Genomic DNA, 552020 nt, shown 5'->3' on the forward strand with positions numbered 1-552020 from the left:
TTAAAAAATATTAAATCTATAGCTTTTGGTGCAGATCACCTAAATATAACTTTAATCCTACTGGCTTGTCCTAGCATATTGCCCCCTCTTGTGCACATTTTAAACTCATGTGAAAATTTCTATCTATTCAAGCAATCAAGTAGCTACTAACTTCAGTGAACTTGGTTCAATTTTTATTCTTCCGACACTGTCGTAGACTCTCTAAAAAATTATGGCAATCCAAATTGAAAACTTCTTAAGATAGGTTTTCGTACAGTCCGCAGCTGCTCTACTGCTCTTTCTGATGTAACGGACGAGAGTTTCGAGGCCTTAGATAGTAACAGTGCATTTCACAAAAGCTTTTGATGTGGTAAATCATAAAACTCTTACATCTACCTTACACTACATTGGCTTCTATACTTGGCCTCAAACTTTGTTCAGTCATTTCCATCGCAGAAAAGACAGAGGGTGCGTGCGACCGATAACCTTGATGTCGTTTATGGGGTGCCTCAAGGTAGCATATTAGGACCACTGTTGTAGACGACACGCAAATATTTTTTCAGTTCAAGGCAACTGAAACTGAGCACGCCAAAGATTGGATTAACAACGATTTATCTAGTCTTTTCCGAGTTACTCAAGACCGCCTTTTCAAAGTAAATCCAGAGAAGTCCGTCGCGATTCTGTTTTGTGGGGAAAATGTTAGAATACACAATCTTGATACTGAACTGGGCAATAAAACTATACTTTTTAAAGATTCCGTAAAAAGTCTTGGTCTTATAATCGACCACAAACTACGATTTAAAGAGCATATAACTTCAAAACTTAAGAACATATCAATATCAAAAATATGCTATTGCGAATTTCTAGTTTTGTCACTTCTTAATTTTTGTGACAATGTTTATGGTCCTTGCTTGGATGCTATTGACACAACGATTTTGAAAACTTCAAAATTCCTGCTTGCGCCTTGTATTTGGGATGCGTCGTAGGAAACATGTAACACATAAAGTCAGAGATATAAAGTAGCTAAATATGCGTAATCGGCGTATCCTGCATGCAACCTGTTTCTTTTATAAAATACTAAAAAATACAATACCTGCTAAAACGAGTAACTTATAGAACAGATGTTCATAATGTGAATATACGTAGGAAAAATATTTTAACAATTCCATCACACCATAAAGAACTCTATAAGTGTTCTTTCTCCTATTGCATAGCATATTATTTATATCAATGAATTTGGCATACGTAGTTCAACTAGGAGTAGAGCGCATTATAATAGTTATTATATATTAACCGTTCCATCTATTTAAATTATGTACGTACAGTAGAAATATTTGTAATTACTTAAATAATTAATTTCTTTAAATACTTTTTTGGCTTCAACAGCACCTAATGCAGGCAACTGGATGTGTGCGAGGCTAAATTAAAATTTAGAAATAAAATTATTGTAACAAACACTAATGTAAGCAGGTACAGAGTAGAATGCAAACCTTTCTTAAGTACTGAAGAAGCCAATAGGATGATGGACGAAATGTCAGCAAGTTGGATTTCTTGCAACCGACGAGGGAGGAATAAATAGAAGATTCTTGTAGTTTCTTTGAAAAAAAAATAAAAGAGCTTAATGCTTCAAAAAAATGTAAAGTTTTAATTGTTGTTGTCTGAACATTCTACGCCAGTGTTGACAAGAATCGGACAAACTTGAATTTTTCACATTTTTGCAACCTAGCATTTTCTTGGAACATCTTAATTCAAAGAAAGAGCAATCAAATCACTTAGATGAACTACACTTCAATAATAATTACTCAATTTCAAAGGAATGCCTCAGATGGACCTATAGAAATCGTCAAAGTTGCTAAGTTAATATGGTTATAAAATCTTAAAACCGAATAAATAACTTAAATAACTTTTGAATTGTATCAACTAAACCTTTTTTAAACAAGTTAAAACCGTATTAACTTTGCTGCATTGACGTTGATTATTTTTATAGGTAAATTGAAAAGTTAGTTTATAAATAAATTGATTACATATAAGAAGTCCCTTTCAATGACCCCAACATTAATAAAATGCGTTAAGCATTTTTGAAGATACGAACTTTTCTCATTCTCTCTTGGCCGATTTACTTAATATTGCTTTCTAATGTTTAGGACTACCCGTGTCCCTAATACCGTAACTTGTCGCCCTTACGGGGACACGCAGTACAAACCCATTACGAATTATTAATATTTTAGAATTCCAGTATCCATTCTGGGACATCTGGTATAAGTAAGTGGGTATCTTAAGACGGTCTAAACTAAATCAAACTGAATAAGAATAAAATCTATAAATATGGTATCTGTTTGCAGCAATATCATAGCCATAACCACTCTATAGAATCCCTATTCATTAAATGAAATGTTACCCATCTCTATTCATGTTTACCCGTCATGTGACCATAGAAGTTAGAGCACAGAATACTACAAATTCAGTAATAAATTTGTTCACAGGTCTCAAATAATTAAACTTTTGATGCTTTTTTTTGACTTTTATAGCTTCACATTTCGAGTTCAGGGCAAATTTCTATTACCGACACCATGGAGGTTTTGAATTCTAGAAAACGGTTAGTCATAATAACCTATCTGCATAATATTCTTTGACTGAAAGTAAATGCAACAATGATCTGTGATTAAGTCTTTTTATAATTACATATATGATCTGTGAAAAGTCTTTGTATATAAAACAAAAATTTTAGGTGTGTAAAAGCCAAAAGTTGAGTGTTTGCTTGGTTTGTGCCATTTGTGCAAGTAAGAGATTTGATTTATATCAACGATATTAAATATGTTGTTCAAGAACACAAACCAGTGCCTTGAAAAAAAAACGGAATTAATGTACGACGTTGCATGCATTGATATTTATAACAAATTGAATGATAGCGTATACATATCCGGACAATATGAGGAGTGTCACGAATGTGATTTTCAAAACCTGACGACGCTAAAACCATTAAGTCATACTTCGATACCTGTAAACACTAGGTCTCCTTTTAATTTTTGCTATGTGGTCAATAATGCAACGATGTGTAGGAATAAGGAGACTTTGTATGAACATTATCGGTATGGTTGGAATATATCCGACCAGTGCTCCAAAATATATATTGAGGAACCAGCGGATAATGCTTATTTGCGTAAGTGACTTTCCCAAATGTAATGGTAAAGATCTACTTGCTGATCTACATCCCATTATTTTAATTCAAAATTGGTATTAATTTCATATGCGCTTTACTTTTCACATAAAGTATTTGCAAGGTGGATTCCAAAAGTCAGGTGTTATTGACCGAAAATGAACATGATATTAATCCTATTAAATAGATTAGCCACAAGTGGGAATTAATTTATCTTTGGCCGAAAAGTAGATCAAATTCTTAACACCCTAACTCAAATTGTGCTTTTTGTGCAATTATATTTTTGTAGCGATTTTAATGGCATTCGTCGCATTATTTTGCTTTGGTACTGCATGGTATATGGTAAAATGTATATATAAAAGTAGCAGCAGACTAAAAGAACTATTGGCCCGAAGTTCAGAACTTGAAAAGGATTTAGGATGGTCAGCGAGTGCTCCATTAGTGATTGAAAGGCCTCCTTCAGTCAAAAAGCACTCTCACAGGATTAAGTCTATTGATGTATTCCGTGGGTTATGCATAATCATTATGATATTTGTCAACTATGGAGGAGGACACTATTGGTTTTTTCAACACTCAAGTTGGAATGGGATTACAGTAGCTGATTTAGTATTTCCTTGGTGAGTTGATTTATACCTGTTGGTTAGTAACATACATAGATGTTTAGGTTGCAGTAAATTTAAGTCATTTGTTTTGTTTGCATAAAAAGATGCCAGCATCCGCTTTCTGCATGAGTCATCAAGAGATAAATTTATTGAACTGTTGAACTTATCTACTAAATGAATTATTTTATTATTAGTAAATTTGCTATAAATCAAGTGTATAGACACAATGGTATAGTAACTTTAATGTGCCCCGCGTCCGCGCGTAATCTTTCTTGAATTTTAATCCTATTTTTTGTTAATTGGTTTTTGCTGTATCTCTTAAGGGAAAGTGTTGGAACATTTTCGATAATAAATGTGAATAACTTATGTCAAACTGAGCAGATTGATTTAGATTGTTTGTGTCGCCACCAGACATCGTTTTGCGACATTTATGAAAAAACTGCAAGGATATGACTTTTATTACAAAGAAAAATAACCAAGTAAGAATCTAATACGCTAGTGAAAACAAAAATCAACATTCATTCGAAATTCGAATTTTTTAAAATCTAAGTGTGCTTTGGAAAACAATAAAGAATCGAATTTACCTATCCCAACTTTAAAACGGTGTTTATTTTAGTTAGCTGTGATATAAGTATACTCCGCAAAAACTTAAAAATTATTTCTATAGTTTTTTCTTGCCCGCTTTAGTGATAAGTTTTTTCCCCCAAGTCTTTGTGACAATTGAAGAGTGTACTTGTACCGCCACATGCCCTAAGAAAAGGAATATGAGCCTATCCTAATAACTGAGAAACCTGCATTTGCCCTATATAAGAAATAACTATTATTGAAAATTTAAACAGTTTTCCTTGATTATCTCAAAAATGTAATTTTGCGCATAGACCCTTTGGCATTTCCACACTTCAATTGCTTCTAGTGATAGTATCCTTCTTAATTGCTCACCCATTCATTATTCTATTGATAACTTTACATGTGTATATAATTTTCTTTTAAAACATTATGCTGGTAGTGCATTATGTTTTAAATATCAGTTTATATCTTGTTAACTTGTGAAATGTATATTTTACTGTGAGTGTTTTATTATTATACCTATGGATAACATTTACAAAAGTAATTTTATCTGTCATATAACATAACATTAGCATACCTATTTACTTTTCATATTGCCCTTATTGCACGATTTTGAAAAAAATCTCTATATTTTTCAGTTACATATATAGTAGGACGATATTCATATTCAATATTCAATATTGAAAGCAATTATAAATTTTGACTGATAACTCGCAAACCACTTTTTAGCATTACCAGCAATGCCATATTTTTCTTCTAATTAAATTGTCGTTCCTTCTTTTTGGATACTGCTAGCTGAATGTTTGTTTGATGTTGTTGTTTGATCAACTGTTGTTTAAATAAAATCTCGAAACTTTTTTTTTACATAATCCGGGATTTCACTCTGCTCAATAGATTTGTTTCGGTTGATACTGTTTCAAGAAAGTTCTACTTTTTAATTTCTTTAAAGGTGTTGTTTGGGTCATCTCTCTCTTTACCTGGAACTCACTCAACACGGCTGCAACTCTGCTTCCTTATTCTTACTTGTTCTTTTAAATCAAAGAAGTAAACTTCTTTGATTTAAAATATTTTTGGGTGACCTAAAGCTTTTTCATGCTTTCTCATATCTTCTTACCATAACTTGCCGCTTCAGTTCTGCCTTCTCTGTAATTCTTCCAATGTACTTCTTTCCCAATAAGCCTCGGTCTTTGATAAAATTTGTCTCTTTTTTTCAAAGAAAGTTTCTGATTTTTTTCATCGAACCATAACTTTTTTTTATGATTAAACTTAAACAACAACACAATTAACTGAACCGTTGAATGGTTTTTGCAGGTTCGGTTGGTTAATGGGAATATCGTTGGCCATATCCATGCAAAACAAATTACGTAGAGCAGTACCCAGAAGGCAGCTGCTTTTTCACATATTCAAACGATGCGCAATTCTCGTATTTTTGGGTATCGTCATTAACTCTAGTCACGACATAAGCAATAACGGACAATCTGTCGCTCAACTGCGTTTTCCAGGCGTTTTACAACGGCTCGGTCTGTGTTACCTTGTGATAGGAATCATCGAAGTTATCTTTACCAAGCGGACGGAAATCGATGTATAAGTAATCAATATTTTTGTAAGGCAATCATTAAAACTGATAAATTTTTTTAGAATGTCTCTTGGATATCGGACATCGGTCGCGCGTGGCCTCAGTGGTGCTTCGTGATCGGTCTGGTGGCCGTTCATACCTGTATAACTTTCCTGGTCGACGTGCCAGGTTGCGGCAGGGGGTATTTGGGCCCGGGCGGCCTCGAGGATCACGGCAAACATTTCAACTGCACTGGCGGCGTCGCAGGCTACATCGATAGACTTACATTCGGGAATCACATGTACCAACATCCCGATTGCCAGAAATTATACGAGAACAAAGTTTTTTTCGATCCCGAAGGTGAGTTGAGTTGTAAGCTTAAGGCAAAAGTTATAAAATTTCTGGAAATGTGGTGGAAAAACTGAAGTTTAATATTAAAGTCGAATTTTGTTTCTGGCCAATTATCATCAGTCATAGATTTGAATTCTAAAAAACTGTTTTTAGAAACATACAGGATGTGTAATTTTAAGATAAAAGTATATATGCCAATTAGTCAAAATCCGTAAAAGTGAAATATGTAACTCTACATTTGGTACGTTACAAAATATCAATTCTTTTGTAAACCGTTAAAGCTCTTAAATGAATTAAAGAACTTAGGCGACGTGAAAACAAGGCGTGGCCTCGCTGTGACGACATTCCCTTCATCGCATTCGGCGACAACGTCCATGCAAAATGATAAGTATATGAGTTGTGTATGAGTGTAATAATTTAAAATGAGTAGGCAGAAAGTGCCTAATAGCCATTGTTTGGTTCCAAATTATCCCCATACTTCGAGAAATGGTCGAGTGAAAACTATGAATAAGGGTCCCTTCTGATCTGAAAGTGAGTTTGAAACTTTTTGCTTTGGAATTTTGTCTTTCATATCAAATATTGATCAATTTAGTAAATTTGAGCTGACTACTATTTTAGATAAAACAAAATATAGAAAATTATATGTGCATAACAACAATGAAAAAAGGACAAGGTGAAGTTAAAGCCTGAAGTTGTACCTCGATTTTTTGATTGCCTTAAACTACATCTGTTCGGAGTTTTTTTTACAAAAAGGCTTTTCTTTAATGGACGGCGAATAAAAATATACTGTCCATTGTGTACGGTGGCGTTTTCTCTACCTGATTTTTGTTTAATTAATTTTAATAATAATTATGTAAAACTATGTGCCTATAGAGGGGTACCTTCAATTTGTTGTATATTACCTCATCTATTTAACCCCTGTTAGCCCTACTCCTAATATAACCCGTTACTTACCTACGCAATTTTATTCCTCACATTCTTCATTTTGATTAAACTAATCCATTACCAAGGAATCTGTTGACGCTTTCTAACGCCTTGCGAGCTTTGAAGTTAAATACCTCCAAAATGGACAAAGCTAAAGCCAATATAAGATGTGTCAGGCTAAAAAAAAGGATCTTTGTAAATTAAGGTATCATAAAAGCGCACTATGCGCCAATAAATAGTAAACCATATTATCAGTCATTTCCTTTTATATTTTTGTATTTGGTTATTTTGTTTCGTTCCCATTTGTTCATTCTATGATTTTCTTAAAGTATGTATTTTTTAGTTAGGCGAATTTAATCTCTCCTAATATAATGACTTACTGAAAGTAAATATAAGTTTAAGTTTTAAATTTAATACTTAATACCTTTTCATGCACTACTGTCATAATTACAGTGATTGACTAAAACCGGCAGACAGGTTAACTTAAAACAGTTAGTCAATTTTGGCGTACCAAATGAGTAAGAATTTCAGGGAATGACACATATATTTCAAGTGGCGCTAACATACATTAAAGTTATGTTATTCAAAACTGAAAGGTGTCCGAAAGAGTGAGTATTTCCAGAGGGTGAAAAAAATGCCGCAATAAACAATATTGTACTATTAAATTCCAGACACTCAAAATGTCAAATGCATATTTATTATTTACGTCCCAAAGTGTTTAATATAATGAACTTCCTAACAATAAATAAAACCACATTTCTGCCGTAGGAACGAAATCAAATAATTGAAATTTGAAAACAATAATTCCAAATTGTGTTTTATACCGAGTGTCCCAGTAAGGGCGACAAGGTACGGTAAATTTGAAAAAATATATATTTCGGAGATCGTAAGAAATAATCGAAATAATATAATAAAATATAAACTATCGGAGCTACTCAAAATCTCTCTGGTGCTTCTATAAAGCCAGACTATCTTCACCAGGTCCCGTTCCTTTCACTTCGGACAAATACCAAAGTTGGTTCCCATGGGTCCACAATATTACGAATGACAGAATTATAACTATTTAGGTTAGACCGATAAATAATACTAGTCAAAAATAAACATTCCAAACACTCAAAACGAAATATTGGAAAACATCGACTACTCAAAGCTAAGGGCGCCGACACGGTCATACTGACTAGTCACTGCACGCCCTCGGGAACCTGGTGGTCATCTGGACCTCGAAAGCTTTACCTTCACTCGTCCATCCTGACTAACCAAGAAAAATAAAAACGTGATGCAATTATTTTAATTAACATTAACCAATATACAAAAACTTTTACTAGGAAATCAAAATTATCTTACTTGCAACTTGCAATGTAATATCATTTGGCAAACCTATGAAAGCATCAGCTATCAAGAACATTGCAATTCGGTTCCACCACCATCAACCCAATGCTTTTGGGATCACCACCTTCGGCGACACACACCTCATCTGGTCACACTGTTTACCTTCATGTAAACCTAACCAGCCAACAACACACCTCCAGGAAGACTCCTCTTACTGGGTAAACCAAACTAGGCAACACTATGCCTCTAGCTTTGGCGACACACACCTCTCCAATAAACTCTCTCTAATAAACTAACCATCTAAACTAACCAGGCAACAACACAGCTGCAGTAACTGGGTAAACAAAACTAGGCAGACACATGCCTCCACCACATAGACCCTGTTAACTAAAATAACAGAAATCTATCCTTGCTGGACCTCTGTCAAACAAAACAAATTGCTGCCATGCTTTAGATAACTAACAAAAAAATAAATAAGCCGAAATTATTTTTAGTTAGTTTTGTCAGGACGCAGTAAATTTGGTCTATCGAAATATTACCTTTTACCTAAATTATTTTTATTTTCGAGATTCTGAATTCCTGAATTTTAAAACTAGGTTTCTACAAAAACATCTGTTAACCATAGATAAAGTGCATATTGTTTTAAGGTTGGGACACATTGGTGTTGCTGAAAGTGGTGGAAGTGTTTGAATATTTATTTAAATAATTGTCCATATGTCCAAAGGCAAAAATTATTTGAATTTGTCTCATTTTTAAAATGGTACTGGTTTTAACTATTGTTATATGGTTATTATATAACATATATTGGAAATTTTTGTAGGAACCAAGTTTTAAAATTGAAGACAACAGTTGGTGGCTATTTGAAAAACTGGAAAATAATTTTCAGCACTTTCTCTTGGCCGGTTTACCACTATTTTTTTTTAAGTTATTAGGACCAATGTCTCTGCTGCCGTACATAGTTGCCCTTACATTATGGCCAAAAAGGTTTTTAAAAAAATATTTCAATTTGTCTCATCTTTAACTTTAACCATTGTTATATGGGAAATTTTTGTAGGAACCGAGTTTTTTTGTATTTTTTTTAAGTTTCTAAGACTAACCTCTCTACTACCATACATAGTTGCTCTTACTGGGACAGCCGGTCTTCTGTAACATTTCAAATCTCATTGTTATTAGTATTTTGAATGTTAGCAGTAGTTGATTTAGTATATTTAAAAGATAGAAATAATTTTATTACTAAATCACTATCAATAGAGAAAAAATATTGGTTGACACGCGATATACAGTATCTCGCATGCTGCCTTTTAGGTATCCAAGGTACTTTGACCGCAATCCTGACGGTCTATATGGGAGTCCAAGCCGGCAGGACCCTAGTAACCTATCAGAACGTCAAAGCGAAAATGATCCGATGGATCGTTTGGGGCGTGGCGGCGGTAAGTGAAAAAAAAACACCGCCCAAAATTAAAATTATCTTTGTATTCTCGCGCGTTTTGCAGAACTTGCTGGGCGGAAGCTTGTGTAGCTTTTCGAAGAACGGCGGCCCGATTCCTTTGAACAAACAGCTTTGGTCTTTGTCGTTCGCCTTAGTAACCGGGGGTATGGCGTTCATAATCGAGGCTTTTCTTTTCATGACCGTCGACATATGGAAAAAATGGGGCGGTCGGCCTTTCTTTTACCCGGGAATGAACGCCATCGTGCTTTACGTGGGGCACGAGATTTTTAAGAATACTTTTCCGTTTGGATGGATTCCCACCGCGGAGACACACGCCGCTTACCTGTTTATGAACCTTTGGGGTACCGCGTTGTGGGTCGCATTCGCCATTTATCTGTACAAACACGACACTTTCTTTTCTATTTAGGGGATATAGATGCGACTTGCCGTTTCCGGAAGCACGGTTTCAGTTTCGAATTTTCTTTTTTGTGTTTGGTTTGTAATTATAACCCTTTTGTGGCCAAGGATCAAAAATTTGGAAAGAGCACGTACATTTATAGATTTATTGTCACAGCACCCTTGGTCGCCTTGCGGGCTATGAAACTTAATAAAATTATATCCACAGAGGATCATGTTGCCATTTTGAATTAATAATGAAAATGCACTGTACTCGCGTTAATGGACACAAAACATTTTTACCGCGTTCATATTAATGAGATTGTTCAAACTACTCGGACTGTGTATCAAAATTAGTCAACAATGAATCTCTTCTATCTGGCGAAAAAAATTAGTTGCAGCAAAATGGTATCTGTCTTCTTTTAATAGTTGTAAACAGCTCTCGGTCTGTATGAACTCTTCTTAATATTTCTTCATTGGTTACCCTGTCTGTCCAAGCACTTTTAATAAGCGTCGGTCCCGATTTCTAAGAATTTTCTAAAGTATCTTTGTCTCCTAATTGAAATCTGTGTGTATCCAACTTTCCAGATATTTATACTGTGTTACTCTTTCTACAGTTTGATTATTAATCTGAGTTTCATCGTTTTCTTATAATCGTTTTTTTCCCGTTGATTATCATTAATTTGATTTTTGTTGTGTGTTTATCCCGTATTGGTTGCTGCTGTCATATAAACGGGTACACATCTGTTGAAGTTTTTCAATATCAGCAACCAGGACAATGTCAGCTGCATATCTGATATTCGAGATTGGTACTCCGTTTACTTTCACTCCCACTTTTCAGAAAGTCGAAAAAGTAAATCAGAACACAGTACAAGTGACTACGACGCAAGTAAGGAAGTAAGAATATTATTTTAAAAATAAATTGAAACTGTGAACCTTCACCTTATGTCGATGTTATTACAGGAATAAAGAAACAAGGGTGTGGCGAAGATACCGACAGTGACATTTGATTAAGTCAAGTTTCTTTATGTTTAATTCATTTACATCTTATATGAGTGGAAGTTATATGCATATTATTAAGTCTAAAAGACTTGTTCACACAATAGGTGGTTTGTCACACTGCAGAGTACCAATGGAAATATTTTGCAGTTCATGTTAGTGGATAGTTCACATTAGGGCGAATCTAAAAACACTATAGCGTTTTCCAGTTAAAAATTGAATTTCTTTTTTGATGACTCAAGGGCGGCTGCAAATGGGTTAAAAAAATCTGGTTTATTTATGTATAGTTTTTCAACATTAAGTAATACGTGATTATTTTACCTATTAACATAATTATTTTCCTTAATTGAGAATCTTAGTATATCTTTGACTGATATTATTAGTAAGATATTGATATGTGATTATATTGTTTAAAATTAATAAATTCATACCTATTAAAACTGCTAGAAGTTTACTGTTGTCCAGTAGCTCCTGTATTTGTTGATGATAATAGGACCTAATCTTCAGGGTGATTTGAAAAAAAAATCATTTTTAAACAGCCTTTGGTTGTTGTTTGGTTATCGAAGAGAAACTGATCTGGATAGTTCTTTGTTATGTAGTGGCATAATCTGAAGTTGAGTGTTTTTTAATGGAACACCCTGTACGTTCTTTAATAATGTTATTAGGTCCTTTATGTGCTTTTATAAAATATGTAACACAGAGGATTTCAACAAAAAAGCAATTATCTTTAATTTAATTTTGTAGGAGTAGGAAAAAAGAAGTGTCCATTTGCTAATATACTTAGTTGTCAAACGGTCGTGCACTTATTATTATTTTAATTTCTAGCTTCTCTTTCTTCTGATATGGGTCATGTTAACCCAAAATATGACAGTTTTGATGCGCCGCTGTATTAATTGATATTTTCGTAGAGAAGGTAATGATTTTCCGCGCATGCCTCTACATTTTACCCACCAACCTGCACTTTGCGCCATTTTCTTTATAAACAGCGATTTCCACACACTGAATTATCGACAAGCAGACAGGGCCGCTATAAATCTAGTAGCTATATGGTCTTCCCCATGGTCTACTCAGTAAAAAAAATAAAATTAAAGGTAAACGCTTTGTATGTAAAGCAGCTCTTATGTGTTACATATTTTGGAAAAAACTATAAATGTCTGCATCGTTTTGTAATGCATGCATCAGATGAGGCAACAGCACTGTGGAAATGAAGGTAGGTAACGGCGGACTTGACCTGGAATGATTCAGGTTATGCAGGCTGGTTTACTACTGAACATTCCTTTATATAGTCGGTAGGATTTGCGATGGCATAGTCGGTCATAAAACCAAACGAGAAGATGTCTCAGTATTTTACCTGCTTCCAGTACTACTACTACTACTAATGGCAAAACCCACTCATTTACCAGGAACTGTTCTATTTCTGTCTATTACGCCCCGGTGTCTTACACTCGACAGAGATAGCACCAATTATGGGAAACAAAACGGTATTTTTGAAAAACTTCTGCCGAAACTTTAAAGGCCGTCCTTAATTATTATGGATAATGCACGATATTATTCTAGACTTAGTGAAAGTGTACCAAATGCATCGACAAGAAAAGAGGAAATTATCAATTGGCTTCACAGTAAGTGGATAAATTACCCAGAAAATGGTATATAATATACGAGTTGTTTAAAATGGTCAAAAATTACAAAACAAACTTGCCATATACTACAGACGAAATAATTATTGAATTGGGTCATCAAGTGTTAGGATTGCCGTTATAATAATTTCATGTAGATTCACCTACTTAAATATTCGCATATCACCCTGATCTATTATATAGAAAATACATTAACCCATCTCTGAGTATTGGCGTACTAGTTAAATTAATAAATGCCAGTACATTGATTCTGTTTCTCTTACTCCCAAGTAATAATGGTGATCGTTTGTGACGGCTGTCTTGCATTGATCAGATCGACATTTAGGGCAGAACAACATACGTTGATAAGTGGAAGCAAGATGAACAACCTATTTTATGCTGTCACTAATCGCACCGACTATATCTCTTTACGAGTTTATTTTATCGAAAATTTTTGAAAACAAAAGTTGTATTTGTGTGTTGTACTTTCTAATGTACAGAGTATCTCGGTATACTATATCGTTTTTGGATTTCATGGTAGATTCCTTAATGTTTTCCTTGAAGAATTTTAAAAACGCACTTTTAGTTTAACTCTTATTAATTTAACTGTAACGGTTTCGTTTACCGTATTGTTGCTTAATGTGTTGCAAGTTTCTTTAGTTATTACGTTCCAAAGTCAAAACTGCACTTTACATTGGCGTAAATAAAACCAAAAACATGTCAAATAGCAAGATAACTCTGGAATATAGTTACAGGAAAACTCAATCGATATAGAATTAAATTTAAAAAATAAAACCTTTGAAAATGTAAGACATAATTCTCAATACCGATTTCGAAAGGACGATCTTTTCGTTTTTCAAACTCGCTATTACTAAACATTACACATCTTTTAAATTTTTTGAATTTGAATTAATCAAGATGTCTAAGAAATTGTTTAATACAAACAGTGAAACTTAAGGAAAGTACCACGAAGTTTAAATTAAACTAAAGAAGTTCTGTGTTATGAAATACTTATCAGATATCCTATATATGAAGGAATCTCACAGTAGTGTCTGTAAATAGTAGTAGTAAGTAGTCTGTAAACTGTGATTAAAATGAATATATGGCGCCATACCTTTTTAACAATTTCTACATTTCTGGATTATATGTTTTAAAATAAATATTCAATAGGCTTTTTTGAAGTATTTTTATTATTTTACAGTGAAATTGAAAAATATACAAATCTTGATTTATTGCAACAAGAAGCGATTAGATTTTAGGGCAGCATTTAATGCAAAACGCAGCCAGCGTAAAAAATATGAATAGAAATAGATAAACGGCGAGCACCTCAAAACGAGATGGGGACCACAGTATTGTAAATTTCAATTCGTTGCGTTCTGCAAAAAGAAACCGACTCGATTTGTTCCAAACGTAAATTTAAACACTCACCGATTGCAGCATAGCCGAAGCCGATTTTTGTGGTGCCCATCCGGTAAGAACATGTCGGCACCATAATTTCGTACATATCAGTCGACCCTAGGGTAAATTGGAAAATCTTCGTATTTTCTGGAGTTACCGGCGTAATGTGAAAGTCCTGTCGGAGTAAAGCGTCCGTTTTGATTATCATTGATTTGTGTTCGTGAGCGGTGAACAAAACGTGAGGCAACATTTTGTTGATTACCTATGAAATTCGTTGACATTAAAATATTAACTAACTCTAAGCAGTGCTTTTTCCTATAGCCATATTTTACTTTAAGATGTAGAGCGACTGTGTTTTGTGGTTTCGGAGCCCATAATACGGCCGTAGACAATAACCCACCATTATTTACAATGTTCTGTTACTTAATGGGAGAGAGTTATAAAGTATTAATGAACTGTAAAACTTAGTGATTTTAGCTATTCCATGGGCATGTCCATGATGATTGTCAATAGTCCCGGGAGTGGCACATATACAACATGTAGTTGACCTACCTATCGTCTAATGTTTAAAATTAGAATTATAGTTACTTTCCAGCAGTCGTTGGAAAAGTTCGTTCTAGAAAATGGCTAGTGTCTCTGAATTTATTGCTGAAAAACGGATTAGTAAAACTCCGCTTTCCAAAAATGAGAAAATTATTTATTGTCGATGAGTTCAAAGCAATTCGCGGCCCAATCGCCAAAGAGAAGTACAGGAAGAAAATAAACTGTAGTAAATGAAGATGAAAATACTTTCATCAGAAAAATAATACACTTGTTTTACTTAAGCAAAGAAATGTCTACCTTGCACCAACGAAGATATTGTGGAAAACTCTGAAGAAAATTAATTTTCCCCACAAAAAAACTCAAAACAAAATCACTTTTAATAGAAAATGAATAGAGACACCTCTTTTAAAATGAGGGAAGCTGAAACCCTCTTCCAAGAGATATTAAAGACCGCGGATTATGAAAAATAGAGTAAGTGCGTCGAATATGTTGAAATATGAAACTGAGAACCTGCTAGAAAACACTGTAGAGACCCTTATTGTTTCTCTGGACTCCAACGACTATAGTTCAGCATGACTACTCGGAACATGATGACTAAAATTTACAAATAAAATTGTATTGCAAATGGTAGATTTATTATTCTTGCTATATAGGTTTTTATTTGCTTGATCCTGGAATAATTAATGTCTCAATAATCTGCCCATCCCCATAATTATAATCGTGTATAATTATTGTTAAATTCATTATTCTATTGTATGCAAATTGGTGTCACTCTAATTTAGAAACGATTCGAGGGGTGTAGGTCTCAAAAACTGATAGAGATAGGGAATTTATCCGAAACTATCATGGCACTTTATCTGAACTTAACAATATAACATTTAAGTTGACCACCCTGTTTAATGAGCCATGTCATTGTAAATTTACATTACATTACATGGAACTACCATCTGATGTTCCTGCATGACTGGAGTTGGAAAGAATGCGAGCAGGTCAAGTGGACCGTCCCAAGAAAACTCTAGGCAGACCAGCAAAAGTCCTTGATAAGGACATCAAAAGTGTAGATATAGATAAGATATTGATGGAACTGGAACAAGATGACAGTATTCCGTTGATAACTAGAAAACTTGTATAATATTTAATATATAATACACAGCTGTTTGCTTATATTTTGCATCATGCGTACAATCAAATCTTGAAGAGTTATAAAAAAAAACTAAATACCAAATACAGAAAATGAGGAGTATTTATCTTGGTAATTATAGAATAGAAAAAACTTAGTTGCAAATCTATCAAGATGGCATAGTCTTCCTGATTTTAAGAGCATGACTTAATCTATATCTCTAATCTAATATAAGGCTTTCTGGTATAAACAATTTAAGACAAATGATTTTAGTCGCTATACAAATCAGGAAGTTGATTATATGTGTTGGAACCTGATAAATAGTAATATAAGTAATAAAGTAAATAAAAATATAATTTTGTGTCTTGGGATGGTGTGCGTGGATATTTCTACAGTGAATTATTTTTAAATGTTTTTTGAGTTTTATTTAAAATTCTATGCATAAGTTTATATTGTTCCAACCGTAATACCTTATCCAGCTTCCACACCCCTAGACTCCTGTATTGGTCATCGGTTGTAATTAAATAAAATGTTTTATATTTTATTTTTAAAAAATTGCATCGAATTTAAGTCTACAGGCCCGTTTATATTCATTTATTTGCAAATATGACAATATTAGCTTTTTCTTCTTCTGAATACGCCATCGTGACAATAAATAAGTTCTTAATAAGTTTATAGTTAATTAACAGTAATAAATAAATGAATGTTACGGGAATCGAACGCTATACAAATTTTATTTAAGTTTTAGTCATTTCACTTAAAATTGGAAAAACGTCTAAAGATTATATATTATATTCTTGAAAATTGAAAATAAGCTATAATTACCAAACTACATTTTTTGAATTTAAATTTTTTCAACATTAAGCTGTAGGTATTGTGCAAAATAGAAACAAGTACCCTGTAGATAATGCACATTTCTTATTCTAATTAAAATAAAGTTTTTTCCTTTTTACGAGTCCGCTACCGGATAAGCAAAACGCAAAAATTGATCCAATTTGCTTAAGTATTCGTTGGGTCACTCTATAGCCCATTTGCATGCCTAATGAGGTTATATTACTCCACACCTTTGTGGAATAAGACTATAGGTCCCAGAGTGCTTCCTTTAAAACAAATATTAATACTTAGGTAATTGAGACACCATTAAATATTATTTTTATCATATTACAAACCTAATACTGTGTGTTATCATACAGTGTTACATGTTACATATTATTATACAGTGGATCTAAAATAGAAAAAAAAAATGAATAAAAAAGTTCAAGTTCCTAAAATGTTCCTACATTTTCGGTGTGAAGCCATATACATAATTAGTAACATGCATTCAGTGGGAGGTAAGGGAACATTGGTTCTAGTTGTTACCGCTTCATTATAGAATTTCAAATTCCTCAAATATTCTTAAAAAAATAAATGAAATGTATTTTCATTGGTGCCTTTATTCCGGACATCTTCAAAAAAATTCATTTGCTATATTACAAAAGAACCCTGATTGTGCCCACTTCATTCACTCATTCAAAATTTAATAAATAATTACAGCAAAGCTTCTCTCTCTTTCTCTTTCTACATCTTTTTCTCCCCTACCCTTGTTTTTATCCCCCCCTCCACAGACGCGCCTGAAGGTTAGAGTAATGTCATCAAATAACATATTTAATAAATCTGCGTGACGGCACTTGACAATAAATCATATAGTAATGTCTAATAATACTCACTTTATCGACAAAGGGAGACGGTTTAAACATCAAAGGCACATGACTCAGACCAACAAAAATTTCGCGGACATTATAAAAGTCCCTTTCCTTTTTGTAAACTGGAATTATGGATGTCAACCGATTGATTTTAAAAAAAGTTACATTTTTAACAACTGTTATGCTTGGCTGCGAAAAAGCTCGCTCAAATCTTTGCAATTTTTTTGGGGTCACTTTTGTGTCCTCCCCACCAATGTCATTGTCACCCGGAATCCAGATGTGCTAAAAGTTTCTTTTTTCAGGAGCTGCATTGTAATAAAATTAATGTTGACGGTATGGATTAGGAACTAATTCGGAAACAGTAAGATGTTGCGGAAGTAGATCTATACTATTTACCAATTATAAGATCATGATGATGAGTTAAAAATTTTTACACTTATTTCATTTACATAATTTTTATCATTAGAGCATATAGTTAGTATCAGTCAATAGAAAATCACAGCTAACTAAATTTAAGCCATTATGCTTCGCTAATGCCATTTTCTAAAGTGCGCATGCGAATCAACGTGACCTCTAGAACACTACGAGAAAAATACAGACTGTAAACAGTCAGTGTGAGTTGTCACAAAAAGAAGAATTAATGGTGGTCGCCACAGGGCTATACGTGTGTTTTGGTCTAATTATTTGATACTGAAAAAGCGAAAAATTAAAAAGAACAGTATTAGTAAAAAGGTGTGAATAGTTTAGTCCTTGTTCCTAGTCTCAGAATTAGTATTTACATAATCTTTTATGTGTGTGAGATAATATAATAAATTAACAATATCATAATTCTAAAAACTTATGTTTTGAATGTTACAATCTTATTTTGAAATAATTATGGTAAACCCTTGCCCAGTTCCAAAAATTACAATTTTCACATTAACACAAACAGAAACCTTTGAGGAAAAAATGTATTAAGACGATGAAAAAAAAAAATTATTTGTTCAAAGTAAAACACAAAGGTAAGTCTTACTGAAATAGTTTTCGATAAGTGGGATCTTTAATGGGCTTCCAAGTTAAAAATTCAATTCTTATTCATTTCAGGATATGTAAGCTTCAATTTCAACCCCATGAAATTGAATTCTAATTATTTTACTAAGGGATAACATTGAAAAATATAATGATAAATTTTATATTACTATTATAAATTACAAATATGTTCTTCACATGATTCACTTAAAAACAAAATATATTTTTTTAAATATCTATGCACCACCTCTCTGTGAATTGCTAGACCATTTTTACCTATTCTACATATTGGTACTATATTTTAGATATGAAAATAATATATTTGATAATATGAAGGCCATGCAACCAGATATATATCCTTCATGTGATAACTCATACTTTTACGTTTCATGGCCTTTTGATTATGCGTGAATTGGTTCCTATCATTACCGCCACCACAACTAAAATGGCATATTACCTTGACATTTTTTGAAAGATCAGAACCATCTAGAAATATGTTAAATATTCTTCGAATGTAGCTGTAGAAATCTTCATCACTTGCTATATGGGCCTCATCCATCAAGTCACCCAAAAATGCAATAACATCTGGTTTGACAAAGGCCTGGGCATACTTGAAAGTCTTTTTTAGATACCTTAAAGAACAATAGTGATTTTAAATGTGTAAATTATATATATGTTTGAGACAAAATCTATTTAAAAGTGAATTCAGTTTCGCCATTAAAACTGAAAAACCTTAAGGATAGCTTACCTGTCACTATCATAAATACTGAAAGGCGTGATGGGATGAAACACTTCATTCCAATTACCAATAATCTGAGGATCAGCTACAAATAATATCCTCACACATTCCTGCTGGTTTTTGCAACTGACTGGAAGCCATTTTGTAGAATTTAGATAGTAAACCAAATATTCACCATAGAGTACAGACACTACACATGTCAGACAAGCACAAAAGAGAAAAAAAACCTTTGTTTTGCGTAATCTACAAGGAAACAACTTCTGAAATCGAGTTTAAATGGAAATGATACTTGCCTTCTCATTCCAGAGCAAAGCTAATCAACACCTAAATAAACACAAACATCAACGTGCATGTTTTTAAACTTATCAAAACAGAATAATGTGTCAGGAATCATATACCGACAGTATTTCAGGTGCAGAACCGCAAAACCACAATACAATTCAAATCAGTTATAAGGTTAACGTAAGAGTCACGGATAGCTTACTTTGTTATTACTTTTTTCACTATGCTGGGCAAATCAACAAATGATACTCGCCCATTACGAACTACATTTGCAAAATTAAGAAAAGTTACTTGCGTTATTTGACTGGGCGAATCAATTAATTTATTCTATTAAATTTATATTATATAGTAATGTAACTAATACCAAATCATTGAGCGGGACTCGATGCATCACACAACACACGCCCGATCAATCCTTTCCTAATCCGTATTTTCGTAACTTTAAAGACTGTCTTATCAGCGTTTTGTATGATGAGGTCGTTATTTTTACTACTTCATTTTGATGTCTGTTTGGCATTGTTTTTCAAATATTTGCAATTGTGGAGAAACGTACTTTTTTATTGCTAAGTTAAAACTTAGAGCATGCACCTTTATCATGTCATTTTGATAACACATTTATTAATAATTGAGATAAATGTAAATGACTGTAACGCAATATCGGGAACATGATTTACTCCTTTTATTTTAAAGACCCAAGGTGCGTAAATACAATGAATAGATTAACCTTAGCTTGCGCACCACTCATGGGCACTCAACCGACTATTCGTTTTATCAATGCTTAGTTTAAATTGATTTACCAATAAAGTGTGAATCCAATAGTCCATGGTGAGAAGTATTTAAAATTTTCTTGGTCATTTAAAGCATTATATAATAATAGCTCTAGTTTCGGAAGATGGCATCACAAATTTCAAAAGGACCACTATTTCGAATTGTAACTGTAATATCGGCTGTTTTACTTATTATTTATTTAAATTATATTTCAGGCAAGAGGTTACACCCAACTAGCTCCGATTGGGGGAGTAATTAATTACGATCTAAAGTCCACCGTATTGCCAAATAGGGTGGTCGTAGTTTCAGGTGAAAACGATTCCGCCATCGCTAGAGTCTCAATCATTTTCAGGTGAGTTACTAGCCGCTTGTCAATTGGAGTTTATTTGGTTTTGTAGGGCAGGAGCTCGCAATGAGACCGCTGATAATTTAGGCGTCTCGCATGTATTACGATCCAGTGCCGGATTATCGACACGAAATGCAACTCAATTTGCTATTACTCGCCACATCCAACAAGTTGGAGCGAGTTTAACTGCAACCTCTGATCGTGAAACAATCACTTATACCTTAGAAGGTTTAAGGCAAGCTGTGGAGGCAGTGTTGCCTTTTCTTACTGAAGTTGCAACTCAACAAGTGTTTAAATTTTGGGAAGTGTCTGATTTATCACATCGTCTTAAGTTGGATATTGCCGTTCGGCCACTACAAGTAAGTTATTTAAATATTAGATCGATTGAATATAATTAGTGTCAAGATGTTAGTAAAATTAAAAATGTTTGTTGACTGTTGTATATTTTAGCTAAGGGCAATCGATTTGCTCCATAAAGCAGCATTTCGCACTGGCCTAGGCAACTCTCTTTTCATTCCTAAATTCAACATTGGTAAAATTTCAACAGAAACTCTCCAACATTATGTGGCGAGTAACTTTGTTTCTGGAAGGGCGGCAGTTGTAGGTTTAGGATTCAGTAGTTCTAAAACCTTGGAGTTGGCCCAGTCACTAAATGTGGAAACTGGAGATGGTACCACTGTAGCCTCGCCATACAAAGGCGGAGAAGTTAGGTTTGTTAAAAATTAATTTATTATGCTTTCTTCAATTTCTCGGTTTTAATACTATGTTTTGTGATCAGGTCGGATAAAGGTGGAGAGTTTGCCTATGTCGCTATTGCGGGTGAAGGTGCATCTCTTAAAAACACCAAAGAAGCAGTTGCCGCAGCTGTTTTCCAGAGAGCCCTTGGAGTTGGTCCTCAGGTAGGAGCTAAAAAAATGTTTGTTTAATTTTCTATTTATGTTTTTTACTACTATTAACTTGCAATTAACTCATTCCCTTTTAAATTGCCAAAGTTTATTATTTATAACTCTCAAACAGAAACTGTTCAGTTTTAAGCAACACTATTTATTAATAAATGGAATGGATTTATTACTTAAAACTGAATAGGGCCATAGCAGAAGACTAAATAACACTCAAATATTGCAAACCCTTAACGAGATGCAACACGCTTACACTACGCAAAGTAATATTCTTTCCTCAATTGTTTCTCCTTTCAACGGGAATTTTATCGTCAATGTTTAAAGCTACATCCTCCTTGGCCGCAATATCGTCAATTTGAAAATATTTTTTTTATAATTACAGATTTTTTTGTGTTATATTAATTTCTTTCCCTTTTTAACTAATGCATGAATCGATGTACAATAATTGTTTAGTAGCATTTTTCTGAAAACCAATTTTTTAGAAACAATTTTGTATTCTAACTACCACGTGTTTTGCCAATATTAAATTTTTCAGCAAGGTTTTGTGATGATAGAAACTCTATTTTGTATAGGCTTAGAAAGAGTACACTAGTTCCTTTGTACAGTAATATAATGGAAAATTCAAGGGCTACGAATCAGGTGATCTGGATGGCCAGTTCCAGAGTTCCTTAACTCTTTTAAAGTAATTAAAACCAAGGACTTATCAAACTTGATCAAAATTTACCGACTAACTAAAAATAACTTTAAGGTTTGATTGAACATAAGAAATAACAAAAAAAAAAAACAAGAATACTTAAATGCTATTGAAATAGGTATAAGGTAACCAGAAGAAACCTGCTATAAAATAAAGAAATGCAGCAATTAAATAATATAGATTTAAGATTAGGAATTTGCATGCAACAAGTCAATAAATTTTTTCGATAGAATAAACTCTCATGGATGTCTTTATGTCTTCCTGTATAGACATGTATGTAGGCCGGTTTATTATATCAGAATATGCAAAAGTTATCAAAAATACTTTAAGACAAAAGTTGTTTGGATTCACTTATACTTTATATCTACAGGGTGTTAAATTTTCATTGACGAATAATAACTTTCCTATTCTAAATAGAACCTGTATATAAAGTCCCTGGATCTACTTTTAGTGGTGTGTGTTGGTATTTTAAAAATAAATATAGGTAGACTGGGTGGCAAAAAAGTTACATTAAAATTTTAAAAAGATGATTTTTTTTCAAATGGAAACATCCTGCTTGTATAATTTTAACCTATTTGGCATTTAAAAAAATGGCGACTTTGTCGTATTGTTGGTTTTTAAAATTGGATTTTTGTTATATAGATTTAATGTCTAAAAATGGACTAAATTTTATGAGAAACATTTAGACATTCCCTGAAAAATAGCCAGATAGTCAATCAAGTTAATTTGTTTTATTTACTGTTAGTATTTTCTCGATTTTAACGATGAAAAAACGTTAATTAACACAGATCACTAAAGTATCGAAACCAAATATATAAGAAACAGCAAGATATTTTGTTAATGTACATTGCGTGAAATTTCTAATTTACTTATGCTTTTGAATACATGAAAATATTCTTTGAAGTAAGAAACAAAGACAATGTCCCCAGCATTGGCAACATTATCTCAGCTCGTCAAGATATTGGCATCCCGTTAAAACTAAAACAGTGCTATCTCTCCTTATTATATATGTATGCATCCCTTAATAAACAGGCCATACATTACATTCTTTATATATATTATCAATATTCCACTCTAGATTGTATGAATATTTCATCATTGAAGTGCTGTAAGGACATTTCGATTTAAAAATATTTTTGACGCGCCAAAATTAGGAAAATAAACCACCTCGAGTGTAATTTAACGTTTAGATAAAATGGGGTGTAAGAGACAACGGTCTGCTCAGCCGAAGCGTCGACGCGTGCGGCGATTTCGCCTCGTCAGCGATAAACGCCAATTACTCTGACACGGGACTGGTCGGAGTCCTGCTGGTCGCACCCGCCGCCTCCGCGGGCAAAGTCGTAGAGGGCGCCGTGAAAGTATTGAAGAATCCAAAGTTGACCGACGCAGACGTTAACCGCGGCAAGGCCCAATTGAAGGCGGCGGTCCTATCAGACTTCGAGAATGGTTCCAAAGCCGTCCAGTTAATAGGATCGCAAGCTGCACTCACGGGTGGCGCACTATCACCTGTGCAGATAGCTGCCGAAATCGACTCGATCACCACTACTGACGTTTCCAACGTAAAGTGTTCCTATAGTTCAAGTCATACTAAGAATACAGTGTGGGTAGCATAGACAATGCATTTCAAATGGGAAAGTCCTAGAGTTAAATATTTTCGAACTGTCTAAGCGAAATTATTCAATTCATTTTCAATTCAAATAAAAAATAGCGCACTTTAAACATTTAAAATATTTAAATACGAAAAAGTTAGGTTTCAATAAAGTTAGGTTTCAATAACTTTTTGATATGACTCGTATAGTGATTAGTTTTTTTTTTAGTTTTAGTTATCAGATAGATACCTTAAAATGCAAAATTATCAAAAGACCCCCTATCTCAAAAACGGAAACTGTAGCATTTTTTGGAAATGTAATTGCGCAACAAGCGCAATTTTAAATGTGTTTTTTTGTTTTTCAGGTCGCGCAAAAAGCAGGACGCAAACTTACTTTTGCATCCGTCGGCAATCTGTCACACGTACCCTATGCAGATGACCTCAAATAAAAGAGTCAACCGACATAAAGTGTAAATTATAAAATCTAATTTTTATCTGTGTTATTGATTCGTTATAAACTCCGTGTTGGCAAATTTGAAAATAAAGTTTGGATTTGCCACTGGTAGCGTTTTAGTTGTTCCTATATTATCCCAAAGGAGTTTGCTTGGTTAATTGATTTAAGAATGCATTTTTTTACTCTCTACTCTTAAATACCCAGTTACGTAAGCATCAACGTGTAAAAAGTAAAACAAAAAATAAATGCAAAGATATTATGATGTTTTAAGACAAATTAGAGCCCATAATATCAATAAAACAAATTGATACTAGAGAAACGTTGAATTTTGTGTAACAATTTATTATTTAGGATGTCAAATGATTGAGACTTGAGCATAAATAGCCATGAATAGCAGTTGCCTTAAGCAACATAGAAAAACCAAGTTTTTAGTTGAAAATAGAAAATGGCTTTCTGCAAATTGAAGATGCATTGATTTATGATTGATGTGTAGGTTAGAAAGCTAGGTATAGGTTAACATTTCGAAATTTAGCAGAACCGATGCTTACCTGCTAACCCAAAATGGCACAATTTCTTCTTGCTAAACTTTGGTTATCTTCTAACTATGCTTGATACACTAGGGTCTAATACAAACAATTTGTAAGCGTATTGCATTGTGTGTATTTAACAAATATAGAATGCAGGGTGTCCGAAATAGGTTCCCTAGCCCCTTGACTCAGAAAACTATGAATAAAAAAAGTAAAATAGAAAAGTTGCATAGTTTCGTTTGAATTTTTTTCATTTTAATTTTTCACATTACAGGATGTTTAGTTCATCTAGGGAAATACCAGTCTTCTTATATTAAATAGAAGACTCTACCAGTATGTCTAAATCTTCGACAATTCTTGAATTTAATGTCAAAATGCAGGTTCTAATAGTTAACAACTTTTAACAACTTTTCCTATCAAGGAGCAAAATTATAGCAAAACTTAACAGCCGTAGGAGCAATATTGCAATATATTATACAGGGTTAGTCAAAAATTGCGCAACGGCTCTCCGAAATTATAAGACTTAATTTTATGAAATTTAGTGTACATTTGTCGTTTTTTCCTAAGCTCCTAAACTTATTATGTTTTTATACCATTTTTAGGTTGGTCAAAAAATCCTAAGTATTTTTCATGTCAAATACTCTATACCCAAATTCAACTGAAATTCAATGCAAATGAAAATAATTAATGATTTAATCAATACGCAAGAATTTAATTTATAAGCGAAGTAATTACTGATTTTTAACAACTGATAAACTTAAATACAATGAAAACTATGTAACAACAAAGAAAAAGTACTTATTTTAATAAATGCTCAAACTGTAGTCATTCTGGTACTTGACAATGTCTTAAACGGTCTGTAAATTTCCGTATGGTGCTTTGTCGAGCATTCGGTATTATAGCTCAAATTTCAGCTCTTATACGCTCTTATTCTTAAAACATAGGGGATTTAAATCTAGTGAACGAGGCGACCACTTAATAGCCCGTCTTCGTCCGATTCACTGATTTAGAAACATTTGATTCCGGTATTCTCTTATATTTTGTGTATAATGGGGAGATGTCTCATCTTGTTGAAACTATATGCGGTTATCATTTCATCTATTTCGCCATTTATGATGTTCGGATAAAGCAAAGCTAATTGGGAGATAACTTCTTTTTTTTTAACGGTTAGAATGCCATTGGAAAAGAAAGGCCATGTAATATTTCCACCAATTATTTCAACACATATATTTAAGCTTAGTACGATGTTCTACCAACCAATGGAGATTTTCTTTTGACGAATATCATAATTATGTAGATTCAGGAAGTCATTCAAACAAAAAGTCCCCTCATCTGAAAAATGATATAATTTGGGAAATTCGGCTTTAAAATTGATTCATCCATAAGACGAGCAAAAAATGCCATTTGCCGATCTGGATCATCTTCACACTATTTCTGAAGGAGGTGTACTTTGTATGGCTCATATCTATTTTTTGCCAAAAATTTTCTTACTGATGACTGACTAGAAGTATATATATTATCCATAGATGATATTAAAATATTTAGAACCTGTTCATTGTTCGTTTTAGTTGACTTTTGATTTCTCAAATCGTTAAAATTCAATTCTAATTTAAAAAACTAGCTTAGGGAAAAATTGTTAATATATGGCAATATTGCTATACGGCTGTTTCCCTTATAGGAAAAGTTGGTAATTATCGTAGGGCTTGCAAACGTCATTTTTGACATTAAATCTAAGATTTGTTGACTTCTGGTATAACGGTATATACCTGAAATATGGCCAGAATCTTCCGCGAAAATTCTCAAAATGCAATATTGTATATTACATAGCAATATCATATTATTTCGAAAACAATTAATTTTCTTATACAAAGTCACCCAAATGTTTAATGCCAAATCGGATAAAATTATAAAAATATTGGTTTCCATTTAAAAAGTTGACTTTTTGTGTGTTTTATAATTTAATTTTTCTGCTTCATTTTTGCTCACCCTGTATTAATTTACATCCAAAATAGGCCCCTGTCGTGGATATAGTACCACCTTGTAGTGGATTAAGAAACATACAAGTATATTTGTAACAAAAAGTGAAGAAACACGCTAACGGAGGGTTACGCTTATTGCGTAGAATTGGGTCAGAGTAAAGGGACTTGCTTCTCTAGCCTACCAAGAAGCAGAGGCGGCGTAAGGCGTGGGCGACGTGGACCACCGCCTACGGCCTCGGGGTACAAGGGGCCTCGCGCCTCAAAATTTTTTAAGCATTGCTTTAAAGCGAGAATAAAATAAAAAAATATATAAATTAATTTTGTTGTGAAATATAAATATAAATTCTTAGTCTGGCAACATTGCCGCCGACCATTGCGGGGAATTTATTTGTTTACTTTCTTTACTAGGAAGCCAACCAATCAAATCAAAGTACGCAACGCAGTCGCTAGGCGCATAACAATAGAAACGTAATTGTGTTATTCAATATTTCAATTCAATTCAATTTTTATTACTGTACGTACCTATTTTGATAAGAACAGTGTGTTCAATGTTTTAATAATATTTAGTGAATAAATAGATAATGTGTAAGTATATTGATTGCTCCTGTAAACTGACCCACAAAATTAAAAAACAGTGACTTATTAAATGGTTTTTGTTTTCTTTGTGATGTGCAACACGCCGGTACCCGTACTCGTCTATTTTACATAAGGTAAGAAAAATTTAATTGGTAATAAGTAAATAACGCAGTAATTACTTGTATATAAAATTATACGCTTTATAATATCTTTTGAAGGAAACCAAAGCTTTAAGGGTAAAAAACGTATCGACTTTTGTGTCGATAGGTTATAGATATGCCGTTATCGACATGTCCGGCCTAGATAGAGATATTGGAAGAACATGGGAGTCTGGATCAGCAAAACAAACAAATTCAGCCATAATCAGACACAAAATTAAGCAACAACACGGTTTAAAGTAACGAACATTATTTTTTGGCGCAATTACGCAATCGCTTTAAAAATAATCACTGGATCAAGAAATTAGAAACTGTCAATATTTTAAAACATGTTAACATGACATTTTACCATAGATCATTGACCCCTATATTGGTACCTTATACAGCATGAAGAAAATATTTAAAATGTTAAATGATGTCCTGACTGCTGTCCTGACTGCTGTCCTGATTACATAAATATCACTGGCAGCATCATCGTCAGTACTATTGGAATCATATGTAATTTTTCATTAATATTAATCTTATTTGTATTATTATGAATAAAAACTGGGCAGTGTTAATTGTTTTGTTTCCTTTTATTATTTTATAAAATCCATCTTCAGGTCGCCATAGAACAGGGCCTCGCGAAATCTGTCTTGCCCACATCAAATTTAGGTCTTGCCTCGCCACTGCCAAGAAGATTGTGCCAGATTGATAGTGTACTTGTGTGGGCACTGAACTCGCAAGGGTCGAACTAACAACTATGCATCGTAATGAATACAATATACCACCGCGTTTAACAACGAGTTTTCTTCCGGTACCAACCAACACATCATAGAATTGAGTGAGCTGAGTGGCACACGAAGAGATATTTCACCCCTCGTATAAATAAAAAAAATATTTATTATTTATCAACAATTATATGAAAAATTGTTAATTAATTTTAGGAATTTCCACAGGCTACTGTAATATCATTTACGAAACTTCTAAATTCCTCCTGCGTCTTCTTCAGAGTTTAACTTTCAGTCAGTTTCAGTAAAGCCCTGAAGGAGCCAACAGGATGATTGGCGAAACGTTAGCAAGTTCGATTCATCAACAACCGGCGCAGGAGGAATCCAGAAGTTTTTAGATATAGGACACAGAATAGATCGAGAATTTCCCGAGAAATCCAAAAATGGCAATAATATACAGGGTGTTCTATTTAAAGTAAGGACGCTGGTATTTACAGGGAAAAATTTGGATGAAACTATGCAACTTTTTTATTCAACTTATGAATTATTTATTAACAAGCAAAAATTTGAGACCTACGCAATTTGTGAAAGAACGAAGGAATGATCCTTAAAACTGGCCAGATTGTAGCTTATAGTATTCATAATACAGTCCTTGTCGAGACAAGAGTTCAGTATGAGTCCCCATTTCAGATACGATTCCATCTTTCAATACGCATATCAAATCGGCATCTTGAACGGTTGTTAGACGGTGCGCTATTGTTATACACGTGCGCCCCTTTCTTGCGTTATCCAAAGCTTGCTGTACTACCTGTAAACGGCATTTTTAATATACAGAGTGTTCCTCAATGATGCGTCAAAACTAAAGTCGATAAATTCTTGGGCCTAATTTAAGAAAAAAAAAATCCACAAAATTTTCAGGGAACTCTCTTTTTATCTTATCTGTCAATAGACATTTTCAAGTGCACAAACGTTTTTTAGCCTTGGTTTGAAATTTATATCGCATATTTTTAAAGTACGCCGCAGACATTTTTTTAGGAGAATTTTCACAGGATAATCTAGCCATTTCAGCATAAAAGTTACTTCTTGCGTTTTTCTTGTCGGATGCGTTCTTGATGAAAATAATTAAAGGGAAGTTTTAACCCGGGCGAGTTTACATGCTGTTTATTTGCTTTCATCCACTGTCTCAAGTTTAACCTTTAGGACTCCGGTTTAACGCCTAGTTATTTGGTCCCTTGAACATTGTTTTTTCTTTTCTCAATTCCACTTTAAGGATTTTAAAATAATTGAGGTGCTACATTTCATTGTACTGATAAATGATTTTTGGAGGTACAAATCTAATTACCCTGCAATATATTACAAATCTGATACATGCGTAACTGAGCTCCTACCCATTTCGGTGTATATAGCTAGAGATGCAGAGGCCCTGCCTAATGCTAATAAACTTGGGGTTTTCAACAGCCCGCATGGCCTCTGGCAGATAGGCAAGTCTGGATGGCGCATTTTTACAGCAGATTTCTCCAAAATATGTCCAATGCTAGACTATAATATTTTCTAATAGGTATCTCGTTAATTTAGATTTCTTTTTATGGGACCACCTTAAAAGTGTTACTCTTAAGACTATTTTAACACAGTTTGGTTTGAAACCATTTGGAATACACCTGGAATATTCGAACAATAGCGCAATTCAATACTGTGATGAGCTAGTCAAATAGGCTGAGCCCAGCCTCGTCTGAGTGTCAAGAACTGAAATCACAGACGCCCTTTCTTGGCAATCCGACACGAACGTTCCACCTCTATCGCGTATGTATAATCAACGAATGTAAATGTTTGGATAAATAGTTAGTAACTTTGTCATTTGTACGAAAAAAAAATTAAATTCCGCTCACTTTTAACGGAGTGACTTGATTAATTGCATCGTAGAGTTTGACGAATCCGGACGATTTATTTCGACTTAAAATCCTAATACGTAATAAGAAGACGGGCGGGAGCATTTGGGTTAAGTGGCTATTTTCCAGAAATTTTTATAATAATTTAATTACCTAATATTAGTACTAAAAAATTATAAATTTAAACCATTCACACGAAGTTGCTGAGGAAGTATGGTCTTATTTATTAGTGTTGCGAAATGTAGTACTTTTAATTTAATTATTGTAAACTAGAAGAGGGTATCTGACAAGGAAACGCAATAAGCGACTTAAAATTCAACTAAAAAAATATGGGATGAGATAGCATCGAGTTACGGTATTGGGGAAACGGACAGTCCTAGAAATTAAAAAAACTAAGTAAAAAGGCTAAGAGAAAATACTGAAAATTATTTCCCAGGTTTTGAAATGACGTAACGGGTAACCATGATTTTTAAAACTCGATTTCTACAAATTCAATTTTTTAAAAATTCCGTTTGCCTTATCTCTTGCAAGGAAAGTGGAGAGAGTGTTTGAACATTTTCAGATATAAATTTCGATAAATCCAAAAAGGAATAAGGCATTTTAATACGCAAGGAGTCATTAAAAAAGTCGTGAGTGAGGTAGCGTTTTCTGACATAATCGCAAAAAAACAATTTTCTGAAAAAAAAAAAGCAACAATATGACACAACTGAAAACCTCAAGATTTTTGTCCTACCTAAAAAAGAATAAAAAAACTTAACACTCAAAAGTCTAATTTTGTTTCTGCTTATCTTGGTTATATTTATTATATATATATATATATATATATATATATATATATATATATATATATATATATATATATATATATATATATAAAGTTGAAATGCTTCACAAAATGATTTTTTCCTAGTTTGAAGTTATTTTATTCATATTACAGATTAGCGCAAATATATTGTGATACGTTTTCCACTGTGTTGTTGGGTCCTAATTTTACTGCCTATTGAGGTAAAAGAGTCATATGGTTGCATTTATTATTTTTTGTGTTTTTTTTTTTGCGATTGCTCGAAAACGCCACTCAGAACGGTTGATACTCGGTGTCACCGATATTGACATCAAACTCCCAACGTATTTGGCACTTACGTTACTTCTATGCCAGTCAGGGTCCTGCTACTCCCAGGAGAGTCTAACAGGTTGGTACTGATCTGTATTCCTCGGGGGCGCTGGACGTTTTTTTTTTAAATTGGATTAATAAGGGACGGCCATTGCCGCGTAGGTCTTACAAATTGAAAAATAACTAATTTAATAAATGAGTCGCCTAGAAAACACTTTTTAAACGACTCCAAGGTTCCTCCTCCTCTTTCCTTGTAGAGATTGAGCAAAAAGTATTAAACAAAAATCATTTTCAACTTATCTTAGCTTCCACTTTAATTACGGTTGATATTACAAATTTTAGGGAAAATCGAATTTCAAAAATGTCCATAGCAATTACGTCCCAAGCGCCACTTCAGAAACTAGAATTTCCTGCATTTCCTCATGGGCGATTGACTTCATATTTTTTTACTAGGACAGTGGTAAAAATAAAATAAGGTGTTATGTACCTGAAAGTAGCTTATGTACGGAATCCACTTACCAAAATACCGAAAATATCTTAAATGTGTTTCCCAGATAGCATTTTTTTAAAATTCAGAAAAATATACCACCCTGTATCTCGAAAGTTAAGAAGTTTATGAAGAATTATCTTTGCTGGTATTGAACATTCATAACCCACAGTTACTTGCCTTTTCACTTTCGTTGTCCAAAGCAGAAGTTGCTTCGTCTAAGAGCAGAATCTTCGGATTTCTTAGAAGCGCTCTAGCAATCGCTATTCTTTGCTTCTGTCCGCCGGACAGTTGGGTTCCCTTGCTTCCTAATCGAGTCTCGTATCCCTGAAATAAAATATTTATGTGGTTCCAAGAACCGATTCGATTACTAGCTACTATTTTACCAATGGCAGACTGACGATAAAATTGTGAATATTAGCTGCTTTGGCAGCACTTTCTATTTCGTGCATTTCCACCGCCCTCTCGTTGTCGCCGTAAGCGATATTTTCCGCTATCGTCTTGTCGAACAAATTCGGCTCTTGCGATACAATTCCCAAATGACATCTGCGGTAACATTAGATATTAAGAGTATTCCCAATTCGACGGCCCATTAAAACAATCAACAGAACTGAGTGAGATACCGATATACGAAAGAATTTTCAAAAAAATTTAATGGATTGAAATTTGTAAAAAACAAATAATAAATTCAATCGATTTTACAAAATCTGTGATATATTTGTTGTCTATTTTGAAAGTGTCTTCGAAGACCCCAGCACAGAACCATAACAAAATGCCTTAACTGTTTGCACATCTAATGAGGTTTTACTACTCTATACCTTTATACATAGACTTTAAACGTCTTTCCCTATTGTAAAATTTCCCGCAGTTGTTTATCACGCCACACATTGCGACAAAAGCGGAAAAATATCTACCTGCGTTGCGTATTATTTTTCGAATATCAAACCTTAATGACCTTAATAATTATTACTCTTAAAAACTTTTTCTTAACAACAACCCATTTATTTTTTTTTGTTGAAATCTCTTCATTAATAGTTTTATAATTAAAATTATCTACATTGAGACTTTTGTTTGTATTGTATTGTATTAGATCAACTAGTTACATTCAGAAATTCGTTCAGAGATTGCCAAATAAATCTATCCAATTGTTTTATAAGCTTCTAGTTAAACCGGGAAATAATGACAATGAATGACTATGCAAAATTGAGTCAGGGAAGTGCCATCGGCTGGTTTTCGATAAAATCGACCACATTGCTTCATCCTAAATCGACTAAACGTAAGTTTAAAAATCTAAGCAACCAAATTTTTAGAACAATACTATGCCCCGTTTTCAGTAAATGTCTATCAAATTATTCGCAGATTCAAAGTAGGTCACTTTGTATATTAAATACCTCTCACCCCAACTTGCACTACCTTGCACTTTATACAAAGATAATTTGAGATGTTTTTGCAAAAATATTTTTGGTGTTGTAATCTACCCAATATTTTCCGCACGACAGCCTTTTTGCTCTAATGTGCCCCGTGCCATTCCAGTCTAGATCGGATTCAGTGAGTAACAATATATATCTGTAAGTTTTTTGGAATATCGTTGTCCTAACCTGAGACTTTTAAGATCGGCAGATTTAATATCGTTATCGTCGATTTCGATATCACCACTGGTGGGATCGTAGAAGCGTTCAAGCAGCTGAATCAGTGTTGACTTGCCGCACCCACTGCTGCCTACCAGAGCCACTGTTTTTCCTTTGAGCACGGATAAGTTTAATCCGTTGAGTATCTGGATGGTTGGTCTGGTCGGATACGCAAAATATAAACGGGAATATTCTACATGGCCATCGCCCTTCGAGAGAGAACATGGAAACCCCTTAGCAAACTCAGCAATAGATACTAACCGAACTTACCAATTTGAGATCGATCGGATTAAGAGGGCTCTTGATTAGAGGTTCGCGATTAAACAGTCCAAATATTCTGGCGGCTGCAGACAATCCTTTCTGCATATTGGATGAAAAAGATAAAGCCGTTCCGATAGACATTGACCCGGTAATGACAACCTCGAGAACTCTGAAAATAAGTTGGCACAATGTAACATGAAAGACAGAGTCTCGGGCACTGTCTGATGTCATCAGTGACCTTATTTACAAACTTTGACTCGATAACTCACAGATTACATCATTAACCAACATAAAACTGTATCTGTATCTGTATGTGGAGGAAGCAGACCCATTGTGCTTCCTCGTGGACAGAGCTTAGTGACTCCACGCAGCCGCTGACAGCTCCAAGAGTCTCCCTGATTACCGTAGAGGATGGATATGATATTCAGTAAGCGCTACGACTCGTAAAAATGCCTGTGGCCATGTTTGACTTTTTCAAGTATTATTTGGCTGCTGTTTCGTTAAAATCACCTCTCCTACATATATCGAGAGGTGTGAGACACAGCATTACCTCCAGGGCTTTGGTTGGTTGGCATGTGTCTTATGATGGTAGTATGGATCCATGTGCCAACCCTAGGAAGTGTCACGCCTTACCTATGGTCCGACGACAGTTCTCATAAAAAATATATGCCTTTTAAATCCTATTTTCAATTCCATGTTAACTTTCTATCGAGTGTCACCACAAGGTATTTTACCTTTTGGTGAAGCTTAGTTTAGTACTTAGAAGCTCTGGTGCGACTTAGTTTCCTTTTCCATGTGAAAAGAACCTTTTCAGCCTTTCTGACATTCATGGACAGAGCATGCGCGATTATAGAATGATCAAATTATCAGCGTATGCAATACGTAGGCATTTGCGTTATTGTGGCGGTAGATGGGACTCTCTAGAACCATGGAGCGGTGATAAAAGCCCTCTTGTAAACAGCCCTTAATCATCTGACCTTTAATAGTTTCTATTCCTACACAAATTTAGGCTTATTGTTCCGTTAACATAAAACTATTATCAGCTAATAGATATTAGGTAATACCGTAAAAGTGATACTTAGATATCTAGTTAACAAAAAACTAAATAAATGGTACGAAGGAGATAGTATTACATCGGGAATCAAAGCGCTTATTATCCCAGGGTATTTCGACCTAAAAACGGAGTGACCTGATACTGGACAATCACATCGATTGCAGTTCGACAGACAGCCGTCTAAACCGAGAATTTTGGATATTGCATTCAGTAAAAACAGGAGCCGCATAGAACCAACAATTTGACTAGGACTGAAAGGAAAAACTAACCTTGTAAAACATAAAATCCAAATTGGTCGCTCGCAACTGGTACGATAGTTGGCAAAACGGGAGGAAGCTAAGAAATATAGGAGGGCGGCATCATCGAACTATATCTGATAGTCCATAAGTTCTTGGTGGAAAAGGAAAGTGACGAAAAAAGACTGCGCACCCTTAGCCCCGAATAGATGATTTATTGGACACTCTGACTGAATCGAACAATTTCACAACACTGGACTTGAACAGTAGCTACTGGCAACGTTAGCTGACAGCGGAAGACAAAGAGAAGACAGCATTCACCATTGGCACGGAATTACCGCAATTTACTGTATTACCATACTACAGATTTAAATGGAAATTGTCAAGAAGCCCTTCGGCGGCTTAAGCACTTTAACCAAAGCACCAATCCTAAAGCTTCCCGATATATATATATATATTTTATTGGATACAAGTACCATCAAGTTGGGGATCGTTTTAGGTCAGATGCAAGAACAGACAAGATAAAGTCATAGGCTACTTCAGCAAAACACTGTTCAAGCTCGAACGAAACTATTGTGTACCAACACGGGACTTGCTCGTTCTTGTTGAGTCGGTAGAACATTTTTACAAAAACCTAAACGGAAGGAACTTTTTACTTCCAACGAGAGGCTACAAGAGTTGAACATCTAAGCTTATGCCTTATCGGAAAGCCCTGCCCAGAAGATTTCAACTATTGTTGTCGCCCAGAAGGCAAAGATGTCGAACTTGGAAAAACTACTGTGATTGACTGTCGATGGAAGACCCAGACCTAACGAAAGAGCACGGAAACGATCCCGGTTTGCAACCGACCATCGATTGAATTAAAGAAGATTACAAGCCAACGTGGGAAGAAATTGGTAGGTATTCCTCGGATATAAAGTTGTATTAAGATTTCCCTGTTATGAATTATATGCTTTTAATGTCCTGAAGAAGTCGGAAGATGTGACAGAACGGACGAGTAGTAGTAGTTTTGATTAGGTTTGGAAGAAACTCACACCGAAATCACAAGAAATCACCTTAAATTAACCAAAAAGCTGAAATAAACTCTACTTTGTGGAAGAAAATTAACACCACTATCTATTCCGTTAAGAATGGACCACGAGGAAAACTAATAATGATCAATCGTTTGATCCCAACACTAAGAACCAACCAAATGTACAATGTAGTGTACATTGAACCACCAGGCGAGCCCTTCTTTGAGGACTTCATGCACGAGTTTTGCAGCAGCCGCAAGACCGGTTATAAAGAAACCCGAGAGAAACGCTGCGATCTGTTTAAGACCCCTGCAGATTTCGTCGTATCACACTATGTAGTAGCCGATTTGATAATGTCATGAAGGATTACTTTTTCTCTGGTTACCAAAAAAATATCCACCAGAAACCAGCTATCATGCCGTGTGAGATACTTTATGTGGGCCGCGAATGATGCTGGTTTTCCAGAACATTCACAAGCATGCCGTTCCTAGGTTAGCTATCGGAACAGACGGACTGGATTGATGAGTTGTAAAACAAGCGTCAGAAGTTCTACACTGAAATTGAGGTTCTCTAAGGTAAGTTGTTTCCATCCAAAAGGAATGCCGAAGGAAAGGAAGACGGTTGCCTTTCAAATTATAGATAGTGACGGGGACATTTTTCGTAACCAAAGGGCCTTATGGACGAGTTTCCCCAAGCCGAATGGGCTCAGCTGCAAAAGAGAAAAGCGCCGCGCTTGCTAGTCAGTCGAAAATAACCACCCGAACGCACAAATATAAATTATAGACGGATGCAAATAGAGATCTTATATTAGAAAATAGTATTGTGTATAGTGAATAGTAGTGTTTAAATATTTAGCGACAGTTTTACGCCGAGTGACTTGTTTAATTTCACCGGCATGTCTGTGGGAGCAATTATTTGTCGATTTAAAAATGAAATAAATGATTTCAGTACGAATTATATCAAAAAATAGATCAATCAAAGAAACAAACAGAAAACAACCAAGAGGAAAAGAATTCCCCATTAATATTTTAAATCCCTTTTGTTAGGCTAAACGTACTTAAAAACGGTTGCGTTGTCGACCTGATTTGATGTGACCAGTCGAACTCCGAACCAAAGGCCGGGGGCGTAAGCGAAACTGACGAGACTTCGGGCCAAACCCAAAATTACGCCCCTAAAATGACATTTTCGTATCGCCATTTTCTTGCATGTGACGAGTTCTTTCAAATAAGCCCCGTTGAAAACGTTTTCGCACCCCAGAGACTTGACCGTACGTATGTTTTCTATCGCTTCCACTGCTACCTAAAAAACAAATAAAATGAAAACGTTTATTGTCTTTTTTAAATCGCAGCCCTCACTTTCGCGGATTTCTGCAAAAGCTTTTGCGTTTTGGACGAACCGCTTTGCATCGACTTGGTTTCGTAGTACAAAGAAAACAACACCAAAGGAAAAAACGAGCCCGCAATCAGTGCCAGCCTCCATTCCAGGTAGAGTCCGAAAACGAACGAAAGAATGACGGTCGCGAGTGAATTTATTATAATTCCGATTCTGGAGCCGCCCGCCTAAAAACCAAATTTGGAAATCTGCAGCACTCGATTTGAGGTAAGCCCGCAGTTTTCGTATACAGGGTGATTCATAAAGAACGGACAATCTGCAAACTGGAGATACTAGACACCAAAATGTTATGATTGTCTTATTTCGTAGACGAAGTCATACAAAATCGGGTAATATACTCCGTAAATCACTGCGACTTGAATCCGATAGAAATGATATGGGCCGAATTAAAAAACAAAGCCTACTCGAGTGACTAAGTTGAGTGTATGATAAAATTTATTGAGGTAGGTGGTGGACAATTCCAACATTTCATTTTGAAGTTTTTTAATAATATTACAGAAATTGTTATTGTTAAATATTGATTTTTTTATTGCTCCCCTACCTCCTCATATTTTAAGTATTTATAAAAAAAACAAGAAAAATACCTAGAACTTTTTAAAATGCAAATCAGTTAAAATCCGACAGCCAGAACAAGTACATTTTCTTTTAAAAATTGAAAATTCTTTCAGATTATCATCATCCTTCAATGATAACTGCCACAGATAAAAAAAAACATGATTTGATTGTTTTAAATAATATGGTGAAACTAGCACGCTCTAAGACCAACCTCCGAATAGCTTTAAAATTCGAAATTATCACGACAAAAAACCTTAAAACTGTCGGTTTTTATTAATTTGAACGCCTTATATCTCCAAAAACAACAATATTTGCAAGATATGTGTAGATCATTCCTTATGAATCAAACTGTTGAGTAGTAGGTGGGGTTATAGTACTTTATGGCAATTTTTAGTTCTTCGTTCAAATATTTTGTGCCTACTTTTATTATTGGTGATGAAAGGAAATTGAACCTTCAACGTTAGTTTTTAATGGATGTGTACTACTGTTCAAAGGAGCGTTCATCAACTTGATCAATTTGAATTTTATTTTGTTTAGTTTTAAGAAGAGGAAATTTATTTTTGTTTTTATGTTTTTTGTTTATGTTTATGTACGGCTAAAATATGGAACAAATTTATTTAAATATCAGGTATTGCATTTCAAGAAAAACGTGCAGTAAACAGAAAACATACAGGGCGAGTCAAAAAGTAGACGCCCAGTTCATTTTCTAAACAAACATCATTTTTTAAATCCATTTAGAATTCTGCATCAAATTTCACTCTTAATTCTGTTATTTTATATGTGCAAAATAATAAAAAACGGAAATTTAATTTTAAAACGAACAGGAAAGTAGCTAGTAAAGCTCTTAAAAAGTCAGAATGATATTTCTTTCAGTAATGAAAGTGAATATGGCTGATCTAAATGAAACCCAGAGAAATTAAATTTTAATTTTTATTGGATATTAAACAAAACGTGAAAAAATTTGTAATTTACCTCACGCAAAAAATATCCAGAAAGATCCATTGCAAGATCCACACAAAAAGTAAAATTGACTTAATTCCTACTTTCGCCGTTTCTAGCCAAATCCAAATCAGTCTGATATATCAGATAGACAAATTTGGATGGATTAAAAAATTGCGGTCCAGTTACTAAAGGAACTTCGTGTCAACATCTCCCTTTTCAGCATTTTTCTTGAAATCCAATACCTTATTTTTAAATGAAGTTTGATGTTTTGGTTAGTTTTTTTCACATAAGTAATAATGTTTTCATAAACATTTGCTCGATTTCTGATTTCATTTACATATAATTTTGTTTTATAAATAGTTATATTTAAAAGAAGTTTTACACACAATCCGCTATTATGATATCGCAATAAATGTAAAGCACTTTTAAAATTGAACTGAGGTGGCTTTCACTTCATGAAAATCCATTTAACACAATAAATAAGAACTAAAAGTTCAGATTTTCATGAAATTATATATATTCACATGACAATTGTTTTTTGATTTGATAAGGTCACGGTGTTGTCGAAACAATTGTCATGTGTATATATAATTTCGTGAAAATCTGAACTTTTAGTTCTTATTTATTTTGATAAATGGATTTTCATCAAGTAAAAGCCACCTCAGTTCAATTCCAGACTTCTACTACTCTTCCAAGTCTGAAGTCGGTAGCTGCAAATTTTATTGCACTTTTAAAATACAAGTATCCGCTTTTTTTGTCGTTTGATTTATACACACGTTGAACACGTGCGAAAATTTTTGAACAAACTCAATTTAGTCTATCTTTCTCCGTTGGGTTGATTGTAAGTGCATTATGGAAAGAGGCAGAATGAAATAATCACAATTTTGCAAATTTTACATAATTTTCTGGTTAAATCGAAGAAATACACCAGCTTGACAACGCCGTGCAACTGTGCGTCATTTGGCGATGACAGTTAAACTTTACCCATATACTATATACGCAAACGTCAGGATTACCCGATTTTATTTGATATTCTCACCCCCTGGACACTAGCCGCGTCGCCGGATAATTGTGCGCAGAGAGCTCCAACCGCGTTCTCTTTCCTGTCAAACCAACCAATCTCTTGCTTAAGCATCGAGTCAAACATCATGTTCCTTAACCGATAGGTGAGCTGTTCTCCGGAATAACTAAATGCGTAGATCTGAAATTAATGTACTGGTATATAGACACCAACGCAGAGGTTACGTGTAATTTTTTTTACCTGCAGAAACATGCACACTCCAGACAAAATACCCAAGTAGAAAAATTGCAGGGAATATGTTATTGATAATTGCCTGACAATGACCTCGTCTGTTAGAGACAATACCTAAATATGGAAAAGATGTAAATATGTACTAGAGTGCAGGATGCTGAATAAGGGTCGTTCCATATCAAATCAACCAACATTGTAATAGATAAAAATTGCCGAATTTTAAAATTTTATGACTTTTTATTATATTTTTCAAAATCAAAATATCGCTAATTTTGCTTAAATTTACTCTAAAATATGATCTGAAGAACCATGAAATATTCCATTTTTGAAAAAAATAATTCAAATTTTTCGAACCACGGTATATAAATATATTTGCCATCTTTCAGGATGACTTTTTTTAAATTTTAAATTTAACCAGAAAGAATGCAATTTCTCCTTCATCATCTTAAACAGTACTCGGCGAGGCAAAAAATTAAAATATTTAAAAATTTCTTCAATAATGAACTTATTAAAATTTTGCTGAATTGTTGCAATTATTTTTTCCATTGTTGGCATCATTTGTCCAGCTCGATACTGTCTTTTTTTATTTATTTATTTTTTCATAAATTACATATTTTAATCGAAATGGCATTTTTGAGACCCTTAGACTTAAGTAAATACCACTATTTTAGCGTGGAAAGTTCTCGAAGTACTTTAATTTTTTGCTTGAAAGAGTTTACAGTTTTTTTTTTATTCTCAAACATAAATTATAATAACGCTGCTGGTCCTAAAAATCTGATTTTGGCTACTTTTTATCTTCCGTCTTTCATATCTGTTTCAAAAATGATGAACATTGGATAGGCGACGTAAAGGTACTCACTCCCAGAATATTACCAAAGACTAAACCATACAAGGGCAAGGACGCACCATTCAATACGGATGCTATACTTCCCATCAGCATTGAAAACCACTCAGGTTTATTAGCACTGAGTATTTTCAACATCACACCTAAATTCCCCTTTTTCTCCTCAAGTTTTTCCTAGAATAGAATTCAAGGTGACCGAATAACCGTTGCTACCGAACTGGCTTTCAACATACGGCTTCAAATTCATCGTCCAATTTTTTGTGCTCCTGCTCTTCGACACTCGATGCTATGCTTTTCGCCCTTTGTTTAGTAAGTTCTTTCGATTTACTATGTGCAGAAATGTCTGTATAGCCCTGCGACTCTATCATGTTGTAATAGACTCCTTTAGATTCCATTAGACTCTCGTGCGATCCTTCTTCAACTATGATTCCATTACTAAACACTATTATTCGATTTGCGTTCCTTATGGTTGATAGCCTGTGAGCCACTATCACTTTGGTGCACACCCTACTTATCTAAAATCATCAACATCGACATCGACGCAACTTTAAAATAAATCCGGATATCACGTACGGAATCCAAAGTAGTTTGAACTTCGGCTTCACTTTCCGTATCCAGCGCAGACGTGGCTTCATCTAAAATTAGTAGATTTGGTTCCTTGATCAAAGCTCTAGCGATAGCAACGCGCTGCTTTTGTCCTCCCGAAAGCTGGGTTCCTCTTGCCCCGATTATAGTCTCGTAACCGTTAGGCAAGGACTTGATAAACTTATGGGCGTTCGCTATCTTGGCGGCATTGATAATTTCCTCTTTAGTGGCATTGAGTTTTCCAAACCGAATGTTTTCTGCTATGGTCGTGGCAAATAGGGCCGGTTCTTGGCTCACAACTCCGACATTTTGCCGCAGGTATGAAATGTTTACCTCCTTTAGATCTACATTGTCTATGGATACCTGCGAAGAATGTAAATCTAATGCATCAATGTCTAATGGCAGGAGGATAAGTGTCTTACGCTTCCAGCATCGGGATCGTAGAATCTTTGCAATAATTGGACAACAGTGGATTTTCCAGAACCAGAATGGCCTACCAGAGCCACGGTGTCTCCGAACACTATTTCTACGTTCACGTTCTTTAGAACCTGTTAGAAAAGTTTTAAAATGATTCAGAAAAAACATGAAATAATAGACGTTTCGGTCACAAGTAGTGAGCGGTCAGTTCTGAGACTGAAAGTAATGAGCAGCGACTAGGATCTAGTAATTTTTGCCGTGACTGTTAGATGATATATTTGCCACGAGTAAGCCAAATGGACTGTGATTATACTGATGCCGCTTATCGAGGGCCGACTGGAATATTCGACTCTTATCGCGAGTGGGGTAAATATAAACAATTCACTTATTTAAGTAATAGACGTTATATACATTATTATAATAGTATGTATGATGACTATACGCTATTTTAGAAAAGTGTAGAGTATTAAAATTAATTTATTATTACTATTATTATTGGAAATCTGATACCAATAAATAAGCTTTGTAGGATTCAAATCGCAGTGATAAGGTGGTAATTAAAATTACTGCATTTTTTATGACTTCGTCTACAGAATAAGATTCATCATACGATTTGGTTCTTAAAACTGCAACTAGTTGTTTTTGTGTTTCTTCAAAATAAATGTCATGCTGACTAAGTAATTCTTGCAATATCCCTTTTTTGCTGCTGAGCGTTGGTACTTTTTTAGCTTAAGTGCTGTAATAACTAGCATTATCATAAACTGTTAGGTTACCTGGTAAGATGTAATGAGCATTCTTTGGCACTCAACCTTCCCTCGACCAGGTATATTCAAAATGCAGTTCGATGAAGCATTTTGCCGTCCTTTCTATATAGTGTTATGGGTGTCCAACCAACTTGAGTAAAATATTGTATCCAGTTCAGGACTAATGCAACTACGCTTGTCAATATTTTTAAATCTAAATCCGATTTTGTGAAGAAATCTGATTAAGTACTCTCTCATACATCGCATTCTTAAATATTTCATTATGCATGTGTGACGTCCAATTCTAGTGAATTACTGTCTGTGCCCTCTGTTATTTTTGGATTATAAAATATAATTTATTTGCTGCTAAAGTTTCAGGAATCTTATAGTAATCGACATCTTGACTGGTGTCTCTTTTAAATAAATAGAAACAGTATGTGCAATTGTTTGATAATCAAGATAAAAATATAATGCTCGTAAAGCAAACCTCTCGCAACACATATTCAAATGACACTTTTTTTTTATTCGTTACTCTCCTCCGTTCCTTTATTACGAAGAACAAATTTTTTTTTGCTGATAAAAGCGTCCTCTTTCGTTTGACAAAATTACTTACTTGGACGTCCGGTCGAGACGGATAACAAAAATCGACGTTTCTGAAACTAATGTTCGTCTTGAAATTGGGCTTTTTGCCACTGTCTTTATTTTCGTGCATGAGCGGTTTACTTTCAAGGACGGCAAATACATCTTTGGCGGCGCCCTTAGCCATACCAAACACTTCCAAAAATGGCCCCGTTGAGCCTAGCGCTATGGATCCCGAAAGCGTCGAAAAGAATACCTGCAAAATAATTTTATTTTCATTGACTCGCACACAAAACTACAGAAGTAGACTAACACTTATCATGTTACCGGGAGAGTAGGTGATTTGGTCTATTGGTAGAGCCCTTTCTTCAAGAACCAGGCCGGTGCCATACCAAAATGCTAGCGCGAAACAAGCGTAAGCCAAAAACCAAAAGAACGCTTGGCTGATCGCGTTGAAAAGACATCTCCTCAGGTTGTTATTTCTTGCTAGAAAGCGAATTATATTTATTTCATTTATTAGTAATTCAACTACAGACCCCAAACCCAAAAACAAGTTCTAAAATTAACTGAAATTCTGACTATTACTCCATCAGAAAGAGATATGAACAGGAAATCGTTCATTAGAATAATTCAATCACATTGGAAACATTCTGGATCAACTTTTCTAATAAATTTGCAAACAATGCTTTTTTATTACTAAATATGTCGATTTTACTTTAGTTTTTATTATGTTGTCATAACTGCGGATTTTAAATGGTAATTTGTTCTAGCTGTGCCTTTAATGGTCCTGTAACCTTTTAAACGCATTTTACATATTTAGGATACTTAAGTATAACTAAGTCAATGATGCATTATCAAAGACTAAATTATGATGACCTTAAAAACATATAGTAACTGAGTCATAACTCTTCTGTCGTGCAGTGTTAACAATTTATAACGGTGTATCTAGTTGACATAAGTATGAGGTTCTCCTTTTGACAGGTTGGCAAATTTAAGGAATTTCTTTTGAATTTTTTCATTCATCTGCATTTATTTACATAAAACTCCCAGCAAATTAATTTTATAAGCATTTCGGTACTTTTTACTCACCCGGTACGTAAATGATATAAAGTTACACTTTTTGACATTAAAATCTAACAATTTAACTTTAGTAGATTATTAATATTCTCTTGCAATATTCTAAAATCATTTTATGTCTCTATTTTTCTGTATATTTTTATGTCATAGACCTACAAGAAGATATTTGACCATTTGATGTTTTATTCTATGTCATTTATAAATAAAAGTGGCCCTAATATTAAACCCTATGGGATGGGATGTAGGAAACAATGAAAAGGAGTTATTATTTTTAACTGAGAGGTAGTGTTTTGTACTTGTTAAATAGGATTGCAACAATGAGCACCAATTCCTACATAACCTGATCAAAAGCTTTTTCAAGGTCTGTGAAAATAGTATCCACCTGCCCCCATATGCCATGACATTTGTAACAAATTCTGCAAAATCTATTAGATTTCCCACAGTAGATATCATAATGAATATCGGATCACTTTTGGTTTACTGACTTAAAAACTGGGTCTATTAACTTGTTTGGGAATGTTTTGGACCTTATTACATAATTAAAAATTATGGAAAGAGGAAAGTAGCCTAGATACCGGATATCATTATATTTCTTAAGGCAGGCGGCGCCATTTGTGCGTTTTTACGTTAATCAAGAGCACAACAAAGCCGACAATTTCTGATAAAATTACAGATACCTACAAATTTTTACTTACCGTGATGTAATTGAAATTGCGTGCTGCCAAAATTTGAACATTCCTATTTCCAAGAGGTAACACTTATTATTTTTTTATTATACTATCGGATTCAGTAAATTGTCAGACTTTTAATTTGTATATGAATCCTGAAGACAAACTGTTTTCTTTTAAAAAAACATGATGGTTAGTGTTTGTGTGATATGTAAGAAATCCAGAAGATTTGTAAATACCAAAGTTTTGGATATCGCATATCCGATATTGGATATCCCATATTGAGAATTATTTATCTAAAAATGCGTTAAATCATATGAAAAAATGCCACCACCTCTAAAACTACATGAAAAAAACCTAGTTGTAGTTACTCAAGAAGATAGTAATGCCGTACCATCAGTTTCAGTAAAAAAATGATTCAGAGACCAAAATCTGCTATGACCATAACGCCTTTACTAGTAAGAAAAGAAGGCGTGGTGGCCATTGCCCTAATAACGACATCTCCATAAAAATTACAATTCCATGAGGCTTTAATCAGCTTGGAAATAACCAAAAGTAGATCCAAGACATTTATTAAACAAATTGAGGTTAAGCAAAATCCAAAAAACAATCTTAAGGGAAAGGGAAATTAGAAATAGGATAAACAAGTTTAAAACTCTTCTAGTGAAAATCTTGTAGTGCAATTAATGTGTAGTGATGTAATGATATGGATAGATATAACGAAGACATTGAGTTTCTATATTAGAACAACCTTTTTTCAGAGGACACGAAAGGAGAAACATGGATAAAATATACATCGTTTATTCGTGAAAATTATTAGGATTTATAAACTTTTTTTTTACCATCTATGTCATTGTGTACCTTTTGTTCTTTTGTGTTCCCAGTATCGAACATATGTTTTTTTAGATTCTCGAAAAACAAAGCGAGATGTAGAGACTTTCAAATTGTACAAGAAAACCTGTGGTATAAAGGTCTGCCAACATGTACTACGTAAAAAATAAGTATTTTTTGTTAAATAAAAAAAAGTAATAAAAAACATAATAAAATATAAAAGTATCTTCTAGACTCAAAAAAGTGGCGATAAAATGTACCTTCCTTCACGTAGTTATCGTATCTCTGGCACTCTTTATTCTGTCCGTCAAATGCTATTACTGTCCTTACTGAACCGAGTACTTCTTCAGCTATCGCCCCAGCTGCTCCGTATGCTTGCATCTCTTGTTTGCAATATTTAGCAGATAACTAGAGGTCTAACTGACATAAGTATAAAAAACATTTAGTTTTTTCATGCAATTACCCATCCTATTCCGCTTAAAACGGCAGTTTGGACGGGGAAAGAAGTTAGGCAAACGAGCGCCAACTTCCAGCCTCTCAACAGCGCCCAAATAACTCCCGCAACAAATGTGGCACAGTAAAATATAAATTGTCCGACTTTGTCTCCCATGCCGTCTTCAATTTTTGGAATATTGCTGCAATAGCAATAACGTTACATTCCAAAGTGAAACCTGTTGGGTTGGTTCAGACTCACTCAGTCAGTACGCTGGAAAAATTTCCTGTAGGATTTTGGTCGTACCAGCCAATATCCTGACTTAACGTTCTCTCCAGAAATTGTTGTCTCATTTTGAAAGTCTGAAATTTAAAGGAACGAAACGCAGCTTGGTAAATTATAGAAGCTTTATAGAAATAAGAACGCTCCATCTTTGTAGTGTATACTATTTGAGGGAGGAGGCGCCTAAAGGAGGGACATAAGTATTGTCTAGGATGATTGATTCCCATATTGGTGAAAATGGCGCGACCTGAGTTGCGGTTAAAATTGTTTGGTTATTTAGAAAGTTCTATGGAATCTCGAACTTTTCCTTGGTACAAGGTTTGATTACATGCAAGAATTTTTTGATTAACTTCTGGTGTCTCAAACGGAATTTTGTCTTTGATGGATCGAAGGTGTTGAAAGATTTCTGGACAAGTGGCAAATCTGGTTTTAACAGTGGCAAGTGGGATTGCATTTCGGATTTATTTTCTTTGATAGGTTGTGGTAAAGTGTGTTTTGTAGTAGAACGCTTAATATCTCTAATGGAAATTATTTGAGAAAGGAGCAGATATAAGGTGTATTAATTTTGGGTCAAGTAATTCAGTTTACGATAGTGTTGGCGCTCTGCAGACAACAGAGTTGATAAGCGATGACTTCTGGACTAGCTGTGACAACGAATTAAGGTATTAGTCTGTGTGCGTACTTTTTATGTAAAATTAATTACCTAATTTTTGTTCATAAATTTAACCGTTGCAAGAAAAATATGTTACAGCATTTTTCAATTAAAATGGGAAGATTTGATCCTGATTTTCGGAATGTAATGTATCTGAAATTATGTTAAGAGTTTCAGAAATAGGAACTTTAGTAAAGAGTCCTAATAAATGGTTTTTAATTGTTCAATGAAGTAAAAAAAGTGAAGACCGTCTATAAAATTTGGTAATAGTTAAAAGGTTGGATGTCGTAGATTTATTCTTCCTGAAACCGTGTCAATTCTTGTCTCAACTCTATTCGTTAAAGGAACATGACAAACTCTTGTGGATAGCGTTCTCAAAGTATTTTTTGAAGTTGTTAATAAGTTATCGGTAAATAGTTTTCAATAAATAAAAAGGCCGGACAAACACTAAAGTCTGTAAATAATAATTTTGTCTAACCTGTTGCAGTAGTGTGTAGTAATGTGCAGTGGAGTTTTTATATTTCTTTAAGTGCGCCATCTAACGTGCGGCAATTGAAACATTTTATGGAGTAACGCCAGATATCTTGAAATTTTTGAAAAGGAAGTTCGGGAGGTTGTTTTTTTTTTTTGGCTCGATTTTGTATGATGAATAGCGGAATAAACATAAAATTAAGAAAATGCAACAAATATTTTGAGATTTGAAATTTGTTTTGAAATTCAATACATTACTGTAGATTTAGATATGATAGACTGGGGTTTTGTTTTAAGATTCTGTTCACGATCGAGTGTTTCTTATACGAATTTGTTTCCAGTGTTTGTGCCTTTAGTTAATTCCCTTTCCTAATTTCTACACGTTTTGGGGATATAAATCTAAATAGGAATAAACTTTGTTATTAAAAAGCTCGACCGACGAATTTACATCTTTTACAAAAGAGAGAAAGTATTACTCATTTATAATTTAAGATCGAGGACCTATAACAGTACACCATTGTGTTGATTTTGTTTCAACCTAAAGCTGCTCCATGAAGAACCATTTCTGACTTCAAGTTTATGAGAAAAAATATTACTCACCTGCCTCGTTGATGTAACTGCGAATACCAGAGCGCCAATGTAGGTCATTGCGAGGGTAACAAATGAAACTACCACTGTGTATACGACGAAATATGAAATGGCGTCATACAATTCATCGTCCAGACCAGCTTTTTCGGTTTCTGTCAAATTTTTCGATAAAAGAGTGCTGGTGTATTCTATCAGCACTCCGGATGCGTCTCCGAAGAGAATAAGCAGATAAGGCTGCAAGACGCCACATATGATTGAAGCGAATACCCCGATCAAAATTAAGAGCTTGTCCAACGTCGTAGCGAAGCTGTACTGAAGATAAAACATTAATTGGTGAGGAGGAAATTTTTTTTAAAGTGTTGCAAAACATATTTCACCAAATTAAGTGTCCTTTAAAAAACATACCGGTAGCAAACTGTTTAACTGGATAACTCATAAGAACTCACCCACCTATTACAAAATTTATAGTGTTATGTCTTTATAATTAATTAATTATTTTTCTGAAATTTCAAATAGAATGATACAAATATTTTAACTGACTGAGAAATTAGATCAAATTTATAGAAAAAAATATAAATTTCGATTTTTTCTTGTTATTGTTAATGTTTTATTATGACAAATAATGAAAACAACAATTTAAATAACTAATCACAAAACCATAGGAAACTGGTTTTCTAACGACTGCTAACACTTTTTTAAGAAATTTCGTACAACAATTTGAACAAAGTTTATCTCAGGCTTTACCATCATATGGCTATTAGCCCTTACACCTACTACAACCCACCCTTTGCGAACTTTTCTTTCTAAACAGCTATTTCCACCCACTTAACTCGTTTTTAGAGAAAATTTAATATGATCAAGGCATATTTTGAGAATGTACTGCCTTGAAAATTCTCGCATCCGTACTAATTGACGATATATGTCACCTGCCAGATTGGTTGTCGAATACCGCAAGGTCATTGGTTACGAGCGGGATTTTAAATCTCGCGCATGCGCATGATGAATGACTTTCTAAGAAAAATTTTAATTCTTATTAATTATTGTATTAATTTATTGTACTATTGGAATATTCAGGGCCTCTATATCTCTAGTACTCTAATACTACTGCTCTACTCTACTATACTAGTTATCGTTATAATCTCCTGAATTAAAAAATTAGTTAGGAGACCCGATTTCATTATTTATTAATTTCAAAATAGTTCAGCTATTTTACGGCAGTGCATTTTAGACTGCTTTATTTCCTTTTTTTTTAATTGACTACATAACCATACTGGAAGATAGCTGTTATAGAATAATTATTTTTACTGAGGATATGTTTCTTATATGTATATGTACAAATAAAAGTTTAGGAACATTATACCCAACTCCTTAAGCTTTGTCGATCTCGAAACAAGAATAGTTTCAATTTGGTAATCAAACTCGATGAAGTTACGCTTAAGAGTTAATGAGACAACATTAAATCTGCTGCACCAACCATGTGAAGAAATTTAGTGCAAAAATTTAAACTAAGCTTGTCTTAGGCTTCACTATAATATCAGCCAAAATTTAAAAATATTAACGGGGTAAAACTACTAAAATTTTGCACTTCTTCTGATGAACTTCGGACTCCCTATTCACCTTTATGTTTTTATACCTTTTTACACTTAGTAGGCCGCGAAAATAAAGGTCAAATTTTTGTTTCACACATGTTAATCGTTTCCATTTGCATAAAGATGTGTGTGTTTGAAATGCCGTTTTCATACGAAGAAGCAGCAAATATGATAGCATTAATACATAATTTGAAATGTTTTATTCAATTAAATTATTAACGTTTTGTTTCTAATTAAATTGTTTGCAAGCCTTTGAAATGGCCACCAGCTTGAATAATTGCTACCTTGATTAAAAAAATGGTTTCTAAAAAAATTATATCAATCATAGTTTGGGTTAGTTTTTTAGAAGATCTGTAAATAGTAGCCATCTTTGTATTTTTAAGGCGTAATTCTTAATCGTAAAGATATTGACAATTTTAAAATACCTGTTTCCTTCTCTAAAATACCCAATTGGACACTGATCTAGAGTACGGAAAGTGTCATTTTACGACGACAGTTTCGTTTCCTACGGCTGGGAACCCCTTCGGGCATTTCCCCCTCCTTATTTCGCATGTAATATTTTACCTTCCTGCCATTTTTGCGTGACTAGTTATATCTATTGATTTCTTCATCTGAAAATTTTTGTTATACGAGGGTCGCTTGAAAAGTTTCCGACCTCACCCTGAAGATGGCGGCACTAGAAGCTATTGGTTGTAGTTGTACATCTCTTGTTACTTACTTACTAAAGTTTCGGCCATTTTGAAACCGTGGTTTTTAGTTAAGAGTCGTTGTGAGTGTTTTCGTGAAAATGGAAAACATGATTATAGAGCTGTTATAAAATATTTGATTTTGAAAGGAAATACGCCCACGCAAAATAAAGTTGCACCGTTACACCGCAGTGAAATTTTGGGCAGCTAAATTTAAATGTGGCCGTAAGAGACGTCGAAAAACCGTAACTACCGACGATAATATTGCTAAAGTTCATAAAGTAGTGTTAAACAACCGTCGAATTAAAGTGAGGGAGATAGCAGAGGTTATAAAAATGTCGGAAGAACGTGTTTTTCTATTCCCTTATGTAAAATACCGTCACTTTACCACGTGAGTTTCTTGTCCCACTGATTCGAGCCACTTCGGATATTTCCGGATTATTACCACACGGGTTTGGGACAATCGGGCGTTTTCGGAAATTTTACCCGCAATTTGAATTTTGACGTTTGTCAATTCTGACGGTAATGTCAGTTTTAGTAAACTTTTTAAGTCACTCGTTTATTAACCCTTTCCAATTTCTTAACTTATTCACAATTTTTCAACTTTTATATTGTATATTGGAAATTGTGTATTCCAAGCAATAGGTCATATTTTAAGAAATAACAGCGCCGATTAAGGAATTTTATTATCGATGTCATTTGTTTACAACGGCTGACGTCCATGCAATAAAGTGACTAATACGATTAGGAATCAAGAATATGAAATTGGCTAATCCCGGCCTTACTCTCCAAAAATTGATTGATTGACTGAGTTAATAATTAAAAGTAATTTTTAATTAAAAAATATGCGATAAAAATTTGTAACCGGATAAGGATGTCAAAATAAGCAATTGTTCGCAGAGTTAGTCCTTGAAAATGACTAATGTTTCTAAATTTGTTGCTAAAAAACGGATTAGTAGAACTGAGCTTGCTAAAAATGACAAATATTATTATTCCCGCCATGAGGCTGAGTTGCAAAAATAGTTTAAATATTTTCGAATACGACCGGAGTTGAATACTCAACAATATACGGAGTTATTCATGAGCATAATCGTGGCACCAACACAGCACCAAAGAGAAGTAATAAAAAAAATTAAAGAAACTGCCATAAATGAGGATGAAAAGCCTACCAAATAGAATGTGAAGCATGTGGGAAGTAGAGAACTTGCTAGAAAACACTGTAGAGCCACTTATTATTTCTCTAGATTCCAACGACCGGAGTTTATCTGACTACTCGGAACATGATAAATAAACTTTACAATTTTTTTTTTAATAATAATATTTATAACAATCTCTTTCGTTATAATAATGCATAATTTTTTTTTAATCTAATAAATTACTTGTATTAATCCCGCTGTTACATTATTTTGATTCACCAAACTCATCTTTCTACTGTATGCACATTAGTGAAATTAGAAACGATTCGAGGTGTGTAAAAACTGAAATAGTGAACTTATTGGAAACTATAATTGAAATTTATATGAACTTTAAGATATAACCCTTAAGTTGTCCGTCCTGTGCAATCGTCCCTATATATTACTTGATGTTTTTTTTTTCAAATTTCTAGCTTCGTTCGTTTCCCCCACACCGTATCTGGTTGCTCTTACTGGGGCACTCGGTATTTTCAGCAATTTCTCTAGGCCAACTTCCCTAATACTATTTTTTTCCAAAATCCTACACGCGAGATGAATCACCTGGCATTCTTCTCAACTTACACTGTTGAATGAATAATCCAAAGTAAAATAAACATGAATTGTCTAAACTATTATCCATTGAAAGTGATAGTTTCTGGTTCTGTTTAAAAAAAAAGAGTATAAAAAGTAACAAAGAAGTTGATCCTTCCATAATATTTCGTGGATTCACCAACGGCCTTATCCATCTACGTCTAACGCAACTAACCAAAACTAATTCCTGCAATTCCTACACGTACAGGGTGTCTCACATAAGGTGATCCATTTTAAATACAAAAGTTCGTCCTATTTAACACCCTGTATTTTATTAAGTTTTTGGATTTAGTGGTAAAAATGAAGGTAAGTTTCATGAGACCGATCTGTTTTAAATATTTAAGGTTATGTGACATTATCAAAAATAATAATAAGAAAAGCATGCAAAATAGATATTAGGCTAACTAGTAATATTTACAAAAGGAACACACGTTTTAGATTAGGTAGCATTACATCCGAGTTTAGAATTATAGCCGGTGTCTTTTTCTACCATATTTATTTCGAAATTTGTAAATACCAAGATCTCATTGGTCTCGATTTTTTTCTGCCACTATATAATTATTTCAATTTTTGTATAACCTATTTCTTAAAGTTACCCACATAAAAGTCCATGGCCCATTTAAACAGTAATGGCAGACAATTTATCACAGCTTAAACACGATAATACGGAGCTGAAAAAACATGTTTTCGTAGCAGCATATTTCAGCATCGATTTGATTTCTGTTGAAATTAAAATACTAAATATTATTTTTTACATAGAATGCGCTAAAATGAGAAAAAATCAAACAATTCAACAATCACTCTAAATAGGCGTAGAACATGTTTTACGAGCGTTCTACTAAAGGCAATAATAAACAGAGTGAAAATGAGATCTTGGTATTTACAAATTTTGAAACTCCTTACGGTACAAAAAGACGCACGGTGCCATTGTTGACTCGAAAATCATGAAAATTCATTAAACCTAAACCTTGTGTAACAAATAAGACTAATTAGAATAAAATCTATTTTCCGGACTCTTCTTAATATGCTGATTTTTTTAATAACCAGGCACATAACCTTAAATATTTCCTAAACCGTGCGAAAATGAAATAGGTCGGTCCGATGAAACTTACCTTTATTTTTACCACTAAATCCAAACACACAATGAAATATGAGTGTATATAAAATTTCTTTGTAACTGTTACAAATTTTGAGAAAACGTGGCCAACCTTATGCGAGACAATCAGCACAAATTCAGCGCAATTTTTAAACTTCGATTGATCCATGTAAATCTGTTTTTTTTATTCTCAGAATCAGCTTGGATGATTCATCTGAGATGAATCATTCAAAAATTGAAAAATCTTGAAAAAATGTAAGCAATACTTACTAATTTCAAATAACTGGTTTCGTTTTGCTTAATAACAACCCCCTGAGCTAGCAGAGGTAGTTCTTGCAATTCGAAATCGCTTTTAATGTTTGCTGATGATCCAGATTCATTTGTGTCGCGTGGCTTTCGGTTACACGTTTTCCTTGCACCGTCCAAATTTGAATTTGTAAAACTCATTTTTCGGCCAAACACCCGCCTCGATTCGGTAAACGTTTTGTTAACTTGAATACTTACCGCCGCCTATTTCACATGGAGGAAATACAACAAAACAAACAAATAGCGACAATGCGAATTAACGGTATCAAAATTGCGGGAAACCGATAAGTTGCGCAATAGAACCCCAAATAACATGTTAGTCCGGGAGCTGAAGACATTTTTTTGAAACATTATCATCAAACATCACGGACGGTCCCGGAAATTATTAAAAAAATAAGTAAATCGAATATTTTCTAAAAGTCCGCATCTCCAAAAAAGCTTAACGCCTTAGTAAACTTAGAGTCATTAATTAAAAAGACTTTTCTTATACTATCAATGGGGCTATGAGAGACGCGATTGTGGTGGTTAGCCTGCTACCGCATAATCGTAAAAAAATAATTTTCTTAAAAAAAATACATGAAACGATATGTTTTTATTAGCCAAAGCCATTGAACATTCAACAAACCGCCCAGTGTGGACAAACAAGCATATAATGGATGACCGCACTTGCGCTAGTGTATATCCACCATCAACCCAAGTTTGACTTTCTCTTGGAACACACACACACACAATTCTTATAAAATCCAAGGTTTTTTTAAAGAAATATTGAAAAAAGAAATATTCAGATATTAAAATTTTTGAACGATACTAGTAATAAATAATGTGTATTTACTAAAAACCATGTACATTGGCCCTAACAAAATGACATGTCGAGAATTGTTTTTGCTTTGTAACGATTCTTTCTATTTTGTGTCTGCATATTAATTCTAGGCGGTGCGGTGACGTCACAAAATACCTGTTTTCAAAAATAACCTATTAGAACAGATTAGATTATTTCATAATATGGATAAACAGATTGTGACTATATCGGTTTTACTTCAACTTAGAAATTAGGAAAATAGGCTTCAAGTAGCATTACAAATAATCCAACAAAAACATGCTCTTAGAATCCTTGAAATTAACTTGTGGTATGGTTTATTGATATTATTATATAACATCCATAAAAATTTACCTCAGAAGCATTGTATTGTTTTATATTATATTCGATAGAGAGTTTCCTGGACTGCATAGACAATGTATGGACTAATTTGACGTATTGAATGGATATGTGTTATCTAGGCAGATGGTCAAATAAAGATCCAACCACCCAGCGAAAACCGCATCTCAATATTTTATTGATGAATTAAAGAACTGATTACCAAAAAATGTAGAATTTGGGGAAAAATGTCCACGTTATAGATCATATACATTTATCGAATGACATATAAAACTCATATCGTTGCATTTATTCTTTTTCTAGAAAATTAATTTTTTGCTATTACTTCAGAAAACTCCATCTGGTGGCATGGCATAATTGCAAATGTGTTGGAGATATGGACATTTATTTAAGAAGATGTTTGCAGGCTGCCCTCGACTTTGCTTGCAGACAAAGGGTAAACAGCATTGGGCCAAAAATATTTGATTTTTTCTCAGCTTTAAGGCAGCACATCTAAATTGGTTCGCAAAAAATACAAATATCATAGAGAGTAGCTAGATTTTGAGTAACTGATGTATCAGAGTTGCTGTTAAGTTCGGGAGTTCCTCAAGTATGCTGATCGATACATTTTTTTAAACACTAATTACAAATTACATCACCTTTCGGTTAACTAAGATTTTCATAAGTCTTGTGAAAGTACCAAAAAAATGATAAATCAATTTCTTCTATATCTTTATAGTAGTTTATTTCATCAAAAAACTTTAAATACAAAAGTTTTTGGCATCACATAAATGGAACAGTCGGTATATTATTCGATTTTGGATTTCGGAGAAAATCTTTTGGTATGTTTCTTAAGATTTTTCTGTACTTAATCCCAACAGTTTCTTAGATATCTCGAGTAATTTAAAAAAATTGAAAATTTTAGTTAAAACACCTAAGCTTATTTGAGTTTAAAAAAATCCATTATACTTATTTTTTAAATCAATAGCCTATGTAAATCTTTTGTCCATGTCTTAGTATGTAATTTATTTTACTAAAGAAAAATGTTTGCACAGAAATTATCCACTTTTTAAGAAATACGGACGGGGGTGCCCATCAGGAAGAGTAGTCCAGCCCGTCTGGTCCATCATTAAATATTGGTATCATCATCAATTAAAATAACAAAAGTAATCACATTTTGTACTTCATGTAACCTTATTTCAAATATTTTACACATAAAAATCCCAAACATAATGCTTGACCGGTACAGTGTCTTTGCGAACTGGTTGCAGATTACGCATATTTCATCGTCCATGTCAGGGGTCTCCAAACTTTTCAGCCTTAGGGCCATATTGATCACGCCAAGAAATTCTAAGGGCCAAAACAATATTATCATTAATTGTCGCCGGTGATAAAAAGTTGAATCAGTCCGCTGATGATGTAAAAGGAAGTTAATTTTTTGTCAGATGCCTCTAGCGATGGGGAAGTCTGATATATTATCTGTATCGTATGGGTTACCGTTTTAATGGGGTACCCATATCGTATCGGCATAGTAATCATTGATTCCAAAAATAATAAAATACACAAGTAATCATTGATTAATTTATTCTTTAGTTTCCTATCAATTTTGCAATCGAAACTTTGACTGCTTTAAAAATAAATTTTGATACTCGTTTCTCGGACTTTGATGCCATTGCGAATCAAATTAAAATTTTTCAGAATCCTTTCGAAACTGACATTGAAACCCTAGCCCCGGAACTTCAAATGGAAATGATTGACTTACAGTGCAGTGATATCATTAAGAACAAATATCAAAACTTATCCTTGTTGGAATTTTATAAGTGTCTTCCACTGACACAATTTGATAATTTGCATAAATTTGCTCGTGGAATGTTTTCTGTTTTTGGTACTACTTATCTGTGTGAGAAGACTTTTTCCAAAATGAAGTACACAAAAAATGTCTACAGATCTAAATTGACTGATGGGCATCTAAATCTCTTTTAATAATTGGTACAAGTAAAATTAGCCCACAACTACAAACTATTGTCAGTGGAAAATCACAATTACATAAATCTCATTAGAATTTCATATGTCATTATGCTTGTTATAAGTTATTTTTTTATTTAAAATGTATAAAATGTTGGTTGAATTCATTTCAATAATTTGTTGGTTAGTATATAATAACCTACAACAATGTTATGAGTAGTTAGCCCATGACCATATCAATGTAGATGTCATATTAATTAATATTCAACGTAAAAATGGATTACTTCAGTAAACTAAATTTATTTGCTATAAACAACATCTAATCTCTAGTAGATTTTTCTTTCAAGTATACAAGCTCTCCGCGGGCCGGACAAAATCTGTTCGCGGGCCGGATGTGGCCCGCGGGCCGTAGTTTGGAGACCCCTGCTCCATGTTATAAGGACTTCTGTAATCGCAAATACTTTATAAACCTTCAATTTACCTCATGATTTCTTATTTTATTATTTTTAACACGAAAAATCAAAAAACAGTAGAAAATAGATATAGGGAAAACCATAGTTAATCAATATATAATTACAATGGGTGTGCTATTGGTAAATTTCGGACACCCTGTGTGATTATTGTCTACTACTACACATTGTTTTTTTTTTTCAAGAAAGTTCCACAGGCTACTGTAATACTTTTTATAAAGCTTATGTCGGTTTTTGTTGAGTCGAACTAGGTAACTTTTCGCCAATCATTCTGTTGGCTTGAGACCTGAATCGCGGTTAAGATTGTTAGGTTGCTTATAGATTTCTATAGACTCTCAGATTTTTCTTTGGTAGAACAATTGATAATATGCAAAAAACTAGCGCAGGAGGACTCCAGAAGTTTTATAAAAAGTACTACATATTGTAATCGAAAAAATTGCCGAAATAGAAATTATAGTTCCGAATCCCCTACGTTTCCTGGTTCATAATTTATAGATTTTATATGGGGTTGAGTTCTATCCTCCTGCCATCAATATGAAATACGAAAGTTTTACCTGCTCGTAAACGAACTAAATGACACTTTGCATGAAGGGGGAAACATATTTTTTTTGGTGAAAGCGCTCTTGCAGATGTATTAGATGATATTTCTAAGGCTTATGATGATAACAAACCTAATGCCTTGGTGTTACTTGAGTTTAGCAAAGACTTTGACATAATAAATTATGAAGTTCTCATTTCAATTCTTCATCATATCGGATTTAGTGAAGTGACTTGTAAATTCGTGACAAAATGACAATAAGTGATACTTAACTAATCAACCTCTAGACCTTTCGCTGTTAACAAGGGAGTCCCCAGGGTAGTATTTTAGGTTCACTTCTGTTTGCGATTTTTACATCCACATCCAACATTACAGTTTTGTGATTATCATCTTTTCGTAGATGACACTCAATTGTACTTTTCTTTTTCTAAGAAGTGTCTTATCTAAGCAAGCAACAGTATTAATTCTAATTTGAATAGGTTTTACTATTCTGTGACTCAATATGGTATTTAATCGCAATAAATCCGCAGTGATATTTGGAAATGGCAATCAAATTGATAATAGTAAAAGCAGAAGTAATATTCTCCACAAAGAAGTTGCAAAAGTTTATGACTTACTCTAGACTCTCGACAAAAATTTAGAAAGCACGTTACAAGCAAATTGTTGGAAATACAACTCATCTTTCATCACATCTAGTTAGGTCACGCTGGTTGAATATGTTTAATCGATATAAACTTCACGCTGTATTCTATTGCAAAAGCATCCAATGTGCGACACCAGCCTATCTGTACAACAAAATTAGATTTCGGATGGATGTCCACAATTTGAATCTCCGTAGACCGGGGTCTCCTTTCTATACCACAGCATCGAAAAGAGCATTCAAAAAGGTTCTTTTAATACCAATAGGCAAATATGATTAATAGATATGTTTCCTTAATAGACTTTTCTCTGGCACAATAAGATTAAAAATTGCCTTTTGGGTAAGCAAAATGCATGCTAGATAGATTTCATTTTCGTTTCTTCCTAATTAAACCTTTACTTAGATACTTTCATCACCAATATTGGCTTGAATTTTAAAAATTTCAAATTTAATGTGGCAATATTCAATCATATTGAACGAGTAATAATTATTATCGAGATTTTAAATATAATGTTTGCGTGTTAATAGTAAAAGAAAGAATATTAGTATTAATAATAATAATAATAATCCTGAAAATACAAAGACGGCGACATTATTTTGTTTTTATGTTTTTTTCAATTTTTTTGAAATATTTAAAAAAAAATTATTTGTAGTGATATCGCATGACGCCTTCTACCGACGTCACAAGCGGTTTAAATCAATCCACTCCGGGCAGCGTTGATGGCCTAAAATAAGTGTTTTTCAAAGACTCCAACTTTGCCAACATACATTCAGACACTCTAAAGTTATTGACATTTACTTCCGCCACTTTCCATCACGAGATAGAGCAAAAACTATTCTACTAAAAGGAATCGAATTTATCTCAATTGCAAAACGGTTTTTCATTTTAGTTATCTGCAGTATAAGATTAATTCTCAAAATTCAAGAATGGGATGACGCTCCCTGTTGGTCATTCTTGAAATTTAAAAATAATTATTAATAACAATAATAATTAATTTCGAGTGGAACGTTGAATGCCTTTCTTAATTGGCCACCACAGCATCCCCAATTTCAATAGGGGGACCAAAACTAACCAAAAAAATACGTGTTCTAAAGTTCAAGTCGGTAGTTTCAAATTTTTCAAATATGTTATTTTCTGTCATAGCGCTGTTCAAAAAACATCTGAAAATCAGCAATAAAAAATTTGATTTCATCGATTTTACGAAACTAACTACGCAAATGGGTTAGTCTATGTTAGTTTATTTGATTAGCTGGTAATGAATTGTTATATACTTACGAGTTTGCGATACGGGATTATTATTTTATCATTTTCGCTGAAAAAAAAAATATGCCAATAATAAAATAAGATATTTATTGGGATTCCTACCCCCTTGATTCCCGATCATAAATGGATTTTTTTTTCAATAACTACTTAAGCTAGGAGCACCTATCCAACTAATACAGACGGGTGTAAAAAGACGATATTAATTTCTGAACAAAATTGTTTTTGAATATATATTAAAAACGTTTTAAATTAACATTCAGGAAATTGCAATGAAAATGCAATTTTTTTGAAATTTTGTTAGTTTTAAATATGCTTGATCCAACAATTATATGGACAACTTTTCCACCCTAATATCCTAACTTTCTAATTTTATATTAAAATTAATTTTTTAATTGTGTGTAAAAAGTTTTTCTTTTTTATTGTGATAAATTTGTTTAATTTCCTTGTGTAAAAAACGAGCTATATGTAGAAAAAAAAGTAAAGATAAAGAAAAAATAAAAAAATAGAAAAGGAAGTAAAGATGAAACGATATATTTGTTTTAATGAAAAAAAGGGCAAACAGCCAGTTATTCCACCATAAAAACAGTGCATATTCATTTAGTAATTTAGCTAAATTTCAGAAAATAGGTAACTAGACTTCCCTGTTAGAGTCACAATTTTTTTTAACAAACTATTAGTTATAATTGCCGCCGTCCATCTTGAATCTGTACCCAGTTTATATGGGAAAGGGACATATCGTATCGAATATAAATGACGTACTTGCACATAAAAATGATCGTCGATATAAAATAGCAATCAATTAATCCAGAAAAACAAATGCCTAATAACGCAGAGAAAATAAATATTTTTTCTTAAATTCGGGGCTCACTTGATGTTTAGATTTTAGATCAATTTTATATTGTTAATATCCCAGTGTGGCGCAGCTATAGTATCCAGAATTCGGATTTCAAAATTTCAAGAAAAATTATTGGTCAGAAAATAGCAGTATGTATTTTTTCAGTATTATTTAAAAAAAAGACACATACAATTATGTATAATATGTTGCTAATATGAAATACTTTATTTTAAAAGAATAAATTTTCTTTTACTATTCTTTTGACATTACTACAAGCATATGCAACACAAATGGAAATACTTTAACTTTAGTAAATAAAAGCGGCATACCAGCAGGAAAAAGGGGTGTCCTGTAGCCCCCATTACTCCCCAAAACTAATTAATTGAAAAAAAATGTAATGCCCCATTTAATGGAAATCTTATTCCTGTAGATTGGATAGAGAGTGGAACCATTTGAGACATCGAATTTTTGAGGCTACTGCATAGTTTAAACAATCATCAAATATTTTTATTTACAAAATAAACATGAAGATTGTAACTTAACAGGACAATTATACACACAAAGTTCCAAAAAATATGTGAAAAACAAAGGTTTATAAATAAAAATGTTATTTTTTAAGTTAAGATCAACGCATTGCGCTTTAGAAGACGGAAAATCGCATAATGACAATAACAATATTTTCACACTCAGAATCTGTCATTATCGGGTTGATCTTCTTTAACCATGTATATTCATATTTATTTATTTTATTTCTGCAGAGGTTCCCAACCTCGATGACCGATTAGAAACGTATAGCAAGTGGATAATGATGACCTTTAAAATTTGAGTTACGGCTACAGGAGGCTATGATCTCTATTTTTAAAACATTTGGGATATTGCTAGCCAAAACTTCATTTTTTATACGGAATGCCCTGTATACATTTCCAAATAGCATTTTTATTATGACATTGCATTTGGTTACGGTTTTGGTTTCTTTAATTTAATTTAAACCTTGGATGGTATTGTTATTTTAAATTAATAATAGCTTTTCATTCATCCAAGTTTTTAATATTGAAGGTCCGAAATACTAATATTTACAATATAAATTGCTATGTTATAGACGTAACTCAAAGAAAGGTTGGTAGCAGAATATTTTCATGCGCCTTAAAATAAAGACAGAAGCTTTGTGTCTAGAAAAAAAATAGGCAAAAGAAAAGTCTGAAAATACTTTTACTCGATTATTGTTCCTGTGACATTACCTACACTGATGCCACTTTGGTTGCTAATCGAATTCTATAAAATGCTGACCTGCAGATCTCCCGGTGTTTTTCCGTGGTACTTGATTTAATCTGGATCCGTACTAGTGAAAATTAGGTATGGTCTGTTCATAGATATAAGAAAGTGACCAATTGCTTTTGAATGGGATTATCCAAGGGTGGTCATTAACATACAATGCAACAAGATTATTACCCAGTTTCGGAATTTAAATTCAGGTAAAATTGTGGTCCGTAATAGAAAATAATTTTATACCTACCTGTGTTTAATATTCTTTGGTTTGGTATACTACTATACTAATACAGCGTGTGTTGAATCGTGTGCGAATTATGCAAAATATGTGCGAGTCTAGTGTATCTCAGGAGATGCTCCCACCCAAATGTAGAAAACACTATTCTATTGAGACTAAGGAAGTTATAAACAATGTTTATTTCACTCTCATTAAACGTGATGCCAGCAAGCAAGCATCTTTAGAAGAAACGGCCACATTGACGAAAATTGCAACATCAACTGTATGGAAAATTGTGAATAATCCCATTTCAGGGAGGAAATAAGAAGTGATGCTGATATTTTCTCGAGTGTAGATGAAAGTGATCAAGATATAATACGGCGTAAAATTTACCAGTTATACGAGGAACAAAGCGTGCCTACATTAGATGTCTTAATTAGGAGGCTTGAAAAAGATGAAACCGGTGTTAAATGCGGCAAAACAACCTTATGGAAGTGTATTCAACACATGCATTTTAGATTTAAAAAAATTGACAAAAGGGAAGTTTTAATGGAATCTTTTAGACTGGAATATCTAGAAAAAATAGGATTTACAGAGAACAACAAAGGCCAATTATTTACTTGGATGAAACCTGCTTTGGCACTTATGAAAACTTGGAAAAGGGTTGGGTTGACTCAACTGATACGTGTAAAACAAACGCGCCATCAAAAAGAGGTAAAAGAATAACTATTTTGCATGCTGGCTCTAAAGATGGTTGGATTCCAAATTGACTTTCTCTGTCTGCGAAAAATATTAAAGATTCTTCTCCGGATTACAATGAAGACACCACCGCTGATTTATTTGAAAGTTGGTTTAAAAACAAACTAGTTCCAAACATTCCTCCTAATAGCGTAATTATAATGGACGATGCAAGTTATCACAGTAGACAGCTGACTAAAACCCCTTCCTCATGTGACAGAAAAGCAAGCTACGTGTATAATAACGACATTTATTTTCAGGAAGATTATACCAAAAAGCAATTAATTGAGGTTCTACCAAGCTTGAACCTACAATAGGAATACGTCTGTGATAATTATGCAAAAAATCTAGGGCATGCAGTTTTAAGGCTTCCTTCCACATTACCACTGTATATTTAATCTCATTGAACATGTTTGGCACCAACTGAAATCTGCCATTCGTCGTAACAATGTTTTTCCCCGTGTTAACTTCAATGTTCTCAAACTTATAGAAACCGAAGTTTTTAACATCCCTCCACAAGGTTGCGCAAATTATGTTAAACATATAGAAAAAGCAGAACAATCGTGTATCCATATTGCAGATAATATAGAACAAATAATAATTAGAATAGGCGATGATAGCGGTAGTGATACTGATATATTATGTGAAAATTTTTAAGTAATTTAAGTAGGTAATAAAAATAATTCACAATTTTATTTTAGATTTAAACATAAATACATACATAAATAAATAATTATTGTTTAGTATATTTCCTAACAAACCCCCAAATAATTAAATTGTCAGCAAAGTACGGACCTGTTCGGCCATATTTCATTCTTACAGCTTGCCCGGGTCTTTCCTTAATTCGTATCAGTTAGTCACTTTCTTATATCTATGAACAGACTTTACATGTAGCCTTCTTTTGAACAACTTTTTGAAATTTACAATATAAGCAATAAAAAACAAAACAATATATTAAGAAATTGTATGTTATTTTGATATGGTGAATCCAAGTTAAACAAAAATTTATTTATATGACAAACAAAGTTGGAGGTTTTTGTAACCCAAAAGCGTGAGTTTCGTCTGTTGAACATTTCTTCTTCAAATTTACATTTGTTGGTTAAAAACATTGGATCTTCTTATCGAAATCTTATAATTATGCATTTTATTTGGCTTTAACATCCACTCTATTGACGTGTATTTAAGTACAATATCGTTATAGCACCGTTTATAGACGAGGATATGCATAGAATTCAAACTGAACTGAATTTAGTGCATTTTCTTCAGGTTATCTTGTCGTAGTTTAATTATTTTTAGCAGTGAATATAAAATTAATAAATCAAATTATCTAGTTGGCCTGTAATAATTACTTTTATGGTGGTGCCATCTACATTTGAAAAATAGAGAGCATAAACTTCTTGGTCTATTGAGTGGGGAAACGCTGCATAAAATCAAATATGTCTTACCTATATAATGGCGTCTTAAACCTAACATGAAGTAATGGAAAGAAGTATTATATGTTCCGGATGAATTTATTTCACTTCGACCTCATAATCGATTTGACTTTAAAGTGAGAAAAGAAAAACCCTAAACAACAAAAATGTTTCTTACTTCGTTATTCCTGTCGAACCCATGTCTGGTACTAGCAATTAATTTAACCAAGACGCATTTCGACAGCAACAAGACAAACTAACATATACGATATTAATTTGAATGTGTACACTTATCATAAATTTTGAGCTCTTTACTATTATTTGCTATAGTATAATCTTTCGCCGTAGAATAAATTACAGGGTGGACACCATCACATTGACAGAAACAATTTGAACCGACTAATTTTGATACACTTATAAATGTATTATACCACAAATTTGATAGAGGCCACTTTTAATAAACTATTGACTGAAGAAGTTAATCAACGTGTTGCATTCTATATTTCTTTTACAACCATATTGTTGCAAAACAGCAGGGACACTTTCAGTGAGTGACTTCAAAAATACACGGCGAGCGGCTAAATAAAAGTCGTTAACTTTTTGACCGCCATCCAATGGCGCCGCGACCTTCCCGCATTTTAATTTTGTAAAGTAAAAATAACCAAGTATTTGGTTAGCTTTGTTTAGTTTCTGATATTCTTTTCTTGAGTTGATAGAGAAGAGAGGAGAGAGCTTGTATGAATTTATACTGATATTTAAAAATACGTATATGAGACAGAGAGAGAGAGAGAGAGAGAGAGAGAGAGAGAGAGAGAGAGAGTACAACTTGGCAACAATGGCCTCCAGTCAAACATTTAAAGCCTTCTGGCTAAAGTACAAGCACAAGTTACGTTATATGAAAAAATGTTAAATACAAAAGCTACACAGACAAGATTAAAAGAAACAAGTTAAAATTATTTTGAAATATTCAAGGTGATTCATAAATATTTTTATACTCAATCATCCAGTGTAGGGTTCTTTTGGTCTATACCGAGTGTTTCGGATTTATGGCCATGGTGTTTAACACCCTATATTTTTTAACGCCATTTCCCAAAGCTGTAATTTTATTATGCCAACAATTTTATATATATTTTTTTACATTTCTCCTATACTTGTCTTGCAATCGTTTATACCGAGTGAGTCAAAATGAGTTGGGAAAGCTGACGTTTTAAATAAGTGTGACTTTGCCCACGCTTAATCAGTTCATAATTGGGTATTTTAGAGCACAGAGTGATAAATTTAATGAAATATTGATTTGCCATATTTAACCCTTTCCCGCAGCATATAAAAATTATAAAACATATATTCCATTTTGGAACCAATTTTATATTGCATATATATGTCCGCATTTCCTAATTTTTATACAGCACTGCAAAACGCAAACGTATGCAGATGATAGAGAAGTCTAATACACATTTCCGGGAGATAACATTTTGGAAAGCTGTCAAATCATAATGATCTAAAAATCATTAATAGGGTGTCCCTGTTGAATGTATTAGTGCAGAACGCAGTTATTGTCACATAGATGGCATTACATGTATTGTTTTTGAAATAACTTGGATGAATTTTGTTAGTTTTCTTATAAATTCCAAAATTTAGTATATCCTTCTTAGTGCCGTATCTATGATCAAGAACTGTGAAAACTCTAAGCGTGCTAAACACATTGAGATAAAGTACCATTTCATCAAGGATCTACATTTAAAAGGGGTGCTGATATGTTCACGAAATCTTTAGGAAAAGAAAAATTTGTTAAATTTAGATCAATGGTGATAAGCAAAAGTAACACTTTAGGAAATTGTATGTTGTTGGACAATTTAAGTGCATTTGATTGCAGTTTGTTGACGCATTTAAATTGAAGGGGTGTGTTGAATGTATTAGTGCAGAACGCAGTTATTGTCACATAGATGGCATTACATGTATTGTTTTTGAAATAACTTTCTTTTTGGCCTACGTGACTAGAGAACAAGCACGCGGTGGAATGGCGGCCAAGTGTTGGATGAATTTTGTTAGTTTTCTTATAAATTCCAATATTTAATATATCCTTCTTAAAATAAAACGCTTCAGTGTGTGTTATTAAACCCACATAATTCAAGAGTCCCTAGAATATTCATTCCATCTAAATCCAAAAAAATCTATACCAATGTTGTTTGGTAAGCTCGTGGATGTTGATCGATTGTCTCAACGAGTTGAAATAAAAATATCTAATGCGTGCATTACTCTGAAAGGGGAGGTTCAAAACCTGGGCTTATGCTCGACAATAAACTAAGATTTAATGGTCAAGTGACAATGTATTAAAAAATCCAGAAATACTATTTAAGGTTCATTTAAACGGGACAGTCTCGTTAGACATAAACTGAAAGCAGTCCGATGGCTTAATATGTAATCTTTATCACAAAATTATAAGATTGAAGTTTCACCTTTTCAAGAAAATCAGTTTTCGCACGGACGTTCAAAATTTAAATTTAATGTTTAAAGGCCTGCTCATGCCTCTGGAATTTTTGAAAGATCCTTTCCATATGACATGGCTAAAACATATAATGCATTAGATCAGTCATGTATATTATATACTTGAATAAAGTTATTATAATTATTAAATGGTATTTTTAACGTCTTAATTAATCTGAAGAGTCCTCCAGGACATGGTGTTTAATGGTAGTGTTGGGGCGGGCAATTGACCGCCAATTGACTAGTATGGCAACTGTTAAATCCGGTAGCGTAATTAAACACGAAACCGAACTTACTCAGTTTACACTATTCAAATGAAGTGGGTACAGCTATCAAAAAACTTAAAATAACACGAATATTAGCACTCGCCAACGGCCAGCACCCTCTTGTTACTTTAAATTGGTACCAACTATGGGTCACTCTAGCGGGACCGTACGTGTCAACTTCAATAAGGCGCTTTGGTCGACGGTGAATTCGTTTATGGGTGGATAGATGGTGCTAAGCGTTGTTACACCAGTCAAATTCGAGAAAAATGTTTTAAATAACATCTTGCAGCATGTTATCCATCATTATTTAATAATACGTATTTTATAATTAATTATTATGCTTTTGTGATGTTTAACTTATCTATAACCCTCCTCAAGCAATACCCGAATATGATACGTAGAGATTCGGGGAATCCCCATAATAGCCATTCCATTTAGTTGTCAGAACGAGGCGATGGCGACTTAAGCCATAATATAAATAAATATAAGTTTTAAATAAAAATTGACGGCACAATTTCAGAACGCTAGACACAACATAATATATGTATATTTAAAAAATAATTTATTTCTTAAAAATATGCTAATATTCGCACCTGCCCTTAATTTCTGTCTTCAAAAATTGCATATTAACAACAAACACACAATAGGCTTGTGAACGATACAAAAAAAATATTTTCATTAAAATCAAATAAATAATTCACAAAATCCTACGAAGACTCCTTGAAATATTATCAATCAAGTTTTGAATAAGAATCCAACACAACCGATCTATCCGAATATTTTATTCAAAAAAGATGAAAATGACAGTTTGGTTTCCGTACAGGGTGTTCTACGTCGGACGCTATTTGTTTCATCGGGAGATTGTCCGGTGAATGGAGGCGTGGCCTCTTAACTCAATAATATAGAACAATATGTGGAAATCTCAGATAAAACCGATCTTAACAAAAGAATTACGTCCAACCGACTTTACGTTTAGTTTTCTTTTACGAAATGTAAGACAAATATTAACAAAGAAACTTATTCAGCAGAAATCAGCAAAAATATGTTACATTTTTTTATGTAATTATAACAGTTCAAATAATTTAAACTTACTGAATATTTGCAGAAAACAAATGAAAAATACCACAACTTTACCTGTAGTGATGAGTCTGTAACATTGCATTTTGGTAACAGATGGCACTGGTAGATGGTAAAATAAAAAATGCAAATGCCAAACGCAAATATGTATATGGAAAGTACACAGGGGAGATAAGATTCAGTATACAAAAAATCTTTGAGAAAACACATTTTTTAACTTGCAAATAATAAAAAAACGTTTATTCTTCTTAACATGATTTCGTGCATTACCAAATAATTGTAAAGAATTGGCAAGACGTATGTGTTTAATAAAAAAGGAGAAGCGTCTGGCCTGCCTGTAACCCTGGCTTCCGAATTTTTACAAACGGCGCCTTCGTAGGCATGTAAATGTTAAAGATTTAAAATTTATATTCTCCAATTTTTTTGGGTAATTTTGCTTTGGTTTTGATGGTCCTGCTAATGACAGATGTCAGTTATTTCTTAATGATTTTACTTCGGGTGCCAAGCTCACCGGCTGGTTACACGTTAGTAGAAAAACCGTTGGACAACCTGTGGCGGTTTTCGCGCCAGAATCACATATATAATCTGTGCCGTGAACTGTTGGTATTTTGCTGTTTGTGCACGGAAGGGAACAATTTTGTTTAGGATTTTAATTTTGTAAATAATGGAATCACCCAATAAAAAAAAGAAGTCTGAACTTAATAACATGGAGTCTTCGAGTATTCAGTCCGACAGTCCGGTTACGGTAAGGACGACGACGCCGGAACCAAACGCTATTTTATCGGCAGTGTCGAATAGTGGAGGATCTGATACAGAATCCGATTATGAAAGCGGTAATAAGCGATAGGGGAGTATAACTTGCACTTCAACCACCTAGCTTACAGATGAAGGCGAAGAGTACAACATCGACAATCTACCGCGGTTCCAGTTTAAAGGTATTACCTGGAAGCTGTTTAAACCAAATGATAACGAAACAAACACCTTGTATAGAATATTACTGGAACATCCCAAATCAGCAAAGGTAATTATTTTGCTCTTCAAATTACTTTTATGATATTGATGCTAGTATTACAGGAACTAGCGCCTCAGTTTGCTGAAAAGTGCAAAACGCAACCTAACGAAGCCCTTATCATACTTGTAAAATTTTGCCTCGATTGTGCTGATTGTCAAAACCTCAACTTGCGAAAGTTCGGGTTCCCACTGGATGTGAAAAAAATTATAAAAAAAGTGGACAATGATCAATTCCCTTCTAAAGTTTTCGTGTGTTTACCTTTTGCTCTCTTTTAAGTGGCATATAATGTTTGATTATTTTCAGGATACTGGTAAATTTTTATTTTCCGATACATCAGTATTAGCAAAAGTGTTCCAGTGTGCCATTAACACTTTTATACAAACATTTACTGTGGCCGCCCATAGCAACAGGTTCTTATATAGTGAAGAATGCAAAGTATTTCTCAAATTTTTAAATTTAATGTGCAAGGCCCAATATAGGCATCTATGGTTTACAGGGCAAATTATAAGTATATTATATATAAATGTGGTTTTTGTTCATTTGTTGCATGTCATGTTTCAGGTATGAAACTTTTGACCGGTATTTGTTGCCTGAAATGTTATTTTGAAGAAAAGAATTCGAAAGGTGTGTTTTACAACAGGCTAAGTGGGTTTATAAATACCTTGTTCCTCAATTTTGTCAATGGCAGCAAACCTTCAGACAAGCATTGCGCACCTCTGAAGAAGGTAGCTTTGAGAGAACTCCGTAGCTGGATTAATTTATTTCCACAACTTTTCATTGAGGATTTCGAGTGTGTCAATATCGTTGCAAAATATTACTTATCATCAAGAGTGAGTATTTTTTCGATAAGAGTTATTTTATAGAAAAATTGGATAAATTCGATTTTTTTTCGGTCCAACATTTTGCGAAATAAATGTCACTAACTTCAGAATTACTGAACGCCTGAGCGGATTGATTCCGATTGCTTGTATCCGCCATTAGAAGTCATTTTGCGACATTACTACAAATAAAATATATTTTCTCAAAAAAATTAAATCCAACGATATCACGATATCAGCAGAAGAGAGCCTCTTATTTGGCTATTTTTTTAGCAATAAAAATGATATCGTTACATTTAATTTCTTTGCATAGGCAGCTCGATAGCCCACAAGGAGCCTTTTTCAACAACCACCACTTTCGCGTACGAGATAGATCAAAAACTGTTAAACGAAAAAAAATCTAATTTATCTAACTTAAAAACAATTTTTATCACTTTTCTTGGTCGCTTTAGTTATATGTTTGTTTACCCCAAGTCTTTATGATTACTTTTCGAGATAAGGCCTAGTGTCCCTAATTGGCTACCCCATACAATATCTCAAAAAATAGAATTGTCATAAAAAATATTAAAATATATTTTAACGATGTAAAGAATGAAATGATCTTTTTGGCGTACCTTGTTAGAGTATAATAACTTCACCGTCCCATCATTTACATAATAGGTTGCTATCTATTTCTTAAAACATTTTGCCAAATTTACCCATTATTGACCAAGAAAAAGTCGAGACAGCTAAAGATTCTAATGCAAAAAGGTCATGGCCTTTTCCAAAGGGGCACAATATAATGATTAAGAAAGTTGATCGTTGGGTACCAGGAGAAAGTAATATATATATATATATATATATATATATATATATATATATATATATATATATATATATATATCCCACTATCTTCCAAGCGTCCGTACATTAACAATTTGCTATTTTCCGAGCGTCCGTCTACAACCGGGCGTCAGCGCTATAGAAACGGTATATAGAAGATCTAAGTAGTCTAAATTAAAATTTTCACAAAGACGCTACGATCATAGTAAACTAATTTTTCTTGTATATTGTTAGTTCAGCTGTATACCCGGTAGAGGCGCGAGACCCAGTCTCTTTATATTTTACAAGATATATTCTACTTTCAGCTCGTCGATTTCCGTCGATTAACTTTTGCAGACTGGCGCGAAATTGTGGGGTAACAGCTCTGCTTCGCCTAGTTGTTTTGTTTTTCATATTGAATGAACTCGATTGGCGCTCCGTAGTTCGAGCATGTAGAGACGGTGGAAATAAAGAATTTTATTTTTTTACCACGAATTCGGAAGTAGGCTAAGTTGGAATTAACGTAAACGTAACACAAATACACAAGACTTTTTTTTTCTATTAAAAAATTAAATAATTAATAAAAGTTTATTTTCGAAATGTGTGGTAAAGAATTCAAAATTTACAAAAATCATATTTATATCCTGTTGCCAATGCCGTACGCTTTATATGATATTAGAATTGCTCTCTTCGTGAGAAAATCCGCTCATTGCATAAAGTTATTCTTTTTTCAACTACTTGTCCGCCCGTTGCATTTTTTTTTACCTTAATTCAATGAACTCGCGTCTGTCTTTACTTAGAAGCCTGACTAGATTGAAGTCAGTCGTTAAAGTCGGACAACAAACGCAATAACAACACCCAAGACTCCAGGTGGGAATCGAACCAACAACCTCTACTGCAAGTCGAGTTCGCAGGTCTAACGACTTACCAACCGAGCCATCCTCGATCACTTAAAAAAAATTATATTTTTTATTTAGTTGCACAAATTGCTATTTTTCGATTATTTTATTATTATTGCATTATATAATCTTCAGATCCATGAAGCAACATTATTAAAATGTTTTAATTAAACAAAGTGGCACCAACAAGTTTTGGTTTTTTATATGCGAATACTATGCAATAACTTCTGAATCTTTTTTAATTTTTGGGCACATTTTTAGATTTATTACTTTCCTCCGATAATTTCTGTTAAATGCTATTTAGAACGGTGTTCGAAATATTAAAAATATCGAATATAAATATTTATATTATAGAAATATTGAACATAAATGGTTGTTTAATGCAATAGGAAAAGAAGTTGTTGGAATTTGCAAATTAAAATACCATTTGCTAAATACTTATCTAAATAATTGGGTAATAAAATATTTTGATTTTATCGTCTAATAATATTTCATTAATATTAATAGGTCGGCTATTAAAGTGCGCAACATATAAGAACTATTTTATTGAACGATTTAAGTTGTTGACTTTTGCTTTTAATCAAACCAAAATAAATGTGAAAAGTAACATTTCTATATTTTAGTAAAAATTATTATTTTGAAATGAACTTTGATAAAAGTTATTCGATAAAAGTGTTCTTTTTAATAGTTATTTTTCTTCATTGTGCCCTAAGATATAAATAAAAATGAAGTTAAACAAGGAATATGAGGGATGAAAAGTGATACAATAATGTATCACCACTGCCACTGAACAATATTTTCATATATTACTTTTTTTAATGTACCTAAATTTAAATCCTAACAATGAACCTCTGAAGTAAAGTATCTTTTTAGGTGATTTTCGATATATTCTCTATAAAGTTTTGCCTCGGGATAAAAAGTGTCTCTTTAGTTCCTTGGATACCATCAAATTTTTTTTCCCAAATTGATTTAAAAAAATCCCCCTTTTACATTCCTGCTCTAAAATACGCATTATACAGTGTGGCTTGAAGACGTTACGTAGGGCTGCGAGCCACTGCGGATATTTCCGGTGATATATTAGCCAGTGCTTTGGTTTGTCGATTCTGATGGTCAAGGTACACGCATATAGTATGCAACACCTTGTAAACTTCTTCAGTCACTCATTTATTAAGCACTCGCTCCATTCGTGCCAAATAAACTAATATGGCGTTTATCAAACTTGTTTAGCAAAGATTTCTGAAGATTTTTTTTTAAAGTTAACTTTCACAGAATAATGTAAGACTATTTACAAATATTCTGCATTCTACCTGCGTCGGTGGTTGATAAATCGAACTTTCTGACGTTTCACCAACCATTCTGGAGATCTCACAGCTGGTCCTGTTCATAAATTTGACCGTTACAAGAAAAATATGTTCCAGACAAGCATTTTTCAATTTGGTTGAATATGTTTGATTCCACATTCCCGAATTGCAATATATCTGAAAGAGCTATGTCAAAACTAACCAGAGAAACAGAACAAAAAATATACGACTATGACAAATAGAGTCATAAGCAGTTGCGGAAAACAATAATGACACCGAAATCTCATTCGATCAAATTAAAAATTAATCAATGTAATCGATTCTTCTACCAGGGAAATATCCGAAAACTAATAGAAATCTCTAAACAACCAAATAATCTTAACCGCGACTCTGATTTTCAACAATATGGAAATCCGAGACAATGTTCATGTCACTCTTGTAGCTCCGCCTCTCTCAAACAGTATATCAGTGAGTTCAGAATAGAATGTGAGCAAGCTTCACTTAAGCTCTGAGGAAGCCATCAGGATGATTGGCGAAACGTCAGCTAGCTTTATTTATAAACAAAAGATGCAGAAGGGATCTAGAAGATTTGTAAATAGCCTTCTGAAGAAAATGTTAATTTTAACGAGTAACGAATGCCGTTCTCATCGCAGTTGTCTGTGTTCTTTATAATTTTTTTTAATTAAACTAAAATAGTAACTTCTAATTATTCCAAATAACTAACATTGGCCCATTTTAGACCAACATTAAACACAAACAACACAGTAATATCGCCTCAGTTGCCCAGTTGAAATTATATTACATAATTTCTAAATTAACAGTTTTTCTTAATTTGGTACCATAATTTATTGATCTGCAAATAAGTCAACTGTCAAGAACTTAGTAAACAATTTAAAAAAATAATATTTAAATATTAGTATTTACTTTTTACAAAACTTCTGGGTTCCTCATGCGTCGGTTTTTGCTGAGTCGAACTTGCTGGCGTTTCGTTAATTATCCTGTCGGCTTCTTCAGAGCTTGACTGAAACTGGCTCGCATTGTACTCTGTACCTGTTGGCATATTGTTTGATGGATTGGTGAAGGGGGGGGGAGCTAAATGATGGGCATAAACACCGTCTCAGATAACGGATTCCCATATTGGTGACAGGTAGAGACCTGAGTCGTGGTTAAGATTGTTAGGTTGTTTATAGATTTCTATTGACTCTCGGATTTTTCGTTGGTGGAAGAACTGATTGCATGCAAGAATTTTAGTTTCATCGAATAAAATTTTATGGCCGGTATCATGAGTGTGTTCGGCAACAGCTGATGAGTTTATTTGTCTTAGTCATAAGGCTCTTTCGTGTTCTTTGAGTCTAGTTGATATTTTTCGTCCGGTCTCTCCAATGTATTTTTTGCCGCATATGCATGGAATGCTGTAAACTCCTGGCATCTGAAATGGAATTTTGTCTTTGACGGACCGAAGATGTTGAGAAATTTTTGGACAAGTGGTAAATCTGGTTTTAAAACTTTTGATATGTGGTCAGTGATGTTTTGAATGTAAGGAAGGACCACAGTGGCAAGTGTAGGATTGCTTTTGGCATCATTGTTATTTTAAGGTTGTGGTATTTTTTGATCGCTTAATATCTTTAATGTGGAAATTATTAGAGAGAAGAGCAGAGGTAAACTTTTCAAATTTAATATGTTAAGTTCACACACATCACAATCTGGCCCAAAAGTCATCGGTTGTCAACTCTGTTGCTTACAGAACCGTAAAACTATCTCAGCCCGTGTCACTGAACCCAGAATTAAAACATCTTACTTCTGCTTTTCTCTCTCTAATAAATTCCACCTTAAAGATATTAAGCGTTCGATCAAAAAATACACTTCACCACAACCTTCCAATAGCAATGAGGCCGAAAGCAATCCTCCACTTGCATATGCGGCAAAGAATACATTGGAGAAACCGGACGAAAAATATCAACTAGGCTCAAAGAACACGAAAGAGCCTTACGACTAAGACAAATAAATTCATCAGCTGTTGGCGAATTCTTGTATGTAATCAAACAAATCTCTAAACAACCAAAGAATCTTAACCGCGACTCTGGTCTTTACCTGTCACCAACATAGGAATCAGTGATCCGAGACGGTGTTTATGCCCCTCATTTAGCTCCGCCCCCCTCAAACAATATATATACAGGTACAGAGTAAAATGCGAGCCAGTTTCACTCGATCCCTGAAGAAGCTAACAGGAAGATTGGCGAAACGTCAGCAAGTTCGACTCAGCAAAAACCGGCGCAGGAGGAAACCAGAAGTTTTGTAGAAAGTATTACAGTAGCCTGTGGAAGTTTCTTTGAAAAATTAATAATGGTATTTGCTTTCAATTATTATCATTATTGGTTAGGTTTATGTCCAAGCAGCGCCTGGCTAACGTAAATACATGTGCAATATTTCTGGCAAACATATTCAAGAATCAAAGAATTCAAGAATTACTTTCCAAAATCGGGCGACGTGTTAAAGAAAACATCTACACAAAGAAATTAAGTTTAGCAAAGAGCTTTAAAAACTACCAAATCTACAAAAAAACATATATAATAAAATAAAAAATAAAACAGCAACAAAGCATTTTTCAAAATATAGCGAAAACATGAATAGCCTTATACCCGCTCGACTGTGCACCGTCATGTTAAAAAGGAGAAGCGTGTTCTAAAGACCATATCTATTTATATGTACTTTAATACACAATCAATCGGGCAACGTTGCTCGGACGCTCAGAAATCTGCCCAATAAATGAAAAATATACATACGGACGCTAGGATGCTGAAATGTAAAAGTTTTCCCGTGTATATTGGACGCTAGCAAGGTACCTCTATAAAAGGACGCCGACATATAAGTATCATAATACTTCACAAAAATGATCTTCGTAAAATCTGGCCTAAGAAAACTCAACGCCATCTCGTTTATAAAACTTCAAAATATTCACTTGTTAAAATAGGGATCTTGAAGAAAACGATACTGGACGCTCAGAGACGGATCCATGAAAGGACGCTCGGAAGATAGCAGATATATATATATATATATATATATATATATATATATATATATATATATATATATATATATATATATATATATATACAACGTTTCGGCAAGATCTCACTCTCAAGTCGGGTCGTTCTGCTTCTCTTCTGAACTCGGCTTGAAGTTGGAACAAAATCTTGTAAAAAAAACCATCTAAACCGAGAACCTCCTAGCCAATTATAGAATGTGTTTCCTGAAAATCTTATCCCTGCTACCAATATCTTTTAGATTTCGTCTAAATAATGTACCAAGTTGATCCGCGTGAAAAAAGTGACATTAATGATCAAATTAAAAGTGAAAAAGTAATACCACGTAATAGCTATTTTACCAGATCTGATCATAATATTGTAAAACTATTGCGGTATATATAACATTAGCCCCCATATACAAATTCATTTAAAAATCAGAAAATATACAGTGTTCCTTTTTTTAATGGAACACCATTTTTTTACTGGACTTTCGAATTCTGTGTCGAATTCCAGACATAATTCATTTAGCATACTCTATATTTTATCTCTTTTTTTTATAAACAAAAGAATAAAAAGCAGGAACTTCATTTTAAAATGAACAGGTATGCCTAAATTGTCAAAATTACATAGAAACAGGGCATGCAAAAGATTGTCTACGGCCAGGTCATCCAAAAGTTAATGAACAAAAGAGTAAACATTTTATTAAAAATTGAGGAAATCCATTTTTTCAACGTTAGATACTGTTCAGTTAGTGAAGTCACGTTTTGTTTAAATATAACAGTAAATAAGCAAAATTGTAAGTATTGTAGTATAAATAATCCCCAATGGATGAAAGAAAAACTTACACAAAACCACAAAAAATAAATATTTGTGCAGGAGTTTTGAATAACAAAATTATTGGACCTCGGAATATTTACAGTTTCTTCGAAATGAGTAATTCCCGCTCTATCCGTTTCCCAAATCCAAATCAGCCTGATATGCCAGATAGACAGATTTGGTTTCAACAGGATGGTGCTAGTTTAGTAGAATTTAGATGATTTAAAATTTAGAATTAGATACAAGATGAGGAAATTAATGAAAATATTCTGAACAATGTTTTGGAAGGCTTTTTCTTGTTTGGACATGGTTTTTATTCTTTTGCTTATAAGAAGTAAGATATAGGTGGTATACATGAATTATGCATGAAATTTGACGCAGAATTTGAAAATGGACTTAAAAAATTGCTATATTATTTAAAAAAGGACCTTGTTTTCCATATCTACTTCTTGAGCGGACCTGTATACTGTCCATTTACTAGAAAAAAATATGATAAGCGTATGCGAGCATTTTTCTGGAAATCCAGTATCTGATTTTTAAATGGTTTGCGTTCGCTGTAATTCATGCAAAGTACAGGTCATTCACGGGCTGATCGATCTTTCAACTCACCCTGTAGAATAACGTTCTACATCGACAGCTGAAAGTAGCCATTTTATTCCCTCCATTTATACTATTTGCTTGTTTATGTTGGCTGTAAATTTTTGGGTGTTTTATCGAGGAGTTGTTCTCAAAATAAATGCCCAAGTAATTTTTTTTTGTGTCCAGATAAAATCGGTAAGGTTTTGGGCTTTGGAGTTTTGCAAAAAGCTAGTGAAGGACGGAGGCGCGATGCTAAGCGGAGAGCCAATAAAAACTATAATCAAGATTATAGAGTGTCAACTAGAAGATGAGCACGATCAAGTGGTGTTGGCTGCTTTGGATGCGCTGGCAGCGATAAACAATGAGTGAGGGTGAAAAGTTGCCTTTCCAAATTTTAAAAACGCATTAATCGTAGATACGCTGCCGAATCCCCCAAAGAGGGAAAACATTTGCGCTATTTAATAAAGTGCATATACTATGACAACTATGAAATAGCAAAGCGAGCCGGACTGTATGTGGCGCAGTTCTTGAAACGTGAATCTCCGACCGATGATGCTGCAATTTTGATAAAGCTGGCCCGAATGTCGACGGATCTGGTATGTAGATATTTTTTTTGTGTTTGTGTTCTTTTATTCTGGTTGATATTTTTATACTTGTTTCTCTCATGTACTTTTTGCTACAACTACACTGTACACTGTAAAAATCTGATGTCTCGGGACATTTTATGATCAGTAGGGAATCTAGTTTTGATCTTATGTTTTCGATTTTTTTTATATTTGTTTTATATATGTTGTTTTTTTTATATTATGAACATACAGAAGTTCTACATTGGCAAGCAGAGAGTTACATTTTAGAGCAATAGTCTCACCAAAATTAATTTTTACCCGAAATTTTCTTTCGGAAATCAAGGTTATTTCAATTATGGAATCTCTCTATGACAATGCAAATTTTAAAAATTAAAAGCAACAACGACTGTATATTCGAGTTTTCTATATCAAAGGGAGTTCTTCCAGGTGAAACGTTATCCATTCTTATTTTCCGCATTTATATCAGACCGTACGTCCTTTCTCTCTTCAGCGTAGCCTCTTGTTGAAGTGAACATCGATGCGATATTTTAGCTTTGCAGTTTTTGATATTGATTAAAAACAAACTTCTCTCGAGGAATACACATCCAAAAACCAATTGACTGTAATACTGCAAAAGACAAAAATATTAATTTTCCCACTTGGTGGAAGTGGCAAAGCTAAACAAAAATATAACTTAGTTGAATACAAGAAAGATATGGGATGTCTTCTATGCAACAATAACTTTTCTTTTTTTTTTCAAAGAAACTTCCACAAGCTACTTGCTAACTTTTCGCCAATCATCCTGTTGGCTTCTCCAGAGCTTGACTGAAACTGGCTCGCATTTTACTCTGTACCTGCTTATATATTGTTTGAGGCGGACAGAGCTAAATGAGGGGCATAAACACCGTCTCGGATATGGTATATTGGTTAGTTTTGGTTAGTTTAGTTTAGTTTAGATTGTTAGGTTGTTTATAAATTTCTATAGACTCACAGAAGTTTTTTAAAAACAACTTTTCAATTGGTGCTATGTGGGTCTCATCTCATGCAATAAGGTATTTTTTCTGCAGAGTTAGTTGCGTGCTGCAAGCTTGTTCAGGTATTTCATATAATAAGACATAATTTATCATTTATAAAGGTAAAGTTAAAGTTATATAAAGTAAATCCGTTGCGTGATCCCCGTTTTCCACAAAAGATCGGTAAAAGATAAAATTCTCCTCGAGATATGAAGTGTTTACAGTATACCGTGCAGTTGTGGCAAAGAATATATAGAAGAAACAGGCGGAAAACTATCAATCAGACTAAAAGAACATCGGAGATCACGCAGTCTTCTACAAATAACGACATCAGCAGTTTCTCAAGATCATCGCTAAACAAAATACCAGATTTTATTCGATAAAACTTGCATCTGGTAGTTTCTTCTTTCCAATAAAAATTCAAGCGTGTATCGAAATCATTATACTCCCTAATAACATTAACCCTCCTCATATTTGCCCCGTCCCCGTATTTAAGATGCATGCAGAGCAATCGACCCTCAGTTTCAGATAGCGCTCTGAGGAAGCCAGCAGTATATTTGGCGAAACATCAACAAGACCGAGTCAATGGTGATCATATAATTTTATTTATTTTATTGCAGTACCCAAATTTGCAACCCATGTTCGTGGAAGCTTGTCTTCCCAGCCAGCCCGTGTTGCAAAATTGGAATTTAATTTTTGACATCTTTTGCAATGAAAGCTATGGAAACCTTACTGAAAAAGAGACCATAAGCGAATTGGCACTCGAAGCGGCGCAGCAAATATTGAATGGGCAATCATCGAAACCCAGAACCTTGCCCAGAGACGGTTTGCAATGTTCTGATATACCAGGTGTCCCAGTAAGGGCAACAAACGAAAAAAAGATTGATAAGGAAATCAAGTGAAAATGCTAGAAATTGTTTGAGAGTTTCTGTTTTCTTGTTATCTTGAATTTTAAAACTAGTTTTCTACAAAAATTTCTAATATTAAATGTTTTGGTTAGTTATTCTAGAATACATAAATAGTGTGATAAATATATGAGAGAATGCCAGTTCAGTTTTCGACATGGTTTCGGCACTAGTGAAGCACTATTTAGCCTGTTGGTTCTGCTCCAAATATAGGGACCATGTGACTGTCAAAAAGCATTGTCTTGTCTTAACTGGGACAATCTGTATTTGTTTTATTGACCATTATCGTATTCGGCTTTTTCAGATGTAAAACTGACTATCATGCATCACCGTAAGATCGCAGAAAAACTACTACTTTCGTTAAAGGCCATATTGTTGCTAAATGCGTCTGAAGCAAAAATTCTTTGTAATTTTCTGAGGATTCTGGTCAAAATCAACCCCAAAGTTTTGACAAATGATTTGTGCGGGGTAAGTTGTGTGTTATTAAAAACTAAATAGATTAAAATATAACAGAAGTGCGATCCTACTTGATTACCCTAACCAGTACCAAATCAGGTAAATATAAATTACATTCGAAACTGTATAGTGAAATTGGATTTTTTTTTTGTTACAATGAAAAATAACAATACGCATGTTTTGTAATTAATAATATTTCATTCTTTTATTATACATTTGGTGACATCAACCTTGGAAAATGTTCTAGAGGGCTATATTTCTGCGGTATTTTATGGAAAAAGTGTAAATGCAAAAGTTTTTTGTACGGGTGTACCGAATGCAATGACTAATATATAGGGTATCTCGTAAGTATCTCACACCTCCCGACTTCCTTATTTTAAATGGAAAATTTCATGGTAATTCTCTTCAGGTTTCCCTACATTTAATCCCAATGTTTTGTCATTTTCTAAGTTACAAAACTTATTTTTTTCAAACGAGGCACCCCCTGTATATTATTGTATGGTGTGATATGCAATTTAATTTTTCCAATACGTGTTTTTAACTGTTTTCTTGCTTTTTCATATTTACTATCAAAAGTGAATCAAACCTAGTGTTGTGATTTACCGGTTAAGTTATTTTGTGCCAATTGACCTGTGAATTTACTGGCCAATTGACCGATATCATTTTAAAAATACAATGAAATTTATATTTTAGAGTTTTAATTAGTTTTTTATATTGTGCGTTACGTCGCCGTATCGTAGTTGTGAGAACTAAATCGAGTAGATATTTTCATTGGGATTCTCGGAATCTCTAAGTATAGTATTCGGGTATGCCTCCAAGTGGACATATATAATACATATTATCATTAAATAATGCAAAATTGCAAGATGTTATTTAAAACATTTTGATCGAATTTGACTAGTAAATTAAGAAGTGATCGATCAACCCCCAAAGTTCTTGTTTGGTAGGATACTTCAAAAGAATTAAGCAAGAACCCGATTTGTAGCACTTGGATTTTCCATTCGTGGCTCTATAAACGACTAGGCCTGTACAACACACAATTTGACATTGATCCCTTTACTACTTTAAATCCAGAAAAATGTCATATAGAAGCATTTGTAATGATTTCTTTAACATTCATTTTGAATATCCTGGCTCTTGTGTTCCAGTATTATTATTGTTAAATCAGTTTTTCTGTTTTAACTTTTTGTGCTATTTAATTTATATGTTCTCCGTTTGCCATGTTCATCTTATATCTTAAAACAAAATTATCTTGTAGTGTCATCACATTAAATGTATAATAAGAAAACGGTAAAAAATAGGTATAAATACAATATATTCTTTATAATATACACATCAAAACTGAATAGAGAACAAGCCTAAAAAATACAAAAACGCAAACAATATTTTTTATTTGATATGTGGGCATCCTTCTGCATTTGGTTGTTTGTTTGGAACATTCCTTTTAATTGATAAAATGTATTTTAAAAAAGTATAAAATGTTCAAATTAGACGAGCTAAGTGATTGATTTAGAGCAAATTTTCCGTCTTGACCGCGTTTGTTTGGTATGCTGCGATGCCGTATGGGAGGGCACAGTAGAAGCTGTCAACAGCTCAAAAAGTGCAATTGGTCGGTTATGATAACGATATCATCATACGGAGGATGTTCGAGCAAGATACAGGGACGCCGTAACAGTTACACAACAATTCATGAGAGATTTGCCCAAATGCACGTTTTAAGAAACAGATCCGTCACAAGTACCAAGATATTGGGGCGTTGCAAGTCACGCAACCAATCAGATCCGTCACGGCCAACCAGACGTGACTGTAAATAGACTACACAGCTATGGAGTTCATCCGAAGGTCGGTACTTGTGCCTCTGCTGTCAAGAGGAAATCAAGCTAAATGTTTAGAATGGGCGCGTGATCACTTGGAGTGTGATAACGACAATTGGATCACGGACGAATCTAAATTTGGATTCAGGCCCCACTCGAGAAGAAGAGTTTGGAGAATATGTGCAAATGTTAGTCGCTTAGAAACTATCCAAGATGTCTACAGGTATTTAGGAGTTACGGTAATGCTGTAGGCAGGAATCAGTTTCTGTTGAAGGGTTTTTAACGGCAAATCAGTACCGTGAAAACATTTTGGAATCTACAGTTCTTTCATATGATGAAATTAAGAAGAAAACCAGCGTTTTACCATGACCTGCTCAATTGCCGGAGCTAAATCCCGTCCAGCAAGTGTGGGATATGCTTCACAATATTACATATGTCAAACAAGAAATGAGTTGCTAAATTGTTTAGAGTAAAGCGTTTGAGAAGACTTTGATAACTTCATTAGAAGCCTGAGAACTAGATGTAGAGTTGTTAATAACAATCTAAATTTATCTAAATCTAGATTTAATAAAATTTAAGTTTGGTGGAAATATTCCTTAGAATTTATTACACTGTAAGAGTGTAAGCAATAAGGATACTACCATGAAATTTTCTAAAAAATCCGAAAATAAAGTAATATTCCGGATGTTCCTTTTAAAATAAGGAAATTCGGAGCAGTACTTTATGAGCTACCCTGTATAAAGGCAAATATTTCAGTCGAATACAGCACATTCAAACAAATTTTGTATTTAAAATTTTTCCCTCTCTCCAAGCTTTATTAACAAAGCTGATTGAATATATATGAGGCAGACAGATTTCTAAAGTTTTATTAGAGTTTTGGACACTTTCCACTATATCGTTTTTAAATAAACAAATATTTTTAAAAAACATGTTTTTTAACAGTGTAAAACATAACTTAATTCCATTAGCAGAGAAACAATTTTCATTGCATATTATTTTACGTAAATCAGAAAAATTTATAATTTTTTGCTATAAGGATTTACTCACCTAATTGTACTGAGATACAGTGCTCCCTGTTTATTAACTAATTTACAGCTCTGGTATATGTTTTTCGTTTTGAGCTTCTTCATATTGGGCGTTCAATATAAATATGAATTCATGTTACTGTTTTGGTTTCTTGTAGTATTTTTTTTTCTAGTTTCCTATTTACACGCATTTAAAAAAAAATTATTAGCATCTAAGAAAAAAATTAGTAAACAATATTTTGAAGAAAATTTCAAAAATTGCCACTGACAATACTCTGACTACTAGGAATAGGATTACTAAAATTTACAAATAAATAGTAGATTTTTGTTAAATAATATTTACATATTACAATTTGTCTATTTCCATATTGTTCTTACTTCTATATAAGTTTTTATTTACTTGAGCTTAGAATAATTAATATCTCAATTACCTGCGAATCTATAATTACAATAATGTATAATTATTTTTTAGGAACGATTCGATGTATGTAGATCTTAAAAAATCAAATATGGAAAACTATCACCGTCCGATATAAATTTCAAGTCATCGACTGTGTTTAATGTTGCTTGCCATTGCAAATTTACATTTTATTACTCTCTCGCATTAAGAAACTAGGTGTAGTGATAAGGATAGGAATTAATTACAATACTTGTTGTTTGTGGTAGCACTTGGAAGAGTTATTTGGATTATTGAAAAAATTATTCGCATACCTTAAGGACGAACAATCTCTGGAAGCGATATGCGACGCTCTGCTTTACTGTTCCGAGAAAGTTAAGCAGTTAAACGTACCTTTCAAAACGGGTATCGCAGATCTAACCAGCCAATATTCCAACGACCTAATCCTTCAACTTCAAGCATCAGTATGTTTTACTTAGTACCGTAAGACGATTGAGGTAGAGCGCAATTATTTTAGGACCATAAAGTTGTTGATACCGCCAAAAAAGTATCAGTTCTGTTTAGCAAATTCGATCTAAATGAATACCTGTCTTGGCCCACTTTGCATGATTCTTGGGGCTTGATGGACTCAAGCGAGAAGGTTGTATTTATTTTTATATAGAGTTTCAAGTATCTGGAAAATATTTTTCAGTTTGTGGACTCGCTGACAGCTTGTTGCCATTGGAGTTTAGTGTGGAATATCCGTCGTTTGAAGTCATCTTCTGCAGCAACAAGAAACAGTCATGTGGAAATTATTATCAGTAATTTCCAAGAGTTCTCTGCCAGCTGTTTTAACGTGATGGCAAATACTGGCGAAGTTCTCCAAATAAATGTGCCGAAAAATTAAGAAAAAATATATTTCTCATCTTAACTTGTATATTTTAGATTTTCAGAAGAATTTGCAAATCGTACTTAGCTTTCGCAAGCGAAATAGATGAGATCACTATGGGCACTGCATTGGCCAGCTTAACTCGGTGCATTGTAGATGATCCACAAATATTGCAACTGTTTTTGTTTGTATTTGAGGAGCGTATCGTGGGAAATGAAAGAAGTATGCATTTCTTTCAATTTAAAGTGAAAATTTAACTCGGACATTTTTAGTTTCCTCCATTGAGCATGGCAAGATTGTGGCCGATGTGATAAATATGACCCTACTTGAGATACTGCCACCAAATAAATTATCCGCAATACTTAAGTATTATTACAAGGCAAGTAACAGACTATATAGATATATAGGGTGTCGCAAAATAAGTCGGTCCGACTGTAACAGCATATTCGTCTAAAATAAACCCTAGTTTTCTATATAAACATATGTCGAGAAACTCCCTCTAACGGAGCCCCATGCCCTAGAAGGAATGAGAGAAAGTTTTTTAATTTTAGAGTTTTAGTAATTCTGGCATGCTAAATCATTCTAATATTATAAATGGCAAATTTTGGTCAGGAGCGTAACAAGTAACAGAAACTCCGATGAACTTTTTCCGGATTGACTTTTATACTTTTTTCTTATAAAATGGAAAAAGTTATGTTATATTATGAGAAAAAGGTACAATTGATTGATATGGATTGATTGATTGAATTGATGGGAATAACAAAATTATGACGTCTACTTTAAAAGTGGTATTGAGTTTTATTGTTCCAGCTTTGGCGTTTTGGAGACATTTAAGGGTTCCGGTACTTTTTACTAACCCGGTATATACAAAATAAAATAACGTAAGTACAAAGGTGGCGAGTTTCCTTAAATTATACCTTTCCATCTAACCACCTCATTAGACATTAAAACTTACATTTAAATTAGTAGGCACAAACCTTAAAAATACAGAATGAAATATCACATAGATAGAAAGAGAAAAACCAGAAATAATCAGAATATACAACAGAGAAAAACTCTGCCAGCCTAAGTTCTTTGCTCAGAACGTTCATAGCTCTACATTTCTCGTGGAGTCAGAAAATTTCAAGCGGAAATTACCTATCCAAAAATCTTTAAATAAAATCTTTGTTATTTATTGAGTTCTATTGAGTTAATTTCAAGCCATGGGATTTGGATTGTTCATTAATCGATTGTTAATATTATCATTAGCGGAACCAGGGGAAAGGAATTTTATAATTGTTGGGCATCTGCAAACTGGTAGGAATTGCAGAAGCTTGAGAAAGATGAAAACCTGACTATATAAATAGAAAAAAATTAGAGGGTCCAACTCTTCTATCAAGTGTTGCAAAGTCAGTGCAGGGCCATTACAGTAAACTGCCTTCTACACTGAAGCAAAATTTAAAAATATCAATATTGTTCTTCTGAACCCCCAAGTATTTGAGCTTTAAATATAAAATTGAATGAACTATAGTATCAAATGCCCGAGCAGTATAAGAATCATATTGAGTTTCTGGTCAGAAGCTGAGAGAATATATATTACTTTCGGTAGGGTAATAGTGGTGCAATGATATTATTAATAACACGGTGTTCATTTTGTGAAGTAGCAATGATCTTTTCAAGAATTTTTAGAAAGGTTGGTAATATACTTATGGGTCGAAAATAAGTTTAAATCGGGCGATCGAGCTGACCAATTTACTACCAGGCCACCGCGACCTATCTTGAATCCATTGAATTTTTTACACCCCGCTTGCAAAGTGCAAATCTGGTGCTCTACCATTCTGAAAAAACGTTTCCAAGCAAGTACATATAGGAATATTCTCTACCAATTCAGTCACATCATTTTTAAGATAATTTAAATAATTATTAGCATTTAATCTTTTTCGCAAAATAAAAAGGCCTATGTAGAATGTTGGTACCGATGTGGTTGTCGTATTTGTGAAAACTGTCTTTCATACAGCGGTTCTCGTTTTATAAAATGAAAATATGCAAATTTTTTGATCGAAAACGCTCCCTATTAGTAAAACATCAAATTTAAAAAAACTTCAGGGATAATGTGAACAAAAAAAAACCATAGATGGAAAACTGTCAACTTTTCATGAAGCCGATATCAATTAAATGTACCGTACCTTTTTCTCCTAACAGAACACAACTTTTCTGATTTTTAAGCCTAAAGTCAACCCTAAAGTTATTGTAGTTTTTGTTACCTGCACTCCTGAAAAGTTACATCCCTGACCAAAATTTGACATTTATAATTTTAAAATCAAATTTAGCATGCCAGAATTAAAATTCCTTTAGATTTATGGGTCCTGCTGTTTCTCGACACGACATGTCTGTATATAGAAAGCGAGGGCTAATTTTGGACGTAGAATATATTGTTATATTTTAGCCCACTAGTTCCGGGATATCAATAGGTGTCTATTTCCTCTATTTTTTTTCTAGTATTATGATTTATATGGCAAACTAATCGAAAAGGTAATGCACCACATCAAATTATCATCCCATGATCATGTGTTGCCTATGCTTGTTGTATCTGCTTTATCTGACATATACCAAAATATTTTAAAGAAAGATGGAGTGGTAGATATCAGGCGACAAAGTGCCAAGGATTTACTTGTTAGTATTGAAACAAAATCGAAATGTGTTAATCATTCAAGACTAATATTCGTCTTTCATTTTACAGAATACTTCCATGCGGTTTGCAGATTTTGGACCGATGACTTCGAAACAAGTTCTTTCTAAATTGCTGCTGTTTGCTATTACTTATGCAGAATATCACAAACAGTATAATTTTCTAATTTTCCTAAAACCATTTGCTACCAGAATTTCAAAATTTGACCATGAAAAAACAGAAATGTAAGAAAGAAATGAATTCCGTGATGTAATATTATTAATTTAAGGCATATTTTCATTTAGTTTGGACTATATCAAGACCAAAGTGCCAAATTCGGATTTAAAGAAGGATTCAATTTTATACTTCATCAACCAACTAAAGAAATCGTCAGCAGGAAAGAAACATAAAAATCAAAAGAAAAAGTAAAAACAACTCATTATTGACAGTTTATTTTCTTGAAAGTAAAATTTAAGTTTCAAGCTGTTTTAAAATATTCGTTTTGGTATGTAACTTACTTCAATAAAATTTCATACTAATACTTTAGTTGATATGACCGGTGTTATGAGAGGTAGGTTATCAGTAATACCACGGTATGATAGCAACTGTCTATATTCCAATATGTCTAGCTTTATAAATATAAGTGGGGGGCCAAAATCATAATGCAATACATCTCTATAATAATAATATAATTATAATAATCTTTATTGTATAACAGATTAACATCCATTTAGAAGATAATTTCATCTTGAGAACTATAACTGTCATAAGCAGTCAACTATATACACTCCAGCAAAGTAATAATTAAACATACAATCCATTGCAATATTTCAAATTTATGTTTAATTGATGTGGTAAACTAAGGCAAAAAACGTCAATATTATTGCATAGTCATTAAATAATTTCATCAACTGATAGAGAACACCTTTAATCAAAAAAATGGTTCTTGGAGTTACTAGGTGAAATACATTAAGAAATTAATAATTTAAAATTTCTTTCCAGCCCTTATTACTAAGTCACATTACTTATTGTTATGGGAATATATATATATATATATATATATATATATATATATATATATATATATATATATATATATATATATATATATATATATATATATATATATATATATATATATATAGTCGATTAAATTATTCAAATAAAATAAGTCTTTGTTGTCTTATTTCCTCCTCTCCCTTTCCAAACCCAGAATGAACATTCGCCATTTTTTTTTACATTTTATATAAGATGGGAACACAATTTATAATCTTAGAGCAATTTATGTAAAATTTACATTTATGTAAAAATTTTCTCAAAAAAAAACTTGATCGTTTTTCCATTTACATTCGAAATTGTTATTTCTATACAAAGTTAATACGTGACATAATCCGAAAATTTTGTTTTTCTTGCCGGTTCTACCAGCTCTGGAAATAAAGTTTTGAAAATCTATATTTTGCTGGAAACGAGTACAGCTAGAGTTACTAGAGCTACAGCTAGGCAAATTTATATTTAAATTTATTATATTAGAGTCTGTATTGTAAGATAAAGAAATTACTGATTCAGACAATTTCAAGCCACAAGAACTAGAAGTTGAGTTACTAAAATTTTTAAGGGTTGAATTTTCAAGCGGAAATTCTGACACTATAACGTCATTTTCAGATGACACTTCAAGCGTTTTTGCCATTTCTTTAAAGTTCTTATCTTTATCGTCAATATCGAAACCCAAATATATATAGTTTTCGCACAAAAATTGTCATTCTTTACAAATAGAAAATTCTCTGACGAGGGTTCCATAGTTTTATTTATTTGACTATGTTCTCCAAATAATTTCAAAAATCTTCTATTTCGATTATCGAGCCATCATCAGATTGAACCTTATAAGAACGAACTCCTACTTTACTTAACACTTTTACCAAACATGAAAAAAACTAGTTTTTAAATAAAATTTTATCATTTATTCTGAAATCTGACAAAGGTCTTACCCGTTTTGACTTTAGAACTAGAGAGCAATGCGAAGTAAGGATCACGATTTTCATAAATACATTTTTTAAATATTTTTTTAACCGTATCTATTTGTTTTTTAACTTGTCCATTAGACTGAGGATATCGAGATGACATTACATGAATAAATTTTATTATAATAATGCCTCAGACACTTTCGCTCAATGTTTGAGTTACCTCTCTTTCATTTTTTCACGTACCCATTGGAATGTCTAGTTGTAATTTTACAAGCGGCATGCAAACTGTCTAAATTTTGCTTTTCCATTAGGTCTATTACATAGTTTCACTATATTTTAATTTGATTTTTATCAACCATATATGTTTAGGAAACAAAACAATTTGTGACAAGTTTTATCATACGGAAAGCAACCAGAAATTTTCCGTGCCCCATTTATGCAGATAATAAAAAGAAAACACTTTCCAAATCCAAATTTGTAAGTACATCCACATAGCCAGAATTTTTTTTAATGGGATTTCTACCTGTCGCTTGATTAAAATTTGTTGCTTTTAGTTTCGTTGGCAACAATCAAAAACTGTATACTATTGCCATATACAACAAGATTGCTTTCGAAAAATCGTCACTGGACGAGGCAAGTTCGTAACAAGTAGGGCGAAGCAGTTGTTTATTATTAAAGGAAAGAAATTCGCGGTTTCGTGTGGTAAAGGGGCGCATTGTTTTTCTATCGTGCTCCTGCGGACCACTATGGAACTTTCACAAAATCGATGTAATTTAATTGTGCATGCACCCTGTATAAAATGTCCTTCACATCTAGTCGAACTTCAAAGTTACGGCAGACTTCGGTAAATATTAAGATTTGTTCTGGTAATTACAATTTAAAATTATTTTTCCAAATATCTTGCGTCCCCTGTATTATTGACGAAACCTCAAACTCTCTTTCAACACAGTTTACGATACTGTTCATCGCATCTTTAAAAGTTTTTCATGTATCGCCAATAATTCACCCACAAAAGCGGAAATTTCTAGGATCTATTAGAATTTTTTGCCCACAAACGACGTACCCTGTATTTTCAGGATCCTCTTAGTTTCCTGGTATCCGAATTTTTCCAATGGAGCAAATGGTTTTCAAAAAACTACTTGTTTTCTGAAACCATGCAGTACGTGCTAATAGTCAATGACGTCATCGCGTCCAGATCGAGGGCGAGAAATAGTGATTTTCATTTGGATTTTTTCAAATATCTCGAAAAACGTATATAGACGAAAACCGTAAATACAAAAATTGTAGCGCTTGATACGGCCTATAACACTGTTTGAACGGGTTAACTATTGTTTGTACTTATTTTGATTTACGATTAATAATTTACTCCCTAAAAGAACAATTTTCAGGGTCTTTTAGATTTTTGTCAATAACTAAAACCCTTGTATATAATCGAAAAAATGCGTGAAACAAAAGTTATAGCGCCGGGTCTCCCACGTAATACAGATGTAAAATTTTTCCGATCGGATGAATTGCTTTGGAAGAAAAGATGTTTTTATGGATGCCAAAAAAATAAATAAAAAATTGAAAAAAATATTTGGCGTTATTTTAATGCTCCTAATTTAAAGAGTCTAAATGCGGGTCCAGACTTCTACTTCTCTTCCAAGTCTGAAGTCGGTAGCTGCAAATTTGGAGTACTTCTGTTTTTTCATATTGCGCGGAATATCGCGAACACCCTGTACAATACATAAAAACCGTAAATGCAAAGGTTTAAGCTGCCTATATGGGCTATATCGTCATGTAAAAGAAACTGACATCTAAAACACAGATTTGAAATTATTGCCAATTTTCAATAATATGGGGACCCATTTTTCAGTTTTTTTTTAATTGTATATTTTTGAAAAATTGTCAAGAATAAAAGTTTATAGAGTCGTTTCCTCTGCGTCTTCCGGTTCAAGAATTTTTTCGGTCTTGTAAACCGTTTTTGAAAAATGGTCTTTTTTTTGTAGACCCCTTGCACACGCGATTTTTAATTTTTTTTAAATACTTCCCGACCCCCCATTGCATTTTCAATAGGTTCCGTCATGAGGCAAGGCTGCATATATGTGCCAAATATGAAGTCGATTGCTTCAAATTTCGGACACTTATCGTGTTTCGTAGCAATGTCCAAATAACAGTCGCAAAGCGCGAAAAAAAGATGGATACCGACGTCAGATGAGGGCCATTTCTTATATGCTTATGTGCCTCATGGAGGGTTAAAAAGGAGGCAAATTTCAATTTTGTAGCTCCAACGGTTCGAAAGTTATTGAGGAAAAACCAAGACGAGAACGGAGAACGGACAGACAAAAAAATTTTTTTTTGTTCTACGGTGATGAATTTTTATACGAGCGCAGATACATTCGAAAAATTCGATTCCATCGATTTTCGAAAGCAACAAGGCAAAAAAAAACCTTGGTCTGTTAACAATAGTTTTAGTTTAAAAAAATTATGTTTATAACTGTTGTAGGATTTCCTAAAATTTAATTTTAATCTCTTATTTTAATTTTAATTTGCGGCGTAATACCTGCAAAGCGAGTTGTTAAGACTGTCGCGAAAAGTGCATTGATTTTTTAGAACGAAGTAAACGCTTATTTCGGTTTTCTAGTAATTATTTGGGGAGTACGAACTAACTAACTAAAAACTAATCAAACTTCTAATCACTATGTATTTGACAAGTGCAAGTTTAAGTAAATTCCTTAAATTTAACTTGAAGATCTCTTCTAATGACTCAGATGTATTCAATTTCCTCTTCAAATAATTTAGCAAGCCATTTACTATGACGGTTCTTCTCTTCAATCTCTTGACATGGCTCGTTAAAACTTGAAGTTTTGTTGATGTTTAAGAGCCTTCTATTGCATGCACAATCGGTATTAAACTACGGACCAGATAATGATTAAGAGCTAAAAATAAAACACCATAGTTCATCCGACTTTTGGAAAAATGACTGAAATTTATAAAAATGATGTTGCATTGTAAACAGTAAATTTTTAAAAAATATTTATTACCATTTCAAACTATTCTTACTTCTATGTAAGTTTTTATTTAATATGTCAATAATCAAGGAATGGAAGATGCCTCAAAGTTTCGATCCCATGTTCCTCGGCTCGAATGGATCAAATGGCATAGGGATGATATATACAGCTATTATGATGTAATTCCAGATTCTGGAAATGAATTTTAACCCGGTCTATAACCAAATTATTATGTAAACTGAAACAAGAAATAATGAACGTAGAATACTTATACTTGCATACTTATTCAACGCTATATTTTTTCCAATTCAAAAAAAATAAAGCGAAAAAACAAAAAAGTCGGTTGTTGTCTTTCTACTTCATTATAATGCAAATGAATGACTGCACACCGCTGATGAGTCTCAATGAAGACGACTAGAATAATAGCAAGTTTTCACATTTTTGTTCGTTATAGTTTTCCTACAACACATCGGCGAAGTTTCGGTTATGTTATGTGATTATTAAAATAGTTTATTCGGCACCAGCGGAGTGAGTGTTTAATATACGAGTGACTAAAAAGTTTACCAAACGCGTTGCATACTATACTGTTTCTACGACCGTTGATTTTTGGGTACAATTTCGCAAAAACAACACGAATACATTCACTGATAAGACAGATTTGACAAACGTTATAGTATATTCTGCAACAAGTGCGGTAAACGGCATTTGACTCACGAGTGTTTAATAAACGAGTGACTTAAAAACGTTTGCAGACTATACTTTTTTTACGACCGTTAGTTTTTGGGTACATTTTCGCCAAACAATGCAAATACATTCACTGACATGAGCGTCAAAATTGACAAACGCCAAAATTCAAGGCGCGGGAAATATCTCCGAAAACATCCGATTGCTTCCAAACCCGTAAAATTCCGGAAATGTATGATTTGACTCGGATCCGTGGGAAACGAAACTGACGCGGTAAAGTGACCCTTCCCACATGCTAAATTGGTGCGAAATTATGAATTTTACAGACGCGGGTAGAAAAGTACATTTTATTTATTTTCGTAAAGGTATTAAACTTCCATTAAATAGAAAAACATACAAACTAGAAAAACGTTTTAGGAAAACGGACGCTCCTGGAAATTTTAAAAAGAAATGTAGTGAATAAATCAGAGAAAATGCTGTAAACTTAATTTCGAGTTTGTATAATGGCCACCAGGAGGCGTAATTGCTATCTGGATTTTTAAAACCCGGTTTGTACAGTTGAAAGTGGTGGGGATGATCGAACATTTACGAAAATAAATATCATCCCACTCTAAAAAAGCTTCACGCATTTTAATAAATTTGAATTTGATAAACGGGTGGCGTTTTCGGATATAGTAATAAAAAAAATAATAAAAAATGCAAAGATGTGACTTTTTTACGTAATCCGATAGTCCAATAAGAACAGAGCACCCAGTAAAAAACTGCATCTCGATATCTTTCTCCCTACCTAAAATATCGAAAATAAAGGAACTAAAAAAAGTGGAATTTTGGGAATATTTTCACAACGCTAATTTACTATCTAGGATGTCAAATGGAAATAAAAAATCACTTTTTTGTGTAAACCGGGTTTTAAAAATCAAGATAGTAATTACACCCCCTGCTGCTCATTTCAGAAACTAGAAAATAATTTCCGTTTTTTCCGCGTTTTTTCCTGGACTATAATACTATATTAATAATATAATACTAACAATTATTGAAAAATCTGGCTAAAACTAGAATGTACGTATAGTATTTGTTACTGAGGTCTCGGAGCGGTTTCCACTTCACTAATCACGTTTCTGATTGTCTTATAAAGACAGCACAAATTATCAAACAGTTGTACCATTTTGTTTCTCTCCTCGACTAATTTACTTTGCTCTTGGACCAGACACATGTTAGCCATATCCTAAAAACCAAACACCTTTAACGAATACTAAAATCTATTTTAAAAAGTAATAAAATATCATTAGTTATGCAAAATGACCCAACGAATACTCGTAAAATGGAAGGAATTTTATTTTAAGAGAATCAAATTAACCATCTTGTAGATATCTTTTATTAAAGATTATACAAAAAATATATCGAATTATGAACAATCATACTATACGTTATAATTAATGGGCCGACGCGCAGACATGATTTATGGTAATTTAGGAGGTACTATATACAAACATTCGTATTTTAGTGGTAATCGCTAATTTCCTAATTACCAACAGGATAAATTGTCCTTCAGTCAGTATTTCTTCTTTAAAATAAACAGAGCAAATTTTTCTTCAAATTTTGGTGTCTTGACTTTTCGTCTCCCGCATCAATTTAAAAACCGTGTGGACTTTTTTATAACTGCGGTCATTCAGTAATATCGCTCGACAGTTTCTTGTAGGGTCAAATTAGGAAAATCGTTTACGCTTAATAATAACTTTTTCACCCACAGATAGTATCTCATTATTCGAACGTCTTTTGGTTGGTTTAAAGATCACCATTTTATTGCAAATCGTATAATACTGTGTACACTACAGCTACGTCAGACAGGAATAACGAGCCTACACGTTTGTGAAATAGCCAAAAGCGCTGATTTAATCTAAACTTACATCAATCTGACGGTAAATTTGGACACCTTCTCTATAACAGGTGGTAATACACTCGATGCCGGCTTGGCCAATTTCTTCAAAACGCTTTTCTACCTCCCGTAACCTTTAAAAAATAATTGATTAAATTGTTTAAACTAATAATAAATTCGTACTTCAACCGGGCATCTTTCAGTTTTGTTTCTTGTTCCGAAATTTCGACACCCAAGGTCTGCTGCATGTGAACCGCAAAATTTTCCATCTCGTTCTTTTCTGCCAAAAGGCGATCTTGAGCCTGAAAACGTACATTACAACCAAAAGTACAAATGTTAGAATTAGAAAATACTTTGCAGATTGTCATTGAAATGACTCATATAATTTAACGCGCGAATCTCAGGGTCGCACCAAAATATTTCAAAAAAATTGCTCAAAACATTTGTCCTAAAATGCCTATCTTGCTACCACCATCTACTTAATTTATTGATTTAAGAATCATACGACCACTGTAATCCTTGTCAAATTTTGTATTCCTTTTTTTCTAATTGTGGGTCATCGGGTAGAGTCGCAGGGGAAGGAATATGTCTGACTGATTGAAATGCCTATAACATTAGTTTAATCAGGAACATTTTTTTATTTCTTTAATATATTTGTTTATGTATAGAAATAATGCATAGCACATATCAAAACTCAAATCTCCATATTTCAGTTGCAATAAATAATTCTAGAGTGATCGTGACATCATACCGCTGCTTGTCAATCAATACGTGTTATTCGCAGGTTATAAGGGGAGAATTATATTACTTACGTTTATTTTTGATTCGTGTAAAGGTGTGCGTGCTTGAATTTGATCTACGCCAGTTTGTATTTGCGCTTAGTGTGTTTTACATGATAATAATGGAAGCAACACAAAAATAACATTACAAATCGTGCCATCGTGTTTGAGTACAACCCGTAAAACGCCTGATAAACTTTTTATTCGTCTATCAGAAAATAAAAGCCGACGTTTTTTCTTAACATTATGTTAAGGTGTCAGTTTAGCATTAACCGTGCAAACGTAATTAACTCTTCGAACTTGCATCCATTATATTGCAGTCTCCATAGCAATGGCTTCCTGATCCATATAAAAGTTTAAATTATCGATGCCAAAATACTATAAAATCAGTATTTAGGATTCTACTAATTTAAAAAAATCCTTTTTGTTCTATCAAAAGAAAACATTTCGGTGTTTTGCATGTAAGATGTGACCATAAACATATCCATATCCAAACGTAAATTATAAGATTTTTTTTTATACTAAACACAAGATACCAAAAGCAAGCGACAGGATCAAGACAAAAATTAAAATAAAAACCACACGTTGTCGTTCTCTAATTGCTTTTCTATGCTACCCTCCAGCTAGCGCAGTCTTACGAGCGAGCCAATGACCGCGCGTTTCAAACAGAATTTCAATTTGACAATTTTTAATTGCTTATATTTGTTACATAGAACTACGAAATGTTTTTTTTGTGAACTGTGGTTCTTTAAATAACTTATTTTTATGAGCAATATTTTTCAAAATTTTCAAGTTCCCTATGCAACATGTTCGAGCAAATTGGGTCTCGGGCGCCAATTGAAACATTTATCTTTTTTTATGTTTTTCCGAAATTCCAAATAAAATTATTATTTCGACGAAAACAAAAATATATCAAATGTCAAATGTCAAATTTTTTTCAGATATGTAAATTCCTGGGTCACCCTGTATGAACTAAAAATTTGAAATAAATAAGCATTCGGCAAAAAAAAACAATAAGATTAGGAAAAGGTTATCAAAAGGCGGTTTTCACTAGCGACACTTATTTGGCTAACATTTGTTGCAATAAAACGGATATCGTTGCATTAAATTTTTTTAAGAAAATCAATTTTATTTATAGTGATACAATCTAAATCAATCTGCTCACAGCCTAAAAAGATCTGTTTTAAACAACCCCAAGTTTGACAAAATCTGTTCAGCCATTCTGAAATTATTGACATTTACTTCCGAAAATGTTCAAAGAACTCCCACCGCGTTCCCTTAAAAACCATTTAACGAAAAAAGGTCGAATTTGTTCCAACTTTACAGCGGTCTCCGGTTTTAGCTATCTGCAATATAGGATTATTTCCTAAAAAACGGAATTTAAAATTCAAGAATGCGAATATGCCCCATTATTAGCCGCCTTTACACAAAATTTTTCAATAACGTCCTGTATGTACTTACCTCTTTTATTTCCAATTTAAGTCTATCGTTGTGAAGCTTTGCTGTTTCCACGCAGTCGTCCAACTTTTTGAAATCGGTTCCGACTTTTAAGAGTTCTTCTTGTTCCTTCAATTTTGCATTTTCGACTTCTAGATCTTCGTACTCCTTTCGAAACTTGCTCTCTAATATCAGTTTTTCATTCTTAATGCGCTCCACTTCCTGCACGAATTATACGCAATAAGTACCAAACAACGGAAAAAGTATAAAAATTTAACGGGGGGATTTTTGACGAATTTGGATGAAGAATTTAGTAGTTTTGTGATTTTAGAAGTGTTGCTTTTGAAAACGGTTTTGCATTGTTTAGTGTGGGTAATGACTACGGTTTTTATAAGTTTGGGAAAATGGGGGAATTAGGAACACTTAACTTCCATCCATCACAAATAATACAAGAAGTCCCCGAAAGAATGATTTTTTTTATAGCTACATAGACTTTGTTTATCGGTCTAACTTCTAGTCACTAAAAAACCTAAAAAATCTATGTTTTATTAGAAATTTCAACCTAAAATAAAATATTGCCTTTCCTTTTTACCCATGTCCTATGGGATAATTGAGATCTTCCAGTGGGTGAATTAGGAACCCTATGAGGCAATTAGAAACGACACTGTGTTGAATCTTTGTAATAAACTAGAATTTATTTGTCCGGCATAAATCACTACACATTATACAATGAAACATTCATTTTCATTTCCGTGTAGAGCCTTCTTCAAATTTCTGACCACTTTATTCTTAACTATCGTTTCACACTGGTCCTGCTTTAGGAATGACAGGTACATAGATTATTTCGTCATTAATGGTGTTAAAGGACTTATTCAAACTTTGTTCACTTGAATAATCCTGACTAATGTAGGAATGATCAAATGTGAACTCACGAATGACGAGTGCGTCGATAAAAAACAATTTTGACGAAGAGGTGTCGAAAGTCGATGGAGGATATTTTTTGATTTTACTTTATAAGCTAGTTCACATTAAACTATTTTGCTACGAACCCAGGATAGCTCATTAACGATTAATTATATCAAATATCGTGTTTTCAAAGCCATATTTAAATTTGTTAAAATCAGTGGGACAAATTCCACCGGCTCTAAATCCACTGACAGTCTTACTCATTTTAGCAATGTTGTTCTACGCCTCTGTGAAAAGTTCTATTACCTCGTATTGGTTTATGCGTTTACCCAAATTGATAGCCACGAAGAGCTCACTCACTCACTCATTACTGTATGCCACTTTCAATGAACTAAAAATTGTGGTTACATTTTGTGGGGTCGCAAGGATATGACTTTCGAGACTAATAAAACTGACTGTTTCTGAATAGGTTTCACAAAAGAAATGAGTAGTCTAGAAAGATGGACTTGTTTATCCAACCAGAATCAGGAACCGTGGTAATCATTCCGCTACTACACTAAGTAACACTACTTTAAGTAAGAGTTCGTTCATTCTCTTTCATTTGAAGATAAACATGGGAGGTACATATATATCACTAGCGCTGACAGCACAAACTATACAAACTATTGTCGTTGTCATACTGCGTTGAGCGCTTGACGCTTTCGCTATTTGTTTTAAACCCATTGGAGCCAGAATCTTGTAATTTTTGTTCAACTGTACTAAGGGCGGTTTCGTCAGTATGAAAAATACGATAACTCAGTATATTGTGTTTTGTTTGGATCATTTTTGTTATTCTATTGAGTGAAGTACAAGTCTTTGCCTGCCAGCTGGGCTTTGACTCACTCTTTGGTATATATTTTCGAGGCATACAGAATAATTTACAACGTTAATAATATATTTAAAAAACAATTTTACGAAGTTGAATCGTATTTAACAATTCTGACCTATATGTTTAAATCAAAACTAGATTCTCTACTTGTCCTGAAATCTCGTAACATCCACGATCGGTAAAAGATAAAATTCATTTCGAGAGAGCAGGTACAGCATACCGTCCAACTGTGGCAAAAATTACATCGGGGAAACAGGTCGGAAAATATCACCGAGACTAAAAGAACATCAGAGATCAGTCAAACTTGGACAAATAACTACATCAGCGGTTTTTGAAAATCGTCAGGAAATAGCACACCAGAACAAAATACTTGCATCTAGCCATTCATTCATTCTTCCAAGAAAAATTCGTGAATCCATCGAATTAATCAAACACCCCAATAATATAAACTCTTCCATTTGGGATTCGGTGATCCGTGAAGCAATCCCCCCTACCACTCAAATCAAATCAGTTTCAGAGAGCGCCCTGAAAAAGCCAGCACCATGTTTAGCAAAATGTCAGCGAAGTTCCACAGCCTACAAAATGACTAACCGAAGATTTTTTTGTGGCAGCCGACACTGAGTTAGCGTGTTCAATGTTTATCGAAATATTCACTATTTTGCATACTGGTTATTGAACAGGACTTATTCCAGGTGCAAGTTTTAACTATCATGATAATATGAACTGTGAAATGTTTGAAAAATGGCTAAAAGAAGAACTGACACCAAATTTGGATGCTGTGTAATTAATTGTTCAGAAAACGCAGCCGTATCATTCAAGAATTTAAAATAAACAACCTACACTCTCTTGGTAGAAAAATAATATTTCGGAATATGCTGAAATAGGAACTCCTGTCCGTGGCAAAATGCATTTAAAAAACAAAAATATATGAGATTCTACGACTGCCGCCATATCACTGCCAATTTAATGCATTAGAATTACTATACTATATATACTACTACTATACTTCTTACAAAAAAATATAGCTGATGGTCTTGAATCCGAGCATGTTCAAAATGGTTTGACATCTTTGAAAGATGCTGATAAAACTAATGATTACTTTTGTTCCTCCCTTTATAGTCTGCAATTCAACAGCAGCTCTCTGTCTTTTAAGGATTTTGATAAGGTAGAGATTGGCGGATATTTGTTAGGGATAAAGATGAACGCGATCGGCTTTTATGAACTGTCATTGAGAATCAGAATGAATTGATGTGCTGTTCATACTTGTTAAGGTATTTGTGTCATATAATAAATTCGTGTATTAAATACTCGCAATATTCTGTGCAATGTAATCATTATTATTGTTATTGTTTGTCTATCCCATTAAAACAATTTTTTTCGTTTATATTTTGTAGCATTTTTAGTACGCTGATTTTTTTTATAGATAGTTTCCTGGACAGTCCCTAAACAAATTCCCACTGTTTTCGCCACTGCTTCATGAAGACTGGCTGGCCAATTTTTATTTTTTTCTAAATCTTTGATATAAATATAAATATCAGTGGTAATTTTAGATAGTTGCTAAAAAAATTGATAGGTTTAATATTATATAATTAAGTAACTGAAATAATGAATACAATTTTTTTTTAACTTTTGTAACGACTATTAATTCTTGTGTAAAAATAATGTTATGTGTCTATCACAATGCTGCGTAAAATAATAAAACTATTGTCCCTTCTTCGGGCACATATGTAATTGCGCAAAATTTTGCTGATTTGGTAAACGCTACTTTAGTCACGAATTTGTTTTGGCGTGAGCACAGCAAAGTACTATACCACTTGTACTATCATTGTGACATGGCCAACAGTCCTGAAAAAACATCAAAATTCCCCGCTACCTTTTTCCGTATTTTCCCAAAAATTTCTCAGACAGCCAGTTTGAGTTTTGAGAGTCATTTGATAAAGCCCATGCCATCCTGGGTCTACTAACTGATATAAGGGATTCTTTGAAGGTCTTGAATTGTTTTCCAAGATCTATTCGAGAAACTTACTTTTTAGAACTTCACTGCTTATAGCACTCAAATTCTTAAGTCATATCCCGAGAAGTATCGCCCGGCTGTGACGGTGGATAGAGCGGCCTCGGAAGAGAGAGTCGTCGATAGGGGTGTCCCACCGGGGTTCTAGGACCACTTCTATTTTTAATATACGTAAACGATCGACATTTCAATCAAAATGTGGGAAAATACATTCTTTAGCGACACAACACTCAACGTTCGGTTGTACGATTAGATGCGATGTTTCTTAATAGGAAAGACTTGTTCCTCTTTAAGGAACCTCAGTGTCCCAGAAAATACTGACTGAGATTTTCGGATGTGTACGTTCATCCTAATTAAAATGACATAAACATATTAAGAATGGCTTGGTAGCTGTGAGGTAGCAGACTGTTGCATCATAGCTTGGAGTGGGCCGTGAGAATTCTTGCTGGTTTGGGTTTCAGGGATGATTGCAGGGATGCACGTATTAATAACCCACGCGTTATATTGTTAAATATTGTAGGCTAAGGAGGTATCAGAACAAACCAGAATAATGTTAGTAGAAAACTATTTTTACAGTTTACAAGAGTTTTTAAATTATAGATTTTTTTTCAGTGTCGTAACTCTATCTTTTCTATTGCGATGCTTCTACGCAATGGGAGATGAGAATATCTTTAATAAAGCTCAAGTGTGTCTAGAAGTAAAGAGTGCCTGTTCTTTTGGAATGCGTGAATGTTTTAACAATTCTGTATCTAATTTTAGTGACCGTGTGTCGACTATTATCAAATATCAGTGTTGCAAATGTCTACCAAAACGCTCCAACTGAGTCACGACAGTGTGTTAACGCTTTGCGTATGCCCGATGAATTCATATTACCGAATAAGGAAGTAGATGCATAAAGAGAGTTCCACAACACAAAACTTCAAAATAAATATTACCGAATAAGGAAGTAGATGCATAAAGAGAGTTCCACAACACAAAACTTCAAAATACAATCGCTGCCCGCACGGGCCCCGATCCTTCCAGGGCGTGGTCCGCCCCCGAAGTGGCGCCCCGATGCTTCTAGGGTGTGATTTGCCCACGAAGTGGGTCCCTATCCTTCTAGGTGGTGCGCCGCCCCCGAAGTGAGGTCCCGACGCTTGTAGGGGGTGATCCACTCCCGGAGCAGGGCCCCATGACAGACGTTCAGAACATAACCTCAAAAATTCGTGGTGACTCACCTTTTTTTTCTAACCGAGGATCGAACCCGGGACCCGTCCGTTGTTGAGCGTCGATTTGAACGGCGAGCCAACGAGGATATTAAATGAAATAAGTAACGACGGTTAGATATGAATAATAATGACGTCTCTCGTGCGCTGATATTGATGAGTCAATTTTTTTTTCGCTACCGAGTAACGAACCCGGGATCCGTCGGGAGTTGAGTGCTGAATTCAAATCCGAGCTAAGGAGCATATTAAAACCAATAAGTCATTAAAAAAGTTTTTCGCAAATATGACAGTGCGTCTAAGCTTGGCCCAAACTAATTTGTTCTTCTATCGGAACGATATCTATAAATTTTGAATGGATAAATTTCGATAACTGAGATATTTCCTGAAGGAACCAATCCATGCAATACAGGCCGCGGTAAGTTTTCAAAAAGCAAAAGGAGTCGTTATAATAACATTTAAAATAATTTGCGGCACTGTATGCCTTGTGCTTTTGATATTTTCGCGTTTTATCTGAAATTATTAAATTTACATACATGCATCTACATATAGTTTCGAAATTCCACATGTTCATATTTGGGAAAAGACACTTTGTAATTGTTCAAATCGGAACACAACGTATCATGATTCTTTAAAAGGGTTTCTCTACTGAAATAATTCAAACACCTATTTCAAATATTTTTTGCCGTTATGATTACTACGCTGCAACGATACTAATCGACATAAATTTTTAATATAACAATAATGGTACTTTATTTCTCCATACTGACCTCCGGTTCGAGATCAAAATCACTGACTTTCGGATAATATTTATTTTAAATTAATAGTAAGTTAACGTGCTGTTCACATTTTTCCTTAGTTAAACGAGCTGACAGCACCGAATAAAAACTTTTTTTATCGTTTCCAATTAACTCTAAAGCGTACACATTTATAGAAATATGGTTGGCTTTTTCAAAGATTTGAATTTGGTTCAATTCCATTGGTGTTTCACAATTGCCCATTTTTAAAACGCTCCTATAATAAGGATATGACGTTGTTAAGAGCATTGACCACTGACCAATAAAAACTGGTCAACATCCCTATTTTCGATATTAATATAGGCTTTTTTTTTGGCAATCTCTGGAGGCAATTTAATGTAAGATGAGCCGTCACCGAGTTTAAGTGTGTTCATATTGATTTAATGTGAAACCCGAATCGCGTTCTTATCAACGAACCATTCGTCAAAATTCGTACCTAAGTCGGTAACTTTTCAAAATGCCAGGATTAAATTCTGAGCTCGAATCACTTTACTCATTGTGGTCTATAATATAATGTAAATAAGACTTAGCCCTTTTAATTTTGAATAATTTCAAAGTCTCGCAGCGGAAAACGGCCAACCTCTTTAAGGGTTTTGTAAATTATGCTGTAAGCCTGGGGCTTGAAGCTTTGAATATTGGGCCGGAATGTCTCGATGACTCGACCAAGCAGGAAAACTATGCAGTCGTCCAGTTCTAATACCACGATATTATAGGGGCGGTCCACTTGAAGTTGGTCCAGCTTTACGATCGTCTTACTGGCACCGGCTGCTGCAATGCAAATCTATAACGAATAGCGGATATTTTTGACATTTACACAATCAACATCATTAATCGATTTAAAAAAAAGTACTTACATTTTCGGGACGACCGCGGATCCTTTTATAATACTTTCCACGAGGAGAGTGACCAACAGCTCGACTGGACACAAACGCAAACACAACTGACCAAAGACTATGTTAACAGCGCAACCGGACTTTACTGACACGAACGACAACGTCAACAGCTGCGTCATGCACTGATTAACGACAAAAACGGACTAATTTCACGCTTTTATAGCGTACTTTGTGGGTGTAATTGCGGCTTGTTACAGGACGTCGACTAATCAGTTCTATAATTATGATTTCCGGAAAACACGATTATCTGAACGGATGCAGTGCTCGCCTCTTATCAGTTTACCGGATACAGTTCGCGCCGCTTATCAGTTTTACAAGCAAGGCTGGGGGGCGATAAGCACTCCGGAGGACAGCGCAGAGTAAGGTTACGGGTCAACCGCCTATGGGCCCCGCGGGGGTACAACACCCTCTATAAGCACTGCGGGTCCCCGTAAGCGGCCGAAGCACATCCTATAGGGGTCCTCCGGGGTACACGTTACAAGCACCGATCGTGGTGCGAAGCGCCGGGGCACCAGCGCGGCGTCATTATTCTTCATATCTAACGCGTCGTTACCTATTTGATTTAATATATTCGTTAGCTCGCCTTACAAGTCGGCCCCGGTTCGATCTTCGGTTGAAAAACACAAAGGTGAGTAATCATGGTTTTTTGAGATTATGTTCTGAACGTCTGACATGGGGCCCCAATTCGCTACAAGCATCGGGGCCCTACTTCGGAGGGGGGGCGATTGTATTTTGAGGTATATATTGTGGAACTCTCTTTATGCATCTACTTAAGGAGTTCAAAACTATGATTTTTCGATAAATCCTCCGACATCTAAACGACGGAGGGACTTAATAAAATCTGACTGCGCATGCGTACCTCTAAGAACGCGGGCGAGTGGAATCCCTTCGATGGCAGCTGTAATTTTTCAAATTCGGGCAGAAAGGTTTTTACGATCGCTATATTCCACCCATCCACGTTTTTCTCAATCTACAACAAAAAGATACATTAAATTTAGCAAGTTTATAAATAATCACAAGGATAAACTTTGGTCAGCTTTATTTTATTTCAATTACAAAAAAATCCGAAATAATTTCATACAGTTTTTAAATTTTTTACATATTCTTAAACAGATTCTCCACCCGTATTTGAGAGACGTATCAAGCGCAACTTAACGAGACTTGCAACGAAGGAATAAACTGACATTTAGAAGGCACACTGAGCCAGCCGATACCTAAGTGCCTCCTCCAACTGAATATTCCAATTTATTCAATGGGATTTTGTTGAATTCCTCAAAGTTTTACAGCTGTTTCTTGAACGTTTTTCGGACTTAGATAATATGTAACTATCATTTCCTACCCGATATTTGGGATCCTACAGTTTTAGAAAAGTGAAACTAAATGGTTTTCTTTATAAAAGTGTTTATATCAAATATTTCGTAATAATTTCAACTTTATTTACATTTTTCATTGAAATTAAACCTATAAGTTTTAAAAAACAAACGTTTTGCGTCGATTTTGATGCACAAATTGGGAGTTATACCCATTTGGTAATGATGCCATACTGGATACGGGAAACATATGTTCGCTGATTATTACAAATTACAGGTGGCTAATGGAAAGTGGATATTTCATATAAGCTTAGATAATGCTTTTTTTTTTCAAACTTGTTTTCGCCTTGTTTTGAATATATTAAACAACAACAAAGCAACATTATAAAAATTATATAAATATTTAGTCTGTTGCCAGTGCTTTCTAAAGTATTTGAAAAATTAATTTATAGGCAGATCTGCGATTATTTCACGGTTTTGCTCAAAGTTTTGGATGATATTCTCTCAGCACCAGATAAAGGGCTTTGATCTTGTTAGATTATAGTAAAGCTTTGAACCCACAATCATGCTCTGTGCCAAGTTAAAATACTACAGGTGTAAATTAAGACGACTCAATTGATTCGTAATTATCTAGATCACAGATATCAGCTAGTAGCGATTGACTACATTAGATTGAAAGTCTTAGAAGTTGACATCGGCTTGACAAGGCTCATTATTTTTTTATTATTTACACAGCAGATATGTCGCGTTTCTTTGATGAGTTCAATGGTCACAGGTATGCTGATGGCACGCATATTATTAGTTTTATTATACATATTTCTTTTTCCCGATCTAATGAACTGGAAGCGGCAAGGAGACTAAATAAATGCTTGGAATCGGTCTTTAAATACTCAAATGATCATGGCTTGAAATTGAATCCTAACAAGTCTGTCGCCCAAAACTTGGATTACTTTATAAATAGGGTTAAAATTCCAGCTGTAAAAACGAAAGCGAATGTAAAAACTTCATCATCTTGGATAATCAAATTAGATTTCGCACACAGGTTTCCAAAAACCTCCAAAACGCTTATATTAATCTCCGCAACATCGATAATATATAATATTATTTAATAATTATATAATATAAATTATAAAAAGTACAGAATTCCTGTATCCGATTGATTTCTTAACAAACTACTCAAAACTGGATGCCCCTCATATTTATTGAAAAAAACTGACTTGTAGAAATTGCATTCATTTCCGTGGAACCCGCTTCAATTGTCATATGAAATTACGAAGACCATGGACTAAAAGCTGCTTCTCGCATACATCTATTAGAAGACTTGATAGATATCCTCAGATTAGCCAATCACAGAATGTCTCCTCTCGTTGCGCTTTTAATTTTATTTAAAAAAATATATCTCTTACAGGAAACTACCTAGATTATTCATCAGTTCTCCTTGTTTAATATTGTTTTTTTATTGTTTTCCTTTTTGATTGATTGATTCATATCTTTGTAAAATTGATATATTAAATTAAGTTTGCATTGCCTTGTTACATATTCGATTAAGTTAACAGCTCACAGTTAACAGAGCTTAAAATAAAGGCAGTTTTATTTATTATTATTTATATACATTTTTGTTTTCCCCTGTTTTGTTTTTTTTAATATATTTTATCAACTCGGCTTGGATTATCGGTACCACCGATTAAGAAATGAGGCCAAGTTACGGAATCGGCAATATATTGCTAACACCCATACTTACCGACAGAACTAATTCTCTTATCTCGCGATCCAAGTCGTCTCTCATCTTCTGATATTCTAAAGTTGTTTCCTTTAATCGAGCAATGTATCTTTTCTTGTCTTCTATTTCCCTTAAAAGTTCTTTTTTTTCTTGAATCTACGAAAAAATATAAGGTACACCAAAAAAATCTTAACTTTGACACCATAAAAATAAATTTAAATAAAGGATACACCACTCAGCAGGTAACTCCAGTTACAGAGTGACATACACATTAACAAGTCGCACGGAAGAAAATGCATTAAACATTAAACACCACTATATACTAAAATAGATACATTAATTTAAAAGAAAATTTATGGCTTTTAATTTCTGTGTACAAGTACTATAGCATAAAATATCGGCACCACTGTAGTCGAGACCATTTTTAATATAAAATTAGTTTGAGTAAGCAATTAAGAAGAATCAATGTCATTACGTATTAATTTTAAAATGCATAATAAATCAGCTATTTTACGTCGCTGCTCTAAAGACTGGACAGAAAATTATTCTAAATGCACCTCGTCGGAAAACCAAATTTCATTTCATCAATTAAGAAACTTGGGGTTTAATAAATTAACTTGTTTAATTACTAACTTGCCAGCAAATAGCTACGGAATTTCATTCCCAACGAAATAATAATAAAATACATTTAAAAAATTGAAATTAGAAATATTTAGTAAAGAATTTCCCTTTAACTTCGGAAATAAAAAAGAATAACTAAAATAATGAAACAAGTAAAAAATACAATATAGAACCATATATGTTTCAGACTACTGATTTTTCTCTTATCAGTTTTGAAACCACTTGGGTTTCAAGAAGTGAATTAGAGTAATATGATCAATGTAATAATGAAAATTAAAATCGAACATTGAACTGAGGTGGCTTTTACTTGAAAATCCATTTAACAAAATAAATAAGAACTAAAAGTTCAGATTTTCACGAAATTATATATTATGACATGACAATTGTTTCGACAACACCGTGTCTTTATCAAATGTAATATTTACAAACTACCTGCTACTATATATACCGAAAAATGACCATAAAACCTTAATTAATGTTGTTGCGAGAATTTAAGTTCAATAAAGGAGAGGTATTTAAATCTAATTGATCGTTAAGCAATACATTTGAATGTCTCATTTTGTTAATCTCCATGGCTTCCAATAAATTTAATTTTCTACTTTTTGTGGCTGTGTGTAATACATCAAAATTGTCGTCAAAAGTGTGTTTTTCTGTGTTTAAGTGTGTTGCATAATTAGAATCTAGACTATTGTTTTTAAACGCTCTTTTGTGTTCGTTGGTGCGTTTCTTGAAGGATCTACCGGTTTGTCCAATATAAATTTTAGGACAAGATCAACATTTCAACCTGTAGACACCTGATTTTTGGGATTTTGGACATTTCGATTTATTGTTTTTTAAATATTTTTCCTATTGTGTTGTTAGTTCTGAAAGCTATTTTTAAACCACATTTTGACAAATGTTTTGAAACTTTTTCACTAGGTTCTCCTATGTATGTAATTGTTTTAAATTGTTCGTGTTCTGTATTTGGTTTCGGATAAATAGAGTTTACTGTTGTCTGTATTTGTTTTCTATTTATAATTTTATCTATAATGGACGGATTGTAGCCGTTGTTCAGTGCAATTTCTTTAATGATATTAAGTTCTTTGTTGTAATTTTCTGTTGAGAGTGGCGTATTAAGAAGAAAATTAAATTTATTGGAAGGCATGGAGTTTAACAAAATGAGACATTCAAATGTATTGCTTAACGATCAATTAGATTTAAATACCTCTCCTTTATTGAACTTAAATTCTCGCAACAACATTAATTAAGGTTTTATGGTCATTTTTCGGTATATATAGTAGCAGGTAGTTTGTAAATATTACATTTGATAAAGACACGGTGTTGTCGAAACAATTGTCATGTTATAATATATAATTTCGTGAAAATCTGAACTTTTAGTTCTTATTTATTTTGAAAATTAAAATCATAGAATCACCAGATAACCTGCATGATTATAATTAAATTTCCCAGACTAAAAACCAAATATGTAAATGTGGAGGATAATGATTGAACAACTATTACTATAATTCCAGTAATCAAAATTATAGAAACAATTTTTCAGCAGCAGAACGTAACAGAATGTTTAAATATACATACTGTACAAGGTTGGGACAATTGTTGATTTTTTAAACTCTGGATATGTTCTTCCTTTTCTTGCAGACACTTCTTTTGTATCTCTATTTTTCTTTCCATTTCGGTGATCTCATTGTGCAATCTCAAGTCTTCCTCTCCATCATCATTCTAAAATTGCATAAAATATCGCAATGGTTAGACTTTTCTGCCGCAACCAAATTTTGACTAACGCTTATTTAAATTATTCGAAATTGTGATTCAGATATTTTTAATGCTAAACACAACATTTATTTTTTTCAACCCAAATTCCCCAGCAAACACTTTCAAAGTGGTGCTTTGAAATACCTTCGAAAAAAAAATAAAAAAGAATAACTTTAAAGAACAAAGTGTGAAGTGACAAAAAAAACAACCCAATCCAAACCATGGATTTCTGATTGTTTGTTAACATCCTTAACGAAAAAGGATCAGCTAAAAAGACTTGTATTAATCACAATAATTTAATTACGTATAGAGAATATATGAAAATGCTAAGTAACTTGAAAAACTTTCAAATATTCATATTTTAAACTACCTATATAAAAGACTAAAAGAATGTAAAATGTAATTGAAGAGGCCGACAAATGATAAGAAATTTAGTTATAGGAATAAATAGTATCTTAGACTCAGATAATGCAGAAATTTATGATAGAAAATTAATAAAAGTACAGTATAGTAGAGGGTCAGCAAGTGAAATTAAAAATTAAAAATCCGGAATGGCGGGTTTTGATGGCGAGCGAGGCGACCTAGGGTTAGATTTCTCGGACATATTAAAAGAATGCACAACACAGTGCTTGAAACAAATGAAAAATCTAATCACCTAATTGATTACTAAAGGGAATCCAACGATTCGCGACCCGCTAGATCAACTACAAAATAACCAATCAAAAATAAACTATGGGAGCTACTTAAAATCCGACCTAACCAGTGCTTTTATAAAACCAGACTATCTTCGCCGGTTCGCGTTCCGTTCACTTGGGAAAAATACCAAAGTGGGTTCCCATGGGTCCACAATATTACGAATGACAGAATTATAACTGTTTAGGTTAAACCGATAAATAATGCGAGTCACAAATAAACATTCAAACCACTCAAAACGAAATATGGGATAATATAGACCACTTATAGCTTATAGCGCCGACATATATAATAGTAAAATTATTGTGGTTAAAAGGTGCATCCACAGAATTTTGGATACCATTATGAAATGACTGGGAAAAGTTGATTTGATCTTGGGTACTCCTCATAATTTCATATTTTGGTAAATAGAGTTGTTTATACTAAAATTTGTTAACCTTTTAACTGTTTATCAATAAATAAGTATGTCAGATATCGACCAAGTAAGGATAATTTAATCTTTGATATGGTCCCCCAAGTGAATTTTAGAGTGGAAGGAAGAACAGCAAAAATTCTTATAACAATTGCCAACTACAAGCAATATTTGGGAAAATGTTTATTATTACTCACCAACACTGTGTCAATTACATTTTGTTTATATCTGATTTCATTTTCTAAATCCAATTTTTTTTTTGACAATGATTCCAGATTTTCTTCAGCTTTTTCTATGTCTGCCTTTACCATTTCGATTTGTTCCTGAATTTCCACAGCTTGCTCTAAACCGACTGAAAAATCAGCCCGCAGCTGCATCACGCTTTCTTCAGTTGGTCGGTCGGCTATCTACGTTAGGCAAAATTCTTTGTTAGAATAAATGTGAGAAAACATCACATAATTTGTTCACTATAATTTGCTTGACTTGACAAATGAATAGATTGACATTTAATTAAATTTATTAATTATATTAATTCTACGGGTGTAAATACTTCAGCAGCAATTAAACGAATCTCCATCCTATAATTTTTAGGTAAATAAAGAGAGGAAAGGTATTCCATTTCATAGGTGGTGTCAGTGTAGGTCTATTTATTCTACGCATTGAGGCGATGGCCGAAATTGTATGTCACCTCCATTTGATATTCCAATGTATCTTTTTTGCATTCCCAGAAGTTACACGGCTTGCCATAGTAGCCTAGCGAATTGTTTCCTCTCTTTGCTGACGACAGCGTACTTTTTAAAGATATAAATGGTTCCGCACAGGTAGGTTACTAATTAGTAAACTTAGGCAGTGTGTTTCCCTAAGTGCAATAAAGACAGCCTATTGAACAGGATATTAGCGCTATAGAAATCTTGGAATGATGACTGAGAGGCATGTCCAGAATCCGCTTATCACCAGATTAACAGCGTGTAACCTGTTTTCAAACTGGCCCATGAAACTTGCGCTAAAGCTACGTGCTTAAATAAAAAAGTGTACTGTTTCAAAAATACATAATAAAAAAAAGAAAAAATATTAATAAGAAGTTTATTCTGCTCTCTGGATGATTTTTTTAAACTACAAATTGTTACGTCCCGTATTCTTGTAATATTTAAAATTGTGGCAGTTATAAAACAATATATTTTAATTGCTTTAAAGTGTTTTATATACCTAAATCGCTATTTTTTATTATTTCTAGTGGATTTGGTGAAGTTACTAACAACAAGTATACTAACAACACATTAAATACATATATAGGGTAGGGTATAGTAATAATGTACAATGGCTCAAAAACAATAAATTGTTATCAAAAATAAAAAATAAAATATATATATATATATACATATATATATATATATATATATATATATATATATATATATATATATATATATATTCTCACGTATTGATTCACGGATGGAAAAATGTGATGACACTATATTCCGGGATATCATCCGTTCGCTCGTTGAACTCCGACTGGAATCCTGCATCCGACTGGAATCCTGCAAATCTTGCATCCGACTGGAATCCTGCAGACGTTTCGCCAAAATCTCACTTGGCATCTTCAATGCTCGCGCTCCGAAAACACTTCGAACACAGTGTTCGAAGTGTTTTCGGAGCGCGAGCATTGAAGATGCCAAGTGAGATTTTGGCGAAACGTCTGCAGGATTCCAGTCGGATGCAAGATTTGCAGGATTCCAGTCGGATGCAGGATTCCAGTCGGAGTTCAACGAGCGAACGGATGATATCCCAGAATATAGTGTCATCATATATATATATATATATATATATATATATATATATATATATATAATTCAATACGATTGAATAATCACCCATCCAAAATCCAACTACGAGATTGCGTTTGCGACATTATTTTGTTTCTATTTGTTTTACCCATATAGTATAGAAAAGAGATATAAAAATGTAGTTTAGATCATTTACTGACCACTCTTTCCCTACGGAGGTAGAGCATAAACTAATGTACGAATTCTAGCGAATTTATCTCAGCTTTTAAAAAAACGAAATTTAAAGTTTCATCATTGACTTGACTGATTGACTCATATAATTTTACTGTATTTATCAGTCTTTGAACCGTTGTACTATAGTTGTTTCTTAAAGTGTTCTTTGTTTATCTGTTATCTTTTGGTGAACGAAAATTTTGTTCTTAACAGAATAAACTACTACTGAAGTGTCAAGGCAATGACCTTTTCAGTTATTTGAACTTTCCTTTTAACAGTGTGGAATTTTGCCATGGAAACAAACGGTAAAGCTCTGATGCCTTAAATTCACTTTGCAAATACTGATTTGTTCTCTACAATATTTTATTTTGCTATTTAACTAACTTCAAGTGGTTGGTTATTGGGAGCGCGAATTACCGCATCATTATAATGTAAATATCCAAAAATAACAATCATGCAGAAAAGCATTCATGCAATATGCTTACCCCGGAAGACCAAGGCATATAATTAGTACTAAAGAATCTAAAAACGCTCTTATGCAACTGCGATTCTTGCTCCAGTTCAAGTGGTTGGGGATCCTCCTCTGGTTGCAATACTTTATCAATAAGCCACGACAATATTCCTATAAACTGAGGGAAGCCATGCATCGTATTACCTAAAATATAAAAAATCCCAATTCCAAAATATGATACATTTTGTGCATTGCGGACAAGGAGAATTTATTGGACATAGAAAGAAGGATAAAACAACATAAAACAGTACAGGACGCAGTACAGACATAAAGACTATACGCTGAAAAACAGTTAAACAAAAGGTTGGAAGAAATGTGGGATTGAAATGAACAATAAAACAGGAAAATGACGCAATATAAATAAGAACTAAAAGTTCAGAATTTCACGAAATTATATATTTATACATGACAATTGTTTCGACAACACCGTGTCTTTACCAAATGTAAAATTTACAAACTACCTGCTGTAGATAGGTATTTAAATCTAATCGTTAAGCAATACATTTGAATGTCTCATTTTGTTAATCTCCATGGCATCCAATAAAATATAATTCTCTACTTTTTGTGGCTGTATGTAAAATATCAAAATTGTCGTCAAATATGTGTTTTTCTGTGTTTAAGTGTGTAGCATAATTAGAATCTAGACTATTGTGCCAAAAACTGGATAAGGAAGGAACGTGATGAAGTGGAAGAATAAGAGCGAAGACAGACAGCTTCAATCTGCATACAGTGTACTGTATTAACAAGTTCCGACGGCAGTATTATTTCGGAAGTCAAGCGACGACCGGCTTGAACTGATTCTTGACTATGCTGTGTGGCTAGTGGCTTTCATCTACATTTATAACGTTACCTAAGAAACAAAATGCTACAGAATGTTCCGATCATCCAACCATAGCCCTTATGAGTCACATTTTGAAGGTATTTTAAAGAATTATTCACAATAGAATATTCGCTAAGTTGGACTAAGTTGGTGTGTTCGGACAATGTTGAAAATATGGAACTGATGCAGAGAACCTGGAAACAGGAGGAAATAATTAACTCTCTAAAAAGAAGAATATTGGAATACTTTGGCCACATAATCAGAGGACCTAAATATGCGATGCTACAGAACATTATGGAAGGAAAGATCAAGGGCAAAAGGAGTTACGAGAGAAGAACCTCTTGGCTCAAAAACTTAAGTGAATGGTTTGGAATGACATCAAATTAACTATTCAGAGCAGCTGTTAACAATATTAAGATAGCCAGGATAATATCCAACCTCCGTTAGAAGGCACGAGCAGCAAAAAAAAACAAAACTTCTTTATTATGTCTAGGGGTATTCGCGGCTCCTGGTATTTTCATTGTAGAAAAAGTCGATGGCCAAGCCACTGATGGGGAAACTGCTCATATAAATATTAAAATTTGCTTCAGCTTGAAGATTACGCATCTTGATATGAAAGAAATTATGTCGCACCAAATTTGAATGCATTGTAAAACGTATTGACATAGATGGTAGACAATTTCAATATTTGATTTATTATTTATTACCAAAATTGTTGAAACTGTTAAAATATTGTTTTTTTATGGTTACCCATACCTTGCAAAAATCATAAAAAATACCTTCAACTTTTTAAATACAAATAAGACAAGAACTTCTTTCAAAAAACCTAAAACTAGTTTTGATTCAGAAATTAAAAATTTCGTTTTCGTTATTCGCAAGCGAGCTAAGATACATCTATCTCAAAAAGGGATTTAACATAAATTTATATTATCTTACGTGCTGATACTGCATGTGAACTTAAAAGCTCGAATCTTACATGGGAATATAACTCCTCCCGCACTAAATGAAAGCACATCCTTAAGGTGTGGTTTCACTTAAAAATTATTATTAGAGACATTAAAATAGAGACATTAAAATTAATTAATAGAGACATTAAAATGGTCCATAGGCTTGTTCTATTAACGTAAACGTCCAAAGATATGGCTTGAAGGTCTTCCATCTGATTCTTCAGTCTGGCCTGGATTTGATCCGTAGTCTTGAGGTTAGATCAATCGCTGGTGGATTGAATATTGTTTGACGTTCATTAATCTTAGTCCAAGTTAATGAAGGCAAATTAACTTCTTGAAACAATAGGTTTATTGACTTGTAGGTTTCGAAGGTCGTCGACTTTATTTGCACTTTGCATCCTAAGGGTACTTCTAGCACGTAGGAACCCGAAAGTGGAATATGGTTGTCTAGGTCTTGACATGTTTATTTGGCAATCGCGGTAATTGGTACGGTGACAATCCATTTACTATCGATAATTTTTGTCGATTGGATTTCATGCAGTTGAACTTCAAATGGGCGACAGGTGGTAACATTATTCACGTATTTAAGTGGCTGTATAGCGCACGGTGGGTGATCTTCAATTATTCTGCTATAGGCGTCCTTGCACAGAAATTGATTGGGCTGCATTTCGAAGCATTTTTCACTCAGTACCAAATAGGGTTTATAGGATATATTAATTACGAAGGATCAATTATTATTAGGAACTGACAATGGAAACAGATTGTAATATTGATATGTCTTTGTCTCAACCAATGGAAGTTCCAACATAAATGTTAATGTTAATTTCTATGATTTTTTCAATATTTAAGATATTTTGAGAATCACCACTTAATGGCAATTTATCAGAATTTAAAGTGCTTAGTTCTTTAATTTTTTGCAAGAGTTCATATGGATCGACTATCGCATTGTGAAGGACATTAATTTTTGAAGCGATTTATTTGTTTTGGATATTTTATCAAAGAGTAGTTTGCGTTTGATTGAGTCATTTCTAAATCGTTTATATCGGTATCAGATAAATTACAGTCGTTATTTAAATCACTTAAACTAATATTACTAAGCTCTAAAATTAGGGTATCCGTTTTTATTTAAAAAAAAAAAAAAACAGAGAACACACAATATGACAATCTGAGGAAAATTGAAAGGAAATTTGGCACTTACAGTATTGCTGTTGCTGTTTTCATTCTTAAACTAGGCCCAATAGGACGAACGATGTTGTCTCCTCCCTGGAAACTACAAATGAAGTCCAGGACGATGCTTGTTCCTGTTCTTGGCGCTAATAGGACTTCGAACAATGTTCCTGTTCCCTAGCCAGTGAGATGCACTTGCTTTTTCTTGCGTGTTCGAATTTGCCACAAACTGTTAAAACGATGACGGACCGATATGCACGATGCAAACGTATTATCCGCTGGCAAATCCTACTGACTGCGCCAGTTTTGATTCCGAAATTGAAAATTTAGTTTAAAAAAAAAACAATTTTATTCGCAAGCGAGCTAACATACATCTGTCTCAAAGTGGGATTTAACATAAATTTATATTATCTTACGTGCTGATACTGCTTGTGAACTTAAAGGCGCGAATCTTGCGAACGTTGTGAGAAGCGCATTATATTACAGCTCTCATGGGAATATAACTCCTCCCGTGCTAAATGAAAGCACATCCTTAAGATGTGGTTTCACTTAACAATCAATAGTAACTGGTTCAGCTCTCGTGGGAATATAACTAACTGTCAATTTTTATTAGTATACTATAAAAACTTCTAATGGGAAAACAGAATAGACTGTAAACTTGGAAGGCCCTTTATCTCCGAAATCAGCGACATTTGTAGAAGGCACGTTAAAGTCAATCACAATACTTTTTTGTCTAGTATCTCCCCAGTTTAGAAATTGCCCATTTTCTAACAATCACCCCGTATTACAGACGCGTATCAATTTCGAATGGCTACACTACCAGGATTGACATATACAATTTGACTTACAGCTTTTTACGCTTGAAACTGACAAAGATCCTGGGTAACTCAACAGCTTCAGATGTGACACCAGGACCTCCGCATAATTATGCGCGTTCATATTGACTGCCCCAAAGATTTGTTCCAGCATGGTGGACATTATTTCTACGAGAATTTTTATCGTCGGCGGTCTTATAGAGTCCGCAATAGACGGACATGCGAATTTACCACAAGAACTGATATAAAGTTTACACTAAAAAGATGGAATAACAAATTGAAATTGAAAAAAACGACCGGTACTTACCTTTTGATATTGTTCTGACACCCATTTTTTGTCTTTAATTTGATCTTGCTTCGCTTTCATATTAACAGAAGATACACCTCTACTACCACTCTACGGAAAATACAGATTACTTCAAGTACACTACCACATAGGGATCTGTGAGGTATACTTTTCACCAATAATGTCAATAAACTTCCACAGTCGACAGGAAACAAACAAAATTGCAAACAAAGTGCTAAATGCTAAACATGTAAAATCAAATAGGAATAACACAAAAAAAAGTATTACGGCAAAAATATTATAAACCTTCAAACAAAAAGATGAGAATAACAGAAATAAATAACTGAAAAAAATTTCGTTTCTGTTTTTTGGAACAATCTTCGAAATTTGTATAATTTATAACAACACAATTGTAAATTCAACTGCAATTTTATAAATGTATTCGTTATTACTACTGTTTGTAAATGAAAATGATATTCCTTAGATTATGGTACTATTTGTATCCCTGCATCTATTGTTCATATTCGCTGGCATTAAATGTTTCAGCAAATGCCGCACAAGTGAGTTCTCCAACATGTAAATTTGTATTAATGAAAATGAATGAATGAAAATACTTAAAAAGGTTAAACTAAAATTTATAACCAATTTGTGTACTTTTTAAACCCTGTATACTTTGGCAGTTTTTCATTCTTTATTTTCAGAACTACTAACTTAAATTAAATCAAAGAATATTAGAAAGCGAAATTGCAAAATATGTTTTAAAAAAATTAACAATTTTTCAAATTTTAAATAAACTTTCAATAAAAAATTATCTCAGAGTCTCATAATTTATGAAAATTGGAAAACAAAGTTGAAATGTAAGTATCCAAATATGAAATGCTTTTTTTACACAAAAAAAAAATAAAGAAACAAAATTACAAAAAAAGGTAAATGAAAGTTACAAAAACTTAAAAAAAGATAAATTTATTATTTTCAAAATCTCAAAATATATTTAATTTTACAATTAGCAACATTGAAAATTTAAACCCCGCTTTGGTCAATAATTCGTTTTTTTTTATATTAAAAAGTCCTTTATGTACATATTTTTTGCTTTAGTGCGGATTGTGTATCCTCAATAACTAATTTCACATATTGTTCAGTTTTTTTGACTAGGGCCGTTAAGGCCCACTTGGTCTTGTATGATGTTATAAACGTTATTTTCTAGTTTATTTGCACATTTGCTAAATGTTGCTTGATTAATGATATATTTACAAAAATATGTTTTGCAACGTATAAAAAAAATAAAAAAATAATCATTAGAAAAGATCAAAAAAAGCAAAAATCAATCTCATCTTCATCGTACCTGTCCAATGCTACTGTTATAACCACTCCGTTTGCCCATTCCCAGATAGATAGGCGTCGATGGGGTTAAATAAGAATTCTTTTGGCTGCGTTTTACCCCCAGATTTGGCAAAGGGGTTAATTTCTTATCCAAGCTCGCATTTCGACTCACACTCCCTGTTCTACAGATTAATAAATAATACCCAGTCAATCAATATTAGTTTATATGCGACAAGTAGATGATTAAGACTTAAATATGATGGATGTAAGCTCGGATAATTGTGTGGCTAAAGTGGCTACACATGGGTTTAAAAAGTTTCTCTTTGCTGCAGTAACTCACTAGACCCAGTTTTTTTATCAATAAGCTTGTGATTCTAAATCAATTAAACAAAAGCAGAAATACTTCATTGTTGCTTGACCCAAAGGTCAGAAAAATTGAAAAAAAATTGTACCAAGATTTTTATAAAACAAAATTATGAGTGTCTAGGTCTAATGTGAAAAACCTTATACTAATAATAATAATAACTACCTAGATAACGATCTTGTTCTTTCTCTCCCTTTTAGAAGCGGTATGCTCGTTTGCGATCTGGACCTCCTCATTTTTCCTACTTTTAAGTTACGCAGTTATTCCACCGAAAAAGGTCCACATTTCATTTATAACCATGATACAAATCTTATAAAAAAATCTGCTCAACAAACGACAAAAATTTGAAAAAAACGGAAAAGCAAACCAGCCATAGATATATAGTTTGGTCTTTAAGTAACTGGCCGACTTTGCCAGGATCCTTCAGCCATATAGACATGGGTTGGGTGTTTCAAAACACAGATTCAAGTATAATCCATAGTTAGCCGGGATCATTCGACGATATGGTATGGAAGATGTATCTCGTTAGGTTCGGCTAAGCTTATTATTACGTTAATATATATATATATATATATATATATATATATATATATATATATATATATATATATATATATATATATATATATATATATATATATATATATATATATATATATATATATATGGAGTAGGATCACGTACGAGTGACATTGACGCGCGGCCTCTGCGGCGTCAGGCGAATGATCCTACTCCAGGGTCAAACAACGAACGGATGAACACCCGGATTACCACCAATACACATAGTTCCATCCGTGAAGGACTAAAACAAAACAAAAAGGTGGCTAGTTTATAACACCAAACATAACAAAATTGGACCTTCTTCACCTCTCTCCGTTAAGCCCGGTACTGTTCAATATCTACGTAATTCGAAACACTTGATACCAAAATTCCTCTGTGCTGTTCTCCAGTTATATAACTAACCAAGAGAGTTAAGATCAACTCAATCCTTTAGTGCTGACCAATATCACCAAGGGCGACCCACTTAATTTTTCTTTGATTGTTAACAAATTAAAAATATTAGTCCAAAATCATCAACCTAATCTATCAACCTCTGTCCGTTTTTTTACAATTATATTTGGGTGGCGAAACTTTCATCTGTAATTACTTGCTTTACCCTGTAAAGTTCTTGTTGTCTTGTTCTAGCTGTTGACCATCAGTTACCACACATCACAAAATACTACATTCTAAATTAAATAGTAAATTTAAGATTCTCAAATTAACAAAGTCTCAATAAAAAAAATTTGGACGAGATTAAAACGGAACTTTAGACTATTCTAACTGGGCTTACAAAAACATAAGTCTAATTACAAACGTAATCATCAGAACGAGCTGACTTCTTACACTATTCCAGAAAATCCTTGTATATTTTCAATATTTCGAGATGATCTCAATTTTAGTGTATTAATCATTAAAAAACGTTGTCATCAATTTTTTTTTATACTTTTCTTTGGTTGGATCCAGTTCCAGTAGGTCACCGAAATCGGGCACCTAAAGTGACATAGAGACGAGTTTAGCAGCATAACCAGACGAAAGTCGCCCTTAACCAAAATTTAACGTTAAAGTCTCTCTAAAAATGACCTTGGAATGGCAGTCATTCACTGCGAAGACTGGCCGAATGGAGCTTGGTAATGTTGGCTATAGCAGTAACTTAAAAGAAGATCGCAAAAAATAGGTTACGATTGTATTACCCATGTGTAATTAATAAAGTGATGGTTAATATGGCTCTGCAATTTAGTGAGGACGGAAAATATTTCGCCCAAATAACTTTAGACGGCAAGCTTAAAATTTGGAATACGGTGTCTAATTCATTGGAGCAAGAATTCACTCCAGATTTCCATTTGACGACTCCTTGTACTTGTTTACATTTTATTCCAAATGAAACTTCTGGAACTTATAAAGTAAGGTGTTCTATTATTGAAGAAAATCGGTTTTTAGTTCTTATTTTAGTATTCGCCATCGCCGAAGAAGAACAAAAAAAAAGATCACATAAATTTGGATCCCAATATTGCCTTAGGAACATCTTCAGGACTTTTGTTAATATATTCCATTGGTAAAGCTAATGTATCTTTAACGTTAGACAGCAAAACCAATTCCTCTGTAAATTGTTTGTCCCCTGTTGATGAGAATGTAATTTATTCTGGTGCCGATCAACATATTTTTCTGTGGAATATAAAAAGGAGGACAGTTAAAAGGTACAATTCTGTTTCATTCCTGTTTATGGTTTGACACTCTTTTGAAATATTTTAGTCAGTGGCAGGTTACTAATGAAAGAATAATTTCAATTCTTGTTATTCGCCAGACACAGCAGCTCCTAACTGCATCCAAAAGCATTAAGTTATGGGATATCGTTAGCAAACAACTTTTAAAAACATTCATTGGTCACAGCGCTGAAGTTGTTCTAATGTCTTGTGTTTGTAGAGATGAAGATTTGTATCTATTAAGCGGATCAAAGGTATACTCCTTAAACAGCAATCTAATCATTAATATTATGTCTATTGCCATAGGAGGACCGCCTTTTGAGCTGTTGGAACTTAAAGGCAAGCCAACATCAGAAGAATACTGTTTGCAATTATTTAATGGAAGATATTGTTAGAAACATTTCTGTGAATGTTAACAGCGACGGATCAACCACCATAGCGGCATCAACCCGTAGTGGAGTAGTCCATATATACCAACACAAGTTAAATGGGTAATTTCTGATGTTTCCTTCCAATAAACTTGTTGAGAGATATTATTTTTGGTTTTAGCCAAAATGACAAGCCATTAAAACCGAAAACAACTATTCAGGTAGTATCAGAGATCGGGCATAGTGATGAAACTGTTAGTCCGCTGAGAATATCGGGAGCCAGACTTCAGCCCGATGGAGAAAGTTTGTGCATTGGTTATGGGTCGCAAAGGTTTTTAACATTTGAAAATGTGGTACAAAATGAGGGATATTTACATTTGGGACAAAATTGATAAACAGTTTATGTGCTTTTAGGTCATCGCTACTACTCAAAGAGTACATTGCTTGGTCCGCAAGGATCCAGAAATAGTAAAAAGCAAAACAGCAACTGGGTCAAAAACTAAAATTCCGTTGACCAATGATGTTCATTATTTGACACCAAACACATCTACCATTCCTAAAAGAAAGTTCGACGGTCAAAAGGAAGTGCCCATGGAGCAGCGTTTAGAAAATTTGATCTTAAATAAAGTTGAAGGTGCCACAGTACCCAAAAGCGATAATGTCGCACAACTGCTGTTACAAGGACTGCATAGCAAAGACAAAAACCTCTTAAGAATGGCTTTGAGCAGAAAGGATGAGGATATAATTAGGAATACAATCAAAAGGCTGCCTGTTGCCATTTTCGAACCTTTGGTAAAAGAAGTGTCATCCTTGGTAAATGGGAAAACAGTTTTGTGAGTTATATTGAATCCCTCTTATTTCACCATATTACAAAGTCATTTTAGGAGTTATTATGGCGCGCTGTGGCTAAAAAATTTTGCTCGAATACACGCCGGTGTATTAATTTCGAATCCGAATTTATCCGATATGTTTGCCAAAGCATTAGCAAGCATCCAGGCCAGGAACTCATTGTTTGTGCCTTTGAATAGGTTACGAGGCAAATTGGAACTGATGGTTCCCCAGATCACAGTTCCGGTTGAAGAGGACGAAAGCGACGAAGCGATTTTATTTAACGATAAAGGTTATACAGGACGTTTTTTGAGTCGGTCAACTTCCATAAATTCAAATTTTAATTTCAGATTCAGATGAATCGGGAGCCGAGGTTGAAATGCAGATGGATATTGCTCATTCAGATAGTGAAAATGAATGGGACGTGAATAGTTTGGATGAAAATCATATTCATAAATCGAGTTCAGATTCTGACGACTCTGTTGTTATGTTGCCTTCAGATTAAATTAAATATTGTTTTAAAGTATTGCTCAAAGACTAGTTTCTTAATTTTCTATATTACCAATAAGTTTTTGACATTGTTTTTTAACACTGTTATTGCCTCTGACTTTGATTTTTTTGTTATTTGTTCTGTTGTAAGCGATTGACTTTTATAGACAACTACCTATATTTTTTTACAATATAAAGTAGAAATGTTGAAAAAAAACAAGTTGCTTTGCTTTTAATTTAAACATTAAAAAATAATATGGGGTTAATCTTATAAGTCTATAAAATGGTTTTTGAAAAATTAACACCTTAAGGCCCAGTTGAATAAGAGTAGTTAAAAACTAACGAAAGTTTAGCGACATCTGTTAAACAATTTTATATCCTTTCCTGCATCGGGTGGTGAATTAAGGACGCTCGGCCCTAGCTGGAAAAGTAATCCAAATAAAAAAGCGCCAAGAAAAAATGTTTGAAATTATTTCTAAGTTTATAGAATGGGCGCCAGAGGATGTAATGGCTTTCTTGTATTTTAAATTCCGTTTTTTAAGAAATAATCTTATTTCAGAGATAGTCAAAATGGACTGTTACACCTGGGATAAATTCAATAACTTCAGAAAGCCCCTTTCAACGACTCCAAGTTTGACAACCATTCTGAAGTTATGGACATTTATTTCCGAAAATGTTGTCCCCACAACTCTCCCTTAAGAGGTAGAGCAAAAACTATTCTGAAAAAAAGAATCAAATTATTCTCTATTTTATAATATAAGGTTATTTCTCATAATAATGGAGGTTATTCTAGAAACTTAAAAATAATTTCTGGCATTTTCTCTTGGTTAATCTGGTTATAAGTTTCTTCACCCCAAGTTTTTAGGACAATTACATTTTGATATATCCTCGAGGACCTTTTTTAATTGGCCAACGGGACGTAGTTTTGTGCAAAATCATTATTTTAAATCAATTTACATATGGATTGAAATTAAATGTTAAATTATTGTTTAAAACACCAATAAAAGGAGCTTCAATATAATTTTCAGAACACTTTATGCTCGATTGACAGGAACAGAAACTTACCATTACAAGAAATAGTTCGTAAAGTACATACTTCTCCTTTTTCAATAATTGCTTAGAAAAGTAATGTGCTAGATGGTGCACATCTATTGCAAACTGTAGATAACTCAATGTTAACAGAACTCTAACTCGGGTTATTAAAACTCTAAGTGATTTTCTCTTTAGACAGCTGAGCCTAAAAAAGGTGATGTACTACAAAAATAGTTACAATAAAATTACAAATACGTCTATTTGGTAAAATTCGATCTCTTTAAGCAGCAATAAGTAGTAGTACCAACTGTATTGATTCAAGAAAAGTAATCTTAAATCCAATATTAAGTATAATTCAAATTGTGTTGTTTGAATACTGACACTCAATTTTCTACAGCACTTTTCAACTCTTCAATAACATCAGTCTTTTGGAAACGAAGTTCAGAGGATGAGGAATCATCTCCTTCATCGGAATATGATTCTGTCTCAAATTCGCCAAGGTCTACAATTTAAATGTAACTAACCTTTTTTATTTCATTTTCATAATTTCTTACCATTTTTGCTAATGACTAATGTAGTTCTAGACTCAATGTAATTAGCATATTCATCTGAATGGATTATTTGATACCAACTTACGAGACATGTTAGTGCAATAAAGAACAAATTTGCAGTTATCCCTAAAATATAAAACACAATTTTAAAAGATTCTTTCATAATATAAAAGTTTTACCCAAAGTGGCTGAGAATATTGGCCAATTAAACATCACATATCTCAGTCCGGAAAATTCTGCATTAATCGAAAATTTAGCTGAGTATATCTCAATGTGTTTAGACTGAACTTCAACATACAGGTCAGTAACAGGTCCATACTGAAAACAATTACAAATAAGTAAGTTAACTTACGGGGGGACAACACGAACTACCCCTTAATTGGTTTAAAACAACCTATATAAAAATTGATGGATCAAAACGTCTTTACCTCAGATTCTACATAATCAGAGAATAATTCCACATGAACTGTTTGAGTTTCTTCAGCAGATCCAAAAATAAAAAATGGCAAGAATATCAATTTATATATAGTGTCCAATAGATTGCTTTTGTAATGCAACATTGCTGATCTGCATGAGTTTGCTAATATCTTTCTGTTCTTTCCCCGAAAATCAATGCACACCATAAACATTCCTAAAATATGTCAATAAAAGATCATAACTACATAAAAATAAACCTGCCTAATTCTCTATTGACTGGTGACTCAGGCATTTCCAAATCCAAATAAATTTTATATTGCTGACCCATCATGAGTAGCTGTTGCTTTTCAGTTAGTTGCACATATGAAGAAGGAAAGGTGCAGATCCCCTTTGCAGTATTCAAGTCTTGGGTGGTACTACAGGGCCTACATAATTTATTTTAAATTAGACTAAAATTTGTGTGACATCCTTACCAAAAACGAAAAGTAGTCTATTTACCTAAACTTCAAATACACTGATTTTTCATGGGTGAGTTTTGGAACATATACATAATAAAATGCAACATACATAATTATTGAAAGCCAAACTAAGAGTGCGGTGATAAGAGCAATTACTGTACCCCTAAACAAGACGTCCCGAACATTATTTAGACCTGTTTCTGTTCGGGTTTTGTATAAACTAACTGTGTCATGAATAAACTTTACTAGAGGCAATTTAATGTTGCGTCTTAAATATTCTTTGGGACCCAATTGGAAAAATGATTTAAATTCGCTAAAAAGTGAGTTTATTTTCGGTAACATCGTCAAAGTTTCTAAAATGTCTTTCTTAACTGGTGATCATTTGTTACAAAACAAAGTTTCGCCCTTTCAAATCCTTAAATAAAAATATAACTACACATAACCATGGTTTTCTTCTTCTTCCTTACATCTAATGACCACAACTACATCAGGTCCTACGGGCAGCTTACAATTGTGAAAATTATTCAAAAATCCTAAAGGATGCCTTCATAAGAGAAGGGTGTCTGGACCCTTCCATCATCATCCTCCAGGTTTATTAACATATACTTAATAGGTTCTTAAAAAAAGGTATTTTGTCCACATCGATTAAAGGCCCAACCGACCTTTAACCAGTGTGGACGGGAAAAAACAGCGGGACCGACAACGATTACAACTTTAAAACAATTAGAAAGCAAACACTCCATTTTTGGAACCGATATCAAAACTTTATGGGACAATTACAACAGATTCTGTCGGGAGCGAACGGATGTTAAACCACCGTGTGCTATGCTCTCGACAGAATCTCCATAACCACGGATCAATTCAATTCAATTCAATTCAATGATGCGTTTCACAGATAGCTGTTGGGCACGACTACCAGGATCATTCGCCCATTGCCGACTTCCGTCGAGGATCTTCGCTTTTGGTCATTGACCAACACGTACAAAGAAGACATATAACCAATATTTGCTCAACTAGCAAAAAAACAAATTTGACCGATATCAAAAAAAACCGAAACCCCCCGCTTCCACGGCGGACCATCCGGGCCCATCCGGCCTCCATACCGGCGTGAACGGGGAAAAACGACGGGGCCGACGACGATTATAACTTTAAAACATGCACTGAACACTAACAACACTAAGTCCACACAGTGGAAACCGATATCAAACTTTTGAGGACGAATACAAGGGATTCTGTCGGGAGCGAACGGAGGTTAAACCGCCGCGTGCAATGCTCCACTACAGAATCCAATCAATTCAATTCAAATTCAATGATGCGTTTTACCAAAAACTGTTGGGCTTGACTACGAGGATCATTCGCCCATTGCCGACTTCCGTCGAGGATCTTCGGATATTCTCCAGAGAAGGAGACTAAATTTTAAAGTTCTAAGTGTCGAGGTTTTTCAGATCTTCTCTAGCGAAGGAGACTGATCTGTGAGTTCCAAATGTCGAGGATTTTCGGATCTTCTGCAGCGAAGGAGACTGACTAATCTCAGAAGTTCTATATGTCGAAGGTTTTCGGATCTTCTCCAGCGAAGGAGTTTTTCTTGGAAGTTCTAGCTGATATACATAATGAATAAAACCAACCCAAAGACCATGAGCTAGCAAATCCAAAAGCGGTTATAAGCAGATACCACATGCATTAAGGAATCTAACCACAAGTCGTGCAACAAAATCCATACATCCAGGGTGAAAAAGTGCAGAAAAGGCACTAATAGGAGCGGGTAAGCTGGCATCAATGAGGGACTCATACAAAATTTGGGAGTTATTCCGGTGCAGAGCACAATCAAACAAAATATGTTCAATATCTCCCACCTCTCCACAAGCACACCGATTAGATGGTTTTACGTTTATCTTGTAAAGATGTGCTGGGGAACTACAATGATTACTCCTCATTCTGCACACTGTTGTAATCTCCTTTCTGGACAGCTGCAATTTATAGAACCATGGAACTGTTGGAGGGGTCTTATAAGCTGCACAATAAAGTCTGCCCTTTGAACGGCCCCAATCTTTCCACTTGATGGTCCAGATATGCCACATCTTTGCTCTAATTAACGGGGCAAATTCCCTGAAAGGGGGCCTTAAATTCAGCGGGTCTAAAAGTATGGCTTCTGAGGCTATTCTATCCACCGTTTCATCATGTCTTATCCCCGAATGGCTTGGAATCCAGCATAACGATATTTTCCGCCCAAGTCTGCGCTTCAAAATATCAATCTTTGCTTTAATATCTAGTAGAATGTAGCTGTTGGAGGCTTCAACCGCACTGCATCTGAAGCTCTGCAGGGCACTTTTGGAATGGGAGACAATTACTGCATGTTTAATATTATAATCTAAGGTAAGATCTAGGGCGCAACTAATAGCTACCATTTCTGCAGAGCAAATACAAAACGCGCTATTCAACCCATGCCCGACCCTAACACTGAGAGATGAAATAAATACTCCAAAGCCAACTCTATCATCTTGTCCCTTAGAAGCATCGGTAAATATAAATGTTTCTTCCCAGGTCCACATTTTGAAACAAAATTCCCGAAACTCAGTTTCATTTAGACCCATCCCTTTCTCATGTTTGGAATCAACAAAATTAATAGGCGTAAGCTGAGGGGCCAGGTCATTATTAAAACACGCTTGAACGTCTCCACTATCAATAATATTATGATAGGTGGCGGTGCAGTCAAATGCCTCAACTAAGGGTAATTTCGCCTTCCTTCTAAAAAAGTTATGATTTTCTTGATAGGCAATATATAGCTGCTGGGTAGCTAAGAAATTAGGATTATTTCTAATTCTAAGGGACTTGACTAAAAACTTAGAAGCCAACATAATCCTCCTCATCTCCAAACTTGTTTCGCAAGCCTCTCCCAATAAAATATTAATTGGGGTTGATTTCATCATACCCAATGCCATTCTTAACGCCTGATATTGAATCCTATCCAGACCAGACAGGGTTTTTTCCTGCAGCACCCCAGAACCATAGAACCACAATCGGGATGGGAACGCAGAAAAGCTTTATAAAATTTCAAAAAAATAGACGGATGGGCGCCCCACCACGTCCTACATAGAAATCTCATAATATTAATTCCACTAGCTGCCTTATGGATCATCCTGCCAACCTAGGGAACCCACGTAAGCTTAGCATCAAATGTAACTCCCAGGTACCTAATTTCATTTTTTCAGGGAATATTTACACTATTAATTACCAAGTCAGGAAGTCCAACCAGAGCAGATCTAGAGAATAGAATAGCAGACGACTTTTGGGGACTAAGCTGCAAGTTAAACCTATGCATCCAATCAGCCACTGCCGCCAAGGCTTTATTCAGCAAGCCTATAGCAAAAAGGATATTAACATCGCTACAAAAAAGGACAATATCATCCGCATACTGGATAATAGAAACCCTAGGAGGAATTACTAGTTTAATTGAATTTACGTATATATTAAATAAAAGAGGCGCTAAGGGAGATCCCTGAGGGACCCCCTTACTGGTTGATCTAGGTCCGACCAAAAGTTGCCCAACAGCATCCTTAACAAATAAGTTCCTATTGAGGAGAAGTCGATTGATTAACCCTATAATATCCCTAGATATACCCTGCTTATCCATCTCTTTTATTAGCATGGGAATGTTGACATTATCATAAGCACCCACAATATCCAATGCAACCATAACAGTAGGAACACTTTTGCTCTGAGCACACAAAATATGACTTGTTAAGATGGAAACATGATCCATAACGGACTTACCACGCCTAAAACCGGTTTGGGATTCTGATAACAATCTGTGATGCTCAAAAAACCACTCTACTCTGCACTTTAATATCGACTCCAACACTTTACCGAATGTAGATGACAAATTAATCGGCCTCTAAGAACTAAGAAGATTAGGATCATCAATTCAATTCAATTTTACGCTTCAAATCCTCTTTAGGCAAGTTGCTAGGATCATTCGCCCGTTTTTGATAAACATTTAGCTCCGACATAGAATTGGAACGACCGCCTAGTCGAGATCCGTTTGGATCCCGATAATTTGTTATACTCATAGGTAAGTGGTAAGCGGTAAGTTCATACGGTAGGTATGTTAAAATGGTAAACAGGAACAGAAGAACCCATAACAAATAATTGCATTTTTTTTAGAAATTAAGAACATTTCTTCATCATTTATTTTGTTTTCACTGAACTACAAAATTTGCAATTTCTTTAATTTAATTTAATATTCTTTAGTTTGTTTGTGTGTTGTTTGTTTAGTCAAGTTTAGTTTAGCCTAGTACTCCATTTATTACTTTTCCTTAAAATTTTTACTTGCTAATTTAACTAGAAAAACATTTTTGTTTGTTTCTGTATTGTAGTTCAAACAATTAAAACAGATCTAAAATTTAAAGATATTTTATTAAAGATTTAGCATCTCTAATTAAATATCTGTGACTCAAAATAAAATTTATATATTATTTATATATAACAAATATCAGTTGCGATTTTTTGACTTTATCATTTTATAAGCTTTTATAATATCATTTTGCTGTTGGTCTAATTGTCTTCGCAATGATACAGGTAAGTCTCTCCTTTTACCCTTCTTATCAATTGTTACTGATTTTATATATGAACTTTCATTTTTATTATTATTGTGATGAGTTTTCTCCAGCTTGCCAAGCATAGATTTTAGCAGCAAACTCTTGCCGCCTGGCTAAAATGTATACTTAGGTTATATTAATGCAAACTGGCCTAAAATAACTTACTCTTGGTAAATATTCTGGATTTTTAGCTTTTTTGGGAACAATCAAATTAGGAGGTGCGTGCGCAACCTCACCAAATTTAATTATCTCCTTTTGAGGCCCACTATTTTCATGTAAATCAAGTTTTTTCTTTTTCTTTTTTTCAGTTTTCTTCATGGCCCACTTTTGTGATTTTGATAGTTTTTGTCCTTTGTCTTGATTTGTTCTTTTTTGGTTTTTCTTTCCTGTTTTGCCCTTTCTTGCGTTTTTTACTAATTCTTCCAATTCGTCTTTTGGGCGTTTCGCAATTCCCTCAACCTAAACTTAATTCATAATTATCAAATAATAAGTGGTAGATTTTTAGTTACCTCTCCATGTTGATTTCTTTTAACATCAATCTTATATTTATCTTCAAATGCTGCTTCACGAATAATTTCCTGGCACACTTGATTAACCCTATTTTTAAATGCTCTATCACTTTCTCCAGGATTTTGGATAAACTCTGGTATAGGTTTCTCTGGTCTACCTCTAAATTTTTTCGGTGTTACCTTTTTATCTCTATGGGCTTTGTTCACTTTGTTAAATAATCCTTTTTTTACTTTGTTTTTCAATTCAATTATCCTAGATAAGCTCTTGGATACTTCCTGATCATCAGGTTTAGAAGGAGGTGCATTTATTTTGTCTTTAATCCTAAAAGCTAAATAAATTAAATAATCGCCACAGGCCACCAAGCTAACCGTGTAAGACGCTCCGCTTTTTGTTTTTCGGGGTCCTTTACCCCTCTATGTTTTTTTCCAGGAATTTTTCGACCCATTTTAATCAAATTAATGATTAGGTTTTTTTTCAATAAACGATATATAGGCGTAACCTATATTTTTACTTAAATATAAAACAGTTGCGTTCTTTCCAAGATATTGGTTAGTAAAAGGCCCTTCTTCTTTCCTTCTACGACCACGACTACCAGGATCATTCGGCAAGTTATGTGTTATTTTTGTATAATTAAAGATATGAGGTGACTTGTTATAAAGTAAATGCTACGTTTGTTTGTCATACTATCAATTCTAATGGCATACAATCATAGAAAATTAATATATTTATACCTAAGGTCAATTTAAGACCCGGTAGGCACGATGTAATATTTTTGCATGTAAAAAAAGCTGATGTTTCGAATATCAAAAAGTCTTTGTTGATGCCTTTTCGATCAATCACTACGCTATATCTGTCACACTGACAGGCTCTATTGGAGATTCAAGAAAACCCTGCAGGACGGAAAATAAAAGTGGACAAGTTTTATGTTTTCACAAACACCCTCACTCACAAGAACATTACAAATGGTTTAACAGAGAATCATTTTAATCATTTTTTTATAAGTCAACTAATTCTACGAAATTAGTGTAGTAATCTGTAGTACATTGTAACTGTCGACAGCAAGAAGAAGGGAGGACGGGATAGAGAATAAAAGTGCAGATGTTTGATAAGTAAATGTATTTAATCAAAGACAGATTGGTAACAAAACAAACACCACGTTTACTAGAAATTACAATTAGGACCTCCCATTCTAAAAAGGGGAAAACAATCTAAGAATAAAATGGCCATGGGCAAGCGACCATGGCAAGTGAAGTAAACTATAAATGTGGCACAGCAAAAATCATGCAAAACAGGTGCGGTATTTACTCAAAATATGTCCAAACCCCGTTAAGTCTTGAGTCCAAAAGAAGTTAAGTGTATGGATATGGCTTTTTAAAAATGGGAGTTATCTGTGGCGCATCGATTTTTACGTTAGTGGTGCCACTATATTATCTAATAACCTAGTATGGCATAAACTATATGTCTACACAGATATGAGCATTTCCAGACAGACTAATATCAATAAAATTTAAAAGGTCAGTTTTCTTCAAAGAAATATTATTCTTATTCCTTACAAGTTTCAACAATATTAACACATGCTTAAATATCCACAGGACTATGCTAATCTTTCAAGACTTTATATCACATTTTGGTTCACAGAAATCTACAATTTAATTCACTTCTTGCCCGCTTTGTTATTGATGTGTTTCCGAGGCGTCCACCGAAGGGCGCTGCTGTCAACGCACAGCCTCGGTCTCTTATACTGACTGGAACGAATGTGCTCATCAACAAGTTTAGGTGTTACACAAATAACATGTTGCCCTTTCCAATACTTAACCATATTCATGCTTTGGAGGGTGGAGATTATGTCAGTCTGGGTAATACTGGTCATTTGACTTAAATCTTTTATGGACAGAGTGCCTCGGAAATCTCTTAATATTTCAAGAAGCACCCAGCTCCAGTAGCTACGATAGCTCAGCTTGCCTAAGTCGCTCAATGGCTGTTCTGGGCTACCCACCGTCCCTTCCAGCCTGGATAGTTCATAACTAAATGCAATCAATAACTTGCCATAACCTTGTCTCTGGTAAGGTGGTAGGGTAAGGATGCAAGCCACATTATTTCCGTCTGGTGACTCCTTTTCCTTTGAAAAATAACCAACAATGTGGGCACCTTGCTTGTCGACTTCACACAAAATATAAAACAAGAATGGTTCTACATCAAAATAGAGAGTTTTATGATCTAGAAATAATTTGGCCAAGAGACACAAATTCTGGCAGTATATTTTGTGATCTTTGCCGTCAACTTCATATACTGATAGAGTGCCTTTCCGGTAAATTTCTTTTCCAACAGGTTGTCGCCATGTGCATTCGCTCTACGGCAACAGCGTTAAAAGTCAAAACAGTACTATCATTCACCACTTACCATGTGATAACGGTAACTTTTTTCAAGCCTCATATACTTCAAGCAATACTCGCAGATCCACAGTTTGCTTTGCCTGCCATATTCTTCCGGATATGGGCTAAAGTACCACGTATCAATTTCAAACTTTCCTATTTGAATGCGATCTATGTACTTCACTTTAGTAATTTGTTCATGCTCTTTTTCCAAAGCTGCAGTCGTCGGGTCCATTTCAGCATAAGTTTTCTGAATATGATTGATTTCATCATGCCTACGTTTCTGATTACGGGTGATTTTTCTGTCTGAACTATCTGACAGTAAGTCCGTGACAACAGGTCGCTCTTTCCACACTTTGATATCAGGCATTTTTTGGCCATCGGTCAAATTAAATCGTGAGGACATTATTCTGCCTCTAGGAACCCACTCGTCCAAACGGCGATTATAACCTTCATAATGTACGTAGTATTCATATTGTCTTTCAATCTCGTTGTACCTGGATTGGATGATTTCAGCAGGGTCTACAAAGTAATCAAACATACCAAAACAAAACAAATGCAAGCTATACATTTTGAGGTTAACATAAACAACTTACACCAATTATTGTCGGATCGGCGAACCAAATAATGGATACCTATATCCAAGGGTTGTTCTTCTGCACTTTCGCTATCCTCATCTTGAGCGTTCGGCTTGCTACTTTCGCTTTCCGTTTTTTTACGCATTATTTCAACCGATACTGCTTCCGCGTTGTCTCCTATTTGAACAGAATCGGCCATCTTGGAAATATGCCGACGTAAATAAAACTCGATACAACCTTGGAAATTGTATTTGTAGTTTTAGTACTTTTGTAGTGCAACGGTGGTGGTTAAAATATTTCAAATTTTAATTGAAAATGAAAAAACATGATGACATCATTTATAAATTATAGAATCTCGGTCATATTTTGCTTTATTCTCCAATGTTAGTGAAAAGAGGATAAGAATCTTTGCTGCCAGCAATTACACTCCTAATTGAACTGATAGAATTTGTTTAGCTAATGACTTTTCATTTCAAAATGGAAAAGAATTTGAATAATATGTACGGTTCAAAATAAAAACACTCCAAAATTCTTGAATTCTGTAGATAAAAATTATAAAAAATTCCAAGTGTATTTTGTATTTTTCTTTGATGAGGTCAGAGAATTTGCAAAACACGTACGTACCACAATTTGATTGGTCGGTTTGGCGTCGTTTTATACTTGAGGGTTGGTGCTGTCTAAATCAAAATAAATACTAACCAATCGTTTGTCTCTGAATTCTTTACTCTCGCTCCGTTATCTGATATTGTCAGATGGACATTCGCCGATATTTGGGAGGTTAAAAACTCAGGTGCGAAATTTGTAAGTGTTATCGAGTTTTTTGATAGTAGCGTGCCAACATGGCAATGCGGTAAGTATCCATGAGGTTTAATCGAGAATGGATTGAAGCCGTTAACCCAAGAAAACTGATAATTTCATATATAAATTGAGAAAATAATAATATGCTTTCAGGATCATTATTTTGGGTTTTTGCGTTTTTCTCACAACTGTAGCGGTAGACCGAAATAATTTTAAGACTTGCGAGCAAAGCAGCTTTTGCCGGTAAGGATCTGCTTAGTAATCAAATCAATAAATCAGAATCTCAAATACACATTACCGTGAATTATTAATGCATATTGTAGTCGGCTTCGGAATCCGAAACAAGACGGTAGCCCTTATGAACTTGACTTATCAGCCCTTCAAATATTCGATAATTATGTGGAAACAAAACTCATTAACGTCCAAGCCAACATTGATTTAAAGTTTACATTGACTGCATTAGTTGGTAATATCTTTCGAGTCACTGTTGACGAATCCAAGGGAGTACATGTGAGATATAAACCTCAATTTGCCTTGAATGGAGAACCGCAAGTTACAAAGTATACCCAATTATTGATGTCATTTTTAAAAATGTTAAAGCATTTTTTCATTTTAGATTAGAAGTACTCGAAAGAAATCAAAACATATTAAGTGTAAAATCAGGTGATAATAAAGTAATACTAACTGCTAAACCATTTAAAGTAGAGTTTTACAAAAACAATGTTTTGACCTCAATAGCTAATGGGAAAGGCTTATTTGAATTTGAACATTACCGGAAAAAAAAAGAAGGGTAAGGTTTTTTCCAATGGTTTTCCATATTTCTAAGGAATATGCTAGATTTACGTCTATATTTAGGGAAAATGACGTTGATACCAAAGAAGATCCAGGGGCCTGGGAGGAGAATTTTAAATCTCACCACGATAGTAAGCCAAAGGGCCCTTCGGCAATAGGGCTTGATTTTACATTTCCCGGAGCGAAAAGAGTTTATGGTTTGCCTGAGCATGGAGACAAAATGGCTCTTAGAACAACTGGTCCTGGAGGCTCAGACCCTTACAGGTTATACAATTTAGATGTTTTTGAATATGAATTGGATAGCACTATGGCTATTTATGGAGCGGTGCCTTTAATTCATGCTCATGGTCCGCTAAATACAGTGGGTATTTTCTGGCACAATGCGGCTGAGACTTGGGTTGACATAACTAATAGCAAAGATAGTAATGTCATGTCTTCTTTGGTTAATTTGGTTTCTGGTTCTAAATCTGAGTCTAGTGTTGATGTCCATTTTATGAGCGAAAGTGGACTCATGGATTTCTTTGTTCTGATGGGGCCAAAACCAAAAGATACAGTTAAGCAATATTCTTCCCTTACCGGCGTCAGCCCATTGCCACAGGTAAGATTAACAGGAAGTGGAAGATTAGCCCACAAAAGAATGTTAAATGGTCTGAACTGGAGCTTAAAACTAATTTTTCACCCTTTTTAGTACTTTACTTTGGCATATCATCAAAGTCGGTGGAATTATAATGATCAAGATGATGTGACAACTGTCAACTCAAATTTCGACATTCATAACTTGCCATTGGATGTAATGTGGTTAGATATTGAGTATACTGATGGCAAAAAATACTTTACCTGGGATCCAATAAAATTTTCCAGTCCAGAAAATATGATTAATAACCTTACTTTGACTGGTCGGAAGTTGGTTGTTATCATCGATCCCCACATCAAACGGGAGGGGGGATATTTTCTCCATGAAGATGCTTTGGCCAATGATTTCTATGTTAAGAACAAAGATGGAACGGTCTATGAAGGTGTGTACTGCTTTATAGTAAGGACTACTTAGAGTAACAAGTTCTGCATAGTAAAAATTACACCTCTCAGTTCTTGATGTTCTTATAATAATATTAATTTTTTGTTACAAATAACAGGTAATAGAGATATATGGTACATCAACATGATAAAACAATAAAATATGAAAAAAGACAATAATAATTTCAGTCTAAGCAAACCCACAATGGCTGTCACATAATTTTTTTTTAATTTGATTTTTGAACTTTGGCAAGATACACTAAACAAATCAATGCCTCTCGACAGTTGATTATCTCTCTACAAATATTAATATTAATGTTAAAGTTTGTTGAAGTACTTCCGAAGCAGTTTCATATTTTCTATAACTTTCTTATTTCAATTATAACTAACTTATTTCAAAATGTCATACCCCTTGCGAGTATACTGTAACTGAGATAGATGAAACAGTTTTGTCGGGTTTGTCTTTGTAGATAATTTTTGAATTATGTAAGGGGGTTCAATTTTTGTTCCTGTTTAATAATGGCGATTCTCACAGGCTGATTGAAAACTACTAGTCAAAATTGACAGTTTGACGAGTTTCTAGATACTCCATATTAACGCGCTTAGGACAGCATTGTAATGAATATGTCCATTTACTTTAGTACTTAGTCTACATGCAGCAATTTGTAAAAAAAAAATCTGCATACTTTCAATGTTATCAATGTGCTTCGCTTGCATATAAATCTAAAATAAAATCTAAACTCCTGTATGCATGTGCTGTAAGAACAATTATATTATTTGTAGAAGAGACTTTGGCATCAATTAATATTCCATGGTCCTTAACTTCGCTTACTCGCTCCAAAGGAGTGGAATTTATTCCATTCAAGTTTGACCAAAGAAAAATGGCATCATCTCTATCAGACTGAAGTGACTGTCAGTGTGTTAATGATTTTATAGGTAAAAATGCCTTAAAACCACATGGACCGACAGTGCGATCCCTGCGGTGCACCACATAAAACATCAATACCGCCTGATACTCTATTATTGTTGTGAACTTTAGTTAGAGAGGTCTGAATCCACTTAGGGAGTATTTTGACCGACTTTTGAAGGCATACTTTTGATAGGAACTTCTCTATACTTATTTTTGGTCACACCACACAAAAAAAACCAGGTCGATATTTTTTTCAGGGTGGTGTTGGCCAGGCTCTAGCAGTTACTTAGACTTTTATGACCCCCGCACCGCCGATTATTATCAAAGCTTGTATGGCGTGGACAAATTCAAAGGTACCACCCACGACGTGTTTATCTGGAACGATATGAACGAACCGTCGGTATTCAATGGTCCCGAAATCACCATGCCTAAAGACTGTATCCATTATGGCGGATGGGAACACCGAGACGTACACAACGAATACGCCTTATCGCAGACGTTCAGCACCTTCCAAGGACTGTTGAACCGCAGCCCGAATCTGAGGCCTTTCATATTAACGCGAGGTCATTTCGCCGGCTCCCAACGGTACTCGGCAATGTGGACCGGCGATAACATGGCCCTTTGGACCCACCTGGCCGCAAGCTTTCCCATGTGCTTGTCTGAAGCTTTGGGTGGAATTAGTTTTTGCGGCGCCGACGTCGGAGGATTTTTTAACAATCCGGACGAGGAGTTATTGCAGAGATGGTACCAGGCGGCCATTTGGTTGCCATTTTTCCGCGCACACGCCCACATCGACACCCGTCGTAGGGAGCCGTACTTATTTTCTGAAACGGTTATCGATCGAATTCGTACCGCTTTAAGGGTCAGGTACGCCCACTTGCCCCTGTGGTACACTTTGTTTTGGGAACATGAGTCGACCGGAGAACCCGTCATTCGGCCATTGTTTTATCATTATCCAGAGGACGAGGAAGTTTTCGAGACCGATAACGAATTGTTGGTGGGCGACTCGGTATTGGTTGGTCTCGTCGCCGACGCAGGACTGACAACTGTGCAAGTCTACCTGCCTGGTGGAGATTCGGCTCGCTGGTACGATTTGCAAGATTTCAAACTGTATCGCGGAGGCACTCACAAGATTTCCGTCGACATGGATAAGGTAGGTATGGTTTTTTTCACGATCGGAGAAAGTGACTTAACCACATAAACTCGCATAAAATTCAATAAGTTCCTAAAAACGTTTTTTTATGTCTCTTTAATTGTGTGCCGGGCCCCGCTGTTAGCATTTAATTTAATAGGACTGTTGAATCTTCATTTTAAAGCACCTCCTCACTTTTCTTTGGCAAAATGGCTTTTGACCAATTAAACAAAAAAATTAGTATGTTGTAGTCCTCAACGTTCTTTTTGGGCCCAATTTGGATCTAATATCCAGTTTACAAATAACAAAATAACAAAAGTGATCCCGGTTCATCAATAAAGTGACCCAATTATATTAATAATTTTATTGCTATTACTCTAATTATTGATAAACTAATTGAAAATGCTTTCAAAGTAAGTTAGTGCCAATATTTTGAGGTTATTAATTTTTCTTACTAACTCACAGTTTGCTTTTCATGATAACATGATAAATTCATAACACACAATGCACATGCACTTTGTAGTCAGAGTGACAAAAACACTTGACGACGAAGGTGAAACTTCTACGGCGCTTTTATCCGGTCTCACGAAGGCATTCCAATATGTGGACCTTAAAGTCTTAATTAATAAGTTAATGTGGTATGGGGTCCGAGACCCTCCACTTAAACGCTCAAAAATTCACCTAGCTGACCATTTTCAATGCAATGGCAAAAGAAGGGAGGTTGTGTTGCCAATGCGGCATGGTGTTCCACAAATAAAAAAATAAAAAACTTTAGATCAGCCCAGTGTCAATCTCCTGGGATTTGTTATTGATCATACTCTCTCCTGGACACATCAGATGATGAACTTTGCAGAAAGTTCTTATTAAGACGACTTGTCATTTCGTGACCCCAAAAGTACTGAGAGTGGCATATTTTGGTCTATTCCATAGTGCGATGTCCTACGGCATTGTGCTTTGGGATGATGCAGGGTATTCAGAAAAGGCTTTTTGAATTAAAAAAAGGCGATTCGGGTGTTGAGTAATCCAGTAATCCATATTGCCGACCGCTGTATGTAGCTTGACATAATGATTCTCCCTTGTACTTACTTTTTCAAAATGGTTTTACATATCTGTGAAAATTTTTGATCTGCATGAGTAATAATAATAATTAATAATAATAATAATAATAATCTTTGTTGTCTAACAGCTTAACAGATTAACATCCATTTAGAAAACAGTTTCACCTTAAGAACTATAACCATAACTATAATAAGTAGTCAACTATATTCACTCCAGCAAAGTAATAGTGAAACATACAATCCATTATAATATTTCAAATTTACGTATAATTATTGTGGTAAACTGTGAGCGACTAAGACAAAAGACGTAAATATTATCACACCAGTCATTAAATAATTTCATCAACTGATAGAGAGGACCTTTAATCAAAAAATTGGTCCTTGGAGTTACTAGGTCAAATACAGGTAATACCCTCAGCTGGCTCAGCGATTCAGAGCAGTCCACTAATGAATTGCAAAGTTTATTTAGAAAGTGAAATGAAAGGTACCTCTTTTGATTCAACAGTGAGGGAACCTTCAACATTAGTAATAAATCACTCTATGGCAGTCCCCTAGCCGGGTAGAAACCATTTACATGAAAGTGGAGAAATTTCAGAAACCTTCTGTGTAAGTTTTCAATTTGAGTGATGTATTTGTCAAATATTGGTTGCCATACTGTTGAACCGTACTCTAGTTTCGAGCGCACATAACTATAGTATAATAGTTTTAAAGTTTGTTCCCTTGCAAAATCGCCAGAATTTCTCACTATAAATTCCAGCGTTTTGAGTGCACTTCCATAGGCTTTATCAAGATGATTTCTGAAGGAGAGTTTTGTGTCAAACGTTACACCCAGTTCTTTAAAATTGTCACATTTTAATAATATGTAATCCAGATGGTAATTAAAAATTATTATCAGTTTTGTTTGAAAATATAATTTATCTGTATTCAGGGGTAGGTTATTAGAAGCACACCAAGGACCAATAATCTCCAAATATTAGCTACTATATCATTAATGATAAGCAAGCATATCCATGGCGCTAAACTGCTACCTTGGGGAACGCTGTTACTAGCCATGAACCTGAACATGACTGACCGCGGAGCTCCACATACTGTATTTGGTTATGCAGATATGACTTTATGAATACCACAAAATCATAGCAAAATTCAAGCATCCTTAATTTAGATGGCAGTACAGTATGGTCTGGTCCACCTGGTCAAAGGCTTATGAAAAGTCCGTGTATAGTGGATCCACCCATCCATCTCTGTAAAGCAAGCCAAATTACTGATGGTGCTTAGACCTTTAAAGAAACCATGTTGTTTGTGGGTTACCAAGTGTTTCATTTGGTTGAAAGTACTATCATGCAGCGACATCTCGAAAGGCCCCGCAAAAGGTGCATATTATCTATACAGGGCTGTAGTTGGCCCTTTCTTTAGGACGGGAGTAATTCTGGCCTCCTTTCAGACATCTGGGAACGCATTTTTCCCTTTTCCAGGCTGATGTCATCTCAGAATAACAAGATCATTGCTAACATTTGTAATGCCTGCATTAAACCAACCATTCAACCAGTCTTTACCATAAATTTAAAAGAATAATGAAGCAATTTTTGTTCGAGAATGCATTGTATAGAGTTGATAAATACTTTCTTTTTTTATTTCAAGATACCAGTGCTCAAAGTTGCCAAAAGGGAATTTTAATAATTTTATACGTAAAAACATTACTTTTTGACACAATTATTATGGGAGAATTTTGCTTATTATATAAGGGCGATATTTATATAGATTCTCTTATATCGAATGCTAATAAATTATTCAGATGGTGTAAGTTAAGGGTGAGAGGGTGTGTTAAATTACGGCGTAATCTGGATTATAGAAACTAAGTCCCAAAATAGTCAGTAAGCCTTGTTTTAGTAAGATATTTTAGAAATAAGTATTTGGAATAACTAACTTGGTACTTAATGGTTTATATGCATTTTTCCATATGTAGTGTAACACCAGTCAAGTGTTAAATAAACAATTATTCTTTTCTATTCTATTCTATATATGCTATAAAAGACCATTTTTTTTGTAAATGTGATACTAAAATATTTTAATAAAATTAGAAAATTAAATTGATATTTTAACACCCTTTTTGGTTGGTTCAAATGACCATTTTGGTCTTTCTATAATCCAGAGATTTTCCCGAATTTTGTTATTGAAAACCGGTACGGTCTGGGACTATGTATATGCACCCATAATACCCATAGTTATGTTACATTGGTCGAACAATATATTGGATCATTTTCATTTGGCTATATACAGGTAGAAGACACAGAACATCGCTCATGAGGTGCGATAATTTTGCATACTTTTGAATTGTAATTAAATAAATTTCCATATAAATGTTTTCGTTCACACTTTAAGAAAAATGATTTTCACATTTAAAAGACACCATACAAATAACAAATTTGTTAAAAAATTAAGACATTTGTTTATAACAGGTAATTGAAAAAATTATTAAAATTAGTAAAATTGTTCAACTTTGAGTACTGATATTTTAAAAACGACAAAGGATCGAATTTTGCCAATATATTTGTTCAGGCCGCCAACATTTTCTATAAAATTGGCCCAAAGCTATTTTGTATAAAAAAAAGCGAGGAACTCCTTTGCTAAGGTAATATTAAAAAAAGTTGTTGACAGGTTCTAAATTGATTTTATTCATTTCATATAATAACAGAGGTCAGGTCAACTTTCTTAGATTATGAAAAATATTACCCATACCATGTTTCTTAATGCGAAAGAGTAATATAATGTGAATTTGCAATAATTGGGATCATTAAACAGGGTGGATAGCTTAAAAGTTATGTAGTAAAGTTCAGATAAATTTTAAGGATAATTTTTAAAAAGTCCGTATTTCAGTTTTTAAGACACACCTAAATTAAGGTCACACTAATTTTGTGTACAATAGAAAGAAGGTTGTTTTGAATATTTACATTACAACTTCATTTGTAAATTTTAAACAATTTTTACAATTTTAAACAATTTAACAATTAAAAACCATTACATTAGATCCACAGGCTATTCTGGTTAGTGTCAATATAGAATCCCTACTTACTAAAGTCCCTATCCCTGAAACTCTCCAGATTATTTCAGATATATTAAAATTCGAGAATCTGCAAAATTTTTTGAAAAAACGTCGGGAACAGTTGTGGGTGCTCCATTATAACCAGTTATGAGAGGAAAACTCTTGACACCTTCCATTGAAACCCGAGATTATGGAAATGCTATGTTCATGATGCTTTTGGGTATTTGGCCTCAGGGTCAAGAAAACAATGTCACATCACCACCAGGCCCAAAAATCATTGGTTATCAACTCTTGTTTACAGAACCGTAAAAGTATCTTCAGGACTCACTCTCTCACTCACTCACTAATAATTTTTGTATCAGAGATATTAAGCGTTCCATTACAACCACAACCTTAAAAAGACAATGAGTCCGAAAGCAACCCCTCACTTGCCACTGTTGTCTTTCCGTCCATTCAAAACATCACTGAGCACATATCAAAAGTTCTTAAGAAATGTATCGTCAAAACCAGATTTAATATTTGTCCAAAAATCTCTCAACATCTTCGATCCATGAAGGACAATATGGGAATCAGTCCATCAGAGACCACTTTCATGCACTTTCTTTAGCTTCGTCCCCTCAAACAATATATAAGCAGGCGCAGAGTAGAATAAGAACCAGTTTCAGTTAATCTCTGAAGTTAGATTCATCAACAACCAACGCAAGAGGAATCCAGAAGATTTCTAAATAGTTTCCAAGTTTCGTCTACTTTTTGGATATTCCTGTTTTCCGTTCGAAATTGTCTATCTGCTCCGATATATCGCCAGCAAATAATTTCATCTTTCTCTAATAAAAATGATTTTCGGTTTTAAGTTTTTCTGTTACGAAAATAGATTTCTTTTAAAGTTTTACAGCTACGGGTGAGATGAAACATTATTTCGTTCTATGTATGTATTTCTACTTTTTAGTAAAATGCGTGTATTATCCTTTTGATGGCAGTTTTTTCATTCTTATTTATTACAGTTTATTCTCTTCCTGTACTTCTTTTTAATGACCTGATGAGCCGGCGTTTCTCCTCGTGCAATCGGTATATTATTGATTATCCAACTCCAATCATATTCAAACACACTTGAACTACCTTTGCAACTCCGAATTGTTGATTTTCGTTGATGAACATATTTGAACACATTGAGATTAATAATTTTCTGATTTTTAAAAGTGCAGTGCACCAACCAGTTTTATAAACACACTTTGCCAACATTTGCAAGAAAATAACTACAATTCTAATTTTGATCATACAGGTAGGTCAACTACTTGTCCGTCTACTTGCCACTTTCCGGACTTTTGACAATCATTATCGATACCGCGCAGCCTATGGAATACTGCTAAAACCACTAAATTTTACAGTTCAATAATGATTTATAACTCTGTCGCATTAAGAAACAGAGCACAGAACGGTAGTTAATGGGTAAATGAGTTGATTAATTTGATTGTAGTATTTGGCTTTCTACCGAGGCGGTAGCGTAATACCGCGGAAGGACAGACCAAGACGGTCATCTGCTGTCATGCATCACGATCCGTTTACCCTATATGTGGCGCTAGATGAGAAAAAGACAGCCTCGGGCACCTTATACGTCGACGATTACCACAGTTTCGAATATAGGAACGCGAAAAAATATTTGTACGTCAACTTCTCCTTTGTAGGCAACAAACTTACTAGCAGGTACGGAATGTTTTTTTACATTTTATTTCGGGCTAGTAACTCTTAGGTATAGGGGTATCACCACTCTAATTTAATAAAAAATCTTTTTTAAGACAAGCGATAAGACCTCAGCACATGTTTTGAACACTTAAGTGCTCATCTTCGTATTTTCGAGGTCAAACTAACCAAGTAAACCGGGGTTCAGATACTTTAAACTAATATGAATGAAGTAAAAACGTACTAAAGCTTTAGGCCATCATGAAGTAGAAAGTACCAATCAAGACCATGTCAAAATTACAGTAGAGCAATTAACTGTTTTGAAAGTCAAGTATGGGCAATCAATTGTAGAGTTTATAATTTTATGGGTAACTTTGAGGTCTCTTTGCTTTCTTCTCCAGAGTTGACAAATGAGTGTGTCACAAAATTGTGCATCCCGATCTTTATCGCGGAAAAAATTATGGCGATATCTGCAAAATTTACGCTATGCAACTATTTACGTCGGTTGTTAATAAATATAATAAAAAATAAATAAAATAAACAGCAAGTTCGATTTATCAACAACCGACGCAGGAATAATAGAGAAAATTTTTAAATAGAACTCCAGTGTGAAAGTTTCTTTTAAAAATTACGCTGTACACTTTCCAACCGGTGGATTTGGACAGCATACTTAATATGCGAACACTGACAAAGTCGCAAATGGCATGCTAGAGGCACACCAGATAGGATTAGGATTTGAGAACCAGTAAAGTTGTTAATATAAACAATCTGCATCCTTCCAATATCATAACTCTAACTCAAGAAAGAACTCATTTTCATCCATCTCCATATTATTAAAAAGTAAGATGTGAGTCATATATGATATGGTAAGATATTTTACAAACAAAAGATTCAACTTTTAAATCAAAATCCGCTCCTCGAATCTGAAAACCAAAAAAGTTTTTGTCCTTACCATTTTATGGGAAAATATTATTGCAATTGAAAAACTTTAAACAAAAAGTTCCAAATTACATTTATAATTAACCATACAGTGGACGCAGGAAGACACTGTTCAAACCTCTTATGCGTTTTTACTCCCTTCATCCCCGAGATTATAGTTTCTGCTCAGAGTGGTATGCTCTTTTTGATTTTTCAAGTAAGTTTAACCTTTGTAACTCAGATTGACCGCTCGGTTTAAACGTCAGCAACAATTTAAATTTTTAACACTCTTTTTCAATCGAATGTGTCACTTTTTAACATTTGAGACCTTGCAGTAGAAACTTAAATGTTAACGGGGCTGCTTTCAGCTTTATCGATAAGACTGATTATCCGACAGAAGAGTGGATCGAACGGGTGGTCGTCTTGGGACCTCCTGCGGGTATTAAAGGAGCGAAATTAAACAGTAAAAGTGAGTGTTCTGCCTAAGAATTAGCAGATCAAAGTATTATTGCTTCCAATTTTTAGGTTTGGGTATTGTTGCTTTGGAAGTTTCATACGACAGCGAGTTGACATCACTTACTGTTAGAAAGCCGGGGGTTAGTATTAGAGAACCGTTCACAATTGAGCTGGTTTGAGTATGGTATCATCAAATCGAGAAGGGGAAATGTTTTTGGGCGGGGGTGCATCATCAGCGGTGGTACATGTTGAATATATTGAAGTGACTGATTTTTTTATAGGTCTACTTTATTTGAAATTAGTATAAACTATTGTAATTATTTCACCCTTTTACGATTGGGAACTAAATTCGATAGTGAAAATAAAGAATTTTTTAAATGTTAAAAAGGAATTCTTTTTTAGACATCATCATTTAATGGTCATTTTTATAGAGGGAAGAATTTCGTGACGAAAAATTTCACAGAAAATGGGTCATTCACAAATTTCCTGATAATGAGTTAAGTGCGGAACCTGTGATACCCGTAAGATTAATAACAGTTGATTTGAGGTTAGTTTTGGTTAGGCGAGATGGGCCCGCTTTACTAAAGGTTACAAGTGCAGCCGATTTTTTTTTTAGTTGGGAGGTACTTCTGCGACTATTTGAAATGAAAAAACTACTTGCCCCAAAGAATTTATTGTGACTCCCTTTATAATTATAGAGATTTATTGATCTTAGTTCATATTTCTGGTTAGACTCCTCCATGGTGTCGATAGTGGCTCCTTGGTAGAGCTGATTGTTTGATAACGCCCAGCAGATGAAGGCGCATTCTAGATAGGTCTTCACCTTGGCATGATACATGTGGCGTTTCTCCCCTCTTTTTCGCAGAATCTGCATTTAGTGTGTTCCTCCACGCCCAGTTACCTTTTAAGTCGGCAGTGGAGCGTCACTATTCTTACTGCCTTCTTTTTATAACTTTGCAGGTCTGCTGTAAATTTGGACTTTAGGAGCTTGTCTTTCAACTGGCATGTCCCTCCACTATTTCTGGGTTTCTCTTTCGATTCATTTTTGAATAGCTGATTTTGCAGACAAAAGGCTTCTGGCGAAACAGTGTGATTTGACGACCGTTCTCGAGCTACTTCGTTGGCGCTTCCATTATTTCTGTGGCATTCGTGCCCAGCTTTCATCCCTTCTTGAGTTTTTGAACCTTCTGGGTACTAGATTATTTCCGGCTTTTTTTGCGGGCCATTTTTCCAGTCTTCTCAATATTCAACAAAGAGTACTTGAATGTAGAGCTTTTCAGGTTTGTACAGGTATCATATTCAATGTTTTTTGAAGGTATTTGGTGTTTCTAAAAGAGGCAGTGCAAACCAGCTAGAACAATTCAATATTTATAATCTCAACAACAACAACCAACTCCATATAAAGTTAGATGTCACCATTTCAATAATAGCTGCTGTGCTTGTGCGTGGTAAAAATCCCATACCTTATTCACCACAGAAGTCTAGCGGCCATGCGCTTAATATTTTGCTAGATACAGCTGAGAGTTTTGCTAGTTGTTAGCAGGAGCCCAAGGTTTTATTACAAGGTAACGAACATTTATAAGGGTTTTATAAGAAACTTTAGCTTTATAACATCCCGTTGGAACTCCGTTTGGGAATACTATCCCTTATCACAATTTCTTTTGTTAAAAGCTATTTTTAGTTTTTCAAATAAACTTCGACGACTACTGTAATACTATTTACAAATCTTCTGGGTTGCTTCTGCATCGGTTGTTGATGAATCGAACTTGATGAAGTTTCACCAATCGCCCTGTTGGTCAGTCATCGACAACCTACGCAGGAGGGAATTTGGGAGATTAGTCAATAGCATTTCGTTAAATTACATATTAGATATAAGAGAGAACTAACCAAAACTAAGCACATTTTCAAGAACGAAGATTTTTATTAATACCTTTTTGGAAACTTATAAAAGTTTAAGTATTCCAAATTCACTTTAGGTTGCAAGAACAGTATTACTATAACACACTTAGGTAAGTGTTATGTTTTCAAGGAAGACCCATACAAAAGTATAGGTTTTTATTACGAGACCTGGTAGACGTGGCGAATTAATATAAATTAGTATATTATGCAACAAGTGCCGTAAATGGCATTTGACTCACGAGTTTATTTGACACGAGCGGAGCGAGTGTTTAATAAACGAGTGACGTCAAAGGTTACTGAACGTGTTGCATACTATACTTTTTCTACGACCGTTAGTTTTTGGGTACATTTTGGCCAAACAACACGAATATATTCACTGACATGACTGTCAGAGTTGACAAACGTCAAAATTCAAAGCGTGGGAAATATCTCCGAAAACATCCGATTGCTCCCAAATCCGTGCGGTAATAGTATATTATGCAACAAGTGCGGTAAACGGCATTTGACTCACGAGTTTATTTGACACGAGCGGAGCGAGTGTTTAATAAACGAGTGAGTTAAAAAGTGTTGCATACTATACTTTTTCAACGACTGTTAGTTTTTGGGTACATTTTCGTAAAACAACATGAATACATTCACTGACATGACCGTCAGAATTGGCAAACGTCAAAATTCAAAGCGTGGGAAATATCTCCGAAAACCTCCGATTGCCCCCAAATCCGTGCGATAAAATCCCGCAAATGTCCGAAGTGGCTCGGATTCGTGGGAAACGAAACTGACATGGTAAAGTGACGCAGGAGGAATCCAGAAGTTTGTAAAAAAATATATCCCACATAAATATACCATGAAAAAGTCATACACTTCCTAGACTACAGTGTTTATAAACACAAAACAAACGCGCTCTTTTCGCTTCATCTTTTTTCATATCATCTGTTTACAATGTTTTATTTGATGTCCTTGTCATTGTATTTTGCGTTTACTCTAAGTTGACAGTAATAAAATAAATATAATAACCACAGTATACAAACTAATTATTCCGCATTCCTTCATGCGTTTCCCACGGATCCCAACACTTCGTACATTTCCGTGATTTACCGCACGGGTTTGGGAGCAATCGGATGTTTTAGGAGATATTTCCCACGCCTTGAATTGTCTATTTTGACATGTCAGTGAATGTTTTCGTGTTGTTTTGCGAAAATGTTACCAAAAATTAACGGTCGTAGAAAAAGTATAGTATGCACCACGTTCGGTAAACTTTTTAAGTCACTCGTTTATTAAACACTCGTGAGTCAAATGCCCTTTGCCGCATAATATACTATTAATTCAATTTGCGCTCCCTATAAGTAACAGCATAATTATGAACCAATTCAGAAGCCTGGTGCCAATTTTCGTTCGGAAACTGGTTTTTCTTAGGAAATTATGTGGAAAACTATCGATACAGGTGCACGTTTGTGTAACCTTTACCTTAACGAAATCGGAGTATTCGAAAAATAGACGGAGACAGTTTAGAGGTCGATTCCTGATTAATAAATATGTATAAAATTTTTATAAATATGGGGTCCGAAAACGTAGAATTTTCGAGGTACAGGGTGTTAAATTGAAAAACATTTTTTGAAATTAATATCTAAAATATTTTTTTTTTACTTTGTGTATTAAGAAGCTAATTTACTCTCAATTAAAATGTACTATATCCAGTGGCGTTACGGAGCACCTTAGAGTAGTTTCACCAGAATTCAGTTAATATTTGTTGTAAATATAAATACGCTTTTTTCAACTTAACATTCTGGACCTTGAAGACTCTGTATTTCCGAACCCAATGTTTTTCCGTCTTCCAACGATTCGTCAATTAGTTGGAGGAAATAAAAACGTCACAATTGAAATAGGAATGTCGTATATTAATCAACATTTATAAAATATTTTAAATTGTAACAAACATGACTAGATTCATACTGATTCACAATAATCATAATAATAATCGTAAAGAAATAATGACAATGAGCGAGTGTCCGGCAGGGTACGGACAGACGCGAGGCGCGACGGAAGGGGCGGCCTCCCGGCCGAGGGGGCGACGCGGGGCCCTCCAATTTCTTTTGAAAACATTTGGTAATCGACTGATACCTGCGGAACGGCGTGAAATAGGCAGAAAGAGTTAATCCTCCGAGAGGCGACCGGAATACGCCCCTGCCTGCAGGCCAACGGAACAACGATTTAACGGGGCGGTAGACGGTCGCCCATGTATAAACTTGACGCCGGAGCGTGCTTTTGCAAGAGGGTTACGTCTACATATATACAAAAGATGGAACGAAACACAACGCGAAACAATAGGCGACTCAGACAGTGAATCAAAGTGAAGCTCGTATACTTGTAAATAAATTTACAAAATCATTGAAGAAAAATTTATTTTAACACATTAATTAGAATAAGAACCACATAAATAAAAAAAATATTCTAAAAATAATATTCAAAAATGAAACGCATGCACTGTTTATAAAAAAGGCAGCTAATTTGCATCGAAAGTTTTAGATACGTACAAAAAAAATTGTCTTATCAAAATATCATAAGTCATGCTGCAGTTGTGTAGTAAATCGTCATAAAAATGCAAAAAAGGATTTCAAATAAAATAACAAAACTACTACACAAAATATTCAATGAATACGATGAAAGATGGATTCTTCGGAAATGCAAGGAAAATCCTAAATTAAGCGCCCCAAAATTGACAGCCATCGCCTAAAAATTTTTGGGAAAAACAGTTTATTCAGAAACTATTCGAATAGTTTTACGAAAAAATAATTAACTTTTGACAACTGCTGGAAGAAAGCCTTTCGTAAGTAAAATAAACGAAAATAAAAGAATGAATTTTGCAAAAGAGTGCTGCGAATTGTTCCTTTAGAGTTTTGGAAAACAGTTATATTTTCTGATGGCCGCAACAGGGGTGGGTAACTTGCATTTTGCTTTTTACCAAGATAATGGCTCGTGTCTAGATGCTCTAAACTAATGGGGATACCACTGCAGTCGCCCTATATCAATGTTATAGAAAATGTTTGGGATCCTTTGTCAAAACCCAATAGAACACGAAGAATAGGCTCAAGTAGAGCATAGCTACTGTGAAATTTTCGGTCCAGACTAGAATGCATCGTAGAAAGTAGTAAAAAAAGCTCGAAAATAGAAAATATTATAGTATATGAAAGAAATATTAACTATGTCATATAAGAAAATAAAATTTCATAGCCGTTTACAAAAAAAAAGCGGGATTACGACAAAGAGCCCTAAGCCCTTTGAAATTCATAACCATTATTGGTGAAGTAATAAAGAACAGTACAACAACGGTAAGGAAATTCAATGTGGGCTATAGATATATGAGAAATGTAGAAGTACCCGGACGAAATACTTATCGCAGAAAGAGAGAAACAATGCTTTGGAGGATTTTGGAGAGAAACGAAATAAAACTAAGGGGAAATTAATAATGATAGGAAACGAACCTAAAGAAATACAAATTAAATTGGATAATATATTAGAATTACTTAGGAGTGGAAATAGAGAACAATGGACAACTGGAAAAAAAGGTAAATAACCGATATGAAAAAACATTAAAACTGTACAATGCAATGAACAAAAACTTCATAAGTAACAAAAGAAATATTGAGTAATCAATAAAAAAGCAAAATTCAAGCACCGGAAATGATACCTTAGAAGAGTTAAAGGACCTAGAAGTACAAATGACACTTGATATGAAGGAAGAACTATAACAGTTTTTACATGAAAATTAAAACAAAAACAAATATTGTAGTATAAATGTAATCCTACGCCATTATGTAATTACAACTATGATTTTCTTGATATTACACATAGTATATGACTCGGTGTATGAGTTTCACGGCGAGGTTACCTTTTTAGAATATGATTTTTTTATAATCTATCTTTGTTGTGGCAACTAAAATATTAAAATAAATTTTTGTATTATCTGCTCAATGAAAAACATTAAATATAGGGGTTTGGTTTATCCATTTACTGCCATATGAGCTTCATTTTGGTTCGCTGCACGTTCGAAACTGCGCGCATCCTAACCTCAAGTTTTAGGGTCGACCGGCTTTGATCCGCCTTTTTAATCACATTAATTACATAAAAAAGTTTTTATCGTTTGTTTCCTTACAAAGAACTGAAATTATTGTTCGATTTGCCTTCATTATTTTGATTATCTACACAGTAATGATTATTTAGCATTCGAATTCGACTTTTTTTTTTAAATAGTGATATTATGCGAGAGCCGAGCCCGAGCCGGTACTGGAACGGTTACATAACTTAGACTGGATCGACGTGGTACTGCCGATCTATGAAGTCGTTCCCATAGAAAATTAAATGAGAAATATTTTCCGTCATTTCATGTATGTCGCTTATGTTACAAATAAAAAATATGGCTATGATCGCCTATACATCACGAAATTCAATCCCATATACTATGGACTCAGTAAGGAAAATTTAGTTAGCTTATGATAGACTCCAAAAGATCCCCTAGATGTATTTGAGTCCTTGTAAGGTAAACTCGTTAGCCGAACAAATTGACCTTGACGTGACCGCGATAAAATTAAAAGTCAAACGAAAATTCCATTAGGCAAAAAAATGAAAAACGCGTAGGAGAAACGTGTCGTATATGGACTACTCTAAAAGTAAATGAACTAAGAGTGCCAACAGCTCCACAATATCATCGAAAGTTCATCCCGGCAAGACATGAGTGCCTGCAGCTCATTGTAAACAGTTGAATGAAGGTGATTTCTTTACAATGCGATTTGTTTTTACCCCCTATCGTGAATTATTTGAGGTATGTTTTTAAAAGCTTCAAGTAGTTCGGATTTATTGAAGCTTGTCCATTGTCCAAATTTGGAAATCCGAAATAAAATGGTTGGATACTTAATATGGAATACTGTTGATGAATATTCCATATTAGGAACACTGGATGCTGGATGGTGCCTACATTTTATTGCAATTGGAAAAACGCCTCAAAGCGTGTTGCTTGTCTCAGGTCTACATACTGTACCTACACCTGCAGCCTTTAGATAAAACCTTCATGGGGCCCTTAAAAGGCAATTACAGTGAAAGAATATTTCTAAGATCAAACCAAAGGGCAGTTACAGTCTTCGACATGGCTGAAAGATTTGGAAAGGCTTATTTAAAGGTGCAAACTGGATCAATTGCCGTTAACGGTTTTAAGAAAACAGGAATATTTCCTCCAAATCGTAATATATATACACACACCGATTTTCTTCCTGCCCAACAAGAAACTGTTGAAAAAGTAGACACTGCAACAACAATAACACCAAAAATAATGAGCTCTGAAATTTATTGGACCCACAAATATTTTACCAGCTTTCAAGTCAAAGAAAGTGCTCCCCAGAGGTAGAGCGTCTAGAAAGGCAGTAATTATAACTTTATTTCCATTTAAAGATGAGTTAGAAAGTTCCATAATTTCAGGATCCTAAGAAAAAGTCAAAACTGTGAAGCTTAAAGTACAATTAACAAATGACATAAAGCGACCATCCTGTAGTGACCTCAATTAATCTCGAACCAGTGCCTCAAAGAACAAAGCGACCATTCAAGATTCCTCTTTAAAATCAGAATGTCTAAGTTTAAACGATAATTGATTTGAGGATGAAGATGAATGTTCCATATTATGTGCATATTCTATTTTTAGCAAAAAAAAATCCCTTTAAAAAACATTTCGTAGTATACAAATTTCCTTATTTTTAATATCAAATTCTACTTAACAAGAGTCTAAATTATATTAATAAAAAACACCGCCAGTTAGACGGTCTTTCTATCAAAAATTGAAGATTTCCATCATGTTTTAACCAAATTTCAACAGTATGGTGAACTAGCGCTCTTTAGGAACAACGTCCAAATTAGTTTAAAAAACTTAAAAATGCCAATTTTCATAATATAACTTCCTCAATTAATGAAAAAATTCAGAATAAAATTAAAAGATTGGACGCACGAAGCTACACTTGCCTAAGGCATGTTGAGCACCATCATAATATTTTTACTTATATTTTTTTCATAGCTGAAAATTGGTATTGGATTTTTTGATACGTCAAAATTGACTTTGTTTCACTACTTTTGTACCACCCGGAATTTTTACGTGAAGAAGACCCTGTTATTTGTAGTCGTTTTCGAAATATTTATTTTTGAAGTAATCGACGCGTGTTTTTTTTTTAACATTCTAATCAGGAAAGAAAGATGCACTTAGCTAATAAGAACATTCTACAATTAGTTTGTCATGTAAAAAATACAAATATAATCCAATTGAGCAGTACAATTTAAAAAAATCTTCCTAATATTGATTACCTACTACACAGGGTCGTGCAAGAAGTTACGAGAATTTGAAAGTGAGAAATGGTAGCTTCCCCTACCAGGGGACCGATTTAAATTTTGGATGTCAAAAAAAACCCGGCTACCAATTATCGTTCAGGAATCAGCGTTATGTGGAAAAAACAATAATAAAATTTTGACACGTACGAATAAAAGCTTTTACTCACAAAACTTGAAGCATATTTCATGATTAAAATTGTAAGTAAATGGTTTTGCTTCAAACCGTATAACAAACATTAGTTCCCATTTACATTTAAGTACTTCATTAACTTGTTATGAATAAAATAAAGAATTAGTTTATTAGCTTCATATTTTGTTGGAAACAGATACCAACGGTTGAAAAGTTTTGGACGGTTGGGACGGAAGCATAAGTATGGGCGGCAGAAAAATAAATAACATTCGCTATACCGATGACATCACATAAGACCAATAAGAAATATCAGAACTTATTAAAAAAGTAGAAAGAACAACCCATGGTTTAAAATTAAATCGACAACAGAAAAAAGCTAATTAGAACGGACCGCACCAGCAGAATAGGTGCCTGCTATAGAGATAGTACAATTCATCAAAAGGCTATTCTAGCCAATACTGCCATGACAAAATTATAGAAAATTAGGAAGGACAAACACATGACATCTTTTATAAAGTGCAAAATTGACGAAGCTCCTGTCTTTCCCATTGCATTATATGAGGTAGAAACGTGGACCTTGAAGGCTAGAGACTAGACTGGTTATCTTTGACATGTGGGTTTGAAGAAGGCTGCTCATAGCAATGTTAGTTAAGTGAGTGAAAAATTAATCAGAATACGAATTCTTAAGGAAAGATGATAACTCGCTTCAAGATAACATAAGATACATTCCAAAGAAATTACAAATGCCGTAACATGAGTCATAAGATCACGACGCTTCAACCAACGAAGTAAAAGACGAGAGTATTATTAATTATTAAACCGCGAGCACTTTTGAATGTAAACAAATAATTATTGATGCAAAAAGGAGTAAATACTCATTCTCCGATCTTTTGCTATAAGCTTTTACTTCTAGCATTGTTTTTTTATTCATACGGGTCTCCGTTTACGGTAACTTTTCACTATAAAAATACTTACGAAACCAGTCTGTGAACGACTGGACACTTATTAAATAACGCCGTGTTCACTATAGAGCAAATCACAGTGTCACGTGCAAAAAAAGCAGGTGATAAATATGCAGGACGAACAGATGTGTGTGGTGATATTAAAGCTGGGACGCCCTGTATATTATAAATTTGGTGGACAGTATAGGATTGGTACAAATTTACGGGATATATACGCAGTTCATAAATGAAAATTTAATGTTTAATGACAAAAACTTAGCTGGGTTTCAGCGATCTGCGATCTTTTGGGATTTGTAAAAGGTTTCTTGCAAATAATTGAAATTAAAAACATTAAGTTTCAAATTAAACTCGAAACAATTTTATTAACTAACCATTCGGAACGACTCTGACCGTTTGAAACGCGGAAATCAATAGCGCGGCAAATTGCCGCGGCCAGGACCGGACTCGGGTGCATGGCCTTGCGCCCTCGGTCTGCCCCACTACGCGGGTGGATATGTAACAAGGGCTAAAAGCTAATCCAACCCTAGGTATAAGCTTCACACAGCCCAAAAATACAAGCACTTAAAACAGTGCCAAAAACTAATGACAGTTTTTTTAAAATTTATTATACTTCTTTTTTTGTGATGAGCACTACACAGCGTCTTATGTTCCGCGATTGACCGGCGATACGTGCGCGCGGGTGTGCGAACGCAAAATGGCGTTTCGAAACGGGGAGTGGGGGTAGTATCAAGTGCCTACTATGGAGGGGGACGCTCTTATCCGTATCACTTAACTACTAGGAGGACGGGGAATCTTCCGAGAAAAACAATCGAACTTGACGTCGCTTAAGGTAATAGGAAAGAACGGCTAGAATTCTATTTTTCAAGCAATAAGAACCCCTAATATTTTCAAGAACGCTAAAATCCCTATCTACCGAAGAGTATATGTATTCTTTGTTTCTTTCAAAGCGTCATCATTAAAACCACCAAATTCGAAAGTGTTTTTTTTTGGGTTTCACGCGAAACGGGTGGGATGAAATTTGATCGCCACGTTGGATTCGCAACCCGACATTGCGCGCTGGTATACGTTTCGTCCCTATTTAGCCGAAAAACGAGGGTCCGTTGTTGTGTACCCGCTCGTAAAATGTATGGAATTTGCTCGTTTAAAATTATTTATAAGTACTTCTTATTACGAAATAATTTTTTTGGCAGGATATCTCATCCAAAAGTTCGTCTGCGGGAATTGGTGCGGGCGAACTCCGTTCGCGCGCTTGAAAAGTTTGGATCGTGCCGGTTGCTTTCTTCTTAGGAGTGAAAAATTTTGCGATAGCGAATTTGAAAAAGTTGCCCGTGCGAAACGTCCACAGTATTTTCTTTTATAAAAATATACGAGTCGCGGTCGGTAACGTTTACTTTAAAAGTTAAACGATAAGTTATAAAAAGAAAAATTACAGCGAAGTTAGTTATCGATAAATAAAAAATACATTTGAAAATGGCAGATAAAGTGAGACACTCAATGGGAAAAACCCTTACCTTAAAAAACGACCAATGTATCAAGTTAACGTTGGTCTTATTTAATTTAATACGGAAAAATATATACGGTTGGTTTTGCTAAGGCTTAACTCTCACGCACGTTTACGCTTACAGGGGGTAAATCATGCGTGAAATCTGTGAAATCTTTGATATCTGTGAAATCCGAGAAATATTTGTAAAATCCCAATCCATTTCGTTGGAGTTTTAAGTACTTTCCATTAATTAAAGAATCTCTAAATAATAAACAAATTAAATTTCTAAAAATGCCAACATGTAATAATTAGATAAATATTTTTAAGTTAATTGTAGATTGACGTCTAAAGGTGTAATATCTGGTTGGACCGTAACCAATTTTGACAAATACCATTGTGAATTTAAATGATTTTAATTGGTTCCATTTTTAATTTGTATCTTTTTAAATATTCACTCATCCTAATAATTCAAGATTATTTCCTTTCAAGGTAATTAGTTAAACATGACAAATAATTTAATATACGAAAAATTGTTCTATTTAAAATAAGCAAGTTCATGTTAATTATAGTTGTTATATCACATCGACGTTGCCATTGAGCCACCCTTTATGTGATTTTTCTGTGATGTATATAGGAAACATACATAAAGCACTCATAAAAGTTTTCTAACCAAAACTACATAATTTTTCTAAATCTGAAAAGAAAGGAAAAAAAATAAGACAGAATTAAAAAAAAAATAAAAATTTTATGTCCGTATTGAAAATTTATGAATTTAATTATTAGGTAGTTAATTAATTATTGAATAATAATTAATTATCTATTTAATAATGATTATATGTTTAATAATAAAAAATAAATACATCAAAAAAGGTTTTAAAATAGACTATTTTTTATAGATTTTAATTTAATAATTTTCAATTTACTAATTTATTAATTGCTTTTCAAAATCAGCTGGAAAATTATTTAAAAATTTCATAGCCTGATGGTATTTTTTTAATAAGCAAAAAATATGACCAATCTTGCGTAAAATCCCTGTACAACCTACCACATAAAAAATATCAAAGACGGACGTTCTACCAGTTTTCGAAGGATATTTATGTTAAATCAGGAAGATGCTTCGTTTTAGGTTTAGTAGAACTTACATTGAACTAAGTTTGAAAAACCGGACCAAACAATACAGCATTTGCTACTAAAAAACGTAGGAACCATCCCAATATTGCTTTAACAGAAACTTTCTTCGATTGCAATACTCAAAGGCCCTGATTTTTGAGTATTTTGTTTGTCTGTTTTTGTACGTACTATATTTGGATAACACAAAAAAAGGTACCAAAGTTTCGATAAAAAATGTTGGGAAAATGAATTTGAAAAGTGGCTCCAATATACCGATTTCTAATTTCGAAAATATCTTTTTTTTTGCAAAAGATTCCAAATTTAATTTTATGCCAAATTAAAACTTATAATAATTTTCCGCGAATTTTTTTAAAAATTCGAATCAACTTTTCCAAAAAAAAATATCTTAAAATGAATAAAATGATATATATAATGAAATAAATAATTATAGTTGATAAAAAAGAACAAAGATATTATGAAAAGGCAGAAAATCTTGCATTAGAGGATTTTATATTATAGTATTGGTATAGCATTAGTATTGGTTAGGATTTGGACGGCCACTAGACTGAGTAACTGCCTCATTTGATAAACTTTTAATATAACGAGCAGAAATTTTTAAAAATCCGAAACGTCTGAGGCATAGACAAAGTATGATGCTATGCACCCCTGGCTTATAGCATTTAGGTAATATTTTTGGTGTCCCACTTAATCTGGCATTCAGTTTAGAAATTTTTAGAAAATCATCAAGGAACAACGTAATGCAATGTTGGTCTCATGTTTCGCACCATCTCTTTTATGTAATGTTCATGTTTCCAGGGGATGGTTCAACATTACTGCAGAAAATGCAGAAAAAACAATTTACACTAATTTTCTGCAGTAACAGATATCTGAACTTAGTAAAGGATTTTGACGAAAGCGAAAAGGCTCTGCAATCTGGAAAATCTGGAAAAGCCAGAAAATAAAATAGAATTTGAAAAAGACAATTTTTATCGTCTACCTTTCTTCGGTAACACACAAGAACAATGTGAGACGGTAAAAAGAAAAAAAGGAAAAATTAGCGAAAGCATTGAAAATTGATTTAACAGCACAATATAATAACTGAAAAGTGTAAACGACGAAAGCTAAAAACACAAGATTTGAGGGCATATGTGAAAACGGAAGTTCGGAATGCGATTTATGATTTATATAGATCAAAAACCAATGGATCGTCCACAGACAGCGAGCCAAATTGTTCAATTTTTAACGTAATACGGATATTAAGATTTAGAAAACTAGTATATTTAGACGAAACATGGATATTTACTGTTTTGATTCCTATAATTAGTGACCTTTGGACACACACGATAAGACTGAATTCGAGTTTTCTTTTGGTGATATACCTTTTTTGATTTATTGTTAATCTGATGGGCCCTAAACGGTAGAAACACGCATTTGACATTGAAATATAAATAACAATGATCGAAATAGCGACGTTGAGTCTTTTTATAAAAGAAAATACCATTATTTTTCTCAAGCAATTCATGGATTTTTCTACTCAAGGGAGCATCGCTACTCGATCAAACCTGGTTGCTTTAACGGACTGAAAAATCAGTTGCAACATGGGGCAAAACGAACCAAATCCAGATCCAAGAAGTTTCCATTTTTTGCGTCCGATCCAATATTTCGAAATATTGAAAAACAAACCACGACCCGTCCTTCTCAATGACAGACCAGCTGTGGCATTGAAACTTCAGGAGTGGGATGGACCCGTTACGCGCGCTACCGTCGAATTCCACACACCAATTTCCGCAAACGTATTCATCGTAAACTAATCACTTGATCATCAGCATCATTAACATCCTATTAATCAGTCACCATATCATACAAACGTACCGAGAAAATGTCCTATTAAGGTTAATAATTTGATGTAAATGTTCAATGACGGCGGCCAGGAAGGGCCGCCAGTAAATGAGTGTCCGGATGAGCACTGCGCGACAATTTGCACTACACCTGAGCCGCGAGGAATTTATTTGCACTACACGAAACGTTGCACTATCTCGTTGATGGGCGGCTGGTGGTGGCGGCGGCAGCAGTGGCGACAGGCGGGCGGTGATGCTTCGGGGGCGGCGCCTGATGCGCGGCAGCGGCGGGAGAGAGCTAGCGGTCAGGCCGGCGGGTCGGGGACGCAGCGCATCCGTCACTAGAATCATAATGAATTATGCCTTTCTTCTTAATGCGAGAGATTTGTAAATCATTATCATAGGCGTAGTATTGTGCCTACGATGATCGTCAAGGGTCCTTACAAGTTACTTTCTTGCAATTGTTGACAGTTCGTTCTTGAAAATGACTAGTGTTTTTAATTGGTTGCTGAGAAACGAATTGGTAAAAATGCTCTTATTAAAAATTTGAAAAACCAAAACTCAAAAAGTTGAAATGTATTCGAGTATGATTGGAGTTGGACCGTCAATAATATATAAAATTGTGCACGAGAATAAATCAAAGATGAGTACAAAAAGAAATAAATGAGGATGAAAACGCTGCTACCAGAAGAATAATACACTCGTTTTGGTTAAAAAGAGAAACGACAAAAATAATGTCTGGAATGAAAAGGGATGACTTCATTCCACTCATGGTTAAAAAGAAATCGTGGAAAACTTTGAAGGAACTCAAAATAGAAAAATAGAAAATCACTTTTACTAGAGAATTAAGAAATTATTTAGCAGCAACGAGAGCAATTAGACAGTTTCGAAGAGAGAACAAGAATATCTATTATCTGGATGAAACTTGGACTGGAGACTACCACGAAAACTATTTTAAGCAAATATTATTCCCCCATGGTCTGTTAGGTTTGTAGTAAGTCATAATTCCATTTTTAAAATGAGGGACGTTGAAACCCTCTTGCGAGAGGGAATGAAAACAGCGAAATGTCAAAAGTGCGCCTTGGAGAACATGCGAATGAAATAGAAGATAGAATGTGGGAAGCCGATAACATGCTAGAAAACACTGTAGGGTCCTTTATTACCTTTCTGGACATCAATGATTATAGTTAATCTGACTACTCGGAATATGATAACAAAAAACTTACAAATGAAGCTATATTGAAAATAGTGATTTTTTTCTAAATTATAATATTTGTTACAATATATCTATTTTAATATTATTCTTACTCCAATATGAGTTTTTATTTACTTGATCTTAAAATAATTAATATCCCAATTATCTGCCCGTCCTTGTAATTATAATCATAAATAACATCTTTAGTATTTGAATAAACTGCCATTAGCAACGTCGCTGTCACATTACTTTCATTCGCCAAACTCATCTTTCTATTGAATGCAAATTAGTGTGACCTTAATTTATTTATTTGTTGTGAATTCAGGTGCAAACAGTACATGGTACCAAAAAAACATCTCCTAATTACAATAACATCATTAAGTCAAACAAAAAAAAAACAATAGTATTAATTGTTAAATAAATTAATTAGAGAAGGTAGTGTTGCAATAAGAAGGATATAATTAGTATAATATATAATGTAATAGCTATACAATAATTACCTATCTATTATTGTAGAGCAAAAAAGGATTTCGAAAATAACTGAAATAATTAACAAAAAAAAAATTCGTATTTAAATTTTAAGAGACACTAGTTGGAGGCAATTCAAGATAATAACTTTTTTAGTTGTTTTTTGCGGATATCAATGATGTGGAAAAAATAACGACATCTAGCTTATCACAAAAAAAAATAGTTTTGAATCCTGAGTACCGGAGAATTCTGTCTCCTACATTTGTTCTAAGATTCTGGATACTAAACTAGTGTCTGCTTGTTGAATTTAGTCTTGAAACTCACGCAAATTAATGGACTCTAGCCTTTTCTTTCGCAGAGTAACTATTTTCAATTTTGATCTTATTTAGCAATAGTTGTGAATATCTATTTGTTTTGACGCTCTCAAGACGATTAATATGTACCTCGTACATCTGATTTTAAATTACTTGATTTAATATTCTTAAAATATTTTGTATTTCTTATAATGAAGTCCGCAAGTTTGTTGGAAGTTATTAACGAACTTTCCGAACATGCGGTTTAAACATCGATTTCTCATTAAACATATCCCCTGAGTCTCTGATTTTAGTGATGTCTTAAAATTAGTGTTATTTAAATTATAATAAAAGTGTATTTTGTAAAATGAAATACTGAAGCGCTTCGAAGTAATAAGAAATAGACTACTTTCTTCCCAAAACTTATCTAAGCGCAAAAGATCTGCTTGAAGGTTCAGGCAGTGCTATTGTCTCACTCTAACTTTTGGAACGTTTTCAGGTCATCTGCAAATACCAAAAATTTAGTATTCTTGAAGCACGATTTAATTTAATTTATGCAAATTATAAGAAATTGAGGGCCAAGATGGCTTCTTTGGGCAACTCCAGAAGCTATGTTAGATGGATTTAACTGATCTCCAGTTATCGCTACAAAGCTCTTTCTGTGCGATATGTAGGAGCTACAAACCTGCTTGAGGTGGTCCTCCACACCGATTTCAACAAACCTGACCCACATTATATACTAATCAACTTTGTCAAACGCCTTACTGAAGTCAGTGTAGACTACATCTACCTGCCCACCGCTATCTATTTGCTCTAATACATAGTCAGATAAACGGAAACAGTTGGTGTCTAAGAATCGTTGCGAGAAGAATCCATGTTGTTCTTGAATAATTTTATTTTTAAATTACCATAAAATTTATTCTTACATGATTTTTTCAAAAAAATTACCAATAATACACAGCTTACTTGTTGGGCGATGATTATATTGCCATTGTTATTGCCACTCTTGCGAACTGTTATGGTATTATCACACTAAGCATAATTAATCGTATGGCCCGCATTGACCCAATTCTCATTTATATTACAATTAAGTTGGCGACATTATAGTTTTGCCAGCACGTTTCGCATATTCATTAACCTAATGTTCTTAAAGAGATACTTGGCAAATCCTTATCCCTTATCCATATTGTATAAATTGCAATTAAAGTTAGAGGAATGTTTTTGAAAAAAAAAATGAACAATTTGTCTGAGTAAACTCTTAAAACCTTTATCATATATATAATCGCAAAAATTTGACTGACTTGTCAGTTTTTTTCTTGGAATAGGATTTTCAACTTCGACATTGTTCTGTCCCGCTTCTTTCTTAATGCTGAAAATTGTTCTTTCATTAACACCACTCAGTTTTGAAGCGCTTCTCACAGCTGCACTTAAACTCACCTTTTCATCATTCACTAAACAGCAAATGATATTAAAAATCACAATTTTCGCACTCGCATGGAGCACTTGCCCTTATTTGAATTTCATTCTATGTTAATGGTAAGAGATCTAACATAAAATATAATAAAAAAAAATCATATTTTTAATATTAATTTTTAATATTAACTTTTATTACCTATGTTATTCTAATCTTTTTATTATTTAATATGTATTGAAAATGATATTAAAATTAGCTAACGATATCTCGTTTTTAAAACATTTTATGATTCTGACTTCGGAACGAGTTTAATACGCACCTGTTGTAGAACAGAACAGAAGAGACAAACCAAGTGTTTAAGATGTTAGCCGACAAGAAATGTGCTGTGCTGTTGCATTTTAAGAGTAGGGAAATTTTCATTGTTGAACTGTTATATTAATTCATATTAGTGTGCTTTTTATAAATCTTCCTAAACCAGTCTATGCTTTAGGTTCCTCGATTTCTAGTTGAATTTTCCCATTAGATAGATTGATCTCCTATATTAAAAACACTTTAGAAAGCTTAAACTGATTTCCAATTTGAGGGTTTAACATAATGACTCTAAAATATTTTTCTAAGAAAGCAATACAAAATCTTATGTAGATAATTGACCTATAATGGATGTCCCAGTTTGCTATTGGTTGATTTGTGGGGGTTGGTGAAGTCGGAGTATACTGTCATTTTTATGAAACAGTATTTTTTTAGCCGTGGAAGCTTATTTGGAGTTATTTCTATTCCGTTTTGTGTTTGTTATTAGTAATTACCAACTTACTGTTATTCAATTGTTTTTCAAGACTCTTTTTTCAAGACTGACACCCAGTTTAAGAAGAAACAACACCTCGCCGAAATTTAGTTCTGGGGCAACAGAATTAATAAAAATTGAAGTAGAAAACATATCTGTCTCTAGTTGGAAAAAATGTAATCGAAGAAGAAAATGTTTACAGACGTCGACTAGGACCAGAACTAATTATAAATGTGGGGGACGAGTCCAATGACGATAATGATTATTTTGATGTAAAATAACTTTTTTAACATTAAAATTTTAAAGTAAGAATTTATTTTTCACTGCATGAACTAATAATAATAAAGGAATCTGACCCATGAAACTCTACAAAAATCCGTCAGCTTTTGTATGCACGAAGTACCGAAGTACGGTTCTGGAACGTCATTGTGGAATTGCAAATCTATTGCTATTGCTACTGCTATTTGATTCTCGGCAACGCTGTGCCGGTTTCACCCATTTGAAATGCATTGCCTACGCTACCCACACTGTATTCTCAGTGTGACTTGGACTATAGTTTAACCGCTCGAGGGACCTTAGATCCATCAATTTTTGCTATTTTTGAAAATCTGAAATCTGGTATCTAAATATAGACACACACGCGCTGTCAATAACCTGACTGTTTTAAATATCGGAATTAAACGAAAAGCGGCGTCGAAACAAACAATGAAAATATTGTCACACAACCTTCGGAAATTAACCTAAATAGGGTAGAACGATGGCGGGTGGTGGGGGGTGTTAAAACATCGTCCATCTATTTTTATACGCCTCGTCGGCATTCTAATTTGATTCGAATCCCCCATCACGATGTTAAATCAATAACTTGAGTGAGTTATTGCCCGGAACATGTCCTCGTTCGGCAACAAAATGACGCTCTATATATAGTGCTTTTCCGAAGAGCGATTTTTTCAAAACGCGAATTTCGCAATCGAAACCGACGGCACAACGCCGCCGCGACGCTCGAGACAATTATTCGTCGCCGTCCGACTCGAACATCGCATAATTCATTTAGACAAGCGACATGAGTTTTTAATCTCTCCGCCATGCGATGAGGCAACAAAAAAAAAAAAGAAAATCGGCACTCGATCCCCCTACTCTCGACGATGCCGCATGACCTTACGGTGCTGCAACGCGGCGTTGTCAGATCGCTCGTGGACGCCCGTATTTTAAGCAGGTGTCCCGGACTTTTGGATCTTTTCTAGAAAATGTGTTTGAAAAATTATTACCTGGCTATATTTACTATAGAAAATGCAACTTTTATGGTATTTCTAGAAGAAGGAGTTGTAATACGCAATGAAAGCACTGTTTTTATTTGATTTAAAAAAACAAACAAAATCGTTACATGTTGTTGTTTAATATTGTATTTATGTAAAAAAATTTCAAAAATAATTACATGTGCTTTTTATACTTAATGTAAATATTTTTAACGTAATATATATTACCAAATAGAACGATTGAAAACAAATTTAGAGTTTAGGTAGTAGGTGTAACATCAAATTTGCAATGGTGCATGGTCGGTGAAAAAAACTCCGATTTCGAAACAGCATTTTTTACCATTTTTAGCGAGTAAGATGTTTCAGATACAACACTTTGGACCTCGCATTAAAATTACCTCAGCTAAGCAAGAAAACTAGATGTAACGAAAAAGTTAACATTTATTTTTACATTGTTTGTTCCCTAAAATGGAAAAAAATACAATTCGTTTTAAATTACCCGGTTAGCACAAATTGAATTCATCAGCTCTTAATGATTTTTTGATTCTTAATTCTTCATATAATTAAAAGGAAAATTAAAAAAATGTGGCATTTTCTAAGTGAAAAATTAACACATATACTTTCGATCCTGTTAACAGTTTACCACTATTTTGCGTAAATCTGAATAGGAATTTCTAGCTAAGATCTTTACGTACTGTTGAAGCATTTTTGGTTTGTTATACTTTTTTTTTGCTGAGGAATTAAATGTGTTACGTGTCTTTAGCGAATTAAGATTTTATAAAAATCTGTAATATATTTACTCGCGTATCTACTCGCTCGATCGCAAAGCTAATACAGTAAAGCTAAAGTAGAGTCGAAAGAAGATATATAGCTTTAAAACTTAATTAAAAGTAGTTTTCAATATTAGCTCCGACAATACAATTTGCTCCTACATAATATGATAAAAGCTAAAGGAAGTGTTATATACAAAATTTGCTTCAATGTTCAAATAGGCAGTGAAAGGCAGATAATTTTGCTAATCAAAAAGAAAGGTTTTTGGCTTTTGTCAGCTTATTGTTTAAATTTGACTATGTTTATCAAAATTTAGCCACAAATTTTATATTTACAAGAGTAAAATTTAGACCGAGCTCAGTAGTAATTTTAAACCCAAAAGTAATAAAGTGATTCGTGTATAAATAAAACAAAACTATCGTGGATTAGAAATAGATATAACAATGCACTTATGTTTAGATGCCCCCAAGCTTTCTTAATAAGTAAAAGTATGCAGAATATATTTTTGTTGAAAATTTTATTAACCAAAATCGTTAAAACACCATTTGTTGACTGTTCTGGTTAATATACTTTGTGGAATACTTAGGCTTTCAAAAATAGAACAAAATCTACAAGGAGAATGAAAGTCACTCCGAACACTTACAAGCCCGCATTTAAAAATACAGAAACCCGAAAACGAAAACACCATACTTTGACGTCAAGAAAAACGTGCGAAGAACTTAAGATTGCAACTAATGTGTTTTATTTATCAGATTTTGTTTCCTACTATTTATTTATATGTTTTGATGAACTAAATGGGTTAATCGATAAATTAAATTAAAAAAAAACCTTTCCATGAGAACTATAGGCAAGGCATTTAGTTCCCTCTAAATTGTCTCTGCGTTATGAAGAAAGTTTGAACTATGCACCTCATTTGGATCTTATGCCAGATTGGTGGGCGGTAGATCGAAAAAGTATGTGTTAATAGTGTGAACCCTACGTTTTATATTTTGAAGATTGGTACCTACTATTATATAATACATTGCGATATATCTGCACGAAACATACATTTACATTTAATATTATTTATTGTAATAACAAACTCACTAAACATTTGTCGTTTTTATTTTGTTATTTTTTTTTAATAATAACCTTTCTTTCTTTTTCTGAGATCTATTTGTTGGTCCCTGATTGTTAAATGTTTATATTTCCAATAATTAATTTGCAGAATACGTATTGATACAGTATTGTGGTACAAATTTGATAAACGTCATTTTAGGCACGAGTTTGTTTTGGTACGAGCGGAGCGAGTATTTAACAAACGATCAATTGAAATCTTCCGATGTGTTGCGTACTACACTTTTTCGACTATCCTCCGTTTTTTGGTACATTTTTGGAAAACAGCGCGAATACGTGTGACGTCAGAACTGTCAAATGTCAAAATAGCATGGCTTACAAAGCTGAAGCCTTAAAGTGGCACTTTCTATACGCTTAATAAGTGCATAGTAATAAAAATTAGTTTTGTTCTTTCCTTGGGTAATGTTGGAACTAAAATACGTTTTCGGTATCATATTCCAATTTCCGTCTGCTAGGGTAGTTCGAAATACATAATGTGTATATGGAGGCGCGGAAGTCTTAGTTAATATTTTCAGCACTAGGCTAAAGCAACATCACGGGATGTATAGTGCTGGTGGCTTTCATCAAAAATATTTCAAGGTTTTTCGGATTTGGGGAAACGTGAGTGGATCTGGCAACGACACACTGCCGGCAGCCGAGCCACGACGGCGGTCCAGCCCGCGAAGAGAAGCGAAGAGGGTGGGTTCGCGCCCCCGTATCGAACGTGCGGCCGGCGCATCACGCGTTGCCAGGAAACGAGTCAGAGGCGCGCGCCGAATATCGGTCACCATAACGTGGCCGGATTTATTGGGAGGTCCTCAAAATTTCGAGTCATGCTCTCTATTCTCCAATTTTAGGGAATAAAAAAATCTTCTGGGCAAATAGCCAAAAGTGGGGCGTATTCTTGAAAAACACAGGAAAAGTTCTCGTAATCTTTACCGTTTCCACACTTATATGGAAATCCTTTATAAATATGGCTAACATTAACAACTAAAATTTGGCACTTGGTATGAAAATTGTCACACTTAATTGATTTCGAGTTCGTTTATTCGTTCATTATCTTTGCATCTTCATGCTTGATTTAATACGAAATCAAAAAATTTAATGCACGTTTGTTCTTTCCTTTCTTTTTTGCACCTATGATCAGTTACTTTATAAAAAAGAAAGTGCAGGGGCTTTTTTCCCCAAATACAGATACAGATACACGGCGAAGTTGGATCCGTCGCATATTGATTATTGCAAGGCCAGTTATAGTCCGGCACACGACGAATGGCCGTGACTTGGAAACGGAAGGTCCCTTACCCCCAATAAACAAAGCAATAAAATAATAAAAAGCCGATTTACACGCGTTTATCAGTGCAGATATTTTAAAATCATTTGCGTAATGCCATTACTTGTTACAGTCTTGGTTATGTTTAGACCGAGACAATGACACTTGCTGTTTCTACGTATTTAAATTAAAAAAAAATATTTGAAATGACTTCAGTCGACGTTTACCATAACATTCCTGAGACTGTAACGTAGCAAATAAAAAAACGCGAGTAATTTATAATTTTTAATGCAAAATTGAAGGTCTTCTAACAACGTCAGACGACATGGGGCCTGCCATTGGGAGGACAGTGGAGTAAACTGGCATTCCAAGGTCAACCTTGTGTCGATTTCTTAATAAAGATAACGATTGACTAAAAAGCAACGAAGTTGTGACAAAGACATAATGAAAGTGTTCAGGCATTAAATAGACCCAACCATTGATGGAATGAAGACAAAAATATTTAACTCAAATTCAGACTTTGTTAGACAACCATGACACTATAAAGAAAATGTACCAAAATTCTTCATCGAACTGTATTTTGAATGTACCTGCATCTAGAGGAATAAGAATATGCATTTTACATATGGCTCGAGGCAATTTGGGAAATTGGGTAAACAATCCTCTTCTTCCAAATGTTTCACCAGGCAGCATAATAATTTATGAGAATGCTAGTTATTATAGCACTTTAGCACAAGAAGTAACAACGATCAGCAACAAAAAACGGTTATTGCAAGAGTTCCGTAGTCGGCACAATCATTATTTTGAAGATACTGTTACAAAAAAACAACGAGTTGAAGTTTTAAAAATAAAATCGTATAATAAAAATCCAGATTCAAACTATTCTAACTATATTTAATAATTGTATTAATATGTATATATTATTTATATAATTACAATTATACAGTATGCAATGCAATGGAATGTATTCTTATATTCTGTGTTTCAATTTTCTTCCTACTACCCTGGACCGATTTGGTTTATTGGCTCAGAAATGCCTACCAGCAGATAAAAATGTCAATAGCATTACAGTCATGATATATATCGAGTGTGACATGACATGCTCTACGTGGCCCACCAATAACGGCAGACGTAAACTGGTACCCAAACGGCCCAAAAATTCAGGAATGGTGGAATATATGAAACTAGGACTAAAATAAAATTTCTATTCTAGCGACGGTGTTCCAAGAGATAACCTCACAAGAACAATGTGCCAGAGAAGAAGCCACGACAGTCAAGTTAATTTTGGTTTGCCAAAAGGCATTCAATGAGACAGCAAGTCAGAATAAAGTGACGCTGACGAAGGTCTCGAAAATAACGAAAGCGCCGACGAAGTAGCCGGAAGTAGAACAGAGCCATTTTGTGGAGCGGCTAGGCCCGTTGCAAAATTACTCATCAACGAATGGGTATAAAAAGAACCCTGTAATGTTGGAGAGACGCGCCAAGACAAGAACAGATAAAGGACTTGCTCCGAAGCCCGTCTTGCACAGACTTGCTAAAGAAAAATGATAGCTCTATTGATGGGACACTGCCAGCTTATGCGGAATCCAAGCTTAATGGAAGTGCAAAAAAACACAAAATGCAGATTCAGCCAAGAACAGGAGGAAACAGCTATGCACGTGCTATGCCAATGCGAACACCTATCCACATTGCATTTTCATCTGATGTGCGTAACCAAAGCAGAGGCAACGAGCTACTCCATGGAGGTGTGTGTCTAATCAGAGAGACGGACAGGCAAGGAAATTTGAATCTTGAATCTAAACTCTTGTTGGTAGCACTGGCAATACATATAATAATATTAATCAGTTCGAAATCACCAAATTCGAACCTCAAAATATCCTGAAATCGAATCGATTTACCCAGAAAAATTACCTCGTAGTCAAACGTCAGTCTCGATGCTCATGGCGTTGATGTTGTTGTTGTGGCGCGGGTTACAGTTCTGTTTCCGGGCCAGCTGGTCGCGCGTCACCAGGAGACCCTCCTCTAGTTCGACCAAGTCGCTCGAAGACTCGCTCAGCGACCCCTGCAAATGCGGTCAAATCAAACCGACGAAGGCGCGAAGTAATGAAATTTCCACCTTCTTCATGTGCTGGCCCAAAGTGCCGGGCAGGTACGGGCAGCTGGTCACGTGATTGAAGTTCTGCGACTGCATCTCCTCCTGATCAGTCTCCCGATGGTAGAAGTAGTTGAAGTTGGAGACGATAACCGGTACTGGCAGGGCGATGGTGAGGACGCCGGCGATCGCGCAAAGGGAACCAACGATTTTCCCCCACACTCCCACAGGCCTGGAAAACGACAACGTGGTTTAGTAAGGTTTGCAATGGAAAGTTCTTCAATTCAAACATCGGGAAGCTGGATCTATAAGCCTCCGTCTGGACTAAACCGAAAATGGTGCCCTGGTTTCAAATTAAAACTATCTACGAAGCATTTGGCTATACAGCATGTGAATTGCTACTGCCTATGCCTACTGACAGGCGCAAACACAGGAGTTAACCTATGGACAATAGCTATATACGTTGTATTTACTTAATCGAGCGCAGAAATGGCAAAAGCTCCCGTTTTAGCGACCCCGCTATATTTTTAAATTTTACAGAACTGAGCCGTTAAAGATGTCAAATAATCTAGGTTGATTTTGTAATTCATTTCTAGATCCATTTACTGTCTTTATAAAAATTATTATTATAAGGTAACTTTTTTCGACTGACTATATTATACTGTTGTTTTTCAACCATTTCAAAACACTCATTGAGGTGGTAATCTTTTATGTATTATAAACATTTTTCATTTTTGCTACGAACTGCCAATTTTTTATTAAGACTAAGTTATTTTAGACACAGATCTTGGAACTCTAATCATTTAGTGGTCATTCATTTTCTGCTAGTTCGCTGATCGGAAGTCCTGTTTAAATATTATTTTTAACAACGATTTTTAACTATTTTGTTTAAGCTTTGCGTTTTGTCGAAGAGCGTCTCCTGTAAAAATTAAAGACGCTAAACGGTTAGAAACTTTGGGAAAAATCGTTGGCGATGGGCCTCGAACTACATAAGGAAGCAAAGAATTTCAGAAACAAATTATGAAGTTAGAACACCATTGCTAGTCTAAAAAAAACTTAATTTTTGAGAGATTCAAGTTCAACAGTTCAATATTCCAGAAGGAGGCGCAATTGTTTGCCAGTTTCTTGACAGAAAGGCTGTGGTTACAGAAATCAAGACGACATCACAAGAGACAAAATTGTCATGGATATTCTGGAGAAAAGCACACATGGCATACTGTTGAGAGAGTCTAACTTGACTCTGATAAAAGCCATTGAGGTTTGTCGGGTCACAGAAGCAAGTCAAAGCGAGCTGACAGTAAATGAAATTAGACATGATTTGCTGATAGACGAAAACAGTCGGATGTTGAACATCAGCTGAAGCAAAATTCTTGCAATTTCGGGAACAAACACAAATTCAATGACAGCAAATATCCCGTTATTGGATTCATGTTTGCGAAATGCCAATGTCGTAACCATTTTGCGCTAGTGACACTAAACTCAAGACCAACTAATTGCTAGTAAATCTTCAAGGAAAACGGCAGTACCAGTAGTAGTAGAAGAAGCTGAACATGACTGTCTTGAAGACGGCGGAGGAATTTTATGTAAATTCGTTGAGAGAAAGGACAGCAACAAATGATCCCAACTGAAAGTAGTGTGAAGGACTTGAAACAATTTGGCATGGTTGGAAGTGACAAAACCAAGTGAGACAGGAAATTCAGTTTAAGCTAGACACTGGAGCTGAAGTGAGCGTTTTACCAGTCAACACTTTAAGATAGTGCAAGCTTGAAGACAAGCTTAAACCAACAGAAGTGACTATGGTAACAAGAGGTATAAGATTCAAGCTTTAGGGAAAATAAGAGTTCTTTGCCAAGTTAATTAGTTAATCAAGGTTCTATAGAAAAATTTGATGTAACTTATGTGCATGGGTTCGTTTTTGATGGATTGCGATCCTCCCAGGAGGGTCTCCAAAGCTCTTCATGATTAAAATTAAAAAAAAATTGTTGTTGGTGGATCGAAGATGTCCAGAAGTTTATGGACAAGCGGTAATCTGGTTTTAACATTATATATCATAAGAACTTTTAATATGTGATCAGTAATATTTTGAATGTAAGGAAGGACTACAGCGGCAAGTTTAGGGTTGCTTTCGAACTCATTGGTCTTTGGAAGGTTGTGGTGAAGTGAATTTTGTGCTGGAATGCTAAATGTTTCTAATGTTGAAATTATCTGGATATAAGGGCTGATGTTAGGAGTTTTAATTCTGGGCCCAGTGATTTGGGTCGAAATAATTTTACGGGTCGGTAAATAAGAGTTGATAACTGGCTTAGTTATCGATCGGTTAGTGTGCGCAGGTTTTTTATCAATGACCTAATGTTAGGTCTGGTTTTCTATTAATAAGAATATCCAAGAATGGTACATGGTAAAACGTATGTTAGGGTGTATAGAGTTTAAATAGTTAAGAAAATCTAGAAGGGATCCTTGACTATGAGGCCAAATAACGAAAGTATATATTTGGCTTTAAATGGAATATATCGAGGGCTTTCTTTCCAACAGCTTCCATAAATATATTTGCGACGAACGGTGATAACGGAGAACCCATATTTGTTCCTGATATTTATTTATAAATTTGGCCATTACAAGAAAAATATGTTCATGACAAGCATTTTTTAATTTAGATGAGTATATCTGATTCCAGATTCTGGAATTTTAATAAATCCGAAATTACGTTGAGAGTTTCAGGATTAGGAAGTTTAGTAAAGTTTAGTTTGGTTAGTTTAGTAATGGCTTTTCATTGAAGTGAAAGGAATTTAGTACGAAATTATCAGTTTTCAATATGAAGAGTTTTAATACAGAAGCTAGATATTTTGAGACATAGGTAACGTAGGATGTTTATTAAGTTGACGATATTAGGAAATATAATGTTAAAACCAGATTTACCACTTGTCAAAGACACAATTTCGTTTGATACATCAACGGTTTACAGTATTTCATGCATATGCAACAAAGAATAACATTGCAAAGACAGAACCAAAAATATATCAACAATATCAAACTCATCAGCAAATGCCGAGAAAAACCATGTAACCGGACACCAAATCTTATTCGACCAAACTAAAATTCTGGCCTCAACTCTGACCTCAATTCTTCTAAAATAGAAAACAACTAAACAACAACAAACAACCTTAACCCCCAATTAGGTCTTTACTTTTCACCAGTCCCTCTTTAGCTTCGCCTCCCTCAAACAATATATAAACAGGTACAGAGTAGAATGCATATCAGTTTCATTAGGCTCTGAAGAAGGCAACAGACGCAGGAATTCAGAAGATTTGTCAATAGTATTTAATAAAAAATTATTTACCACTTACCATTACCACTACACTATAAATGATAAGCGTTGATTCTCTTTGGTAGTAGTGAAACTATTTAACTATTGAACAGCCTACATAATTAAAGTTGATTTCTGGTTGAAAAATTCAAAAAGACGATATTTGATATTATATTTATATATACTTTTTTGCTTCACCGCATTCTCTAACATTATTTTCTGTTATTTTCTATGTTAAATGGGTTTTTTAGTCTCTTTTTCTTCTGTTGAAATGTTCCAGGTTTGGTTATTTTGGTATCGTCAAGTTATTTTACTTATTGTTGGATAAATGGATCAACAAAGTGGTAACAAAACGAAAATCGGATAAAAAATTATGGTCAAATTTCAGGGTGGCGACGAATGTATTACAAATATAGCGAAACCGATGTGGGGAAAAACAAACAATACAACATTAAGGCAGTGAAAGTGCATTGCAAAAAAGGCTGCCACGATACTCAAGCGAGTCTCGTCGAGTTACGCATGTGTATATGTGTGTGAGTGTATGAGGACGTTTAGAGCGCATGCGGGACCATACGGTTAACAAAAATATAGGAATTCCTTGGTTTTCTCCGTCAAATAAACATTATCATCCGCATCCGTATCTTTTTATTTAAAAACCTGAAGATAGAGGCCCCAAGTAGCCTTTATCTTCAGGTTCTACAAACAATGTTTGGGATAACTAAATATTTTGCAGAATACTTACATAAATAACAAATTAAAAACGATCAGCGATGCTGCTATTATAGCCTCTGAGAGCGATACTTGAAATGCTATACATCAAATAAAATCCTTTCTCATAAATAATTGTAATGATTATTCAAAACTTGTCCAAAATTTAAAGAATTTAGTAAACTAAAGGCTCCTATCTAATCACCTTTTTGTAACCGTTTCTGTCAACGTCTTTTTATCTAAACGTCTCGATATATGTATTTTTATTTAATTGGCTGTAAAAGCATCGCTGATCTTGCGATCTTGTTTACCATTATTTATATAAGTATTCGGTTTTGTTTGTCATCACACCAATATTTGAATTATACCCAAAGTTGTTGTAGAACCCCAAGATGTCTACTTATAGCCGAAAAGGTTGTTTTTAAATAAAAAGATATACACTCCCAGGGAAAAAAATCCGTCACCCTAGAATTTTGGATAAATTTTCTGGTTTTTAACTTTATTTTAATTGTTTCTTGTTGTTTTAGCAACTAACTTTCTTCGTTGTGGGCGTTATCATAGAGAATAAATGAAAATGTTTTTTGTGCTAGCTCTAAGTACCCTCTGGGAAAACTGATGGGGATAATTTCATTTACAAACTGTTTTTTGTAAACTGTTTTTGTATCCCAAATCTAGTATTTTTTTGGTATCATACCTGAATCTATTCCTTTTAAAACGGCAACTTGAAGTTTGTTTAGGTGTCATTGAGAAAAAGAAGCACTATAACACTATATGCTGAAATTAGTTAAGAACAACGAAAATTTTAATAGCGTATATTTCGTGGCATCCAATGAATAAGATTAGATATTAATGAAACATATGCCTATATGGAACTGCAACCACCCATCGTTACGTTGAAGATATCTTACAAGATGTTGTCGTTCCATTTACTCATTTCAATGGAAATCAATACTAGACTTCACAGATTTTACAGGTAGTGAGCGAATATATGGATGAAATTGGATTTTCATGTTTAGAATGGCCAACATGTGGCGCGGATCTCAACCCTATTGAGCATGTTTGGATAAACTTGAAACAGTCGTACGTTGTCGCCCCGAGCAACCACAAACTTTGCAAGACTTACGACGCTATTAAAATTGTTGTTGTTCTTAATTAATTTTATCACACCTAAATAAACTTCAAGTTGCCGTTTTATTGCAAACGTAATTCTTTTCCCCCTCAGTAGTCCCACAGGCTGTTTTGAAGCCATGACAAAAAACAACATTTTAATTTACCTTTTGTTATACAACATAAAACGAAGAAAATTTTCCAATTAAAATAAATGAATTTACTAACTGCTACAAAAATTATGAAATTCGAATGAAAAACTACAAAAGTTATAAACGAACTTATCCAAAATTTTAGGGTGGCGGATTTTTTTTCCGGAATGTGTATATACGAATGATAATGTTTATTTGACCGAGAAAACCGAGGAAATCCTATACTTTCATGAATTTTACGGCCAGGAAATAACTAGAAAGCATACAGTTAACGTTTTCTATGCTTGCCCCATGGGTTGATTTTTCTACGGTTGCCGTTTGCGAGAAAAGCCACCCCGTGTGGTCGGCCGACCATAGAAAATTCTTTGTTCCTCGTACTTTCGATATGCAAAACACCACCACCACTTAAGCAACATAATCAAAACGACAATAATTATCACCAAAAAAAAAACACACGACATTCTGTGTAAGCAACATCGATTAGTGGCTTGATAACATCGAATAAAGTGAGGTTAAGGGAGGGCCGGTTAAATACGACAACACGGTACACGGCTGACTCTGGACGCGTTCCTGGGAGACAAAGAATTTTCCGTCTTTATCATCGTCGGACATAACGTGTAATTTTTTTGCGCTCAGATTAATATAAAAGTGTGTCACACACACAATGTTTCGAAATTCATTTTTCGTGTGTTACTAGAGAAAATAATCAGATCTGATGCCCGCGTTTACGAGACGCACCCGTCTATTGTCAATAAATTTTTCGATCGTACGAGATGGAGCGCCGTTACACCCTATAATTGGCTAAGAACTCAAAATTTCCGTTTTTTTGATGTTTTATTAAAAAAATATAATAAATAAATTGAAGATCAAATAATTACTTACAAAAAAGATCCTTATGTATTTTTCCTTAGAAATTTGCATTATATGTACCAATTTCCACACCACGTGTAAGGTAGGGTATGGTCTGTCTCTAAGTATGTCGTCTTGGCTTTGGACGGACCTTTGCCCAAAAAATAATTACGATCTTCATACCTGTTGGGTAAACCCAACAACCAAATTTTCCGTTAAAACATAATATTTTCCGTTAGTTCTTATGTAATTTTATTTTACTTAAATATATATTTTTAATCAAGATTCCATACTCCAACTATATATTTTAATTAAAACTCCATCCCTGACGATCTCTAATACAATATCGACTGGTCAGGTGTTTTGTTGCAGTAGGCAGGTTATTTCGAAAATTGACGTCCACAACCAAGACGATATACTTCGAGACACACCATACCGTGCGGTTAATTTGTCTTCGTGTCATTAACGTTTTTGTTGTTAAAGATAACAAGGTAAATAAAAAAGAACACAACGTAGGGTTAGCACCAAATTTTTTTATGTAAAATAAAATTATATTCCACTTGTTTTCCAGATAATTTTAAAAATAAAAAATTTAGACTGCAGAGCAGATCCGGTCAATTGTCGTTACGATACACCCTTATTTACATGGAAATACAAGTTTATTGAAACAGTCAGGTGGTCGGTCCTTCGATAACAAAAATTAAGAAAACCACACTCCATTCAACAGAATAAATTAAAGTTTCTTGAAGCACATCCGGTTTCTGTACCATAGCTATCAGAAAACAGTTCAATCCACTAAGTTTTCAAAAAATGTAACTAATTATATGTCGTAAAGCCTATAAATTTACTGAAAAACAATGCCGAAGGATGATGCAGTTTTGTTTCTAATTTTTAAATAGAATAACGCAAATAATAATTTTAAAAAAATATCTTTTATGGGCCGATCGAAGTGAGTTAAAAAGTTTACCGAACGTGTTGCATACTATACTTCTTCTACGACCGTTAGTTTTTGGGTACATTTTGCTCAAAACAACACGAATATATTCACTGACATGACTGTCAGAATTGACAAACGTCAAAATTCATAGCGTGGGAAATATCTGCGAAAATACCCGATTGCTCCCAAATCCGTGCGGTAAAATCCCGGAAATGTTCGAAGTGGCTCGCATTCATGGGAAACGAAACTAACTTGGGTAAAGTGACGCTTCCCGCACGCTAGATCGGTGGGTAATTAGGTATTTTACAGACGGCAGTAGAAAAAAGAATTTAATTTGTTTTTATTGTTCCAAATATAAAAATAAATCTATTTACTTTCATTTGTTGTAATAAAATACAAGTCACCTATCTATTTTTGCCGGTATCTAGAAAACAAGCCGAACAAAATATGTTTATATGATTGTTATATAATTGTAATCAGCATAACGTGTTCCAGTGAATATCGAGAAAATATATATTTAAAAAATACAAACAAGATGCTCATGTTGGCTGCTAAACCTACATTTTGTATTTTTATTTAGCTTGATATTTTGAAAAACAAAAAACCGAACGTACAGTGCGCAAATGCTATAGCATTAGTATGGCGGGGGCGGGGGCCAATTGTTGTTTTAATCGAATTTTGGATTTTATTAAAACAAACACTGGCTTATTTTTGATATTTAAAAATGATAAAGGTAGGTTAAAAAAGTAAAATTATATTCGAAGGCGAAAAAGTCCTGCCGAGGTAAATCGCGCTTTCCTCAACAAAACAATAAACCTGCCCTTAGAGTTTGCTGGAAATCATCTGACCGGTATTATATTTTTAAGTGATGATTCCGTTTATTTATTTAGCATTTTATTTTTTTAATGAGAGCTACAAATGGAGAAATCAGTGCTAAATTTCCCAAAGGACGTATAAACCTCGTTGCGAAATATTATTTTGAATCTAAAGATGCTCAGCATGTCGGTGGAAACACGCTAAAAGTATACAAACATTTCGGGGAAGTCTAGAACAAAAAGTTGATAATAAACTACCCGATGTTCTACAGGATGAGACGAAAGGATGGGTTCTTTTACTTCGTGTGAAAATATTGGGACTTTGGAACTTCTTATCACCCCCTGAAATTTTTTCAATGTACGCCTATGGCCGTTAGACTTATTTAGTTTAATAAATCGTTTACTTTTAATAATACAGTAATAATAATAAATACAAATTAAATAAAATAATAACAAAAATTAATTATTATTTCTCTCTAGTGCATTTTTAGGACAATTTTAGTTTTTGAGATATTGTAAAGGCTGACCAATTAACGACACTCTGTCCTGTTTCGAAAAGTAATTGTTATAAAATCTTGGGGAGAGAAAACTTGTAACTAAAGAGGCCAAGAGAATATTCTGCAAAGTTATTTTTTAAGTTCCTAGAATAGTAGCCGTTTTTTGAGACAACATTTTAAACAGATAGCTAAAAATAGGCACTGTTTTAAAGTGAGCATCAATTCAATTCCTTTTCTTAACTGGGGAACTAAGGGAAAGTGGTGGGGATGTTCGATTTTAGGAAATAAATGTCAACTTCAGAATAGCTAAACGTATTTTGTCAAATTGTTGTTGCTCGTTTTAGGCTACCAACGTTGGCCCGAGCAGATCGATTCAGATTGATTGTATCACCACTAGAGAGCGATTTGCGACCTCATTTTAATTGTAAAAAAGAACACGCTAGTGCAAAATTTAAAATAATTAATTATCCTCAATACGAATTTTGCCCTGTCCACATGAAACTCGAAATTTTAAATTGCAAGTGTGCTTTGGACAACAAAATAGCAAAAATTTTAATAATGGTGTTCAAATGTCAATCATACTAAGATTGAAGATATTTATGGCCTTTTTTACAAAACATTTAAAACGCAATTGTTTTTTTTTTAAATCCATGAGCAACATGCGTTAAAACGCAAAGATCTTGGTGTTTTATCTGTGTTATTGTTTTTCATTATTGCAATATATCGTACTGCAATATTTAATTATATGGGAATGGGTATTAATTTTTATTGACATTTTAAATATAATGTTGTCGTTTCAATAGTAAATTTGTATATATTTTGCTAAAAGTAAGAGTATGAGTACTTAATAATGAAAACGTTCCCAAAGATGGCGGTATTATGTTGTTGTTGCGGTTTTCATTACCGTGTTTTATTTATAGTGATGTCGCAAAACGCCCTCTAACGGCGAAACTTAATTAATAGGGTACCGGACATCCGTTTTTATTTTTGCTGACATACCGTTTTCATTTGCAAAACAGGACAATTATACAAACCAAATTTCAACAAAATATGTAAAAATATTTCTTTAAAATAAATTTTAACGCCCTGTCTTTTAGAAACCCGTCGTGACGATGAAATATCGTATTGCATCAAAGTCACAATGTTTTCACACAAAGGATCGATGTCGTCTTTTTGATTCACCCTGTATAACCGTCCCATCGTGCGGCAGGACTCTGGCAGGTAATCGAAATTCTTTTATTTAATCTTTTTTAATTGTAAATGTGAAATATTAGTAACATGTTTTATGAGCGCGTATAATTATTTTTACGATTTATTCATATTTTACTTTCATTTCTATTTTATTAATTGTTTGATATTCTAAAAATGCTGTTAATTAAATATTTTTTTCAAGTGCTGTTCAACAAATTAAAATAAAATTTAATAAAGTGTAACTTTGCGCTGGACCGAATGACATTCCGAATTCTATCCCGCATTGTACCTAGGCTTTCACTGAATCGATGGGCGAAACTATCCCGTACATTTTGCAATTTAGCACATGGATGTGGTAACTTATGCTGAAGATTTTGTATCAAAGTATCTCATATTGGATTAAGATTCGGGCTGCTAGAGGAATGTGACAAAACTTTAATGTCATGTCATCTCATCCATTTAGTTGTATGGCATTTGAAGATTTGTAAATAGTAAGACCGCTCTTGTAAATATATGCGCTAAAACATTCTCTGGAAACATTCATCTCAGTTTCTCCAGTCCACCTGGTGGTTACTGCTCGAGGTCTTCTTCCGGACTTACATCATCTAATTTTGAGAAACACTTTTTGGACGGTCTGAACTTGTACCGCCAACATCAATAGTGAATGTAAAGAAGGACCACAGTGGCAAGTGTGGGATTGCTTTCCCACTAATTTTTGTTTGGGAGGTTGTGGTGGATTGTATTTTGTAAAGGAACAACTAATAGCTCTAATTAAACTGGGTTCAGTGATTCGTGTTGAGATCGTTTTTGCTGATCGTGCTTTAAGGTATCAGTCTCTGTAAACTAAATGGCCCAATGTTAGGTCTAATTTTCTACTAAGAAAAATATCTAATAATGAGAGATTACTAATGTCTTTCAAACGCGAAGCATGTTAAGGTGTATAGAATTTAAATGGTTAAGAAAATGAGGTCAAATTAGTTTTGGTTTTAGATGCAAAGTGTGGGGGGGGGGCTTTCTTCTCACAAGCTTCCATAAATATATTTATGATGATTTGTGACAGTGGAGAACCCATAGCTGTTCCTGATATTTTCCCGTTACAAGAAAAATAGAGGAGATTTGACACCAGATTCTTGGAGTCTATATCGAAAATAAGCAGAACATTGAGCATAACAATAAAGTAAAAAAAAGTACGAAACTACCAGTTTTCCCTTAGTCAAGAAGTTAAGTATTTTGTTAGAGAATATGTTTAAAAAACCAATGCTACAAACAATAGGTGGAAGGGGTTTGTGAACCTTAGGGAAACCGTAGAAATGAGGTATTTTGGAGTCGGAGGGCTGTTTGAAGAATATCTTGATTTTTTTCTCGATAGATAGCTGTGTTCATGACTATGATGTCGGAATTTTAGAGATTTTACAGCTATGCGTTCAGGCTTTGGAATATTTAATTTAGGAGGTTTGCATGTTTCAAAGGATTTTTGCGGTTTCAAATCGAATTTCACTAGATTGAGCATTTAAAATAATTTCCTGTTTTTAGATTTTTTAGTCTCAGAAAGTTGGTAGAGTTCTCCTGACGATATACCGTTTTTACAAACTTTTATGGTTTTGACTTCAGAGCGAGTTTAAGACCCACATGTTGTGAAGTGTACCACAAGCCAGGGCAGTATTTAAGATGTTTGCCGACAAGAACTGTTGATTTTGAAAATAGGGAAAATTTCTTTGATTAAACTGTTATATTAATTAACATTAGTGTGCACTACACATTACACACACACAAACAATACATTAGAAAGCTTAAACTGATTTCCAATTTAAGGGTTTAATATAACGACATTTCCTAGGAAAGCAATATAAAATCTTATTGATTTATAATGCACGTTTCTCAGTTTGCTATTTGTTGATTTGTAGGTTGGTGAAATCGGAGTATACTGTCAGTTTTATGAAACAGTGTTTTTTTTGCCGCCGAAGCTTTGGAGTTATTTCTATTCCGTCTTGTTTGTAATTAGTAATTACCAACTTACTGGTATTCAATTGTTTTTCAAGACCCAATGTGTCATTTTTATTGAGGTACTATATACATTTTATTACAATATACAAATCCAATTTATTAAATCCGTCAGCCGTGCTGCATTTGTATGCACGAAGTACCGAGGTACGGTTCTGGAACGTTATTGTGGAATTGCAAAATCTATTTATTGAGGGTTACAAAGAGAAATCCAAGCGAGGTTGGCCTGCGGTTAGACCTTTATAAACATTTACCGAAGTTAAATACCGCATTATGTCGTAAAAGAGGTATATAGTTTGGAGAACTCTACGATGATACATTTACTGCGGTGTTCAGTGGAAAGAGTGTGATGGTTTCATTTGTGTTGAGGTTAGTTGAAAGTTTTGAATCTGATTCTGGGTGGAAGATAAATGTAGATTTTCAGCTTTGCCATCAATCACGGCAGGGGATCAAACTCGGACGCCGACAAGATGGAATTTAAAGATGTGGGGGCAAAAGAGTCTTATTGATTTGTTATATTTCTGTACAGATATAATTTTTTTTCTCGAAATCAAGCACAACTAGATTTACGAAGAATTTTGAAAGCAGATAAGGTTTTGATATGATATTTTAAGAAAACTAGGATTTTCGATTATCAAACAATTAACTAAATAGTAATCATTATAAAATATATAATTAAATCGTAATTGCATATATTAAATGTTGGTAACAATAAAAAAATGAAAAAAAAAGAATTTCGGTAATCTGGCATTTTACTTGCAAAGTAACCAATTGTTTCAACGTAGTCTGGGCTCGTAATAAAATATTCCTCAAAGTGTTAGTTAAGGAGTAAATCACGGAAATCTGGTATATCAACTACGTGAAATCTGTGGCATATTCGAAATTTTATTTCTCTGTGAAATCTTGGTGAAATCATAGATTATTTCTCAAAAATAATAAATAATTTAATATTGAATAAGTTTTAGTAGCATTTTTTGGGGTGTTCACTAAACTAATTATTCACGGAGGGTAATTTTTTTCATGATATTATCCTCCATTCGTTTGTTAAATTCAACAAACTTACATGGCATCTTTAAGGTTAAAAGTTATAAGATAAGGTCATGCTTTTTTTCAATGTTTGGCTTTAATTGTAATTTTTTTATCGATAGAAAATTCAGAATTGTTATCGAAATGGTAAATGTGTTAAACACGCCCTTTTAAATGAAAAAAAAAATCTTAAGAAAAAAACCATTTTTTTTAAAATCGGTGAAATTTACGTGAAATTCCTGAAATCTGTAAAATCAGGTGTACCAATTTTGGTTGTTGATTTGGCATTCGGTTTTAATCTCCTGTCGACCGCAACCACTTCCTCGTTTTTTAAAGTAACCCGCCCATCGTGAACAATTGCAATTGCAAACGGAACGCCAATATTCGAACGACTTCGACCCGTTACAATTGAAAAATTCACTGATCGATGGTGGCTCGTTGGTGCGGACATAAGAGAGATAGAGATCTACTGTGTTTGTTGCAACTAAATCTGAATTAGGTGTGTACATCATACGTCATGTCGCCGTATCCCACGGTAGTCATGGTGACGACTGCCCACCAGAACGCGTCCGGGATGCTTTTGAAGAACGAATTCTCAGAGCCGGCCTCAGCGAAGTACACCGCCGAGGAGAACAGCACGACACCTGCAACGAGGGGTAGAGAGGGACACGTGTTAGCAGGCCTCAGACAAATCAAATATTATTAAGGTGTGTCGGTCGCGCTAGCTTAATAGCTCGACAAGCGGAACGGGTTGTAGTTGTATCTCGGTACCGTCATTCGCAACGCCAACGACTAAGGCACAGTTCGGTACAATAATCAACGCAATAATAAAGCCACCATCTAAAGCCTAGAGAGAGAGAGAGACAGAAAGAGAAAGGGAGACGGTTCAAAGAGGTCCTTAGTTAATTTGTCTGAGGGCTGCGTCGCTCGTAGCGCGTAGTACCTCATGTCGCCGTAGCCGACGGTGGTCATGGTGACGACGGCCCACCAAAACGCGTCCGGTATCGATTTGAAGAACGACTGCTCCGCCCCCGCTTCCGCGAAGTACACGATGCTCGAGAAGAGGACCACCCCTGCAACAGACGCGGGCGCCGCGACGCCAGGTAGGTCGGATTTTTGAAAAAAATCGGTCGGTTTTTTTGTTTGTATTTTTTTTGGTTTTTTGAAACGCTCAACCACAGGGCGAGATTCGGGCCTGAAAAAAGGGCGGGTGTGGAGGTTGGGTGCCAAAGACTCACCTATGAAGAGGAAGAATATGAGCAAGCCGAGCTCGCGCATGCTGGCCTTGAGCGTGCGGCCTAAGATCTGCAAGCCTTTACTGTGCCGGCTGAGCTTGAATATTCGGAAGACGCGCACCAGCCGGATAACCCTGAGGATGGCCAACGACATGGCCTGGTTAGTGCTCTTGTCCTGGGGCGAGACGGGGGCACGCGGCAAGTTTAGCGTGTCCTCCTCCTCGGCCACGACCGTCGCCAGCGTTATGAAGTAGGGGATGATCGCGATGATATCGATGAAGTTCATTACGTCGCGAAAAAAGTGCAATTTGTTCGGACAGGCCAGGAAGCGCACGGACAGCTCGAACGTGAACCACACGATACAGATCGTTTCGATGAGGAAGAACGGATCGGTGATGTCCGGCACTTCGTCTTCCTCGATCTTGGTACCTGGAACGAAACGGCTATCAGAAAAGTCGTCTATACCTAGTTTCCTAATGCGAGAGAGTAACAAAAATTGCAGTGATAGGTATCATTAAACAGCGTCGACAACTTTAAGGTTATGCGTTGTGATAAATTCCGTATTTCAGTTTTTAAATCCGAAACGAAAATCAGATTAATTTGCATACAATAACAAGACAACTTTGGAGAATGATAGTAATGTGACAGCGGCGTTACTAAAAGTGGTTTAATAGAATAATAAATACACTGAACGGATAAGTGCCGAACAAAATTCATTTCAAAATCTGGTAACGCCGAGGGGTAAACCACAGAGCTAAGAGCGTTCACCGTAATTCCTTTTTTACGTATAATTCCTCGAAATTTCACGGAATTTCGCTGGAATCCGACGGCATTGCAGGTAATTCTGGAATTCCACGAAATTCTTTTTTTTTAAGTATTTAAAGTAGTTACATAGTATATTTTTTAAGTTTAAAGTATTTAAACCCATAAAAATATGGTAGATGTGTATTTAAAATTCAAAATGAGTTGGTACAATTACACAATAGTGAATAAATGGTGAAATTTATATATTAATATACAGTGTATTCCTTAATGAATGCGCTAAAAAGCAATCCAAAGCGGTATTTTCACAATTTAATTTGGACATATACGGAGTGCAACAATGAGCGACATTTTACTATCGCATATTTTCATTATTTATCATTCATTGTGGCTATGGCATCTTAACCAATTTAAATTATTTTTTTCTTCCCTCTTAAAATAACGGAAAAAGATCTTTTATTACGGTTAATGAATATCAACGATAACGTCAATATGAATATGTTAATTTCTAGCCTACTTAATCTTAATAGACTTTTTTGGTAAAGCGATTTCAAGTCCAACGTTATGTTTTCTCGAAAGAAACATAGAATAATACTGCTCGGAAATGATAACTCTACCATAATTTTTTAAAAATAAAAAAGGTAAGAAAGGGGTATAAACAAAAAATTAATTGCATGAAATAGTGAGATTATAGGCTGTAACTAGCACCCTTTACATATTATCTGAAAAATAGAATGTATTGGTGTTCATCACCTCGAAAAAACCCCGAATTCCAAGTTTTCATGTCGATATTTCAAAAACTGCTTGCTATTTCATTCTTTTTTGTTAGTACCGCTCCGTTACTTATGTTTGAAGGTTATTGTAAGCAAAAAAGTTATTCTTTTTACGAAAAAACGCGCTGTTTTTTAGATATTCGCATTGCTATATTTTAGTTCAAGTAAATAGCTGAAACTAAAACACTTCATAAGAATAAAATACCCATGGATACCCAAATGACATTAGCATTCACATTCATTAATTTAAATAATAGTATGTTATGCAACCAGTGCGGTAAAGGGCATTTGACTCACGAGTTTATTTGACACGAGCGGAGCGAGGGAGTAGAAAAACCCGTCTATTAAACACCCGCTCTCCTGCGCTCCGCTAATGCCACTACTCCCGTCTGTAAAATGCCTAATTACACACCGATCCAGCGTGCGGGAAGCGTCACTTTACCACATCAGTTTCGTTTCCCACGGATCCGAGCCACTTCGGACATTTCCGGGATTTTATCGCTCGGGTTTGGGAACAATCGGATGTTTTCGGAGATATTTCCCACGCCTTGAATTTTGACGTTTGTCAATTGTGACGGTCATGTAAGTGAATGTATTCGTGTTGTTTTGCGAAAATTTACCCAAAAACTAAAGGTCGTAAAAAAAGTATACTATGCAACACGTTCGGTAAACTTTATAAGTCACTCGTTTATTAAACACTTGCTCCGCTCATGCCAAATAAACTCGTGAGTCAAATGCCGTTTACCGCACTCGTTACATAATGTACTATTACCAAACGTGTTGCATACTATACTTTTGCAACGACCGTTAGTTTTTGGGTATATTTTTGCAAAAGAACATGAATACATTCACTGCGGTAAAATCTCCAAAAACACCCTAATGGTCCCAAACCCTTGGGATAATATCCCAGAAATATCCGAAGTGACTCGGACACCGATCAAGCGTGCGGGAAATGTCATTTTAAAACGTCAGTTTCGTTTCCCACGGATCCAAGTCACCTCGGATATTTGCGGGGTATTACCGCACTGGTTTGGGAGCAATCGGATGTTTTCGGCTTGGATTTTGACATTTATCAATTCTGAAGGTCAGGAAAAGTATAGTATGCAACACGTTTGGTAAACTTATTAAGTCACTCGTGACACAAATGCCGTTTACCACATTTAAGTTAGTAAATTTTATCTATGTATTAAAATAGAAATATCGCAAAAACGGTATGTTTTATAGAAATAAATGTATACCCTTTTTACCTAGAAACCATTACTCTATCACAATCTTAAAAAAGGCACAGGGCGGGAGGAATGAGAGACTTATGGCATGAAATGGCGAGATTATAGAGTATAACTAAAGTCGTCTACATATTATGTGCAAATCTAGAATGTTATCTTATTCACCATCTTGAAAAACATCCAAACATATGTTTCACGAGTTTAATCTAAGATTGCGTTTTGGTGCATTCAGTAGGTACCACTCTGTATACGGTCTTTTTAAGTTAACTAAATAGTGTAGAATAACTGAATCGCTTATTTTAACAACCACATATAAATAAATATACTATAAATTTATTTTTGTTTTATTTATTTTTATTTATTTATTTATTTTATTTTTATTTTTTATATTTATATATATTTTTATAAATAAATATACCATATATTTATTTACACCAAGAAAACCTTCAATTTTCAATTGATTTGTTTTTAACGTTTCGCAAAAATTATACTTTTTGTTTTTTATGGTGTTTGAAATAAGCTATTCAACTATAAAAAATAGTATTTATATATCTATCTAGACTCGTTTTAATAATAATTACAATAATAAAATTGTGAAACACCAAATAATCCAAGTCCCAATTACAGAATGAAAATAATAAACCACATGCATAAATAAGGCAATATGACTTAATAGTTACAGACCATGCGGTAGGGTAGGTCGCTGGTTCGATCGTGGTTTTACTATTTTTTATCAAAAATCAATTTGATCTCAAAAGTGGTGGAAGCTGAAAAGACCGACTACGCCGTTGGTCTGTAAAAAATCTTAAAATTCTTAGCAATGACTGTTTGGATTGTTTAGATTATTTTTATGTGGTTTGTGTTTTAGTGTTTGAACATGCACTAAAATTCTTTGGAATTCCGACGAATTTAAACAAATTTCACCATAGTCGTATTGATTGAATATATTGGGCAAAAAAGCGACCTTTAAAAGTGGGAATCAATTCAGGTATTTTAAAGAAAAATAGAAAAATATTACTACTTGAATCGCAATCGAACTCGCGACTTGCGACATAGTAGTAGCCGCTTGGTTGGCTTACGACAGTGTTTAATGAAGTTGACGTTTTAAAGTGACACCTTGCGTGTGCGTATTGGATATTCACCGAGTGATGTGTGAAGTGACCGTGAGAAATGGCAAACGTAATAAAATGGCTAAAATGTACCGAAAACATCCGATCGCTCTCAAACACTAAACTACAATACCGCAAATGGCTGAAGAAGTCAGCGAGAAGGAGCTGCGAAGCGGACATCTTATGCACGCTTGATCTGTGAAAAATAGCATATTTTCGCGTAGTGAGTAAAAAAAATCTTTTTACCCTACATCGGCCAGTTGTACGAAAAATAAAGGAGGAGACAAAATGTACTCCTAAAATTGAATGCAAATTTAGAAAATATTTTTATCTTTTAAAAAATGAATTTCTAATGTTTATTCTTTCAAAAATATTCAATCGAAACCCCAGTGGAAATGAAAATATCTCAAAATAGGAAATGTAACGTAATTCCACCGGAATTTCCTAATACCGGGTACAGGTCCATCATAATTTTTTCTTGCGCATTTTTTGCAGTAAATAGAAATTCGAATTCGACATAAAAATTTAAACAACTTCCACTAACTGTCCCTACACTTATCTGCCATCTTGTTCGTAAAAAAGATTTTGTTTTAAAACTCCCGTTGTGATAAAGTGTGATGTTATTATTAAGAATTATTCAATTAACATTTTCACAGGCGATAGCCAAGGAATGCACTTAAAAACTGTGCATATTGACAATATTTTATACAGGGGCGCCGAAAAACTGTATTTTGAAAAAAATATTAATAATAAAATGACATTTTCCATTGACTAAGTCAACAAATTATCTACAAAATGATTATACGTGTTCCTATACCCACCTCTTACATTTTTTTGCCAACGTGAAGCAAATGAATGTCCTTGATGTGTATTTCTTAGTAACAAAAGTGTGAAGCAAACACCGTATTGAAAATAAGAATTAATGTAAATTTTCAATATGTCTCTCATTTTGCACTAGGCATTTCAAATGAATTGAACGAGTCGAAAGTTCTGTGTATTCGAAATATAATTTCGTCAACATTATTTATGCAAGTTGAATATATCCTCCCTTTCGCTGTCTTCCAGACATAGAAGTCCGACAGTGTGAGGTTTGGGGGCTTTGGGGACCAACTCCATGGTCCTACTTGCCTAATCCACCAGTCCTCGAACATTTCATAAAGTTGCTAATCAATTTCATGAGTGCAGTGAGGTGGGTCTCTATCGAGGTGGTAAGAATTATCTCAAATAGCTAGAAGTAACCCAAAATCTGCTACCAAAGTACGACAAAATGTTTCGATACTCCTGTGAATTAAGATTTCCTTGATAGATATGATATTGAACACGATTATTGATTATTAAACAACGACGTTTACGTTAAATGTGTTTTGAAAATTTCTTTCTCCGGTTGAATGCTGATTTTCTGATGCCCAAAGATATCGATCGTGTCTACAAAAAATATCTTCCCTTGTAAATTTGGGCTCAAAATTCCAAATTATTTTTCGCAAGAAATCTGGGTCCTTTTGGACATGAATTAGGAATATCTCACAAAATTGTGTACGTTGAGCAAAATCTTCTTGATGGAGAGCGGAGGCGGTATAAAATTTACAGGGGTGCATTCCGCATTGTTTCAAAATCTTGCCAACGGAATTTCTCGAAATACCTAATAAATATTTTTCCGCTGTACAGGGCTTTAATGCTTTCATTTAACAAAAAAAATTGCATGAACCTTCTGTATTTAATACCATTTATAGGATACTGTTCATTGAACAATCTCAAGTTCTATTACCAACTCTGCTGTGCTCCTCATGTATTACGCACAGCTTAGAATTGCAGCACAAGAATATGGATTATTTGATTTTTTATTAATACTATATTTCTATCACTTTTTCGGCGTACTCTATATAAAATAATAATAATAATAATAATAATAATAATAATAATAATAATATTTATTTTGCAACAAAATAATACAGAAAGTAACACAAAATGTTCCTAGCCTTATGGTTGCAAAGAAGCAGTTGATAACAATTACAAGAAGTTCAAGTTCAACCCCTAGACACTGAAATTAATATTCAAATCGATACTTGCATATTATGTTCGATCCCTAAGAAGCAATGGATGAAAAAGTTTTCTACAGTGGGAAATAAAAATATTATACAAGAAAAAAAAACAAACAATAAATCCTGCTCTGCGCAGTTATACCTGCTACACACAATCGTTCTCGAGACATTACATAGAGACATTTAAATAAGTTTACGCGTAAATATTTTCATTTTTCCGAAACTCCATTGTACGGCTTATAGACGTTGAAAGCTATGAAATCCCAAGTTTAGTCTATGCACGTCAGTACGAAAGTCAAGTCAATATTATATTATATAACATAGTTACTGAATGTAATTTCCATTGTTAACCACTTTAAGTTTATATGAAACTGGATTCTTAGTAGGTATACCATAAATGAAATGCAAACATACTTTCGAACCCTTTGTATTCTGTTGTCACGCAAATTTAAACATGGGCCATAATAATTAAAGTGACTCAAAACCAACGAATCAGTCGACCTTGTTTTTAATGACTTTGACAACAAATGTCATTTCCGTTTGAATATAACATTTTTAGATTGCCATCTGCAGTGCGTATCATTTTATTAGCCTGAGGTTTAAAACGAAGATTGGTATTGAAATTTAGTCCCAAATTTCTACCAGTATAGGAGCATTTTAATTCTTCATCTTGATTTTTTATGTGAAAAGTATCTTAAATAATGTTTACAATACTGTTTACAAACTAACCAATGAAATGTAAAGTTGCAAGTAACAACTCGTGGTTTAATCTGTCGAAGGTTTTAGAATAATCAGGGAGCATTAGGGCCGTCACTTGACCTTTATCAGCTGCTCTAAATATGTCATCTGTGACATTTAGTAATGCGGTCGCGCAAACAGACCCGTGTCTACAACCTGACTGATTTAAAAACAGTACACTAAATTATTGCAGATGCTTTCTAGTATAATCAATAATCACCTGTGAAAGTGTTAATTGAATAGTTCTTTTTTCCGTCAAAATATCACATTTTATCGAAGCGAGGTTTAAAAAAAATCTTTAATTTTTTTTGCCAACAAGATGGCAGATAACAATTACTAAATTTTTATGTCGAATTCGCAATTAACAACTACATGTTCCACTAGTAATTTAAATTTTTCCACTGAGTTCGGGTAGAATCGGCAACATTGCAAGAGCGAAAATGTTATGGCCATTATGGCAAGTTCCATAACAATATCGATTTTGTTTTTCATAAACTGTAGGTAGACCCGTTTCAGTTAGCCGCGATGGTGTCTTTTCTGACTTTAAGATGTTGGACATATTACACAGATCCGAAAGTTAAAAAACGTTAAGAATTCGTGACATGTTCCATCCTAATTCCAGGTCGTTCTTACGTCCTACGTCTAGTATATATATCATATAGGTGATTACCGTTAGTAGTAGTATTGAACACCTTGTAGTGCTTGAACTCCGGCAACGTTTCGAGACAGAAAATGACGATGGACAGCAGAATGACGAAGACGGAAATGATTGCGACCACCCGCGCCGCCTGCGACGATTCGGGGTACTCGAACAACAGCCACACGTTCCGCTGGAACTCGTGGCTCGGTAACGGTTTCTCTTCTTCCTTGATAAAACCTTCGTCCTCGCGAAACTTATTGATCGCGAGCTCGCCGAGCTCGTAGAACTTGATCTCCTCCGAGAAGACGTCCAGCGGCACGTTGACGGGCCTGCGCAGTCGGCCGCCGCTCTGGTAATAATAGAGGATGGCGTCGAAGGATGGCCGGTTGCGATCGAAAAAGTACTCATTGCGCAGCGGATCGAAATACCGTATACGTCGCGCGGGATCGCCTAACAGAGTGTCGGGGAATTGGTTCAGTGTGCGCAGCTGCGTTTCGAATCGCAACCCACTCACCTGCAACAACAGACAACCGTTATTTTAATTTATTTATTATTATTAATTCAACTTACAGGTCAAGACCCAATAACAAGTTGCGATTATCTTAAAATTACACTTAAACTTTAACTACTACTGCTGACAATGCGCCTAACAAGTAACTCTATCAGAAAAAAATACAGGAAATTCTTCAATTAAAATTCGTTGGTAACAGTCTGGAACAATAAAATAAAACAAATCGCCTATTCTCAAAGAGACCTGGTTTCATCAAACTATTAAGCAATTAAACTCCGAAGTCGATTTCTCAAAAATTATTATTTATAAAATGATAAAAATAATAAAAAACAATAAAAAGCTTGAAAAAATTAGATATATTGGTATTAAGTATAAAATATATAAAAAATCACGCACCAGGGTTACACTGGAGTTTATATTATTAAAAATTAATGTCAGCTTGCATTGCATTCAATGATGGTTATCCAGTTTGTTCAATCAACAAATTAATTTACAATTTGCCAATAAATATCAGTTATTACACCAGATGGAAAAATTCAAAACCTCCAGAACATGCTCCAATTCTTGACCTATTTCGGTAATATTTCGTTGCAACTAGCTCAATCTATGGCGTTTGAAACAAACAGTACATCAAAACAATTTATAATCAAAATTAAGGATCCTTATGACTATTTTTCTAGATCAGGAGGTTATTCCTTGAACTATGTGAATTGTAATGCAATTTACTTCTCGCAGGAAGATAACCATCAGAGTTCACTGTTAGTGAAAAAGTACAGGACAGTGACGTGACAGAGACCAAATCTGGTCATCTTTTGTAAAATGGGCATAACTTTTCGTCGAATAAAAATGTTATTGTTTTACATGAGTGGTCGAAAAGAAGTAAAAAACTTGATCTTCCGGAGAAATTAGAAATCACCAAAACCAAAAAGTGTCCTTTCCCTAATTTATGGTATGGTTAATTAATTAATTAATATTAACACTACCTCAGAGTTCAAAAAACCAGACTGTTGTTTCCCATTTTATAAAAACGTTAAAATTTCCTTTTGGTGGTCTGTAAAGAGCCCCGAGAATAAACATTTTATCAAAAATTGTAATATTTATCCACTTTCACTCGAAATCAGCGTGTAGCTCGGAAAACTCAATATGAAACTTTAAAATTATTTTTCACGTATATACCTACACTTTCTTCTTAACCAAAACGATCTATTCTCACGAAATTATAGCCTATAACTTTAACAAATTCATTAGAAATATTAGTTGTTAACCAAGTTTCACAAACAAATTTTATCAAACCTTTAAAAATCCAACAGAAAGTTTCCTCATTACCTTTGCTACAATTGGCACATAACAAAAGAAAACGAAAAACAGTACAACAGTTAAAATAGAAATAGAAGAGAATATGAATTTAACAGTAAAAGAAAAGAAATTAAAGAGAAGAAAAAATCATTTCAAGTAAGTCAGCCAACAAAGCGCTGATGGATAAATACGTATGCCACAGAAGGAAGAAATCAAACACCCTGTTCATTTTGTTTTTAATTCATGATACATGATCTACTTACGTTGATGACGACGCGTTCACAAAAATCGTGATCGTGCGGGATGGGCTCGAAGTGGGCGACTCCGGTGAACTGGGAGTGGGGGGTGTGCCCGTCCTCTTCCTGACTGCTGAGTTTGGGCAGCGACCTATAAAAAAGAAGAAGAAGACATTATAGGGTTGCACGTACAACAATACAATAAAATTTAAATAAAATATTAACCAAATATAGTTTACTAATTGTTCATATTTTTCAATACACGTTACCATCGAATATGTCTACTTCGTGAAGTTTTTGTGCTAATTACAAATTCGCAGCACTTTGAAACGACCATAATTTTAAAAACGACGGATAGGTTCAAAATTCCAGTAAAATAATCGACGTATCTTGGCAGTTGCCTGCAAGTTGTAGTTTTTTTTAGTCGGTCCCCTAAAAACGATGATATACTTTTTTGAACTGTGATATATCTGTTTACTCGCGTGAAAAGAGTACCAGATTTATTAAATACCTATCGCCATATATTTTTGAAGCCACTCGTGAAAGTGGAAACCTCTACACAGTTTTTCGATCCTTCATTCGATGCTCTCTGATTATCATGATTAATTATTTGTTATTTATGGTTTAAGAAATTGCAGAGATCAGGAAAATGAACAAATATATAAGAGGACGTTTTCAAAAAGAACAATCCTGACATTTTAGCCGGAGATACAAATGGCTTAAAACTTATTTACCAAAATACGTGTTTTTAAAAAGTAGTGGTATCAGAATATCTTGTAGGCACAAAAAGTATCTTTATTTTAAGAAAACGACGGAATTAATTTTTCAAAATCATTTGAAAGCTAGATGGACAACAGTAATAGTAACATAACGGGTGAAAAAACTTCTTTGGTCGATATTAATAATTCCTTCACTATTGTAAATAATCCTAATTTATATTTTACAAATTTATGTCCAAATGGCGACAATGTCAGAAGTCTTCTTAGGTGATACGTCGGTGTACTCCATGTATCTAAACTCAACATGTCCAAAGTAACAAAAAGCTTCAAAAAATAAAAAAATCTGTTGGTGATGACAATCTGCTAATTCTTAAGGATATTTTATTTGTGCTTCGCAACGGTCACTTTTCCACATCTTTTAAAGAATGGTTTAATAAATGCAAAACATAAGAAAAAGAATGCGCATGAAGAAGTAAATTATAGACCGATTTCTCAGCAATTCATTAACGATAAGGAGGCTTGTTTTTGCGAGTAAACAATTATTATATTCTTGCTTTACAACCTTTCAAATTCACCAATGTACTCGATTTTGAAAACAGTACACAAATATTGATTTCGAAAAAATATATCCGTAAGTTTACAAAGTACGACGACGTTTCCGATGTCTGGTCGCAATTGTCTTCGATCTTCCTCTTCTAAATTCCTCATACTCACGGCTTTTGTTATTCCCACGCCAAGAGGTTGAGTTTCTTGGATGTCCTTGTTCATCCGCATTTTCCAGTCAGATGTTTTCGTTTCTTACTCTAACTGCACGGAAATTTATTGCTGCTCGTCTAAGTGCTATTTCTGTAGCTTATAGCAATCTTTCTCTAGGTCTTTCTGAACTATGGAGTTATTGTGTCCTATATACTGTATTTTCTTTGTCCGGTGACATCCTTCCGGGCCTGTATTTATGATTCTGACTCTTATTTCTTATTATCTTACCCTGCTTTTTTAGCAGGCTATTTTTATAATAAATAATATATTAACCAGTAAGTTTAATTTATAGTTCGGTATTCAATGGTTAACGATGAAAAACCACTAATTAATTTATCCATTATTTCCATTATTTTTATTACGTGGTCGCGATCTTATTCTAATATTGAAAGAGATTGTTAATAATTTTATTTCCAGGAATATCAATTTGCCTTATATATTAACTCTTCTAAACTACCTACTTTTGTTGCATATATAGAATTACAGATATTACTCCACAGATAATAATCTAGTGGGGTTAAGTCAGGCGATCGGACCCATTTGTTCGCAAAATTTTCATGTAACTAGTTTCTTTCACCTCGCCAAAAGTGAGCTGGTGCTCTGTCGTGCTGAATCTCCAAGCGAGTACGTACAATTTGGCCAGTTGATCTAAGTACGCATTTAATGTATTCCGCAAAATAAAAGGACCTATCAACGTATTACCAATGATACCTGCCCAAACACAGTTGGTCCTACGAATAACCATGGGACTGTCATTACTTCAGAAATGCGCGTTAGAATTGTTAAAACCGTTGTTTCTTGAGGATGTTGCCTCGTCAATTCTAAAAATTCAAAAAAACGATTTGGAAAGTTACAATTATTTTAGCAATATTTGATGCACCTGCTAGAGGTCTTAACGCAATTTCATTGATAATAAAAATTATTCATAAACGTTCTTTGCCTCTGAGAAACCGTCTTTCATACTCCGATACAGCGGCGCGCGTGTTACCATTGCAAAAAGAAAAACGCTCCACACTAAAATCCAAATTAACAAAAAACTTCAGAGGCAATGTAAGAACACATAAATGTCAATCTTATCTGCTTCAAGATCTACTTTTCAATTTTTATTAAATAAATAAGATGGGCATGCTCAGTGTGGCTCACTAATTTCGAGGCATCTTCTTTAGTTCGAAGTTTCTTTAAGTTTGCGGATCATGCATTCAAGGTCTTCTCTGTCACTGGCTAAAACTACCGTGCCATTTGTCAATTTTAAAATGTATACCGTTGTATATAATTTAATTTATTTTCAACATAAAATTTGCGAACAATAATGCACTACGTGCACTATGGACTTCGCAGTCTGTGTGTGCACTTAACGTGTTGCGCAAAATATTTTTGCAAATTCGTAAATCTAAAGGGACACAAAACAATGCCATACAATTGAACAAAATTATTTTTTGTTTTAAATATAACATTTAAGGATTATTAACTATAAGAGATAGAAAAGTAATGAGTTTTAAAGACGTGTAACAATAATAGGCAGAGACTAAGACAGAACCAAGTTCATTTTATTATTTGTTAATCACCGCTACAGTTAATTTTTTATTTTAAGAAATGGTTTATTCTTAAATTCACCGAGTAAAATGTTAAATATTTTTGGTAGCGTATAAAAATTATATTTTTCACATTTAGTGAGTTTTACATGTGCATGTTACTGTTCAGTTTTATACAATTGATTAATTTGTAATAATTGGGCATCATTAAATAAATCTAATAATCTAAATCAAAGGTTCAATTGCGATTTGACTGTCTGCAAGCCATGCAATGGTATAGTAATTAACTAACACACAGTATACCTGTCTAAGTTGATAATATTTATATACCAATTTTATAATTTAACTAAATTTGAATCTATAATGACTTCGAGATATTTGATTTAATTATTTTTATTTAATTCATGAGTACAATTGCAGCGGAGGCGATTTTGACAGTCAAAGCTATGAAAAGTTACGTCGGTAATAGTGGCGTTATTGAGAAGCCAAGAAAGTTTGAATTATCAACGTTCAGTGTTAATTTTTATCATAGCAACTTTTTATATATTTCATAGTATCTTCGGCTTTTACTTTCACATCAGACCACTTTTCTCCACTAATGATTATGGCGCTGTCATCTGCAAAACAGAGCATGTCTCCCTGTTCCTCGGATATTAAACTAAATAGGTCATTAACGTAGATATTAACGAACATTTGACCCCCAGGGGATGGTGCTTAACATCGTTAATTTTTACACTGTATTGTATTTGATATGTTAGATTGGAATGATTTAATAGCAATACCTCTCACTCCATCAGTTTTACATTTTTATTAGCAAGTTTTGGAGAGCCACTGTGTTAAATACTTTCCTCAGGTCGAGAAAAATTCTCATGCATTTCTTGTTTTCCCTATTACTGACCGTCCGTTAGGCAGGCAACAGCGTCCTTCCTACCAGAATTTAGCCTAAAGGCATACTGGTGTTCTGAAATAACATTATTCTCATCGAAATATTGAGCTAAGAGTAATTTTATACATTTTTCAAATATTTTTGACAAGTTACTAGTCTATAGGTCTATCTATAATTGTTGGTTGTTTTTTTTATCTCCCGATTTATGGATTGGCGTGATAATTGCTTTTTTGGAACTTTCTGGGTATTAATTAGTTCTGTACCTCTCGGTCGCATATGCAGATAACAATTTATACATTTTCGGAATATTCGGCATAGTGATATAAGTCCCTCCGATTCTCCCCTCCCCCTCAAAAACCCACCACCAACCGCCCTCCCCGAATGGCTGCAGCGCCCGACCTAATTTGCTTCTGACGTCACGGGAGAGAGCGCAAGAGCGATGCCCGAAATAAAGCGTGTCGCACCAGGACGCCGAGGAATGTGACGTCACCCGTGGCGCTAGGGAGGAGGGGGGTGGAGGGGTTCTAAACTAAAATAATATAATATCCCCTCAGCAGCACACCTACATTGGAAGTGTTATATTTAGATGTCTGAATTGATATTCACCTAAGATCGAAAAACAAATAAATGTTTTTTTAATCATGGTAGATGTACATTGGGTCAATATCCGTACATTTTGTTTGCAAAATAGAAGATGTCCAATTAAAGATACGTTGTGCAAACATAATGTCGAGCAATTATTGTACCATATAGAAGAAAAATTCGCGGAGCTGATAGGGCCGAATGGGACTATTTCCTATGGGAAACGTTGAATGCTAAAATGTATCAAAATAGAAATCGCGATGCTAAAGCACTAAAAAAACGAATTACGAAGGAAATTCAATTTATAAATCGAACTGGTGCTGTGAAGAATGCAGATCGAAAGTAAGAACTGATATATAAAAGTTTTACCTCTGTAGATGAGATCCATGATCATGCGGTTTTGGAGTTTTATTTATTTATTTTTAAATTTAAACAGTAAATAGAATTGTATACATATGCCACGTAATAATTTATATCATACTTGCTTGTCAGAGGATCTTTCAAACGTTATCGCTCTTTTTGTACTTTAAAACACCATGCCCTATTCTTCCAAAAATGTTTTATCGAAAAATTTTCTTTGTGAATATTTTCTCTAATATTCTCTTGTGGTTAAAGCAATGCCTTCGTTGTTCTCAATGCAACAATTATATAGTTGAAGTATTGTTTGCTATATAAACGTTGGGTCAAAAGTGAGGGAGATACCGCGCTACAAATATGGGCGTAAAAATAATGTTCTTATTTTTTATCTTAAAAACGAAAATAGATAGAACAATAAAATATTACGAAAGTATTACTGTTATAAAAACACAGTTTCGGAATATTTATCTTAATTGGAATTAGACAACTCATATTATTCTTAACTAAATTAAAAAAAAATTTTTTTTTCGTAGAGCTTCCAGGTACAAATACAAACATAAAATGTAAAATATTGCATGCCGGAAAAAAAATATTTTAGAAAAACAATTTAGTTAATTATTTTCTAAATGATTACATTTTGAAAATAATTTATTAAACTTTGAATAAATACTTTATTAAAAAACATTTTATATGAACGATGTAATTCAAATAAAAACGCAACGAATAAGTAAGACATCTACGGTAAAGCAAAAATGTAATTTTTATAGTAAATGTTGAAAATGCCTTTCATTTATCCAACGCATGAGTGAGTCCATAATACACTGGAATATCCCTTATGACATTACAAGATGCAATTATCCTATTTATTAGGTCTTGGACATCCTGTATTGAGGTAAGTAAGTAAATAAGCATTTATTAATTCCTCTGAACGACAACCTTAGTATCTAAAATTTCACACGCAAAATATTAGGCAGGGACTGATATATCAAATAATTACAAAACAAATTAAGAAATATTGACGGTCAAACCTAATCGAACATTATTTTATATTTTCATTTTTAAAAAATTCCTTCCTCGAATAGTAGTTTTTATTTAGCAAAAAAGATTTTAATATTTTTTTAAAACATTACAAATAATTTATTTAGGCAGCGGTACGTAGCACAGATTTTTAATCCTAATGTTATATTCGTGCGTTTCGCATCTCTTAATGATATTTTTGTTATAAGTCTTTATCAGAGAAAAATATAGAGACAAGGACAAATCATTATATTTTATTTTTGAAATATTGTCTACAAGAGTCTGAGCTGTCTTTGCCGGCCATCGATTTTATAGCTTTTTTGTGTGGAATACATATTTTTCCAGAATCTCTTCAGATTCCCAAAATACTACCCTGTAAGAAACAGTAGATTGCATAAGACCAAAATATATTAATATCAAAATATCTATAGTCTCTTATATTTTTAAATAAATGTGAGCTTAATTTGCCTGCCAGATAATTAACACGAGGAGCCCAAGTGAGTTTTTGGTCAATAAATAATCCAAGAAATTTTATTGCACAATTTATTGGTATTTGATATGATATCTCTAGCTAGACACCAATTTGACATTATTTTTATGGCTGAATCTCCCTTTGTCTTAATAGCTTATATCGATATCACTACATTGGAATCCTCAGAGAAGGACACTAGAAGTTCTACTGTCTGTTAGAGATCTCGGAAGCTATCCACAAACACATCAAATAGCGTTGGCGACAGAGAAGATCCTTGCAGTGTGCTCTTGTGATTAATTTAAGTTGTCATGTGCTGGGGCACCATCATGCATGTCTCCTCTGGATAACGGGGGTACACTTTGCAGGAAATAATGTAATTCTTCTTTCAGAAACCGAAAATAGCACTCATCAGTAAATCTTAAAGGTACAAAATGTGGACTAATTAAGTGATCGTCGATAATTTCCAACCAAGCATTCACAGCAAACTGCTATTAATGCCTACATTCTATTAGTGAATGGGGATTATCTGCAACATGCCTGCTGTGAACGTGAACTAGCTACGTCGGAAAAAATTATCTTTGAACAAAAAAAAAAGGATCATCGATATATTCGGCAAGATCATTGTTCGAAATCTCTTGGTAAAATAGCTTCAACCCTCTATGCGTAGTATATAACGGGTGATTCAATAAGAGGTTCCACATTACAATCTGAAATATTTTTGAAACGCCACTGTATTTGCTTATTATCATATGAGATTTCTAACCTCAAAACATAAACAGAATAGTCATGGAGCAATATACGACTGAACAACGTGTAAAAATTGTGCAAGCCTATTATGAAAATGGTCAATCAAGAAAAAATGCATTTCGGGCTCTACGTGAATTTTTCGGCGTGCAAAATCGACCTTCTGAGAGGACAATTTGGAATGTGAGCAAACTGGATCTGTAACTAACCTCAAAGTCTCTCAACGTGCTCGTGCAGGTCGGTCAGATCAAAATATTGCCATTGTTCGCGAAAGTGTAGCCGAAGATCCAAATACATCGATTCGTAATGGATCGCAGCAAGTGGGCCTTACGTATTCAACCACACAGCGAATTTTAACAAAAGACTTGCATCTACACCCATATAAAGTCCAAATAACTCAGGAGTTGAAACCTCGTGATCATCAACAGCGCCGCGTGTTTGCAGAATGGATACGAGAGCAAGGGGTTCATTTTTCAACGAAAATCATCTTTAGCGATGAGGCACATTTTCACATTGGTGGCTTTGTAAACAAACACAATGCTCGTATTTGGGGATTATAAAATCCAAGAGAGATTGTTCAAAAAGCAATGCATCCTCAAAAAGTGACTGTTTGGTGCGGAGGAATAATTGGCCCTTTTTTTTTCGAGGATAATGCGGAGAACGCTGTTACGGTTAATGGTGTTCTCTATCGAAACATGATATCTGATTTTTCCTGGGAGCAGTTGGAAGGTATGAACATTGAAGATTTGTGGTTTCAACAGGATGGAGCCACTTGTCGCACATCCAGAGAAAGGATGCAATTGCTGCGGGGCAAGTTTCCTGGTCGGATTATCTCATGTAACGGCGATATCAATTGGCCGCCGCGATCATGTGATCTTACTCCCCTAGATTTTTTTTTTGGGGGTATCTAAAAAGTAGAGTGTATAGAGATAAACCAAACACCATTCCAGAGCAGAAACAGGAGATTAGACGCGAAATAGCCGGCATAGAACCTGAATTGTGTCAAAAAGTGATAGGAAATTTCAATACACGAATTACGTCATGCCACATGGGTCGCGGGGGTCATTTGAATGACATCATCTTTCATACCTAATTAAAATACACTAATCTAAAATGGCAAATAAAAATGTTTGTATATTTTTATATTCTTCCGAGTTTTTTTTTATTATTTTAATGTGGAAACCCTTATTGAATCACCCTTTATAATTATTTTGATTAAAGAGTAGTAGATTAATTACATTACATTGGATTGCATATTTGCATTGCAATTTTTTTTACCTTAAATTTAGTTATGATGAATGACGGGGGTAGTATAGTTAAATTCCCTCCACTCATTTCAAAAAATACGCAGAAAGTTTGTTTTTATACTTGTTTATTGTTAAGATCGAAAATAAACCCTTTACTTTTCCGTCACATTTGTAAAATGATATCTTTCTAATGGTTGGCTTTTGACCCAACGTTTATTTAACAAACTACTCTTTATTTTAAACAAGGAATCACCCCCTAAATTTTTGGCATTTGCTTTAAAACACTCTGAATAGAACATTTTAAAAGTAAGAAACAAGCGAATCCAAGCAACAATATTTAGGTTTTTTTTTGTTTGCAGGTTCTAAGATAAGGTTTCATTCTAAAATGCTTTTGGAAATTCGGGACACTTACTTTATAAAACAATCTATATAATACCGCCACATCATCATCCTCGCAACCGGTGTTCAGTTCACGTGAAGAAGACACGTCCTGCCGTTGGTCATCTCGCGAAAAAACTGGCAGCACGTTCGACGATCACTTTTCAAATTTATCGCAAAGACGAGGCTTCAGAATCTAATTTTAAATGTCAACGGGGGATGATGACGCGAGGTGCACTTATGTTCACTTGACGGTAATTAGCCGGGTCCGGCACTTAAGCACGTTTGGTGCTCTTTTAAATACCGAAGGGCCTCTTCGAAATTGATAACCGCGTTTTCGCGGACGCCAACAAATTCTAACTAATAAGTAATAAGTATTGTGGACATTTTGTTCTGCCTTGCGAAAATACGGTAGACCGACCAGGGCGCTTCTTCAGTTGGTTTTGTAAGCCATGCAGTGGATGGAACTTATAATAGTAATAATAATAATAATAATAATAATAATAATAATAGATTTTAGACTTTATTGGCCATTAAATACATTACAAGGACAACAAATGGCAAGTGACAACTATGAATGATAATGAATTAACGCAAATATTCTAATAACATACATGAAGAGCAACATAATTAGCAGATAGACATATACTGAACATTCAAACTAAACAAGAATTAGCTAAAAAAATTCCAATTTGTACTATGGAGACACTCGTGACCCAACACGGATGTATTCATCTGCAGTACAGAATGCATTCTCCAATAGAAATTGTCTTTAACAACAACAATAGAATAGAATAGAATAGAATAGAATTTATTGGCCATTCAGATACGTCACAAAAACAACAAATGGTACGTCAAAGGTTAACAATACAAAAGAATTTATATATATAATATAAAAGGTTGTACAATTTTTGAGAACTAACACACTAACGCAGTGGTCTATTCAAGTGTAGTATGTTTGATCAACTCCAAGTATTCATTAATATCATAGAAAGGATTATCAGTAAAAAAACTTTTCATTCTCTTTTTAAATTGTCTGTATGGTAGATTTTTTATATTATTTGGGAGAACATTATACAGTTTAACATTAATCTTATTGTTTTGTGAGGACGTCAGTCTGGAGTGAGGTGGGGTGATCATGTCAACATACCTAGTATTATACTCATGTCTATTGCCAAGTGTCCCATAGACATCCGCGTTTTCGTGAATATACAGGATGGATCGGTATATATAAGTAGAAGGCAGCGTCATAACCTGGAAGTCAGAGAAAATGGGCTTGCAGTGGGCAATCGCGTTGGCACCGCAGAGGACCCGCACAGTCTTCTTTTGCAAACGAAAAGCTCTTTCCGTATATCCAACCCCACCCCAAAGCACAATGCCATAAGACAGCACACTATGAAAAAGCCCAAAATAGGCTATCCTAAGGGCCGCCGGGGTTAGACAATGGCTGAGATGTCTCAGTAGGAACAGTCGCCGAGACAACGTTGCACAGACCTCATGAATCTGGGCTGACCATGACAGAGTCCTGTCAATTACGAATCCCAAGAGGGTTATATTATTTTGATACAGATAGTCGACTTTACTGCAGGAGAAGGTAAGTTCTTGAGTTTTTTGTTTATTGAGGACTAAGTTATTTGCAGAAAACCATTGCTGGAGAACATTTGTTGCTACGCTGACATCTTCACTAAGCATTCGTTGATGCTTAGCTGTTAACAGAATGGCAGTGCCGTCAGCAAACAAGGTGACATTCGCATCTGGCACGGACAATGGCAGATCGTTTATATAAATGATGAAGAGCAACGGCCCAAGAACCGAGCCCTGTGGGACACCGCAGCTCACTGGAAGAGCATCATCACTCGACACTCCACCAAACTCAACATACTGAAACCTGTTACTAAGATACGAGTTTATTAACTTTAGAGGGATACCTCTGACGCCATAAAATTTTAATTTGTTTAAGAGCACATCGTGATCGACGCAGTCAAACGCTTTCGTAAGGTCGTACAGAAGTGCCTTTGATACGTCGCCAGCATCGAAACCCCGCACCACACTGTTCACAAAGTGCATAAGTGCATGGGTCGTGGATTTCCCCTCACGAAAGCCAAACTGCGATTCACACAGAAGTTTATTTTCCTCAAAAAACAGTGACAGGCGAGCCTTCAGGGCTTTCTCAATGACTTTACCGAATATAGGGGTAATTGCAATGGGCCTAAAGTTATTTGGTGTATGTTGATCGTCTTTTTTGTGAATGGGAATTATTTTTGAAAGTTTTAGATCCGAAGGAAATACGCCACTCGAAAACACTGCGTTCGTTATGGCTGCCAGGGGACCCACGATGTACTCAATGGTGTGTTTCAATATTTTTGAATTTAAGCCGAAGCAATCGGTAGAACTTGAGTTGTTTAGACCCATAATAATGCCATACATCTCACTCTCAGAGACCGGGCTTAAGAAGAAAGATTTACACGGAGAGGGTGTTTTCGTAAGGTACACATATGGGTCACTGGATTTCCCAATGGATGATACTAGGTCATTTACTACATTGGAGAAGTAAGAGTTAAATTCGTTGGGTGTGATTGAGTTGGGTATAGCCTTTGAGGCTCTGTTAGTTTCATGGTTAATCAAGGTCCAACAACTTTTGCTCATGTTGCTGGCTCTAGTTATAAAATTGGCATATGCCTTGGATTTTGTTTCTTTGATCATTCTTTTGTAGTTAGCATTAGCCAGTCTATACTCAGCCCAACTGTCGCGTGGGGAAAATATTCGACACTTGGCTTTTAAAAGCATCACGTGATCCCTCATAAGTTTGAGGTCACGATTGAACCAGACCACGGGGGGACGGAAGGAATTACTGCGCTTTACGACTTTAAAGTGATTCTGGATATTGGCGGTGAAGATATGAAGCAGTTCTTTTGTTGAGTTGGTCGGATCGGCGTTAGTATTAATAAAAGGTTCCCAATCGGTGCTCTCAAAACTTGTGCAGAGGTTATTCAGACCCGCCTGGGTAATTGGTCTGAATTGAATATGGTCATCGTGCACAGAGGAAACATCAAAGTGTAATTCCATAAAAACAGCGGAATGATCAGAGAGTGCTGGATCCTCACTGCCCGCAGTGAACAGAGTGGGGGATATATTGACAAGGAAATTATCAATGCAACTTGACGTAGTTTCAGTTATACGGGTATGGTCAGCGACACTAGGGGAGATTCCAAAGGTGGCAAGTAAGTTGACAAAATCCATCGTTAGAGCATTTGAAGTCAGGTTGAATTTGATATTAAAGTCACCTGTAATAATAAGTTTTCTCTTCTTAGAGTAGAGGTCATTTAAAAGAAGTTCTAGCCTGGATATAAATAGATAAGGGTCGCCGTGGCTCCCCGATCTATATACATTGATAACTACAGTATTTTTGTGGGTTAATTCAATGCCGCAAAATTCGGCATGGATGTCTAGTGAGTATTTATCTAAATCTAAAGTTCTACAGTTGACTTTGTGTTTGCTATAAATTGATACGCCCCCTCTGACCGCAGTCTGACGGCATCGAAAGCTTTTCAATAGAAAATTATTTACACATATTGATTTTAAAAGTTCTTCATCACAGACAAAGTGTTCAGATAGACAGAGAATATCTACATTTTTATCCAGCAAATAACCGTTGAGTAAGTCAATTTTACTAGAGAGACCATGAATATTTAAGCTAAGAATACTTAGAGTACCTTTATTACTTGGGTTGCTGCCCCGAAGCACGCCGACCGAAAAAACGATTCACGAGCACTCCAGTGGGCCAAATGGAAGGATTAAGAATCTTCTCTGAGTCAGCGTCCAACACCGTGCACTTGAAAGATGCATAACTTTCAGGGAACATGGATCGAATTTGCTCCACTTGAACCTCCGCAACCATAGTCGTCGGATGCATCTTGGAGATGTGGAACTGTGTCCTTCTGGTTGCTACCTGTAACTTACAGGACGCAGGGTCTTTAAGACTGCCCACTATCGGCTGAGGTCTGGAAGTGAGCTTGGGACGAGGTGGTCTCTCCACTTTTGTTTGGGGTGGACGGAGATCACTGGCAGGACCGGAACCAGGAACAAGGTTGTCGCTGGAGGTCAAGCTGATGATCTCGCTGCACTTATTCCGCACTGTAGCCTCGTGTAGAGCACCACCAACAGTCGATTCGGTTAATCTTTGTTGTGGGGGTGTAGTTCTCCTCCACCCGTCAGCCGGCACATCAAGTTTAGTGCCTGGATTACGTGCCCCGCCGACAACAACGGGAAGAACCGGGCAGACATGGGATGCGGACTCTCTCTTTAACATAGCCATCTGATCTTGAAGGGAATTAATAACCATTAACTGGTAACGTATTGTTTCATCTTTTTGTTTGAGCAGCTCTTTCAGATACCGTATTTCAGTGAGATGGTTACTGGATATGTGATCAGCCAACGGCTGGTCGCTGGTATTCCCTGCGTCCACAGTGGCGGATTCAGTGGAGGCGGTGGAGGGCCCAGCGGTCTTGTCGACGACACGAGGGTCATATGTGCAGCAGTCTATTTTATCATCCTGCAGAATTTTAACGAATTTACATATTTTGGCACAAGACTTGTGCATTAGAACACCACAGACGATGCACTTCAGACCCGTGCCAGCAACACCGTCACAGCGCTTACAGGCTTTTTGCACCATTGCTATACGTCAGTTTAAGTTATTTAGCACAAAACCGAAAACAATCGGATCCGAACTGTACAATAAGTTTTCTACGAACCGTGGGCGGAAACAACCTTTTCACGCGCTCTCCGAAAGGCAAAAAAAGGTGGGTGATCCTAAGGAAATAAACCGATCGGTTTATACGCGTAATAAAGAATGATTTCAATGACACCAATAAGTACTGTAGTTCACACCACACTTATGTTATTAGTAAAACACTTTTGAAGATTTAATTTGAACTTTAACTACGATTTTAGGGAAGACACGTGGAGAGAGCACTCAGTAGCTTGTGGTCCGCTTACGCCAGCGGTGATGATGATGATAATAATAATAATAATAATAATAATAATAATAATAATAATAATAATAATAATAATAATGATAAATAACAAAAACACCGAATATATACAACAAAAAACAATAAAATATTAAAAAAAGCAAACAAGACTTAAAATAAAAAAAAATAACGCACCTAAAATAATCACCTGAAACGAAACAATCGTTGATATCTATCTATCTATCTATTTACAAGTCTTTGGGATTCCAAACGATATTCTGGTTACTTCGACGTAGAGTGTTTACTAAAGTCCCAATTCCTGAAACCCTGAGCATTATTTGAGATATATTAAAATTCAGGAATTTGGAATCAAATCTTCCCTCTCATCTTAATTGAAAAATGCCTTGCTTGAAACATATTTTTCTTCTAACGGTCAAATATTAGGAATAGTTATGGGTTCATCCTTAACAGTCATCGCAAATTTAAAACCAAAACCATGGAAACGATACGTTGATGACACCTTTCTTCTTTTTTTGTTACTTTACTCTCCTATTCTTAGATATTCTTATTAATCTTATTAATAAAATCACACCTAAAATTGCGTCATTCAGCTTATAGATCTACGCACAAAGGCCAATAGCTTAACACATCACCACCCGGCCCAAAAATCTGTTCTTCTCCCACATTTAATCACAACCTCCCAAAGAAAATGAGCCCGAAAGCAACCGCACACTTTCCACTGTGGTCATTCCTTACGTTCAAAACATTACTGACCACATATCAAAAGTTCTCAACCAAGATAATGTTTAAACTATATTTACCACTTCTTCTTCTTCGATTCACCAAAGAAGATTAAACTAAAATTCTTGCACGTAATCAATTCTTTTACCAAACAAAAATCCGATAATCCATAGAAATCAACCAAATAATCTAAACCGCGATAACATTATATAAGCAGGTACAGAGTAGAATGCCAATTAGTTCCAGCCCTGAAGATGCCAACCGGATAATTGGTGATCACACATCACACTTAAAAGCTAGAAAATTTTCAAATTTCCTTTGAACTTTCTCTAACAGAATAATATATTGATTGAAAATATAATGGCCCCATACTTCCGAAATATCAATCCATACATTTTCTTAGTAGCTTTATTCTGAAATTTATTTTTCATTATAAACAGCGACACCTATGGTGAAATAATAAAAGCAACAAGTTTGAGCTATATTATATCAAATGGTACAAATATACCTGAACAAATTAAACATGCTTACATATTCTTTATATACCTTTAAGCAAACAATATAACCTCGAAACCCGAAATTTCATTGCACCTTAAACAACCCATCTTGGGAGAGTGATATTACATTATACAGTAATTAAATTATAAAAAAAGTGCGCAGCACAGCTACACTGTGTTTTCCTGCTATATCTACCACGGCGTATTTTATATACCGAAAGCAAAATTTGCTATACTGTAATTGGTCATTCTTTATTAAATAATCTTTAAATTCAATGTTTTTGGTGGTTAACCAGTCGATAATGATAGCTTGCTGAATTAACCCAAAGCTACTTTATCATTTCACTGAAATAAACTTAAAAAACATGCGAAGTCATGTCCTCCTGGTATGGCACGACTGATAGGTTAGCATCTTCTTTTAAAAAACATGGTAACATAAGCTATTTATTAGGAGCGGATTAACAAAGTTCCCCCTAGTCCCATTTCTATTTTGAAACTGTTTTGTGCTTATTGTAATACATTTGTAATTTAAAAAAATAGATGTCTGTATCATTTTTAATTAAAAAAGTGTATAATCTTTACAAAATGCATGAGATTTAAACTGGGAACATTTGAAAATTATATTTACTTCCTTGTCTTGTAATTCTACCAATTTTGACAAATAAAATTTCACTTAATCATAACCAGTAACACTGGAGATATTTTCTTAAAATGGTACCTGTTATAAAATGAATCTGAAATTAATTAAGTAAAAAAGTGATAAATTCATAATTACTAGAATCATAAATATTGTCGTATATTAACTCCTTCTATTTGAATTCAGAAATTCGTTTCATCATTTGCGGACGTACTCATTGGAAAATGCCAGTGTCAAATGTCATGGAATTTGAATTTGATACACAATGAATGGAAAATGGCACCAAATTATTTTAGATAATAAATTATCATAGAATGAATATGTCAGTCAAATTGCGGGGAGATTGAAAGCTTAATTAGCACTTAACCACTCTACTTTCGAACCTCACGTTAGATAGATATGGCATTATCTTGAATGGAGGTGGAAGAAACATGAAAAAGGTATTCTGCAGAGAATATTTAGAGTCATGTAGCGTGAAATTTAAGAATAACACACTTTTAACGGTTACTGCAATGCATTTTATTTTTAAAAGTAAGCACACAAAATTGCATGAAATTTTATAATTGGTTGAAAAATGACACACAGAGATATCAAAATATTAAAAAATTAAAATCTTAAATCCATAGTCGCATATCTATGGAAAATATCAACGTTTGTTAATTATTATTGCACTATTTCGATTTATCTATTCACATAACTTTGAAACATTGAAATAATTCTATACAATTATTATTATTATTACCAAAAAAAAAAAACACCAGCAGCACCAATGGTTATGTCATGTTGAAATTTTTTAAAAATAACGACAAATATGATGTTACCGTCAATTAAATATCAATTTTTGATACAAAATGTAATCTGTTAACGTATGCGCCTATTTTTCACCCTGTATATTTTCAAATGTCCAAATTTTATTGTATCTGTATATTTCGAAATAATTATTTGAAAAACGTGTGGAAAATTTCGGAAATCATCAAACACATCAATCCCGTGGTTTACAACCACTCCGGTTATTAATCGTTTGCCTGTCGATAACAGATCATCCCAAAATAAAGACAGAAAGTTATTTTAGGAAGGAAGGACGTGTAGCTAAATTTTGTCGACGAGAATCGGCCAATTTCCATCGTTAATAAACCGTGGAATGGACTTAAATAAACACACGAATTTCATTCATCACAAGTATGTTGACTACAATTTAACGAGTGGGGATCTTAGCCATCTTTAAATAAAATCTCAGAATTCTAGAAGATTTAGAAAATTGTCTATTGAACAACGAAATTTAAGCCTGAATGTGAATTAGGTGAGTCAATGAGATAACTTATTCGAAGCTCATCTAGTTCAGTGTGGTTGTTATAATAACCTGAACTTTTGTCTCCTCTCCAATCTACTTTAATAGGCATATCGTACTGAGTGTCCAGATAGAAGGTTAATCAATAATAAGAATAATGAAGGGCAATCCATCAGTTACAATGGTGAGTGGTTAAAAAGGATAAGGTTATTTATTTTATATATTATTTATTAATATCTGAATTACAACAGGGGACGAAATTAATTTCATTTTCATAAAGTTTGCCTACGCCTATAATGGAAAAGCTATACCAAATTTCAAGTAATAAAATGTAAATTTGTCGAATTGAAATATTAAATACCGCAGAAACAATCATTGAAAATGTTTAGGGGTTTGATTGGTTGGAGATGCTCATGTGACTTATTTTTGAATTTAGTTATTTAGGAATATAGGTAAGAAACTGTAGCAATTTTTCACCAATTTTGCAGTACTTTTTGTGATAACTAAGGAAACCTCGTCATGGTTTATTACAGATTGCGCTATCAAGTGAAATAAAAGTGAGGAAGTGAAAAAATTTTCTGCACAAAACGTTATAAGATGCGGAGAATGGGCCCGCTTGTCTTGGGTATATTCGGTGGAAAATCGTGGGATCCTTAACTCTCTCTTCCCAAGTGCATAATACGCGCTTCATGTGTGTTTATTCCTGCTTACGTTCAAAATCAAAATAATCCAAACTCAAAATCTTCAAAACATCCTCGCAAGACGCCGTTTGTTTACTTTCTTGTCAAAACAACTCGCCCACCGCCAGTACGGCACTCTAAATGTCAATACTAAGAGTAGCGAAAATAGATTCGGAGTAAGTAATCGCGTCGATTGACAACGCGCACATTTCGCGGCGATGATGTCAGAGAGAGAGGGAGAAATCTTGACGTCAAAACATTTTTTAGATTGTGACGTAGAACCGCGCGCGTGACAAATTTTTGGAATTTTTTTCTCGTTCCAGTCCGTTTTGCAGGGCGTAAAATATAAACGGATCCACCTTGATTTTCTAGAGAAGTATTTAAAAATATATAAAAACGCTGAAATACATAGATCCTATTTGCAAGAGGCACACGTTTTGGCTATTTTAAGCTTTAGTGGATGGCTTACTCTTCAAGGGGTGAGATTTACTCTTACAATTTAAAAGTCTCTGTTACATCCTTACGAATAAGCTAAACTTTTAAAAGGTAGTCGATTAGTTGTTGAGATATCCAAATTGTTTTACATCTTTAAAACTTACTTGCAAATTCCTAAAACACGTTAATTTATTTTCAAAACAAACCACAGTTTGACTATTTCAAAATCTTCGTTAATAGCTCCTTCTTTAGGAGCTGACATATGTTCAACATTTAATTATAATCGGTACGATTTGTGATGGCATAGTCGGTAACAAAATACCAGACAGAATAAAATAGCTTGTTCATCTTGCTTCCACTAATACTTCAAGAAATGTTGTTTCTAAATGTCTATCTGATCAATGCAAGGCAACCGTCACTAATGATCACGATTATATTATTTGGGAGTATGGGAGACAGAATCAGTTGGCATATATTAAATTAAATAGTACGCCCATACTCAGAGATGGATTCATGTATTCTCTATTAATAATAGATCAGCGTGTTCCTTAAAGATATGCGAATATTTAAGTAGGTGAATCTACAAGAAAAAATTATGATAGTTTGTTAATTAAACTATTGTCTGAAAACTTTGTCCATGCAATAAAAATTAAAACAATATCAAAAAAATCGGAAACTTAAAAAAATATATATCAAATCGTATAAAATATAATTTTCCAAGAGTAAACATACAAGTAAACTATATTCAGTTTGTATTTACGACGAAACATCTTCATAACTTCAATAACAAGTGGTGGAACTGTTATATCAAGTAATCCCTTTTTTTTATCTCTTTTTCCTAGTATTCTTTTATTATATTTTCTGTATGTGTTATACAACTGCTCCAGTTTTCTTTGGTAACTGTCTGGAGAGCTGCCTTCCAAAAAGATACTATTACTGTAGTATCATTAAATATAGAATGGTTGCCACCTTAAAGCTTTATGCCCCATTTTAGCAATTATTTTGTCTGTAGCATACGACAAGTTTGTTTTGTAATTTTTGACAATTTTAGACCATTTTCTGGGTAATTAATCCGTTTACTAATCAGTCGATTGATAATTTATTCGTTTCTCGTCATTGCATTTGGCATACTTTCACTAAACCTAGAATGATATCGTGCATTATCCACTATCCACCATAATAATTAAAGACGGCCTTTCGAGTTTCGGCAGCAGTTTTTCAAAAATACGACCCTGTTTTGTAGTGGAAACTACTGTAATTATCCGGTAATTGGTGCTATTTCTGTCTAGTATACAACATAGCAGAACACTGGTAGGTAAATGGGTAAGTTTTGCCATTCTTAGTATACGAGTGGAAGCAGGTAAAACAGTGAGGTATGGTCTGTTCATAGATATAAGGAAGTGATTAACAGATACGAATTAAGGAAAGACCCGGGCAAGCTGTAAGAATGAAATATAGCTGAACAGGTCCGTACTTTGCTTAGAATTTAATTACTTGAGGTTTCGTTAGGAAATATACTAAACAATATTTATTTATTTATGTATGTATTTATATTTAAATCTAATATAAAATTACAAATTATTTTTACTACATACTTAAATTACTTAAAATTATTCACATAATATATCAGTATCACTATCGCTATCATCGCCTGTTCTAATTATTATTTGTTCTATATTATTTGCAATATGGATATACGATTGTTCTGCTTTTTCTATATGTTTAACAGAATTGGCCCAACTTTGTGGAGGGATGTTAAAAACTTCGGTTTCTATAAGTTTGAGGACATTGGAGTTAACACAGGGAAAAACATTGTTACGACGAATGGCAGATTTCAGTTGGTGCCAAACATGTTCAATGGGATTAAATATACAGTGGTAAGATGGAAGCCTTAAAACTGTATGCCCTAGATTTTTTGCATAATTATCACAGACGTATTCCTTTTGTAGGTTCAAGCTTTGTAAAACCTCAATTAATTGCTTTTTGGTATAATCTTCGTGAAAATAAATGTCCTTATTATACATGTAGTTTTGGATTGTTGCTTTTGTGTCACATGAGGAAGGGGTTTTAGTCAACTGTCTACTGTGATAACTTGCATTGTCCATTACAATTACGCTATTAGGAGCAATGTTTGGAACTAGTTTGTTTTTAAACCAACTTTCCAATAAATCAGCGGTGGTGTCTTCATGTTAATTCAGAGAAGGATCTTTAATATTTTTCGCAGACAGAGAAAGTCTATTTGGAATCCATTTGATGGCGCGTTTGTTTTACACTTATCAGTTGAGTCAACCCAACCCTTTTCCGCGGTATCATAAGTGTCGAACCAGGTTTCATCCAAGTAAATAATTGGCCTTTGTTATTCCAGTCGCCATTTCCGAATTCTAAAAGATTTCATTAAAACTTACCTTTTGTTAATTTTTTAAAATCTAAAACCCATGTGTTGAATACACTTCCATAAGGTAGTTCTGCCACATTTAACACCGGTTTCATCTTTTTCAAGCCTCCTAATTAAGATATCTAATGTAGGTACGCTTTGTTCCTCGTATAACTGGTAAATTTTACTCCGTATTATATCTTGATCACTTTCATCTACACTGGAGAAAATGTCAGCATCGTTTCTTTTTTTCCTCGCTGAAATGGGATTATTCACAATTTTCCATACAGTTGATATTGGAATTTTCGTCAATGTGGCCGTTTCTTCTAAAGATGCTTGCTTGCTGGCACCACGTTCCATGAGAGTCAAATAAACATTGTTTATAACTTCCTTATTCTCAATAGAATAGTGTTTTCTACATTTGGGCGGGAGCATCTCCTGAGATTCACTACATATTTTGCATAATTCGTACACAATTCAACACACGCTGTATTACACACGAAATAAAAATGATTACTAATAAACTTAAACTAAGTAGTATACCAAACCAAAGAATATTGAACACAGGCACCAAATTATTTTCTATTGCGGACCACAATTTTACCTGAATTTAAATTCCGAAACTTTAGGTAATAATCTTGTTGCATTGTATGTTAATTGTCACCCTTGGATAATCCCATTCAAAAGCAATTGGTCACTTTCTTATATCTATGAACAGACCATACCTTCTCTCTTGGTATTTTTCAACGACTATGTCAATGCAAATAATACCGACTTTAGAAAATGTGGGTCAGGTGGAAAAAAGTTTGAGGGTATTGAAAAGTTTGTGTTGTTTTTTTTTTTAATTATTTTTTAACAAATGTTTTTCTTTAAACTTTGAAATTCTGGAGTAACAGTCGTGAATCGATTTTATTAACGAAAAGTTATTAATTTTTAAAAAAGTAATAGCTGTGCTAAAGAAGCTGCTCGAATACTTAATGCTGTTCAACCGGACCCACACTTGGACACTGCTTCATTGGTAGGTAAATTCAAAAGTTTGAAGCCACTAAGTCTGTTTGTAACAAAAAACACTAACGCAAATGTTCAGTAAGAGACGAAGCTACAGAAGTGTCTGTCCTAGGTCATGTTGAAGACGAAAGAAATAAAAGCGTTCGTCAGGTGGCTGCTACAACATAAATGTTGCGTTTTAATAAATAGCACCTTTAAGAAATTCAGCTTTTGCGTGAACTAAACTGAACTGAAACAACTTAACGAATTCATTCCTCATTTATCTTATGACATTTTTTTTTTCTGAGAAGTGCTGCTTGGGTCTAAACAGGTCGGTAAACATTTATAACAGTCGCTACTGGACCGTATCAAATCCCCACTGGTTTATCGAAGCTCTTACACAAAACTTACAACAAAAACTAAATGTTTGGGCAGGGATATTTGGCAACCGCATTATGGGGCCAATTTTTATCCCATTTAATATTAATGTGTTTACAGTTTTTGGATAACTAAATCGATGACCTAATAACGAAAACGGTTGTAAATTATCCTCATTTGGATAACCATCGTAGCATTTCCTTTATCTGCTTTTAGAATTACGATGTCTGGATTAGAACACAATTACGAAACCGGACATAAAATTTTATTCGATAAAACTAAAATTCTTGCATGTAATCAATTCTACAAACGAAAAATCCGGAAGTCTATAGATATCTATAAACAACCTAACAATCTTAGCCGCGACTAAGGTCTTTACCTGTCACCAATATGGGAATCAGTGATCGGAGACGGTGTTTATACTCCTCATTTAGGTCCGCCGGCCTCAAACAATATATAATCAGTACAGAGCAAAATGCGAGCCAGTTTTAGTCAAGCTCTAAAGAAGCCAACAGGATGATTGGCGAAACGTTAGCTAATTCAACTTCAGAAAAACCGATGCAGGAGGAATCCAGAAGTTTTATAAAAAGCATTACAGTAGCCTGTAGAAAAAGTATTCTTTGCTGTTTTAAAACTTATTTACTGTTGATAAGCTTCTCTTTTTAAGCTTTAAACAACTTCTGGATTCCTGCTGCGTCGGTTTTTAGTTGAGTCGAATTTGCTAATGTTTCGCCAATCATCCTGTTGGCATCTTCAGAGCTTGACTGAAAGTGGCTCGCATTTTATCTATCTATAAGCAACCTAACAATCTTAACCGCGACTCAGGTCTCTACCAATATGGGAAAAGCAGTTATCCGAGACGGTGTTTATGCACCGACTCAGGAGGAATGCAGAAATTTGGTAAAAAGTAGGAATTTAGGATTTAGACAGCCTCGAAGTGAAAATAGGAACTTCTGTTATCTGCACGCAACTTGGATAGATGAAGGATATAAAATCTAAGGATGTTTCACTGGAATAAAAGGTTGACGATTGATAACAAAAATGTCGGTGGTGCTAGAATTTTAACCAAAACGGACTGAAGAAATCTGAAAAAATGTTAAGAATATAATAAGTTATACTGAAAGAGAGGCTCTTAGAGATTGTAAATTTGAAGAAATCTTCAAGCTTCAAGACGAAATATACGTTAGGTTCTCGTCATAAAAGATCAATTATAGTCATAAATAGGTTCGATTCAGCAAAAATCGACGCAGAAGGAATCCAGAAGTTTTTTAAAAAGAATTACAGTAGCCTGTGGACGGCAGCAGATAATTTCGTCTTTCCCTACTAAAATTTGAGTTTTTTTGAACGAAAACTCATTTTTTCAGATTTTTTGAAAAAAAAAAACTTTCTTTCCTTCCTGTACTCTATTGAGGGACCTGATGTTGACTTTTTGTAGCGGAAAGCTTTGAACACATTAAAAATTTTGTAAAAATTTTAGAAAGCGCAGTTTTACTTATCCGTTGCTCAGCAAATTTAGATACACTAGCGCCTTTCAAGAACGAAGTCTGCCACCAACTGTCGGAAAAACACTACCTGTCCGTCTGTCCCTTGATGTCCCTTGAATACGCCTAAAACCACTAAGTTTTACAGTTCAATAACGGTTTACAACTCTCTCGCATTGAGAAACAGAGCATAGCGGCGATGTATATTTCGGGTTAACATAATCAAATCAAAAACTTAAAAATAGCGGCCGAGTGTTGATAATACATTATTTCGACGGGCAATTATTCAAAATTTCATAAACCTGATCGACGTTAATCTCGTATACATTGAGATTTTTTGTATTTTTGGAAATCAACGAGGCGATGGAAGTTTTTCTCAGCTAAGGCGAAACGCTTAATTGGGATTAAGAAATTGACCATTCGAAAAGCCGTTCTCGAAACAGTGTCTGCTAGTCTCCTAAGTAAGAACTTGAGATAATTTCCGGACGTTAAACAATTACCAAAAAATTAGGCCTTTAATTGACCAATGTTAAACAGGCTCTTTTTTTTATAAAAGTACTGAACGAGTCAGTTGGAGCAATACGGCTTATCACTGTCAGGAAACCAATGAAATCGACTTTCGTGGAAGTATGTTCTCTCGCCACTAATCTTGGCCGTACGGGGTCGCCCGTTACGACGGATTACAGATACAGAAAAAAAAAGACATTCTCTGTTCTCTGTAACGGTAGTGAGGGAGTTTCATGAATGACAATAATTTTCTAACGGTTAGAACTGCGGGCTTCAAATTTCTCTCTGTTTTAATACAGGGCGATCCGCATCGACCTGCAAAATATCAAGCCGATCCGACATCGGCGGCAATTTTGCTGGCTATTTGTGGGTTTTGCTCGAAATGTCGTTATAAATCGGAGTAAGTCTCCGAAATTTTGGGATATCGAGTTAAAATTCAGTACAAAAATTGGCGTTCCGTCCCCACACGGAACCTGTTGAAACTGGGCGAGATCGGAAGTCCCAAAGTATTTTTTAGAAATTTTTGAAGACTCGCGAGATTTGGAATAATACCCCAAAAAGTACAGTTTAGTTAAAAAAGTACATGTTTGTCCCGGTTATGGGCAAAAAACTGAAAATTAACATTTTCGGAATAAATTAATGTCCGTAACTGAAAACCGGTAGCAAATGGTCGCGTCTGATTATAACGTCCTTTTAGACCTCGTCGAGAGCAACAATTTTAGCATTCACCGTTTCGTCTATCATACGATCAGCGCGGATATACAGAGTTCAGAGCGATTAAACATTGCCTCAATTATCATAACGTACGGACCAATTTGGCTTAAAGGAGACGGTTACAATTTTTTGCGTTTACCGTTTTCGCATTTTATAGAAAGTCCACGATATATTAGACCAAAACGCTAAAGTCTCTGGTTAAAACAATAATATAGACAATAAATGGTCTGTACATATACCGAATCCATACTATCAATGAAATCCGAATGCTGCACTTTTTTTTTCCATTTAAGTATTTCATTTTATTATATTCTTATGCTGTGATTGCTTAAATTATGTAAATTATTGTAACTAAAGTTTTCCAGGATAGAAAAGTAGATACTGTTTCCAATTTGGCAGAAATATTTATTTATATTTTAAAGTGACACACGTGACCACCTAAGAGAACTTTTTCGAACTTAATTTATGGTCATATTTTGGATGTGTTTTCGCAAATGTACCGCTACCAGATCTACACATTAGTAATAGCAATTTTTGGTATTTTCAACACCCCATAGCATATTTCAAATTCGGATGCATGTGTGTAAAAGATTCGCATACTATAATGGAGATATATATATTGCTGGGTGCGTCGTGCAAACTGGAACAAATTTAATGTAATAAATAAGGGACGAATATCGTATCTACGCTTTTCGCCTATTATACTGGGTGCTCGCAAAAAATAATTCATTTGTGATAGTGCGTAAGTAGAAAAATAGAATGTCGAAAAACATTAGCAAACATAAATTAAAAATTATATATATTATTTTAACACTGTCAGCCAGACTTGTTTCAGTAATACAGGGTAATTCAAAAAATTTTCCACAAATTTTGTGAAAGTGCCGTAAGTCTCCACTGGAGCGTAACAGAAATTTAAAATAATTAAAAAAAAAGTGAATAGGGCAATAGGACATGAAGAACCGTAGGGCAATCTGACAATACAAACTGTCCTCTAGGCGGTCAATAGTTTCGTAAAATCAACTTGTTTACGTCCTTGCCAGAGAATGCAGTGCAACACGTTTAATTTGGATGTGATATAAAATTACGTAAGTTCTGTATTTTTAGACGTTTCAGCGTTGTAAATTTTTACGATTGTAGTAGCTTCGTTTTTGATCTAGCATCTGTTGGAGCAATTTATACGCAAACAAAATAGGCGATAAAGCTTTTAATGACTCGATTTACTAGGTGAAAGATACTTAACAGTTATGTCCCGTGTTCAGGTAAAGTATACGTATCCCAAGGTTTTATTATAAGGGGTTTATAACAGTTTATAAAATTTTATAAGAAGCCATTGGTGCCAAGTTTTCTAACGTGTCCCAGTGGTGGTTACTTCAGGATTTCTAAAAAGGCTTTATTGTCTTCTTAAAAACCTTATTATACAACTTTTACCCTTGCATATATATAGCTCAATCCTTGATATCTTAAAGCATCTACTAAATATTCCACAACTATACTGCGAATCCTAAGAAATGTTACAAAACTTACTGACACACTTCTTCCTCAATAAAAGGTCGTAATGTTTTTGAGGTTATGATGGTTAATAATTGTTTTGTTAAAGATGTCGCAAAATAGTTTTCAATTGGGTTTCCGGTTACTCATAGTTTTATGCAGCATACGAAAGTTTTCATTATAATTTCGTTTTTATAAACACCTCTTTGGTAACTTATAAACCTACGAGTATTTCCAAATTAACTCAGATTTTATTGCAAGCGCAATATTCCTATAAGACACGGAGGTACGTGTTATAAAAGTTTCCAGGTCGTTTAATATTACTTGCCGGACCACATAACAGGATTTAAAACGCAAACTTGGTGAACATAGCTATTTTTTATGTTTTTTCAAAATGATATAAATATTTACATAAAAAGAAAGAATATCGCATTTTTTAATTTTCAGGTTTTTATCAAAGTTAAGTTTTAAAGTGCTCGACACGAGGGCGCTTTAGGAAGGGTGAAATATCGACTTTTGTCCTTTAATATATTGAAAGGTTCTAAAATAATAATCCTCTATAGGAAGTGATCAAAAATGTTATACTCTGCTGCGAAAAACAATCGAATTTGTCTCAGCTTTACAACAGTGTGTATTTTAGCCATCTGCAGTAAAAGACTATTTTTAAAAACAACATTCAAAAATGCAATTCCGCCCCTTGGCGGCAGCTGTAGAAACTTAAAAATAATTTCCAGCATTTTCAGTTTTCTGCAATTCATTATTTTCAGTAAATTTACATTTGGATTTCAATTAAGTATTTTTTCTCTATTATTTAAAACATCCATACCATTACAACATAACTAGTTTTCGAGATAGGGCCGAGTGCGTGAGAACGTCAACGCACAATAACAGCAGTAACGTCACAACCGATAACCATGCAAGACGATATACTTCGAGACATACTTTATCTCGTTTACATTTCTGCGAGTCGATTGCTAATCGCGGGGAGTGGATTTTAGCCAGACATAAACTTTGCGTGCAAGGTTCAGGCCGAAAAAAAAAGAAAACCCTGTAGTTTCGTGTTAAAAATGCCACCAGGAAATAAAACTTATCGAATTAGTGTTCCAGTTGGGAAAATTGCGGTGTTATTAACGCAATAGTGGTTCTTAGAGCAGTTTAAGGAAACGGTCTCGAACTGGGTAATACGCCACTAATGACGTTTTGATAAAGCGAAAGGAATATTACAATTTTAACCATTATGCCACTTTATCGGTTTTTAACCTTTTATAACCTATTTTGTGTTACTCAGCTTATTGAAAAGATATCAACAGAATCAGAATCAACACATTAAAAAATTTGAAAAACTAACGTCAACCTTAGCGACCAACTACCAAACACTGTTGTAAATCATCGCGCTAACTTTCTAAGAAGAAAAAATCAGCTCCTGCAAAAGGTTCTAACTTGCTAATTGCCCCACGTATTATCCCAAAAGAGGAATGTCGAGTCTATCCTAAACAAACAGCCAATGAAATTCGATTTGAATCCGCAAAAATCCTTTAAAAATCCAGACCTCCTAAATCTAATAATCCAAAACCAGAACGGAGCGCTCTAAAATCTCCCATCGTAATTCTGAAAACAGATAAAAGTGATTATAAACACAACTATCAGGAAAAAATTCAAGATATTCTTACATACAACAATAAACTTTAAAAAGTTACTACGTGATCTATGGAACGCACCCTTAAATCTAGTATAAGGCTCCTCTATATCAGAATCCGTGAAAAAATCTCTCTCCATGGACCCCTAAGGCTTCGCAAACCAGGATTACCCCTTCCACCTATTATCAGCATCGTTAGTTCTGCAACATATTATCTAGCAAAACATCTAACTTATAAAATGCTTTATAATGAAAACTGATAGTTTAGTACTTAATACCTTTCTTTTCATTAAACAATTAAAAACCATTACATTATATCCAAAGGATATTCTGGTTAGTTTCGCCGTAGAATCCCTCCTTCCTGAAACTTGTCTGGAACACATTTTTCTTTGAACCGTCAAATTTATGAACAAACGTCGGAAACAGTTATGGGTTCTCCATTATCACCAGTCATCTCGAATATATTTATGGAAGCCTTTGAGAAGAAAGCCCTCGACACCTTGATCATTCTTTGGTATTTGACTGCGTGGTCAAGAATGAATTTGAAACTAATAATAATCTTCCATTCTTACATATTCTCATCTATAGAAAACCAAACCAAACATTAGGTCATTAACCTAAAATTATGGGTTTTCAATTCCCTTGTTCCAGCGTTCCAACACAAAATACAGTTCACCACAAAGAAAATGAGTCCGAAAGCAACTCCCCATTTACAAAACATTAAAATCTGATTTATTATTTGTCAAAAAACTCTCAACATCTTCAATCTGTCAAAGACAACATTCTGTTTGAGACAGGACAGGACGAAAAATACCAACTAGCCTCAAACAACATGAAAGAGCCTTAAGACTAAGACAAATGAACAGAACAGCAGTTATCGAACACAATCATGAAACCAGATATCGAATTATATTCGATAAATCAATTCTTCTACCAAAGAACAATCCAAGAATCCATAAGCAATCAAACAATCTTAACCGGGACTCAGGTTTTTACCTTTCACCAATATTACAAAACATTACACGTCTCGTAGCAGCATTAGGTATTATAGCCAAAAGACATTCGCATTCCAAAATCGAAAATAAAACTACGAAATTACGACGAAATTAAATGTTTTGGATGCATTAGATGTTTTTTAGAATAAACAAGAAAGACACTAGGCAAATAAAAATATTTAAAAGCTGACATTTCAAGTACAATGAAATAAAAGCATTTTTTTTAAATTCATGTTTGTATTTTCGTATTAGTTATCGTATTGCTACTAACAACACTGACTACGCTTAAAGCTGTAGTTACGGGAGTGTATTCTAAGAACTATATCGGTCAATAAGAGAAAACGTTATTTAACATCAAGTGCGCACGCTTAAAATAAGGGATAAAGTAAAACAACGCCAAAATAAGATGTGCAAAAAGTCCGTAGTACCCGGGGCGCTTCTGTTATTAGGACGCTAAATCTAACAGGAACGTCGTCGGTGGTTGTTAGTGTCATTCGGTATTATGCGGGGAAGTGTCTACGCCGTAATACGAGTTCCTGGAGTACGGCCAAACTTCCGATCTGCAGTGCCGCCTGATTTGCAATATTACGCGAGTCAGATAGCGATCGGCCATTTGCCGCATTCTGTTAATGTTTGGGGCGATGACGGTTAGGGGAAAAGTCAGGGTTGACGCGCCGCCTCTGTGATGTGTTGTAGGTATGGTCAGTTCATAGATATAGGACCAACTGCTTTTGAACGGATTATCCAAGGGTCGTCATTATCATACAATGCAACAAGATTATTATTATTAATTAAGGTAATTATTAATTATTAATTTTTAATTAAGGTAATAACCTTGTTGCATTGCATGTTAATGACCACCCTTATATAATCTGTTCAAAAGCAATTGGTCACTTTCTTGAATGAACAGACTATATTTTAATTTATTTCATCGAGAAATCTTAAATACAAAAGTTGCTCATTTGAATCTGCTGCTCCTCCACCCACCATAACCCAATTCACGAAACAACCATCTAATCCGACCCCTGAATTTAGTGTACCTTATGTTATTGATTGCACTCCATTCTTAACATTTTCATAAGAAAGGTAAGGCAAGCGTTAAGTGTTTTGTAAATTAACCGTGTGCAATCTGTTTCGAGGCGAAGTAGAGCACTTGAAGTTGATTTAGAAAAAAAGATGCAAAATAACCCTTATTTTATATATAAACATATTTCGAGAAGCGCCCTGTATCGGAGCAACAGGCCCTAAAAGAAATGGACTTGAAAATAAGTTTTTTGCTAGGGTTTTTTATTAAAATTGTAAATGCAAAATTTTGATCAGGGGCGAAGTAACAAAAACTGCAATAACTTTTTTTGGGTTGACCCATAAGGAAATATTTCCAAAATATACTTTCCCGTATTTACTTCAATTTTAATTTAATTTTGTTTTTAATTTAATTTAATTTATTTACTTAATACAACATAGTTTTGTTTAGTTTTAGTTTTACTTTTACAGTTTTTCGTGTGTATATCGTTGAATCAGTTTTCAAAATGTGCAAGGAAATTCTTTACTTTTTAGTAAGCTCTCACCTAAACTTAACTTTGGTTTTATTTGAAAATCTCGTATTTCTGACATTTCTGCAAAAATTTAATGTTCTTGAATAGCATCAAAATGAACCCTTACTGGTGTTCACGAAACATAAGAAACCAAACGCTGGCATAGAGGCATTAAATGGAAACATTTTCTTAAACAATCGTCTTTTTAACGATTAAACTTGTTTTTGTATTTTGTCGAAAAGTTCTTCCAATGCTTTTTAGAAAATCTAGAAGTTCTAATTAGAATTTCATTGACAATAATTTTACTCACAATAATAATAATGCAAATAGATGCAAATAGAAATTTTTATTATTGGAAGTTGATTTTATTTTGATACCGGGTATTATAACGAGGTACACACACGGAGAAAAATTGGCAATACTATTATATTTTATTTTACTTACGGAACAAATGGTTAACACACTACATTGTTAAGGGTGCGAATATTAATATTTTCTCCTAGACTTTTACCAACTTACGACAAATTTTTTGAAAGACCTGCTTACACTCCTATACTAGTATAGTAAGTAAGTGGTATGCTCATATTTCCTCATATTTTTTAATTACCCCATCAGAAAATACGAATTTGCTAGGTTGTTTCTTCCACGGATTTCCACCTTATTTCCGATAGAGCACCCTATTACCACCATTTGTGTGTCCAGACTTTGATGGGGGTTAATTTCAAAGTTATTTTTTTGATCTTAGAGGAATCGCCCTGCATATTATTTGGCCGGATGTAGAATAATACTGCTTTCATTGGCTATGTTTTTTCCTATATCTATTTTTTTTTTGCTACTTTAATGGGATGTTTGACAAACACAGAAATTTTGTTTTAATAAAATGAACATTGCAAAAATGCAGTTTAATTAGCACAGGAAATCAAAACAGAAAACTTTATTTTAGATCGTAATAACCAATGAAAAACAAAATATGATATCACTGGAACCTCAACTCAGCTGTCATTTAAACCAGGCTAAGTCATGATATGCCATATGTCATTATTAGGAGAACGGACTCAAAAATCTGAGGGATTTACAACTTTGGTAAAAATTATGACAGCATTTCGCAAATATTGTATGATTGCACGGGATTTTTCACATGACTTCAGATTTTCTGAATTTCACCTAGGTCGGTTGTTGATAAATCAAACTTGCTGACCTTTCGCCAATCATCCTGTTGGCTTCTTCAGAGCTTAACTGAAACTGGTTTGAATTCTACTCTGTACTTAGGTGTATACTGTTTGCGCAGCTAAATGAGAGGCATGAACAGTGTCTCCGAAAGTATCATTTAATAATCACTGTTGTTATAATTAAAAGATTTATTCGACTATTATACAAGAAAAATTAAAGCATAACGCACACGCGACACGGTAAAAAACATGTATAGCAAAAATAAACAGAGGTTGAGGAAAATAAGATATTATAACTGAAAAATAAAACTTGTAGTATTCTTCCAAGAATCTAGTAAACAAAACAGAATAATTAATGCACAGAAAAATCTAAAGAAAATCTCTTTCTGTAATTAATTTTATTTGTTTTCAATTATTTGTTTGTCCTCCACTCTAGTACATAGATACCAGATGTCTCAGTAAGAGCAACGAGATACCGTATTAAAAAAAGGAGAGTTCTAATAGAATAAACGAAAAAAATTTATTTGGTCATTTGGGATTGGCCATTTAAATTTTTTTAGTCAAAAACTTCTCAGCGAACTTAAACTTAATCACCCGTAATCTTTTGTGATTTCGCGAGGTTCCGCAGCATTTCGGGATTTGAACAGTGATTTAAAATATTGGGTATTGACTTAGAATGATTTCGGACGATTTGTGACAGTGTTTCGCAAAAGTGGTTAACCCATCGCAAAAATCCATGTATCCAAACCATTATCCACCCGGTATAAGTATGCGCAAGATGATTCAGTAATAATTGTAAATATATAATCTGTAGGTTCCTGAACTGAAATCACTCAGATAAAATGTGGCTCCTTACCGATGATTTACAAATTGTATTATTTTAAAATTCTTAATTGTTTGACGTACTCTTGTCTTACTTGTCTGTAATCACTAAGTAAGTTTCTATGTAACCAGCAGAGGTTGGAGCTTTTTACTACCCGTGTTAGCTTTTGTGAAACTTTGAATTCCGCAAAGAGAATTATGTCCTCTTGATTCGTTTCCGAGATAGTAAAATAGAAAATTGACGTTTTTTCGGACACCCTGTAGGGTAGAAAAAAGGTATGATATGTAGATATTTTTACGTAGCATGTAGTGGTGTACTCAATAAATTTTTGAGGCAAACCGTTTTCGAGATATAGCACAAACATAGTATTTTGCAGAAGTACATCACACTATGCACTTCTGACTTAAACTAACCCTCATCAACGTAATATTATCAGAAAAACCTAAGTTGGTCATCCGACACCAAAATTAAACAAAATAAAAAATTATTACCCACTTTTTTACTGGCAACTTAATAATCTTGGTCAAGTTAATAATAAACAAACTCTACATGACTAAAGAAACTGTTCCCTCCAGAACACACAATTCTTCATAGAGAATTCATTATTTTCATGCCTGAATGGTTGTATTTTGTAGGTACTCCATGATATTGACTAAATTCAGATCAATTTTCTTTTTAAATAAGTACCAAACGGACAAATATAATATTGATTGAGAGTTCCGGCGTCCTAGCAGGACACCATATTGGTCCATTTATACGAATCCAGCGATCGTCAAAAGTTTCAAACAACAATGGCTTTACAATTTGTGCATTGTGGGCAGTAATTAAGGAATTTAATGTTTATCATTATAAGCGATGCTATATCCAAACCTTGTTGCTGACGCTCTCTTGTTTTTTTTTAATACCACTACCAAGTTGAGATCATTTTGCGTTTTTTGGAGATGCCAGTTACAAAAATTTACATCTCCAGGATTATGCACTATATTTACTTTATAAGGTTTATAATTAGATTTTCTTAATATCCTTAGCGTTTGTCATTTTGAGACTCCCACAGTTTCCCCAATATTCCTACCTAAATTGCTTTGAAAACGATCCTTCATTAATTAAATCAAATTTAATTCGGTGAAAAAAAGCCTCGTCTGAGAGCTGCGACCATTCTGGATATCTATAAAAAAAAACTTTTGGAAATAGTCTACAACTCAAAGTGGAATTGAACAAATATTTTTTCATAGTAGGTATAACAATAATTAAAAAAAAAACAAAATATATGTATTCAAAATTATTAATTTTTTCCTAATATCTATTAATTTACCTAACGTTTAATAAACGCTTATACTATGGCGTTTGGTTTCCATAGCAAAATCGATCTACGAGCTAGCTAACTAAGATATGTTTAATTTTGCTTATCAACACTTTAATACTTTTTGTAACACCTTGTTTCTGCATTAAAAAAAAAGAATATTTTTTTGAGGCTAAAAATGCAGGGCGTTTCATTAAAAAAAGTACTATGTATGGGCTATGTCTCGAAAACAACGATAAAAAATGTGTTGTTGTGTAGCATAATTCTTTTTGGAGCACTCCAAGTTTTACGAAAAACCACAATGTGTTGGTTAGCGAGAAACGCTATCATAGGGGTGTACACCCAAGCAGCATCTAATTACTACCAGAGGCATACGACAGGGGCAATTGATTGATTTCCACAGTGATTTCCAATAATGGACAATAATTGCGGCCGATTTGTGACAGTATTTTGCGAAGTGGGTATCCCCTCGCAAAAATCCATGCATCTAAACCATCAATCATCCCTGCAGGATGGTTCACTAATAATTGGAAATATAAAATCTGTAGAACCCTGGGCGCAAAATATCAACATTTAATCCAAATCATTTAGATATTATGTGGCTCCTCACTGATGAGTTGCAACTTGTTTTATTGTGAAACGCAAAATTCTACGCCGTTGGTGTAATTATAATCTGTTGCGATAAAACCGTTATTTTTCGGACTATTTAAAGTTAAAATAAAGATGCCGAGTATTTGGATGTCGAATAATTTTGTGGAGGTTTTGAGCACATTTCTACGACAATTGCAATTATTGCAATTACTTCCAACGAAGAGATACGTTGTTGTTTTCAAAAGAACCATTTTGTTAAAATCGAAGTAAATAACATTTTGATTTGGATTAAATGTTAATATTTTAAGCTCCCAGGATTCTACACGCTTCCAATTATTAACGAATCACCCCGTTCAATGGAACCAAGCTGATAATCTAAGTATATAATTCAAGGTCAATAAAACAAAAGAAACAATACGAAAAGGTTAAACGAGAATTAGAACCGACCGGCTATAGTCACCCTCTAGTTTACGAAATTTTTGGCAGCTTTTGAAAGCTTACGACAGGCCTATTCGATTGATTGTGTAATTCTACAAGCATTTTGGCGAGTCGCGTCGAATCGGAATGAATTTTTTATTACAATAAACAAGCAATGTGAGAATTTGGCTGAATAGAAATAGCAACAGCAACAAACAGCAAATTACACAAACAACCTGCCAGCCTCGCCCGCTGTCATTTTATCAAATTCGTTAATCACATCTCCACCCCCAGGCAGTGCACAGCATCCTACAATCTCACTGCGAACGATAGAAAAAAAACGCTAGGGGATTGCCGCCCCTAATGGGGGACGACGCACAGCATCCGCAAAGGAGTGGTCGCCCTTCTTACCTGGCGCCTTCGGGGGGCCGTGTGTCCTGCCTCGGCTTGAGGACAGGGGTCAGCCCCCATTTCTCCACTAGTTCGAAGCGGGAAATGTTGGCGGATATCACGGGAGGGAGGCCCCTTGTCCCCCCTCGAGCCCCATACCGGACTTTCAGGGGCTGAGAGCAGCTTTACAGCAGCACCTCGTACGCGACCGCGTTTATACACAGACTACTGGCCTAGGAGTCTTCGGTATCGGTCGCCCCCTATCGGTCAGCAGCGTTGCCACGTTCGACGCGTTTCCCGGTAATCCGGGTGATTCATCCGGTTTTATTTAACCATCCCGCTGCTTGCTGGGGTTAAAACACACTTACCAGCTTTAGTTTTTCAAATATATTTAAATGTTTAAATCCATTTTAGTATTTAAATTGAAGAAATACTAAAAAAACTAAAAATAAAGTGTTTGTTTTGTGGTCTAAGGAAAAAAGAGAAAAAACTATTAATTCAAGCTAAATCAAATAACTAGAAAGGGGAGTGACGGCTCTTACAAATGATCAATCAGTCAGATAACTTAGCTGTTAACAGAGCCTGAGGGTGCATAATTATTTTGGAAGTCAGGTACGCACGTTTGACATTTTGCTTTTTCTGCAGGGAAGAGCTGGAAAGAATGTTGCATATTTAATATCTTCACAGCTGAAAAATTTATGCTGTACAGTTTCCTGACGGTGAACATGACAAACGTAATTTGGACTCCATGCTGACTTAACGCATTCAAGATGATGATCTTTTGTGTTACGTTTGACAAATCCAAACATCCGGGGTTTTTTGCCAATTATATGAAGCTTATAAGCATAAGCTTTATGCAAAAAATTCATTTCTGTAGCCAATAAATTGTTAAATAAAAACGCATACTCTGCGGTACGCTAATCAAATACCAATGCAAAAATGTTGCTACCCCAATCATGTTAATCGCAAAATCAAAAAAATAAAGCAGCAAACTTGTTGTCCACGAAACATTTTGCAGATGCGACATCATGAAGAGCGTAACTTTAAACCAGACCCTAAACTTCATTATGCTGCAACTCAAACGGCTAAACAATGTACGCCAATCACTAATGGTTGGACTTCATAATAGGCTTTCAAACTGCGCATTTGGTTAGTTTAACCAACCAAATGACATTTGGTTTTAGGTATATTAATGAAGAAAATATCTTCTTTTTTTTGAAAAAATATAGAAGATCCAAGGGATCAAGCAAATATTAAGAAACCTGTGGTAGAAGTCTCTAAAGAGCTTTTAAATGTTGCAGTACCGAAAAAGTGAGCCGCGGATGCTACTTGTGTGGAAGAACAAAATCTATAAACAGGTAAAAATGAATAAAGTTGTTATATATATAAAATCCTCCGAACGATTGTTCTTTTCTAAAGCGTCTCATTTTAATTAGGAATATTTGTTGAATTGTTGTATGTTAGTAGTACGAAACACTAGCTGTTCTAATTTTCATTTCTGGTACACACGGGGTCTACCTTGATTTGCGAACAAATTAATTAATTAATTTGATATTTCAAAAATCTCCACCTACAAAATTTATTCACAAGGTAGGTGACAGGGAATTTCAAAACCACTTCGTGAAATTGAAAGTGCCATACATGGAATATGAACAAAAAAGGTATAAAGGTAAAGGTTTTATGTTAAAAATTTGACGCAATTTCAAGGCATGGATTTTGAAATTTCAACTTTGATCAACTTGGACGCGTGTATATAGTTTTCGTTAGCTGATCAAATTTTGGTGATAGTTTCCAAAGGTCCCTGCTCTGTCAGATTTTGAATAAAAACTTGTCCATTATTTTAAACCGAGGTTATAAAAAAAATGGCAGTAAATTAATAACTAACAATTAATAAATTTTGGCATTGCTTCATAAAAATCGATAAAGAAATTTCAGATTTCTAATAAATTTAGACACGAGAATTGATAATTCTGCCACTTCTGAACATGAATCGTGTTACTGAGCTCTTACATGTTCAGCTAACTAATAAATTAAGAGTAGAAACTTGGACTACTCTTAGTTGTTCATTATTGTTAATTTTTAATTGATTTAACTCACAAAAAATACTTCACCAATCGGTTCGTTTTCGTTATAGCGAAATATAAGCGGCAACACAGCGCGAAGAGTATAGAGCAGCGCGAGGTTGCCGCGATTGCGGGGTACCCAAGATAGACAAGATGAGAAAATATGGAGCGCGCCGCGACGCATTGCCACATCTAACTCAATTTCTGGATTGGACTTCCACGCAAAATGTCAGTAATATAAGAAACGAAATTTGAAGTATTGTTTATTTGTTTTATCCTTACCCTTTTTTTTGTGTTTGGATTTCACAAATAAGTATCGGTAAAAATTATGTGTCCCTCCTGACAAGCAAAATCGATTTGATGGTGAAACGCAACTTGATCTCTAACAATCTGGCTAAAACAACGTGGCAACGTGGCAGCAAGCAGGACCCACTGAACTCCTGCAGCGGGTACAAACGCCAACATAATTTTCGGAGGTCGAGGATTGTATATTCGGCTTTAAGGGGTAGTGGCGTGGTTGCATTTCGGCTAGCACTTACTACAGAGCGAAAATTTCGTTTATTCGAAATCAATTATATAAAAAATATATTTTTGCCTTTTAAAAGGAAGCCATAGAAACATACAAAAATATAAAATTTCCTGCGGAAATGCACTATTTTAATTTTCCGAACTAACCGAATTCGGTCACATTAAAACCCACTGTTGCTCTGCTTTTAGAACATTTTTCCCAGCATAAAAACAGAAAAAAAATCTGCCATAAAATTTTACATATATTATAATATCCCAAATTAGTTACATTAGAATAAAAAAAAACAAAAGTAGGATCTATATATATATATATATATATATATATATATATATATATATATATATATATATATATATATATTCTCACGTATTGATTCACGGATGGAAAAATGTGATGACACTATATTCCGGGATATCATCCGTTCGCTCATTGAACTCCGACTGGAATCCTGCAGACGTTTCGCCAAAATCTCACTTGGCATCTTCAATGTTCGTGCTCCGAAAACACTTCGAACACTCGAAGTGAATTCCGGTCGCAGGCTTAGTTTATTTAACTTTAACGATATACAGAAATGCACAGTTTTAAACGTCCAGTTTCGAGATTTTTAAGATTGCTGTTCCCAAGAATTGTCATTTATTTTTAGACTGTGTATTATTCTTATACTATTTTTCGCTTAATTTTGTTGCCATTTTCCGAATGTCGAATTGTCAGTTCTCAGGAAGCGCAATTGAAGTATTTAATTGAACTTCAAATAAACGTAAATGTTTGCTATAACCCTTAAGTAAATATACGTACTTTGTAATACAAAAACGCATACTTGGCAATTATTGTTCACCATTGGTATCGCGACGTGTTTTTGAATAGCTTTAGAACTACTAAAAATATTTTTACTGTTGATCAATATAATTAGTCATTTTAGCATCGTGTTTTTCCCAAAAAAAAAACAGGGAGGTCATATACCTTCTAATTGAGGTCAATTCTTTGGATCCAAGGTTTGTTCGCCATCTTTACCTAATTGTTTACGACAGATACAAACTAACCACATTGGTACTGTGAACACACCTTATTAACAATCATTACCTAGAATTTTAATATTTTTAATACTATAGTAAACATATCTTGTAGAAAATAAAATCGCATTTCGACAAATAGGGGAAAATTTTTGATGATACACAGGGTGTTCGGGAATAACAATCGAATAATTTGAGGAGTCTACATGAAAAAATAAGAAATTTTTTCATATGAACATGGGTCCGAAACGGCATAGTTTTCAAGATGTTGGGCATCAAACCGTTTAAAAAAATGGCTTTTAATAAATAACTTAAATACCTTTTCACTGATTTTGATGACAAGAAGCTCATTTAGAATTAATTAAATAATCCCGGGATGCCCCTTATCGAAAGTTTTGTGCGCCACTGATTTTTTAGTTTTTTTTTTTCAAATTGAATTTTTTGAATTTTGAATTTTTTCGTTTTCGAGAAAAAAATATTTTATATTATATAAATCATTTTATGTTTTTTGTTAATATATTTAATAACTGTTTTCGAGATTCCGAGTTAAATAATATTGATTTACAATAAGCATTTTAGTGCACTTAATGTGTGGTAGAATCTCAATGGTTGTGTTCCAGAAGCACGTAGGTTATATCACGAAGCCTTTCCAAATGATCGACTTCCTTGTGCTAAATTGTTTTATACAATATATCAAAAGTTCAGAGAAAAAGGTACTTTGGAAGTGGTGGTAGAAGTGGAACAAAAGGTTCTACAAGAGGTTGGATTAATTAATTAATTAATTCCATGCATGGAATCAGATGTATGTCTCGTGAAATAAATTTTGCGCCTATTGCAAAAACGGAATAATAAAATACCAAAGTTGTTATGAGTTTTAGATAGATTTGGCGACATTGCAGCTGCGAGCATATTTTTAAAATGTAGACCGGGGCCTAAAATTTCGAACATCTTTCCCATGTTCCTAGATACTTATTACAATACATAAAAAAGTTATCAGCTGATTCTGCTCGAGAACTTAATATTAAAGTTAATATAGTATATTTTGGAAAAATTACAAAATAACGAAATTGCTAATGTTATTTTGTATTATTGGATCAAATTTGTTGTAAAACCTTTATTGCCGAAGCTGACTTTGAGAAAATGTCCCAAAACTTTTTTGTTTAAGATTTTTTACAATGAAAGACCATTTCAAAAGCTTTGTTATACCGTAAGAAAATAAACTATTTTGAAGAAAATTGCATACACTCATTAGATTTCTTGACACAAATTTTATAATAGATTTTGACAGTGTTTTGAGCAACTTCTTCGTTATTTGAAATTAAATTAAAACTATTAAGTATTATTAACTAGTTCCTATTAATTAAAATTGAAAATGCGCTTCAAAAAATTAACAATAAGCTAAAATTAATAAAATTAATTTTAAAAAATTAATGAATTTAAATTATAATTTAATGAATCAATTTAATTTAATTAATGAAAAATTAGCAAAAACCACCCAAAACTATTAATAACTACTAATTATTAACTAAGCTAATGAGCTAATATGCTAAAATTAACTTGGCATCAGTAATGCATGTTTATTTTATTTTTGTGCAACTAGAACAAAATTTATAAAAAGAATATCTTTAAATTTTTTTGACATAGTTTAATTGACTTTTCGGAAAAATAGGGAGAGTAAAATGGGTGCTTCAATTTATTGCGCATCTTGTTCAGATACCCTGTGTAGATTGTGTATTTTTTGTGTATATTTGAAGACGCCGTTTTACTCTTTAATAGAAACAAAAAAAATATAACATAATAATTGAATCATTTTATTAGTTTGTTGAAAAATACTGGACAATTTTAATGTTTATTATACAAATGCCGGTATATATTTGCATGGAATGTCGTGGCATTACTTAATACAAAAATGATTGTGCCGCAATTAAATAAGAGAATATCTTATTAAAATTAAATACACTGTTTGTTTCATTATTTTTGCACAATGTTATTGCTTAACCGTGAGCTGATTGAAATCTAAGTTGTGGGACAAAATTAATCGCTAAAATTAAATATTGAACTAAAACTTCTGCAACATGCAAGGAAAAAGAAATTTTCAAGAAACACTCAAATTCATGGAACATAAAATAAAGAAACCATTTAATTGATCAACTTAAATGTCTGTAGCACATATTGAAACATCAGAACTTCATGTTTCACCAACAGTTTCATAATTAAATGTATATATTTACAATTTCTATCTTTTATGAATTAAAATATTTAACAAATTATTTATTTAAATTTTCAACAAATCAAAATCAAAAAAGAAGAAGAGTTCTAGTTATGGTATCGTGACGTAATATACAGCGTCCAATTTAAAAGTTTTTCGATAATTTTAATTCATCAGTCGTAAAAATAACAAATATTATAATTTAGTTATAAAAATGTTCAACAAATATTCCATTTCAAAACTATAATTGATAACAATTTTTATTATTTTACAAATAAAATTACTGTTAAAACTCGGAATTCTGATGTTTGTATACAACCATGTTACAAATATTTCGTTAATTGTTTCCTAATTTAATGTTAATTGTTGTTTGTGATGTCGTAGAACTTTTGGTGTAACATTTCTTTTAAAAAAATATTTTGTTTTACATATTAAATTTCAATCGGTTCAACAATTCAAAAAAAATAACTCTAACAATGGTTTATTTTATTATATTTGCTGTACGAAAATATTTTCGTTTAATAGTAAAACACGTCCATAAGAACAGAGCATCTTTCTCGCCAATGCGATTCTTGGTTATTTGTAATGTGCCACCCTGCTTTCTAACATACAACACGTAACATGTTAAATAGCAGTATTATGTAATATGTCATTAAATGTCGACCTCCCTTTATAAAGACGCCTTTTTACAACAAACTGGTCAGGAAGCAATACTGTAGGAGGGTGTATATACCCCCACCCTCTGTGATCATTGATCAGGACGCTGCCGCGTGGATGAGCGAGGTTGCCAGATAAGCTCCAAAATCTGTGGAAGCAACCACAGCAATGTGCGTGAAAATTAACCGTGTGCAAAGTCTACGTCTCGTGCGCCCTCTGCCTGCTAATACTCTGATTGATTATAAGTTGATACTACTTCAAAGTTCATTTGTATACGAATTATATGAGGAAGTTTGCGTAATTCACTCTCAAAAGGAATATATTTTGTTTAAGTACCCATTCCAATAACAGCCGAGCAAACACAAGGGGTGTTGTTATCGCCGCCGCCGCGGTATGACAATGTTCGGGTAAGACGAAATGCACCGCCCCTCCCGTGGCGCGGCCGCCGACGCCGCCGCCACGCGGACTGGAAGCGTAATGCATACGTCGACTACAGCCGCCCCCGCAAACAGGTCTAGTACTCTAAATATATGTATAAACCGGACGGGGGCGGGAATAATTCGATTCGGGAAAGTTCAGTCTGGGGTACGAATATAGCGCGGGGTGGGTTGACCTTTGCCAACGAAAATTCGATTTTTCTTTCCCGATGGGACGTCACGGGTGGGGCGCTAGACTGTAACACGTCACCGAGTCCAGCGAATACGATATCGTGAAAATCGTCCAAGAGAGACTTCTTCTGGACTTCTTCAAATGTCCACCAGCAGGCGTAATTGTTATCTAAAAATCTAAAACTCGGTTTCTACAAATTGTTGTTAATAGTTACAGTGAATAAGACTGAGAAAAATTCAAATGTTTTTTTGTTTAGAAAGGGAAACGGTGTGGGTGTTACTTTCTTAAATAAATGTCCGTATCTCAAAAAAGGACCAATGCAAGGGGCCCCACAACCGACAGAAATCAGCATCTCAATAGGTCGATCCTAATTTAAAATATGAATAAAGGAACTTAACACTCACATTTGTTAATAAGGACATTAGCAGTGTGGATGTCAAAATAAAATTTTATTATTAATGTTTATTACTTTTTTTACAATACCATCGAAGGGCACCATATTATCCCGTAGCTGACATTACTACGTTTTAAAATGCTTGGTAATCACTTGTTCTTCTATTAATAACGAACACAAATAAATTATTGCAGACTACCTAATTTTGTTAATTATCGAAGTAGTAGAATGCGTATTTAAAATAATCAGTATTTTTTTTATTTATTTATTTTATTAAATAATCAACAGAACAAAGTTCCAATAACAGATTAGAGGGAGGGAGCTAACTCCGCTCACCCGACATAATTTACAACTAATGCAATATCATTGTTCTGCTGTAAGTAAAAGCCATAACTTTGTTTTATTAGGGCTATTTCCGTAATAGTTTTTTTCCTTAATTATTCTTAAACCACTAAAAATAAACAAATCGATACTTAAGGAATTAACAATAGGACATTATAACAATTATACAACGGAGAACTTAAACCTACGTTGTTGTATAGTAATTAAGGATTGTCAATTTTTGTGTGTAATAGTTGGTGGACAAACATAACGGTTGCAACTTTTTTTCGTGTTACCAATGTAGCATATTCAAATTCAATTAGGGTTGTCTAATAACTGAGATTATAGATGTATTCAACATGTTTTTTATAATACAAAAATCTGAAGAATTTCGTTTGCACTGTTTCCAATTGGTTTTAGTGTACTGCATGACAGGGTGATTAAACTATTTCAGGGCACTCAAGTATTCTTCGAACAAATGCATTATAGAGTTTTTATAGTGTTTTCATTTTGGTAAACCTGAACGAGTTTCTAACTATAAATTCTAACATTCTATAAGTCAAATGTTGCTCAAAATTAAGTTTGTCTTCCAACTTCAATCCCAAGTCTGTCACTCATGCGTTCTTATTAAAGGCTCATTGTATAAGAATCAACGTTCTGCTTTTTTCTTGTTATTGACATTTTTAAATGTTAAGCGATTTGCCCGGAACCACTGATATACTCTGCTTATATCATTTTGAAGTACAAGTACGTCTCGATCATCTGCAAATAATACACACTTAGAGTCCTGAACTACCCCTGTCAAATCAATCAGTGGTAAAAAGAATGGGGGTCCAAGATTGGAGTCGGAACACTAGATATTGTCAAAAAGTCTATTGATTGACAAACCAAATTTCTGCAGTTTTGACAGTATATACTGTCAAAGGCTTTAGCAAAATCTATAAAAATTACCTCCAAGTGTTTGATTGACTTGCCGTGTTTTCTTTTTCCAAAATTTTTTCATATAAAATTGCCTCAAAAATTTTGTTAGAAGCGCAAATAAGAGCTACTGTCTATAATTTTGCATAGTATTTCTATATTCACCCCTAAACGCTGGACGCAGTTTTGTACTTTTCCCCTGTGTGGGGTAAACACCGGTTTTTGCAGCGTGAGATCGAATATCAATTTCAGAGGCTTTACTAAAAACTATATGCATCCTTTCAGTATATAGGGGGGAAACATATCCGGTCCTGCAGATATCTTTTGTTTTATTTTTTTAACAGATTTTAATTTATCATCTTCACTCACCGCTGCGATCAAGCGACAAGCATCAGTTAAAATAATTTCTGTAAAATTATTCGTACTGTATTTGGATTTGTTTCTAGAGTACACACTTAAGGAGTTAACCGCGAATGCTTTCGCTATGTTTTGGCAACCAGTAATAGCCTGTTCCCCATTTACTATGGTCTCGGTAGATGAATTGAAAGGATATAATTTTTTCGACTCTCTCGCGAGCGGAAAGCATTGATTTATGATCTCATAAAATCTGTGTCTAGCTCATCCCAACAGACCTGCTGGAAATGGTAAATCCTTAGAAAGTCAGCTTTTTTGTAGTTATATTTTTTATTAAAATGTTTATCTGGTTGAAAACTGTGGAAAGTTCCTTCGTTCCTAACACGTCGATTTCTTTTGAGCACTGGATGATTACTATGGGTTTAATATGACATTGTTAATGCAATAAATATTTAACAAATTTAAATTAATTAAAATTGCACATAGACTTTGACAAATAACCACTCGAAGGATGAGTAGCGCTTGATCCATATAGCTATTGGATAATAGAGTGGCCCTACTCTGGTGAAAATTGATGCTCCCGAAGAGGCATATTTTCATGGAGAAATGCATGCGACTACATTTTACCCACTACCTGCACTTTGCGCCATTTTTTTTCTAAACAGCGATTTCCACACGCATAAGTCGTGGTCTGCCGTAAAAATGCGGCATTCAAACTTATTGACTATCTGTCAGGAGCCATGTTGAATATCGCAAGGTGATTGGTTAAAAATGAGATTTTAAATCTCACGCGCGCGCATATTGAATGGAGCTTCTCAAAAATTTTTTCATTGTTGCTGCACAAATTCCTGTATAATCGGCATGGACAGGGCTTCTCTATATCTCTATGTAGACTATATGGTTTGGTCAAATAAAAATTTGTTTTCACGGCAATCTTGGTAATTAGGAATGAAATGCTTCTGTCAAACAAGATGTTCTATTCATTTTTTAAATGGCATTCCGCATTTTATTAATAAAATATGTCAATACGTAATAAAATTAGTCTTCAACAATTGATTACCGACTTAACGATTAAACCTAATTAGAAAACAAGTGATAATACTAAATATTTCAAAGTTTCTAAGCATGCCAAAACTTGGAAATGTCAGCTACGTGCTAATTTGGTGCTCTTCGAAAATATTGTCAAAAAATCGGGATAGCCATTAATAAAAAGAACTAAAGTGGAAACTTTAGTTCTTTTATTCATATTTTAGCTTAGGAAAAGCACTTTTAAGCGACTCAAAGTTTATTAAAACCCATTAAGCCTTTTCGGAGATACATTTATTTAAGGAAGTGTTTGAACCCCTTCCACCACTTTCCTTGCAGAAATACCAGAGACAGCATGAATCAAATGAATTTGTATTAACTACGGCTAACTTTAGATTTTTTTGTAGAAACTGGTAGTTTTAAAATTCAAGAAAATAATTATGGCCCCTGGCGGCGATTTCGGAAACTTGCTATTCTAGAATTGTCTCTTGGCCGATTCACTTAATTTTTATTCAAATTTCTTGCGTTTCCCTAATACCGTACCTCGGTGCTAGTCTCTATTATTCTGATGTGTGTACCCTTTCTACGTGAGTAAGTAATTGAATATGAACTTCATATTCATTATAAATTTTTATTTGTATTTTAAATTATGAAAACAGTTTGGTAAAGTTGATTAATTTTTCTATGCCTCTATTTTATATAGGAAAAAAATGGCGTTGCTGTCAATAAATGAAATAACAATAAAAATAAAAACCATTATCAAATGGGCAGGTGCAATATGCGGAAAAGGCTAATCTAAAAAACAGAAAATCTCAAAGACAACAAAATTTTCGTCAAATAACTTTATTTTACCTTTCAACTTGTGACCGCCCGTCTGTAGAGAAGCGCTCTATCAGTTATCGATGTTAAAATTCACGCAGGAGCAATGCACCATATAACAGCCCGCTCTGTCGGCAATCTTTCGAGTTAGAGAGGCTGAGTTTTGATCGGCGGCCAGGAGATGGCCGCAGGCGCCAACGTGTGGTCTTACTAAATCGATTTCTGGGGGTACTCAAGCTCAATTTAATTCACTTATTTCAATAGAAAAAAAATTGTTTTTTTTTAAAATGTGCCAACATGTGTATTTGTTCAGTTCTTCTGTCAGCTGTCAATTTTGTAAAATATTTTCCTTCATTTACTTATAGCGGTTTTCGTGACAAATTTTTTCAAATTTGTAATATTTATACTTTCTTTTACTGTCTCCTGATAAGGCAGTGAACATTTTACAACCATTAATTTGATGCTCTTTTATATGAGGCGGTAGTTTATTAAATAGTTATTTTTCACGTGTTTCTGCTGAAACAGACGACATTTTTAGTACGCTCAAAATTAACTCAAAGTGAATAATTCCACGTTAGAGATATGAAGCGTTCCACTACAAAATACACTTGACCACAAGCTTCCCAAGAAAATGACCACACATAAAAATTTAAGACTACGACAAATAAACTCGTCAGCAGTTCTTGCATGAATCAATAGAAATCTATAAGCACCCAAACAATCTTAATCTCGATTCAATATGGGAATCAGCTATGTACCTCCTTTAGCTCCGCCCCTTCAATATTAGCAGTAGACTAGAATCTAACCCAGTTTCAGGTTAGCGAAACGTCAGCAAGTTCTATTCATTAACACAGCAGGAGGAATCAAGAAAATTTTTATTTATTGCATACCAAAGGGCATAAGCAAGTGTGTCAAAGGCTTTGCGATAATCAAGCAACATTAGCGCAAGTCTCGCGCCTACGGCTTTAGTTATCATACAAACATACATACTTTCTAACTCTTAACTTAAAATATATTGCACTTGTTCAGTGACGCGTGTCTTACAGAATTCATGATTGGGGTAGACTTGCCGAATGCCGCTTAAATAACCCTAACCCTTAATCTGAAGAACACCAAAGCACCTGGAAACTGAATGCCGTAAGAATGGAGAGCTATTACCCTTCACAAGCTGATTGTTGAAATATAGATGAAGGAATAAATACCATCAAGGTTTAAGAAAAACGTGAGAATACCGATACACATGAAGGAAATAAAATGTTATGTGCAAACTATGGAGATTTATCCCTCATCAATACGGAATACAAAATTCTCTCCCTTATGACACTGGAGAAATTCACCTCCTACGTCGAGAACCAAATAGGTGACACCAGTGTGGTTTCGAGAAAAACCGCTGAACAATAAACCAGATTTTCACAATCAGACAGTTAATGGAGAAAATATTACATCAATTCTTGATGGATTTTAAGCGGGCCTAGTGGAAATGTTGCACGCGCTGACAGAACTTGGGATAGCCCAAAATCTGAGTTGGAGTTGGAGAAGAAACCTCAATTCTCTTTGTAGTTGACAGTGGGCTCCACTGCTCTTTAACATCGCAATGGAAATATAGCGCGAAAAGCTAATACACAGAATACTACGGACCAAAAAAAGATAACGATACACAACATTAAGGCACTAAGTAGAACGAACAAGGAATTGAAAGAATTGTATAATCACCCAGACGTTATCAGAATAATAAAATAACAAAGACTCAGATAGACTGGCCATGTTAAAGGACAAGCAAATCAAGAGGTGCAGGAAGGGAACAGGCCGCGACAGCTGGAGCCAGATTTTGAGATCAGCCAAGACCCACCCTGCGTTGTAGAGCCACAGAGAGAGAACGTGACTTAAACAATCCATAGATATTACAAAAATGGATTTTTGAAATAATATATAGAAAAGATTTCGGTAATTGTAGTGATGCTTTGTTTCGGGAGAGAGGGATATATACAATAAAAAAGATTTTATTGAAGTCAGTGGAACACAAGTACGAGATTAGAGGTCGACGTACATCACATGTTCAAAGATACGTACCAACGTACTTAAGTAGTTTTTTGGCACCGAGACTATATAAAAGGTTTCACGATCATATTGTATATTATAATTGCTTATTCAGCGCTTAGCTGAAACTGGATCACATTCTACTCTGTACCTGCTTATATTTTGTTTGAGGGACTAAAGCATGGACATGATTTGATGATGATGACAGATTTTTATGGATTCTCCTATTCTCCGAAATAAGATTTGATGTTTGGTTTCCATTACTATGTTTGGCAACTGCTGATGAGTTTATTTGTCGTAGCCTTAACATGTTCTCTGAGCCAAGTTGATATTTTTCGTCCCGTCTCTCCAGCGTGTTCTTTGTCGCATATGCATGAAATGCTGTATCTCAAACGAAATTACATTTATAACGGATCGAAGACATTTTTGGACGAGTGGCTAATCTGGTTTTAACGTTATAATTCTTAAAAACTTTCGATAAGTGGTCATTGATGTTTTGAATGAAAGGAACGACAACAGTGGCATGTGTGGGGTCGCTTTTGGACTCATTCTCTTTGAAAGGTTGAGGTGAAGTGTATTTTGCTGAGGAAAGCTTAATATGTTTAATGTGGGAATTATTACTATTCAGTGACTCGAGTTGAGATAATTTTATGACCCTGTAAAGAAAAGAGTTGATAACCTATGATTTTTGGCCGGATGGTCATGTAGCAATGCATTAAGGCATTAAGGTCTGTGTGCGTAGGTTTTCTGTAAACAGATAGGTGTAAAATGATAAGTTTGATTTTCTATTGACAAAAATATCTAAGAATGGGAGATTGTTATTTACAAATAATAAATTTATAAAGGTATAAACCAACGCAGGACGTAAATAGTATTACAGTAGTATGTGGAAGTTTCTTTAATTGCTGTTAAGAGTTGGATGCTTGATAGTAGCAGATAAACTCTCAAAGATCTGATGAACTTAAAATATTTAAGATAACTTTGCGTTTCTGGTTAATGTGTTTATCTATTGATCTTAATCTTGGTTTTCTTCAGATATTTAAATCATTTAAATTATAGTGTGTTCTGTTCATACCATTTGGCAATGGAATCAACATAACAAATTGGATGGGAATAAGCAATCAGATATACACTTATAAAATATATGTGTCCGCATAGATATAATTGTAGGACAACATAATTTTACCATATCCAGAGACAAACCATTTGGGATATAAATTTTCACCAAGATGCTACGCCTAATGTTCCATCAACCGTAACCTTGAGACATTCTGTATATTACAGCGTGCGTCGTCATGCAGCAGCGGAATTGTACTCGGATCGACGAATCTACTCGTGAAGGAGGCAATGTGACAACGTCGCTGTCAATTATTGGAGAACTAGGCTAGTGCGTCACGGTTCCTGCTACAGGAAGCAGTAGTAGTTGCATGAATGACTTGTTTCACCTCCAAAGTGAATGGAATCGCGCCAGCAGGATCGGATCCCTGCATGGGAGGAAGGAAATCCCGACGCACACTGGGGTAGTAACAATATAGAACTGAGTGTGCCCTGTACTTTAAATATACTTATAAACAACAAGTGGAACCAACATTTGTTTACTCTGCGTTATTAAGCACTTAAACACTAGGTTCCGATTTAAGATGGAGTAGTTACCTGCGGGTATGTTAAACATTATATTATTTGTCAAGAAGAGAAATTTAGTTCTATTTCCCTGAATTCACTTAGTTTCTATATATTTATTACTTATTCAAAAAACCAGTTTTTTATTGCAAAAACGTGCTTCTTTCTGAACAAAATAGAAAAACAAAATGGTCCAGTGTCTTAAAATTTTTGCAAAAAATTCTTATTTTTTCTTTCTTTCTTTATTTATTTCTTATTTAATAATCTTCAACATTATTGTTAGTTTTCCAAAAAGTTCATACAATTGCGCAAACATCCCGAATTTCATGTTACTATTGTAAATTATGTTGAATAAAAATATACAGAAACGAGTAACTCAAATTCACGGTTTTGTGGAAAACCGAGTGTCCCAGTAAGTAATGTCATGGAACCTTAGATCATAAATTAGTGTTATTTGGTAAATTCGGGATAATTTGACACCAATAACATTTTTTGAATATAATTTCTCTAACATTTTAAGTTAATAATAACTGTCGAAACTGCTTCTTTACGAAAGCAAAATATAATTTTTAGAATATGTTATCCTACATTATTGGAATTTGAAGCGACCTTGTAATATAGAATAGCTATTCTGGAAAATATAAAATATGGTAAGCTACAATTTATTGCAAATCTCTCTCCTGATAATATAAAGTTCTTCTCAAACTTCAATATAAAAATAGGCACTTCTATACCAAAAATACTTAACATCTACAACTACCTTAAAACGTACAGCATTAAATGTCATTGTGAGGTGAATACTATTAGAACAGTATTAACTTTAGGAATAATGTTGAGTGGTATTTATATTTTTGTCTAAAATCAAACAATTACAAGAAATCCAAAAGCTCTCGAGAATTTCGTAACTCCAGAAACAAGTCAATACTAATGTGGCTCATGTTTAGGCACAGTGCTTCCTATGTTACGGTGTCTTCTTCCGAACCTGCACTGGCAAGTAGTCTTCAAGGTCCGAGTAATAAAATAATCAACTAATCAATAAGTCAACCTTTACTCCACTGTTGCGTTGTTTTTGCCTGATCTGATGATAATCAGAGCTGATTGTTTTTTTAGAATAGATATGGTAAGCCTCTCGATATTATAATTACTAAACAGTAGTAAACACATCTCGGCATGGATCACAGCTATGACTTGCATTTTTTATTTCAAATTTTTATTACTTTTATACAACCATGTAAATTCAAGAGAAAAATCCTTCGTACGGCCCTGTTTTTCGGAATAATTTTCTAAAAAAATGGATGGTACTGTCTAAAAATGGAAGAATATGAGAATTTTCTAAAAGACGACAAAAAAATATGTACACGATTTGTAAGTAAATGTAAGACCTGGCTCGCCCTAGCTTAATTACTAGATAAAAGATAAAACCTTTCAGCTTACAAATAAAGTAATAGACCACTTAATTATGTTAATGTAAGCCACCAATAATTTTGTTTTCTGCATTCCTGCTGGACCATTTTCGTACCTTTTTTTAAGCTGCAAACCCAAAATCCGTTTAACTGTGAGCATTATCATTTACCCGCTCCCCGAAATGCATGAGGGTGTATCCATGTTATTTTGGTGTTGGTTTGATTATTTGTCCTTCGATTTTAATAGTGGAGGTTAAATTGCTCATTTTTGTTATGTATAATAACAATTTTGCTTTGGGCATGGAAAGATTACCAGATTTAAAATATAGAAACTTGTTTTTGAAAGTCTACCGACAGAAGTGGTAAAAAAAATGAAAACGGGGACGAATGTGTTTCGCAGTAATTTGTCAAGTCTGTTGTTAACGGCAATCTATTTTCAGAATTTGTTCTGTCATGGTAGGCGAGAATTTTTGAAAATAGACTGATTACGTTTCGACCTCATAATTCGAACGCTTAACGAACTTTTAAAATGACTCGAAGAAACGTCCTCTTAAAAGAGGCAATAATGAAACCGAGTAAATGGTTTGATCAACGTATCTTTCTCGCTTTTTGCTATATTTAACAGGGTGGACAATTTAAAGGTTGTATTGTAAACTTCAGTTTCCGATTAATTACGTATTTCAGTTTTTAAGACCTATACAAACCTTATTGAAATAAAAACTTATTTTGATAGCGGAATCCAAAATATTTGTAAATATAAAAAATAACAAAAAAAAACAACTTTAATACTTCACTTCACTTCACACATCCCAAAAGTAAAACTTTTTGAAACGCTTGTGTTTTGACTGCAATATTTCACAGCAGGTGAAGAGGTTAGAGCAACTCCTAACTATCCTTATTATAGGATAACCGATATTTATAAGAAGTTTATAAGAAATCTTAGCTTTTATAACAATACTTTTTAATTTTTATCCCAATTTGAGTCAGTAATGTTTAGAAAAATGAATAAGTTTAGAGAATATTTTACTAAAACAGATCAGCTTAAAACTTTTGGGGTTTTCTACAAACACAACACATATATGTTGTCTGTCAATTTCATCTCCCGAAAAAGTTTATGATGTTATTGAATCTTAGCAAAAGTGACTGAAGACTGTAAAGAAACTAGGCAAACTACAACTCATACAAATAAAACGACTACTAGTCAAATATTCTCCCAGGTTCCCAGTGACAACACCAACTTGACAAAAGCTGACGCTAGACGAAAATAGTGTAAAGCAAAGTAAAGCATGTAAATTGCAACATTGAAGGTTATAAAGGAATCTTAATGCTTGGTATCTTACTATGATTTTGATGAAGTTAAACAAGGATAAATATATAATTTAAGTTCAAAATGACTTCATCTTCTTACCTAGGAAAGCGGGGTTCATCTCCCAGTCCATATAGGCCCGCTACCGCTGCCATCTATGTTACGAAGAATGAAACAGCACGTCTCGTTCTCCATTACCACTCTTATGCATACCGGCCAAGCCAGCAGTGTTTTTGCAATCATCTGACTTTCCAGCTAGTAGACATCACTCTTTATTTACAACTATCAAGTGTCCCGAGTTAATAACATATATCTCGTAGTCGGTCTGCCTTGGGATGGTCTATATTTTGATGTGTGTGGTGGGGATATTTAAGATTTTTAAAGAGATATTGACGAATATATTTACAGGTTTACCAATCGTTGCTTTTTAATCTAAAATCTACATCCATATGAAAAGTTGTAAAGGGTATTATAAATTTTTATCCTATCTTACATGCTCTACTAAGTAGTAAGTAGAAAGACATTTTCAAAAAGTATGATTTAAACCTTAAAGCAATAATAATTTAATTACACCAAATGAAATTACCGAAAACGAGCTATTCCTCAACTTAATCTTTTCTACTAATAAGCTATATTTTGAAACATAATAAGCTATATTTTCAAACATGCAACGAATACTCGTTGAATGTTTGAAAATAATCTAAGTTTCAAAACCAGTGAACTCTTATGTCAAGTTATTGTACATCTTGTAGATGGCGCAATAAAGGGCAAAAACGTTGAAAGTGTTTTACTGACTTCTTCCAACAAATCTCAGTTTGTTAAAGGTTATTTTTATCACAATCCAACCCCTTTTCCAAATGAAATGAGCTGATTTTGTGCCAATTTGTACAAAAAAGAGATAGAGAGTAGTATCAAAAATGGGAGATTTCCTGCCCTAACGATAATCAAGCGATTTTAGATCAGGAATCCATCCACAAAAGAAAAAATTTAAAAACTTAAAAAATTTCAAACAAATTAATGACTTCCCCTGATTTATTAGGAATACCTAGACTTTTCCAGGTTTTCCAAGATTTCAGGTCGCTGAGAACCCTGTTTTCTTCTTCTTGATTCATTTATCTATTTTTGTTAGCTACAGCAAATTCTTCTATTCTTTTTGCTGTTCTGACAAGTGTCTGAATGTTGATCCTAGTCCATTCTCGTATACTTTTCATCCAAGACATCCTCCTGCCTATCTTCAATTTTACCTTTAACAATTTAGTGGTTAGTATTTATCATTTCATAAAATATGCCCAAAGCGTGTCAATTTCCTTTTCTTAATTATTCTTGGAAGCACAGTAATACAAATATTTTCAGCATAGGACGCATAAACCACATTTCAAAGGATCAATGTGATTTTCAGGGTTTAGAATTCCATTCCATGTAAGAATACAGATTAAATGTAGAATTTAACCATACGATATGTTTGGTGTTAATTCTACGTTACAAAAGAATTGCTTTATTTTGAGCCTGTTCGATTCTGACATTAACCTCGACATTCTGGTTCAAATCTACAGTAATCCAACACTTTCGCTTTCGCATTTCGCAATTTCGCTACTTGTATCACTTCCTTATTTAATTATGTGTTTGTTGGCCGATGTCCCTTCTTGTATTTTTAGTACTTCTTGCAGCGAAGCTGAGCTATCAGCTAATACAGCCATATCGTCGGCATAATTTACATTGTTGAAGATGCGACCGCCCTCATTGTTCCCCATCCATTTTTGATTCCAATACAGGTTTTCAATAATAATAATAATAATAATAATAATAATAATAATAATCAACTTTATTTCACATTGTGCCATAAATACATTACCTAAAAATAATATACCAAACACAAAGGAAATCCGCGTCAAAAAATGAAAAAGCACTAGATATTGTTATAAATTTCAATTACATCGTATTAATTAAACAATTATTTAAATATTACAGAAAAAATCTTCTATGGAGTAAGGCTCTAACTCTATAAATAACTTTTTTTATTGTGTATTTAAAGATTGTTAGATTTGCAATTCTTTTTGCCTCATTTGGTAATGCACATGTAATAAGGACTCCTTTCAGTTAACGTTAAACAGTGAATAGTGTAATTTACATTTAGGGTTCTGGTATTACATCTATGAAATATCTGTAGTTCGAAGTCCTTTCGATTTTTAAAAAAGAATATCAATGCTTCATCATCATACCTTCAGCCTTGAACACCCCTCTACAGCTCTCCCTAAATTGCATTTTTTTGACAGTGCGAAGAGTCCTCTTTTGAACCACGGTAGTTGACCACTACCCCCCAAAAGATAATTCCATACCTCATGCGCGACTGAAAGTTTGCAAAGTACATAATTTTTAAAGTTTGCTTATTCATATAATTTGCAACGACTCTAATTCCATAAGAAATTAAATTAAACTTATTTATCAGATAATCAATATGTTTAGACCAATCGAGAAATTCGTCAATTTGTAAACCTAAGAATTTAGTGCTATTTATATTACTAATATTTTCAATCCAAGTTTTTGAGCAATAGCTATGCAGTCTATACAGTCGTATGCTCTAGAAAGATCTAAGCACGTACCTAAAGCTATTCTTTCGCACTCAAAGTTTTTAAAATTGTTTTTATAAATTGAAATATTGCGGATTCTGTTGATTTATTAGCTACATAACCATGCTGATGATTGTTGAACATTTTATATTTATTAAAAAACTCTAAGAGTGCTTTGCAAATAGCCATCTGAAATATTTTAGAAAACCCAGGCAAAAGGCTAATTGGTCTGTAATTGGTAATTATTTCTGGACTTCCCTTTTTATAGAGCGGTTTTATTAAAGCTGTTTTAAGTTGGTCTGTTACAACGCCATTTTCAAAGGATTCATTAATTAAAAGACACAACACTTTACGAACATACAGGACAGAAATTTTCATTATACTGGTTGGAATCTCGTCTATTCCACTAATATGTTTATTTTTATTATTTTATTATATTTGTCCAGCAAAATGACAGATTTCATCTGGTGTTACCGGTGTTAAAACATGGACTGTGAATTTAGGGGAATTTTATTGGGAAAAGGCCTTTCTTCAATAATTCATTTACAACGTTCAACAGATATTCATTAAAATCATTTGAAATTTGATTTAGATCCCCACTCATACAACTGTTTTTACCCAAAATCTCATTGCATATTGACCACATGCATTTGGTTTTATTATCAGAAAACTTTAGCTTAATGTCATATGCCTGAGATCGTTCCGTTTACAAAAGATTATCATATTTTCGCTTAACAACTCTATGTTCTTGCTTATATCGAGCACTTTGTCTAGCCATAACTAACAAGATATCTAGTTTTCATTTACATTATTTAATCTCATCATTATCTTTATATGATTTTACACCACTAGCGTTTCCTATTGCTTTTTTAGGAAAGCATTGATCAAACGGTGTAGAGAAAAGATTCATAAAAGAGTTCCACTCATGATTGACATCATCTGTTTCTGTCATAATTACATCTTCCCACTTTTGTTTTTTTAGACAGTTTATAAAAGTTTGGTTATTTTTTTTCTGAAAAGATTCTTTTAAAATGAGCCGTATGTTGTTTAAAATTCTCTAAAGGTAATGTAATTTTCTGAGCAGTATGATCAGAAATGAAAGCGTCAAATACTAGAGTGTTTCCGCATTCACAATTCACAAAGATGTTGTCAATACAGCTTGCTATATGTGACGTTACCCTTGTGTTTTCAAAAACCGTAGGCAAAAAGTTAAATGAAGAAATTAATGAAATTAAGTTTAATTTGTGTTCATTTTCTCTAAGCGTATCTATGTTAAAATACCCCGCTATAACAATTTTTTTATTTTCCATAAAAATATCTAATAATTTTCATATTGTTCAAGTCTAGGCCTTTTTGCTTCAAGAAATCAAATCAAAAACATAGAATGTTGAACGATTGGTCTCGATATTTCTGTAATAGAATTAAAAGGATTATAAAGAATTTCTAAAACCAAATTGTTCGTCACCCATATCGTGTTCAGATTTTGGGTATATTCGATACTGAATTATTTTTAAAAAAATTTTAAGCATTAACGAACACAGGAGTTAACAAATTTTTTGGAATATTACCAATTCTAACTTTATTTACGAATATTGTGATCCTCATTTTTAGCGATTCATTTTTTTTTAATTCTATAGTCCTTTATATAGTTGATCTTATCTTTGTTTTTATGGTTTCCTTTCATACAAGATTTAATGTTTCTCTTGTGTGGTTTACAATGTTTCCTTTGATTTTGTTGTTTTTAAGTAGTGCGATGTTCATTTCGTTCTGTTAGTCTTTCTTATTTTCTTAGGTTATGTGACAATCAAATCTTACTAAAAGATTGTGACCATTGCTCATACATTAAAAATCAAAATCATTAAAAACATTAAAAATCTGATGGGACATATACTCACAGTAGAACTAGTGGACTCATCTAAAAATATAAAAAATAAAGGATGGGTCCTTCTGAGACTTAGAAGCGTTCTGTCAATCTTTAGGCATATCTACTCTGATTTGTCCAGGTTTTTAATTATGATAACCCATGTATACAAAAAATTGCGGAATAATATATTTATGACCTTTCGGGACCGCCCAGGTTGATTTTCGAGCAATAAAACATGTCGGACGGAACAAATCGTTTAAATTGCGAGAGTCCTCGCCTCAATAACTCAACGACAAAAAGGGACGTATCAATGCATAGGCCGTTGAGCGCGTACTGTATATCAGAACAACCGTTTCGCAAGATTAATGACTTTAATTACTAATCAGATCGATCGGTCGCTTTGAGCTAATTATCCTCACCCCAGACGCCGATTATCGATTCGCCCTTAAAGGGTTAACTGCTATGCAATAGTATACTCCTTTTACGACGCAGTGAGTGTCCGCTGAGTTTATTTATATTGATAAACTTCACAGGTCGTGGTAAATATAAAGGCTAAAATTAGATAATAGGTTTGTTCTGATATTAGTATCACTTAATGTTGGTCGGTTTCCTCGCTGAATACTCGTAAAAAAGAAAAAAAAAACAGAATAAAAATTAAGCCTTATCTGCAGGGTTTCTCGTTTATTGCAGGATGATACGTTTTTGCAGAACCTGTTTGCATTTTTGTGAGCAAGTAACAACTTCCTTGTTTTAAATAATTTTTGAAGTTAAACGTTAGTTTCTATCAAAAGAGCTTACTATCCAATTGCTACTGTGATGGGTCCATCAGGAATATTCAAATACTAAATGTTTACTACGGAAGAGCAAATGGAAATGCAGATTAATCACGACGGCTTTGTGTCGAGGTTTATGCCAATAGAAACGTTCCATCTGCTAAGACATTCGTCAACATAGAAGACTTCGTCAAAGAGGATCATTCAAACCTGATAATATGAATGAATGGAGACCAAGGTGTAAAAGAACCGCTGGAAGAGAAGAACGAATACTTCAAATTGTGGAGGCTGACCCGTCAACGATTACGAGAAAACTTGCTGCTCAGGAAAGAATTGCTTGCTCTACAGTTTGAGCAGTTTTGCATAAAAATAATCTTTGACCTTTTCATGCTCAAAGGGTTCAAGCACTGTATGAGGGTGATGAGCAATTGAGAGTAATTTTAAATGTCATTTATTTCTCCAAGAGGAACTACCAACTTTTGCTGGAAGATGTACCCTTGCAATGCAGACAGATGAACTTCTTTTTTTGGGTGCACTTAAAGTCTTTAGTTTATGAAACACCATTAACAGATATCAATGATCGACGACAAAAAATAATAAACGGTTGCGCAATCATTAGAAATAGGTTAGGCGTATGTTATCGTGTTCGACAGCAAATTTTAAAATGTATAAGAAAATGTTTAGAAATGAACGGAAATCAATTGGAATTGGCATTGTTTACTGTTTAATTCCCGATTATTGTTAATAATTTTTTACTTAAATTAAACATGTTATTACATTGACTTATGCCATTTTTTCACTTAAATTAGAAGTGCGGGGTATTAGGGTCGAGAATAAAAAAATGGATTTATGGCAAAACGACACTCAACATCATCATCGACACAAAACAAGAGTAACAATTTTTGAGAATTTGTGATTCTGGGGAAATAAAAAAAATGTTCTAGGTAAAGTGCCCTCCAGTGACGGATCAAATCAGGGCTGTGTGTAAAATACCAGCTTATTCAGTTGAGAATTAGTCCACTGCGTTAAAAATAAAATTAAAAAAAAAGAATTTTGAAAAGATATAACTCGGAAAATATTATGGTTTCAAATTTTTGTTACATGACTTACTACCACTATTTTACCACGTTGAATCTTTCCTCCAACTTTCCGAACTCAATTTCCGAGCACCCTGTGTTTCTGGTTGGTTTCCTTATAATCTAAGGATCTAAGGAGCATTTTTTATTTATTTTATAAAACGTTTTCCAAAAAGAAAAAGCTATATAATAGAGGAAAGACTTATAAAGGATAAAAAAAAGTAAAAAGCAAGTTTATTACTTTCAACATTCAGAAAAAAAACTATTTTTCAAAAAATATATATATATATTTTTTATCAAATATATTTTTTTTATAGAAGTCGCTTAAAACGATTTTGTTTCTTGCAGGTTTTTTTCCATCTGGATATTTTTGAACAAATGTCTAAATGTTTTTGATTAAATTTGTTACATTTTTAGAGATTAAACAAACTGAAAAACTTTTGTATGTTGGTTTCATTCTGTCATATTGCGCCATTATCGTCTTGGCAAATTAATAACCGTTTAGCATTTTTACTATGGAGAAACTTTTTGCAAAATCTGCAACTTTTATCTACAACAATTATAAAAATAAAAAAAATAAATATTATACACAACATCTACAAAAATAATAAATGTTAATGCAGTGATTTTGAATAACAAAATTATTGGGACTTATTTCTTTGATCAAAATCTGGAGCTCGATATTCACAATTTCTTCAAACTGACTTAATTCCGAGTCTCGCTATTTCTTTCCTGAATACAAATCAGTCTGATATGCTATAGATAGACAAAATTGGTTTCAAGGGGATAAGAGAAAACCACAAAATTTTGATGATTTATTATTTATAATTAGATAGGAAATAAAAATGTTTTGGAAGGGTTTTAAGCCGATATTGCCAAGAAATTAATGGTGGACAATTTCACCAAATGAAATAATTTATTTTAGATGTCCTGTTTCTATAATTTTCGTCTCATTTTGCTCAATGTAAGTCTTGCCATAGGCCTTTCTGTATATTTTCGTTAACCAAATTAAAAACGTCTTTTTGAGTTCTCGTTTTGTCTCCATATCCAATAAAAAATCAAATTTCAATTCTCTGAGTTGGATACGCCATATTCGCTTTCTTTACTATATTATTTACTTCATTTTTTGCTAGTAAAAATAAATATAGGTTAAGGATATACTGCGTGAATTATGGGTGAAATTTGGCACAAAATTCAAAATGGATTTAAAACAATTGTGTCCCATTGAAAAGAAGAAACTTGATATCGACATCTGCTTTTTGACCCACTCTGTATATTTTCTGTTTACTGTAGAAACAGCGCCAGAAAAAAATCCAATACCTGATTTTTAAATGAATTTGTTCGATTTTTTAGCCTTTCACTGTATAGAAATTTATATGATTGATTATTGTGATGATGATTGAATATTGCGGTCCACATGAAGTTAGAAATTTTTAAAATCCAAATGTGCTTTGGAAAACAAAATAGCAAAAAGTATAATGATGGTGCTTAAGTCTCAATCAATACCATCAATATTATAGTGTATTTTGGGTGGCCTTATTTGTAAAAAACGCCACTTTCGCTTCTAGAAGTGTTTGATATGATTCATGTCTATTTCCAAAACATTGAAAATCTAACTGTTAAAACTTTTCAAGATCACAATCTTGCAATAAAACGCAAAGATCTCAATTATATTATTACAAATGTTATTTGTAATTGTGTTGGGAAAACGCCCTCTAGGAGCAATATGAATCAATATGCTCAGGGCCGCGTTGATACCCTAGAACCTATTCTGAAGTTATTGACATTTATTGTCGAGATTGTTCCCCCACCACCTTTCTTTAAGAGATAGAGCAACAACTATTTAACGAAAAAGAATCGAATTTTTCATAACTCTACAACGGTAGTTGAGAAGTTTGAGTATTTATGTGACTGATTTAAAGAACGATTTTTGACTTTCACCAAATACATAGTTGTCACTTTGAAGCTCCATGATTTTCTAAATTTTTTGAAGGGTCACTTGACCCTCATTCCGATTAAACAAAATTTCGAGGATGACACTGTGGAGGGTTGAAGGCTTTTTGCTTTTTGCGTGAATACTAAGCAAACTTGTCTTGTTTTCCCATTTAGTAGAAAACTCTTCACTAGGTTTAAACATGTTTGAAGTAAAAAAGACAATAGCACTTCGCAATGCTTTTAGGGTGCTACATTTGGTTCATACATGCGTCCTTGGTTGTCCATGGACTTGACTCTGCTTGGATTAGGAGTGTCAGAAAGAAAAAAATATATTCAGCAATTTTTGAAACCATTTGTTTTACCGTTATGACGTAAAAACCTTAACAACGTGCCGCCTTATAGGTCTTGCCAAAGAGAGACCGTTAGTTTTCCACGGAAAATTACGAATCTTACGAAACTATGCCTATTCAGCGCTTCACCTGCTATTTCGAATTTTGTTTTTTGTTTTTTTTTTTTTTGATAATGCGAAGGTTTTCTTAAATAGTGGATGTCAGGCTGATAAAGGGATGAAGATTTATCTCTTTAAAACATGCGGATCGATGAAAGGGCTAATATCGAACTGCTCGCAGGCTAATAAATTAAGAGAGTGCAAGTGTTCCGACACCCCCGAAGATAGCAATTTGCGAAATGGCTCTCAGACACACCTCTTGACTATCAATTTTGATTACGTCGAGTCTTGAACGTTGGCGTAATAACAGAGAAGTTCGTTTTTCGACGTGGATAGTATACGTCACGAGACATAAAGTATTTCCGGTCCATTTGTATTTGATAACAATATTTCTAGTGCCACTGCGAGAGTGCAATAACAACACTAAATCGTATTTGTTATTTCAGATGGGATGAGTTAATGAGTATGGTGAACATAAACGACCCGCTACGACTTTGCTAATTCGATTCTACTCTACTACTATTCAGCATTCAAATGGTCGAAAAAATATAATAAAGCCGTCATTTTTAAATACTAACACCATATATATGCACGTGGTAAGTAACCTGCAATTCTTCTGTCACTTCAATTTCCTCATTCCTTAAATGTAAAATATAAAAACAATATAATTAAAAAAAAATAACTTTGTGTTCACGTACGATATATTTTTAAACATGAAATCATTTCTTCACCATGAATCGGATGTTGGTTCTGCCTGCTTGTTTTATGATAAACTGTATAAAATTATTAAAATATGTGTTCCTCATTTTGGAAAGTCAACTAATAATAAGTATCCTCCCTTGTATCATTCAAATAAAATATACAATATAAAAAAGAAAGCTGGATGTCACAAAAGGTTGAGAAGTACAGGCGGTCCCTTAGAATTGCAAAATTTTAAATGCATTAGGTAGAAAATAAAATCTGAAATTAAGGCTCCTATAAAAAATGTTTTCAAAAGAAGATCCACCATTACTAATTTAACAATTATGTTTCTGAGGGTATTGATGAAAGTTCTCATATATCTCTCAATTCCTCAGCTTCGTGCCTTTGGATTTTCAGAATTGCTTGTTATTTTGTTTTCTTCATACTTGTCTAACCGCACTCACTACGTCTGTCTCTATGGTCACACTTTCAATGAATCAATATTGGGGCCATTACTATTGAACATTTTCATTAATGACATTGGTAAGGACCAATTTTTTGATACATTTTTTTAATCCGGTGTTACTCTCCACCGTAGTTTGGAGCTAAATAATAACTTGCAACTTAATACAGCCAAATGTAATGTAATCTCTTTTACCAGCATGACTGCAGCTGTGAAATATGACTATCATCTTTTTGATAAAATTCTTTCCCGCTCTAACATTTTTTGTAAATTGGGAGTAATATTCGACTCGAAATTATCCTTTCTTAATTTTTCAAAGAAACTTCCACAGGCTATTGTAATGTTTTTTACAAAACTTCTGGATTCCTCCTGCGTCGGTTTTTGCTTAGTCGAAATTGCTGACGTTTCGCCAATCATCCTGTTGGTTTCTTCAGAGCTTGACTGAAACTTTCTTGACTGACTTGACTTGACTGAAACAGTTTCAGTCAAGCTCTGAAGAAGCCAACAGGATGAGTGGCGAAACGTCAGCAATTTCAACTAAGCAAAAACCGACGCAGGAGGAATCCAGAACTTTTGTAAAAAGCATTATCCTTTCTTCCTCATGTTAATAAGGTACTGGCAGAAGCCTCAAAAAACTATGGATCTATAGTACGTTGCACCAGAGAGCTTGAAAATACAGAAGTGATAAAAATATCATATTACTCATACTTCCGGTCTAAGTTGGAGTATGGATCAGTAGTTTGGTCTCCTAGGTACAACTGTCATATTAATGGCCTGGAAAATTTCAGTGTAAGTTTTTGAAGATTTTATTGTATAAGTTTTATCTTTACAAACTTCGCAGCCGTCTCCATCGGTCTATGTTTCCGCTCTCCTAATTTTCATCACCCATTGAACTGCACCATGATCGCAAAATTCTTGATTCATCACAGTGTTCTTGTCAGACTATAAAATTTAGTCAAAAATATCTTGATAACTGGCGGAAATTCTAAACTATTTGGAAAGTTTCCAGGTCTTAAATTGTGTACTTTTAGATAATGGCACATATCCTTGCTTTTGGGTTCTGTTCTGCATCGGTTGTTGATGATGTTTTGCCAATCGTCCTGTTGGCTTCTTCAGAACTTAATTGAAAGTTTTATGGAGTCCATTCTTTCAACATCAATCAAGTATGGTAAGGTAACTGAACACAAATTTTCCGATTTTATAACAAAAGAGTCGAAAATTGATCCCAAAAAAAGTTATTGCAGTTTTTGTTACCTAATCAAAAGTTCAAAAACGTTAAAATTTCAAAATTTTCTCTTAATCTGTTTCGGAAGTATTAATAAAAAAACATTTTCAGAACCATTCATTTAAGGGAGTGTGGCTCCGTTAGGGGGCATTCCTCGATATATATCCTAGAATATGCTGTTATAGTTTGCCCATCAGTGGGACACCCTGTATAGCACCACCTACAGCGGCCATGGGCGACCTCCTTGAGATTTCCTATTTTCCTTGAGATTGAACTATAGTATTCTGAAGCTGACATAAGACATACATGGATGGTTCCAAGACCAATGAAGGTGTTTTCAAGGTCATATGTGGCGAACAAAGGTGAAGATGAAGATCGGTCTAAGTACATATATCAGCATATTCCAAGCGGAAGTGCATGCAATCGTGCGCTCATAGCAAATACAGTAACGCTAGCAGCCATATGTGGACAAAATACCAAGAAATGTAATCCCCTCCTATAGCGTAGAAGAAGCTCACTTATACTGACTACGATTAGCAGAACCCATTCAACACATTCGAAGACATTAATAGAATGAAGATACAAAAAAAAACTAATTTTTCGAATATCAACCTCTACAGTTGGAGCCCTATTTATTTCTCTTTTCTCGATGAATAATTTTTCGAGATTTTTATTTTTTCTATCGAGGTATCGGTATCTTATAACTTTCTATGATTTTTTTTTATGTTCAAATCTCTTCAGTAAGTGTCTTATAATTAAGCTACATAAATTGAGACGTTTATTGAGACTTTGTGTTGTGTTAAATACCTAGACTTTTACTTTATATCTACAATCAGCTACAATCAGAAAACTGGTTCAAAGAATGGCAAATAAATATATCTAATGGATTAATGCAGAGTCAGTTGCCAAGATTTGCCAATTTTGTTGTGTCTAGATCCGCGGATCGAGGAGGTTGTACTCATTTTGTCTATTATTACGCACGGGGTAATCAAATATCAAATTGTTTATGCTAGTTACCGACAGTTTGTTATGCTTAAAAGTTTCTGATTTCTTTGATTTTTTTCTGTTTGTATTCTTAAATACATAAAATAGTTTTCACAATTTCAAATTATTTTAAAGACAAACCCCTCAATATTAACAAAAATACAAAGAGTAATCTTTCGCCATTGATGGTGGATGGTAACTAATTCAAAAATGCGATAATGTAATTAGTTTGCCCTATATAAAATATCAATTTCGCTGCTGCTTTTCAATAAGACTGACAACATTGCTTTATTGAAAACATTTTATATCGATTGAACAAGTCCAAAGACCCAAGCAGCCATATTTTCAGAACAATCATATTAGTATGTCATGTTTTCCGTAAATGTCTTTCAAATTATTCCTCTCAATTCAATTCATCAAATGTATTACATTAACAAATTACCGGATGGAAGGTCGACAAGATGGCCACACACAATAACCTAAAATATAACACTTAATAGCAATTTTCATTGCTAGTATCATTGGATAACAATATGCCGACTTAACGAAACTCACTGTTTCGTATTTCAGCGACCATGATCTTTTGAGTACGCCATATTGAATTTTTAACGTTAAAAAGAGTCTATTTTGTTTTGATACCGGCTTGGTTGCCCTGGACTTCACGGCAAAAGATTTTCTTATTTTAAATAGAATGCCCTGTATATTAACTTACTATATAACTAATATACATAAAAAGCCTTTGTTATACATTTGAGGTTAATTTCCCCTTTAGTGATCTGGGTTGATAGTTTAAAAATAAAAAAATTCAGACTGATCAAAAACTAATATTACAAATTTTATAGAAAAAATCGTTAAAGGATGTAAATAGAAACACCCCATTTTTATAATTGTTGATTTTTAAAATGTCAATAATGATGAATGAATTTGAAAATACAATATATTGCAATAATAAGAAACAATAATATAGTCAAAACACATCTTAATGAAGGATGCTCCATCGCATAGATTTTGAAAATAAATACGAAACATATCAAACACTTCTCACTTCAAACGGAAAAGGTCACCAAAATACCATAGCTGCAATATTAATATTACTGACACTTAAACACCGCCATTATCATTTTTGCTATTTTGCTTTCCAAAGTACAGTTGGATTTTAAAAATTTCGAATGGGCAGATGGGCAATAATCTATAACATTCAATGAGGATTTATTATTGACATAATAAATATAATGTTGGTATTTTCACAGTAAACCATTATATATTTTTCTAAATTTTGATTTAAGAATGATAGCTATCAGGTAGGTTTTCACTAACGTGATTGACCCTCATGTGATATAGTTGCGATGCAAGCCATCTAAATCAATCTGCTGAGTTAATAGTATAGGAAAAGCTCTTTTCAACAACTCCGAAAATGCTCGAACACTTCCCAACACACTCCCTTAAGATATAGATCAAAATTATTTTTCGAAATAAGGGACATAAAATTCAATAATGCGATTACGCCTCCTGGCGGCCATTCTAGAAGTTTAAAAATAATTTCCAACATTTTCTCTTGGTCGCTTTGGTCATAAATTTCTTTCTTCATCCCAAGTCTTAACGACCAATACTTTTCCCTCCTTGATTATATATCCATAGGTTCAAGGATCAATAATAAAAGGGGCACCCGGTACAATCCAAAACCTACTGACAATTTTATCGATCGCGTTCGTCACAAGGTTATCATAATTGTTTCACTTTAACCATTGGAACAGAACTGTGGATATGCCGTTCCGTTTCCGTGGCCAACGTAGATTCGCCCGATAGCGTTTGCGATCGAGGTTGCGATGCAAATGAGTTCGGATGTTTTATTATAGCGTACGTATATATTTAACTTTTGCGCTAACGGTATGTAATTTTTAGCGTTTTGCGGTGGCATTTTCGACTTCCGGCTACAATAATCACTTTGCGCGTGTCTCTGGTCCTACTAAAAACGAAAATCTTAACGTACGCGGTCCATTCCAAAAGTTCTCAATTTTATCAGTGCATCTAATAGCCAGTACTTTTAAATTTCTTTAAGAAGATTTTAATGTAACCGTTTAATATGTTACGGTTAAATAACATTTTCATTTTATTTGTTTGATGAAAATTGCTGGACAATTGTATTATTTATTATACAAATCGGTTATATATTTGCATAAACCGGGTGCCCCACAGTGGATGGCCTATTAGAAGTACCTGTAAATTGTACAGGGTGATGTAAGAGGAGGTGCTCTATCTAAATAATTTCAAGTATACAGTGTTGCCGCTACTATGTAAACATGGCAACATCTTGCTTAGGTTAAATGGCATCCCCCGTATAAACCGTGTTTTTAGAACTCCCGCACGTATTTTTGAAACAGAAAAGATGTCGCTACATTTACATAGAAGCGGCAGCACTGTATACTTGAAAACATTTTTGAACGATGGAGCACCTCCGCTTGATCCAGATACTTCTAATAGGCCATTCACTGTGCGCAAGCGTCAATTGAAACTTACGCCTAAATTGTTAATATATCAAGAAACATTTTGAATACAACAATCCTCTTTTTTACTCAACCCCAACGCCGTTTAATAGAAAAAAGTGTGTGCAATAATTTTTATAAAACAATATATTATTGTTTGATCTGAAAATCTAAATATACAAAAAATCAATAGCGTAGGACGATTTTATCCATAAAGATAGATCGCCTCTAAGACTCTAATGACGACAAAAAAGCGTACCAAGTCTTGCCAAAATTCGCTAAATCGTTTTACAATAATTAATTAAAAAAAGCTTTGACAACCAGTATTTTGAAAAAGAAGCAAGTTAGGATAGCTACTTATTCGAAAAAACAGACTATTCTTAAGTCTCCCTTAAAATAATGAATTCCCAGGGAGAGAAATCTCTGTCAAAAATCAGAACTACCAACTTGAGAATTTCAGAAGAACCCCAATAGCGTTTAATTACCTGGGGATCTGGCTGTTATAATTTATATATATTATATTCTGAATATTTTTAGAATTGTGTCAGTTCAAAGTTGACATTTTATGTAAGTGGGGTGATTTTATTACGAGTTACGTTAAAAATCAATCTTTTTCAATAATAATTATAAAAATTCTGAAAACTGCGGGGCTCTCCGCGTAGTGACAAGTAAATTCAAGAAATCTATATAGAATATGTATAGTAGTGTAAAAAATTTTAATTTAATACAGTACAGAATTTTAAATAAGAAGTTGTCATTTTCTCGCATTTTTACTTTCAAACGATATTAATTGACTTATTATTATATATTGGCTCATGGCCAAGAATGCCTCCAAGATTTTCTTAACCAATTAACTTTAATACACTCTAACCTTACCATTGAATTAGAAACTAATTTCTTAGATATTCTTGGGTAATCATCGGTTATCAAAGTCACTGAACCCAGAATTAAAACACCTTGACGTCTGCTCTTCTCTCTAATAATTTCCACATTAGATATCAAGCATCCATCACAAAATACACTTTACCACAACTTTCCAAAGAAAATGGGCAACCTCCCACTTGTTGACCATATCAGAGTTCTTAAGAAATACAATGTTTACCACATTTCGAAAAATCTCTCAATATTTTCGATCCATCAAAGACAAATTTCCAATTGAAACACTGGTTTACAATATTCCATGCATTTGCTAAGAATATATTGGAAAGATCCGGAAAGACGAAAAATATCAACTATACCAAAAGAATTCTCCTACTAAAGAAAAATGCGAGAACTCATGACTCAGGTCTTTATCTTTCACCAATATGTCCCTCATTGAAGCAGAAAATAATTAGCTTAAATAAGTAGTTTTAGCTCTGCTATTAGAAACATTGGGTATTCCTGTAAGGGCAATGGGGTACGGTATTGGGGAAACGGATGTTCCTAAAAATTAGAAAAAAAAATCTAAATCGAGAGAAAAAGAGAGGTTCCCTCCAATATTTACAGAAATAAATATATGATAACTCCAAAATTTCTTAATGGATTTTAATAAACTTGGAGTAGTTGAAAAGGGCTTTTCCTAGGCTATTAAACGTGAGATGATTGCTACCAGAAGGCATTTTCCGACATGATGGCAAAAAAAAAAATTTAGAAGAAGCTAAATGCGACGATATGAATTTTTTTACGTCATTAGAGCCAAACAAGAGCCCAGGAACCCAGTGAAAACCGCATTCGTATCTTTAACTAACGCAATAAAGCAGAAGAAAATCGATTGAATCAAATTCAAAGTGCCTCCTGTCATTTTCTATTCAGGAATTTATCCTGCTCGTGTATTTAATACTGCTGTATAAAGGCTACAACATTTTGAACACGATCAACCATATTTTCAGGGCTAATATGGTAAGTTTGATAAACCATATATTTTATTCTACCTCAAAGGTAGTCCATTACAGTAAGGTCTGGAGATGTGGCAGACCACGGAAATAAACTGCCCCTTCCTATCAGTTTCCCCAATACTGTACTTGGTTGCCCTTACTGGGACACCAGGTATTAGTAAGATTTATTTATCGATTAAATAATTAAATTTTGGTGATATTCTTATCGAAGCCGAATTGAAATATTAAATATCACAGAAACAAGAATTGAAAATGTGGAGTTTAATTATGGTTCGATTTAAACACATTGTAGCATTTTTTTATATTTCCAGTATTTTATATTACTATTAATGAAATGTCTTCGCGGTCCATTACAGATTACGCTATTGAGTGAAGTAAAAGTGAATAAGTGCAAAATTTTAAAGAAAATGCTTCATTCATTGAATTCATTATCTACCTTTATCCACATTTTACCAATTTTCTATATTCTAATTATGGACGCTGGATTTTCGGCCGATATTTCGCCCACATGCGCCCTGTATAACAACATTTAAAAATTGAAATTAACAATAATAAAATGTCGCTTCGTTATAATTGTTGTGCCAAAATGTTTTTATTAGGTAGTGAAACGAGTGTTACCCCGCGACACACACATCAATAATAGAAAAGACCAGCCGAGCGAGCATCGACCAGGATCAATTCTTTTCATACCGCCGTTTACTCATTTACTTCCACCATTTTTCCGCGCCGAAACAATCGATACGACCGTAATCCGAAATACCAACAGCGAAAATACCAAAAAAAAAAAGGCACTCGCGACACTATAAGAACCCGTTCACGGAGTCCGTGATTATCCGAATATTTTCGCACCTGAAGTAGGCGGTGTATAGCGAAAGCGGCCGTCCGCTACCGACAAAAGAACAACGCGTGATGGGCTAATTCCGCGGCCGACGACATAATGCAGTGACTACTTTCCGATGGGGGTAGTTGTAGTAGGTGGTGATCGCGTGGCCGACGATAGACGATCAGCCCCGATCGACCGCGTGGCCCAGGTGATGCGACATGAATGTGTTATTGTTTTGCCGCCCCCGAATAGCCAAAATATGTGCGAGTATCAAGTTAACAGCGCGCGTTAATGTTCTAACGACGACAACCCCATCAGGAGGCTATATGGGATAGGAACCCTATGCACTTGGTACAATGTTTCAATTGAAACAGCTCTATGAACAATCACCATACAATATTCCTCCTGCATCTGGTGCATTCTATTCTGTACAATTCAGCACACGTTAAATGGTTATCACTTGCCGATAAAACCGATAAAAAGCGGATATACAAATTACACTTGGTTCGACGCCCATGACACCATGGCAAAATTCTTCATCGAAGTGCATTTTGCATGTTCCTGTGGCTCGTAACACTTTGCCACTGCCAAAAACTTTGCTACTATCAACAAAAAAACATTAAAGACCGCTCATTAGATTACCATCAGGACATGACAAGTAGACGAAGTCACAAAACAATCCGGCAATATACCCCTTATCACTGCGATTTGAATCCTATACATATTATATGGGCCGAATTAAAAAAAAAGTTAGACGCAATAATGTCCGAGTACGTAATTGATGTAATTAAATTTCAGTGAGAATTGTTACCAGATATCAGTCGGAGAGGATGTCTTAATCATGTGCTTGTAGCAGAAAGTTGGAACAACCTAAAACCACAAATAATAGTGGTGGCGCAATTTTTTTTTTATATAATTACAATTATACAGTACTCAGTACAACAGAATGTATATTTTTTATAGACAAAATATATATTTTATAGATAAAAACGTTAAGATCGTTATTACAGTCATGACTGTTTATCGTTGTGTCGGACTATACCTGCTTATATACTGTTTAGGGGGCTATGGATTTTCGGATTTTTCCTTGGTAGCTGAATTGATTACAATGCAAGGTTCTTGATTTGGTCGAATAAGATTTGATGTCCGGTTTCATGACTGTTTTCAGCAATTCTGATTAGTTTATTTGATGCAGTCTTAAGGCATCTTTTAGCCCAACTGATTTTTATATAATGTACTTTTTGCCCATGTGCACGGGATACTGTTCAGATTGTAAGATATCTGCAATAGTGTTAAGAGTTTCAGTAACTGAGACTTGAAACTAACCAGAACATCGTTTGAGTTTATCAGTTTTTCGTTTAAGTTGTTTTAATGGAGAATAAATGTCACATTAAAAGTTAACCCTCTAATTTATTCTAAAACATTATTAAATTAATCGCTTTTGTTCTACATCGGCCTCTGGCATATATAGACATTTCGAGATGTGTAATCCATGTTATTCAGATCCATTTATATTTATATATATTTATATTTATATATATCAGCCACGGGCCGAATTCGCCATCTGTCTCTAACATAAATATCAATATACAGTTGGGCCTTGGCGTGCTGATGATATTCTTGTCGTTTTCTCATAGGATAGCGTAAGAAATAAGGTAAATTGGGATTAAAAAACTAATCAGATTCTTCTGAACTACACTCTAAGATTCAGAAAACATACTATATTCGTTTTTCTCTAAGGCGGGGGAACCTGATTTTGTGGGACAATTCTGCTGAATGCTTGACACAGCGCGATAATATTGGAGTTCTAGTAGGCATATATTTAAAATGGAATATTCGTATCTTATATATTTGTTCAAAGTGAGATGTTTAATCAACAAATTTTATCTATTGAACGAAATTACAAATCATAAACTCCTAATAAGTTCTGGTCGAACCATTACACGATATTACGATATTTATAATTTAAAAAGAAAAAACTGTATAACTATTGCTATTTTTGGTGTTCCACTTCAACCGCCGTTCACCACAGAAATGAGATATTAAATGGCTTAAACCTACGTTATTTACGTGTCGGCAATTCACTCGAGTCCTTTATTGTAATTACATGCACTTAAAGAAAAAGAACTCGCGTGTTACCTACTTATAAAGTTAAATTTTCCCGCCACACATTTAAGCTATCTTGATCACGGCCTCGATTTATTCAAATCGACATTGTTCCTGTTCTGTGCGACTTTCAATTTACGCGACTAGTTAGTTTTTTGGGTTCTTTCAATCATTTTAATTAAGTTGGAAAGTCTTGCGGGATCCTATCGGTTTCTGTGAGGTTTCATAATTTCGCCAGCATGTCAAGTTGATTCTAATGAGCACGCGATTTATAAAAAATTGATCGACCCTTTTCGATAACTTGTCTTTTGATTATAGAGGGCGATTTTTTAGGTTGTGTGTCTTACTAAAAAACTTTGAATATATGCATATTTAGTTATGTAGCAACGTATGAAATTAATACTATGATTATTGTAAAATTTACAACGTCCAATGTAAGATGATCCATGATCCGATCTGAGAAATGATAAAATCTACAAAAAAAGCTAAATGCAATTGTTTCGTGTACTGACTATTAAGGACATGTTTTTTATTTTTTCAAGCCAGGTACAAACTTTGGTTATTTTTAATGGAAAACCAGAGAGAGGAAAACTTGTCATAGCGAAGTTATTTTTTATATCTTTATATATCTATATATACTCAACAAAGGACTAAAGATTATTTCGCGTTATGCCAGCAAAGCACATTTTTATGTGATGAAAATGTCACGATGATGCCACATTTTGGAATCATTGACCATCATCATAACCTGAGTACATTAAAATTATTTTATTTATAAATTGAGCAGTATTAAACTTGTTTTTAGAACTATAATAAACAAGGTCTAAAACCTCAAAAAAAAACAGTTTTCTGTTTTTGATTTTTGGCCACAAAAAATTGTTCCATCAGTATGTTGGTAAGTGAGTAGAAGGAAATGGTTATTTTAGACCTATATTGCTCAATTTAAATACAAATAATATAAATGTTGATAGAGTAGAATAATGTAAACATTTGCAGCATAAAAACAATTGAATTGCGTTTCCGGGTTTACTGAATATAACCTCAAATTTTCTATTTTGAATGGATCATCCATTTTCAATTTTCTGGACTTGCTAAGCAATTCTAAACAAATTTTCTTACTTCACGCCGAAAATCAATAGTTTTTGAAATATTCCACAATTCTAAGATTCTTTTACTTTATGAAAAAATGAAGTAAGCGAGGACAAAAAATATTACATTACTCCTAATTCAAAGTTCAATTCAATAAAATATCAAAAACAAAATTTGTCGATATTTAAAACAAGTTAAACATTTTAGAAAAGTTGCAGCATTGTAGCATGTTGCTCACTTAAAACTTTTCTTTACTCAGATTTGGCAGCACGAACTTCAATCTTTTATGAGACCTATATAAAATTTGAAAAATGTTTAAATCAGCTTCGGCTATGACAGTTTACGTTAATCCCACATGTCCCAACTATTATATATCGTTGACCTTGTTTTGAAACGTACTCTCCTAACGTGTAACCATATACACGGTGTTCTATTTAAAATAACAAAATATCTAAACATTCCGTATACACAAAAATCATATACGTAAAAAGTCAATACAAGAAATTTTGACACTTTTTTGTAGATTTTACCGTTTCTCATCATCTTACGTGGACCACGCTGTACGTTTAATAGCAAGTTTAGTATTATTTATTTTTATATATTACATATTTGTAAGCAAAGTATTTCAACACTCGTTGTTAATGCGAGATTTTTGTGCTTAAATTATATTGAGTTTGTGATAAAATATCTGTCTTTGAACTGCCTACTTTGGAATTTTGTCAGCTATATAAATTTTATTTCAAACAGAATCCTTAATGTACCCTTTGGAAACATGAGATGAACTTTAACCACAACAGCACCCCGATTAGCTAGCAATGCACTCTAGATCGGTGTGTAATTGTACATTTTAGAGAAAAAAGTAGCAAAAAGCTTTTTTCTACTTCCTTCTGTAAAATATCGGATGTCTTCGAAGATTTTACCGCAAGGTTTGAATTTTGATGTTTGTCATGTCTGACTGTCATGTGAGTGAATGTATTCGTGTTGTTTTGCCAAAATGTACCCAAAACTAAGGTCGTAGAACTATGCAACAAGTGTGGTGAGTCACGAGTGTTTAATAAACGAGTGCCTTGAAAAATTTGTTATTATAGGACTCTGATGTCATTTTCATGTAAACTGCTATTCAATGGTCCAATATTAGGTCCGAAAAATTCACTTCCCTGACGGCTTGAAAAAAATAGTTACGTCGAAAACTTACCCTCCAGCAACCAATATCATCTGCATTTCTCATGGGTGGGCTGTTTGATGTCCTTCTTGCGAAACCCGATTTGATGTCATGGTGCGTGCGAGAAGCGAAAAAGTTCCACCGCTACAGTTTTAGCGAAGTACACATGCACCGCCAGATTTATTTTTTGGCTCACATTTGCAGATACCAAACGCTTCGGAAAAAAAACTATTCATCGACAACACCAGCAACCGACGAGTTCCTGACAACCGAATTTGCATCGCACGCTATGCCGGTAAAAGTCTCGAGCCAATATTCGCCATATTTACAACGTCCTTATTTAGCGAATTTCGCTGGAAAAGGCCATTGAAACTGGGCCCTCACTACAACGGTAATTATGGTGGACGATAAATTATACGCCTGTGCCCAATCGATTTCTATCTGCGACAAGCAGACGGCATTACTACCGCCGCACACTGGTTCAAAGGGGCAAAAACCCTAACATAGGATTTTTTTTAAAGCAAAGATGATGCACTCGTTTTTTATTGAGGATATCTGTAAATATCTATTTATAAAGGTTTGACTGAAGTATCTTCTGAGAAACAGCCCTTGTTTTCTAGCCAAATTATTGTCAAAAAAGAACCTTATTATAACATCAATTTTACACTTAATTTTTATACTTTGGTTATTCTGCCTAGGAAAACTTAAATGCGTTTTTAAGTAGAAACTAAAAGTTTTGCATGGAGCAAGTAATTTTGATTTGAGATTTATAAAGTTGAACAAAATTACAAAATTATATGTAAAAGAACATCGAAATTTTTCAGTTCTTTGTAACGGCATGGTGAGTATAACTCGGTGTCTTAGATACAGGTCATAAATTCAATACCTAAATACTAATTTGTTATTCAAATTTTTGAAGTATATAACTATACTCATGACCAAAGTTGTAACTGGCCCAAGTTTAGCGATTTTTTCTTTTAATGTGAAAAACACTTTTTCCCTAACTTTGATGGTCGCCATTTCGGAAAATGTTGGTTTTGGATATTGGCCACTAACTATGCTAAACATATAACATCATTTTTGTAGTTCTCTATTATCGATCTATTTCATACAAAATAAACTTCAGGAAAATGTGCTTCCCTTTTATGTGTTGTCATAATTTTTATGCCCGCTTTATTTAAAAGTTAGCACCCTTGTTTTTAGCTATGAGTCGCTAAACGACTAAATAATTTTACGGATAAAACGGTAAATGCAAATTGTGGGCTAACTATAGCCCCGAGAGAAGGTGTGGTTATACACATAAATGACCTATTTATGAACTTAAATCGTTTTGTTATGCAGTACAAGCACATGATTAATATGGCTATACACCACCAATCACCATCAACCACATTCGCCTCGGTTTACATATGAGAAATGAAGAGAGTTCGGGAAAAACTTTTAGCACATTTAAGCGTTTGTGAAGGACATATTTCAAAATTATTTTAAAATGTACAGGCTGGACCAAAAGGTAAAAATGAAAGTTATATTTTTCACAAAGGTTCGAACTCATTTTATTGAAAAATTAACAAACTAAAATGGTAAAAGAATTCTGATCTTAACAAATGCTCAAAGCGATGTCCATTATTCTCGACAATTATTCAATGCACTATGTATGTGACAAGCACGTAGCGTTTAAAAAGTTTTGCAGAGTAACTTTTGTAGGTATAAGTCTTGGATAACTGATAATATAAAATTGAGTGTACATTATAATTACTACAAACTTATTAGGAACCACGCACCAATAAAAGCAAACAAAGAACGCTCCCTAATTGTGTTAATAATGCAGATGCTATTAAGATATTTCCTTTGCCTCTAATACTTTGACGGAATAATGAACAATTATAGTTAATGAATATACTTTGTCCTGATATTTTCCTGTATTTGGACCCCGACAGAAGTCATGCCCTCGGCAAAAATAAAAAAAAGTTTGATCATTCGCGTTCTATTAGCATTCTGCCTACAATCTGTAAGATTCTGGAGAAAAATGGACAAACAAATAGAAGCATTTTTCAATATCTACAAATGATATTTTTAAGACTCATGATAATCACAAAATTACTGCCTTTGTTTTACTTGATTTCATAAGCATCTTTTTTAAATTCTTCATCATATACGATTCAGTGTAAATTCGTTTCATCCTCCTTAAATGGCCGTAACGCTTAACGAAACAACAAGCCTTTGACTGTTAACAAAGGAGTACTCTAGAGTAGGTCATAGGTCCACTGCAATTTCTGATTTTTACATCCAGGTTTACAACTTTATTATAATTTTGTGATTGTGACTGCACTTTTCTTTTTCTGAAAACTACCTTAGCGAAGCAAGCAACAGTATTAATTCTGATTGGAATAGACTTTAGGATTCCGTCACTGAATATACGCTTGTATTTAATGTTATTAAATCCTCAGTGATGATAACTGGAAATGAAAAACAAATTGATAACAGCAAAAACAACGTAAAATTATCTATAGAGAATTCTGTTTCTCTCTCAGTTTGGAACTTCTAGATTCTTTGCATGTAGTGATTAAAAATTAATTTATGAAGAATACTAAAAGTTTCTTTGAGATACTCTAAAAGAATTTAAAAACTCTTTAAATTAGTATTTGGAGTTGCACGTAGAACGCAAATTTCACAAATATTTGATAAGTAAGGGTGGTTAAATATATATTCAATGGGTATAAACTTCACGCCCTGTTATTCTGTTGCGAAATCATTCAATGTGCGACGTCGCCGTATCTGTACAACGAAATTAAATTTCGGACGGATATCCAAAAATTTGAACTCTGTAGACATTGCCTTTATTTATTTTACTTAGATATTTCGGTGTCTTTAATTCCGTAGCACTCCCAGTCTGAGCGTTGGCTATTCCCTTCAGTTAATGTAATGCTAAATTTTGAGTCGTAACAAGGATCTGGCTGTGCCAGATGTCTGACTGTCTTAGCCCTTTGCCACCAAATTTAATTCGGGATAAAATTTTGTTAATGTCATTGATATTAATGCTTGTTACTAATTATTACTGTTATGATGCATGAGTCAATTCTTTGTTGAAGTGATTTCTGAACTCTCGATGCAATAATTTGCGGTATGGAGCTATACGCTGTTTTTATTCGTACAACGAAGCGAAGGGCACAATTGAGTATTATCAGCGTAACTCTTAAAGAGATATAATAGAATTCAGAATAGTGAGGTCGCTGTAGATGAAATATAATTGAGTAGTGGTCCATTCTCGTGGAGGGCAGAGGAGTTTAGTAAATCCAATGAAATCGAGTTAACCATAAGGGCTGACGCTGCGTCATTGTTTTATGCTTCCGAATTTTCATTCGGAACTACGGCGCAGCAGTTATTGTTTGGCACACATGGCGGCTGTTTATTGAATGTATGCATATGTTATTATGCAGTTTGTAAACGGACCGGTGCAGTTACGACCCGACGTGTAGAAAATATGGATTGTAAAAGTTAATTTTAACGGTGTCTAGTTTTTAACGGCCTCCGTATTTTAAAAAATTTTAATGCGGCAGAATTACGCAATTTCGATCGAAATTATCGCGACGCTGTTCGCTATAGACGCAAATAAATTCTGCCTCCAGTCTAAACATGGAAACAGATCCAAACGGCGTCCGAAAACAAACGGGTATGAAATAGTTTTATTGCGTTTGTTTTGCGAAGGAATTGATTGAATCAAATTGCCTCACTTTACAGTGGTAAAAGCGTTTCATTGCCGGCTTTAGTTTAATTTAATTAAATGATTAAATCTTTTATATTTCACAGGGTGACTTCTTTTTTTATTTTATTTTTGGTTTGAGCAGTTTTAATTAGTTTACTTTTATTTGTTTCAAAAATATATACAGGGTGTTGTTCCATTAAAGTCGAATCTGAAAAGGTACATTTAACAATCTGCGTACACCACGTGATTCGGCGGAAAACGATTTCGTTCATCATCTTATTCCGATACAGCGTGTTTTTTTGTGTGTTTCGCTCGGTATCTCAAACAAAGGCAAATAGGACCAGCTGTAATATCTATTATAATAACCGAGATATCCCGCGGCAATTCGAAAACATAAGTAAAATTTTAGAAAAAGGACCTTTGGCTTTTTGGTTTGGAAGCTTACAACTAAATTCCAGACTTTATTAGTCAAAAAGATGATTAAATGTACTTGGCTTGCAAATAATTAAAACTTATATTTTAATTGAAATAGTGGAATGTCAACTTTCGCGACTCAACTTTAATTTAATGTATTGTTCTTTTTCTATAATTTTGTTTTAAGTATGTGAGCATCTGAATATTTATTTCTAATTGTATAACAATATTTCATACAATTTAAGCCAGTATGAGGAATTTTATGCATTTGCAGATATTGGAAGCAAATTATCACGATTACTACGTTCCAAATTTCTAAACTTCAGTTTCTTACTTTCTAACAAAATATAAAGGAACGTCAAGTCAAAAAGGTAAATTAAATTCAAACCATATACGTTGGTTTTATCCAACAGTGAAAAATTATGTCCAGCTTTCTTTCGTTTTTATTCTTTTATAACAACATTTGACGCAATTGTAATTTAAAACGAATTGATGTGTTTTGTTTCTTCTTCTATTTGTTTAAAGCGCATTATTTGAAGATTTTTTGGGTGTATCATAGCGGGAAATATTTCATTTCCATTTCCGGGTAAGTTAGGTTAAAACTGAAAGTGAAGCACATGTTTAGTTATTAATTTATTTATTTTTGTTTTTGTATATTCTAAGTCCGCAAAATGAAAATAATGCATTTCGGCAGCAAAATATTTATTTTCATATGTTTGTAAAGGCAAAAATAAGTTTGTTTTTATATAACTCATTTCGGCTAAACCAAGGTTTTTTCGAATTTTGTTTCTCAAAAGATTGTTGAATTGTTGAATATTTTGGGACGTGATATCGCCGATTATCACAGCCTTTAATTTCCAAAGTTTTAATATCTAACTATATAACAAACTTTTAAGTAATATAAATGAAAAAAGGTAGGCTCATGGATTTGGATTGCAATTGATTCCTGTTATTTTAAAATTATTATTTTCCGCAGGAAATTTTTTATTTTTATGGGTCTGTAAAGGCAAAAGTAATTTTGTATTTATATAACTGATTTCGGCTAAGCGAAGGTTTTTTCGAATCTCGTTTCTCGAACGACTGCTAAAGGCTTATAATTGCATCATAAATATTTTGAGATGTGATATCGCGGTTATCACGTCCATAATTAGAAAATTTTCAGTTTATAACAAATTAAAAAATTTTCAGTTATCCTAAAGTCCTCATAAAAAAACTTTTATTTTATACGTTTGTAAAGCCAAAAGTTTTCATTAAACTAAGCTTTTCCAGAATTTTGTTTCTCAAACGATTATTAAAAGCTTGTAATTGCATCGTAAATATTTTGGGATATGATATTGCTGGTATCACGTCCATAATTTTCAAAATTTTAGTTTCTAAATTTATAACAAATTTTGAAGAAGTACAAATCAAAAAAAGGTAAGTTCAATTGCTTTCGTTTGCATTTGATTTCGGTTATTCTAAAGTCTCCAAAATAAAAATGATGCATTTGTTCAGGCAATTTTTTATTCTTATATGTTTGTAAAGGCTAAGAAATTTTTTGTATAACTGATTTCGGCTAAACAAAGTTTTTCCGAAATATTGTTTCTCAAACGATTGTTCAAACAAAGCTTGTAAATGACTCGTAAATTATTTGGGACGTGACATAGCAATTATCACGTTCATAATTTCCAAACGTTCAATTTCGAACTTTATAACATATTTTGCAGAACTGCAAATCAAAAAAATGTAAGTTCAATTAATTTCGTTTTTTCTAAAGTACTCGTAATGAAAATGATGCATCTCTTCAAGGTAAATTTTTATATTTATGTGTTTGTAAAGGAAAAAACAATTTTCTTTTTATATAACTGCTTTCGGCTAAACGAAGTTTTTCTAGAATTTTGTTTATAAAACTATTATTGAATGCTTGTAATGGCATCGTAAATATTTTAATTCGTTATATTGCGGATATCAATTTCCAACTTTATAACAAACTTTGAAAAACTATAAATAAAAAACGGTTTGTTCAATGGATTATTAAGTCCGCAAAATGGAAATGAAGCATTTTTTCATGAAATTTTTTATTTTTATATGTTAGTAAAGGGAAAAGCAACCTTGCTTTTGTATAATTCATTTCGGTCTAAAGAAGTTTTACCGGAATTTTGTTTCTCAAACGATTGTTGAAAGCTTGTAAATGAATGAATTTCTAAATTTAAAACAACCTTTGAAAAAGTATAAATTAAAAATGTAATTTTAATAGATTTCGTTTGCATTTGATTTTGGTTATTCTAAAGTCCTCATAATGAAAATGATACATTTCCTCGTGAATTTTTTTATTTTGACATGTTTGTAAAGGGAAAAACAACATTTTTGTATAAGTGACGTCGGCCAAACGAAGTTATTCGGGAAATTTTGTTTCTTAAACGATTGTTGAAAACTTGTAAATTAGTAATAAATAATTTTGGACGTGATATCGAGTTTATCACATAATTTCCAAACTTTCAATTTCTAACTTTATAACAACCTTTGAAAAAGTATAAATTAAAAATGTGAGTTCAATAGATTTTTTTTGCATTTGATTTCGCTTATTCTAAGGTCCTCATAATGAAAATTATGCATTTCTTTATGAAATTTTTTGTTTTTATATGTTTGGAAAGGGAAAAACAACTTTCCTTTTGTATAATTGATTTCGGCTAAACGAAGTTTTAGGGAATTTGGTTTCTCAAACGATTGTTGAAAGCTTGTAAATGTATCGTAAATAATTTGGGACGTGATATAGCGGTTATCACGTCCATAATTTCGAAACTTTCAATTTCTAACTTTATAACAACCTTTGAAAAAGTATAAATTAAAAATGTAAGTTCAATTGATTTTGTTTGCATTTGATTTTAGTTATCGTAGAGTCCTCATAATGAAAATTATGCATTTCTTTATGAAATTTTTTGTTTTTATATGTTTGGAAAGGGAAAAACAACTTTCCTTTTGTATAATTGATTTCGGCTAAACGAAGTTTTAGGGAATTTTGTTTCTCAAACGATTGTTGAAAGCTTGTAAATGTATCGTAAATAATTTGGGACGTGATATAGCGGTTATCACGTCCATAATTTCGAAACTTTCAATTTCTAACTTTATAACAACCTTTGAAAAAGTATAAATTAAAAATGTAAGTTCAATTGATTTTGTTTGCATTTGATTTTAGTTATCGTAGAGTCCTCATAATGAAAATTATGCATTTCTTTATGAAATTTTTTGTTTTTATATGTTTGGAAAGGGAAAAACAACTTTCCTTTTGTATAATTGATTTCGGCTAAACGAAGTTTTCGGGAATTTTGTTTCTCAAACGATTGTTGAAAGCTTGTAAATGAATCGTAAATAATTTGGGACGTGATATAGCGGTTATCACGTCCATAATTTCGAAACTTTCAATTTCTAACTTTATAACAACCTTTGAAAAAGTATAAATTAAAAATGTAAGTTCAATTGATTTTGTTTGCATTTGATTTCAGTTATCGTAAAGTCCTCATTATGAAAATTATGCATTTCTTTATAAAATTTTTTGTTTTTATATGTTTGTAAAGGGAAAAACAACTTTCCTTTTGTATAATTGATTTCGGCTAAACGAAGTTTTCGGGAATTTTGTTTCTCAAATGGTTGTGGAAAGATTGTAAATGAGTCGTAAATAATTTGGGACGTGATATAGCGATTATCACGTCCATAATTTCGAAACGTTCAATTTCTAACTTTATAACAACCTTTGAAAAAGTATAAATTAAAAATGTGAGTTCAATAGATTTTGTTTGCATTTGTATTCAGTTATCGTAGAGTCCTCATAATGAAAATTATGCATTTATTTAGGAAATTTTTTGTTTTTATATGTTTGTAAAGGGAAAAACAACTTTCCTTTTGTATAATTGATTTCGGCTAAACGAAGTTTTCGGGAATTTTGTTTCTCAAACGATTGTTGAAAGCTTGTAAATGTATCGTAAATAATTTGGGACGTGAAATAGCGGTTATCACGTCCATAATTTCGAAACTTTCAATTTCTAACTTTATAACAACCTTTGAAAAAGTATAAGTTAAAAATGTAAGTTCAATTGATTTTGTTTGCATTTGATTTCAGTTATCGTAAAGTCCTCATTATGAAAATTATGCATTTCTTTATAAAATTTTTTGTTTTTATATGTTTGTAAAGGGAAAAACAACTTTCCTTTTGTATAATTGATTTCGGCTAAACGAAGTTTTCGGGAATTTTGTTTCTCAAACGATTGTTGAAAGCTTGTAAATAAATCGTAAATAATTTGGGACGTGATATAGCGGTTATCACGTCCATAATTACGAAACTTTCAATTTCTAACTTTGTAACAACCTTTGAAAAAGTATAAATTAAAAATGTGAGTTCAATAGATTTTGTTTGCATTTGATTTCGCTTATTCTAAGGTCCTCATAATGAAAATTAGGCATTTCTTTATGAAATTTTTTGTTTTTATATGTTTGTAAAGGGAAAAACAACTTTCCTTTTGTATAATTGATTTCGGCTAAACGAAGTTTTCGGGAATTTTGTTTCCCAAACGATTGTTGAAAGCTTGTAAATGAATCGTAAATAATTTGGGACGTGATATAGCGGTTATCACGTCCATAATTTCGAAACTTTCAATTTTGTAACTTTATAACAACCTTTGAAAAAGTATAAATTAAAAATGTGAGTTCAATAGATTTTGTTTGCATTTGATTTCGCCTATTCTAAGGTCCTCATAATGAAAATTATGCATTCATTTATGAAATTTTTTGTTTTTATATTTTTGTAAAGGGAAAAACAACTTTCCTTTTGTATAATTGATTTCGGCTAAACGAAGTTTTCGGGAATTTTGTTTCTCAAACGATTGTTGAAAGCTTGTAAATAAATCGTAAATAATTTGGGACGTGATATAGCGGTTATCACGTCCATAATTACGAAACTTTCAATTTCTAACTTTATAACAACCTTTGAAAAAGTATAAATTAAAAATGTGAGTTCAATAGATTTTGTTTGCATTTGATTTCGCTTATTCTAAGGTCCTCATAATGAAAATTAGGCATTTCTTTATGAAATTTTTTGTTTTTATATGTTTGTAAAGGGAAAAACAACTTTCCTTTTGTATAATTGATTTCGGCTAAACGAAGTTTTCGGGAATTTTGTTTCTCAAACGATTGTTGAAAGCTTGTAAATGAATCGTAAATAATTTGGGACGTGATATAGCGGTTATCACGTCCATAATTTCGAAACTTTCAATTTTGTAACTTTATAACAACCTTTGAAAAAGTATAAATTAAAAATGTGAGTTCAATAGATTTTGTTTGCATTTGATTTCGCCTATTCTAAGGTCCTCATAATAAAAATTATGCATTCATTTATGAAATTTTTTGTTTTTATATTTTTGTAAAGGGAAAAACAACTTTCCTTTTGTATAATTGATTTCGGCTAAACGAAGTTTTCGGGAATTTTGTTTCTCAAACGATTGTGGAAAGCTTGTAAATGAGTCGTAAATAATTTGGGACGTGATATAGCGATTATCACGTCCATAATTTCGAAACGTTCAATTTCTAACTTTATAACAACCTTTGAAAACTATAAATTAAAAATGTGAGTTCAATAGATTTTGTTTGCATTTGATTTCATTTATCGTAGAGTCCTCATAATGAAAATTATGCATTTATTTAGGAAATTTTTTGTTTTTATATGTTTGTAAAGGGAAAAACAACTTTCCTTTTGTATAATTGATTTCGGCTAAACGAAGTTTTCGGGAATTTTGTTTCTCAAACGATTGTTGAAAGTTTGTAAATAAATCGTAAATAATTTGGGACGTGATATAGCGGTTATCACGTCCATAATTACGAAACTTTCAATTTCTAACTTTATAACAACCTTTGAAAAAGTATAAATTAAAAATGTGAGTTCAATAGATTTTGTTTGCATTTGATTTCGCTTATTCTAAGGTCCTCATAATGAAAATTATGCATTTATTTAGGAAATTTTTTGTTTTTATATGTTTGTAAAGGGAAAAATAACTTTCCTTTTGTATAATTGATTTCGGCTAAACGAAGTTTTCGGGAATTTTGTTTCTCAAACGATTGTTGAAAGCTTGTAAATGAATCGTAAATAATTTGGGACGTGATATAGCGGTTATCACGTCCATAATTTCGAAACATTCAATTTTGTAACTTTATAACAAACTTTGAAAAAGTATAAATTAAAAATGTGAGTTCAATAGATTTTGTTTGCAATTTATTTCGCTTATTCTAAGGTCCTCATAATGAAAATTATGCATTCATTTATGAAATTTTTTGTTTTTATATGTTTGTAAAGGGAAAAACAACTTTCCTTTTGTATAATTGATTTCGGCTAAACGAAGTTTTCGGGAATTTTGTTTCTCAAACGATTGTGGAAAGCTTGTAAATGAGTCCTAAATAATTTGGGACGTGATATAGCGATTATCACGTCCATAATTTCGAAACGTTCAATTTCTAACTTTATAACAACCTTTGAAAAAGTATAAATTAAAAATGTGAGTTCAATAGATTTTGTTTGCATTTGATTTCGCTTATTCTAAGGTCCTCATAATGAAAATTATGCATTTATTTAGGAAATTTTTTGTTTTTATATGTTTGTAAAGGGAAAAACAACTTTCCTTTTGTATAATTGATTTCGGCTAAACGAAGTTTTAGGGAATTTTGTTTCTCAAACGATTATTGAAAGCTTGTAAATGAATCGTAAATAATTTGGGACGTGACATAGCGGTTATCACGTCCATAATTTCGAAACTTTCAATTTCTAACTTTATAACAACCTTTGAAAAAGTATACATTAAAAATGTGAGTTCAATAGATTTTGTTTGCATTTGATTTCGCTTATTCTAAGGTCCTCATAATGAAAATTATGCATTTATTTAAGAAATTTTTTGTTTTTATATGTTTGTAAAGGGAAAAACAACTTTCCTTTTGTATAATTGATTTCGGCTAAACGAAGTTTTCGGGAATTTTGTTTCTCAAACGATTGTGGAAAGCTTGTAAATGAGTCGTAAATAATTTGGGACGTGATATAGCGATTATCACGTCCATAATTTCGAAACGTTCAATTTCTAACTTTATAACAACCTTTGAAAAAGTATAAATTAAAAATGTGAGTTCAATAGATTTTGTTTGCATTTGATTTCGCTTATTCTAAGGTCCTCATAATGAAAATTATGCATTTATTTTTGTTTTTATATGTTTGTAAAGGGAAAAACAACTTTCCTTTTGTATAATTGATTTCGGCTAAACGAAGTTTTCGGGAATTTTGTTTCTCAAACGATTGTTGAAAGCTTGTAAATGTATCGTAAATAATTTGGGACGTGATATAGCGGTTATCACGTCCATAATTTCGAAACTTTCAATTTCTAACTTTATAAAAACCTTTGAAAAAGTATAAATTAAAAATGTGAGTTCAACAGATTTTGTTTGCATTTGATTTCGCTTATTCTAAGGTCCTCATAATGAAAATTATGCATTTATTTAAGAAATTTTTTGTTTTTATATGTTTGTAAAGGGAAAAACAACTTTCCTTTTGTATAATTGATTTCGGCTAAACGAAATTTTCGGGAATTTTGTTTCTCAAACGATTGTTGAAAGCTTGTAAATGAATCGTAAATAATTTGGGACGTGATATAGCGGTTATCACGTCCATAATTTCGAAACTTTCAATTTCTAACTTTATAACAACCTTTGAAAAAGTATAAATTAGAAATGTGAGTTCAATAGATTTTGTTTGCATTTGATTTCGTTTATTCTAAGGTCCTCATAATGAAAATTATGCATTTATTTAAGAAATTTTTTGTTTTTATATGTTTGTAAAGGGAAAAACAACTTTCCTTTTGTATAATTGATTTTGGCTAAACGAAGTTTTCGGGAATTTTGTTTCTCAAACGATTGTTGAAAGATTGTAAATGTATCGTAAATAATTTGGGACGTGATATAGCGGTTATCACGTCCATAATTTCGAAACATTCAATTTCTAACTTTATAACAACCTTTGAAAAAGTATAAATTAAAAATATGAGTTCAATAGATTTTATTTCCATTTGATTTCAGTTATCGTAGAGTCCTCATAATGAAAATAATGCATTTCTTCATCAAAATTTTTCTTTTTATGTGTTTGTAAAAGAAAAACCAATTTTCTTTTTATATAACTAATTTCGCTAAATGAAGTTTCTCCCCAATTTTGTTCCTCAGACTATTGTCTAAAGTTATCGCGGTTATCATGTTCCTAATTTCCAAACTTTTAATTTCTAAGTTTATAACAAGCTTTGAGGAATTATGAGTTGAAAAAGTCAGTTCAACAACGTGATATGGCGGTTATCACATCAATAATATCCAAACTTTCAATTTCTAACTTTATAACAAACCTTTGAAAAAGTATAAATTAAAAATGTAAGTTCAATAGATTTCGTTTGACTTAGATTTCGGTTATTTTATAGTCCACATATTGAAAATGGTACATTTCTTGATGAAATTATTTGTTTTTATATGTTCGTAAAGGCAAAAACAATCTTCTTTTTGCATAATTGATTTCGGTCAAATGAAGTTTTTCCCGAATATTGTTTTCTAAACGATTGTTCAAAGCTTGTAAATGAATAGTAAATAATTTGGGACGTGATATAGCGGTTATCACGTCCATGATTTCGAAACTTTCAATTTCTAACTTTATAACAACCTTTGAAAAAGTATAAATTAAAAATGTAAGTTCAATAGATTTTGTTAGCATTTGATTTCAGTTATCGTAGAGTCCTCATAATGAAAATTATGCATTTCTTTACGAAATTTTTTGTTTTTATATGTTTGTAAAGGGAAAAACAACTTTCCTTTTGTATAATTGACTTCGGCTAAACGAAGTTTTCGGGAATTTTGTTTCTCAAACGATTGTTGAAAGCTTGTAAATGAGTCGTAAATAATTTGTAAACGTAAATAACTTTATAACAACCGTTGAAAAAGTATAAATTAAAAATGTAAGTTCAATAGATTTTGTTTGCATTTGATTTCGCTTATTCTAAGGTCCTCATAACGAAAATTATGCATTTCTTTATGGAATGTTTTGTTTTTATATGTTTGTAAAGGGAAAACAACTTTCCTTTTGTATAATTGATTTCGGCTAAACGAAGTTTTCGGGAACCTTTGAAAAAGTATAAATTAAAAATGTAAGTTCAATAGATTTTGTTTGCATTTGATTTCGCTTATTCTAAGGTCCTCATAACGAAAATTATGCATTTATTTATGAAATTTTTTGTTTTTATATGTTTCCTCCAACTTTCCTATTGTATAATTGATTTCGGCTAAACGAAGTTTTCGGGAATTTTGTTTCTCACACGATTGTTGAAAGCTTGTAAATGAATCGTAAATAATTTTGGGCGTGATATAGCGGTTATCACGTCCATAATTTCAAAACTTTGAATTTCTAACTTTATAACAACCTTTGAAAAAGTATAAATTAAAAATGTGAGTTCAATAGATTTTGTTTGCATTTGATTTCGCTTATTCTAAGGTCCTCATAACGAAAATTATACATTTATTTATAAAATTTTTTGTTTTTGTATGTTTGTAAAGTGAAAAACAACTTTCCTTTTGTATAATTGATTTCGGTTAAACGAAGTTTTCGGGAATTTTGTTTCTCAAACGATTGTTGAAAGCTTGTAAATTAATCGTAAATAATTTGGGACGTGAAATTAGGGTTATCGAGTCCATAATTTAAAAACATTCAATCTCTAATTTTATAACACACCTTTGAAAAAGTATAAATTAAAAAGGATTTCGTTTGCATTTGATTTCAATTATTCTAAAGTCCTTATAATGAAAATGATGAATTTTGGCAGGAAAACTTTTATTTTTGTATGTTTGTAAAGACAAAAACGATATTCTTTTTATAACTCATTTCGGATAAACGAAGTTTTTCCCGAATCTTGTTTCTCAAACAAATGTTGAAACGGTTTCTAATTTTATAACGAAATTTAAAAAAAGTTTCAATGAATTTCGTTTCCATTTAATTTCGGATATTATAGAGCCTGCAAAGTGAACATAATCCGTTTTCGGAGGAAAATTTTGATTTTTATATGTTTGAATGAATGTTTTACATAACTAATTTCGGTAAACCAAGTTTTCTCCGAATTTTGTTTCTCAAACTATTATTGAAATTTTGTAATTGAATTGAATTGAATTGAAAGTAGTTTATTATTAGCAGAATATGCTACTTAACATCAACAAATTTGATACAAATGTACATAAAAATATAAGTATTAATAGTAAATTTAACAAATAATAATAATAATAATAATAATGATAACAAAAATACTAATACTTAACTAATTAGCTATACATTCACAGAACGACAAAGAATGCAAAATTTGTAGTATACATCTAACTCAAGTTCAGATACATGTTTTTCAATTTTTTTAGAAAAATCTGCACATTGGGTGAGTTTTTAATATCGGAAGACAGCGCATCTCAGGCCATGATTGAAAGGATTTTTTTCCATATGTGTTGTTCTGGTTGACTGGAATTAAATATACCTGTAAGTATGAGGGTAGCAATTGCTGTTGAATCTTGAAAATCAATACAATGTTAGATATTTCAATGGTCTGGGACATAGAGAGCCAACTATGCGATTCAAGCATAAGGAGTGTATCGGGAACAAGATAAAATAGTTCGCATTGCTTTGTTTTGCAAGATTTAAAGTCTTTGTACGTCTGACTTGTTACAAGATATTAGGAGTGAATTGCAATAAGCAAAATGTAGGTATTGAATATAAGAAGTCGAGTCCAATGGCTAAGATTTTGAGAGACTCTTCTGAGAAAACCTTGCCTTGCCTTGCCAATCTTTGCATACATGAAATCAACATGCTTGGAGAAATTAAGTTGCGAATCAAGCATTACGCCTAGATATTTCATTTGATTAGTATGCTCCACTGCCTGATTATCAATGTAGATTGGATAATTACTTTCCAGGAATAATTTGCAGTTGTGTAACTGTCCTCTAACTTTATAACAAATTTTGAAGAGGTACAAATCAAAAAAAGATAAGTTCAATGGCTTTCGTTTGTATAATTGGTTTCGGTTACTCTAAAGTCCTCATAATGAAAATGGTGATTTTTCCAAGAAAATTTTTATTTTTATCTGTTTGTGAAAGAAAAACAATTTTATTTTTATATAACTGATTTCGACTAAAGGAAATTTTTCTAGAATTTTGTTTCTCAAACTATTACTGAAAGCTTTTAATTGTATCGAAACTATTTTAGTAGGATCGCAGTTTTCATAACCCTAATTTTCAAACTTTTAATTTCTAACTTAAGAACAAGCTTTGAGGAATTATGAGTCAAAAAGGTAAGTTCAATAAAGTGATGTGGCGGTTATTTCTAATTTTATAACAATCTTGAAAGAAGCATTTACATCCCCTACGTCAATGAAATATTTCACGGTCACCACATTACCACCACGACCGTCGAACGAGCGAGACGCCGCGACGACGATATAAGCGTGTCGGATTAACTTAAAAAAAAAAATGGATGCAAAAAGTGCGTGAGCCACGTGCGATGACAACGGCGCGTCGAGACGGCACGCGTCGCGGTGAGACGCCCGGCCAGACTGGCGGTCCACGACGCGTCGGAGACGTGGCGCGCGCGCGACGTCCTGGTACGTTCGCGAACCGGGATGCATTTTTACCACGAAGGGCGGGGGGGTTGCCGGGGCGATTTGGATTTCCTAGCGTGCCGTCGGTGTTTATTCGGCCAAGGTGGATGCACTCTTTAGGTGCTATTCTATATTTAGCCGCATTTAAGCGCTCTAATTATAATTCAATCTAAACTTCCGTATAGCTCACAAAAATTCAAGTTTCTCAACTCCTGGCGAGTGAAAGCACATCTACAAAATAATAAGAAAATCAGTGATTCAGGAAAATAAAAACTAAAACATTGAGATAACTCATATCAACTCTCCTACTTATTGCAAGATTTATGGTGATATATATGTCTTTATAATTATATATTCATTTGTATTGCAGTAAACTCCGTTTATAAAGTACATAACACAAATACTTTTAATTTTTTTCTTTTTAATTTTTAATCGGATATTACGTACCATATATAACTTCTAATAGGATTATAAAGTATAATATCTTCATTATTGTTCTGGTTATAAAGGTGATTTTTCAGTAACCATTTGCGAGGTTTTCTCTGAAACGTGCGTTTCAGGCCGACAGTTTCCACTTTATCGTTTTATGGAAAGGTGCCCTAGCACGATTTTTTGAGTTTATGGTTAAAATGGCGGATCGGCGCAAGTCTTTAACTGTAAAAGAAAAGATAGAGATTATAAGAAGTATTGAAGTGACATCGATAAGGCGGAAATTGCTGGACAAAAGAAATTGGCAAAAACAGCAATATCTACAATTTGGAGTAATCGCGAAAGATCAAGAACACAAGTGACTGTAAGTCGCACACGATTAAAAAAATTAGAAATCCTGTACGTTCAGATAAATCTCTTTTACCATGGCTTCAAGTTCTGAAATGGAAGGCCAAAGAATTAGCCAGGGCACTTGGAGGGGGCAATAGCAGCCAAGATCTAACCAACATTGAAATGTATCTTCCTGAGCAGGATAGCTTCCCGACTCTTGATGATAATTTAATAACAACGGAGTTATTAACGGATAATGATATCATTACTGAAGTTTTACAGCTATATGATCCTCAAAGCTCTCGTAATGAAAGCCACGATGATGATGTGCAACAGGACGAAGTACCAAGTTATTCTGAAGCGTTTTGTGCCGCTAAAATTGGTACAAATTTTTGTACAATCCACTGATAATGTAACTGATGATATTATGGAAGGTTGAGAAGGACATTCAGAATATCTAATTTGTATTGAAAAAAAATAAACAAAAAAATAAAGATTTTTTTTACAAAAATTTTTTTTTTTTACTTGTATGTGGTAAAGTTTATGTTTATAGATAAGTTTTTAGTTTATGTAGTTTAGTTTTTTTTGTTTTTTAGTACCTATATTAGTGTTTATTAGTTTTCTATATAAAATAAAAATATGTACATACCTACAGAATTTTTTGTGCTTTTTTTATAGCGTACTTTCGCTTATAGAGTACTCGTTTTCTGGTCCCTAGACGGTACTTTATAACCGGAGATCACTGTGTTCTCTTTTTAAAACAACAAATATTTTCTTTTCTTTAATGTTTGAGCCCTTATTGATTTTTTTTGCACATATCAATTTCTCAAATAAAGTGCAATATCTTGACAAAAAAATATTCTAACTAACTAAACTAATCAAACTGGAAATTAAAATGGGCCTTTATAAATATTGGCATGTAAACAATAAAGATTAACACGTAAACATTAAAAAACAACGGACGCATAGTTTTTGGTAAAAATCTACTGTTGTTAAAATTATACGACACAAGAATTATAATGACACGTAAACAAAAGCTAAGCTATTCTACAGTAAAAGCAACAACCAACTGACTTGGTTTTTGGAAAATTGGTTTAATATTTCGATAAGCACGGTCTAGATTCACATTTAAAAAAGATGTAAAAGTCGCGCCTGCTCGCATTTTTCATTTGCGTAATGCTATTGCCTCTGTAGTCAGTTTCACTAAAAGATGTTTTATAGAAAACTGTGTGAGGAGCATCTTTTTCTACTTTGAACACACGCGTTAGTTATTTTGAAAATAAAGCCTGAAATGTCCCAATGAAAGTTAAAAGAAGTTGAGAAGTTAGTTTTTTAAAATCAAAAAAATCTTCGTATCTCATTTCGACGTCTTCGCGCTTTATACCAACATTACGTGCTCTGCGGCGATCACAGACACACTGGGTTATGTGCTGGTTTTGCGCGTAAGATCGTTAAAAAACGCGGAAAATTCTCTCTGTAACGGAACTGAAGTAAGATAGCTACATGCTGGTATTTTTCGTTGTTAAAATAAAAATGTGCGAGTTTTATTTTACAATTAACTAAAAATAGCTATGTCAGAAACGTATTTTTTTAAAATTACCCTTTATTGTTCTGTAAGATGCAATTAGCAACCACTTGCGAGTCAGATGTTTTTTGTTAATGCTCCTCGCAGGGTTAGTAAAAAGTACCGGCATGCTTAAATATATCCAAAATTGCCAAAGCTTGCACGATAAAATTCAATACTCAGCGGATTTTGAACATGCAAAATTCCAGCAAACAGCAATGTTTTCAGATTCACCACTGGCAATAAAACAATTTTTAACATCTCAGAATTTTCCAGGTTTTTGAACATAGGAAACTTTAGAAGTCAACATTGCAGCATTTTTGATTTCTGTACGTTCAAATACCCCCAAGTATTGAATTTTATGGTTCCAGCTTTGGCAGTGTTTAAGATATTTAAGCGTTTCGTATTTACGCTGAACAAGCGGTGTAGCGGTAGCTCCGTAATTAACAGAAACATTTTGAAATAATGAGATCTTAGAAGAGGGATATTTAATAGTTCGGGTACTTGTAACTAACGCGTTATAATAAACATGCGGGCAGTAAGATTTTTAGAAGTATTCTTGAGTCACTTCTGCGCTAGCACACGAGTACAGTTGGCGAATAATGTTTTCGTTTTGTTGGCCAGTAACAAATGTTTATTTTTTTTTTCAAAGAACACACATAATCTATCGTAATACTATTTACAAATGTTCTAGATTTCTCCTGTATCGGTGGTTGATGAGTCGAAGTTGCTGATATTTCGCCAATCATCCCGTTGGCTTCTCCAGGGTTTAACTGAAATTGGTTTGTATTCTACTCCGTGCCTGCTTATACAGTGAACGGCTTAAATAATAATTATAAATGAATGATTTCAAGAAAAATTGTCGCACAGGACCATCGTCATTTTTTCGTGCGCATTTTTTGCAGTAAACAGAAAATATACAGGGTAAGTCAAAAACTCGTTTTCTAAATCCATTTTCGAATTGTGTGTCAAAATACACGGATAATTCATTCATACCTTACTTACCTTTTTTTATGAACAAAAGAATAAATGATAAATGACAGAAATTTAATTTTCAAATGAACAGGTAAGTAGCTGGTAGCAGTAAGGTTCTTACAATTGATACAATTACATTTCTGTTAGTGAAGATACTCATTATGACGCATCTAAATGCAACCGAAAGAATTATAAGGATTCAATTAAACTCAATTCAATTATTATTTGTAAAATATTACAGGTCTTTCGCTTACACAGGCATCATCAACCTATAAAAGCAGTTCTTTTGAAATAATAAAGTAACTTAGATCATTTACGAAGACGCACGTGAAAGATGTGAATTCAAACGCACAAAGACACAAATTTCAATGATACCGAATCCGTTTGATTTTACCGAAATCTAAAAAATGAAATAAGAAATGTTGGGATTAAGGAGTATAAAAAATATAAAAAACACCTAACGCAATCAAGGAGAGGATTCTTTGTGACTATGGGGATTTCTAACTTTTCCAGAAGATCAAGTTTTTTACTTTTTGGGCACTCACGTAAAACAATGACATTTTTATTCTGAGAAAAGTTATGCCCCGTGGACAAAAGATGAGTAGCGAAAGCAGATTTGGTCTCTGTCACCTCAGCATCCTTGTTCACCAAACTGAGATGTTCTTGGAGATCTTCCTGCCAGGCTGTCCGATATAAATTGCATTACAATCCTCACAGTTCCAAGAATATGCTCCTGATCTAGAAAAATAATGTATTGGATCCTTAACTTGTATTATAGATTGTTTTAATGTATTGTTTGTTTTAAACCCTATAGATAAATTCCTGCTCTTGAACAATTTTGGTTAGTTTCGAATTTGCGTTCTGGGGGTTTTGATTTTATTATATAATATGATAACTGGTATTTGATGGCAAATTTGAAAAATAATTTGTTGATTGAACAAAGTGGATAACCGATTTCCTATCGTTGATGTGATACAGTTTTCCTCCAACTCTACATATTTACATAAATTTGCCTCATTTAATTTTTTCCTCTATTGGCTTTTTAAGATTCCACTTTCAAAGGAACCATTTAATAAGGAATTGACGACGATTAGACATGACATTCAATAACGGTAATTCCCTTTGTTCAATCAAAAACAGTTATATTATATAATAAAATCAAAACCTCCATAACACAATTTCCAATGCTTGACGTATTTCAGTGATATTTCGATATCCCTAGCAAAATTGATCAATAGTAGGAATTTATCTATAGCGTTTAAAACAAACTTTAAAACAATTTATAATAAAAGTTAAGGATCCAATAGATTATTTTTCTAGATCAGGAGCATATTTTTTGAACTGTGAGGATTGTAATGCAACAACATTCGTACAGTCTGGCAGGAAGATCTCTATGAGGATTCAGGAACATCTCAGTTGGATGAAAAAGTACAAGGACAATTGAAAGCCGACATTAATTTTCAATAATATAAACTGCCGGTCTGTGATGTAACCCTGGTGTTTTTTATTATTAATTTATGTAAGTTATTTGATTATTTCAAAAAATTGCTTTAATAGGTCTGATAATGCTTGGGTGGGCGAAACACATGTAACACCTAAGCTTCACTACCAGCTATTTACCAACTCTGTATATTTTTCTGTTTACTACAAAAAATGCGCAAGGAAAAATTATAACGGACGTGTGCGAGCAATGTTTGGGGGAAGCGGAGCTAAAAAATATATATGCATATTGTCTTAGGTAACTGATTCCCATATTGGTGAGAGTTAGAGAACTTTTACGTGCAATGAGTAATGTCATTGCAATTGCTTAGCTTGCTACTTACTGGAGTTGTTTGACATAACTCCAAAAAAATCCTTTTTTTATTGAAAATTGCATTTCAATATCTTTATCCTAAAGTAAAATATGAATAAAATTACTTAAAAATAATGCAAAGATTTTAATTTATCTCAGCTTAACTACTGTTAATATTTGAAATTCTGTTCGAGTCATAAAAATCAACATAAAAATTACGCTCAGTTGATTTTCTGAAATTTTTCTTGGCATATTTCCTTTTTTTTCAAATTTCTGGGCCGTCCTTTTTGCTAACCCCGTACCTGGTCAACCTTACTGAGACAGTTGGGAGATGTTAATAATGTTTTACTGTTTCCGTACTTTTTGGAAACCCGGTTTATAACATTTTTTGACAGTATCTTAACAAAAAAAAGTAAATTTTCAAATATTTCTACTCCAGTTAAGCAATTTTTTGAATTTTCGAACATCGCAACGCCGAAGCTCACATACTCACCCTCGCCTACGTATTTAAAGGTGGTTATCAAAACTTACCTGAAAACAAAGAGAAATAAATAGTTTTAGTACTAAGCCTTTGATGAAAGTGGAAGTTTAAACAAAAGGATCTGGCATTTCGATATTTTCAAAGTTTCTTTGCAACATAATCAGATGTGCACCGGCAAAAACAAAAATATTAAATTAAAAGCTCCTCAATTTGGCTGCCAGCCAGGCGTTCGCCCCGCTAATGCTTATTACTTTGCTGCCGCTTGGCGTCGACCGGCCTTGCTTACCCCACCCCGTTTTTTGTTGTCCATCGGGAGGCAAAATCTCGCCAATGGGGGAGGTATTTGCATATGCACCAATATCGTATTGATATCTGCACGGTCTACTTATACATAATCAAAAAATGTTTTGTAAATAAAAAAGTTGTCTGAATTAACTACTCGGGACGACCGTTGCCTTTTTTAAAAACTTTATTTAAATTTACAAATTTAAAATGGTCCGTTACAATAACATATCTAGACAGAACTCTGCGTCTACACCGTTAAACTACGTTTTTATATGTAGAAATAGGACTCTGCTGGGTCAGCATTTTTGGATCTTCGCTAGTGAGATAACTCCTTCCCCGTAAGCTTCAACTATACCGCCAAGGGGGGTAGTTGAACACATTTTGGATCTTTAGGTTCTTCGACTTCTTGCTGCTGTTTCTTGCTGGATTCGGTGCATCTTGGCTGTATCAATCTTCTATAGCTAATAAACTGATTATGACCATGTATACAAGGATGGTCCATATGCTCGGATATTTGTAAAACTGCGAGAACTTCAGAAGTGGGTAATTTAACTGAATTTCATTCCTTAAAAGGTTTAGTTCATCTAACTTAACTTCATTTAATTTGATAGTTAAATCCATCTGGCTTTGTTGTGTTGGAATATCTGACAGATCAGGAAATAATATTGGCTGAGTACTAAGGTTGATTGATCTGACATCACTAATTATTGTTTGATGATCAATTTTGACGAGGCATCCTCTTGGAATTTTGGCTTGGTATGTCCCATGAAAATTATGAATCTCATAATGAGCGTTGCATTTAAGTTTATTGCTCTGTACATCTGGGACTACTCAAATCCATTGATTGAAATTTTCTAGTTGATTAACTATTAGCTGGGTGATTTTGAGTTGTGTTTTGTGGCAATTTGTGATTTGTGGATTTGTGTTCAACAAGGCTATTTCGCAAGGACTGCTGTTATCGTTATTCTTGATTTCTTGTTGGGTGCAGACGAATAGACCTTAAGTAACTTCCTTGCAGGGCCCATTATAGTATGCATGTTGCAATTCACTTTTTATTAAATAATTTGCACGCGGTAAATCAACCCTATACCAACTCTCGTGTCTTATGGGGATTGAGTAGAGATGAAAGTAATCGAAAATTATTGGATTTAAATCGAAATAATGGATTAAAGTGTAAGTGTATTCGATTGATTTTGCATTTCCCAATTTTACTGGCATAATTCCGGGGTTGTTGTTCAATTTTCTGTAAGTTATTTCGTCATAAAGGCCACAAGTGAAGCCGACAGTACTAGATACAAAAACTAACGGTCGTAGAAAAAGTATAGTATGCAACACGTTCTGTAAACTTTTTAAGTCACTCGTAAGTCAAATGCCGTTTACCGCACTTGTTGCATAATATACTATTATAGGCGTAGTAAGATTACACACCTTGTTTCTTTGTTGAAGTATATAAATGAAATATTATTTATTCTTAGATCGGGTAAATAAAAATGTATATAGAACTGAGAATAGTACGAAAATTTAATAAACATTCTTATTTACTACTATTTATTTATTCATTTATGGTCGTTGGAGTCCAGATAAATAATAGATGGGTCTATAGTGTTTTCTAGTATGTTATCAGCTCCACACATTCTTCATTCTCTTTCAACCACACAACTACATTTTTCAGAATCCAGTCGAACACATTTCATGAATGTTGAGTGTTAATGGCGAAGAGCTTTGCACACATAGAGACTTTGCCAACAACCGCCAGAAAGTAACTATAATTCTAATTTTAAACTCTAAGACACAGATAGGTTGTCAACTAGTTGTCCGTCTACCTGCTACTCTGGGAATAAAAATGGTTAAAAGCCGCATCGTTTAAAACAATGTCACATATTTCAAAATTTTTAAATACTAAATACATCAACCAATCCAAGAAAATGAGAGAGATATAAAGAGATAAACTACAGTAAAATCTACTATGAAATTCAGAAATCCAAAAATGATATAATATATAAGGTGCTGTGTAAAATATGGGTGCTGTCACATGCTTATGCCTTGGACATTAGCAACTATTTTCACTATATGCAGCACATTCATACAAACGACTTTTGCGTTTGAAACTTTTCCCTTATGGAGATATAGTAAAACCTCTGTAATGACAGTTTTTGCATTCCCCTGATGTAAATGGTATGATTTCGTTTTGTTGGTTCTCGATTCATGTATTAAAAAACTTGAACTTTAAATTTTTGTCGCATTTTGAATAGTTGTAGGACCCCTGATGGATGGTCTTACTTACATTTTCTTTAAGAGGAATCGTACATGCCTAGTACCAATTATTGCATTGAGGGATTTTGACCAGATCATATTTGTCTGCTGCGTGCGCATCTATGGGGCACCTTAAATTAAAGTACAGCTAAACATTTGAGACAACGAATAGTGCCAAAAGCTGAGATTTAATTTTCAAAAAGAAAAAGTCTTTCTGTGTTAGAAAAAAATTGATATAATCAATGAAAGTGAAAAAAAAAATAGTAATTGTCATCAAGAAAGTTTCCCAAAACCAAAGAACTTGAACTGTCGACTAGACTGCTTTTAATTGAGTTTTAAAGGTCTTGAAGTTGCACAGAACCTAGATTTAAGTGACTCAAAGCATCAAATAGATGGTGAGAGAGATTTATTCAGAATTTTAAGATGTTCTAAAGTAGTTGTCTCATTAAAATATTTTTAACATTAAAATTAAAAAAAAACACTACTCTAACCAACGCTTCAATTCAATTTCGATAGCATGGTGAAACAATGAAGAAACGGTTTTTTAAAGGCGGATTTGAGTGTAACATAAATATAGGATTATGTAGATAATAACCCCCCATTCCTACCTTAAATAATAGTCTCTTGGATCTGAAACAATTTTCATTAATTGACAGAAATGCAGTTACAGAGACTAAAGAACTGACCATCATCGACTATATTAAAGAGGTAAAATAAGTCCATGTACATTTAGTGAACTTTATTTTTGGTAAGTTGTGATAAAAATGAATAATTGAATAAATAATAATAACAAATAATTAAATAAAGTGGACAATAATTTATTCATCAAGGATGGTCGCTATTGGGGGATTCAACTGTACCAAAGAATCCGGCAGTACTGAGCTATACTGTATATGAATAAGAAGTGCCATACTGAATTTCGCTCAAAAAATTGCCAACTAGTGTTTTTCTCCGAATTTGTTGCTCTATCTAATTTAAAAATAGGGTTTTTCCTGTTAATACGCTCAAGGTTGGTCGCTATTGTGGGATTCAACTGTACCAGAGAATCCCGCAGTAGTGAGCTACACTGTATATGAATAAGAAGTGCCATACTGAATTTCGCTCAAAAAATTGCCAAATAGTGTTTTTCTCCGAATTTGTTACTCTATCTAATTTAAAAATAGGGGTTTTCCTATTAATACGCTCCAATTGCGACTACCCTGTATAATAAAATATCCCAGTGTTTTAACTATCGTATTTATTTCATTCAAAACCCACCGTAGTAACCATTTTATCGCAGTCATGTCCCGGTTGGGTGTGACCGAGTCGTCTGACACTAACGTGGCCGTAAATTACATTGTCTCAGTCCAAGCTGTTTTCTGTGTACAGGACAAAATTAAAACGTGGGTTATTCCTGTACCTCTGGGTCTATTCTTGAACCGAGATGTTATTTACGACGATGTACAAGGTGTTTGCGGATGCAAATCGTATCCTTGGACATGTTTGTTGTGTTCGGACGATGTCGTTGATTTAAAGACCCTTACACAATATTCCAGGCGTTAAAAACCGGGTCGGTTTATGAGCAACTGTGCCAAATAACGTTGTGCAAAGTTTAAGATATCAACGAAGTTGGTGAATACGTTCATCATAATAATATACTATATCGTTAGATATTTTGAAAAAACTGTGCAAAATCTCAATTTATTTCATTGGATTTAATAAAATTGTCGGTAAATGAATATCTTGCCTAGAACGCACACATTTAGCTGATCAAGTGGTGTCCCGAGTTTGCCTCGAATTATTCTGACGTGACACAAAAAATTAAGATACGCAACTATTTTTATCTATTCTATTTTTGTTATACTACATTTAATTGTGGCTGTCTTTTTTGTTCATGAATATTTTAAGAGTTTGTGTCACCGCAGGAGCCTCGGGCTTGGTTTACTCGAGCTGTTTTAATTGTGGCATGAGTATCACAGGCTACATCTATGCGGTCCTTAAATAACTCATATTATTCACCTCTTCTATTATATTTTAAATTTAATAGACAATACAAGTTTATGATCAGAAAAAGCAGTCGCTTGCAAACATGGGATCTATAAGCTTTCTGGTATTCTGTGTAATCCAATTAGGCGTATTAAGAATTTGTTAAAGGTTATATGACTCAAAATAATTTAAAACAAATTAAATCAATTAAGTTTCAATTATACTCACCTAGCCATATCAAGATCCAATTTTGTTATTACGTCACCTAAAGTATTATCACAATCATTAAAAACTAAATCAAGGGCTGTTTTGGGTGCTCTTTAAAAAAATCCAATGGCAGCAGTCTTTCATTTGAATCTTCAGGAAAATTGATTATTGGACCCATCAAAATCAAACGAAAAAAGTTCGATGATTATTTGGGTGAATATATTTCCATGTAATAGCGAAAATTGTTAATAACATTTAATCATTTGCTTTTTAACGTTTTATTTAGCAGAGAAAATAAATAATAATTTTGGGGTCCTGTGCCTATTGATTTAGTTGTCACAAGAATTTAAGATTGTTTCCTTGGTAGGTAAATGCGCGTGTATTTTGAGTTTTCCTGAACTAATACTCATGAAATTTTTAAAAATGTTATAATTGAATTTATGGATATATAGATATAGCAATAGATATAGATACAAATAGATATCTATATAGACAGATATTTGTTATTGACTATATTTTAGTGAGTTGCAGATCGCAGCAGGTCCGGGTCAAACATAAACAAAATCATAATTAGAATAACAAGTAGACTAGCACATATTTAGACACTTATTACACATGATTTGAGTAAATTCAGAATAGTCGAATGCCTTGTTAAGGTTACACAGGAATAATTCTACAAGCTCCTACTTTTCAAGACCCTTGACTATGTTTCCGACAATCTAAATCACCTCCTCGACAGTAGGTGGACCTGTTCTGAATCCGTACTGTGGTGCATGTTGGGCATGTTCTGTGGTCGTTATTGGTGCACCTTATCCACCCATAATATTAGAGGCAATTTTTTCATTAACAGCTTCTGTTACCAAGTTTTTACAATTTTTTAACAATAACCTTTCCTTAAAATACACTATTCTAAAAAAATTTGTTGCTCGCTAGTTAATCAAATAATAGGAGATTTAATAACCCAAAGGTATAAGTGGTCATGAACTCAGTATTAGCCGAGTTAAAAAAAAGTCCAGTCTCCGTTATCAAGAGCTATATTTATATTATATAATTATTTTCCTTTTTTTGAAAGTGGTCATTTTTTAAGTTTTAATGCTAATAAATTGACGATAATGATTTGAAAGATATGCCAAAAAAATGTATACGCATTTTTCGAATGTTGCTTTGGAATCAAATTAATATAAATTTTATTTTATACAAACATGTAACGGAAGCATTGTTTAGCACCCCCAAATAATAATGTTTAATAATTTCAATAAGAATATTTGGGTAAGTAAAGTAACAAAACAACTGTATATAAATGTAAATAAATGTATATATGTAAAAATGTATATAAATTGTCAAGACAAAAACAACAATAATCCATTACTAGCAGTCTTTTTCTATTGTAAAATTTGCCCCACTTTTCTAGCACGCCGCACAATCTAACGAGTCCATAATGAGTGTCGGATATGGGGCTAAATATTTTTTTGGATAAATGGAAAACTGAATATAACAGTTTCAAAAACAAACGTCAGGCCTCTTTTAAAAACTGACATTTTACCTAACATTACCTGTTTTTAAAAAGATTATATATTGATTTAATCATAAAGCGAAATAACTAAATAAATTTAAGTGAGGTGGACTTTATCATTGGTCGCTTCGATCCCCAGATTTAGTTTTGGATTATTGCATCTAAAAGGGGAATATCTAAAAGTGAGAGAGAAAAGAAAGTGTAATAGGTTTACCCCAAGAACCCGGTATTTTTAAGACACTTACTATAAAAATTGTATTTTGGGTGTGAATTAGGCTTATTTGCCGTGTTTCTATTTAGGTTACATTTTTTAAATACATTTTTAAAGAGGGTATTTATTTATAAATTAGGTTTGGTTAGTTTCGAAATATATTAATAAATTATTTTTTAAATATAAATCTATGCAATATGCAGCTATTTGACAGCACCCAGCTAAATTACTTTTCAAATTTTTTTTTCCGACTTTCAATGGTTTACATTTATTTATTTGGAAACTGCAGGTTTTATGAAAAAATTGGACGAATCTAAAAAGTTCCTAATTAACCCGTCTATCGAAATTTATTTTTCTCCTTGTGATTGCGTAAGTTTTTCATTAAATCTCATTTTAAAAAATATATACAGATAGCGTGGTTTGATAACGTAATAGTTTCTATTTTCGTTTTCAAGAAAAAAATAAGAATCACCTTATAAGACATTTTAAGAAATGGATAACTATTTCTGTAATTCCCCGAAAATCATTTTTTTTAGCCCGAGATGCATTTTTTACCATCCAGGAAAATTTTGTATAGTTTTAAAAGATAATAGAAGAAATATTGAACTATATCCAACTGACATTTTCGTTTCGTTGGACTCAATTAAATTTTTGAGGCAGGTACATGGTATCCATTTGGTCAGACCGAAACAAAGAAGTTACCTCGCCAACGCAAATTCGCCGAAGTACTCTGTCATCGCAAACATGATGGAGGCTGTTTTCCGGGCACATTATAGCGAAAAACTTTAAAACGCCACTTTGCTTATAACGACCCTCCATTAGAGTGGGCCCTCGTCATTTCCACCTTGCCCCCGCCTTTTAGGCCATCTGGATTACAAAACGGAAACTTTCGCACTTAACACGTGAAGTTTTCGTGTGGCCATGTTCGATGCGACAGCGCGGGAATTAAACACATTCGGGGTATAATTATGTTATCAAGTTATGTGCTGCAGCATTACTATATAGTGTTTGTTCGGAGGCAAAAATGGCACTGCTACTAAGCGAAACAAAGTAGGTACCGACAGACTTCTTTGCGACGAGACGAAATATTTGAGATTTACCGCTGAAGTAGCATATCAAAGCGGAGTAAGACAAAGAGGATAAATAATAAAGACGGATTGGAAACGGGTGGGTTTGCAGAAGGAGGCGCCGCTGCAAAGTCCTGGACGGTTTTCACTGGGCGTAGGGATTGCGACTGAGCTTGTGCTAGGATACGGACGAAATGTACGGGAGAATGAGGGACAGGACCGTACTGGCAACATTTATGACAATTTGCGGTCCGAGTAGCTGAAAAGTAGAAAACGATTACACATTTTATTTTTGCTATAAAGTTTAGTGCCATTGAAACCCCAATATTCATTTTTAACTTTGATCATAGAATGAAAAACTTCCTTGACAAGACAGGATGAGTTTTTGTATGTTTAGTACAAAAATCTCGCAGAATATCGCAGATACGAAACACTTTAAATGGACAAAGAATTTGACAACTGTGAACAGATATTTAGAAAAAAAACTGATTTTCTGCGATTGTTTAAAATTCTCCCAACTGTATAAACATAAGTTATAGCAGAAAATGACAAATACAATGGTTTTAGGAAATTTTATTCTTACGAAAGTCCTAAAAAACATTTTGCTTGCACTGGTCATTTTTGAAAAATGAAAAAAACTTAACTTATGGGCTTAAAAATTCTTTGTCTATTTATTTTCAATAGAAGTTTAACAGGCGTCCATTATCTTTACTTTGTTCTTACACCCTCGTCAAAATTTACAGTGGTGGCGTCCCACCCCATAAGAAGAAACGCCGCTGTTTTAGAGTTTTTTGTGGTGAGCTATACAAGACAAACAAAGAAACCTATGCTGCAAGGAATGAACTTTAAGCTGATGTAAATTGAGGCTTTTAATAATATTTAAAAGTGATCTGTAAGAAAGGTAAATAATTCAATCTTAAAATAATCTAATCAATCTAATTTTCAGCCAAAGATATTTTGTAAATCATAATTTTTTTTATATAAATTAATTGATGTAAATAATAGGTACACGGGCTTGACATGAGTTTCTTTTCTTTTCTTTTTTTTCTCATCTTTTGTATTGATTTGTCTTTTTAATTTGAATATTGTACAGGCCTTATTGGTAACTGAGGAATTGTCTCCTAATATATAAAATTAATATACGGCAATTGTAAGTTAAGTGAGCAAGTATAACTTCAAATTTGATTCTTGGTATATATTCCTGTAAATGTCTTTAAAATAAATATTATTATAATATTATTGACATATTATTATTATTATATAAAAATTAAGAAACTACAAACGTGTAGGTAATCCTGTTTTATTTCCAAGTTTAAGTACCTAAAATTTCAACTGCCTGTGGAACTTTATTAAAAAAAATAATATTCATTATTATTAATCATTTACAGCCTATTGGGAAACCTTTACGTTAGTCCTAGAGGGCAATTTGAATATCATAGCGGAGTTGCCAAGGCCCCAATAAAATTGAAAAACGATGTTACATAAACATTTTTTAACTATGATTATTAATTCCTCTGTTTTATTAGGGAAATTCCCCTCGGCGCTAAAAAATTCTAAAATGATTCCTGTGTTTAAGAAAGGGGATTCAACAGACATAAAGAATTACAGACCTATAACAAGCGCAAGTTGTTTTTCCAAAGTCTTAGAGAAAGCCATGTACAATCGAATGACACATTTCTTAGAGCAAGAAGATATAATAACAAATGTGCAACATGTACTGGAATCAAACTGCAGAGATTAGGGTAGAGGGTGCAACATCCGAAGAGGTGGAAATTAGAAGGGGTGTTAGACAGGGGTGTGTCCTGTCCCCCCTCCTCTTTAATATATACTCGGAGGCAGTGTTCCGAGAAGCACTGGTGGACGTGAAAGAAGGCATTAAGATCAACGGCATCCTCATTAATAACATACGTTTCGCCGACGATACGGTCGTGCTCGCCGGCAGCCTACCACATCTCCAGAACATGATGGATCTCATCGTGGAACACAGCACACACTATGGTCTACATATGAACGTTGCCAAGACCAAGGTGGTTGTGTTCTCCAAGACACCAAAACAGGCGGTCCTCCGGATTAACAAGCAGGTCGTGGAACAAGTGTCGTCCGTTAAATATCTTGGAGCCCTTGTCAACGAGACCAGTGACTCCAAAATGGAAATCAGATCAAGGATAGAACAGGCCAGAAGGACTTTCATCTCAATGAGGACCCTCTTCAGCAGTCGAGATTTGAACCTACAGCTCCGCATGCGCATACTGCGTTGCTGCATCTTCCCAGCGCTACTCTATGGCGCCGAGAGCTGGACATTCAGCCAATCAATGGAGAGTCGCATTGACGCCTTCGAAATGTATTTGTATCGCCGTATGCTGCGCATACCCTGGGTAGACAGGATAACCAACGGGGAAGTACTGAGGAGAATGGGTAAAGGTAGAGAACTGCTGGCAACCATCAAAGAACGGAAGCTTCAATACATCGGACACGTTATGAGGGGAGAACGTTACGACATCCTCCGACTCGTCATCGAAGGAAAAATCGACGGTAAACGATCTGTGGGTAGACGACAGAACTCGTGGCTAAAGGATCTGCGTCGATGGTTTGGACGGACATCTATAGAGATTTTCCGAGGTGCAGTTTCACGCACCATTATAGCCAGTTGGATCGCCAACCTCCGAAGGGAGACGGCGTCCTAAGAAGAAGAACATGGTTTCCGCGCTGGTCACTCTACGGAAACGGGGTCAGATGAACTTGTTCAGCATATTTATGACAAACTAGATATCGGAGAGACAGTAATCGGAGTTTTTTTCGATTTATCGCGCGCCTTTGACTCCTTAAACTTCAGTATAATGGCAAAGAAGCTGGAATGCTTGGGCATCAGGGGGCCTATCAATGATTGGATCATATCGTATATGAACCATAGGAAAATAAGTTTCAAAATAAATGGAACGTACTCAGACCTTTATAGCGTCAGCCTGGGCACGCCTCAGGGGGGAACTTTGGGTCCATTATTGTTTCTTTTATATGTGAACGATTTGCCGGAATTTCTCAACAGCGACTGTCGTGTCTTTATGTACGCGGACGATACGTCCGTCTTTGTCTCTGGAAGAGATGCAGAAGTGTTGATGGATGATGTATCTCTTGTTGTCTCACAGTTTAATAACTTCTGTAGGCAAAATCATTTGATCGTGAATGTGGAAAAGACAGTCGTGGTTGAGTTTACTGGTCAGTACATTAAACCTTTAGCTGGCTTATCGATCAGTTTTGCTGGTTCGCCTTTGGAAATAAATCAGACCACGAAGTTTCTTGGTTCTTATATTGATAGCTCCTTGAGATGGGACCGGGACATTGACAATGTCTGCAATAAACTAAATAAAACCTTTTTCGCAATATTAACAATTAGAGATTCATTCCTTGAGCAGGCACTAATAGCTTTTTACTACGCGTCAGCTTTCTCTTCCATTTCACACAATATTGTCAACTGGGGACAAGCGAATGATGCTGAGAGTGTGTTTATACAGCAAAAAAGAATACTTAGGCTGATTTTTAAACTTCCTCCGAGGCAATCATGCAAAGAGACATTTCAACAGCACAAAATATTAACAATGCCTTGTATATACCTATTTAAAATACTTTTGATCACATAAATATTCACATAGGAAACATACTGATATCCACAGTTACAATACTCGCAATAGAGAACATCTGCTGAAGCCAAAACTCAACCATATGTTTTATAAAAAGTCATTAAGTTACGCGGGACCATATTATTATCATTTGCTGTCTCCAAGCTTAAAAAATTTATCTATAAATCAATTTAAAAAACACATTAAGAGGAGCCTGTCGGCCAATGCTTTCTACAGCCTGAAAGAATTTGAAGCGTATCTGAGAGCATCGTAAATAACGTTAAAAGTTTACCGAGATTTTTCTAATGTATACTCTCTTTTATTTTAAATTACATTAACTTGTTTGTCATATTTGTTATATAAATATATACTCGTATTCGTTCTATACATTACTTAAGATTATGATATACATTGTTTTTACAATGAAACTTGTAATTTATTATTTGTATTTATTGACGAAACATCCATTGTACCACCTGGTTTTGTGAATAAATAATCTATCTATCTATCTATCTATCTATCTATCTATCTATCTATCTATCTATCTATCTATCTAATCTAATTCCTAATTTATGTTCCTAATCATTAGGAACATAAATCGATATCTTTTCAAATTCAAGGTAAAACTTGGAAGTTGTTAATCTACGTTTACTAAAAAAAATATTTTTAAAATTATTGTCGACTGTTGCTATACACTGATAACATCTTCTATTCGAATTATTTGTTTTTAAAAAAAACATGTGTAAACGGGTGTAAAGCACAAAGGGTCGCGATTTAATAATTTATAAATCAAAGAAAAAATAAAGGCAAGAACAAGAAGAAAGTACAGGTACATATAGCTAGATTTACAAGGAAAAACCTTCAACAATGTCAATCATCATTGGAATAAATTTTAACAGAGAGATACTTTTTATTGTGGTGACAAAGATTGTATTCTGTCCGGGATTACAATCAACGTCCTTTTAATTGTTTGTGCTCTATTTGTACTGTTGGTGTCCTGATGAGCTCGTATAGTTAGACGAAACATTGACATAACAATAAGAAAATCATTTACATCTTTATCCTCCTTCCTCTGATTTTCTCTGCTTTGGGGTTGGTCACATTTAAAGGCCATTTCTTCTCTTCAAGATATTATTTTAATTTACTTCCTATTTATTTAATTTTAATCGTTCTTGGTGTATGCAGCCACATAAAAAAGTAAAAGTCAACCAAAATATCCAAAAGTTTTAGAAATAAAACTTGTATGTTTGAAATTAAAGAAAATCTGGTTTTCAATTAAAACATTAAAAAATAAAGTTTCTTTAGAAGGAATTATGAACCTATATTGCTTTCCACGTTATATCATGGGGTCAAGCAACTCACGAATATTTATTATTCAAAAAGGAATAACAATACACGCAAAAAAAGTCATAAACTAAGTTTAATGACTTATTTGTTAAAAAATATCTTCAAGCTGATAGTTACCGTGATTGCTTGCTTTCTGGCTAAGATTCGAACCAAAACCAAGCCCATCTCCTTTTTATATTGTAAAATTAATCTCTAAGGGTTCTTTGGATTGATATTGCGGCGTTATATTGTATTTCCTACACCACCTTCTTTCATAAATTTTTAATAATGACAAAGCCTAACATGTGTTTTTTTAGTTTTGGTGAATAAAATATACAGTGTCCTTGAAAATATGGTTCCATACTAAAAACGTTTTCTTGTACACTTTGCTGCATAAAAAGTGTTATTCCGACTCTGCAACGCGGCGCGCAACCGCCCCCGAAGCACGCGACACAGCATCCTGCTGCCATAACTTGCAGGACTCGAGCCAACGACGGGAGCCGGAGCGTTGCCGTCATCGTCGACGACGGCGGCGGCGAGGAGGCGGCTAGGCTGTTTCCGCAAGACACATTGGACGGCCGCCAGTTGGCACATTTTTGGGGGTGGTTTTGTTGTGGCTCTTTGTTTTAATTCGATATACACCGATAGAATCTGAGATTACAGGGCGTCTTTTGACAAGTGATGAAGTATTTTTAAGGGAAAAATTAACGTTGACAATGATTCAGAAAAAAATACTAAGAGATTGTCCATCTTCCATTGTCAAAGAAAGAAACATCGATTCAAAAGAAACAGTATATATTAAACAGGTCTACAAAATTAAAATTTTTGACAGATGATTTGTTTTGAAAATTGATTTTATATAATTTTGCAAGGCTGATTTTAAGAATTCTATGTATTTATTTAGGTTTTCTTGCAAATATTGCTGCCTTGCCTGGACATTCGGCTGTGTGTTTGTATGGGCAAATCCCGTTTTAACATCCAGCAGTAATCCACCATCATCGTTATGCTCCATCTGCCTTTCTATCGCTATTCCATTTCCTTGAACCTTGAAACCTCTCTCTCCCAGTTCTTCGCTAACTGTTCCAAGATTTTCAGGAAAATAGTTCAAGTGTGAAAAGAGGAAATGCACTTTCAAACTCATACTACAACCTAGACATATTTTGAACAATGCTTTCCTAGTTTTCTCGGCATTAGTCATTATGTTTTGAAAATCATTGTCTTTGCATAATGTTCTTATCTGCGGCTCAACAAAAATACCTTCCTTGGTCTTTTCATCAGATATGGCTGGAAATTTCTGGCACAAATATTTGAGACACTGTCCATTTTGCTTTAACAAGCAGCTTCATCATGCAAAGCTTGATATGAAGAGGAGGCAGTAAAACTTTTTTGGGGTCAACAAAGCTATCTTTTAACACATTTTTTCTACCAGGTGTAAGGCTTGTTCGAGAAGGCCATTCTGTTTGAGTTCAATGTCCATGGAAATTGCGATACCCAATTTGTTTCTTATTTTTTCTGTTAAATTCTTGAATATTACACAAATAAAAATAACAATCGCAGTATTCGGAGGGTCTCGCGGTACCATAGGAACACCAAAGCTTTCTGCCTACCTTTTTGCCAGTTTCTTAATGCTTCAACCCAAAGGGAACAAATAGTATGAAGCGCCCAGGATTTGTCTTATAAGCCAATTTTTACACCAAAATAAGCGTGGTACACATTTTTCACAAAAATAGTTTATCTTTGGTTTACTACGACATAACTACCACAGATATATTAGAAGTTATTTGAATTGTTCTCTCAATGTTTTCTTTCCATATTTATACGTTCTAGGACACCAGAAATACGCAACAACGAAGCAACAGCCACGAAAACAATAGAACGAGGACCAATACAAGGAAACTCTGTTGATTTGCAGATAAATCTAATATTATCCAATTCAAATTTAATTTCATATAAATGAATTCATTTAAAAATCATGCCTAACATGGAACAAACATATTTATGTCATATGTATGTACATTAAAAAAATAACCTTTTTAAGATATAGAGCGCTATCAAAAAATGACGCGATAGAGTAAAAATATGGCCTTTTTGGAAAAAGGGCCACCAAAAATATACAAATAAGCAAACAGCTTTTAAAGATCAAAATCACTGTAGAAGAACGCGTTGCGCACATGGTAGCGTTTTTGATTGGTTCTTGCGGGGATTGGGTACGCTATACAAATTAAACCTTTTGAAGGGCATTAAGTCGACAGGTTTGTACGGTTCTTGAACTGGAACGTTACATTTTGTTCTCGATGTCCGTTTGTTATTAGTTTAGTATTATTGCTCTTCTCGGCTGTTATTTAGTTTAATTGTAAGCTGCACGCATTGTTGCTGCATAAAAACGTCGGTTACAGTTATTGACGGACACCTGATATGCGGAGGTTGTTACAGAAACAGAGGAACCTTTGTAAAGAAAACAAATGGATTATCATTATCAGCTAAAGAATATCGTCTTCCACTGTTCATTTGTTGAAAAAGAATTCAAAAATAGGAGAATAGCCTATCAAATTTTGTTTTCTTTTGTAAAATGAGTGATATGTTTGGTGCTGTACGTTCGTCTCAGTTAAAATTCGGCTAAAAACGAGAAAACGCAATGCAAGTGAAGAGGTAGGTAAAAACGAAAGATAAATGTAAAGGATTAACTCTCGACATCAAGTAAGATTTTTGTACTATTAAAATAGGCATTAAAAAGAAAAAAAAATCTTTAGGTGGACCTCATTGATATGCAGGGTGAACCAGATGGCGAATACAAATTTATTCTTAATTACCAGGACCACCTTACAACTTACTCCGGCCGTTAAAAACAAAAACTGCAGAAAAAGTGCCTAATGTATTTCTTGATATTTGCTGTTTGCTGGGAGCGCCGAATATTCTTCGCAGTGACAAGATGAGAGTTTTGCAATAAGCTTAGTAATAAATTAAATTAGAATGTTTTTGAATGTTATCTTATTTCAAAACTACAAACACAACTGGGCACAAGGTCTACAAATTGTACACAGTACAAAAAATCAGAGTTTCCATACTGGAATAAAACGCACACCTTACGAAGCTCTCTTTTGGGCTCCACAGAAGAATGGGTTCTATGATACGTCTTTGGAACGCACCGTCGTGGAAGAAATTGAAACAGAAGAACAGTCACGATTAATAGATCAGGCAATGACAGAACCTAATGCAAATAAAGGCGATAGTCAACATGATGAAGCATCAGGAGATAACAGTGATACAAGATGAAAATTCAGGCTGCGAAGAACATGAAGAATCCATTAAATGTCAAATCTGTGTATTACTTTTACTCAGAAAAACATTTTTTTGGTGTGTAACCAAATTTGTCACGCATGTTGCTTTTGCAAATCTGATGTACCATTCTGTAAGTTTTTCGAAAATAAAACTTCAATTGACACAGAAAGGAAGGGTTGAATGTAAATGTAAATTTCCTCCAGTTAAGATTTTAATAAGTATTTTAATAAGTCTTCGAGATGTTGAGTGTGGAAGCCTAGCACCACGCAATACTTTGGCTGTCGTTTTAGAGAGAAAAACGATGCGCGCTTGTATGGTCCTGGTAAAAAGAACAGAAAACTAAAAAAAATATTTAGCAGGAATGAGTTTCAGCTCTCTCAGTCTAAGTTTGTGACAATGGATGATGTTCTATCTAACATTAACATACGTTACAAAGCTATGGTCTCCTCGGGATCAAAGCAAAGATTTATTCACTGCCAGAGTTTCAAGGCATGCAAAGCAGAGTCATGTTGTTGCGTCAGAAGAAATGTGAAGTGTAACTGAAAATGTCACAATAGCAATAAATGCTTACCGCGCATTTTTGTGACTGATTTTGGCTGTTGCGAATAACATATCAACCAAATTCCCTACGAATGTGGAAAGTCTTCTCGGAAAAACAAAAAGACCTTTTAACGTTCGAATTGAAGAACATAGGAAAGACACACAGAAATCGTCTGATATGTGTGGAACAAACAACACAACATCAAATGGTCCGAAGCTCGGATTGTTCACACGGAATCGAATTGGAAAAAACACAAGTTTAAAGAAGCTGAATTAATTAAAGTATCACGTTTGACTGCACTCAACTCCGGGTGAACGCTATAGTCTAGTATATAATATATATACAATTAAAATTAGTCTGCACTTGATAACGGATAGTGATAATATGACTTAAACGTTGTATAAAAAAAGACAATGGAAGTTCGATCATCTCTCTTAGTCTTTTTACTGAATACCCCCTTGAAGCAAACGTTGGAGAACCGATACGGAACCTGCATCAGCGAAAAATTCCGAGGCTATGACAAGTCGAAGACGAAATTACCCAAGGAGGAAGCCCGCATCATCTTATGTACTTCGAGGAACAGAAACATTATAGGGTTTCACCTCACTTCACGAATCCAAGGAACTCGACACTTGCAAATACAGACTACTTTCTGGTGACTCCACTAGGACGATTAAAGGAAGAATCTAGCATCATACTAAACCACAATATCTTTATGAACTTCCAAAGATCTACAAAGACAATGTACCACTCAGACCTGTCACCGGTTTGAGAAATTCCGCAACCAGCAGGTAACGTAAATTTCTCTATCAAATCGTCAATTTGCTTGTGGGAAAAACTTCTTCATTTATATAGAACTCCTGGCATTTAGTAGATATGTTAAAAACGTAAGATTATGTCCTTAGCTTTCACGTGGAAAGTTTAAACACCAACGTAAGCAATCGTTAAACATACATTGTGGAGGCCAGATTGAGGAATGATACCACACTTCCAGACAAAACATCGCTACCATTGCGAATATATACATGAAATGGTTTGAAACTCACGCTATAGCTTTATCAGCATCTCTGTATAAAACAATCAATCAAATTAGGAATCATCCAAATTCAATAACTATATGCAGTGACAAAGCGACAAACCATAAAAAGGATTTGGTTCACAGTGGCTACATACTCTCTCTCTCTCTCTCTCGACGATTCCATACGTAAAGGGAATCAGATCAGTTCAATAGCGAAATAATACAAAGTTGGGACCGTATTAAAGTCCTGCACGATATTAAGAGAAATAAATCCATTAACGTTAGAATTTAAGAACAAGAAAACCACAATGTGGGTGAAATATAAAGGTCAGGGTGCGCACAACATGTATGAACCAAACAGCACACCATCAAATGTTCCGAAGCTCGGGTTGTCCTCAAAGTTTAAGAAAGCTATATTCATTTAAAATAGTGGAAACATTTTAAGCATTCCAAGTGTGGAAATATCTAAAATCTGGCAACCCTTAATAGAAGGCACCAATGTTGGCGTCCTAGCGGAATAACCTCATCTGACAGCACCCGATTCACAGGTAAACGCTTTAATCTAGTATACCAGCCTCGCGGCATCAGAATTAAAATTAGTCTTCACTTGATAACATCTGCCCGAAAAGTTGTGTAAACAAAAAATAAAGACAATGCTCCTAGTATTTCTACGGAAAAAAATATTCTAAACATTTTTATTATCAAGTGCCTTATCTTGCGTTTTTGGTTTGCTTTAATGTTCCTTCCGGCACAACACAATTCCTCAGAAAATTCTATTATGAAAGAACTCGAAAGGAGAAGAGCTCAACTTGACTGTGTAAATGGATAGAAAACAGTTTAAGGAGCAGGAGGATAATATGCACTCTAAGACAGACTACCATAAAGCGAAGGTAGATGCCATTTTAATACTAATAACAACTGTGTCATTAAATTATAAGCATTTATCAATATCATCTATTAATATGTCAAATGCAAAATAAATTCGAAAAAATTATGGGGGTGATTGCTTGTTTAAAATAGTGAGTAGTTTAGATGTAACAATAGAATATTACGGAAGTATTACTAATTAGAAAATTTATTTTTTATTTTTTTTTAAATAATTTTTCTTAACTAAATGTATTAGAAAATAGTTCTGTCTCCTGCCATTTTTTAAATAAAACTTACAGTTTCAGAATAAAAATAACAATAAACAACCACATTAAAAAAAACGTGACAAATAAGAAAGACACCCAAGACAAAACAAAAACATTTTTGATATAATCAATCTTATGAATCATTGAGTCCATGCGTCCTGGATTATTCCTCATGACCATTGACGCAATTATCCGTTTTCTTAGCTCTTCAATATCTTGCATTTCGTTAGTGTAGACCAATTCTTTTAGACATCCCAAGATACAATAATTCAATGGATTAAATCTGGAGAACGAGCCAGCCAATGATAAAGACTACCTTTTTCTGTTCACTGATTTTCATATGTACGATAATATTTAATCCAGCAAGTTTTAATCCGAAGTTTAATCGAAGTTTGGGATATAGGTCGGTATCAAAATTCCTTTTTTCGAAACTTTCAGATTCATGTATAACTTGGTGAAGCTTGGTAAGCAAACTGTAATGAGGAATAATAATTAAAATTAAAATTCTTATTATCGAATAATAATAATTGTTGATTAATTTAATCGTATTTTTTAATAAAGCAATTGTTTTGAGGAGTGATTAAACAATATGTGGATCGGATAATTATGGAGAAGCTTAGTTTAGCAAGCCCAAATTCCGTTCTGGATATTGCATAAAGCAAAATGTAAAAGAATGCCTTGGTACTTATCACCAGAAAGGCGGTAACGTAATTGGGATCGTAAATAGTGTAGCAATAGCGAGCGTGACACTTATCTGCATCCGGAAAACTATGTAGCAAAACTGGCGTACATATATCGTCGTCTCCTTAATTTAAGAAGAATGATAGGGGTTGTATAATTGAATCCCTTCAACTTATTTTGAAAAAATAAAAACATATGCAAAGAGTATGTTTTTATAATAGTAACACTTTTGTAGAAATACAAAAACATTATTTTTCAGTCATATTTGTAGCGCGATACATCTCTATTGGTAGGCACTTATATAACAAACTACCCTTTACTTTAAATATGGAATCGCCAGGTTAAGTTGTTCGTATTGGTTTTGAAACACCCTGTATAAGGACGAGAGTCACAGGCTCTTCAAATTCATATAAAGATTTCCGATATCTCGAAAACTGGTAAAATAAAATATAACTTGTGATGAAAATAACGTATTTTATTGGATACCCATGAAACATACACTGTGTTCCATTTAACATTCTATCAAATAGGATGAAATCTCTAAAAATTGGTAGTGTTTTGTTTTAAATGTCATTTAGGAAAAGACTTGGCTGCTAATCCTTAGAGCCAATTAAAATGTTATAATTGTATCACTGTACCTGTCTTGAATAGGATTTATTTGGAATTGGCAGTACGTGTAGAACTTGTATTGATTTTAGTTGCGTGCTGAATTTAAAACTTCAACCCATCGCTAAAAATGTCCCGGCCAGCACTAAATCATACGGACCCAGAGGGAATTTCATTAGATACCGAGCAAAAGTTACAACTCAAGTAACCCCCTAATAAATTTACCCCCGAGTTCGTTAACGTCGCTTATATACTAAAGCTATCTACAAATTTACTTACAGATCTCTGAGAACCCAAAAGAATACATTACCGCGTTTTTTGATTTTCTAAATGGTTTAAACAGATGTAAACGTATACTTAAGGATTTGTGTATCTAAAGTGCCTATTTTTGGAGATTTTGATGTGGCAAAGAAACTAGAATTTCCTGTTTAACAATTCAATTACAAAAGTTTGTTTTTGCGACAATTTAGGAATGAATGATTCAAATCAAAGAATTTTCTATCACTTTTCCGACCATATTTCTCTAAAATGGTTAATTATTTTTTTTCTAAAAATACATCACAATAGTGTTCCACATTCTAATATAACAAGCTAAGTTTCCACCATAGATATACGTTGCGTTGGTGGTCTCCAATCATATGTCCTCTACCTATTTTTAGGAGGAATGTACACAATATTCACTGTATACGTATGATGTCTACTCGAAAGACCATTCGATTATTTCCAAATAAATACCCGTTGCTTTTTTGCACTCTTCACAAACTTAATATTAATTGCTTAGAAGGATACCATTAAGGAACCAGATACCTGCTTGTTGTATTTAAATCCGCCGTTAAGTCTTCTAATTTGACTCTTAGCAGTAGATAAAATTTAAAAATAAAATAAAATCTCTTTGGTATTTCTATACAGTCATCTAAACAAAGTTAGATGAGGAAAAAGATATGTAGGGGTATATGTTGCCTACATTTTCATATCTTGACACTGCATTACCATTTTTCGTTCATTAATCACAATGATGATAACCTAAATTTAAGTTAATTGTTATTAAAAAGTATGGCAAGAATATCGAATTAGGATACTAAAAATATAAACAGAAAATAAAGATAAGCATATAGTTTTTCTAACTCCTTTTACATTTAAATAATGTAGACAATGTCCTGAGCAATTAATAATCGAACAAACAAGACGTATGTAAGAAAGCGGTAAGGAAACGATTATATATTTATAAATAAAAAGTAAACTGTGCTAATTATAGCGAAGTTAATTTTATTTTATAATAAACAAAGAATTATACATTAACTCTCAATTTATGTTAATTATTATTAAAAAGTATAGTAAGAATATGGAATTAGGATACTAAAAATATAAATAAAAAATAAAGATACGCACAGAGTTTTCGTCCCTCCTTTTACATTTAAATAATGTAGACAATGTCCTAAGCTATGAATGATCAAATAAAAAAAGAAGTATGTAAGAAAGTAGTAAGGAAACGATTATTATTTATAAATAAAAAGTAAACTGTGCTAAATATGGCGAAGTTAATTTTAACTCTAAATTTATATTAATTATTATTAAAAAGTATGGTACGAATATCGAATTAGGATACTAAAAATATAAACAAAAAAATAAAGATACGCACGTCACTCTTTTACATTTAAATAATGTAGGCAATGTCCTTAACAATGTATGATCTAATAACAAGACTTACGTAAGAAAGTAGTAAGGAAATGATTATAAATTTATAAATAAAAAGCAAACTAAGCTAAATAAAACGAAGTTAATTTTATTTTATAATAAACAAGGAATTATATATTAACTCTCTGACTAGTGAATCTTGCATAAATGTATTTTTGAACTATAAAAAATCAATAATCATGTTTGAAAAGGTTTCAATATTATAAATAAGCGAATATCTTATAATAATTGGCTTCTTGTGTGCTTCTTTTACAGAACCCAAAAAAAAGTTAGTATTGTAGTAAGAGCATTTTTTGGAAAAACTGCTGATTTTAACTGATTTATTCCCATCTCAGGTACGTACTTTAACTCATTAAAAGTCAAAGAAGCAATTAACAACCCTTCAATGATGCTGTGTGCTAATTAAATGGTAAATTAAATTTCCTTGTTCGCACTCTTCCCCTCCCACCATTGTGGAATCGATATCGAGGAATGAAGGCAAGTTTAAAGCCATTAAAAGTTTATGAGTTTCTAAGTTCACTTTTCCCGTGCAATTTGAGTGACAGCACGTAAGTAAACGAACGTCTAAAGGAACACGATAGCACATTTCGAGAAGAGGTTAGACATTTAAACAAATCTTTATTTTATAATTCTTTACCAACTTAATTTTAAGTACACTTTTAAAGGCACTACTTTTTCAATTTTCAACCTCACTGGGAAGTTTAACTTTTAATACTATACGGCTATCTGTCCCCACGATATATATATATATATATATATATATATATATATATATATATATATATATATATATATATATATATATATATATATATATATATATATATATATATATATATATATATATATATATATATATATATATATATATATATATATATATTACATTTCTAACATCCGATACCCAATTTTATGTCAAAATTGACATTAAAATAATTAACAATTTTTCCTATTAGGGAGTTTTAATTATTTAATTTTGGATGGATTGCTTGTAGGCGCGAACATTGAAAACAACCACACACCAACAGTATTGCCGATAAAACAATTTTTGGAAGAATTGAACATGATCTTTTCAGCTGAACACCTTTTACTAACAGACAAAATGACCTCAGATATATCTTGCTCCTCATGAAATGTTTTAAAAGATTAATTTGTCATTGCTTGGACGTTATTGTTGTTTTTTCAAATCCTTTCCCGCTCTCATCCAAAAAATAATCCCATTTTCTTTGAACGTTCTGCAGTTCGAGAATTCTTGTTGTTGATTTGACAAGCTGTTTTAGAAACATTATTAGATCTGGAGAACAAATTAGCGCAATTACGTTGCCTACGGATTTTAATTTCTTATGATTTTGTGCCGTGTAAATACATTTTGGTCTTTTGAATATGGCTATTGAAAAGGTCTCGAAGATATTGGTCCTTCCTCTATAGGTTCCCCTGCAAGTCATCGTTTGCCATTAACTGATACTTTAGGAAAACATTTCTGTAGGGGAAATGAGGTTTGTGTCAATTATACAGCGTGGCGCAATAGTGTGATCGTTTGTTTTAAATCGATTATTTAAATATAAAACGTAACTGTATCACTAATGTTCTTAATTCAAAGCTTAATGATAACTATAAATGAATGTAAGGGAAACTTTAACAAAAGTGAATGGCTAAGAACGATAAAGTTACTTCTATTTTTAAAGGCCTAGAAAAATTACCCAAAATTTCGTCAAGTTGGCATATGGTAGCGCTCTTAGATATACTTCTTATTTAAAATATAGACTTTAATAAAAATATTATATACATAACTAAAATGAAAAAAATATATCTCTAAAATAGAAATTGCTTTGTGTGAAATATTAAAAAGGCATGGAATGCAAAGATCTAAATTGCAATTGCATTTGTACGGACACAGGAGTTTCAACAATAATTGATTGATTGATGAAAGACTCGGTTTTTGAAGGGTCTTCCTCCAAGCTTAGGGTTGACCCCATAACTGTTTAAGTAGCACGTTGTACTCTTTGAAATTCTAATTTTGTCAGCCTTCCACCAGAGTTTCTATATACTTGTTAGGCGCTCATTCTAATGAAATTTGAAAATAGGCTGCGTATACTTATGCTGTATCTTGTTACACTTTCGTCAATAAAATATGTGAGCATTAAATTCACCAATTAAAAATAGATGAACAATTTTTTGTTAAATGAGATACCCTTAGTTAAACCCAATAGTTCCTTTGTGTGTTTCTCTTTCCTTTTAATGAGGGTTTTTTGATAAACACGCCTAAAGTGGGAATTTTCAGCGGTTTAGTACTGAAGCTGCTCTGCTGGCTGTTCATCTGTCAAGACATTAGCAGCCATATCGTTTGAGTAGGTCATATCTAACTCCTCCTTTAACGAGAAATGATGAAAACATAACTGTTAACAAATTGAAAATGCAGTAGACTTAAGTTTCCATATGGTAACGTCAGCACAAATTCAAGACTAATAACATAAAAAATAGATAAATAAAAATGTAGACATTTAACGAAATAAATATAATAACCAATACTTACTACCTAAACAGGGCACCAATCGCTTACACAAAACCGATGTCTTCCATTTTTCAAAGCATGCATTGCCGAAATAAAGTTTCCGATTGCACAGAAACTTCAAAATGAAACTAAAATGTTCTGTAGAACTTTATTTGTAGCGAAATTTACCAAAATTTGCAGTGGACATGTCAAAAAGGCTAACTATATTTTCGGTTATCATATGGCATCACGAGTCTTTGGATAGGTTAAGGCCCATTTTTGATGTTGCCGAAAGAGAGGTACACAGGATAATAGGAAAGCATATTTTAAAAAATATTTTCCACCTATTGCGAGTTTGGCAACGTCGCATTACTAGTTACAGCGTCATATACACATTTTTCGAAGGAATCATAATATGCAAAAATATATAAAAATACATTTTTTTATTAGCTATCTTTAGCGGAACCGTCTGCATAGTTCAAAATATTTTTTAGATTATACAGACCCGGTAAACAACTCTTCGAAATGGTGCTAAATTAGGGAGTAGTAGTAGTGTGTCATACTATTGCGCCAGCCTGTATATCATATTTATCGACTAAGGTCTAAAAATAGGCGAGCGAAAATTGTCGTTCGCATTTTCCGAGTAATGCGTCGCAGAATTTTATACGTTTCAACATTAGTGTATGCAGATTTTATACGAAAAAAAAAAAAAAGAAAATTTCCAATAATTCCTACGCAAATTTCAATGCTTAATCAGTATAGGTGCCAGTTTGTTTGCACGTGCTCAACCCTTAATTACAATTAGAGGAATTGACGCCTAACTCATTTTTCAAATTTGTTTTTAATCCGGTGAAATTATACACAAAATACAAATTAAATTAGAAAAACTTCGACAGAGCTGGATTTCGGCAGATATCTTAGGTCATTAGAAATAAAGTGCTAAAAGTTCCCATCAATCCCATGTGTGCTAAACAAGGTCAAACAGTAAACATTTTCAGTTTTTGGATTTTTCTTGAAAACGGTTTTAGTTTTATCGAAAAAGTATTTCAGACATGCAGGTCATAAAATTATCTACAAAAATTCTGATTATACTTTTTTACTTTTACTTTCACTACTTACTTTGACTAGGAATCACCATTTCTAAAATTCTAAAAGTCGTCTTCTTAATGTGCCATCTCCATCATTCATCATCGTCAAATTCGTTTGACACAGTTATAACCTTTTCGATCATTTTGATTTTGATTTTGATGAATTTTTGAATTTTGATGAATTTTTTTTCCCGTCCATTGTCAGATTTAACGATAAGCTGGGACTACCGGTATTTTTTATTCCTTGATATATGACGCAGCTTTTACCTTATTGTGTCTATGTTTCTGCTTCATAATATGCATCTATATAAGGTGGCCCAAAATTAGCGTGCTAAACTCTAACATATTCCACTTCCAAAATAAGTCCTTGTTTTTTATATAAAAATATGTCAATTTCTTTACATCGACATTTTTCTATAAACTACTATGAAAAGAAAAACTGTGAGCGTCATTTTCCAGTTTCGTTAGGTAGGTAAATGTAAATTAATTTTTAGCTTGGTTGAATTACCCAAATACCGACTAGATCCTTATTATTATCTAAAAGTACAGAATTTCAGACTCGAAGACTTTCCAAATCGTTAAGAATTATGGCAGTCAATTCTCAACCATTCTATGGTCTGACGAGGCAACTTTTTGAAGAAATAAAGTTTTTAACTCTAGCAACGCGCATTTCTTTGGTAATGAGAATACGAGGGTATCTTAAAGAAGCTAGGTTCTTTATCAATGTTGGGGCAGGTATCATACGTAGTGTTGGGGCTGCTCAATTGACCTTCAATTGACGACTTCTTAATTGACAGGTCAAATTCGATCAAAATATTTTAAATTAGATCTTGCAATTGTAGAGTGTTATCTATCATCCTCTTGTTGATTTCTTCAGAGCTTAACTGAAGCTGGCTCGAATGCTGCTCTGTACCTGCACATATATTATTTGAGGAGGCGGAGCTGAAGGAGGAATGACCCATATTCGTGAAAGGTAAAGACTTGAGTGATTACCTGCAAGAATTTTAGTTTTTTGAATACAATTTTATGTCAGGTTTCGTGATTGTGTTCACCAACTGCTGATGGGTTTATTTGTCGGATCCTTTGTCATGTTTTTTGAGCCTAGTTGATATTTTTCGTCCTGTTTTTCCAATGTATTCTTTGTCACTTATCCATGGAATGCTGGTACCTCAAACGGAATTTTGTCTTTGTCTGATCAAAGATGTTGAGAGATTTTTGGTCCAGTAATAAATCTGGTTTTGACATTATATTTCTTAAGAACTTTTGATAATCTTCACCATGAGGCCAAATAACAAAAGTATCATCAACGTAACGTTCCCTTAATTTTGGTTTTAGATGGAAGCTGTTCAGGGCTTTCTTCTTTATTTAAGTCTTTGACCCCATTTGACACAATGTTTATGCCCCTCCGTTAGCTCCGCCCCCGTAAAGAATATATAAGTAGGTACAGAGTAGAATGTAGAAGTGAACAGGATGATTAGCTAAACGCAAGGAGGAGGTCCAGAAGTTGACCGGTCAATTCCACAACACTAAATCCTACTTAATACGATAACAGGTCCTTTTATTTTACAAATTGACTAAATGCCAATGTTTACTTACATTTCCTTTCATCTAATACCTACTCGTTTGGAGATATTCTTTCAGCAGCATAGTTGATCTAGTAAATTGATTAACTAGGTCGCCTTACTTAAACCCACCAGGTTACTATCTGTGGGGTAATATGTGTAATTCTAATTTTGCCATAGAAGTAGAGTTACTGAAGCGAATTAATTTATATGAATAAGAATAAAAAGAATAACTGAAATGTGTTTAAGAACTTAATGCACAATAGTGATTTTTAATTGTTAGTCAATCAATTTAATTGTGAATTGAACTTGACTGGTTAATGTTATTTCAGTTTTCATACAAATAGCCTGCAAATGATCTATCAACAGTGTATTTTTGAAATCCACTTTCCTCGAAAACCATTCATCCTAGCAATATCAATCAATTGTACCATTTTCTCGCAACCGAACCCAATTCTCCGTTTTTATAAGAAAAAAGTCTAAAAGTCACCCCCAAAAACCGGTTTCAACGATTTTATTGTTATTTCATTTTTTCTATTAAGTCAAAGGAACTGACCACTGGGATCGCTTGATTTGATATCATCGGATTTTCATCTCTTAATATTATTTTAACTCTTTATAAATGTTTACGTCAGGAAGCACAAGAATTGCAATTAGCCATTTGGCAAGTGATTTATCCCAAAAAGGAGTTCTAAAATTTGATGAAAGATTTCTTTAATTTAATTGTTTTTAATTTAATTATTTTTAATGCAGACACTAAAAAATAACTGTGCAAAGGTGCAAAATTTTTATTTCACGCTGTATCTCGGAAATGAAACAATGTGGCATAATTCTTTTTACGGCATTGAAAGAAAGTTCACGAGGAAGTGACAGAAGGGCGGAACACAGCAAAATGATATCTCTGCTGGTTACCGAGGAAGCCTGTGATCACAAGCAATTTGGGACACAGTGTACTAGTATCATCGAACGAGTTAGAACCTCCTAATAATCAGTCTGAAAATTTACACGAGTGTGGTGAAGTTCTATTGTCGTACTTCAAACACGCAGGCAAGAAATTATTTATTAATATGGGTTACGATTTCTGGTGTCGGGTGCGGGGTCGCACAACATATTTCACATTTTACCGTACGAGTGCTATTTTTCAAAAGTTTGTGACAACACAATAACGGTGTGAGCATGTAAAGGTCTCGCGTGATGTGTGGGCGTTTCAAACGATCCGAACTGCTCACGTGTAAGTTAAAGCATTAAAAATAAAATATATACGGGGTGTCACAGTAATGCGTCGGGGTGCATCTCGGGAACGAGCAGCTACAAAAAAATGTTAAACCTTCTAAAATTACTTTTCAGCATAGTGGACGTACCATAAATGTGTAAAAAAAGGTTATGTTGTTTCTTATGAAACAACCTAACAACTAAATGTTCGGACCATGTAAAAAATGATAAAAAAAGACATTTTTATAACTATTTAAAAAATGTTTTTGCTTTGTCCATTGAATAATCAATTTACGCACATTACGATAGCACAGAAAGTGCTATCGTAATGAATTATTTTTTATTTCGCATGTATTACATAGCAAAATAGCGGAAACATTTTATTTTTTATTTGACCAAGAAATCAATGCTTGGATAAATGAGATGTCAGTTCGGGTTGTGTCTTTCAAGTTTGTATAATAATTGATAAGAAAATGAGGCGTGGTGTTTCAACAAACAAAAAAGTGCCAGAAATTATCATATCTCAGTACTGCAGAGGTAATTTAATGCAAGAAATTTCAAATGACTTGAATATTACAAAATCAACAGTCGGGGATATTATAAAAAAGTATGGAGAGACAGCTAGTGTTAGTGTTCGTGGTAAAAGTTCAGACCGACCCCATAAAATCACTGAAAGAGATCGTCGTATTCTGGTCTAGATTTATAAAACTAGCAGACGAAGCGTCTTACGACAAATTCAAGCCCAATGTTGTAGACAATGGATGCATAAGTCTGGGTTGAGTTTTTATAAGGTAAGTTCACAATTTTTCCTGTTTCAATATAAAAATTATTAATATTCTATTATCTACTTTTGTTAAAGGTAAAGAAAAAACCACTATTAACGTCTATTCAGAAGAAAAAACGTTTGGATTGGGCAAAATCTAAAATATCCTGGACAACGGAAACATCGAGTAACGTTATCTTCAACGACGAATCAAAATTTGATGTGTGTATAGGCGATTTTCGAAAAAGGGTGATTCGTACAAAATCAGAAGCCTTTCACAAAGATTACCTAAAGCGTACGGTAAAATTTTCCCAGGGTGTTATGATATGGGGGTGTATGAGTGGTAAAGGGGTTGGCAACTACGAGTTCATTGATGGTACTGTAAATACAGAAAAATACCAACAAATTTTATCAAGAAATTTGATTCCATCAACAGAACGAACTTTTGGAAATAAAAATTTTATATTTCAACAAGCACCGTCCTGCCATACTGCGAAAACAACAAAAAAGTGGTTTGGGGACCATAATATGAAAGTTTTATCATGGCCATCAAGTAGCATAGACTTGAATATTATTGAAACTTTATGGCATCGGATGAAAAAGACTTTGCGTAACAATCCTCAGCGTACAGTTCCAGCATTTTTCACCCCCGAATATTGCAAGACTTTGGTAGATTCCATGCCAAAACGCATAAAAGCTTTGTTGCCTAGAAAGGTGATGTTACTTCTTATTAATGTTCGATTTAAAGTAAAAGATTTAAATGTGTCCGAATATTTATTTGTTAGCAAATTCGGTATGTTTATGATATTTTGTTATGTAATTTATGTGAAATAAAAAAATAGTTCATCAAGAGGTGCATTGAAATAGATAGGGCGGATTTCGTGAAGATGCGTTAGTCAATTGGAGTAAGAATGAGAACATTCAAGTGCTATGAGTGGCAGTTGGTGATGTGAGACCCTGGACTTAAAGCGGGACGATCTCAGGAGGCTGGCAGCGTTTGAAATGTGGCAATATAGACGAATGCTACGCATAGGCTGGTCTACTAAAACGACCAATGTAGAAGTACTGGCTAGAATGGATACCCTCCGCCAGATAACGAACACAATGCATATCACAAAAACAATCTATGTCGGTCATATAATGCAACACATAGAATATGAACAGCTAAAACTAATACTGTAAGGAAACATTGAAGGAAGATGGGTTATAGTAAGAAAAAAGAAATCGTGGTTGAGAAGCAGACGAGACAGAACAGACACGGATGGTAGCACCTTAATTCATCAAGCCCAACATAGACATGAATTTGTCATGGCGATCGCCAACGTCAACAGAGACGGCACCTAGGAGGAAGAATCCTAAACACAGAGCTAATCTTAGTAGTTCTTAAAATATTTGGCATTTTGGATAAAATATATGAATTACAAGGTATTTTGAAAAATATTGTCAGCAAATTGCTTTTTAATGCAGATGCACGATTTTTGGCAAAAGTAATGCTGAAACGACGATTTTACTACTTAAGTTTTATTTGTTGATAATAATAATAATTATTAGCATGAAATAAAAAATATATGGGCATTCCATTAGAAAATGAGATACCCTGCATTGCCCTATGTTAACTTGAGCAGTTAAATAGCAGTATCAGCAATATTTCTGCTAGCAGTCATAATTCTAGATCAAAAAGCACATTTTTGAATTCATTTATTTTTGGCAAAGTGGAATTTGCAAAATAGGGGTTTTGATAAGAAACCCCGTACCTTTACTTTCTTGTACATTTATGGAACATTCTGTTTGCATGAAAATATTTGTAGGTTTCGTAACTTTAATTTTTTGTTCTATCTCCAACGGTTTCCGAGATAGCAACGGTCAACGCGATAATGGGACACCCTGTGTAAATGTTGCAAAAAGCATCGTTTCAGCCATCCACTTAAAGCGCGTGTCATCTTCAAACCCTTAGGACAGACCCACCATTATAAAATTTCTGGGGATTAATAATAAATAGGGAATAACAAGTTTCAAGAAAATTCCTTTATTTCGGTTTGCTGGTTTGGGGAGCAGCTTCAACATTAAAAGGCAAAGAAAATTAAAAAGCACAGCGTTTTTCTGCGCTAAGTCGATAGTTTTTGCGGAAGGAAAACGTTGATATTATTTTAAAATACCCAACATTAATGCAGTACAATTGGGCTTAGTTTACAGAAAAGAGAGCTGTTCTTTCTGAATAAGGTATCAAAAATCATATGATCGCTGAAATTTTGTATGCTCTACTTTTAAGTACTTGTTTTATTTGCAACACAATTTTTCCTTTTTCAATAGAAACACAAACAAATTTTTCGTATAAAATAATCAACATAATGAGTGATGACACTGATAAGGTCGGTGATTTTTGAATCCAATTTAAAAAAAAACAACGTTATATTCTGATATTTATATTATATCTATTACACAACCGAAGCAATAAATTTTGTTTTAAGTAAAGCAGTCTTGTTTATCTGCATCTTTTAGAAGGCAACATGCAGCCGACAGCCCGGACTTTTGGAGGCACATAAAAAATCACTTGTACACATAACACTATTATGGTGAAAATAATTTAAGCTTTATATTGTTGCAAATATGAAAAAAACCAGTATAATCTTTAATTTATAGGTAATAAAAATAAAAATCATCTATTTTTGTCCTATCACCAATATCCCAAAAAAAATGCAATAAATTATAAAATATGTTATAGAATTGTAATCAAAATAACGTGTTCTATGAAATACCGATAAAATTCACAGGGTGTTCTATTTTTTTTTTAATGATTTTCGCTCTTCTTTCCTTTTCGTCTATATGAGTATCCTAACGGGACGCCTTTGGCATACCATTTTCATTGTTGGTAAATGGATAACAAGAGGCAAGACCCATAAATTATTCAACACCCGGGTGGTGCTACCTGGACCGGATTTGCAATGAAATCAATGCCAAACATTGAAAGTGGCTTTAGTATTCGTTAGATCACTCTGTAGGTCATTTGCATACCTAATGAGGTTCCATGACTCTGCACATTTCCGAAATAGTCTATAATTAAAGGAAGTGAAGGGAGTGTTCAACATCTAAAGACAGAGAAAATCGAAAAACGGAGTGTTTTCTTGGACCGAATTGACAGTTTTTGCGGAAGGAAAATGTTGACTTTATTTTAAATTTACGGAATCAGGTGTCAGGACGTCGCGACGGTCGTGGCTTTTGGGAATCCAATAAGCGATGCGGCTGACAGGTTTGATTAAGAGCTATTGGGCATTGGGAATATGTATTGCAAGTAACAGCTTGATGAAATGCTTTCTGGCGTCGAGCGTAATTATGGTGGAGTCGGGAAATAGAACAACGCATGGGAAACGTGACTACACAACGCTGAATCCGGACGCCATCGCTATATGGACACCGGAATTTTTTGGTCTAGAAAATCTCGGCGCCGCACAATGAAACAAGTACGTGTTAAATTTTGGACGCGGAGCTAAATATTTTCTTCGGAAAATAGAAAACTTGTAGAAAACAACAATGTGTTTTGTCGTTTTTGCAGGGATTTAAAATGAACTGTTTTCAAAAAGATAAATTCATGTTGAGAATATTACCAAAATGTCAGATTTTTATGATGATGATTATTTTTGCATTTCATTTTTTGGAAAAAATTTGTGCGCATATCTTATCAATCACTAATTATATATTTTTAACTTAAAAGTTTCGAATATTTATACCGGCTGATCTAAATTAAGTGTTTATCCTTGATAACTTTGTTATGAGTTGAGATACAAAGTCTTTAAATTAACAAACGGGTAAGCATTTTTTCCACTGATTCCGATAGTGAATACAGAAAAACAATTGAATGTAATATTTAGGAAACAATTAGGAAAATGTACTCTTTTTAAATGAAACACCCTGTATATTTTTTACTCTAACCTTCGTAAATCACAAATAGCGCAAAATTTAAAATAACCGAACATTTCGAAAAAAAACAAAAATAATATCACCAATTTCCACGTCTTGATTTATTATAAAATTTTTTCGTCTCCTTCTCTTAGCAAAAACGGTTTAATTATTTCTTAAGATTCGCTATAGTTGCAAAATAATGACATAGACGAAAAAAATTTATTATAAGGGAAGACGTGGAAATTGGTGTTGGATATTTTGAAGCATATCATGACAATTCTATTCGAGACATAGTCAAAGACTCTAACCTGTCTTTTAATACTGTGCAAAGGATTAAAAAAAAAAACAAAAATTTTTGCCCAGGGCATGCAGGGAGAAGAGTTGTTGGTCATTGATATGTTAATTTTTGCGACCAAAACATAAATAATTTTCGGTATATTTAAATCCTGGAATTTATAGTCCAAAAAATCATCATATGTCAAGAATTGATTTATTGCTAGTACATCCCCGAGGTCCACAAGTTCGTTTCAGCTTTAACGTTTGGTGCGGTATAATTATTTATATACTATATATTTTTTTATACTGGCACGCTGACCGGTGAGCGTCTCATTGCACTTATCACTGAAATTCTAGATGACTTTCTAGACGACCTGGAGTTCATAAGTAGGCAAAAACTCCATATTTCACAAGATAGCGCAGCAGCTCATAAGATCCGAGGCACATATCAATTTTTGACGACCATTTTCAATTACAAATGGACTTATTCCTTGGCCTCCCAGGCCACCAGATATAACCTCACTTGGGGGGTTATTTAAAAAACGAAATTTATAACGAAAGTAACCAACTCGCTGGCGTTTTAATGACTGTAATAAGAGAAAAAATTAACCAGATAGATGGTAGAACAATACTAAAGACAATTCGCCCAATAGAATAACGTGCTCGATAATGTATTGAAGGACGAGGTGCTGTTTTTGAATTCCTCTTAAAATAACTCTTTTGTTTTCTATTTTCTTATTCGTGTCTTACGATCAAATAAAATAATACTAGGAAAATGGATTTTTATTGCGCAAACACTCGTAGCCATCTATTCTAAAAGAGAAATGTGTTGATAGTTCGGTTATTTTTAATTATAGGCTAAAATTGCATATGACCATTTTTGTTCTGATCGTGATTTACGCACGTTGGTGTAAAAAACATACAGGGTATTTCATTTAAATATAGTACATTTTCCACATTTTTTCCTAAAAAATGGTCATTCTCTTTTTACCATGGTAATTAGTGGAAAAAATGCTATTAATTTGCTAATTTAACCGACTTTGTGTCTCTCCACTCTTAACAAAGTTACCAACGTTGATCCTTATACAATTACTGTATTTCCCGAAATTAGTGGGTCAAACTATCACAGCATATTCTACTCATATGCATATGCTAAAAAGGTATGCCGACTCTTAATGTTTTAAATGAAGGAAATAAGGCAAACATGAAGCAAGTTCAGTTTCCTGTATTACTAGAGTATATGAAGAGACAGGTATTTCTTGGGGAATAATCCACGCAATTTTGAAAAAATATAAATATAATGCACTTAAATTTCGTAAAACTCAAAAAACTAAGTGCAGAACAATATCAAAGCAGGATGTAGTTTTGCTTGGATTTTTTAAATAGGCATAATGGGACTAATAATTTTCTGAAAAACATTTTATGGACATGAAAGTTCGTTCACTCCAAGAAAGGGTTGTAATAGACAAAATACCTGATATTGGTATTTAAATAATCCTAGACAAATACACGAAATGAAAACCCAGTGATACCAATCAGTTAATGTATGGTATAGATGCGCATATTTTGGGTCCGATATTTATAGATCAAAAGTTAACTGGAGATAATGATTTGCAACTCTTAGAGCACCAAATAGAACAATATATGGATCCTCCTCACAATGAGGTGCAAGTTAAAAAACGGCGGAACTATGGATTGACCTGCAAACAGCCCCGACTTAACTTTAATGGATTTTTTCTATGGGGACACACAAAAATCATGTGCACAGAACTCCTTGTAATAATGTCGTGGACTTTCGGCAAAAGATTTTAGAGGCAATCAATCTGTTAAGAGATAATCCGGAAACGTTACTAAATGCAAGACATCATACAAGTAGAGTGTATGAGAAATGTGCTTAGGAAAATGGTGGTCACGTACAGCAGTATTTAGAATAGTTAAAGATTTTTTTACTTCAGTAGGTCTTGCCATTTTTAGTGGTTTTGTTTTACATTAATTTGTTGTTGTTGTTGCAGTCAGTCACGGCACTCTTTAAAATTACATAAAAATTTCCTATTTTTGCCGATTTGTCAAAAACGAGCGGACTAAAATAAAAAGTGTGTTACATCATTGTAACCAGAATAAGATATTCTATTAAACACATATATAATATACAGGGTGTTAAATTTAAAAAAATATGATATAGGCTTATACGTCAGAAAATTGATAGTGTTTTGTTTTATACGCCACTTGGAAAAAAAAGTTGGCTACTAACCGTACATTTAGTTTTATTGTATACTTTGATATTTCCAAAAACAAAAAAGTTACACCCAATTAAAATGGTATCAATTATTATTATATTTATTATTCTAATAAACCACCTGTAGTAATGCTGATGTGGCCCTAATTTAGGAATAATTAGAGCTGTGCAGGTATTAAAAATTTTTAGGATATAATCTTTAACTTATCCACCCCGTTTAATGATCTCCGACACCAAAAAATTAAATTTTATTACTCTTTCGGAATAAGAAACTAAATTTAGTAGGTACCTTCTTTACATACCTCAATGTTGCTCAAATCTGGAGAACTAGAACTATAAAAATATTTTGCTTTTGTTCACTTGAAAAGCCCCCATACAAAGCGATAAAATTAATCGAAGTGTTCAATAGAGTACGGCGTTATGCTGCCTGAATTGCTTCCGCAAAAACCACCCCGTAAAAAAAACAAAACAGCAACACACATGCCCATCGCGTCCAGCAGTTCTTCGGCGACGACGTGCAGGTGTACCTTCTGCGATGACATGCTCCACGTGGGCGGCTACGGTGCCGACGATGGTAGAGTCCATTCGCGCCGTCAGTCTCGAGGGTGACTCGAGCTCGTGGCATGTCGACTGGGCGTCCCATTCGGCCGACAGCCTGCCGCACACTGACTACTCCACAACTTCCCTCAACAAGCGACCCTTAGAAAGGGACGGGCTCGCTTGACGGGCCCCTTGACCTGCCGCACCACGAAGGCGGCAGCAGAAGAACACGCACGAGTTGCGGGAGACGGAAGCAGAGGCATGGAAGGCAAAGGCCGCTGGAAGTAGGGGGGTGAAGGGGAAGTTGATGTTTTTGTCGTATTCTCGACATCTTTTCACGACAGTTGTATTTGCAGTACATTTTCCGTATTTCAATTGAGGTTGATCCAAATTTTCCAGATATCTATTCGTTAAAAACAAAAATAATATGTGATGTATATGTCATGCCACAAGTTTTCGACATTGTTATGTTTCGATTGACATTTCATTTCTGTTAAATAATAACGCTGTATGGGTAGTTTCAAATATTAAATAACACTTTTTAACGAACCGGGGGTCTAACATTCTGGTGCCGAAACCAGGGAAGTGTTTGTTCAACGGAAAGTTTATCGGACGAGATTACAATTTTCTGTGAAAAATTTAAACTTTTGAAAGTGACTTTGAACGAACTGAACGCGAAAATTTTGTTTACTTTATCGAATGATTTGATCGAAGCGGAGCAATTTCATAATTATGAGAAGGTTGTAAAAGTACCGGCTTTTCTATAGAAATTTTTGAATAATAAGAATATAAATGAAAAAGAAACGGACAATCATAAAATGCATGAAAACAAAAGAAATGGAAAAGGCCAACCACATTTTTTATCTTGAAAGCCAAGATAGAAACAATAATAAAAATTTAAAGAAAAATGTAAGCAATGACATGGAAAATATTTTTTTGTTGCGTGCAATTTTTGATAAAACTTATAATTTACAAATAAAAAATTGATGAAATTCAGTTGCATGTCGAATAAAAAATTTTTTGGAAAAATAATTTAGTTGGTTGGAGTAAAAATAAAATAATTATGTTCTAAGCTATGAATAAATACCCTATTTAAAAATATTTTATTGGAACAATATAATTGAAATAAAAGCATCTAATGTAAAATAAATATACAATTATTGATTTCTTAGTTCTTTGTTATCCTGTATTCAGGTAGTATAGACTTATTCTTTTACAAACTTCCAGATACAATAATCTAAATGATTTAACACTGGGAGTCGAGACGGCCAATGATAATGTTCGCATAGTTACGGTGAAATGTGCTGGGGTACCATGATGTCCCCATACATATGTTCTAAATTTATCGGGAGCACTTTTCTTGTAATTCTTTCTGTAGAAAACGAAAATTGGAATCACCAGTTAATCTTAAAGGTAGAAAAATGTTGGCCAATTAAATGATCATCGATAATTCCCTAACCAAACGTTCACAACAAACTGGTGTTGATGTCAACATTGTGTTATTGAATGGAGATTGCCTTTCGTCCATACGTATCTGTTGTGAAAGTTTTGAATTGCACCCCATTTGAGAAACAGCATCGTCCAGAGAATTTTTGAACAAAAATTTATGATTCAATTAGTCGTTTTTTAATATCCGAACTAAATGAGCAATTTTTTATCTAGTTAGGTATTGCTTCAGATTTAATTTGTTTTTGTTAGAAACGGTAACGAGTGTCAAAAAATTGCAGGCGACATCAAAGATAAAATAAAAAATATATTTTTTATATTTCAAAATTAGTAAACACCAATCATTCAACTTATTCAACCCACTCCATTCATTTAAATAAATATGCATATGTTTTATAATAGTAATACTTTCGCAATAATTTATTATTGTACGTTTATATAACAAACTACTCTTAATTTGAAGCAAGGAACCACCCCTTTCAGTTTTTCGTTTTTTTTTTAACACCTTGTACAAGAGGTTGCTAAATGTAATCAAAAGTATTTCGCGCTTCTGATTCTGTTAATAGACAAGTATATGATTTGCTGATCGCGACCCGTGGCTGAATGTTTTGTTTAATTATACTCACGTGCTTCAGGTTGATGGTCTGACATATTCCTAACTGTTCTGTTTTGTTTCGCGTTTTGTTATAACTGCGTTATATAGCGATTTTCTGTTACTGGGTGATCCTATACAATCCTCTAGTAATCCTAAAATAATAATTAGTCACCTCTGCTCAGTAAAGTGTTCTACGATACGAAGTTTCACTTTTTTTTTAATTAACACATTATATACCGATATACAAAATGTTAATTTATTTTTGAAACGTTAAAGACCTTAAATAAATTAAAGAACTTCAGCCGGGTGGCGACGTCACTCAAGTTTAGGGGTTGCATATAAGCGTAATATTTTAAATAGCTACAAAACCAATGTGGCTAAAGTTATATTTAGATTTTGTTTAGGATTTGCGAATGTTACATTGGACCAGTTCGTTATTTATCTTAGTTGAAAAAACGTATTCCTGTGGAAATACCGGCGAAGTAAGCACGGACATATTTTAAGGGAACTCCCAAAAACCATATCCAATGTTGCTACACAGAAAATAACCCATTTTCGTTAGCATCACCCCAAAAAATAAATTATTTTAATTACTATTGCGCAATCTCAATAACCAGACCATTCTAAAGCCACTTAGGAGAGCTTCAAAATGATGTATTGCTCAACCACCTAGAAACCGTCGGTAAAACAAAAAACTACCACCAATAATGAAATATCCAAAAATTCGTTATTTTTATTTCGCAATCTCAAAAAAATCTGACTTCCCAGATAATGAATTAGAATATTAAAGAGCCACTTAGGAGAGCTTCACAATGATGTATTGCTCAACCACCGTCGAGAAGATGGTCTAATTCAGTATCTGAGACACCGGATTTTTTTGCGATTGCGAAATAAATATATCGAGCTTTTGGGTGTTTCATTATTGGAGGTAGTTTAATATCTTCCCAATCGTTCCGAGGTGGTTGAGTAACACATCATTTTGAAGCTCTTCCAAGTGGCTTTCAATATCTGGGAAGTCAGATTTTTTTTGCGATTGCGAAATAAATATATCGAACTTAGTATTTCAATTATTGAGGGTAGTTTTATATCTTTCCGATCGTTTCGAAGTGGTTGAGTAATACATCATTTTCAAGCTCTCCCAAGTGGCTCTTCAATGGTCTAATTTAATATCTGGGACGCCAGATTTTTTGCGATTGCGTAATAAATAAATCGAATTTTTGGGTATTTCATAAGAGGGGGTAGTTTTATATATTCCCGACGGTTTGGTTGAGTAATACATCATCCTGAAGCTCTCCTGGGTGGCTCTTCAATGGTCTAATTGAATATCTGTGACAACGTCAGATTTTTTTGAGATTGCGAAATATATATATCGAACTTTTGGGTATTTCATAATAGGGGGAAGTTTTATATATTCCCGACGGTTGACGGTGGGTGAGTAACACATCATCTTGAAGCTGTCTTAAGTGGCTCTTCAATGGTGTAATTCAATATCTGGGACAATGTCAGGTTTTTTTGAGATTCCGAAATAAATAAAACGAATTTTATGGTATTTCATTATTGGGGGTAGTTTTATATCTTCCCGAAGGTTTCAAGGTGGTTCAGTAATATATCATTTTGAAGCTCTCCTAAGTGACTTTTCAAATGGCTGGTTGAATCTCTGAGACAACATTAGATTTTTTCGAAATTGCGAAATAGTTATTAAAAGAATTTATTTTTTTGGGCCAAGGAAAAAGGTATTATTTTCTGTGTAGCAACATTGCACATGGTTTTTGCAAGTTCCTTTACAATATTTCCGAGCTTACTTTGCCGACATTTCCGCAGGAATACGTTTTTTTTTTAGATAAATAACGAACTGGTCCACTGTAATATTCGCAAATCCGAATCCAAATCCAAATCTAACTTCAATCACATACAAAACCATGCATGCTGTTGTGAAGACCATTTTGACTTAGGTGATTCATACCGAACATTGATCAGTTTACTAAATTGAAGCGGTATTTTGCTACTTATATTTATATTTACCTAGATACTTAATGTAAAAAATATTTATTATTTCGATGATCTCCAATTTCTTTTTAGTTAGAAAATTTATTTTTTTGTAGGTATTGTAAAATTACTACATATTATAAATAAATAAAACAAAAATTTTTAAACTAATTAGGCGACATTTTAATCAATTTAATAAGAACATCTGCTTCGAGTATTTACAAAAAGGTCCTTCCTTAATAGAGGGCGAATAAAAATAAGCGGTCCATTTCACAATTGCGTTTTTTTATCTTGATTTTTTATTAAATTAATTTTAATAATAATCATGAGAAATTATGTACATTCAATCTGTTATATATTACCTTAATTTATTTATAACCTCTTAATTAGCTCTGCAATTTTATTCAACGCATTTCTGCAATTACAAAGTATTAATTTTCATTAAAATGGTTCATTACATTAAGAATGGTAAATTTGAGAAATCTGCCTTTATAAATACCAATGTCAAGTGATTACATTACCAAAACAGTTGAACAACATTATTACTCTAAACTACAAACACACAACGAGCACTTTGAACTTAACTATCTTCTAAATGAGGAAAGTTTCATAGTATTTTCATAGTATGCCTTAATCGTAAAATGGTATTGAAATAAGTGAAAGAAATCTGCAAAAAAGAATATTGTAAACAAACCCATTGAATCTTATGAGCAAATTCATCCTTAAGATACTGCATAAATCTTAAGCAGTGTATCTCAATGTTTTTTCTTAATGAAGGAAATTTTAATTTCAATTGATTTGAGACAGACTAAAACTATTTTCATTACCTTCATTGTGTGAAACACGTTCCAGGTTTCAAGCGATACGTTAAAATTCCCTTGTAGTTTGCGGAAAACAATTCGGCAAATCCGACCGATTTCGGTTGGTTCGGTTCCGTCTAGGGGAAGTTGTTTTCCCAGACTTATTGGACAGGAAAACGGGTTTCCATATAGCTTTGGCTGCGACCGATTCGGTACGGTCGAATATTGACATCGCGTCAACGTAAACAGGCGACACGGGCTGCATATTTATTTTGAGAAGTGATTAATATAATAATAATAATATAATTAATATATCAAAACCTTCCATTTTCATGAACATGTAATAAATTATAAATGAATGAAGATTTGAATATTTATAAATCTGACGTTGTTGCAATCAAATTTCAGAACTTAACAATCTACTCTGTACCAGCTTATGTACTGTTTAAGGGAGGTGGAGCATGTTTTTTTCGTCTAGTTAATATTTTCCTGTCCAGTCTCTCCAATGTAGTGTTTGCCGCATATCCACGAAAAGCTATAAACCCCTGGTGTCTCAAACGGAATTTGGTCTTTGATGGATCGAAAATGTTGGGACATTTTTGAACAAGTAGTAAATTTTGTTTAGGCATTATATTTCCTAAGAACTTTTGTTATGTGGTTAGTAATGTGGCAAATGTGGAGTGGCTTTCTTTGGTAGGATGTAGCGAGGTGTATTTTCTAATGTGACGCTTAATATCTCTAATTTTGAAATTAATTGAGAAAAAGCAGAAGTTAAGTGTTTTGTGATGTGACAATGCATGTGTGTGCGTAGGTTTTCTGTAATATGAATGACACAACGGTGGAAGATTATCAATTCAATGGTGAAACGCATATCATGGTGCATAGACTTTAAATGGTTAAGAAAATTTCCATAGTTTTGGTTTTATATGGAAAGTGTCCAGGGCTTTTTTCTCAAAAGTTTCCATATTTGCGATGATTGGTGATCATTTAGAACCCATAGGTTTTCCTGATATTTGTTCATATGTTCCAGACAAGCATTTTTCAATTAAGAAAATATTTGATTCTAGATTCTAGATTCTCGGATTTTAATATATCTGAAATTATTTTGCAAGTTCCAGAAATATGACCTACGTCTTAAATAATTAGCACATAGTTGAATTGTCTTTAATTGTTCAAAAACTGAAAGGAATTAAGTACAAAATATCAGTTTTCCCTGAAAAGAATTTTAATATTTAAGCTAGATATGTCGCTACAGCTGTTGCGTTCTATATTTCAAGCAGAATCCTGTGTAAGTTTACTATCGGATACATTTCTAGGAATATCTTTAATTTTTTATTGAAAGTTAGTTGTTCTCATGACTCATGACTACTGTAGCATTTCCTTGATCTGGTTTTAAAATTTTTAATGTCCACATTAGATTTTAAAGATTTTAGAGCTATGCTTTGGAATATTAGATTTGGGAGATTTAGACTTTTTAAGGATTTTTGAGAGTGCAAATTGAATTTCGTTAGATGTTGATGGTTTTACTTATTTGAGGTTAGTTTGTCAACTTTTTAAATGTGATTCTCGGTAGAAGATTAACGTAGATTGCCATCTTTGTCATGAATGGGAACAAGATGGAAGCAATTGCAAAATGTAGAGACAGAAGATTCTTATTGATTTGGTCTATTATTTTACGAATAGAATGAAAACCTTCTCGAAGTCAACGCAAAACTTGATTTACGAAAAATTTTGTAAGCAGACGAGGTTTTGATATGATGGTACAGTTTACAAGGTTAAGCTCATTACAATACAAAACAGCACAACACAACACAACACAAAGTAAGTACACAAAAAAGTTGATGATCGGCAAAAGTTTAGGAACTTCGATCCATTAACAACCGACGCAGGAAAAATCCAGATGATTTATAATAGTGCAACAAGGATACATGGTTAGATTTTTGCAAAACAACAGGAATATGGTTACTAAAATCACCGCCAGAATTAACAAGCATTAAAATTCAAGCAAATCCATCTAGTAGTATCTGGGAAACTTCCAAAATGACATAAGAAACAAAACTCACGTCGAAAAATAACACCTTTCGCACGCTTGATCGGCGTATAGTTGTTTATTTTATAGAAGGGAGTAGAAATATATTATTTGATTGAGTTGACTGTTACTTGATGATAATCCATTACATACGTAATTTAATAAAAACAAACACTTGCTTTAAGATTACCACACACATGTTTATTGCTTTGACAATTCTTTCGGTACACTGTACCTTCTTCAGAAAGAATCTTTAAACTAACTATCACAGTGTTGATTACAGACAGTCTGTTTTTATTAAATTACGTAAGAAATATATTAATTTAAAAAATATAGTGCCCGTCAGAGAAAAAGTAAAAAAAGTAAATATAAAAAAATGTAATACAAATAAATAATAACATTTTATTTTTATTTCAGATATCATTTGGCAACCTAAATAAATTAGAATTTAATTAAATTCGAGATAATTAGCCATTAACAACAACCGGTCAAGTGGATTTTTTCTTAAAATTCAACTATTTTTGGAACGTTATATTCTATTATTCTTATTTCAGGTTCAGTGGATTATTGGGCTCTATCTAATGACATATCTTTGCTGTTAACCTTTTTTCAGAAAATATTTCTTTTGCCATTAGGTCAGAAAATTGCACCTGGTGTTATTACTTCATACACATCTTTTTTCCAATTTCGAGGATTTTCCGTTTCTCCAATACCGTGCTTCGTTCGATACCCGGTACAGTTCTAAACAATAAAGCGTAATACGCACCTGACTGATGACTGATGAAGAAGTTCCAAATATATCATTTTCATACAGGAGCTTTATATTAAAATTTTAAAAGTGTCTAAAAGCACTAGAATTAGCAACGTTGCCCCAAAAGTGTTTTAAAACATTCAATAAGGAGCTCTATTTAGTGACCGTGCGGTGGTTCGCAGCTCTACGCTCAGAAAGAAATACATCTTTGGATTCGCAAACAAGCTTAAAAGAAACTCTATAAGTCCATCAATGCCTCTCTAGCGACTTAATTCCAGTCCGTGCAGGCGTAATAAGGATGTAATTGAACATTTTCACTTCCGTCGTAAGATTTTGTTCATTTCTCCGTTTTCATGGTACGCTTAACTAACAGCGTGAATTCAGTCGCTTTTTAGTCGAGTAGCGAATTTATTTTTCGTTTGAAAATTTTAAGCATAAAATCACAATTGATAAAACTTCTGGATCGGAGTCTCTTGTTATAAGAATCGATCTTAGACTATTTAATTAGGTGCTTTTCTAATTCCTACTCTAAAATATCCAATTATACATGAATCGGGCGTCCGGTCGCGAGGCATCAGGAAATTTATAATTACTGCATTCCACCTCGATTCTAGCAAATAAAAATTAACTTAAATTTAAGTCAGGAATGTGGCAGGTGTGGGTTGCTTGCCGACTCATTTTCTTTGGAAGGTTATGATAAAGTGCAGTTTGTAATGAAAAGCTTAATATCTCTAATGTGGAAATTATTTGAGAGAAGAGCAGATGTTAAGTGGGTTAATTCTGGGTCCGGAGATGCGCTTTGAGATAGTTTTACAGGTCTGTAAACAAGAGAGTTGATAATTGATAACTTCGGAGGTAGAAGGTAATGTGACAATGCATGGGCAATTTTTGACATCTTGTGGGCCAAACTTTGATGTGCAAATCCGTTAGCGGGGTGAGTTTAAAAGTAGCGTTTTAAAATGGTGCTCATCATTTTGAACGATAGATATCATATATGAAATAATACAACATTAATTTAAACAAACAAATGTAAACTATGACACCGAATATACTTGAGCTTGAATTTGGGAAACTTAACCATCGATGTTTAGATTAATTTCACTGATACAAGAACCTACAGAACTTTCCAAATTATTGTAAATCTATCTTCATCTATCATCTATCATCTATCCATTTTCATCATTGAACGTAAGCGAGAAATCAATGTTGTTTTGAATTTTCTAAGCTGCGGAAAATGGTCTTTTTTTTAGGAGTGAGTTTTCTTGAAACTCCATTTGCCAGTGTATTTTGAAGATTGCTTTTTGTTTTAGTATTAACTCAATTGACAGTAACTTTAGTTCCTCGCCATATTGAATATAAGCAATATTTTCATATACAGAGAGCGTGGTAACTGTTACCGGAGAGCATCTGTGCCTCCTATAAGAGGATTTTGTTCAGAAACTCTTATTAGTATTATTATTATTATTAGTATTATTATTATTATTATTATTATTAAAATATAACAATTGCATTACATGGTGATAAGGTCAAGCGCCGCCCTAATGGACTTTTTTAAGCTTAACTTAACCGAAACAACAATAATTTATACTAAACCGTATCGATAATCCTAAAGCAAGAAAACGTTATATAATTACGAAATGTTATTCTCAGATAATAACTGTTTTGATCACACATTTGAGTGACCCGGCTTCATGACAACAAAAAAAAATGAAAAAAATAATAAAAAAATAAACAAGCAATCTTTTGTGAAGAAACTTTAAAGAGGATTGTTGGCCGAAGTCAGTCTAATAATTCTTGATCTATGTTCCCCTGTCTTTCTGTTATTTTTCTGTCCCTGGTCGATGGTCTACCCTCTTCTGACACCTCTGCTGCTCTGCTGCTTTAGGGTATCTATTACAGATTTTTCCTCAAACACTCTAAATTTGACTTATACATAATCTTCAAAATAATCTTTCTTCGACTACTTTGTGGTTGGAGTAGTGGTTGGACTTGAATTACGAAAAGGGAATTGTCTACTAGCTACCTTTGTATTTGAAGTTTCAATTTTAAATCATTCAAATAGAATGTAAGGCCGACCAAAAATGCTAAGCCACATATCCATTTAGGATCACTTATTTCAGAGAATGGAGAGTGAAAAACCGCTATTTCCTTTTTAAGCTCGTAAACCCGTTTCAACATTCTTCCTTTGATTCGCCATCGAGATTGAATAAAGTTGATGGTTTTTACTACCCATCCATAACATATTGAAGTATTAGGGGTTAAGTGGGTCAGCAATTCCTTAGTAACAATGAACTCTTTATCAACAACGAATAAATAATTTAAGCTGTTTTGGTCAAATTGGTGCTCTCGTCTAATGCTATGAAAAATGACTCAAAACCAGCCATCAATTATTCTTTTCATAATGCACACTGCAAACTACTAAAATATACTCAAATTCTCCTTAGGCAAACGGTTTTAATGACTTTGCCAATTTTGAAATAACCATAAAATTAGTTTTGTTTAGTTCAGCATGGGATGCTTAGTTGAGTTATATCTCTTTATAATAACAATTATTCAGTTAATTTATCTTGAAACTGGCGATATTCTGCTTCTGCTTTTATTTCAGTATCTGTCTGTGTGCGTAGGTTTCCTTTCAACGGAAGGATGTCAGGTCTAATTTAATAAGAATATGTAAGAATGGAAGATTATTATCAGTTTCTAATTCAGTGGTAAAGCGTATGTTTGGATGTAAAGAGTTTAAATGGTTCATAATGTCTAGATTCTTGACCATTAGGCACAATAACAAAAGAAAATAACTATTTCATAAATTTGACGGTTATAATAAAAATACCTTCCAGACAAGAATTTTTCAATTAAGATTAAAAAATTTTTTAATATATCTGAAATTATGTTGTGGCTTTGAAAAATTAATTACTTCACAGTCAGATTATTGTTAGTCATATGAAAAACCCCCTAAATATCCTACGGACTGCGCCGCAATAGAATATATGTCCGATATTGATCGCTCCGTGAAAAGTAATCCAATATTTTATTGCATATGGTGCGATAAATAATTTTGGCATTGTTAAATATTAACCGTGAGTGATTTATTGACCAATTCCGCTTCTATAAATTATAAACAACAAATTCCAATTTTATTCCTAATTGTATTCCATCGGTAACCGATTGATCGAAATACTTTTTAGCAGACGGGATTTGTTTCCCCGACGACTGTTTCAAGCTGCCATTGCCAAATGGATTTTTAAAAACAGCATCTGAAAAGTTTCAAAATTCGCGTTCGCGTTCGTTTTGTGTGAGTCAGACGTGTAACTTAAAAAATTCTACTATTTTATGCGTCACATATATAATTAAAAAAATCCCATTAGCAATAAGGCACAAGATTTATTATTTTACGTTGGATTTGATAGAGGACTATTTTCATAATATTTTTGTTACGCGAATGACATGAAAAGCAATGCGCCAGAAATTAATTGGGAATCTTTATTTAAGTCGAGATTTTATTTATGTTGCTTGACGATCGTTATGTCTTTAAATAAGACGGTCGAATAAATTTTGAAACGCCACTTACACTTGCAGGGTCGCTTACATTTGCGTTAACATTTTTGAAATTGCGAGTTTAACAGATTTTTATACCTCCATAAAATATAAAAATATATTAAATAAATAAAAAAATATATAAAATTGTGCTTCGTAATTAGATTATTAACGCAAAAATGTTTAATATATGTTTCAATTTAAAGAACAGTACAAATTTAGAAAAAACATGCTGACATTTGCTGGAAACTATCCAGATGGACAAAAACTTACAAAGAAACAGTGCTAAGGGAATATTAGAAACATCTAAAAATTTTAGGACCGTTAGGGAATGGTGCAGATAATAAACTGCCTTTTCAATTTGTCTTATTTAGTGTTATTTATTAGTAGTGTTGTTAGGTATTTTTTTTAATATTTTTTATTTTATAGAAAGATATATAGACATGAGTTTTTTGCATTGCAATAACAACAAAAATTAATTTTTACTACAGAAAACGTTTTATTTAAAATTCTACAACGTTTTCAACCCTAAGTAAAGTCACTCTTTTTTTGAGAAAAAAAGACTTCTAACTATTAGTTTAGATTAGTTAGATTAGATTTATTATAGATAATGGACGGACAAATTAAAAACTGTATTTCTTCTTATTTATTTTGCAAAAATTACTTTTTGGATCAATTTTAATTCAACTTATAAATCAAAATACCACGAAAAAACACGGCATTGACGTTTGCAGGTATAAATAAAGGCCTTATTATAATATATTTTCATAAAAACTAAACCTAAGTAAGTAAATGTTCGTAAAAGCATTAGGTGCCTTATTTGTATACCAAAAATCAAAAGTTACATATTAATCTATTTTAGCTTTTAATTCTATATTCATTAATTTTATTTTTCGCATTCCCTTGATTGCTCCATTCCCCGTATGAGTGTAAGTATGCATAGATACCTACCTAAAATGTGATCGCCAAATATTAGATTTTGTAAGTCAATTTTATGGATTTTTTTCAAGGGTCTTTTATTTTCGATAAAATCAAAAATTAGTAATAAGAAAAGTTGATTTAATAACTGTTTAAAGTTACGTCCAAATATCCACTACACCTATCTACGTTAAAAATCTATAAATCAATTGTTTGGATTCACACAGAATGACGGAAGAAAAATTGTTATGTTGGAATAGAGAAAAGAAGGCAACACAAACCAAGTGAATTAAGTAAATGTAGACAAAATCTCTAGAAAAGTATATAGAAATAGAACAACTACACAAAAAGACGACAGCTTTAACTTGCATAAGATCAGAGAGATGACAAGACTCTGAAAGAGATGCCATATTCACAAATTTCTAAAGGAGAAGATAGCAGAATGGACGAGATATATTCAATATATTCAACATGAAAACAGGGCGAATTTGAGTGTTAATCAAACTGATAAAACAGGGCCTTCGATATTAAAAAGACATGTGTGAAGTAAGGAATTCAAAAAGAGGTAAACCTACACGCCCTGGTGATTTAATAAAACCTGTTGATTGATGAAGATGTAACCTACAATGTCTTCAGTCGACTTTCGCTACGATCCCTAGGAAGCCGAACGCCACAACCTGTGATGACCATAGATGAGCAGAACAGTTAGCGTTCGTCAGGGTTAAAAAAATTATTTACTTATAGAGATTTGAAGGCATGGACGCAAAAGCAGATGCAAATCAATAAACAGGTCGCGTTTGAGCACTGGTGAAGGATTCTGAAGATACCGTCGACAGAAAGGTGCTCAAATGTTGAGGATTACAGAGGGATGGGATACGAGTCGGAAATTCTTGTAACAATCAAAAAAAGGAATACCTGAGATATGGCTTACTTCCACTGGTTTTACAGGAAAAAATTCGAGAAAAACGAAGCGTCGGAAGGAGAGAAATTTGATACAGTGGTTTGGTTGTACCAGCATTGGGCTAAGATTGAACCCTGAGAAGAAGAGTATGGTGGACGCTATCATCTGTCTAATGAACAATGACCTGGGGAAAGTATTTGACACAGTGTCTCACCAAAGCTTGCCAATAAAAATGGAAAAACTGAGAGTGAGAGGTAATGTAAATGAACTATTCCAACATATCTCTAGTAGCTATATTGTCACTCAAAAATATATTTATACGCTACCAGCAATTTTTACATATTACCCGTTCGATTTAAAAATAAACAATTTTATAAAATAAAAAATAAACTCATGAAGCGGCTAATAAAAAATAAAATATTATTGCACATTCTTTAAAACTCATTCCTTTTGTATCTCTTTTAGTTAATAATCCATAAATGAATTTGAAACAAAATATAATTTTGTTCAATATGTAGTCCATAATATAGGATATAGCCAAGTCATGAATTGTATTTTATTGTATTGTAACCTGTGTGATTAATGAATTTGCAAAAATATTTTCAGCAGCACACACAGACTGTGCAGTCTATAGCGTACAATATTATTGTTGGGGAATGTTATGCTGTAGTTAATGTTGTTGGAAATAAATGTATTTATTGCACAGGAATCTATATTAGGCCCGATACTTTTCTCTATATATATTGCGTGTCTAAATCATTATTCTGCCGATGATACACAAATTTATCATTTTGTCCAGAGGTATAGGCACAGGCGCTGGTAGCTGTTAATCACGATTTCGGAAAAGCACTGCCTGCAACTAAACGCTGACAAAATCCATTTTCTACAATGCTTGGCGTCAGAAAGACAAAATTTCCTTTCTACAAATATTTAAAAAAATCAATTTTTATAAACGACAAAGTAATTCAGTATAATGAAATTGTAAAAAATTTAGGTCTACCATTGGACAGTGAATTACGGTCTTCAAATCGCATATCTAAATGCCTTCAAAAAGATTACTTACTTCAATTTAAAGATTATTTGCGAAAACAACGATTATTTAAACAGAGAAACAAAAGTATTGTTGTGCGAGTCATTAGTGTTATCACAACTAAATTTCTGTGATGTTATCTTTCATCCATGTTACATTGATATTTTTCGTAGTCAGAAATTACAATACTGTTGTTTGAGGTTTTGTAAGAAAATCTGATCATATAAGTCACACTCTCCGAATGGTGGGATGGCTAAACATGCAAAATCGAAGATATGTATGCTTGTTTTCTAAAATTTTGCTTTGCTTTTTATTTGAAAACTTAACATTTAGAAGTGACGTGCACACTATCAATATTAGGTATAAGGGGCACTCACACACGCTCACTCGACTGAGCTTTACAAACCAAATGAACTAAATATAATAACTTCATCAAAAACTGATAAACCAATTTTTCTATAACTTTTTGAAAAAAACCCTTTTCTAAATTGATTTGTTTTTATTTATTACGGACTATTATTGGAAATAAATACCCTAATCGATGTAATTGAAGATTTCATTATCTCCATTTAGTACTTGTAACGTATATTTTAGTGAACCTTTATAGTCTCCAGCGAGAACGCTGTGTCTTTTTAATTCAAGCGTTATCTTTAATTTATTTTTTATCCTTCAGTTAATAAGTAGGTAGGAAAGTACTTGAAATTAGGATTATTGGTATTGGTATTAAAGGGGGGCGCCCTCGCGGGCGTCCAAGCACTTAGGCCACCAGATGGGCCCGTTGTGCCCCCAGGCCGCTCTAGAGGGCGTCCAGAATGCCGCCCCTCCTATAGAATTAGGAGTAAGACACCAATTTAAGAAAGTGCCTGCTGTTAATACAACTCAATTAACATTGCATCAACTTGAAAATTCCAAGTATTAGGCTATTTTTGGATCTAGATTAATATTTTTTACCGCGTATTACAGAACAAAAAGTGTTAGTTTGCCGTAAAAAGTAATTCGTTGAAATAAAGCACATTAATTACCTTTCCTACCTTCTCAAGGCGCTGGACTTGAGTAATCCGCGGCCTGTAGTCGACGTCAAATATGCCATTAAATCCAGGAACATCGGACATCTCATTCATAGCCATCGCGTAGCGTAGTTCGCATTTTTCTTCGCGAGTTTGACGAACGCGCGGTAAAACAAAGCCGGGACAGTCTTTTTCTCACATTGCGCGACGTTTCACGCATCGGTAAAATCGCAACGTTCCGATTACATAAATCAAACGATCGAACTATTCAGCGATCCGCAATGACATTCCGCGCGCCTCGCGTGTCCCGTGACAAAAATTCTCGGTTTGCGAAACCGCATAAAATATTATTAGAACTAAGTTGTCGGCGACACCGCGAGCCCAACTCGCACGGTTTTATAAATAAGTTCTGCTGCATTGTTACGAGTGTGACACAAGAGCAGCCGTACAACTGTCCAGACTTTGCAGCGTGGGATTATCCGAGCGGGTTGAACGCCGTTCACGCGAGCGCGTCTAAAGCCTGATTTTCGCATGCATGATACATTAATACCGCAGACGTCCAACCATAGATAAAAAGTGTAATTAGCTGGTCAACTGCAAAAGAATCAAATTGCTCTTACTGTTCGCCAACGTGATTGGAGTGTGAACTAAATTTTACCGCCAAAACTTATGAAAATGCATTTTGTTAATAACTTTTAAATAATATACCTAATCAAATAACTAGCATTTAATACCTTAATGCATGGTCACATCACCATCCGGCCCAAAAATCATCGGTTATCAACACTCTTGTTTACAGAGCCGTAAAACTATCTCAGCCCGAGTCACTGAAAACAGAATTAAAACACCTTACCTCTGCTCTTCTCTCTAATAATTTCCACATTAAAGATATTCAGCTTTCCATCAAAATATACACTTCACCACAACCTTCCAATAGCAATGAAGCCGAAAGCAATCCTACACTTGCCACTGTGGTCCTTCCTTACATTCAAAACATCACTGACCACATATCTAAAGAAGTATAACGTCAAAACCAGATTTACCACTTGTCCAAAAATCTCTCAACATCTGCGGTCCGTCAAAGACAAAATTCCATTTAAAATGCAAGGAGTTTACAGCATTCCATGCATATGCGGCAAAGAATACATTGGAGAGACCGGACGAAAAATATCAACTAGGCTCAAAGAACACGAAAGAGCCTTACTACTAACACAAATAAACTCATCAGCTGTTGCCGAACACACGCATGAAGCCGGGCATAAAATTTTATTCGATAAAACTAAAAAAAAATCTATAAACCACCTAACAATCTTAACCGCGACTCAGGTTTATACCTGTCACCAATTTGGGAATCGGTCATCCGAGACGGTGTTTATGCCCCTCCTTTAGCTCCGCCCCCCTCAAACAATATATAAGCAGGTACAGAGTACAATACGAGCCAGTTTCAGTCAAGCTCTGAAGAAGCCAACAGGAAGATTGGCGTAACGTCAGCAATTTCGACTCAGCAAGAACCGACGCAGGAGGAATCCAGAAGCTTTGTAAAAAGTATTACAATTTAAAGTATAACATAATAATAATTATTAAATTGCAGGAAATTACAGGTACAAAAATACATTTTGTAACCTTCTACATAAAAATACCTATCTATCTACCCATAAAGCATCTAATAAGTCAATACAAATATGTATATATTCTCATTTCGAAGAAGTTCCGGCCTCTCTCTACCTTCCATTGGCATGCCTATAATAACATCGCCTCTTTTGTTAAACTTAGTGCGCCGTCCTTTAATTTTTGCTTTAATCAAAATTATGGATTAGAAACAAATACTTTTTTCTACTTCCGTCTTTAAAATACCTAATTACACACCGATCTAGCGTGGTGGAAGCATCACTTTACCATATCAGGTTCGTTTTCCACGAATCCGAGCCACTTCGGACATCACCGCGATTTTACCGCACGGGTCTGGGAGCAATCGGATGTTTTCGGAGATTTTACAGCACGGCTTGAAGTTTGACGTTTGTCAATTCTGACGGTCATCTCAGTGAATGTATTCGTGTTTTTCTTTTTGCAAAAATATACCCAAAAACTAATGTACAGAAAAATGGTAATGCAATATATCAGACAATTTAAATACTACGTGCTATAAGCTGCAATTCAAATCTAGTGGACTAGTCGGGAATTAAAGAAGTTCCCCACAGAAATGTTACATACCGTTCGCATGAACTTTAGTGGTTTTTACAGTTTTTATATTAATATCTTGCCAAGACCAATTGAACGATTTTAAAATATCCATCTCCAGTACAAACAAAACAAAATTGAAGGTTAGGACCTGCTTTTTCTTGATTATAAGATCTTAAAAATATAATCCTCTTAAAAGCTCTATCCTTGAATGATTTGTCTTCCAATTACCAGTCATTTTCTTTAAATAAACTACTTAATGATCAATTGTAAAAGTTAAATAAATAACGTTTTAAAATTGTGTTTATTTCGTTGTTTATATGACATACCCCATAATACTCTCTTTTCTAACGTACCCAGTTAAAAACAGATAACAATAGCAAGACCGATCGGGACGAGAAACGAATTGCTTTGGTTTTTCCAGTTTTTATATTAATTTCTTACCAACAGTAAACCTTTTAAGTCACTCGTTTATTAGTTATGTACAATGATTTCTACGTAATAAGGATAGGACACCGTGAGATCTACGATGTCAGCATTTGGCCACGATGGTGGCCAAATGCTGAAGAGACCGTGAGATTCACATTGTCAGCTTCTCGGATACGAATCTATAAAGTCTTAGTTTTAAGTAATATGATTATTCTTGTTGTAACTGCTGCTGCAGAAACTCTTAATTTTCGATTGTGTTTTGAAAATAAAAGTTTTTAAAAAGTCACCTCGACTTCGCTTGAACATAATTCTCCGCTCGTGTCAAATGCCGTTTACCGCACTTGTTACATAATATACTATATTATAACTGTTAGGTAAATCCAGAGAATATAGTTTCATTATGTTCAAGAATACATAGGCAATGCCTTTTAAATAGGAGAAAGCAACAAAGTCTTGACAAGAATTGTATAGTAGACCCGGAGTGCGTCATGCAGATAGACAATATTATTTGAAATATGTACCAATAAACATATTAAAAGGATTGCTCATATAAAGATTAAAATAACATTTTTTTTAATTTGAAAGGGGCCATAGAAGCTGAATAGTATCAGTGTTTAGGCATAGATATATTGTATTAGTTTAATGAAGTATTAATAACTGAAATGAGCAAGTCCGTCAAAATCGCTTACAATACCTCCAAATACGATTTCTTTCTTTTATTTTACGTTCGATTTCTTGCCACTAACATGGAATTCAAGAAATCCAAACAAGGACAAGTGCTCCATGAGACTGCAAAAATTTTAATTTTTAATATCATTTGCTGTTTAATGAATGATGAAAAGTTGAGTTTAAGTGTAGCAGAACAGAATAATGGCGAATTAAAAAATCCTAGTTAAAAAAAAGCGGACAAGCCAGCCAAATTCTCGCGAATGTTTATTTGGTCAATGTGTTCATAACGATTTTTTTTTTCAAAAACACTTTACATACATTATTAATTGGCGATACAGGTATTTAAGGTCGATCAAGAAATATCGCCAAGAAAGTGGTGTTTAGATGAGAGTTGGGCCAATTTGTGTCAATGGTCAATTATGATTGGTGTGACAAATCTATTTCAAAGGGTGTAACGATAGGTCTTAAAGCACCTACGAAAAAAGGCATTCGTTCCGTTCTGCTCAATGCAGGATATGCAAAAGGGTCCTGCAAAGTTTTCTAAGGAAAGAAAAGCGACGGCGAATATTTCGAACAATGATAGGAGAAGTCGCTAATTCTTTTCAACAAAACAATGGGAAAAAATGTTGTTATGGATAAAGTTTCCTGTCATTTTTGTCAATTCAGTTATCCAGTGAAGAAGATTGTACTCCTACTTCCGCAGGAGGTGCTGAGTCCTTGTTAACCGAGCTTGAGGATCGCGCGAGACTTGTGTCCAATCTGTTGTTTAATTTGACCTGAGTAATGAAAAACTGCATGTCGATCGGATACTGAAAGACTTGACTGGATCCTCTTAAACAACAAGCAATATCACACGTTTTAGTAGACCAAATGGAAAAAGCATTCGTCCGTTGCGAGTTACTCTTAAAAGTAACTACGTCGGGCGAAATAAATAACGTCACAATTCGGGTTTGGGGGGGGGGGGCGTCTCCCCACCCGCACAAGCAGCACCGTTACCACCTCCGGCAGGGTATAAATACCACATGCATCGCCGATAACCTCCCAGTGTTCGAAGTGTTTTCGGAGCGCGAGTATTGTCGGAGTTCAACAAACGAAGGCTGAGCTCGAAAGACGCAAGGCTAGTGGTGAGGCTGATTTGGTCATCAAATATGCAAGAGGACGTCCCATAATTCAGCAAAAAAAATCTAGTGAACGCGGATGTATCTACGATAGATCGGACAAGAAAGTCGATGACTGATCTTGGGATTAGTTTATATACCCCCATCATCTCCGCCGAAAGTCTATGTGTTGTTTGCAGAGAGCGCCAACATAATCGCTGAGAATACGCCAAATTTACAGATGTGCCTTGCTGGCAATTTTAATGTTACGCTAGCCGTATGGACTGATTGCTCAGCGCCATCCCCGATCTGCGCAGTAAAGACTTTTGTTTTTATCATGATCTTTTTAAAAAAAATATGGTTGTTAATACAGGAGAGCGCTGCTTGGATTTGATTTTTGCTCATGATCAGTCCCTGGTGGTTGAGAAGGCCCTTTGCGAGTTGGTTTCACCACAGAGCCACCATCCTGCTCTTCTTCTCAAGATAACTAATGATTCTTGAAACCATGCCTCAGGCCTGGCTCTTGAATCATACTTTAACGATTTTAAGAATGCAGATTACTTTCTAATAAATGATGCACTGGGATCCATTCATTGGAAGAGGTTACTGGATGATCGATCTCTTGACGAAATGCTTACTTTATTTTTGAATTTTCTTTATACCACCATCGAAAGAAGTCTTAAATAGCAAAATTCTTTTGAAAAAAATTGCACCCAAAAATTTAATCATTCTAATTCTATTGTTATTATCGAGCATTCTCTAGACTCAGGAATGCTTGCTACCTAATGTTCTGCCAAATCGCTTTAGATACACTAATACTGAGGTTGAAATAGATTCTGAGGCTGCGAATTTGTTTGCGAATTATTTCAAAGCTAGATATGTGAACAAAAACTTAACTCCCCCTATTCAGTTAAGTTACAATAATTTAAACTTGAAGGAACATAGAATATCCGTTTCCGAGATCTACACCGAACTGAGTAGACTCAATCCAACTAAGGAACCCGACCCTGACGGAACATCTCCCCAATTTCTTAGATGCTCTTGGCGAAACCTCTATATCTCATTTTTAATGAATCACTGCATTTAGGCATTTTTCCAGACTACTAGATAACATGTTACATTGTCCTATTTATATAACAGACGAACGTGCCGATGTTGCAAATTATAGTCTTGTATCCATATTATCTGCCATACCAAAGTTCGATAACTTAATAATACAGTTTCTCTCCCGTTTTCAAAAATACAATTATAGAACATAAATATGGCTTTCAATCGGGAAGGTCAATAACTTTGATTTAATTACGTACGCGGACTCAATTGCTGATGCTTTGGAAGCGGGATATCAGGTCGACACTGTTTACACAGATTTTTGCAAAGCGTGCAATGCTGCTTGGTAAGATATAACAGGTAGACTTCCGGTGTGGATCGAGGTTGTTAAACTTGGAAATTACTTATCGGAGCCTTTTCTTTCCAGTTACTTCGGGGTGCCTCAGGGCTCACACTTAGGGCGGCTAGTTTTTATCATATTTATCAATGATATAGCTGCCTGATTCCATAATGTTAATAACCTTCTTTTGCCGATAACCTAAAGATCTTGTCGATAATCCGAACTCATGAAGATCAGGTTTTACAGGAGGCTGTAGAACGGTTGGCCTGATGGTGTCACCTGAATATGGTATAAATCCCAATCTCTCAAAATGCCTAAGTATCTCGTCTTCCCGCCATCGCGATCCTATAGTTTACGAATATACTTGGATGGATGAAAACCTAAAAGCGATATTAAACGTTGAACAACTTGGCGTGTTCTTCGAAAGCGGCTTTACGTCTAACAATCATAGGGGAAACATAATTTCAAAGGCCTGTCAAATGTTGGGCTTTATTAAGAGGTCTTCGTTAGATTTTCAAAACGTGAATTCCATAAAACTCCTGTATTGTGCTCTGGTTAGACCCAACTGACCTGGGCTGTTTCCTTAGCTATATAGCTTTTAAGTAGCATTTGGACATTGCATTGCTGAGGGTAGGTTTAGGAATCGTTCAAGCAAGCATAACGTAGCTTACATTATTTACTTATTTTTCTCTCCTTAACTTGTGAGTCAATGTTACAACATAGGCTTTAACTTTTACTTTTGACTTTTGTAGCAACCTGTAATTTAATTGTGCATTTTTCGTAAGTTTTTGTGGAAATGGACTCTGTTCGTAAAATTCATAATAAATTTTATTTGGCAGTTCCTACTGAAATCAGAGTTACTGGAAGTTGCCCACGCATACAAAAATGAGTATGACAAATACAAAATTGAAATAGATTCAAATAGATGGATGTGGATAGATGTTTTACGTTTACCACCGTATCAGTATGAGCTTAACCTTATCGACATGGTATGTATGAACATGTTCATTCCTTAATAGACATATTAAATTATTAAGAATTGGTGGTCAAGTTAAGGTTTGCCATAAATTCAAGATATTATGTTTCATTTATTAATTAAAACCCATTATTTTTCTTACTAGTCATACTTTGCTTAATTTACTTTTAAATAATAACATCGCAGTTTATGGTTTTAGTGAATAAATTAAAGAACAAGATTATTATTACTAGTATACTGACTTATGATCATGATGATTTTCAGTTCAAAACTTCTTCAATAACATTTACACATCTGCTGAATTAATTGTGGTTTTTCGCTCAGTTCAAATATTAAATACTTGCAATACAACTGATGAAAACACAATGATCCCTATTTTCAGGAAGTGGCGTATATCATACTTTTTTTTATTTATTTTTTTGAGTAAACTAGGAAAGATGCAGATTTAATCAAAATCAATTAAGAAATTGAAGCTAAATTTTAAATTTTTCTTGATATTGGACTGTTGGTCAATTTGGAAAAACTTCTAGGGATCTCTTTTGTAAACTCGTATAATTTGATATACGCCACTTATGACATTCTGTATTTCAGAAAAATCTAGTAATAACACAAAAAAATTCTATCTGTATAATAAAATAGTGCGTTGTGCCTTTTTAAAATAAATAAAAACAAATAAACATGAAATAAAACCTACACATTTTCAAAACATACATTACGTACATTGTAAACTTTAACACAGTAGAATATACTTACAGCCCCATCCAAAGAGGGGAATCTAAACCTTTCACTCAGCTTATTGTCATTTTTACAACCAGAAACACAACACATGTTTCGCCAACAATGGTTAATAAAGTTTAAACAGAATCAAATCACACAAAAAGCCCAAAAAGCAAAAAGAAAATACTCAAATCGTTGGCACCATCAACGGGTAATATTCAAAATGAAATGACGCGATGGCAGTGGCGTGCAGTACAATGTATTGCAGGGTAGACAAGAGGAAAAAAAAATAGCGCCGCAGGCGAAAAATTTTTGGGGTGCCACGCCCCAATTATGTTTTCCCATAAAGGACATCAAAAATAGAGCGTATAGTAGGCAACAGAACCAAAAAAACGAAAAACTCAAAAGAAACGCATGAATTACATACAGCACAACACAATACACAATATATTATAAAATTTACTTAACATATTTTAACTTTAAACTTAAACAAAATAAAAATCAAATAACAGCAAATAAATTTATTATTTATAGATTAATTCAAAAGATCACTGTAACCTGTTTTGTTCCATACATTATTGTCTGTTTCCTTTGAAAACAATAAACAGGGCCAACAGTACATTTTGTTGTCGTGAATACAACCGCAAATACCTGGTTGTCTTTTTTTTCTTGTTACCATAACTTTAAATTGGGCTTCGGTCGTCCCACTTCTATAAGTTTTTGTTTTTCAACAAAACTTTTGCTGCTGAACGATGCCAAAGTCTTCAATTCACTTCAGCACTGCACTCACGATCCGATATCTTTACATGCCAAAAACCAACAAAACGAATAATCTCTCTATCATTCAATCATAATTTCTAATTTCTTCGCGTACGTATCGTACACAATATTGCCAGATTTCCAATTAGCACTGCCTAATATATTTTATGACAGAATGATTTTGCAGTCAAATAAAATAGTAAATGAAATCATTTGGAAACAATATACAGATGATTTACAACCAAATTTGTAATTTGCTACATAATATACATCTTGATAAAACATACCTAAAATATGTTTCCGGCTTTGCAACCGTAATAAAGACTATAGTAACTTACTATTTAGAAAAATAAAAATATGTAGGTCATTTTAAATAGGTATGTCGTACGTAATGAATGAGCGTTGTTAGATAAATAGATTTTCAATTTATGTTTTGCCTATATGTAATGCACGCCACTGCGCGATGGTGATTCATGACAGTTTTAACTTTCATTTGTTGCGACGCTAGCGACAAGCGGTTGTAGTGAAAATTATAATAAATTTGTTCTTATCCAATTTAAGTAAAATTAAAATTAGATTTACTGGGTCTGGTAAAATCGATTATGTAGGTAGATGTCACCCACCACCACCTTTGGCTTAATAATATCTATTTTAAATAAAGTGCGCAATATATGCAGGTATCACGTATATGTTAGCAGAGTTAACGCATTAAACAGACACGAAATTAATTTGAAAATACCATTTTAAGTTCATGGCATCTGCAGCCTCGACAAAACGCGAATTTCTAATCCTGTTCGAACATTGTCAAGAAAAAGAGAGAAGCAAGCACCTACTTGCTCCCCTCCTAACAAGCAAAATATTACGATTATATGCTGTTATAGTGCATTAGAATAATAAATCCCGCAATCTTTCATTCTCTTAAAAATAAAGAATTATTTTTAAGAGAATGAAAGATTGCTTGAAAAAAAATGACCCGGCAAGCGTGAATACAAATTTTCGAAGTCTGGATGGATTGCCAAATCGTTCTTTACAGAATGTTCTAATTCTATATATATATATATATATATATATATATATATATATATATATATATATATATATATATATATATATATATATATATATATATATATATATATATATATATATATATATATATATATATATATATATATATATATATATATATATATATATATATATATATATATATATATATATATATTCTCACGTATTGATTCACGGATGGAAAAATGTGATGACACTACATTCCGGGATACCAGTCGGAGTTCAACAAGCGAACGGATGATATCCCGGAATATAGTGTCATCACATATATATATATATATATATATATATATATATATATATATATATATATATATATATATATATATATATATATATATATATATATATATATATATATATATATATATATATATACAGGGTGCTTCAAAAAAATGTATACACACTTTGAACTTCCATAGAAAATTTATTTACCGTTCTACCAAGTTAAATTTCAGGAAAATAGAAAGCTGAAAGTCCAATGTAAATGAAACATAAATAACAAATGTTAATACTTATCAAAGATGTTATGCTTTCACGGCCAGAAACTACATTACTAAATATTTCCGGGTTTTTGAGCCGTGGTCCCGAGATTAAACTCGACGTTTCGTCTACAACTGCGGTAGACATTTTCAAGAGCGGCGATGCGGTAACGGTCGAAGTGTTCTTCGTTGATGGTTCGTCGACTGGAGAATCTACGAAAGAAGAAGGCTCAACTCTTATGTTCGCTCGCCTTTTTATGTCGTTGTAAAGCAGCTGATCTAACACCAAAATTTCTAAAAATGAAAAGAACACTCAAGTCACCACAAGCCAACAGAATTTATAATCGGATGGAAAAAGCCTTTTTGCGGGAAAGAGTCCATCATACGAGACACAGCATGGCCAACTTAGATAACAACTTGCTAACCCTGAATCTAAAATTAGCAAATTCCATGCATAACGAGGACTGGGACAAAATAGATAGACTTACTTATGGAACAATGGAAGCGACAAGGGATTCTGCAACCAGGAGACAAATTAAGAAATTCAATGACCTTCTAACTAAGTCAAGTGAATCTCCCAGCACTGATTTGTCAAGGACTGTGGTAAACCTGTCTCAGCGGAAATTATCAGCAGAAGAAACGAGCATCCTCTCGAAAGGCGGGAACTTCGCAATCACACCGGACTCTGTACCATTTGAAGACATCATTGCAAACATCGAATCAGGAATTCGTAACCTGCAAGCAGATGTCGCAGAGGAAATTCGCACAGAAAGTGCCAGAATTTTACGCCGGGCGAAGCCACCGAAGAGTAATGTCTCATCGAAGGAAAAGAGAGCAATTAGAGACCTCAATAAAGACATAAGCGTTATAGTCCTTCCAGCTGACAAGGGGAACGCGACTGTAGTACTAAATACCGTAGACTACGAAAAGAAAATTGGTGATCTGCTAGACCCCAAAACATACAAAAAGTTGCAACAGGACCCAACCAACCGCATCCTAAAGAAAACAAATACGTTAATCAAGAAGTCATCTATCGAACCAGAAATCCAGCGAAAACTAAGCAATTCGGAGGCATTACCACCAAGATTATACGGATTGCCAAAAATCCATAAAGAGGCAGTACCCTTGAGACCCATAGTTAGCGCTATAGGTTCCCCGACTTACCATCTCGCCAAGCATCTAACCAAACTACTTGAACCACTCATAGGGAAGACAGCATCACACATCAAGGACTCGACTCAGTTTATACAGAAGATCAAAAACATCACATTGTCACCCAAAGACATATTAGTGAGCTTCGATGTTGTTTCTTTGTTCACTATGGTGCCAGTCAAAGAGACTTTGGATTTAATATCTGCACGTTTTCGGAACGATGTCACAGAACTTTTCCGACACTACTTAACCACCACTTATTTCCAATGGAACAAGGAGTTTTATGAACAAGTTGACGGTGTAGCCATGGGAAGCCCATTAAGCCCGGTCATAGCAAATTTTTTCATGGAAAAGTTTGAACAGCAGGCATTAAATACTGCCCAAAAGAAGCCCAAGTGTTGGTTCCGCTACGTGGACGACACATTTGTAATATGGAGCCACGGCGAAAAGGAGCTTCAAATCTTCTTGGCGCATCTCAATTCCATTAACAATAAAATAAAATTTACCATGGAGACAGAAATGGACGGCAGGTTGGCATTCTTAGATGTGCAGGTAGAAAGGCGACCAAATGGAAAATTGGGTCATAAAGTTTATCGAAAACCCACTCACACGGAACGTTACCTGAACAAATTATCTAATCACCATCCGAGACAGAAAATGGGGGTAATAAAAACCTTAATGACAAGGGCTAATCGGATTAGCGAACCCAAGTACCTACGTGAAGAGATTATTCACTTGACCGATTCCCTGAAAAATAACGGATATACCACCTCTGAAATACAAAAAGCTATGAAAAATAGAAGATCTAAGACAAGAGATACGACAAAGGAACCTCAAGGGAATGTATCATTTCCTTTTATTAAGAACGTCACAGACAGGATCGGTAAACATTTAGAACGACACAACGTTCGGGTCATCTTTAAACCAACGACTACAATCAGACAAAGCCTCAGGTCTGCCAAGGATACAAGGGACACCTTTTCTTCACCAGGGATATACCGCATTCCGTGTTCCTGTGGCTCGGTATATATAGGTACCACAAAGAGAAGCATTGAAACTAGGCTAAAGGAACATAAAAGGAACTGCCGGCTTGGACACACGGAAAAATCAGCAGTGGCAGAACATGCTTTTTACAAAGGTGACCATCGTATCGTGTTCAAAGACACGCAGGTACTGGACAAAACACCACATTTTTATCCACGTCTTATCAGAGAAGCTATTGAAATTCAAAAACATCAGAATAATTTCAATAGAAAAGAAGAAGGTCTCAATATCAGTAAAACATGGACTCAGGTCATCAACAAAACAACGTGTTTACCCAGACAAGTTCAACCCAAGCCCGCCACCGAGGTCACGCCCACTACAGCGCGCTTAAATACGGCAGATCTTCCAGTCAACCAACCAGTCATCGGAGAGCAGTACGGAAGAACACTTCGACCGTTACCGCATCGCCGCTCTTGAAAATGTCTACCGCAGTTGTAGACGAAACGTCGAGTTTAATCTCGGGACCACGGCTCAAAAACCCGGAAATATTTAGAAATGTTAATACTGTTCAAATTGGTGACCTGCAGCATCAATACAATTCTGAGCACGAGTCACCACTGATTCTGTACATCGTATCAAAACGTCCAATGAGATTTCTCTACACACTGCTTGAATCTCATTCCAAAGAATGTCTAGGTTACGTGGTTTACGTTTGTACACCTCATCTTTTACTGTGCCCCACAAGAAGAAATCCAGTGGTGTAAGGTCTGGAGAGCGTGCTGGAAACTCGATTGGCCCCCTGCGTCCTATCCACCGGTCTGACAAATTTTGATCCAGGTAAGCTCGTACGTCCCTGTGATAGTGCGGCCGAGCATCATCTTGTTGAAAATAAAAATCATCATTACCGTATAATGCACGAATGGCAGGAAATATGTATGCAATCAGCAAGCATTGTTAGGTAATTAATACCAGTTACAGTGCCTTCAAATCCAAAACTTCCAATGAGTCCCCTTGAAGACAAACCGCATCACACATTTACACCAGGCAAATTTACAGCTTTTTCAATTGTAATGTGAGGATTTTCTTCACCCCAGTAAACACAATTGTGCCTATTGACAGTTCCATTAAGTTTGAATTGGGCTTCATCCGACCAAATGATGCTACCCATAAATCCCGGTTCACGTATCACCATCTCCTGAATCCATTCACAAAATTGCAACCTTCGATCTGGATCGTCGTCATTTAGCTGTTGCACCAGCCTTGGAATGTAAACACGATACTTGCCTCTCTTCAGAATGTGTAGCAGGCTGCTAGCACTTACATCACTTTCACGTGCCCTTTGCCTTAAAGATTTGTTAGGAGAGCGTTGAAACAGTTCCAAGACTGCCGTTGATGACTCATCACTTGTAGCTGTTCGAGGCCGATCTGAATGACCTTTATGCACATCACACACTGTTCCATGAACTTCGAATTTGTCTCGTATGCGTGTAATTGTTAATCTTGAAGGTGGTTCTGTATCATACTCCCTTCTCCACTGTCTTTGAACTTCATTTACATTCTCAAACTTCCAGTACCACTTAATAACCTGCTTACGTTCTTCAAAACTCAAACGTACGTTCCCCATGTTGATATTACAAATTCCAACTGATAATATAACATAGAGGGACAATTATGCTGGCACCTGGCGAAGAAATATAACATTAGCCTTGTAGAGCGGGAAAACTACAATAGTTTAAAGTGTGTATACATTTTTTTGAAGCACCCTGTATAAATAAATATATATATATATATATATATATATATATATATATATATATATATATATATATATATATATATATATATATATATATATATATATATATATATATATATATATATATATATATATATATATATATATATATATATATATATATATATATATATATATATATATATATATATATATATATATTATATATTATTTAACATATATAACAGGTAAGTTTATTTTGGCAGCTATCTAAAATGTCTGGTGTGTAATCCGGATAATTATTTCAATGAATAAAAGAAAGCAGTAGAGAAAAAAAATGACGTTTATGATCTATATAAATCATAAATCCCTGAAACCTATAGTATTTGGCTTTCTCAGTATTCGTTGGTGATTTTCTACTTTCTCTTCCATTTTCGAAATAGTTTATTAAATTTAGAATAATTGTTTTGCTTGGGGATGAAAAAACACAGAAACTAGCTTTTTCATATTGCTACTTAAAATTGTCAAAATCTCAAAACTTTTTAAAGCAAAGCAAAATTATAAGCTTATCTTTTTCTTTTTCAACTCAATAAATATGCCCAGTTGACAATAGCTGCCACTGATATTGCATTCAACAGGGCATTGCAACTTTCGAGAATAAACTTTGACTCATTTTGCATTTAGAACTCAAATTTGAATAAACATTTTTGACACAATCTACAATTTTTTGAAACATTATCAAACTTTGAAATTAATTCAAGTTTTTGGTGACTGTTTTTTGTGGTCACTGTAAACTTTTGTTTTTTATTGGATGCAATGTATTTGTTTTGATAATTTTATTATGATTGTTATATATTTTTTTTTTGATTCGCTGTGAATGATGAATTTTGAGCTCCTTTTTTTTGAATCAAGCCAATATTACAACTTAAATATGCTGTTGTCTTAATGACAAAATAAATATTATTATTTATAAGCAGGACACAATGTATATGTGCGAATAGCGATAACAGAGGCATTAATAATTTCATGCTGATGGCTACGGGCGAGTGAATCGACGAAAACGATCTAAATTTATCGACCAGCGAAATTTATAAACTCCCGAACATCGGAAACTAGACGACCAGTTGCAATGGACGTGAAAACTATGGATATTTATCCAGCTATTGGCAATTAAAACGGCGAGCGTGCATGTCAAGTGTATAAACAGACACGAAACTCGAATTCTCCAAACACGACCTAACAATGCAATTATTATCGGTCGGTAGTGCAGGTGCCGTGCAACTTCTAAGCAAAATTAGTTAAAAATAAAACGTTTCTATGAATTTTTTTGGGATAAAAAAAGTCGAGACTGATTGAAAATTTTTCATTTTATACCCGTATGCCTAAAAAAAAATTCGCTGAGCGTGGGTGACCCATTTATTGCGGAATGACACCTGTGAGTAATACCCATCGCTCCCAAACTCGTGAGTAATATCCCTGAAGTTTCCGAATTGACATTTTTCGCACGCTCAATCCGTTTATAATTGAATATTTTAAAGGGAGTAGAAAAAACCTTTCTTAGTGAATAGGGAGAGAAACAGAAAAAATCATGTCTGGAGGAGTTCATTTCACAGCTTGGCAGAAATTATATGTTCATTGGATATTCTACAAATAAGCGGGGTGGATCAAGTAGATTAGAACTACAAACAAAAACAAAGGATTTACACACGACACGCGAATCGTGAGTTGTGTTTCAATATAGCAATTTCAAGCAATTTCATACTCAGTTAATTGTTCAAAGAAACTTCCACAAGCTACTGTAATGCTTTATACAAAACTTCTGGATTCCTCCTAGGTCGATTTTTGTTTAGTCGAAATTGCTGACGTTTCGCCAATCATCCTGTTGGCTTCTTCAGAGCTTGACTGGAACTGGCTCGTATTTTACTCTGTACCTGTTTATGTATTGCTTGTGGGGGGCGGGGTGGTCTAATGAGGGGTATAAACACCGTCTCGGATGACTGATTCCCAAATTGGCGACAGGTGAGTCGCGATTCAGATTGTTAGGTTGTTTATAGATTTCTATAGACTCTCGGATTTTTCGTTGGTAGAAGAACTGATTACATGCAAGAATTTTAGTTTTATCGAATAAAATTTTATGCCCGGTTTCATGAGTGTGTTCGGCAACAGCTGATGAGTTTATTTGTCTTAGTCGTAAGGCTCTTTCGTGTTCTTAGAGCCTAGTTGATATTTTTCGTCCGGTCTTTCCAGACATTTTCAGGTTTATTTCTTTCAATGCCTTAGGCTCCGTTAGGAGACGTTACTCAACATATGTTTACATAGAAAGCTCGGGCTTACCTTGGACGTAGAATATGCTGCTTTAGTTTGGACCATTAATTTCAGCACACCCTGTATAGTACACGTACAAATATTCTTTTCATACTAAAGAAAAACTTTTTTATTATTTTCTCTAGTTTATAACCGCCATAGTGAATTAAAAACATACATTTGAGGGTTAATATGCGATTGTAAGGGACTAGACAATCAATATTGTTCCAAAAGCTTGCTAAACTCTCTTAAACACATTATATCAATCTTCACTAATTTCATCACTCCAGCTGTATTTATTAAAGGAGAAGTGATAGAAGTAAAAATAAGTTCTGTTTTTGTAGATTTGTTCGTTCGCCATCATCAAAAGGAAAGCGATATTGCAGCGGCGAGTTTTATCTTTAGGTCAGTTTTTTTTAATTGGGCTTTATTTGGCTACTGCTTCATGAGGCAATTCAATATCGATAAAGCTTACGGCCAAGTTTTAACTTATAAACAAATTTTTAACGATTACAACACCCAAGGCACTTGATGGGGTCGTTAGGTTAGGAGCGCAACCTGAGCTCTTCTGTCGTTTGTCTATTCTGTAGTAATGTGACGACTATATACCAATCTACACACTCATTTCATTTTCCGAGAGCTTGTGGGTCTTTAAATTAGCTAAATTAAACCAACAAATGAAAAATACATTCGTTTAAATTTTCTAACCTATTTCCCAATTAAAAGAGAGTAATATTAAAATATGCGTAGGGTTACATACCAGATAACCACACTTTAGCTACGTTTTGCTTTTTTTGTATTCAGTTTGTTTTTTTTTTTCTCTTTATTCGTTTGATCTTGAAAACATATGTTCAAGATTTATTAAAAAGCTATAATAACTTTTTTTTAAAGTACATATACCGAGTGACACAAGAAAGAGGGGAACACAACTTTTAAACGATTTGACCCAACGCTTTGAAATTTGGGTGGCTTAACATAGGGCAAGCATACAAATGTCGCGGATCGCTTGCTCTTTCTCCAAGACATTTCGCAAACTTCCTGCTTGATACCGAATTAAATAAAAACGACAGAAAATCTGACATGCATAAGGAAAACGGCCGTTGCAAAGTTTGCAAATTAAACTTTTAAATTAGGCCGCGGAATGTTGCTCGTCAAGCCGTTCTGTTTTACGTAAAAGCCCGAATTTATTGCGGACTTTTATTCCGCCGCATTATTAATGCAAAACCCTGTCGTTTTCCGCGTTCGAAACGGAACGGTACGAATTTTAATTTGAAATTGTGGAAAAACGCACGAAACGCAAATAGAACATCCACTATATGAAGTCATTTTCGCACAGGCCAAGAGTCTTAATCGAATCTTAAGTGGAAATAACCACAATATGGAAGCAAGGTATAAATCTACAGTCGAAGTGAACCGAGTTTAAGATATGATGCTCTGTTTCTTAATGCGAGGGAGTTATAAATTATTATTGAACTGTAAAACGAAGTCGTCTTAGCTCATAGGTATATAGGATTATAGAGAGGTAGTTGACCAGTGTTTAAAATAAAAATTATGCCTAGTGTTTCTGAATTTGTCGCCACCAACTATTATTCTCAATGTATTCAAAGCGACTCAAAACTCGATATTCAAAGTTGCAAAAACAATTGAAAGTAGTGCAGGAAGAAAAGAACCTGTAATAAATGAGGATGCAGAAGAAGACACGGTCAGAAATTCTTTCGAATACTCACATTTAAAGATAATCATTAGTGAAAGTCTTCAGAGAAAAGAGGTCAGTGATGAAAATGGAACTAAACATCAGAACACTGAACAAAAGAAGAAAAAAGAAAAAAAGAAGACCGACGGAACCGTCCATCCCGCTTGTGAAGAAGAATACCTAGATCGGCCTATAGAAAACTGGATCAAATATGGGACTTCTCCAGAAGGTGGCGCGAGGAATGCATAGCCTATGAAAATAAAGGCAATTTTATTTACGTGTTTTCCACCACTTTCTACTTACATACCTAATTTTTTTTTTCAAATTTCTAGGACCGTCATTTTCTCTAATAAGGCTCAATGCCATTACTGGAACACCCGCTATAATCGCCCTTCTAACAAATTCTTAAACCCCGGTGACTTTAAAATTGCATATTTGCGGACCGAATTTCGTAAATCTGCACGTTAAGGTTAATCGCTATAAAAAATACAAGCAATATTTACAATACAATATTTAAACTTAACTTAGCCATTATTAAATTAAATAATCGCATTTGGATAGTGTCTGCAATGGCAATACAGTAAATTTAAGAGAAGTACAGAGTTATACATGGTTTTTTCTAATTGAATATCGATAATTAAGGGAGCGATTTTTGGGTCCATTTTACAAAGAAAACTTCCTAAATGTCTAAACTTTTGAGATACAGGAAGGTAAAGAATAAAATATATTTTTTTAATATCTGTAATACCGCCTTAGATATTTTAATAAAATTTGAGAGGCATTATTTAGTGTACCACATTTTTTTTAAATATATCAGTGGTGGGCGTACGGAATTTCACCTGTCTGTTTTGGCAGACATTAATGGCACTTCACTTATTTTTCTTAAAAAAAAAATTGTTCTTATAATGTCCAATCATTTTTCAAGAAATTAAAAATTTTAAAGCTTCTCATCAGCATCGTGAGGTTTAATTAGATCATATCTATCAAACAGGTTTCAAAGAATATTCTCTAATAATACATATTCCGACCAATTTAGAGCCATTGCTCTTTTTAGTTTATACTGCTCCGTTCGGAGCAGCAGGGTACAGGCATTTGTCGATGACACGCTCTATTGTTGTCTTGGTGCCGATGACTATGTTGAGGCGGAGTCTAATATAAATCTCGATTGACTTATTATAAGTGACCTTTCTAGATGCCACAATCTCAAATTAAACCCTACGAAATTATGCGCCATGATTTTCGAAAGTAAAAACAATACTATATCTTTAGTAGGTAGACTTAATATTAGAGTTAATGACACTAAATTAAAATTTGTAACTACTGCAAATAATGTGGAGGTTGTATTGGATACTCAGCTTCGCTTTAAGGAACATTCAAAATATATTTGTAAAAAAACCTACTGCTCCCTAAAGATGCTTTATAATACCAGGCATATACTAGGAAAAAGTTTGAGGAGAAACTTATCTGAGTCACATGTTGTGCCTAATTTTAATTATAGTGTTTTTGTCTACGGTTTTTACTTGTATCATTAGAGTGGAACCAGATTACAAAAAGTTTAAAACTCATGACTCCGTTTTGTCTATGGGATCCGAAAATTTGATCATACTTCTCATCTTTATAGCTATATGAATTAGCTGAGAATGAATACTCTACATTTTAGTGGTTTTTTAATTAAAATTACTAACGATCCCCCAGCTCCCACCTCTATTAGTGAGCGATTAATGTTTCATTATAACCTACAGAATTTAAATATTAGAAGTATTATTAAACTCACAATGCTCCAGCATCAGACAGTCACGTTTCGTCGTTCTTTTTCATATAACGCAGTGCGTTGTTACAATTCAATACTCAAACAATGTTTAAGTCTCAATGTCATAATTTTCAAATTCACATATAAAAAATTATGTTAAAATCGTATTGTAAAACTGTTTATAGTTTTTGAGCCTAAAAAGCTAAAATTTTTATTGTTATGAATTACTCGAATGCTTTTCTTGGTTTCTTGGTTAAACATGTCATTGTCCGGTTCCGGAGAGTAGCTTTTAAGCTAGACTGCACCAGAGTTGTGATAAAGTTGTTGATGATATATTACACAATAAAAGGCATTCATTTTTAGTATTATTATTATATTTTTTACAGGGATTATTTCATAATAAATGGTCCACTCGGTACAATGTTGCCACAAACGCCGATGCTGTAATTTCGCTGGTGGCGACATCTCTGTCACCGAAGCCGAACGTGCCGCTCCGTTACCGATTGAGAGAGCGCGCGGTCGATAAAATCTTCTGAATGTGGAGGGATTTTCGGCTTGGAGTTTCAGCGCGCTGCAGGTAGATATCCGTCTGTTCGATTTTCGATTTGATTTCCAGCGCTTTTAGAAACCGTCGGTTCCTAAAGATAGCGCGGATTTTTTATTTTAGTCGTCGATTTTGATGTAAACTTCTGCGTATACAGGGTGGAACAAATTTAACACTTTTAAAGAGAAACACAACTTTCAGAAAACTGATATTGATGGCTGGTATATTTGCTATCTTTCTAGAGTTACAGAATGCTTTTAGAATTATTATTATTATTATTATTATTATTATTATTCACTTCATTGTCTCAGGTATTTTCTGGCGACAGGAGCTGGCTCACGAACGCTTTTTAGGTCCGAGGGTAAATATTTTCACAAAATGTCTAGCTAACTTTTTTAGCGTCTGTTACTGTAAAGTTTGTTGAAATCCATTTAGCGCACACTGATGAACCAAAGACTAAAAGGTTGTCAAAACCCGAACAAGAATGAACTGCAGGATTTTCGAACGAAAAAACCTTGTTGTACCAATAAGAAGTATAACATATTATTTTTAGGTTTTTAATGTTTATACATGTATAATTATTTAGCTTTAAAATAACTGTACACATCTATCATTGCTTAGTGATATTTAATTTTTAATAATTATACGGCAGAATAGCAATAAAAGCTCAGCTGTAAAATTTAATATGCATAATAATTTATATCGCTTTCACCCACAAAACGAATAAAATTAGCATAAAATTAGTATAAAAATAAGCAACCTGAAGATTGGAAAGAAATCATCATTGGATATGCCCGTATGTATCGAGTGACCGATTCAGTTCAAGTTTGGCGCCATGATCGGAACAAGTCACTGCGTTCTGATTAGTCGACACCGTTAGAAAATTCACGTATGCTCCCCAACTCCCCAAAAGATAATTTGGTTGATTATTATGCCTACGATTATTGATGCCTATTGCATAAGGATCATTTCAAAAAATACTACCATTTAGCCAATGAGAGAGCTGCACTACTCATCACTAGAATTGAGTAGTCCTCCTCGGGCGACAGAGACGTGACTGAAACTGCATTTTCAATCCGCATTTACAGGTTTCCTATGGATAGTGGGAGGAGATTATGCACACTTTGTATTGTACATGTAAATGGATAAATATTCATTTTAAAATAAGTTGTATGTTTTAAACTATGGGAACCAATTCAAAGTAATAATAGTATATTATGCAACAAGTTTGATAAAGGGCCGGCAATCTGCCCTATGGGTAATGAGCATTTGTTGTGAATAGAAGGAATAATGATATTTAGAGTCTCACAGCAGTGAGTGATCTAGAATTTGTTTGTCTATGTGATCTTAGGTATAACCTTATCGAGTTCTGTATTTAGGTCGGATGGCAACACTCTCTTTAGTCTGCTCACTTCATTGACATCGAGAATATTTAATTCGTTTACTATCGCATTAGGATGTCCTAGCACACTTTCATTGTAGTTTGAACTCAATTGATGTACGGTTTTCTTGACAAATTCCAGAGGAAAGTCATGTTGGATCACTTCATCGGGGAGGTAATTAAGTACGTTGAAGATGGCATTCCAAAAGACCAGATGGGCTTGAGAACGGTCTTGTATAGCAATGCCTTATTATCCAATATATTATCCCTTATTATCCAACTGCATTTGAGTGGCGAGCGGAGCGAGTGATTAATAAACGAGTGACCTAAAAAATTTATGAAACGTGTTGCATACTATACTTTTTCCACGACCGATAGTTTTTGGGTACATTTTGCCAAACGACATTACAAATTGACGGAATGGACAAATGTCAAAATTAAAGCCGTGACTTGCAGTCATAGGAAACGAAACTGAAGTGGTAAAATGTCACTTTCCCACTCTGGCCCATTTTATCCACATTGCGATTCGTTTTCTTCTTTTCAACCCTGCGTAGCTGTCACATCGCAACAGTAATATGCTAATACAGGCTTATTACCAATGCCATGTCATTCGACCCGACACCGGATTTTCGGACGTCTGCCCATTTCGGATAACAATGTCCGATGGCGTTGCTATGCGGAACTATGATCAGGCGATCCCCTAAACCTTTGTAAAGAAAATTGCATATTCTAATCACACCGAGAGTTGCGTCGTACACCCTAGTGACCTTTTGCAGACAAGTCGGTTGCCGATTGCGCGGTCCACCGTAACGAAAATTGACTGAAAGTTTAGAGGGACGATGGTGACGTCAGAGATAACAACAGCGGTTCGATCGAAACGGGTCTCAAAATCGGACTGAACTTCATGGTTTCATACACACTCCGTCGAAGTCTGAAAGTAAATCGTGTTGATTTTTTCCTGCTTTTATAGATATTAAAGTCCATTTCAGAAAAGTATAGATTAAGAAAATCTCATTAGGTATGCAAAGGAACTAAAAGTGAAGTGAAAGTAAAATTGTACCCATTTGATTGAAACAATTCAATCATACTCCAATGTCTGAAAAATGATTATTCATAAAATGTTACACGTCTTAATTTAATTTTTACCGCCAAATCTACTGACTATCTGTCGGCGGCAATATTGGTTGTTAAATGTTGCAAGGTGATTGTTTACAAGCGAGATTTTAAATCTCGGGCATCCGCATGTTGAATGGACCTTCTCAAAAATGTTTTCTTAGTTGCTTCGTCAGTTCCTGCGCTATCGCAGCAGGGCCTCTATGTTTCTGTTAGCTCTATGGTGCTTCCGATTGAACAAAATAACTTTCTATGTTTTTGCTTACCCGGTATTAATTTACATCCAAAATATCCAGCCAACATAGGAAAATATGAACCTATCCACAAGGAATCCGTTCACAATTAAATAATTAAGGCTGCCTTATAAGAAGAATTTTAAAACTTGCAAACCCAATTTTTGACAAAAAAAATCAAGATTTGTCGAGAGCCGTTAGATTTAGGTATACGACATTATACATGAAATATATATGTAGAATTTCCAGTGAAACTCAAAAATATCATAAAACAAGAAAACTGGAATTTCCCCCAGATGAACAGAACACCCTGTATATATAACAAACAAAAAAATATAATAGTTTCTGAGTTATGGAAGTAGGGAGCCTTATTTTTGAAATCTGTGCTTTATATTCACTTAAATGCACTTAATGCACGGTTCTAATGAATGTTATGCTCATTTTGGGTTTGTAAATATTTGTAACTCTTCTCTACTTATTCTTTACTGGTTAGTTTTTGTTAGTTATTTAGTTTCAAAGCTAAAACAGGAAAATAGCCGCGTTATCAAACACTGATGGTATTTTCTGAATATAAAAATTGTTGCATCCATCTTAGTAATCCGAGCGCGTGTGAGGCCTAATTTACCAAAGGGGTGGGACGACGAGTTTTAAAATATGATTAATGAAGAATCTGAAAATCTACGATTGTCTCCTATCCAGAAAAATCGGTCCTTGAAAAAGGTTCCAACTTCGTCATCTCAACGTATTACTCGAAAAAAGGAAATCATTTCGAATATCGAGCTATCCTAAAGACAGTGGCTCTTAGATTAGATTAGAAACCTCCTTAATCTAATTTTTCAAAGCTTGAACACATAGTCTTAGAAACAGATCCGATCGTCATTTATTTTAGAAGCCGCAAAAAACTCACCGCTCACAACTTTGAAATTTCTCGTTTCTATGGACTCCCTAAGGTTTACAAACCAGGATTTGACCCATTGTTAGCATTGTTGATTCTCTAGCAAAATATCTAGTTTCTCTGTTAAAACTATATACCTGGAACACTGATAGTTTTGTACTTAATTCCTTTCAATGAATAATTAAAAACCAGTACATTAGATCCTCCTTTCTAAAGTTCCTATCAACTAGGCTAAAAGAACATAAAAGAGCCTTAAACAAATAAACTTATCAGCATAACATAATATTGAAACCGGACATCAAATCTTATTCGACCAAACTAAAGTTCTTGCATATGGTCAATTCTTTTACCAAAGAAAAAACCGGGGATCCACACAAATATTTAAACAACCAACGTCAGCAGGTTCATCACCAACCGACGTAGGAGGAATCGAGAAGATTTGTAAAAAGAATTACAGCATCCCGTGGAATTTCCTTTTAAAAAAATTTCACTTGCTGGTAGTGTCCATTTCATTGTTTTTACTAATGTTATAATACGCTGCGTTAAACTAGATGATTGTCAATCTATTACAACTACACTATCATCAAAGTGGATAGAATTTTAGATTTTATATCTGAATGTCTAAATTTCTTATAAGTTAACTCAATAAATACGTTTATATTATTATTACTCTACACTTTTCTGAAGTAGCCTATAATACATTTAATGCTCAACACTCAGGAAATACCTGTCTTGTCATTCAAGTATCAACAAATAATCTATTGGTGAGTTTTTTCTTTAGCTACAGGTTTACTGAGGCACAAATGTTAAAATGAACGAGAAATTTCGGGTATACTCGGTTACGAGCCAATTTGCATAGTCAGTTTTCGAATAAATTCAGAAAACCATTTTCCCGCGGTAAACGAAGCCAGAAGCTTAATGTTTCCAGCGTGGTGATATTAACGCCATAGATCATATGTGGACGACGGAACACGGCATAAAATTAGATCATTCATAAACGTCCTGTGACTTAGCGGGGTAAAATCACGCTTATGGGTTCGAAATTGATGAAACTGTAAAAGATGTGGATAAAAGCGGTTAATAGAGGAATGTTCTAGTCAAATTTGTTAGTAACTGACGTTCGCTAGGTCCAAAGCAATATAAGTGAAATCCATGTTTAAAAACGTAATGCTAAATCGTTTTTGCATATACTTGAAAAAAAATTGTTCTTAACCACATCATCTACCCAATATGCAAAAACGAGATACTCCTTTTCCATTTCTTACCTTCAATAATATTTTAAATGTTTAACATAAATTCCCTGTAAAGGAATCTAAAGACAAAAGTTGTTTGCTAGTGCTAAATGTACAGAGCGTTTGTATTTTCGTCGAAAACTATCAAATTTCTTTTTTAAATGGGACCCGTAATTATATTAAGGCGTTTTTTAACTCCTCCGAAACTTCTAGATTATATTTCGCGTATAATATGTCTGACCATTTTTGACATATTTTGTAAAAAAAATCAATCAATATTTGATAGTTTTTCGCAAACTGAATTGGTCATATAGTTAAGGAATACTAGTAGCCATAATCTAAAACACAATACAAAAAAATTGATATATACATATAATAGTAAACGAAACAAATTATAAAACGTATTATTTCCAACATTCAGAAAAACTATGTTAAAATTGTATTTTTTATGTTACTAATATTTCGATATCTAAACCTTTTTTTAATAACAAATTTTATGCAAAGTTACCCTTTTTTAAATTATTACATAATTTTAAAAAATTGTATATTAAAATAATTAAAACGGAGTGTTTTCTTTCAAAATTTATGACTTTTAGCTCACCGTGGTGCTGGTGTTAACAAGATACCTAGAAATATAGCAACAGGTGTTCAGTGGAAGTAAGTAAAAATTCATCTGAAATAACAAGCTAGAGTATTCTGTGGTACTAGCAAAATAAGGGAATCGTAAATACGAGTAAAAGCGGCACAACAAATTTGCAACAACACTGGCAACAGAGCTTATATAGACTACAGCAGGCAAAGACATACAGCTGAAGGCATCGTTTGATGTTTTTGTTCCTAAGAGCTACACTTTCAACGCTCGAACTCCAGAATCATTGGTAGAGTGCCGGATTGACAATCTGTACGGTATGAAGTAAGATGGGCCGAGTTGAATTAGCTATTACAGTTTGGAGAGCTGCCATTATATTATTAAATGTTGTTTGCATTCTCTTCCTCTTCGCGTTTAGCTGCTTACTTAGAGTTTCACGTGCCATTTTACTAGCCTCCATACCCATTTTATAGGATTTAATTGACAATGGTGTAGCCTGCAAACCCGTTTCTGCTAAAAGATGACTAAATATTATTTTTTTACCTTTTCCGGAGGTTACGTGGACCAGTGAAAGAACCAAGGCACAGGTAGGTCAACTAATTGCCTGTCTACCTGTACAAAACTACATCTATGGAATAGGGTTAAGACCACTAAGTTTTACAATTCAATAATGACTTATAACTCTATCGCATAACAAGGTTTTTACTTTGCTGTGAGTTATAGAGAAAGTTGCTTGGCTAAAAAAAAGCTCTAAGCGAGAAGTTCTGTCATTTCCATTACACTTACACGGAACCCATGTCGTATCTTTTATGGGAGTTTCCCAAGTTTTTCAATTGCGGCAGATAGAATTTGGCAGTGCAGGTAAAATACGGAAAACAGTTTTTAAACGAAATATACAATAAAATTTAGTGCGAATTAAATAACCGCAACAATGTTGCGTTAAGTGCCCTGTGCACGGAACAATCTATTTCAGGAGCAGCATGTTTTTTGACTTTTTTCCACTGGCGAAAAGAGAGGGCTAACGAGGCGAAGGTGTTAGGCCTCTCTGGCCGCGAGCCAAACTCGGATATTCGAATGCGGTATCTGTCAGAGAGCTGCGGCGTTGCCTGTTTTACGAGCGGCAAATGGAAAATTTTGCTTGGAAAAACAACTATTTAAACGGCCGTGTCGGGTGCATTTTGTCGACAGAAATCGGAAAAGAGCTTACGGGTACGTACAGATTGCAAAAACTTAAAGCGGCCAAGAAAAGTGTACAACTATAGTGTGAATGGGAACATCTCATAATATTGACGAAGGCAATACATAGATCACATTCTAGTAGCACGGACGGCCATGTTTAAGGTGTATTGGTCTTCACCAGTAGGTTCGCATCGTGGAGGTATTAGTTGTTACCTGATCAACCACAAAATGTGTCTACTGCTATCAAACCCTGATCGTCAGCAAACGAGATAGTGTACAGCATCTGTTCTGCTCTGCTGCTCTTTCTTTTCATCTTTTTAATGCATACTAGTAGACTGACCAAAAAATATGCTTTGAATTTTTGAATTATCGGTCCCTGTAGTAGGCCCAATCAAAGCGTACATGTTATTAATTTAATGATCCTTAGTCTTCCACAAAACACAGGTTTTCCACATTAAGATATGCGATGATCTTTCAAAAACCGCAAAACCTATTAACGCAGCCACGAATAATGCTTTGTTGTCGCTTATACTCGCCAAGAAAATGATAAAATGAAAAAAAAAAGAAAAGGAATCCCAAAGCAACTCCACATTTGCCTCAGGTCATTTCTTAAATTCAATATATTATTGATCACATATAAAAAGTTTTTAAGAAATATAATCTTAAAACTAGAGTTACCGCTTTTCCAAAAATCTCTCAGCATTTTCAATTTTTACTACTGCTAAATATCTATAGTGAATCTTAACAAGCGCAAATATATAGCTAACATCAAAATAGTTTTAGAAGGGACATTCATATACGTCTCCTTTATATGATTTTGGTAAAAACCATCACAAGACGTTTTTCAAACTTTTTAGGATATTTAAAAATCTTGCAAGGGCAATGTGGCAACAGCTGATCCTTTCCCTCCAAGTACTTCCGCTGCACTATAATATAGGGCCTGCGTCAACAATATAGTGGCGGTATTAAAGTTGGGGGGTTTGATATACGTTTTCCTGTGTGGATGTCGACAGTTTTCCCGTTCGATTTCCCTTTTACTATTACCGCGGATGATAATGGATCTTCTGGGCTGACGGAGTTAATATCGACGCTTACTGTTAGCGAATTGGATAACAATCAATAGAAGCACGCTAAATGCCGTTAGTCGGGTTGGCCTTTGGCATTTTCGTTGCAAATTTTGATCTCGTTTTTATCGATAGATAAGTAATATTAATAGCACTTATTTACAGCACACTGTTATCGTGAGTAGTGGTCACTGAAATGGGAAACATTGCATTAACGTATATAACGAAGTAAGTTCTTTTACAAGAGTCCAAGGTTCGGCTATAGAATGAGGATGTAGAGCAAGAGTCTGATATCTTAAAAAAAATAATCAGAGTGCAGGAGAAGATGACACAAATGTAGCAATGGGCAAAAATCTTTGGCAAAAGGTCTCTGGTGACAAATTTGTAACGAAGTTTAGCAAACAGGTAACCGATTGGTGTACTTCTAATCCCGTACCGTTGTACGTTGTACCGTTTTAGAACTATAATATTGATTTCTCATCCAAACAATCTTAGGATCCTGTTGCAGAGACATAGGGAGAACAAGAGAAACTGCATGCTTAGGCTTCCTGCATACTTAGGCTTCCTGGATTCCAGCAAGGCAATAGATGAGCAGCAACTTTGTTGTGTTCTGTGACAGATGGGAACTTGTCGACATTTTATTCCCCTAATAAAACAATTATTATACGAAGAATACATGAAATGGAAAGCGAATGAAATTTAAAATAATAGATCACCAACAGCATTGAAAAAATGGCCATCATTGAAGCTATGGACAACGTAGAGGTAATAATGTATCTGGGTGTAAAACTTAGTGGCCTTTGGCCTTAGCCAGAGGCGTACAAATTGGTGTGACTCTAATTTTGGTGTGTGTAGGAAATACAAAATATGTGGGAAACTATTATTGCAATTTACAATACAAGTTACAAGTTTTCCACGGTGTTTAATGAGCCCTGTCACTGCAAATCTAGAAAGAAACTTGGTATGCATTTGTGGTTGATCGAAATTATTATTGAATAGGATGTAAATATTTACACTTACAATAGTATAACAAAATTGGCAAAGCCCTTTTTGTTTTCCGAGTCTATGTTTTGCAGTAGATTTATTGCTTCCGACCTCGGGTATTTTTGCGTGTAACGGAACCGTTAATATCTTTTTATTTAGGTAAGTTAACGTTGCCGAAAATTTTATCCGAATTCGAGTTGGCATTGCACCAATCTAGAATCGTTCGACTATATCTTGTGTTGACCCGAAACTGTCCCGAATACATGGAGTTATCGAGGAAGATTTTAAGCCAACTTTTGTCGCCCAGACTTAACGGTGCCTTTTCAGTTTAAAGATGTTGACGGAGGAGGAAGCGTGGGACCGCGTGACACGCGGCAAATCTATTAATACACTAGATTCGATATTTCAGGCAGTAAAAAAAGTGAAATTTATAAGGCAACGAGGTATTACGGAAAAGGACGATCCTAGAAAATTGAAAAAAGTAAATCGGTAAATAGAAAATTCTAGAAATGATTTTCGAGTTTCTGAAAGGGTCACGGGGGGAGGGGGGCGTAATTGTTAACTTGAATTGTAAAACTCTGTTTCTAATATTAACCATAGTCAAGGTAATATCTTAAAGCTGAGAAAAAATTATCTTTTTTGTTTAATGATATTTGCTCTTGTCGTCGGGTGACCGTGATAGTGGCGGTGATGAACATTTTCTTAAATATTTGTCTATATCTCGCAAAAGTTGAAGCCGTTACAAAAAGGCTTTTTCTGGGCTATCGATAGTGCTATGATTGATGTTACCTTACCTTACACCAGGTGCGTTTTCTGAAAGGGAGCAAATGAACAGTTTTTCCCACTAACAACCTTCCTTAATATACCCTAAACCGTCCAAAGCAAGAATCGTACTTAACACAAATCCCATCGACATTGAGAAAGTTCTTCAAAGGAATATAAAAATTTGTTGTGCTCCCTTTACCAACAACTTCGCAACATATTTTGAACTGATTTATAATAATTGACTTTTTCAATTAATTTATTTGGAAGCGGACAGGAATGATGTCCGCCATGTGCATCACTTTATCTGTTTGAATTCTTCATGGGTTAGGTTATGTTCTATATGAAGGTTTCATGAGTTCTGCCGCAGCTCTACTAATACAAATCAAAATAAAGACCAGCAACCTTTGAGACTCTTATCAAGGCTTCCAGTTCAGTTGATTTCCTGGAGATAAACCCCTAAACAAACCAAAAAGACTAGTCTATAATTTCTAATGTCCTGTCTGTCCGCCTGTCCCAGCAGCTACTTACCTTGTCACCAAGTGAAGTTTTCTGACACAATCGCGAAAATAAAAATTTTATGGAAAAGCAATTATGGCAACGATGTGAAACTTTTTATGCTTTTGTATTGTATAGTCAAATATGGGCTCAACGATCCAGTTTAGCCAACCAACCAAAACTAAGCAAGTATTGAAGACTAACCAATTTTATTAACTACTGAATTATTTAAGTTGTAAAATATGTATTGGACCAATCAGTATTTTTCATCCTTCCTAACGCATTTCTAATATAATAAACATTTAACAAATTTAAAATTATTCAAACATGAAGGATGCGTAGCGTTTGGTTAGATAAAAATAAAAAAATGAATTGTTTCTATTAAAGGAGTTATTATATTCATATTTGAAATGGTTTTACACATTTTGGTACTTAAATTTGTCAATAGTCAAACTTTTCTAGTTTTGCTAATTGACTAATGATTAGCAATAATGTTTAAGTGATAATAACAAATATTTGAAAAATGTCAGTTACAGCGTAATTTAGTGCCATTCGAAAGAATTGTAAAGAAAGTAATAAATGTCATTTGGAATACTAAAAAATAAGTTAAGTGCCATTCGAAGGAATTGTAAAGAAAGTAATAAATGTCATTTGGCATTCCAAAAATAAATCAACGTTTTAGTTGGTAAATTCGAGATAATTGGACATTGATAAATTGATTTATTTCCAAAATTCAATTCTTTTTAGCTTTTATTCATATTTTATTTTAGGATAAGGATTTTTCAAAGAAACTTCAACAGGCTCTTCTAACACTGTTTAAAAACTTGCTGTCCTTTTCCAATTATCCAATTGGCTTCTTTAGGGCTGAACGTTCATTTATCGATTTGTCAGTGCTAGGTAATATTGAGATGCAGTTTTCACTGGGCTGTTGAACCGTCATTTGACTATCTAACGACAAAACTCGTTATATTCTTTTTTCAGATTCAGAAAAAAAAACACCTGGTGGTTATCTAAGCAATCGCGTCCTACCGGCAACAAAAAGACAATAAAACCGTCTTTTTGTTACTTTCAGGATAGTTACAATTTGATGTATACTGCCCTTCAATTGGTTTCCATAGTAATGGGATATGGAAATATCGTAGTTTTGGTTAGTTGAATGTTTAAAAATGGCAATTAGATTTCTAAACTGAAGTTTGAGTTGAGTTGAGTTTGAAGAATACAAATTAGTGGAAAATGAAAGTTCACCCCATGAAATAGGCACAGAAGGAACATTCTATTTATTACCATTTACGTTCCGCACATCGTACGCAGAAATATTAGAAAGACAATTTTGAAAAGTGTTGCCTAGAAAAGAAAGTAATAAACTTTTGTAGAATTGTTTCATTGGCATATTTATAACAAATATCAGAAGAGCTAAAATAATCATCCTTGTGGAGTACACCGAAAAATATCAACATATACAAATATTTTAAATTAACAGCGCTAATGAAGAAAAAATCTACAACATATAAAGTAAAGAAAGGAAAGAAAATTAAAGAGAATTAGATAAAAAATTCTTTGCTCATAAATCATACGTTATGTTTAACATTAATATTCGGAAATCATGTTTATATTTTTTACTAAACACTAATATCAGACTGTCAGAAAAAGTTAAAAATTAGTGGACTGTCATTAAAGCGTCATTTGATATGACAAAAAAAAAGTATCGTATTTGCAATAGTGATAAAAAAAAATCCTACTCCCGTTTGTAAAATGAGTTTCTTGTCCCACGGTTCCGAGTCACTTCGGACATTTTCGTGACATTACCGCACGGGTTTGGGAGCTATCGGATGTTTTCGGAGATATTTCCCACGCCTTGAATTTTGACGTTTGTCAATTCTGACGGTCATGTCAGTGAATGTATTCGTGTTGTTTTGCAGAAGTGTACCCAAAAATTAATTCACAGAAAAATGTTATGCAATATATCAGACAATTTAAATGCTGCTTGCGATAACCTACAATTAAAATCTAGTGGACTAGTCGATAAGTAAAGTAAGTGACATTTATAATTTAAGTTTGTTTCCCATAGAAATTTTGTATACCGTTCACATGAAATTTAGTGGTTTTTACAGTTTTTATATTAATATCTTGCCAAGACCAATTGTACGATTTTAAAATATCCATGACTTATCAGTACAAACAAAACAAATTTGAAGGTTAGGACCTACGTTTTTTTGGATGATTTTTCTTCCAATTACAGTCATTTTATTTAAATAAAATACTTAATGATCAATTGTATAAGTTAAATAAACAACATAACGTTTTAAAATCGTGTTTATTCCGCTGTTTATATGACATACCTCATAATACTCTCTCTGTGTCTAACGTACATAGTTAAAAAGAGATAACAATAGCAAAACCGATCGGATCGATAAACGAATTGGTTTAAAGGCAACTAGTAAATATTTTGTTTGAATGAACGAAATTTAGTAATCCGATCCGATCTGCTATTATTTTTAACTTGTGAAATTGTGATTTTTTTGTGACGGTCGTAACATGTATACAACATGTTTGGTAAACTCTTTATCTGACTAGTTTCTCGCTCCGCTCATGCTAACTCGTGACTAAATTGCCGTTTACCACACTTGCTGCATAATATACTATTTCCACTCCCTTCTGTAAAATAACTAATTATATACCGATTTAGCGTGCAGGAAGCGTCACTTTAACACGTGAATTTCTTGTCCCACGGATCCGGGATATATCCGCACGGGTTTGGAAGCACTCGGATGTTTTCGGCTTGAATTTTGACGTTTGTCAATTCTGACGGTCATGTCAGTGAATGTATTCGTGTTGTTTTGCAAAAATGTACCCAAAAACACATGGTCGTAGAAAAAGTATAGTATGCAACACGTTTGATAAACTTTTTAAGTCACTCAAACGGCGTTTACCATACTGGTTGCAGAATAGACTATATTCTACAAATTCTGAGAGCCCAAACTGAGTACCGAACCCAAATTTTGGCTATTTTCCCTAAATTTTGACAGTCATAATAAAGTTTTGCCCATTAGGCGCGAAAGTCTCGAATACATACGGGGCAACTCCTCTTATATTCCTAATTAATAGATTTTGCGAATTTGCGGGACCCGTTCGTTTGCCCGTAAAGTTTTCTTTCGCGGAGTTGGCAAGTAAAACAATGACGCGAAATTAATGAAATTCGCGAGAATAACCTCATTAAGACAATAATTCAACATTTAACACGGGCTCAACTTTGCGAACGGCGTCTTAAGCGATTGGAATAATTCATGGGATGCACGTTCTAGGTTAAAAACGATGAATATTTTCCCGGACGTTGTTGAAACATTTATCGACGCGGAAGACAAACGCCGCGAGTATATTTTCGGACGTTTTTCTATTTTTCGAGTTTAATATCTCGCCGGCCCTCAGGCACTTGACTTTATCATTCTTGTGAAATACCGGGGGAGAAAACGGGAATTCCCTTGGAGGCGTGTGCCGCCTTTTATTGGCTTGCTTTTGTCAATTTCGGAACGTGAGGCTGTATACTCCCTCCGTTCTATGGCGGCCGGTAAAACCCAAAGCAGCAGGTTAAAGTGGATAACCAAGATTACACTGGTCCGCTGGTTGCTGTTTGGTGAATCCGAGAAAAAAAAAATGAAAAGTTGTATTCGGCGATATGCGGAAGTTTCAGGCGTTTTTATTTATTTATTGGCACCCACATAAAGAGTTTATTAAATGGAATAGGCAGACACTCTTTATGCAAGTTGTCTGATTTTTCTCTACTATCTTCCAATAAAAAGAACAAAACTAAACAAGCAACGAACTAAACTGAATTTATAACTTCACATTATTAAATGGAAGACCCTGTATATTTCTACTTAACCCGTTTTTGGAATAACTCGAGTTTATTATTCAAAAGTAAAATTTAATAATTAACGTAAAAATTTCCTTGAAAAAGTATATTTTTTAGATAAAATAATTTAAATTTTCATCGTATTTTCCATTGTTTGCTCTGCAGCGGAACAGGTTTTTCCTTAACTTACTTGTGATTGCCCTTAAAAAAAAATCGGAATGGTTTGTATTTAGTAAAAATATTTCGTTTTCCATTCTTAAAATATTTATATTGTCTTGTTTTTTGTAATATATTTTATTTCTTAAGAATTATAATTAGTCATCGTGACACTGTTAATGTATGTTGGAGACTCAACAAACAATGTTTTGTTGTGAAGTTGTTAAGTTATTAATTTCTTAAATATTTGCATTTGTTTTTATAGGTGCGTTCAGAAGATAATAGCGAAGAAAATCATACAACTTTAGTTTTTGCCCATCCCCTTCAATATGTAAACCCTGTAGGTGGATGTTAAAATATAATTGAAAACTCTATACCATAACTATAATTGTATAATTAGATAAATAAAGGAGCATTTTCTGAAAATACCTACCAGTTCTAATATTCTAGATTCTAAAATAGCCATGAAATAGTAAAAATTATTAATGACAAACATGCATGCTAAAGTACCGATGAAATTATGGTTTGGGAGGTATCATAGGACTGCATCGAGAAAATTAAACAATACGGTATGTCACCAGAAAAATTATGGAAAGAATACAGGAAACCCATATTGCGCGTCGAAAGAAAAACCAGACCAAAACTGGGATCACGGGGGAAAAGTCATGGAAGAAAGATTAAAGTATAGGGGCGTTAATTTGCCAAGTGTATTTATATATTCAGTATAAAATAATGGAAAGATACAATAGCAGTGATGAAAATCTATTTTTTCTAACAATTTAGAGATACTGTGTGATAAACTTGATGATCCACTAATCGATGGAAGATTTTACAGAAAACTTGATAGTAAAATTAAGAATACTCAATTTGATTCAGGAATGGTTTGGGAACACTATTTATATGCTCTACTACACTTGATAATCAATTGGAAACTTATATGGAAAACACTCTCGTAGTTGGGTAAATGGACTACACAAAGGTTGCTGTAGTGGACGAAACGGTTAAGATTAAGATAACATTTAAGATTTGGGAGAATTAGAAATTGGTCACTGCGACCCAAAGGATCTGTTGTAACTCTCCCCGTAGCTGTAGAGCTTTATCCAGATTCGTCTCTCTCACCATACGTTGCTTCTGGTTTGCTTATGCCCCGCAAATAGACATTGTAACTGGTTCCTCCTCTTCTTGGCAGAATCTTCATTTGGTGTTTTCCTCCACTCCCATTAGGCTTAGATGTCTGAGGCAGTAGACCTACTATTATTCTTAATTTTCTTGCCTGTCTTTCGTAGGGTAGCAGATCTGTTATGCTAGTGGCATGCCTCTCCACCATTGCTGGGTTTCTCTTGCCATCCATTTTTTGATGCCTGATTTTGCAAAGTGATTAGCCACCCCATAAAAGGGTTTTGGTCTAATCATGCTCTTGACGAACCTTCGCGTTACCTTTGGATGTTATTTCGCGGCTCGATTGCCCACATTATTTCTGCTCTTATTGGTGGGTCATTCTTTCAGTTTTCTCTGGCGTTGAAGATAATTTATGCTTTCTATAACTGTTAAGGCCGACTGTTAGGTCTGTTTTCAGTAGTCTGAAAGTTTTTGTATGTCATAGCGAACTACCTTTTTGTTAGTTAATTACATTTATCAGGTAAATAAAACACATCCAAGTTAGAACTGCACTCAATACTTATTTTACAAAAAAAAAATTGCACTGAAGTTTATAAATTTTGATGCGAAATATTTTTTAGTAGGGTGCACTTGCATCGTACAATGAGTTAATGAATCACCTCATGAAATATTGTCAAAGACTCAAGAAAGCCACTGTATAATTGGTACAACGTTTTTTTTAATATAACATGTTTATGGCCCCTGATACTCGCCGTATCCGACAGAAAACCAGTGTAGGTTACGTGTATAAGTTTCCGCCACTTTCCAGAGGTCGATAATGCAGATTTCCAGATAGGAAGATATTAATATTATGCTTATGCGAGGCCTACTTCACGTCGCTCACCTCACCGGAATATTCCGAGCGAGTGTGTTTCGTCTGGGATATCGATGGTGCTACCGAAATACGGTTTACTTTCTTGACGTCAATATTAAACGCCCGGTCCGGATTTACCGTCGCTTTTTGAAATATTTATCGGCGGATATTGGAGCTTGTATGCGGAAATTTTATTTTAGTGGCGTTGAAAATATTCCCCTTGCAACGTCTGCACCCACGTCATTTCTAGAATGCGCTTTTCACGGAGAGTTCGATAACCTTCAAGAATCAACAATGACATTGACAACTGGAAATCCAATTTTTTCCACAATAGCAATCTTAAAAATTTGGATGGTCCAGAAATCTATGAGACGGAACCCTATTATTTGAAGCCAACTTAGAAAAGAGACAGTCAACACTGCATTCTATTTACTTAATCTAGCCCCAGCTACAGGTTTGCATAATTTAGCTCCATATGAAATGACAAGTATCACACACCTAAGAATTTTTGGCAACAATATCCGAGTTGGCTGTAGTGAGACCGTAGACTCTTGGGTGTATGACACTAAAACCAAAGATGTAAACCTATGCCTTATTCTTTTTGATGTCAAAAATAGTGATACAAATGACATGAAGAAATCATAATTTCAGAAACAGATTATCATAGAATCTATTACAAGGAAGTTGAATGACAGACATAACAGTTCTAGTCAGATTAGTCAGAGCTCAGAGGAAAGTTATGACTGTGGCTGTGACTGTGACCGAAGTGACCAACCAAGAAGACCGATCAGAGAGAGAAAAACAAAACAATTTGTGATATATGTGTGCCAAAATTGATTGTGCTTCTGAATAATGCTGAAAAGCTATGAAAGAGAAGATCAAATCATATGGATGGATGGATCTTCAAACGGTCGAAATAATGAATAATTTGGGCTTCCATGGATCAAAATACGAGCCACGACTTCTTCAAAAATACGGTCTGGGTGGGTTGTTTTAATATAACAGCACTGTATGTGGACGATTATGCCGATGCGGAACGGAAAATAAAACCATATAAAGCGTTTTTTGATTTAAAAATCAAAGTTGTCGCTACTCTTTGATAGAAGCGGTAACAATGCGATTCTGATAATATATTAGAGGGAGATAAGTTTATACATTTTTATAAATTTTGACATTTAAAGTGGCAACTACTAAAACTCGTTGAGGTTATGACTAAAGTTCATCAACGTGTCATGTACATACTATGCTTTTTTAACTACCATTAGTTTTTAAGTACATTTTTGCAAAGCTGCAGCAATTCTGATTGACGTTTGACGTGATCGTCAGAATTAACAAACGTCAAAATTCTATCGAGACCGTAGTTAGCGAAAGCTTGAAATGACAATTTCCGCATGCTTCATTCGTAAATAATCGGGCATTTTTGAGGAGGAAGTAGAAAAAGTAAATTTTCTTCTGATTAAATAAGACCTGTTTCGATAACAACTGAGAAATAACTAGATTTAGATATAATAATTAAAGGAAATACATTTTTTATTTTTTGGACTCGAATAAGAAAAACACTATAACTCATATTTTGTATAGAAATTGACTGATTACTAAAAATAGTTCTTTTCTCAACTATATTTCGCTTCATCATTGAACAGGTAAACAAGGTTATATCATAAGTTCAGATGAATTACAATGATAGTTTTCTGTATTTCAGTTTCAATTAGAGTCACACAAATTAGCGTTTAATAGAAAGACAAGTTGGGCGACTGAAAGTAACGTACGAGCGGTGTTACTACATGTCGTTTAATGGAATAATAAATATAATAATAAATAAAAACTTATATAGAAGTAAGATCAATATGAAAATTGCTAATTTGTAATAAATGTTATTTATTATTTTCGAACTATCAGCTAGCTATTTGCAATACAACTTAAATTGTAAATTTTAGTTATTATATTCCTAGTACTCGGTCGCTGAAGTCCAGAGAAATAATAAGGAGCTCTACAGTGCTTTCTAGCATCTGATCAGCTTCGCACATTCAATCTTACATTTCATTCATATCTTGGACGCACTTACTTCATTTTTCACAATTCACTGACCTTATTCCCTGTTGTAAGAGGGTTTCAGTGTACCTCAAAAGTGTATAGTCCTTCTCTGCTAAAAATTATGTTCTTTTTTGAGTTTTTTTTATAACGAAAATTCATATTAAACACTAAATCCGAGGTCAACTATCTGTCCTTCTACCTGACACAACACACACAAGTTTTATAGTTAAACAAAGTTAAAATGAAATATGAAAGAACCAAATATGTCGTTACAAATACCTCAAAAATTTTACCAATATGACAATTAAAAGAAAAAAAGTCTTTAAAAAATCAAAAAAATCATTAGCACAAAGGAAAAATCAATTATTTCACTTCAACTCTAATGGAATCAATAAGTACTTCCTTAATTTAATCAATTCAATTTTGTCAGATAGTATTGCAATTTTTATTCAGCATCATCATCTGGACAGAGCAGTCATTTGTTCTTAAATATATCTGCCACATCGATAATTTTGCCATCAAAAACTTTCATCTTTATTGCTAGTGGGAGATCACACATATTGTCGCTCTTTCTAAAACTAAAAGTCACACAAGTTCTAACGTTATAGTTATAGTGAAATTCAGTCGGGTGTCAGGAAGGATCACCGTTGTGCAACTGCTCTACTAAACGTCCCTGACAATCCATTGACGAAGTCAAATGTACCACCTAACGCATTTAACACCTCGAATCATCCTAATATTCTACTAAACTACAAGGTCGTACACAAGAAGTAGTTTTAAATGGAGAACAATCAGACTACCTCGCTATAAAATCTGGGGCGCCTCTAAGCTCCATTCTGGGACCAGTTTTATACAGTATATATACGTTCGCATTTCCCAATTTTATTCAGCACCGCAAAACCCAAGTGTACGCAGATGATACACAAGTTTATTACTCATTTAGAAATCATTAATAGGGTGTCCCTAGAACATTCAGTATCCGAAAAATCTATACCAGTATTGTTTGGTAGGCTCGTAAGTGTTGATCGAATGTCTCAACTAGTTGAAATAAATATATCTAATGTGTGCATTCAATTAAAAGCTGAGATTTTCTAAAAAGCCTAAAAGTATTTTGAAAAAGTCATTAAAAACGGTCCTGTGTGATTCGATAATTTTATCTTCTTCCGACAATTGTGACGTCGTTTATGGTCGGTTCCTGCCTCACAGCGGCTGCCTCAAAACGGATTCAAAAAATCTAGAAATACTGTTTGAGATTCATTTTTGGTATTAAATTCGGCAGACTTGTTAATAATTTAATGAAGGAAGTTCCATGGCTTAATATGAAAAACAGATGATATCAATTTAAACGTATTCTTTATCACAAAATTATGAGATTCAAATCCTCACACTATATTTTAAAGATAATCAGTTTTCGCACACATCTGCGCGAATGGTTATTAATATTAAATATTTAAATAATTTTCATTGTAAACTATTCGTAACTCCATTTGCTCAAATGTTACTTTCCTGCCTCGCACCCTAACCGTTTTTTCTTTAGGATAGGTTTAAAAAACTGGCTCAAAATATTTTATTTTGTTCATCTGAACGCGAATAATGTTTATTAAGCCAGCTACACACGATCCAGCAAGCCTGTCAGTTCGAACTAAACAGTCCCCCAGAAGACCGGTCGCCTGATGGACTGACCACTCACCACGCGTTCAGGCGAATATGAAATATCAGCCTCAATCATCATCATGGCTTGCGTCACATCGTACCGGCTAGGTACGTAGCAAAACATGCTGCATCTTTATTTCACTTGTTTTTGGTTAAGGGAAACACTAGTCGTCTTAAGGAACTTTGGTATTTCTCCTGTCACGCCGATTGCTATAGGAATGATCCATTCACCCCCCATATTTGTATTTGTCAGCCAGAGGTAGGTACTTCTCTTTTCTCTGTGGTCAGTCTGTATGGTTCTGCCCCAATAGCTTTTGACGTTGCCATTTTCGAACAATTACTCCGGCATGTAGCAAAAATCGTCGTTTTTCACTCAGTACTTTCAGGTTGTAGACTACTTCCTGGTGAAGTATTTTAGCTACATGGTCATGCTTTTTAATATAATCTCTTCGCGCCAAGGCTTTGCAGCCGCTAATGATCGGCTCCGTATTCTCATGACCCTTTTCGTTCGTTGATGTTACGGTCCTTAAATGTATATTTAAAATACGAACGATTACGAATGACTTGATCCTGGATGGCACACATGAAGCCTTCCGTTTCAGGGAATATATTTCCAGTAGTAACAGATACGCCGTTATCGAATAAGTCATTGTCGAGCGAATCTACCGTATAGCTCCTTCGTTTTCCATTGGACCCTGAGTTCTGTTACCAACCGGTAGTGTTTTTCCTGCAGTCAGAGCGGGGTTAGAGCTTTATCGAGGCCTGCTATTACTTGCTGTAGTGACGAGTTTTCGCTTCTCGGATAAAAGTATTTTCGCAGGAGTTCCACCTGTGTTTTCTAACACAGTCTAACAGAACAGTGCCCCCATTTGTCGTGGTAAGGGGGCGTTTTCCTTACTGGCTCTCGGGTGGTGAGCGCGGTATCCCGTTAAACTTGTTCTTATGATTCTATTCAGTTCGTCTAGTTCTGCAAGCGTCCAATCGATGACGCCGAAGCTGATTGCTGTTGTTGTGTTTCAAACTGGCATGTTGGTGCTGAGTATGAGCTTAACTCTCTAGCTAAAGCTCAGTAAGTTATGCTTTGACGTTTTTCAGGTCTATTCCACGAACCCCGACAAATGCTAGCAACTTATATGTTTCATGTCTCTTTAAGATTATTCCACCACTGCTTTATTTTGTAAGTTAATGATGCTCCATTTGTCGCCAGTCTTCCCGGTGAGAATGTTTCCATACATCTCAATGTCCGAAAACAGTTTTACATCGTCCACGCACATTAAATGGGAAAACCTTGGCTGATTGCTAATATGGTATTCTTTATTTACTTATTTTTGATTCATTTATTATTATTATTATTATTATTATTATTATTATTATTATTTTATTGAACAGTGCAGAAATAACTATTATTGAAATTGAGACCTAAGGATAATAAACGTCATATTATTAATATTTTGTTTGTTAGTTATCTCCTTCAGTTGGATAGGGAATTTATTATAAATTTTTACAGTCGAAACAAAGGGACTATTTGCTGTAAGAGACAGTCGATTTGTAGGTATTTTTATATTAAGATTCGGTCTTAAACTGTACTGAATATCTGAGTTTCTTGAGGGCACATAAAGATTAGAGTTACTTTTTACATACGTGGCACAATTTAGTATGTACATACTAGGAAGTGTCAATAAAGATTGTTGTGTAAATAGGTTCCGACATGGAAAATTCCAGGGCTTAAACAGTATAGTCCGTAAAATGCGTTTCTGCATCCTAAAGACTTGCTCCGCACGTGCGGAACCTCCCAACAAACCCAGGCGTAGTTGAGACACGGATAGACATACGAAAAATAGTACATTTTTAACAAGGGGAAAGAAACCTGATGGCGGAGCCTCCATATGACAAAGCAGTAAACAGAAAGTTTTCTGAGAATGTGGTCCACCCGTTCGAACCAGGAGAGTCTCGAGTCTACATAAACTCCGAGGAAGTTTAGAACACTTTTCTGTTGAATTGTGCTTTCATTAAAGCGTACTAATAAACTCTTATTTAAATCCCGTGTTGAAAAGGCGATCATCTCAGTTTTACTTTTATTCAATATCAATTTGTTAATTTCTACATAATGTTTCATTTGCTCAACCGTTGTCTTGGTTCATCAGACGATGCTGCAGAAAGGGTAGAAACTGCATCATCCGCAAAAAGGGAAAAGTAAGTATGGGGGAAAGATGAAAATACATCATTTATAAACACTATAAACAATAAAGGACCGAGTAAACTTACCTGAGGTACACCACAATTCACTGACCTGGAGTCAGAGACGTATTCAAATCCTAAGGTATCTCTCAATTTGACCAACTGCGTACGACCCCCAAGAAAAGACCTTAACCTTAACCTTAAATATTCAATCTGGTCTGGTCATTCTGGGAAAAGGGTTTATTTATCATTCGGATCGATTTGCGTATTTACATAATTATTAACACACTAATGTAAAGGTACGCTTAATGAAAAATTGAAAATTCTGGTATCGAAATAAAACATTACATTACGAACAACACAACTGCGCTCCTTTATTTCCACTTGTTTTGAAATTTTTATAGCCTGTTTCGCCAAAAGCTCCATTATTAATCGCGCCAACATGGACGCTGCGATTGTGCATTTCGTGATTAGGCCAGAGTTGCCGCCAGCGGCGGAGACCGACTTAGACAAAATTCGATGAGAATATTTTGAAGTTTTGATATTTGATTTGATATTTGAGTGTACGTGTCCTCAAAAATTGATACAAATTAATAATTTCCTAGATATTTCAGAAATCCTCTGAGGTAATTTTTACGCAAAAAAGATGTAGTATATTTTATTAAGTAAATAAGTATTAAGATATTTTCAAACAGATACGAGAATGTCCTTTTAACAAACAAAATCTATTTTTGTATTACCCACCTAATTTGAATTCTTTGGGGTTGTTGTCTGCGAGAAAAGTCATTATTTATCCTAATTCATTATCCTAATATTTCGAATAATAGAAGACGCCGCCAACAAAATTCTTTATATATCCAGTGCCATTTTTAGAAAAATTGTAATTAGTATTAATCGTTATAGATCCAGTTGGTTTTGCCAAAAATTGAGCTTGAGATTAAAACCGGTTTCAACAAAGTGAGGTAAAATCATCAAAATTAAATAAAATCCCCTTATAACTCAAACACTACACCACGTAATAAGATGAGCTTTTCATAATATTGTTTTTGAATTCAATAGTATATTATGCAACAACTTTAGTCACGGGCTTATTTTGCCACGAGAAGATCGCAACGGAGCGAGTGCTCAATAAATAGGTGACTGAAGAAGTTTAAAAGAGGGCGCCACTGATGTTAAAGCTTTATAAAATATGTTTGTACCGTGCTCCCAATTTATCTTGATAATATTTTTATTGGCTATAACTTTTTTCAATATCAAAAAACAAAAAACAAAATGCAGGGTTAGCAGTCAAAATTTTCCCAAGTGGCACGTAAAAGAAAACCGTAACAATTTTCCGAGATATCAGATTATTAGTATCGTATTCATTACAACACGTTATTTTGGTTATAATTACATTACATTTTTTATTATAGTTTACTTGTTTTCGAGATGATGCCAAATATTAAAAATTTTCATATAATTTTCAGAACAATTACAGGCGTCCTTATATTGTCGCTCGGCAGTTGAATAATCATCTTGATGAAAGTCTGTCCAATTCCTGTACTGTAGGGAGAATTGTTGACGTCTACTTTTTCCCCGTCAGTAATGATGAAAATGAAAAGACAATTTGCGAATTGACGAAGAATAAATCCGGGGGTTTGGACGAGGTTCCCAGTTATCTGATTAAAAAAATGTAAAATTGAATTTGCGACTGTAGTTGCTAAACTTCTTACCATATCTAAAAGCTGGAAGATGTCCCAATTTCAACCGAAAACTATGGGCCAATTTCTTTTTTGAGTACTATATCCAAAATTATAGAAAAACCTATTGGTTCACGTTTAAACCAACACAGTAATGATTTAGTGGAGAGGAGGGAACACGTGCTGGGGTTTTTATTTGACTTGACTTCGGCCTTCGACTCTTTAGATTTTGGATTCGTTATCTCTAAGGTTGAGGACTGGGTTGGGTCATATATTAAGGGCCGAAAACTCATTGTTTGAGCGAATAATGTTTATTCGTGTGAGTATGACGTCGCCACTGGAGTGCCCCAGGGTAGTAGTTTGGGTCCACTCTTATTCCAAATGCTTATAAACGATTTCCTTTTGCAAATGTCGACTGGGAAGGTATACTTGTTTGCTGATGATATATCAATCATTATATCGGCGTTTACGGTCGGGGAATTATGCCAAGAGGCTAGCTTAGTCGTTCGAGAATTTACACATTGGTCCCTTAGAAACAGGTTAATCTTGAATAAGTCTATGTCAATCTGTGCGTATTTCTAACCTGAAACGACTGTGTAGTTTTTGGAAGTCATTCTTAATTGCAATTTAAACTGGATTGATCATGTTGAGATAGTTTGTAAGAAACTAAACAACGGTTATTATGCTTTTTTAAACCTCAAATATTTTGTAGATAAACAAGATCTTTTAAGTGCGTATTATGCACTATGTTATTCAGTTATAAGCTGCAACATAACGTCATATGACGCCGCTGCTGAGTCATCGTGTTTTTATCTCACAAAAGAGAATCACTGGATTAATGTTTGGTTTAAATCGTTTAGAATCCTGTAGACTGATGTTGGAAGAACATAAACTACTATTTATTAGCATTTAGTTATTGTTATGTGTTATGTATATGGGAATACATATTTATATCACACAGTAGGGGACACACATAAAGACCATACAGTTAATGCAGTTATAAAAAATCACCTGAATCTGCAGGATGCATTCTTTTAAATATATTATTACCTCCAGAGAGACTACCAATATTTTCGCTTTTAAAAGAAAATAGAAAGCGAAATGAATTTGAATAGCACTTTTCTGAGACGTAGAGCGTGCATATAATACATACAATTAATATACATTTTAAATTATGTGTTTGTGTTTATTTTATTCCTATGTGTTAAAATTTACTAAAATTGTGCTGTGTTTTATATAATTTTCATATTTACTTTTTTTCCTGGTCCTTATCCAACACATGTGTCAGTTATATGGACCAATAAAATATCATTATTATTTTCATTGTTGGAAAAGTAATATTGATTAATGCTGATAAGTTTGATACGGTTCTCATCATTATTTAAAAAAAGTGATATGCTTCAAATATACATCAGAATAATTGTCAATATATTGCAAGACTTGCAAAAAATTTTGAAGAAACTGGTAATAAAATAATAATAAACACCATAAAAAACAACATAATATACACTCCGCAAAAAATTCGACCACCCTAAAATTTTGGACAAGTCTTATGGGTAATTTGATTTTTTTGCAAGTTGGTAAATCCATTTATTTTAATATTTTTTTTGTTGCTTCAGTAAAAGGTTTTCTTCTTTTTGGCCAGTTTCATACAGTTTTGGTGATATTTTAGCTTTTCTTCCAAAAAATTTGTGTTCTCGGGTTGTTATAATTATTATTTAGACAACACATAATTTTACCTTTTTTTTTCCGGTGAAGCTAAGCAAGTCGATGCAGCACTAAACTATTATTTGAACAGAGTTTACGAGATGTCCGCTGAGCATTGTTTACAATTCAATGCCCGCAAATCCGCAAAGGATGATAAGGAGAGATTTCTATTTCTATTCTATTATCTAGCTATCTGTTCATATTATTTCTATAAAATAATTGATAATGGAATAATTTTGAGATTTGCAGAACATTTTTCGATTACTACAGGTCAATTTAATGTTACAATTAATATATCAAAATCGTGAACTTTTAAGCAGAAAACGTTAGGCAGTTAAGTAACGGGGATGCAGTCTACGACCCTTGCTTAAACTATTTTCATAAACGCAGAATTCAAAAGTTTCAAAATTAAATCTCCCCCATTGCTCTTTATTAAAATAAGCTGTCCTTGTGACTTACATAATCTTAATATACTATTTCGCTAAACGCTAAATCTCTTCGAAAATTGTTCCTCTAGTAACTTGCAGAGAGCATGGTGAAATGGTAACTGTTACCAGGGAGCACCTGTGCCTACCACAATTTTGGGTCACTCAATTTACATCTTTTATTTGCATAAAATCCGCTATCTCATTTCTAAGCTTATAAAACCATGTCATCATTTTCCCTTTGCTTAGCCATCGCCCTCGAAATTGAATAAAATTGATAGTTTCTACCACCACATTCATAACATTCTGGCTTCGAATGGAATACAAGTTCGGTTGATAGATAATGCAATGGACTATCAAATCATCTTTTCGCACATTTAATTCAGTTACCAGCTGATCGAGGGTTGCCGGCATGTGTATATTGTGCATATTGTTTCATGTTTAAATAATTTGGCAAATACACTATCAGACAAAAGTAAGATATATTTAACACAAGTCCCAACATTATGATTATACATTCAAGGTATACAAATACAATATATTTGAGGACATTAAAGTAGGCTATGATTTATTGATGATCACAAACAAAGCAAATGAATTTATTTTGACATTAGTTTTAAATGCGTATTAGCGACGTGTCAAAAATAGAACAACATTTCTAAAATTTGTTCAAAAAAACGCATTTAGTAAAAGTAAATGCAAAAATAACTCGTGTTGGGTTTATTATGTGCTAAGTTAACCATTTGTGTGCAGGACTAGTTATGCCAAGAGGAATTCCAATTTCAAAAGACCTAAAGCAAAGAGTGGTAAATGCATTTATGGAAGGTACCAATCAAGCTGATATTTCAAGACAGTTTATGTTACCTTGGTACAGCGTATCTAGAATAATTTCATCGTATAAAGACAGAGGACGCTTAGAAAAATTGCCGCAATCGGGAAGACCCAAAAAAACAAAGGTTTTGACTGACAGGCGCATTAAAAGAATTGCTCAACAAGATCCTTGGAAGTCCGCACCTCGAATAATTTCCGAAATTCCAGAAATTACGGTTGGTATACGAACTGTGCAAAGAAGATTAGTAGCTTCAAAGTTGTTCAGTAGACGACCAGCAAAAAACCGCTAGTTTCAGCAAGAAACAGAGCTGCAAGGTTGGCCTTTGCATGCCAGCATTTAAACTGAACCATCAATAACTGGAAAAAAGTTCTATTCAGCGATGAAACGCGATATAAAATATTCAATTCTGATGGAATGCGACGTGTGAGGCGACCAATTAATTAACAAGGTTTAACCGTAAGTAGGTAACACCTACAATTAAACATGGTAAATGCAGTGTTTTTTTATGGGGATGTTTCTCATGGAATGAAGTAGGTCCTATACACTTCATTAATGAGACAATGGATCGACTTGTTTATAGGGAGATTACGCAAAATGTTATGCTCCTTTAAGCAGAGTGGAAAATGCCGTTACGTTTTGTTTTCCAACAGGACAATGATCCAAAACACTCTTCACAACTCGTTCAACAGCGGTTTGCAGAAAACAATGTTAGAGTTTTGCAGTGGCCGGCACAGTCGCCAGACAATTGAAAATCTCTGGGAAGAAGTAGAATGTCGCATTCGTACACAAATGTTTCCAAATAAACAATCGTTGATAGATAAAATTAATGAAGTTTGGACAAATCTTCAAGAAAATGTCACTCAAAAGTTGATAGGGTCAATGCCCCGCCGTTGTCAGCAGGTAATTTTCAGTAATGGATATTCTATAAATTATTGAGGCATCATTTTAATTATTATTATTATACTAAAATGTGTGTTTAATGTGTTTTTTTAATAGAATACAATACAATACTGTTAAATAAAACTTTTTGAAATAAAATAAAATAAAACACTGTTAAATACAATTTGTTGCTTTACTTTTGTCGCCTTCATTTTCGGCAAATTTTATATTAATTATTATTATGTAGCTTTCACCAACTAACTTAAGGTACACCCAAAATGTTGTGAAAAATTACTTGCTATGCAAGGAAAGTATTTTATCATAACTAGCAAAAAATATGAAACAATTTTTTTTTATTTAAAAAATCCAAAAAAAATATGTTTGTTGCTCTACTTTTGTCCGATAGTGTAAAGTGAAATATTATTATTACTGTTTTTGATTCTCGTGGGAATACTAATCACGTTATGGTGGGGATTTGGTAGAACCGTATTCTAATCTTTAGTGGACGGAATCTCGCCTTTTTATCAAAATGTTTACTTGTTATTGTTATGTCGTTTCTAATTCAAACAAACACCTTTATAATTACTATTATTATTATTTACGCAATCTAGTTTAGTTGGACGTCTGTGGTATCATCCAATGATAAACGGGCTACCTTATGCGTTTATTTCGTTTGTTTTGATATAGTGTTAAGGGACGGGATATATTTTTAGGACGTATATTTTTTCGCACGCGAAAAACGTAAACATTCAATTTATGACAAGAACCTTGGAACAATATAAGACGCATGGTCAAAGTTGTACTAACGTCAACGTGCGTAATCGTGGGTGGAAGTGGCGTAAAATTAGCAACCAAGCCGCTTATTTCGGGACACTATTACCACTCGAGAGCCGTGGGAATCGGTGTATTTTTAGCCCCAGACGTTACGGCCCAGTTTCCAACCTCGTAAAAGTTTCACGAGGAAAACCAGCGCAGCGCAAGGGATAGTTACCAAACGGGCAGCTCTCGTACGATATTATTTGCAAGTGTTTTTTTTTCTCGCCGACTATTGTTTGCATCCATCCGTCCCACTTTAATTTTGTTCCGGCGAGAGATAAAGAGAAAATGAAACGATTTATCTGTAGGGGGAGCAACAGGAGAAGTTCGCTGCAAAACGAATAGCCGGATAAATATCTAGGACGCTGGCTTTATCCCGAAATTATTTGTTGGGATTTTTCGTTGGGACGTGCCTGCCTGGATCGTTGATTAATTACTTGGTTGCGCGGAGCGCCAAAGCTTTTCCCCATCCGTTTCAACCTTCTAATAAAACTAAATCAGGTTTTAACCGTATGCGTCACTCCCATACAGGGGGTCCTGAAATTACTGGGTCAAAATATGACAACATATTCTACGTATAAGCCCTTAGAAAAACCTAAAATGCAAAATTGGTGGGCGGGAAATTCTGCTACACTCATTAAAATGAAAAGAAGATTTGTGTGTGCTTAAAATCTGGTGCACCGAGAATGAAATAAAATCTTTAAAAATCGATTCTTATCAACCTTATGGTGAGGGAATTGATTCAGTATTTAATTGTGCCTATTGTGTAGACCCTTACTGATTTCTGATATTTAATAAACTTACTAAGCAATTATAGGATTAGAGTTAGACATCCAAAAGTCTGGTTAAATTATAATGTAATAATTACAAAGCACAAGCAAACTATTGTAAGTCGTAACAATGGTTTGACTGAGTAGAGTATTAATAAATCACAAGCAAGGTGGCGGATAATTAACAATGAATTTAATATAAAAAGAAATAAACTGGTCCTAAAACTTTTAAAGATGAACCTAACCAATTGCATAACACCGGATCTAAGGTTGTAATGACTATTTTATAGATTGCTTTACTAAATACCCCTAGCAAATGAGAAAAAAAGTAAACAAAAATCTATGTATTTAACAGAATTCATAAAACTACTGATATAATTGAAAGCGTAACAGGGGTGCACTCACCAGATTAAGTTCCCTCAGGATACTATCATAAATATAGCTATCTTTATTATTCAGAAACAGGGTGAAAAGTTACTAGCTTGTTTTTCGACTACTCTCGAGTATTTAAAATGGTTAATTATGAAATGTTGAAGTGAGAGGTCTACCTTAAAGTTTTGGTTAATTTTGGTCAGTTTATAAGACTTACCTCATATTTAGAGGAAGAGATGCAGCGCTCCTTTATCTAATTTTTTGATGACATATATATATATATATATATATATATATATATATATATATATATATATATATATATATATATATATATATATATATATATATATATATATATATATATATATATATGATGACACTATACTCCGGGATATCATCCGTTCGCTCGTTGAACTCCGACTGGAATCCTGCATCCGACTGGAATCCTTCGAAGTGTTTTCGGAGCGCGAGCATTGAAGATGCCAAGTGAGATTTTGGCAAAACGTCTGCAGGATTCCAGTCGGATGCAGGATTCCAGTCGGAGTTCAACGAGCGAACGGATGATATCCCGGAGTATAGTGTCATCACATTTTTCCATCCGTGAATCAATACGTGAGAATATATATATATATATATATATATATATATATATATATATATATATATATATATATATATATATATATATATATATATATATATATATATATTGTGTTAGTGAAAATTGCTGAACAATAACCCCCTAATCAAAAACATGGTCCTTCGGCGGATGGGTTTTTTTGAAAAAATGCAACGAATCAAATCAAAGTAACCAAAACGACGGGAACTGAAGCAGTGGATCACAGCGGCTCGAGCGGCGATCCAGGCGACGGAAAGAGGCGTAGACGGTGCCGACACGACAACAAAAAAAAGGTCAGGTCAAATCAAGTCATCAAAGTGAGTCCCGCTTTTGCACCTTCCAGACTAAACAATTCCTGATCGCTTCGCTTTTATTGAAAATTGTTTTTGAACAATGGATTCGCTTGTAAGAAAGAGGGGCGGTGTAAAAAGCTCTCTGACGAATTTTAAAAAGTATTTAGCCTCGTTGCAAGAAAAAAGCGAGTTTACGGATTTAGAGTTAATTGAATTACAATCTCGTTTAGAAAACATCGAATGTGTGTCATTGCAAAAATTCTTTGAGATTCAAGATGAAATTGAAAGCATCTGCGAAGATGTTGAAAAAGAATATACAGAGCGCAACAACTATCTATTTACTATTCGCAGGTGTCAAGCACCGAATCAGAGGAATTTTCCGCAACACAAAATTGGTTAGAATTTCGTAATATTTTCGAGTCACTCATTCACAAAAGCGACGCAATCAACGATATACAGCGCTTTCATTATTTAAGGGCTTCGTTGACAGAGGGTCCCGCTCAGGTGATAAAATCGCTAGAATTTTCTGCAACCAATTACAAAATCGCTTGGGATTTACTGGTTGAAAGGTTTAACAATGACAAAATGTACAAGTTACATGTTACATAATCATGTAAAGAACATTTTCAACATGGACACAATTAAGAACGAATCCGCTAACGGCATTCGAAAATTACTTGACACATTAACAAAAAATCTTCGTGCTTTAGAACAATTAAATTTGCCAATAAATTCGTGGGATGTTTTAATTGTTTATTTAGTAGGGAGAAAATTCGATAGCGTTACAGCTCGGGATTGGGAGATGTTTAAGTCAAAAAGTCAAGAATTTCCCAAGTTAAAAGATTTAAAATCATTTTTAAACTCAAAAGCAGAAATGTTAGAAACATTTGAGTCAAATCAATCCGGTAAACAATTTGAAAAACGCAGTAAAAGAGACACAAGAGGATTTTTAATTACCGAGAACGATCAAAAAAATGTTCATTTTGCGACGGCGTACATTATATACACAACTGTCCAGAATTTCTGAAAATTCCCACAAACAAAAGAAGAGAAAAGGTCTTGTCACTGAAATTGTGTTTAAATTGTTTGCGACCAGGCCATTTTAGCAAAATATGTAGACGTAGTACATGCAGAAAATGCCACGCGAAGCATCATACTCTTTTGCATGTTGAAAATGCTGTTGCCTCTACAAGTTCTACATCGGACAACTCGAGCGCAAAACAAACAGATCCAATCACAAATTCGAACGTTTCGCTTCTGCCTGTAATACTGTAAATGACGTTTTGTTGTCAACGGCGTACGTACAGATTTTTGATCGCGAGAAAAATGGGCATACAATACGGGCGTTGTTAGACAATGGATCCCAATCTAGTTTTATCACAACTGAAATTTGCGACCGCTTAGGCTTAAGCAAAGAACAAGTTAGCATGTCCGTGAGTGGCTTAAATGGTTCTCTTTCAAGCATTGAAGCCAAATGCAATATCGAAATTCAATCTCAATTTAACGCATTTTCTGAAAAAAATTCTTGCTTTGTTATACCAAACATTACAGGAAATGTACCAAAACATTGACATGCTTATAGGTGCCGATGTCTTTTGGAAGTTAATTTGCGTTGGTCAAATTTCGTTAGTCTCTAATAAACCTATTGCTTCAACAAACTCGCTTCGGATGGGTACTATCGGGTCCGCTCGGTTTTATTAAATCAAAAAGCATCCGCTGTAATTTTTCGAGAATCGATGAACAAAAAAATACATGGGCAAATAGCACGATTTTGGGAAATAGAAGTATGTACCCCAATACAACCTATGTCCGAAGAAGAAACTGCTTGCGAAATACACTTCTTACAAAATATGACGCGAAACAATGACGGTGCATTTGTGGTTAACTTACCATTAAAACAAGAAACCACCAAGTTAGGAGAATCTTTTGATAACGCGAAAAAACGTTTTTTTTTCACTCGAGAAAAAATTGGACACAAAACCAAATTTAAAAAGAATGTATAGTGAATTTATGCTTGAATATATCGAATTAGGTCATATGGAAAAGGTGACTGACGATTCTACATCGAGTATAAATTACTATATGCTTCACCACGGGGCGTTTCGATAAAACGCTAGAACAACTAAATTACGGGTAGTTTTTGACGGGTCATCTCCAAGATCAACGGAATTTTCTTTAAATAATTTACAAATGGTCGGACCCACCATTCAGCAAGATTTGTTTTCAATATTACTTAGATCGCAAAAATGTACAGATGTGTTTTGATTAACCCGGAACAAAGATCGCTTCAAAGAATTTTGTGGCGGTTTAATTCAAACGATCCATCCACTCGACGCGTACGAATTGAAAGCGGTAACATACGGTACAGCGGCGGCTTCCTTTCTTGCGATAAGATGTCTAGTACAATTAGCAAATGAAAACGAGGGTACTTACCCACAAATTGCGAAAATAATAAAATCGGACTTTTACGTAGATGATATGCTAACAGGCGCAGATACGGTTGAAGAAGCTATGCAAATATGTAAAACAGTATCCGAAATACTCCGCCAAGGTTGCTTTAACTTGAGAAAATTTTACTCTAATAATCCAGAAATTTTGTCATGCATTCCTGATAATGATTCTTTGTCAAAAACTGTTGATTTCGGCAAAAATGAAAGCACAAAAACATTAGGCTTGATTTGGTGTCCAACTAGTGACAGTTTAATGTATAATACATGTGAAATTTTGGAAAGTTCAAAAATCACCAAACGTACAATTTTGTCATAAATATCTCAAGTATTTCATCCACTAGGGCTCCTAAGTCCCTGTGTAATTTTAATAAAAATTTTATTGCAAAACACATGGCTTGAAAAAATTTCTTGGGATGAGAGCTTACCTTTACATATCCACTCAATTTGGTGTCAGTTTTATTCGCAACTCAGTGAATTAAATGAACTAAACATACATCGAAATGTTATTTGTAAAAATTCAACTCATATTGAGCTCCATTTCTTTTCGATTGGAGTTATGTGGTGCTCTAGTTTCAGCTAGATTGTATGAAAAAGTTTTGAAAGCTCTAAGACTGAAAATTGTACTTGGGTGGTTGAAAACCCCCCCAAATAAGTTAAAAAATTTTGTTAGTAACCGAGTGTCGGAGATTCAAACTTTGACTGGTTCAAATCCGTGGAAACACGTTCCAACTCAATTTAACCCAGCTGATCTCTTGTCACGGGGTGTAAAGCCTTGCGAAATAGGGGGCGCAAAAATATGGTGGCAAGGACCAGATTATTTAAAATTAGACGAAATTCATTGGCCCACTATTAATTTAAATCGTGAAGAAGGGCTTCCTGATATTCGAAACAACGTCAAGGTTCTTATTGTTCGTCAAAATTCCGATATTAGTATATTTGAAATATTTTCTAATATAAATACTTTGACACGAGTAGTTGCACTGATATTTAGATTCAAAGAAAATTGTAAGAATTCAAAACAGAATCGTCAGTTCGGACCACTTTCAGTTCAAGAAATTGAAGATGCTTTTAATCGCTTGACAAAATTAGTGCAAATTGAATCATTTTCTCGTGAAATTGAATTAGTCAAGAAAGGTAAATTAAATTCGAATAAAATTGGAAATTTAAACCCCTTTATTGATGACGTTGGTCTTTTGCGTGTTGGGGGCAGACTGTCAAATGCAAAGTATGATTTTGAAAAGAAATATCCACTCATTTTACCAAAACTACATTCGTTCACGAAATTATTATTTAAAAACGAGCATGAAAAGTTATTTCATGCAGGCCCGCAACATTTATTAGCATCGATACACGAGAAATTTTGGCCAATTTCTGGCGGTATTTAGCCAAGCTGACAGTTCGAAATTGTGTCAAATGTTTTAGATTCAACCCAAAAATTTCAAAACCAATTATGGGAACTTTGTTTGAGCAGCGCATTTGTCCAACCCATCCCTTCGACATAACTGGCGTCGACTACGCAGGTCCATTTTCCATGAAAAGTAAAACAGGTCGTGGTTTTAAAACTTCAAAAGTTTATGTTGCACTTTTTGTATGTTTTCTGACAAAGGCAATTCATTTGGAATTGGTAACCGACCTCACGAAAGATGCATTTATTTTAGCTTTACGTAGATTTGTGTCTCGCAGAAGGAAACCGAGTCAAATATTTTCGGATAACGGAACCAATTTTGTAGCAGCCAGTTCTGAATTAAACGCTTTATACAATTTTATTAGAAAAAATGGCAACGATTTAATTCATACCTTTGGAAAAGAAAACGTAGAGTGGCGATTTATTCCGCCCCGGTCTCCACATTTTGGTGGTTTATGGGAAGCAAGCGTGAAAAGTATGAAACATCATCTAAAGCGAGTAGTATCCAACGTAAATTTAACTTTTGAACATTTTTATACACTGCTCTCACAAATCGAAGCCATACTAAACTCCCGACCTATTTCTCCATTATCCCCAAGTCCACATGATCTTGGTCCTTTGACTCCCTCTCACTTTTTATTCACCAAGCAATTGATTACGATACCGGAATTGGACCTACAGAAAATTCCTGAAAATCTACTTTCAATATACCAACACCTGCAGCAAATGAGGTAGCATATGTAAATGGAGGAAGACTCAAAGCACTCTCCAGAAGGTGATTTAGTTCTTGTGAAAGAAGATAACCTACCGGTTATGTGCTGGAAACTTAGAAAAATTACGACATTACATCCCGGAAAAGACGGTGCGACATTGAAAACTCAAGCTGGAACAATTAAAAGAGCTTTTTCTAAACTTTGTCCACTACCAGTGAAGTGAAGTGAAGTGTCGTATTGACAATTTTTTGGCTTTGCCCTACCTAATATACTTCTTCGAGGAGTTTTTTGTTAGATTTGCTAGAAGATTGGGTGAATGATTGCGAAGGGAGTGTATAAGTGGTGTGAGAGAAAGAAATTTTATATTTTGTTTTATTATGTATTGTTCCTGTCTTGTATTTGTTTGTAGGTGCTTTATGAAAAAAAAATAACAAATTTGATTAAGTAAAAATAAACATAAAATAAAGAATGGTTTGGTATATAGACATCTGGCGAGAAACGCCCCTAAATATTTCCGAGAGTAATTTTGGAATTCTGAATCTGATTCTAAAATTCGTTGTTGTCTGTTGTTGTTTTGACATTTATGGTGTTTTTTTTGTTCACGTTGTCTCTGAAGTTGCTGAACAACGAAACGCTGCAGAAATTTTCGAAAAAAAAGAAACTTGGGAAGCAAAGATATGCAAATAAAAAGTAGAACTTTTAGGTTTTTAGGTTCATATAATATATAACATTAAGATGTATAATATTATTTATTTGCATGGCTATTCACCTAAAAAACACAATTAAAAGTATGTTAAAAAGTATTGTAACACATGACTTTTATTTTAAATTCCATAAATGGAAATTAATCAATTAATGTGTATTCATCAAAAATAATCAAACTAAACTATCACAATCATAACTTATCCAATATACCTAAATAGAGCTGTATCAATGCCGCGCTCTAATTGGTAGGCACCGCTATAAAACTAGTGCATACTTATGTTTGTCGTTTGATATTTTGCATATTGCATTTTTACGTCGAATTTTCGAAGTTTCTTGAAAAATTAATTGTTTAATTAATTAAACCCGAGATCATTTCACAAGCCTGTGAAATTTGTCTTTCGAATTGCGCGTCTATTTCTTAAGGTTTACTTATTTCGATTCTAAATAGGTTTTCCTTTTTTATATACGACGCTTAATAATCCGCGTCGGCAAATTGCAGGATCCGAACCGTAATCCCGGCGGGCGTTCCGACACAGTCCTGCTGCGGCGGCCTCGCAGCACGATCGCTAAAACGACAAGTAACAACAAATTAAGGCTAACTAATTGATCGTAATGCGGGAGAGATGGGATAATTTCCTGCTCCACCGTTTTTATTTTCTCGTGAACGATGGAAATTTCGGATTCTACGACAGCAAAGATCGACTATCGTTTTTAGAACGCATTAACGTGTTCAGGCTATGACTAATAATTCAGTCTGATATACCAACTCCTCGGTGGTGGAGAGAGGTGTGGAGGGGAATGGTGAGGGTGGTGGAGAGAGAGGGGGGGGAGAAATAAATCAGTTTATTGCCCTAGCCATTTATGCATTGTGTAGTATCGAAACTGTGGTCTTTTGAGAGTAGCTAGCAGACACTCCCATCTTGAATCTTGAGTTCTGTAAAGAAGGTTCCCAATACCCTATGAAAACGTTCTTAAAGTTGTAGTGAAACAGCATTTTCAAACTTACTGTGGTATAAAGTATATTGTAATTTTATTTACAAATCTGGATTCCTCCTGTGTCGGTTATTGATGAATTAAACTTGCTGACGTATCGACAATCATTCTCTTGACTTCTTTAGGGTTTAACTGAAACTGGTTTTAGTACCTGCTTAAATACCGTTAGAAGAAGGAAGGGCCATAGTGGTTACAGCGTACAAAATGCGCTTCACCACAATCTCCCAAAGAAAATCAGCCCGAAAACAACCCTACACTTGCCAGTGTAGTCCTTTCATACATTCAAAACTTAAGTGACAACATATTAAAAGTTCTTTACTTGACTCCAAAAATCTGTCCACATCTTCGATCTGTCAAAGACAAATTTCCGTTTAAGACACTGAGTCTATAGCATCCCATGCATATGCTACTACAAATGAACTCATTAGCAGTTGCCGAACATTAATGTTATTCCAGAAAACTAAAATTTATGCATATAATCAATTTTTTACCAAGTAAAAATCCGAGAATTTAAATGAATCTAAACAACCAAATAATTTTACCCGCGACTCACTCATCATTCACCTGTCATCGGTATGGAGACAACGTTCATATCAAACAGTATATAAGCAGGTATAGTTCTACCTTCTAGGATATAAACCAGTTCCAGGTTAACTCTGAAAAAGCCAACAGATTTGTATTCGCTGCATTTTTGGAATTTAAGCGAGCTTTTCAAACAATGAGTAAAGCCACTAGCCATGTGGCAAAAACTGCTGCAAAGCAACTATAATTCTAATGTTATACACTTGGGCACGGATATGTGAAATACCTGTCCATCTACCTGCCACTCTCGGGACCCTTGACAATCATAATAGGTACATTATTATGGGTATGGAACATAGCTAACACCATCAAGTTTTACAGTTTAATAATGATATTCAACTCTCTTGTATTAAGAAATAAATTATAGCGTAGATACTTACGAAATTTTCCTTAAAATAATTTTCTTATAAAAATTTTTTTTGGAGTCGAAGTTTAAAACAAAAACATTTTTTTTATGGCAAATCAAGAGCGAATAACCAGTGGTGACTCAATATCAATCAATCAATCAATCAAATTGCTAAAAGTCAAAACACCACTGGTTCAATTGCATTTAAAAAATAATCATTTTCTTCCTATAATTGGTCACTTGATCGTAAATTTACAATCAGATAAATTAGTTTAACTGATTTAAAAGTTATTGAAGAAAATCGTTATTTTACCTCCCTGAATATTGAAACCAAATGTGCGGAAAAAATCCTGCATCCTTGCATACCTTGAAATCACAGTGTTACTTTGGGTTCTGATAATTTTTAGTAAGTAATTCATAAATAACCCGTTTTCCATTAGTTTCCTGAGGAATAATTTGTGGATTCACATTTATAATAAATCTAAAATCTTCACAAATGCGCTACAAAAGCAAATTTGTATATTAAAAACGCAAAATTTAATGTTATTCTCGATTTAAAACAATCCAGCAAGCCGATGCATTTATAAAATATATCCGGGGCTTTGTTTCGGTTATAAATACGTCAAATGCGGTTTCTATTATTAGCCAAAAATAATTTTCAATTGCGCTAAACGAGTTTAACAGCGTTATACGTACAATAAAATTCACACATAAAGACGACTAAGGTCAAGGCACCAATTATCGGACATTTAGGGAAGCATCTAATTTTGGAGTAACGCCAAAAACTAGTTTTTTAAAGAAACAATTCTAAATTTACGCCTTGATATAACTTCGCAAAATGATGTAACCCATCAAATTTTGGATATCCTTTTTCGGATAAATCAATTGATAAAAAAAAATTACACTGCAAAGATGAAAATTGAACTTTAGGTGGCAGTTATGCAGTCTTCTAATTCCTTTGACCTAAATAAAACTAAAAACATGACAAAATTTTTCAAAATCAAATGCTAACTTGAAGAATTTTGGGTTTTCATGAACTTTTCACAGAAAAATTAAATAATACGATTCCTATACGCGATGAGCCGTAGCGAGTCGAAATACCAGAATTAATTTCCTCGAACGAACACTTTCGCTTGATTTGTAAATGCTGCAGGATCTCATGCTATCACCAGAACTCCCCCTTCCAAGACAACAACTAATTCATAATAATTTATATATTTAAAAAAGCTTAATATTTACTAACGGCTTCACCCAAAAACTTTTCTATAAATTCTTTTAAAATTCACACATATCAGACCACTGTATCACCATTAAAGTATCAAGAGTTGTTGTTTTCTTTAAACAGTTTTTTCCTTCATTACCTTAATAAAGGAGCAGAACTTCGCCGCCTGTACTCATTTTTTCCCTTTTGGTGCATTTTTATATTTTTAATTATGCATTTCATTTTGTTTGGTGCTAACGACATGACTACCATAGCTTGAGACTGTGTTGCTAGTCGCTATTCTAACTCAGCTAGAAGCATTTGAAATTTTAAATATCATTTAAAACGAAATTGCTTTAATGAATTAGATGCTTCAGTATTACGTTCGGATATTGATATTATTATTAAAAAGTCCACGTGGCTGTGAATCTTATGTATTGTGACAGTAAATGTCAATTAATAGTATATTATGCAACAAGTGCGGTAAACGGCATTTGACTCACGAGTTTATTTGGCACGAGCTGAGCGCAGCTGAACGTGTTGCAAACTATACTTTTTCTATAACACGAATACATCCCGGAAATGACCAAAGTAGTTCGAATTCGTGGGAAACGAAACTGACGTGGTAAAACGACGCTTCCCGCACAAGTAATTAGGTGTTTTACAGACGGGAGTAGAAAAAATAATTTTTAGTATTTATTTTCGTCTGTTACATTAAAAGAGTTTCATAGGTAAAACGTTTTCGAATGAGGAATACGCCGACATTTACTTTGTTTATGGATTGTGTATTTGAAACGGACAAGCGGTAGTTGACAAATATCGTCGACGATTTCCCACTCGTGCTTCGTAGAACTGTTTTTAGCAATATCCGTGGATGTTTGAGAGAAACAGGCAAGTTTCCTACAACTATTTCTGAACCTGCCGACTACGCTTGAATTTAATTTTTGTGCCAATAACACCAGGAATTCACAGTGTTGGGCACTTGAAACCCCACGACAAACTGGGAAATCGCATTTTCAAGATAGATTTTCGGTGATTATTTGACGTGGCATTATTGATGACCGCGTCATTGGTCCGTTTATAATTGAAGAACCTCTCAAGGTCGTTCGTTATTTACGTTTTATTGACAATAATCTTCCAATATTACTGGAGGAGGTTCCTCTTAATGTAAGACAATGAATGTGGATTCAGCACGATGGCGCACCTGCTCACTTTGGACAACAGAATTTCTTAATCGAAATTATACAAACCGGATAGTTAGAAGAGGTTCAGCAGTTCCTTGGCCAGCAATGTCACCTGACCTTAATCCCTTGGATTATTTTTTATGGGGAACTATTCAAGCTGATTCTGAGAGTGTTAGCAGAGCTACCACTTAAATTCTAAGAAGAGTTAGTATACAGCAACTCGGTGGACATTTTGAACAACTAATTCAATAAAATAAAATACAAACAAATAAAAAATAATAAATTAAAAAAGGGTAGGGGTTTCTTTTAAATGGTCTTTAAAATTGTATTGCTTGTAGCTCACTTGGAATAGAGTTCTGGGTATATGCCCATTTGACATTTTTAACTTGAAATCACTTCAGCAGCACACTCCCAAGCTAAGACAATGAATTTAATTTGTTACAATGTTATTATTACAATAATAATCGAAATTTGTGCAATAGATGGGATACGTCCAATAGGTTACGTACAATAAAATCTACATATAAAGACGAATACCTACCCCAACGGGGACAGCATTAAGAAACATATTTATTTAAATCCTTGTTTTTATTCGAACGGGGACGGATAATCGATTGGTCGGGGTTTGGTCGACCGTTTTTGCATTTTTATCGGTCAATCGCATAAATGTGGGTTTTTTATTTTGCTTAGAGGCCGCGCTGCTTGCTTGCCATGTTGCCAGACTGACGCACACAAATTGGGTTCGAATGAAATACTCTTTCGCACGACTTTTCTAACAGGAAACCGAAAATAGCTCGTTAAAAACTTTATTTTTCCAAACTACAAAAATTAATAGTTTACCGCAAGATCGTAGTCAACTTACTAACAAATAAGCGAAACAACAGTTTTATGTGATTTAAAGCTGACGCGGAAAAATCTAGCTGAGTATCTTCTTCCTATGTGTAGGGATGGCTCGTGACATAATTCCTCCCTCCTCAGATTCAACTTCAAGGGCTGGTGTACAAGTTGAACATTGGCTAGCTTGATAACTGGTTCTGGTCTTCTTTCGGCTTATTTGATATTCCTAACGTTGAGGTATTTCTTATAGCAAGCATAGCAGCCGACGATAATCATTATCCCGTAAATCCATAAGGTCCATAAGTTTGGATACTCGACGAAAGGACTTATAATGTGGCTGAAGTAAGATTTGCAAATATTAAAGTTGACCAGTTCGTTACTTATTTTAATTAAATAAACATATTCCTGTGGACAGGCTGCACGGAAATATTCTAAGAGAATTCCAAAAACCATATCCAATGTTGCTATACAGAAAATAATCCCTTTTCCGCTGACATCACCCCAAAAAATAATTGAATTACTATTTCACAATCTCGAAAAAATATGACCTGGTCCCAGATATTCATGATGTTTTGCTCAACTACCTCGAAGCAGTTGGGAAGATATAAAAAAAAACCCAATAATGAAATACCCAAAAGTTCGATACATTTATTTCGGAATCTCAAAAAAACCTGACGTTACCCCAGATATTAAATAGACCATTAAAGAGCCACTTAGGAGAGCGTCAAAATGATGTATAGCTCAACCAGCTTGAAATGGTCGGGAAGATATAAAACTACCCCCTACAATGGAATACCCAAAAGTTCGATATATTTATTTCGCAATTTCAAAAAAATCTGAGATTGCCCCAAATATTGAATTAGACCATTAAAGGGCCACTTAGGAGAGCTTCAAAATGATGTATTGCTCAACCACTTTGGGAAGATATAAAACTGCCCCCAATAATGGAACACAAAAAAATTCGATATATTTATTTCACAATCTCAAAAAAATCTGATGTCCCAGATATCGAATTAGACATTTAAAGGACCACCTCGAAACGATCGGGAAGATATAAAATTACACGCATTAATGAGAATCGCTTTATTTATTTCGGAATCTCAAGAAAACCTGACCTGGGTCATCGTCACGTTTTTTTGAGATTGCGGAATAAATACAACGAATATTTGGTTATTTCATTATCGGGGTAGTTTTATATCTTCCCCACGGCTTCAAGGTGGTTGAGTAATACATCATTTTGAAGTTCTCCTAAGTGGCTCTGTAATGGTCTAATTGAATATCTGGCACAACGTCAGATTTTTTTGAGATTGCGAAATAAATAAAACGAATATTTGGTTATTTCATTATTGCGGGTAGTTTTATATCTTCCCGACTGTTTCCAGCTGGTTGAGTAATATATCATTTTGTAGTCTGATTTTTTTGAGATTGCGAAATAAATATAACTAACTTTGGGGGTAGTTTTGGTCAGTTTCAAGGTGGTTGAGTAATAAATCATTTTTAGCTCTCCTAAGTGGCTTTTCAATGGTCTGGTTGAATCTCTGGGACAACGTTTGATTTGTTCGAGACTGCGAAATAGTAATTAAATTAATTTATTTATTATTATTATTGTTATTTTATGTATAGCAACATTGGATATGGTTTTTCGGAGTTCCTTTACAATATTACCGTGCTTACTTTCCCAGCATATGAACAGGAATACGTTTTTTTAATTAAGGTAAATTACGAACTAGACCACTGTAAAATTCGCAAATCCGAATCCAAATTCAATTCTAACTTCAGCCATATGGACTTATAGCGGAGATTTCCGGTTGTTTCTGCAGGATTTGGAGCTCGTCCGACTTGACGTCGTGGAGTTCGATGTTAACATCTGGTTGGATTGGTAATTGGTTATTGACATCACCAAATTTGGATAAAAGTATCGACTGGCTAGTGCCGGTTGATTTTTCACTTACGAATACCCCTTGGCTTGACGATACCTCACAGTTACTCTTTTCTATAATTGCAAACCAACTTAATTTATTCTTTGCGATGGAAGATAACAATAAACTGATTGGAACCTTCCAAACTTTGGAATTTTGGCTTAGTGACTGTACTTTGAGTTTGTTGGCATGTGGAGGTGTTACCGACTTCAAGTAGCTGTAGTTCGCAGGGATTATTTCCAGCAATTTCTTGTAGGTTGGCTTCGCTGTAGATATAATATTGTGGTCGCTTCTTTTTGCAGGGGTCGCTTTAGTGCAATTAAAATATTTTGGAAGAAGGTAAGAATGTGCTATATTTATGAGCTGAAACTTGATTGCCTCTTGCCACTATAAATGGGTCTTCTTTCACATTTTTCGAGTAATATTTAAATGCTAGATTAGATTAGATTAACAGTTGGGAGAGCTAGCAGTCAGCCTGTCCGTCACTGCGACACAGAGGATCTATCGTGACTCTCTCCATAGCTATAGGGCTTTATCCAGGTTCGTCTCTCTAACGAGACTCCACAACTTCGATAATGGCTCCCTCGTATAGCTCTCTGCCTCTGGTTTGGTATCGCCCAGCAGATGGACACGCACTCTCGCTAAGCCTTCGCAGTGGCACAGTACATGTGCGGCTGTTTCCTCCTCTTCCTGACAGAATCTACATTCTGTGTTTTCTTCCACTTCCATCAGGCTTAGATGCCTCTTTATTTAAATGCTAACTCAGGTCAGGTAAAAGATCTTGATGAGTCAATGAGAAACTTAAGCTTATGTTTGATAATGTTTATATTGTGGGAGCAAAATACACGAGCGTCTATGGATTGTTGTCTTATAGAGGCGGTTTCGAAAAATCTTGTTCACTTTGGTGTTCAATTGTAAAATTGCGGTCTTGGTGAAATAAAATATCTGTGTAAGGTGGGTTGATGTTTTCGGGTTCGTGTTCTAGATATTCAAAATTCTTCAGGGTTTTCACCATATTGTTCAGTGTTATGTAATTCTTCGAAAGTGAAGTTATTAGGTTGTTGGGGGAAAGATTAAAAATAGTCTGTTGTTGAACTAGAGGGTTGGTTAAAGTTATTTGATGGGTTTCTAATATTATTGCTAGTATTTTTGTGGTGATACTCATTAGACTAGGTTTTGGAATCGATTTGTTTTGAATACTTGTGAATTTGTAAAGTACTTCGGTTGCTGCTAGTTAGGTCTTGGTTACATGTTTATTGGTTGCGAGGGAAAATAATTTTTGCTTCTAAAAAGATTATTTGGCGGTTGACTATAAAAATTATATAGAACGTTTGACTTAAAATTTGGTCTTACGGAAGAACCTTGTAGATTTAAAGGTCTTATATTTTGCATAGGCGATTTAGGTGCCTTAGAGAAATTTTCGAACCAATGATGTTGTATTCGTCATTGAGAAACTTGATGGACGCATATAACATATATTCATAACTAGAGGCTCTTCAAGTCCCGATAAAACTGTTCAACAGACGAACAAAGAAGATTTAGGATATATAATACTTTATCATAAAATTAGTTGGATGGTTGGTTGCTGCTGTAGCACAACTAAATCACGGTTGAGGCAAAAGTAATTTTGAGATCTTCCCCAGTCGATACATTCTAGACATTTACCACTACTTTGGCTGTGCCAACTAATTTTCGTATAAGCCAATTAATTAGATAAATATTTTAAAATTTATTTGGATTGGTTTGATGGTTTGATCACAAGTAGCAAGATATCTATTTAAATCATAAGCGTTCCCATCGAAAGTAGGTACATAATTTAAATATTCTGGTTTAAAATTGTTAGCCATGTCTATATATAAATTATTTCTTATACTGTTTTCGATAGAAATATTTTCATTACTATATGAGTCAGTTGAGACGATTTTTAAATCAGATAAAATATCGTACATGTCTTCTACAGCCATTAAAAATTGCACTTACATAAAAAATAACGCGACTCTGATCATTTTCTATAAGGGATAGACTCTCAGGTTGGCGATGTGCTCCTATCAAATTTTTGCCTCCTTGCGAAGCCGGAACGATTTGAGAACCAATTTTCGATGAGTTGCTGATGAAATGTCTCTGACAGGTTTTCAATAAACCTTCTTAAACATCTCCAGATTGGACAAAATATCCTTCCGACATTGCCACTTTTCTAATAGGAAACCGAAAGTTCCTTTTTAAAAACTTTATTAAAATTAATAATTAACTCCAAAAACGTATTCAACTGACTAATTAACAAATAAACAGCAGTTTTATGTTATTAAAAGCTGATGCCGGAAAATCTACCTGAGCACCTTCTTCCTATGGGTGTAGGGATGGCTCGTGACACAATTCACGTGTTTGAGGAACTAGGAGCTACTTCGTACGAACAAAATAAGTATGTTATACTATCAAAGTCAAAGTCTATAACATGTATTTTTTTTTTAAAGGGATATCTCAATATGTTCCAATTGAGCAATATGTATGTTGGAGTTATTTTTTTTCTTAATTTGAGTCCCATGAATGTACATCATATTATTTGAAAATCACGTTAATCATTTGATACCTTGAGGATTATAAAAATGCCAAACATGCTAAATAAATTTACATACAAGGCTTTAACAAACCAATTTTTTGAGCCCTGTCATACAAAGTACTGATATTTGAAAGTCTTGCAGTTATTTTCTGTGTTATAAATGTTAGCAAGTGCTGGTGATTTTCTCATAAATTGCCAAGATAAATTGCAAGGAATTACTTGCAAGTTGAAAAAACAAACGAAAACTGGAATTTTTTGCCGTAAAAGGTGCTTTGATGGCTTTTAATGAAAACATCTTTTTTTTTTATTTTTTTGTACTTTAATTTAAAAAATAAATACACCGAAACAATCTTCAATGAATTAAATGAATCTGTTTTAAAAAAAAAACGTAACTGTCAAAAATGGTCAAGAGAAGTACGCGTCTATATCGGAGACAGTAATAATGACAGAACTTTTTTACTTTTTGTCTATAGCGATTTTTTCTATCTATTAAAATAATGTGTTTTTAAACTAAAAAACGCTCTTTGGTTTTGAATTATCGCGTTTCGCGGTTGTCTCTAGTTGACGGTAACGGAAGCGGTGGCAATGTGCGAGTCTCACTTTTTGAACTCATTATATATATATATATATATATATATATATATATATATATATATATATATATATATATATATATATATATATATATATATATATATATATATATATATATATATATATATATATATATATATATATTTTATTAAGCAACAAAAATACAAGTTTCTTGCCTCTTGAATTTTTTTCTTATCTTTCTTTTGGTTAAAAAAATAGATATCCCTTTTTTCGGTTCTTATTTTTTCAGAAATGTCAAAAAACTACGAAGCTGTTGTTGAATTACTTCTTGTTACACCCAGCATATATTCTCATGTGAGGTTCGATCAAATGTTATTAAATGATTTTAATAAATGATTCTAAAATCACGTAAGCATTTAAAAATTTGTGTAGGAACATGATATGGTACATTATATTATGTGTACCAATCTGGGATAAAACCATGTACCTTAATAATCGTTTCTTCTGAGTACTAGTTATAAATAATAAGTTTATTCTAAAAAAAATGTTAACCTAGTTGGTACGCTAGTTGGTTGTAGTGACCTGGCAACAACGTAATAGAGCCAGCAGAACTTGATTTGAACTTTTGATGTATTTTTTATGTCCAATGGGTGAAAAAAACAAACTTCTCGTGTCCGCAGTTAATTTGTTTGGAAATTCGCGTTCGTATTGTTGTCGCACGTTTTTTTTTGAGTGAATTGAAAGCAGAACTAAATGTAATAACTTCTCTGCAAAAACTTTGTAACGTTTAGGGCTTTACGCCAAATTTACAATAGAAATAGACTGTCGTGTCTTTCTCTTGAACACTTGTAGAAATGTGAATGGAGGGGTTCTTGGTTTTTAATTACTTTATTTACGGAACTCGTTTACATATTATTTGACAATATTTTTTTGAAATGTTAAAAAAATTGTAGCAATCAAACTAAAATACTTCGTGACTAATACTATACCATTAATTTCTAGGAATGGAATAAATTTTATGTTGACCCTTACAAAACGTACAAGAAGCAAATGAAATATATTAGAACGGTTAGAGTTCTAAAAAGCTCAAACTTATTGTGAACCGTTTTCATATATATTTTTCTAAATATTATACATAATAAACTATCTTTTTAATTCATTTTTTGTTTGTTGAGATAAGTTACATAAAACCAATATTTTTTATTTTTTAAAAAAGGGAAAAATTTTAAATCAACAGGTAAAGAATACTACAATGCAAATTTATTTATTTTTTTGAATAATACGCAAAACTCTGGTGTCCTTTCGTGAAGTTCATCGATCTGTTATGGGCAAACTACAAACAGCAAAAAACAACAATATCTTGAAAACTGTAAATAATCGGAATTTACAACCTAATACAACGGTTTTCATTTGAAAGAAAAGAGTTTCGCCAGTTTTTTTCATTTTAATTGTTATTTTTTTAACAATATTAATAATTTAAAATACGAATTAAATTTGTTCAACAGTCTATTTTCTACAGGTGAAACTATTAGAATGAAACTTTTAAGTTCTGTCTACAAACGCCATGGTTGACATAAAATCTAGAATTTTCCTGGGAATTTAAAAAAGCAATTATATATAGTAATGAGAGAGATATTGTATAGGGCGACTCCTTAAAAAAAAAGTTTTTATAAGCATGAGTCCGGAAATGCACTGTTGTCAAGATAAAGGGCGTTAAATTAAAAGAAATTGAATTATCAAGTCAAGGTTTATGATGGAAAATTACACTTTGGAAGAAATGCTTATAGCAATTGTTGAGCCTTGTCCACATCTAAGAAACACAGAGAAACAGCAAAATTTCTGGAGGAACTCATTCTGGTGGACAATTTATTCTGTCGTGTCTCCACCAGTGCAGTGCACTCCTAGTTTCTAAACAATGTGATGCCATGAAGATTTAGAAACGGCAGCAGCTGCAACTGTAATTATTTTACAGAAACAAAAAAGCGAATCCGTAAATGAAAAAAAAAAAATTAAAAACTTGGTGTAATATTTCTACAGCGAGAATAAAATCAGATATTATATCACCTTTCTTTAATGAACTGAGTGACGAAAATCCCCATGCTTAAGTACAATGTCGCCATCAGGAACAATTTCCGTTAAGTTTTCATTTTACCCTTAAGATTAAGCGGCGAAACTTAGAGTTTCGTCAACAAAAATATCCGTGGAAGAAGTGCTTCTCAATATACGTAACCAAATAACTTTTATGCGCGATGGAGATTCTCCGAAACTCATCTGAATAACGCCTTTGGTGAAAATTGGATGGAAAACATTTATCGAGATCTATTTTGAGAAAATACTGCCGTAAAAATTCCGCATCCAAAACTTATTGAACATCTGTCAACGGCCATGTTGCTTGTTTAATGCCACACGGTCATTGATTAAAAACGAGATTTTAATTCTCACGCATGCGCATTTTGAATGGACCTTCTCCATAAGTTCCTGTATTGTCGGCATAGGCAGGACCTCTATATTTCTAGTAGCTGTATGGGTATATTCCGATGTATCGCTTAAAATTAATATTAAATTAAAAACATTTTAGCAGGATTGGTTCTAGTAACAGTTTCAATACAAATTTTTAATGTTTCACTACTTATACTATTCTCATAACAACTCCACGAAGTTCTCGGTGGGAAACCCTGTCCATTATCGTGTCATACAAACTCAACAAAAGTGCACGAGCAAACCATCAATGCTAATTCTGCCATAGACCCATTCAAACTCAATACAGTCAACTGAACGGAGCCTGGGATAAAATACGAAAGGATTTTCCTTACTTTGTATCTTTCATATCTCATTTCGAATAATAAATGTCAGTAATCTTTGTATAATCCTCAAAACGATCCGCTACTGGGAATTAGCTTTGTATGAAATCCGCTTCCGCTGAATGCTTTAAAAAAAATTAAAATAACGCTAAAACGCCAACTCCCATTTAGTTCAAACGGAAAAAGCTTTCCTTTTGAAATTTTAAGCGTGCAATTATCACATCCAGTAGCTTTCAAACTCTTTTAAAAAGTATACAAACGAAATATGACGTATCAAGTCTAAATCGTTTTTCCTACTACCTGCTTCAAAAAAAATATAGTCAATTATACACGGATCAGTTGTGCGCTAAGTATCATTTAAGACCTATTACATTGGCATTTATTTATTTATAACGACTTGAGTTATAAACGCTTTAATACTGTAAACTGCTGAGTAAAGGTTCCCATACATATTATATTACTTGTTTCTCAAAGCGTCAGCAATTTGTCTGTATAAAACCACGGTGCGAACCACGTCGCTAGCTTTTTTGTCATCTCGCTTGAATAAAGTTTTTTAAAAAATCAAATTCGTTTTCCACGACGAAAACTGGCGCAGTCACGGTAGGATTTCCGTGAAACAAGCATTCCAAAATCGACACTGTTTGGTCTCTCTCAAGAGTTTATTCGCGAAATCCGAACAACACAAAAAACTGTTCAAGTGGGTGCAAAGTGCTCAATTGGCCAGGGGAAGGAACAAGCATCGTCCACAACCCTATTGGTGCGAAATAAGGAACAAAAATCGTCCGAATTTCATACGTAGCCCAGGGAAGAGACAAGCATCGCTCATCCTATTGGAAAACTAGATTAAGAAACGAAACAACCAGGAATGAAAATCGTCGTTCTCTCACTGTTAATGTAAGTTTTTCTTTTGTAAATATTTTTCTGATTCAAACTGGAAAGATTAATTTCTCGTTTTGAAACGTTAGAGTTAAAACCTAGAGTAGCTTCTGTCGATAATTTTAATACATCATCTGATTCCGATTCCGATTCTGACACTAATTTAAACACAATGCCGGATACGGTGAATCTTCAATTAGTTAGGTACCAAGCGGATAACATCCCTCATTTCGACGGCAATCCTAAACAAATAAATCGTTTTATTAGAATCTGCGAAAATTTTCTAACTAATCATCAAAATGTAAATAACCCAAATGCTTCAATAAATGTTTGTTTAATCGATACAATAATTAGTAAATTAATTGGTAGAGCAGCTGATTTAATAGCTTCTCGTTCTGAACTCGATAGTTGGTTAAAAATTAAAACAGCCCTTCTAGCAACGTTCTCCGATCAAAGATCAGTTGATTGTCTTTTACAGGATATAATTTCAATGAAACCCAATAGTAGCGAAAGTGCGCATAATTTTGGTTTACGCTTGCAAGATGCCCGTAGTATTTTATTTTCAAAAATTAACTCTACATGCGAAGATATCAATATAAAAACTCTAAAAATTATCCAATTTGAAGATCTAATTTTAAAAACATTTATAAACGGTCTTAATTACCATATGCAGTTAGTTGTACGTTTAAGAAATCCAAAATCTCTCGAAGAAGCCATGTCGTTCTCGTTAGAAGAAGAAAATTTTATCGCTTATAAAAATCGTGTTGATATTTCAACCAAAACTACACCTGTTGCAATGCAAAATAAGCCAAAAACTCTATTAGGTCAATACCCAATTAATTACCCATTAGCTTCACAAAATTTTACTAGCCCATTTCAACCGCCAACAATTCGACCAAGTTTTAATAATTTTAACCCCCCGAGATTTCAAAATAATTTCCAAACAAGACCTTATTTTCAGAATATTCCAAGACCAAATTTCCAAAATAATCAAAGACAAAACTTCCCGAATATTCAAAGAATTAACCCGATGATCCAAAGACATCAATTTAATCCAAGACCTTACCCATTTATGCAAAGACCTATGCATTCAATTACAAGACCGATGTTTAATCAATATAACCAAAATCCAACCCCAAAATTTGACAAACCGGAACCTATGGATACTTCATCAGGCAATACCCGTATAAATCAAATTCAACCAAATAAAAATTACTATCTAGCAAAAGAGATTGACAATCAATCCACAACCCCCCAAGCTAATTCAAACAACGAAATATCAAATTTTGAAAGTGAAAATCCTTATGATTTTTATTATCACGAATATCCCATCCTTGAAGAACAATACACCTACGACACAAATTATGATACACAAGAATTTTCCGATCAAATATATCAATTAGACGAAAATAACTACTGTTATAATGAACAGGACGGAAATTTTCAGGAAACTCCGAATACAAGCAACCAAACTTAACGCAAAATTTTCCCCAAAACTACACTTCAATATATGTTAATAATTATAATCATTCTGATTTACCAATAGTTTATTTTCCTGAACTTGATGCTCAATTTCTATTAGATACAGGTAGCGCGAAAAGTTTTATAAACCCACAGTTAGCTTACAAATATTACCCAGACTTTATAAATATTGAAAATTTTTCAGTAATGTCAGCTCATGCAACATCCGTTCATAATGAAGTAATGACAATACCATTATTTCCTTCTTTCAATTGTCCTGATCAACATCATAAATTCTATCTTTTTAACTTTTCCCCAAAATTTGATGGACTTATAGGAGTAGATCTTTTGAAACAAATAAAATCAAAAATAAATATTAGCGAGTCTACACTGGAAACACCGAATGTAATAATTCCACTGTATTACCAACATAATATTAAAAACACCCCAGCGGATCCAAAAATAAATAAAAATTTTGACGAATCCAAATTTAAATTCGATGAAATTATTATTCAACCAAGAACAACACATAAAGTTAAAATACCCGTGACAGAACAAAATGGTATAGGAATCTTAAAATATGAAAAATTTGTAAATGCTGAAATGCCCGAAGCTTTAGTAAAAATTGTCGATTCATTCGCGTTAACAACCATTACTAACACATCTGAAAATCCTGTTAGTATACAATTTATTAAACCTCTAGAAATAGAATTAATAAATGAATGTGAAACTAATTTTATAACAAAAATAGAAGATAACAATGAAAATTTAATCGAACATTCAATAAGTAATTTCGACAATCTGCAAAAAGAAAATCTAAAAAATTTAAGACTGAATCACTGTAATAAAGAAGAATATAAAGTAATTAGGAAGTTATGTTACGAATATCGAGACATATTTTATTGTGATAAAGTGCCATTATCTTTCACGAATCAAATTAAACACAAAATTAATCTAACTGACGAAACCCCCGTTTACACAAAAAATTACCGTTATCCTGAAATACATAAAGCCGAAGTAAATAGACAAATAGACGAAATGCTAAAAAATAATATAATCCAACCCTCACATTCCCCTTGGAGTAGTCCTATATGGATCGTACCAAAAAAATTAGATGCATCAAATAAACGTAAATGGCGCGTTGTCATAGATTACCGGAAACTTAATGAAAAAACAATTGATGATAAATTTCCCTTGCCTAATATCTCAGATATTCTTGATAAACTCGGTAAAGCTCAGTATTTTTCAACTCTGGATCTAGCTAACGGTTTTCATCAGATAGAAATGCATCCCGATGACATCCCAAAGACAGCCTTTTCTACTGGTACTGGACTTTTCGAATTTAAACGCATGCCTTTCGGATTGAAAAACTCACCCTCGACGTTCCAACGTGTTATGAATAATGTGCTAAGAGGCTTCCAAAACGAAATCTGTTTAGTATATTTAGATGATATTATAATTTTTTCCACATCCCTACAGGAACACATTGATCGATTAAGAAAAATTTTTCAGAGACTAAGGGAGGCAAACTTTAAAATTCAATTAGATAAATCAGAATTTCTACATAAAGAAGTAGCGTATTTAGGTCATAAAATCACTAAAGAAGGCGTTAGTCCAAATCCTGACAAGATAAAAGTAGTAAAAAATTTTCCTCTCCCCCAAACACAAAAAGAAATTAAGTCATTTCTAGGATTGGCAGGATACTACAGAAGATTCATTAAAGATTTTGCTAAAATCACAAAACCAATGACCTTATGTCTAAAGAAAAAATCTAAAGTAGAACACAGCCCCGAATTTATTACAGCTTTCAACCATTTAAAACAATTACTAATAAATGCCCCAATATTAAAATATCCAGATTTTTCAAAACAATTCGTGTTAACTACAGACGCATCAAATTACGCGTTAGGTGCCGTATTATCACAAGGCACACCACCAAACGATAACCCAGTCGCATACGCGTCTCGCACACTTAATGACACCGAGCAAAACTACTCTACAACGGAAAAAGAATTACTTGCCATAGTATGGGCCTGTAAATATTTTAGACCGTATCTTTTCGGTAGAAAATTCCAAATTTTTACAGACCACAGACCATTAGTCTGGTTATTTAACCTAAAAGAACCAAATTCAAAACTTATGAGATGGAGACTTAAACTAGAAGAATTTGATTATGAAATTCTTTATAAAAATGGTAAACAAAACACAAATGCGGACGCCTTGTCACGAATAAAATTAAATGCTTTAGAAACCGACTCTATTTACAATAATCCTGGAGATATTGATCTTGATATTAACAAATTTCTAGACAACGATTTTGATCCGAATAAATTAGACTCAAATGAAATTTCGAAAACACTCGAAGAAATAGAAAATAAACGTCCTAGGAGCCCAAAAATAATCATTCTCGAAAACAAACTTTTAAGACCGGCTTTTGAAAATACAATTCATAGTACAAATACTGACGAATCTTTACAAGGAATACCTATATTAAATGAAATTATTAACAACAAACCAAATCAGATAATACTTCAGAAATCTCCGTATTCTACTTATGTTAAATGTAACTTTAAAAACTTCGACGGTCATAATATATTACATGCAACAATTCCAGAAGAAGAAATTAGTTTAACAAAATTCTTCAAAGAACATTTAAATAACAAAAAGACGTATATTCACTTTTTATCTCAACAACTAAGACCAATTGTACAAAAAGTAATCGCCCAACATTTTCAAAATTATAAACTAATCGAATGCACAAAATTAATAAATAATGTTGAACCGGAAGAACGAAATATATTAATTAAATATAAACATGAAGGTAAAACTAATCACAGAGGCATAGAAGAAACTTGTAAATTCTTAAAAAATAATTATTACTGGAAACTTAGACCAATCTGATGCGGAAAAATACGATGTAGAAATCAAACAACTGCAAGAAAACCAAAATAATTTAAGAATCAATTCAATTAATCAAATAAAACTGTTAGAAAAAACAATCAACTCATTTAAAAATTCGATATCAAATATTTCTCATAACCAACTTATCCTTAAATCTAAAATATTACAAATTGATCAAGTAATTAAAAAGATAACCATTGAACAAACGAATGACTATGAGTATTTCCAAATACATGTAGTAATGAATCAAATTACCTTTATGTATAATTTAATATATAATATTTTTGAGAAAATTGAAACCGCAATTAGTTTTGCCAAATTAAACACTTTACATAATTCGATAATTGATCCGTCTGATCTATTCGAAGAAATTAAAAACATAAAAAAAGAATTAAAAGAAAATCAACTGCCGTTCGAGTTATCTATCGAAAATATATTAAATTTTGAAAAAATTATAGAAATAAAAAGCTACTCTAGAGGACTAATAATAACATTTATTTTGGAACTACCGCTACTAGAATCAGAAATTTATCAATATTACCAGTTGTATCCGCTACCAGTTAATAGTGAACAAGAACTGCAATATTACGTTAATATACCGGTCAAACCATATCTTGCATTGAGTGGAAATATGTACTCATTTATGGACTCTGAATGCGTAAAACTATTAAAAAATGAGTTCATGTGTAAAAATATACATATTACCTATATGAAGGAACACCCGCCTTGTTCAGTGGAAATAATAACTCACAAGACTAATATAACAAACTGTAAACCAATTAAAATCCAACTTCAAGAAATAAAAATTTTTAAAATCCAAAATGGAAAATGGATTATTGTGACACCTAAGAAGATAATAGCAACAGTACAATGTAATGACGACATTAATACTGTTCCATTATTTGGATCCCACCTTATCGAATCCTCCCCAATTTGCAAAGTACAAATTGGAAAAACTGAACTAAGAACCTATACCCCTAATCGATTGAGATTTGATGACACTCGTCTACCGGAAGTGAATCTCTCACTACTACATAAACAGAAAATAATCTTCGATCCACCAGAACTCACATTGGACACGATTAACCTAAAGGAAATAAAGGAGCTGCAAATCCAAATGGATGAAGCAAAAGAAAACCTTGGAAAGATGTCATCACGTATATATTCTACGAGAACTAGTGTTTGGACAATTTTGTTATACGTAATACTTATATTAATCTTGATTTATTTATTATATAAATATTTTCCATTTAAATCTAAAATTAATAAACAAAAAGAAAATATTGTTATTTAAAAGCACTTGTTGTACCCGTGCTTTTATCTAAGGGCGGAGGAGTTATAAACGCTTTAATACTGTAAACTGCTGAGTAAAGGTTCCCATACATATTATATTACTTGTTTCTCAAAGCGTCAGCAATTTGTCTGTATAAAACCACGGTGCGAACCACGTCGCTAGCTTTTTTGTCATCTCGCTTGAATAAAGTTTTTTAAAAAATCAAATTCGTTTTCCACGACGAAAACTCTTGTATTCATAATCGAGGCCGAAGTTCACCTTGGGCAATAACTCACGTAAGCACTACTCAATCGAAAGTCCAGTTCAATTACAGCATACATTAATTTTCTTTCTGTGCCGACTAATCAAAACACGACGGCTAGTTTCGACCATGGCACCAAATTTAAATTTATTGAAGAACTTACGATTGGGTTGACAATGTTGTTATACTACTTTTATTCTTGTTTTTGGGGTGAATAGCGATATAATTGAATAACATTATACATCTGAATTTAGCTTTTATTAAATTTTATTGAATATTAAAAATTAATAAATCCATCATTAATAAACACAGATAGAAACATACAGCTATTAGTACTGTATATTTTATAGTAGTGTTTTAGTATACTGTCTACTTTTTCAAAAAATTTTGAATATATCCTATGTTCGTAACTTACCTCACACTTTATTGGACAAAACATTCTCAACTAATGATATATATAAAACCAGTCATCAGGGATTGTTCCCTACCTACCTAACCTTCACCTATTTATCTATTATTTTGTAACAATGATGTTGCATAAAATTTAAATAAAGGTATTATTGATTTATTTATTTATTTTTAAGCTTTTGAAATGTCACATAAATAAACTAAAAAAAAAACAATAATGACATATTCCACTTTTTATTTGAATAATACATTTACTTCTCAATTTTCCTTTGTTAGATTTTTCATCCGTTGTTCTGTGTCTGTTTCATATTTCCTAAGAGATACATTGCACTTATTTTTTAAAAAATTGTCTATTTTCGGATTTTGATATTCTCTATTCAGTATGCCAACAAAGTATATAGTAAAAGATCCTAAAAGAAATTAAAGAGATATTCTGTAATAGTTATTAACCTATTGAAAAGTGATAACTATAATTCGTGAAGGACATAGCCCATAAATACGAATACTATATTTAGCTTTCACTCTACGTTTTTTAGCTAAGCTGTATAATAATCATAATTGCTTATATGTGTTTGTAGTCACTGCTGTTATACTCTTTTTTTTCTTCGCCGTGTGGGTATTGTCTTCCTTTATGGCAAGTGCAGTTTACTTCTCTGTTCTCCCGAGCCTTCCAAGCTGAACACCCATTCAAATTTCTAAAGCACCAAGAACATTGCATTCTCGTTAAATCATTATGAGCATTTGAATGTTTCATGTTTGAAGAAGTCTTGTTTTTGCATGAAATTTCGAGTATTTTTGGAACCTTCAGATTTAGAAACTACATCTTGGTTTGAGCGTTTTGCTTTTAGTTGAGGGTAAAAATTCCAAGTCTCTTATTCCTAAAAAAAATAAAGCATGTGAATCATAACCTAAATATCTTATAAAAGCATTAAACTTACTTTTCCATTTCCATAATAAAGCCTTATGGGCCTAATATAAACAACTAAATAAGTCGCTTTTGAAATTGAACAAACAAAACATCCAATGGAGTATGTCGATGTCGATACTCGCGCCAACAAAAAAAATGTGCGTCTGAAGAGGACACGAGGATATCCTATTATCGAAGAGCCATTCGATTCAGATTGATGATATGGACTTCCGACTGGCTCGACAACTTTAGAAAATTAACATATGCTTGGTGTAAGGCGGGCTTTATGGTACTAGCGTCTACACATGCTGTTTAATAGCTTAGAGGTGTTTTCCGTAACTTGGACAGTTCCGGAATATTTTTTGTTTACTGAATTTTAGTACATCATAAGGAAACAATAATAGGGTAGCTATATCATATCAAGAAAATATACTCTTTTTTAAAGAAATAATATATAAAGTATTGCAATTTTGGTACGAAACTATCTGTAGGAACCTAAGTACAGAACCGACGAGTTTCCACTGCTCAGTGGGAGTTTCGGTAGATCGGTGTGTAATTAGGTATTTTACAGTCGGGAGGAGAAAATGAAATTTTACTCTTCAATCATCTTACACTTCGACGGTAGTTAAACAAGTCTGTCTATGACAATTATAGCACAATCTTCCACATTCTTTTTATAGCGGCAGAATTGAAGTTGGGCTGGCGTTTGAGTCGCACCCACTAGCACTAGAATTTTGTTAGTGTTTCTCCAGTCCTATAAAGACGGCCCAATTAGTAATTCGTACAAGAATGTATTGACTAGTTTTTCCAATAATTGATGAGCACTTTAGAATCAGCAGAAATTTCTATTCTAGCTGCTAACTGCAGTAATTATGAAAATCCCGTTAGTCTTACACTACATTATGGGTCTTTCTCCGTCGGACAATGTGAGGGCGTATTCTTCTTACGGCTTACAAAATTCCACAGTTTTATTTACCCATGATTTTAGTGCTTTCTGGGGTACAGAAAAGCTAAAAAAATTCTAATGTCAGCTTTTACAACTCAAGCTTGAGTTTGAACTTGAACTGAGAGTGGGTTAACGAATGTCGAAGTGAACGATTTTTCAAAGGTAAATAATAAAATAGCTGTATTTTATTAGTAAAATAGGCCAACAGAAAAAACTACTTTAACAAAAAACGGGCAGATAATATAGTGGCCCTACTACGATAAAAATTTAAGCGCCGCACCATGTTATATGGGAACGCATAAATAATTCAATAACCTCAAAATGAGAAATTATGTTTCAGTGTATTATACACACCTGATCTAATTGTAACTTCATAATTACTTTTTGAATGTCAAATTTTGACATGTGGTATTTTTTCTTAAGGAACAGCCTGTATACCATTTTACATTTGAAAAGAGTTTAGTTACGATAAAAATCTATGAAATATGTGTAATAAACTATATATATAGCACAATAACACAAAATTAAGATATTCATTTTACTAATAATGGTGCATGTAATTCAAAGAATTTTTTGACAAATTTTCAGAGACTATTAATTTTGGTTCCTTTTAATAATGAAAGAAAAAGTGTTACAGCAAGAATAACTCTGCAGGAACACAAAACTCATACACTTATGAATTAAAAAGAATACGTTAAAATAAATTGAAACGTGAAATCAATTGAGATATTCCGACTTTTTTAAACAGCACATGGATTATTTTATTTTTTATGAAATTATTATCGACTGACCTTATTTTGTATCGCCCGAATTCGTATGAAAATATAAGAAAGAAATAACATTTAACCCGTAGCAACCGGAAGCCTTTTCTGAATAATGAGGTATCAATTAACTGAACTGATTTTCATCAGTTTACCAAGAAAACAGATTATTAGTTTACAATATCAGTTATTTTGCCTCGTCACTAATGGGAATAAGTTTTTTTTTGTTGAGGTCTTAAATTAGTTATAAAAGGATCAGAAGACAACAGTATCATGTGCATATGCATCTTCATGTGTAGAACTTTTGCTGCAGTTTCTTAAATGAAGACTGCGATAGTGCTTACAGTCTTTATTCCTTCATTCTTGTGCTTTTTCTGCACCAACACTTTATCTATAGTTGATGGCATATTGGAGAAGGATATTTGTGGACGAATAATTGCGCGACCTTCAAGGCATATTCACCGAATTTCTTGGTATTTACCACTTCTTTCGATGATGACAGCAAATTGCCTACTTAACGCTTCATTGAATCTGGTGATTTCTGATGTAACGTCTGGATTAGAAAAAAATCTTCTCTATGTATTACCGTCATTGGTAGTTCCAATGCCCTGCTTTACTACATCAAGCTTTATTTTTCATGAAACTGCGTTTGAATTAAGTTCTTTTGTGATTCTCTAACAGGACGTTTTCCTCATTTGTCCTCCAACACACAAAAAGGCAAATTAAATGAAATATTTAAAACACATTCCATAAGATTAGTGCGTCGTGGAGACATCCCCATTTTTGCATGCATTTTTGTTATTGATATATTCCTAATAACATCTAGTTTGTTAATTTGTGATGTAGTTACACAACAAACGATGCCTGAAGAATCGGCCGGTGTTTCTGCCACAGACTGGGCAGCTTTGCCATTGAGCAGAACAAACATGAGTTCATGTTTTACTTTCGTTCAGTTAACAAAATAAATAAGAAACAAAAGTTCAGATTTTCAAGAAATTATATATTATGACATGACAATTGTTTCGAGAACACCGTGTCTTTAGCAAATGTAATATTTACAAACTACTTGCTACTATATATACCGAAAAATGACCATAAAACCTTAATTAATGTTGTTGCGAGACTTTAAGTTCAATAAAGGAGAGGTATTGTAATCTAATTGATCGTTAAGCAATACATTTGAAAGTCTCATTTTGTTAATATCCATGGCTTCCAATAAATTTAATTTTCTACTTTTTGTGGCTGTACGACTGACACCTGATTTTTGGGATTTTGGACAATACGTTTTATTGTTTTTTGAATATTTTCCTATTGTGTTGTTAGTTCTGAAAGCTATTTTTAAACCACATTTTGACAAATGTTTTGAAACTTTTTCACTAGGTTCTCCTATGTATGTAATTGTTTTAAATTGTTCGTGTTCTGTATTAGGTTTCGGATAAATAGAGTTTACTGTTGTCTGTATTTGTTTTTTATTTATAATTTTGTCTATAACGGACGGATTGTAGCCGTTGTTCAGCGCAATTTGTTTAAGGATATTAAGTTCTTTGTTATAATTTTCTGTTGAGAGTGGCGTATTAAGAAGTCTGTGTATAAAAGAGTTAAATGCAGCCATTTTGTGTGAATAAGGGTGATTTGAGCTACTATGTATGACTGTGTCCGTGTGTGAAGGTTTATGATATATTAATAGAGTTATCCTGTTCAATTTCATTTTATGTCATTTTCCGGTATATGTAGTAGCAGGTAGTATGTAAATATTACATTTGATAAAGACACGGTGTTGTCGAAACAAAATCTGAACTTTTAGTTCTTATTTATTTTGATAAATGGATTTTCATCAAGTAAAAGCCACGTCAGTTCAATTTTCGTTCAGTTACTTAAACGTATAGTAGTTTCAGTGACTTTTTCAATTTTCTTGTCCAGTCTTCGTTTCTCCGCTCAGATGATTTCCCCAGTTTCTTTAAAGAATTGGAATTTGAGACATCAACAGAGTCTAGTGGAAGAAGGCAGTGGCCGAACTTTCAGTGATAATAATATCTTTGGGTTAGCACTCTCGTTTTGCTTCCGGAACAATGTCATGCCCCTCGTTCTTAAAAGCATGTCTAAAAATTTCCTCAAAGTTTTTGAGCAGTCTTCCAGCTCTGCTGGTGTTAGGCTAACGACCGAAGTTTTTTGCTAATTTTACATGGAAAATACCAATTACTATTTCAGTCTGTGAATCACCAATATTAGGATATTTGTTCCTTAAATATCCCCACCACACAGGATTAGTTCTCTGTACAAACGCCGGTAAGGAATTGCCATTTTATCCATTTTCATTGTTAAAATAGTGAACTTGTATAAACTTGTTTAACAGTTCAACAAAAAAAAAACAATAACTACGGAACAATAACACAAGAAAACAATAACAATATAATAATAATAATACAAAGCATACAAATTTAAACTACTTTTCGCAAAATAATTAATCAACTATTAAACAATGATCGGAAATAATCCCATTTGTCAAAATTCAAAGCCCGCTTACGGTGAAGGTAGTATATATATATATATATATATATATATATATATATATATATATATATATATATATATATATATATATATATATATATATATATATATATATATGATGACACTATATTCCGGGATATCATCCGTTCGCTTGTTGAACTCCGACTGGAATCCTACACCTTTACGGGGAGGAGACCTTCACGGCCACCAAGTGTTATGAAAAACTAAGACAAAGGAGGGTTATTTCGCTGTGCAACTTGAATTTTCTTATAAATTGCCGCAACAACAACTTGCTGCCAACATTTACAAGGTTGTCTTATCACACACGCACCAGAAAGACACAAGCTATCCTGGACAAAGCTAGCAAGGCCCCACTCCAAGACCAGATCAGGCGGACCCGGTACGAAATTAGTGAGACTGAGCTACAACTTTTTAGACTCCACCTGAAACTGAGCAACAAGATCCATCAGTTGCTGTGGGACCGCATAGAATTATTAACATCATGGCGCACTGAGAAAGACAAGGACATCACGTCAAAAAAACTGTGGAAGAAATTAGAAATCCTTCAGTCAAATTCCAAAAAATCAGGACAAGTGCCAAATACAAACCGAAGCAGTACAGTTCATAATATTTCAGCATACCATCTTTCCGATACAAAAGTCAGCGTACTGAATAAAGGATTTAACTATGCAATAGCTCCAAAAAGAGTACTCGTCGAAGAGATCGTTTCCAACGTGGAAGCAAGTCTTTCCACCATAGACGAACAAGATGCGGAGTTAATTAGGCAAGCAGCGAAGAAATGCAAGCCTTAAGGAATCTAAACAAAAACGAAGATATTCTAATAATGCCAGCAGACAAAGGAAATGCCACTGTCGTCATGAATACGTCGGATTATAATGCAAAATTGGAGGATATTTTGAACGACCCAATATACAAACTAGTCACCAGAGATCCTACGACATATTTGGAAAAAACAACTAAGTCCAAAATTCTCGATTCATCAATAAACGAGGATACAAAGAAGAAACTTATTCCGAGGGAAAAATCGAGTCGTTGCCCAAAATTCTACGGGCTCCCAAAGATCCATAAAGACGGGGTTCCCCTGCGTCAAATCGTAAGCGCCTTTAACTCACCATTATGCAAGCTGGAAAAACATCTGGCCAGTGCACTTCAGCCCATAGTGGATAAGGCAGATTCCTATGTTAAACACTCAGAACATTTCACTCAGATTTTAGGTTCTCTCAGGATGGACAAGTTTCGATGTCAAATCCCTCTACCCGAGCATTCCAGCAGAAGAGGCACTCTTGCTTATAGAAGAAAACGAAGACCTTCCGCCGTACATAATAGATCTGTCAAGACATTGCCTGAAAAACGCTTACTTTATGTACAATGGGAAAATTTACTGACAAATAGATGGAGCAGCAATGGGATCATCTCTCTCACCTGTGATTGCCAACCTCTTCATGATTTACTTCGAAAAGAAAGCAATAGAGAAGGCAAATCTGAAGATACGTTGATGACGTATTTGTTGTATTGCCTTTTGGCAAGCAGGAGCTTTTGAAATTCCTAGATCATCTGAATTCCATTCACCCAAGGATTCAATTTACAATAGAACTTGAAGAGGATAACAGTCTGCCCTTTTTAGATGTGCACATCACAAGGACCGAAGATGGACATTTGGAACAAACTGTCTATAGAAAACCAACACACACTAATAGATATCTGAACGCTCATCACTACCCATCACAGATACAGGCAGTGGCAAATACATTAATTGCTCGGTCCTTCAGGCTCACAAACGAGAAGAACAGAGATGAAGAACTGAAAAAAATTAGTACCTGTCTTCGACAAAACGGATACCAAAGGCGCATCATCAGCAATGCAATCGGTAAACAACAACAGCCGCAGCAGAGAGTGCAGGACGAGACCCAACAAAGATCGATCGCTGTCCTGCGTTACATCAAAGGGGTTACTGACAAAATCGGCCGAATATTACGGAAACACGAGATATCAACGGCATACAAACCTGATCATACCATCGGAGCAATACTAAGAAACCCAAAATGAAAAATTACTCTGGAAAACCAAGGAGTTATATATATATATATATATATATATATATATATATATATATATATATATATATATATATATATATATATTTTCACGTATTGAAGACATATAAATATAACTAAAGTTGTAGCTCAGATGATTCCAATTTGTCAAGTGTGAAGCGTATTTGTAAACCTTTATTTCAATTATATTAAATGAAATAAATCGTTTTATTTTTGAATGATAAGGAAGAGAAACTATTATTATTAATAGGTAAAAATAACGCAAGGAAAATGAATGGAATAGTCAGGGAAAAATTATATTTAAATATTAAATTTGGCTTATTTCAATAACTCTATTAAAACAGAGATGGTGAAAATTTAAAAATGCAACGCAATTTTGTAAACTTCATATATGCGCAAAAACGTAAACGGAAAAAAATCAATAAACTTTGGATATGTCAATTTTTTCCGCTTATTCACCACTGAGTCATTTTTTATTTAAACAGCAATTTTCGCACACTGAACTCGTTTTCCCTAAACATTTGTCGAGATCTAGGCATATTTTGAAAAAATACTGCCGTAAACTTGCCGCCTCCAAACTTATGCCCCAATGTTATTGGTTAAAAACGATATTTTAAACAGCGCGCATGCACACGTTCATTTTTCTTCATAATTACTTCATAGGGTCCTGTATTATCGGCATGTATGTAGAACCTAGTGGAGAATATGAAATTTTCTATAACATTTTCCGGTGGATTACGATTTGTGAGCAAAACGCCGAAAAGGATATGGTTGTTTGTGCGAAAGCTCTCCGGATCTGTATTGAGATTCCTATTATTTCATCTATTCTAATTTGTTTAACTATGAAGACGTAAATTTTGAATGTCTTCTTAAAATAAACGAATTATTCTAGAGTTACGTATTTGCTAAGGTGTCCGATATATGTGGGACATTTACCTTTATAGGGTCCAAAGACAAAGGAGAACGAAAAACGTCGAGCGTTCATAAATAACATCGCCGCATACAAACACACACTCGAAAGTTTCTGCAGATTTACCCGCGGGACGCCCTTCCATTATTCTCCTAGTTTCATTGTCGTTTCCCGGAGGCAAAACTTGGGACGCGGCAAAATGTCACCGCCCGCTCGGGCGGCCGTTGCTGGCGAGCTTTTCAATTGTAGGCGGGGATTAATTGGGCGATTTATAAAATTACCACGCGGTACAGTCAAAACCGCTCGTTTAAATTAAGTGTTAACGTTTGCGTTTTGCGTTAACACTCCAATCCCTAATATCGCATGTCTAAAGGAGGGTTCACACTCAGTGACATATTTAAAAATCTTTTGGTTAGTTGCGTCGGTGGTCACAGACTTCCGTGAAAAAGTCACCCCTCATGTAAAATTCCTCGTCTCTACGGACTCCCTAAAACTCACAAAACAGTATTATCCCTTCCACCTATTGTCAGCACCATTGGTTTTCCAATATATTCTCTAGCAAAACATTTAACTTCTATATTAAAACCCTTTACGGGGAAAACTAGTAGTTTCGTACACAAACGGAATTTTATCAAATATGTTGAGAGATCTTTGGACAAGTTGTTAATCTGATTTTGACGTGATATTTCTTTAGAAATTTCGATATGTGGTCGCGATGTGTAGAATGTGAGGCAAGAGCGGCCAGTGTGAGGATGCTTGTCTTCGGAAGTTGTAGTGAAGTGTATTTTGTGATGGAACGGGTTTTAATTCTGCTTTTTCAATGAGCCAGGCTAAGATAATTTTACAGTTCTGAGTTGATAACAGATTATGTTTAAGGTATCGGTCTGTGTGCGTAGGTTTTAGGTCTGACTTTCTATTGTTAAGAATCTAGTTTTGCTTTACTTCGAGAAATAATTCAGACGTAAAGAAATAGACCAAATTACAAGACTCTTCTGTCTCTGCATCTTGAGATTGCTTCCATCCCCATTCCACTTCAACACCCTTTCAAACATGATTCATGACAAAGCTGAAAATCTTCGTTTATCTTCTACCCAGAAGCACATTAAAAACAAAAGATAAACGTCAACACTAGTGAAACCATCAAACTCTTCTAAACTACCAAACATTGTGGTAAATGTATCATCGCACCAGCTTTCTGAGACCGAAAAATCAGTTCTTGCAAATGGTCCCAACTTCATCCTTGCCCCACGTATTATCCCAAGAGATGAAGTAATTTCAAATGTCGAGTCTATCCTAAACAAACTGCCATCCCAAACAGCTAATCAAATTCGATTTGAAACGGTAAAAATCCATAAAAAAATCCAAACCTCCTAAATCTAATATTCCAAAGCTTAAACGCATTCCTCTAAAATGATTCGTAAAAGCAAATAAAGGAAATGCTACGGTGGTAATAAACACAAGTGAATATCAGGAACAAATTCAAGATATTCTTACAGACGGATGCTATCATGACCTTAAAAAAGATCCTACACCATATAAAGAACACAACTTTTGTAAATCTGGCTTATTGTCAGCAGTTCTCCAACATATTCTCTAGCAAAGTACCTAGCTTCTATATTAAAACCGTTTAATGGGAAAACTGATAGTTTTGTACTTAATTCCTTCCATTGACGTACAATCCCTCTTTATCAAAGTCCCTATTCCTGAAACTCTCACCCTTATTTCAGATATGTTAAAATCCGAGAATCTGGAAAGAAACTCACTCATCTTAATTTAATCCAAATTTGTGCAAACGCCACGTTAATGATACTTTTATTATTTGGCCTCATTGTCAAGAATATCAAGTCTCTGAAGGCCAGGAAGGCCCCAGGCCCAGATGAAATCCTGCAGAACTGGATTCTTCAAATGTATAACTCCTGCTTGACCAACAATACAATCCCAAAATTGTGGCTAAAAGCTAAAATTGTAGCCGTCCTTAAACCGGGGAAACCAAGGGAAGATGCTAAAAGCTACCGTCCGGTGTCACTGTTGTGCTCCCCTTTCAAACTCTACGAACGCCTTATACTTAACAAGTATGGTCCCCAAATCGAGAACCATCTAATTGCCCAGCAAACAGGATTCAGACCTAGGAAATCCTGTACTGGTCAGGTACTAAGCCTCACCCAACACATTGAGGACAGCTTTGAGAGAAAGGAAACAACGGGCGCCGTCTTTATAGATCTAACGACGGCATATGACACCATAAAAAATAAACCATAAAATATCACTGGAAAAAATTTTCAGAATGACAGGAGACTACCAGCTGACGAAAGTGATAAAAACAATGCTATCTAACAGAAGATACTATGTAGAGTTAAAAGGAACGAGAAGCCGTTGGAGGAACCAGAAGAATGGCCTTCCTCAAGGTAGCGTGTTTATACTAATGACCAACCAATAGGCCCATCAACAAGAAGCTTTATATACGCCGACGACGTAGCTATCACCTGCCAATCAAAAAACATCGCAGAGATAGAGGAGCAGATAACAGAATCCCTATCAAGACTGAATGATTATTACAGATCAAATCAGCTACGCCCAAATCCAGCGAAAACGCAGACATGCCTATTCCACCTCAATAACCGACAGGCGAGAAGGGAACTACAAATAGAATGGAACTCAGTCAGACTGCAACACTGCCCAAACCCAGTCTATCTAAGTGTTACATTAGACCGCTCCCTAACGTTCAGAAAGCATATCGATAAAACCAAGGCCAAAGTCAACACCAGAAACGGCATTCTCCGGAAACTGACTAATGCTCGATGGGGGGCAGACCCTAACGTCCTGCGCTCCTCGGCCCTCGCACTGTGCTACTCCGCAGCCGAGTATGCATCCCCCGTATGGGAGAGATCATCACATGCCCATAGACTGGACCCTGTCCTGCATGACACGTGCTTTACATGCTAGCCGGAATTGCACCACCGCAAATATGTAGGGAAACCCTAGCCATAGCCGCTAGCTGCCAGACTGAAATCAAGGCGAGGCTTTATGCAATCTACACAGCCCCTCACAGCCTCTAAAACTGCTACCAAGAAGACAAAATGGGAACAGCGCCTAGCAATCAACGACATCCCAACCTGGAATATAAAAGAAAAACTTCCTGCAGGCTCTCACTTAGACTGGGGTACCTGGAAAACCCTCAACCGACTCCGGTGTCAAATGGGGAGACCAAGAACAACCTCCTGAAATGGGGAAACGTGGAAGAGACGTGTGAATGTGGAGAATCCCAGACAATGGAGCACCTTTTAGTGTGTCAATCCCTATAAGCCCCATGTACCATCCGGGACCTTTGGACGTGCAATGAAAATGCTGTGAAATGCGCCAGACACTGGAGTGATATATGAAAAATATCTAATAATTTCTAGTCACAAGTTGTAGTCAGACACGATTAAATAAATAAATTGTCAAGAATCCCTTCAAGATATTCTTAGCCATGTAAACTGTATGCACAGTAAAATACGTTTTATCATTTAATTGGAAACTAATAATAATCTCCCATTCGTAGATATTCTTATCTATAGAAAATCAGTCCTAATATTGGATCATGCTGTTTACAGAAAACAACACAGTGTTAAGTATGGGGAAGCAACCCCATACTTAACACTGTTGCCCTGCCTCACATTCAACACATGACTGACCACATATCAAAAGTTCTAAAGAAATATATAATCAAAACCAGATTTACCACTTCTCCAAAAATCTCTCAAAATCTTCGGTCCGTCAAAGACAAAATGCATTTGTGGCAAAGAATGCATTGGAGGGACTATGACAAATAAACTCATCAGCTGCCGAACACAATTTCGAAACCGGACATCAAATTTTATTCGATAAAACTAAATTTCTTGCATGTAATCAATTCTTCTACACAACGAAAAATCCGAGAATCTATAGAAATCTATAACCAACCAAACAATCTTAACCAGGTCTTTACCTTTCACGATTATGGGAATCAGTAATTCGAAACAGTGTTCAGTAACCGCCATTAGCTCAGCCGCTTCAAACAATATAAGTATATAAGTAAGTAATAACAGAATAATTGGCGAAACGTCAGCAAGTTGACGTAGAAGGAACCTATTGGGTTGTTTAGAGGTTTCTGTGGATTCGCCTATTTTCATTTAGTACAAAAATTCATTAACAACCTGAATGAAATCAACCGCGGTGCTAGCATTTACAATAAAAAAGATTGGAAAACTATTACATACAAGAAAAATAAGTGACCGACGAAGAACAATCCCCCAGTACCACTAAAGAAGGTCAGTAACAACACTGCACCCCTGAAGGGAGCGCCGCAAATTACTTAAATAAATCGATTGATTGGTTGAAGAATTGATTACATGCAAGAATTTTAGTTTAGACGAGATTTGATATCAGGTTTCATTATTATGTTCAGCATCTGCTGATTTATTTATATGTCGTAGTCTTAAGGTTCCTTCACGTTCTTTTAGCCTAGTTACAATTTTTCGTACTTTTACTACGTTAATTGCAAAATAGCCTTCAATATAACCTCCCAAAAGCAGCCTCACGCTGACCACTCTGCCGTCCTAAGTCAAAAAGACATCTCAATATTTTTTCGATTTATATCGAAGCTCTTAAGAACACCAGATAATTTGTTTAACTTATTCCCTTATCAAAAAAGACGCATTTCAACAGTTGATTTCGTAGTGCCTCAAAATTGATAATAAAATTAGACGCATCTCAAAAAAAAATCTAACCCAACTCAACGTATCTTCCAAGCATGATGATGATTCTTAAAGTTCCGCCCCATAGAAAAGCTCTTTTCTGACAACTCTCGGTTTTAATAAACAAAATTGTAATATACGTACAGTTTTACGAAATGCTAACGATTCTGGGGTGCCCGTTCCTGACTTAAGACGCACGAAGCAACCGCATAGTAAAATAGACGATGAAGTGATTCTGGACCGGACATTCATAATCATATTGCGTTATACAACCCCACTATCTCACACTATCGGAAACAGAATTTCTTAACGAAACACCCAAATATAAAAATTTCCTATGAAAGGTACCGTCTAGTGACTAAAAAGATGGACGTATTGCTAGAAAACCTTGGGTTTGGTCTACATGATTAGCGTCACACAGAAGACAATCTGGTAGAAACTTGTGATGTTAATAGTAGTTGTAAAAGTCATATAGAGAGAGCTACAGAGTTGCGTGATAACTACCGAGAGAGTAACAACCAACTAAAAGAAGCTGGGATACTGACTTTGAAAAAGTTATTATGCTGTCAACACTAGAAACCTTTAAAACAGCAATTTTTACAAACTAACAGTTTATTTTCCATATCAAAAGAGACGCTGACAATGTAACTGCTCCGCGCAGAATAGGAACTGGTCACTCTTCACATTTTTTGCTCTACGTTGTTAATTCTTATGAAATTAATACTATTCAAATCATCAAAAAAGTTTTCGAACCCGACCATACATTTACGGCATCGAATTCTTTTCATCATAAAGATGAGCTGTCAATGAAAAAGATGGTCATAAATAATTGCGTTTGCCAATGGAATTTAAAGCATTTTTTATTTGGAGGATTACTCTTTGCAATATTCATTTAGTCGACTTAACCCCCGGGCGTATGTGAATGAAATAGTCCAATGTATGTACGCGTCTAAAGGGGTTTCCATTTCTATACCGAAATGACTTTGATGAGCCAACAATTGAACTTAATTTTCTCAATGCCAAAATTACGAAAACTGAAATTCTACAGCCGCCAAAGAAGCATCCAGAATTCAATAAGAACACACTCACGTTTTAGACAAAGCTTCCAGTTTACAAAAAAATGACTCTAACTAACATTTCTCTAATTTTATTTTGTAAGCTTCGTGCTTAAGCTTAATATGTTAAACTCGATGAACTGGTAGTAAATCCATAAATCCACAAATTTCAGTATATTTTGTAATATAAATTATAATATAATTGATGCATCCTGCAATTACCCATCTAGACGTATCTCACATCTGTACTAAACTCTGAAGCCTCGCCTCATTCTTAATTTAAGTACCACTGTCTTAAGAATTAAAATTTGCAATAATTTAAGAAGTTTAGATATTTAGATGCACCTTTTTAGCTTATTACAGCAACACTGTGAGCGTTCCTTACATTAAATATATTACCGACCACATATCCAAAATGTTTAAGAAATATAATGTTAAAACCAGATTTAACACTTATCCAGTCTTCTATCTATTAAAAACAAAATTTGGCTACAAATACATTGTGTCTCTTCAAAAAATATCAACTAGGCTAAAAGATCCTAAGAGCCTTAAGTATACGACAAATAAACTCATCGGCAGTTGCCGAACCTAATCATGAAACCAGATATTAAATCTTGTTCGGCCAAACTAAATTTCTTGCATGTAATCAGTTCTTCTGCCAAAGAAAAATTCTAGAATCCATAGAAATCTTTAAACAACCAAACAATCTCAAGCGCGACTCAGGTCTTTACCTTTCACCAATATGGGAACCATTCATCCCAGTTCCATCCCCAACAGGTACAACTTAGGAGGCTGTGTAATTTATATGAAGAGGACCACAAAACGCAGATCTTCCTCTGTAACAGGGGTGGCCAACTTGATTGGACCCAATATCTCTTGATCACTAACGAGACCCTGTGCGATCTACCAATTACATACCTACTTCTAGAAATGTTAGATGAAACAGCATGGATGATGCGTCCAGCAGTAGGTGATTACGTGGAGCAGTCTGGTCTACGCATTTATATTTTTTGCTTTGCCACGATCGACTGAACAGAACAGACAGAACAGAACAGACGCGATCGACCTGTTGGCCACCCCTGCTCTGTAGCGACATCAGCCGCCTGTAGTAGGCATTTTAACTTCCTTTAAGGACCTGCGGCACAATGCACACGTTTCGTTGGTTGATATTTTTTAAACTATTATATACCATGGACATACTACCAGTACTACACAAAAAAATTTTGACTTTTGATAGTTTTTGTCATGTTTTGTCAGATGTTGTTATTATTAAAATATATTTTCAAGTTAGATAGTAAGTGGCTTAATGCATTTTTCTTCTGTGCAAATTTAAAATATTTTTTGTTAGGTTACTACTGACAAACCGAAACTCCCACGATTTTACAAATAGTTGATACTGCTGTATTACCTGATGAATTTGTGAATGTGAGAAGCAATTCAAGCAAAATATTATTGCATAGCTTGAAGCTTTTGGCAAAAATACAATACACCCGGTGGATTGCGTCTAGTCCCATATCATAAAAATAATTTGGTTAGTTTTGGTAAAAATAATTTGTTACTAAGCAACACGTATTGGTTAGCATTTTCCTGATATAGTATTAAGCCATACATTTCATACAAAACTCAAAACATTTCTGTCTCACTTAAATACAAATATTCGTCTTTACTAGATAATAAAGTGTGAAATTGGGTGGCAAATGATTTGAAACATGCTTGGTCCATAGGTCATTAAAGTATGTTCAAATGCGAACATGGGAAGGCTTCAAAGTCCACACACAAGAGTGTGTCTGTTAATTCATTGCACACTGCTAGATCGACGCAGTCAACCACGCCGCGGGAACAAGCAAAAATTCTACACAATCCAAAGTCCTTCAAGACTAAGACATACTTTAAGTGAATCGTGGAACCTCATTGGTGGAGGTGCTCCTAAAAGTCACCAACCGTAGGTACTTTTCCAGAATAGCAAAGTGAAAATCGGAAACCGTAAGACCCAGAGGAAAATATACACCAGAGAAAGTTCCCACTCCAGCGCGGTTTAAATCGCTGGACACAACCACCCACGACGTCACCTCCACAGGAACCAACTAACTAAAAAAACCTGCACAGGCTTCTAACATCAGTCCAAACGATTCAGAGCAACAGAACTAGAACTACAATAAAAATACTTAACCCGTTTTATTGTATAATCAGACTGTAAAAGTTGCGGACACAGTCCACTTGTAAATAAACTATTATGACTGACGACTATGCAATCAAACCAGTTTCAGTTAAGCTCTGAAGAATTCAACAAGATTACTTGCAAATAGTACGTATTACAGTAAGCCTGTGAAAGTGTCTGAAGATCTAAGAAAAGATGATGCGCTTCTCCAAATTGATGATTATAATACGAGGAGAATTTCAAAAACTGTTTTAATATCAATAATTGTAATGACCGAAGCATATGACGCACTAATTTAGCAAGTCTGGATACGTTTGTGACATTACAATCTTTTGATCTTTACTATTTATATATTGACGGATCAAGCCCATTTACACAACTTATGATAAAATAATACAATAGAGATGAATAACAATATAGAGAGGCCAGATCTTAGGATGTTAAAATAATAGATCATTAACAGGTCGCGCAAACAACTCACTGAACATGAAAAAATTTAAGTCGGTTAATTCGTTGCACAATTGCATAATTAGTTCTTTGGAACTCCTGGTGAAATGTTCTTGTAGCACAAGTGTTTCGGGATGGAACATGTATACCAATCATCGATGTTAACGAAGGGCAATCGATTGTAGATTTGATCAGTGTACTGAATTAATTTTAAGTCCTTCTGTTTCCTTCGACAAGCGAGAGTTGTTTAATGTAATGCTGTGCAGAAATTAGTATCGTAGAATTCCTGATTGTTATGTAGTTTATAGTTCACGTATGGGCAGAACTTGAAAACTTTCTATCCGCGGTGTATGATGGGTGTAGTTGCGACTCCATGCTGAAGCAGCATATTCTAGATGTGATCTGACATAGGAATAATACAGTGTTCAAATCCCAGCATACGAAGTGCCCTGTTGGGTCTTCCTGGAATGCTAGATAGTCATTTTGAGTGGTTATTCTTCAGATCAGTCTTAGATCATCAGCAAAATGAAGAAAAAACTATTCTTTAAACATTAATTTCATTGATAAAAATATTAAATATTAGACGCCTAGGTGAGTGCCCTGGGGAATGCCCTATGAGACGAAGATTTCAGAATATTTGAAATTGTTCATCCAGGATCGCGGGTTTCTCAATCAGCAACCCTGTCTTTATATATTCAGGCCTCCATGTTGTCTATCAGCATATCCAGGTAAGCAAGAAGATCATAGATACGAAGGCAAACATTTTGTGACCAATTTTTAGAATATTTAGCATTTTAGCATTAGCATTGAGTACACAATCCCCAAACTATCTATTAGTTCTACAAAATTTGACTTCCATTCTCCAGGAAATATGCCCTCCTGAAGTGACTTGTTAAAGATAATATGCAGAGGTCTAGATAATATAAAGCAACAGTTTTTGAGGAGAAGTTGAACCTTATCTGATCCAGTCCCTTTAGCAGGGTTAATATCTGAACAAATATATGAAATAGGGATTATGGACTTAGACACGTTGTGCGGACACAATAAGAGCTAATCTGGCATATCAATGGAATTATTGACATAAACTGTGGCGACATACTCCCCAAAGATATCTGCAGCCTGAGAGCCCATGAAAGCTGAACGGTTGTTAAAAATACTACGTTTACTAGAGTTTAGCAAAGAATCTGTATGACGGCTTCGCTGAAGAGAGGATTCGACATCTGTGACATAGGTTTGAAGACATTTGATAAGCAAATGCAATGGAAGCACAATTTGGAGAAACAGAGATGGTCGTAATGGCTTAAATCTCATATAGGCAATCTTGTTTTTTTTGAATAATAAGTGCTCTCTAGCAAGTTATATAGCAGCGAAGATTTGCTAAATATGCAACATGTTATATAACTTTATTATACAGCAGTGCAAGTGTGGATGCTCCTTAAAAGGCCCGACGACCGGTTGCTTGGTTACCAAATAAAGAATTCACAAGGCTGCGGGTATCCGCATTCTGTCTGCCACGCCGCCGTCTTTTGTATTCGCCCGTTTTCGGCGAAGAGCTGTTGCGAATGCTTTATTCGCGGTATTTATAAGTTAAGTAACTTGGGCTGCGGCCCATAAAGTTGTTTTTGTTTGGTTATAAATTACGCGGGGCTGCTATTTTTGTGAGTTTATGTCGGTGGAGTACATCGGAATGAAACGTCAACCTCTAGAACTCACGCCATGGTACTGCATACCAGACACGAGTTTTTTTTTTTGAAAATTATTTACTTCAGGACAGGAAAACAAAAATAACCAAGAAAATAACTTCACTTCTCTGAGATAAGTACTGTTTTTGCCCCGGCCACCCAATTGGTGAGGGGATGAGTAAAACTTAGAACAAGACGTAACCCCCTTAAATAGTGATAAATTGCTTACACGAGTTTTGGGTGCAATCATTAAGCGGGAAAGGAAGAGTGTAGCTCAAAAAAAAAGTTTAGATTAAAAGTAAGCGTCTATTAAAATTAACATAAAAAAGCTAGTTAACAAACTAAACTGAATCAGGGAGAAGAAAAACGAAATTATCGCTCGATCATTACATCAGCCAGCTGAGTAGTAATAGCGCAATATACAGAGTAGAACAAATCAGCGCAATTAGCTTAGGTTAATATTAAATTACGCACATATGAATACGTCTTGCTGCTGTTTCAGTGGTGCCTGCGACCCTCGACAGCCATCTACTGATGGTCACCGATGCCAGCGGCGGCGGTGTAAGCTTCACCCTCAACGCATTGCCACGAAAATGCGCGTTGGTGGTTGTGCGATCAAACTCATATTTGTGAGAGCACATTGAAAGTGTCGATTTGTATAACGAGTTTACCAGATTCTTAGTGACATCCCTCTTCAAAACGTGATGCTAAGCTGAATCAACTTAAAAACATGGGTTATATCTGCATTAGCTTTTTAAAAACAATGAGCGATTGTCCGGTAAGATTTCCATTTTAATAAAGAACAAAAAAACACACAAAGATTATATCTGTCAAGTAAAAGCTTCTAACCGTTTTAACGTTCCCTGGTGATTATAGACAACTAATGTGATCCGAATGAATTGATTGTTATTGATTAACGTGTGACTCGCTATCGATCGAAATGTTTTCTTGTATGAAAAATGATTGTTTTAGTGTAGTAAAATACCGAATCAGGTGGGTTGGTTTGACGCGGCATAACGAAACAGGTAAGTCGTTTTCCTTAAGTTTGCGCGAGAATGCTTTTGCTTAGAAATTCTTAACCTGATTCACGCTTGTTTACATTTTAGGTACTATCAGAACCGAAGCCGGATTTCGATAGCTACCCTTTCTTTGGGGCACTGCTGATTCCGGAACAAGGTAACATAACCATTGATTTAAATTTTTATTTTAGCGGAGTTAATGTTAAATATTTTACAAATTTCGATTGTAAACCTCATTGCCACCAGTGAATTCCAGCAATTAAACTTGTTATCCATCATTATAACTTTAGTAAACGATAGTTCTATTAAAACAGATTTTAAAGTCGTACTTGTCTCATCTTGGCGTTTTACTAGCACATGCTAACTAACCGTGATTTTCTTTGCTACAGTTCCCAATATTACAAGCCGAGCCTGTCAAGACGGTACGTGCTTCGTTCAAATTGATCTTAAACATCCCGCAACCTGACGATGACTGTTTCTCATAAGCTGCCATGGATAAAAGGCACCAAATTATTACTTCTGTCTGGATTGAAAGCAGTGCATGCGTCGCGAAAGAAATAAAGCTTTTAAAAGTTCCAAGAAACTTGAATCACATTGTAATTAATACAAGCAATAAAGAAACGCGTCACTTTACCACGTCAGTTTCGTTTCCCACGAATTCGAGCCACTTCGGACATTTCCGGGATTTTAAAAAAAGTGTACTATGCAACACGTTCGGTAAATTTTTTAAGTCACTCGTTTCTTAAGCACTCGCTCTGTTCGTACCAAATAAACTCCTGAGTCAAATGCCGTTTGTACTATTAACAAATTAAAACAAAAGCTGACGGCTCTCATAAAATTAACACAGCTTGATTAGAGTTTTGCTGTCCCATATCGCTTCCAGTATTACTTTTCCACATTTTGGAAACAGGCTATAGTTCTTCCCTCTGATGTTTCCCACTTACGATCTATTAGTTAGTATACTGTCAAGCTTCTTATTGTGCATAATATTTTACCACGCACTCAATCCGATTTCAGAAAAGGTTATAGTTGGGAAACAGCACCTTCTCATGTCACAGGTGATATAATCAGAACTCGAGATGAAAATAAAACAACCATACTGATGTTATTAGATTTTAACAAGGCCTTTGATACTCATAGCCATTCAATCCTTTTTCATGCTGGTTTTAGTGACATGGTACATTCATTTCTGTCTAATCGTACACACTGTGTTGTCTTAAATAATGAATATTCTGCAAGATTAAACTTGCGCAGACGGATGCCGCAAGGTAGTATTTTGTCATTTTGTTCATTCGGAATATTCGCCTGCTCTTCATTTATTCCGAACTCAATTTTAATGAGCTTTGGTAGATTTTCAATATCGCCCATATATCCAACAGAGTCCAACACACCTAAGGTGATTCTCGTCACGACATCCGTCGCATTGAACCGTAGGTCTCTACCCTCAAACAAGCACAATTTGGACATTTACTGCCATATACGCATGTGTCGGATAGACTATCAAGTGGCAAATACCAAATCAACCAATAAGAATGAATGAAACCCAGGTTTCCGGTTTGGTCATGAATTTACAAGCTACCGGATGTTTTCGTTAGATTTTACACAATGCCATTTTAACATTTGTCAGTTCTGGTCGTCATTTAGTGAATGTATTCGTGACCTTTTGCAAAAATGGACCCAAATACCTATGGTCGTAGAAAAACTGTAAACTTCTTCAGTCACTCGCTCGGCTGCTTTCGTGACTAAAGTGGCATTTATCCCACATCACACTTGTTGCATAATACACCATTGCATATTTTAAATGTAAAGAGACATCGTTAAACTTGTCGTTCAGGGCAGAAATATATCACTATTATATCAAACGTGTATAATAAAGTTTTATGGGCTACTTCAGAAAACTGTAGAGTAATTAAATAAGGAATTCCGTCCAGTTCAGTTCAGTTTCGGAGCCGGTCATAGGCGTAGGTAAACTCTGCGCAATAAAATTATTTTTGATCAATAATTCTCAACTATAAGTGAGAGAAAACGAAATTTTTTGAAATGTACATCATTTCATAAAATACGAATTTTACTGTACAAGAAGCTGGCGACCGATGTTTCCTAATGACCGGAGTTCAACGTTTTTAAATTATTGCTGGTGAGAAAGACAGCAGACCAAATCAAATTTTACAAGAGATTAGTAAAAATACTTGATCAGACACCAAAAGTGCAATTCGAAGCAAAGTAAAGTTAATTATTTAAAATAATACACACTCTGGCTAAGATTAGACAAGAAACTTCATTTTGATATATCCCATGAGTTCTTGAGTCTTCCGTGTATTAAAATATACCCTTATTGGTGGGACATTCTTTTGTATTTTTTGGATATTCTCTGTACTCTCTGGGTTCTTGTAATTTTTAACAAAGTAATACTTATGTGTTGTGCTGTCCACAGGCAGCTTTATGAATTGGTCTGCCTCTATTTTCCAGTTGAGTTTTTCATGTTTTATGCTATGCCCATTAATGTATTGGTGGAAAATTTAGTAAGACCTCCAGCGCTGCATCGGGGATTGTGTTCATGGCTGCAGGAATGCACAGACTCAGATGCCATGTCGCCTCGATCTACATGGTTCTTGTTTTGTTAGATAAAGCCAAAGTGTGATTTATGGGATTAACCCTCAGTTCTTTTCACACATGCTTCTGCTAGTACCATTGTCCAGTTTTCCTGAGTGTGATGCTTTCCAAATAAGTTTTTAGTTAAATGTGACTTCTGAATACTTTGCTTTCTTGGAAAAGTGTAGCTTCACTTTCCTACCAGTCCTGTAAGGACTCGCCTGTTAGTCAATGGAATAACTGGCATCTTCTTCGGATTAACGGTTAGCTGCTCATTTTGGAACCAGTTTCCCACGATTTTTATAGCCTCTTGGCTTTTCTTTGACAGACTGAACTATATTTTCTTCGTACTGCAAACACTAAGTCGTCCGCCTATCCTAAGCAGTAGAAGCCTCCAATAAACAGTTTTTGCAGTCAACCAATAAGGAACATAGCAGAAGGGAAAGATCTCCTCCTTGCGGCCGTTATAGTCGTCTGTAAGAGTACCTATTATTGTCCTATTCCCAAGACGATTTTGCATCTATTTACACATCGTTGTTGGAGCTTCTCTCCTTTCTAGCGCTCTCGTAATGAAATTTGTTGAGACGTTGAACGAACCGTCGATGTCTTCTATTAACTTTTTAAGTCATCTAACGCTAGATCACTTGATTTTTCCGATTGGTAAGCTATGAAATTGTTTGCTGGCTGAAATCCTTTATCTTGATAAGACGTGGATTACTGAAAGTTTGTCGAGTATGTGACAAGGTAAAAACAAACCAGTTCTCGTCAACCTTTCACGTAAGACCTGACAATAGGTATTAAGCTGCCGTCAGTAAAAGGCAAGACACTAATAATCACTGGTATTGGAAGGGCAGAGGGATTTTTAAAAGGTTTGGTCCCCTTTGGTTGTGATAAATTATTACAAATTTTGTTCAGAAAATATTAAATATATAAATAGAAGATGCTTAAAAGCTTCGTTTAAATATATATTTTCAAGCAAAGAATGTAACGCAGAAACTGACTGTGATTAAGTACATTAGTAATTTTTAACTATCAAACAACGCCCAAAATAAAATCCAAATTCACACTTTTATTTTTTCCCAAATGTGTATGCGACTCGCTAACTATAACATCAAGATATAATTTGATTTCTGCATGGTAAGGGTACCTAATACCATTTTTCCTTCTTGTTGCTGGTTGGAGAATGGATAACGATATGCAAAGCCCATAAATTCACTCAAACGTGGGTGGTACTACTGCCACTTGATAAAAAGAAAGAATTTTGTGATGAAATCAATGTCAAACAATGAAAAAAACACGTTTCTGAAATAAATTTTAAGATATTCCTTTGTTTTTTTTGCACCATACTGCAATGGTTTAACTTTTTCTTGCCCCAGCCGTTAAAACATCGTCAGCGCAGTTAAAATCTTAAAGGCGAATCGGGAAACCTATAAAACGTTTTGAAAAGTTGCAGATATTAAACAAACTCTTCTTATAAAACCGGAAAATTTATAAACAAAATAACTCGTTTCCGCTGGTAAAATAAATTCGGCTATTCTCATACGGTTATGCGGCTAGAAATAATTTTTAGGTTTCTTTAAAATCGGAATCGCCGTTTTTCGAGATAAAATCTCCTCGATGGAAAATCCGGCTAGCCGGGATGGTCCCCTATGTCGTACTTTTCGAACAAAATCCAGGTCTGCTTTTAAATCACTCGCGAAAAGAATAGCCGCAATTTGGTCTATTCATGATATGGGAATTGGTAACTCCAATCTTCGCTACGCCTGTGACGTTCGCTGTTGAAAAAAAAACCAATAATATACAGTGTTGGTCAAATTCGGAACTTTTAAAGTGAAGCTGTCCTTTCTAAAAGAGATACACGAGAGCTAATATCAGAGTTGTGGGGTATTTTTCGAAAATATAAAAACTAGTATTTTTTAAAACTAATAGTTTATTAGTTATTAGTTTTTTTTATTTGGAACATCCTGTATATTTTTGGTTCATTGAAAAGAACTTGTCTTAAAATATGCAGTGTTAAAGTATTATATGTGAAATTTAAATGTGCCTTCGGAAAATTTAAAAATTTAGATCTTCTGTTTTTGATTGTAAAGCCCGAAATACGCCAAATATGATCTGGGGATAAGTACATTATTATAAGAACATGACAACATAAAGGTAATCGATTTCTTTCCATTCAATAGATTTTTAAATTGTCTTATGTGCGCCATATTGAATATTTTCATTATTAGGTAAAGTATAAAAAATTCTTTTAAATGATGTATTTCTTATATTTGTCATTATTGAACTAGTATTAAATTTATTATTTATTCAAAATTGAAAAGTGAATAACATCAAAAATTCCAAGTAAAAACTTTACTTACTGAGTGCACTGGAATCACTTGGAATTATTTAATGATTACATTAGAATAAATAAATAAATAATAATTGAAATATACGAAATGTGAATCAATAATTAATATATATTATTGATTAATTAATATTGTTCATAGTAATATTTATTGTCTCAGTTACAAAAGATATTCAAACGAATGGTCGTTATTTTATAAGCATACAACATCGTCTAACTGTAGAACTCACCACCTGGTTAAGTTCTTTATTTGAAATGCTTCTAAAACTAGCTGACATAATTCTTCCTCTGTGGGTACACATAGTTTTGGTGTAAAATTCCGGAGGAGTTAGGTGATCGACCATTCTTCAAAATTATTAAGTAAAGTAAGTAAATAAATACTGTGACAATTTTTTTACGTTGCTGACTTTTCAATTTTGGGTTAGCAATACTAATGTATGGTCTGCGGTCAATGGACTCTCATTTTATTTCCAAATGTCTGTTGAGAGCGATCAGGGTCTAAATAAAAATCAAATTTTGCTTTGCGCCTCTAAGAATGATGATAAATTCATCATTTAAAAACATTTTTTACACTCAAATAATGAAGATATTCAATATGGCGCTTATAAGAAAACTTTTGTATCTCGAAAACTATTAAATTCTTTAAAACTTTCCGAATTTAACCTACCCCATGGTTTCCGTTATTCTCATGCTATTCCATACTTATATTGGACACACTGTATTTGGCTCAATTATATTTTTTTAATACCTAATGGTATAGAATACTATATTGTTATATTATATAAATCTGCAAAAAATTATTTAGACTATAGGGTCGACATAGGTTCGAGTGAGGAAATGGAGTAATTCATCATAACAAATAGCGAGGAGGAAACCAAAAGTGCAATTCGGAAAAAGTTATTTTTAAAAAGAAATTCTCACCCCAAGGTAATACCAGTTACCACTCAAGAAAATCTAAAAAATACCCACTTCTTTTTGGAAAAAAAATGAGATTTAGTAATTTTGAATTAGAAATTTTAGAAAGATTTGTTGAATAAAGGAAATATAACGGTCTTGGCCTTTCGCCATACCGCTATGAATAGAATTAAAAGTAAAACAGCACTTTTAAAATGAGGAACGTTGAAACCCTCCTGCAAGAGGTAATAAAGACGATGAATTGTGAAAAATGAAGTCAGTACGTGGAATATGTAAGCGAAATAGAAAAAAGAATGTATTATTTCTCTGGACTCCAACTATAGTTCATCCGACTACTCGGAACGTGAAGAATAACATTTCTAAATTGTATTGTAAATTGCAATTTTTTTTCAAATAATAATATTTATTACAATTTATCTATTATCATATTATTTTTACTCCTAATAAGTTTTTATTTACCTCATCTTAGAATAATAATCTATCCAAACTCTGAGACTGAAATGTAAGTTTAATGATTCCTGTCATTGCAAATTAAGAAACTACCTATAGTATTGATTTATTGGTATTTACAGGCGGCAAGTATCGCAGTCGACAGGATATGTACAGCCCCGAAAGGATGCTTAGTGCGTGTCTGGGGGATGTATTAATTAAATCCTCACTTAAAATCCAAGTTTTTACATCAACCTCGGAACTGGAGGGCGTTTAAGCGCCTCTAAAGGCGAATTCCCCGCACGGAGCGTTTCTCGAAAACGATAGGCCCGGGATTATATCAGTCCTCATTTGCTTAACTACGGTACGCGCTCACACACACACACACACACACACACCCTCGAACACAAAGGGACGTCAAGTCACGATCTAACGCTTACGATGTGTATGTAATATGTTCGATAAACGTTTTGTACCGTAAATTCCGCTCTTTTATTTTTAGTTTGTATTCATCGAACGACGATCATTTCGCGTCGACTACACGAGGCTATCATGTAAAATATGACAACGCCCGGGATGGAAGTATGTAATACCAGTATAACATCATAGGTGCCTGTCTAAATGTTGAAAGATAATGAACTGTTTTCCCATGCCACTTCCCCTTTTCCTGTTGATACTTTTTACAGACTTATCTTGCCAAGATCTTGAACCATTTCCATTAGAAAATAACCGCGTTTCGTATAAAAACACAAAAGAGATGATAAAAATAATATGTAATACAAAAAAAATGATCTTTATCTTTGGGAGCTATATAAATCGTTAAATCTCTACTGCAAAAGGAGTTCCTACAGTTTCTAAGAAACTCGAAAAATAAATCCAAAGATTACTGGAAATTAACGCTGAAAAAAAAACACAGAATAACGAATCCAATAAATAACAACTTAAAACCAGATGATTTTAATGTGTTTTCGCTGTAAAACATAATGAAATCATTACCAGATTCATCAAAACATCAAACTAATTACCTGCCTAAAATACCATCAAAAAAATCCAGAAAGGAAACTCTCAATATATTGGGAACTCCTTGCACAGAACTTATAATGCTGCTTCACAGATGGTGTATATTGTTGATGATATAATATTGTCTTAAATTTTCTAAGACATCCCCCTCTTTAAGAAAGGAGATCCAGAGCAGCTGAAGAACTATAGTCCTATATCTATTATGGTGGCCTTTTCTAAGGTAATGGAGTCCCTGGCTTCAGTTCCGGCGGGTGCATTACTGAGGCAGTTTTAAATATTGAGCAGAGCATAGTTGGGGCTTGGAGAGTGGGTCGGACACTGTTCTTACAGTGTCCAGGGCCTTCGATTTTGTTTCCCATTGATAGTGTCCCAATCAAATATGGTGTGCCTTCAAAAAAGAGGCATGGCCCGAGTCGGCGACAAGGTACACTGCCAGCCGCTTTTTCCCTCTTTTAAGATAATGACAGTTCCTATTCTCTTTACTTATTTACTTATCACATGCTGGAGGTTCATAGGAAGAGAGATTTGTTAACTCTATAGTCTGATATACATGATCACCAGACAAGGTCAGTGATAATAAGAATAAAAATTCCACGTTGTCGTCTAGCTATATCTGACAAAAACTATCTATAAACCATGTATGTGTAAAGGAGTAAGTCAACGTTATTATTATGATTATCATTGTTAAAAATACCACTTTTTTAATTTTGATATGTAAATTTGTGTCATTTGCTGACGATTCCATTATAGCGATCAACCATAAAAATAATGGCAATGAAATTTGCCTCAAAAATCGAACAAATGAATACCGGGAAAACTCACATGGACTATTCATGTTGATTATCTAGCAGGCAAATTATCAATCTATTAAAAAATATAACAGACCGACTCTATACAGATATTTGAAAATTAATATATTTGGGACTTGTGCCTCCTAGTGTTCTGCGTAAGCTCAAGAGATTCTGGAAAAATATTTATTTTGCATAAAAAAAGTCATCAGATCAATGATCGCCGTAGGCAGCTCAGACTCTTGTAAAGAATATTTTTAAAAATATTGCATCGCAACTTTTCCTTGTCTTTATTCTTTGATAATGTTCACAAAAAAGCATAACAAAAATATCATTATGAGATGCGAAACGCAAAGCATTAGAAATAAAAACCTATTAAAATTGAACTGAGGTGACTTTTACTTGATGAAAATCCATTTATCAAAATAAATAAGAACTAAAAGTTCAGATTTTCACGAAATTATTTATTTTTACATGACAATAATATTTACAAACTAAATAATCAATAAACAATAAAGGAAAGGTATTTAAATCTATCAAACTCTTGACCGGAACCTTCGGCACTAACACACAATAACGCGTTTTACCACAAACCGAAACTCAAATTTACGTACACGACGCGCGTTTCACCAACCAAGTTGGCATCTTCAGGAGAAGATGAAAACTAAAATTGAGTTTCGGTTTGTGGTAAAAGGCGTTATTGTGTGGTATTTAAATCTAATTGATCGTTAAGCAATACGTTTGAACGTCTCATTTTGTTAATCTCAATGGCTTTCAATAAATTTAATTTTCTACTTTTTATGGCTGTATGTAAAATATCAAAATTGTCGTCAAAAATGTGTTTTTCTGTTTTTAAGTGTGTAGCATAATTACAATCTAGACTATTGTTTTTAAACGCTCTTTTATGATCGTTAATCCGTTTCTTCAAGGATCTACCTTTTTGTCCAAAATAAATTTTAGAACAAGATCCGCATTTCAACCTGTAAACACCTGATTTTTCGTTTTATTGTTTTTTTAAATATTTTCCTATTGTGTTGTTATTTCTGAAAGCTATTTTTAAACCACATTTTGACAAATGTTTTGAAACTTGTTCACTAGGTTCTCCTATGTATGTAATTGTTTTAAATTGTTCGTGTTCTGTATTAGGTTTCGGATAAATAGAGTTTACTGTTGTCTGGATTTGTTTTTTATTAATGATTTTATCTATAATGGACGGATTGTAGCCGTTGTTCAGTGCAATTTGTTTAATGATATTAAGTTCTTTGTTGTAATTTTCTCTTGTGAGTGGCGTATTAAGAAGTCTGTGTATAAAAGAGTGAAATTCAGCCATTATGTTGTGTATAAGGATGATTTGAGCTGTTATGTATGACGTCTAAAAAAACACATTTTTGACGACAATTTTGATATTTTACATACAGCCACAAAAAGTAGAAAATTAAATTTATTGGAAGCCATGGAGATTAACAAAATAAGACATTCAAATGTATTGCTTAACGATCAATTAGATTTAAATACCTATCCTTTATTGAGCTTAAATTCTCACAATAATTTAGTTAAGGTTTCTGGTCATTTTTCGGTATATATAGTAGCAGGTAGTTTGTAAATATTACATTTGATGAAGACATGGTGTTGTCGAAACAATTGTCATGTAAAAATATATAATTTCGTGAAAATCTGACTTTTAGTTCTTATTTATTTTGAAAAACCTGTTAACCACCTACCTACCCTTTGCAAGATAAATGTGGATAGCAAGATCAAAACTTATATGGGTATAAACTGCCCAAGTAAATTATTTTAAATAAATAGCGACTGTAAGGCAAACCTCGAAAAAAGTTAAAAAATATATTAAAATCTTTTTTGCAAAATAAAAACATTCTCTGGAAGAATATTTTTAAAGATGAAAATATAAAACAATGTTTGATTAATATATATACATTCGGCTTGACTATACCCTTTTCTTATATGGACGATGCACATATCGCAATTAAACCAAAACTAGGTTGACAAATGCCATTTTATAAAAGATTAGATTTGATAGGAATAATCCTTGATTTAAAAAGATATATCATATTATTTCATTTAATTTCATGTTTTGTAGAGTATAGATTTTAGTTATATAGTATAGATATTGGCATTTTTCTTAGAAGCTGTTAACGTAAGTGTAAAAGAATAGTTTCAATTTGTTTAGCACCTCTCGAAAAGTTTTTACCATCCAGATGATACTTCTCTGGTTTTTAGTACGAAAGACTTACCAGTCTTGAAATTCTGTAGTCGTGTTTCAGTAGAAAATGCTAAACGTTGGTTTACCCAAAACTACATTAAAGTAGTAAACTCGGAGGCGTTACAATTTAGATATTCATCTATAACATAAAAGGTATTTTCTGCTAAATTATTTTTAAACACTTAAAGGCACTACATTTTTGTATTTTTTTAACTTGAGTGGGAAGTTTATTATGGAGGTTAAATTTTTAGAACTACTGGGCTATTTGCTACCCTAGCCAGACTAACTGACCCGTAAAATCATATTAACCGTTTCTGGACTCAAAGTAATCTGATACATTATTTTTTATATGCATAATCGAAGCTAAAATATATAGAGACGGGAATGCCAATAAATTTAGTTAAAGGAATAATGTTTTGCAATGTATATGGCTTAAATAAAATGTGTGTTGTGCTCTAAACACCTCACCGCCCCTGACACAGTTACCCCAACACACGATGGCATATGACAAGTAGGATTGTACGTAGCCATAATAGTAAAGTAATAAAAACCGAACCAAAGTACATACGCATGAAATACTGCATCAACCTGATTAGTACATGTAAAGTGTTCGTCAATACAAAACCCTCAGATATTTCCAAACTCTGATTTGTTAACTGTTTTATTATTTAATTTAACAGGAAAACTCTTATTTAAATTTGTCAATATAAAATTCATCATTTCTGTTTTTGATTCATTTAAAGCAAGTCCATTTTCATTGCAAAAAGTTTCATTTTATTTACCACACAGGTTGATAGTTTGGAAAAATATCTAAACTAGCATTTAAGGTTGTGACGACCGCATTGTCCGCGTATGCAGCAACGTAATGACTGCATAATGTTTTAGCGGTCCCAGTATGCTTCCTTGAAGTACTCCACTGATAACTGGACCATAAGATGAATTAACAGAGATATTATATTTTAAATTGGTTTTTAAATTGGTTGTTTGCTCTCTACCAGTAAGGTCAGATTTTATCCGAGCATCCTGCACTTATAGAATTTATCGAGAATTATTTTTATATCGATCACATCATTATTATTTTTACTTTTTGTGAAGACATTATACCTTCCTCTGTCGAATGGCCTTTCCGAAAACCAAATTGGTGAACAATTAAAAAATAATCTTTATTCAAAAATGATTCTAATCTTTCATAAAAGCTTTTTCGAAGATTTTTGAGAAAACCGACAATAGACATATACCCTGGTAATTAGACATCAAATGCCCTTATGAATTGGGACTATAACTTTTGTAATGCATTGGGGAATCTAGCCTCTCTAAACAATAAGTTAACCAGATACGTCGTGGGTGATAAGAGAGCACGAAATCTCATCCTCGCCAGCTGAATGCTTTTTACTAACAGACCAAATAACCTCGAATATTTCATGTTCTTCGTAAAAGCTTTAAAAAAATGAGTTTGTTATTATTTTATTTTTGAATTTTTTTTATGATAATATGATTCTAATTATATTGTATGGGAGGGAGACACTGTAAATCTACTGGGTTTAAGTGGGGTGTGTAATATCAAGTATGCTCCCCAAAGTTGTCACTAGAATTAGTTCCAAATGTTTATCATTTTATTTTTTATATACACTACTTTCTTTTGCGGTGCAACATGAGCAGTTCGTTGCCGCTTTTCAGCTTGCAGGGCAAGGGCATTCATATCACGGAGGGCACTGGTCATCGTAAGCAAGCAATGCTTAATAAAATTAATGATATAACCTTTACCTTTCCCTTCAATTTATCATATTATCGTCTGTCGAAATTCACAAGAATAAAGATTATTTTTTACAATATTCTGATATTCTCAGATTAGAAACAACTTCTTGTCCATGAAACTATTTAATATTTTACCAAATCCTGTTAAAGATCTTAATCAATCATTATATGCCGTAATATACTATGACAACATATTCAACTTAAAAAATTTGCTCTAATTTTGGGTATAAATGTCGAGAAACGCCACCTAACTAAGGCACATGCCTTAAAAGAAAAGGGAACGAAAATGACCTTATTAATATTTCCGAATCAGGTTGGGAAAAAGTTTCACCGTTCTAGGAATCTTGGCTTGCTGAATCTGATTCTAAAATTATAAATGTACAATTTTATTTGTGACAAAACTTTTTTCTCCTCTCTTCATTTTCTGAACATTTCTCGTTTTTTTATTTTCTCCCTATTTCTTAAGCAGCAATTAACTTCAACAGCACTTTCCCTTTAGATGAAAACTGTGTAAGGGCCCAAATTATAACAGCGAAGCAGCCAAATTTATGAGCCTAAACTTTAAATACCTAGGATTAAAAAAAAGGAAACAAAAATAGTCATAGCTCCCAACCCAATTTGTAGTATTCCCACCTGTTTTCAAAATTCCATGGGCGGTAGCTAAATTTGAAATAGTCGGTGGACATTGCAGTAGATTGTAGGTCTTACTGGGCTGTATTGGTTTATTTTAGGAAACAAAATATTTACTAGGAGTTTCACATAAGCAGAGTCACATGTTTTGCTAATGCTGTAACTTTTTAAATCTAATTTAAAAAAATTATCTTCATCCATATATATAAATTAATATTCTAACATATTTCTGAAACTCCAGTGAAAAAATCTTCAGTAAATATGAAAATAGTTTTAAAACTAATAATTCTTTAGGAAAATTAATTAAAAATAATAAAAATGCAACAACAAGAACATCATAATTCACTCATCAATGAAAACCTTGATTCCAACTATAACATTCATCAAATATCCTGTTAAATGATCAATTATATTTTACCAACTCACCCCTATTGAACTTAGGCTTAATGATTATAGATTTGGTGGATCTATCGATGAATTTTGTTCGTTAGTTCCGAAAATTACTCTGCATTGTTTTTTGAAATAAGGTTCCCATAAATGTACGCGCGGGAATGCATTGTTGCCAAAGACTTTTTTAAAATAATGTTATTTAAGTTAATTCAAATATCGTCTCACGAGTTTGTTCGAAAATTGGCAGCTAAATAAAAATTAAACAGTGGCGTTAAGAGGGGCGGGGGGCATTTTTATAAAATTTATTGATTAAAATGTACGTCTGCTGAATGTTTGACACTATGAGACGGAAATCGCTGGATGAGGTGGACCTCATTTCTGCGCGATCCCCGGATTTAAACCATCTGGATTTTTTCCTGCACGGCTACCTACCTCCCTTGGTTTAGGTTACTGTGGAAAATCTAGTGGGCCTAAGAAATCGAAATCTTGCTGGGTGCAACTCAATTATAATTGAACCGGGTAGTTTTGACAGACTGCGCCAATCCATAAGGAGAAGATTGGATTTCTGGATCCGAGCTTTTTGTATTTTTTTTGTGTGACAGATATAGTTATTTTAGTCGACTTGTTGGCACATGTTATTGGATTGTTGAAAAATATTATTATAAATTCACAAGCAATAAGATAATAATAATAATAAAAAGTTTTAACTTTTTATCTAGTAAGGGAAGCAAAAAATAAGAAAAATTTTAAAGACGAAAATGTAGTAGTTTTAGTCGCTCAAATCAAATCAAAGTCAGTGACGTACATTTTTATCAATAAATTTTATAATTTTGCCTCCCCCCAAGCCGCCGTTTAATTTTTATTTTAATTAGGGCATTATCACTAAAAACAACGTCATTAAAAAAAAATTGCATATAGTATCTTGGGAACCGAACGGACATTTTTGAGAACTTGTTTCATAAAACGACGAGGAATCACCGCCTCAAATATTCCCGCGAATTTATTAAACACCCAGCATATGAGAAAGTCCTAGTAAACATTTTGTTTTCCATTATGGATTTTAACTTTCATCGAGTATGGGCTGAAAACATTCAACTTACTGGCTGAGCGCTCGATCAACTGGGCCCTGTCCGCCCGAGTCGTGGTGTCTCCTTTCTTTGTGGACGATGCCCATCAGCTTCATCCAGGCGTTGTTCTTGCCTCCGTGGCTGCCCATCCCGCTCTGCCACATAGTCATGGTTGCGGCACATTAGTCACTGTTTGCGACAATCGAAAAACGGACGCGAAACCCGCGAGGTCTGCCGCCTTAAGAGCTGAGTACTTTTTATCGAAAACACTTTCGCGTTGTCTCTCAACCGGCTCGTCGGATAACGAATATTTGGTGTTTTAGTTGGTTTTATATTAAATAGACGACGTAACTATGTCTTATAGTTATGCAAGAACGTTTTCTCGTTATAGAACTTATCAAAATGGAAGAGAATCTTTTTTGCGTTGCTTATGTTGAGCGTTATTCAGATTATTAAGTAATATGCGTTGCCGGTTTCCGCACGAAAGACAAACCCGGACGTTTCTCGCAGCATCCCGTCGGAAGAGTTCGTCAAACCCCGCCGCAACCCTACCGAATGATATATCTAAAATTATGGCACCGTCGAATCCGTATAGGGTCGCACGTAATCACATCGCACTAGGTCCTCGTGCCTGCTCCATTGTGACCGTGTCAACAGGTGGACGCGGTGGACGTCGTCTACAGCGGCGGCGACGTCTTTCGGTTTTCGACGCGTCGAATATTCGACTACCGGCTTCGGAGGTGCTTGCGGGCGTCGCGAGGCGTCCCGGCGCCTGCGTCCTGCCCACTGCGGCGTTCAGAACGCAAGGCAGACGGCCTGGGACTATGACTGCAGCGTTTGGGGTTGATACACGTTCGGATACACTGACTCTATGCTGCATCCTGGTGAGTTATTGGGAGCACGCGGAGGATTTGCCGCTATGCGGTCGCGCCGCCCCGCGCGCTTTTATTGTTTTTGTGTGACGGAAAAACGCATTGACATTATACCGCGAGGAAACCAGGCGAATCCTTTAACCTGCATTTAAACCCCACCCAAGTAGCATTTTTTTGACATTTGACAACATCTATATAAAATTAAGATTGGGTTATTGTTAAGCGAGTTAAGTATTAAGGTCAGGTGTGCGTGTCACGTCAATGAGTTAAGTATTAAGATCACTACACAGCGAGCAATTATTGCCTGAGTTGAATTAAATAATTTTAATAACAAATGTTACGAATAAATTAATTAATTAATTAAGCTTTGGTTAGAGACAAAATTGATTATATTTTTACTTTAATTGTATTAACTAAAATATTTAATTAGGTAATACACAATTTCGTAAATTATATTCTAATTACGCCAATAAAGTTTTGCTGAATTTTTCTACAAACCGACATTAACAAAATATGTATTATATAATTTATTCCCTGAATTAAACAGTTCCTACCATCGCATACGTTTAGTACAAACTGGAATACAAAAATTATCGCTTAAAATGAAACGAATGTTAAAATGAAAAGTATGTTACCATATTTCCTCAAATTAAAATTTATTTGTTGCCAGTAAATTTCTAATTCCCCGAAGCATAATCTTTTTGACGCCAGCAACCGGTTTTCTTTGGACATTCCGACGGGAGCAGAATCTGACACGCTGCCGGGCGCACATCGCAATTTGTATTGCTGCCATGTTATAGGCTGATTGTAAATGTGGATAATAGATAAATTATTATCTGCATAGTTAGGGGAACATCTTTTTCCGATGTTTCAAGGTATCTATGAATTAAATTATTTAATATGTAATAGATCCCTCAATAAAAGGTAGAAAACGTAGAATTGCTGCGTCTAGGGAACTTAAAGTAAACTTAGGTTCATTGTTTCTATTAAAGAAAATAAATTGTAAGTGTGGGCTATTTTAGACATCTGCTAAAATAGAAGAAGATATACGTGCAAAAAGAGAGAAAATAAGAAAATATAATATAATATTACAACCCTTTACCATTGTAAAATTTCCGACAGTCTCTAAGGTTTCACTTACTTTGCTCTGGCCCTTGCAAATTCATATCTCTGGATATTGTAGGTTTTAGACTATCATGCATCGGTACTCGACCGCTTGAGTCGAGTACCGACAAGTAGCTACTTGAAGAACGCGAACTGAAGATAGCAAATTTGATTTCGCCAAAACGTCGACTTTCGCTACATTTCATTATTAATTAAATTAATTATTATTGTTCCCAAGTTGCTCCTTTCTTATAATGTAAATTAATTTAACATTTTCACAATTCACAAGTTTTTATAACTATTTTCCACTTCAAGTACATTACTAACACAGTCTCTCCAATTGCTCTCTGGTATCAATTCACACTGGGTTCTGATTACATCAATTACATAGACAGACTTTGTTTTTTAACTCGGTCCATATCATTTCTATAGGATTCAAATCGCAGGGATTTTTTTATGACCTCGTCTACGAAATAAGTTTTATCTTACGGTTTGGTTAGTTCAATTTCATGTTGTCGTTGTTGTTGGAAATGCTGTGATAATTAACATTGTCATAAACTATTACGCTGTCTGGTGGGATATTTAGAGGAACATAATTTTTTTGCCCAATTTTTAAAAAGTTCACTTTCTGAAAATAGAAAAACATTTTGCAGCGAACATTCCCTAGAGCGACCGTGCAAAATCGATATTCTTTTTCTTCTAGATTCAGAATGACATTCAAAATGCAGTTCAATGAAGAATTTTGGCACTCTCGTCTTAATAATATATATTTCGTTTTTCTACATATATCGCATAGACTGTCCTGCAAACACACTCTGCATCACCATTCCAAAATACTTCCCTTATACCTTTATCACATCGTTTGTACCTTTCTAGTGAATCGTTAATTAAGTAATCGACGAAATGCCTACCTGTGCCTTCCAATTAACTGCACTGTCCTCCTAATGGCATCTCCATGAACGGTAGCATTTTTAGAAGACTTGCAGACAAATTTTGCATTATAAATATAAATTATTAACCTTGACTGATGTCTTTTCAGTTCAGTTTTTTAAATACGTAGAAACAGTATGTGCAGTTGGCCGATGAGAAAAATAAAAATAAAAATTTTACGTTCATATACTCGTAAACGATTCTCTGACAGCACATATTCAATGACATTTTCTTTTTGGTTCGTCACTATCCATTAAATCGTCGAAATTTTCTTCAACCGACGGTTTAACAGAATAAATAATAATTGTAACATCACTAAGAGCAAAGTGCAAATGATTTTAAAATTTCTTATGTGTCAACACTATTAAAATAAATATCTCCCTGTACTGATAAACTCTTCTATATTATTGGTTTATTGCTCGGTTTATTGAGAGTAAAGGGCACTCCGCTTATAATAGGCCAGGCAAGTCGTGTGCTGGACTATACCTAAAATATGTACGATATATGATAGTATGATCAATTTTTGACTGCAAATAAGTTATGACGTTCAATTCGTTGTTTAGTTTTGGTAAAATAATTTACATCTTTCTTTAACTTTAAACTTAAATGACGAAACAACCGTGACCTTACTTCTACCTGATATTTTTATTTCATGAGTTTCCTAAGTGAGCTGTAAGGTATATTGTGATATTTTTCGGATATTCGATAAAAAAAACTGTTGGTTTCGTTCACAACTCAGTTGCGTTATGTCTTGAATATTGAAGGAAAAGTCCCACTTGGCCCAAATACAACATAAATTGCTGTTATTTAATAATTGATAATATGAAATATCTGTAACTGTGGACGTCTATGATTCGAGGTTGCCATTCTGATCTGCATTGGAATTTTAAAATCTGCTGACCTGTAAAGGTCCATAAAGTGTTTTACCTTCGGATTGTACTAGCGAAAATAAGTTAACAACGTTTTTGAAGTCTTATGATTGTTTTACCACTAGAATGAAGCCTTACCGTAAAAATATTTTTCAAAAATAAATAAAAAAACACGCTTTTTAAATTTAAATGATACCACACGCGATGCCCTGGCCACGTCTATTAGCAAAATCTCCGTCTCAGGAAATTGTTTGAAAAGTTATCTATCAGAAAACATTTTTTACCTTCGGATTGTACTAGCGAAAATAAGTTAACAACGTTTTTGAAGTCTTATGATTGTTTTAGCACTAGAATGAAGCCTTACCGTAAAAATATTTTTCAAAAATAAATAAAAAAACACGCTTTTTAAATTTAAATGATACCACACGCGATGCCCTGGCCACGTCTATTAGCAAAATCTCCGTCTCAGGAAATTGTTTGAAAAGTTATCTATCAGAAAACATTTTGGTGCTTAATTAAATGATTACAAATTAAGTTAATTTGCTAACCGTCGTGTGGTGTGTCAAGGTACCCAAAAAAGTAAAAAAGATTACCTGAAATTTTTTGTAAAGTATTTTAGAACTGGCTCGCAGTTCTGTTTAGGTTAAAGTGAGCACTCGGCGTCATCTCGAATCAAACCCGTTTGCTACATTTATATGGAGAATTATGTAATTAATTGCGCCATATGTCGGCTACGTCAAAATCCTGGTTCAGCACATAAATAAATGAATCAAAAAAACACTTATATAAATTTATAGATATCGCACATCCCAAAGAAAACTGTATTAAGTGCCTACTTAATAATTTTATAGGAGGAGCATTTAACGAATTTATATAATATATTTTGTTCTCAGAGTTTATTATATTTATGATATTTGTTATATTGCTTTATTTTTGTTAACTATAATAATTATTTACAAAATATAAAATGATATTTCGGTAACGTTTTCAAAAAGCCCAAAAAACTTTGATTTTGTTAACTTAATACAGTTTTCTCCAAAAAATATAATTTATTTTTTTCCGAATTGTCGATGAAAGGTGAATTAAAACAGACAAATAACTCAAAAAGGCATTTATTTATAAGCATCATTAACATTTAGGTTAACACAATTTTAAAATTTAATTTAAAAGTCATAAAAAACATTTTCAAAAAACCATTAAAACAGAGGCTCGTAAAAATGTTTGTAAAAATCTGGTATAAAATGCTTTTCAAGACGGAATTTTAAATCCTTTTTTAAATTCTCATTAATTGGGCGTTTTGAATTATACGCTTTTTTAAGTTTGAGTTCTGCTGGCAAAGAAGATGCCGCAGATCCAGATTTTCTCGTTGTTTTTTTTGTTTAACATTAATACACTTCCATTGGCTATCAGAATATGAATGTTTATAAAAAAACATGAAAGGTTGTTACCTTTCTACTTTTACAATTTTAATCTGGGATAAGTAAACCTGTTCATTTTCAACATTTTTATCGAAATGATTAACAATATCTGTTGTTAATTGTTTGACATCCATAAAGTCTTTGTGTGTTAATTCTTTAATGGCAAATGGTTTTTTCTGTTTTCTCGAATTTCTTATAACGCTGATAAACTGTTCAGGTGTGTATATTGGATCGAGCCTTACGGATTTTTGCAACTAAGAAACAAAATCATTTCAATGAAGTATAAATTTATGTAAGTTTCGGAAGTTTTCGAGAACAGTTTTATAGGAAAAAAAAAACCTCTTTTTCAATTGTAGAATGTGTGCTGTCTCCTTCATTTTGCGTGTGTCCGGCAATAAGGAATTTATGAGAAATGCTCTTTATCTTGAGTACTTATACAGCATACATTAAATAAGCAATCATGTATCTGAAACAAAATAAACACCGTTTGATATTTATTTGTTCACAAAATTAAAAGTACTTACTTGTTTTCATTCTGAGCTCCGCAGTTATCACTATAAAAAGTAATTTCCAAGTCTTCGTTATTGACGGTATTTGCCTTCTCTGCCAAGTACTTAAAAATGCAAGACGTTACTTCAGTAGCACCTTTTCCTCCTTCCCCTTCATGCCAAACAAAACAACAGGAGTGTTCACTTTCCATTTCAGTTACAGTTAAATTCATTACATTTATTTTGGATTTATAAGAAAATATTGATATCTCTCCTTTTGGTAGAGGCAAAACCACTTGCATATCAAAACAGTCAACTATAAATTTTTCGCTTATTTTACTTTTGTCACAAGCCTTTCCTTCTCTGGACTTTTTTTTTCAGATTGATGTTTTTCATAATCATTTTTAAGTGCTTCCTTTATTTGATCAGTTGCATGTTTATATTGGTAACAAAGGCTGCACTGATCTTTCTTTGGCTTAAAAAAGGATACATTAAATTCTTGATTAAAAATATCTGCGTACATGTGATATTTTCCAAAAGGTCTTTCAGACTCGCATATATCTTTATAATCTCTGTATATGTCAGCAATACACTTGCTTCCATCAATAAACTCTTTTGTGGTTTGTGCTCTCAAATAATGCGATCCAATTCTGGATATAGAATTAATGTGGGTTTGTATATAATTTTTTATCTCTTCGTCCAGTTTTTTGTGATTTTTATGTTTTCCTCTCAAATCAAAATGGTTCTGTCATTTATATCCAAGGTATTTTTGAAAAACATTTTACACACTCGCATTTTTTTACCTTCTTCGGTATGAAAGTGAAAGGAATAATTTGGTCTTCTTTTAACATCTTTTAATCTTGTATTAGGTGGCATTAATTCCATGTGCTTCAGAAAGAAATCCCTTTTTCTATTAATATCTGGCAAATTATAATAGTCCGTGAATATTAGATTTTGCTGAATTTCGGCGATTTTAGTAGAATATTTAAAAATGCAACTTGCCTTACCAAAAAACTAAAGGTACCCTTTACTTTTTTTGCACGTATTATCTTTTTAGACTTGGCAGAGGATATGTAATCCTTTCCCGCATTACGTAAGATCTTGGCTTTCGTTTTTATGTGTTCTCTCTCATGTCGTTGTCTTTTTCTTGTTAGTTTTTTTGAAGGGTTAGCTGCAGGTTCGGGTTCAATTATTTGTGTTCCTCCATTTTCGTTTTCTTCTTCATCCGATGAACTTGCTGATGAAGAACTTGATGAGCAGGTACTACAACTTGAAGCTGAGGAAGACGAGGATGAGGAGTTTACAAAATTAGGATCTCTTACGTTATCGTCAATATCCTCTTCAAATTCAGACAATGAGTTGCTACTTTCATACTTGTTGTAAGTATTATTATCATTAGTATGGGTATTCGCAATACTTTCAAACTCGATGGCCAAACTATTTTGGTGCATATCAGTAATGTTGCTGGTTTCAGATAAATTATTTTTCGTCTCAGCAGTAAACTCGTGACTATGACTCGTTGCTAAATCCGTATCCATATTCTGAGAAGTGTGATTTAAATTTCTGTCCCGATCTGATGGTAAGCCAAACTCTGGTTCATCAAATGGCGCAATAAAAAAAAATCAGGACTGGATCTCTTTTCTGGGATTTTCGCATCATCTGCCATAAAATTTTCTTTTTTTTCAAAATCAACGTAGTTATCTTCAAATTTTTGAAAATTGGAATCAGGCAGAGTTTCAGTATTTTTGTTTGCATCATTCTTTTTACGCAATGAAGCCATAATGCGTTCCGTTCTAGTGTTATAACAAGGGATGCGTGTTGACATCTGAAATCATACATTATCCCCTTTTAAACTATTAAAAAAGTTGGTTTACGTCGAGACGTAAACCAAACGAAACCGAAACGTAAACCGAATGAAACCAAAACAAAACGAGACCGAAACGATATTTTTACACTTACTTGATTCACTTTGCATAAAACCAATACCCATCTGTTTTAAGTTAAGAAAAATTTAGCTTTTTTATTGTAAAAATGTATTAAGAACTTATAGCACCTTTTTCAAATTTAAAATTTCGTTTTATAAAAAAAATATTTGATAGAAAAAGGTATCATCAATCTAGGATAATAATAGCCACCCGCGAACATAATTGAAGAATAACGCATTATCCTCATATAATACACCTATCCATAAAAAAAATCATAAAATTTTTCATATTACCCGCGCAAAACTGTATTAAACTAGAATAATGGGGTCTTCTACGGATAAAATAGAATTTTCTTACCTTACCTTTCCTTGACAATTCAAGGAAAAGCGTATCAAAGACAAATAATATGCTTTTCTTCGGAAAATTATAAGAAATTTATATCGCACAGTACACAATCTTAATACTTAATACACTTTTCTTCAGAAAATCAAAAAATCCCGTACTACGCAGGATTTTGGCAATAGGACGTTTTACCTAGCACGTTAGGGTAAAGTAGAACCCTAAAAAGTGTTGTTTTTGGCAAAACATTAAAAATTGTAATTTTACTACTTAATACGGTTTTCTTATGGATGTGGGATATTCTTTTCTCATCGTCTCCTTTAACTATAATGTGGTGTTCGTGGACAAGTAACAACTTTTTTATTTTTAACTAGAACATCCTGTATATTAACTTTTTAGATATAGATATAGACAATCTTCAATTTTTAAGTTAAAAGCGACCTACGAGCATTACAGAAGCGTCACCATTTTGTCAATTTCAGTTAATATGAGTATAGCATTTTCGCAATGGAAAAACATTTTTTTTTTGTAAATTTGGTGATTTTAGTAATAAAATATTTTGATTAATTTATTTTCAATAAACTGTTTTTAAAGATAAAATACAACAAAATTGTGGAACCTTGGTGTTTACATTAAAAAAGATGTTTCAAAGTATTTTTCCATTTAAAATTTTAATTTTAGGTTTTGATCACCCTGTATTTATGTATTTTTAAAATATCAACACAGTCACTTCTATAAGGAAATTAACTCCAGTTTCAGTTCGAGAAATCAATGGATATATTTATACCCTCAAACATCAGTTTTGACATGAAAATATTCCCAAAATGGCGATGTTAATTTGTTTTTATTTCTTTTAGTGATATTATAGGTTAGGGAAGAAATATCGAAATCGGATTTTCAGTAGCGTGTTATTTGCAATAAAAGTGATACCATTGCATTTAATGTTTTTGAGAAAATAAATTGTTTTTGCTAGTGATGTCGCAAAGCGGCCTCTAACGGCGATACAAGCAATCGAAACCAATTTGCTCAGGGCACCGTTGATGGCCTAAGAACAGCCCTTTTTAAATACCCCAAGTTTCACAAAACATGTTCAACCATTCTGAAGTTAATGACATTTATTGCTGAAAATGTTTGGACATTCCCCACTGCTTTCCCTTGAGAAGTAGAACAAAAAAAATTGTTATTTGCAATATAAGTTCATGGAACATGAAATTTTCAAAAATTGAAGAATGCGATTCCGCCTCCTGGTCGCCATTCTAGAACCTTATAATTTTGCCAGCATTTTCTCTTGGCCGCTTTAGTCATTAGTTTTTTCAGGCCAAGTCTTTACGACAATTACTTTTCGAGATAAGGCCGAGTGCCCATCTTAATTGGCCACCTTGATTACATAAGTATATAATTAAAAAAAAAAAATGCAGTTTGATATCTTGTATACGTCTTCTTCGTCTTCGCGCAAATGCAAGATTCCAAATTTAGCCTGTGACCTTTAAGTATTGACGTTATTGTATTTCGTGCCGGACCCATTAAAACTAAACCACTTCCGTTATCTCTTTCCCGTAATAATTAGTGCATCGTCTGCCGCATGGAATTACTTTAATCTGGCAGGGCCTCCTCTGCAATCTGTAATTAATAGAAACGGTAGCGACGAATCGCATGTGCCGCGCACGGTCTGGATGAATTGTTTCCGTGACAAGTTAGAATTTCGCAATAGCAGGGTTCGCAATGATTTAATGGGGATCTTATTTCGTTACTGGGACTCTTGCTGGTATATAATTAATTGTCTTTGTTGCGATTTAACCCACCCAGCACTGTAGTTTCACAAAATTATTATTTTATCCAGTGCGATACATACAAACATTCATTCGCGCAAACGATTAATCCGTTGGCAAGATTTAAATGTATAAAAGCAAAGAGTAAAAGTGATATCAGTCCAGCTAAACTCTCAGAGCCATCTCTCGGTGGAACAAAAATTTTGTGTCAATATTTCTGTTCAAGAAGAAGCAGTTTTCTATACCACCTTTTTAATGTTAAAGTCTACTCTGATGTCATCGTCGATCGTTTCATAGCAGCGGCGCAGGCGCATAACCTCGTCTGTCAGAAAGTGCTTCATAACCGGGATCTGTCATTGAAAAGTGGGAAAAGAAATTTGGTTTGCCAGTGAGTTTCCAAGCAATTTCGTATTTTTAAGTGATATAGGTTTAGAATTATGCTGAAACAAGAGCAAATTTTGCACATCGAACCTCAGAATGATCTTAAGTTTACAGGTAAGTCCCGTGCGCGTAATATCGTCATTGGTCTGGGACGGGTGATCAAATGTTGGCTTCCTCTGGCAAAGTTGGATTTTAACTGAATTTTTGGATTTCTAACGTAAATATTATAGTGCATGAAGAGATTTTGTTAAATAGCGATACCAATAAGGGTGTGACTTATAACCACGAGGTAGAATATTTTTGCAATATCAACTCGCTAACATTTTTAGAGTTTCGGTTCTAAATGCAAAGGTCTATTGCATTAAATTGACTAAATTTCCTTGACTTACCACCGTGCTGCTTAACACAGTGATGTTCATTTACGACATTATTTTTTATTTACTGGCAGCCTTTAATTACTGTGAAGGAGCTGTTTTTATTTCGTTAAATTGTAGAATCAATGGTATTTCCAAAAATTAAATTAGATAATTCTAGTCAAAAAATATAAGTGTATAATTTTGGTTTACCTACCTAATTTACAAATTTGAGGAATTAATTATTCTCTGGAAGAGTTACAAATTTTGATTGGTCTAAATAATCATAACTTAATACAATATAGCATATCAAATGTTTTTTTCTGTGAACCCTTTTTAAGAAAAATGAACTGGGATAATGGTTGTTGGGAGTTGCGGTTGTGTAGCAGTTTTTGTCCTCCATTTTATTTTTAGTAGATTTTTAGCTACTTTTAATTTTTTTATATTAAAATATGTAACTAGGGCCATTCAACGTCCCTGTAACGTCGTACATGAAGCTGACTAACCCGTCAGATCAGAAAGTTTTATTTAAAATTAAAACCACAGCCCCGAAAAAGTATTGCGTCCGGCCAAATTCCGGAATACTAGATCCAGGAAAATCAACAGAAATAGCAAGTATGTAAATGTTTTAAACTTGAAGAGGAAGTTAAATTAAGCTTTTGTTTTTCATTTACAGTTTGCCTGCAACCTTTTGTCTATGACCCAGCTGAAAAAAACAAGCATAAATTTATGGTTCAAACTACTTTCGCTCCGGAGCATGGCGACACCAACCTAGAACAGATATGGAAAGAAATCAGCCCAGAAAAACTGATGGACTCTAAATTGAAGTGTGTTTTTGAATTGCCTCCAGAAGAACTAAACCAATCTGAGACTCAACATAGATCAGGGAACACAACAGAGTCGGGTGAGTTTGGAACCAGTGACCACCACTCCAAACCAGCCAAGGTTAATGCCGAGGTGGATATTGAGCTGGACAAAGCAGTAAAGGAAGTTCAGCAACTTAGAGAATCTGAAAGCGAGTTGAGGCAAGAAAATCTTCGTTTGAAGGAGGAGATTTTGATTTTAAAGAAACAGAGGGGTCTGGCCACCCCTAACAGATATGCGCCCCCTGTGGAGCAACCTCAAACTATGTTATTGGTAGGAGTAGCTATCATTGTAGGTAAGTTGATGTTGAAAAGTGGAAATCAAATCAAATCTAACCAAAACAATATTTCTACTTTCAGGGTTGTTGGGCTTCATCTTTGGGAAATATGCGCTCTGAAACGATAGGCCTCCATCATCCCACTACAACACTCCACTGTAATGTATATTTATTAAAAATTTCAAAAATACATCTTATAAAAATCAGATTAACAGTAACTCTTGTATTATACATTTTGGAGAAATTCTGTGGGCATTTTTAGGCCGGGCCTTTTAGTAGATTTATATCTTTTAATTTCAATCAAAGCTATGTGAACAGTGAAAACACTATTTCAACAAAAAGTGTGTGTTGTTTTTTTGTAACAGGCATTTTATTACTCGTTTAGTTTCATTTTTGTACATATAAAGCTAGTAATGTATAAAATACAAAAGAAAACAGTATTCTGCTCGCTATTTGCTCTCGTCCTAAAATTTTCTTTTTAACGACTTACGACAACTTTGCCCGTCAAATTTTCGCAATAACTTTTAATTTCGTACATCGAACTAACATAAAAATGGGGACGGCCACGTTTGGCAACAGTGCAATCTGCAGCTTCTAATCGGCAGTTGCCGGATTTGTCATATTGCAAACAGCCTATTGCCATACGTCGATTAGTTTACTTTGATGTGTAGGGTAAGGTTGAGAGTTATATTGACTTCAGTTAAATAGACCACCGTTATTAATGAGTAAGGCATTTCTTTCTTGTAACCTTCTATGTTATAAATTGTTTTGTTTTACTTGTCTTAATATAGGAACTTTAATTTGAAAGTATTTTTGTTCATTGTGGGACAGGGGTTGGGACGAAACGGCAGGCACAAAATTAATCAACAATTTTAATTATTAATTTTTCAAAGAAACTTCCACAGGCTACTGTAATATTTTTTACAAAACTTCTGGATTCCTCCTGCGTCGGTTTTTGCTGAGTTTCGCCAATCATCCTGTTGGCTTCTTCAAAGCTTGACTGAAACTGGCTCGCGTTTTACTCTGTACCTGCTTATATATTATTTGAGGGAGGCGGAGCTAAATGAGGGGCATAAACACCGTCTCGGATGACTGATTCCCAAATTGGTGACAGGTAAAGACCTGAGTGGCGGTTAAGATTGTTAGGTTGTTTATAGATTTCTATAGACTATCGGATTTCGGATAGAGAAACTGATTACATGCAAGAATTTTAGTTTTATCGAAAAAAATTTTGTCTGATTTCATGGGTGTTTTCGGCAACAGCTGATGAGTTTATTTATCTTAGTCGTAAGGTTCTTTCGTGTTCTTTGAGCCTAGTTGGTATTTTTCGTCCGATTTCTCAATTGGAATTTTGTCTTTGACGGACCGAAGATGTTGAGAGATTTTTGGACAAGTGGTAATCTGGTTTTGACGTTATACTTCTTTAGAACTTTTGATATGTGATCAGTGTTGTTTTGAATGTAAGGAAGGACCACAGTGGCAAGTGTAAGATCGCTTTCGGCCTCATTGCTATTGGAAGGTTGTGGTCAAGTGTATTTTTTAATGGAGCACTTAATATCTTTAACGTGGGAATTATTAGAGAGAAGAGCAGAGGTTAGGTGTTTTAATTCTGTTTTCAGAGACTCGAGCTGAGATAGTTTTACGGCTCTGTAAACAAGAGAGTTGATAACCGATGATTTTTGGGCTGGATGGTGATGTGACCATGCATTAAGGTATCGGTCTGTGTACGTAGGTTTTCTGTAAACACAATGACCCAATGTTAGGTCTGATTTTCTATTGATAAGAATATCTAAGAATGGATGGTTATTATTAGTTTCCAACTCAATGGTAAAACGTATGTTAGGGTGTACAGAGTTTAAATGTCTAAGAAAATCTACTAGGGTCTCTTGCCATGAAGTCAAATAACAAAAGAATCATCGACGTAGCGTTTCCATGATTTTGGTCGAGAGCTTTCTTCTCAAAGGCGATGACGGGTGATAGTGGAGAATCCATAGCTGTTCCCGACGTGTATTCAAAAATTTGACCGTTATAAGAAAAATATGTTCCTGATGGTTCCAAATTCTCGGATTTTAATATATCTGAAATGATTTCAAGAGTTTCAGGAATAGGAAATATGGTAAAGAGGGATTCTACGTTGAAACTAGAATATCTCTTGTATCTAATGTAATGCTTTTTAATTGTTCAATGAAGTGAAAGGAATTAAGTACGAAACTGTCAGTTTTCCCTGTAAGGGGTTTTAATAAGGAAGCTAGATATTTTGCTAGAGAATATGTTGGAGGGGTAACAGATTTTTTCACGGAGTCTGATAGAGAAGAAGCCTTAATAGATTTGAGGTTGCGATCCATAGTTGATGTAGGATCTTTTTTAAGTTGACCATATGATCCGTCTGTAAGAATATCTTGAATCTTTTCCTGATATTCATTTGTGTCCATGACTAGCGTAGTATTTCCTTTATCTGCTTTTAGGATTACGACGTCTGGATTGGATTTTACAGATTTTAGGGCAATGCGTTCAGGCTTTGCAATATTGGATTTAGGAGGTTTTGATTTTTTAAGAATTTTTGCGGTTTCAAATCGAATTTCGTTAGCTGTTTGAGATGGCAGTTTGTTTAGGATAGACTCGACATTTGAAATGATTTCCTCTTTTGGGATAATATGGGTGGACGAAGTTGGAACCTTTTGAAACTACTAATTTTTCCGTTTCCGAAAGTTGGTGCGATATACATTTATTACAGTGTTTGGTAGTTTAAAAGAGTTTGAAGGCCCCCCTCAAACAATATATAAGCAGATACAGAGTAAAATACGAGTCAGTTTCAGTCAAGCTCTGAAGAAGCCAACAGGATGATTGGCGAAACGTCAGCAATTTTGACTCAGCAAAAACCGACGCAGTAGGAATCCAGAAGTTTTGTAAAAAGTAATTTTAATTATTAATTATTAAATGGATATTTTTGTTAGTTTTGATGAAGTTTGGGTCAATCTTACTATTGTGCATTCAAAAATATAAAATTAAAATTTGATGTGGCAAATATCCTGCACCTGAACGTGGTACTTATTCATTTCAAATATACAAGGTGCTTCGCAAATATTTGGCTTGTTCTGCAGATTCATATTTTTTCGGCTCTAACTTTTGAATTGTTTTGTATAATTTAATAAAGTTTTAGTATTCTGTGTAGGACATGGAGATTCATAAAACCATACTGCAGTAGATGTTTTGAGTCAAAATTTTGACAGGTGTCATTTAACAGAGCTAAAAAAACCCTTCAGACCTAGCACCAAGTTGGTAAGTTTGGGGTCAATAGGTATTTTTAGTTCCTGAATTAAAAAAGCATAAATAAAATTACCTAGTCCTTGGCGAAATATTTTTCGTCGAACAAATTTGCAAATGGACTTAACAATTTTAATCTAATTAGAGATAAGTTAGACTCGTATCACTACACATAAATTTGCCACATTCCAAGGCATCTGGATAACGTTTGTTAAAGGTATTAATAAAAAAAAAACGATTAGAATTTGTTGCCAATTAGGGGCATGCAATGAATTGTTTTTTTTTTCTCGAAAATGAAAAAGTTTAAGAGACAAAAGTATTGCACCTTTTAAATTTTTCGAACATTGTTTCTGTACACCCTGTATATGGGTTGCTAAAGTTACTTTTAGCTTACAACATTTTTTAAAATTAACACTAAACGTCAGGAAGTCAAAGAAATTAACCATGAGAACTAAAATACTGCCTCTTGTTGCAAATATTACTTTGTAAATGTCATTTTATTTCATTATCTTTTCCTTTTAGATCACCATGTAGTACCCATATTATTCACAATACCCATAAGATAGGTTCTAGGGTACTTTACCCTAATGTCACAATGTGAAAATGGCGCCCAGAGGATAACAAAATATTTGTGATAGATAAAATTTCTACTTAACGTTTTTTACCATAATATCCTCCATCTTTGGCAATGGAGCCTTAAATTTAGGATCAATATTAATAAAAATTGATAAGGAGACACCCAGTACACGTAGTACCTAACAGGAAATAATTATAACTTTATTGTAAAAAAAAATTATAAATGGTTAAAAAGAGAGACATAGGGAGGAAGAGAAGCAACAGTTTATTAAAACTATTATTACTTAAAACCTAGAATTGCTTAATTTGGGCTGGAATGTTTTGTGGAACTTGTTGAGGTTGCTGATTTGCAATGGGCACATGATGTTGCAGAGGAAGTCCTTGAGCATTCTGCTGTTGATTAGCTTGATGAGGAGCTTGGTGCTGTTGATTTGGAGGTACTTGGTATTGTTGATTATCCAGAGCTTGGTACTGCTGTGGAGGAAGCTGGTTTTGGGATACTTGTTGAGGAACCTGTTGACCCTGCGATGCCTGATGATGCTGTTGGGATACTTGTTGAAGAGTTTGACTTTGAGGTATCTGTTGATACTGCTGTTGAATCTGCTTTGGGGGATGATTTTGAGCCATCTGATATTGTTGGTATTGCGGGTGATTTGGCAACTGCTGTAAATTTGTGTATTGATATAAAATAGTTAGGAAATTGCTAGAAATATTTACTCCTACCTGTTGGGGCGGCATCTGCGGCATTTGGCCTGGATGGAATTGCCCTCCTTGCTGGTAAACAGGCGGCACTTGCTGATAAACACCTTGCCCAGCTTGTGAATCGAAAGCAGCAGGATGTGGAACTTGGTAACCATGTTGAGGTATTTGGTTCCTCTGGTGATGGACCCGGATATATTCATTTAATTCCTCATCAGTATATGGTCTAGTTTGTTCATCTAAAGACTACAAAAAAACATAATGCAATTTGTGAAAGCAGCAGGTAATCGACTCTACCTGCCACCCATGGTCCTGCTTGAAGTCATTACTATTGGTCTGCCTCATAAACTCGTTGAAGTCTATAAATCCATCCCGGTTAGCATCCATCTCTTGAAATACTGTCTCTCTCATTCGCTCCATCTCTTCCACTCTTTCCCTCATGTCATCTTCTGGGGCACCTTCTTGGTACATTTTGTCTAACTCCTTGATGAAAAGGGCTTTTACCTGAAAAGGTATTTATTTTAAACTAACATTTTTAGAATTTAAACCAATCCGGACTTCCTCCTGATCCCAAAGCCCATTTCCATCGACATCGTGTAGTAGAAAGAAGGTTTTTGGATTAAACTCCTGCTGCATTTGGTCCTGTTCTTGCCACACCTCTTCCAATTGTGCTTTATGGCCTGGTTCATGAAGCTTTTCATGTTTTTTGTGTTTTTCTTCCATTTCCTGTAAAGTATAATTTGTTACAAGAACTAAAATCAAAACAATCTTTTTATGCCCCAAATAGTTACAGCTTTTCTATGAACTAAATTAAACTATATATGATAAATATTGCAGTAGTTCAAATGAACAAAAATATTTAACTAAATATGTAGTGCATAACATACCCTAAATATAAGCAATAATTAAGATCTATTATTTCAAAATAGAATATAGTTATTGAAATTGAATGTATGAAAAATTTGCATGCTCTAATTGCCTTGTATTAATACAGGCAAGGTACCTTGTATTGTTTCTCAAGTTTTTCTTTCTCTTCTCCATTAGTGTGGTTTAATTTTTCAATTTTTTGATACTCTTTTTCCATTTCATACTGTTTGAAATCTTCACGGCGCTTCTTATCTGCTTCAGCCAAATCTTGGGTGGTTTTGGCAATCAATTTTTTTAAATCTTCTATTTCAAAGGTGTGTGGGTTGCTGTGGTCCAAGTGATGATGAGTTGGGTCCTCATGAATGTCGTTTGAGTCACCCTGCTCAAACTGCATTTTCTTCGCCATCAGTTCTTTCAGGCGTTGAAGTTCAACTCGTTTTATTTCGTCCAATCTATTTCTGACATGGTGCGACACAAACTGCAACTCCTCTGCTATCTTGCCTGATTTGATCTCAGTTTCGTCAGCTTTTTCTAGTTTCTTTCGGAATTCTGGATCAGATTCCAAGGCATTTACCACTTCTTTAAGGTATCGGTGGTATTCCATAATATCTTCCAGCCCACCAATGTTTGAATCGTCTTGGTGCTCGGTAGCTTCGGTGTCGTTTCCTTGTTTATCTTGAATCACGGGTGGAGCGACACATATTTGCAATGATAATAGTAAGAGAAGAACTAATACCAAGTAGCGTTCCATTCTAAAACACAAAAAACATGGGAGCAACAAAAAGTTGATAATTAAATGTAACTAACTTGTCCAACTAACTTTAAGCGAACAACTTTTGAGCCGTAGTAATCACTTCTCAAATCTAATTGTTAAAAAAAGGTCTTTTAGTACTATTTAAGATTATTTAACAAAAACATTTTGCGAAACTTTAGAACACGTCATGTTATTATTATATTAACCAATACGTTGTTCCCTCGCTTGAAACGTTAGCGATGGCCATTGAATCCAATGAACAACGAATAACCTCCACGGATTTATCCGTCTCTTTTTCTCTCTCTCAAACTTTTTTCATCACCAAGATCTATTTAAGCGTCGTCTCTACGTTGAGCAGTAATCAAAGTTCACTGTGGTAGGCCGGAATGTATTGACAATTGTCAACAATATTCACATATGAAATGATATGGAATGATCGGGATGTTTTACTGCGTTTCTTAAAATTTTTGTTAGAACTTTAAAATGAAAAAAAACACTTTCTCGTATTCTGTGCCATAATATTTAATGAATGTCAATAATGGGCGAGTTCCCTAGCGCTGTTGGCCAACGCGCGATAAGTAAAGATGTTCTGCGATTACATTTGGAAGTTGAGTTCATTAAAATAGTATGTTGTTAGTTTGGAGCATATATAACAGAAAAATGATTTAAAAAAGTTTGTTTTCACTTGGCAACATATATATCCCCTTCTGAAAGTTCAGTGAATAACAGAATGGAGGTGGATACAGGTGAGAAATATATTTTTATTATTATCATTGTTTTGAATAATTGTTTTGCAATAGGTTCGAACGTAAACAACTCCAAGTCAGTAAAATCTCCCTCTAGCAATGCGGCAACTCCAGATAGATCGCGCTCAAACACTCCGGCACAAAAAGGGGCAATGCGTTCAAGGAGTGGGTCTACTCACAGCATAGCCAGTAATAAGTCTGGGTCCCGTTCCCGCTCAGGTTCGAGGGATAGCGAAAATGGATCTTCTAGACCAAACTCTAGAAATTCAAATCACTCAGGATCACGATCTAATTCTGTCACATCAGATGTAAACAATAAAAGAAATTCAAGATCGCGATCAAAATCTGGCTCTGGATCACCAAACATTGAAGTCAAATCACCCTCCCGCTCAAAATCTATATCTCCATCCAAATCACATTCAAGGTCAAGATCAAAAAGTGCCAGTAGAAAAGATTCCCGATCCAAATTGCGTTCTCCATCAGGATTAGCACACACTGGTTCAAGAAAAAGATCCCATTCCCGATCTAAATCTGTAGAGAGTACACAATCTAGGACAAGATCAAAATCACGATCACAAAAAGGTTCTAAATCTAGATCAAGGTCGCGGTCGAGATCACTTAGACTCTCAAGATCGGGATCAGAAGGTCCAACAAATTTTGATAGGAAGATTGTCTCTCGGTCTAGATCGAGATCAGGATCGGCACGTGCTGCAGTTATGTCTGAAAAAGCCTCCAGGTCCAGATCGAGATCTGGGTCAATAAGATCAAGATCAAGGTCTGTCTCTAGGAGATCTAGATCAGTTTCTGCTGAATCAAAAAGATCAAGATCAGGATCTAGAGGAGCCGGGTCAAGGAAATCAAGGTCCAGGTCAAAATCTGAATCAAAAAGGTCAAGGACCGGTTCAAGAAGATCAAGGTCAGGTTCAAGAAACTCTAGATCAGATTCGGTAAAGTCTAGATCGAGATCAAGGTCGGCACAATCACAATCAAGGTCAAAAAAATCAAAATCCCGTTCACAATCTGCTGAAGGTATTACGATTAGATTTTAGTGTTTGTTGTAGGTATATTAGACAATATAGTGGCCCTGCTACGGTAAAAATTGATGCGCCTCAGGTGGCTATGCTATTTTAATGACATGGGAATGACCTTTCACACATATCTCTACATTTCATTCATTAGCCAACATTTCCACCATTTTGTTTCTAAACAGTGATTTCCACACTCTTAACTTTTTGTGTAAAGATTTAATGGGATCTGGACATATTTTGAGAAATTATTCTCCTAAAATGTCCCATCCTAAACTTTTTGACGATCTGTCAGCGACCATGTTGGTTGTTAAATTCCACAAGGTCATTAGTTAAAAAACGAAATGGACATTCTCAAATATTGTTCCTGTATTATCAGCGTAGGACCCCTATATCTCTGGTAAGTATGTGGTTTAACTCCGTATTTTTAATTTTAGCTGCTAAGTCTGAGTCGCGGAGATCAGCTTCGCGATCTAGATCACGATCGGGATCGAAACAATCAAGGTTGGGTTCGCGCAGATCAAGGTCGAATTCAAGGAGATCCAGATCTGGTTCAATGAGGTCCAGATCAGATTCTGGGAAATCTAGATCGAGGTCTAGATCAGGTTCAGCACGGTCCTCAAAATCACGTTCAAGGTCGAGATCGAGTGAAGGTATACATACCATTTGTATACAGTTGTTTGGATTTACATAGTTTTCATTTTTAGGTGCTAGATCTGGATCAAAGCCATCGGCATCACGGTCTAGATCAAGATCGAGGTCAAGGTCAGGTTCTAGAAGATCAAGGTCGGGCTCTAGACGGTCCAGATCGGGTTCTAGGAGATCGAGGTCCGGCTCTATACGATCCAGATCGGGTTCTAGAAGATCAGGATCGGGTTCAAGAAGATCCAGATCGGGTTCGAGAAGATCGAGATCGGGCTCAAGAAGATCAAGATCGGGTTCAGGACGGTCAAGGTCGGGTTCCAGAAGATCTAGGTCAAGGTCGGCAAAATCCAGATCTAGATCGGGTTCAGCCAGGTCAAGGTCACGGTCTAGGTCTAGGTCAGGTTCTAGGTCAAAGTCTCGTTCAAGGTCAAAGTCACCTGAAGGTTTGTTGTTAATGGTGTTCGAAGGGTTTTTGTGGATGTTTCTTTCAATTTTGTCTTTATTAGTTAGTGCTTCTAATCGTAAAAGAGTATTTGATTCGGACTCAGAAGAAGAAAACCCTTCAAAAACAAAAATCCAACGCACTTTGGATAGTGATAATGAAGAAGGAGAAGCTGGTCCATCCGAAGAACAGCCAGAGGAGCAGTTGGAGCCATCTGTTGCTCAACCAGTGGCCGATGAGGATTCTGACGATGGCGTAGATGATGGTAACACGTAAGTTTTATCTGCCGCTTGTAAATTTGAAGTATATGTAGCATGTATGTTTCATTGGGCTTATCATCACTTTAATTTTTGTAATAGTTACTTTATTCATAAAGAAGATCAAAAAGTACCTAATATTTGGAGAACAGGCTACAGTGGTGATATAATTTGGAAAATGCCTTGCGAAACGAAAAAGTGTGATTTTTGAAAAGAGTGCTTTTTATGTTTTTGAAAAAATTATTACTGGAATAATTGAAAAACCTTTAAAATAGTTTAAAAGCGTTGCTGGCAAGCATTTCATCATCATGGTTGTCAATCACCTTTTGAGTGGTCTGATTTACCTTGCGCGTTTGCCAGCCTTTCTTCTATCACTGCTTCCTCATTTAAATTAGTCGTAAAATTGTTTGAGCAAAAATTGAAATCAATTAATGTTTTCTATTACACCAATAGGAGAGGGAGTGAACTAAAAATTACTCACTTTGCACACTTTGAAAAAGGAAATAAACGTCTCTGTAAGTTCCGCGTAGTAGAAAAGAGTTTTTCTTTCAATCGGCCTAGTCAGTAATCCTTCATGGATAGAAGTATGTGTACTGGTGTTGATCCGGGTATTCATCTCTTGGTTGTTTGACCCTTGAGTAGGATCTGCTACTTGACATTTCGCCAGAATTTCATCTTGCATCTTCAGAAGCTGCGCGTCCATGTCACTTATGTGTCCTCGCTTAAACTTAAGTTTGTGAAAAAAAAAATAACATTCTTTTTTCAAAAAGTGAAAAACAAATTTTTTCAAGAATGAAAAAAATTTGATGAACGTTTCATTCAAATATCACTAAAGATTAAACCACGGGTATACTAATTCCATCCAAAATTTTCAAACTGGGGTTAGGTTATCTGCCAAACATATTTTAAGCCAATTATATTCTCTAGAGCATACCTAAACCAACCTTTTGGTTTATTCATTTGTGGGATCGCCAGATATTTATGAATTGTATTTATATTTTCCTCATGATTAAATAAATAAAGAATATATTTAAATAACGAAAATTATCTTGCAATCAACGCTCAAAAAACCAAAGTTATGTGCTTTAGTAACTCCGCTTCGGCAACCCAGCCGAAGCTCTTTTTGGGTGATTCAATGCTGGATGTGGTTAAAAGGTTTAATTACCTTGGCGTGACATTCTCTTCTTCCTCGATGTTTAGCCAAGTGGCAGACGCAACAGTGTTCAAAGCGAGTCAAGCAGCGGCGGCAGCATTTTCAATGCTAAGAAAGAGTAAGCTTTCCTCTTGGGACGCAATTAAAAAAAAGTCAAACAACTATACTAAATATTTTTCCGGATGCTTGGAGCATACATTATACCGACAGTTTACAATTTAGCACCTTCTATTCACTTGCCGTGGAGTTTTCCAATGATAATACCTTTATTACCGCTTTAAAAAATGTGGACTCACGTGGGTCAAAACATCATATCTTATAATAAATATATTAAAGATCTAAGAAATGAGTAAAAATAAAACTATAAATCAGTAAGAATATAATTTTCTTTGTATTTTCACACTGTGCGGTGAAGAATTTTTAAAAACGCGTGTTTTTAGATATCAGGGAAGCGAGGCAGTGTCAGATTTCGAGTTGATGCTTCAGAGAAAGCGCGAAGAACAATCAAAGAGACGTAAGCGCAAGGATATCGATATAATCAACGATAACGACGACATCATCGCTCAACTGTTATCGGATATGAGGCAGGCTGCAGAAGTAAAACTTGGTAGAAACACGTGGTAGAAGCAAAACGATGATTGGAATGGTTTTTAGGAAGACCGACGGCTCAACCAGGAGCACAAGCCGGCTACGAAAAAGATCGGTATGCTGGGCAAAGTCATGTCGCAATTGAAGAAACATGATCTGCAGCTGGCGTTCATCGAGCATAATGTCTTGAATGTTTTAACTGATTGGTTGGCACCCATGCCTGACCGGTCGATGCCTTCCATGCAAGTTAGAGAATCAATTTTACGACTCCTGGCAGAGGTAAGCTCTACTAATACCAACCATGCTTGGGGAATCAACAGAACAAAGGAAATAAAGCAAGCACATACATTTTTATGTATACACGGTATTCAATTGTGCTAGGACCGTAACCAACATTATTTTTTAAAATAATTTGGAGTGTATTTTCCCATTTTCTCAGTTTTTTAGAAAAATGAAGTTTTCAATTTTTTGCGAAGAAACAGGTCTTTCGAAACATGTTTTTTTTACACTTGAAAACTGAAATTGGGAGTTTTTATTATGGATCCATGGAAGTGGTTAATATTTATTGCTTTGAGTTATCGATGGCGAAAATATGTTATACAAGGTGGTCACAAATTGCCTTCAAAAAATGTTTTTTTCTAATAAAAAAAACACTTTTTTAAAGGAGCATCTTGCATTTAGCACTTTTATTGGGTTTCTGTGTGTTTTATTTTAAATTTAACTAGACCTATATAATATCCTATTTCTAACTAATTTTTTTTTAATGTCAATTGCTTAAATTCAATATAAAATCTATCATTCTAATACCTAATCAAATCAGCTTGGGGAATCTAAAATTCTGAAGGAGATAAAAATAAATTTAATAATATAGTTATTGAATTAAACATAAAGTAGTAAATTATTGATGAAATGAGATGTTACTTATCCGTTTCACAGCAACAAATTCAGAAACACTGGCCATCTTTAATAACAAACTTTGCCAACATCTAAAAAATAACTACAATTCCAATTTTAAACACCTAAAAAGCGCAACTACCCGTCCGTCTACCTAACACTTTGCAACCCATGAGAACCATCATAGGTAAATACTACGCGTATGGAATACGGTTAAGAACACTAAATTTTACAATTCATAAATGATTTAAAACTCTCCAGCATTAAGGCACAGGGCGTAGTCACTTTATTTTGCTTTGTCTGATGTCGTCAAAGAGTGTTTTTCTAGCCGGGTTTTTCCAGAACTATTACTAATTAGGGATTTTTTAAAGATCGTTTGAACCCGTGATTTAATTATTCCCACAGAATTTTCTGCTTTGCTACAAGAACTGCTTGGATGTATTCAGATTGAAGCCAACAAATTAATTTAATCAATTTCCTTGTTTTCTTTGTTGTGCCAGGGTTTACAAATTGATTCATGTGGAATTGAATCTGATTTTAATCTTCATTTTTTTTATTTCACTGTCAGCTTTCAAATTAACGAATATTTTTTATTAAAACTTAAATATTAGGCTTAATATTAAAAGCAACTATAGAGCTTTATACATTTTTGAGATGCTGAAGTCTCCAAAATATATACAGGGTGACACATTTAAAAATATAAACATTTAATTTGTTTCTTGTAAATAATTGAACTTGAAAATATCTGACTATGGGATTGAATTCTGCTTAAAAAAACTTCCACAAATCCACTTTTTACTTTTCTAATTCAAAGCTTCCAAAAATATCCCGTTTCTTGTATCTTTACTACTAAGCGAGATGCCCCACATCACAAAATTAACACATATGCAAGCACTGGTAACTTATACCAGCCTTTTAATATGTTTTGTAGTTTCCTTCGGTGGACCATCAGACTCTGAAGCAATCGGGCATAGGAAAAGCCGTCATGTATCTCTACAAACATCCAAAGGAAACGAAAGAGAATAAAGAAAGGGCCGGACGGCTTATAAGCGAGTGGGCCCGCCCCATATTTAATTTATCGACCGACTTTAAAGGTAAGGGGTTTTATTTATGCTTTGTCGAGGTACAAATTAGGAAGATACCAAATCTAAAATGTTAAAGTAACACTAAAAACTAAACAAATTTATTTATTCGTTTAATTACATAGGCCTGCAAAAATAAACTTTTTATTTTGAAAACTGATTTTATATAATTTTTTGATAGGCGCATTCTGTGCTTTTATTTGTATCACGTAAGGTTTTTTTTTGCAAATATTAAAGGAAAAAAACGATATTTTAAAAATATCTTATTTTTTTATTCAGCAAAAGAGTGGAATCCTCCTTAAAAAAAGTGAAAAAAAATTTTTTGCTCAGACTTTTTTTGCACGAAAACTGCGTTGTCCCCACATTCGGCTGTGTGTCTGTTTTAACATCCAGCAGTACTCCGCCATCATCGTTATGCTTCATCTGCCTTGCTATGGTGGTTCCACTTCCTTAATGTACTGGTGAAACCTAACTCTCTGTTCTTCGTTAACTGCTCTAAGATTTTCAGGAAAATAGTTCAAGTGTGAAAACAGGAAATGCAGTTTCAAACTCTTATTACAACCTAGATGATGAAAGTCTTCTTCTTCTCTTTTTTCTTCTACTATCGGTCGCCTCTCAATCTGGATTGAGATCGTCGTTCCATCTTTTTCTTGGTTGTCTTCCGTCTGGTGATTTGTCTCAAACGATTTGTGGTCATTCCACTGTCTTTTTCTTTGGAGCACCCAGTCGTTCACGTTGTCCACTCCGCACGATTGCCTGATGTTTTCGTTTCTTCCTCTGTCTAGCAGTGTTTTTCCTGAGATGCGGCGGAAAATCTTGTTTCTGTATCTGATCCTGTTTCTGCCGTGTGATCGGTCTGATCGTTGTTTTGTAGACTCATACTTTTGTATGTTTTTTCAGATGTTTGTTTCGCCAAATTACATCGTTTAAGCAGCCCGCCACTTTATTGGCTTTTGCTACCTGTTGCCTCACTTCGTCCTCCACAGTTCCATAACTGGTAATGTCAATACCCAGATATTTAAACTCCATTTCTTGTTGAATTATTTGCCCGTCCACTTCCAGTTTACATCTGAGCGGCTCTTTTGATGTGGTCATACATTTCGTTTTTTGGATTGAGATAGTCATGTTAAATTGCTTGCCTGTGCGGTTGAAGATGTTTAAAAGTCTCTGCAGATCGTCTTCGTTCTCTGCGCATATCATTGCATCGTCTGCATAGCAGATAATTGTCACTTCATCATTACCCATTCTGTACCCTTTACCCAAACGAACTTTTTTTATCACTTCATCCATAATTATATGGATGTCTGTCTGATACCGTTGTTGGCCTGGATAGGTTTAGTTAACTTGTTATTAATACGGGCTTGGATGTTATTGTTCCAAGTATATATGTTCTATCGTCTGTATTACATCTTCAAGTTGAACACGATCAAATACCTTTGTGAGATCAATGAAGCATAGGTAGGCTGGTTTATTATATTCTATGGATTCCTCTGTTATCTTTCTTAAGACAAAAACTGCATCCACACACAAGCGTCCTCTTCTAAACCCTTGTAGCGACGTAAGACCATTGATTTTGTTGGTAATAACTTTTTTGGTGAGTTTGAGTGTTGTATCTAGTAGGTTTATGCCCCTTTAATTACTCAACTCCTGCTTATCTCCTTTCTTGAACATAAGTATCATTGTGCTAGTTCTCCATGGGTCTGGTATTCTGCAAGTGTTTAAGATATTTTTGATGAGCTTTGTTAGTTCTTCTGTTAGGCGTTGACCACCATACTTTAACAGTTCATTGTATAGTCCGTTCTGCCCAGGAGACTTTATGGCTTCAGCTCTCTCATCGATGTTTACTTCCACGTCATGCTGGATATGTGATGATGAAGGTGTTGCAACATATTTTGAACAATACTTTCGTAGTTTTCGCCCTTACAGTTCCCGAGAAACTTATTTCTTTAAATGAAACGCAGTGATTTTTCTCGACATTGGTCATTGTGTTTTGAAAAACCTTGTCTTTGCATAATGTTCTTATCTGCGGCCCAACAAAAATAGCTGCTTTTATCTTGGCATCAGATATGGCTGGAAATTCCTCGCACAAATATTTGAAACACTGTCTATTTTTGTCTAGAGCGTTAACACACTACAAGCCAAGTTTGATATGAAGAGGAGGCAATAAACCTCTTTTAACTTTCAACAAGTTATTAAAAAAATGCATAAATAATATTTTTGTCAACTATTTTATGAAGGAAAAATACACTAATTTCATTTTTAAAGCTTATGAGCAAATAAAACCAAAGGTAATGGTAATATTGTTATACATCTATAATAATGGGCGTTTTAGTAAACTTCTTACCTGCACACAGGTAGATATAGTTTATAGTTGCATGTCCATTTTTTTCAATTTCTTTACCAACAGGTTTCAAGTTAAGTCATTTTCATTATACTATATATTATCGGATTTTGAACTTGCTATATATTGAACAGAGAAATATCGTTTATTATCGTTTCTTGTCGGTAAGCCTCTATTATAGTTCAAGCACAAAGCCCAGGCTTAAAAAGAACACATAACAGATAATGTGACAAAAGTATATTTTACGAAATTCGAAATTACGCAGTTAGTGTTCGAATAACATCCAGTAGGATTATCTGGTTACCTATTTTGGTTGGTATGTGAATTTTATGGCAAAGTTTAATATTTGGTGACATTTAATTTGAACTACTCCTATACCAATAAATCGTAAAGTAATAGCGCTTAATATAACATTTTAGCTTTGAGCCGAGAGGAACGTCTTCAGCGAGATATTGAACAGATGGGTCCAAAACGGCGGAAAAGCGAAGCCGAAGCGGAAAAAGAAAAAAAAGAATTGGGAAAAGCTTTTAATTCTGAGGGGAAGTAAGTGAGAGGTTACGCGATTAATAAAAAAAAATCAACAAAAACCATTTAAATAACGACCAACTATTCGATGACGGGAGGAGTGAACTTTGAAATCTTAAATGGAAATCTATAATACAGATTAAAACGTCAGGTTTATTCCTAAGTTTTCTTGTGAATTCGCGGTAGATGGCGCTGAAATCACAAACAAAAACAATATCTTATTTGTCAAGAAATACACGAGTTAATTTTATGAATCCTGCTTTAGTGTTATACTTTCGTTTTTAACATATTTTTTCTACTTCCTACTCTAAAATGCTCAACTATGCACATGCGCAAAGTGTTAGTTTAAAACATCATTTTCATTAGGCACTGTTGCGAGTCAATTCGAGTGTTCTCCACTACGTTAGTCGCAGCCTCGGAACGATCAAATGCTTTGCTCATTTATAGATGATATAGTGTATAATTGAGTATTTATCAGTGGGGACTATAAAGTATAACGAAGGTGTTATAACACTAACGTCAGATTCATGACATTTTCTATTGTTTTTCTTGACAAATATGATCCAAAGAAAAAACTTTAGACAAAACCTGTCAATTTTTTGGGCATAGAAACCGAATTTGTAATGAAAAGTTTCTCTATCTAAGATTTTAAAATTGACTCCTCCCCACGACAAGTGGGTTCCGGTGGGGATGATGTTTGATATTATTATACAGACCTCTTCGACCTGGCGAGAAGGGGTGGGTGGCCCGAGCCAGGGTGCCGATACCATCCAACAAAGATTATCTGGTCCGGCCCAAGTGGCAGTCAGAAGTGGATATTAGTAGGGTGAGTTGGCAATGTTACTGGGGTGTTTGAATGATCCACCTGGTTTTAGTCTACCAAGAAGGGCATGAATCGGTTCGAGAAACATTACAAGGCGTTTTTGGATGGGAAGCGACTGAAACAGACCCGACGTGCCGTCGAGATTTCCATCGAGGGCAGGAATATGGCCTTGTAAATTATCCGTTTTTCGTTTTTGTAATTAGAAAGAGAGTTATGTTTTTAATAAAGTATACCGTGCAATTTTGTGGCTTTTTCTCAAAAATGAACATTTGTGCCTATTCATCTTTTATAAAACACGACAGCAGTTTGCTTAATTATGAAGAGATTCATGAAGAATATAATCCCCAATGTCTATTGTTGTAGATAACCTGTCACACTCTATAAAAGTAAGAGTTGATTAATTTAATAGGCTTGAGCTGAAAATACTGGGCCCAGTTCTCATGCTGTAAGTAATGAGAGAACTTAGTGGTGTAAGTGAAAAATCGTTTTTTATGTAGTGCACCTTATTGTGATAGTGTAAACATAGCAAAATTAATAGAAGCTTTAAACAAGGGAGGCAAATATAAATAAAAAGTGGGATCAACAGACAAGGCACATTGTTCCATAAAAGCCACCAATGCATAGTATAGTGCGGACTAACAAGATATGTGAATTTGGAGGGGTAAATGACTAATATGTATTTGGGAGTACTAATAATCAACAAATGTGAAGACGACAAGGAAGTGGATCTATGAATAGCAAAATGTAACAATTGTCTGTGGGAGCTTCATAAAATTGTAAGGTCAAAGAAAGTCTTGAGCGCAACAAAAATTAGACTCTACAACACAGTGGAACGACCAACTTTAACTTACTGTTGAGCCCTCAATAAAAAAAAACAACAGACACTAAGTATACAGGAAAGTATTAAGATGAATCTTTGGCAGAAAGAATACAGAGCATGATTGGGAGAGAAAAATGAATAGTGAACTCTACGAACTATTTGGAGATACACCAATCGAAAAATTTATTCAAGCAAGGAGACTACAATAATAGAGAAGTAGAGGAAGTGGTATGAAAAAGACCAGTGGGGAGGAAGCGTGGTAGACCAAGCAGAAGATGCAGAGAAGCCTTGGGGGAAGATTTATGAAAGAAAAGGATTACTAATTGGAGAAACATGGTGATCTGAAGAATTTGTGATATAAATTTAACATTGCGATTCATTTTTATTGAGATGACCATAGAGCGTACAATTACGGATGTAGTCATTTACTTAGTCTTGTTATCGATGAAATTGACTTGCGTGAGACTTGAACTGAGGTGAATTTTACTTGATGAAAATCCATTTAACAAAAGAAATTAGAACTAAAAGTTCGGATTTTCACGAAATTAAATATATTCACATGACAATTGTTTCAACAACACCGGGCCTTTATCAAATGCCATTTGATAATATAATTTGAATATATATAATTTCCTGAAAGTCTGAACTTTTAGTTCTTATTTATTTTGTTTCGTGTTTCGCTACTCACTAAACTCAAGATTTCGATAACGGTTGGTCGTTCGGGCTCGCTGTCAGTACAGATCGATTCAGCGTCGAAAAAAAAAGTTTCATTTTTGCTGTTATATATTCTTCATTTTGGACCTTTGCCAGGTTTTTGAAGCCGGAAAACATTTGAACGGTTGACAATACGGGCTTTACAATTTCCTCTAACACTAGGCGATACGCAGCGGCCTACGATGTTATTGAGCCGATCCGACATCGGCGGCCATTTTGTCGGCCATTATTGATTTTTGTTAGGAAAATCGCTATGAAACAAGGTAATTAATTGCTTTTTATGAAAGTTCTGGATTCCTACTGCGTCGGTCTTTGCTTAGTCGAAATTGCTGACGTTTCGCCAATCATCCTGTTGGCTTCTTCAGAGCTTGACTGTCTTGACTGACTTGACAGTTTCAGTCAAGCTCTGAAGAAGCCAACAGGATAATTGGATAAACGTCAGCAATTTCGACTAAGGAAAAACCAACGCAGGAGAAATCCAGAAGTTTTGTAAAAAGCATTACGGTAGCCTGTGCAAGTTCCTTTGAAAAATTAAGGTAATTAATTGTCCCATATTTCCAGCCATCGAGTAGAAGTTCTGTAGGAATTTAAAGTTCCGTCGTCAGATGGAACCTGATGGAAATCAGAGATCAGAAGTTCTGAAGTATTTCAAAAACGTTTCTGACAATTTTTGTTCGAGGCCCGGAAAAAACTCAATTTACTCAACAATTGTCTGTCCTATCCAAAAAATTCTTAAACCAGAATATGCGCACGATTCGAATCAATAACCCAAAAATATAGTTTAGTCAAAAATTTACAGGATGTCCAATTTATGAGCAAAGACTAAAAGTTCCAATTTTTTTGAGTAAATTATTGGACGTAAGTGACAAACCGTGGCAAACTGTGTAAATTTAAGCTGCGTCGAAAGCTAAAATTTTTGCATTTACCGTTTTTATCTATCATACGGGGTGCGCGATATACGACCTAGAAAGCGATCGGTTGGAATTAAATAGTAGCTCGTAATTCAATTATCGTAACGTATGGGCCAATTTGGAATTAAAGGTTGCCTAGACGATAATCAGGGTCACCAATTTTTGTATTTGCCGTTTTCGCATGTTGTAAAAAGTGCGCGATTCATTAGACCAAAACCCTCAAGTCCGTCGTTAAAATGATAATTCCGAGAATAGATAAACCCCCATTGCGAGTCGATTTTTCTTTCCTTAAATAAAACAAACACATAGTTTTCCACAACTGAAGCGGAGTTAGTAGCTTTGTGTTCTGCAGTTTGTTAGGGTCTTTGGCTAAAGAAATTACCATTAGACATTGAATTAGGTTTTAAATATAGAACTTTCTTCAAAGATAATCCAGGTTGTTTGTCAATCTTTAAAAATCCCGCAAGTAATCGTAGAGTTAAACACATAGATCTTAAATTTCATTTGTCTGTGAACATATTAGTAATGGAGACAGACTTCATTTATAGATATTCATCTGCGGAAAAACAAGCTGATTTACTAACACAGCTATTGACGTCTGTACCTTTCATGAGGTTAAGACATTATTAATTATTATTATTTAGGTCTCAGGGAATTTTAGTGATACAGTGTTAAAGGAAATGCTAAAATCGGAAAACGGAATTTATGTAATCTGTGTTAAGTATTGTTATAAACTATGGGTGGACAAGACCAATGACTGATGTTATGAGTAAGTAGAGATGCGCGTAATGAAAAAAAAGTTTTTTTTTTGTAAGTGTAATAAGTTTTACATATCAATAAAGAGATGTAGTTAATAAGTAAGTAGTGCTGGTTATTTCCAGGACTTAATATAAAAAGAAATATTAATTTCTATTAGCAAGGATAACTGGTGACAGATATTGAGTGTTGAATTTTGAAGAACCAACTAACAGAACTTTGAAACTTGGTTTACGGTCGTAAGAGGTTATAATTTATATTTTAGATATATATTATAGCAATTTTTTTTATTTCAAACTTTTGTTAATATTTGTACTACAATATCTACTATTTCTTGCAGTTTTCAATTCGATTATTTACGTATAGACCAAGCGAAACAATCTTGTTTTGGTTTATACCATACATGTAAAAGATTGGCATGCTATGATGGCGATATATTATCCAGAGAATGTGCATTATTATCAACATATTTTATGGGATATCAGGAAATCAGGATATATGGAAAATATGATTTCGAAATTGAAATTTAATGAAATTAACGGAGAATTATCGTTTTTATGCGTTGCGTTGCGGGTGCTCACATAAAATTGATTCGTTTGTGATAGTGCGGCAGAATGGTTCAATAGCACAGGGTGAATTAAAAATCCTTCCACGGATTTCGTGAAAGTGCCATTATGCTTTTCTGGAGTGTAGCAGAAAAATAAGACAATTATTAAAAAACAACAACAAATAGGGCAATGCGATTTGAAGAACTATAAGGTAGGTAGACAATTGAACCGGGAAAACGACCCTCTAGGCTAGGCAGTCCACAGCTTCGTGAAATCATATTGTTATTAATTAATATAATGTATACCGGCTTGGTAAAAATAAAAGCATTGCTATTATTATTTCTCATTTTTGTACCTTATAATTATTTGACAATTTTAATTAATTGTACCACCCCTACATTTTAAAACCACATGCTTTTTATTAAAATTAAAAATTAAACTTTGATGGTTGAATCCGCACTATAGGGTGCTGGACGTAACAACAAAATGTAACCACAAAAATATGCTTGATTTACTATTTAAAAATCTGATGGAATGCTCCTGTGTTAGTTATTGATGAAGCGACTGACTTCTTGAGAGCTTAACTGGAACTGGTTTGTATTCTACTCAATAGCTGTTTCTATACTGTTTGAGGGAGGTAGAGCCAAACAAGGGACATTTACATTGTCTCGAATGACTGAAGATGATGATTATTTCCTTGGTGAAATATCTTTAAATGTTTAAATGTTTTGAATGTGAGGAAAGATCACTGTTGCAAGTGTTGGGCTGCTTTCAGATTCGTTTTCTTTGGAATGTTACGTCTAATATCTCTAATGTGGAAATTATCTAAAAGAGCAGATGTTTGGTGTTTTAACTCTGGAGAATCCTAATTCCTGATATTTATTCATAGATCAGAGAAGCATTTTTTCAATTAAGTTGAGAAAATTTGATTTCAGATTCTTGGATTTTAATATATCTGATATTGTGTTGAGAGGAACTTTATTAAAGAATGGGCTACATCGAAACTAATCAGATTATTGTTTAGATCGAATGTAATGGAAATTATCAGCTAGAACCAGCCAACTGGGTAATTGGCGAAACATCAGCAGCTTCGAGTCATCAACAACCGACTCAGGAGGAATCCAGACGATTTGTAAATAGTATTACAGTAGCCTGTGGATATTTTTTTGAAAATTTCTTAACTTACTTGGGTGATTCTATTTCTAGCTTTGGGATATAAAGAAATGTGTGCAATTTTAATGCCCTCGATATCAGCATGCTTCGCTCCTGCTGGACCCATTTTGGACACTTTATTAGCTGCAACTGTGTATTTAGGCGGCAAAATTAGTCCATCGAATTTGGGCACTTTGGCAACTTGCAATTTTTTCTTGCTTTCCTCGCGCTGCCCTTTACGCTTGTAATACAAAACTTCTCCTGCCAACGTTATCATGGCCAGCGCCAATCCGAAAAGGGTCGCGATGAAAACTCCACCTTGAATAACACAGTCTACCGCAACACTCGTTAAGAATTGATCAATTATACCTAAACTCTCTAAAGTTATTCCTTCGTTGTCGTCAGTACTCGGGCAGTTGCCTTTCGACGAGTGGTTCCAGTACTTGGACTGCAAGTTCTCGAAAAACCTATCCTTTTGCAAATCCAGTATGCTACAACAGAACGTCAATCAACTAGCCGCTTTAATTTTGAAGTCTCCGTAACCGTACACTTTGCTAAGATCGTCTTGTAAATGGCTGCCCTGTTGGATAGCCACGGCGTATGGCTTCTCGGCAAAAACTTCTCCCACCTCGGTGAAGTTACAGTTTCGACTTATCTCATATTTGATCTCACTGGAGTCGTGTATGAAAGCGAAATCTGCATCCAGATGCTCGTCTACGAGTCGGAACCCTTCCGATGCTACGGGAACCGGATTTGAATCGTTAATCGCCAATAGAATATGGCCGTATTGTTCCCTGATTGGGTAATCCCACACCCTGTACCTCGTATCGTCAGTGGAGGCGTTCAACGTCAGTTCTTTCCACATTCTGAAACTCTCGCCTATTTCTTCGACCGCAAAAACAATTCACACTCGGGTACCTGTAAAGGGTGTCCTCCGCGTACTTCATATTTATGAAGTACTTGTGCGTTTCTGAATTCTTGACGACAGTGTAATTAATCCTAGATTGTCTAGCCAGTTGTTCCAGAGATTGCACTGGCGCCTGCATTCTTTCCACGGTCAGAAATGCGGCCAGATTGGCGGTGAATGTAGCCAGCATTAAAACCACGAACAGCCAATATGCGGCCACCAATGTTCTCCCGGATAAGGCTTTGGGCGCTTCGCCGCCTCCCTGTGGCGTGAAGGAGGTCAACGCGAACCAAAAACTTTCTTTGAGGGTGAATTCCCTGCGGTCGACGTGTTTACGTTCGGTTAGTGCTTGGCGATTATGGTCTGTCTCAAAGTACATCGTATTGGCTTTTATCGAAATTATCTTCCGAAGGTACTAAAACACGCGACGGCACCAAATGCAGGGCATGCAAAAAATAGAAAGAGATATTTTAGAGGGGATTCCTTCAAATCAAATGGAATCATTATAAAGCATAACAGCCATTTACAAAGGTATTTTGTCAAAAGTGCTATACAAAAAATATTACAGAATACAGAAGAGTGTTTAGATCTTTATTAATGTTTCATAAGAAATAATAAGAGTATTTTGAAGAAAACAACGAAAATTCGCAAAGAGATGCGTCCCGAGATCTACGGGTACTAGTAAGACTAATGTTTAAAGAAAATTAAAATTTAATAAGTACGTAAGTTCTATTTACTTGAGTTACTTGTTGATTTTATAATGAATTTAAGTAATTAATGTTCAATAGAAAACTTAGCAATAGATTTGAAGGTAGGAATTACTTTTTGAGTGCTGGTCCGTCAAAAGCCAAGACGATATAGTTTGAGATACAATATACCTGCATGGATACGGGTAAGCTTTCTTGTTGTTTCTTGCGCTGTACGGGGAGTATTTGTCCAAGAACCAAATCATAAAGCCGGTGACAATCAGGGCGGCCACGATACTCAGCCAGACTTCTAGTTTCAGTACCGTCATAAATTTGAATAGTGAAGTTTTCCTAACGGGCTTTCTCATAACTGCAAATAATACAAGTGCCTTCCGAAATTAATGAAGAGTTCGAAAAGTAAAGAGCTCTTAAGATGTTTTGAGAATAGCTAACTTAATGTTTTATGTGCATTTTTCTATTTTTAATAATGCAATAGTATAACAGTGTAACAGTAAATTATATGTACTAGTCCACTGCTAAGTAAATCACTACAGTTCAACTTCTCTAATCAGAACAGACGCTAATAGCGATGTCCTAATCGGAAAGATTTATTGCCATTCGTCTCTTAAGCAGGTACGCAAATATTTTTTAAATGGGTTCCGGCAAACATCAGTTTCCTGAATTAGAATTTTCATTATAAAACCAAAAATAATGTCGAAAGGAAACATGTGACTTTGGAACTAAGCAAGAAAGGGCGACGATCGTAAGTACCATTCATAAGAATCGAGAAAAAATTGCATTAATTATTATTAGTAAATTTATGTACATGGTTATGTGCATTGTACAGTCACCAAAATATACAATGGCCATTTAAACAAAAATTAGTTGGTTATAAAATAAAAACTACTCATTAAGTGTAATATACTCTTACTCATTTGAAGCTTTAAAAATAGACATTTTATGTTTTGGTTTTGGTTATGTTTGGTTAGTTAAAACTTGACCTTAAATCTCATCTTCAAGGTCAATTTTAATTTTTTAAGGAAACCCCATATTTTAGATGTCACAATCTGACAGCCCTTTCTAATTTTGGTAGCAAAAAAATGTATAAGTTACTTTTATTTAAAACAGTTATACTTTTTTTTAATAAATGCTACAAGATTTCTAATTTTTCGTCGCTCGGCGCGCTATTTAAGTGTTTTTCGTAATTTTTTTAATATAAATCTATTTTGTCAATCAATATACATACATACATATTATATATTAAATAGATTGTTACAACCAGCTGTTTCGATTAAAGAAGTTGCAGTGTATTCTATTCTGCTGTTCTATTAATACTAGTTTGTAATAATGTGTTTTCTTTAATTTTTTAATAAGTAACCTCAAGGCATGATGTTATGTAATTGTTTTTATATTAAACAGTGAACTGGAGTCTTTAGTTCAATATTAAATTAGGTACCTATCGTTATTCCAGTTTGTTCAAAATAGGGCGCGACGAAGTCGATCACTTCCTCCCTGTCAGCCGTCATTATAATGGCCGTAATGGCGATATCAGTGTCCTACAAAGGGCACGGTAGTTAACGAGCAGTTGATAATAATCTAACTTACGCCTCTAGCAAGATCGCCTACAACGCCGTCCCAGGAACCGTTAACTTTTTCTCCGAATGTTCCAGATTTGGGTTCCACGAATTCGAAATCGAAACCCATCACTTCCGATAGTTTGTTAGCGAAATCCACACAGTAACCCGTCCAATAACTTTCCCCGGTTTGAGGGTCTTGTTCTTTATATGACCACGGCAAAGCCTATATATTTACAAATATACACTTATATAGTTACAGCAAAGCAGTTTTTGAAGCCAACTCTTGCAGGCGATAAGAACCATTTTTTATGATGAAAAGTTTATTTCGGTCTTTATTGATAAAACATGACTACCAAAAATATTTAACGAAAAAAACAACTCTTCATGGAAAAGTTTCTTCGTTTAGAGGCAATAAATTGTAAGCTTAAATAACACAGTAGGAAAGGCATCTCTGAAATAGAGCGGGTTTATGTTTAGCCATGTGAATTGACTGTTGTCACAGACGAGTATTCCTAGATTGGATATTAGAAATCCTAGTTAGTGTGTTTAATGAATATGTAAGTAGGTACAGGGTGGTCAGTTTAAGAGGGGCCCTATACCTTATCTCGAAACCTACTGGGGTTGCAAAAAAAAGTAGATACAAAAGTTGTTTCTATTAAAATGACCTTTATTTTTTTATTTTCCTAATCGTTACTTTTTTATATACACAGTGGTATAACAAAGTTACATTTTTATGAATAGAACACCCTACATTTTATTGCATTTTTGTAGTCCTTTCAAAGACAAATTCAACGATATAGATGAGTATGGATCTGTGATGCACCGTTTCGAACTTATTAGCGATCATCTTCAGGATTCGGGTTATGTTTAAACCATCATTGTTGGGTTGGTTATTAACTTTTTAAACTTTTTTCCATCTATTACTTTTACGAAAATAATGGTTTTCAGATCAGTCATTTATAGCGAGATATTTGCCTAATGCATAAATAAATCGATAACATGCATTTTGTACCCTTCAGATGGGTGTTTTTACTAGAACATTTAAAAAGCTTTAAAAGTTTGTTTGCATTAAGGTGTCACATACCATTTTTTAAATACTTTTAATCAGAAAGCGTCGGCAGCTTCGATAGGTAAAAGTTCTGCATAATGAGCTGTTGATAGAAATAGCCCAAAGTGCACTTACAATTTTTTAACGAGTCTGTTAGTTTAATGTCATATTATTAATTCTTTTATCAAAGTTATTTTTTTATCATATTCTGTTTTGTGAATAGGGAGCACTTTTATGGATTGAGTCGCAAATTATGAAGAAGTGAAATGATTTTAATCCTTTCGAGGTCATAATTTGGCTGTTTTAGTGCAAATATTTGTTGAAACATTTTTAAGTGATTAAAGTTATGATAACAAAAGGCATATCTCAGAACTTATATATAATTTATATAGACTTTTCTTCGTAAAAAATGTTGTTCTATCAACTGTTAAAGTTTGTTATCCAAAACTTGGTCTATATGAAACCTCCATTTTTACTCTAACACCTGTAATAATTCTGTTAATTGGGTAAGTAATTCCCTTAGTACCTTCACTAATGACTATACCACCCTAACTAATCATAACAATACCAGTACTATGCTCTGTTTCTTAATGCGAGACAGTTATAATTTTTAATTTTGCAATAACTGGGATTAGTAAACAGGGTAGACAACTTAAAGGTTGCATCGTAAAGAGATGATACATAATTGATATTATAAATATTATAATTATTTAGAAGTAAGAATATTATGAAAATAGTGAAATGAAATTTCAAAAATCTACTATTTACCATACAACTCCGCTTGTAAATTGTAGTCACCATTTTCCGAGTGGCCAGATGATATTCGTTGGAGTCCTGACAAAAAGTAAGTCGCAAGGGATAAGACGAGTATAATATTCTTCTGATGCCAGTTTTCCCATTCTCATGTCTTACAGTTTCTTTTCTTCCTGTACTGCTCATTGGTGAACTAATGGGGTACGTTTTTTCTCTTACACAAGTCGGTATATTGTTTACTGTTCAACTGCAGTCATATTCGAACACATTTCAACTATGTTCGCAACTCACAAGTTGATTTTGATTGGCAAACAGATTTGAACACATTGAGAATACAAATTTTCGTATTTCCGTTTCTGAGCAACAAATTCAGAAACACTAGCAAATTTTAAACACGGACTCTGTCAACAACTGCCGAAAAGAAACTAGAATTCGTTAAAACACTGCCACCTGCCACTCTCGGAACCCTTGACATAGGTACAATATTACACCTATGTAAAAAGGCTAACACTACTAGGTTTTACAGTAACAATAATTATGTATAACTTTCTCGCACTAGCAAACAGATCATAATATACATATTCGATGGAATAATAAATTCTGCTGATTCCCTTAATTGCTTACCAATGCTAACTCTAATTTCTACGGTATGGAGTAAGATTCCAATAGAACGATGAGTTTTTCAAGTACTCACATGTGTAATTCCAATTCTGTAAAACGCCTTAATGGGGTTGAGCGCCCCACCCTTAACAGTGTTAAATTCTCCATTTCGATAAGTGGCCAACATTTCGAGAGTACCGTTAACATTCTTTTCAAAAATCCCTTTAACATTCATCGTCAAACTGTTGCCCTTCCTCTTGATAACGGTACTACTTTCGTTAATGAGATTTTCCACAATTTCGTCGAACCGCTGCTTCGTCTGTTCCGGAAACCTCGAACTGTTGCACTTTAGCACTTTGGGAAACTGCAAATTGTCGTCTAGCATGGTCTTTACGACTCTGGATACGAGTTCCGACAGCCAGTAAATAAACTGGGACTGCATGTTAAAGTCCGACGGACATTGGCATTCGTCTCTGAGCAGCATGTCGCAGCAAAAGTCTTCGTCCGGAGTGACGACGGTGATCGGCAGATCGCCGATAACGTCGCGATCGAAATTTTTGTATCTAAAATCGGTAAATACCAGATTCCATCGCTCCGGGAGCTTTAAAAGGTCCTGCTTCAACGCCTGGTTAAAAATGCTGCTAACATTCGACGTAGCGGCGATTATAGCAAAGCTGTTGGGCGTGGGGCGGATCTTGTTGATCCTCTGTATAGCCTTCTTGTCTAAGTTTGATATGATCATTCTCAGCCGGGTGGAGTCCAGCCAGTAATACAAAGCTTGATCTATATCTAGAAACACATTCAGCAGTGTATTAATATCTTTTTTCAGAAGCTATTATATAAAAATAAAAAAAAACTCATGATTATGCTGGGTGTATCCTAGTTTTCTATATCGCGTGTTACCATTGCAATTGAAAAACACTCCATGTTAATAAAAAACCAAATTAAAACAAATGGACACAAAAAAACATAAATGTTAAACTGACAACAAAATATTAATCTCATCGAATTCTGTTGTAAGGTGTACTTTTCAGTTTTTGAGGAATAAATAAGATGGGCATGTATACAGTATACTTTTGAAATCCATTTTTCTCGAAAACGGCCCATTCGAGCAATTTTAATCAAGTGAACCTTTTTCAGTTGCAAAACACAACTTGTCCGATTTTATAAAAATAAGTCTAAATGTCAACCCAAGTATTTATTTATTTATTGTTCGGCTTTAAACATATATTAAAACAAAACTTATAAGAGAAATTTAAGCACCAAATCAAGAATCTTGATGAGGTAGTTTAGAGCAGGTTCCTATTTCCATACCATTTCTACACTTCTACCAAGGCCAGGACGTATTCTGTTGGGAGTTTTCCAAGGTAAGTCAAAATCAGCAGAGACTCCGGGCTAGTTGAACTGACATTGTGTTCCTAATATCTTCATAAATTGCTATTTCCTTTTATGGCTTCTTTTAGGGGGCATTTCTCGACATCTGTTGCCGTTCTATATATGCTTATCCCGGGTGATGCCGAAGGGAACATTTTCTTGCATAATACCATTAAATAATTAATTAATTAATTTTCTTTAAAAACGCCTTTAATAACGTGTTGTCATTGTCAAAATTATTTTACTGGCGTTTGATTTATTACCTAAACTATATTTTTCTTTAAATTTTGCAATCATATTTATTTCAAAAACTGAAGATTGGCTTATTATAATTTATTCAAACTCGTGCGGCACATGAGGGAATCATACCGGCCCCTTTTGTATTAGAACTTTGGGATAAAATGTACTTGGGAGTCCATATTTGGGTACCTAAATATTTCCATGGGATTTCCTATGTTCCGGTCGGCAATGCATCACCAAGTATAAGTATATATAGAATGCAGGAATACATGGAGAAATGCCTCCTAAAGGAGTCACAGGCCCTAATGACTGAAAATGAAAACGGCATTCTATTAATATTGCCAAAACTGATTCCGAAAATGCTTTGAAATTTTAGTGCTTTAGTAATTTTGGGTTTCTGAATTTGAAATGCGTCTTGGTGAATATGCTGGATGAATACCAACCATGCCCACAAACTTGGTACTCAACTGAAACACACTATGCGCAGCATTACTGGCTTCCGATAATTAGACATATGGCATCATCCATCTCAAAAGACAAGAGCCCTAGTCCATCAATATAAAACAAAAACGCAGATCAACAACTATCAATTGATGAAGACGTTAGGATCTCAGTGTCAGTTCAACTCAAGTCTCGAAGACCACCAGTCAGGAGTGCAAAAGAGCTCTGCGAGAACCATTTTGATGTCAAACAAAAACGAAGGATATATGAGAGCTGTCTGTACCACCGGATGTGCTATCGCAGCCCGGAGTGTCTCTGCTGATTTTGACTTACCTTAGAAAACTGCCAAGAGAATACGTACTGGCCCTGGTAGAAGTTCAGAAATGGCATGGAAATTATCTCAAATTATCTCATCAGGATTTTGGATTTGTTGCTTTAATTTCTGTTATTAGGATTTGTTACTACAAATGGAAAGTAAAACGATAAATAAATAATTATCTGGGTTGACATTTATACTTTTTTTTATAAAATCGGACAAGCTGTGTTCCGCTACTGAAAACGGTTTACTTGATTAAAATTGCTTGGACTTCAAAAATACACTGTATGTATGCTCATCTTATTTATTTCTCAAAAATTGAAAAGTAGGCCTTCAAACAGAATCGATGAGATTGATATTTTCTTGTCAGTATTTTGAGAGTATTTTCATACATTCATGTATTCATACATTTTCAAACATACATTAAAATATAAGAGAACGTGGACCGTTGAGTCGATCTCAGGGAGAAGGAAGGCTCAAATTCTAAAACTTTCTCTAAATCTGCTCCGGAAATATTAATAATTTTCTTTTAATCCATTACTTTTAGATCATGTGAGCATGAAAACTAGGACTGATTTGTATTTCCCTCGAATTTGGGTTTCTATTGGTTTGTAAATGATTTTTGAAGAACATGATCCAGATTTACACACATTAACATTTTTAGTTAGTTTAGTCCATAAAAATTGGATTTTTTTATTATTTGCTTAAAACAGAGTTTGTTGTAGATTTTTGTATGATTGTACAAGGGAATTATGAATGCTTGTCTAAAATTTCAGTATTTCTCCAAAACTTGAAAAAAACTGGCTAAAAATTATAAAGCCTACTTAACTTGTTAGAATATTTAATTAATTGAAAGATCACACAAAGTTGACACAAAGAATCCAGTAATTGCGGAAAAATTTGGATTTTCAAAGAGAAAATCGACAAAACTGTAATTTGTGCCATCGAACTCTGCACTGTAATAGTTGATTTGGAAAAAGCTTAAAGTAGAATTTGGCCAAAAGGATTAATGTATAATTTCTACGACATCAACGCACCTTCATTTTTATTAAAACTGATTGAAAATTACCTAAAAGAACATTAGCGTGTAATAACAAAGGGTAAACTTCTTTCCCAACTACTATAAGTTAATTGTGAAGAGGAAGTGCTTTAACTAGAAGAAACTTTGGAAAGCAACAGCTTCAAAAACATATACAAATCGTCGGAATTTTAAATAAAAAGAATCAATCAAATATACGGGGAAAACACTGTTAGACCTTTCGAACATAGACTGACAGCATATGCCCTACATTTCTTGTTTCTTGTTCAAGCAATGTCGGGCATATTAACAGACGTAACGGCATCTTTCGGCCTGTATACAACCTGATAACAGACATTGACGGACTAGACTAGGTTAAGTTAGTATCTAATAAATTTGATTAGCATTCAATATTACAATAAAAATAATAAAATATATTTTCAAACAACAGAAATTGTGGGATAATTTAAAAATAATAATTAAACTAAAAACAATACTAATGAAAACATAAACATAAATAATAAATACAAATTCTTGCCTTTCCTATACTATCTCTTTCCCTTTTACCAGCTTTCTAAATAAAAACACAACACACAACACAACTAGTATAAAATTTCATAACATTTAGCAGATTAAATAAACAATAAAGATATATTAGTTAGGCTAAGAATAAGGAAGGATAAAAATCAAAATGTGACACACCTAAAGAAAAAATTTAAAATAAAAAGTAATGGAGTCTGCGGGGCTGAAACTTCTAAAAAATAACTAAGCTCCTGAATTGATAAAACAAAATCACAGAAACCCTAAACGATGATAATTATCTAGGATAAAAGCATAAGGTGCATGAATTTTACATCTATCATGGTCGAATATGACTAGAACGTCGGTTGCTTTTCTAGCATCCAAATACGCATCTAGAAGCTCTAGAAACGGTCCGATGGAGACATCGGATTGGATGTAGGGTATACTCATGTTGTTGGAGAGGTGGAACGCCGGGTCGTTGCCCGTCCAAGTCAGGTCCAGGATGAGAGCCACGCCCCCAGAAATGCTCTGGCAAACTGTAAGTACCCATCTGATAGTTATTGGTGTAAGTATTGGTTTAAGATTACTTTTTACCGGTTTGATAGTCTTCGTCGTTACCCTCCATGGCTGCATGGCTTACGGTCACCCTCAAGTCGTTGAGCGTGTAGTTTAAGGTTTCTTCCAATACTTTAACTACATCTTCCTGGCCGTGTTGTTTTAGAACGACTGCAAGTGAAGAATTTATCTTTCAAGATCATGTGAATAAAAACTTAATATAGATGTAAGAATAATATGAAAATAGATAAATTGTACTAGATATGCTTATTAAAGAAAATAGTATTTACAATACTACTTCATTTGTAAATTGTAGTTATCATATCCAAGAGTATTCAGATACATCATGTCGGTGGAGTTCAGAGGAATAATCAGAGGCTCTGCAGTGTTTTCTAGCATATTATCAGCTTCCTAAATTCTTTCATTCTATTTCAATCACATGTTCATAATTCCTTTTTGCGAAAGGGTTTCATCTTATTTAAAAAGTGATGTCTATATTCTTTCTCTATTAAAAGTGATTTCCTTCAAAGTTTTGCACAATTTATTCATATCCATGGGTAGAACCAAAACATTCTTTTTCATTGCATTATCCAAAGGTTCTATTTTTTAAAAGTAAAATGGATGTATTAATGTTCTCATGGTTTTTTCTTCCTGTAGCTCTTCTTTAAGGACCTGATGCGACCGTGTTTATTCTTGTGCACAAGTTGGTATAATTCTAGTCATATTCGAGCACATTTCAAATATTTTTGCAATTTTCAAGAACTTGGCCAACAACTGCCTGAAAGTAACTATAATTCTAATTTGAAATACTAAGGTAAATTACCGCCCATCTGTCTACCTGTCACTTTTGGGACACTTAACATTCATCATAGGTATAACACTACTTCTGTGGAATATGAGTAAGACGACATTCCCATTAAGAAAGACAACATAATCTTGTACGATACTAAATTGTCATTATAACGGAACGCTAACTAAAAACGTCGGTTTAATTCTTCCCTGAAATTAGTGATGTTTAAGTAGCCAATTAACCAAATCAACTGGAGTTTGCAAATAATTCGAGCGTTTCCGAGAATTTGGAAACTTGATAATAAAAGTAACCGATATTTTTTGTAACGAGGAACTCAGTACTATAGTTTTAACCATCAGACCAGAGCTGCGAATCCGGAGTCACTTGATTTCTCGTGCTACAACACTATAACTGTGAATAGGTTCAACTTTGAGTGTAAGCATAAATTTCGGGGTATTAAAACTTAACTTAATAATTTTGATAATTACGCGGCCAACTTGGATACAACTTGGCTATGTATGTGGGTGCAGTGCGTTCCAAATTTGTTGTATCTTGAGAACTATTATTAGGATACGCATTTACAATAGTGAACTTGAACGAAATTTTAATTTGAAGAATATTGCTTACAAAAGTAAGTTTATACTATTAAAAGCACCACAGTTCACAAAAAAAATCGTAGTTCTATGTTGAAACGCGCTGTCATTAGCTGTGACCGGTTGTGACGTCAGACGACTTTTTAAAAGGCCAATCTGAAAATTGACCTTTGGCGGGAATGTTTATGGTGATATCTGAAACACAAAATACTGAAAGTATTTCTTTTGCTCAGGCTCACGATGTTAAAGGTAAAAGGAAAATTTAGCTACTAGTTTTAAACCAATATATTATAGTAATCAGCTTCAAGTTTTCTAGTTTTCAAAATTCAACTCAAATCAATAAAATCAAATAAAATTTAAATTATTCAACAAAAAAAAAAACAAAAAGGATTTTTTTAAACTAGAAATAGCCGGGTGTCACAACTTGAATTATTTATTCTAACTTAAATATTGTGTTTTTAGGTAGGATACTAGGTATGCGTTATCTCTGTACATAAACAAATGCATTAAAGAAATAAAAGAAATGTTCAAGTTGCCTATTATGATATTATTCGATTAGTTTTGTATAACAGGAAATATATGGGTAACTGGACTTCACTAGAATTTAATGAAATTTTAGCATGTTATAGTACTAGTTTCTAGTACTAGTACTCGGTTTCTAGGTCTAGTTTCTATTGGCACTCAAAGTTAAAAATAGCGTTTTATGGTTAGATGCACAAGAACAAAAAAGCTACCAATTAAGTAAAATGATACAAAGTACAGATGATCGAATCGAAAAAGTATAATTTTTCCGAATTCGTTGGTCTCTACTAGAGCGTTGAACAAAAAAAAACCATATAAAAAAATATTAATTTTCATGCATTCTATGTAAGAAGAAATTAATGTGTTCGATTTGCGTTTCTACTTTTTAAGGCACCAATTATTAATTTTAGAACCATATATAGTTATTAATTTCTTTTGTGTTTCATACGAACGAAAAAGACCTAATAATTGTCTGTTTTAAAAAATCGTACTGTTACGCATTAAAGTTAAAAATTGTTGCCAGATAATTATATTTTAACCACAGTTGGATTCCAATAAAATATTTATAAGTGAAATAAACATTCTTTTCTGTCTGAAAAATGTTTGCCAAAATAAACTACTAGTTTTAGGCTACCAGACAGAGATTTGAAGACAAAGAGTAAACACAGCATAATTGAAGTGATGTAAGGTTACTTCTCCGCAACTTTATAGTTTTTATATCAATATTATCTGGCACTGAGGCCTTATTCGGATCCATATCTTGAATCAGTTTAGATATATTGTAGGAGTCCAAAAATTTTTGTCTATTTTAATTTATGTATCTGGAATAGAATACGCAAGTGTCTGTTCAACACCAACAAAGAACTTGTTGAAACTCTTGGACTGAAAATATTATTGTTAGAATGCTTCTGATCAGGTCTAGAAGTCGTTAGAAATTTCTTAATAACAGTCCACTGTTTTCTCGGGCCCTTCTTCACTTTCTTGCATTCATTTTCATGGTATTTTTGTTTTGATGTCCTTGGCAAATTTGTCAATCTTTTTTCTGACTTGTGCATATAATTATTAATATTGTTTAAATATAATTTAAAGTAGAGATATGAAAATTATTAAAACTTGCATAAATCATAGATTCATTTAGGAGAAGTGTAATGAAAATTTACTTACATATTTGTTTTTTTAGAATTTTAAAGAAAAAACAAAATATCTGTTTTAAATATCTTTTTTTTCTGACTTGTGCATATAATTATTAATATTGTTTAAATATAATTTAAAGTACAGATATGAAAATTATTAAAACTTGCATAAATAATGGATATACATTTAGGAGAAGTCTAATAAAAATGTACTTACATATTTGTTTTTTAGAAATATAAAGAAAAAACAAAATATTTGTTTTAAATATCTTGTTTTTTTAATGCAGCTGGTAGGAAGAATAAAATTATTGGGTATTCCTACGGTTGTTTGGTACATCTTGCATATAAATAAGTACAGAATATAAAACGTACATTATATTAAACCCTAAATCTCTTGTATTAAACTTTTTTTTCTAATATGTAAAATAAACACCTTTTTCCAAACTTTGACTGCCACTATTTTAGAAACTAACATAAAAACCTAATATTAATATAAATCGGATTATAAAAAAATAACTAGCATTATAGCATACTAAAATTAAATTAAATTGATCAATTTTCAAATGTATTTTGTTTGGATATTTGGATAGTTTTACAACTTTGAAGAGAAATTTCAGACAATTTTCAGGTTTCTAAAGATTTAACTAACGTAGCCGAAACATACAGAAAATAAAAAAAAATATTTTTCAAAAAAGATCAGAAAGTGGCAGCGGAAAGAAAAATATAACAATATACAGGTTGACCAATTAAAAAATCAAAGTTGCAGATACTTTTCGATCTAGGCGTTAATACTGAGTTACTGAAAATATTTTAGATCGACGAAGGGTAGTCAGAAACCTAAGTCACTAAATTTTCTGCAAATTGCTACGACCCGTTCGAATGTTCCCTCAAACCTGACACTTCATGTAACTTATTTGCTGAGTAACAAAATGGCCGTTTATTAGATTATTTGATAATTACGTGGTAAAACATTCTTGTTAAAAATTTGGCATTAATATATGCTTTTAGATGATATGGCTGTCAAATTGATAAAGTACCTTAGTTAAGTACCTGTCAGTGTGTTATGAGGTGAACAACTTAATCAACTGGAGCCCCGACTGGATAAGGATATAAAAACATTTTCTAATTAGTTTGAATATTGTAATTGAATGGCAAGCGCTCCCTTTGAAGAGGCCATTAAGGACTGTTACCGCCCTGCCTAGTTATCCTAATAATTTTTTCAATACAGAATATCCCTTGAGTGTGATACATGTACAATGGAGATATATAATTAAGAAATGTAGGGAAATAGTTTGCAATCGGTGTTTTACTACTGATTATGGTTTTGGTCCATTTTTGGCAGTCAGTCTTATGATTAAAGCACTAAGTTTTACGTCTACTTTAAGGCGTTCCCATAAATAGAAACCACGTCAGAGGAGCGAGGTGGTCTACCTTTTTCAATCCAATGTTATTCAAATGAGTTTTGATAGGTGTATTAAAATGAGGAGGAGCTTCATCGTACATCACAGGTATTAAGTTACGTATATTTGGAGGAATTTCTTCTAGCAGTTCGCGAAATTATTGTTGAATAAACTCTAAGTAAGATTCGCTCTTGGAAAAAGAAAGAATCAATTAAATTTTCGCCAGCAATATCCATCCACATTATTCCTGATGGAGACATTGAACTTAAGATTTTGCGTCACTCCATACACGATTATTATTGTAATTTACAATACCATCCATGATTCATCCATAAAAAATATAGTTTTATTAAAATTCCTATTCTTTTAAACTTTTTGATCAAATATCATTGGCGAAACTTTAAAGGAATTTTTTGATAGAAGTGCTTGCACACATTCGACATGATTGGAATAAAACAGTTGCTCTGAGGAAACCAGCCACACAGTACGATTACCTCCTAATCTAGTATCCGTGGTCCTTGTGCTCATGCCATGAGCTTTGTTTCACCACACGTAAAACATGTAATCTATGGTCTTATAACAAAGTGTAATATGACCGGATTAATATGTGATTGCAAAAACAACAAAAAAATGCAAACGAAAACAACTAAACTTTTTGGTTAGCACTCAACTAGAACGTATATATTTTTGCTGCTCGTCATTTCATTCAAAGAACTTAAAATCATACGTTTGTAATTAAACTGTAAAACTAACCAAAAGTATATGTCCTGATTTCATTCCATTGAAAATGGCAGCAGTCAAAGGAAAAATGAAGAACTCGTTTCGTAAATTGGGAAGAAGTATTTTGCCGATTATTAACTGTAACACATAATAATTAGAGTTACGTAATACACTAGCGGGCAATTGCTCCATGCGTCGGAGGAGAAGAAAGTTAGGAATTTCCGTACGTACGTATAGGTGAAACAAAGATTTCTAATTAATCAATAAAATTTAATCCGAATTCCGTTGTCTTTGTTTGGTGTATTATTGAAACTAAGATTCAAAACGAGAGGTAAGCAGCAATAAATTACACCAATTATAAAAAATCGCTATACATTGCTATAAACTTTAATGCATTAAGTTACATTGCATTGTAATACAAACCCTTGCAATGCATTTCACAAAATTACACACTTAGCGAAATATTGTAATTCTTTGCCCCCTTTATTAAAAAAACTTAGAAAATTTGTTTCTAAAAAAATTATATGGGGTTATCAAAAAAAAAAAGGATTCTCAACTTCTGAGCAGTAAGCTTGCCAGATATGTACAGAAAGTTGAAACGAAGAGAAAATTGTCAAAATATGACATAACTTGCAAACCGTAAAATAATCGGGTCAAACTAGACAAAAAATAGTAAGCCACAGGTTGCAATTAGAGCTAATTCTATTCTATCTAATTCTAAAATAGGAACAAAAAATGAAATATAGATATTTTCGATTCTTGATCTAATCTAATGGGTTATTTTGTCAGAGAACCGCTCCATGGGGTTTTACAAAATATTGACATAAACAATCTCGAGATTTCGTTGCTGTCCTTGAAGTTGATTTGGAAAATCAGGTCTAGAATAGAGTACACAGATATTGGTAAAAGTCACAGAGGTACAGGCACCGCAATGTAGTTAAAAGCTAAAATATGGGCCATCACATATCTGGTTGCAAAAAGTATAAAAAACCGTTTTAATTGCATTATATAATTTTGATGTTTAAAATATGGTACAAATATGTAGAGTAGGTAAAAATGGTCTGAAAATTCGAACTTTTAATATCAAAATTATTTTATTAGTAAATTAAATTTTAAGAAGCATTTTTATCGAACTTCTCTTAAATTAATTAGTTCAACTAGTTTAATTTCCTTAAGTTGAACAATTAAGTTCAACTGATTTTGTTGTATTAGCATAGTTGGCAGATTAAGAAACAATATTGGCTGGCTACTGATGTTGATTCTTCTAGCATCATTAATTATTATTTCATGATTAATTTTTCTAAGGAATTCATTTGGAAGTTTAAGTTGGTACGTATGGAGATCTTAATATTAACATAAATAAATTAACGTTTTGTTCTGGAATTACTAAAATCCATTGATCTTAATTTTCCAATTAATTATTATTAATTGACAATTAGCTGGATGATTTCAAGTTGTGTCTTCGGGCAGTTTTTTTGTGGATTTGTGTTCAACAAGGCGATCTCTCATGTACTTTTTATTATTCCGAATTTTTTTGTGGGTGTAGATGAATAAGCACGTAGTGCCCTCCTTGCAAAACTCATTATAGTATGCATATTGCAATTCAAATTTTGTTAAATACTTTGCAAGCGCTAAGACAATCCTAGACCAACTCTCATGTCTTATGGGGATTAAATAGAGATGTAAATATCCAAGAATTGTTGGATAACTTATTGATATTCTAATTTTCCAAAAATGAAAGTATCTTCTAAAGTTGCAGCTAGAATCAGTTGGTCTCTTCCTGTTTTAGTCTTTAATTTTAATTGAACTTTGATGGATAATTTTTAATTTTGAAAAATTTATAGGATTTCCTAAATCTTGTAAAATGAAAAGAATACCTTCATAGGTGTTAATTATTTGTGTCAATAGATCTTTTTGATTTTTGCATGAAAAAGTTTTGAAAATTATGCATATTACTTTCTTGTATTACAAATGTTAATGCTTTTGACAAGATACCAGGTTTGATACATCTGATAGTTATACCAATAGCTTCTGAAACCTAATAAAGAAAGTTTTTAGAATAAGGGCGTAATGTATATTTGTCATTACTCGTTTCGTGTGCACCAATAAACCAACAAATCAAATTCAGGATATGCAAAACTCATCACAAAATCCAGATTATTAACTATGACTTTTATATTTCCCTTTAGTTTACTAATTAGGAAATTCATTAGATAGTTTTTTTGGGAAGCAATTAGGTTCTCTAATATAAAATTTATCAATAAAAGTTTGACGAATAGTTAGATAAATCGTTTGTGGGATACAGTTTTAGGGGCTTCACTAATATTTTCGCTAGGTATTTTTTCTGAACTGAGCTGGTTGAAGGTGTAATGTTTAAATATTATCATTTAATTCGTCAACTTCTTATAAACTCAAGACATCGAATCGGCGATATTGTTGCTAATCAAGATTTTTGTCCTTACGAAATCCACAACACTAATCGCCAATAGATATAACGCCTGATCTAAATTAGGTGTTCATTATTGGTAAGTTATTTATGAGTGGAGATACAAAGTCGGTTAAATTAGGAACCTAGTATTATTTTTTCCACTGATTGCGATGGCAAAAACAGAAAAACAATTGTATTTAGGGTGTATTAAAAATGACGAAAATCTCCTCTTTTTAAATAGAAAATCCTGTATATTAATGTTACGTTATTGAATCACCAACGAAACAGAAAATGCCATATGCAATATTAGCCTAAAATTGAGAATAACCGAATTATCAGCACATTTCTCTTGATTTATTATAAAATTTGTATTACAAGTGAAGATCCGTGTTCCTGGATATTTTGGAGCATATCGTGATAATTCTATTCAAGCTACAGTCAAAGACTCGAACCTATCTTTTAATACTGTCCAAAGCATTAAAAAAAAGCCCTTTTTTGTCATTGGCATGTTAACTTTTGCCGCCAAAACTAAATAATTTTCGGTATATTTTGTGAACTAACGAATCAAATTTTTCAAATTCTTTTATAGTCCAAAAAATTATCATTTTTGCCACTGAGAAAATTTATTACTAGTACATCCCCGAGGTGGGCAAGTTCGTTTCAGATTTAACGTTTTAGTGCGGTACAATTGGTTCTGGCATTGTTGGTCCATATTTTTACGATAGCACGCTTACCAGTACATCGCAATTATTACTGAAATTCTGGAAGGTTTTCTAGATGAACTTGACCTCATAAGTAGGCAGAATCTCCATTTCCAACAAGATGGCGCACCAGCTCATAACTTCCGAAACGTATACAAGTTTTGACAACCACTTTCAACACTAAATGGAATGCTAGAAATGAACCTATTCCTTGACATCCTAGGTCACCGGATATATTCCCACTTGATTTCCACTTGTGGGGTTATTTACAGGCTGAAATTTATAAGGAAAGATGCCAACTCGTTGACGTTTGAAAAGTTGCAATAAGAGAAAAAATAAACCAAATGGATAGTAGAATAATACTAAACGAAATTGGCTCAATGGAAAAAGGTGCTAAAAAATGTATTGAACACGACGTGCTGTTTTTGAACACCTCTTAAAATAAAATTAATAGTTAATCATAAACGAATTAGGTTTTTAGTTTGTTTATTCCATTATCTTATTTCCATGTTTCTTAAGCTCAAATAAAACAATAAAAGGAAAATGGAGTTTTATTTCGCAACCACTCATAGCCATCAGGTCTAAAAGAGAAATATGCTGTTAATTCGGTTATTTTCCATTTTGTGCTAATATTGCAATGACATTTTCTGTTCCATTGGTGATTTACTTACGTTATAGTAAAAAATATACAGGGTTTTTATTCTATTTGTTATTTACGATAGTTAGAGTGGGGTCTTCCATTTAACAATAGTACAAAATGCTAGTAGATTGCTAATTTAACCAACTTTTTATCTCTACTCATAACAAAGTTACCAATGACTAACACTTAATTTAGATCAGTGTGTATATTAATTGGGTTCTGCGAGAAGGAAAATTGAAGAAATAGGACTCTGCTGGGTCAGTTTTCCAGGATCTTCTCTGGTGACATAACTTACATATAAACGGTTATTTTAATCTCATACTATAACAAAAACAAACAACACAAATAGTTTAATCTCACACACTAATTCACATGTTTTCACGAATACTGTTTGTTTTAAGTTGTCGCTTTTTCAGTATTCAGAACATGTAATCCTATAGCGATTGGCATCGGTATATTATTTCTGCTGATGAATAGTCTCCACCAAAATCCAGCTCCGTCGGAATTTCTGTTATCTGAAGTGTCTAAAATGCGCGATTTATTATACTACGAGTAAGGTCACTGAAACAGCGAAATACGCATAAACCGTGCGATTCGTTCTGACCTTTCGATTGCGCTACAATTACCATGAGCAATGTTAAGGACGCGAGAAAATAAACAAAATATATATAATATATAAGATGAAAGAATTTCACGCAGAAAACGGGGTATATACTAAAGTATACCAAGTATTTAGTTAAGGGGTAAATTGTTAATGTTTAAAAAAAAGATTGTGACCAGTTCGCAGTTCTTTCACTCTAGGGAAGGGCCAAAAAGCAGGAAGAATCATACAGTGAAAAATCCATCTTGCCCAACTTGCCATGAGCAGTCAGGTGATCATAGTAATTTCCAGTTTATCAATTTTTATTTTATTTATTAATGTTTTTCCTTTTCCCGAAGGTACTTTCAGATATCAGATATTCCTGTTTTCCCATCGAAACTGTCTGACTGCTCTCTATTTTGGTCGTCCCAAGCAAATAATTTCGTTTTTCTCTGTTCAAAGTAATCTTTTGTATTGAGATTTTTAGTAACTAAAATTCATTTCCTTCACAGTTTTCGACAATTTTTTATTGACTATGGGCGGAATTAAGGTATTTCTTTTTTTACGGATAACGATTATATTATAGTAAGCAGTTTATCGATCCTTATTTATTACAGTTTCTTTTCTAAAGGTCCTAAGGAACAATACATCAGCTCAAAAATGACAACAAAGCCTATTTATTGGTATCGGATTTACCCAGGGAGTAAGTAAGTTATTGCAGAATCTGAATTCCCCCGTATACACAAAAAAAGTTGCAAAAAGTGCAACGTGCGACTTATGCATTTACTTATTTAGCTACGTGGGCATATTTCACGTAGTTTTGGTCTCTCTAATACCTTCTCTGACATACATGCATTAAGCTATCAACTTTCCGCTTAAGCTGGCTGACTCTGCGATATTACTTTTTTTTTCTCGAACCGCAATCCGCAACGAAAATGACAATCATTCGATCAAACAAAGGAAAAAATTACAATATCGCCGAAGAGCAATAAAAATAAACAAATTTCACGCGCACTAATCAGTTCATTTTTGCACGCATTTCTCTTTTATTTCCCGCCGCTTAAGTGATTTTACTAATATTTAATAGCCGCACAAAGTGTTATCGGTCCATGATGAAAGTAACAGGAACTCCTTAGTCCGAAGGCGAATGTTCCGACAACCATCGAATGCAAAGTTCGATATGTTGAATGGAACATATTTGTGTCAGAACCGAGATATTTCGGAGCGTGTCGATTTTGCAAATTCAGATACGTAGAGTAAAGGCTTGCATTGTAGCAAGAGAAATTGCTTGAAATCAGCTCTTAAGTTCTCTCTCTCTCTCTCTCTCTCTCTCTCTCTCTCTCTCTCTCTCTCTCTCTCTCTCTCTCTCTCTCTCTCTCTCTCTCTCTCTCTCTCTCTCTCTCTCTCTCTCTCTCTCATTTGTAATCTTATATTACAAACGGACACTTCTGTAAAAGTAAATGCTCTTTTTAGGCTATCAAGGATGCCAGCGTATATTGAGCTGCGATAGAGAGCATTTTGCCCAATTATTGCAAATAAAATTTATTTTCTCAAAAAATTAAATTCGACAATATCATTTTTATTGCAATAAAAGCGTGACACTAAAACCGCATATCGATATTTTTGTCCCGACTCAATAAAAAAATAAAAACAGAATATCATCTTTGGTAATATTTTCAGAATAATTAAATACTCATTTTCGTTCTTCTTTTTCAAGTGCCGTACCCTCCCAGAATATTGGCGATCTTCACCTTGCCCGCAGCAGATTTAAACAATGTGGTGGTGCTTACTCCATACCACGGCGACCAGGACCCTCTATTTTTCCTTGCATGATTATATGGAGCAATTCATATTTTTTATTTCTCATTCCGTGGTCAAAATACTCCAACTTTCTTCTTTTAATGGTATTAAATTCCTCTCTTTCTTTATTCATATGTTGCAGAACCGCTGGATTCGTCACTTTGTCCATCCATGATATTTTCAACATTCTGCGTTAAGCACACATTTCGAAAGCTTCAATCCTCTTACATATTGTTTCAGTCCATGCTTCCATACCGTAGTATAATGTGCTAAAGACATAGCAACGTAATAAGGGTGACCTTGTCCTTTTGCATGTTTTTAAAAGATGTTCTTGTTTGCTCCATTGTGTTTTTGATTTCTTGAGTTGAGTCCCAGTTTTCATTCACCCAGCACCCCAAATACTTGTATGTACTCTCTCCACTATTTCTCCATGTACGTTGATATCTGTTAAGTTATTAGTTATGTTTTTGTTTTTGTTGATGCCAATCCAATTATATTTATACCTAGACCCATTTGTTGCCTTTGGTCTTTTACCGCTGATAAAAGTAGCTGTAAGTCATCCTTATCTGTTGCTAGTAAGACCGTGTCGTCAGCTTATCTTAAATTGTTGATGACGAATCCATTAGCAATTACGCCCTCTGTTCTTTCTTCGACGGGTTCCCTGAAGATTTTTTCTGCATATAAATTAAACAAAAGGAGGGAGAGCACACATCTTTGTCGAACTCCTTTCATAATAGGCACTTTTTCAGATATGGTTAACTCTTATTGGCTATTATTCGAATGTCCCAACAGTCCCGGCATATCTGCCGCAATGCCGTTTCGTAATCAGGCGTATACATCAACTTTCACATCTAAACAGCGCCTCTGTTGTGCCGAAACCACTTTTGAAACCAAATTGAGACATACCAAGGATTTCTTCACATTTTATATATACTCTGGAGTGAATGACTTTCCAGAACAACTGCAATACATGTCTCATTAAAATTATGGTTCTATAATCTTTGCAATGCTTGCTATTAGCTTTCTATGGCAGAGCAAGGAAAGTTCACCTGAGCCAATCTTTAGGAATTATTCCCGTTTTGTATATGCAGCTTAGCGAACCTACCAGAAGTTTTTGACACTTCTATCAGTATTTCATCTAGTCCTAGTGACTTTACATTTTTACATTTGATATAGCGTGTATAAATTCTGCCTTGGAGATATCCATCCCGTCTTCTTGAGCAATGTGATGTGAAGTACTCCCATTATCTCCAAAGAGATTTTCAATATATATTTTTTCCATTCCTGTAATTTTTCTTCTGTCGTACTTAGAATTTACTGTTGATCATTCATGAGACTGTTGTTGTTTCTCTCTTCATGTTGACCAGTTGTCGGTTTGATTTTCTTGTACAGTTTTCTTTCGCTTGTCTAATCTTAGCCCTAATTTCTTTGTGGATCGCTTTGTATCTAGTAGGGTCTTTATTTTTATTTGATCTACGGCAGTAAATTAATTTCAAAGTGTCATCGGTTTCGTTCCTTTTGCAAAATACATATAAATTTGCTGTTTCCATGTGAATCAGCTATGGGGGGAAGTCAGACGGGAAATATGTTCTTTTTAAGTGTAAATATACAGTCCATTAGATGGCATATTTCGACAGAAAAGCAAGTAAACCAAAATACCAAAACCTTATTGAGAAAAATAAATAAAAATAATTTTGTTAGTAATTCAACCGAAACTGCATAGAAATATGTTGAATTATATGGTTTGTTTTTTATATCTGCCACATTCCACAGAACCACCTTAACTTATGGTGCATACATTATTGACAATACTTTGGGACCTAAAGGGCCACCAATTGAAGTGGCTCAGGAAGCTAATCACATATTCTTAAAATCCTACAGGTTAAACCATTCCAGGTCTACAATATCTTCAAAAAGTGGTATTGCTGAACTCTTTTTAGGAGTTTTTGATTTGTTAGACTTTTCTGATGACGCCAGCTCATAGTTATTACATTACATTATAGAAATAAGGAAAAGATCTGCCTACTCACGATGTGTCCGAAAAATCTCATTATGCTTGGAAGGCAGGTGGAAGCGTCTGTTGCTGATATGCAGTCCTCTAAGGATTGCCTCGTTTGACCTGTGAGCCGTCTATGGAATTCGAAGCATGCGCCTCTAGCAGCTGTCGAAGGCATCTATCCTTTTTCTACCTGCTGTTTCAATCGTCCACGTTTCAGCACCATTAAAGATTGAATTAGTTTCATTTTAGTGTTTTTCGTAATAGATCTGTTTTTCCAGACCTTAGGTAGTCGACTTATTGCACTGTGAGAAGTTACTACTCTTCTTCTGATGTCACCTTCACTGCAGAATATTGAAGTGACAGACTGTCATAATTTTGGTTTTATCCCCATTTATCGTAAGACCACATTTATTGCTCCCTGTCTCGACTCGATTTAGAAGATCTAACGTTTCGCCTGAATAGCTCAGATTTGTAATCTTTTTGCCTACAATTGAGATTTCTTCATTTCATTCGCCTAGTGTCTTTCTGATTAAATCGTCCACTTCTCAGCCCCATCACAGATTGAACTAGTTTCATTTGAGTGTTTTTCGTAATAGATCTATTTTTCCAGATTCTGGGTTGTCGACTTATTGCACTTTTAGCAGTTACTGCTCTTCTTCTGATGTCACCGTCGCTTGTACCCGTTTTCAATGGTCAACGAGTAGAAATCTTAATTGTAGAGTGTTGAAGTGACCGACTGTCATAATGTCGCCTAATGCCTTTCTCATTATGTTTGCCTCGTAGATGTGGAAGAGCCTCTCTCCAGATGCATCCCTGGCGAACGCCCTTGCCGGATTTGAATGATAACGAATGCTGGTTTTCTTTTCTGACCTTGACATTACAAGAAGCACGAAGCAAGCAAGCAGGTGACCATTGTAATATTAAATTATCTGCATTTCAATGTTCTGTTCTATGGCGCCTTTGCTTTTCACGAAACCTGCCTGTTTTTGGGGGATCTGTCAATCTAGATGAATAATGTGAAGTAGAAGCTTACTCGGCTGCGGTATTAACGAAATGGTGTAAAACAAGAAGTCGACCAGCCTTTGGGCTACTGACATGCTACTTCACAATAAATAGCTTTTTAATATTTGGGATGAGTTTCTAGACAGCTGCTAATTGTCAGTATTTCGGTTTTGTATGCTTTTTATTAGTTTATAAGACATAATAATAAAATAAATACATTAAGACGTATCTCAACAAAAGTTACATTAAAATTTGTAGGTACAACCTTAAAAATATAGAAAGAAAGATATTATGTAGATAGAAAGTGGAAACACTAAAATCAAACAGAACATAGAGAAAAGAGAAAAAGAAATAACTCATAACTCAGACCTTATATGCTTAATTAGTTTTTTTAACTAAAAATATTGTTTAATCTTCTTTAATACTACTAGGGATTTTGTTAAATACTTTAGTGGCCACGTTGCTTAGGGAGATCAATAAGCCGAATAGAGCACCCATGGTGGAGCCAGAGTTAATAAGTAGCAACAGACTTATAAGCAGCCAATCTGAACTTGAAATTTTGAATGAAGGTTCAACCAGGTTGGCCGCTGTAGCAATCGAAAATATGGTCGTATTTGCAGTAGATATGAGTTCTGAACCTTTTGCAAGCTACTTCAGCCAATCTGATGCAGGACCGGAAACAAAATTACATTCAATATGCAAGCTGTAATAGAACCAAACTATTACACAGCCTAAGTTTAAACTTCTCTGCTCAGAGCCTTTTTATGATCTATAGAATTTATATATAGGCCCAGATTTCTAACGGACCCAGATTATTTTAAGCGAAAATTGTCAATCCAAAAATTAAATTATTTAATATTCATTAACTAAGATGTATGGGTACCAAGACCAAGAATTCTTTCTTGCTACTATTTAGTTTCAAGCAGTGGGATTTCGCTAGTTCATTATTCGATTGAAGATCACTATTAATAGTATCGATAGCGAGATCAACGTGAACCAAGGGAAAAGAATAATATAATTGTTGGTCATGAGAAAAACGAAATTGCAAAATCGGGTGTATAAATACAAATAAAAAAAAACAGTACCTATAATAATCATCTGTCTTTTAATGCCAAGATAAACTGGGCCGGTGTTAGATCATTGACATTTATTTCGTTACAAATATTATTAAAAATTCCATTGCTTTAAAGAGTGGAATGGCGAATTGAAATGTCAACTTTCCTGAATGAAAATGCCGAATTACTGCTATTTATTCAGTAAGATGGGATCAATGGGAGATTCAGTTATTTAGTTGGTTTTCTTTTCTCGATATTTTTGAAGGAAGTCATAACATTGCTAAAACTTTCTATATTTGGTGAGCACCTTATTCATGACTTGCATTTTTTACTATACCAAGTGCAAAGATTCGGCACAGAAAACATGTACGTCGACGCTTGTGCTTCGGTGGCGGTACATTAGGCCGCAGACTACTTCTAATTTATTAACGCATATCTGTACCGAGGCAGCTACCAGCAAAGTGTGCTAACAGTCTTTATGCACTCGCGAAACAAAAGTGACCCCCAGGAACGCCAGATTTCGTCTCGATAGTGTTGAACTTGTCCCGCGCAGATAAATGGTGTTTGTTGACAAACGATGGGTTGCCACTATGCGTGTTCGGAGATAAAATAATTTACGCGGCAACGCAGAGCGATATTAATTTGCATGTGTGCGTTCTGATTTTAAAGGTTCTGTTTCGATTCGTCATTTATAGTTGTAATTGTTTTGGATTTTTTTTTTGCGTCCGAGGGTAAGTAATGTTTTAATTGAATTTTCTCAAATTTGGGTTTGAAGCCCTCTGCGGGCAGCAACAAATTATCGGCAATTACGTAGTAATTTAAGTAACTATGCAGGTGTCTTCATACTTTTCCATCATTTCCATATATCATTCTTATCTTTGACACCTAGGAAATTTACCATTAGGACAGTATGTTTTTATTTTTTATTTTTTTTTGCTAAACGTTGTTGACGTTAAGGCTGAATACTTGCTTAAGAATGTTCGACGCAAAGTACAGTCTCAAATTTTCAGGGTTGAAACGGATCTATGGATATTCACCAGGCACCCAACATTTCGGGATACATTCGATGAGAACGACTACGGATATGCCATTATGAGCATTTTTGGTAAGCATTGTATGAGTAATTATTTATTTATAAATTTGCAAAAAAAGCACAAACTTGCTCCCAAAAGTTTCAATTCAGATCGGCAAAATTTAAATGCTCTCCTTTCGGCCAAAATATGCACGTATCACTTTCTATTTGATATAACTCGTAATATCTAAGCGATACTTTTACTCGACCAGCCTTGGGGCGTTTTAAAAAAATCGCAATTATAAGTAAAATATGAATAACGCAGCTGCCGGTACATTGTTAATTTAAACAAGTACAGTATTTGCAAATCACCGGTTCGTTTAAAATTGATTTTCGATTGCGGAACCGAATATTTCAAAATAAAATCTTCGAGTGGTCGAAATTTCTGCCGCAACGGGCACAGAGAAATTTGTTTTGCGCAAAACGCGCAACCATCGAAAATCGCGTGATTAAAAATTGCGATTTTTTTTTATGCCCGATGAACGCTTTCGGCGGCTGACGAAACGTTCGCTACAAAAGTTGCATTTTCATTACAAAACCATGTTGCTCTACGTTGTTTGTCTGTTCTAATAGGTTGTAAACTTTATTGCTGAAAACTCTCGCCACGTCATTCTTTACATTTGAGTTTTAACTACATCAATTTACATTTTTTCTAAAAAAAAAACGTAAAGTCTAGTTATTCTGTAAAGCAGTGGAAATTCTTAACTAACAAAAACTTAGATTGAAAAGTGCGAGTCATTTTTTTTGTGTAAAAATGTGAATTCGCAAATCATCGCACTTTTTGGAGAACTAATCAAACCTTTACCCGATTTTCACGAAATTTCGTTAAGGAATTTGCAATTTCACACTTTCTTTTAGGAAATTTTATAAAAAAAGTAAAAATTCATACATACAAAATTTCGTCAGAAACTAAGAAATTGCATTCCTTTGTATGAAATTCAAATAAAAATTCTTAAAAAAGGGTAAGTTTTGTATAAAAGTATGAGTTACAAAACATGCTGACGTTTCGCCAATCATCCCGTTGGCTTCTTCAGAACTTGACTGAAACTGAAAAAGCCAACAGGATGATTGGCGAAACGTCTGCAAGTACGACTCAGCAAAAACCGACGCAGGAGGAATCCAGAAGTTTTGTAAAAAGCATTACAGTAGCCTGTGGAAGTTTCTTTGAAAAATTATACAAAACATTTTTACGAAACTCGTACTTTTTTTTAGAAAACCAACGAAATTTACAATTTTTACACATAATATCCCAAGAACTTTGTGAATTTGTGCTTTTTTTGGAAATTTCGTAAAAAAGTAGGAATATTCACTTTTTTTTTACGAAATGATTAAAGAAGTGTCCATTCACAAACTTTTTGCGAAAGTGAAACTGCAAGTGTGATTTAGCAAACTTTTTCCAAATTTTCTCAGATTAAAACTAAACCCTAGCTCTAGCATTTTAAAGGCATATATTACATATTCAACTATAAAAGTGGAATCAAGTTTAAGTTCCCCGTTTTTTGTTGAGGTGAAGGACAGTGTATTGTAATGCAAATATCTTCTGATATTTTACAAAAAAGAAAACAATTTTATTTTTTTGGGTGCTAATTTGACAGATTTGCCCATAATGCAGCATTTTTGGCTTTCACAAAATATGAAGTTTAAAAAGTTTTAAACATAAGGAATTTTTAAATTTTTCTAAATTTTAAAATTACTAAATAATTAAAATCTAAAACAGCGGATTTAAGTTTTTGCGTTATATATCTGCGAGTCAAAGACAACCCCAATTTTCCAAATTTCAGTGCTCTCTTACATAGCAAAAGTCGATTTTGAAATAGGTATAGGTATGTAATAGATAGTGCTTTTATATGTGTTTGCCAATCATCAAACCAAAATATGGTCAGAAATTTGTATTCTTTATTTCATGTTAAAGACAAAGCAGTAATCAGATTCTAGTAATAGAATGTGTTTCGAAATTTGAAAACCTAACTATAACAGTATATTCTACGTAAAAAAGACTTTCAGACAAATCAACATCATAGATGTCAAATTAACAGCAAAATAACAATCTAACAAATAAGATGAGTATGATAAGGAGTGTATTTTCGAAATCCAATTTTCTCCAAAATTTCGTTCTGGCGATATCAAGCAAGTCTACTTTTATCTCGTGACAAAGCACAACTTTTCCCATTCAAAAAGTACAAAAGTCAGCTCGCGAAAAAGTTATTGCAGTTTTTGTTACCTGTATCCAAATGATAAACGCTAATATTTCAAAACTTTCTTTCAATGTTTCGGAAATATTAATAAAAAAAAAACTTTTCTTTTGGGGTCCGTGGCCGTGGTAAGGGCGTTTCTCGACATATGTTCATAAAGAAAACTAGGGTTTATTTTAGACATAGAATATTCTGTTATATAGTTTCGCCAACTAATTTCGGGACAGAGCATACAGAGTCAGCATTATATGCGAACATTTTGCAAATTTTGAACCTGGTGATCGTTTCTGCAAAATAATAAATAAATCAATTTACGAAAGTTTTTTCATATATTTTTTTCACTTTTCTACAAATATTTATGTCGATTTAAAAAAAAATAAATCCCCACAAAATTCATTTTTTTCGTCTTCCGTAAATTGATTTATGTATCATTTTTGAAGCACGCGCTATTCCCAAGTTCAAAATTTCTGAACTTTTATTACATTAATAAATATTTTATTACCGAAAATGAACAAAAAATAAACAAATATACTGATGAAGTTAATATTCAAAAGATAAAAATTTGTTGATCCCGTAAAATAGGTAATAGAGCCTAGGATCCAATAACATGTTCAAATTGAAAGTCATCTTCTTCAATGCATTTAGCGATAAGCATGCCCAATTTTAGTTACGTTAAGCTAATATTAAGTTGATGATGGGCATAAAAAATCGAAACATCATACTTAAAACTTAATAATGCCAACTTCTAGGGGAGAAAAAGTTGCAATGTGAAAAGAACAACTTCAAAAGACATGATTTCCGAAACTTCGTTCTCATATCGTCCAATAGTCACGATATGGGTTTATTAAAAAACAGTTGTTTGCATGACCACAGCGCGATCAATAAATCGGATGTTAAAGTGACACTGAAATGACTGGACTAAATTGTGAATATTTTAAAAGTATTTTTGTATTTCAAGTTAAGATGACATCAAAATAGAAAATAATAAAAGTTGTTAATATTCTTAGGACGCATAATTTTAAACATTTTGAAGCATACAGGTTGGCTCAAAAAAGCGTGACGAATAAAACATATATATTTTTTAAGAGGTATATCCCATTTCTAAATTTCGTTTTGAAATCCTTTTAAAATTGTTCAAGTTTTTTATTATTAATAATAATACATACCTAAACACTGGAAAAATAAATTTGGATAGCGCTATTTCTGGTATTAGCATTATTGACAGATGACGTAAAAGACATTTGAGTTAGATGCTATGGGTGTTTAAAATAACCGAATATATTTGGATCATTTTAAATTGAAAAATCTCGATTTTATTAAATTTCACACCATATATTTAATTTTTATTATGTCATATATCTATTTCTAATACTTTTCGATTTATTTCAACTTTTCCAATATTTACCCTTTTTTCTGTCTAAGACTATTGCTGCAATATTAGTTGGCCGTGACAAAACTATTAGGCTCGGTTAAAATTAAAAAATGAATAGGAGAAAGAATTTTATTGCAGCCGTAGGTAAAGCAACAGACAGTCATATTTTGGTGACAATAATGACGAAATTTTCAATTTACATAAAAGGTAAATAATATAAAATGTTCAGAAATATGCTCTTTTCTTGGAGGTTCCTTAGCATGAATGGTGTTATTCTCCCGAATCCTATTTTCCATATCTTCACAAAAATAAATCTAGTGGTGTGAAAAAAATCTTTTGCAGCAGATTTTAAGCGATCAAATCTTGTAAAACCTATTTTTGTAACGATAAAAAAGATTCCCTTATAACTTATTCTAAGCAAAATGGTTAGGTAAGTTGTTTTCTTTCACTTAACTTATGCTTATATCCGGATTAAAATTTTTGTCGACCAAACGATTTGCTTCAGTCAATTTAAAAATAGGGCAAATCTGGAAAAAACGTGTGGTAGTATCATAAGGTGACACCGGCAACCACTTTTAAAAGAAAAAAGAACTGTTACGTTGTTCTTTGCGCGAACTTTCCAATACTTATTATTGCAGATCGATACTCATATTGACTTATTTATGAATTTTTTCCTGACCAGTTTTGCAGGCATTTGAACGTGCTCGACGGCACTTTGATCGGCTGTCAGATGAGAATTCTTTCTACTACGCCTATTGATTTATGATTTATTAATGACTCTTAGGTGTGTCTTTAAAGTTATTTGGTTAAAAACGCGGGATCTCTGCCAACTCTCTTTAAAATTAACCACATGTGTCTAAAACATTTTTTAACATTTCAGGATACTCGACTTCATGGCTGATCATCGCCATCTTGCTAGCTTGTAATCCCACCACATCTCTAAACTGTGATAAAGAGTTCACCTACTTCGAAACATACGGCCAAAATGGTTTCAACGTCACCTGCAACGGCATCACCAAAGGTTACGAACATATCCTCGAAAACATCACCATCTACAACGAAATCTCGCTCACCATCACCAATTCAACTCTGGAAAACATAACACCCAATATCTTCAGACGCGTAGACAACATTAAGAGCCTCGCCATAGTGAATTCAGAACTCAAATTTGATCCGAAACACGAAATATTCAGCTACTTAAGAAAAATCGAATCGTTGCAAATTAAAAATACAAAACTTTCAATCACCAATGCGACTATGAGGAAGCTGGTGACGCTGAAGTACTTGGTGTTGCGAAACAACAATCTTGAGTCTGTGGACGAAGGCGGACTTCAGGACCTGGAAGCTCTAGAGAAGATGGAGCTAACTGAAAACAACGTTGCTAATGTTGATGACTTACACTTGTGCGATTTGAAAAGCTTAAAAACGCTCAACCTTCGTGGCAACGTAATCAGCACCCTGAAGTTGTTCTATTTTATGTGCCGAAAGACCGGAAACGCTCTAGACTTTACCATTAATGACAATAACTTTGTACCTTTCGTCAACAAGGGGTCATATTTCAACATCACAGATAGCAATTTCGATTTGGTCGATATAGATTTAAGTTTCAACCAGATACTAGACATCGGGCATGCGTTGGAAGGTTTAATCAAGTTGAAATACTTAAATTTGGCGAACAATCAGCTAAGTCGCATCAAATTCGTCTCTTTTAAAACAGCAGACAAGCTTGAAAGGTTGAACCTCAAAAATAACCAAATTACCGCGATAGAGCCGCAGGTATTCTTGAATAAAACTTATTTGAAAGTCTTAGACATATCGCATAACAGGCTGACTAGCTATGTCGTTTCCAACATGCCCAAGCTGGAGATTTTAAACTTGGAGTATAACTCTTTAATCAACGTTAGCCTACAGAACATGGGAAAGTTGAAGACTCTGAATTTGGCCTACAACGCACTGAGGAATATAACCTTGATGTTTCGCAAGGTTCCGAATTTAACCAGTATCAATTTGTGCGGGAACCAAGTGCACTTGAGGAAAAACTATTTCAAGGAAGTCCCGAATCTGGAAGAGTTGAGCTTAAATAACAACTCGCTGAGGGAATTGCAGTCCGAGTTATTTTCGGGGCTGAAGAAGCTGAGGATTTTAGATCTGAGCCGGAACAACTTGGTGTGGATAGGAAACAACGTTTTTAACGACCTCGAAAACTTGGAATCGTTGAATATTTCTTACAACGATATAGAAAACTTGCCGTACAGCGTGGTGGAGCCGTTGAAAACTTTGGAAGTACTTGATATATCGAGCAACAAGATCAAGTTTATAGAGTACGATCTTATAATCTCTAAAATTCCGACATTGTCGATCGTATACATAAAAGAAAATCCGCTGACCTGCGACGTTTTGGCAAAGATTATAGCTTTTTTGAAGAAACGTCGTATTTCCTTCACCGTGACTGAGGCTCTGGAGTTCGAAGCTGAGAACATTGCTGGTATTCCGTGCACGGATTCGGTGGACAGTGGCGCGGTAGTGACAGTGCACACTAAAAGTTCACCGAGTGGATTGTTTAATTTCGGGGTCAGCTTGTTGACGATTTTCGTGGCCTTGCTTTCCGCTATAGTGACGTACAGGGCGTACATTTATTTGAAGCGCAGACAGTACAGGGCGGATGAGTTTGAATTAGTGGATGAGTAGCAGAGCTTGTTGATTGTTAACAAATAAAATCGTTTTCAGTAGTGGACTGTGTTCTGTTAGTAAAGGCAATTGAAATATTTCCAGTGACGATTATTGCATTATACGAAGGGTAAATTACTATGGTATTTTGGTTTGTTTGGTTTTGAAGGAAACGGAATTTCATTTAAAGATAACAGCGAAGCGACGCGGAAAAAGAAAGATATGACCACTGATATTTACTGTCGTTAGACAATTTTTTATAAATCATGGCTGGGAATTAAGTTACTAAGACAAAAGTTAAGTTTGTTAAATTTTTTGAAAAGTACCCATATGGACAAAAACCTTCAAGAAACACTGTTTTAAAGGAATAATAGACATAATATAATATAAATTTTAAAACATTTTTTTAATTTATTATAACAATATCTAATTTTATAAAAAATCTAATTTCTATATATTTTTTTCTGGACATTGCAAATAAAAGCTATCTCTTTAATTAGTGTTAGAAAAACATTTTATAGATTTGAAATCATTTGTAATAAAATAACCATTGCAATAAAAAATTACTAATTAGGTGGCTCAAAAATATCCATTCCACAGAAAACCAAAATAGTGACGTTTCTGTAGTTCTCAATTGTTTTTTTGCCATGTTTCGACGTCACAGCATTTTTACAATAAAAAAAATTTATAGCTAAATTTTCGAAATCTACGTTTTTTAAAAAACAGGCAACATTGACATTTTTTAAATAGCTAATTTGACAAAATTATTAAAAAAATATATTAACGATTTTTTTATTTTAATTGTTAATATTAATTTGTGATCACGCTGTATGCATTTATTGTTTAAACATTAACACTAAATATATAGAAAAAAGCTTTCAGACTGAGAAAGCTATAATTATACTGGGTGTAACATTCCCATCTTGTTCATGAAAAATTTAAACCATTAATGATCACTCTACGGGAAACTTTGTTATATGTGATTTAACTGAGATAAAACCAATGAGTTACAGAGAAATTTTGTTTAATTTTTCATTATAAAAAATGTTATCTGTGGAGGTTTATTACTTTTAATGCATCATAGGCTCTCTAAAAGTTATAAGTAACATGCTCTCCAATTCGAAGTTTACAGTCTAGATACAGACCCAGAGTTTTATGCAAATTCGAAAATTGCAATGCGAAGTCATCAACTTTTATTAAAAGTTATATCTTTACCTTTTGAACCTGATTATCATTTTCAAAAACTACAACGGACGACTTTGCGTTATTAATTTTAAGTAAGTGATCATGTGCACACATATAAAAGTTAGTTATACGGGATTAATACTTTAATTAAATCGCGGCACTCACCTGAATAAACCTTAAGACAGAAACTGAAAGGTCATGGTTGAGCTTATCAAACAACCTAGTAAAGTCAAAACTATGGAAGTTTTACTACTGTTAGCTGCTATGAATTAGTCAGACTGTATAGGGTTATACAGGGTGTTTCAAAATAAACGTAAAAAGTTAACGGGCCGATTCTTTGTTTAAAATTAATGGAAGTTAGTTATATAAACGTTGAGTCCATTCGGGAGATCTCACGCTACAAATATTTAAAATTTTTATCTTAAAAACGAAAACAGGTAAAACAATAAAATAGTACGGTAGTTTTACTATCGTAAAAACACATTTTCTGTATATTTAAAATGAGTGGAAGAGATTGAATTAGGCAAACCCTTTCATTTCGATTAACTAAATTTAAAGAAAAACTTACGCAGTGATATAATTTTTTGTTATTTTATATTTTATTTACAATTTTTTTTTCCTGCAATTTTTTCATAATTCTTACCGTCTCCAAATAAAAATCTAAACCAACGAATCACTTCTTAAGCCGGTCCTTACAATTTTTTATTTTTCTTTAAATTTGGTTTAGAAGAATTATGGTGGTAGTTTAATTCAATCCCCTCCACTCAGTTAAAAAAAAATATGCAGAAATTGTGTTTTTATAATAATACTTCCATAATATTTTATTGTTCTATTTTAGCTCCCTAATTGACTTGGCGCAACTTTTTCATATTAAACTACCATTTATTTTAAACAACGCATCACTGAAGTTTTTCGAATCTGCTTTAAAACACCTTGTGCATGGTGATATAGCTTCAAAATAATCCCACCTATTTATCATCCACTTAAAACTTTCTATTATCGTATCAATCATCCTAGGTATTACGTCTAGGTTATCTTTAGAAATGTCGGACATACTTATTTGCTTTTAAATTTACGTACACCTTATTAAAATAAGGTTGTAAATATGCAGGTTATAATGAACAACAAAATATAAAAAGAACTTATCGCTAATACGAAAATATATCAATGTCACTTTCTGCTAGTAGTTTTAATTGCGAAATTATTAGTTATTGTTTCTAGTTGATTAAATAACTAATACAATATATTTTTTTTATTGAAATTTTGTATTTCCAAGTTATTATCTAATTGTTGAGTGTATATATATATATATATATATATATATATATATATATATATATATATATATATATATATATATATATATATATATATATACGTGAAAAAAAAAAGACTCTAGTCCAGCAGATCGAAATCAAACAAAACAATCAATAGCACGTCCACACAATTCGTCCCCTAAAAAGGAACTGGCCACTCCGCGCTCCTTCGCCGACTTCGTCTCCGACAATTGGCAATAGAGGGCACTCCGCACATCACCACCACACAGCATACTCCTACCAATTTTTCACAAAAAATTAAACTTTCCATTTTTGCTCTACCCAATGCCGATTACTATATTAAGATAGCTTCGCCAGGTAATCGACTTTCATATTTTTGCAAAGTTTTTTTTCGGCAACGGTTTGTGGTTTTAGTTTTAGTATCTGCTTACTTGTGATGTACATAAGTTTGTGTAGTTACGCTCCCCAGATACAATGCTACACCTATCTAATATACATTTTTTGTACACGTAAATAGAATTAGCTTATTGCCAAACAAGGGACCAAGTTTACTGTTTTCGCTTTGACCGAAATATTACTTGAAAAATATGCTGCTTGCAATATAATGGAATTTAGAAATTATACTATGTTTCTTAATGCGACGGAGGAATAACATGTAAATTAGCAATGACGGGGGTTATTAATCAAGGGGGACAACGTATTGTAATTGATCTTATAGTACAGTAGAAAAATAAATATAATAAAAAGTTATATAGAAGTAAAAATAATACGAATATTGAGTTTGAAAATGTTGAGTTTTGGTGGCGAAGAGCTTTGAACACATCGAGAACAACAATTTTCTCATTTTTGGAAAACGTAGTTTTACTATTTCTCAGCAACAAAATCAGAACCACTGGACATTTTCTAGAAAGAACTTTGTCAGCAACCTGCGAGAAGTATCAGTCTATTTTTAAGCACTATGACACAGTTAAGCGAACTACTTGTCTCTCTCGACACCCTTCACAATTATAGGCACAATACTATGACTATGGAATAAAACGAAGACCACTAGGTTTTACAGTTCATTTTTGATTTACAACACTCTCGAATTAAGAAGCAGAGCATGGGGCAAAAAGATTATACTGGGTAAGAAGAATTACTCAAATATTTAAAATACGAAGTCTCATAAAATTTTTGTATACGAACGCTTTTTATTTAGTGAAACGTGTTTTGGAAGTCGTATTTGTTAGTAATGAATACTTTGCCTCTATTCATTTTCATCAAATTGGGCATATATTGGGCAAACAAAGTACGTTAAAGTGAAATCTAACCCCAATATATTTGGTCTAAGTTGATATTTATTTTCGGGAGAGAAAGATATATACATTACTCTCAGTTTGGGCCAGCAAGGTCGGGCAGAAGGGGTCGTTCGTTTTTTCTATTTTTTAGATGGTTTACAGATACAAAAGAAAATCAGATAGAGTAACTAGTTGAAGCGAAGGAGATATGGTAAGGGGCTATTAAGACAGTAACAGCCGGAATATCAGTGAGGCGGGCAAATTAAAATTTTCAACACTACAGAGTAATAAAAGTGACTTTCGGGGATACAAACCGTTTTTCCTTTACATGAAGAAACTGAATTTGTTGAATACATAAGACTTGGATAACCGTTTTTACGGATTAAACAGAATTACATATCAGCGTGCAAAAAAAACCTCACCCATTTCGAAATTATACCGCAGGAAAGCAATAGTATCAACACTTTATGCGCTGGCATTCGGAGTCTCCGACAGTCTGAATCTACGAACCAAGGGCTCATGGGTTCAATAGAATTCAGTTGAGATATTTTTTCAAAATTTTAAAGCTATCATGGACAGACATAGAAACATTTTGGATAACGTGTACAATGCTGACGAAACAGATATTTAAACCTCTTCATAAAAGCCGCCAGAGGCGATTTCATGGGTTGGAAAAAAAACAAATTAGAAGCGTTTCATCGTCCGAACGTGTCATACTGATTACTTCCCTGTTTGTTACCCTGCAATTGACGAATTCATCCCGTCAGCCTTGTATTCCCAAAGAGGAAAAGAAGCACTGACAACTATATAATATTAATAACTGTGTCACCAGAAACCACACATAAATTACAACCCCTCGATGTTTTGGTTTATGGTTCAAAACTTAAAACACTTATCCTTTTCAATATATAACTTTTTTGACAATGGTGAAATATTTTCAGAGGTATATCTAAAAGCTGCCAATGCAATTGGTGAGTTTCGAAAAACTGGCATAACCGACTGTGACATAAATGTGTTCACAGATTTAGATCTCTTGCCCTCTCAAGCCACAGAAATCGAAGATCAAAAAACCTAGATTCAGAGAACGAAGAAAGAAAGAAGAAAGTTTTTCAAGATGACTCTAACATTCATAATATGGAAGAACTTGACCTCCAACCCAAACGACGGCAACGAGGCTCCAACCCGAACTCAAACCTACTAACAATAATAATGATTCAACTGTTTCTTTCGAAGATAACAACATACCACCAACCTCACATGATGCCGTCGAAGTTGATAATGACCATGAGAATTAAAATTTTCGAGTCAGTTTCAAAATGCCACAATAGAAAGAAGGTTATGAAAAGAAAAACTGAAAAGTCGGAGGTATATACATCAACCCCTGTGAAGTCTATCATAAAATAGAAAAAAATTGCAGTCAAACGTCAAACTACTGACTCCCTCTGTAAACTTTCCACTTTAACTACATTTTTTTAGAGAGTATCCCGCAGGTCAAAAAAACAAACATGCTGTTTAAAAGACAATTCTTTAATATGGGCTTAAATTTATCAAGAGTGCTGATCTTTTATATGGGTAGCAACAGGTAAACAAATGAAATGTGCCTGTGTGGTAGTTGTTACGAGACCAATAAACTTGTCAAAGACTGAAATTAATTGCCTTTGCAACCGAAAGGTTTACACTATTGGTTTCTAATAATTTGGTTGGTGTTTAAGTGTATTAGCTTGATGCATACTATACTCCAAAAAGCTGCTTAAATGATTGCTTCAATCGAAAATAGACTTGGCCAGTGAGCTGTTGCTCGACAATTGGATATGACACACAACAGTTCGAAGAGTGTGTCAACGTTATGAGGAGATCCTTTGATAGGCGACTCGTAACATGCAGAAGACGATTTACAACGGCTCGTGATGACCGTTTTATTGAGTCCACGATAATAAGAAATCGTCACTTTAATGCCCTTCGAGTGCAGCTGTTGCTCCGTGAAGTACGAAGAGTGGCTATTAGTGCGTGGGCAATAAGAAGAAGACTGCATGAAAATAACTTGAGCACAAAAACACCTTCAAATGGTCCAAAATTTACACCAGCCCATCGACAAGGTCGCCTACGCTTTGCACGAGATTAACTGAATTGGACATTGGAACAATGGGGGTCTCTTCTATTTTCATATCAGAGCACAATACGCCTCTGTGGTAGCCATCGACAAAGAAAAGTATACCGAAGACCAGGAGAGAAATTTGCAAAGGGTGCATTCTTCGAGTTATGGAGTGGCCAACATGTGGTTCTCACCTCAATCCGATCTCACATTTATGGGATGTGATAAAACAAAGAATTGTTACCTAAACCTCGGTCCAGAGCTTATTGTTGCAGTAGAGAAAGAGTGGTTTAACATTCTACAAGAAACAATAGCGAACTTGAACTAATATCTGATTAGTAGTTTCTGAAAGAAATGTCATTTAAGTCAAAAGGTTACGACGGATCTAGCAAGTGTAATAATAAAAAGTTAATTTCCATATTTTTTCTTATTTCTTTGCTTCTAAACTTGACTTCTTTTACCCGTTTGCTATATACTTTTTTCCCGGTAGGGTGGGGCAAGAAGCATAAAAATGCTTTTGTGGATTTCCTATTAGTAAAATTCCTAACAAGCGCTTGTTTATAAGAATTAATAGAACAGTGTACAAAAAGAGATCCTACTTTTCATGAGTCGGTCTAAAAACTATAGTTAACTGTTATATCTTGTCAAATACAGGTATTTTATTTAAAACGACTCTTGCTGTCATAGGAATATTTCGTCTAATTTCGAAGATATTTTGGGAATTTTGGAGAATTTTAGAGCACGCATCTTTTTAGAGATTTCCCCATCGACATTATCAGACGCTTTTACGCTAGGTTTCGAAATATTATAGGTAATACACAACACACAGTTTAATATATATTCGTGCGTCAGTAAATTAAAGCTTTAATTGGCCATTGTTTTTATTTATCATTCGAGAACCCAACAAAATATAATTGCACCTTTTGCTGCTACTGTGGTGCGACGCTAGTAACCCCGAGAGCAATGAAAACATGCGTTGTTTTTAGTATTTAGATGGTAATGCTTCCGATATATTGGAGATAATGACTCCAGGTAAGTGATAACGATTAGAATTATCCACTGTAGTTGGTAAACACTTTATTTTGACGCAGGTACTATAATTGTATGTTGGACTATCGCAGTCATTTCGAGTTTTAACCCAATCCAAACATTAAGCTGCAACAAGGAGTACACCTATTTCGAAAACTATAGCCAAAATGGCTTCAACGTCACCTGCAACGGTATCACCGCAGGCTACGAACATGTTCTCGACACCATCACCGTCTACGGTGAAATTTCCTTAACTATAGTAGATTCTTTCCTGGAAAATATCACCCCAAGCAGCTTCAAGAGGATGAAAAACATCAAGACATTGTCCATAGTAAACTCTCGCCTCCCGTTTGATCGCGAACTGGAGCTTTTCAGTTGCCTAACACGACTAGAAACCTTGCAGATCAGAAACACCGAATTTTATATCACCAATTCTACCTTGAGGCAGCTGAAAACGTTGAAGAATTTGGAATTTTCCAACAACAGCATGGAAACTGTCGAGAGGTCTAGTTTCCGCGAACTTTCCGCTCTTGAGAAGCTATTCATAACTGATAACCGAGTTAGTGACCTCCAAGCGTTAGACTTGTGTCGGTTGAAGGCGTTAAAGGTTTTGAATGTTCATGGGAACAAGTTACAAACTGTAGAGGGGCTTGATTGTATCCGGGACTCGCTAGCTGTATTAGATCTAAGCTCTAATCTGATTGCTGGTGTGGACGGCGCGATCCAAAACCTAACTGCAGTTAAATACATCAATTTGGGAGATAACAACTTGAGCGACATAGAATACATTTCGTCTCAAACGCTGAGCGAATTGGAAAGCCTCATTTTGAAGAACAATTTCATCAGTCAGGTTAACGATCGAGCGACGAGTAACTGGCAATCGCTGTTAGTGCTAGATTTGTCGTTCAACGATCTGAATCATTTCGTGGCGATGAACAATTCCAACTTGGAAATTTTAAACTTAGAGCATAATGATTTGCGAAGTTTTCGCTTTGAATTTTTACCTAGAATGAAAACTTTAAATTTGGGGTCAAACAAATTATCTACCCTAACCGTAAGTCTGTTAAATGGAGTGCCAAACTTGGAAGAACTGATTCTGAAGGACAACTCGGTAAGTCGATTATCCGACGAAATGTTTTTTGGCCTGACCAAATTGCGATGGTTGGATTTAAGCTTAAATAACCTGACTTCCATTTCGGACAACTCTTTTCGCGGTTTGGCGAGTTTGGAAGTGCTGAATATGTCGTCGAACGCTTTGCTTAGTTTATCTTATATCGTATTAGAGCCGCTCCGTAATCTAGACATTTTGGATGTTTCTAATAACAAAATCACCCACTTTCAGTACGAGGAAATAATTATAAGCAGTCTATCAGCTTTGTACATCAAAAATAACCCGCTGACTTGCGACGTTGTGTCCGAAATCGTAAAGTATTTGAAAACGGAAAATGTTTCCTTCACCGTAAATGCGAATCCTGATTACGGGCGTGAAAATATAGAAGGTATCCCTTGCAGCGGGGCTCAGATTCCGGATCAAGCCAGGTTATCGAATGTCGGTATCGGTGTGTTGATAACTGTTGTTATTTTTATTGTGAGCGTATGTGTCTGTAGGTCCTACGTGCGTATGAAAAGAAAAAGGTGCAGATTGGAGGAGATTGAACTGATCAACTAGAGTTTTACATAGCACATAGCGAACAATGACATTTAAACGTGTGATACACTATGATTTACTAAAGTAAAGTAAACAATTATTTTCAAAAAATTATAAAATATGAGGGAGCCATGTTTGTCGGACATTCTAAAAAGTTTTTGAAAGAAACTTCTGCATGCTGTAGGTGCACATTTTCTGACTTCGTCAGAGCGTTGCCTGAAAATTTTCAGTTTCTGAAATGTCAGCGAGAGAGAGTCAACACCGTTCCTTTATGAAATACAATCTTCCCACGTCAATAAATATAAAAAGTTGGCAATAAATTTTAATTACCGTTATTGTAATGTTTTAAAATTTAAATTTAGGTTTAACAACGGCGATCCAGTCAAATCCAATTAGTTATTAAGTAACAAATTCGAATATCTTATTTTCTTATCCTTCATAGCTTCCAATAAGTTTAGTTTGTGTTTGTGAATATTAAAAACTCTGAAATATTTGTTAATGCGATTCTTGGATGTTCTACATGTTTGTCCGTAATAAATTTTGGTACGTAAGCCACATTTTAACCTGTAGATTCTTGATATTTTTGTGATTTTTGTTTTTTAGGTATTTAAATATTTTTCAGTTTAAAAAGTAATCTTAATTCAACATTTAGAGAGATGATTTGAAACTTTCTTTATATGTTCTTTTATGCATCTTATTTTAATTATGAATTAACATTAATTATAACCTTATCTATCTTAGCGACCTGTTTTCTGCAGAATATCGTATATCAAGCAATCTGTGGATAAAAGAATGAAAGGCAGCGATTTTGTATGTGTCACCCTGAATTATTATGTATTACTGTGTCCATATGCGAGAGCTTATGATAAATGAAAATATCTAATTTCTTTTGTTAAGTTGAAAATTTTTTAAGTAGTGGACTAAGCGGGTTTGTCATAAATAATCCTTCTTTAGTAATGTATAATCTCATTCTGCTCAAAATAATTTTAGTCTAAACAAACTAATAAACTATCTATAAAATATGTTTTTGATATTTATTGCTAGTTGTGACTTTTTATTAAGTTACCTAAAATGTATTTGTTTAAGTTCAACTGAAACAGCTGTCATACACCAATACATAATTTGTGAGAATCTGAACATCGTTGGTTCTAATTTAAGTTGTAAAGTGTTGTTTTTTTTAATAGGTATGTACTAACAACATACATAAATAAATTTAAAAAAACGTTCGGGAGGAAAAATGAAAACGATTGTTAACAAAAATAATGAAATATATAGAGGGTGCCCCAACGATAGAGTTAAAAAAATCGATATCATCCCACGATATTTCGATTTTAGACTTTTTCTGCGGGGAGCTCTAAAAAACAAGGTTTACAGAGCGACCTATGCTACAAGAAATGAACATCAGGCTACCGTAAATGAGCCTTTTAATAATATTGCTTGGTAAAAAGGGCTCACCTAATAACGTCCGATTAAAAAAAAATTGTTAAAACTTAATTACTTCGGTAACCATACTAGCAATGTTTTATTATGTAATTATCTATTTTCCATAGATAACTAGATGAACAATGTCTATAACAATAATAAAATCATGTGCTATATCGCTACAATCGCAATAAAATTCTATTTAAAAACACCCAAGTTTCATACGTTAAAAATGTGTGGGAATTTTTTTTAACTTTTGTATTCGTCACGGTTCTGCGACAATTAATATTTACGTAGTTAAAAAATCGCAGAAAAGCAGTTTTTTGAAATATCTATTGACAAGTGGCAAATATTGAAAAACTAAAAATATTTATGAGTACAAAACTGCAATTGTTTGCCCATTTCCGTGTCTGCTGCAGTTTCCGGGATTCCTATATCAAACATTCACATTCACCCTATATATTACATTTTTTGATAACAGTATTTATGGATTTATGCAATGTTATAAAATTCTAGAGGTGCATGAAACCTTCCGAGTTCCATACATTTGAATATTTTACTGGCAATTTTTATTATGAATTATATATTGAAATGTTATTATCACAATAATAATTGAAAATTTCCAGATTTTTACCTTATAACAACATTCAAAATAAAATTCTGATCTTACCTATTTTAATCTCCTGACACGCGACAAACGTCAACAGAGAAATTGCCAACAGCAGCGGCTTATTTCGTACCGAGAACATGACGTCAAACGTTCGCAACCGTCATATTAAGTTCTTGAAATGTTCCACCAGGACCTGGCGCATATGAAAATTCATAAATCGTCTCTGATTACCGATAAAAAAATTAAAATCCTTGTGACCGCGCTACCGACATACAGTTATCACGACAGCGTTAATATTTTAGCAGGGGCGCATGCACAGAGGCGGCGCACAACATTTGCTCAATGCAGCGAAAAACAAAAATTAGGAAAAATAAATTGTGATTGTTTTTATTCGCAAAAGGACAAGCGCTATTTATTTTGTTTTATAAACAAATAATATCACATGGACTGTTTTTTTTTCATCTGCCATAAGCCATACTGGTTGATTAACTACTCCAAAAACTATCTGCAGGGGGCGTCAACAAAAAAATTTGCTAGTACTCTGTAAGAGTCATATATAGAAAAAGCCAATATTTTTTTTTATAAAGCAAACTAATTAGGAGTCACAAATAATGTGTGGAAATAACTGGGGCTAAAACCCAACATTTTGGCAGTACTTAACAGTAGTAAGACCATAGAAAGGCCAATGGAGGGGTTATCTGGTAGACAGGAGGAAGTGGAGGCAGCTGAGTAATATGAAATGCTATCAAGTCTGTGCGTTACTGCAGCTTTGGAGGTCCTACTGAATATTCCGTCAATACAAATCTATTTACTAGGTGGAGCAGGATTCGTCGCATATAGATTACTGCAAGCCCTATAATTTATGGACATAGGCACAGATGCAGCAAATGAATTCTTAGAGCTGTCTGCTGTATATCACTACACCCAAGTATTGATTTGTCAAATATGACAGGACTCAAATCCCCAACAAGACTGGAAAGACTCAAGAAGGATTGGGATGATGAAAGTAACGATTTCTATTTCAATGGGCAAGCTAGTAATAATGTTCATTGTATTGCTACATAGTAAAAAAAATTGGGACCAATGCATGTAATCATTTGATATCTTAATATTTACAAAAACGTCCAACATACTAAATAAAATTTCATAGATGGCTTGAGCACTTTTAAACAAAGTATTGATATTTCAAAGTGTTGCCGTTTAATTTGGTGTTGTGCATTTTATAAATGTTAGCAAATGATAGTAAGCTAAGCTGCTAAATAAATTTTTCAATTTGTTTAGAAGAAACTTGTTGCGACTTTTTGAGATAAAGGGTGTTTTGCTTTGTACATTATCAATTAACCATGAAATCACGGCAAGTAAAAGAAAAAACTTTAAAGAATGAAGTAAAATAAAATAGAAAATCAAAATAGAAATGAACGCAGAATTGGGTGTAATTGTAGATATGCCAAAATTAGGTATTGGAAGCACCAATTAAGATTTAATTTAATTTAATGACCAGATGGGTGTTTCTTTAGGTAATGGCATCTGCATATCAAATAAAATACATTTTTTTTTGGCAATATTCAACAAGCTACTCCAAAACGTTTTCCTGATGTTTTGCAATTAATAATGTGTTTATTCAAAATTCCATCCTAAGTTGCGGGCAGAACTTTCAGTTATTTTTATAATGATAGGTCCGTTTTGTGGGAGATAATTTAATTAAGATCCATTTTTTAAAAGTTTATTTATTATTTTATTATCAGGAAATATTTGTTGTTCTATTAGCTACTATTTTAGAAAAATTCTTTTTTCAGTTTGATTTCAATTAACTTATAATTTATATTTGGTAGTTTTATTTGTTGCTTTTCTTTTTTTTTTCTTTCACCCTGTATATGTTCTCATGTAAGCTTACATAATAATAAATTAGATTTCAATAAATTATTTAGAAATCACCTAAGTATTTTACTTTCTGTGTAGAAACATAATATCGTATATAATATTATGTCTACCAGTTTGCCGTATCACCCTGTATATTAATATTCGTTTTTTCTGAATATTAGTTTCATAAAAAAATATTTAGTTATAATCAAAAAAGCAAAATAAACCTTTTAAATAAAAATATGTTTCCTCACTTTTGTATCATGCAGTTGCCTTTCCAGATAAACTATCACTATCAAAAACATCACCCAAAAAATAAATTCCTTTTTAAATTAAATGGTTTCCTGTTTCAACCCTGTTTTGTACGAGCCGTCCATGTGCAGTAACGAGGGGTTGTTAAAGTTGATTTGTTCATTAATTTTGTACACGTATTTACCAAGCATTGCTTCGAATGGGTTCGGATTTTCTTGATTTATGATGCCGCAGGTATTATTAATACGTTCGACCCGCCTTCCGACAACTCCTAATGGAGACTGGAAGGTTAGAAAATGAAAAAAAAAAGAGAAAATAAGTTGAAATCGTTTTAATTTTACCAAGGGATTCCAAAATTAATTTTCGTAAAAAGTTATGCGTTATAACTTTATAAACTACGTAAAAAATAAATATAAATAATTATCTTTAAACAATGAGTGCGAGCATCAAGAAAAAAACCTGTACATTGCACGCGACGTACAATCTCAATGTTTGTATTTATATTGTTTGCCGCCTTTTTTGCCTCCTTTCTTCGCGTACTTTTCGTGGTGCTCGTGTTTCGATTTTCCTCCCTTTGAACCTTTGTAGCCCTTTTTGCTCGATTTGTTGTGACCGCCCACCTTCTTCGATTTCTTGCCATGAGTTCCTTCGGATTTGAGGTTCTGGAATAAAACCTTGCTAAACCATATGCACTTTTTGTCGGATTTATAGGCGTAGGTGAACTTTGTGAAATTGGATTGCTTGATCCGAATTGTAAATTCGATACTAATAAATGGGGAAGAAACTACAAAGACAAAAATTTTGACTTAATAATGGCAGGTATACTGAAAATATTCCCAAAGATGCAACATTATTTAGAGATTTTATTTCATTTACAGTTACTGATATACCACACATAGAAATAGTGCCAGTTTAGATTTTCAATAAAAGTTTGATTTGTTGCATTTCTAGATTTATTATACCAATTTTTAGTAAAAATAAACGAAGATGAACACAAAAACAGAAATTTTAAATAAATGTGGAAAAAGATTCAGAATCAGCAGAAATAAAGTGATATTTGTTTAGGTATATGTCAACAAAATTCAATAATTTTCACTTGAATTTTTTTGTCAATTTAATAAGATTATTTCTTTTTTAAAACGAGCCGTGGTATCCACTCTAAACTGCTGGGACTACAACAGTTTTATAATTTGTCGTTCTAATAGGTGGATACGTAGAAACCGTGGAGCAAGAAAGATAGATCGTGCGGACTTATGAAAATGATTCATTTAAGTGACGTACCGCCCTTAAAACTGAACCGGCGTTAGAAATAAGTCCAAGAACTATTCGGAAATTATTTCAGTAAAGAAGCGTGCACGTTAGAGAAGCAAGAAAAGTCCATCTATTATCTTCAAAGAACATTAAACATCGTTTCAATTTTGCTTAAGATCATTTAAATTGGAATGGCGAAACGGAAGTTAAAAAATGTCATAATATACTATGGGTCAATGAAACAGAAATGAATTGAACTCGTTCTTATGCCAAAATACACCTCCAAAATTGTTAAACATGGAGAGGGTAATATGAAGTTGTGGGGTGCTTTTTCTTGATATGGTGTAGATCCGATTTACTGGATAAACGAGGTTATGGATCAAAATGTGTATGTTCATATTTTTCAGGACATCATGTTGACCATTGAGGATCACATGTCTTTAATATGGAAGTATCAACAGGTGGTTTTACTTTCGTGACCCTCCCAATCCCAGATCCCAATCCGATTGATTACCTGTGGACATGACTTAAAAATGTAGTTGGCAAGCATAAAAAAAAAATAAGCAAGACGTTTGGAAAATAATTAAAGCAATACCAGTAGAATTTTGTCAAAGATCCAGGTTATAAAACTATATATTAGGTATTTAAATATGTGTGTGTAATTTAATCAGTTTCAAGGCTCTATTTTTGATATCTTTTATATTTCCCAACTATACATTTGTTAAATATAATATAATTTAATTAAATAGTTAAATAGAATATGATAGAAATTTTAGGTTGTTAACTACTATTTGTTATTTATTATTTATTCTTATTAATAATTATTAACAATAATTCTTTTCTTGTATTCTTAATGATTTTCAGAAAAATGTTTCACACCTTTTGATTATTATTATTATCTATGTATTTTTTTTATCTAAGTAAGCATTAACTTTTAGAGATCCTTTTCATAGGAATACTTATAAACAATAAATTTGATTTTACTTACCTGCAATATAGGATTATTTCTCAGAAAATGAGATTTAAAATGAGGTTTTATTACAATACATCTTTTAATCATTTGTGGGTGTGTACTTCAGGATCATTAATTTTAAACGGCCTTACAGTTGGAATCAATGTGTTTGCATAACTCTAAGAAAAAATAATCGTAAGAAAGCAGTGAATCGAAAAGTCTCATTAAATATCGCATATGGCATTTAACGTTGGATGGTCCAAAATTATTTAGTTCGGTAGAGCTGTCTCGAACATCGGAGTAACCAATTTTCCAAAAAAAAAATCTATTTTTGGTTCTCCGTAAAAGTCTAGCAAACCCCTATGTCACAAAACTGGAAAATAGCGGAGAAACTTTTTCTTCTCATAGTAATTTATACAAAAATGACAATGCGAAGAAATTAAAACGTCTTATCAGTTGACTTACAATTGTTTTAAGAATATTGGTGGCATTTGCCACGGTTCTTAATGCTATTTGAGGATTTTCCTCAATTCCAATACTCAATTCCCAATTTCCTGAGATCGACTAAATTACTCAAAGCTAGCTTTTTATGTGTTAAAAAATACTCTCCAAGGGGGTTGTTGTCTTTGTGGAAATTGTCTTTCATCTTCTAGTACACCACAAATGTCAAACTGACAACAAAATAACAATCATATCGATGGGCTTTTTCGCACCATCGTTTTTGTAGTCTTTTTTCATTTAATTCGATACCATTTTATCATTAAAACATTCTATGAAAATTTCAGGCTTTTCGTTGTTTCCATTTTAAACTTAGTTAAGTTGAAAGTCGACGTTATTCTCTGCATTTTGGCACTTGAAACAGGATTTATAAAAGCAGGATCCTCAAATTTATCAGAAGTTAAAGTTTGTATGGTAATGGATTAGTTTAATAAAAATAAACGCTTCACAGTTCTATGAGTATGGTTAACAGAAGCTAAATAAATGAAGGTAATATATAACAAATTCAAGGTCACGCTGTGGGAAGATGGTTTCACATGATTTTTATTAAACTAATTTTAATAATAATCGTGTGAAACTATCTTCCCAAGGTAGAGAAAAAGCAACCGTAAAGCGGAAGGTTTATTTTTATTCGCCGTAATAAGATTGGCATGCCATACAGTACATTTTTGAAAATCATATTCCTCGTAAATGGCCCTTCATAGTGATTTCCATCAAGCTTTTCCGATTTTATAAGAAAAAAGTTAAAAAGAAAGAAAGTTGTTGCAGTTTTTGTTAGCTGTACAGCATGCCAAAAAATTATTAATGCACTAAAGTTTCAAGACTTTCCCTAAACTTGCATTTAGGGCGTGTGTATCCGTTACGAGCTGTTTCTTGCGACATGGTACTTTGCTAACACTAAAAAACATAAAACAAATGTGGTTTCTCTCCGTCACTATACCTTATACGATCCTCCGGAAACCTTGGCAGCCAGTTGAGATCCATGTTTGGCCCCTTTCTGGCCATAGACGTTGTAAGCCCCGCTTTTCTCCCCCTGACTGAAGAAACTGTCGTGCTTCATCAGTTCGTCTTTATGGTACTTCTCCCAGAATCCCTAAAATCGTCCCTCCCGTAAAACCCACTCCAAATTTACCTAACCTTACCTTGTTGACATTTCCCTTTTTCCTATGGGCGCCCTCTTCGTACTTGGCACCGTGTTTAGACCCACCCTTCCCCGAATGGGACGACTTATGTTTGCCCGACGAATGATACTTGTGTTTCTTTCCCCCGACCTCCTTATCCTGGCTTTTATGCAGCTCTTTGAGCTTCTCGCCCGACTTGCCCCGTTCGCTGTCGTGTTTGGATTTCTTCCCGGACTTTTTCACGCCTCCGGACTCCGAGTAGGTACCTCCTGGAAACGATAACTTTAGAGTCGATGCGATAGTGGAAGACGATATACGATACCTTTGACGTGTTTGACCGCGGCCGCTTCTTGAGAATGTCCGCCATCGTCTTTAGAAACGACGACCGTTCCTGTCGCGGCCGCAGTTGTGATCGCGATAACTACAAAATATATCGCGGAAATCTGGAAGAAAACACATGTGGCATTGATCCCAGGCTATCCTTATTCGTAATTTTTTTGGAATAGAAATTTTATGGGCAAATAGAAAAACGTAGTCTATTTTAAAAAATACCAGAAATACATCAATTCTATTCTATCTATTCTATTTATCACCGACAAATAATAAAAATAAATGCAATCAAGAATAAACTAAAATTATTTCTTTCTTGCCATACAACTTGAAAGGATTATAAAATGTACAAATTCCGGACTTCAAGATATGATAAAAAGCATATCTTAAAACACATAATCTAAAAAAACAAATAAAATCAAGCAATCATTAAAATATTTACTCGAATTAAAGGTAAATACCAATACTCATCCTAAAATGTAATATTTAAAACCCATATTTAATAGTAATAATAGTAATAATAAAATATACATACAAAATATGGTAATGGAAGTAAAATGGCAGCCATATTCGTAAAATAGGCAAGAAAGAGCATATTCACTTCAAATTTGATAAAGACACGGTTTTGTCGAAACAATTGTCATGTCAAAATATATAATTTCGTGAAAATCTGAACTTTTAGTTCATATTTATTTTGAAAGATAATATTATTATATAGACACAATGTGAGAAACTAGAATCAAACAGAATATACAACAGAGAAAAATAAATATCGCGGTTACACTGTAGAAATATTCAACTTACTCAGATATGCTTACGAAGTTTTTTCTTAACTAAAAATTTTGTTTAATCTTCTTTAATACCACTATTTACTAGGTTCATAAGCTAAGCGCTCAATCTGAACTTAAAATCTTTCACCCAGGTTGACGCGTTGAAGCAAGTTGAAGCAGTATGAGTTCTCAACCTTTCATTAACTACTTCAAGTGCTTCAAAGTCAAGCTAGGTGCCATTACAGTAAATGCTATGGGTTCTGGACCGAAGGTAAGATTTAAAAAAAAATTAATGCTCTTCTCACTATAGTAACAAATGCTCTGCTGTAGTCGATCAGTATAAGCACCGTTTCCCGTCATAAGGTGAGATAATATGATCTGCTGGTTTGAATAGGGTTGTGGTGCTATTTGACGAAACATCGTATTTTAATGTCACTTTTTGGTTTTAATGATATATTTAAAAAAATAAACAAATCGGATAGCTATTCAGAGAGTCGTTATTATTATAAATGAATGAATCTCATGGGCTAGGGAGAAAATCTCATGCCACTGGATTTTTCGAAGGCAAGAAATAATGACGCCGGTAAGTCAGTCGATAATTTTTCATTAATACCGTTAAGATTTTGGCGCCATGGGTTGAACATAACGAAATTTGAAAAAAAAAGATTAAACTATTTCATTTTTTTGTCTACTAACACCACAAAAGAACCTCAAAATATATTTCGATTTTATTATTATGTTAACAAAATTTGGCCACCATTTACGTCCAAATATGATTAAGCGGCCTTACTAGTTTGTCTATTAACATGACTAACGATGCCCAATTCATTGTTGGCAAGAAACGAGGTACATATATTGATAATGTGATAAATTCAAACCGCGAAAACTACAATTATCCGCTACTAGTTTGTTAATAGTTAAATCAATATAAATTACAAAAGAAAGTGACTCACTAATGTAACTGCTTTATCTTGCAGTACCACAAGAGTTTCTTACCTCGCTTCTTGCTTTTAACCAAATCACTAACCCGCTCGAGAATTCAGTATTTAAAAAGAAGATATATGAAAAGGTCTTACACTCAGTATTCAATAGGTCACAAGTTTCATGACTAAGTTATTCCGCATTTGTAGGGAATAATATCTCCATTTTAACGTATGGTCGTGATTTTCTCTACGCCAGCTACGAAAACTTCCAGTTCATTCTAGGATTTTGCAATACTGAATTATTTCACAGTCACCATGATTGTCAGTATTCAGTAATTAAGATGTCAGTAAGATACACTGCGTAAATAGGATCGAGAGTAAGACAAAATCTCTGTCAAAATTTAACTAAATTGTTTAAAGAATAAGTGTATTTATTTCTGCTCACTCACAATACAAGTAATAGCCTGTTATAAAGAAATGTATAGTTTTTGTTTATATGGTAAAATTTTACAATTTCAACACCCTGGTACTACAATAATGTACTGGAAAAAAATATGAATAACAAAATTTTATTTTGATTTGAAAAATCATTTGCCATTGTAAATAATAAATTCACCTTTTATTTAGTAAATTGGGGATTATTGAACATTAATAACACAAAGAAATATATAGTTTTTGTTTATATGGTAATATTTTACAATTACAACACCCTACTACTATAATAATGTACTGGAAAAAAAGATTAATAAGAACATTTTATTTTGATTTTAAGAATCATTTGGCATGCTAAATAACAAATTAATCTTTTATTTAGAAAATTGGGGATTATTGGATATTAATAACATTGATAGTTTGAAGTTCATTTATTCATACGTTGAAATGAAAAATACATAATGGTAATGTCGCAATAGGGTCAAAAAAATCAGCATTTCCTTTTGACACTGGAACACCCTGTACAAATAGATTACTCACTTAAATTAAAGTATTTATCTTGAATTAAAATTTAACTTAAAGTATTTACCTTAAATTCAAGTAAATTGTTTTTTCCGTGTAACATACACATTTCTAGGGAAGGAACCCTATGAAGTGAAAGGTTTAATTTTGAAAATAAATTGCATGTTATGTACGTGATTTCGTTTTCCCCAGTTTTCATTACCTGAATAGAGATCAAAATATCTAGAAAAAGACGATCGACTTGTCAGTCTCCACCTGTACACGAAGTTGCAGCTTTTCAATAATCTGCAATTCCACAGTTTGTTTTCAATTTTGTTACGCAAAGGGGCTTATCATTCCACCAAAGGCGGTCGCTACAGTTAATCGGATTGGCAAAATTGCTGAAAACCGAGCTTACGCAATATTTCGGGAAACGAAATTGAATCTTTCTTAATTGCCTGGTTGACCAATTGGTTAAACAATTATCGATGCTTTAAAAAAAAAGTGATGAAAATTCCTTGAATGATTTCTAAAGAGTGTAACTTTACAGAGTGTTCTTGCATCAAAAACGTAGCTATTAACATTAGACTAGATTTAACGAGGAAATCAGACAGCAGATCCATTCACATATTCATGGTGAAATACGATCAGATTTTGTGAAACGTCTGCGAGTTTTTATAGAAGAAAACAATTTACACTTTGTCAACCCATTTCACGGAACTGACCTGCATTAATTTTACTTTTTGTTAATAAAAACTTCACAAAAATTATTTGAAACTTTGTTGCTTTGATGTTTAACATTTTTGACTTAATTTTGGCGATTTTGTCATGCTTTAAAATGGTTTTGGAGATCAAATTTGTTCCAAATTGAATGGTGATTTGAAAAGCAACCTGAGATGAACTCCAAACACTATGTCGTTTTAATTGTATAATGTCAGCAACCCGATTTTCTTTTAATGTAATGAGACGTTGATGAGAAACGTTGACTGGGCATAAACTCATATAGTTTCTATATAAATTTAGTCATTTTTCTCCATTAATTGTGAATTACCTTGGTTTATTTGTTTTGGTGTTTGGAGTGTCAACCAAAAGCATAGTTTTTTTGTATGTTATGTGATCAATTAATATATTAGTAGTTTCTTCTAGTCGATATGCTCCATAATCAACAAAACGTGCTCATATGCTCATAAGAAAGTATTCAGCTTGTGCTTCTACTAAGAATTTCTTGATATTCATTTTATCCAATACCCATCTATAACGTGCGGATTATTTTCTTCACCAACGTTGTTAATTTAAAATATTTGCTTATGTGGATATGTTCAACATATTAGCGTTCCTGATTTTTCTGATAAATATGCCAAAATGTTGATTACTTGTTTCTTTAAGCACTATTTTTCAAAAAATTTGGTTTATTTATTCGTATCGTGCCTGGTAGGAAACTAGTGCTTATTTTCGAAATAGATGCCATTAATTTCGAAGCACCCTGTACTTTTTGGAGCAAATGCGGAACGACTACCGATTCTGTGTAAATAGCGATTGAAAGATACGCATGAGTAGTACACCATTAGGTACAATTATTATGCGTGACGTATAAAATAAATGTTTCGATCTAACTTTTATACCGTCCTTGACTCAAACGTTTTGCAATGTACGATATCGGTAAACGTAGAGTGTCGAAGTAAGTTTCGCAGGCCACAAAAAAATTGACAATGTCATTCGTCGAAAAATCGACAAAAAATGACCGACGAAAACGATCTTTAAATATTTTTATTTCGACACGCTACGAAGGTTCGTGTTCTTAGGAGGAAGTCTCGTCGCATCCGAAACCTGTTTGGACTACACCGCTGCTTTATTTTTGACCCTTCCGTGTGCGCGCATACGATGGGCTCGAATAAAAATCAAAATACGAAGTTTCCGTCGATAATTGAATTCGTCTGTCGATGTTATTAGTTGCAACTTTATCTACTTTCCGGATGATCCAAAATTCGATAATTAACTAAACGTCGTATTTTGGGAAGTCGTCCCAAACATTATCATAACAATATTTATATTCAACGGAGGTACACCTCTTCTTCTCTCAAAACCGTAATTTATGTGCGCGTATCGGACAAAAACTTACCAGGAGCAGCAGTACTTTCATCTCGTACGATTTCGCGGTTAACACGTAGTACCGGACACTGAATGGTTTTCTATTCTTTCGGACGTAAACATTCGACCGACAAAGACGGGCGAGTAACAGGTAGAAGATAGAACTAGTCCTTTTCGGGATTTTTCAAGAGGTTAACGCACACAGAAACGCGAGACAGCTGGAAGGGAGCCAGCCTCACCGAACCGTACCAGAAAAAATCATAACAGACGGCCGTCAGTGTCAAACGTCAGTAGTAGTAGAGTAGGCAGGTACCGCCTCTTGCTTATATTGATGCGACGCTCTCGCGAGTTGTCCTGAAAAATACTCAAAGTTGATGCGTAGTAAATGTGGTTTAGCATTTTAAACGAAAATAAAGTTTACTTCATTTACTTAGTAAAAAGTACAAAAAAAATATCTAATAACTCTCGGAATGGGCCAAATCAAACCAAAATATCAATTTGTTTCTCTACCTACGCTTCAACCTTTTTTTTACGTCATTCTTCACTATGATGGATATATATAGGAATCATTATACTTCTAAAATTTAAAACATAAAAAAAATGGCATTAAAAAAAAGAATAAGACCTAGCCGCCTTCAACAACCAATATGGCCGATGGCAATTCGACAAGTGTCATTTTAGATTTGTGACGCATTATTTTCTCAAAATATGGCCAAATCTTCAATCAATTTTTACAAACAATAAAACAGTATGTTCTGCCTGTTCAGCCCAACTATCAGAGATTTATTGTTTTATAATTACATATTCGGCGCATAGTAAAAAGTTTTCCAGCACTACCTATATATTAATAGACTATAATAGTTAAAAGTTGATTCTCGTAGGATCCTTGAAAAGGTTACACGATATACTATGAGATACAGTATAAGTATTGTCGCCTCAGAGCGAAGAAAATCAAGTTTAGCAGCCAACTTAGTCACAAGTTCCATATGGCCAGAGCGGAGCAAATGCTTAATAAATGAGAGACTAACCTAAAAGTATATCAGTTCAAAAATAATTTACAAACTTTTCTCTTGGCAGCTTTAGTTATAGGTTTTTTTTCACCCTAGTGGGTACTTTGAATGTTTAATAGTTTTACCTGAAAATTTACGCCTCTTTACCACTGAAAAAATGGTAATAGAGTAACTAGAACTGGACAGTTTTAGCTGATAGATCTCCGACAAAACTCAGAAACAGGACTAGAATATATGTGTGTACAATTAGTACCATCTTAAACAGTTATTAATTGAGTTAGAACCGTATTGTCTTAATGACAAGTTCAATATGTAATTTCACTTTGCTAAATTTTAAATTAATGTTATTATTATAAATCTATTTTGTTTTCTATCGTTTGTTTTGGGAATATTTTAGGTATCGTATCTTGATGTCTGCCAATTCTGACAGACACGTGACACATCAATCAGTGAACGTATTCGTGCTGTTTATCAAAAATATATGTAACACGTCGATAAGCGTTTATCAAACTTATTGCAGAATACGTTTGATGTAACACTTAAAGTAGTATTGTTTTACACAGAAATTAATAGTAGTTTTCTGCGATGAAATAGCATCACCAAAAGTACTAACAACCAAATAATAGAATATTATTCAGTTTCAATTGGGATACTTTCGAATTTGCTGTTGTCGTCTTTTTTATTTTTTGGCGATGGTTTATTGTATGTTGCAACAAGAAATTTGTTGAAATATGTGGTTTGGCCCCGTGTCGCATCAAATATTCCTAGTGCTACAGTGAGATATGATTTCTGTCCAGGAGTTCCATTAATTACTTTTGTATTTTCGACTTCGCAACACATGCAATAAACATGCGCTAACGTGTAACTGGAGATTTATCATAAAATCATAGGAAATGCTCAGTTTTCAAGGTTTGTGCATTAAATATTGAAAAAAATGGCATGATGCTAATTTTCTAGAACTAAGTTTATTGTGTATCAAATGAAAACAACACAAGCGCACCAAAGCTATTTAAAATTTTAAACAAATTCATTAAATAATAATAATCATGGCGATCACTAAGAGGTACACGTTGACTTTTTCCAGAGGCTATTAACGTGACAATTGTACCCAGGAGACCAAACTGCTGATGCATGCTCTAACTTTGACCTGACGGATGAGTTATATAATATTTTTATTACTTCTCTATTGTTAAAGTGTAACATCCGTAACATCCGATAACTTCATAGCTTTTTGAAGCATCTGCCGATACCATATTAACATGACGATCAAAGGATAATTTCTAGTGGAATATTACTCCCAAGTCACGAAATGTTAGAACGGGAAAGAGTTATAAAAAAAATGATAGTCTTATTTAGAAGTTACACCGGTGGTAAAAGATACTGTATTACGCTTGGCTGTGTTAAGCTGCAAGTTATTATTTAGAAACCATTTGTTAACTATATATAATTATTTTCTTTTTTTTATTAAATTACGATGAAAACTCTCAACAAAATAACTCAAAAAATATTCAACATAGTGTAAAAAAGCCTTTTTTTTTTAAATTATCATTATGTTACCTTGGAAATTAAGAAATTCCGGAACTACGCTCTGTGTACAATTGCTAACATTTTGGTCTTTAAAATAGATTGTTTCAATAGTTTATTTTCATAATTTGGAATTCAAAAATCACAGATCCATTAATTATTTAATTTATATAATTAGGATAGTCAGTGTTATTGAAGCAAAATCTTTCAATTTCATAAACTTACTTCTTCAGATTCAAAGCTGAAACACGATATAAATGGTTGACAAAAAAACGATACTGAACCAATTAAGTTCGGCTCGAATTGGCCGTTACAGATTTCCCATAGACACTTTCACCGTAAATGTACCGGCGATTTTCATAGATGCACAAAAAAGTGTTTAATCAACATTTCTGATAGGTGCAATTACGCTGGATTTGTGTTTTGTTGAAATTCTTTAACAACAAAAAGTCTAGATTGAGATACGATTATAATTAGGTGATAGTTTAATCGGTAATGATAGATAATAATTTTAATTTACACGCTGCTATTGAAAATTTGAATGGGTAATAGGGTTGACAGATTTTAAAATTTGATAAGCGGGAGCTGAGGTTAATGTTGCTTAGGCGAAATTAAATAGCGGCGCAGACAATTTTTGTTGGTGTGCCACGCACTAATTATTCCACGTTTGGCATAAAAAGCATAAAAATTTCATAATCATATAGCAACATAACTTTTAATAAACCAAAAACGAAAGAAATGTTATTTTAAAAAAGTCAGAAGAAGATAGAAAAGTCAGAAAAAAGTCAGAAGAACAAAGAAAATAAATTACTTACCACACTAATTTAAGGAAACACCCGCTTCTATAAATACGTCAGAACATGTTTCGGTTACTCAAGTGTTAATCTTCAGCTAATGCCTAAAATGTGGGGAACTAGACAATGGACAATAGATTCTCTAAAGCATGTAAAGTACTACATTTAGTACCCTCATAGCAACAATTTTTGATGTTAAAATACTTAAATAATATAAAAAAAAGAAATATTTGTGAAGCACTTACACCCAGAGAAAGAGCAAATTGCAGACAAGTATATTTATAATAAGTAAGAGTAATAGATTATACTCCATATACTTAGTATTACAGCAAAGTTACCAACAACAGGCAATTAATATTCATTCTAAAAAATCCCATACGAAAAGCAAGGAAAGAAAAAAAAACAGAAGCAAGGCAAGAAGTGCAATGAAATGATTATTTTTTTCGAAGTGGGGCACATTTAAGGAAAATATGATGAACCGATTGTTTTTGGTATTCTGGTTACATACGCTACAAATTTCATTGAGACTCACAAAGTTCGATACTCCATCAAAAATTGGTTTAAGGTGCTTGGCATTAACAGTACGTAGCTGACAAATACCCTTAATGTACTACTCAACGCACTACTTTTGTTTCTTGTTTGATAATCACTTGTAAGCGTTGTTAATTGTGCGTTGAACTCTGCCTTACGGAATAGAACTTCTGTCTGTTTTACCCAATTTGTGGAAATTTGTGAACAACTGTGTTTGGAGTGTTGATGGCTAGCAAAAAAAGTTTTTTAAAAATGTTCGCTTGAACGCGTTTGTCTAAATAACTGATTCTCCAAACAGGAGAGTTGTAGAGTAGAACGTCTTTTATTGTATTGTATTTTATCTTCAGCCATATCATTGAAAAAATTCGAGCAGCTAAATGAAATAGCCAAGTAAATACATTTTTTCTGATTTCGATTTCTTCGTTGTTGAACGGAAAGTAATTTTTTTGTTTGACTTCGGCATTTTTCCCAGGTCTGAAAATTATTATTTTCTCTTTCAAATTTACAGATAGAAGAACTCAAAGTGTGACAAAAATACAGAAAATAAAAATGGAGAAATCACGTTTTACCCTGAAGAAGTCCCCGCGATAAAGGAAAGTCCTTTACCTTAAACAAAAAACATATCTATACAAAACCACTATACAAAAAGTTTAGATATTTGGTATTACCATATGTTCAAAATTTTAAAAGTAGGTTTAAATTAACGTATTTGTTATTTGTAGAAACGTTTAGTAAAAAAGATAGAGCCTCCCGCATAAATCAGAACCGTTGACAACACTTATTGGAAAACGTCGAAATTTCATTTTTCCTGCGCATCCACCGTAAAATAGATTATCACATTTTCTATTTAGTTAATGATTAATGACAATTTTTGGTTGGTAGGTTGGTTAAACCCATATAGACTCTACCTATGTTGGTAATATAGGACCTTACGAAGCAAATATAAAAAAAAGAGAACGTCCATTCAACATGCGCACACGCGTGATTTAAAACCCGTTTTTAAGCAATGAACATGCAACATTCAACAATCAACATGGCCGCTGACACATCGCCAATAAGTTTGGATGCGCCATTGTTATAGGAGTATTTTCTCAAAATAGTTAGTGAGTGAAATATGTCTCTACTAAAATATCATAGCCACTTGAGGCGCACCAATTTACCTATATTATCTAAAAGCTATACGGTTAAACAATATGTCCACCAAATAACATGCTCTACTATGGTAAAAATTGATGCGCCGTGGGTGGCACGCAATGATTTTCCGCTCACCTACCAACCCGCACTTTGAACGGTTTTCGTTTTAAACACACTATTTCCACACACTCAACTCGTTTTTCCCAGAATCTTTAACGAGATGTAATCATATTTTGAGAAAATATAGCCTTAGAAAAAAACTCATAGACGTTCTGTCAGCGGCCATGTTGGTCGGTTGTTTTATTCATAGGTGCTTCGTAAGTTTCTGTATTATCGCCTGTATAATCAGGCCCTCCATATCTCTGGTAGCTGGATGGGATAAACCTATTGGTTTATACATTATTCACTTGCTTTGGAGGTAAACGGTCAATTGTCAATTGAATCAAAAATCGAAGCATCTGAGAAAAGTGTATTACGCGGTTCTTTCAAAATAGAATCCAAGACAGTTAAAGCGTTAAAATTCCACTTGATTCTGTTTTGGGTTGTTTGTCGCGTTGCTTGAGGGGATGTGTAAGCAATTTATTTCCCCCCGGAATAGACAAACCTTCGTCGTAAGGTTATCGAACCCGTAGTTACATCAAAACAGACGAGGTTTGGACACAAACCGACAAAAACGGCGGGTGCAATGCAACAGATCCGTTATCTAACGATTATGGATGCTTTCGACAGCTCCTTCAGCGCCTTTTCACGGTTGGATTCTTTATTCAAACCGACTTTTCGCATGATTGGAGCGGCGGGTTTAAGAAATAAGCCGTTTTAATGCGGATTTAAGCGGTACGCTTTCGCGTTATGTGGTTTGACTCGGGAGTTAGTAACCGTCCCGGTGGCGGGAAAGCTATATATTGCAGCCGGATGCTCGCTCGTTGCAATTTTTCTGCGTTTACTAGTGAACAGCAAGATGCTTCCGCCCAGAGGGAGCATAATTTTGGAGGTTAGTGATCCGTTAACGAGCGGTTAAATCACAAGTCACGTTCCATGATTTGATTGGTCGCGTATTATTGATGTTGTCCTTCGCCCGACCGTGAATGAGGTTATGTTTCATTTCTGAAAGCATTTTATAAAGTTTTTAATTCGCAATTTTGTGTTATGTGTCTGGTTTGTGATAATTGGTATTCTATTCAGTCTAATTTAAAGAAAAATACAAAAAAGTGCATAATCTGAAGCTCAAGATTGTTTGTTAAAGGTAAGCACACTACCCACACTAAAAATATTTTACTAAAACATCGGGCTGCTCAATCCAATAATTTCGTTATCGCTTTTGATGAAGATAATAAAAACAGATTATTAGTCAGTACTCTAACTCTTCAAAAAGGAAACCGGAGAAATGTATTGTGTAGATCATGTAGCTATTAGATAATATCATAGCAGGGCCACGCTATGATATTTTAGTAGAGATTGGAATTATCTTCCACGCATGCATCTACATCTCACCAACTAACCTGCACTTTGAGCCATTTTTTTTATAAGCAGCGTTTTTCGCAATCACCTAACTTTTTTTTGCCTAATTTAATGGAATCTGGAAATATTTTGGAAAATACTATCTTAAACATGACGCACATACCGCGCAGCCGCATGTCGAATGCACCTGCTCAAATTTTTTTTCATAATTACTATGTGGTGTAGATCGACTTCTAAATCAAAGCTGTTGTTTTTAATGTGTTTTAATAATTTTCGGTTAGAAACTTCATGTTGTGGTTATGTTTTGCTCCAAAGAATATTAAATTGCCATCTTCGATGAAATAGGAATCAATGAGAAAAATTGAAAATTATTAGAGAAGAATAGCGTTGGTAAATTTAAGCCTTGAAAAGTCAGTTTTTCTACTCAAATATTTCGCACAATAAACAAGTTAGCAATTACATCATATTGAAGTAATTTTAAAAATTCAAAGTCATTATAATATAATTGAGTAAGCAGTCCAACTTATTCTTTTCTTCCAATACAACTTAATAAACCGGCACATAAAAAAAAAACAGAAAAAACCCCGATTTCTTTCCATCCAACCGCTATTGAAGTTGTAGAAATAAAGTTTTTAAAAATAATTTTAAGCAAATATATGTTTTCTCTAATTCTTCGTTAAATATAGTTACTTACAGTAAGTTTTTTTACAAGATTTTTATTATGAAATAAATAGTGTTAATAGTCCAGTATTGTCTTGGTATCAGTATTTATAGTAACAAAGAATAATAAAAAAAAAAGATATTTGTAAATACAAAAAAAAATTCTTTCAGTTAATAGAAACATCCAGGTATCCACCAGTCTCCACTCTACGACCAATTAAATCATGGAATTCACTTTTCTGTTGCTGACGATTGGTATCGCGAGTTCTTGCGATTATGGGCCGTTGAATACGATACACGTGAAAATCAGTATCCATTTGCATTTGAAAGGAACGTATTTTACGTAGGGATGTTGAAGTATAAGGCCGGTCATCATCTGGATGCAAAACATGTCCAGTAGAAGATACATTATTTGTGTATTAAGGACAAAAAATCATTCAAAAGGTGACTGGTCTAAGCTTACCAGTCGGTAAAAGTTGTCAATGATAATTGCACAAGTAGACCACCCACCAGACCAGCCATTTTAAGTGTGGTCATCAAATCCAGCTGCATAGTGTTGCCAAATTACTATATTTATTCGATATAACCAGGAGATTATACAAAAAGCAAACATGTGGTTATACAAAACTGCCATTTCCATGTTTCGTAACATACTCCAAATCATCTCAATTGTTGGCGCTTTAAAATTATCATGAATATGAAACAACACTTATGACAGTGTATAAAAAGTATAGGAGAATGTCAGAAGGAGTTCTACGGTGAGAGATAAACCAAAATGAAAGTCTTATAGTTAATACAACAAATAAATTTAAAAAAAATCCGTGAATTCTCAACACAAAAAACAAAAAATAAACTTAACTGAAGGACTACAAAAAGTCATACCATATCGTTGAGCAACACCGCAACGAAATTATGTTGACAGATTTATGTCTAGTTCCTCACACAAATTCGTAAAGACACGTGACAAAAAGCATCCCAGGGGTACCAAATTGAAGCTGAAGCTTCATTTTGACCCTCATCCACATATTTTCGATATTCCGCATGTGTATTGATCTATCTTCTGGATCAACAAAAGTATATTATTAAAAAAAAGGATTAAAGGATTAAAAATAATGACATATAGGTAAGCAAGCTAAAATTCATATATATAAATGTAACTAAAAAGCCAATCTCCTTATTTCGGCTGATAATGTCTACTCGGTCTGGTTTCGTGTCTTCACTAGAAAACATCTCCCAGATCCTCCTTCAGTACCTCCAGAAACCCCAATGGCCTGGCATCTACGGGCCTCGACGATAATTATGACAGAAAAATTTGAATTCAACTATTTCAACTTTTGATGTACCATCATTATTGAGATCTTCAAATAACAAATAAGTTTTGTTCAATATTCCTGCATGCTGTACGCTTCCGACGAAAACAGAATCCTTGCTGATGCTCTGTTCCCTCATTCATAGCATTTCCAGGTTCACTTGTCCTTTTCATCGGACCTCTTTATTAAAGATATCATTGCTGTAGGCACACTGTCTTAAGCAGACACTTACTCGCCGGCAATTAAATTGTTAGAAGGGGCTTCATCACCAAAACTAATCAAATGACTGACCAAAAATATGCACAAGTTGCTATTTACAATTTTAGTTAAAAAAAATCCCAGAATCCATAGAAATCTCTAAACAACCAAACCATCTTAACGGCGACCTTTCACCATCATGGGAATCAGTCATTCGTAAATAGCATTACAGTACACTGTGGAAGTTCCTTTGAAAAATAAGTTGGGAACAGAATGAATGGAAGGAAGGAACCCGATCTAAGAAATAATACTTGAATATTTGGCAACAAGGGACGAAAAATGTCATAAAAGTGTCATAAAGCAGGTTTTGCCAATTAACAATTTTGGCATCTATGATCCCATGTCCCAAATACGTAAACTGTACTACTCTTCAGCCCTTTTTCATTGGGAGAGTTTGTTTTCTTATCTGCCTTGTTCGAAACCCGCGGCGTATCATCGCGAGTACAATTCCAGGTGATATGTTTAATATTATGCGCCGGTCAAACGCGCTCCCAGAGTTACGATTACTCAGCCGAAGACGGTGAGGGCGAATATTACTCGGAACATTCGGACGATGGTCACGAACACCCGGACTACTCGAAATACTTCGCTGAAGGCGCCGCCTCCTCGCCGGTGGCCGCCAAGGGCGCGAACGCCGACTACAACGCGGGATTCGTTAACCCCGCAGAGTTCGAGTCGTTCTTCTCTTCACCGATAGGTTCGCACCACCTCCGATCTCGCCCCGTCTCTATTTATTTTCCTTGGTCGTTTCAGCTTTCGGGGAATCGGAGAGAAAGGAAGTCCAAGCTCCCCAGATCACGTTGGAATTGCTCAAACCTCAGGCGCAGAAAGCCGACCCGTTCGAAGCTCTGAGGCAGAGCTTCTCGCCGCACCAAGAGGCCACCAATCAGAACTCGTTGAAAACGGACTACTTCGAGGCGGCTCAAAAGAAGCAACAGCTGAAGGCCGACGATGATGAAATACAGCCGGGGCCGCATTACGTGTCTCATCAGCTGCCGGTACCCGCGTTGTTCAACGACGGGCAAAGGGCGTCCAGTAAGGACGACGTGGAGACCATTCGGCCTCCGGTCAAGAAACCCAAAGTTAAGGTGGACAAAGCGAAACCGGGATTCGACGGTTTCAAGGACGCGTACGACGCGTTCGACGTGCTGCGCAAAACCGAAGACCAGATCGACCAGACCAAACCGCAGACCTTCTACAACAGCAAAAACGTAGACTACAATACCGGCAAATCGAGTTCGAGCGTGTCGCAGTATCCGGCTGCATCGGGCATTTCGGCCAATCTGCAGGGTGTACCGACCACAACCCTCAGGCCGTACGACAAGTACAGTTTCCAGCCGGGTTCCGCTGATTTTAAAGCTCTTCAGAGCAAATATTTGGAAGCGTTGGCCAGTCCATCTACCCCGATAAAGCCGATATTCGAAAAAAAGGAAAACGCCAACGATGATGAGCTGGTGTTACCGTCGGAGAGTATCGCGGAGAGTCTGAAAGACAAGAACTGCCGGAAGATCTCGGGTCCCGACTCTGCCAGCGGCATGAACTGTTTCGTTTGCGAGGACGCCAGCAACAACGCCAAGTATACTCAGTGCAGCTATAGTAGCGACGAGGAGCCTGTCAATGAGTATTCCGGATCCAGTCACAGGTATTCCGCGCCTGCTGTACCGACAGAATCCTCGTACAGGTACAAAAGGAGCCCCAGGAGGTACGTACAGGGTTTACGATAGGGTGTTATTGAAATGTCGTCATATAATTTAATGCATGATCTATCTGTTCTATTACTAAGCAACAAGTTTAAATACTATTAGCTTAACCGATCCAAATTACAAGAAAAAGTGAGTCACTAGCGCTACTCCCTTTCGTTTCAGCACTGCAAAAATACCATCTCGCTGAAACAGAATTTATTTTCGAGAAAGGATATGTTAATAAGTACTACACAATATTCAACCAGGCAGAGTTTCCTTACTTAAAGTATATTTCGGAAAAGTGTCTAATTAAGTATGCAAAGGGACTACAGACTGACTAATCAAATACTTAAGTCACTTTCATTTATTGGCGTTGATTTCATTGCAGAATACTTCTTTTTACCGATACAATCAATCAATGTACGGGTAGCATACTCATAAGAAGGAAAGAATTTTATTTTAGCGTATAATGTACATTGTATTAGTTACCGTTATTTTATCTTGTCCTTCTTCAAAAACAGAAATTAAATTAAAAAAATTATAATACTCCTCAAATGGATCAAACAGTAGCTAATAATGTGATGTAGTGCCTTGCTCCAAATAGTTTAAATTCCTCTCAGTTAGAGTATGTTTTCCTACTATATCTTTCATAATTTTATTGAGCAAAGCTTAACTACGCCTAAGAAATTCATAACATCGAATCACATTCTCAGTTTAACGTTTCGTCGTGATTTTATTTACACCAGTCCATTCTAGGTCGGACTGCGTTACTTACATTATACTGTACGAAATGTCGATTAGAATAGTCGATAATCCCAAATAAATTCTGGTTAATTCAAAAACACTTTTCTTGTGTCTCTACTGACAAATTCTTTCAGAATTTATACCTTGTTGTCAGGAGTGATTTAACAAGCGGGCAACTAAAAGGTTATATCATAAAGCTCATATAAATTGCAACGATAAAACAATAGAAAGACGAGTGTGGCGAATGAAAGTAATGTAATAGCAGCGTTCCTACAGGCAGTTTATTAGAATAATAAATATAATAGTTATAAATGATTATAATTATTGAGATAAGCAGATAATAGAGATATTAATTATACTAAGATCAAGTGAATAAACACTTAATATAGAGAATATGAAAATAAATAAATTGAAATAAATTCTATTTTAGTCAGATAAACTATAGTCGTTCGAGTCCAAGGAGCTTTACAGTATTTTCTAGTATATTATCATCATATGTTCGACTCATTTACTCCATTCTTCACAATCCCCTTGTCAGTATTCTCTCTTGCATGAATGTTTCGACTTCCGTCATTTTAAAAGTCGTGTTGTGCTTTACAATAAACTTACAACCTCCAGTAGCTCCTTTTTCCGCATATCTTTCTGAAAATGCTTCTAATTCTAAGTAACGATCGCATTTTTTCTAAGAAAACTGGGCTGAAGGGGAATCAGCATTGGTGTCAAAATAGCCTCCAGTCTATTTTCATTGCCACCACCGACAAATTAATTTTTTCCTATCAATGTAATTAATTTCTTTCTTTTTCCCGAGGTTGCTTCTATTCTATTATTGCAGGAAAGCTTACCTCGCGCTTTGTACATTTTGATCCCGCAAGGTTTTACCTACGGTATATCTTTAATTTACCCAAGTTTTGTCCAGAGAATAGATATTCTAGATCTGTCCGTCGAAACTATCTAACTGCTCTCAAATATCGTCGTGGCCACTTAGTCCTTTTTCTGATTTTCTACGTTTATTCATTCCTTCAAAGTTTTTCACCATTTTTTTCATCAATATAATCATCCGTTTTCATTTTAGATATCATTTTGTCATTTTTTTAAGTATGTGCTTTTCGATGACCTGATGTGGTTATGTTTAGCTTCGCGCACGAGTCCAACTCCAGTCATATTCGAATATATTGAGTTTTGGTGGAGAAAAGTTTTGAGCACACCGAGGATAGTATTCTTTTCATTTTAAAATTCAAATTAAGTCATTTTTAAAAACCAACTTTGCCAACAACTGCAGGAAAGTAACTATTAATTATACTGTAAGCCACAAGTAGGTCGCACAGGTAGGTCAACTACCTTACCTTCTACCTGTGACTCTCGTGACCTTTCACCATCATCATGGGTACAAATTACGCCTGAAATATGGCTAACTAAGTCCAATAATAATTTAGTCTCTCGCATTAAGAAACAGAGTATCTTGGTATTAACAACTATTTAGTTAAATTTTCATTTTTAAATACATTTCATTTTTTTTGTTGCGTCTAGATTTGTCGTTCTTGTTATTTAGTATATATAAAATATCACTCATGATTTGTTAGACTGTTTATGGTGTGAAAGTTTGAAATTATGAACGTATTTAAGTGATATTTAGACCGATACAGGCAATCTAATAACCATATAAGATTTTTGCTCCTTGTTACTAATTAAATGAAATCGGTGCAGTTTAGAAACGAAATATAATCCGAAGCCTATGAACATCACACATACACGGTATTGTCGGTTAGTATTCTGCTATAACCATGTATCACATCCCAGAAAATAAGCTAAATAGTATTTGCAGGTTATTTATTGAAATCTAGCAATTGTCAGTCTGTCAGTGAGATGTTTATCAAACATCGGGTTTCGGTCTACATTCGCATATTATATTAAAGGAAGTGTATCATGGCCTTTGTCATAAGAACTTACGTCAAATATCGAACAGGTACTACGACAAGGATCCGTACACGCTCGTCCGGGACAGGTCCAGGAGATTGTTTGACGAATTCGACAAGGAACAACAGGCGGCCGAGACCGAACGTCAAAAGGATTTCACGTACGTCCCTTTCACCGAGGAGGAAGCCGAGAGTTTCGCCAGCGAGCAGCAAAGCGAGGCGTTAAAGGGGGCCGACTGCCAGAAAGTAGACAGGGAAGGAATGACCTGCACGGTGTGTAAAAACGAGAAAACGGGCGGCAACTTCGAGCAGTGCTCGTACACTTCCGCACCGAAGGAGCACAAGTACGCGTACGTCGCGGAGAAGAAATACGACAGCGACGACGACGCTCCCGAAGAAAGCAAAAAGACGATCAAGGAGCTCAAAGGAGAGGCCAAGGTTCAGAACGCCGAGCCTTCGGTGCCAGTAGCGGCCGTCGAGCAGTACCAAGGCGTGACCAAAAGCAAAATCGTCAAGGACGCCGTGGCTGCCAGTACCAACGCCGGTGCGTCCGAGGAAGGTGACGAGGAATCCGAAGCGGAATCGGACGACGAGACGGAGAACGACGAGGAGAAGAAGGAGAAAGCTTCGTCGGACGACGCGTCGTACTACAGCTTCCCGGACTACAGCTTCCTGAAGGACAAGGAGGACAAAAAGTTGGTGGACGAGACGAACTATGACGTTCCGGAACACTTTGCGGCTAGCGTGCAGAAGAAGAAGACGGCGGAAGAGAAGCCCGAGGAGGAGGACGATTTTGACGAGTACCATTACAGGATTTTCCCCGAGTACCTGAAGGAGGAATCGAAAAACGAGGAGCAAAGCGCGGCGGCGCCCGAAAAGAAGGACGTCGAGGAGGTGCTCGCGGAGTTCGCGAAGAAAGACCGGTCCAACTGCAAAAAAGCGGAGAAGAACGGCATGACTTGCTTCCTCTGCGTGGACCAAAACAAAGTGCAACACGAGGAGTGCATGTACGTGCAGGAATCGAGGCCTAAGGCGACACACGTCGCCTACCACGAGCTCCAGCGTCTCAAAGACCCGAAAACGGAAGAGCCGGCCGAAAGTAAAGCCGAGCCGGTGACCCAGTCACCGGAAGAGGTAGCGGCGGAGTCCAAAAGGAAGAAGTTCTTCAAGAAGGTGTCGACGCCGTTGCCCCTGCTGAAATCGGAGGAGTTGGTGGCTGCCGCATCCGACGTGGAAGAAGCGTACGTCGCTTTCGCGAAACCCGACGAGAAGAGGAAGAAAGACTCGGCGTCGGAAGCGAGCGACCAGGAGCCAGAGAGGTTAAAGGAGGACGAGATCGAGAAGTCGATGCCGAAGGAGAAGGAGGAGGAGGTGGCGGAAAACGAGGGTGCTTTTAGCGAGGAGACGAAGCCGGTATACAGCGAGCTGTACGGTACGACCTTGCCCAAGTACATGGTGGAGAAGACCGAATTCGAGAAAGACTTTGACGCGGCAGCAGGGTTCGCCTGATCGCAACGGGACACGTTCAAATTATCATTAATTAATTTTAAAAACGCCCGCGGGGCCGGCGCTGCGGTGGGGACTCGGTAAACCGCGTTCGGAATTATTTACCTGTAATATAATTTGTTGTTTCGTTACCTGTTTTTTTTTTCGTTGTTGTTGTTGTTTTGTTGAAAATAAAAGAGACTCCGTAAATTGGCGTTTCGCTTCGCGGCCGATCGGTTCGACACGGCAGGGAATGACAAATATTGGTTTTGCGGCGGATTTAGAAACTTGGGTAACGGTTTCGGCGAAAATGTGGTAAAAGTCGTTTTTTGTTCTCGCCCAGTAGAAAGGAATTCGTCGCAACGTTTCAAATTAATACGTTTTTGCGCGGTCGCCGCCGTAACGAGTTTTAAATATGTAAGTCCGCTGCAATAAGTGCTGTGAATTTCGAAAGAGCTCCTCTTGCGGTCTCACCGGTTGGCGCAAACCAACTTGTTTCCCTTTTTTTTTTAATTTTGGAAATCGAAATTAATTTTATGACGATAAACGAAATTTTGCAACTAGCATTTTTGTAACTTGCGACAATGCATTTGGTTACCGTGTGTACATGACAAGAAAGATTAAAATCTCTAGCGGACCCTTTTTCTCTAAAACAATATGTTAAAGATCCAACTAACCCGCTTAAAGTCATCGTTTTTGTTAGATCTTGTTTTCACTAATATGTCCAATATTACCCAACGTGGAGCTAGTGACGTAGGCATCTCGGATCATTTTATAATATATTAAAATTAATTATTTAATTAATCTGTAAATGGCAGGTTTTATTATCGGTCGCTTAATCCAATTAACCCTTACTTTTTTCAGAGAGATTTGGAAACAATTCCCTGGCACAATATTATATTGACCCACGATATTGACCAAAAGGTGAGTCTGTTAAAGGATATATTTGATTTTCACGAACTCTTGAAAAATGGATGACTGACAACATATAATAGAAATGAAATAGAATGAATAGAAAAGTGAGAAACAAAGCTCTAAAACGATTTAAACTAACTAACCCACAATGCGCAATTTCGCTATGTCCGATATTCGAAGGAAAATAAATTTCAAAATCGTAGCATAAATGAATAATAGAGTGAACTTAAAAAGCTTGGTCCTACTAAAAATAAAAAAGGGGTTATTCCTAAAAACTTAAAGGAAATGAATTCGCTAAACGATTATTTTGCTACTTCAGGGACAACACTGCTAAAGCCGAACTTATAAATTATTATAGTAATAACACATTTGAAAATATATCTGAGGGCAGCAATATGATTAACATAACGCTCATTTAAGCTCTGTTAAGCTGCCCTATGGTTGTCACGTACATCACACATTATTAATGAGTGCATACTGACATCTTATTTCTCACTGACCTGTAGATGTTTCCAAAAACTAAGAATCTATCCGAGTTCATATTCGGCAAAGTAACGAACATGTAAATTCTGATTTATATAACTCCTATAATATTGCTACACAACATCTACTCTAAATTAATCCCACTAAATCAGCTGCTGAGATTATCGGAAACGATGTTCAAGTTGAAAACTTAAAAAAAATAAGCTCTTATTAACAATTAATAATTTTCGGCTCCAACTTTATGATTCCAGTAAAAGCCTGGGTTTATTCTTTTTTATTTATTTATTTATTTTTTCTATTAATATTTTATTTATTCTAAGCAGCTTAATTTCCGTCAGCATAAAACTGAAAATCTGAAAAACGGTTATGGTACTTTAAAACTAATTTATTCTTATAGGTACTTTTTATCACAAGGGATCAAGAAGCTGCATAAGCATAGAAGAATGTACTAGGAATCTGCATCGCGCAACTTTTTAGAATATACTAAGCATATATTAACCACCTCCAACTTCATATTCTGGTTATATACTCAGTATGTACTAACATGTATTTATCATAAATTCTAAGCATGTTTCCAGTAAACGGAAACTTAAACAGTCTACTGTAATACCATGCCTATGTGGCAAAAAACACATTGGAAAACAGGATGAAAAATATCTAGGCTAAAAGAACATGAAAGAACCATAAAACTATGACAAATCTTTCAAATAAAAATCAAATAAACCAAAAGACATCCTTAACCGCGACCTTTCACCAATATGGAAATTAGTTGTGGCAATTAATGTTCATGCTCCTCCTATAGCTCAGCCCCCCCTAAACAATATATAAGCAGGTACAGAGTACAATGCGAGCGAGTTTCAGATAAGCCTAAAGCTACAGGATGATTGGCGAAACGTCCAGAAGATTTGTAAATATTACGTAATACGTAATACTTTAAGTATATGCGTAAAAGTATATTTGCAGTAAATGTAGCTTTACAAATCAAAAGTTTATTCAGATTTTTTAACAAACACACTACATACAACATTAGGATTCTACGTTTAAGTTTAAAATTCTACCTTTTCAAGAAGAAATCGTCAGTGTATTCACACTTTACAACATGTAAATTTTCTGTAGTCAACAGGAACTTGTGTTATAATGGCAGAAAAAAAAAAGCACAGTTGGTTATGTTTTCAAAAAAACTATAAATGTTGTGGATTCCACCTTCGTCGCCAATCATTCGTCAAACGTCAGCAAGTTCGATTTATTAACCACCACACAGGAGTATAGTACAAAGTTCTAATTTTTAACAAAACCAACAAGTTTCATATAAAATTTAACAACACCCTTGTTTTGAATATAAGTCGTAAAATATATTTACAGGATGAAAATGTTCATAAAAAATCTGAACATTATAGAAAATGTTTTTTCAAAAATCCAAAAGAAGAAAATCTCTCAAGCCCAACAAACTTTAATTACAATAACAATAACAATTGTTACATTAACTTCAAGCACTGATTTTTTCGTTTCTTGCTATTTTTTGTTTGACTTTAATAAGTCAGTATTTTATGATGTGTATAATTTTGATTTCATATGCTTCCCTTTCGTACAATTTAATTGCATATAACAAAATCATCAAATATCAAATATAATACAACCTCCACCAAGTAACATATTAAACAACAAGTTAAACAATTTAAATGTCCGTGATTGCGTCCCATGACTGGTTCAGAGACTTAAAAATAGAAAATTAACGATATTAACATATTCTTTCCAGAGTTTTCTTAATTTAATTTTATCAAAATATTCTCTAGTCAAATGTTCATAACAGCGTATATTTCTGATTCGGTGTCAGCTTCAAATCGGCATCATATTCCGTCAATCCTAGAACGCTTTTGCTCTTTTTTAAAAGACACGATAAAACCATCTTTGCGACGCTTTTGCGGTCATATTTTTTGTCGTAGAAGGGGCAACTAAATGCCCACATTGGCTTTACTTACTTGAAAAATCAGCACTGGGTAGCTACTAAACAAATGCTGGAAAGATAGAATAATCCTTATAGGGGGCGGGAGAAAACTAAATACCTTAACATGAGGCGTGAGCGTGGGCACGATTCGCGTTTTAAATAATTCTATGTAATGAGTTAAGAACATAGAAAAATATTTAAAATTATAGAAAAATTAAATTCAGAGATAGCAATACTAGTGTTAGTTAGTCTGTTTGTTAGTATGTGTAAGTGAGACATTTAAAGCGGCAGCTCAAGTGCGATTGGACAAGAAATCTCAAGTATCTAATTAGATAAAAAAATGTTTCCGGAATTATTTTATTCACGAATGAATATATTTTTTACATACATATATGTTTTTCCTATACATAATCAAAAGAATGTTCCAGGTAGAACTTTCAAAAGTATTCCAAGGATGTAAACAACTTGAACACACTAAGTATACAGTTTTTGCGAATATTCTTTACATACTTTAGGGAATGTTAGTTTCTGGTATATTGAAAGAACACACTACCAACATTTTAGGATGCA

The 552020-nt window shown here is 34.1% G+C and overlaps 20 protein-coding genes and 1 long non-coding RNA gene across 51 annotated transcripts; 11 read left to right on the forward strand and 10 right to left on the reverse strand.

The window, feature by feature from the left end:
- The first annotated feature begins 2636 nt into the window (after nucleotides 1–2636).
- Nucleotides 2637–11728, forward strand: LOC132697897 (heparan-alpha-glucosaminide N-acetyltransferase-like). Of its 2 annotated transcripts, XR_009618319.1 has the most exons (7): nucleotides 2637–3139; nucleotides 3426–3753; nucleotides 5617–5887; nucleotides 5944–6220; nucleotides 9770–9894; nucleotides 9958–11186; nucleotides 11253–11728. XR_009618319.1 is itself a non-coding variant. In XM_060663640.1 (6 exons), exons 1-6 carry the CDS (start codon nucleotides 2794–2796, stop codon nucleotides 10318–10320), a joined length of 1710 nt encoding a protein of 569 aa, XP_060519623.1. In that variant the 5' UTR covers nucleotides 2637–2793; the 3' UTR covers nucleotides 10321–11728. The 2 variants fall into 2 exon arrangements, 1 of the variants encoding a protein (XP_060519623.1); XM_060663640.1 differs by having other exon boundaries at nucleotides 9958–11728.
- Nucleotides 11729–14076: 2348 nt separating this feature from the next.
- LOC132697898 (uncharacterized) lies at nucleotides 14077–19851 on the reverse strand. Of its 2 annotated transcripts, XM_060663641.1 has the most exons (6): nucleotides 19688–19851; nucleotides 19404–19637; nucleotides 19113–19287; nucleotides 17672–17929; nucleotides 14333–14564; nucleotides 14077–14280 (listed from the first exon to the last, which is right to left on the reverse strand). In XM_060663641.1, the coding sequence occupies exons 1-6, from the start codon at nucleotides 19693–19695 to the stop codon at nucleotides 14153–14155; spliced, it is 1035 nt and encodes a 344-aa protein (XP_060519624.1). In that variant the 5' UTR covers nucleotides 19696–19851; the 3' UTR covers nucleotides 14077–14152. The 2 variants fall into 2 exon arrangements, with proteins under 2 accessions (XP_060519624.1, XP_060519626.1); XM_060663643.1 differs by lacking the exon at nucleotides 17672–17929.
- A 628-nt stretch (nucleotides 19852–20479) lies between these two features.
- On the forward strand, nucleotides 20480–24520 carry LOC132697891 (cytochrome b-c1 complex subunit 2, mitochondrial). The gene is made up of 7 exons (XM_060663633.1): nucleotides 20480–20607; nucleotides 20660–20796; nucleotides 20843–21149; nucleotides 21241–21500; nucleotides 21569–21689; nucleotides 23574–23942; nucleotides 24337–24520. Exons 1-7 carry the CDS (start codon nucleotides 20569–20571, stop codon nucleotides 24418–24420), a joined length of 1317 nt encoding a protein of 438 aa, XP_060519616.1. The 5' UTR covers nucleotides 20480–20568; the 3' UTR covers nucleotides 24421–24520.
- Nucleotides 24521–28196: 3676 nt separating this feature from the next.
- LOC132697808 (ATP-dependent translocase ABCB1-like) lies at nucleotides 28197–64523 on the reverse strand. Of its 2 annotated transcripts, XM_060663466.1 has the most exons (21): nucleotides 64461–64523; nucleotides 59827–59863; nucleotides 48375–48674; nucleotides 46631–46731; nucleotides 46400–46571; nucleotides 46197–46344; nucleotides 43674–43846; nucleotides 43395–43616; nucleotides 42044–42169; nucleotides 41610–41984; nucleotides 41270–41551; nucleotides 41052–41210; nucleotides 40202–40306; nucleotides 39980–40141; nucleotides 37407–37610; nucleotides 37109–37350; nucleotides 33758–33917; nucleotides 33458–33696; nucleotides 32246–32405; nucleotides 32040–32186; nucleotides 28197–29183 (listed from the first exon to the last, which is right to left on the reverse strand). In XM_060663466.1, exons 1-21 carry the CDS (start codon nucleotides 64481–64483, stop codon nucleotides 28983–28985), a joined length of 3738 nt encoding a protein of 1245 aa, XP_060519449.1. In that variant the 5' UTR covers nucleotides 64484–64523; the 3' UTR covers nucleotides 28197–28982. The 2 variants fall into 2 exon arrangements, with proteins under 2 accessions (XP_060519449.1, XP_060519450.1); XM_060663467.1 differs by lacking the exons at nucleotides 46197–46344; nucleotides 46400–46571; nucleotides 46631–46731; ... (1 more) ...; nucleotides 59827–59863; nucleotides 64461–64523 and adding an exon at nucleotides 43897–44230.
- A 4133-nt stretch (nucleotides 64524–68656) lies between these two features.
- On the forward strand, nucleotides 68657–87604 carry LOC132698376 (uncharacterized). Its single transcript, XM_060664393.1, has 17 exons — nucleotides 68657–68942; nucleotides 68994–69130; nucleotides 69184–69369; nucleotides 69425–69629; nucleotides 69683–69951; nucleotides 77548–77726; nucleotides 77777–77957; nucleotides 79561–79765; nucleotides 80150–80313; nucleotides 83807–84001; nucleotides 84055–84177; nucleotides 84229–84408; nucleotides 84462–84627; nucleotides 84678–84784; nucleotides 86884–87057; nucleotides 87125–87297; nucleotides 87358–87604. The coding sequence occupies exons 1-17, from the start codon at nucleotides 68774–68776 to the stop codon at nucleotides 87479–87481; spliced, it is 2937 nt and encodes a 978-aa protein (XP_060520376.1). The 5' UTR covers nucleotides 68657–68773; the 3' UTR covers nucleotides 87482–87604.
- A 3249-nt stretch (nucleotides 87605–90853) lies between these two features.
- Nucleotides 90854–119679, reverse strand: LOC132697882 (kinetochore protein NDC80 homolog). 8 transcript variants are annotated; one of them, XR_009618313.1, is made up of 16 exons: nucleotides 119575–119679; nucleotides 118357–118726; nucleotides 117850–118009; nucleotides 116529–116618; nucleotides 116255–116477; nucleotides 112447–112616; nucleotides 110162–110371; nucleotides 108683–108826; nucleotides 106508–106642; nucleotides 104316–104426; nucleotides 96804–97001; nucleotides 94747–94865; nucleotides 94595–94697; nucleotides 93716–93912; nucleotides 92037–92241; nucleotides 90854–91931 (listed from the first exon to the last, which is right to left on the reverse strand). XR_009618313.1 is itself a non-coding variant. In XM_060663612.1 (14 exons), exons 1-13 carry the CDS (start codon nucleotides 118425–118427, stop codon nucleotides 93763–93765), a joined length of 1884 nt encoding a protein of 627 aa, XP_060519595.1. In that variant the 5' UTR covers nucleotides 118428–118731; the 3' UTR covers nucleotides 90854–92241; nucleotides 93716–93762. The 8 variants fall into 8 exon arrangements, 1 of the variants encoding a protein (XP_060519595.1); XR_009618315.1 differs by having other exon boundaries at nucleotides 118357–118513; nucleotides 119116–119653; XR_009618316.1 differs by lacking the exon at nucleotides 119575–119679 and having other exon boundaries at nucleotides 118357–118500; nucleotides 118563–118731.
- Nucleotides 119680–119822: 143 nt separating this feature from the next.
- Nucleotides 119823–122137, forward strand: LOC132697883 (WD repeat-containing protein 43). The gene is made up of 8 exons (XM_060663613.1): nucleotides 119823–120131; nucleotides 120181–120425; nucleotides 120481–120685; nucleotides 120738–120922; nucleotides 120981–121152; nucleotides 121214–121632; nucleotides 121684–121919; nucleotides 121978–122137. The coding sequence occupies exons 1-8, from the start codon at nucleotides 119943–119945 to the stop codon at nucleotides 122130–122132; spliced, it is 1806 nt and encodes a 601-aa protein (XP_060519596.1). The 5' UTR covers nucleotides 119823–119942; the 3' UTR covers nucleotides 122133–122137.
- A 1368-nt stretch (nucleotides 122138–123505) lies between these two features.
- On the reverse strand, nucleotides 123506–125359 carry LOC132697884 (seipin). 2 transcript variants are annotated; one of them, XM_060663615.1, is made up of 7 exons: nucleotides 124947–125359; nucleotides 124615–124887; nucleotides 124378–124541; nucleotides 124128–124330; nucleotides 123879–124017; nucleotides 123703–123825; nucleotides 123514–123650 (listed from the first exon to the last, which is right to left on the reverse strand). In XM_060663615.1, the coding sequence occupies exons 2-7, from the start codon at nucleotides 124683–124685 to the stop codon at nucleotides 123532–123534; spliced, it is 819 nt and encodes a 272-aa protein (XP_060519598.1). In that variant the 5' UTR covers nucleotides 124686–124887; nucleotides 124947–125359; the 3' UTR covers nucleotides 123514–123531. The 2 variants fall into 2 exon arrangements, with proteins under 2 accessions (XP_060519597.1, XP_060519598.1); XM_060663614.1 differs by having other exon boundaries at nucleotides 123506–123650; nucleotides 124615–125356.
- Nucleotides 125360–127790: 2431 nt separating this feature from the next.
- LOC132698563 (uncharacterized) lies at nucleotides 127791–130436 on the reverse strand. The gene is made up of 4 exons (XM_060664723.1): nucleotides 130048–130436; nucleotides 129679–130000; nucleotides 129335–129628; nucleotides 127791–129282 (listed from the first exon to the last, which is right to left on the reverse strand). The coding sequence occupies exons 1-4, from the start codon at nucleotides 130122–130124 to the stop codon at nucleotides 129064–129066; spliced, it is 912 nt and encodes a 303-aa protein (XP_060520706.1). The 5' UTR covers nucleotides 130125–130436; the 3' UTR covers nucleotides 127791–129063.
- Nucleotides 130437–131211: 775 nt separating this feature from the next.
- On the reverse strand, nucleotides 131212–133264 carry LOC132698151 (histone acetyltransferase KAT8). Its single transcript, XM_060664064.1, has 3 exons — nucleotides 132648–133264; nucleotides 132080–132573; nucleotides 131212–132029 (listed from the first exon to the last, which is right to left on the reverse strand). Exons 1-3 carry the CDS (start codon nucleotides 132826–132828, stop codon nucleotides 131334–131336), a joined length of 1371 nt encoding a protein of 456 aa, XP_060520047.1. The 5' UTR covers nucleotides 132829–133264; the 3' UTR covers nucleotides 131212–131333.
- A 66-nt stretch (nucleotides 133265–133330) lies between these two features.
- Nucleotides 133331–144778, forward strand: LOC132698150 (neutral alpha-glucosidase AB). Its single transcript, XM_060664063.1, has 10 exons — nucleotides 133331–133479; nucleotides 133581–133670; nucleotides 133751–133987; nucleotides 134044–134217; nucleotides 134283–134817; nucleotides 134908–135235; nucleotides 136401–137296; nucleotides 142848–143074; nucleotides 144337–144437; nucleotides 144494–144778. Exons 1-10 carry the CDS (start codon nucleotides 133469–133471, stop codon nucleotides 144601–144603), a joined length of 2709 nt encoding a protein of 902 aa, XP_060520046.1. The 5' UTR covers nucleotides 133331–133468; the 3' UTR covers nucleotides 144604–144778.
- An 8237-nt stretch (nucleotides 144779–153015) lies between these two features.
- LOC132697680 (potassium voltage-gated channel protein Shaker) lies at nucleotides 153016–446350 on the reverse strand. Of its 10 annotated transcripts, none has more exons than XM_060663232.1 (9): nucleotides 261055–261281; nucleotides 244094–244320; nucleotides 192018–192141; nucleotides 189978–190461; nucleotides 182664–183089; nucleotides 181940–182069; nucleotides 168863–169070; nucleotides 168658–168808; nucleotides 153016–158547 (listed from the first exon to the last, which is right to left on the reverse strand). In XM_060663232.1, the coding sequence occupies exons 2-8, from the start codon at nucleotides 244144–244146 to the stop codon at nucleotides 168665–168667; spliced, it is 1569 nt and encodes a 522-aa protein (XP_060519215.1). In that variant the 5' UTR covers nucleotides 244147–244320; nucleotides 261055–261281; the 3' UTR covers nucleotides 153016–158547; nucleotides 168658–168664. The 10 variants fall into 10 exon arrangements, 9 of the variants coding, with proteins under 9 accessions (XP_060519215.1, XP_060519211.1, XP_060519214.1 ...); XM_060663228.1 differs by having other exon boundaries at nucleotides 244094–244331; XM_060663231.1 differs by having other exon boundaries at nucleotides 244094–244316; nucleotides 260997–261281.
- Nucleotides 202608–204845, forward strand: LOC132697681 (uncharacterized). 2 transcript variants are annotated; one of them, XR_009618284.1, is made up of 6 exons: nucleotides 202608–202904; nucleotides 202955–203230; nucleotides 203394–203901; nucleotides 203992–204129; nucleotides 204208–204336; nucleotides 204389–204845. It is a non-coding gene; the product is annotated as an uncharacterized LOC132697681 (long non-coding RNA). The 2 variants fall into 2 exon arrangements; XR_009618283.1 differs by having other exon boundaries at nucleotides 203992–204336.
- Nucleotides 446351–456240: 9890 nt separating the features above from the next.
- LOC132697982 (vesicle-associated membrane protein-associated protein B-like) lies at nucleotides 456241–461676 on the forward strand. The gene is made up of 4 exons (XM_060663791.1): nucleotides 456241–456421; nucleotides 457123–457275; nucleotides 457337–457819; nucleotides 457884–461676. Exons 1-4 carry the CDS (start codon nucleotides 456364–456366, stop codon nucleotides 457919–457921), a joined length of 732 nt encoding a protein of 243 aa, XP_060519774.1. The 5' UTR covers nucleotides 456241–456363; the 3' UTR covers nucleotides 457922–461676.
- Nucleotides 461677–461824: 148 nt separating this feature from the next.
- Nucleotides 461825–464305, reverse strand: LOC132697981 (nucleobindin-2). 3 transcript variants are annotated; one of them, XM_060663790.1, is made up of 6 exons: nucleotides 464015–464305; nucleotides 463344–463959; nucleotides 462899–463066; nucleotides 462638–462844; nucleotides 462365–462586; nucleotides 461825–462301 (listed from the first exon to the last, which is right to left on the reverse strand). In XM_060663790.1, the coding sequence occupies exons 2-6, from the start codon at nucleotides 463956–463958 to the stop codon at nucleotides 461933–461935; spliced, it is 1581 nt and encodes a 526-aa protein (XP_060519773.1). In that variant the 5' UTR covers nucleotide 463959; nucleotides 464015–464305; the 3' UTR covers nucleotides 461825–461932. The 3 variants fall into 3 exon arrangements, with proteins under 3 accessions (XP_060519773.1, XP_060519772.1, XP_060519771.1); XM_060663789.1 differs by having other exon boundaries at nucleotides 461825–462304; nucleotides 464028–464291; XM_060663788.1 differs by having other exon boundaries at nucleotides 461825–462304; nucleotides 464015–464289.
- Nucleotides 464306–464554: 249 nt separating this feature from the next.
- Nucleotides 464555–475995, forward strand: LOC132698495 (protein IWS1 homolog). 5 transcript variants are annotated; one of them, XM_060664604.1, is made up of 13 exons: nucleotides 464555–464707; nucleotides 464762–465569; nucleotides 465624–465687; nucleotides 465721–465736; nucleotides 466170–466385; nucleotides 466440–466820; nucleotides 466884–467091; nucleotides 468670–468826; nucleotides 468884–469096; nucleotides 470643–470805; nucleotides 473554–473677; nucleotides 474374–474485; nucleotides 474535–475995. In XM_060664604.1, the coding sequence occupies exons 1-13, from the start codon at nucleotides 464692–464694 to the stop codon at nucleotides 474655–474657; spliced, it is 2601 nt and encodes an 866-aa protein (XP_060520587.1). In that variant the 5' UTR covers nucleotides 464555–464691; the 3' UTR covers nucleotides 474658–475995. The 5 variants fall into 5 exon arrangements, with proteins under 5 accessions (XP_060520587.1, XP_060520585.1, XP_060520586.1 ...); XM_060664602.1 differs by having other exon boundaries at nucleotides 464762–465687; XM_060664603.1 differs by having other exon boundaries at nucleotides 465624–465736.
- Nucleotides 475996–479400: 3405 nt separating this feature from the next.
- LOC132698497 (ionotropic receptor 25a) lies at nucleotides 479401–524112 on the reverse strand. The gene is made up of 11 exons (XM_060664606.1): nucleotides 522687–524112; nucleotides 489460–489591; nucleotides 489198–489401; nucleotides 485049–485743; nucleotides 482582–482776; nucleotides 482433–482532; nucleotides 481169–481346; nucleotides 480302–480607; nucleotides 479932–480249; nucleotides 479753–479874; nucleotides 479401–479701 (listed from the first exon to the last, which is right to left on the reverse strand). The coding sequence occupies exons 1-11, from the start codon at nucleotides 522763–522765 to the stop codon at nucleotides 479409–479411; spliced, it is 2622 nt and encodes an 873-aa protein (XP_060520589.1). The 5' UTR covers nucleotides 522766–524112; the 3' UTR covers nucleotides 479401–479408.
- Nucleotides 490260–512340, forward strand: LOC132698498 (toll-like receptor 7). 4 transcript variants are annotated; one of them, XM_060664608.1, is made up of 4 exons: nucleotides 490260–490645; nucleotides 499559–499634; nucleotides 505794–505888; nucleotides 510300–512340. In XM_060664608.1, the coding sequence occupies exons 2-4, from the start codon at nucleotides 499588–499590 to the stop codon at nucleotides 512105–512107; spliced, it is 1950 nt and encodes a 649-aa protein (XP_060520591.1). In that variant the 5' UTR covers nucleotides 490260–490645; nucleotides 499559–499587; the 3' UTR covers nucleotides 512108–512340. The 4 variants fall into 4 exon arrangements, with proteins under 4 accessions (XP_060520591.1, XP_060520593.1, XP_060520594.1 ...); XM_060664610.1 differs by lacking the exon at nucleotides 499559–499634 and having other exon boundaries at nucleotides 490261–490645; XM_060664611.1 differs by lacking the exon at nucleotides 490260–490645 and having other exon boundaries at nucleotides 499611–499630.
- LOC132698499 (leucine-rich repeat-containing G-protein coupled receptor 4-like) lies at nucleotides 518823–521140 on the forward strand. The gene is made up of 2 exons (XM_060664612.1): nucleotides 518823–518949; nucleotides 519009–521140. Exons 1-2 carry the CDS (start codon nucleotides 518940–518942, stop codon nucleotides 520613–520615), a joined length of 1617 nt encoding a protein of 538 aa, XP_060520595.1. The 5' UTR covers nucleotides 518823–518939; the 3' UTR covers nucleotides 520616–521140.
- A 942-nt stretch (nucleotides 524113–525054) lies between the features above and the next one.
- Nucleotides 525055–533865, reverse strand: LOC132697985 (uncharacterized). The gene is made up of 5 exons (XM_060663798.1): nucleotides 533636–533865; nucleotides 528883–529003; nucleotides 528582–528829; nucleotides 528380–528532; nucleotides 525055–525400 (listed from the first exon to the last, which is right to left on the reverse strand). Exons 1-5 carry the CDS (start codon nucleotides 533654–533656, stop codon nucleotides 525224–525226), a joined length of 720 nt encoding a protein of 239 aa, XP_060519781.1. The 5' UTR covers nucleotides 533657–533865; the 3' UTR covers nucleotides 525055–525223.
- A 5615-nt stretch (nucleotides 533866–539480) lies between these two features.
- Nucleotides 539481–548307, forward strand: LOC132698550 (uncharacterized). Its single transcript, XM_060664695.1, has 4 exons — nucleotides 539481–539588; nucleotides 542737–542980; nucleotides 543037–543985; nucleotides 546673–548307. The coding sequence occupies exons 1-4, from the start codon at nucleotides 539556–539558 to the stop codon at nucleotides 548129–548131; spliced, it is 2685 nt and encodes an 894-aa protein (XP_060520678.1). The 5' UTR covers nucleotides 539481–539555; the 3' UTR covers nucleotides 548132–548307.
- The last annotated feature ends 3713 nt before the right edge of the window (nucleotides 548308–552020 follow it).

Source organism: Cylas formicarius, unplaced genomic scaffold (genome assembly GCF_029955315.1).
Source record: "Cylas formicarius isolate icCylForm1 unplaced genomic scaffold, icCylForm1.1 PGA_scaffold_2__14_contigs__length_35257938, whole genome shotgun sequence".
Lineage (NCBI taxonomy): Eukaryota > Metazoa > Arthropoda > Insecta > Coleoptera > Brentidae > Cylas > Cylas formicarius.

What these genes read in the sequence shown, in the direction of transcription:
- LOC132697808 (XM_060663466.1), bottom strand. Translation starts at nt 64,483, where the DNA reads ATGGGTTCGACAGGAATAACGAA. An exon ending in TGGACGATGAATTTGAAGCC is followed by an intron (nt 41,211 to 41,269) that starts GTATGTTGAAAG and finishes ATTCTATTCTAG; the next exon opens with GAAAAACTTGAGGAGAAAAA. An exon ending in GACAACGCAACCGTTTTTAA is followed by an intron (nt 33,918 to 37,108) that starts GTACGTTTAGCC and finishes ACTTATTTTCAG; the next exon opens with AGTTCTCGAGGTTGTCATTA.
- LOC132697884 (XM_060663614.1), bottom strand. Translation starts at nt 124,916, where the DNA reads ATGTTACCGAAAATAAACTCACTTTTTAGCGAATTTAAATCATTTTTC. An exon ending in TCAGTGTATTTGAAGTTTAG is followed by an intron (nt 124,542 to 124,614) that starts GTAAATAGACTA and finishes TAAATTATGTAG; the next exon opens with GCCCTGTAGTACCACCCAAG. An exon ending in AATATTCTCAGCCACTTTGG is followed by an intron (nt 123,826 to 123,878) that starts GTAAAACTTTTA and finishes TTTATATTTTAG; the next exon opens with GGATAACTGCAAATTTGTTC.
- LOC132697882 (XM_060663612.1), bottom strand. Translation starts at nt 118,427, where the DNA reads ATGAGGAGGTCCAGATCGCAAACGAGCATACCGCTTCTAAAAGGGAGA. An exon ending in TTAAATTGGAAATAAAAGAG is followed by an intron (nt 94,866 to 96,803) that starts GTAAGTACATAC and finishes GTACGTTTTCAG; the next exon opens with GCTCAAGATCGCCTTTTGGC. An exon ending in CTGAAAGATGCCCGGTTGAA is followed by an intron (nt 94,698 to 94,746) that starts GTACGAATTTAT and finishes TATTTTTTAAAG; the next exon opens with GTTACGGGAGGTAGAAAAGC.
- LOC132698497 (XM_060664606.1), bottom strand. Translation starts at nt 522,765, where the DNA reads ATGTTCTCGGTACGAAATAAGCCGCTGCTGTTGGCAATTTCTCTGTTG. An exon ending in GCTTACCCGTATCCATGCAG is followed by an intron (nt 480,608 to 481,168) that starts GTATATTGTATC and finishes CGTCGACCGCAG; the next exon opens with GGAATTCACCCTCAAAGAAA. An exon ending in GCGGAGGACACCCTTTACAG is followed by an intron (nt 480,250 to 480,301) that starts GTACCCGAGTGT and finishes CGAGAGTTTCAG; the next exon opens with AATGTGGAAAGAACTGACGT.
- LOC132698495 (XM_060664601.1), top strand. An exon ending in CCGTTCACAATCTGCTGAAG is followed by an intron (nt 465,737 to 466,169) that starts GTATTACGATTA and finishes TTTTAATTTTAG; the next exon opens with CTGCTAAGTCTGAGTCGCGG. An exon ending in AAGGTCGAGATCGAGTGAAG is followed by an intron (nt 466,386 to 466,439) that starts GTATACATACCA and finishes TTTCATTTTTAG; the next exon opens with GTGCTAGATCTGGATCAAAG.
- LOC132698151 (XM_060664064.1), bottom strand. Translation starts at nt 132,828, where the DNA reads ATGGCCGATTCTGTTCAAATAGGAGACAACGCGGAAGCAGTATCGGTT. An exon ending in CCGATCCGACAATAATTGGT is followed by an intron (nt 132,574 to 132,647) that starts GTAAGTTGTTTA and finishes ATTACTTTGTAG; the next exon opens with ACCCTGCTGAAATCATCCAA. An exon ending in AAAGTTACCGTTATCACATG is followed by an intron (nt 132,030 to 132,079) that starts GTAAGTGGTGAA and finishes CTGTTGCCGTAG; the next exon opens with AGCGAATGCACATGGCGACA.
- LOC132698563 (XM_060664723.1), bottom strand. Translation starts at nt 130,124, where the DNA reads ATGGGTCGAAAAATTCCTGGAAAAAAACATAGAGGGGTAAAGGACCCC. An exon ending in AAAGCGGAGCGTCTTACACG is followed by an intron (nt 130,001 to 130,047) that starts GTTAGCTTGGTG and finishes TTTAGCTTTTAG; the next exon opens with GATTAAAGACAAAATAAATG. An exon ending in AAAGAAATCAACATGGAGAG is followed by an intron (nt 129,629 to 129,678) that starts GTAACTAAAAAT and finishes AATTAAGTTTAG; the next exon opens with GTTGAGGGAATTGCGAAACG.
- LOC132697891 (XM_060663633.1), top strand. Translation starts at nt 20,569, where the DNA reads ATGGCATCACAAATTTCAAAAGGACCACTATTTCGAATT. An exon ending in TACAAAGGCGGAGAAGTTAG is followed by an intron (nt 21,501 to 21,568) that starts GTTTGTTAAAAA and finishes TTTTGTGATCAG; the next exon opens with GTCGGATAAAGGTGGAGAGT. An exon ending in CCCTTGGAGTTGGTCCTCAG is followed by an intron (nt 21,690 to 23,573) that starts GTAGGAGCTAAA and finishes TTTAACGTTTAG; the next exon opens with ATAAAATGGGGTGTAAGAGA.
- LOC132697680 (XM_060663224.1), bottom strand. Translation starts at nt 322,457, where the DNA reads ATGGGACGCCCAGTCGACATGCCACGAGCTCGAGTCACCCTCGAGACT. An exon ending in GTGGGATACGGCGACATGAC is followed by an intron (nt 169,071 to 181,939) that starts GTATGATGTACA and finishes GTCGTTTTCCAG; the next exon opens with GCCTGTGGGAGTGTGGGGGA. An exon ending in TGGGCCAGCACATGAAGAAG is followed by an intron (nt 168,809 to 168,862) that starts GTGGAAATTTCA and finishes CCGCATTTGCAG; the next exon opens with GGGTCGCTGAGCGAGTCTTC.
- LOC132697982 (XM_060663791.1), top strand. Translation starts at nt 456,364, where the DNA reads ATGCTGAAACAAGAGCAAATTTTGCACATCGAACCTCAGAATGATCTT. An exon ending in GAATGATCTTAAGTTTACAG is followed by an intron (nt 456,422 to 457,122) that starts GTAAGTCCCGTG and finishes ATATGTAACTAG; the next exon opens with GGCCATTCAACGTCCCTGTA. An exon ending in AGGAGTAGCTATCATTGTAG is followed by an intron (nt 457,820 to 457,883) that starts GTAAGTTGATGT and finishes TTCTACTTTCAG; the next exon opens with GGTTGTTGGGCTTCATCTTT.
- LOC132697897 (XM_060663640.1), top strand. Translation starts at nt 2,794, where the DNA reads ATGTTGTTCAAGAACACAAACCAGTGCCTTGAAAAAAAAACGGAATTA. An exon ending in AGCGGATAATGCTTATTTGC is followed by an intron (nt 3,140 to 3,425) that starts GTAAGTGACTTT and finishes ATATTTTTGTAG; the next exon opens with CGATTTTAATGGCATTCGTC. An exon ending in GCTGATTTAGTATTTCCTTG is followed by an intron (nt 3,754 to 5,616) that starts GTGAGTTGATTT and finishes TGGTTTTTGCAG; the next exon opens with GTTCGGTTGGTTAATGGGAA.
- LOC132697981 (XM_060663789.1), bottom strand. Translation starts at nt 463,958, where the DNA reads ATGGAACGCTACTTGGTATTAGTTCTTCTCTTACTATTATCATTGCAA. An exon ending in AGCAGGACCATGGGTGGCAG is followed by an intron (nt 462,587 to 462,637) that starts GTAGAGTCGATT and finishes GTTTTTTTGTAG; the next exon opens with TCTTTAGATGAACAAACTAG. An exon ending in CGCAGATGCCGCCCCAACAG is followed by an intron (nt 462,305 to 462,364) that starts GTAGGAGTAAAT and finishes ACAAATTTACAG; the next exon opens with CAGTTGCCAAATCACCCGCA.
- LOC132698150 (XM_060664063.1), top strand. An exon ending in TACCGGAAAAAAAAAGAAGG is followed by an intron (nt 134,218 to 134,282) that starts GTAAGGTTTTTT and finishes GTCTATATTTAG; the next exon opens with GGAAAATGACGTTGATACCA. An exon ending in TTTCCGTCGACATGGATAAG is followed by an intron (nt 137,297 to 142,847) that starts GTAGGTATGGTT and finishes ATTTGATTGTAG; the next exon opens with TATTTGGCTTTCTACCGAGG.
- LOC132697985 (XM_060663798.1), bottom strand. Translation starts at nt 533,656, where the DNA reads ATGAAAGTACTGCTGCTCCTG. An exon ending in AAAAGGGAAATGTCAACAAG is followed by an intron (nt 528,533 to 528,581) that starts GTAAGGTTAGGT and finishes GGACGATTTTAG; the next exon opens with GGATTCTGGGAGAAGTACCA. An exon ending in TTTCCGGAGGATCGTATAAG is followed by an intron (nt 525,401 to 528,379) that starts GTATAGTGACGG and finishes GTTTTATTCCAG; the next exon opens with AACCTCAAATCCGAAGGAAC.
- LOC132698376 (XM_060664393.1), top strand. Translation starts at nt 68,774, where the DNA reads ATGGAATCACCCAATAAAAAAAAGAAGTCTGAACTTAATAACATGGAG. An exon ending in TGATGGACTCAAGCGAGAAG is followed by an intron (nt 84,178 to 84,228) that starts GTTGTATTTATT and finishes AATATTTTTCAG; the next exon opens with TTTGTGGACTCGCTGACAGC. An exon ending in AAAGTGCCAAGGATTTACTT is followed by an intron (nt 87,058 to 87,124) that starts GTTAGTATTGAA and finishes TTCATTTTACAG; the next exon opens with AATACTTCCATGCGGTTTGC.
- LOC132698498 (XM_060664608.1), top strand. Translation starts at nt 499,588, where the DNA reads ATGACAACAAAGCCTATTTATTGGTATCGGATTTACCCAGGGAGTAA. An exon ending in CGGATTTACCCAGGGAGTAA is followed by an intron (nt 499,635 to 505,793) that starts GTAAGTTATTGC and finishes TCAAATTTTCAG; the next exon opens with GGTTGAAACGGATCTATGGA. An exon ending in TGCCATTATGAGCATTTTTG is followed by an intron (nt 505,889 to 510,299) that starts GTAAGCATTGTA and finishes TTAACATTTCAG; the next exon opens with GATACTCGACTTCATGGCTG.
- LOC132697883 (XM_060663613.1), top strand. Translation starts at nt 119,943, where the DNA reads ATGGTTAATATGGCTCTGCAATTTAGTGAGGACGGAAAATATTTCGCC. An exon ending in TTTTAACATTTGAAAATGTG is followed by an intron (nt 121,153 to 121,213) that starts GTACAAAATGAG and finishes ATGTGCTTTTAG; the next exon opens with GTCATCGCTACTACTCAAAG. An exon ending in GTAAATGGGAAAACAGTTTT is followed by an intron (nt 121,633 to 121,683) that starts GTGAGTTATATT and finishes AAGTCATTTTAG; the next exon opens with GAGTTATTATGGCGCGCTGT.
- LOC132698550 (XM_060664695.1), top strand. Translation starts at nt 539,556, where the DNA reads ATGCTTCCGCCCAGAGGGAGCATAATTTTGGAG. An exon ending in GTTCTTCTCTTCACCGATAG is followed by an intron (nt 542,981 to 543,036) that starts GTTCGCACCACC and finishes TGGTCGTTTCAG; the next exon opens with CTTTCGGGGAATCGGAGAGA. An exon ending in TACAAAAGGAGCCCCAGGAG is followed by an intron (nt 543,986 to 546,672) that starts GTACGTACAGGG and finishes AATATCGAACAG; the next exon opens with GTACTACGACAAGGATCCGT.
- LOC132697898 (XM_060663641.1), bottom strand. An exon ending in ATCTTTCAAAAAATGTCAAG is followed by an intron (nt 17,930 to 19,112) that starts GTAATATGCCAT and finishes AGAAACTTTTAG; the next exon opens with CACATCTGGATTCCGGGTGA. An exon ending in CTTCGGCTATGCTGCAATCG is followed by an intron (nt 14,281 to 14,332) that starts GTGAGTGTTTAA and finishes TTCTTTTTGCAG; the next exon opens with AACGCAACGAATTGAAATTT.